Genomic DNA, 576,716 nt, shown 5'->3' with positions numbered 1-576,716 from the left:
ATTGAAACAACATTTGCCCCCTTTCAATTTTGAGGTAGCTCTCCCATTCTATATGATCTTTCAACAATCTCTGTTGGGGGTTGGCAATCACATCCCACAGTTCTTTCAACATCCTGAAATGCAGTTCATCTGACATGGTGACTAGAACTCACCAAGTATATAGATCTCTTGCTATCTTATGACCATGTTACTATGTTATTGTGTATTTTTGGTTTCAACTTCTTATTAGCCATTTTCAACTCCCTATTAGTCATTTCTTTCAAAGATCATTTCCTTTACTAAAAAATCAGACATGGGTGAGAGGTGAGCAGCTTTGTTTTCTCTCTATCAATTGTTATGGTTGTCTCATCCACCTTGAGCAATGGTCTTATCTTTTATTTGACTATCTTCTCTTTAAAACACTCTCCTCCCCTTTTTGTTTTCTTTACCATCTTTGGGCAGCCTTGGTTAAGTCTGAGCTTTAACAATCTTGAAACAAGTCTTACAGAACTGGGCCTGTAAAAACACACTTTTGTATTAATTCTCCATATTCTGTATATTTCTTTTTTTTGGCAAACTCTAATTTCATCAATAAATTACCTCTGCATCTGCCTTCAACTCTCTAGCCAGTCCTCACCCTTATTCTTCCTCAGTGAAATAGTTTCTTTTTTGTACCTTTAGAATTTAATCATTCCTTTCTGGACTGATATCTCCTACTGAAATTTGGGGCAAGGAACCCTACCTATCTGAATCTTTCAGAATTGGCCTTTTCCAAATTTATGGCATATTCAGGCTATTCTCAATCTTTCTCTTTTCTAGAACAAACTCTAAGATAGTGTGGTCACTCCACACTAAAGTTCAATTGTTTCTATCATAGTAAGCAACTCCTTCTAGTTGATGAGAATCAGGCATAGAAGAGAAATTTTTCCCCTTACTTCTTCCACCTTTTGAAGGATTACATTATCATTAAAGGAAGCCAGGAATTTTCAGTTGTTTTTCCGTGGACAGTATGAGAGTGTTTTAGCACATGTCTCGAAAAGTGAGGTTCTCCCCATCTCTACTATGTCACCTGACATCTCCTTACTATTGTGTAATTTAAAATTCTAAATGTGGGTTCTAATCTGTTTCCCTAGTTTTGGGGGAAACTAAAATCACTGATAAAATGAGTTTAGGGTTTTTTTTAAATTAAAAAAATTTTTTAAAAATTTTTTAGTGAGGCAGTTGGGGTTAAGTGACTTGCCCAGAGACACACAGCTAGTAAGTGTTAAGTGTCTGAGGTCGGATTTGAACTCAGGTACTCCTGACTCCAGGGCCGGTGCTCTATCCACTGCGCCACCTAGCTGCCCCCGAGTTTAGGTTTTTAAGGGTTTATTGAAAGATAGAAAGAGAAAGATTGAGAACAGAATTCCTACAGCCTAGCAATCCTATCTTTCCTCAATTTCCCTGTGAAGTCCTCTGGAGTCTCTCTCCACCACAGTGAAGTCAGGAACCCAAAGAGACAGAGCTCCCTGTGCAGGCTCTCCTTCCTCCTTCCTGTCCCCTCCCAGAAATGGGAGATTCTTCAAGCTGGTTGGTTGACTGGGCCAGAAGTTCAAAGTTTGTTAGCTTCTGAGAACCATGCTTTCTTAAGTACTCTCAAGTACCAGCCAGATGTGCTTAGAATCTAGTCAACTAGTCCAGTAGTATCTGCCTAATCTCATCTATCACATTCCATTATCTTGACACTATACTTCCAAAACTCTGGCCTTGAACTTTATTTCTCTAACTGCCTCTACTTGCCCTCCCCCTGTCTTCCCCTCCTCTCTCCCCTCCTCCTCTCCACAACCTGGGATTCCAACTCTTAGCTTCCCAGCTCTGATAAATGAGCTTTCCCCTTTTCATCTCTGGAACCAGACCTCTCACCACCTCCACATTATCCTCCTCACTGTCGTACTAAATGTGTACTGACTCCATCCTGACAAGCGCCCTTTATGTGTTGTCTTCTCCCATTAGAATGTAAGCTCTTTGAAGAAATTTACATGATAATCTTCTTGTGTGTTTGAAAGGAATAGCAAGTTGTACACAATAGATTTGTAGTTTCACATGCAATCATCTGATATGGGGGGGGGGGACCCGATAGGAGAAAGCACGCGGGTCCTTAGGATTCCTCTGTAAAGAATTACACTCTCGCACAAGACCTAATTAGGAATAAGAGAACAGGTTTATTGGGGTACAAGAGAAATCGGCCAGGAGGAAGGTTTTGCCAGAACAAAATGCTTTCTCCCTGGCTAACTTGTGGGGTGCCATTTTATAGGGTTTAGATGGGGGTGGGTAAGAGTCTCTTATTGCGTGAGGGGCTGGTGGTCTTCCTGAGTTGCGCTGGGGTTGGAAGAATCCCTCGTGAGAAATCTGGTGGTGGGTGTCAACTTTGTTCTGATGGGTCTAAGCAGTCTGCTGATGGGCAGTTCCAGGTGGTCTTCTCCTGGATTACCTCATCCAGATGCTTAGAATGACTGGAATGTAGGGTGATGGTCCTGGAGCATGCTAAATTCAATCTGTGCCACTCATCTCTGTTAGGTGAGTGTGTGTGTCCTTGATTGTGTTCAAGGAGAGGCCTACTTGATTTCAAGGGAAAACCCCTGAGGTTTCAAGGAAAAAGTTCCTTGAACCCCCCAGAGAATTGTTGGGGTGACCGGGGCCCATAATCCTCCCATGATACATCTTTTTGTTATTGTTGTTATTTGTCCTTCATTCTCAAAGAAGACCATGACAATTGGTGAACAAAAAAATGGGAGTCCCATTATCAGGAAATGATGTCATGACTTGCAGTGAATTGAATTTAAGTGAGGGAGGGCTATGCAATATCACCAACCTTGCTCTCTTCTCCAGAACCATCTGGGTCCCGTGGCAAGATATATATCAGGATGACTCGAGATGGCCCTGGATGTTTAAGGCAATTGGGATTAAATGACTTGCCCAGAGTCACACAGCTAATAAGTGTCTGAGGTGAGGTTTGAACTCAGGCCCTCCCAACTTCAGGGCTAGTGCTCTATCCACTGCACCACCTAGCTGCCCTCCTTTTTTATTGTACTATGTTATGGAAATGCTGGTTTTATTCCATAAATTAAAAATAAAAAACAAGCAAGCAGCACCTGGCTTATTACCTTGTTTTTGTATTTGCATCCTTAGAATTTAGCCTTGTGCCTGACTGATATAAGGGCTTAATACATTCTCTCCATCTCTGTCTCTATCTATCTTTCTATCCATTAATCATGCTTCCACTTCAGGTTTATGATATATTTTTCCAAGTTCATCATCTTTCTGTCTAGGTTGTCTATGATTTATTCTTTTGACAATATTTCTTCTCTTTCATTGTTGATTTTTTTACCCAAGTACTCTGCACCATCCCCCCTCCTGCCCCGAATTTCCTCACCTGAGCATATCTTCCTTATATGAATTACAACTTCTTTTTTGTCCCCCAACCTGGTCCTACCTTTGCTTATTCTGTTCCTTTTGAATACATCATTACCTTCCAAAACCATATTACAGTTATGAGTCTCATCCCACCAAATCACATTGATATGTATAAAGTGAAAATTGCAACCTTGTGTTAGGATCTCTAGTGAGCTTTATTCATTCCTAAAAGGGAGATCTGATGTCAACCCTCTGTTCAGTAAATTTCTCTGTTACCTCCAGGAACCAATATAAACTCCTTTGCTTGTCATTTAAAACTCTTCCCACCGTGACCTCTTCCTACCTTTCCTATATTCTTACATTTGAATCTCCTCAAAATATTCTATGATTCAGTCACACAGGACATTCCATCTTTACCCATATGCCTTTGTATTGGACATTCGCCACGCCTGGCATGTTCTCCCTCCCACACTCTGACTCTTAATATCCTTGGCTTTCTTTAAGACTCAGTTCAAGCACCATTTCCTCCAGGAGGCCTTCTCATTCTCTCCTTGCTAGTACCAAGCTCCTTCAAGCCTCCCTTCCACATACCTTGTATTTATTTTGCCTATTCCGATTTGTATATGTTATCTTCTCCTTTAGAGGGCAGGATTGTTTTTTAATTTTTCTTTGTATTCCAAGCACTTAGCATAATGTCTGACAGACGGTAAGTGCTAAATAGTTTGTTGATTGAGTGATGCTCTGTACATTTATGTATAGATGTTGATCAGTCAACAAGTATTTATTAACCACCTGCTATAGTCTAGGCAACAAAGATTTAAATACAAAGAATACAACAATTCCATCTTGTAAGGAGCTAATATCTTAATGAGGGAGACAACAAATACAAGTCGATACAGAATAAATACAAATAAATATAAAATAGTTAGCTACAAGGTGTTTTGTGAGTGAGAACAGTATTTTGGAAGAGATCAGGAAAGACTTCATGTAGAAGGCAGTCCTTGAACTTTATCTTGGAGGGAGAGAAGGGATCTATAAGGTGGAGCTAAGGAATAAGTGCATTCCAGGCGTGGGGGGTGGCCAGTGCAGGGGCACAAAGAGGAAGCCAGTTTGGCTGTAATGAGGAATATCTGGAGGGGGACTAATCTACAAGGCTGGAAAGACAGTTTGGAGTCTGGTTGTAGGAGACTTTAAAGGCTAAACAGAGGACTTCATATTTTAATCTAGGAAAAAATAGGGAGATCCTGGAGGGTATTGAGTAGAAGAGGGATATAGTCAAATCTACAATGAAGAAATATCACTTTGTCAGCAGTGTGGAGGACTGACTGGAGTGAGGAGAGACTTGAGGCAGGGAGATCAATTAGGAAGCAATAATCTAGCTGAACAGTAATGAGGAACTGATACAACTGTGGTAGTTGTATCAATGGAGAGAAGGGGTCAGCTTGGGAGAGATGTGGAGAAAGAATTTACAAGACCTGGCAACTAATTAGTATGGCAATTAATTAGTATGTGGGTGTTAGGTGAAGAATCTAGGATGACCCTGAGGCCTTGAATCTGGTTGCCTAAAAAGATTGGGGGTGCCCTGGTTGATCGTAGAGAGGTTCAGAAGAGGAGAGAACTTGGGGAGAAAGATGAGTTCTATTTTTGAAATGAGTTTGAGATGCTTACATGATATCTACTTTGAAAGGAGGGCCAGATAAATGGACTTGGGAATCATCTACATATGGATCAAATTGAACCCATAGGAGCTGCTGATATCACCAAGTGAGATTAGAGGATCCAAGAGACAGCCCACAATTAAGAGCAGATGGGGAGAGAAGGTAGGTGAAGATGAGAACCTGAGTGAAGAAGGTGTCAGAAGATGAGGACAGAAAGCACAGAAGGCTGCTTAAAGAAGACAGAATTCAGGAGCTGCCAGGAATTGTTTACAATTGACCTTGCAGATGTGAGGAATTCCTTGGTTGGAGGAGAGTGTCATTGTTTCCGGAAGCTATTGGGAGGAAAGAAGATTGGTCTTCCCATGTGAAGAGCTCATTAGGCTTTGTTGCCCTTTGGTACCATCTACACTTGAGAGGAGAAACTCCTCAGTTGTTTACTTATATTGCCCTTACTGCTTTCTATGGCCTGAGAAGAAGTAGAGGGAGAAAGATGGGCTTTGCCAACTCTTCCAGTTGGTTTTTGGCTAAAATAATCTAATATTTTCTCAGCACTCTGCCAAGGGTGACTGTTTGATTTTCAGCAGCCCAGGGTTATCAGGGAAGCAGCCTTGCCTAGCAGGCCATCCCATGCCTCTATCTTCTGGAATCTCTCTCTTCCTTCAAGAGGCAGTGCAAGCACCAACTTCTAAACAAAATCTGTCCTGAGCAGTCCCAAAATACCAACAGGAGAGCTCCTAGGACTGGAAGGTGAAATGGGTTTCCCAGCAGGTAATATGTATTACTGGCTATTACTTAACGAGATCAAGGATATACATATCTGCAGTCTGGAGTTGGGAGGTGCCCTTGGCACACGGATTTCTTTAGCCATGTGCCTCACTGCTAGTTTTATGTAAATGTATCATAATCCTCCTCCCTCCCCACCAGCTGCCACCAAGGAATCTGTATTGGTGGGAGAATCTAGACTGTGATGTTTTGATTCTTAATACTTTGGCCTTCTCTTACATAAATGTTATGCCTTTTCTTGCATTTGCTTTATGGGTTAGGAAAAGTTTCATGTTTAGCAGTTGCTACTCTCCTTTCATTCTGGGGAAAGCCCCCAGACCAGCCAATGTGAATGTAACTGAGGCAACTCAGAGAGGAGGAAGAGGGTGGTGCATTGTCATGCCCAAGCTACAGTTAGATTTGTAAGACTGACTGCAAAAATCTTCTTACTAGCCCTTGTTTGGTATGCTCCATCCCTGGCCAGGAGCTCACTATTTTCATCCCTGATTCAGAAATCCAAATCTTGCTCTCAGATACCATCTCTTGTCCATTTTCCAAATGTAACTTTATCTTCTGAAATCCTTTCCTTTGACTGAGAGCAGGAAAGAAAAAAAAATGAAACACATACCCTTAAGATCTTTGGGTTCTTGACCAAGATGTTGAGTAATAATTCCTAGATGATTAGACAAGAATCATTCATGCCCATAGAAAATCACCAGAAATAGTTAGGAGTCATTTCACTTGACAAGTCTTTGGAGGTTGTATTACGAACTCTGTGTGTGTATTATATTTACACACATAAATATACACAACATACATATATGTATATTATACATACATATACATATATACACACATGCATACACATACATATTCACACACACACCTATACATATATGTGTATGTGACTGTGTATATATAAGTATATGTAGTATACACACAAACACACACATATGTATGTGTATATATATATATATATATATATATATATATATATATATATATATATATATATATATATATATATACATACATCTGTATGTATATCTGGAATATGACAGACCCCTTCATTGTGATTACTCAAGCCAGCAAATAACTGCCTCAAAACCTTTTATCAAGGAGTACTCAAACCCCACTACTGATCTCTTCATTCCTCTGATCTTTACTGTATGGTAGCCACCCCCTCACAGCCCTTATGACTATACATCATCATTCCTAGGAGGACAAACAGCTCTTGTCTCTTCAGGAAGAGTCTTATTTCTGTTGCTTAATTCCCAATACTCAGTGGTCCTTCTTTTCCCCTTTATCCTCTATGTGGCCTTCTTCTATCCTGCAGCTTCCTGACACAGGTCAATATTTTCCTCTGTATTTCCAGATCCCTTTTCTTCTCTGTTTCCACATCAAAAGCCTTCTTTTTTAATAATTTAAAAAAGGAACACTTTGTTCTACTGATAACCTGAAGAATTGGAGTGGCGTATTTCTAGAGCCCCTTTGCTTTCTATCTAGGGTAGAGATCAGTCTGTACTTTGAGCATGGATGGACATGAAAGAAACAAACATCACATAATCTAAACAGAGCACTGCAAAATGTTACCTTTCACTCCTTACTCAGGGTATTGGAATCATCACTGTCAATTCTTTGGCATTCTTGCTAGTAGCTTCTCTTGAGAAGTTTAAGGGACTTGTTCAAGTTCACAGAGAACCCAGTCAAATCCAGGTCGAAATCCAACACTCTTTTTAGTACTCAATGATATTTCTGGATGGGAGCAAGTGGTTCCCCTTAAATAGTTTGGAGTCAAGTTTCTTCTTTTCCATTGCTCAACTTTAAGTAGTATGCATTGGGCAAAATTTAAGGAGACCCAACTCTGCTCTCACATTTCTTTGTGCATCAGTTTTTCTTCTGTAAAAAGAGGGGATGAGATTAGATCATCTGTTAGGTTCTTTAATATCATGTTTCTGGCCCCAGGAATTAGAATTCTGTTTACTCATTCCTTATTTATACTTCCCATCAGACTAGAGTTAAAATCCCTTTTTTCTAAGGACTTTCTTGTTCTCTTAAAAGAAAGATTACAATTAGATGAGATTTTCGTAATGATTTTTCTTTCCAGTGTTACTAATTATATATACCCAGGATCCTAATTGCTACCATTATTATGATCATTGTTATACTGTTGTTATATATTGTTATAACATTATTGTTATAATGAATGCACTCCTTATTATAACAAAATCACCTGACATCAAATATACCTTACATCAAAAGTTATAGTAGGATCCAGTATTACCTGTTTATAACCTGTTTTACCTGTTAATGTTTGGCTGGCTTAGATAAATTAACCCAACAGTGGACCTGTTATATAATCCTTGCTTACTTTCTTGACTTCTTTCTCTTCCCTTCCATCCCCCCCCACTCTTCTCTTCCCATCCTTACTGGTCCCTACTACAGGATCAGGGGTACATACCAGCCTGTTGGTTGGATTTAATGTGACTATAAATTAGCAGCCCCTTCATAGAATTATGTCCACATAAGTAATTGCTCCTTCCATTTTCCTGACAATGAGAGGCAGGGAGGTTTCTCTAGACTAAAGTTCATTTCCAGACAATAACAAAACTTAGACTAGAATAAAGATCTTCCAATGACACCTCTCTTCGGTTGTTTTATAATGTTCTTGAATTTAGAATCCTGAATGAAATCAGTCTCTTGGGGAGAGAACACCAGAGGAGAACTTGTTAGGACCCTGGTTAAAATCTAATGTGCTTGTGGGTTCATTTGCAAGATGGCAAAATTAATTGACAGTCTTAGTTATTAGCTTTTGCAATATAGGAAATCATTATTCCAGGAGAAATTTCAGAAGAACAGGGATCTTTTTAAAAAAAATCATTATGCTCTATAAGCCCCATCAAGTTCAAGAATATCTAATATCACACCAAGACCCTGAATTCAGAGGAAGGAAGAAATGAAATTAAAACAAATTAACAAGCAAACAAACAAACTCAGAAGAAATGGACAAAGAGATTTTTGGTTCTTTCAAGAAGTGCCTTGGTAGACCGGGCACTGAGATCACTCTACCTTTTCCAGCACATATTTTTGCATTTTCATTGGAAATGGGAGGGGATGAAAAACACCCCCCTGCTCTCACTTAATCACACCTACCCAGCTTGTCTCCTAGAACCAAAAGGAAGGATAAAAAAAATGGCTCTTTGAAAGTTAGGCTCTGTGAAATTTCATAAAGCCTTTTTAGTTTTGTCAGGAGTTTCATACTCAAATCCAGATATCCACATGTCTGTGGAGCCTGCAGGTACCTACAGTTTTGTCACCTCCCAAACTTTGCATCTGGGGCCAGTTTAGGTTCCCAGGAAAAACTGGGAAGCAGTAGCTTTGTAAATAGTACCTATTTCACTGGCTCCATATTGCCTCTAGGATAGAATTCTCCTCTATTTAGCTTTTAAATCCCTTCACAATCTAGCTTCAACCCATTTTCCTAACCTTATTGAATTTTGGTTCTCTTTTTTCCTACCCCTTCCCCCTACCCTACTTACACTGAAATTTTGTCAAACTGGCCTCTCTCCTCCTCACACTTGACACTCCATCTCCCATCTCCACATAGGTAGACCCCTCTGTGCCTCTGCCCTGGCTATCCTCCATGCCTGGAATTTACTCCCTTCTCACTTCTGCCTAATTGAATCCTTTCCTGGTCTCCCAACTGCTATAGTGTTCTTCTCAAACCACCTTACAGTTAACGGTTATTTATTTATTTATATTTGTTCTGTATACATACCTACATACGTATGTTTGTGTGTATACAGATGATATAAGTATATATGTACACACATATAGGTATATACACATATGTATGTGTGTATGTATGTGTACATGTGTACATATGTAGGTATATTCATGTCTTCTGCATAACTCCTTGCAGGTAGGGATTACTCCAATGACTGTTTTTAACCTCCTGAGTGTCTAGAATAGTGTGTGACATCTATTAGATGTTTAATAAATGATTATTGATCACTGATTGATAAGTGAATGGTATGGTAGGTTATTTGTGTTCCTGATTGAGTGATTGATTGTACTTTCCTCACTTTCCAGTCAGTCAAGAAGCCTTTATTAAGCTCCTATGACATATCAGGCTCTGTGCTAAGTGATGGTGATACAAAGAAATGCAAAAAACCAGTACTGGCTGTGTTGCTTGAAATTATATAGGGTGGGGCATCTAGGTGGTGTAGTGGACCAGCCCTGGAGTCAGGAGGACCTGAGTTCAAATGTGACCTCAGACACTTGACACACATCAGCTGTGTGACCCTGGGCAAGTCACTTAACCCTAATTGCCTCAAAAAAAGAAAAAGAAATTATATGGGGGTACCTATCTCTGTCCCAAGTTTTAGGGAACTCATCTGGGGTTTCTAATATATTGCTACTTATAAATTAGAGGCTTTAGCATCAGTTTTGGGCATTAAACATTTATTAAATCATATTAAATGTTAGTAAAAAGAAAGCACATGGCTCTGAAAGTTCAGAAGCCCTAGGATAGAGGGGAGTGAGAGAGAGAGAGAGAGAGAGAGAGAGAGAGAGAGAGAGAGAGAGAGAGAGAGAGAGAGAGAGAGAGAGAGAGAGACAGACTCACTGTGTGGCTGTCTCCTTCAGCTTCCCAGGCCAAGAAAGAGAGAGAGAGAGACCCCCCTCTCCAAGGGTTTTTATTCTCTTGCAGGTAGAGGTAGGTTAAGCTAATTGGCCAGTAATATTCAAGTACATTGATTGGCATGACTTGAGGGTGGTCTAGGTGAGTTAACTTACTTTAGGTAGTCAAGAAGGTCAATCTACATTTCCTTAGCAATTCTCCTGACTCTGTACTGGCCTTAAAAAAAATCAGGCGAGGCTCCCTCAAGTGGGGGGGCCCTCTGGACCCCCCCCAAAACCTATTATTTTCTCACATGGCTCTTATGATTTTATAGTCTAATGGAGGAGACAAAATGCAAACAACTATAAACAAACTATACACACACACACACACACACACACACACACACAATCTCAGAGGGAAGGAAGGAAGATTAAAGAAGACTGGAGAAGGCTTCTTACAGAAGGTAGGATTTTAGTTATTTGAAGAAAGCCAGGAGGAAGAGATGAGGAAGGACAGGGTTTCAGATATGAGGGATAGCTAATGAAAATACCCAGAGTTTGGAGATAGAATGTCTCGTGGGAAGAATAGCAAGAAGCCTAATTGTCCCTTGACTGCTGAGTGTGTGGAGGGGAGTAAGGGGTAAGAACAAAGATGGGGGGGGGCAGCTGGGTGGTGCAGTGGATAGAGCACTGGCCCTGGATTCAGGAGGACCTGGGTTCAAATATGGCCTCAGACCCTTGACACTTACTAGCTGTGTGACCCTGGGCAAGTCACTTAACCCCAATTGCCTCACCAAAACAACAACAACAACAACAACAACAACAACACAAAAACAAAAACAAAACAAAGAAGAAAGATAGGAAGAGGCAGCTTATGAAGGTCTTTAAAGCCAAACAGAGGGTCTTATGTTGGATTCTGGGGGTAAGAGGGAGTCACAGGAGTTTATGGAATGGGGCCAGTGCTGTGTGACATGGTCAGACCTGCACTTTAGGAAGATTGCTTTGGCCACTGAGTGGAGGTTGGATTAAGGTGGGGAAAGATTTAAGGCAGGCATGCTAACAAGTGGGCTATTACAACAGTCCAGGTGTTAGGTAGTGAGGCTCTGCATCAGGGTAGTGGCAATGGCAGTGGAGAGAAGAAGGTGTATACAATAAATATTGTGAAGGTAGAAAAGATAAAACCTGAGAGTTGAGAGTGATGAGTCAAGGACAGCACCTAGGTTGTAATTCTGGGTGATTGGGAAGATGATAGTACCCTTAATAATAATAAAGAAATTAAGAAGAGAATTTTTAGGGGGGAGGATAATGAATCCAGTTATGGACATGTTGAGTTTAAGATGTCTATAGAACATCCAGTTCAATAGGTCCAATAGGCAGTTAGAGAATTGAGACTTTTCCAATCCCCTCTTGTTATCTTTGAGATGTAGCATGGTGTTATGGGAAGGACTCTGGGACTGGAGTCAGAAAGCCTCAGTTTCCTTATCTATAAAATAAGAGGACTGGACTCGAAGATCTCTAACATTCCTTCCAACTCTGCATCCTGCAGTCCCATGTAAAAGACCTTTGATCTAGATCTAGCTCTGCCATCTACTTAGTTTTGTAACTTTGGATAAGTCACTTAGCCTCTTTGACCCTCTGTTTTCTCATCTGTCAAATGCGCATAATAAATCTTCTTTTTTAGGTTTGTTGTGAGAATCAAATGAGATGATGTTCATGCTGTAAAATTCTATGTAAATATAAGTTATTATTTATTATTATTGTTTTTATTATTATCCTTATTCATTATTAGACACCTGCTGGAATTTCTGCAATTGCAGATGTCCACTGCCTTAAGAAAACTATATATATGAATAGGCAATTATGGTTCTTATTATAGTTCACAATATAAACCTCAGAATTCAATGGAGTTGCAAACTAACCATAAAGATAAATCAGAGAGTAGAATAATAAAATTATAATTACTGCTACTGCTAAGGAGTTTTTACTTTATTAAAGGATTTGCTGAAACTTTTTTTTTAATTGACTGGGGCTTTTAAATAAATAGGGTTTGAGTCCTGGCTTTACGACTTGCTAACTGTGTGACATTGGACAACTCAAGTCACTGATATGGGCCTTAGTTTACTAAAATGTTAAATGAGGGAGTGTGACTAATTGGCCCCTAAAGTTCCTTCTTCTATCCTTAACTTTCTCTCTTTCTACATTAGTTGTCTGAGGACTGTAGGACTCAACTCTAGAGTGCTAGGGAATATGGTCTATTGAAGAATTATTGGAAGTGAAGATACTAAATCTTTGAAATGATGATACAAGTCATTATGAAGCAGGATTTGATTTGCAGGAGTTGTAGACAGCTTTTTAGGAACACAAGTGTTGTTTGGGTAGAAGTATCCCTTTTGTAAGGGGCTAAAATTCTAGCTATACTATCTAAAATCTAATGAGTGGTCGCCAATAAATTATAAGCTTTATCAAGAATATTTAAATGTTTAAGTATTTATTAAAGAGCATTAAGATCAGAGAGAAAGGTAAAAATCTAACTATTTCTAAGAGACCCCATCATCCAACCCACCATGGGGAGGTCAGGAACAAAAAGAGGACGAAACCCTCTGCTAGCGTCCGCTTCCTACTTCGTGTCTTCCTCCCAGAAATGGGAGGCTCCTCAAGTTGATTGGCTGGTAGCTTTGGTAGACAGTACCCATGAGCAAACATCACTTCCTGACACCAAGGAACTGACCACATGCCTTGCCCTCAGATGCCTTCTCCTCATGGTGGAGCTTTCCTACAGTAGCTCTCCAGCAGGTGGCATCATTCCAATAGTTACACTTTACTTGTCTGGTGGACTTATGTATATATGAGCTTTTGTATCTCCAGGGGTTAGTGAAATACCCATAACATAGTAGGCACTTAATAAATCCTTGTTAACTGACTGATCAGAGTACAGGGTTAATGATGTGGAATGATTTCAGGGGAATTGGGAAGGAATCCCCTTGTCCTCAAATATCTCTGCTTCTCTGTTGATTCTGTGATTTGGTATTCTACCTATAGTGATCCATTCCTTCTGGGTAAGCTTCGCTTTTTCCGGGTGCCTTTTTAAAAAATCCCCACATATCTCTAGGATAGAAAACAAGTCATAGAGTAATAATAATTACTTGGTGTGAATGTTTTTCTCTTTTTTTGGGGGGGGGGTCTGGGCATCTGTGATTTTACTCCAGCTTCAATGCTGTTCAGCAACTATTCTATAAGTTACTGTCCTTCAGACAGTAGCCTTGGGGCATGAAGGGGCCTAGGACTGGCCTAGGGTCACAGAGTTAGCACGTGTTGCCAGTGTGTTTATAAGATGAATTTTCTAAGGGCCTTCAGTAGCATGAAGGTATTGTGTATGTACAGGGTAGAAAAAGGAAACCAACTAAAAGAGATGGGGGAGGTAGGGAGGCACATTTTACTTATGACACATTTTGTTCTTGACAAATTCTGCTAATAGCAATTAATTGCTTTCATAAGCAACGGTTTCATTGGATAACAGAACCCTAGCATTCAAGGTGACCTCTGAGGTCTTCTGGTCTAAAACTGGCATTATCATGTAGAATGCTAAGAACGTGGAGAGAGAACATGTAGATTTCCATTTGCCACAATGGGGATCTTAGCACATTCCAGTGCCCAGAACTCAAGAACTCTAAGACATTCCACTTATTTTCAGTTCAGGCTTCATTAGAGATGCATAATCCATTTTCCCATTGCCGACAACATCTGTCACATTGAATTATGCCTCCTGGACTTTAGTCTTCACCAAGTAGACACATAGACTTATGACAGCAGAGAGACAATTTATAACCCCAGGGCTCACAAGTGACTAGATCCCTTATCTTTAGGGCAAGTCTCTTTCAAGGTAGATTTTTAGAAGTGACAGCTATTACAGAATGGCAGATATTGAAAGATGGGTTGTCTGGACTGAAAAGAGCTAATGATTCCCACTTGGGTTGGCAGAGCAAGTAGCCACTCACTTGGTATGAGAAGGTATCTCTGTTTCCCAGATTACTTTACATCTTCCACTGATACTTGAAATTCCTTTATCCGGTGTAGGGAGGGCTATCCTTACAACTTGTAGCATGGAAATGTGATGTGGCTGAAAAGGAGACAGAATAGACATATGTAGCCTCTTCTGCCCTCACTCTTCTCCAAGGGAGATGGTAATTCTTGCCAGGAGGGGAAGCAGGAAGTTGGGAACAGAGGCAACTCTGCTCTCTTCAGAGAAAATTTAATCTATCTGCTTCCTGAAATATTGTTAGTCTAGTGGATGAGGTTTTTAGTTTCAATCTAATTTCTAATTGCCATTTCATTATGGAGAGAGGATAAACCTCAAGCTTTATATACAAGGCTTGACCCCTTTCCCCTCAAATACCAGTCTACAATGAACACACATAGCAATTATCAGAGAAACCCATATATCCAAATTGGCAGCAGAACAAAAATCAGAGAAGGCATGCATAGGGGATACAGAGTGATGGAGTTCTCCCACTGGGAGAAGAAGATAACTCAAACCAGAGGTTTGAAGATAAATTCAAACTAGAAAAAGAATACTAGATCTCATCCTAGGGGAAGTTCCTAGTAAAAGTCTCTAGTATAACAACCTGGGGATAGGGCCATGATGGAGATTTCTAGCTCCCGTCTTCCCAGTCTTTTGGTTCCGCAACCCAAAGATGGGTTGACCTTGTTCATCATCCCTCTTGAAGCTGGAAGTCAGAAGCACCCAAAGAGATTGCAGGACCCTAAGGGACTTGAAGTATGAGGATACCTAAAGAGCTCTCCTTTCTTCTACTCTCATCAACTCTGATCTTGCCCTTCATGCAGGGCAGGGTATTCATCTCTACTAATGAAAAGAGAGTCACATTCCAATGGGCTAGTGTTACATTCCTTCCTTGAGCCAAAAGTCTTTTCAATCCTTTGCAAAGATTAGCTAAGGCAAGTCCAAAACCTGTAAATACACAGCATAAACACAAACACTAGTGCTTTAAAACAGCAAGTGTAATTTTCCTGGAATCCCAGGTAAGCAAACAATGACTTTCATTACACGATAAAAAGTGAAGCTTAGAATTTGTGTGTACCATCTTCTCTAGTTTTACTTCCCCTATCTATAGTCTGACTTCAACAATGAGTCCAGGAACATCTAAATTAGACCATTGCAATAGTCTCTCTGTTTCATTTATTCACTTGCTTACTCTGTCCTCAATTATATGTGCAACCATATTGGTTGGTGTTGGTTTTGGAGTGAGGAAACCTGGATTTAAGTCCTGCCTCTGACATACTAATTGTATGACTATGGACAAATCACCTAATCTCTCAGTACTGAAGGTCAGAGGTGTCAAACATGAGGTTGCTGAAAGCGTGTGACCCACAACACTCTTGAGCTTGGCCTAAACCAGATAAAAATGCAATTGAGGAATATTTAACAAAATAAATAATATACAACAAAACACAATATTACATGTTAAAACCAAGTCTTTATGTGGCCTGCAGGGATCCTTATGTAGCCCTTGTGTCAATTTGAATTTAATAGATTGCTTTATGCAGTTTTCTGACTATAGGTTGCAGAGGAGTTGCCAACTTGCATTAGTAGAGAGTTTTCTTACCCTGGAGTTCCTTATACCAATAAAATCACAGGTCCAGTCCCTATCTTTGTGTGCCAGATTCTATCCTGGAGCACTTCTCTTATTCTCCATTATCTTCCAAAGATCTTTCAATGCCCCAGATGACTATTTGATACACTGAGGGGATTTCCACAATGGGAATTCTACATGGATGAAATCACAGGTCTGGACTTCCTTTTTCTTCTTCCTAGTTCCCCAAGGGGAGGAAAAAAAAAGGGTCTAGCACTGTCCTTGGTGCTGAAGTATATATAAAGCTGTAGATGATGCATTACCTCTGGGAGGTAATGTTTTACAAAACATGATCTTATCCCAAATATTTAATGTCTCTCCATTGCCATAAAGTTGAGTTCAAATTCATAAACTGACTTTTAATGCCCTTCATGAATGGGTTCTATTGTATTTTTTCACCTTGTTTTCTACTACTTCAGTTATGCTCCTTGTACTTTGTCTAAAGTGAAAGACCCATCATTTCCCAAACCTTCCCTTCACCTTACCCCCTCTGGGTTTTGTTTATATTCTTCCCTTCTGGTATATTCCCCTCTTTTCCATCAAAATCCTTTCTTACTTTCTAGGTACAGCTCAAGGGCTACTTCCTCCAACATGTTTTCCATCCTGGATTCACCAGCTCAGAGTAATCACTGTCTCCTCTAAATAGCCACTGGATTTTTGTTTGTAGGTCTACAAAAGCATTTATTTCATTTTCCTTTGTATCATAGTGATTGGTGTATGTGAAAGGAGTGTCTTTTAAAAATGTAGACCCAGAGTCTCTGGTCAATGTACCTCCAGCAACCACTATTATTGGGAAATTTCCAGTGTGGCTTTGATTCCAACATGGCCCAGCTTTGTTGGCTGAGTGGAGCACAGAGGAGGAAGTACTAATGTTAATCTGTAAATCTGAGAAGAAAGATGTGAGAGACATTATTGGTTACTTGGAGACAGAAGGCTCCTACTGGCCATGACTCCTCTAGCTTGAGATTGATGACCTTGAGGAAAATCTTACTCTTCTATATATATTCACCCTACCTATCACTGCTCTCCTCTAAGTCCCCTCCTTGAAGCAAACTACTTTTATATTGTGGGGTCTCCTGTAATGAATGACATTTTTTGAAGTGTGTATGCATATTCCTGTTTGAGGTTGGGATCTGGGGATTCTTAACTTGGTGTGATAGGAATAATATCTACCAGCATTTTCCCATGACATGGATTTGGTCCATGTCTCCTCTTTTCCTCAAGTGACAGGGATTAATTTTTGTTAAATGAGACAAATTGGCCATTGGGATCTTATTGGTCCCTGCTTTCCTGATGCAACTTCCTTGTCACCTAAAAGTATAAAAAGTAGCGCCCAGATTGGGTCAGGGTCTCTTAAACTTGGTGAGTGCCTGAGATCATGGGAGTCACCATACCTTGCTCTGCTGACCCTCTATAAGGAAGTGAGAGAAGCCACATCTATCAAAGCTAAAGCTAAGTGCCACTGTATCCATATTGCATATCTTTGCTGTATTAGGACAAATTAAACCTTTTTGTTAAATGCCCAATTACTTAAATGCCTCATTTCAAGCCCAAATTGAATTTGAACTAAGAAATTTCTGGCATCTGGGAACCACAATTTTGTTTTCAAAAAATTTAAATACTCTATTTAAATATGGTTGGTTTCCTTTGTAATTCTATGCATTTTATTTTATGCATTTAATAACATTATCTTGAGAAAGGATCCATAGGCTTCATCAGATTGTCACAAAAGGAGTCCATGGCACAAAAAAGGTTACACCCTCATGAGCTAGGGTGAGGTTGGATCTACTAAATGCATTTTTCTTTTCGTCTATTGTTTCCCTCTTTTCTCTGAATTGTAAGGGCAATTTAAAAGTCTTTTGTTTTTGCAGTTGTATTCTAGCTTCCATCTTTTGCTGTGTCAAATGCCAATTTGGTACAACTAGTACCTTATGTGCTCTTTTAGTATTGTCAACATTTAACATGGTCAGCTTGCTGGGGTATGTGTGATTAAGACTCACTATTGTTTTTTGCTGGACAATGAGGGTTAAGTGACTTGCCCAGGGTCACCCAGCTAGTAAGTGTCAAGTGTCTGAGGCCGGATTTGAACTCAGGTCCTCCTGAATCCAGGGCCAGTGCTTTATCCACTGTACCATCTGGCTGCCCCTAAGACTCACTATTGCTGAATTGTTAAGGTATGTTGCTATTGAGATGGACCTAAACTAGAACCATGGGCTTTTAGTCACTGAAAAATTGGTACACAAAAAATGGAAGACCCATTGAAGACGGTGAATTTTCTGCATGTCTGTTCATATAAATGAGAAATAGGTTGAAAGCATCTTTTGAGATTCTGTGAATTATTTGGGGAAATGTCAGGGGCCAAGGTGGACAAAGAGGAAGACAAAATGCCACCTGTGCTTTGTAAAGGATTAGAAACGTTATATTCCAACTTCCATAGAGAAATGCTTTCTCTGACCAATCAAGCAGTTATTAAGCACCTACTGTGTACCAAGCATTGTTCTCAGTGATGGAACAACAAGGAGCTTATATTTCATCTGGGGAAACAACATGTACACATAAAAGTAAGAAAATACATCCAAAGAAAATACAACATAACTTAGTGAAGTAGATTAGGGAGGATTACCTCACTACTAAGAGCTAAGGGGATGAATGAGGAAAAGCTTTATGGAGGAGACACCACTTGAACTGAGCTTCAAAGGAAGCAAGGGATATTAGCATATCTAACTAACTAATCACCTCTTTATAAACGTGATCTAGAATTTCCCCAATAATCCAAGGCAAGCTCATTAGCCAATAGTTTGCAGATTCCCTCACCATCTATCCTCTTTTTAAAAATTTGGGACATGTGTCCTTGTCTGATCATATGGTACCTTTCCTGTTTTTTTGCAATCTTTGTAATATCTCACTGATGGTGGATCAGCAATTATATCCACTAACTTTTCCAGTGTCCAAAAGAATATAATTCATCTGAGACAGTGACAAATTTATCAAGTATGGTAGGTACTTTCTTACCATCTCTTTAACTCACAGTAGGTATCAACTCCCTATTAGTCATTTTTGTTCAGTTCTTTCCAGTACAAAGGTCATTCTTTTTGGCAGAAAAAACCAGAAGCTAAATAAAACTTAGCCAGTTCTTCCTTCTCTCTGTTGTTAGTTATCCAATCTACCCCGAGCTGCTAGGCTATCTCTTCTTTGATAGTCCACTTTCCTCCAATAGAACTAAAAATCTCTTTTCTTATCCTTAGCCTTTCTTGTCATCCTCAGCCTATTCCGAGCTTCTGTCATGATTCTTATAGGATTGTGCCATGTTTTTATATTCATCCTCTCTTATCTTCCTTTGTTTCCAACTTCTGTATATAGCCTTTTAAAAAATCTAAGTGGTTTGAGGAGTTATCTGAATTTCCTTTGGAAAGTGTAAGGTCCTAAACATGTAGAAGATACTTAGATATTTAGTTATTATGGGATTACATTGATATGGTATTTCTTCCAACAGTGAAGATACCAATTCATCTTGTCCCCTCTATTCTACAACTCTGACTATGCTGTCCCATAAATCCACTCAACATCCTGAGGGCCTTCCTCTCACTCTCCTGATGTGTATAATCTGTCAGAGCCTGTGGCTTGTAAATTGTTTATCACTCATTCTCACTATATGATTGGCTGTTTTTTTCCTTCTGGTTAACCATCTCTGAGATGACATCCTTTAAGCTTATTAAGGTCCTATAGCCTGCTTATTCCTGTGGTATTACATGACTTGTAAGCACACACCATTATTATAGAGAGAATATTAATAATTACAGCTAGCTTTGTGTAGTAAGCTCATTGTACATTTGCAGAATCTATAAAAATATGTACTGATACACCAGCTTTATGGGTTGTCTAACTGCATATATTGGTCCTCTTCAAAAAATGGAGCACAATCAACAACATGATCTGGACAATAGTATGCCAAACGCTTTTTGAGAGATTATAGATCTCATTTTGGAGGATCTACAATGTCCTGGGGCTTGATACAACCAGCACAATATCATCTGCAAACAGGAACATCTGTAGGATCTCACTAACTACAGGGAATCTCTCTTCCCTTTGGACTCTGCACTCTATGTTCTCCATGACAATGACAAATACACCAGGCATGCATATATCTATCGATTTTGATGGTTTGGTTAATATTGATGTTAAGAAGTTTGTAGAACAATTCAATCTCATATCTTTTGAATTCTTGCTCTCTGCATTTAACTAGATTACCAGAGACCACCCTAGAGAAGAATTAAGCCCCTTAACATTTTATTCCCTGGTCTTATTTCTTGCATCTTCATCTTAATCTTGGATATTTTACACTCTGTTGTTGCTGTTCCATCTTCTAAGCCAGAGACTTGGGAACATTAATTTCTGGAATTTCTGGACCATGCACCAGCAGGTCAATTCATCCCTCCTCTTTCCTGTCTTTCTATTTCTTACACAGAGAACTGTAATCAAATCAACACCATCTTTGCCTCTGGAAAGGGTGTAGTTATAGATCACCCTTTTGTTCCATTTGTCTTCTTTATAACCTAGCTAACCAAATCATCCTTCTTTTGATACCTACTTCCCTTTATGGTTGTTTCCCCTCACCCTTAAGGTCTGGGACTGTCTTGTTTTTGTATTTTTGTCCCTAGTACTCAGTATAGAATTTGAGTCATAGCATAGAAAATGCTTAATCAATTTTTAAAATTCATTCACTCAATGATTCTTGTATGATTTTTTTTTTGGTGAGGCAATTGGGGTTAAGTGACTTGCCCAGGGTCACACAGCTAGTTAAGTGTCAAGTGTCTGAGGCCGAATTTGAACTCAGGTCCTCCTGAATCCAAGGCCCATGCTCTATCCACTGTGCCACCTAGCTGCCCCTGATTTTTAAATATACATGGGACATATGCTATTGAAGGAGAGCCTTTCAGGGAGTATTTTGCTTGTTCAAGTATAAGGTATTATGGTTAAATCACCCCTCAGGTAGAACATAGAGGTGGGTTGTTTTGTTTTGTTTTTTGCCTTTTCTCAAGGGCCTTGATTTCCAATCTCCTAACTTCTCAGTCTCTTTTCTATCATTTACCACACTCTCCCTATTCTATATTAGTTGTAGAACTCAGAACTAGGGACAGGAATCTTTTAACCAATATTGTATTATAGAAGAGGACAAACTTATACCTCTGTCCTGTTATTTTTGAACTTCAGTAAATCTGTGTCATTCAGGGTCAGCCTGCCTCCAAATCCCTAGCCAGATATAGGATCTCAGCCTTTTGCTTTCTTTTATACCTACTAAAGTCCCTGTCCATTAAGCCTCAAAGATCCACTTCTCTTTAAATAAGAAAGAAAGGTGTTTGTCTCCTAATACTTAGATAATTGGTCACTAGAAGATACTATTTTGATGATTACTATTTTGCCTAAATTTTCTGGGCTTCCATTTCCTCATGTTCAAAATGATGGGATTGGATTAGATGAAGACTAAGATTCTTTCTAGCTTGATGATTTTTTTCTCACAAAAATCATTTTCTCCCACCTCCTTAGAGCAAATTTTTAAAAAATCCCTTATCTATACAGTCTGTCACGACAACGCTCACATTAGCCATGCTTGAAAATTGTATGTCTCTTTCTGCATTTTAAATTCATCACCTTCAGCATGTGTGTCATTTTCATTCTTTTGAATATGTAGTTTATCATTGCGTTGATCAGAGTTCTAAAGTCTTTCAAAGTTGTTTTTCTCTATAGTGTTATCATTGAGTGATTATTCTCCTAGTTCTGCTCAATTCAACTCTCCATTAATTTTTAAAGGTCTTCCCAGTTTCTTCTGAAAATTTCCCTTTCATCATTTCTTTTGGCACAACAATATTCCATTACATCTGTAGAGTACAATTTGTCTGGTCATTCCCCCAATAGCAGAACGACTCAATTTCTAGTTTTTGGCTACCACAAAAAGAGCAGCTATAAATATTTTTTGTATAGATTCTTTTCCTCTTTCTTTGATTATTTGGGTGGGGGGTGGTTAAAGGTATTGCAGTTTTTAGCTGGGTTGAATGGCTTGCACAGTTTTGATACATGTTGCTTTTCAGAATGGCTAGACCAAGTCAAAGCCCCACCAAGGGTACACTAGTGTATCTATTTTCCAACAGATCCTCTTTTATCTTTTTTTCTACTCTGATAGATATGGGGTAGGATCTCAAAATTGCTTTAAGTTAAATTTCTTTAATTATTTTTCACTTAGAGCATATTTTCCGTAAGATTGTTGATAGTTTGGATTTCTTCTTTTGAAAACCAGCTGTTTATATTCTTCGGCCAGTTATCTCCTGGGGATGTCCCTTAATTTTATAAACTTGAATCAGTTCCTTATACACCTAGAAAATAAGACCTTTATCAGAGAAAATGGTTGCAAAGATTCTTCCCTCCCCACCCAGTTACTTGTTTCCCTTCTAATTTTTACTATATTAGCTTTGGGGCAGCTAAGTGGTACAGTGGATAGAGAACTCACTAACCCAGAAGCTGGAGGACCTGAGTTCAAATTTGACCTCAGACACTTACTATCTGTGTGACTCTGGGCAAGTCACTTAACCTCAATTGCCATAAACATCCAAGACATCTCCAAAACATCCAAGATATCTATATCTATATCTATATCTATATCTATATCTATATCTATATCTATATCTATATCTATATCTATATATATATATATATCTTGCCACTGGAACAAGATGACTCTGGAGGAAAAAGTGAGGCTGACGACTTTGCACAGCCCTGCCTCACTAAAATCTAATTTACTGCAAGTCATGACATCACCTCCCAACGTCATGGTCTTCTTCAAGAATGAAGAACAAACAACAGCAACAACATTAGCTTTTTTGGTGTAATACCTTTTCAATTTTACATCATCAAAATTTCCCATTTTATTCCGTGTGATCTTCTCCATCACTCGTCTGGTCATGAACTCTTGCACTATTCATAGATCAGAAAGGTGACTTCTTCCTTGGTCCTCTAATTTGTTTATAATGTGACCTTTTATATTCAGAGTATGTATCTATTTTGATTTTTTTCTTGGTTTATAGTTTGAGGTAATGGGTTAAACTTAGTTTCTGCCAGACTGTTGTCCACTTTTGATTTTTTTCTGGTCAAATAGTCTTTATTTTAGTTACTGGAGTCTTTGGGTTTATCAAACACTATGCTACAGTTTGTTTGTTTCTGAATGTTGTATACCAAATTTGTCCAAGTGATAAACCTCTATTACAAAAGTACCAAATCATTTTAGTGATTACTTCTTTGTAGTATAATTTGAGATATGATCCTAGTTTTAATGATTCCTGATTTGTAGTAATAGGTGTAGTTTGAGATCTGGTACCAAATAACTTTCCTTCCCATTTTTTCCCTTCCATTTCTACCCTTCAGATTCTTTACCTTTTGTTTTTTCATGTGAATTTTGTCATTTTTTCTAGCTTTATAAAATATTATTTTGGAAGTTTGGTATAAGAGTCAATAAATGCATTAATTTAGGTAATATTGTAATTTTTGTTACATTGGCTTGACCTACCCATAAGCAATTAATGTTTTCTACATATTAGGTCTTTATTTCTGCAGAGTGTTTTATAGTCCTTAGGTGAATCTTAGAAAATGCAATCCCAAATATTTTATAATTTCTGTAGTTCTTTTGAATGGTATTTTTCTAGTTTTTCTTGCTAGATTTTTGTTGGTTATCTATAGGAATGCTGATGATTTATGTAGATTTGTGGTATATTTTACAACTTTGATGAAGTTAGCATTTCAATTAATTTTGAAACACTTTCAATATCATGTGCAGACAGGGATAATTTTGTTTTCTCTTTGCCTATACTTATTAATTGTTCTTTGAGTGATGCCATTTGATTCTGGAGTTTTTTTCCTTTTATAGTACCCATCTCTATGCTTCAATGAAACAAGCATTTATTAAGCACCTACGAGGTGCCAGACATTTTTCTAAGCATTTTACACACATTTTCTTATTTGATCCTTACAGCAATCCTGGGAGATAGGTACTATTATTTTCTCTATTTTACAGTTGAAGAAACTGAGGCAGACATAGGTTAAGTGATTTGCTAAGGGTCATAAGCTACTAAGTGTCTGAGACTGGGTTGAAATTCAATTCTTCCTGACTCCAGTTATGGTGTTGTCTCCACTGAACCATCTTGCTGCTCACTTAATGTGGTTTTGGTGGGCCAACCTTAAGTACTAATGAAGGTTGGACCCCCCTCAGCTTGTTGCTGCATCGCCCCTCTGTTGTCCCCCACCCCTGCTGCTGTAGATGCTTCTCTCCTCTACTTCTGCACCATATCTACCCCCCACCTCAAGTATCCTGGATCTTTTTGATGCCATCTTTGTCTCTTTTGTTGGCCTATCCTCCACTCTTGCCCTTCACAGTGTAGTTTTTCCTTCCCCAGGACTGTAGAGAGAATAACTCCAAATCCTGTCTGGTTGTGAGGTGGTTCTTTTATGCTTCTGAGACCAAATTGCTCCTGGGTTTTTAACAACTTCTGTTGTTTTATATTCAGATCCCTGGTGCTGCCCTTTTACACAAAGGTTAATAAAGAGACGAACTGGGGCAGCTAGGTGGTGCAGTGGATAGAGCACTGGCCCTGGATTCAGGAGTACCTGAGTTTAAATTCAGCCTCAGACACTTAACACTTACTAGCTGTGTGACCCTGGGCAAGTCACTTAACCTCAATTGCTTCACAAAAAAAAATAAAGAGATAAACCATTCTTTTCTGAATCTTTTACTGTTCTACTGTATCTTTCTTTTGTGGCAATCACCTGTACCTGAGGAAAAGGGGCCTATATTGAAGGGGAAAGACGTCTTCGTAGGCCATGCTAAATGATATCTCATTTCATCTTTATAACAACCCTGGGAGTGTGTGTGTGTGTGTGTGTGTGTGTGTGCTATTATTATCTCCACTTTACAGATGAGGAAACTGAAGCAAACATTGGTTAAATGACTTGATCAAGATCACTCAGCTTGTAAGTGTCTAAGGCAGATTTGAACTCATGCTTTCCTGACTCCAAGCCTGGTAACTTTATCCACTGTGCTACAAAGTTGCCTCTAGTACACTTACTGGTTTTTTTGGTGGTGAGGCAACTGGGGTTAAGTGACCTGCCCAGGGTCACATAGCTAGTAACTGTCAAGTGTCTGAGGCTGGATTTGAACTCAGGTCCTCCTGATTCCAGGGCTGGTGCTCTATCCACTGCACCACCTAGGTGCCCTCCTCTAGTACACTTATAATATAAGTCTGCAAATTTCCTTTAACTCTGGGTTTGAAAGACAATCGATTGGAGGCTATGTTATTATTAATCTTTTAAGCAATAACATAAATAGTAAATTTTCAAAGGCAGAAATGCCACTGTTATAAGCTCCTTATAGCACTATTGACCAGGTACGCCATAGTCATCTGTTATCATGATTGAAATGTTCTGGGGACATGGTGAGAGTCTCATAGGGTACCCTCCTGGATTGTCATTATTCCATATCGATATTCACAATATTCTAATGATGCTCTTTAGATATCATTATGCCTACTTAGATTAAGCCTCTGAATTTCAAGATGTTCTTAGGACTCTCAATGAAATTCTACTCTGATTATATTCTCAGAGATAGATTTTTTTTTTATTGTGGGCTTGTGATATGAGTTTATAGCTCAGTTTCTTCCTCTAGACAGGCTTTATTGTAAATGGATCCACTGTATCAGCTTTAGAAGCTTTGTTTTCAACCAGATTTGCTTCCCCCAGCACCTATAAACATACTCTCCTTATTTTCTGCATTTTGGATCATAAATTCACATATGTTTTTAATGATACAATCCTATTATTTTCATTTTTTACTCTCTCAATTTGACTTTAATGAAACATGTGGCATAAACCAAGCAGCCTCAGATTGCCAATTTAGTGCACATCAATGGGCCGGAATGTTTTCATGGATCTATGGTGTTCTCAGCATATGCACCTGTTTTAAATGGGTTCATCTACTGAATGAGTTAAGTGCCAAGTGATATAAATTTGCCAATTTATAATGTAGCTTTTCAGTGTAATTTGGAAAACACACTGGTTTAAAAATGAAGAATTAATCTGCTGGGTTGTTTTTTTTTTGTCTACACGATTCCAGACCATTGCCTCACAGGATTGTTGTGAGAAAAGTACTATGTCAATGCAAGCTAATATTGTTATTATTACTTTTACAATTTAATATTCTTGAGGATTTAAAAATTCCTCCTAGGGAAGGAACTATTGAAATCACTAGTTTTAAAAGCTCTGCCTTAATAAAAACAGACCCTTCTAGGTCTGGGGTTTTAAGCTACAGAGAATTAAAAACTTTTCCTTCAGCTGTCTTATTTAAGTTCAGTGCATGCATGCATGTGTGTGTGTGTGTTTAGGCATACACACACATTATCTATCTATCCATCTATCTATCTATCTATCTATCCATCTATCTATCTATCTATCTATCTATCTATCTATCTATCTATCTATCTATCTATCTATCTATCTATCTATCTATCTATCTATCTATCTATCTTCCATCATCTATCATAATCTATAAAATAGTGCCTATAATTTTTCTAATTATTATGATTATGTTGTGGGTTTTTTGTTTGTTTGTTTTTTTACCAAGGAGAAGGCTAAGATTTCAGAAGCCAACATATCATCCCCTCCCAATGGAAAGTTGATTTTTCTGAGTCCTAATGACTGGTTGTGTGAAGGTCTTGCCTTTTAAAACCAGCTCAGTCTTACACTCTAGGCTTTAAGCTAAAAGAGAGATGCAGAGCCTATTTCTCTTGTGAGGAAGAGGTACTTCAGTTGAGTATTCCAGTTGAAGCCTATTGAGAGGCAAACAGTAGCAGAGGTTACTTTTCTAGAGTTATCATTAATTCAGCAGAGCCAACCCAAGCTGAATTCTATGATTGTCCTGAGTGACCTTGTTTCACTGGTATGATTGCTGTGACCCACCTCATGTCTGGTGCTCCTGCTAAATGAACTTCTGCCAATGGAACTGAGACTAAGCCAGGGAACAAGCCAGTATTGTTGTTTTGTTAGTTATTGCCTACTAAAAATACAAGTACATTTTCCATTTTGGGAAACTCCTTGTCCAAAGAGGAGAAACATTACATTAAATATTATTAAACATGGTTTAATATAATCCATTTTGCTTACATGTAGTTTGCTTTTAAGCGTACTCTCTTATAACCTCATAAGTTTACATGCCAAAAATCAAAGTTTTTTTTTAATCCTCTTTGTAACTTTTCATCTCCTCTTTCTCAATTTCCCCAGATAGGTTCTGTCAAAGTCATTCTCAGGATTAGTACCCAAACTGAGAAGATGAACTATCCTGAGATAACCACCACCTCTCACTGTCTCAGACTATATTTCATTGTTAGTTAATTATGAGAGCTGTTCCATGATTGGTTCCTCCCAGACAGCAGGGAGCAAGCCTACCTATAAGGCCACCAAGGGACCTAGGTGTATGCTTAGGCTGAGATGCCTCAAAAATCAATCATGACTTTGGAAAAGACTGTACATGAGCTGAGGCATGTATGCCCTAGCCACTTATATCTTTAAGAAAATTTGCTGAGTGGGGGCTTTATTGATAAAGAATGAAGCAGGGTTTTTCTCCATATAAGCAAGAGCAAGCTGCCTTTAATATCCCTCCTGAAGGTGTGGAGAAAGCTAATGGAAGAACAGGAACTCTGCCGACCTGAAGGAATTTGCCCTTCATCTTGAAGCACCTGAGGGGGCTTCAGCAGCTTTTGTACTTCCTGCACTTGTTATTTTTCTGAAATGTGGCCTGCTGTGCCTAAACACCTCTGGAATATATACAAGTTTGATGTTGGGTTTTATTTTAATCTTTTAGTGGTTTAGTGGTTAAATTTGCTGTTAAATGTTGAGGAATGAGTACAAGAGCCTAGTCACCTTTCCAACCCTTGGGATCAACTCCACACACATAGAACAATGTCATGTCCCTGGAAGAGAATACATGTTATGTTCAGTGGGGAGGTTATGTGACTTGCTCAGGCTTGCACAACCAGTAAGTATCTGAGGTCAGATCTGAGCTCGTCTTCCTGACTGTAGTTCCAGGAGTCATCACCTGTTGACCTAGATGAAGGAAATCTGATAGAACTGGAAAGAGCCCCTTGCAGAAGGTACTATTTAGGCAGAGACCTGAAAGAAGCCAGAGAGGAGGGATAACAGAGAAGGCCACATCCCTCCCATAGATAGCCCTTTTACTTGATGCATATTGAAATATCTTTCAAGAGGTATAAAGCCTTTCAAATTATAATTAGAGAAAGGCTCAAAATGCAAATACTTCTGGGTAGGAAGCAGAGTGACCTAAATTCACATAGAAGCATAAATGATTGAAACCAAATACTTTCCTCAGAACAGCTTTCCCTCGTAGGGAGGAATAAAGAGAGTAGGAGAATAATTTGTGAGTGAAGGGGGAGGAAAGACTACTTGTTGAGTATGGGATGGGAAGGGGCACAGCAATATGTTTGCTAAATGGAATTGGGATCACCAAAGAAAAACTTCGGAAACACAATTTTTTAAAAGGTTGGCTTTGGGCACTGACTTATTTAATTAGGGTCAGGAAAAGAATTTTATTCCACAACTGCCTTTCTTTCCATTTGTTTCCAGTTATATTGTGAGAATTAGCCAGTGTTTCGGTGTCCTTGAAAAAAACCATATGGACTTCTGCAGAACTCCCAGAGAGTTTCCTCTTCACTCATGACACATTTAAGAGATTTGTCTGAGCTGCATGTAGTCTTACTTCAACCTTTTTAATGAAGGGGTAAAATAAATATGCTTGGTGAGTTTTTCTGCTCTTTGAACTCAGTATTTGTGCATCATTGCCCAGCTCTGCTTCACCACTTTATTTTTGTTTTAAATTTGAACTCCGTTTATCCAAATTTCAAGGGCAGATTGCAGAGAGGTTTGGCTGAAAATCATCAGTGAAGCAGGCGGTCTTTATCTGAGGAGATGTAGGTTGGGGTCATTGCAACTGGAACTCTCTTGATAAACTAGGATTGTGAGCAGGTGGGGGATTTCTTTCCCTGGGATGACCATGATTCTCTGCCTGTTCCTCAGGACTCTCCAGTCTTAGCTATTTATTTTTTTCTCTATGGGAGGTGGGGATGAAGGAGGGTTTGGAGTTTAATTATTTGTGGCATTCTCGGACCTCCATTCCCAGCAAGGTTGTAAAAAAACCAATAACAACAACAAACAGCCCTAAATCTCACTTGGAAAATAACCTAGATCATTTAAAATTGAGTGAAGACTTTGGAGATCCAAGATGTATGATTGGCTATCATTAAGCAGGCCATCAATCTCCAGTACAGTCAGTTTTGCTATAATGAGGCATGTGTGTTCCTGAGAATCACCTTGATTCACCTTGCAAAAGTGAACAATAAAAACCACTGGGCTTATTGGGGAAAGTGGAGTTAGGGACACAACATCCAAAAACTTTTTCAATGATACATTAATAATGCTATGAACGTCATTAAAAGCATAGTTTTTATACAAGCTAAATTATTAAAAATCTATGAATGCATAAAATAAATTAGCGGTGTTGTCACTTGAGCTAATGCTCCACCTATGCCAGACTTCCCACAGGGTCCAGGCTGGTGAAGTCAAGTTGCTGCAGGTGAGAAGGCAGAGTCTGGGGTCGGGGTGGGGAGCCTTAATTTGGTGGGGAGGGGCCTCACCCATGGTGGAATCTGGGAGGTGGGAGGGCAGACCAACCCTCCTCAGCCCAGAGCATGTAAACATGGCATTTTACCCTGAAAAGTACCTGAAGTTTGCTTGTGGAAGTGGGTGTGAGAAGGGTTGCCTCTTGTGAAATGGTTTCATCCAACCTTGCAGGACAACACTTAGGGTAAACTGAAGTAGCTGCAAAATGTTTGAGGTGTATACCTATGTGGGGTTTGTGCTTGGTTCAGCTGGGTACAGTTTTCTGTTTCTAGCTGATGAAATCATGCATAAGTAAATGTGAAATTTACTAAAATTGTTCCCTAATTTATCAATTGTGTTGGAACAAATTTGCGTTTTCAAAACAAGCATTATAGCAGAATTGATTGTACTTCAATATTTTGAGGGACTCATCTCCTCAATAAGAAGAATAGAGTTTTCTATATTTATTTAGCTCTTCAAGGTTTGCAAAGCACTTTAAAGACATCCCATTTGATCTTAACCCGGATCCTGTAGGGTTGGCGCTGTTAATCCCATTTTACATTTGAAGAAGGGAAGCTCAGAGGAATGAAAGGGTCCCATGGCCGGTATGTGTCAGGGGAGGGACCTGACCTCTGACTGTGTTGATTCCAAGTGCAGCTGTAACCATTACACCTTGCCATATATCAATGTAGGTATGCTTTTCTGTGCAATTCCTTTCCATATCTTTCTATAACCTCTTCCCTCTTCCCTTATTCTCGGAGCATTCACCTAAAATGTTGGAGGTCTTCTATCTTGTTAAAAAATGTTTTGAGGGCAGCAGTGCAAGACCCTAGCTACCTCTCTGTTGACCCCTTCTCTCACTCCATGACTAGCCTTCATCCTTTTCTGTTCTTACATGATCTCGAGGTTATCTTTTATATCACATAGGTTGCAGTTTATTTATACCCACCATGCTTCTCTCTATTTCCCTTTGGATCTCGTAACAAACTGATTTTTTTGAGAGCATCACGTTTCATGATTCATAGCCATGGGAGACTATCGGTGCTAAAAAGATAGGTTTGGGAGGTATTGGGCAGCTTGGGAACATTGAAAGCAGTACAGGCTAGGTTCCTTCCTTCTCCTGTTTGATTCTGGGCTTGGATAATTGCCTGCTTGTAGTGCCTGTTTAAGATTTAAGTGTATATACACACTGAGACACACACACACACTCACACATTTTCTTTACCATCCCATAGCAACCTCTTCATCCTGGAATTTCACTCTACCCCTTGATTTCTTATACTTGAAGAACCCTCACTTTGGGCTCTGATTGGCTAGTTCCTCCCAGAGCCCCCATTTTAGGGGCACCCAGGTCAGCCATGTCTTTATTTCTTTCCAGACTATACTTCTGATTCTCTAGACTTTGTCTACCATGTGGCCTGTGTAGGTACCTATGACCCACCTCCTCATAACTTCCTTTCCCATCTTTTAGCTTCCTTTTATGTGTTGCCTTCCTCTATTTGAATGTAAGCACCTTAAGGGCAGGACCTGTCTTGTGATTTTATCTGTATTCCCAAAGTTTAGCACAGTGCTTGTGATATAGTATGTGCTTGATAAAGGCTTTTTAACCTTACACACATACTGTTAGACCAACTCAATGGGCTGCCCTTCCAACTCCATGAGTTAAATGTGTTTTTCTAGTCTGATGATTAGTTTGCTCTTTTTGAAATGATCATAGATCTCACTGAGGATAGCCTACAACATTCTCAGGCTCAGTGCAATTAGAACATTGTGAATAGTAGCATTTCCTGTTTGTGTTCCTTGTAGGACATCCTCCAAGATGCTCACAAACACCTTAGGTGAGCACTGGTTTCCCTGTTTTATACAGTTAGTGATATTCATACTGAGTGAATCATGGAAAAAATTAAAAAAATCACACTATTCAAATTATTCCTATTAAAAGGTGATATACATTAGTGGCTGTGTGACAGAGGGGATAAAAAAGCTAGTCTTTGAGTCAAGAAAACCTGAGTTCAAATCTTGTCTCTGACCATCTGACACTGGGTAAGAAAGTTAATCTCTTAGTGCCTCAGGCAACTTTAAGACTGCATGTTCCAATATGTTTACATGATTGCTCATGTAAACCTATATCAGCTTGCTTGTCATCTTGGGGAGGGGGAATGGGAGAGAGGGAGGGAGGACAAATTTGAAACTCAAAATCTTATAAAAAATAAATGTTTACATGTAATTGGAAAAATGCTATTTATAAAAAAGAACTAAATAAAACAATCATTTTACTTTAAAAAAAAAAGATTGCATGTTACAGTACAGTTGTCTATCTGCCTTGCTAGAGGGAGTTTCCTCACCAGGAAATCTCCTTTATAAATGTAATCACAGGTCTAGATCCATAGAAAGCAACATATACAATTGTAGAAATCAACGAACAGAAATTATATATTACAAGTTTCTAAACAAGGTCCTATAACTAATGACTAGTTTTTGATGTATGGTAAAATGAAAAGAAAAATCCATTAGCAGACTTTGGTCCTGTGGAGTCTCTCTCCCTGTATTACCTCCATTGACTTACACCTGCCATTAAGTAGACAAAGCAGTCTGGAAGATGGAGATTCTAACCCTATGGATAAAAAGATTATTTCAGGAGGGGGCAGCTAGGTGGCACAGTGGATAGAGCACCAGCCCTGGATTCAGGAGGACCTGAGTTCAAATCTGGCCTCAGACCCTTGACACTTACTAGCTGTGTGACCCTGGGCAAGTCACTTAACCCTCATTGCCTGGCATATATATATTTCAGGAGCCAACTCCACACCTCGTCCCTTATATCTACTCTGTTTTTTAAACAAAGATCTGCTAAGATCTTTTCAAGTGAGGGTGGGGGTGGTATGAATGGGGGTGGTCAGCCTATCCAGGCATACCTAGACACAAGTCTGCTAACCAAATTAAAAATGGAGGAGGAGTTGGAGGAATAAATATGTGTATGAAAGGTAGTATAACTATATATTTACATGGCATGAATCCATTGACCAACAAGAGTTAGAATCAGAAGACATGGGACTGATTTTTTGTTTTGTTTAGTCATTTTTTCAGTTGTGTCTGACTCTTCAGGACCCCTTTTGGGGCTTTCCTGGAAGATACTAAAATGGTTTGCCATTTCCTTCCAAAGTTCACTTTAGAGATGAAGAAACTAAGGAAACAGAGTTGTGACTTATCTAGGGTCACACAGCTAGGAAGTGTTTGAGACCAAATGTGAAATCAGGAAGATCTATCTTCCAGACTTCAGGCCCAGCACTCTATCCACTGTGCCACCCAGCTGCCCACACGGGTTTGTATCTAGGCTTATTTCTTATTACCTATGTGACTTTGAATATATTATTTAACCTGTCTGTTTCTTCATCTGTACGATGAAGGAGCTGAACTATCTGACCTCTAAGTTTCTTTCAAACTTTAAATGCTGTGATTCTATGAATTTATTGAATGACTCTGCCGTGGGGGAGATACAAAAGGAATTGGAGTCTGCCCTGGAGGAGTTAGGGAGCTTAGATCAGAGCTGGAACAATTTGTAAACCAGAAAATTCCATATGAATTTCAGTCTATTATTATTCCTTCTTCTTCTTATTTAAAAAAAATTTTTTTTTTTAGTGAGGCAATTGGGGTTAAGTGACTTGCCCAAGGTCACACAGCTAGTAAGTGTTAAGTGTCTGAGGCCTGATTTGAACTCAGGTACTCCTGACTCCAGGGCCGGTGCTCTATCTACTGCGCCACCTAGCTGCCCCTCCTTCTTATTATTAAAGGACAGCTGGGTACCACAGCGGATACAACACTGGGCTTGGAGTCAGGAACACTCTGTGTTCAAATCTTGTTTCAGATGCTTACTAGCTATTTGACCCTGGGTAAGTCACTTAACCTTGTTCACCTCAGTTTCTTCATCTGTACAATAAGCTGTAGAAGGAAATGGCAAATCACTCTAGTATCTTTGCCAAGAAAACCCTAAATGGGGTCATGAAGAGTTGGACATGATTGAAACAGCTGAACTATACATACATATACATATATAAACAGTTTGTATACATTATATAATATACCTAATAAACTATATATATATAAATGTATAGAACACACAAACTATTTACATATGTATAATATACATATATTACATATACATAAACAATTGAACAACTATACATATATACATTTTAATATATTATATAATACGCATAATATATAAAATTGTTTATATATTATATAATATACATAATTTAGAAACTGTTTATATATGTATATAAAGTAGTTTATATGTGTTATATACATGTATATTATACAATATACATGTATATTATGCGTGCATATTATATAATACAGTATAGATCTAAACTATTTATATGTATTGTGGGGACCAATTTTTAATTGGGGAGTGCTAACTAAGCGGCTCGCCACAATATTGGGGCAAGGAAGGAGACTGGCAGCCTCCCTCAAAACAGAACAAAATTTATTTTAACAAGAATGAACTTAAAAAAAAACCAACACAAATAGGATCAGTAGGATCAAGGGAAAGGAAATAAAAATGGGGAAAGGGAAATTATAATACCTGAAAAATACCACCGCCCAGGAATCAGCTGAAAATATGCAGCAGAACGCCTGTCGCTTTCCAGCTTCCACCTAGAATGCCCAATTCTCCTCCCCCAAACCTAGAAACACCCTACACAGTCCCAGCCAATGGGATGGCCGCTCTGACAGTCACATGACTGCCCTCACTAGGGTTCCAATCATTATAATTTTGCCAGGCCCATGCAGGCTTCCGTGAGTGGTGATGATGGGAGGTGCCAGAGCCCTGGCAACAGCTACAACCAGTGGGTGGAGCACCGTGCGGTTTGCAGAGCCCCAGGCCAGTGCTCGCCAAGGCATAAAAACCTCAAATAACAATTAATTCTTTACAGTATATAAGCAGTTTATATATATTATATATAAAATGTTTCTATATGTAAATTGTTTCTATATTATATATGGACTGTTTATATGTATATATGTCTGTCTGTCTCTCTATTTATCTATCTATAAATTATTTACATATTTTAGACACCAAACTCTTATCAGAGAAATTTGATACAAAGATTTTCCCCATTTGATCACTTCCCTTCTTATCTTAGATGCATTAATGCAATAAAAATATTTTGGCAGAAATTTTTCAGTTTTAAGCAATCAGAGCTATCTTTTGTACTTGCCTCTATCTCTTTTTTGGTTGACTATTTTCTTACTCATAGCTGTGAGAGGTATATGATCTGTTTGTCTTGTAATTTCTTTACAGTGTGATCTTTAATATTAAGGTCACATTTCCATTTAGATTGTACTGGGGAATGTAGTATAAGGTGTTGGTCTAAGCCTAATTTCAGACAGACTGTTTTCCAATTTTTCCCAGTAGTTTCTATGAAGTAAAACTCTTTTATGAAAGAGATTTTTCCTAGGTAATTTATGTTTTCCACTTTTTCAAACACTAGGTTCTTGAGTTCCATTGTTTTGGAGTCTCCCTTTTCTAGTCTACCCCATGGATTTATCTCTATATTTTTAAACCAGTACCAGATGATTTTGATGACCACTACTTTATAATATAATTTGAGGTCTGGAAGAACCATCCCCTCTTCATTTCTACTTCTCATAATTTCCCTTACTATTTTAGATCTTTTATTTTTCCAAATGAATTTTGTTATTATTTTATCAAGATCTATAAAGTATCCCTTTGGCAATTTGACTGGCATGGCATTAAAAGTGTAAATCGGGGGCAACTAGGTGGCGCAGTGGATAAAGCACTAGCCTTGGATTCGGGAGGACCTGAGTTCAAATCCAGCCTCAGACACTTGACACTTACTAGCTGTGTGGCCCTGGGCAAGTCACTTAACCTTCATTACCCTGAAAAAAAAAAAGAAAGAAAAGAAAAAAGTGTAAATCAATTTTGGTAACATTGTCATTTTTATTATATTGGCATAGCCTAGCTGTGAACACTATTCCTTCAAATATTTAAGTTGTTCTTTATTTCTTTAAACAGCAACTTGTAATTGAATCTATTTTTTTGTATGCTTTGGTAGGTCAATCCCCATATATTTTTTGCATTTTGTAGTTATTTTGAATGGGATTTCCCTTTTTATTATTGCCTCTTTTTTATTTTAAAGAAATACTGTTGATTTTTCAAGGTTTATTTGTAACCTGGTGAAGCTGTTAATTGTCTCAATGACTAATTGTCCAAATTCTCTGGGATTTTTCAAGTGTACCATTATAGCATCATCAAATAGGAATCATTTTATCTCCCCTTTACCTATCTTTAGGTCTCTGGTTTCATTCTCTTTTCTTATTGCTACTACTACCGTTTCTAGAACTATATAAAATAACAGTAGGGGAAAGTAGGAATCCTTGCTTCACTTTCATATTGACTTGAAAAGCTTGTAGTGTATCCTGAATTGTATATTATATTTTTATGCTATTAAAAATGTCCCTTTTCTTAACAATACAATGATCTAAGACAGTCTCAAAGGACTATTGATGAAACATACTATCCACCTCCAAAGAAAGAACTGATATTGATGGAACAGACTGAAGCATGCTATTTTTCATCTTTCATTTTTTCTTTCTTTTAATAAAGTTTTCTTGTATAAAATGACAAATATGGTAATGTTCTACATAATTGTACATGTATAACCCATATCTGATTGTTTACAGCCTCAGGTAGGGGGGAGGGAGGAAAGGAGGGATAAAAATTGGAACCCCAAACTAGAAATAAAAATGTTTATTACATTAAAAAAAGAAAAAGAAAAAAGAAAGTCCAGTATCTCAAGAAGATAACTGACCTTGCCTCCAAATTTACCCCACCTAGACCATTTTATCTAGGTGGAATTGTTACCCAACTCAACTAGAAAACCTTACAAAGAGAATCTAATGTAGGTGAATTCTAGCCCATTGTGTTCTTTCTTTTCTTTTCTTTTTTTTGAGGGTCAATGAGGGTTAAGTGACTTGCCCAGGGTCACACAGCTAGTAAGTGTTAAGTGTCTGAGGCCAGTTTTGTCCTCTTGAATCCAGGGCCGGTTCTTTATTCACTGCACCACCTAGCTGCCCCTCATTGTGTTTTACTCAAGCAAGCTTGGGTGTGCATGTGTTTGGGGTGGATTCCTTTGTTTAGTTTGCTGGGGGTGGTCTGGGTAAAGAGGAGTAGGAGTGATGTAATCAAAGTCATGTCTCCCAAATTTCACCCTCCCAATTAGAATGGGTCCACCTTTCATTATAATATTCATTCTCATTAATTGTTCACCAATCAGAGTTAACACCTGTTGGGAATATCCTCTCTTCCAAGGGTATTTACAGGGCTCCTCAATTCATCTTTGGTTTATGAAAGTCAATGACCATCCTTTTATTAATTATTTATTAACCATAATTAATAAATGATTAATTACCCAGAAAAAGGTTTCTCTTTGCCTATACTTTGTAGGGTTGTAGCATAAATGAATATTGTACTTTGTCAAAGGCTTTTTCTGATATCATGTGGTTTTGGATGTTTTGATTTTTAGTATAATTACATTGTTTTCCTAATGTTGAACCATCCTATCCCACTTGAGCACAATAAATGATTTCTTGGGTAAATTGCAGTGGTCTTATTGATAGGATTTTGTTTAAAGTTTTGGAGTCAATATTCATTATTGATATTGGCCTATAATTTCTCTTATGTGTTTTATCTTTCTCTGGTTTAGGTATTAAGACTATATTTGTCATGACTAATGTGAAAATATGTTTAACATGATTGTACATATATAATCTATATCAGATTGGTTGCTGTCTTGTGGATGGGGGAGGGAAGGGAGGAAGGGAGAAAAATTTGGAACTCAAGATCTTATAAAAATGAATGTTGAAAACTATCTTTATTTGTAACTGGAAAAATACTATTCAGATAAGAAAGACTATCTGTCTCATAAAATGATTCTGGTAGGGTGCCTCATTTCTTAGTTTTGGGGAATAATTTGTGAAGTATGGGTAATATTTTTTCTTTAAATTTGATAGAATTCTCAGATCAAGGATAGTTCTGTGGTAGTTGCTTTATAGTCAGATCTAATTTCTTTTCTGAGATTGGGATATTTGAGATCTCTATCTGATCTGTTATTTTAATTATTTCAAGTTTTTGAATGTATTCATCTATTTCTTTTGTATTCTCATTTTTGCTAGCATATAACTGCATGATATATTCTTGTTATTTCTTCTGGTTTTGTATTGAATTTACCTTTTTCATTTGCTATTTTATCGATTTGATTTTCTGCTCTCTTTTTAATCAAATTAGTCAAAAGTTTATCAATTTAATTACTTTTCAAAATATCAGTTTTAAATTTTATTTGTTATTTCTGAAGTTTTTTGTTTTTAATTTATTTCTTCTCTAATTTTTAATATAAAGATATTATATTATTATGAAGGCAGATTTTCAGGGCAAGTCACCCCGTGCTTCACTCTGAGCTCCATTACTCTTAAGATCACATTTTCCCATTTCCTTGTGCATTTTCTGGTCAATGCAGAATAATTGTGTTATTCTTGGTGGCGCAGCGGATGGAGCACCAGTCCTGGAGCAGAAAGACTTGAGTTCATATCAAGCCTCAGACACTAGCTGTGTGATCTTGAGCAAGTCACTTAATCTTTGTTTGCCTCGGTTTTCTCATTTATGAAATAAGGATAACATTTACCTCCCAGGGTTGTTGTGAGGATCAAATAAGATGATAATTGTAAAGCACTTAGCACAATAACTGGCACATAGTATGTACTATATACATTTTAACTATTTTATAATATTATTATTATTTAAATTTCCTTTCCTTGTTATTTGAAGTTCTTTCTCCTTGTTGCTTACAAAACTTGTTTCTAAATTAAATTTTTAAATTTAACCACTGCATATCTTGGTTTGCAGCTTTTTTTTTTCTGGAGGCAATAAATGAATTCTTTCAATTGGTATTTTATTTTTTATGTTCAGAAGTTCTGGGCAATATTCTTTATTATTTTTTGCATTATGATGTTCAAGTTGTGTGACTTGTCATGTTTTTCTTGGAAACCTATAATCCTTATGTTGTCTCTATGTACCTTGTCTTTAAGATCAGTAATTTTTGTCTGCATAGAGGGCACATTTTCTTTTCGTTTCTTTCTTTCTTTCCTTTTTTTTTGTGTGGCAATGGGGGTTAAGTGACTTGCCCAAGGTCATACAGCTATTAAGTGTCAAGTTTCTGAGGCTGGATTTGAACTCAAGTACTCCTGAATCCAGGGCTGGTGTTTAATCCACTGTGCCACCTAGCTGCCCAGCATATATTTTTTTTAATGTTAGTTTTTTGCTTCTCTCTTCTAGATTGTCCTTCATTTCTGTGTATTTGTATTCCCAATATATTGTTCTCTCTTTTGTTTCTTTAGTGAAACTTGTCACTGTAGATGCAAAATTTTCTATTCTGCCCATTATTTTTGCTGTTAAGTTCCTAAATTCTACTCCCATAATCCTCATTTCTCTTTTAAACCACTAAAGAAGAGCACATTGCAGTTCCATGTTCTTCTCAAATTTCACAGGGTCCTCTATGCTGGATTGTTTTCCTTTGTTTTACAGTTTTTATTCACAGATGTTTGAATTTGTTTTACATCTGGAAACTATGGTTCCTTCTATATTAGTTTTCCATGTTGATTGATCTTCATATGTTCAAGGTCTTTGAATTTTCTTCTTCCCAAGATCTTTGATAATTTCAGCCTTTTTTTTTTTTAAAAAAAACACCTTATTTTTGTCTACTCCTCATTTTCTAACTCCCTCTCCTCTGATGGTGGTTTCCCTGCAAAGCTGGGAAATTCATACTTCACTAGCCCAGCTCTCTGCTTCAAGTGAATGATCAGCTTTCACCCTGAGGCTTGAAGTTGTGTAATTTAAAATTCCAAATGTGGGTCCTAATCTGTTCCCCCAGTTTTGGGGGAAACTGACTAAAATCACTGATAAAACAAGTTTAGGTTTTAAAGGGTTTATTGAAAGATAGTAAAAGAAGAGAAAGATTGAGAACAGAATTCCTACAACCTGGCAATCCTAGCTTTCCTCAACTCCTCCATCTCATCCTCTGCCACCACCATGGTGAAGTCAGGAACCCAAAGAGACAGCGCTCTCTGCACAGGCTCTCCTTCTTCCTTCCTGTCCTCTCCCAGAAATGGGAGGTTCTTCAAGCTGGTTGGTTGACTGGGCCGGAAGTTCACAGTTTTTTTTAGATTCTGAGAACCATGCTTTCTTAAGTACTCTCAAGTACCAGCCAGATGTGCTTAGAGTCTAGTCAACTACTAATCCAGTCAAATCAACCAGTAATCCACTCAGGTGGGCTCCTGAGTATTTGCCAAATCTCATCTATCACATTCCATTATCTTGACAGTTTCCCCCCTTTGTTTCTTCTAGGAACAGGGTGTTCCTTGATGAAACACACCCTATGCTAACAAACAATATGTAAATAACAATATCGAAAAGGGAGAGAGAAAAGTTTTGTCCAGAGGGGCGGTCCCTCATAGACAAGTGATGAGTGACACTTTGACATTGGTCTTACAGAGGGAGGGCCTCTGCAAGTATATAATAACAGAAGGAGAAAACAAAATCAACAAAACAAAACTGTTCATATAAAGTCTCTGAGTTCTCTTGTCTTCTTGGAGTGGTAAGATGTCATCAGGAGGAAACTGGACTCTGATCTGGAAAACTGGATTCTGGACTCTTGTCTGGAAAGCTGGATTCTCTTCTTTAACTGTTTGAATTGCTGGATTTTTACTAAACCTTAGCATAGCGTTGTCAATGATAAAATCAATACATTCAATTACATGAGGTAGTTATGCAATCTATAACACTTCTTACCACCATGTGTTTGGATCAAAGTCAAATTTAGTATGTTTTCATGACACCTGAAAAATGTTATGGAAAGATTATCATACCATATCTCATGGTTTGAGACAGCAAGTGATTGTGCTAGGCCACAGGTGATTGTATCCAGTAAAAGCAATATTATTTAAAGAACAGCTTTGAGCAAATAAATTATTTTGTCTATTTAAATACCCAAATCAACTAGCTTCTGAGGCCCAATGGCCCCACCCACAGCATATACTTAAAATGTCTTTGAAAAGTCACTTAGTTTACAAAATTGAGTTTAAAAAAAAGGAAAGCAAAAGAAACAAAAGTCAAAAACAAAGCAAAAGCAAAACCAAAACCAAAAAGCAAAAGATTTGCTAAGCACTCTTTTGTGCTCTCTCTAAAGGACTCTCAAGTACCAGCCAGATGTGCTTAGAATCTAGTCAACTACTAATCCAGTCAAATCAGCCAGTAATCCACTCAGGTGGGCTCCTGAATATCTGCCAAATCTCATCTATCACATTCCATTATCTTGACAAAGTATTGCCTAACCTTTCCCCTTCAATCTCCCCCACTTCCACCCCTTACACATTTTGGTTCACCTCATTTTCTCTATTCTTTAGTTATCTGGCCTTACATCCCTGGTGCCACAACAGCTTGGGGGGATTTCTGTTTTTTAGAATTTGGGTCTCTGAGGATGTGGGAAAAGTGGGGTTTGGGGTATGGGGTTGAGCTCTATTTCTAGCCCAGATACATGTCCTACCCTGTTCCTTCTGTTCCTCCCTTTTCCCAAAGAGGTATTTTGCAGCACAGAGTGTTGCCTCAGTGTAGGCTACTGAGGCCCCAGCAAACTTCCCTAAGGCACTAGAAAGAAGGAGCCAGAATTGGGGTATGACATTGGGGTTTGTTGCAAGGTTCAGTGATTGACTGCATATGTGTTATCGAGGACCAACCTAGCTAAGTTCAGAGAGGGCCATCATGAGCAGACAGATGAATTTTCCAGGTTGAATAACTCTAGAGATTGCCTATCAATCCTCAAAGAAACTAGAATAGAAGAAAAAGAGAACATCCATAGATGAAAATCACCATTCCTTGAAATATTGCAATAATATATAGTTTACATACTTATAGGCACAATCAAAACAGACAATGCATGTAAAGTGCTATATAGATGTCATCATTTTTAATACTCATTTTATTCAATTATGAAAAAGTTTATCTCTGTGCAATAGAACAAAGAACATTAAATATAAAAGAATAATAACAAAGGATAGAGACTTGTTCTAGGACCATTTCTATCTAAATTCTGTTGAAAAATATGAGGCAGTAAACAATAAGTACTCTTACTATGAACTAAAGCACTGTGCTAAGCACAGGGAATAAAATTATAATAATTAATAGAAAGGAGGCAGCTGGTGGTTCAATGGACAGAGTTTTGTGCCTGGAGTCAGGAAAACCTGAGTTCAAAATTTGGCCTCAGACACTTACTAGCTGTGTGACCCTGGGCAAGTCAATTAACCTTCGTTTGCCTGAATACCCAGAGAAAGGAATGGCAAACCATTCCAGTATCTTTGCCAAGAAAACCCCATGGACAGTATTGTTGAACAATAACAATTAATAATAATAATAATAATAATAATAATAATAATAATAATAGCAATGATGAGAATGTAAATGTAAAGTTAAGCTATTTATAGCTCAAGGCAATTTGGAATAGTTGCTGAGTAAGAACTTGTCTTATAATGGGTATGGAAAGAAAAAAAAAGGATTTATTATGTCATGATAAATTCATAGGTACCCTGGAAAGAAGTTGGTTAGAATTTTTATTTGAATTTTTTCAGATCTTATTAGATTTAGAGGAAAGTCTCTTAACATTTTTTATATCATAAACTCCTTTGGCAATCTCATATAGTTATGGATCCCTTCTCAGAATGTTTTTAAATACAAAAAAATTAAATTCGTAGGGTTACAAAAGGACAACCATGATATTGAAATAAAGTAATTAAAATATTTTACAGACAAGTTCACTGACTCTATGTTAAGAACTGGTCTAAACAAAAGAAATGCTTAATTTTCTCTTCTTATTTCTCCCACCCCTGACTTTACAAAATAACCAACTTTCTCCTCTAGACACTTGATGAAATAGGTCAGTATAGACACTAAGAATATTCTCTAGACAGGGAGACTGAGATCCTTGTTGAAACTCATGTTATAAAATCAGTGGTGCTGTCAGGATTAGAAATTAGAACTTGGAATTCAGAATATAGAACTTCCCTGCCTATGGTAGTTTTTGTTTTCCAATCAAACATAAAAGAAGCAGAAGGCATGATAACTGCCGACATGTTTCTTACCATCATGGCTGGGAGAGCAGACATACATATTGAGCAGAGTTTCAAATCAACAAATATTTAAGAAGTGCGTAGGATGTGTCAGGCACTGTTCTATGGCAGATGTAGAGAGGAATAAGACACTATCTCTGATGAAAAGGAATGCATAATCTGATGGGGAAGACAAAACATACATCTGTGGAACTCTCTCATACTTACTGTACTGTTGGCTAATAGACATAAAGTAATAATAATCTGAATGTGAAATGGCATGATGGAATGGATAGATGGCCTCCTTTAGGATTAGGAAGACCTAGATTAAATTTCTGCATTGTGCACATACTGACTGTGTGACCATAGGTAAATTGTTAATCTATTGGTGTTGGGAGTTTTCATAATGGAAGGTCCCTATACCCATAAAATCACAGTTTTTGACTTAAATGAGTAAATGGATCAATGGGACAGCTAGATGGTGCAGTGGGTAGAGCACTGCCCCTGGAGTCAAAAGGACCTGAGTTCAAATCTCACCTCATTTACTTACCAGCTGTGTGACTCTGGGCAAGTCACAACCCCAATTGCCTTAAACATCCAGGGCCATCTCCAGTCCTCCTATTATATATCTTGCCATTGGACCCAAATGGCTCTGGAGGAGAGAGTGAGGTTGGTGACCTTTTCATAGCCCTCTCTCATTTAAATCCAATTCAGTGCAAGTCATAGCATCACCCTGATATCATGGTCCTCTTCAAGAATGAAGGACAAACAACAACAAATGGATAGATAAATAACACATGGCAGACAACCAGAGGGTTGATTAGCATAAAATAAATCAAGGTTTAAGCTCTTCCTTTTTCAGTTAATTTTTCTTCATGTTTTCACCCTTCTCTAGTTTTTAAGCTTTGAGGATCTATATCTATATGGGGCAATGAAGGATGGTGCCTTTGTGTTATGAGCATTTTTTTGTGGCAACAAAGGGCCTGTTGTTTTTATTTATTTTTTTAATTAATTTTTTTTTTTAGTGAGGCATTTGGGGTTAAGTGACTTGCCCAGGGTCACACAGCTAGTAAGTGTTAAGTGTCTGAGGCCGGATTTGAACTCAGGTACCCCTGACTCCAGGGCCGGTGCTCTATCCACTGTGCCACCTAGCTTCCCCAAGGGCCTGTTGTTTTATTACTACTTATGTCTTGCTGAAAAATAACAAAATGTCTACAGATGTTTGTCTCTCAAAAGGCAGAGGTAGGAGAAGGTGAAAAATTAGGTAGTGACCTGTCTAGACTGGGGTGGGAATGAGAATACAGGAAAGGCAGGAAGGAAAGGAATAAGAATTTAGATAGTGCTTACTATATGTCAGGGCCTGTGCATTATTTACAAATATTATCTCATCCGATCCTCATAACAACTCTGTGAAGTAGGTGCTATTATCATTTTTATTTTACAGTTGAGGAAATTGAGGCAGAAGTTAAGTGACTTGCTCAGAGCCACAAAGTTAGTTCTTTAAGGATGGATTTGAACTCAGGTATTCTTTTTTTTTTAGAGGCAATGAGGATTAAGTGACCTGCCCAGGGTCACACAGCTAGTAAGTGTCAAGTGTCTGAGGCTGGATTTGAACTCAGGTACTCCTGAATCCAGGACCGGTGCTCTATCCATTGCGCCACCTAGCTGCCCCCCAAACTCAGGTATTCTTGAGTCCAGGCCCAGCACTCTATCCACTGTGCCACCAGCTGCCCCATAATAATAATAGGAAGGAATAATAATAGTAACACATTTATATGGATTGTCTGGTTTACAGATTGCTTTAAGTAGAGACAAAAATATCCTATAAAGTAGGGAAGACAGGTTTTATCATCACAATTTTACAGTTGGAGAAACTGAACTTCAGTGGTTAAGTGACTTGACCTCAGTCACACTGTTAGGAACTGAAACTCCAAATTAAAGAAGTACAGAATATCAGAATTGGATGGGATTTCAGGGGCCATCTAGTCTAAGAGAGTTCCCTCTATAATATGTCAACATCTAAGCTGAAGGCCTTCGAATGAAGGAGGCCCTCACTTGCAAGGTAGCCCATGACACTTTGGACATCTCCAATCACTAACAAACATTTTCTATAACTCTGGCCTAAATCTGTTTCTATAATTCCCTTTGTTGTTTTTTGTTCTGCCCCCTGGGGCCAACAATAACAGGTCTAAACCCTTTCCCATTTTTCCAGCCTTTCAAATATTTGGAAACAATGATCACATCCCTTTTTGGTCTTCTTTTCTTCAAGTTTTCTGGGAGAGCCGTCTCCTGCAAGAGAACACTCATGTACTTCAGTCAATTCTCATATGGTGTAGAGGGCTAGTAGTACTACTGGGTTGCTGCAGGCTCAGCCTTACTTCATACTGTCCATTCCTATCATTCTGGTTTTATTCAAATATTCCATTAGCAAAGGGGGGAGATTTCACCCAGACCTGCCCCCCCTTCCCCTGCCACCCCCCCCACCCCCGCATCACATCCAACCCAAGATGGAAAATAAATTGTAAATTGTGAGTGAGTTGTTGATTATGTTTGATATTCAAGGTAATCAGTCTTGGTTGCAGCCACTGATTAAAAAGTACTGTGTCCACATGAAAACAAGGGGCTGAAATTAAGGAAAGTTGGAATCCCACATACTTAAGGAAATGATCTATATTGCTAAAATAAGATGAAAACAATTACCTTGTTGGCAAAGTTTCAACAAGCACAGATGGATATTTTGTCTACATCTTCAACTCTCTCGATAAGAACAGAGGGATTGAGGGTTTTAAAGTCTGGTACTTCATTTAGAAACTTTGTATCTTCCCCAAAAAGACATCTCTACCTTTTGTTTTTTCCCTGGTAGTAATGGGTATTTTTGTACTCCACTAGAAAGACTCGAAGGGAATAGCTTAAAATAGAAATTACCATTTCATCACTTCATCACTTTGTTCTTTTGAAATGAGAATAAATACTTGCTAGGCTCTGTCCTCCTAAAATTCAGGATCTTAGACCCTGGCAAGTTCACTGAATTACTCAATTTTTGGAAACACTGTTTCTTTCTCCTGCTGGACCACAAGTTATACTATGTAGTTTGTGCCACCAAAACAAGTGTACCTTATTTTAAGTGTGGTCCCATCTGTAGAAAAACTTCTTAAACTGTGGGAAGATACTCCATGTGGGGGTTGCTGCAACCTTGGTTCTGAACACACAACATGTGCACTTTGCACTACGCATGCAATCATGGGGTTGCATAAAAATTTCTAGGGAGAAAAGGGGTTGCAAGTGGAAAATGTTTAAGAAGCCCTGATCTACGGGAAGGGGCTACAAAAGCAACATTAAGCAGACATGCCCAAATGCCCATAATACTAGAATTGCTAGACTTGAGTTGAAAGAGACCTTATAGAGAATTCATTTCACCATCATCTCCTCCTTTCACAGAAGAAGAATCTGATGTTAAGAGATGTTAAATGATTTGCACAAGGCCACACAATGGCAGAATTGGGACTTAAATTCAGGTCCTCTGACTTTGAATACAGTGGGCTTTTTTAATAGAACCATATAGTTTTTTTTTCTACCTGCCCTAAATTATTTGAGACTTGATTGTATTTGGTCTGACTTTTGATTATATCATATACTGACTTATGCCTTCTTATTTTGGGGTGTGTCAGTTTGGTCTTTACACTTAGACAGTAAACTCCTTGGGAGGAAGGATTTAAAGCAATAGGTGTCTTCCTAAAAACAACTGTTTGTAAATGGATTTTTTTTGGAACTTAAATTTAATTTTAAGCATCTCAGTGTAGTATATTTAAAGGAATCCTTTGATGATTCTTTTGTAAAGTGAAGCATTCTATCATTTGGATGAATTCAGGTTTTTATAATTGGATTTTTCTTTAGATGCAATATTCTTTTACAACATTATTATTGTGGACGAGTTTTAATTTACATGAGACCTATTTTGAAATACCTTGAAACAATGGGATAATAAGGCTGAGAGGGAGGTCTGCATGTCAGAAGCTCACTGAACACTACAGCATCTAGGCATAGGCTATGCATTATGGGAAGAGGAGGTACCAGACTCATACTGGGATACCCCTAGATCCATATTAGGGCACTAAAGTAGGGATAGATGTAAACTGGCAGTTGTTGTAGCCTATTACCCAGTACTGGGTCATGGATACTGGGTGGACCGAAAAGGGGACCTGCATAGGGGAGTGACATTCTATTCCTAGTTAGGGAAGATTTACAAATTCAGGAGCCAGCAGCTGTAACATCATCAGAGGTATGGCTCAGAATTAGGTCCAGAGCAGGGTCTTACCACCAGTGTCTAGCCAAGTGTGCAGAGAAATAACCAAAGCAAGAATCCCAGACCAAAGATTACCCTACAGATATGTCACCCTGAACCAACATAGTTTTCCAGTTGGCTGATGGGCACAAGATTCTAGCAGTGGTTTACTTTAGCTCAGACCAGGGGGACAACAATCAGATTTTGCTCTAGATCAGACCACTTTGGAAGCACTGGAAGTCCGCACATCCTCAGGCTGTCCCTGAGATGCTGGAATACATTCAGTACCCCAAGAAACAAGTAACAAACATTTCTTCCAGAATTGTGACAGAATCTAGCCCTTATATCAAGACTAAAGTCAAGAAGTAGTATGGAAGAATGGGTAAACAAACAAAAAAGGAACCCCATGATAACGAGCTATTATAGTATCATGGATGCTCAAGACACAAATGCAGAACACGACCACGGTGCTAAAACATCTACAAGCATTACCATGGAGAACAATATGGCTTAGGCACAAACTCAACTAGAATTCCTAGAAGAGATGAATCAAGAGTTTAAAAAGAGTTAAATTAAAAAAAAATTAATTGAATGAGAAAACTTCAGGAAAAAAATTGGAAAAGAAAGAATTGGGAAGGAAATTAACAGCTTGGTACATGAAATCTTATCTAAGATTTTATCTACCTACTTTTTCTTATCTAAGCAAAAATCTCCCTGAAAATTAGAGGTTACCCAATAGAAGCCAATGACTCCATAAGACAGCAAAATATATAAAAACAAAGTTAAAAGGCTGAAAAGACAGAACATGTGAGATATAGTAAAAATAACTAATATGAAAAACAGATTGAGGAGAAAAAATTTAAGATTCATTGGACTATCTGAAGACCAAGACCAAAAAAAAAAATGAAAGTGAACCTAGATATGCTATTTCAAAAAAATTTAAAAGAAAACTATTTATATTTCTTAGAACCAGAGGGCAAAGTGAATCAACCAGTTAGCTCCTGAAAGAATCTCCCATATGGAAACTCCCAGGAAAATTACAGTAACAATTCAGAGTTCCCAGGTCAAAGAAAAAAAATACTTCAAAAAGCTAGAAGGAGAGAATTCAAATACCGAGAAGCCATAGTCAGAATTACACATGATTTAGTAGCCACCATTATAAAGGATGGGAGAACTTGAAATATATTCCAGAAGGCAAAGAATATATGGGCTTATAGCCAAGAAGAACTCACCAAGCAATACCGAGTATAACGCTACAGAGGGAAAATGGATCTTTGATGAAATAGAGGACTTTTAAGCATGCCTCATGAAAAGACTAGAGTTGCAGAGACACTTTGAAGTTCAAACTCAGGAATGAAGAGAAACTTAAAAATATAAACTTGAACGAACAGCAATAAGGACTAAACAAGGATAAATTGCTATATTCAATTATGGGGAGATGATTCATGTGTCCTCTTTGAACCCTGTCATCATCAAGGTTCATAGAGGGAGTACAATTAGATAAGGCTTGGGAATAGTTTTGTTATGTCTTGATGATCTTAAGAAAATAATGGAATATGGAGGAAGAGTACACTTGGGGAAAGGAAAAGGAAGGTTAAAGAAAATTATCACATATAATCAGGGTGCACAAGTAGACATCTATACAAACAAGGAAGAGGGGGTGGGGAGGAGTGGCTGACACTTTAATCTCACTCTCATATGAATTAGTTAAAAGGAGGAAGAATATATACACACATTTGGGTATAGAAATAAATTTCACTCAATGGGGAAATAGGAGGGAAGGGGGAGAAGGTGAGAAGAGGAAATAGGATAGGGTAAAGAAAGGATTAATTCTAAGAAAAATAAGCTCTAAGCTTGTAGAAGAACATTTATAACTCTTTTTGAGGCAGTTAAGAATGGCAATATGAAGGGTTGCTTATAAATTGGGGAATGGATGAACAAGTTATGGCATATAAATGTGATAGACTACTATTGTGCTGAACTTTAAACAGCATAATAGTGATTGACCAAAATTCCACAGGATTAATGATGAAACGTATTACTTAACTCCTGATAAAGAGATGAAAGACTCAGAATGAAGAATCAGAGAAATTTTTTTTGGACTTTGTCAGTGTGGAAAGTTGTTTTGATTGACTATATATGAAAGTAATGGGTTTTGTTTTTCTTGTCTTAGTTGCAGGGGGGATATGGGGATATGGGGTACATGTGAGAGAAAGTGGATTTTGGCTGATTAAGACAAATTTTAAAAGAAAAAAATTGACCTTCCAAAAAAAAAAAAAGGAGAAAATAATGGGAGAGCATGTTAATGATGCAGATTAAACTGAAAAGTGTATTATGGGAACCGGATTCTACCCTCCCCCCTCCCTATGAGATTCAGTTGTTAAACATTTCCCAGCACATTCCTGGGAGCAATATGGAGAATGAGTTCTGTGGAAGGGAACAGCATGACTGGTCCTCCTCAAGAAATGGTGATCTCTCTATGGGCTCACCACTCCTAGCAGTAGGCCTCAGCGAAGAGTCTTCCTAAGGTGGTGAAGGCAGCTGGCAGAGAGGTAAAACAGTTTGGAGAGTGTGTAAGATGAGAAAAATGAAGAATTTTATAAAATAAAAGGAAACCATTGATTGATATGTATTGATGCATTCATTAAATAAATATTTATCAAGTACCTATTACATGCAAAGTTCTATACTACGTGTGAGGCTTACTTCAATTTTCCAAAAGGCTTGTATTCTCATTGGCATTGGTATTCACTCCCTCCAATGATATGAAGACCATTGATGCCTGCCCATCCTATATGACTCTTGTCCATGTCTTCTATATTTGCCAAAGGGGGCCTGCAAAATGTCCTGGGCATCTTCCTTGAATGCTCTTCACATTGTGCAGGAATTAGAAGAAACTACCTATCAGTTATAGATCCCAGATGCTAGAGGCCATTTACCTATGAGTTGCTAGACAGAGACCATCTGTCCATTAGAGACTTTGGATAGTGGAGGCCATCTGTCAACTATAGACACTAGACTCTAGTGGCCATCGGTTTATTATAGACACTAATGTCCATCTAGTGTGTATAGATACTAGAAGTCATCTTTTCATTATAGATACTGGACATTAGAGGCTGTCAGCCAGTTATTGACACCGGATACTAGAGGACACTGGTCAGTTATCATCACTGGACACTAGGGGTCATCAATCTGTTATTGACACTGGACACTAAAAGCTATTGGTCAGTTATTGACACTGGACACTAGATGCTGCATCTCACTTATTTGATCCTCTTGCCAAAGGAACTTTGCAATTTCCCAAAGGTAATCTAGCTTGTTCTTTTCTGCTTCAAACTTGAGTCTAGCTCATTGCCTATTTTCAATGTTTGCTTAAGATAATTTTGAGTGTGTCTGTGTATGAAAATGTATTATATTTATGTACTATATATAACATTTTATATTCAAATATACAACATATAATTTCATATAATACATACCTATGCATATAATACTTTATAAAATATATGAAGACAAGTTATATATGTATATAACATATATATAATTTATAAACATACATATACACATACACTGAGGGACAAGTTCTATAGGCTGTTCATACAAATATATATCATAGTCTCTCCATCTAAATATATATCATAGTCTGAACCATTCTTCATCTACTTGGTTTTTCCTATGTAGATTTTCAAGCACATAATCTTAAGTAATTATGTATCTGTTTTAAGAGGCTCTGCAAAATTTCAGGGTTTGATGTAATCAACAGAATGGCATTAGCAGAATGGAATATTTGGAAGAATCTTCTCTGGATCTCCTCCTAGGTAGTTGAGTAACAAAGATAAAGCAACAATAACTATAACAACAACAACAACAATATAGTTCCTTCTTTCAAGGACCTGATAATTGAGTTTTGTGGGGCATGAGGAATAAGGCATACATATATGTATAAACACACACATATGTATATATCCACACACACACACACACACACACATATATATATATATATATATATGGATATCATGCAAATAGTAGGAGTAAGGACAAAAAAGGGTCTAAACAAAGTTCTGTGAGAAAAAGTAATACAGAAAAATCATGTTCATCTTGGCAAAGGGAAGATTTCATGGAGGAAATGACATTTGAGCTGAGTCTAAGTTGTGTTAGGTATTATCGTATTGTTTAATACCCTTTGGGAAGATTTCTTTTAATCAAGTAAATTTTTGCTGTTGTCTTATCTGAGATTATGATTTTTATAGAAGGAAACTTCATTATTCTAAAAGGTATCATAAATAATGCATTAATTTAATTAACATGTCTATTAAACAGCATAGACAAATCTAGCAAAAAAAAAATAGACAAGAATATCTTTGGGAAAATCAAATTGTAGTATGCATAATATCCATCCAGTTCAGGTCTCTGCTCTGTAGCTTTGTAGCTGGGATGGCCTACCAGGTCTGGAAGAATAGAATTAGTATCTCAAGAGTCTGTTCTCCCCTATATTTAGACACTCAGGATGCCAGAGTATGAGCAAATTGGATTCATCCCATTTATACCTAGGCATAGGTATAGGGTAGCACAGTGGCTATTATGATTACTATTCATTTTGACTCTAGCTCAGCTACAAGAAGGAGCTCCTTTTGCTATATATCATTCTTTTTTTTTAAGTGAGGCAATTGGGGTTAAGTGACTTGCCCAGGGTCACATAGCTAGTAAGTGTTAAGTGTCTGAGGTTGGATTTGAACTCAGGTACTCCTGAATCCAAGGCCACTGCTTTATCCACTGAGCCACCTAGCTGCCCCATATATCATTCTTTTTTTTTTTTTTGCAGGGCAATGGGGGTTAAGTGACTTGCCCAGGGTCACACAGCTAGTAAGTGTCAAGTGTCTGAGGCCGGATTTGAACTCAGGTACTCCTGAATCCAAGGCCGATGCTTTAACCACTGCGCCATCTAGCTGCCCCCATATATCATTCTTGATACACCACTGCTGAAAAGCATTCCAAGACTGAGTTTCGGGTCAATGACTTAATATAAGGGAATGACAGCCATCTATCCAATAATGGAGTTCACCTTATATTAGCTGGTAAGAATGCATTTACTTGGGGTCTTAGAAATCTGTTCAAGAATACTTTCAACCAAAAAGAGTGGGAGGGGGAAACTGTCCCCACACACATATAGTCCCATATCCCATAAGGCATACCTACAATGTAGGAAGAATAATAGTTGAAATATTTAGAACTTCACTGGAGACAAAATCCAAGAAAGGAATGAGTAGTAAAAACTCTGGCCTCAGATATCTCTACAGGAATGCACAAAGGATGGCTAATCAGCAAGATTAACATGAGATCCCAATAAAAGGAGGTGTCACAGAGCAGGTGGGATGGGAACTATGACTTGAATATGTCTGCCTCTGGAAGCATTTGTTAAGAAACCTAAAAGGTAAAAAGGAATGAGGTGAATAGGGCAGTGATATCTATTAAGGCAGTATACTTATGTGAGGAAATGAGGAACCAGTGTAGGAAAACCTGGTAGAGAACATAGTGGAGATCATTGGTAGTAAAAATAGGAACCCCTCCCCCCACAACAACTATTGTTATTTTATATTTCAGACTACTTGCATAGAGAAATAAATAAATAATGAAAATGGGAAACATCGCAAGCCAATCAACAGAGTTATGTCTAATGAGACTAATGGGGATAATGAGGGAAGTTACCTGCTTATTAGAAAGCAAGGACAGGTAGCAGAGGATGAATCTGAAAACATGGTATCTATCGTTCTGTAAGCAAACCATCAGAAGTGCTCCAGCATAGAATGAGCTGATGCTGGTGAGGTGAAACAAGGATAGTATAAGCAGTTTTAAACAAAAGCTATTCTAGTGGGGGGGGGGGAGGTGAGCTGGCTAAAAGAAGGGCTATAGAATTGATATTTTGGTGAAGAAGGCAGTGATAACATAACAAAGAAGGAGGGGCTGCCCAATATTTACTTCACTTCAGCTTTCTTGGCCCACAGAGAGATCTTAAGACTAGAAAAGACAGAACCAAAATGGGCAATAGGGAATTAATACCCCAGACAATCAAGAAGGCATTAAGAGAGCACCTACCTGTTCTGGATGAGTCCCAGTTACCTATATCCTTAGGTGCTGAAAGAACTGGCAGATGTAATTACTGAGCCATCATCAGTGACATTGGAAAGCTCATGGCTAGTGGAAGAGGTTGTGCTGTATTTAGAGGACTAAAATCCTGATTTTCAAAAGCTGAACAGAATGGAGCTTGAAAAGTATAGGACAGTGAGCTTGTCTTTGATTCCAGGGCATATTATTAAAGGATGCTTAGTGAACATGGTGATGACAAAGAGCCAGAATGACTTTATCAAGAACAGTTCAAATTAGACGGTTTATTCCTTATTTGACAGCATCATCAACCTGGAGATACCATGGCTTGGTGGATAGTGAGTGTCAAGAATGTCTGGATTTAAGCACTGCTAGGGTCTACAGCCTTCTTGCAATTGAAAGCAATTACTCTCTTAGTGCAGCCCAAGATGATATGAGTTTCCTTGGATGCTAAACCACACTGTTGACTTACATTCATCTTGCATTGCAATAAAACCCCTAGTTGGTTTTTTAATATGAAGCCATGCCTCTTCCATCTTCTAGTTATAAAATTGATGTTTTAAACCTAAGTAAAGCATTTCATATTTATCCCCACTGAATCTAACATCTGAGCCCATTCCACCCAATGTTTGAGCCTACTAAGGTCTTTATGGATCCTCATGATCACCCTTCAGGTTGGCTTTTCTTGGTTTTAAGCCATTGGCAAATTTTATAAAACTGCTGTCCACTGTGTGCCTTTAGGTAAGTCATTAATAAAAGTGTGAGGTAGTGGGGCAGCTAGGTGGCACAGTGGATAGAGCACCGACCCTGGAGTCAGGAGTACCTGAGTTCAAATCCAGCCTCAGACACTTAACACTTACTAGCTGTGTGACCCTGGGCAAGTCACTTAACCCCAATTGCCTCACTAAAAAAAAAGTATGAAGTAGTACCAGGCCAAGCACAATTCTCTGAGGTGCTCCACTTGAACTGACGTTCTTGATACTTTTTATGACAACAGTCTGATGGAGTCTATGGATATCTCAGAATACTGTTTGTAAATACCCAAATGAAATGCATAGGATTACAAGGGAAACATGAATGAAATGGAAAAAAACACAAGTTCACATACTCTAGATTAAGAACCCTTGACCTAGAGATATCCTTCTATGTTGTGGTCCTACCTAGAATGTATCTGGGAGTATTGTGTCTAGTTCTGGTATGTACATCTTAGGAAGGATATTAAGTTAGAGAGGAAACCAACTAGAATGGTGAAGGGCTTTGATTTCATGTCATTTTTGGAATGGTTGAACAAACTTCATATGTCTAGCCTAGGGAAGAAGAGAGTTGAGGGGATATAACTTTTTTGGTAGGGATTTGTTGTTATTCACTTGTTTCAGTTATGTCTAACTGTTTGTGATTCTATTTGGGGTTTTCTTGTCAAAGATACTGGAACAGTTGGCTATTTCCTTCTCCAGCTCATTTTATAGATGAGGAAACTGAGGAAAATAGGATTAAGTGACTTGGCCAGGGTCACATGGCTGGTAATTATCTGAGAACAGATTTGAATTCATGGAGGTGAGTCTTTCTGATTCCAGGCCCAGCACTCTATCCACTGAGTCACCTAGTGGCCCCGGATGGATTAGACTTGTTTGTTTTTATTGATCCTACAGGACCAATGGAGCAATAGGTGGAAGTTGTAAAGGGGAAAATTTAGGGTTGGTGCTAGGAAAAACCTATTCAAAAGTGAAATTAGACATCTCAGGACTTGGTGAGTTTTGCTTCATTGAAGGTTTTCAAGCAAAGACAGGATGAACATTTATTAGGTATATAGTGGAAGGTTGGATGTCCTTTCCAAATCTGAGATTCTATGAGTTTATGTTTTAGGGACTTAAGAGTCAGATGAGTGAGAAGAGCTCTGCCTTGGGAAGCAAGAAACCATGGTTTCATACCTGGTTGCTTACAACTCTAGAATGCAAATGGATCTATAATCTTGTTTATTTGAATATTTCCTTCAACCATGTATATCTCAGGGAAACTAGAAATCTTATAAAAACAAATGCTGAAAACTATCTCTACATGTAACTGGAAAAGAATAAAATACTTTTATGAAAAAATATTGTTTATAGATAAGAAAGTAGACAAATAGGTCAGTGGTTGTCTATGGTCTCTCAGTTGCCTTTTTTAATTATTGAAGAAGGGGAAGCTAGGTGGCGCAGTGGATAAAGCACTGGCCCTGGATTCAGGAGGACCTGAGTTCAAATCCAGCTTCAGACACTTGACACTTACTAGCTTTGTGACCCTGGGCAAGTCACTTAACCCTCATTGCCCCGCAAAACCCCAAACAAACAAACAAAAAAACTCGAAGGGATCTCTGAATTTATGCAGGCTAACTTCTTCATTTTACATTTGAGAAAAATGAAACCTAGAGAAGGCGGTGAATTTTCTGAGCTCACACTGCTTGTTGGTGGTAGAAATCAGGGTAGAAAAAAGGCCTCTGGATGCCTAGACAGGGTTTCTTTCCTATCTGCCCATTGCCACCTTGATAGTCTTGCCCTCAAGGAACTTACTACCAGACTAACACATGAAACAACCAACAGAGAAACACAGACCAGTGTATAATCAAATAAAACTAAACTCTCTTAAAGAGCTCGAGTACTGGGACTGTCAGAAAGTGCTGGGGCTGGGATGGGATGAGGGTCTGACAGACGAAGTTTTGGCTGGAAATGCATGGATAACACAGGCCTTGAATTGGCTAGACCCTAATGTGGGGGGTGGATTTAATAGGTGGGGGAGAGAAAAGAGGGCATTCTAGGTAGAGGATTTTTTTTTGTGTTTTTTTTTTTAGTGTTTTTTTTTAAGTGAGGCAATTGGGGTTAAGTGACTTGCCCAGGGTCACACAGCTAGTAAGTGTTATGTGTCTGAGGCTGGATTTGAACTCAGGTACTGACTCCAGGGCCGGTGCTCTATCCACTGCGCCACCTAGCCGCCCCCGAGAGGAATCGTTTTAATTAAAGGCAGGGAAGAGGAAACGAGCATGGAATATATGGGAAACAATGAGGAGTTTGTGTTGTAGAGATAGGGCCGGACAGCCAGGTTGGGCTCAGGTTATGCAGGGCCTTGCTTCTGTAACCTCACTGAGGCTCTCCATTCTGTGTTTGTCAACTGGATAGAAATGATACTGGTCACTACCTTTCTTTCTTTTTTGCTCTTTTTGCGTAACTGCTTTCAGTTTTGGGGAGATAAGGAGCCGACTAGATTCAAGTACACCGGTGCCTCTGCTTTAATCATCAGCATACTTCCTGAAACCTCCCTGATGTAATCCAGTCCTTCGGCTCCTCTGGTGTCTTCCTAAATTTCCCAAGCATTGCATAAGGGCCTATCTCTGTTATGTCTAAAACAACTCCAAGGAGATCACAGCTCCTTAAGTTTCCATGCCAAGAGATGCTCACCACAGGATGTTACTAATCACTTTATCAGGAGGCTGGGGAGCCTTCAGAGAATAATGCTAGATCACCCTTTTCAGTTGGGCTGTAGCAAAAACAGTCTTCTGTCAAGACACAACAGCAATATTTGTAAATAGCACATTGTAGAAAATATCTTCTTTTAGTGCCTCCCTTTCTGGTGGCTGCTCTGGAAGATGCCTCCTCTTTTAGCATGGGGAATAGATATGGTCTTCTAAGGGCACAGTTACCAGAAAACTTAAGCCACATCTTGTCACCGAGTGAACCCAAGCTTGTCTTATGTATAGACAGGGTAGCTAGCATTTATCTAGACCTATAAGGTTTGTAGAACTCCTTACCTGTTAATGCATTTGACCTTCACAACAACCTTGTAAGGCAGGCGCTATTGCTACCCCTATTTTACAAGAAAACAGAGGCTGATGGAAATGAAGTGACTTGTCTGGGGTCACATAAGTTTCTGAGGCAGGATTCAAACTCAAGTCTTCTTGATTCCAAGTCTAACACTTGGTTGTATTGTGCCACCTAGAGCAAGGCAGCCACCTGCTTGCACGAAATTTTCAGGAACTTCTAACTGAACATACTGGCCCCTAACTCCCTAATCAGTTTGCTTTTGGCTTAATGATTTATCTTTTGTTGAAAAGGGTAGCATATAAAACCTTATTCTCACTAACTCATTATTCTCATTAACTCATTAACTTTTCAAATCAGTGAATTTGCCATCTCCTCATCTTACTTTCGTGGGGAAATGGGGAGGAAGAAGAATGGAGGATGACACTATTAGATAGGGATGGAGCAACGAGGGAGTCCTAACAAAGGGAGAAGACTGAGCATAGACAGGAGAGGTTGGAGACTGAAGAAAGATTCCATTTCACAGTGAATTTTGTAGTATTTGGTATTAGCTGGGCCAGGACTACTGAGGCCTCCTAATTTTTGGTTTAGCACACATCTCACCAAAACAGACTCCTCTGACCCCAGACTGAATTAGGGAGGGAAATATCCCTTGCGAACTTCTTAATGCTTCCCACCAGGATTCCTGGTGTTATAACTTCCCGCTTCCCAGAGTCAGCATTTAGAGATGGTTGTAAAGACACAAACAATTTACCGCACAACCCCCTGGACAGTGAACTTCAGTAAATCGGTTCTTGAGGAAAGATTTAAATGGAAAGGACAACAGCTATAAAGACTTAACAGGAATTCATTAGACTCCGCAGATAGAACAGATAAAAGATCCATAACTACAGACAAGAAGTGGAAGAAAAATCCTAAATCATTAAGATGCAATGAAGCTCTGTCACAACACATTATACAACTCATCCTAGAGGGCTTGGGCACAGTTACTTAAAGGAACGAAGGAGAAAGGAAGGGGACAGCACTTATCATGCTGGTATTAGCACAGGCTCTCCTGGCTGTGCTGCTTAATATTACCCTCTGCCTAATTTGCTCATTTTGCCTTCAAAGTTATTATTTTCAGTATCTGCCATTATTCTCTAACAATTACATTCCCCTCCCACCCTAACCCCCTTTGGTTCAGACCTATGATTTCGTTGCTGTAGGGCAGAGATATTAAACTCACAGACTCTTGAATGCAGCAAGAATCAGATTAAAATGTAATTGGGAAATATTTAACAAAATACATAAAAATGTAATAGAACATAAATAACGCTGATATGTGGTTTTCTAAGTCAATATGGATCCCCAAAGGGATTCTTATGTATGCTTTAGTGCCCCTCATTTCTATTTGAGTATGACACCACTGGTGTAGGGAATTCACTGGCAAAGAAACTCTCTCAGTGGAGATGGGCAACTATTGTTCAATATAGCATTTTAGGGAGTTGCCTAGGGCTACTGAGAAGTTAAATGCCTTGAATAGGGTCACACTCGTTTACTTAAAAAAATCCCTTAATAACCTTCTCTTTTCTTTTTTTTCCTTTTATTTCTTTTCCCTTCTTGTTTCCTTCAGGCTATTTCTGGACTTTGGTGGGAGAGAAAATTGTGGCAAAGAAAGGGAGAAGAGAGGATTTGGGCAGAAGGAGAGAAGGAATCATGAAAGTCACTTGGAAGAACTGGAACTAGTGAAGTAGGTCAGAATTTTAATTCTAGGAGCAGAAATTTGGCAAAATTTGGGGAGAAACTGAGGAAAATTTGGAGAACAATCTAGAGACTCAGATACTGTTTAATGCTTTCCTTCTGGTAGTAAAAGAAGCAAGACTAAGGACAATTAAGAAGTATATAAAAGGATTAAGGAAGACTAGGAAGTGGAACCTGAAAAGGTAGATCCCAGACCTAAGGAGGAATTGGTGATAAAGGATGAGATACATCAGAAGGTTGAGGAAATCAACAGAATAAATTGATAGGATGGGGACAAATTGGTTGGAAAAAGCTTTAACTAAATAATTAATAATTGGATACAAAAATTGAGCCAGTTGTTTAGGGTTGAAGCTTTACCATCTCCATGTAGTTTCAAGAAACAAGGCTGAAAATCACTATCATTGATGAATATTAAGGGACATTGTACTGTAACTTGCATTGAGGGGAACATGTTGTTATTTCTGCCCCAGTCCAGGAACTATCAACTGTTAGAATTGTAGGTTAATCTTCTTCCCAGGGGCTAGAAGACTATCTGGTTGTTAGGGAGAATGAAAAGTTGCCAAAGGAAAGAGAAGTAAGGATTTAATAGGAGGGGAAAAAAGACTCTGAGGTGAAGGGGAGACTTGACCCATGTCAGTTCAATAGAGTTAGTCAACTAGTATTTATTTATTAATCACTTTTTATATTCCAGGTACTGTGCTAAGCACTGGGGATACAAAGAAAGGCAAAAACAGTCCCTACCCTCAGGGAGCTCATATTCTGATGAAGGTGTCAACATGTAAACAATAAAGTACATATAAGATACACATAAGAGGGAGGGAATCTCAGAGATAAGGGACTAATTGTTGGGGATAGGGTAGGGAGAGACCTGAAAAGGCCCTTGCAGAAGGCAGGATTTTATCTGAGACTTGAAGGAAGTCAGGGAAGCCAAGGGGTAAAGGTGAGGAGGGGAAGAATTCCACTATGAGGGAAAGCCACTGAAAATTCATGGAGACTGTTTGGATACTCAACACTTTCCCAACTCCCTCAGCCTTCTCTCCCCTCTAATTGGAGGTCTGGAGTGTTGAGTTTATAATTTTGGGTGACTTTAATGAAAGAGTAGGCATAGACTACCAGACATAGCAGGGAGTCCTTGGGGGAGATAGAGTCAGAAACAGCAACAGAAATGGTCACTTGCTACTGAATACATGTGCATCTCATGACCTCATCACCAACACTGTCTTCTGTTTACCTAAATCCAGTAAAACTTGGTGGATGTACCCTTACAGCAAACATTGGCATTTAATAAACTATGTAATTGTAAGAAGAAGAGACATTGTGAGAGTAAGGAAGGTGATGTGTGGTGCAGAGTGCTGGACTGATAATAGACTTATCTTCTTTGAGATAAGTATTCATATTCAACAAAAGTTTTGGCCCCAAAGGCAAGATGACTACCAGGAGACTTAATGTCAACAAATTAGAGGGCTTCTCTGAGCAGGAACAGTTTGTTGCTAACTTAGAGGGAGAGCTAAGCCAACATACATTTGGCAACAGTGGAGCAGAAAAGAAGTGAGCAGCTTTCAGAGATTTAGTGTACAGCACTGCATTTATTCATCTGAGTCAGAACACTTGAAAATATCAAAATTGATTTGACGAAAATGATGGGGAAATTCAGAAGCTGCTAAACAAAAAATGAAAACTCCACAGGGTTTACCAGTAGGATTATTCATCCATCTCTAAGGCTGTGCTTAACACCATCAAAAGTAAAGTGCAAGGGAAGCTTAGAGACACGCAGGATTTTTGGTTCAGTAAGACGGCAGATGAAATTAAGTTTATATTGAGAGTAACAATCCAAAGTACTTTTATGATGCCCAGAAGGCTATTTATGGGCCAAAGACCTATGTTGCATCTCAACTACTCACACCTGATGGAGTCACATTGATTAGTAATAAGGACATAATCCTGGAGAGATGGACTCAACACTTCCATAGTGTTCTTAACAGACCATCATCAATCAATGCTGAAGCTATTAAATGTATACCTCATCTTGAAGTCAATCCCTCTCTATCCAAATTTCCAACTGAAGAAGAGGTTTTGATTGTCATTAGACCCCTAATGTGGAAAAGAGCCTTGTACTGATTCCATTCCAGCTGAGATTTACAGGACAGGGGTTCCACTGCTCATATAAAAGCTGATTGAAATCTTCCAAATTCTATGGCAAGAAGAGGTTGTCCTTCAGAATTTCAAGGATGCCTCCATTGTCCATCTCTATAAATGTAAAGGAAATAGATTGCCCTGTGACAATCATGGGGGGCGGGGTGGGCATGATGTCTTTTTTAGTCATTACTAGCAATATTCTTGCTGGAGTCTTCCTTAATAGGCTCATCCTTCACCTAGAAGATAGTCATATATCTGGGAGCCAGAAAGGGCTGAGGAATGGTCAATATGGTGTTCACTGCTGGCAACTCTAGAAGAAATGTCAGGAGCAGAACAGAGGTCTGTATACAATGTTCATTGATCTGACCAAGGCCTTTGATACTGTCAGTCATGAGGACTTATGGAAAATTATGTCAAAATTTGTTTGCCCAGAGAAATTCGTAAGTATTGTACATCAACTTTGTGATGGCATTTTTGTCCAGGTTCTGGAAAATGGATGATGTTCCCAGTCACCAGTGGAGTGAAGCAAATTTGTGTGCTTGCTCCCAATGTTTTTTAGCATGATGTTATCAGCAATGTTGTCAGACATCTTCCATGAGGATGAACATAGCATCAAAGTCAGCCACTGCACTGATGATAAATTATTTAACTTGAAAAAACTATAAGCCAAGACTAAAGTGGAGGGACAGTTGGTACATGATTTTTTGTTTTCAAAGGACTGTGTACTCAATGCTACCTTTGAAGCTTAGATGCAACAAAGTATGGATCACTTCTCTGCTGCCTATGCAAATTTTGGCCTAAAAATTAATGCACCAGGAAAACATAGGTTCTCCACCAGCCAGCACCACACCATCAATGTGTGGAATCATTGGATACAGAAAATGGAGAAATTTTGAATGCTGTGGATAAGTTCACTTCACTTGGCAGTATCCTTTCCAGGGATATACACATAGATGATGAGGTTGATGCATGAATTGCCGGAGCTAGCTCAGTGTTAGGGAGGCTCTGAAGAAAGGTGTAAGAAATAAAAGGTATGACTGCCTACCAAACTTGAAGATTTACAGAACTATTGTGCTGACCTCATTGTTGTATGCCTGTGAAACCTGGATAGTATACCAGCACCATGCCAGGAAATGGAATAGCTTCCATTTAAATTGTCTTAGGAAGATTCTAAAAATCACCTGGCAAAATAAGGTACTGGATACTGAAATCCCTTCTTGGACTGAACTGCCAAGCATTCAAACTCTATTGCAAAGAGCACAACTCTCATTGTTTGAATGCCAAATGTATGTTGGCCTAAAAAACTATTTTACAGAGGATTCACACAAGGTAAGCACTCACATGGAGGTCAGAAGAAGCTATACAAGGACACTCTCAAGGTCTCTCTGAAGAACTTAGGAATCAATTGTGAGATGTGGGAAATACTGGCAGAAGGCCGCCCAGCATAGTGTACCTGCATCAAAGGTGCTATACTCTATGAGCAAAACAGAATTGCAGTAGCAATGAATGAAGGAAAGCAATAAATATTGGAGGGGATGTGGAAAAATTGGGACGCTAATTCATTATTGGTGGACTTGTGAACTGATCCATCCATTTTGGAGAACGATCTGGAATTATACCCAAAGAGTTATTAAACTGCCTTTACTCTTTGACCCAGCAATACCACTACTAGTCTATTTACAAAGATGATTAGGGAAAAAGGAAAAAACCCTATATGTTCTAAAATATTTGTAGCATCTGTCTTTATAGAGGCAAAGAACTGGAAATTGTAAGGATGCCTGTCAATTGGGGAATGTCTTAACAAGTTGTGGTATATGATTGTGATGGAATACTACTGTGCTATAAGAAATGAGCTCAATGATCTTAGAAAAACATGGATAGACTTACATGAAGAGTGAAAAGAGCAGAATCAAAAGAATGTTGTATACAATAACAGTGATACTGTTTTAAGAAAAACTTTGAGTGAATAAGTAATTTTGAATATTATAAATACCCAAATTAACTACAAAGGACAAATGAAGAAAGACACTATCTGCATCCAGAGAAAGAACTGGTTGATGTAGAGAATGATTTTACACATATATACATATTTGTGTCTAATGGTAGCTATCTCTAGGGTAAGAGGAGGAGGGAAGAAAAAAAAGGAAAAAATTTACATGCTAACTTTATTATATATTTAAAAGGAATAGCAAGTTGTACATAATAGACTTATAATTTCAAGTGCAACCATCTTTTTTTATTGTACTATGTTATAGAAATGCTTATTTAGTTCCATAAAATAAAATAAATAAAAAAGAAAGTTGATATAATAAAGAAAAATTGCAGTTGCTCAAAAGAAACATGAGATGCATAAATTTAGAGACAGCTGTACTCCTGATGTTCATATGGACTATTTGTGCCCCACCTGTGGCTGAGCCTTCTGAACTTATATTGGTCTGACCAGTCACAATTGGACACAGTATATCTTGACCCCAACATAGTGATGTTATTTTGGTGCTCTTTGAGAATTAAGGATGACAACCAACCAATAAACCAACCAACTATGATATATTAGTTATTCCTTTCATGAATAGGTTTGACTAGATGGCTGCTGAAGTTCTTTCTAACTCTCCAATTCCATTATCTTGTGATTCTTGCTTTCTTCTCTTCTATTTTATTTATTTCCTAACACCAATCAATATTCCCTTTCCCTGTTCCTTTTTCCAGTCTTATAACTTTCTCCTCTTCCCCACCACTTTGCATTATTGTTAAGAATGATCATCCAGGGGGCAGTTATGTGGCATAGTGGGTAAAGCACCGGCCCTGGATTCAGGAGGACCTGAGTTCGAATCCTGCCTCAGACACTTGACACTTATGAGCTGTGTGACTCTGGGCAAGTTACTTAACCCTCATTGCCCTACAAAAATAAAAAGAATGATCATCCAGTGTGCCTGTCAATCCATCTACCATCCATCTATCCATCTGTCCATCCATCTGCCCGTCTGTCTCTTTATCCATCCTTGCACCCACCCATCCTTCCACAGTGTGGTAAAATGGAAAAAAAAAAACCCTGGCCCTCAAGTCAGAGGGCTTGAGCTACACCTGTATGACCATTGGTAAATCATTTAAGCTCCCTATATATCAATTTATTTGGTTTTTTCTTTTTCTTTTCTTTTCTTTTCTTTTCTTTTCTTTTCTTTTCTTTTCTTTTCTTTTTTTTTTTTGCGGGGCAATGGGGGTTAAGTGACTTGCCCAGGGTCACACAGCTAGTAAGTGTCAAGTGTCTGAGGCCGGATTTGAACTCAGGTACTCCTGAATCCAGGGCCGGTGCTTCATTCACTGCACCACCTAGCTGCCCCCTCTACCTAGCTGCCCCCTAGAGTATCAATTTCTTTATCTGTAAGATGAGGGACTAGATTACCTTGGAGTGGTCTTCTAACTCCCAATGTATGATTCATTCTTTTATCCTTCATTTTCCCTAAAACTGATTTTGAGAATTTGTTTGCCACCATCACAATTGGAGACCTTAATATCAACCTTCAGAGTTAGGTATTCATTTGTTAAAAAACAAACAAAAAACCCCAAAACAATCACAAGCCTCCAAATATAAGTAGGCAGAAAAGAAATCTTGTTCCTTTAGAGATTTAAAGAGAAACTACCGGAAATGGGATTAACCATTATGAAATGTAGAATATCTATTTCTCACCTCAATCTGATTAGCACAGATTTCTCAGAGACTCATCTACAGATAAAGTCTACATGTCCTCTGTGCACCACCCTTACCCCAACACACATACCTCTCCCAAGAGTAATATAACTATATTCTCAAGAATTGTTTAATATTTTACTGCAATTTTTATAGCTTGTGAAATAATTACTTGTAAGTAGAAGCAAAGAACTACAGAACTTTGGAGCAACTCTGTGCCACTTTCAATAAATCCAAAAGGATGAGAGTGGGTGTTGTCAAGTGACAGTCAGGAAAACTGCCAGGAGAGTGAACTGAACTTGGGCCTGGTTTTGTTTCTGCCTGATCTCTGAGATTCATTCTAGTCTTCTGAGTTTTATAAAATTGCTGAAGAGGTTGCAGCAAGGCAAGAAGATGATTTCTCACTTTTGAGTTATTGAGTTTCTCTCTACACATATTCTTGGCTGCTGTCATTTGCGGGGTGCTTGGTGATTTTATTTAGATATAGAGGGAGTGTGCTATAGTGAAGAGAGTGCTAGACTTGGAGTCAGGAAAACTTGGGTTCAGATTCTTACAAGCAAGGTGGTCATGGGCAAATCATCTAACCCCCCAGAGTCCCAATTTCTCCATTTGGAAAAGAGGAATATCAAGGACTATAGTATCTGTTTTACAGAGATGTGGTCAGGTTCAAAAGATGATGTACAGAAATTATTTTGCCAACTTTAAAACACCTCTATATTCTAGTTATTGTTGTTGTTGTAATAGTTGTTACAGGGAACCATACTTCATAAGAACTCTCAAGTTATGTAGTGAAAGGTCAAAGGTAAAGGAAGAAAGAGAAAACTTGAGAGCTCTGTTGAAAGTCCAAGGGGCACTTAGAACAAAGGTCTTCCTTTCCTTCCTTCCTTCCTTCCTTCCTTCCTTCCTTCCTTCCTTCCTTCCTTCCTTCCTTCCTTCCTTCCTTCCTTCCTTCCTTCCTTCCTTCTTTTCATCCATCCATCTTTCTATCTAGTTATCTAAATGGGGGGGGCATTGGAATAAAGAATAGATCTGTGTTGTATTTGTAATACTATCACTGCTTTAGTTGCTTCTAGGATTAAAGCCTTGACTGAAGGTACATCAATGCCCTTGGGACTCTTGGACTGCACCCACCAAACTTTTCACCCCCTCTCTCCTTGTATGGACAGGGATATCTCTATGCCCCATTTTCAGCCTTGAAGAAGCTACAGAAGAGGGACCTTTGCCCCTTTTGCCCCAGAAATGAGAGGGGGGAATGTTGTGGGAATGCAGCGGGATCCCAAGAAACCTAAAGATCCCAACCCCCAAGGAATCAAACTTTTCCAAGGGAAAAACAACTCTGTCTCCCATCTCAGGAATGGGTGTTGCCTAGCATGACCCAGGTATGCTGATAAGCAGTAACAAGGTCTGCAAGATGATATGCAGGATATGGATGGATGTTGCTATCCTACTGATACCCCATTATTCAAAGATACCCTCCTAATTATCTTGCCCTTTCCTCTCCTTTGTTTTGTAAACATGCAAAAGACCAGGTTTTCTCTCACTTAAGGGGTACGGTTTTCTATAGTGATCTGTCCCCTGGCCAGATATTCCTCTCTCCCAATAAATCTCTTTATTTTACAAGATTTGTGGTGAGCCTCCAATTTTTTGGGTGAGCTAGCCCTCCCCCACATCCAGGCTGCAAGTCCCCCCCCCCCACCCTGACAAAGAGAAAGAGGAGGAGGAGAAAAAGGAGGTCAAAGAGGAGATTGTCTACCCTGCTTTTAAGCAGCTTACAATCTAATGAGGATTTGCACAAAAATATTTATAGCAGCTCTTTTTGTGGTGGCTAAGAATTGGAAATCAAAAGAATGCCCATCAATTGGAGAATGGCTAAACAAGCTGTGGTATATGATGGTGATGGAATATTGCTATAAGAAATGACAAACGGGATGATTTCAGAAAGGTCCAGAAAGACTTATATGAACTGATGTATAGCGAAGTGAGCAGGACTAAGAGAAAATTGTGCACAGTGACTATTGTTTGATGAAGACCTTTGAATGACTTAACTATTCTCAGCAATACAATGATCCAAGACAATCCCAAAGGACTAATGATGAAGCATAGTATCTACTTCCAGTGAAAGAACTGATATTGATTGAACACAGACTGAAGTATGGTATTTTTTCACTTTCATTTTTCTCTTATTCAAGTTTTCTTATACAAAATGATTAATGTAGTAATGTTTTACACAGTTGCACATGTATAACCTATATGTGATTGCTTACTGCCTCAGGGAATGGGGAGAAGAGTGAGAGGAGGGATAAAATTTGGAATTTAAAACTTTAAATAAAAATGTTTATTTTTGAAAAAAAAAGAGAATAGATCTGTGATTTAATCAGTACAGAGAACTCCCAGATAAGAAATCTTCCTCTACAAATTCAGGTTGACACATTTTCTGCAAGTTATAGTCCTAGAGAGTTGCCACATATGTCTAAAGCACTTAGAGATTAAGTGAGTTTCCTAGGGTCACACAGTCAGTATGTGTCAGAGGCAGGTCTTTAAGTCAGGCCTTTTGGGCTTTCTATTCATTTAGCCATACTATTGGGTAGAGATTTAGCCTTGGAGCCATGTAGATGTAAGACCTGGCTTTAAGTACCGCCTGTTACATACATTAGATTTATAACCTGGAGTAAGTCACCCTCATTTTTCCAGGCAACTTTGTAAGTTGCAGGAGAGCTGTTGGTCTGCATTTGTCAAGTTTCTTTACTTTGAACAATCACAGGTAAAGCAAAAAAAGTAAAGTATGAGGAAATAAATGAATGGATAGGGAAATAAACAGAAAACAAACAAATAAATAGATAAACACAAAACAAATAAGTGCTTTGTAGTGTTGGGGCTTTTGGGATAAAGCTAAGAATCAGAGGAAGAAACTTTCCCCAAAGGCTTTAAAGCTTACTCACCAGGTTAATATGTTTTCAGAGGATTTTAGACAGTCGTGAGGCAGGTGTTGCTCCTTCCTTCTGGAATTTAACCTCCTTTTCTCACTCTTTCTCTCAAAGAACATTGCATAACCACATCTCTAAAGAAAAAAAAAGGTTGAAAAGAAACAGCTTCAAAAAGGCAACTTCCAAAAAATGGTGCTTTGTTGTCATGGAGATTCCAAAGAAGTAGAACCCTGACACCAAAATCTTTGGTTGAATCCCTGTGCCATGAAACAAGTCCATTGCTGGCCTTAGAGTATCTTTACAAAGAATTTCAGAAAAGAAATATTAGGAAAGGTCAGTTTTACTCAAAATGTAATTGACTATGAGAATTGGGAAAATAGCTCCATGGTGGGGGGGGGGAGGGGAGGGAGAGAGAGATAGAGAGTGTGAGTGTGTATATGAGTGAGTGAGTTGGGGATAATTGTACTCCTTCAGCCACTGTTTTATGTTTAGCCTGACTCAGGCTGCTCAATTGCTTCACATTTAGAATTGCAATGAGATGAGACACTCATCACTCATCTAATGGCCAACAAAAAAGTTTCCTTGGCCATACATAGTTTGGAATGACTATTTAGCAAGGAATCACCATTGATTTTGTTGGACACAGCTTCTCAATCTCTTTGTTGGCTATGATGTTCCTCTAGGAACAAGCCTGAGGAAAAATTCCTCTGCATTGGAGTTTGTGCTAAGAACACCAAGAAACTATACCAACAGTTTGAGGTTTACTCCCCATGCCAATTAAGTTTTGAGGATGCTTTGAGTACTTTTTTAAGGAAACAGTAGACTAACCTTGATGGAATGGAGTTCTAGGGACAGCTAGCATAACAGTATCCTAGGGGGGTAGCTAGATGGCGCAGTGGATAGAGCATCGGCCCTGGAGTCAGGAGGTCCCGAGTTCAAAACTGGCCTCAGACACTTAACACTTACTAGCTGTGTGACCCTAGGCAAGTCACTTAACCCCATTTGCCTCACCAAAAAAACAAAAAAACAAACAAACAAACCAACAACCCAGTATCCTAGGAAATATTGCTCCTGCTATACCTGGGAGTATTACTGGTTTGCTTTTTTTTGGGGGGGGGTGTGGAGAGGAGAGAGGAAGAATAATCACATCTATGAATTCTTGGTAAGGAAATTCTCTCCACTAATGGCAATAGTCTTAGAGAATTGCCTGGGCTACTAAGATGTTAAATGACTTCCCTATGCTCTTTCCTCAACTATGTGTCAGAGATGGGACTTGAACTTTTGTCTTCCTGGTTTTGAGGCTAGCTTTTCATCTAATATGACATGGCTGCCTCTTTATATACAAAATATGGTGACATTTCCCTACCATTGATAGGATAGTTTGTTTGAGTTGCTTTTTGTAGAAGTCAGGAATGGTGTGCATTGAGCCACTCACACAGTCATCTTTCTCCCTTGAGAACAGAAGTATTGGTATGACATCTGGCTCAGATTTGGGTTAGTTGCAGCTTATGGACAGAGAACAGAGTAAAGGCAACTAGCTTATAGGCGGATTGAACCAGTACCTTGGCCTTATTGATCTTACAATACAGGAATCACACACTAGTCTGAAATCAACCTGAAAAAAGGAAAGTTTTCTATAAGGTAGGATTTTATTTGGCACTTGAAGGAAGGTTTGTTTGATGATTGCTAGGGTCCCTTTCAGCTCTGTATTTTACGATCCCAGGAAACTACTTGTGCAATTTTTCTGGCCTTAGCAAATTGTGATAAACTTTTCAAAATGTGTTGAAGTTGTAGTCTCTTTCTGCTACACCCTGCAAACAATGGAAAATATGGTCACAAAAAATGTTGACTAGGTAAGTAGGGAGGAATTGATTTTGTGGAATATTTTGCATCAAGGGACTATGATTGTGTTAGTGCAGGAACTCCCTCTCAATATGTCAGCTTATGTATGATTTAGTAGACTGGTCTTATAAAGTTGTCTAAAGCTCAGGTTAGATGATTTGTTCAGTAGAATCCATTGTATTGGTATGTTTGGCTTTCACTGAGCCCATTTGTGGCATGAAAGCAGAATCATGTGTTTGAATTTTCAACTGATGTGGCATTTCAAAGCAGGAATATAGACTCAGTCAAAACTGTTCAATATAAGATATAGTCTGTAATCAAAGCACAAAAGTTAAGGGGAAAAAGATTATCTACCATGAGAGAATTCTAAACCAATGTATGATTCATGGATTTGTTGATCATTCTTTCCTGCTAGGGATATTATTAGATGTTAAAACATTAACATGTGTTCATCATAGTATCTGTATGTAAATATATACAAACATATATATATATATACTTTCTTCAAGCATGATGGGGGCTAGAGGACATCTGGAATTCTTTTCCTCTTTATGTTTATATGTTATACACCATTGATAGTCTTTTCCCTTCACCACCAGTCTCTTACTATAATAATAATAATAATTGTTGTTGTTGTTGTTGTTCAGTTGTGTCTGACTCTTCATGATCCCATGACTGATTGTTCAGATTGGACCACATTGTTCATAGGGTTTTCTTGGCAAAGATGCTGGGGTGGTTTGCCATTTCCTTTTCCAGGGGATTAAGGCAAACAGAGGTCAAGTGACTTGCCCAGGATCATACAACTAGTATGTTCATGAGGCCATATTTGAACTCAGATTTCCTGACTCCAGGCCCAGCACTCTATCTGCTGAGCCACCTAGTAACCTCTCACTATCATAATAGCACTTATATAGAGCCCTATGGTTTGCAAAGCACTTTACAAATATTATCTCATTCTATACTTACAAGTCTCAGAGATAGGCTCCATTGTTATTCCCATTTTATAGATGAGGAAACTGAGGTAGGCAGAGGATCACAGAACTAGTAAATGTCTGAGGCTAGATTTGAACTCTTCTTCCTGACTTCAGGTCCATCTATCTCTCTATTCATTCCAACACCCAGCTATATAGTGAATATTGCCAAGGGAAATTAATTCTAAACTCTTTGATAATGAATACCATGTTTTATACCTTTACATGGCATCTAGCAACTTCACATGATAATTGCTTAATACATATTTGCTTATTGTGCGATTTAAATTTTGCTTGAAGAACTTGCCTGAGTACTTCAAGTTCTGGGTACTTGTGTCTTATTGTCCCTCCTAGACTTTAAGTATGTTTCACAAGAACAAAGACCATTTCTTATATAAACTTTATTTCTTCTTCTGGACCAAGCACAGAGCTCTAAGCACAGGAGATGCTTAATTAATGTTTATATGATGGATGAAGGATAAATGAATGAATGATATTGTTTTCTCTTTTTCTCCTCCAACTTGGCTGACAATTCCTTCTCACCTCCCACCCACTGATTGTAGCTGTCCCACAGTGCTCTCTCCCTCTTGGCATTTTCCTCCACTCCCTTTGCTACAATGACCAGCACCATGCAGATAACTCCCACATCTATGTCTCCGACTTAATTCTTGCCCCTTTGTTAATATCAGCAGTAGTTTGTAGAACCTCTTCTCTGGGCCACCTTAATCGCTCCTTGTTCTGTTCCCTCTTCTCTTATAGTATACTCATTTTTCAAGGTCCAGTTTCACATCTTCAATGATGTCTTACCTGACTACTCTGTCCCATATTAATTTCTTTCTGTTCCGAACCCTTAAACCACCTGTTGGTCCCTATGTCTTTTGGAACATCATCCAATATCATATAGTATTGATATTTAGCTGTTTTGTTTGTGTTGGTCTTGTATCACTAAAGGCAGGGATCATGCCTTATCAATCAATCAACACACAATTATTAAACATCTATTATGTGCCAGGCACTGCAGTAGGGATACAAAGACAAAAGTGACAATGGTTCCTGTCCTGAAGGCACTTATAGTGTAATTTATGTCTCTATGTCTTCTACAATGTTGGGCACCATTTAATAAATACTTGCAGTGACACTTCAGAGTTTTAGCATATATATCCCACATACACCCATGCCTGACTGCTATATCCCCAAAAGTTGTCATTATGAACATCTTCCAAATCATGATAAAAAGGAAAGAATTTATTCCTTTAATCACATTTATGAATATTATCAGATTTGGAGCAGCATATATGTCCCTATAGGGGCAGCTAGGTGGCGCCGTGCATAGAGTGCTGGGCCTGGAATCAGAAAGACTCATCTCCGTGAGTTTAAATCTGGTCTCAGACACTTACTAGGTGTGTGACCTTGCTCTACTCACTTAACTCTGTTTGTTTCAGTTTCCTCAACTATGAAATGAGCTGGAGAAGGAAATGGCAAACCACTCCACTATCTCTACCAAGAAAACCCCAAATGGGGTCACCATGAGTTGAATACAACTGAAAAACAACTGAACAACAACAACATATATCCGTATATGACCTTTTCAAAAAGGATGTGATCATAAACAAGAGAAAAATCCTCAGCCCTGAGAAAATTTTAGTCAGACTCAGGTGCTTTTCACGATTTACCCCAAATGAAAATTCATTGAAAAGCTGCAGAAGGTCAGAAGTTGACCAAGTGACAAGACCCTCTTCAAGTGTACTCATTCCATAAACTAGACTACTGAAATCTGTGTGGAAGTACTTCTGCTGTGTTTTAACAGCATCCCTACACTTGGACTGTGAACAAGGAATTCCATTTGGCCCTCAAAGTAGTAAGTTTAGCAATATCCACATAGTCCAAAAATAAAAATCTTGTATTTAATGTCTTGTTATAACATTTTATTTTATATAATAGATGTGGTTAAGGTATTCTTGAGAATCATTGCATGAATTTGTACCTATGTATTCATTTATGAAACTGATTATTTTTTTAGGGCAATGAGGGTTCAGTGACTTGCCCAGTGTCACACAGCTAGTAAGTGTCAAGTGACTGAGGTCGGATTTGAACTCAGGTCCTGAATCCAGGGCCGGTGCTATATCCACTGTGCCACCTAGCTGCTTCCCGAAACTGAATTCTTGAGGGCAGATGTATAATGATTTGTAAGGTAAATTATCATCTATAATGAAGTACTATTGCTTGAAATAAATGAATAGGGAGCAACTAGGTAGCGCAGTGGATAAAGCACTGGCCCTGGATTCAGGAGGACCTGAGTTCAAATCCGGCCTCAGACACTTGACACTTACTAGATGTGTGACCCTGGGCAAGTCACTGAACCCTCATTGCCCCACAAGAAAAAAATGAGGTTAAAAAAATCAATAAAACCTTGCAGTGAGGATCAGTGGAAAGGGCAGTGACTAGAATCAGGGTACATGCATTCAAATCCTTCTTTGGAAACTTTCTGTAACTTTGGGCAAGTCTTGTAATCTTTCCTGGCCTCAGTTTCCCCATCTTTATGTCAAGTATGGCCCCTTTAACATAGGTACATTTAGTTTACTGAAAGGAGCAGAAAAAGGACATATGAGTGAGAAAAAAAATAGGACATAGCTCTGAGGACTGAAGAAAACCCCAAAGATCTCAGAAGGCTCAAAGGCACTAGTGGTAAATGAAAGTGGAGATGACTGCATTTAGAAGCTGTGCTACCGAACCATACATCACAAAACTGCTTTGGGACTGTGGAAAAACTGTACATTGTGGGGGTTATGGATGCAGCACCCAGAGATCTGGAAAAATCCTTGTAAAATTTTTTGGTGGTCCCCTCGTACCAGAGAAGAAGCCTGAAAATTTTCTTTTTCTTTTGTGGGGTGTTTACAGTACCTTATTATAAAATTTGGGTTACTATGATATAATACTATACATATATTTTATGCATTTCTGAGTTTTTAAATGTTTTCTATGTTTTGTACTGGCCTTTGTGTGTCATATGTGGCTTCTGCAAAACTCCCCCCAAATTGAGGGAAAGCTAGGTGGTACAGTGGATAAAGCACCAGCCCTGGATTCAGGAGGACCTGAGCTCAAAGCTGGCCTCAGACACTTGACACTTACTAGCTGTGTGACCCTGGGAAAGTCACTTAACTCTCATTGCTCTGCAAAAAAAAAAGGAAAACTCCCCTCAAATTCCCATTTAATTTCTTATGCCCACCTGCAATATATTGAAACTACAATGGGAAAAGTAATGATGTGAAGGAGATAACTATATATTGTTTGTTTCTAGGTGAGTCACCAATCACAAGAAAGCCCTGATTTGAGGCATTGGAAGCTATAGGAGAAGAGAGGATGTAAGAAGATAAGGAGGCAGAAATGAAAAGAATGAGAAGGCACAAGAGCTGCCTGAAGAGAGAAGCTGACTGTGGACAGGAGCAAAGCAAAAGATAAACGACTGAAGCCAGGCAGTGTCTCCAGCTGCTGTTCTTATTGGAGGGAAGGTTTAGCTGCCAGAAGATGATTGGGGGAGGCAGAATCCTCCTGCTGTGGGAAGAGCAAGTTGGGCTTATTGTCCATTGGTAATATCTACTACCTAAGATACTCAGGGGTTTGACTGTACTGTCCTCTACTGCCCTTTTGGGCTTGAGAAGTGGAAGCTCCTCAGAGTCCCAAGGGTGGATCTAAAGAGCTTTACAGTTTTCAGTCTTAAAGGACCTTGTTACTAAAATATCTTAATACTATTTCTGTTCTTATTACATTTCTGCTTTAATAAAAGGCCTTAACACTGTGTAAGTAGCCTAAGTAGCTGAACAAATGACTTGGTCCAACAGGATTGTAGAGAGCCTCAGAAGAAAGGTGATGTGTGATGCAGTGTCCTATATCCAGGGCCATAGTCCAGGGTTGTAAGTTGCCCTGGGCACATGAGTTTCCTCACTTATGTGCCTAACCACTAGGTTTCTATAAGTGTTCACTCTTGCCCATGGACACTACTTATTGATGGGAGAGTGTGACCTAGATTTGTGGATGGATGGTTGTATTTTGATTATTCCTGCTTTTGCTTTCTAATGAGCAAATGTGATTATTATAGCTTTGTCTTCTCTTAGTAAATGTTTCATGATTAAGAGTAAATGGTAATGGGGCAGCTAGGTGGCACAGTGGATAAAGCACCGGCCCTGGATTCAGGAGTACCTGAGTTCAAATCCGGCCTCAGACACTTGACACTTACTAACTGTGTGACCCTGGGCAAGTCACTTAACCCTAATTGCCTCAAAAAAAAAAAGACCTACAAAAAAAGAGTAAATAGTATCATCAATGACTGATTTGTTTAAGTGGAAAGCACACTGGTGGGGGCTCAGGAGTTCCCGTGATGAATAGTAGGAATGAATTCCCCCACACCAGGCTTTAACCCTAGGACCCTCTGAGGGTGAGTTGTAGCAGGATGGCAGCTATGGTCAGCTCCTCTGTGGGAACACCAATTACCCATAGCCCATTCCCCATACCTGCTAATGTGAAAATAGATTGAGGTAAGTGAGCCAGCACAAGAGAGTGAGGGAAGTAGGATGTGGGTATCATGTTGAATGTCACATCAATAGGCTACACTGGAGCGGGTTGGTGCCATTTTTGGGCTACATGTAAAACGAAGGTGTAGATTAAATGTCCCCTGAGGTCCCTTGCAGGTTTAGCTCTTTTGATCCTATTAGTTGAATTTATTGGACCTCAATGAAAAAGATGAAGGATTTGGAGAAAATCAGATAAAAACTCTCTCTCTGTCTCTTTGTTTTCTCTGTATCTTTGTCTCTCATTTCTCTTTTTGTTTTTTAAAATAATCTATTCTTTGCAATTATTTGAGCAATGTTGCTCAGAACTGCTTATATTCTTTACGGGAACACTTCAGACCTAATTTGAAGCATATGTACTGACAAGAATACTAAAATCTCTTCTGAGCAGCAATAGAACAGGGAAACTAAGGAGAGGGAATGTGAGATGGATGAGTTCGGGAATATCACTACAATGCTGGCAGAGGGCAGGTCAGTGAAGTAGCTATTTCAAGTTTTGACAAGGCATATTTGGATTCTTTCTTTTTTGTCAACACAAGAGGCTCACAATGTACTTTTCACATTTCTTCTTTTGGCTAGAGAAAGGAGCAAGACCCTTGAGGATTAGAGGAGACTTTTGGCCAAAAGTAATGCCACTTCAAATCATATGTGTTCACAGTAGCAACAAAATACTTTTTCCCCCTTCCTACCATTAATCTGTTTATCTCTTCTTAAGGAAAAGGTCCAATTTAAGTTTAGGCTGAGCTTTCTCCCCACTAGAGTCATAACAATAAGCAATAGAACATGTAGAATGCTTCATGTGCAGTCAGAATTTTTGGCTTCAAATATCAGCTGAGCTCTTTATTGTTTGAGTGATCTTGGGCAAGTCTTGGGCATGTCTCTGGGCTTCACCTTCCTCCTCTGGAAATTGAGGATAAACTCAATGATCTCTGTACTCTCTATGCCTCTAATATTGGTCTATAATTTTTTTTTGTGAGGCAATTGGGGTTAAGTGACTTGCCCAGGGTCACACAGATAGTAAGTGTCAAGTGTCTGAGGTCGGATTTGAACTCAGGTCCTCCTGACTCCAGGGCCGGTGCTCTATCCACTGTGCCATCTAGCTGCCCCTATTGGTGTATAATTTTTACCAAATCCTGACACTTACTTGGTATATGACCTTTAATCTATCACAACTTGTTAGAATGTTAATTTCCTTATTTTATCTCCTTAATTAATCTCTTCCTTGTCTCTGAGGCCCCAGGCAGAGAGATTGACTTCACTGACAAAGAAGATGGAACAGTCTCTTCTTTCCATCACTCTTGGGAGTTGGTTGTATTTTGAGTAGAAATGGAGAATTTTTGAGTTTCTGAAAATGCTGGGTTAACCATCAGATACAATTTGCTTCACCTGTGCTTTGTTGGCAGTGAAAAGTAAATGGGCTTGCCTTCATCAAATGTCTGAAATATGTGGCTTGTTTATTACTTCAGCTTCCAGGTTCCCTTGGGCTTTCTTCTTTTTTTCTTTTTTTTGGGGGGCCTTTAATAGCAAATTACACATAAGTTTAATAGGTGTGCATGGGGATGATATCTGTGTATGTGATCATCTGTAAGGGCCAAATTTATTATGGGGAGAATCCCTGGTTCTAGCAAAGACTGATTCAAACCCCAAATTTGCTTCCAGCTCAGCTAGCTCGAAGAGCTGGCCTTGCTTCCACAAACTTACCACTTGGGGGTCCATAGTTTCAATGAGAGTCAGCTGTGCAGTCCCTCTCTGGTATGCTCTGAAACTCACCAAAAAGAAAGAGACCTTCTATGAGTGGGCGTTCTCTTCCTAGTTTCTCTCTCCCTCCCCCAAAGGGGAGGTCCTTCAAGCTGGTTGGCTGAGAGTGGTCCCCTGCTGACGTCAGTAGTACACCAACATGTCACTCAGGGTTGGCCAGGTGTGGCCTCCATCCAACCATTCCCAAGTAGGTACTTAGTCAGTTTCTCATTCTCACTCAATTCAAACAATACTAAGTCAATCAGGTGGGGCCCCTGGGCACCTGCCAAGTTCCATCATTTTATCACACATCTAAGAGCAGACAGGTCAATAGGTAGGGATGACTATCAAAGAACCCAACACCCTGGGTGATACTGCTGCATCATCCTTCCATGTGGTTATCTTATTTAGGAATATGATTTATTCAATCCTTTTCCTTCTTAGTAGCCATTGTCCTTCCTACCAATTGTGCTATGTCAATCAAGTGTCAAAGGATCATTAATTTATTCCTTTATCTTTTTTCGTGGGGCAATGAGAGTTAAGTGACTTGACCAGGGTCACATAGCTATTGTTAAGTGTTTGAGGCTGGATTTGAACTCAGGTCCTCCTGAATACAGGACTGGTGCTTTATCTACTGTGCCACCTAGCTGCCACCTGAGGTACTTTTTCCAAGCTGAATTGTCAAGCATTCAAATTCTATTCCAGAGAGCATTTCTGATGGGCTGACCATGTAGCCAGAATGCCAAACATACATTTGCCTAAAAGACTATTTTATGGAGAACTCACATAAGCACTAATATGAGGTTAGAAGAATCCATACAAAGTCTCTCTGAAAAATTTGTGACAGATGGGAGATACTGGCCCAGGATCATTCAGCGTGGTATACCTGCATCTAAGATGGTGTTGTACTCTATGAACAAAGTAGAATCAGAGTAGCACAAAGGAAACATCTTGAGATGGGTAACTTTTGAGACATCTCCATTCCAAATATTTAAAGGGACTATTTGTGCCTGACCTGTGGTAGAGCCCTCTGAGCTCATATTGTTCTGATCAGCCACATGCTGTACCTTGACCCCAACATTTTGGTTTCATTGGCCCTCCTTGAGTACAAAGGATGAACAACAACCACTACCACAAGAGCCACCACCACCACCACCAAAATACCACATCTCTCTTAGGCTCTTACTTTCATCTTGAAAAAAACCTGATTGCTCGGTGACATCTTAGGTATCTTTCTTCATGGGCTTCTGTGAAATTCTCACGGATGTATATACTCTTTGATCTTATTGCCTTCTGAGATATGAAGTCCAATAATGATTCTGTCTACCATTTATATAGACTTTAAGGCTTGCAAAACACTTTACAAATATTAGCTTATTTTTATCCTTACAATAGGAGAAGTTAGATGACTTGTCCATTGCCCCATAAATAGATAGGATTCAAATTTAGACCTTCCTAAATCAAAGTCTACCACTATCCACTGCACCACATAACTTCATGTGGGGAAAAGTCCATAAGTTTTTAGACACAGGCTCATTAAACATGGCAACTCATTGTTTTCCCTCTAGAAAGAATTGAATGACTAAAAGGAACAACTCTAGTGGTAAATTTCATTACTGTCTCTTCTCTTCCTCCCAAATAATCTTGTCTTTATTTTGTATATACCTTTGCAAGGTGCAGTGCACTTTACCTCTCTAGATGTTCATCTTGTTTCTTTGCACTGGATTGTAAACTACTTGAGGGCAGAGTTTTTTCATTTTTTGTCTTTGTAATCACATTCCCTTACCTTGAAGGCATCTAGTGTCCTCCTGCTTTTTATTGAATGCCCCAAATTCCTTCTTTCCCTACCCATCCTTCTCTTCTACCTTTCTAGCACCTAAGGTATCCTTTAATCTTTCACTTTCTTTCATCTTTTCTCTGAAAATGCTCCAAGTTCCTTGGCCAATCTTAATTTTTAAGGGTTGACAATTCATATTAAATTATGAATGACTCAGCCCTCAGACCCCTTAGAGCTATTTGTATTTTAGTAGAATAACTTATTTTACAGGGCCAGAGATTTAGAACAAGAAGCCAGCTAGTCCAGTCCTGCTTTTATAGATGAATGGGTAGGGCTCTCTACAAGAGTAGAGAGAAATATTTAACTACTCATCCAAGGTTATGTAGATAGTGAGTGACAAGGTTCAGATCCAGATTCTATGACTTCAAATCTATTCCTCTTTACACTATAACACATTGCTTCTCAAAATGAATCTCTGACTGGTGGTATTTCAGAAAAGAAGCAAAAATGGTAAAAGAAGTTTTGGAAGGTTAGAGGAGAGATTTGGGGGCAAAAGGTAGTGATTCTTTGATAACTTAATCTACCTGTGAAGAATGGTGGATAGCCCCCATCCCCACCCCTGAGAGAAGGCTACAGCTGTCCTTTCAATCTTTCTTCTACTGCTCTTAAAAGCCATCTCCATAATCAGAATACATTCCCTAAGGAAGTCTACATTGAGATGCTTGGAGACCAAGGAAGTCAATTCATTTACCTGGCTTAATAACTCTTGCAGAAAAACAATATGGACAGGTAATGAGACAGAAGATGTCAATCTGATTAGTTTCAGCTCTAAGTGCACGGTACAGAACAATGATGAGGTATCCATGAAAGAGGAGCAGAATTGTTCAACTCCAAAGCACTGCTAACAGTGATCTGCACTTCACTAGGGTGTTCCATAAGGAAGATCAAAGAGCAGAAGCTTGAGGGTCACTCAGAGTGCTGGGGATAGAATGATGGGCAGAATCTTCCAGTAGGAGTGCTTGACAAACAAAGGACTCTGCTCTTCATAGAAGGTCAGGGATGACAGATGTTCTCAAGGCAGGTTATGGAGTGAAGAAATACTGAAAGGGCCATATAGCATGGACGGTAGATAAGAGATGGACTGTCTGACATATAGATTGGCTCCTGTGGGACCATAAAAGGCTGACTGGGAGCCTTGAAACTCAGTGATATGAGCCAGGGGTCTGGTTATTGGAACAAAGATAGAAATGGTGTGGATATATACTCCCATTTGTCTGAGCTCTGTCAGATCGAAATAAACAGACTGGACTTTAGTTCTTTTCTACCTTCCCTAGCACAAAGTGTAAACTAGTGGACACTAATCACCCTGCTTACCCTTCATGTTCTGGGATACCTTTACTGAGCTGCATTTAAGTGTCTGAGCCTTCTTTAATGATTGCTCAAATTGTATGAATGTATGTTAATGCCTACTTTTTGTATAGGACTTTATTCTCTTCAATGCATTTTATTCCCATTATCCCAGCTGATCATTCTTCTGACATGCCAGCGAAACTATAATTAAAGGGACTATCTTTTGTAAACTTTCAGGGTAAATGGATGTCAGGTTGAATTATGCTGTTTTCTGAGTGATAGGAAAAAAACACTTTAGTTATGCATTTTAGTTATACATGATATATTTTTTTATTCCCCTATTCTTTGGGAGGAGAGAGATTACATATCTAATGAGCTAGCCAGTGATTTAAGTAAGAACGCTGGTAGAATCTCTGAGCCCCATTTTTCTCATCTGTAAAATAAAGAATTTGGAATGAAGAATGGGGCCCATCCAAGTTCTCATGATCTGTGAGCTGTATGAACTAAAGTGGAGTCTCCTTTTGCATGGTGGGACCATCAAAAAAACCATACCAGGTTTTAGGTAACCTTTGAGGTTGCATATATGTGGCCAAAACAGTACACAAACCCTCACTGATGTGCTTGCTTATATTGGTCAGCCAAATAACACATTTAGCTTATATCAAAACCTTATTCAAACGTGCCTTCATTCAAGTCTTTCTCTCTATGCCCTAGATCAATAGTTCTCAACTATTTTGGTCTCCAGGTCCCTTTATATTCTTATAAATTACTGAATGTGGGGCTGCTAGGTGGAGCAGTGGATAGCGCACTGGTCCTGGAGTCAGGAGGACCTGAGTTCAAATTCGACCTCAGACACTTAACACTTACTAGCTGTGTGACCCTGGACAAGTCACTTAACCCCAATTACTTCACCCCCCCAAATACTGAATGCTCTCTCAAAAGAGTTTATAATAGTGAATTTGATATTCACCACACTAGAAATTAAAATATTTTAGTATTATTAATGGTTTTGACCTTGAATACCAACACCCCCTTCTTTTCCTTTCCCCTTTCCCCCCTCCCCCCTGGCCAAGGTGCCTGGACCACACTTTGAGAAGCACCGCCCTAGGTCAAAACAAAAGCTCTCTTAGGACAAGCCTTTAGTATTTAATCTTTCTTCGATATTTATAGGTCAGTCTTTAAACCTCAAACTATGAAATACCAACTCTGATGCTATTCCAATGTGTTAAATGAGGAGCTGGGAACTTACATTGCACCCTACCTCCCCCAGCCCCTATCCTCATTCTCATCCTCCTTCAGCCAAGGGTACGCAGCTGCTTTTCTTTTCCATTGGTTCCATAACATCTTTAGTTCCTGACAGTCTGTTCTAGACTGGAATGTCCAGCACGTGGTGTACAGACCTACCCCAGCTAACACTGGAAATCACGGGCTCCTCAAAAAACATCATCTTAGAAGAAACCATCATCAGCTCTCCAATTTATATTTTGGGTGTTTTTCCTGATAGCGTCAGTGGGGGTTGTGACTTTGGCTTTTTTGTTGTGGCTTTGGTCCTAGTGAATTAATGACCTCATTGCAAAATGAGTTGATGAGAGGATACTACAGAGATATATTTCCCCTGGATCCTTATACCAATTGGAATGGTTAGAAGGGGGCAGGAAGTAAGTCTAGGTGATATTCTTTAATTCTGAGCTGTGTCCTATGAGATCCTTAATAGATCCCATTTGATGAGAATACTGAATAACCTCCTCCCTTTCCCCATTTGTGGATCATTCTAGTCTATATGAAGTAAGGGGTGTGTGTGTGTGTGTATGTGTGTGTGTGTGTGTGACATTTTTTCTTATTTTTTTGATCCATCACTGAAATTTCTCTGACCCCTGAAGCTGAAACTAAAGATTAGATGCTCTGCCAAAACTTCACATGGATTCCTTTGTCCTAAAAAGCATTCATTTCTTTTTCTCTCTGCACCAGAAGATGATAAATCATGTCGTTGCAGAGAAGGCTTTTCAGCACCTAATTTAATAAAGTGTTTTTTCCCTCTCTTTTTTCTTTCTTCCAAACCTACAGACAATATTTTTAATCTTTCTGCTTTTTTGAGTTATAATAGCCATGTTATGAAAGTTATAAATGTTAAGAATTTTATCCTTCTGCTGAGATGCCAGCCTTAGTGTGGATTAAGCTGGTTTGGTATTTACATAGGAGTATTAAAAATAAAAGATTTGAACATTAACTTTGATTTTTAGTAGGCATAAAGAATGGTGGTGTGGTGAGCTAGAAAATTTGCCAGATATTGGTTTGAAAAGCCAGTGGTTCAGGTACTTGGATTGGGAGTCAAGAAACCTGAGTTCCAATCTTGACTCTGTCATAAATTGTAGTTAATTAAGACAATCAATTGTACTCTCAGGGTCTCAGTTTCCTTTGATGTAAAATGAGGAAATTCCACTAGCTTAGCTCTAAGGTGCCTATCAGCCCAAAAGTACCATAATTATATGAAGTTATTATGTCACAAGTGTGTATTGGACAAACACTTGGGAGATGGTTCACTCTATTAGGAAATCAAGTTCACTGAGGCACCAACCTATTTATTAGGAATTATAGTGATAGGGAATAGCCACTTTGGAGTAAAGAAAACCTGTGTTCAAGTTTTGTCCTTGACTTTTACTGTCTAGGTGACCCCGGTCAAGTCACATAGCTTCAGCAACTCTCTAATAATATAAATTACAGACCAGGTGATGATCAGTATGGGTGGAGGAAGTTCCCTCATTGGGAAACTCTTTTTTTTTGGTGGGTCAGTGAAGATTAAATGACTTACCCAGGGTCACCCAGCTAGTAAGTGTCAAGTATCTGAGGCCGGATTTGAACTCAGGTCCTTCTGAATCCAGGGCTGGTGCTTTATCCAGTGCTCCATGGGAAACTACTTATAACAAAGAAATCACAAGTCTGGTTCTCCTCCCTACCCTTCAATAGCAAAATAAAGAAAAGTAAGGTATATTAAGGACTCAGTAATCAACACCCTATTCACCACAGAAAATCTGCAGTTTCAAGGTTGGGGTTTTTGTTTTGTTTTTGTTTTCCTTGTGAATTAACATTATCTGGAAACTCAAAACTCATGGCCATATGGTGGGATGTCCAAACAGTCAAAGGAAAACTTAATAGAAGTGCACTTTCCCCTCCCCTAGGGATTCCTGGTCAGTTATGGTATTTTCATTGGTGTCAGTAATAAGTGGGTTAGGTAGGGCCGGTCTGCTTTAGAGGGTAGGTGTTTCATCACATCTTCACAAATTTGTCTATTTAAGGCCATTCATAATCACTTGAACTAATGTTTAGATATAGTGCAAGTCAAGGGAACAAACTACTGCCAAGTGGAGAATAGGCCTCTGACTTTCAATGCTTTCCAAAGTTGTGAAAGTCAAGTTCTTAGTGTCCCCTGTTAGAAATGCCTCTTAAAAAGTAAACTATGAACACACAAACACAAGATAAAGCAGATTCCTGGAAAAATGGTTAACCAAAACTACATGGAAGAGTGTTTGCCTCTTAAAGCCCAAGAGACCTTTCCACTGGTTATTTACCTTTTGCTAAGAAAGAAAAGCTAAGTGCCTTCACTTTACCAAGGTAATACCAACAGTGTCCATAGAATTTAACCTGAGATTTGTTGCCCTTTAATTTTTCCCTTAGGAGCATTTTCTAATTGCTTTCTTAGTTTTACTTAAAGAAGTCTGAGGTAACCTGACATCTCCAGTGCTTTGGGCCTTTTTCTCAGACTGCTGACCTGTGGGTAGCTGGTTTTGAGTGATTCCCAATGGGTTATGCCTTTGGGAAGGTTCATTATACCATTTCTAAATGGGCTCAGTTCAGCATTTATCTCTTAAAATAGAAAACCATTGAAGGTTCCTTTCAACGCTGAAATTTTATTATTTGAATAACTAATATTTATTGAATTATTGCTGTGTGCTTAGCATTGCTAGGTAATATGGATCATATGAAGTATATTAGACTTAGTCTCTACCCTCAAGGAGCTTACAATCCAGATGAGTAGAAAAGCCATGAAGGAATTTGTGAAAAATCAAATGTAGGCTCTTTGATTACAAGACTTTAATCAAGTGGGAGCTCAGAGAAGGGAGAGATCAACATAGGTTGGAGAGTCTAGGGAAGGCTTCATGAAATAGAAGATTTTTGAGTAGCACATAAGGTTTAATAGAATTGAGATAGGGAGAGGAGAGGAGGAAAGGTAGCAACATAAAAAAAAGTGATGGAGGTAGGAATGAGAATAGCAAGAGAACTATTAAGACTACTCAAAGCAGTGTTTCTTAACCTTGTTTTGTGTCATGCACCTCTTTGGTTGTATGGTGAAGCCTATCCCTTTTCAGAATAAGATCTTTTAAAAATTCATACAATCAAATGCTTAAGATGACAAAAGAAAGCAAACGTCAGTGAAAACAGTGATGTGATCTCTACCCCCCCCCATCCAAGTTCATGGACTCCCTGAAATTTCAATGAATCCCTTGCTGTCCAAACCTCAGGTTAAGATTGTTGTCCAGTCATTTCAGTTGTATCTGACTCTTTGTGCCCCCATTTGGAGTTTTCTTGGCAAAGATACAGGAGTGATTTGCCATTTTCTTCTCCAGTTCATTTTACAGATGAGGAAACTGAGGTAAACAGGGTTAAGTGCCTTGCCCAGGGTGACATAGCTATTAACCATCTGAGACCAGATTCAAACTCAGAAAGATGTCTTCCTGACTCCAGTCCCACACTGTATCCATTGCACAACCTGTCTGCTCATAGAGATAAGCTTGGGGCCCCCGAACTACTACTGAAGGAAAACCGTGAACGGCCCCCTGGCTTCCAGACTCCCATCTAGATGTTATAGATAGTTTCCATGGGCATTTCCTTGCTATGAATTTGCTCCTTGAGGAACCTCAAATTGTTATTTTTCTCCCCCAAAATTATGTAAAGAGTTTGAGCAGCTTAACAAGAATGCTTAGTTATCTCTTTATTTGGAAGTAAATTAGATGGTTATAAAGTTAAATAAAACCCAGAAAGTTCCTACTGTGATTTTTTTTATCCTTTGTCAAAATAAATAGCCTTCAAGTGAACATAAAAATGTAAATGGCATTGAATCTAATGAAACAACATGGAGCCTAATGAAGTGGAAGTACGGTAAAGCAGGCCTGCTTTTATCGCATTGGAATTTTTATGTCCTTGCCTGTCTCCTAATCACTCTGTGCTAACGTCATCTGGAGAAATGCTTTAGGAAGGATTGCTAAGAGAAAACAAGAATGAGCACTAAATTCCAAATGAAACAGGCACCAAGAAATCAGCTGGAATCAGATGACTAGGACGTAGGGCATTTGCCCAGGGGTCGTATAATTTTCTTAAAGTCCTGGTGGTAGCTGGTGGTGGATGGTTGGCATGATACAAAGAATGCTGGGTTTGGAATAAGGCAGGCCTAGGTATAAGTCTTATTTCTGACACAATAGTTGTGTGACTGTGGGGCAAGTCACTTAACCTCTCTGAGCCTCAGTTTCCTTATCTGTAAAATGAGGGGAAAAAACCCTATCATATCCAGTTGACAGGGTGGTTTTGAAATGAAAATGAGAATGCATGTAAAGTGCTTTGCAAACTCTAAAGTACCATATAAATGTCATCATTATTTCTAATTATTTGACCACATTTACAAAAGGGAGGTAAATGATTCTTTTTGGTCCCTTGGAAATTGACCCACATGAACCTTATTACTTCCCCCTAACACCCAACTCTACCCTTCTCCTTTTATTTCTGTGAAAGGCATTAATAGTATGCCAGTGTCACACAAATTTAACCTTGAATTTGACTTTTCTCACAGTGTTGTGGAAAAGGCCCTGAACTAAACTGGGTTTGAGCCCAAGCTCTGCAACTTACTACCTATATGATTGATTAAATCATGCCTCATTACTGGGCCTCAGTTTCCCCATATGTCAAAAGATGGGCTTGGGTACTATGATGTCTACAGTCCCCCTCTGGCTCTATTCTTCTGCCATTTTATACATCCCCCCAACCCTTTCCTGCTGCCTGACATTTGATCGCTAATCACCCAGGCTGTCAATTCTTAATTATGTATTGTTCAGTCATCTTTTTATTCTTCTTCCCATTGCTACTGTGACAGTTCAGGTTCTCATCATCTATCTCTTGTCCCCTGATTGGTTTCCTTGCCTCATCTTTCCCTCTTTCAATGATCCTGCACACATCTCCTGATGCGTAGTGGAGTGCTCTCTTCACTGTGCTTTGCTACCACTGCTGGATTAATCTTCCTTAAGCACTACTTTCATAATTGTACTGAAAAACCTCCAATAGCTCCCTCTTGCCCACAGAATAAAGTCCATGAACCTAAACTCATTCTTCAAATTCTAAGTTCATTCAACTCACCAGCTCATGTCATCTTGAGAACCAATGACACCTCTTTATGGAACTGGAGTAGTAACCATCAGAATTTCTCTCTAAAGAAGAAATAACAACTTTGTTTTCTGTGTTTGCAAGTTTTTGTTTATCTTTTTTTCTTTGAGTAGGTTCCAGCAAGTGGATCAAACAGCTGGAGCCAATTAAAGCAATATAAGCAGAATCCTTACTTAGTGAAACAGGCTGCTTTAATTGGTGACATCTTCTGTTATGTGCTTCGGGTGAGCAGTAAGGTTATTTCCTAATAAGGTTCCTTGGATGGACTTTTGTTTAAAAATGCCAAGAACTCATTGTATTTTGCTTTTACAACCCTATTCATCAGGGCAGAGAGAGACCTTTTGAGATATTCTACACTTTTTTTCCTCCAGGGTTGATGGTGGCAATAAGTGGCCAGGAAAGATGACAGGAAGTGAGGCTGACACTACAATCACCCTGGATTGGCAGCATGAAGAAAAGGGAAGTTTGATGATCCCTCATTCTCATTAGCAAGGTGAGAAAAAGTTGGAAATGCCACATAGTTTCAGAAACTGAATCACAGAATTTCAGAATTAAAAGCCATCTATTCCAACCCGTACCTGCATAAGAATCACTTCTACACCACACCTTGAAAGTCATCATCCAATGTCTATTTTTAAGATCTCAAAGGAGAGGGAATCCACTACCTCCTGAAGTATCCCTTATTTGGAACTTCAGTTTAGATCTTTGCAACTTCCATTTATTGTTCCTGGTTCTGTCCTGAGGGGTCAAACAGAATAGGCTTGATACCTATTCCATATGACAGACTTAAAATGCTTGATGATGGCTTTTGGTGTCTTCTCTTCTCCAAAATAAACATCCCCAGTTTCTTCAACTGATCATCGTGAGTCATGATCTTGGTATCTTTTTCTAGCCAGGTCATACTCCTCTGGACATTCTCTGATTTATTAATGTTCTTCCTAAAATATGGCATCCAGAAAAAAACCACACACACATAAATATATACATACATTTATACATATACATATATACACACAATACTTCAGATGTAGTCTGACCATGGCAGAATAGAGTGGGACTATTACCTCCCTGGTTCCATGTATTGTGTTTACTCCAATGTGGTCTAAGAAACTTTTTTTTTTTAACTCAAAAATAGGAATTAACATTTGTTCCTATTATAGTACCTCAGATAGATTTTGGCACCATATTGTAGCCTGTCAAGATCTTTTTGGATTCAGACTCTGTCATTTAGCATATAAGCTATGCCCTGAACTTTGTGTCATTTGCAAATTTTACGTGTTCCTTTGTCCCTTGGTAACAATGTTAAACAGTCCACATCCTAACATGGGTCTCATGGGTCCCTCCACTTGAAACATTGATCTAAGTTGACATTGAACCATCAATGACTTCAAAAAGTATTGAATTCACATAACTACACTGTCCTCTTTCCATCTTGTATCTGAGACCAGCATGAGAGAAGTTATCAAATGCTTTGCTAAAATCTAGGTGTCTACAGAATTTCTCCAATTCATGTATTAAAAAATCCTGTCAAAAAAGGAAATAAAATCATATTGGAATGATATGTTCTTGGTGAAGTTATGCTTGTTCTTTAGTGATACTTGCTTCTATTTTTAGTTATTCAGGGATCATCATAATTCATTCCAGATCTTTCCCTGGGATTTGAAGACAATCTTACAATCTTATTGGATTATAGTTTGCAGATTTCTTTCTTTCTTTCTCTTTCTCTTTTTCTCTCTTTCTCTCTCCCCTCTCTCTTCTCTGTCTGTCTGTCTGTTTCTCTCTCTCTCTCTCTCTCTCTCTCTCTCTCTCTCTCTCTCTCTCTCTCTCTCTCTCTTTCTCTCTCTCTCTCTCTCTCTCCCTCCCTCCATTGTGACTTGATTCATCAGGAATATCTAAGTGTATTCTTACTATATTCTTATTCATCTTGGGTTTCAACTCCCCATAAACCATTTTTATTTTGTCCTTTACATTCTAAAAAGTATTCACATTGGTGGAGAAAGAAAAAAATATGAATTAGGTAGTTCTGCCTTCTCTCCATTCTCATCTATCATCATCAGCCTCCACCTCAGGCAGTAGTTCTCTTCCTTCCCTGGGTTTCTGATTTTCTCATAGCTAAAAATCCATACTAGCTCACATTTCTTCTCACAACAACTTCATGCTTAGAGTGGTGATTGCCATTCCTTCTATCTCACTGCTAGTAAATGCTGGTGCTGGGTTTCAGAACCCAGTCTTGTCATTCCAAATTCAATTCTTCTTTCACTTCTCTATACTCTTCTTTGCTGATTGGATCTAGATTATGGCCATTACCTTTCAGGTTTCAAATTCTGGTTTGCTTTGCTTATTTAAGCCTCCTTTGAAAAAGTAGTAATAATAGTATATATTTCTGTAGCACTTGAAGGTTGTTCGAATTTGTTTTCCACCACAAACTTATTATATAGTTGAAAGTCCAAGTAATATTGCTCCTATTATACAGATGAGGACACTGAAGTCAGAGAGGTCAATGCCCAAATCCACACAGTTAGTGACAGACTATGATCAGGCTCCAAGTATTTTTATCCTTGGTTCCAAGTTTGCCAAATAGATCTTCTATTTGTTCTTATGTCGATCCCCACCCCCACCCATTTACAGATGTTTATTTTCTCTCTCTTCTTCCCCTTCCCACATTGAGAAAGAAATAAAGAAAAACAAACCCCTTATAAAAATGAACATAGTCAAGGAAAACAAATTCCCACATTGATCATGTCCTATGTCTCATTTTGAATCTTGAGTCTATTACTTCTGTCAGGAAGTGGGGTAGCATTTTTCCTTATTGGTCTTCCCGAATAATGGTTGGTTGTGTGAAATCACTGATAAAATGCTTGAAGTAGGTCTTGAATCCAGTATATGATGTGACCGATGGCTTAAAGTTAATCTCAATTCTGGTTCTAACTCAGCAATTAATTTAATATCTAATTGAGGGAAAACAAATTTCCTTTCTTATTTGTAAAATGGGGAGAGAAATTTCTCCCATGCTCAATCTCATGAGTTTGTCATATAAGGATAAAATGAGGTAGCACGTAGGGAAAATACTTTGCAAAATGTATAGTACTATAGCACTTTAAGTATTATGTTCATGAATCTGGATAATTACATGCTGATAAATTTCCATGAGGAAACAAACATTTCATTTGTCTTGCTTTAATTCTTGAAGCTTGTTCTGATTTATGATCTTACCTATTCTGAATATTTTTAAAAATGGATTTTAGGTGTACTTTCATACATATCAGATAAATGTCTACTTGAAATAGCGACCAAAGTAGATAGTAACATTTGTGTAACTAATAGTAAAAGTGTGTAACTAATGGAACAATTGAGAAGGAAGTCTAATTATTAGTAGAGAGCAGGAGGCCCAGTGAGCTTGGAGTTATGACTCAAGGTTGTCCCACTGCCAAGCAATGTGGTATCCTCTGTTCCTCTTCTTAGACTGAGACTTCACTGGTCTCTGGAATTTCCATTTTTCATTGTGTCATTGTTATACTAGGGTAGGGTTGGTTTTGTTTGTTTCTTTGTTTTGTTTTATTTTGCAGGGCAAAGAGCATTAAATGACTTGCTCAGGGTCACACAGCTAGTAAGGCTCAAGTGTCTGAGGTCAGATTTGAACTCAGGTGCTCCTGAATCTAGGGTGCATGCTTTATCCACTGCACCACCTAGCTGATCCCCAAGGGTAGGGGTTTTTAATGTTTTTTTTTAAATCATGGACCCCTTTAATAGTCTAGAAAAATCTATGGTACTCTTATGAGAGTAATATTTTTTTGTTTGTTTTAAATTGTAACTAAAGAAAATGCTAAATTTCAGTTAGAGGTAAGTGAAAATAAAGATGTGATTTTTTTTTTACCATCTATAGTAATCCCTCCTTCCCTTATTCTATCTCCAGATCCCTAGCACTAGGGCATAGATAGTAACAAAACTAAGCTGGTTCAACCTGGGGTGGGTACCGGGCAAAAGTTAGAAGCTAACATTTTACAAACCAACAGAGGGTTGAGATTGGCCAACATGCAATGTGGTACAGTGGAAAGAGTGCTTGACTTGCTGTCGAATGATCTGGCTCTTTTACTTAATAGCTGTGTGACTTTGAGCAAATTGTCTAACTTCTCTGGAGCCCAGTTTCTGGGTTTGTAAAATGAGGGAGTTGGATTAGATGACCTCTGGAGTTTATTCTAGTTCTGAATCTTTGAACCTATGTTCCTAGCTCTAGAACTAGGTAAATGAGGCCAGATGGTCAGAAGAAAGCCAAAAGTCAGGGAGTCTATAGGCTATCCATGGTCAGAAATGAACCAAAGGTTCTAGAAGCCAGAAAAACAGCCCAATTAAGGCAGACTTCAAAACCTCATTAGGCTTCAAAGATCCAGGATGTTAAGGAGGTCACGACCACAGAATCAAAGGTTTAAAATTGGTCCAAACCTTAGAAGTCATCTAGTCTAAACCTCTCATTTTATGAATGAGAAAACCGAAGGCCAAAGAGGATGAATGATTTACCCATGTTTCCACAGGTTATAGATCTGGGATTTGAATCTGGGCCCTCTCATTATTAATTTCATTTGAATGATGATCTAGTGGAAAGGATGCTGGATTTTGAGTTATTGGACCTGTATTTGGCTCCCAGCTCTGCCACTTATAACTTGTGTGACTTTGGGCAAGCGTCTTTCCTTCTCTGAATCCCAGTTTCCTCATCTGCAAAACAATGGGGATAGACTAGATGATGCTATAATCTCATAATGCTCCAATGATCAAGCAACCAACAGGCACTGGTTGTGTGTATTCTATTTGAAATGCACTTGTCCTTGGGAGCACAAGCACTGTGGGAAATGCATAGTGGTGGAAGATATTATCTCTGACCTTAACTTGAGGGCAAATTGGAGGGAGAAGGGATAGGCATGAAGCAATGAGAGAACATGATGGTGTCATTTAATTAAGAGCTAAATCAGTTAAAGAAGAAATGGAGAAACAAAAAAAAAGGAGAAAAAGGAAAGAAAGAGCGAAAAAATGTTTAAACCTTTAAGAGCTCATCTAAGACACTCACACTGCAGGAAAAATGAGAATTCACAGTAGTGTGAAAAAGATGACTTCAGAGGGAGAAACAACAACTTGATCCCTCCTCTTTCAAATGGAATAGTTGGTTCTGAGCTCTCTATTTCTCCTTTTCCTTTCACCCTCCTTTCTCCCTCACCATGCACTAACCACTTTTTTCTAAGATCCTATCAGTGTAATGTAGAATAAAAAATAAGCCAAGAGTAGTAATAGTCACTGCAGGGTATGCAAGGAGTAAGAACCTCAAACACTTTTGGACATTATCAAGTTCTGGGAACTTGGCATTGCAAGCATCACTAATATTACTGAGTTCTGGGAACTTGCCAAATAGTTTCAGCACAGAATAGTTTGCTGGAGGGGGGGAAGCAAGAAAGAAAGGAAAGAAAGGAGGAATCTGGGAAAAATTGCAATTGCCCAGTTACCCAGAAATTGCTTGCTGTGTAAGCAATTTTTCTTCACTACTTGCACAGGCATTTTCTTCTCTCCCCTAACAGGGCCTTGGGAGCCTGATGAGACAGTGAACTTATTTCCAAATGAAAAAAAAAGAGAGAAATCTGTTTTGAGCCAATCATGTTGTTCTGTGTAAGTTTATGCTAATAGGCACCTCGTCATCTTTGGAAGAAACTAGCATCATAGGTCTTGCAGAGGTAGTTTGATGGACTAGAAAATTCAGAAAGGCTCCTCTTGGATCTGCCACTAACCTGATTCATGATATCAAACAAGTCATTTATCTTCCTATGCCTCAGTTTCTCTAGCAACCAGAGGCTGTGTGAATAAGTATAAAGTGGCAGTAATAAACATTGCAATGATAACATACATCTTCACCTCTCTGAACCCTTTCATGCTGTCAATAATGCTCTTCTTCTTGACATCTCTTCTTTCTAGGTCTCTGTGACACTTCTTTCCCGGTTCTCTGACTCCTCCCTCATTGTTTGCTTTGCTGGCTCTTCATTCACATATTGACAAAGAATTCCCTATTACTGGTGGTGTTATTGCCCCAGTCACCTAACCTTACAATCTAGATGTCATCCTCAATCCTCACCCCCCCCCATATCCAATCAGTGCTCAAGTCCTGGCATTTTTTTTCTTTGTATCATCTCTCCTTTGACACAGCAACCACCTTGGTGCAGGCCTTCATCATTATTTTTGATGTTAGTCCTTCATTCTCAAAGAGGACCATGACATAAAGATGATGTCATGACTTGCAGTGAATAGGATTTAAGTGAGGGAGGGCTCTGCAAGGTCACCAACCTCACTCCTCAAGAGCCTTCTAGTTCCAGTGGCAAGATATAAATCAGGACGTCTGGAGATGGCCCAGGATGTTTGAGACAATTGGGGTTAAGTGACTTGCTCAGGGTCACACAGCTAGTAAGTGTCTGAGGTGAGATTTGAATTCAGTTCCTTCCAACTTCAGGGCCAGTGCTCTATCCACTGTGCCACCTAACTGCCCACAGGCCTTAATTACCTCACACCCAGACTATTGCAATAGTTTAGAAATTGGTCTCACTGCCTTGTCAATCCCCACTGCAGTCTATCCTTCACAAAGCTGTCAAATGGATATTTCTAAAGGATAAGTCTGACCATATTACTTCCCATTCAATCAAACCTAGTGGTTCCCTATTGCTCCCAGGATCAAAATATAAAATCCTCCATTCGGCTGTCAAAATTCTCTATAATCGGGCAGCTAGATGCCGCAGTGGATAGAGCACCGGCCCTGGAGTCAGGAGTACCTGAGTTCAAATCCGGCCTCAGACACTTAACACTTACTAGCTGTGTGACCCTGGGCAAGTCACTTAACCCCAATTGCCTCACTAAATAAATTCATTATAATCTGGCCCCTGCTACCTTTCCAGTACTCTTACACTTCACTCTCTTCCTGTCCTCTGCAGCCAAGTAACAGTGGCTTCCTTGCTGTTCCTATCACAAGATACTCCATCTCCTGACTCCAGACACTTTCACTGGCTGTGCCCCATGTCAGGAACACCCTCCGTCCTCATCTCTGCCTTCTGGTTTCCGTGTCTTCCTTCAATTCTCAGTTAAAATTCTACCCTCCGCAAGAAGCCTCTCCCAATCTTCCTTTATCCTTATACCTTGCCTTGACTATTCCCAATGTATCTTCTCTATAGCTCTATTTGAACGTCGTTGTTGCATGTTGTTTTCCCCATTAGATTCTCTTTTGCCTTTTTTTGTATCTCCAGGGCTTAACAATGCCTGGTACACAGTAGGTGTTTAATTATACCCCTTCCCTCATAGTAACATTTTTTTGGGTGGGGCAATGGGGGTTAAGTGACTTGCCCAGGGTCACACAGCTAGTAAGTGTCAAGTGTCTGAGGTCAGATTTGAACTCAGGTCCTTCTGACTCCAGGGCTGGTGCTCTATCCATTGTGCCACCTAGCTGCCCCCTCACAGTAACATTTTGAGGAGTGTGGTACAGAGATAATCCCCATTTTATAAAGGAGGAAATGGAAGCTCACAGAATCAGGTGACTTACTTAAGGTCTCACAACTGCCAAGTATCAGAACTCAAATCTCCTGACTTGTTTGTTTGATTTTTCTGCAATACCACACTGCCTCTCAAGTGATGGCCAGACAATAAGGCAGCCCTGAATAGTTATGCATGTAAACAAGATAGTTGATATTTGATGGTCAGCCAGTCAAATCAACAAGGCATCTGTGTTATGTGCAAGGCACTGTAAGCTGATTCTGCTGCTTCAAGGCTAGTAGAGCATGCTCTCCTAGTTCTTCCTCCAAAAATAGAGATGAATTTATGCCAATCCTTGCACATCTTCTTATTATTTGCTACCTATATGTAGTGTGTTGTAAAGAGTGGATGCTAACCCTGCTTTCAGGAGACCCTGGTTTGAGTCTTGGCTCTGACACTTACAAGCTCTGAGACCCTGAACAAATAATTCACCCTGACCAAATAGCTTCCATGAGTCTGTTTTCCCACTTATAAAATAATATTTATATCACACATCCCAGGGGATTTTGTGAGAAAAATGCTTTGTAAACTTAAGAACACCATGAGAAAAGCTCATTTTGGTATAGTGGAGAGAGGTCTCCTCTCTGTCACATGTTGCTTATTTAATCCCCAGAAAATCAATTAGCTTGTCAGTACCTCAAGAAAATCTTTTAGTCTGTGAGATGCTGAAAAATTTTTGATGGCATCAGTAGGAGGAGTTCCCTCATGGGAAACTTCTTATACTGATAAAAGCACAATGCCAATCTCCTCTTGTCCTGCTTTTACACAGTGCTTTTGAGGAGTGCAATGATCTTTGCATGTTATCTAATTTGGAGCACACAACAACCTTATAAAGTAGCTACTATAGGTATTATTTTCTCCATTTTATGGATGAAGAACCTGAGGCTCACAGAGGTTAAAAACCCTGCCCATCATCACTCAACTAGTGAGTGCATAGGACCACAGAGTTGGAAGGGACCTTAGACATTATCTAATCCAACCACCTTGTTTTATATATGTGGAAACTGAGGCCTAGAAAGTGTAAATAATATGTCCAAGATTATACATCTAATATATGTCAGGGCTAGGATATGAACTCAAGTTGCCTTCCTCCAAATCAATGGAAAAATCCATCCCACCATTTTTGGCTGCCCCTTTCTACCCAGATTTCTCCTGATTCCAAATCCTTTGTTGTTTTTCCCCCCACCACATCCTGCTACCTCTCAATGTAGAGAGAAATATATAGAAATGTAGGTGAATACTTAAACATGTATGGAAATGACTGGAGCTAAGTGGTCCATACACAAGATCACATTCAAGACTTTGGACTCATTAATACTGCCTGAACCAGCCACAGCCTGACATGGCATCATCAGCTCCAAACGGCCAAAGGCAAGTGCAGATTTGAGGCAATTATCTGGATAATTCAGGCAATTATCTGGATAATTTCCTTCTGTTATGGGGAAAATGACTTATTTGGTCCAAATTTACTGGAATGATTGTCCACATTGATTGAATGCTCCAAATAATTGCTCATCTCTTGCTTTCACTTAGTCTAGACAAACACAGCTTTGCATTAAAAAAAGGAAAAAGGGAGAAAAATTATCATTCAGCTACAATTTCTCATTTGGCAGGCATCCAGTTATTTTCTTATGATATGACAAAATATGATCTCTCATTTAATGCTGCTCCGAATCCTGCCCCTGGGCAATACTGAACCGAACCAGACTCCAGCATAATTATTATCTTGGCGAAGAATTCACACCTAGAGTTCTTCCTACAGATTGCTTTGTACAGTCACAATGGACTTGGAGAATGATAGTAATCAGAAAATCCTGACTTCCCAAGCCAAAGTCAGGCTCTGTGTTCTTTGCTAAACTGTGCCTGATTGGCTTAGTTTTTTGAACAAACCCTCCCAAGCATTATTCATCCATTCAATCACCAAATAATTATGGAGTCTCCCCCTTAACAATGTGAACTCATTGGAAGTAAGGACCGTTTCCTTCTTTGTACTTGTATCCCCAACACCTGTGCCTGGAACATAATAGACACTGAATAAACACTTGTTGATTGATTGATGCAAAGACTAAAGGCAGTTGTAGACAATAAGTGTTATAGAAATTCAGGAAGAGAGTTTCTAGTTGGCATTATTAGAGAAAACTTCATGGAAGAGATGAGAACGTAATATGGGCAGGATTTAGAAAAGGCAGAGATAAAATTAAGGAAGACTTTCCATGCAGGGCTAACAGCATGAAAAAAAGGCAGGAAAAAACTTGATGTGCTCTATAAATACTTCTTAAATTGAATTGAATTAAGGATCATGCGGAGTGCTGGAAAAGCCAGATAAGAGTCAGACCAGAGTTAGTCTATCTTTCTAGATATTTTTTAAGCCTTAAAAAGAGAGTTCACTTTGAAGATATAGCAAGAATAGGAATACAAACTTTTCTTCCCAACCCTCTGAGGAGAACATTCTCCCTTCTACCACTTCTGTCTCTGAGGAGAGTGGGCTTAGATGTAAGACAGTTTTTATGTAGTATCAGTCCCACCAAGTACACAGCATTAGTGCCCGGTGAGTCATCTTCTCAACTGTGGTTGGGCTGGGTCCTGAAGGTTGATCTTCTGGGTATTGATACTGGGGTGGTTGTGAAATTTGGCATTATCTCTACTTCTAGTCTCCTAGACTCCTGGACAACTTGCTCTCCTCCCTGATCCTTCAAAAATATAAAGGTGGAGCCTATAAATTAAGCTCCTTCACTTTTGAGTTTGCTGAACCTTCTCATTCAAGCTGTACTGTCCCAGCAACCCCCTGGCTTTGTTCTACGAGTAAGATGTTGTGTTTTCTCTGAGAAGCATGCTGAACCAGGACCTCTTCTCTTTTTAATTCCAGTGTACACTTGAATATGGAGTTGCTTAGTTGGTATTGCCCAGGAAATTCCTCTTCATTATCTAAAAAGATAACTTCAGGGCAGCTGGGTGGCACAGTGGATAAAGCACCGGCCCTGGATTCAGGAGGACCTGAGTTCAAATTCAGACTCAGACACTTGACACTTACTAGCTGTGTGACCCTGGGCAAGTCACTTAACCCACATTACCTCTCAAAAAAAAAAGATAACTTCTAGGATCATGTGGCCTAGGGTAGAGATGTCAAACTCAAAAAAGAAATAAGGATTGCTAAACCATACATAAGGATCCCTGCTGGCTGCATATTAACTTAGAAAGCCACATTTTAATGTTTTCTGTATTTTATTAGGGGCAGGTAGGTGGCACAGTGGATAGAATACTGGGCCTGGAATCAAGAAGACCTGAGTTCAAATCTGGCCTCAGACACTTACTAGCTGTGTAACCCTGGGCAAGTCACTTACCCCAGTTTGTCTCAGTCTCCTCATCTGTTAAATGAGCTGGAGAAGGAAATGACAAATTATTCCATTGCCAAGAAAGCCCCCCCTAATGAAGTCACAAAGAATCAGACATGACTGAATAACAAAATGTTTTATTGCATTTTTGTTTATCTTGTTAACTATTTCCCTATTCATTTTAATCTGGTTCTGGTGGCACTTGGGAGTGTTATGAGAAACTTGTATATATATTTGAGGCCTATATGTTTGACACCTCTGGTCTAAAGAATTCAAAATCCCTCTTCCTCTTATATGTGAGGTTAGGGTTTAGGAACTAGGTCTTTGAACTCCTTTCCCAGGCCATTTAAAAAATAATAAACATTTTTATTTATAGTTTTGAGTTCCAAATTTTATCCCTCCTTCCCTCCCTACCCTCCCCCCTTCCTGAGGCAGTAAGCACTCAGATATGGGTTATACGTGTGCAATTATGTAAACCATTATCATATTAGTCATTTTTTTTACAAGAAAACTTGAATAAAAGAAAAAAAATGAAAGTGAAAAATAGCATGCTTCAATCTGTGATCAATCAACATCAGTTCTTTCTTTGGAGATGGATAGTATGCTTCATCGTTAGTCCTTTGGGATTGTCTTGGATCATTGTATTGCTGAGAATAGTTAAGTCATTCACAGTTCTTCATCAAACAATATTGCTGTCTCTGTGCACAACATTATCTTGGTTCTGCTCACTTCACTATACATCAGTTTATACAAGTCTTTCCAGGATTTTCTGAAATCATTCAGGTCATTTATTAACACAATGCTGTGTGGCTTTCCTATAAGTGCATTATTACTCTTGCGGATGGAGAAATCCTTCTCCCAACTCCCCCAACTCAGGAAAGAAGATAAAGGCAATCTGGAGAGTTGTGTTCCTAGATTAATGATGAACTTTGTATTTGATAAAGAAATCACTGATGGAGATAACTTGCTATCTACAGCAAAGTAATATTTCCATGCTCTAGAATACATGTAAAGACTGTCACTTGTCTTGTAGCTATGCCCCCATTTGTATCACTAGTCATTCCCTAGAATCTTTTCTCCATTAAAAGTATAGATTAGAAACCAGGGTGATGGGAGAAGAAGTGTGAATGGCATGTAAGTGTGTCAGTTGTGGTGGGAGTGGTGGCCTAGGCTTGTAGACACAGGTCCTAGGGAGGTTGAGACCGGGGGATTGCTAGAGTTTGGGAATTCTGGTTTCGGTAAGGCTGAAGCTTATTGGCAGTTCACATTAAGGTGGACACCTATATAGTGAGCCCCTAGGATCAGAGGATAACCAGGTTGCCTAAGGGGAAGTGAACTCAAATTGAAAAAGCAGGGCAGGTCAAAGCTTCTGTGCCAATCTATGGTGAAATCAAACCGATGAATGGCTATTGCACTTTTAGCCTGGGAAAGATAGGGAGATCCAGACCCACATTAATATGTAAGTAGTAATTAATAGATACACAGATAAAACAAGCCAAGAGATAATTAAATATATGAAAGAAAAATCTGTAAATTTTTGTGAGGAGTTGGGTACTCAGCAAAATGCTAAATGAATAGAAGTTTATTCCTGTCCTCTTTCTCCAACCTTCCCTACATAGGACAACTTTGAGGGTGTATTTCCTCAAGGCAAAATAGCCTTTCCCCCATTTTAAGGAGGAAAATTTCTGATAAACTCATTTAGGTGAAGAAATGGTAGGAACTAAAAGTGTTGGGGTAGGGGGAAGAGAAGAGGGATTTTAAAAGAGTAGGTTGAACAGGAACGATGGTTAATTCTATGGAACAGCCCTCTTCAGTGATCTCATCTCCCAGTGAAGCAGTGATTACATCCATGTCAGTATCCATCCTTATGCTGCACATCGTAACACATCCATGCCTGCTCAACTGGTGCTACTCTCTGCCATCTCATCTCATAAATTCATCATGGCAGAGTGGTGTTAGCAAGTATGTGGTGGTGAGCATGGTAGGGGGGGCCCTTAAATTTTTCATGACATTACATGGAGAATAGTGGAGCATACTGATTGATCATCAGTTATCCTTTATGGGCTGTGACCAGCCCATTATTTCTTTCTTTCCTTCCTCCCTTTCTTTCTTTCTTTCTTTCTTTCTTTCTTTCTTTCTTTCTTTCTTCCTTCCTTCCTTCCTTCCTTCCTTCCTTCCTTCCTTCCTTCCTCCTTTCTCTTCCCTCCCTCCTCTTCCTCTTCCCCCCTCCTCCCCCTCCCCTTCTTCTTCTTCTTCTTCTTCTTTTTCTTCTTCTTCTTCTTCTTCTTCTCCTCCTCCTCCTTCTCCTCCTCCTCCTCCTCCTTCTTCTCCTTCCTCTCCATCTCCCTTTCCTCCTCCTTCCTGCTTCCTCTTTCCTCCTCCTTCTCCTTCTTTCTTCTCTCTTCCATCTTCACCTACATAATTCATTCTTTGTAATGTGTCTTTAAAATGTTCCTCTCACTGAATCCTTGAAAATGGGAATTTGGGGTACCATTGCAGGTAGGTGGAGTATGTGTTTTTGGACAGATGACGGCTCACCAGCTCTACTCCATTCACAGTATATGTGACAGCTATATTGGTTGGAGGCCTATGGGGAGGTGTCTCTAGCCTCCACCTGCCTAACTGGAGGGGATGATTGGAAGTCAGGCCAAGCCATTCATCACTTGGACTTTTTACCAATCTCTTCACTTCTCTCTAATTAATCTTCTAAGCCCACTGGGGTCACCAGTCTCACTACCCAGTGGAGAAAACCCCTTGCACACTGCCAGGTGAATTCTAATTGTCCAGGATAAGCTCTGTGAATCCTGAATCCCAACTCAGAGTTTCAGGCTCAGACATGAGCAGGATAAGTACATTAAACTTAACTAAATGTGATGCTAATATCTCAGGCTCTGTCCTTTATGGAGAGACAAACATTCTGAGAGGAAGGAGTTGACACAGACACACAGATTAGAGCTGCAATAAGGGACTTAACAACAAAAACAGGCAGACACACCATATGGTACATTTGACAAAAGTGAAAGACAGACACCACCTCACATTTATATTTAAAAAATTTATAAGTTTGACTATTTTGGTGACTTTCTTCTCCCTCCTTTTGTAGTAGGTTTGTGCAAAAGACTGGAAAAGAGAATGGAATGGGATGCAGTGCATGGGAAAGGTTTGGAATTACATAAATAAGATTCATAATGCAAAAAAATGTGCTGGCCTTTGAACATGAAGATGATACTACTGACCCATGATAAACTTTGGATTGTGTCTCTAGTGATGGGTCACACTGCAGAGTGGGTGCTTAATAGTTTTTTCTCTTTCCCACACCCCTACCCAGGTATGGGGTACCTGGTAAAGAAACAATTGATAGATAGTATACAAGAGCTTCCCAGGAGTATATAAGAGTTCTACTAACCTTTCTAGTCTCTATGTGCTTCATTGCTTTGCATCCCTTTCCTGAAACGTGAGATTAGGATGTGAGACCAGGGGAAGTTAAAGGATCAGAAACCTTTATCTTTCAATTCTATTAAGCAGCTAGAAATAACTCCCTCTTTCTCCCAAATTTCCTGTCCTCCTACAAACTGGAATTAAGAGGGGTTAGGTAAGGCTTAGTATAGAGGGTGGGATGTTAGTTGGGACTTGAAGTAAACCAGAGACATCTGTAGTTGGAGCAGTGATGGAGGGCATTCCAGACATGGGGGACATCCAGAGAGGATACTCAGAGCCAAGAGATGCGAGTCTTGCTCATGGAACAGTCAGGTGGCCAGTGTCACTGGATCAAAGAGTATATGTTGAGGAGTAAGGTGTAAGAAAACTGGAAAGGTAGGAGAGGGTTAGGTTATAAAAGGCCTTAAATGTCAAAAGAGCATTATGAATTTGCTCCTGGAGGCAATAGGAAGTCACTGGAGTTTGTAGAATGGGGCAGAGGGTGGGGGAAGGGGGAGAGGATACATGATTGGACCTGCATTTTTGGAAATTCACTTTGGTGGCTGAATGGAAGCTATATTGGAGTGGGGAGACACTTGAGGCAGGTAGACCCAAAAGCAGACTATTGTAATAAACCAGGAATGAGTTGTTGAGGGTCTCTACTAGAGTGGTGGCAGTGTCAGAGGAGAGAAGCAGGTGTATTCCAGAGATGTTACAAAGAGAAATCAATAGTTCTTGGCAACACTTTGGATATGGGGAGAAAGGTAATGAGGTAATGAGGTAAGGGTAAAGATAATGAGGAATCTAGGATGACCCATGGGTTGTGAGCCTGGGGAAATGGGAGGATGGTGTTGCCATTTACAGTAATAAGGAATGTAAGAGGGAGGGAATGGTTTAGGGGGAAAGATAATGAATTCTATTTTAGATATATTGAATATAAAATGTCTATTGGACATCTAGTTCCAGATACCTGAAAGGCAGTTAGAGATGTAAGATTGGAGGTCAGGAGAGAGATTGGGGCAGGAATGGTAGATTTGAGAATCATCAGCATGCAGATGGTAATTAAATCTGTGGGAGCTGATGAAATCATCAAGAGAAGTAGTATAGAGGGCGAAGAGAAGAGGAGTCAGGTTCAGAACCATGAAGGACAGCTATGGTTAGAAGGTATGATCTGGAAGAAGGTCCAACAAAAGAGACAGAGAAGGAGTGTTCAGATAGATAGAAGGAAAACCAGGAGACAGTGGTGTCCCAAAAACTTAGAGAGAAGAAAGTATCAAAGAGGAAAGGGTGATCAACAGTGTCAAAGGCTGCAGAGAGGTCAAGGAGAATGAGAAAAGAGAAAAAAAGGCCATTGGATTTGCCAACTGGTCCCAGATACTGTCATGGTCATGGGGGCCATAGGAAGTCATAACTTTCTCTTGCAGCTGCAGCTAGAACTGAGAGCCCTTCCATGCAGTTGATGCTCATCATTGGTGAAGCATTGTCTCTGAGCAATAAAACATTGATGAGCTATTTGAAGATCCCACTTGCTATCAAACATTTAAGTCTTGGGATTTCCTCAAGTCCAGTGATTTCCTCACTTCCACTTCAAACACATGTAGCCATGGCCACACCTTAGATTTCACCATCTCTTGGAATTGCACCACTTTTAAGACCTAGAACGTTCAATATCTACTTTTTGATAATATGCGCCTATCTTTTTACCTCTCACACAGTCACATGACAATCCTGCTCTTCATCTTTACTGTGAACTTTGGTCTTTTGATCCATGCCTATTTTTTTCATTTCATCCAAACTCTGGTTTATCAGTTTAATGTCTTACTCCCTACTACCTTATTGTCCCTGCCCCCATGACATTTAGCAATTCCTTACCATCCAATTTGTCCCCGGAATGCAATTAAATCAAGCTGATTCCATTCACTGTGAATTTATGGTCCATAACTGTAGCTGGGTTCTTTCCAACTTTCTCTCTACTGTATACTTATTTGTTGTTCAGTCATTTTTCAGTCATGCCTGACTCTTCATAACCCCTTTTTAGAGTTTTCTTGGCAAAGTTACTGGAGTGATTTGCCATTTCCTTCTCCAGCTCATTTTACAGGTGAGGAAACTGAGGCAAACAAGGTTAAGTGACTCACCCAGCTAAGTGTTTGAGTCAGGATTTAAACCCAGGTCTTCCTGACTACAGACCTGGCACTCTATCCATTGCCCCATGTAGTTGCCCTGACTCTGCACTTACTGATGCCTTATCTCATTTCTCATAGAAACTATTTAATCTTATTGCCATCAATTCAATCAATCCATTCACCAACATTAAACAGCAAACACCATGATAGGGACTGAGACTGCAAAAACAAAAATGAACCAGTTCATGCCCTCTCTCTTAACTCACATTCTATCGAGGGAGACAGCATGTTTATCTATCTTTCAATATACATATCTATACCTATACCTATATCTATCTATCTATCTATCTATCTATCTATCTATCTATCTATCTATCTATCTGTCTATCTATCTTATGTGTGTGTGTATACCAAATTCACATACAAATTAATTTGGAAAGAAGATGTGAGTAGTAACTGGAAGCATCATATAAAAGGTAACATGTGCACTGAGTCTTGAAGGAAGACAAGGATTCTGTGACGTAGAAATAAGGAAGGAGGGCATTCTAGGTATGGGGAACAGCATGGAAAATAACAATGATAGCTAACTTTTATATAATAGCAACCAAGTTCTAAGCACTGTGCTATGTGCTTTATAAATTTTTTCTCATTTAAGACTCACAATAACCCTAGGAGGTAGGTGCAATTATGATCCTCATTTTCCAAATGAGGAAACTGAGGCAAAGAGAAATTAAGTGACTTGCTCAGCCTCATACAATTGGGAAATGACTGAGGCATAATTTGAACTTGGGTCATCCTGGTCTACTGCCCAGCTGCCTAGCTGACGTTTTTTAGAGTCACACAAGTAGCAAGGGGGCAGAGAGAGTGATTCAAACCCAGATTCGTTGACTCAAAGTATACTGCTTTTTTTTTTGTGAGGCGATTGGGATTAAGTGACTTGCCCATGGTCACACAGCTAGTAAATGTTAAGTGTCTGAGGTCAGATTTGAACTCAGGTCCTCCTGAATCCAGGGCTGGTGCTCCATCCACTGCGCCACATAGCTGCCCTATATACTGCTTTTTTTCCCCCACTGTGATCTATTTAATGGATGTTTGTGGAGTAGAATTAGGACTAGAATTCACAGCTTCTGACTTTCAATTCATTACTTTTTGATGAAGGCCATGCTACTCAGAACAGCATACCCAAACTGAAATCTTTAATAAAATAAAAGCCCGTGTTTTTATTTTTCATCTTCCCCTCTGCAGCAATGTGTAAAAATGATAAAGTGCAATGGGAAACTGAGGAGCAAATTCAAAGAGTCTGTGCTTACAGCCTTGCCTTGAAGGAGAATAGCCACAAATTAAGCAACCATTCTATGTAGATTAAAGACAGAACAAATTGTCCCCAAAGTTTATACCATAAAACAAGGCAAATCTCAAAAATTAAGTTGACACATATATAGAGTGGAGCGGTTTTTTCTTAATTAAACTGACAAACATCCCCAGTTCTGTATAAATCAAAGAAAAATCACAATCCTGCAGCATTTAAGGGGGAGGGGGGTATTAAGGCTGGCTGGGAGGAATGTGTAAACAATGTAATGAAATCATCCAAGCTTTGCTGATGTGTGGGCCCGGAGGTGGGAAAAGCACTGGGTATACTTAGATCCGTGGTCTGTTCTAGGGCAAGTAAAGGTCCATCTGCAGATCCCAGCCCCTTCCTCAGTGGCATGGGGGAATGTACATTGCATGAGCATGATTTACCCAGTCATGTGACCCTGGCCAATAAAAGTTAACTTCTCTGTGACTTAGTGATCTCACTGGCAAAACAATATAGTTGGACGAGATAATTTTCACAGATACTTCTAACCCTATACTATTCTAGGTGATGAGGCAGCTAGATGGGGTAGTCGAAAGGATGTTAGATTTAGAGTCAGGAAAGTCTGAATCTGAATTCTTCTTCAGACATTCACTGGTTGTGTGACCCTGGGTAAGTCCCTTAACCTCTCTTAGACTAATTTTCTTCATTCTGCAATAACAACTTGCATTTATATAGCACCTTAAGATTTACACAGTGTTTGGGACTGTCTTTTGCCTCTTTTTTGTATCTCCAGTGCTTAGTACAGTGCATGACACATAGCAGGTATTTAATGTTTATTGATCAATTGATCTCAGTTTATCCTCAAAACAACTCTGGGAGGTCGGTATTATTATCACCCCAATTTTACAGATGAGGAAACTGAGGCAGACAGAAGTTAAGTGATTTGCCTGTGGTTATGCAGCTAGTAAATGTATGAGGCTGATTTTGAACTTATCTTCCTGACTTCAGGTCTTACATTGTATCCAAATGTGCCACCCAGCTAGCTGCCCAATGTAATCTGTAAAATGGGGGTAATAATAGTACCTATCTCATAGGGTTGTTATGGGGATCAAGTAAGATTATCTATCTGCCTGTCTATCTATCTATCATCTATATATCATCTATCCATCCATCCATATCTATCTATCTATCTATCTATCTATCTATCTATCTATCTATCTATCTATCTATCTATCTACCTATCATCTATCAATCAATCTATCTTTCTATCTATCATCTATCTATAATCCATCCATATCTATCCATCTATCATGTATCTGTCTATCTTTCTATCATATATCTATCTATCCATTATCTATTTATCTATCCATCATCTATCTATCTATTATCTCTTTGCAAACCTTGAAATGCTATGTAAATGTTAGCCCTCAATATCATTATTATTTTTATATAGTTGAAATAAAATTCCAATAAACACTTTCTTCCAGTCCCCTGCTGTTTCCTTGTCTATAACTTGAACTGCCTGGTCCTTGAAGTACTGAGGGCATCTTCTTAATTCTCTGTGCCAGAAGCACAATTTTGTTTATGTAATATATAGTCAACACATTCCCTGAAGTTGTGAGTAAATTGGATTGTTGTAAATTTAATACTAATATTATGTGTCATGGATGGTTTGCCTCCATTTCTGATTAAGCTTTACTGGGCAATATCTCAGCACTAGCAGAGCTCTATAAAACACTTAAAGGCACTTTGTATAAACTAAAGAATCCTAGGTCTCCTTTTCTTCTTTCTATAGAACTTTCTCACTTAATGATCCCATTATCTCCCATGGATTCAGTTACCATGTTTGTGAAGATTATTCTCAAATCTACTTTGCCTTGCCTTTCTCTCTCTCCAGAGTTCCAGTCCTATATCTCTACCACTTGCTGGTTGTATCCACTTACTGGTTGTGTCCAGTAAAAATCTCAAATTCAACATGACTAAAACAGAACTCATTATTTCTACCTGTTCTCCCTTTCTCCCTCAAACCTATCCCTCTTATTTTTTTCTATTTCTGTTGAAGTTAGCACCATCCTTCAATCACCCAGGTTCATAAACTTGGATAGATGCTTGAGTCAATACACTCCTTTGGCTCCCCTCCCTCATATCCAAATTAATGGCCAACTCTTGTTGATTAACCCGCAAAACATCACTTGCATCCCTTTCCTTCTCTGTACTCTCCACTCTGTAGTGCTGCAATAGTCTCTTAATGCTACCTCTTTTTCACCAGTTCTTTTCCTCTCTGATTCATCCTCCATATGATTACCATGTTGATATTGCTAATACACAGGTATGACTATAGCATTCATCTGCACAAGAACCTCTGGTGACTCCATAGTGTTTTTTTTCTTTTCTTTTCTTTCTTTCTTTTTTTTTGTGGGGCAATGAGAGTTAAGTGGACTCCATAATGTTTTGAGGATAAAATATAAACTCCTCTTCCTGGGTAATGAATAAATGAAAAAAAAACTATTAAGTACTTTCCATGTGCTAGGTACTGTTCTAATATCCTCTCTCTATGGGGATATACATATGTACAAGAAGACAGTTCCTGCTCTTGAAGAACTTAAATTTTTTTTAAAGAACTTACATTTTAATAGAGGAACACAACACATACAAGGGAATGGTGACTGGGGAAGTAAGTCCTGGGCATGGTGATTGTAGTTCTAGGGTAATTGACATCTTTTCCATGAAAGGTAGTATTGTTTTGATTACTGTTCTCAGAGCTAAAAGTGGAAAGTAGGTGAAAGGGGAAAGGTAACCACAAACATGAAGAAGGCTGGGGAATACCATGTTGGGTCTAAATTCAGGCTAAAAATGGCTAATTCTCACCAATCAGAAGCCCAGAGTGGGAACTTAGCTTCTTGGTCAGGATGGAGGCTGGAGCCTAAGAGCCTGGTAGCTTGAAGATACCCCTTCACAATGGAGTTGCAGCCTAACCTTCTGCCTGATTTCACATTAGTTGCCCTAACACACTCTTATGAACCTGCCAAACTAACCTCCTTGCTCTTCTCCCTGTGGCAAATTCCACCTCCCATCTTGTCTCTATGCCTGGAGCATTCTGTATTCACCTCAGTCTTTTGGAACCTCTAACTTCCAGGTTCAGCTGAATTATTGCTTCCTGAATGAAAGTACCCTGATCTTCAAAGTTTCTAGTATTCCACCTCCCAAAAATTTCTTTTTATTATATATAAAGATCTTTACAAACTTTAAACACTACATAAATATCCAGTATTATTGTCATTGTTGCTATAATTTTTACTTGTGTAAACATTGTATCTCTCTAGTAAACCATAAGTTCCCTGAGGGAAGAGAATCTTTAATTTTGTTTTTGAATTCTTTTTTGGAGGGGAGGCAGGGCAATGAGGGTTAAGTGACTTGCCCAGGGTCACAGAGCAGTAAGTATCAAGTGTCTGAGGCTGGATTTGAACTCAGGTCCTCCTGAATCCAGGGCTGGTGTTTTATCCACTGTGCCACCTAGCTACCCCTGTCTTTGAATTCTTATAGGCAAATAGTGGTCTTTTAATAAATGCTTGATGAAATTAGTCTAATTCTTTTGTAACATTAATAATCATTCCAATGTGCTGTCTTTCATGTGAAGTCAACAATGCTTACTGTGCACTAGGCACTAAAGTAAAACATCAGCATACAAATGCAAGCAAAAAAGAAAATTAGTTTCTACCTTTAAGGGGCTTACGTTCTAATGGGGAAAGACAACATATTTTCATGTGAATCTGAAAAGTGTTGTGGGAGAGGATGGTGGAGAAATTTGGAGAGTTAGTCATGGACAGGGAAGAGGAGCAAAGGACTGAGTTTGGCTGGCCTGGCCACTTCCTTAAAAGGAACTTCTGACTGACTCATCAGTCTGAGAAGGGGACTTTATGGGTGGAGGGACCTTCCAGGCTAAGAAAGCTGCTGAGATATGGAAAATTCCAGGGAGTTAAGAACAGAACTGGGAAAGGAATGAGGAATGAAGGGGATAGCTTTCACATGTACAGATGATATGACTTATCAATAGGATATAGTTCTTTTCCAGTAGTTGGAATGGGCTGTACTTATCCATTTACACCATCTTGCTTTACCCCAATGAATTGAATTTTTAAGATGTCTTCCTGAAGTTAAAGTCAGTCAGTGGCTAAAGTTAAGTGTCAGTTCATGTCAATCTATGGTTGGGACTTGAGGTGGGTTGTCACTCTATAATGTGGATTATGGGAGCCGATCTATAGCTAAGTGTTTGATGTGTGACCAGGATTAGCAGTCACTAAGTATGTATGGGAACACTGCACCCATACCCTTTGCATAATTACCTACTGAGCTAAAAAGAGGCATACCTACAGCAGAGTGAATTCAGAATTCTAAGTCCCAATTATTGTCACAATAGAGTGAAAGACTTCCAAGGAGCAGAGGACATGTTAGGCATTTGGCTGCCATTTGGGTCCCACACTGGCTCAAGTGCAAAAGCTGATAAAAACCAATACAAAGCCTGAAATCTTTGAGAGAGAAGCATGTGCTGAGACTGTTGAGAGCAATCTCATTGTATCCAGAGAACAAGTTTATTGTAACCCACCCTGAGCTCTGTGAAAGTTGTTGATCTGTTCCATGTATCTCCACCTATAATTTTTATATTGTCCGTAGTGTTTGATACAGTTTTTATCCCTTTGGATTTTGGTTGATACTTCTATTCTTCTGTCTCAAACTATCCATGCCTGGAGTTGTGCCTGCTGTGACTATGACCGATCCTGACCAAGAATCTGAGAAAGTCTATACATGCCCATGACCCCTCATCGCTACTTCTATCTAGAGAGAAAGCAGACAGTTATCTATGTGGCGTGCTTTTCAGAGATACTGGGAAGAACCCGACATATTCACTGACGTTCACAATTCCTTTAACAAGGGACCTAGCCTTTCTTTCCTAGAATCAGAGACGACAGAGCTAGAAGGGGCTTTAAAGATCATCTGGTCCATTTTATAGTACCAAGACATTAAGCATTAAGTGCATTGAATTAAATGCTCTGAAGAAAGAACATCTTACCCCATAATTTACTAAAAAAAGAGGCCGTTTGCTGGGAGCTCCTGATTCTTCCAGTTTCTATATCTCATAATCCCTTTCTTAATTGCATTAAGCAGGCAGCAATATGAGAAGTTATGGAGGGGCAGCTAGGTGGCTCAGTGGATAGAGCACTGGCCCTGGATTCAGGAGTACCTGAGTTCAAATCTGGCCTCAGACACTTAACACTTACTAGCTGTGTGACCCTGGGCAAGTCACTTAACCCCAATTGCCTCACCAAAAAAAAAAAAAAGAAGAAGAAGAAGTTATGGTGAACATTGGACAGGCCAAAGGTGATGGCCTGGGAGAATACTGAGGGATGGAAGGATTGGAGGTCAAGGTGGGACCAAACAATGGTTTTAGGAAAGGTAAGGCATGGGAGGTATGGAAAAGTAAGAGATGATTTGATAAAGGAAATTCGAAGTTCTTGAAAATAGAATTAGAACACTTCTGGGTGATGGGAAGATCAAGGTTATGAATGATAGGGTGTAACTGAGGTGGCATGGAGGAAGAGGTCATAGGAGTTGAGCAAATTGAAGAACTGGAGAGTTAGAGTATGTGAAGGAAGATTGACATGCATATTGAAATCTCTTGGAATGAAAATAAGAGTTGGCATAGGGAGGAATACAAGTTAGGCACAGTGGGCCACTGGAGGGGTTAGTTTGAAGTGGACAGAGCAAAGCAGTAAAAAGTAGAGGCTGGAGTGGGGAGGAGATTGTTTTCAGCACCAGAAGGTTGGGGTAGGCTCTGTATCAGTAAATGACTGTATTCAGTCATTTATTAAGCACTTACTATGTACCAGCTTAGTGCTGTGGATAAAAAAAAAAAAGGCAAAAATCATAGTCCCAGCTTTCAAGGGGTTCTCATTCAAATGGGGAGATGATATGCAAATATCTATATACATATAAGATATATACAGTATAAATGAAAAGTAATCCTTGAAGAAAGGGACTAGTAATGGTGGTAGGGGAAGGGGGTTGGGAAAGGCATCTTGTAGAAGGTTGGATTTGAACTGTCTTAAAGGATGCCAGTGAAGCTAGGAGGCAGAGATGAGGAAGAACAATCATGGCATGGGGCTAGTCAGTGAAAAGGCAAGGATTTGGAAACTGATATGAACTTCAGTGACAGTAGGCCAGTGTAGCTGAATCATGAATGGAAAGGAGTAAAGTAAAAGAAGACTGGAAAAGTGGGAAGGAGATAGGTAGTAAAGGACTTTAAAAAGAACATCAGAGGATTTCGTAATTGATCCTGGGGCCAATAGGGGCTGCTGGAGTTTAAGTAGGTTTGGTGAAGGGGAGAGTGGCATTGTCATACCTGTGCTTTAGGAAAACTCACTTTGGCAGCTGAGTGGAGGATGGATTGAGTGGGGAGAGACAAGGGCAGGGAGATCAAAAAGAAGGCAGGTGAGGTAACAAGGGCCTTTACGAGGGTGATGCCTGAGTGAGTGGAGAGAAGGGTGTGCATGAGAGGGATGCTGTAAGGGTAGAAACAATAAGATTTGACAACAGATTTTTAATGTAGGGTGAATAAGAATGAGGATTTAAGCATGATACCAGTGTTGTAATCCTGGATGACTGGGAGGATAGTGGTACTATTGAGATTAAAGTAAGAGGAAAGTTGGGAAGTTTAGGGATGGGTTGTTGTTGTTCAGCAGTTTTCAGTCATGTCCAATTTTTTGTGACCCCATTTAGGGTTTTCTTGGCATAGACACTGGAGTAGTTTGTCATTTCCTTCTCCAGCTCAGATGAGGAAACTGAGACAAACAGGGTTAAGTGACTTGCTCAGAGTCACACAGCTAGTAAGTGTCTGAGGCTGGATTTGAACTCAGGAAGATAAGTCTTCCTGGGTCTAGGGATGGTGTTCTATCCACTGTACCACTTAGCTCTGTGTGTGTGTGTGTGTGTGTGTGTGTGTGAGATTGGTGGGGGGGGGCGGAGAATTGGGAAGATAATGAGTTCTTTTTTGGACATGTTGAGTTGGAGATGCCTGTGGGACATTCAATTTGAGGTTGTAGAGTCCTAGGGCTGATTGGGGGTGAACCTGGTTATGTTGTAGCCTGTGGGGCATCTAGTAAAGAGGCAGGATGGGGATGTTCCCTCAAGAACCTTAGTTATAATGAATCCCAGTTTACTTTGGACCAACCAGGCAGCCAAGAGTAGGGCCTAGCCTTGCGGTGGTCCTTGGGGTTTCAGAATACCTGATAAGGAGGAGGTCTGGTGTCTCAGATGGTCAGGAGGCAGGAGATGGTGTGCCCCTGCCTGACACAGGCCAGTGGCAAGGAGGGCTTGGCCACTCACCTTAGCTCTTGAATAGGAATGTGGCTCTGAGTTTCTCTTATCACTTTCCCCAGCACTGATGCTTAGAGAAGGAAGTATTCCTCCCCCTTCCCAACTCTTCTCTGAATGCATTTGCTCACCTAGCCATGGAGACTGTATGATTTAACAGTCCAGCCACAGGTACTGGCCCAAATGCTAAGTGACTGGCTTTTGGAAATCTATTCCGTCAGCAGGATAAAATTCATTTGCAAATATGCTTATCTATCTATAGGCACATCATGTTCTTAGCGACAGGCAAAAAAGGCACTTGGTTCTTCTGCTACATTCTTATAATTTAAAATAGCCTAGCTTCATTTAAAAATAACCTAGCTCAGTTTTCAAACCTCCCTCCTCCCCTCACCCCATTTCTGAACTCTCATTTGATGTAGCCTCTTTAGTCTTCCTTGTGCAGTGTGTTGATGATAAAATGAGTTCCCTAGCTTAAGAAAGATCAGCTTAGGCTCCCGCCTCCACGTCAGTGTGCCCAGGGAGCCACTAGCCAGCTATAGTTGTGCTACCAGTCCTTCATTTGCAAGTGGTACCTTAAATTGTCAGGTCTGAGGGCAAGAATGGGAAAGGGGGCTTCTATTCAATGTTCACCTTAACTTCTTGTATTGTTATTATTGTTCAGTCATTCCATCGTGTATAATTCTTCTTGATCTCATGGATAATATGCCCATGTTTTTTTTTTCTTGGCAAAGCTTCATGACAAGCTTCTTGTATTACTTGCTACTAAATATAATAACACTAAAATTAATTTTAGTGACCAGGGGAAGGGTATTCTGGTTAATGGAATTTTCTGGATAAATAGCTAAAAAGAAATTTCATTTTGTTTCATTCCTCACTTTAAACAGAGCTATTCTCAGGGTATGATTGCTGGAATTTTGTCCCAGGCATCAACCTCTGATCTTGCTGCTCTAGTTCAGAGACTGCAGTCTCCAAGTCTAGTTCCTCCTGGTACTCTACAGCCCACATGGCCATGAAGATCAACAAGTGGCTGCCCCAAGAGTGAATGAGGGAGTAGGATCATTAGTGGTGTTAAAATGTTAGACATAACTTTGGGCTTTGGAAAATATATATGAAGTCTCTTTGATGATTAAGCATCATATGTGTCTTGTCGTTATATTCTTACTTGAGCAGTTGGAGATAGGCATCATAGGAGAGATAGAGCTGACACCCAACTGGATTGAGATAAGAATAGTACTCAAAGAATCTTTGATTTCATCAATTTGGGGGAACTCTAGGCCAAGGGTAAAGTCAATGAACTTTAAAAAATATTTTTATTATATATTATATATTTTAATATAATTGATTGTCTTTGCAATCCTATGCACTTTTTTGTGCATTTCAAAACATGATTTTGTGATGGTATCTATAGGTGTCACCAAACTGACAAAAGGGAAAGTTAAGACCCTCAGCTCTAGGTGTTGGAATTCCCCTCATTAATGCAAATTACAACCCATCAATGACATAGTAGATAATAATAATGATAGACAATATTTGTGTCAGTCTATTTCTCATGAACAAATTTAAAATAAACTTCATTTAATTCTCATAGCAATCATGTGTGGTAGAGAGTATAAATATTATTGCTCTTATTTAACAGATGTGAGATTTAAAATTGGATATACAAGCATTAAACTCCCCCTTTTAACTTTTCCCTTATATATCTCCCAGACCACTAAGAAAAAGAAGACTCTGAGCTTTAATCAGTGAGGGATTAATTTTTATTCTTTGGGAATTAATTAGACAACAAAAGGTGATACTAATTAGGGAAATGGGAAAGTAGAAATACAAATGAATTATCTTAGATCTAAGCTTTAGTCTATATTCCTTTATAAAACTCACCAAATCCCAAACTGCCTGCCAGGCCAAGAACCAGCACCAAACACCAAATGCGTGGGCTACCATGGCTAAGCTGAAAAGCCAGAGAGACCGAATTTCCGTTCCACGCTCAGTTTTAAGCTGGCATCCCGGAAGTTTGTCGCAGTCTCCACCCCAAAAGGGAGGTCCTTCAAAAGCCGCTTCAGTAGCATGCGCTCAACTCTCAAATTATTCAGCTAAAACTTCCATTTTTTTACCACACAGATAATGAAAATTAGGCTCAACAGGTTAAGTGACTTACCCAGGATCATACACCTAGTAAATGGTAGATCTAAGAATACAGCCTAGGTCTTTGGGTTCCAATTTAGCATTAATACAGACATTCATAGAAATAAAACCAATTTACATAGTGATGCGTCTCTGGACTCCTGTAGACCTCATTATCTAAACCATTCATTGATATTTATATATTGCTTTGTATTATTAGTTCACTTATAATGTATATATGTCTTATGTCCATAACTAGATTGTGAACTCCTAGAAATTGTTTTTAGTATTTAACTAAGCACATAGGCCTTGAACGTGGCCCTTAGCCACTAAAGTCTAGAAGCCTATATAATTACCTAAGTGCATCAAATTTCAAAAGTATGTTTGAATTTTGCCTTGCATGTGTTTCAAAGCTGAGAGGTGGCTAACTTAAAAAAACAAAACAAAACAAATAAACATGTACTAAGTCTTCTAATTAAGACCAAAGGCCTTATTTAAGTGAATAACTAGCATTAAAAAGACAGTGAACTAAAACACAACTTCAGAGTTTGCCAATTGTTCTTCCTTGCTAATACTTGTGTTTAATTGTTATCTGGGACATTACAGAGAGGAACATACTGTAGTTCAAAGAGGTTCTTAACCATATTTTGTGTGGAGGACCTCTTCAGCAGTCTGTTGAAACCTATAGACCTCTCCTCAGTATGATGTATAAAAGACATAGGATTATAAAGACAGCCAGTTATATTAAATATAGTTATTATATACTTATTTATCACCAAGTTCATAGTTCTAAACCCCATGTTAAGAATATCTGCTGTAATAGAAAGATCTCTTACTTGGGAATCTATAGACCTGTGCTGGCTCTGCTATCTGTAGACCTGGACTGGTTCTGCCAGTCACTAGCTGTGTGTCTTTGTGCAAGTCAAGTAAACTCTCTGAGCCTCACCTCTAAGAGATTGGTCTAGGAGAGGTGTCACGCATACCCACAACACTCTAGTACGGGCTGAACCAGATTAGAAGTAATTGTAAATATTAAACTGAATGAATAAAAATACACTAGGATGTAGATAATGTTGAGATGTGGTTTTCTAAGTTGTTATGCAGCTAGGAGGGATCTTTAGGTAGGTTTAGTGGCCTCTATTTCTATTTGAGTTTGTCATCACTAGTCTGCATAGTTAGGTTTAGTGGCCTCTATTTCTATTTGAGTTTGTCATCACTAGTCTGCATAGTTTATAAAAGTTCTTCTAAGGGCTAAGATTCTGTTCTATGGTAGAAGATACTGATTACATAGAGTGTGCCTTTTACACAACTCAAAGGATAAGGTGCTTGTCCTATGCATTGCCTTTCTGACAGATAGTCAGCAGCTTTGATTTAGAAACTAGGAGCCAGCTGTGGAAAGGAAACAATACAAGACCTTGGTGGGGAGCCAGGCCTTGCCTTAGGCCATTATGTCTATGCATATTTATAAAGGACATAGACAGCTGCCTTTCCCATACACTGTCCCCACCACAGCTTCTGTCCCCAGTCTCCACACTAGCTAATTGTACTCTGCATAGTAATTAGTTTGGGGACTGGTCTAATTGAAGAGACAGACTGTTGACAGTTTATATATGTGTTTGGTGGGGAGCAGCCCTCTTCTTTTCACCTCTACCAAGGTCTATGTTTTACCATCCATCTATGGTTATCTTTAGTGCAACACAGGGTTAAAAGATACAGAGATAGAAGGAAGCTTGAAGATTTTTGTCCAACTCTCTTAATTGGCAGAACTGAGATTCAAACTCAGGTCTTCTCACTCTAAATCCAACTATCTTTCAAATATAGCCTACTGCCTCAAGGAACAATAGTAGACATCATTTATCACCCTGGCTCTAGTCCCCCATCCATTCCCCTCACAAGGCAAAAACCTGGCTACAGCCCCAAGCATGCTTTTGTATTGAGGTGGCATTCAGTAACAAATCTTCTATAAATGATGGCATTGACATTATATCTCTGTTAGAGTAATTTACTCTCCACAGTAATTTTGACTTAGTTTGTTCTACACAGAGGGTTATTTTAATCATCCTTTCAGTTGTTATTGATGAGGGCTCTCTGAAAAAGATTAGAAGATTAGTTTAAAATTATCCTCAGCGAATTTAAAACAATAACAGGGAAATGAACACACACTAAAACAAATCAAAGACTGTAATAGACTTATTAAAACACTCATCTTTTGGCAAATTCAGAAAGCAAAGATCAGGGGTTGAGACTAGGGGAAAGCAAGGTGGGCATCTACCTAGGGAACAACATGCAAGAGTGGTGTGACAAAGGATGCTTTTCAATTTTACTTTTTATTAGTGTGTTTATCTTTTATTGTTAGTTAATGTTGCTCTCTATGGAATGAAGGTATTTAATTTTTTGTGATGAGTTGTCCCATGTGTTACATTGGTGTCATAGTCTGTCTCTGGTGATCTGTAAAATCACAGGGGCACAATTTTCAAATTCTGTGTAAGGTTAATGAAGCCTCTGTTGACTCTGGCAATGGTAGTGCCATTGGGGAAGGGAAATGGAAGGGAATAAGCAATTATATGGCACTTACTATGTGCCAGGCACTGTGCGACTAACTTTTACAAATTATAATAGTTGATGACGTTTGTGTCTACATCTCCGTTTTCTCATCTGTAAAACGAGCTGGACAAAGAAATGGCAAACCACTCCAGTATCTTCACCAAGAAAATCCCAAATGGGGTCACAAAGAGTTGGACAAGACTGAAATGACAACAACAACTGCCACCACCACCAAGAACTGTCTATATTCCTCTGTGATGTGTCAGGTAGTTTACAATTATCTCATTTGATCCTCAAGACAACCCTGGCATGTAGGTGCTATTATTATTTCTGTTTTCTAGACCAGGAAACTGAGGTGAATAGAAATTAAATGACTTGCTCAGGGTCACACAGGTAGTAAGTGTCTGAGACCAAATTAGATCTCAGATTTCCCTGATTTCAGTACCAGAGCTCTATCCACTGAGCCACCCAGCTGTCTCCAATTGAAAACGTTTTTATGCTCTCTCTACCATTGATTCTCACTGACTGGAAAGAGTCCCAGTGACTTCTCCCTCTCTCAGACTTTCTACTGCATTTTAAAGACTGGTATGATCGAAGCATTGGATAAATAGTGATATGACCTAGGTTTTAATCCTGGGTTTTCTATGTGATGTTAAATAAGTCACTTCACCTCTTTTTGGCTTAGCATGCTGGAGAAGGGTGCTGGTTGAGGAATCAGGAAAACCTGAGTTCAAATCTTACCTTGGATACTTATTAGCTGTGTGATCTCAAGCAAGTAACCGAGCCTCAGTTTCCTCATTTGTAAAATAGTAATGATAATAGCCCTTTATAGTTGTGAGGACCAAATGAGAATGCTTTACAAATCTTAAAGTGCTATATAAGTGTCAAATATCACAATAACAGCAATATTGTTGTTGTTGTTGTTATCTTTCGTTGAAAAATGAGGGGTTAACTTAGATGACCACCAAGGCCCTCCTAAGTTTTTGAAATTTGTCTCCTCTATAACATTCTGCCCCTACCTAACGCTTTCCTATTCTTGGTGGCCAGGATGAATGCATTTCTATCCCTTAATGCCTTCCTCACCTACCTTGTCTAGCAGCAGTGAGCTTATCACTGCTTAACTGCCTATAGATTTCATTCCCTGTGCAGTGTCAATCAGACTAGCATATGGTTATGCTGAGTTGACATGATATTACAAATCTGAGATCACTCTCTTAGTGTTTTATGTATGTGAATCTTGTAAATTTTTCCAGGGTGAATATTGTTGCCTCATAGTTCTGTTGTATTGCACACTATGCCCAGCACAGAACTGGAATTTAATAGATGATCAGTGAAGACTTAGTGAATTAATTAAAAAATTTATGGGTATGTTTTATTTTTACATTACAAACATTTCCAGATGATCATTCACTGCATGAGAAATCTCTTGTAACAAAGTATTCCAATGATAATAATGATAATAAAGTTGACATTTATATAACACTTAAAGGCCTGTAAAGCACTTTAAAGAACTTATTTGTTTGGATTTATCTAATAGTCCTATTAAGTGAATACCATCATCATTATTATTATATTAGAGAACTAGGTGGCATAGTAGATAGAGTGAACAGACTTTGGAGTCAAGAAGAAAGATCTGAGTTCAAATCCTGCCTTAGCCATTTACTAGCTGTGTAACCCTGGGCAAACCACTTAATCTTTTTTAGCTTCAAGTTCTTTATCTATAAAAAGGTGATAATAATAGCATCTACACCCCACCCAGGGTTGTTATGAAGATAAAATGAAATGATGTTTGTAAAGTGATTAGCATATCTCAAAGTATAAAATAAATTCTAGCTATTATAATTATAATAGCTATAAAGTACTTTGAAAACCTTAAACCACTATATAAATAATAATATTATTATTATTAATTGCTATTATTACCATTTTACAGATGGGACAACTGAGTCTGAGTGGCTAATTGAATTATGCAAGCAGTGAGTGTTAGAGGTTAGATTCAGCCCCATATTTATCATGATTCCAAATCTACTGCTTATTCTACTACATCACACTCTTTTCTCAATATAAATGTATATAATCTTCTACAGAAGGCATATGCATTTTGGGAGTTTTAAGGCATCTCTTCTCTTTTTCATCCCAGAACACCATAAGAGGAAAGCCATTTTACCTCCCTCCTTCAACTTTTCCTGAGTCCTTTCAAAAGAGTCTTGGTAGGGCTGTTGAAATGGGGACTGAGGTGGTCTTCATGTTCCTGGGAATTTGAACCATGTCTTGTTGCCAGGATTACAGGCTGACAAAGAAGCCCTGAGATGCCCTGATGCCTGTGACTCAAGCCTGAGGAGGTTGTGGACTTGGCAATGGGATTGTGCTGTTGGAACCCATCTAAGCTTTGGACCTAATGCTCTTCTTATTCCCAGAGACTGAGAAGTGCAGGGGTGGGGAAGAGCATTATGCCTCCTACATATTGAGGGGGTGGGGATAGGTTTATATATTTGTGATTCCGTCTTTAGAAATAACTATTTCTGTGTAAAATCTAATCTGCTTGTGGCTATTAGAACCAGATTACTCCAATATAATTGAAGGAAACCCAAAGGGATCTGTAGTCAATGGCAGAGAAACTAGATACCCCCAGTCCTCTTCAGGGTACCAGAGAATTCTTGGGGAGGAGTGAAGATCTAACCTACGTGGTCTTCAGGAGGTAGGGGTTGAGGGAGGCTGTGTTACAGATGAAATTGTATCCTTATGTTTCTTAAATAAACTACAGTCATATATGTTTTCCTAGCCTCAGGTGTATGTCTCAACCCCTTTTGTCAACAATCACCAACTCTCAGAGAATCATTAGGAGGGAAAACAGCTTAAGTAAAGGCAAGAATTATATTTTTATTCCTTAGGCATTATTCAATTTGTCTTGGGCAGCTAGGTGGTGCAGTGGTTTGAGTACTGGGTTTGGAGTTAGGAAGACATCTTCATGAGTTCAAATGTAATCTTAGACACTTACTAGCTGTATGACCCTGGGTAATTCACTTAACCCTCTTTGCCTCAGTTTACTCATATGTCAAATGACCTGGAGAAGGAAATGTCAAATTGCTCCAATATCTTTTTCAAGAAAATCCCAAATGAGGTCACAAAGAGGGGGACACAACTGAAAGGACTGAACAACAACAAATTGTCTTTACTTTCACTTCCTGTGTTAACACTTATCTACCCATACTCAGCAGGGGAATATACTTCAGAGCAGAGGACCACTAGTTTCTGTCCATAGATCATAGACATGGTCCTTTAGGGGTAAGTTGCTCGTATGGACTTGCTCATTTGTGCAGGACCCCCAATTTCTGCCTGTCTCCTATGTTCCCTGCTTGGTTTGACTCCCTGGATGCCAACTCTGTCCTGCAGGTTCAAACCTTGCTCCCTTGACTTCCTTATGCCCTTTGTGGTTACTCTTCCCACCCCCCTCCCTATTCACACTGACATTCTGGTGCCAATCAGATATATGCAAAGAAGCAGCATGGAAGAATGGGATGAGTACTGGGCTTGGATTTGAATTTTACCCTCAGACAATTTCTGGCCATGTGATCATGGTAAGTGATTTAACTTTTCTCTTCATCTGTAAAAGTGGAAAAAATGTGTTTTTGCTCCCCTTACAATTTGGGGAATTGTGAGGAAAGTGCTTATATAAATACAAGTGGTGATAATGGTGATGACCTTTGCCAGACTCTTGGTCCTCTTGTCTAAGCCTTTCCTCTTTGGTCTTTTCATTCTTCTTCTAGCTCTAGAATTATACTTAGCTTTCTACTTTTCTTCTGTCCTACTCCCTTTTTCCTCCTCAGAGATCTCATCTGCCTTCATACCTTTGAACATACTCATCCTTCAATGCCCATCTTACTTCCCCTCCTTCATAAAATCCTTTATAATGACTTTAGTCCATACTAATATTTTCCTTCCCTGTTCCTCTCTCCAACTGTGTCAACACCAGATCCCAGTTTAAGCTTAATTGTTCTTTAATCACGTACTAGTTTTCTCGATCCAAGTTAACAAGCTAGACAGTACATTCCTAGAGTTCTAAAATTGTCTGGCACTTCTCTTGTTGCCCCAATGGTAGCTAGCACAGGACTGGACACATGATGGTTGCCCAGAAGATACTTATTAAATGTTGATGGATTATAGGCATCTAGGTGAATCTGCATTTAGATTTCCCCCTTTAGTGAGGCAAGTATATCTTAATTTGTTATATGGACCCCTGGTGCCCAGTGTGATATGAATGAATGTGAAAGGACTTTCATCAGAACAATACAATGCTAATTCTATTTCCTCCTCTAAAATATTATATATTAAATTGCATATGTATTAAAATGTGATATGTGACCATTTTTTCCTAATTTGAAAATAATTTCCTCTTTTCTGGTCTAAAACCCTCAGGTTTATCTAAAATATACACCATGTCCCCAGAGCTCTCAGACCAGCATTTATAGGGTTTGTTAAAATATTTCAGGTCCCCAAGTACTCTGTGGCCAAATTAATTTGGGAAGTGCTCCAAGGGGTGATAGAACTGAAACCACCTACAATAATCATATGATTTTCAAGAGTAACAATTAATTGCCCAACAGGTTTAAAAAGAAAGAAGTCTTGAATTCCTGGGTAAGTATTCTTGCTGTGGAGTGCAATGTTTTGGAACAGATAGCACTGCAGGAGAGTTAAATATGGAGTCACATGTTTGGTTCTAGAAGGGACTTCAGTGGTCCCCTAACCCAAACTCTCATTTTGTGGAGGAAACCGAGGCTTGGAGAGGTTGACATATTTTATTCCTTATGACTATGTGCTTTTTGTTGCCCCTCTGAAGAGGAGAATGTTTCAAGAGAAAACACACTCTAGAGAAAAGTCTATATCTACTTGTATGTCTCAGGCCATCATCTTTGACACAGTCAAACAACCTAATACTCAAGGCAAGTAGAAGCACAATTTTTCTACTAGTTTTATTTTCAGAACATAGAAGCTCATTCAGTTTAACATAATAAGGACAAAGTAGAGTGTTTGTATAATGCTGTCTTCTAGGTCTGTGCAGAAAGATCTGTGTTTGAATCAGTGTGGGGTACTTCTGTGGAATTATGGACTCTTGGTTGCTCCTTGAATTTCCTGAAGTGCCTACCTCCTAAGTTATTTCAATTCAATTTCAGTACACATGTATTAAGGACCTATTATGTGCCAGACACCATGCTAGGTATTGTAGATACAAAGAAATAAGTGAAAATGGTTTCTGCCATCAAGAAGTTTTCCTTCTACTGAAGGGAGTTGACATGTGTACACAGATAAATAAATGCAAAATATATGTGAAGTAAATGCAAAGTAATTTTAGAGTATGGAGAAGGCCTTATGTAGGGATGGCACTTAAGCAGAACTTCTAAGAGACGTAGTAATTGCAAAAGGCAAAGATGAAAAGGACTATTGTGAGCATGGGGAAGAGCTTGTTCAGAGATACATAGATAGAGGATGGAATGATTGTTTTCACCTATTTTAGAACCTACTAATATTCTTATTCTTTGGCCTATTATACTTAGAGGCACCACTAGCCCATTATTAAGTTTAATTTCTCTTTGATGAGTCATCACTTTTCTCTTGCCAATTAGTTTGGAATCTCCTAGCTGGCCAGGACTGGGTCTCATACATTTCCCTCCAGAGAAATGGGAGTTTTGTCCCAGAGCAATAAATGTCCTGAAAGAACATATGACAACATGTAAAAAGAATTAGGACCTAGTTGGGAAAAATGATTAAAGTAGGATTCCAGATGTTATGCTGAAGTGAGTTCCTCCACAAATCCCACTTGTTCCCTCTCTGCCCCAGATAAATGAGTTGTGATGCTTTCCAGGAGCAGAAATTCAGCATTTTGTTCCAGGCTGGGCAGCTAGGTAGTACAGTGGATAACTAGGTGACACCTGGACAAATCATTTAACTCATTTTTCCCAATTGTGAAATGGGAATAAAAGTAATACATCCCTCACAGGGTTGATCAAATGAGATAATCTGTAAAACCTGGCACAAAACAGGCACTTAAGAAATGTTTATTTCTTTCCCTTCCTCTTCCTTCTCCCTCCTCTGGGCATATATGGTAGAGCTTACCTCCCAATTTCCATCTTTACCTGTATTTTAACAACTCAGATTAGTCATTAAGAGCCTTCCCTTTGGAATCCCTTGGAACACTCTTGGAAATATACAGACAGCATTGCTCTAAATTGGCTAAACAGAGTTTTTCCTTCCCTGAATACATAATAGTATTGGCCTGGCAATGAGATTGATGTTAAAGATAGCTATGATTTTATTTCATCCATAACATATATATGTGTATTGCTATTTATATTGAGTTTATCTCTATATGTATGTCTGAAAACAAACATGTCTGAACAGAAGCACACATAGTTCATTCATCTATCTTGTCTAAATAGTAAGGATTCTCATTGGGAATTAAAGTCATTTCTCTAAATTGATAGTGACTGCTGAATATGGTGATTTTTGACTGTATGAACAATGGGAGACACTAATGTGCCTCTTGTTCAAGTCATTATGCTGGAATGTTATTTTCCCCCCTTAAACCCTAAAACTCTTTTCTGTGTTTATAATCTAATAAAGATATGAATAGCAAATGTTTCCTAGGTATTAAGATAATATCTCCACAGGGCCTCAATGTTTAATCATTTCTTCTCTCAAGTATGGGGGAAAGGCTTTTTAAGGTAGTACAGACATTTCTTTCTAAGGATGCTGCCTATAGAATCTGGCATTTCCCCTTGTATGCTTTGTTGGGGAATGGGACCTAAAGTTTAGTGTCATGTAGAGGAAGGATCCAGGGTTGTTTGCTCTACTGTACCAGCTCCAGGGATTAATTTGGGAATTTCTACATTTTCATAAAGACTAGGTCTGTTCAGTTACTGTGTGTACTGATACGACCTTAATGCTCAATTCTACTCATGAGTGGGAGAAAAAACAGCAATTGTCCTGAATTGAGTAAAAACATTCAAATCATTCTTTCAATAAATGATCTGAAGGAAATAGCTAAACAACTGCTTTTAATTTGCTGTAATTAAAAGAGAGCAGGTCTGGGATCTAGTGGCAGTGTTTGTTATCTAGCTGTGCCTAGGGTGATTGATCACCTGCCTGGATTCCTTACTGGCTTGCTTCTAGTCTCCAAGGCAGGAGCCTGGCCTATGGTGATGGAGCTGTCCAAGGTTCTGATATCAGCCATGCCTCTAGGCCAGGGAAATAAAGGATGTCAGGGGAGTTCACACTGAGTCTGCCTTGCTGCTGGCTGATGCTACTCAAGCTTTCTGCCTTGTTGGTATTGACCATGTTCTTGCCTTATTCTGTTGTACTTCAAACCCCTGCCTTGTATTTCCACTCTAGTCACTCACTAGGTCTCTTTCTTGTTTCAATATGTCTGAGTTTCTGCTTTGATTTCCTGCTCTTTATCCAAGTTTTCTTTAAGACTAAATCTATGTTGGGCTTTTACTAGGTCATCCCAGGCACTGGGCTTCTATGCTAACTATCGTCTCTGTGTTGGGGGGGAAGGGGACATGGGTAAGGGGGGGTGGTCTAAGAAATTCTAGTTTCTTGTCTGGTTGGATTTCTGCCCCATTGCCTGAAAGCAGATTATTCTGATATTTTACTCCATCTCTTTGCTGGGATTTCTTTGCTCGTCTACCACTGAACCTCCCTTGTACCAAATCCTTGTCTTCCTGTCATCTAGTGTCTGTTTCCACAATCCCCTGATGGTCCCCTGACCTACCAGACAGACTAGTATGGTGTAATAGAAAGAACTCTAGTTCCAGAGTTGGTACCAGTCAATAATCAACATTTATTAAGTGGCTACTATGGCCTAGGAACTCATCTTGGAAAGGAAAGAGGGAAGGAAAGAAGGATTTATGGAGTACTTACTATGGTCAAAGCACCATGCTTAAGCACTGGGTATACATATACAAGCAAAAATAAAGGTTCTGCCCTCAAGGATCTTATATTCTAATAAAGGAAGACAATGTACAGCAGGGAGTTTAAAAAAGTGTGAGTTGGGTATCTGACACAAAGGCATGATTTTTGAAGTCTGGAAGTCAGTGTCAGAGACAGGAGGGCAATGAGGCCTGGCTGGCCTGGGCCACTCCACAAAGTGTTGGTCCCAATTGGAGAAAGGGAGCCAGAATGTTTAAGGGGTATTCCAGGATGACAAGGCCAGAGAGGTAGTTCTATTTTCCAGGGATTGGAGACCCCAGGTGCTGAGGGAAATTCCATGATAAAACAGCAGTTGGAGAGATATATAGAAAGGATGAAACAATTGCTATTCACAAGGAGCTTTCATTACAGTGGGAAGATAACAAGTATATGTATCAATGAACATACATACACACATATGTATATGTGTATGTAAAGTGATCTTGCTTTCCTTGGTTAACTTTTGTTCTTACTCAGTGTTATTTGTATGACAATTAAATAGGGTTTGGGGAGCCAAATGACCCCACTATATAGCCAGCCCTCTTGTAGTCTTTTCATCAAGGCTCAAAGATGCATATGGAAGAGCATAGGATTCTCACCAGGAGGTACTAGTACTTGTAATGTATTTCCCCAACCCTAAATTTGGGATCAGAGACTTCAAATTAGCACCAAACATGAGAACTTAAAAAAAGAGACAGAATTGTCACCCAGCTTTTACCTGACTGCCCTTGGAGAGGTGTAGTGGCTCTGAGCCTGGGCTAGGGACAAAAGAGTTCTTAGTCCAGCCTTTGAGCCATTATCCCTTTCTAAGGACAGTTAGATAAAAGCCAGCCAGAGTGCCACAGGCTAAAATGAAATCTAGTCTTTTTAGGGTACGCATGTAGGGAACAGGGCACATATGTGGCAAGGGTAACTCATACCTCCAATGCTGTAGAGCTACTGATGTTCTCTAGTGATGTCATCATGCTGTTCTCCATTGGGTAGCACATCTCTTGGTTGTTGCCCTATGTCTATTCTCTGCTGGGGATCATGTCGTCTCTGCTAGACTCTCTGCTTGCCAAATTGCTCTTTGATACTCTCCACTTGTCTAGTAGCTTACCCTTGTCAGATATCATTCAATCAGCACCAATTAACAAGAGGCTTTGTGTTAGCTAGGCATTGGGGGTTTAAAGACAAAAGAGGAAATAATCCCTATTCTCAAGGAGATTATATCCTATTGAAGGAAACAACAACTACACATAGCGGTATATACAAAATAATATGAGGGAATTTCCAGCAGGGGCCAGTGAATCATGCAGTTTGTTTCTGTGGTGTAGCAGCTTTTTACTTAGTAAAAAAGGCAGTAGATGGTCCTGAAGAACTGAAGCCCAGTAGACAGTATCAGAGAGCAGTTTGATTAGCAGAGTCTAACAGAGAAGAGGGTTGAAGCAATTGACCTGGAGAAATGGCACCTAGTGAAGACACATTGTCCAGCAGAGAGTAGCCTGATGGCAGCACTAGAAGATTTTTTTAAAAAAAAGCTTTAAAGCATTGAAGATGTAAATTACCCTGGCTGTGCATGTGTACTGTCTCCTATATGTCCGATCTCCACACATGTTCCCTGGTTACATATCTTTGTGTGTTCTTCCTCCACTGGTTATGTGGACACTCAGAAGTGGATACCTCAAGAGAGACTCTTTTATTTCACCTAAAATCAGGTTTCAGCTTCAAAATCTGGAGATACCTGACATCCTTTGCTTTTCTAAAGATGTCTATACAAATAAGAATTTGGCAAGTTAAATTCAAGAATCCAGGAATCATTCCAGAAACAGAGATGGAAAGGAGGAATAATTACAATAATCATGCAACACTTGAGAATTCTGACAAGCTGCCAGTATATTCATTGATCAAATGCTAGGGTCTGGTTGAGGGGCCCGTCTTGGAGCTCATATCTCTAATGAGAGACAAGGTCCTTAGGTAGAGCAAAGAAGATCAAGTGCTTTGGATCAGGAAACTTACTTCATGGCAGAGATTGAAAGTCCACTTAACCACCTGGATAATGGTTAGTGTTACCCTTCTCCCTTTTACTTTCTCTAGCATCAGTTGAGCAGCTGAGATTTCTGGACAACTGTGTGTCATTTCACCAACAGAATTTAGATGACAAATGCATATATATATGCATATTGTTATTCAATTGTTTTCAGTCATGTCTAATTCTTTGCCCCCCCCCCCATTTAGGGTTTTCTTGGTAAAGACACTGGAGTGGTTTTCTATTTCCTTCTCCAGCTCATTTTACAGATGAGGAAACTGAGACAGAGAGGGTTAAGTGACTTTTCTAGGGTCACACATCTAGTAAGTAAGTATCTGAGGCCAGATTTGAAGTAAGGAAGATGAGTCTTTCTGACTCCAGGCCCAGTGCTCTATCCACTGCACCACCTAGATGTACCATAAACAAACAAATAAAATGTATACACACACATATAGTGCATGTAAATAAACATAAATAAATAAACAAACATATATAAACACAAGTGTCTGTGATTTTATTGATATAGGAAAGTCTCTTCTATTAGTGTGAATCTGAAATTGCTTTGCAACTTAGAGTTTTGAAAAGTTGTTGGGGGGCATTGAGAGGGTATGTGACTTTCCTGGAGTCACACAATTGCTATGTATCAGAGTCAGAACTTGAGTCTATGTTTTCCTGTCTCCAGTGCTGGCTGTGTATCTAGCCACATATGCAAGGCTACATATTCAATCCAAATCTTTCCTTAGACATTTTCTAGCTATGTGACCCTGGGAAAGTCATTTAACTTCATTAGCTCTAGTTTCCTCATCAGCAAAATGGGGATAATAATAGCACCCAACTCACAAGGTTGTTCTGAAGATTAAGTCAAATAACATGTGATGTGATTTGTAGATGGGTGTATATACATATATACACATACATATACACATGCATGTGCATATATATGCATATACACTCAGATTACGCTCTCTCATTCTCTCACTCTCTCTCAAATAGATCTGTGATCTGTGATGTTTAAAACCTAAATTGTGGTCGTCTTAAATTAGAAGCTTTAGCACCAGTCTTTGGGCATTAAACATTTATTAAAGCATACAGGTATTCACATGGAGTTGAGAAAGTTAAGAAAAGGCCTATCTAGCCTAGAGTTCCAGCCTGGTCAGGTTCTTCCTCAAGTCCTCCGCCATGAGCCTGCTTCAATCATGAACTCTTTAGCAAACTGATTGTGGAAGCTTTTTATAGGTCTGGAACAGAGGCAGTGCTTGCACACTGCTTGGTTGGTGGCCTCCAAGTCCATTGGTTCACTGAACTTGAAGGTGTTCTCAAGTTAAGTTCAAAGTCTAGCTTCTGAGGACAATACCATCTTAAGGGCTAGCCAGGTGTGATTACAATCTAGTTAACTTTGAAATAGGCTAACCAGCAATCACTCTCACTTGATTCAATCAATTTAGATTAATCTCCAGGTGGGTCTTTGAGTATCTGCTAAATCCCATTATTTTATCACAGATCTCATAAATTAGGAAGTTACTTCCACTGATACAGATTCTGGATCCTAGCCATTCTGTGCCACTCTGGTCCATGATATTCCTATAAGTGGTTCATCCAATATACTATAGGCCTTCCTCACTTTCTCCTGGTATCTGAGGATACCAGTAGCATACTCTGGCTTTTTGTCTAGAATCCCTTGCCCTAGTCATATAACCAGTCCATCTTTTCTTCTTATCATATAATTCCTTGAATATATATATATATATACATATTATATATGTGTGTGTGTATTTATCTACATACCTATTTTTATCATTTTTCTACTTTGAAGTTCTGTATTGGTTATTTATACTTTTTTTGTGAGGCAATTGGGGTTAAGTGACTTGCCTAGGGTCACACACCTAGTAAGTGTTAAGTGTCTGAGGCTGGATTATTTAAACTCAGGTCCTCCTGACTCCAGAGTCTGTGCTCTATCCACTGCGCCACCTAGCTGCCTCAGTATTGGTTATATTTTGTAGCCTATTCATACTCAGCATGTGCCTCTCCACTACCTTTTGTGTTATGTCCATTTAAAATTTTTTGGAAACTTATATTCTATGTCTCATTATTATATAGCGACATTAGCAGAATGTTGGTATTAAAAAGGTGGGCTTTTGCCTTCATGGGAATCTTGGGGTCATTAAAAGAGCCTGGAGGCAATTCACCTCACTTTCTTCCAATTTAGTTCTTGGTCCAACCCATTTTCCAATTGAACTGTAAGTTCTGCCTCTGTATGCTGATGGATAAATTCTATAAGTTTTCAGTCAAAATGCATGCTATGATCTGGACAATTAGCATTCTTCATCCATTTGGTCTTTCATTTGTGGATAGTCAGACCAAACTCTTTTGAGTGATTACAGATATCTTCCAGGAGGTTCTGCAGTGTACTAGTGATTGCTACAATGAGTAAGCACAACATCCTGTTCAAACAGGATCATCTGGAGGACTTCACTATCCATAAAGCATCCTACTTCCTGGGCAGCTATGTGGCACAGTGGATAAAACACCAGCCCTGGATTCAGGAGGACCTGAGTTCAAATCTGGCCTCAGACACTTGACACTTACTAGCTGTGTGACCCTGGGTAAGTCACTTAACCCTCATTGTCCTGCCAAAAAAAGAAAAAAAAAAGAATCCTACTTCCCTTGGACTCTTCACTCAAACTCCTTCGTCATCTTGGTGAGCATGTTTGGTAACCATACATCTTCCTGTTTTATGCCTTATCTAATTGTGTCTTGTCGAGGGATCCTTGAATAGAGTTATTTCTTTTGTCATATTTTTTAAGAAATCTTTGATGACTTTGATGTCAAGATGGGAGAAACTTTATTTTTCTGTAAAAAAGACTGTAAGGTAGTGTTATGCTCTATTGGAGCAAGTGCTTTTTTTGTAATCACCAAACAATAAGCACAATGGAATTTTGTATGTAGTAAAGAGGTGATTCATTTTTTAATATCACTTGCAGAAGCCTGTTTCTTCCCTGCTAATATTCAGGATGTTCTTGACTTGGGTATAGAGGACTTGAAAAAATTTGTGCAGAAGGGAGGCTAGGCATATAGGTCAGTAGTCATTCATGTTCTTTTTGTATACTTTTTTTTTTTTAGTATTGTTGAGGTCTGAGATTTCCCCCACATATTTGGCGTCTTCTCCCTTAGCTTGTATATAGTTCACTCAGTGTCTATACAGTTGCATTGTTGCCTTACCTCAAGCACATATCTGGTCTATAAATACTTGATTCCATCTGACTGAGTTTTTTGAGTTGTTCCCTTTCTATTTCCTTTGCAAGCACATCTGGGAATGTTACATTAGGGTCCTAGTATGGTGGTTACACTGTCCTTATGGAAGAAACCCACTTTGTTTTCATGTTTTTTTCTACAAATCTTTTCTATTTGTTTTCTATTTTTTCACCCTTAAATAACCTTAGTTTGACTTTGGTTAGTTGGCTATATTGCAAAGCTTTCTTTAAATTGGTTTAACCCTCTACTACTTCTCTCTGCTTTATGAGATAATAGATTTTAATAGACTTGGTTTCTTTTCTTTTTTTTAGAAGGACCACTCTAGTTAACTATGGAAAAGCATATCACGAGTAGGCTGGCCATCTGTTGATGATTTTTTTTGGCCTGGACAATTTATGAAACAATCTAATATATACATATGTATGTATAGCACAATGTGGTAGAGAGCCAGTCTCAGAGTCAAGAAGACCCGAGTTTATGTCCTGACTCTGATGCATACTGATTATGTGACCCTTGGCAAGTTATGTAACATTTCAGTTAGGAAACTTTCTAAGATCAAAAGTAGCAGAATAGGTTCCAATCCACATTAGTAGACATGTTCCCTTCATTGGAAGTTCACCATGCCACTGTCTAAGGAACAATCCAAATATATACATAAATACACACAAATATTACATAATCTGAGAATGAGAAGAAAACTGAGAGACTCTCTAATCAAAGCCACTTCTTAACATTCTGCCCTATGGAAGGTCAATCATCATTTGCCTGAAGACCTGCAGTGTGGGGTGTCCTCTACTTCTCTCTTTTTTTTTCTTTTGGTGAGGCAATTGGGGTTAAGTGACTTGCCCAGGGTCACACAGCTAGTAAATGTTAAGTGTCTGAGGCTGGATTTGAACTCTGGTCCTCCTGAATCCAGGGTTGGTGCTTTATCCTCTGCGCCACCTAGCTGCCCTCCTCCTTCTCAAAGGCAATTCATTTGAATTTTGGAAAGCTCTAAGTGTTGGAAGGTCTTTTCTGCTGTTAAGTCTAAATTTGCTTCTTTGCAATATGTACCCAGTTCTCCTGGTTTTACTCTCTGTGACCAAGCAGTTCAAATTTTATACCTCTTTGACATGACTGTTTTTCACATACAGCCCTTTACATTTTCCCTTTAAATCTTCTCTTTATGCTAAATATCAACATTCCTTTGACTAACTCAAGTTTATATGAGTTAGTCATATGAACTTGGAGGCCCCATTATCACATTGGTTGCTTTCCCAATTTATCAGTGTTTTTCCTAAACTGTGGTATTCAGAACTGAATGTACTATCCCAGATATGGTCATATATGCATATATGAGTAGCAATGGGATATAATGGTTAGAGCATGACCTTAGAGTTAGGAAAAACTGGGTTCAAGTCTTATCTCTGATATATACCATGTGACTAGGCAGTTTTCTAAGACTGTAAATTCCACAACATTGCCAATATAGATGGATAATGACATACAAAAAAAATCTCAGATCTGGATAAAAAAGTGAATGTGAATCCCAAAACAGATTTATTTCTATTGTTGGAAGACTAGGTTAATGGTTTTTTTTTAAAAAAAATATTGATATCTTTTGTTTTTATGTCAATTAATTTCCAAATATATTTCTTCTCTTCCCCTAATAGCCATCCCTTATGAGAAAGCATAAAAATAGGAAAAAATCAGCAAAAATTATCATACATCTTAAACTGAACTTGACAGTGTAAGAAATATTCCACACCCATACCATATCTATAGTTCCTCACCTCTGCACAGAAAGGAAGGAGGTCTAGCATGTTTTAAAAGACTATTAAAAAAAAAGACTATTGAATCAAGATATAATTCCTTTTAAAGGGTATAATCAGCTCCCTTGAGCTTTTGAGGACTTTATATCCCCAGGAGGAGCAAAATGATCTTGCTCCTGGTCCAAAGAGAAGGAGATGCAATGATCTGTTGTGGGGTTTCCTTCACCAGTGTCCAGCATGGCAACGCAGTGAGATTGTGAGTCAAACTGCATGAAGCCATGTGGTGGTGCTGTGGTTACAAGAGAGGTCTGATCTGCCTTGGAACCTTTCTCACAAAACTTCCCCAATGGAATGGGGCCTGGAGGAGCTCAGACAACAAGTACAAATTATAGCCCCAGCAAACCGGTAAACATGGAAATTAGAGCAAATCCGTCATTTCAAAGCCTGGGCTGCATTCATCTCTGCAAACCCCAGGGAACTCAGAATGTAGGAAGCCCCTTGCTCCCCATCTCCCTGGGAGGGCCTCTGGCCAAGGAACATGATGAATCAGGCCATTTGATGTGGGGGATGGGGAAGAGGAGAGGGCAGTTTCTTTAGCAAAAGCTTGGGCAGGGGGATATTGAGACCTCCAAAGCTAACTGGGAAGAACTATGCCTATATCATTTTGCTCTCAGCACTGGTTTGGAATTGTGGGGAAAGAACAAACTGAAGCAAAGGCAAAGAGAATAAAATCTTTGTTCTGGAGGGAAACAGAGTTCTCTTCAAATAGGGAAATGCAACAGGCTAGTACTTGGCTGGTTTTTGCTCCCATTTCTGATGGGTGCATCATATTATCATTCCTCTTTTAAGGTTTTGCTATCATGAATCTCTATTCCAATGTATGGAAAATGAAGTGTGCAAAGATGAAACTGCATTGCTTGGGGGTGAAGGAAGAATATTCTCTTGATGAAATGCTTAAAAATATCATGGTACACTTCCCCCCCATTTTCTCAGCCCGTGCACACAAGTTCTCTGTCATTGTCTCCCCCTCCACACAGACACTGTTGTCTCATTCTCTTCCCCCTGCTCATTCCTTCTGACATGCAGTAAGTATGCCCCCCTCTCTTTCTCATACACACAGATTCTGATTCTGAATCTGTCTCCCTTCTCTCTCTCACCTTCTCATCTCTTCCTCTCATAGTCAGAATCCCCTATAGAGGAATCTACATTCTATTGGGAAGATAATTTGTATATCACTGCATATAAATATATACAGAATCAATAGAAAATCAATGGACAAGTTTTAAATACAAGGTATTTATGGAGAGAAGGTGCCAGCAGTTGGGGGAATCAGGGAAAGCTTCTTGGAGAAGGTGGTACTTAAGCTGAGCCTAGAAAGAAGGGAGAGTTCCTGAGCTAGCAGTGAAGAGGCAGTTCATTTTAGACATGGACAATGGTTTGTCCAATAGTGCAGAAGCCTTGATGGATGGATAAGAAACAGAGGGCGGGGCACAGGAAGTGTATTGGAAGGGAAATACTGTACAATGAGGCTGAAAAGATTTGTTTTGGCCACGTTATGAATGTCTGTTTAATCTTATTTCCTCCTATACTTTCTCCTCTGGTCAAAATGTTTCTACCTTTTTGTTAATGCTATACACCCTTTCTAAAATATATTTCTCCCCTTCTCAACTTCCTAGAAAATTTCTCTCTATCCTTCAAGGCCCATCTCAAGTTCAACCTTCTCTATAAAGTCCTTCCTGATTACTCTAGCCTCTATTTAGATCTCTCTTCTGGGAACTTCTCATTTCATCATTTCACCTGCTCTGGGCCCAAGATGTCAATTAACTAATATACTAAACCAATTAATATTCCAATGTGATAGGGGAACAGGGCTGAACTTTCCAGAGATAATGGCTTTGTTTTTCTTGTCCATCTCCTAAGTGACTGTATTTAGAATTTTAGGTCAATGAAGAAGATATTTTTGTTTAGGCAGAAATATAGGAAGCCACTGACTTTATCTACATGCAAAGCCAGCTCTTTGGGCAGGTTTACCAGGTAAGAATCAGAACTTTGGAAGGGAGCTGGAGTGTGTGTGTGTATGTGAATGTGTTTGTATATGTATATGTGTTATAACTGTTGCTACTCATTTGGCCCATGATGATAATAACTCGCATTTACATGAAGCAATTGGAGGCACTAGTTGTCATGTGTATACAGAATTTAAAGTACAATGCAGATCCATACCCACTCAAAATAATAGCTCATAATTCTCTACTGACAAGTTTAACTTTATATTCAGCCAGAAGACACAATAAGTTTAAAGCAAAGGTTTAGAATGAACTGGCATGCTAGGAAAAATCACAACGCAATAGTCTCCTCATAAATATGGGATATACTCTCCCACAAATACATACACACCTCATGAACATGCACAGAGTAGCATATACATGGGGACCATATGTGGCCAGGACACAGGAATGGAGAGAAGTGGAGGGGAAACGTACCTTCAACATTGCAGTACTACTGATGCTGCTTGGTTTTGTTGGCACTGGTAGACATGTAGTGTTTTCTTTGGCATTGTTTTTCTGGTTTTACAGTCATTGCTGAGGGTCTTGGCTAGGGGCATAGTTGTAGAGCTTCTTGTTTCTACCATCTTCTAGATTTGGTATAGTTGAGCAAAACAACTTCCTGCATTGGCTACTGTATAAAAACACATGCTTCATTCTGTACTCTGAATGTATCACCTCTCCATCTAGAGGTAGAGAGCATATTTCATCATAAGTCCTCTGGATTGTGACTGGTCACCATGTTGATCAGTTATAAAGCCTTTACCTGAACATTTTTCAATCCTCCATGATCTTATGGCCATCCCTTTGAAATTATTTCCGATTTACCTTGCATTTATCCTCTTTGCACATAGCTGTTTACATGTTGTCTGTCTTCTTAGACTACAAACTTCTTGAGAGCAGAGATCTTTTTTTGCCTTTCTTTGTATCTTTAGTATTTGCTACAGTACCCTTTACAGAGTAGGCTCTCTCTCTCTCTCTCTCTCTCTCTCTCTCTCTCTCTCTCTCTCTCGGTGGGACAATGAGGGTTAAGTGACTTGCCCAAGGTCACACAGCTAGTAAGTGTCAAGTGTCTGAGGTCGGATTTGAACTCAGGACCTCCTGAATCCAGGGTCACTATACATATATATATATATATATATTTACCTTAAGATATATCTATATCTACACACATATATATATATTTTCCTTATAATTCTGAAAGAAAGGTGTTACGCATAATATTTTTGTTGTTATTGTTCAATTGTTTCAGTTGTGTCTGACACTTTGTGACTTGATTTAGAGGTTTTTTTGGCAAAGATACTGGAATAGTTTGTCTTTCCCTATCCAGCTCATTTTACAGATTAGGAAATTGAAATAAACATGGTTAAGTGACTTGCCCAGGGTCATACAGCTAGTTTCTGAGGCTGGATTTGAACTCAGGTCTTCCTGAATCTGTGCCACCTAGCTGTTGACATGGATATGATTATCCCCACTTTAAAGATGAAAACCTGAAATTCAGAGGGGGAAGTGACTTGTCTAGGCTCATACAACCAGGAGGTAGAGGAACCTCAGTTGGAATCCAGGATGCTTCTTTTTATACTCTGCAGCTTTTCTCTGGGTCATGCCTTGGACAAAGCCCTGGCAATGTTCATCATCTTAGATTATTATTATTTTTATGATTCTTCTTTCCTCCTTTGTTCTTCACACAGATATTCTCAACCATGCTTTCACTATCTTGTGCCTGGATTTCCTCAAAGGAAAGGAATATATGTCTCTCTCTCCATATATACAGACACACAGATAACATTATCTATCTATCTAACATTCATCCCTCTACCTAATTATCTATCTATCTACCTATCTATCTATCTCCTTTTGCCCATCCCATCACCTATTCTTTTTTTTAAGTATGCATATCTAGGGACATTGTAATCATGGATTCCCCTTCCACCAAATCTTAATTCTACCCATGTGGTCAAATTGTTCCTTTTCATTAGTATTTCTTATTAATTTTACTCATTACCTAAGATTCGTGTATAGATTGAGGCTGTTGGCACCTTCTTTTTGTCATCTCTTAACTTCTGGATGTCTTCATTGCTATTCTTCCTATATTGTAGCTACTCTGTGTGATATCTAACAGTCTGTATATATGCATGTATACATATGTCTATATCTACATATTTGTTTATATATATACCTCTTATATCTATCTACACTATTTTCAATGGACAGGTGTAATGAAAATATAACACTTGTCTCAGTTTTGTTTTCTTGCCCAAGACTTCATAATCTTTGCCAAATGTTTTTTAGGTTACTTCTGGTAAGATCATTTGTGCCCATGTGAATCACCAGAAGTAGGGAGTAAGTTATCCATTGTGACAATTCTGTGGGGAGTTTTTTGTTATGTCTCTTGGATGACATAGAAATTCAAACATTTTATATTCTATGTAAGTCACTGCAAAATGTTCTGTGTTTCTCATACACAATGAGAACCTCAGTTCTTGCCTTTAAAACTGCTTGTAGTTGTTCAGAACTCACCACATAAGCATATCTCTGACACCTTTATACTCTTTTCTCTTAGTATAACACCTTGACAGTTAATATAATCAAAACCATCCATTGTACATCCCATAAATATCTCTATCTCTTGTTTATAATTTCTCCCTACCCATAGACCTGGCAGGCAAACTATTCCATGCTCCTCTTATTTGCTTATGGTATCACCTTTTATGTCTAAATTATGTATCCATTTTGATCTTATCTTAATATATGATGTGAGATATTGGTCTATATCTAGTTTCTGCCAAACTACTTTCCAGTTTTCCCAGAAGTTTTTGTCCAATATTGAGAACTTGTACCCAAAACTTGGATTTTCGCATTTATCAAACATTAGATTACTATGGTCACTTACTGCTGTGCATTGTGTACCTCATCTGTTCCACTGATATACCACTCTATATCTTAGCCAGTACCCAGATCATTTTATTGATTACCACTTTGCAAAACAGTTTGAGATCTGGTACAGTTAGACCACCTTCTTTCACTTTTTTCATTGTTTCCCTTGATATTCTTGAACTTTTGTTTCTCCAGATTAATTTTGGTCTTTTTTCTAGCTCTATTAAATAATTTTTGGTAGTTTGATTGGCATATCACTGAATTAGTAAATTAATTTGGGTAGAATTGTTGATTTTATTATATTGGCTTAGTCTACCCACAAGCAATTAATATTTTTCCAATTATTCAAATATGACTTTACTTGTATGAAAAGTGTTTTTGTAACTTCATTCATATAATTCCTGGGTTTGTTTTGGCAGGTAGACTCCCAAATATTTTTATTGCCTACAGTTATTTTAAATGAAATTTCACTTTCTATCTTTTGTTGCTGTACTTGCTGTAATTTGGAAATGCTGATGATTTGTGTGGGTTTATTTTTCATCCTGCAACTTTGCTAAAGTTGTTAATTATTTCAAGTAGTTTTTTAGTTGATTCTCTAGGATTCTCCAAGTACACCATCATATCATCTGCAAAAAGTAATAGTTTTGTTTCTTCATTTCTTCAATGTATTTTCTGCTCTTATTGCTATAGCTAGCACTTCAAGAAAATATTGAATAATAGTCATGATAATGGGCATCCTTACTTATCATTTAAGGAAAGCCCCATCTATGCCAATGTTTTCTAAAAGCCCAGAATCCCTTGGAATAACAAAACCCTCACAAACCACCGGTTTTGCTTCCAGACCCCCATGTACCCATCATCCAGGGAAACAACCTTTGTGAAGATGCATTCTGGCAACTGCCTCTGCTCTGAAGCCCTTGCCTCCTAAGTAGCCCTAGCTACTAGAAAAGAAAATTCAAGATGTCAAAGTCCTTGGCATTGTCAAATAGTTCTATAGGAACAATAAGAGTTCAAATACACACACACACACACACCCAGACGTGTGTGTGTGTGTGTGTGTGTGTGTGTGTGTATAATATGATTTCTATAGTTCTAAAGTTGTTCAAAGGTGGGAAGGAATGCTTTGGGTTGGAGTAGTTAGGGAGGCTCCAAGGGAAAGGTAGAACTTGAACTGAATATTGAAAATTTATATTGATGAGGGATAAGGAGGTGGAAAAAGCTTTCGTTCAGTTACTGCAAGGCCTTTTGAATGTCTCTAGTTCTCAGGTACATCTTTTGCTATGAGCTATGTGTTATGGGTTGTTCTAGTTCTATATATTGGTTATTACTTGTGTTTTCTTCTGTATTCCCTGGAGAATACAAAGAAAGGATGTGATCTCCTACTTTGCCAACTCTCAAGAGCTAAAAGAGTGAACATCCTCTATCTCCTGTCATCAGCTATTCTATACAAAACCTAGATATCTGAAGATACATAGTAGAATTTTCTCTGCTCCATTGTATGTACACAGCTGGGGGAATGAGAATTTCTGGTGTGACCTCAGTGCCCATCTTGGAGAACTTCTCTATCACAGTGTCAGGGACAGTTGCATGGCATGGGATGTGCAACAGGGAGGAACATGTTCAGGAGGTATCTAGAAAACAGAATTTCAATGACCAGCTACCCATTGCTTATATGATAAATGCCAGAAAAAGCAGGCCCATACTGCAATTGTTTCTCTGACAGGTCAGAAAAATGTTACATCAATTGACCCCTGGTTTGTCCTTCAAAGAGGAAAGGAACATGCCTATGAATATACAAGATGCATTGAAATCACTGTGAAGGCATCAAACATATCAGCTCCTTTGTAGACAAACCCTCTCTGGAAGCTCAATAAGTATCTGAGAGAAAAACAGGACATTTATCAGCAAAGAAGGTAGACTACATGTATTCCTGATGATAGGCATCTGTAATACACTCAGAAAGCAGTTATTAGAGATACTTTCAAAAGCACCACCACCTGTCTGTCTGTTTTCAGTGAGAAACCCATCATAGACAGTAAACTGACAACTGGACTAGACTTTCATGAGAAAATAATCCTGATGTTGCAAATAAATCATCTCAGCTCATGACTTATTGGTTCCTGCATGCAAATCTATAAGGGACTCAACTGAACTGTTTTCCCAGATAGGTGTGAACTTGCCAATTCCCTCTGTTCAGCTAAATTCTCTCCTTCTTCAGAGCAATAATGGGAATTAACTTCCTTCATATCTAAAATATCTCCCCAGTTTCAATTGCTCCCAGTTGGTTTCTATCAGTCATGGAAGAATCTTTTGTGTTTTATGTGTTCCATTTATTTGTCTTAGGCATTGCTTTGAAATGAGTTTTCAGGATGCTTGACTTCCTACCATGGATAGCCCCTTCGTGCCCTTGTTTCTTTTATATTTCTAATATTTAGCAAGAATTTTATATATTGAATGACAGAACTGATGGACAGAGCTCATCACACAGTAATTACTGTTATTGTTGGTGTGTGAGTTACAAGGACAATTTAGGCGAAATTCATATTTGAGGGCCTCAGTCATCTAGATCCCTGTCTTGTATTCCCCCCTCAAAGAACTAACTACTCAAGATCTCCAGTCTCCAAGTTCTCACACCTTTGTGGAGTTAGGTCACCAAGGAAGTGGCACAGGATTGGTTGTCAAGTTCAAGTCCTGCGTCTCTAATTTGCTATGGGGTGACTCAAGTTAGTGGTTTTTAAGAAATGTTTGTACAGGATTCTTCTACTTTGGGAAGATTCTAGTATGAATGACTTAGATATGGAGGTCTCTTCCAATTATGTAATTCTATCGTTTTAACCTCTCAGCATTTTAATTTCCTTATGGGAGTTTTGCATTTTAGACACTCAGCTGAGGAATGAAAGTTGGGGATGCTGTAATATTTTTGCTTTTGAAAGTTATTACTTACCAAGTGTAATCCAATTTACTGTGGATTTTCTTCATATGAATTTCTTTGTATTTTTTTGTGGTTGATTATTGGCATAATTAGTGTAATTAACTACAATTACAAAATTAGTGCAAATCCATGTAATCAGGTGCTAACAATGTGTAATTAGGTAACTGCATCTTGTAATTAGACACTTGAGTATGCTGGGCCATTATAAATTCCTTATTCTACTTTGTCAAAAATTGTCCCAAATCTGTGTGCAGATCATTTTAAAACTTTGGTTTTATCCAATAATTGAATACATCTTTTCTTAAGACATTGGCCACACTTCTCTACCCATTATGCAGGAGCTGCCTGCTAATTTGGTTTTTTGAAAACAAAACTGTTTTTGAATTACAGAATTGATGAAAATGTCCCCCAATTTCATCATTCCTTTCTTTAAAAACATGTATTCTGACAAAATTTATTAGTGGGATTTTAAAAAATAAAAGGGAAGGTTCCAGTTCTGGTTAGTGGGATTTTAAAAATAAAAAAGGAAAATTCCAATTTCACTTCAAGCCTCAGTTATATAATTAGAATAGGCTCAAAACCAGTGGCTGGAATTCTGGGAAATGATGATGCAGTTATATAATCTTACATCATCATTTTCTAGCAGGAAAGCTCCCTCCCCCACCAATATGCCAATATTTATGGTATCACCTTTTATGTCTAAATTATATATTTATATATATATAAATCTTTTCCTTTCAATCCACTCTTCCTAGTAGCAGATGACAGTGGAAATTCTGAGGTCTTTCTGTGTGACTCAGTTCTGATGATTCTTCTCAGATCCACTTAGAGGTCTGGCATTGACCAGTCCCTCTGTTCTGAATCAATCTCTCATTCAAAATAACTCACCATTATCTCAGGAGTAGAAACCAGAAATTTACATTTCTGTTCTCCATACTAAATAGACATGCTCACCAAAGACACTCAACAAATAGTCCCAATTATCAGGATTTCCCAACTTTTAATTTTAAAGTCCACATTTCAATCAGATGCTAGTTTAATAGGGATTGGAAGAATGTGCAGACCCCATCAGCTTGTTTGACTGATGCAATCTTTTAATTTGAGAGATGCTAAGGAGTTTGCTTTTTAAATTTTTTTTTTTGGTGGGGTAATGAGGGTTAAGTGATTTGTCCAGGGTCACACAGCTAGTAAGTGTCAAGTGTCTGAGGCTGGATTTGAACTCAGGTCCTCCTGAATCCAGGACTGGTGCTTTATCTACTGTGCCACCTAGCTGTCCCCAAGGAGTTTGTTTTTGAGAGGATCTCAAAGAAGTGTAAGGAAAATACTTTGGAGAAACTATATAGCATGTTTTCACATTCTTTAACTGTTGGCTGTCTAGCCATGTGGTGATGGAGAAGTCATCATAATGATTTTGGGGATTTTCAAAAAGGCCACCTCTACTTTTGCCTCATCTGCTCTTTTGAAATCTCAGTGATTCTTTACCTCTTGGAATCTGGTGAGAGACCATTCTACCATTCTATAAAAGGAAGTACTTTGGGCTTCTCTCTTTTGAGGCTATATGGTCACTGATAAATGGGCCCCAGTACTTGGTCTCTGCTTTTGTTCTTTTCTGTTTTGGTGAACAAAGTCCAACCCAAGAAACATTTGTTAAGTGCTTACTATGTGCCAGCTATGAAATTTGTAGCTAGCCCAGCATTAATGCCTAGAAGAGCAAGAGATGACTTACAGAAGTGATATCCGGGACCCAGGTCAGTGGTATCTGAGACTTAGGTTCACCTGTCAAGTCATATCTGGAAATAAATTTGGTGTGAGCAATGATAGCTAGTTTTTGAGTATACTCTCATAGTGATTGAAATGATATAAGGGAGAATATACCCAGGGCTTCAGCAGAAATAAATGCTTGTACATTTGTTCTTGTTATCTCTTTGAAGTAAATCTTTTTTGTAATGCATGGTGCACACCTGCACACACACACACAATTTACTGTTATATATTCTAACTAGCACAATGGAAGCACCAATTAGACTTAAACTTCTCAAAGTTTAATGTTAGTTTATATTATCTGTTAGGCAATGCATCAACCCCAATAAGAACAAAATACAAATCTAATTTCCTTGTGCTGAAGGCTGGGACTTCTGTTGTTTTGTTTTATTTCAGTAGTTCTAACTATGGGTGTTATCTGGTTAGACTCAAATTTTGACTGATGGATGATAACCTAATTTATTTAACAATTTATTTGATTAGTACCTTATGACATAAGCCTTGTTTAATGTAGCACAATGTAACATAACATAAAAGTTGTTCAACAAATTATTCTATTGTTGGTCTGTCCTATCTGGGGTGGGGGGGTCCCAAAAGTTTATCAGTTGTTATATGAACAAATGTCATTAACCAACCTCCACCATGATATACTTAATATTGAAAAGCAAGTTATAAAAAGGAAACATCAAAATACTATCACAAAATGGTAGCCTAATATAAAATAATCAGTTATGTCAAGGCAACAGACATTCTTACTATGCTTTTGTAAATGTTAACATCTGAAGTGTTTTTTGTAGAATTAATATGCTAGTCATTGGTCTCTAATAATTGAGAAGACAGTTGGTAGGGACTTAAGACAATGGCAGTAGAAAAGAGAAACACCCCAACTCCTCAGGGTGCTCTTAAACTCTAAGGAGAGATGTGAATAGCTAAGATCTTTGGGAAAGAGCTAGAATATACACAGTCCACTGGGAAACAGGATATTTTGGTCATTTTTACACTGAGTGTCTTTCATCTTTGGAACTATTTTTCCAAACTTTGTTTCTGCTTCTTTCTATTAATAAAATTGTCCAAATCAGAAAAGGGCACCATTTACAAATATGAGCTCCAAATTATCCCAAATTATACTTTAAGAGCAGTCCCTCAGAGAGCATTCAGAAAATCTCAAAAAATATGTGCTACCTACTTTAAAAAATTAACATGATTAATTTTGTATATCAGGGCAGTGGGCGATTCTTTTGGTTTACCATCTTTGGAGGCTGAAAACTTTTCTATCTGAATATCATAGAAAAGGGATCAGATTCAGAAGGGAGTTGAGAATAGGAGGTGGCCAGATTGGTTTCATTCTCCAGCATCTGAAAGCAGCTCCTATACTATGTTGAAGAATAATTAACTGGAATAGATGATGTCCTGCCTCTGTCACTCAACAGTTATGCTCAGAAAATGTTAGAGATGAAAGGGAATTTAACAGTCATCCATGACTCTGTTTCTTCATCTGTAAAATAAGATCTCAATGCTTGCTCCATTTATTTCACAGCGTTGTTCCAAAAATTCAATCCAAAAAGCATTTATTGAACAGCTATGTTTAATTCAATTTAACAAGCATTTAGTAAGTATCTGCTATGTGTAAAATTCCGAGTATACAAGGAAGAAAATAAAAAAGCCTCTGCCTTCAAGGAGCACATAAAACATTATCCTAGGTTCTGTGGATAAAATGAAAGAAAGTCATTGTCCTTGTGCTTAGAGCCTAGACAGGACATAAGACATGCCCACAAGTAAACATAATCAGCTGAAATAGATGAGAAATATAAAGCACTGTACATATATAAAATAAAGACTATTCACTGGATGATCAAATACTGAAGCTGAAGCTTAAATCATTTGTCCACATAATAAGACAGGACTCATTGGAAAAGAGCCTGATGTTGGGCAAGACTGAGGGCAAAAGGAAAAGGGGATGGCAGAGGATGAGATGCATAGATAGTGTCATGGAAGCAATGAACACAAGTTTGGACAGACTTCTGGAGATAGTGGAGGCCAGAAGGGCCTGGTATGCTATGACCCATAGGATCACAAAGAGTTGGACATAACTGAACAACAACAAAAATGGTAGGGATAGGCAGCTTCATTGGTGGGTATATTTCCTTAATGAATACAGATTGCAGCTCCTCAATATCTTTGTGGATGATCTTTGAGGCCTCAAAAATGTATCACTCTGTAGCCAACCTGGTAAGAGCCTTTCTCAACTTAGCTAGGCTTGTTCTTACATGTCCATCACCAGACTTGTACTCTATATAAGATAATTAGTTTTTATTTGTGAGGGAAATATTTAAGAACAGAGAGTCCAGTTCAATATAGTGGAAAGAAGAATCAAAGAACTTGGATTCAAATTCTGCTACTGACACTGCTTATGTGATCTTAAGCTACTCATTTAACTACACAGGGTCTCAGATTCCTCATCTATAAAATAAGAAGATTAATGTATATAGCTTCTGAGGGACATTCTGTGTGATTGTTTTTTTGTCGGGCAATGAGGGTTAAGTGACTTGCCCAGGGTCACACAGCTAGTGTTAAGTGTCTGAGGATGAATTTGAACTCAGGTCTTCCTGAATTCAGGGCCAGTGTTTTATCCACTGTACCACCCAGCTGCACCCCCCCCCCCCCCGCCCAGGGACCTTCTGGACTTAAATTTGTGATCTGATGTTTAAATATTTGTTCCATGTACCCACTTCATCCTCATGAAAGTCTGGTTCTACTTGTACACCCAGTAGTGGAAGTTCCTTAGTGCTTGGAGACCTCTGTTGTATGCTTTTATTGGTAAGGGTCAGTGGGAGAAATGAAACCTTTTCGTGGAACTTTAGAACATTTCCTTGGTGAGTCTTCTTGGCTTGGAATGCTCTTCTGCAGTTCTTCATTGCTCACTCATCCTTCAGGGCCCAGATCAAATGCCAGCTCCTTCATGAAGGGTTTCTTGAGTATTTTACCTTTTCCTTAATCTCAAAGCAAACTTTTCTTTCTCTGAGCTTCATATCAATTTGTACTTCTCTTTTATTTTTTTTTTATTCTGCACTTGAGATTTTATTGATGTAAGGAGTTATCTTTACCAATTCAGATCAGCAACTAATTTGCACCTTGTAGTCTTAGAGAGTTACCTGCAAACACTGGGAGTTTAAATAACTCACCCAGGGTCACACAGATAATTTGGGTCAGAGGGTTTGAATTGAAGTAGTTTTGACTCCTAGGCTGTTTCTACCCTCTATGCCATGTTGCCTTGCTGAAAGCATTTTATATTACTTATAAGCACTGTCTTTTATTATAGTTATTTATGTACAAGTTGTATCTCTCCTACAAGACTGTAAAATCCTTGGGGAGAAGGCAGGGTCCTTTGTTAATCCACTCAGCACCTAGCCTAGTGCCTTTTACATAGTGTTCCATACATGTTTGTGGACTGAACTGGAGAAGGATGGTGTTTGGCAATCAACAGGGCTTTTCTTTGGTACTGAATCTTCTTAGCAGGACTAATCTGTGGAGGTGAGCTTAATGTACTATTTGTTTTTTTTTTCTTTGTGAGGCAATTGGAGTTAAGTGACTTTCCTAGGGTCACACAGCTAGTAAGTGTCAAGTGTCTGAGCCTGGATTTGAACTCAGATACTCCTGACTCCAGGGCTGGTGCTCTATCCCCTGCGCCACCTAGCTGCCCCTTAATGTACTATTTGGCAAAGACAAGGAGCTTGTAAATGAATTCCCCATCAGCAGAATCAAAACCCCATTCACAGTATTGCTTCTAAACTCTAGCAAAGATAGCCTGCTCCTTGTTGGTTATCTTTATGCTCTTTGATTCTCAGCCTCTCTGAAGAATTTTTTTTCAGATCATGCATATGCAACGTAAGTGTACTCTTTTGTAGGGTATGCCTTTTTAAAGAACTCATATCCATGGTGCTTGGTGGCCAGATCCTCTCTTACCAAAATCTGTACGTGTGGTCCTGACCACACTGATTCAAGAGAGATGTATCTCAATTATTGTGAGGGACCTTGTTGGGTTATGCAGATCTGGGCTGGGCAATTTGGAGTCTGCCTCTAAGCTAAACATGACAGAAGAAGTCAGAGAATAATGATGAAAATTAGTCTCAGTATAGTTTTCACCTAGGATTGACCTTGAGCAATAAGGTACCAAGTCCATCCTGTAGGATCATAAATAGAAACTATCATAGCATTAAAAAGTATGGCCAAAGTTGAAGGAAAATTCCCAGGGTGGGGATGATGGTTGCAAAAGCTTATTATTTCAAACCATCTGGGAGAGGCCTATTCAAGTTCATGTTTTATTGTTATCATCATCATCACCATTATTTTTTACACAGCACTAAATGATTTAAACACATTGTGAAATGGAGGTGCTTGTGGCATCTGGCTTTTCTAGTTTGGTAGCTCAGTATATTTACTTATTTTAATCTATTATTATAAATCCATGATTTTTCATATAGCAAGCTGGGTGCACACCTGTCCTCAAGGAAATGGGCAAATACTTTGAGTTTTTGTCTCAATATCAGCAATGGGTTGATGCTGAGCAACTCACTCTATTATTCCCCGCCCCCCCAAATAACAAAAGCAGCATTTTGTAATGCTGTTGGACAAGGTTGAATCCATTAATCACTGTGGAATGGTGTGAAACCCATATGTCCATTGAACACTGTGACCTTAGGCAGTCACAGTAAGAGCACTAAGTTTGAACCCAGGTTCAAATGCTGTTTCCTGTTTGACCTTGACTTCTCCATTCTGGGCTTTGGATTCCCAATACCTGAAAAGAAGGATTTGGACTACATGGTCTTTATGGACCCTTCCAGTTCTAAATCTTATGATTCTTGGCCTCATTAGTCCAATACTTTAGCTTTGTCTGTAGTCTATTAGTTAAGTTTGTTAGCGTTTGATGTTAATGAGGCCAAGGCATTAATTTACATTCCTTTTACACAGTTCTATGACCAAAGTCTACCTCTTTAATTCTGGCTAGTCATGCAAAAAACAAAAATTCACAAGGTCATGAGGGAGGGAAGAAGGAGAAATATTTTTTTGGGGGGGAGATCTAAGGAAAATACATTCATACTATTAGACAAACAACCCAAAATCCATGTGTTGGTCAGGGTAGGCTTTGTAATAGAGCAGTGATTACTGAGCAGTAGAAATAGCAGAGAAATAATTACAGAACATGAAGAAACAACATGTGCTCTTAGATGAGAAACACTATAGAGAAAGCAATGCATGGATACATGATTCAGCTAATCTTCAGTTGCCAATTCTGTAGAAGATGACTCTCTTGCCATCTATATAGAAGTACTAGAAATGTTTGACAATGTTTGAAATTATTCACCTGCTCTGTAATTTTCCCTCCAATCCCAGACCACCTAATTTTCTGAAGTCTTCTTTACCTAAAATATTTAAATATACTTCTTTCTCAGGTGTTTCTAATTCATTTTCTATTTCTGATTTCACAGGCAGAGGGTGAATAGGGAATGTCAGTGAGGTCTTCGTGGTATAGAAATGGGGCATGAAAGTTTCCAGCAAGGGAAGGAGGAGGGGAATGTTAATCAGGAGGAGAGGATATATTCAAGAACAGAGACAATCTGCTGCAAGTCAGTCCTATGGATCACAGTTATGTTCCCCCCCACCACCCCAAAGGAGAGTTTTTTGACTGTAAAAACTACTCATTTAGAAGTGGAGATACAAAGACAGATATAGCATATAGTCTTTTAACATGAGGACCTTTTAACCAGCTTAACTTTATACTAAGTCCTACTCTTTATCAGTTACTCCCTTCTGTTACTGCTTCTACATTTCCAACCCCAAACTTGGTTTACTCCCATAATTTACCTACTCTACTCATACTTATGTACTGTTGAATGGATCTAAAGAAAGTCTTTCAATCAAGCTGATTGGATTTACTACATATTTGTACTATTTAATCTCAACTGGGACCTTCCTGTAGTGAGGCCATTCTTTTACTCTTCTCCAAATAATTCTTCCATCCAATTTCCATAGTAGTTGTTTAAAACATTTTCTTCTCTCTTTAATACTACCAAGCCAATTTGTCACTATAAGACTCCATTCTTTTCTCCTTTAACCCACTCTCTGATGAGGAAGTAGCCCTTTCTTCTGTCAAAAGCCTACTCTTCTACATGTGTCTTTGATTCCATGCCCTCTTGGCTTCTTTTGCATATTGCTCCAATAATGACCCCCTCTTTTCCATGAATTTTCAATCTCTCCCTATTTATTGGTTCCTTACTTGATGTCAACAAACATACTTATGGCTTTCTCATCCTAAAACAAAACAAAACAAAAAAACCCTTCTCTAGGCTTAGCTATCCCTTTTATGTACCATACTATTTCCTCCCTTTCTCAGTCATACTCATAGGCAAGGATGTTTATACTCATTGTCTCTTTTTCCTCTCAACTCCTTGAAATCTTGCATCTGACCTCATTGATCAATTTTACTTTTCCCTAAAATTACTGAACATTTCTTTATTGGCATATATGATGACTTTTACCTAATTCTCTCTATTTCATTTTTGCCTTCTCTGAAGCATTTGGAAATCTAGACCATTCTCTCCAGCTGTATACTCTCTCCATTCTGGGGATCTATGATACCTCTTTCCTGTTTCTCCTCCTATCTACCTGACCACTCCTTCCCATATCATGTTCCTTATGTGTGGGTGTGCCCAGAGGTTCTGTCCTGGGTCTCCATCTCATTTTCCTCTATACTCTCTTTTGGTAACCTCATCAGTTTCCATTGATTTAAGTATCATTTCTATACAGGTGGCTTCCAGCCCCAGTATCTCTTCTGAGCTCTACACTCCTATCAACAACTACCTATTGGATATTTTGAACTAAAGGTCATTCAGGCATTGGAAACTCAACATATCCCAAACAAAAGTAATAATATTTTCTCCCAAGTTATCCTTCTTCCAGACTTTTTTTATTTCTATTGAGGGAACCATCCTTCTTCTAGTTACCCAGATTTCTCACCTTTGTGTCATCCTGAACCCCCTACTCTCATTCCATATTTCCATTAATTTTCAAAATCTTGTCATTTCCATCCCCATGACATTTTTCATATTCCTCTGTTTCGATTCATCCACACATCTAGTTCACTAATTCACTTCCTTATTGCCTCTAAATAGCCTTCTAGTGGCGTTCTCTGCCTCAAATCTCTCCTCACTCCCCAGAACTACCAAACTGACTTTTCTAAATGAAAATCTTACTATGTCACTCCCCTTCTCAACAAACTCCAGCAACTCCCTATTCCTATTGGATCAAATGTAAATTTCTCTGGCATCGAAAGACCTTCACAGCTTGGTATCAATCTACTTTTCCAGTCTCAGTAAACATATCTCCCCTTCGTGTACTCTATGGCCCAGTGAAGCTGTCCTATTTACCATTTTTCATCTATAGAATTCTCCCCTCTCTCTACCTTTGCACTATCTGGCCATTATGCTTGTAATGTGATCCCTCTTTACTTCCAAAGCTTAGGATCCCTAGTTACTCTTAAGATTCAATTCAATCAACACCTTCTACATGAGGTTTCTTTTCACTCCTTCAGCTTCAACTATCCTCCCCCAAATTGTATTGTTTCAAATTGGCTTATATGAATTTATGTAAACTATTTGAGAGCAGGGACATTTTCACTTTTTTCTTCATATTCCCAGAACCTAACTCAGTGCTTGGTACATAGTATGAATGAATGGAAAAGCTTTTGTTAAGCACTCATTATGTGGAAAGCATTGTACTAATCCTTGGGACTATGAATCTCTATTCTCTCTCTCTCTCTCTCTCTCTCTTTTAGTGAGGCAATTGGGGTTAAGTGTCTTGCCCAGGGTCACACAGCTAGTAAGTGTTAAGTGTCTGAGGTCGGATTTGAACTCAGGTCCTCCTGACTCCAGGGCCGGTGCTCTATCCACTGCGCCACCCAGCTGCCCTGACAATCTCTATCCTCAAGGAGCTTGCATTCTACTTGAAGAGATAACTCTTAGAAGATTTTACTTGCAAGTCAGATGGAAAAGCCCCTAGCCTTTGCTAGGTCCTTAGGGTGCAGAGGTAAAGTAAGTGGTAATGTGTCATCTTTAATGTCATTTCTACAGATAAAAATCATAACTATCTGATGTTGAACCCTATGACAATGCCAAGGACTTTGGTACTTCACAAAAAGCAAGAACTTGCTTATCTGTGTCTGCTCTAGCTGCAGCCTTCAGAGAAGTGCTGGGGCACATCTCCATGGAAGTCACTTTCCAGAATGATGACTGAGAGCACTGGGCTAGAAATAGAACTGATGGTCTATAGGGCATGGCCTTTCCCAAGGATCTTAGGGTCAGGTTACTGGGTTATCTACATTGACACCCCAGGGGAAGTGGTGGTTGATGTAGCAATGGCCAGGCACATACCTATTTATCACTTCAGCTTAGGCTTCTGGCTTGCTTACCCCTCAGGTTATTAATAAATCAGTCAATAAATAGTAATCACCTACTATGTGCTAAGAATCATAAATATTAAATGCTTCTTGATTGACTGATAGAATATAAGTATGTTTATTACAGCCTCGATGGGCAAAAGCCCACTTCCTAAGTAGGGGGACAGGGTCATAACAAGAGGTAGTTGATGCTGAGCCTCTGGAATTGTACAACTAATGATGCTAATAGGTAGCACTGTGAATTGAGTGCTGGACCTGGAATAAGAAAATCTAAGTTCAAATCCTGCCCCAAATACTTACTAGATGTGTGACCCTGGGCAGTTTACTTAACTTTTTTTATGCTTCAGGTCATCATCTGTAAAATGCGGATGATAAAAGCACTTCCCTCCCAGCATTATTGAGAGGATAAAATGAGATGATATTTGTAAAGCATTTTGAAAACTTTTAAGTACTACAAAATTTTTCTTACTACTACTACTACTACCACCACCACCACCACCACCACTCCCCTTCTTAGAAGCATTTTGTCTGAGAATTCATCATGAGACTTAACCAGCCAGAGAGGGTTAAGTGACTATATGGAAAGAAGCAAAGCTGGGGACCTTTTTTTAAAGAACAGGAGCTGGAACAAAGAGGAAGAGATACTTGTAGGATGGTGAGGAGTGAAAATGAATGTGTTATTGGAATTGAAAATGGAGGAGGGAGACCCACATTCTGACACACCAAACAGTGTAAATGGCTCTGGGAGAAAAGAGACCCCAAATAGGAGCTGCATTTGCCAGAGAAATAAGAGTCCTTAAAGCTGTCTGAATAGAAAATAAGGTTATCATAATGCCTTATCATTAGAAGAGAGAAGAATATTAAAAGGACTCAGTTCAGCCTGAATAAAAAAGATAAATTTCAAGTAAACTGGCATACAGTTTATCCATGGCTGGATTTGCTGTAATAAAGTCAGCGAGGGAATAAGCCCAGTGATTTACAGCAAGCTCGCTTCTGTAAAATTTACAAACTGCTGTGATAAAATGTCACCTTTTATGATGCATTCCACCCGGGCTGCATATATAAAGGGCATGGCTACGGAAAGAGTCACAAAAACAAAGCAGCCGCCTGGCTCCCCAAGCTGCCTTTGTCCACTTCTCCAGCGGTATCTGGGATTTATGGAAAGATGACCCAGCCATTGGCTCTTTACTGTTCCGGATGGTGAGCTGCAGGGCAAATGTTATCCTCTGGCTTAGCTTTCACCATGCTGTGCCCCAGGCTATTTCTACTCAGTGTGGACTGTGGCATTTGTGTGGGTATGGGTTGGGGCAGGCCTGGTGGGGAACTGGAAGGGGCCATTTCGTTTTCTCTGGGGACAATCTTGCCCAGTATCAGGCAGGTTAGGGCATCAATCAGGCTGAAATGTCTCTCATGAGTAACAATTCTACTTTTCCCCCATAAAGTGAAAATTTCAGTGCTTAAGCCTAGGATTGGACAAGATTTCTTGGGTATAAGGGCATATTCTCTCTAGGTCAAGCCCCTCATTTTATAGATGAGAAAACAGAGACCTGAAGGAGTGAGATTACTTAGGGTCATAGGAATTAGAACTCGAAATTACATTAGAGTTCATCTAATTCAGTCTGTCATTTTTTCTCAATGAGGACATTGATGCCTAGAGAGATTAAACACACAGATTAGGATTCAAACTCAGGTCCTTGGTCTTCAAATCCAAGGCCTTTTCCACATCACCACATTGTTTCTTGCCCTGTGCATCAAGCACTTAGGCGTAAAGATGTATCCTAGCACTTGATTCTCTTGACTTTTAAACCAGTGTTTTTCCAGTTACACTGAAGGTTTTAATGAGCAATTTTTTTTCACCTGGACCAACCAATGGTGTCTAAGGAAGGGCTTATTTGGCATCTAGGGACAAGGAGTGTGCCTTGGGACACTAAGAGATTTCTATATGACTGAAGGACTTACTGACAGGAGTATTTGTTGGGGGTGGGGTAGAAGGAGGGATGGTGCTGTTGGAATGTAATTGTGTCCTCTGGAGAGGAAAAAGCATACTGGATATTGGAAGGTTTTTAGTCTGCTGAAGAGTGAAGAAGAGGCTTTGGTAAGAGGCCATAGGCAGTAAAGGAAGAAGCATAACCCAAAATAGTGTTATTGATACCTTCTAAATTTCCTGGACTGGTGGAAGCTCCCATTGCCCAACCCAAGTTACAGCTCTGACTATTCCACACTAAATGCTGGAGAGTCTTGCAGGATCTCTGGTCCTCTACTGAATTCTGGAAATTCTTAGTAGCCAATGTTACAAAAGCACAAGGGCATCAAAGGAAAAGGAAGGAGTAGGTATGTGAGGAAATATGGAGCATGGTCCAGGGAGAGAAAAGTACATACCATAAAAGAGAAGAGAGGACTATTACTACAGAATGCTCCAAAGGGAATGGTAGATTCTGAGACCTGGAATTGGCAAGACTGTGACAGTAAAGTTTGTCAATGACATTCCCTTCTCCAGCCTTTCCTCTTGGGACTCTGCTCAATCTGCTTGCTATTTAGGTGTCTCTCCTGCATCTTATTTCTATAGGTTTTTCCTGTCAATGATTTTTGATGAGTAGGGCACTACCATTTCCATTTAATACATTTTAATAGAGGATTCCTAACCTCCCCTATCATTCCTCCAAAATTTTTTTCAGGATCCAAAGTAATGAATTTCTAAATGGTAGCAAGACAATGATGGGGAGTGGTGGGGGGGGGGAAGAGGACATATTTAGGTACAAGGAATTATATGTGATTCACTTCAAATCATGCCATTTATATAGCTACATATTTTGTCTATGTTTAAGTTTCGTCCTCATCTGAAATGAGAAAGTCCCACATCTTCAGATTGAATTTTCTTATATAGTTAGATGTAGAAGAAGTGGTACTGATTAGAAAATATTCATTTTCCAGAATGCCATGGGCAGAAGCACCAAGCAAAAGGTACTGAAGGAAAGATACACAAGGTAGGAGAGAAAGATTTTCCTCCCCAAGGATTAGTGGAAGTAGGCATGGACTGTCTTTTCTACACATGTTACAGGTTTCTTAACCAAGAATAGGGCTTAGAGGGGATATAGACCCAATCTTTACTAAAGAACCTCCAGCTCCACCCTTGTTAGAGGGACATCACTGTTGATTTTTTGAGTTTGTTCCCTGCTATTGAACTTGAATCTGAGTCTTATGCATGACCACATCTATGTAATCCATACAGTCAATCCTCAATATTCAAGCATTTAACTTTTGTGACTTCAATCATTCACATACTTTTATTAGTAACCTCATTTTCACCTTTGTGTTGGCAACCACACACACTGGTTGATATACTCAATAGAGAAAAAATGAGCCGTGCAATGTTCTCAAGTTTGTGGAAGGGTTGTATGCTACTGGGTACTTCACTGGTCCTGTTTACCATACTATTGTAGAGTAAAGAGCTCTCTGTGCATTAGTTACTTATTATCATTTTTTGCCTTCAAAATTCAAGTTTTGTGTTGCAATTATGCCCCCCCCCAAAGCACGGTGTATGTAACTCCTTTGGGCTCCTGTCCAAAGTGTGTCGTCAATGATGTGGCTTAGTTAGAAAATGAAGGTGTTAGATAAACTTCTGGCCAGAATGTCTACAGCAAAGGGGGGCAGAGATACCCTTAAGGATTTCAAAGGGCACATGAAGCAGATGTCACTGATGGATTATTTCCAGCTGGTGCATCCTTCATGCTCTCCAGCACCATACACCAGCAGTGAAGGACAGAGTGATGGAGGTGATGTTGACACCTCACCAGTCTTTGTGTCTCCCAACAGCAGACACTATGGTGCCAGCAATCAGTCCCTTGTTTTTCAGAGGGCAGCCAAAGTAGAGAGGTTTATAGTAGTGGAGTGTACTATACAACACCCTCACACCACCATCTGACACAGTGGAAGCTAAGATTCAGGTTAAAAAATGTTTTATCTTTAAGGATTTTATTTGCTGTACAGTATTTATGGTACTGTAGATTTCATGTATTATGAAAAGTGAATATTGTCTAAGATAAATGTTTTTTTACTGAGATGTTAACACAAAAGGTCACAAAATTCTAGGGAATTACTATCAAGAAAAATTGTTTTTCATGTTACCAATTTTTTTCTTGGGTACTGCATTCTATGGGTTATTTCATGGTTACTGTGTTAGGAAAAGTTCATGTTATCAGAATTAATGTTTTGTTATAAAGAATTTTATGCAGAAAAAATATATTTTCAGTAATCGCTAATGAAAGATTACAGTTTTTGGTGGTCATGGGAACGTAACCTCTTATTTTCCATAGGTTCAATGTGTCAACATTTATATTTACATTTCTTACTTTCTCACTGTTTCCTAGGAACATTGTGTTACTTCTATGAAAGATTGGTTCCATATTTAAGAATGCAATTTGGTTTCCCCACTTGCTAGGTGGCACAGTGTATACAGTATTGGACTTGGAGACAGGAAGGCCTGAGTTCGAGTCCAGAACAGAAACTTGCCAGCTGTGTGACCTATAGCAAGTCACTTAACCACTGTCTGCCCCGGTTTCTTCTTCTGTAAAATGAAAGCAATAACAGCTCATAATTAATGATGTTGTTGTGATGATAAAATGAGATATTTGCTAAATGTTTTGAAAACTTTAAAGTGCTATATAAATACTAGCTACTTTTTTTTAGTGGATGATTGGACTCAATACACTAGAAGTGAGCTAAATTCAGATATTCCCAAATATTTCTGTATGGAGGCACAAGCCACACTTTTATTTCTGATGCATCTCTAAGATTTGAACCTTGTTTACCCATCTTCAATGAATATAAGTATTACATAACAAGCAACCGATTTTCACCTGAACCATATTTGGATAAAGACTCAAAAGGTTAGATTTGGGCTACTTTTATAAAACAATTATGATGATTTAATTGTCCTGTAGTTGAAGTAATTTTACCTCCCCTGTGGGACAGGGAGATAAGACAGGGTCAGAAAAGGAGAAGGGGAGACTGGCTTGCTCCTAATATTTCTCTATTGCTCCCTAGGTTGACTTTCACAGAAATACTCACAAGGGAATATGCACTGAGAAACCTTAGCTGGAATAGGCCCCTATTCCACATATTCCTACTACAGGGTAGTTTGAATTTCATGGACCTGGATGAGGCTCTTTCCCTGGCCATCTCCATGCTACAAATTGTTGACGAACCAAATGTCAGTAAGCTCAGATAAACAGTGCCACATGGAGATTAGGACATACACAGATCTCTACAACAGTGTAGGGATTGCCAAGGAGAGTGGCAAGTATGCAGATGTGGTGAGTTGCAGGGGTTAGTTGCCATTAATTATACTGTACAGGAGATAATTACAGGAAGCTAGTAAAAGGCAACACTAGGATTTTCCTGGCACTGGTAATAATCAAGATTGGCCATGTTGTTCAGAAGAGCCAGTGCATACCATAGTATCTTTGGGGTGCATTTTTGTAGACAGAAGGTTGAAGTAGACAGGTCAGCCTTTGCATTTATGAAAGAATATGGAAGAAGACCCAGTAGATTTGTTGACCAGGTTGCATTCGTTTATTTACTCTGGGTCCTTTTATGTGGTTTTCTGCTATGGGAATCACCTAGAGGGATTTAAACTCATTTATGTATTACCTGAGAGAGTAAAAAGCTTTGGAGGAATTCTATTGATCTTTGTGTGTCTCTGAGCGTCAGGAGTGAACTGGAGCTTTGGGTTATAAAGATTACTAGAAGAATTTGCCTAGGAGAAACAATGCTATAGTTTAACACATGCCTGAGAGTATCTTCTGAGGTATTTCCCTTTCTACCTTCCCCATCCCCCATAGCTAAACAGATATAATAAGGGAGAAAAGGAAGTGGTTGACACCACTAAACATTAGGCCCTTAATAAATGCTTATTGAATGAAGGAATGAATGGTTTTGAGTTACCATTTCATTTACTTCAATTCACAAAATATTCTATTGAACTTTACAGTTGTATAAATGGGGATCTCTGACAGAAAATCACAGAACTTCAGAGTTGGTAGGGGCTCAGTAGTTGTCCAGCTAGTCCAACTTATACTTGAAAAGGAATCCCAACTGCTCCATACCCAAGAAATGGTCCTCCAACCTCTTCTTGTAAATTTCTAGTTGAGGGAATTCACCACCTCTTGAAGCAATCCATTTTACTTTTGGATAGTTCTAATTGTGAGAAAAGTTTCCTAACAAGCAACTTCCACCTCTTACTCTGGTTATTCCTTGTGGGGCAAAGTCCAATCTCCCTTCCATATGATAGCTGCCTAAATACTTGAAAACAGCTATTATTCTTTCCCCCAACTTTTCTCTTTTGCAGGTTAAATATCTCTAATTCTTTCAACCAATCTTTATAACTGGAGGCCTTGAAGAGTCAGAGGAGATTATAGGAATCCTCCTTAAGGCTCTAATGCTCCTGTCACTTGAGTAAGATGCATTCCCCAAATTAAGCATTTAACTGGATTTCATTCTGAAAGTTGAGCAAAGCATGGCAGTAATTTTGCTTATAAAACTGTAGTTTAATGAAAGTATAAAACAATAGTCTTTGTACAGGCTTTTACTATCATATGACTAGAGTTTCTATAGGTTATTCTGGCAGATTTACTGTTGCTTCAGCTTAATAAGCTATTTCTCTTGTAGCGCGGTTATTGTTGCTGTGGTTATAAAGGATGCACTCTATTATATTATTATATTACCCTCCCTCCAGCCCCCCACTAAGTTTTATAGTGATATTTTTCTCTTTGCTTATCTTGTAAATATCCACTTTTTTTTTTTTAAAGAGCTTCTCAAAGTTTGCAAATAGAGGACTTGCAGCAGGAAGGGGGAGTGTCTCCACCAGTCACAGCCTCTCTGCTGACATCTCTATGATCCTTCAGTGATTTTAGGTGCTTTACTTCTATGCTCAGGTATGACTTTCACAGCAACCCTGTGAGAGAAGTATTGTGAATATTCTCACCCCCATTTTGTAGATGAGGGAATAAGCTCAGAGGGAGGAATGGTGACTTAGCCAGAGTGACAAAGCTAGGAAATGTGGGCTAGACAGGACCTTAGAATGCAGTCAATGAGAGCCTTCAGTGCACTGGAAAATGCTGACTCTGGTGTGATGAGAACTGAGTCTGAATTCTAGCTCTGCCACTTGTCACCTTGGAAACTTCTCTGAAGTCTTTTTGATCTTTAGTTTCTTCATCTATAAAATGAGGGGGTTGGTCTAGATGATCTCTGAGACCCCTTCTAGCTAATCATTTATGTGGTGCCTACTATGTGCTAGCCACTGTGATGAGCATTTTTTTTACAAATATTATCTTATTTGATCTTCACATCTACTATGGGAGGTAGATACCATTGTGACTCCCATTTTACAGTTGAGGAAACTGAGGAAAACAAAGTTAAGGGACTTGCCAAGGGTCATACAGTAATTGTCTAAGACCAGATTTGAACTCAGGTCTTCCTGACTCCAGGCCTAGTGCTCTATCCATTAGCTGCCTAGACTGGATTCCAGACTTGGTTCTGCAGTTCCCTTGCTATTTGGCATAGGACAAATCATTTGGCCTCTTCAAATTTTCATTTCCCCATCTGAAAATTGAAAGGTTTAGAATAGGTTATCTCTAATCTGCTTTTTACCTCTGAAAATCAATTCCATTCCTTTTCCAGTATTTATTATAACCTGCCCCATATTGCTGCCTTCAGAGGCAGAATATTGGATTGGATAGAATTTGGCATTTACCCCAGTATGGTCCTGGAGTCCTAATGTTTTATATCTATATATGTTTGGAGGTACTAGAATTGCTGGCCTGGGAACAGGGCTCCTTGATCTTTTTATATTCTAGGAGAGGATTTTTGTTTTGTTTTGTTTTCTTTCCTCTCATCACTATTCCTGGCTCCAGGTGACTATGTGATTTATCACTCACATTTTAGTTTCAGTCAACGCTACTATTTCTATGTGTCCAAAATCAGCAACCTGGTATTTCATAGCTCTTGGATAGAGGAGGCAGGCTGGAAGTCTGGCCTAGGGGAGGCCAGCAGTGAGTCCAGCACCCAAGCTGTCCTTTGCTGCCTGCAGATGTCAGGATGATATTGTATGACAATAGAGTAGGATCCTTGGATGAAGAAAGGGGAGATATAAGAAAGAAGACACTCTATTCCCTACTTATTCTGACCATGGGCAGTAAGGAACCATGGAAGGTTATTAAGCAGAGGAGCGACAGGATCATAGTATTGATTTAGCAATCTGGTTGAGATGTGCAAGATGAACTGGAGGGAGAAAAGACTGCAAGGCTGACTAGAGTGCACCTTTTATAGTGGGGATTGTTGTAATACTCTGGGAATGAAGGGATAAGGATAAGGCTCTGGGCCTTGTTATTAATTATTATTAATATCCAATAATTGATCAGATATTGGTGGGTAGAGAATTCAGGGTGAGATTAAGGTAGGAGTCACAGATGGTACTGAGGTTTTGAGGCCTCCATTCCTAGGAGGATGGTGGTACCACTGATAAAGATAGGAAATTAAGCAGAAGAGCTGGGGAAATAGGGATTTTGGATTTAGGCATGTTTAGCTTTGGGTCATGGCAGGAGAGCAGTTGAATATATGTGACTAGAACATGAGAAAAAGCTCCTTCCCCCAAGTAGAGGGAATCTATAAGTCCTGGGGCCATTTTGTTTTTGTCTTTGTAGCTCAAGCTTTCTTGATCATTGTAGGTGCTTTCTATCTATAAATTGAATTGAAGTTAGGGTTATATAAATATGAATTGAGTTGAAGTTAGGGCTAGAGATATAGATCAATCAATGAGCAAATGTTTATTATTCATTTACTATGTGCCAGGTACTGTGCTAGTCAGTCAATAAACATTTATTAAGTGCCTACTACTATGCTGGTCAGTCATCAATAAACATTTATTAAGTGCCTCCTATGTTCTAGGCACTATGCTAAACACTGGGGATACCAAAATAGAGGCAAAAGACAGTGCTGTTTCCTGGACATACAAAGGCAAAGGTGAAAGAGTATTTGCCCTCAAGGAAATTTTTTTTAAATGGGGAAGACAACATGAACTCAAAAGACACACAAAGACACACAAAGTGGATCCAAGGTAAGTGGGGTGGGGAGTTTGGGGTTGGGGAAGGAGAAGGTAGTAGCAGCTGGGGCACCGGGAAAGCAGGAAAGGTCTCATGAGTGGTGCTTGCACTGAGTGTTGAAGGAGAACTGGGCTTCTGAGAAGCAGAAGAGAGGACTCCATTTCAGGTACAGCAGATAGTTGATACAAATGTGCAGAGACGGGCATTGTGTATGAGAGAGAGCAAGAAGGCCAGTATGGTTGGACAAGATGGCAGTGTGTGCAGAGTAGTGATATGGAATAAGGCTGGGAGGGTAAGCTAGGGTCAGGTTGGAAAGGACTTTATATACCAAACTGAAGAGTTCACGCCGATCCCAGAGGTAATAGGAGTTGCCAGAGTTTATTCAATAGGATGATGACAGGATAAGACCCATGCTTTAGGAAAATCACTGGGCAGGAGGAAGGATTGAGATAGGGAGAGATTCTGATAGGTCAAGGAGATCCATTAGCAGGTTAATACAATAGTGAGAGTCTGTGAGGGCCTGAATTAGAGTGGTAACTGTGAGTGGAGATAAGGGAGTAGAGATAAGTTGTGGAGAAAGAGATGACAAGATTTAACAATTTATTAGATGGGTGGTTGAGAATGAGATATTAATGTTACGAAGCTGGTGATTGGAAGGATGATAATGTCCATCACAGAAATAGGAAAATTTGGACAGGGGTGGGTTTGGGGGGGATGATCTTTTGGACGTATTAATTTGAGATGCCCATAGCACATCCAATTCAAAATGTGTAAGAGGTAACTGATTATGTGGGTTCTAATTCCTCAGTAAAATAGTCATTTTCATATACATAGTAGGACAGAAAAAAAGATTGTTCATGAAACTGCCTTTCTCTATTATATACAACTTGCTTGTCTTTTAAAGTGTATAATAAATTCAGCCTGTAGCTCTCAAAGCTGTTCTGGTTGTCTGTGCCTTCTTTCTGACTTTTCGTCTTAGCACCTTCCTCCCAGGTTTGTTATGACGATCAAATGAGACAACAGTACATGGCACATAGTGCACACAACATTTTCTTCTTTCCTTCCTTCCTCCCTCCTTCCCTCCCTCCCTTCCTTCCTCCTTCCCTCCCTCCCTCCCTTCCTTCCTTCCTCCTTCCCTCTCTCCTCCTTCCTTCCTTCCGTCCTTCCTTCCTTCCTTCCTTCCTTCCTTCCTTCCTTCCTTCCTTCCTTCCTTCCTTCCTTCCTTCCTTTCTTCCCTCTCTCCCTCCCTCTCCACTTAAAAAATGATTCAATGATCCTTTTTTATTTCTTTTGCTACTCTATCTTTCTCTCCTACCTCCCCTCCCCTAACAAACTGGGGAAAAAAGGAAAACCAAAACTTTTGTAACACATATACATAGTAAACCAAAACAAATTCCCACATTGCCTGAGTCTGAAAAATATATATATCTTATTTGAATCTGGAGTCTATCCTCTGCTGAGGTAAGAGAAAGATTATACACTTCATCATTAGTCTTCTGGAGTCAAGGTTGTTCACTGAATTGGGTGAAGTTTTTAAGTCTTTCAAGGGTGTTTTTCTTTATAATGAATTGTTATTGTATAAATTGTTCTCATTCTGCTTTTAAAAATTGTATCAGTTCATATGATTATTTTCAGGTTTCTCTGAAACCATCCATTTTGTTATTTCTTATGTCACAAAATTATTTCATTTTATTCATATACCATAATTTGTTTAACTATTCCCAAAAGAGGGACACATGGTGTGGTTTCCAAAATTATACATGTAAGATGGTGGGGTCAAACTCAAATAGAAATAGATTCCTGTGTTGACTAAGAAAACCATAAATTAACATTATCTGTATTATATTTTTATTTATTTTGTTAAATATCATTCAGGTACATTTTAATAGACTTAGATTGTACTTCAGTGTTTTGCTGATGGTCTGCAGGCTACAAGTTTGAAACTTCTGATGTAAGACTTTGATCCAGGGTGAACAACTTGAAGGGGTTACAGAGAAGTGAAAGTCATTTTGGTTTAGACTTTGATTTTGTTTCTCTATGGAGCATGTGGGGCATGTTCATTTCCAGACTTGTTGAATGTCTTAAGGACATCTTCATATTGTGGGAACTTTAGTTGGCTTGAACAATTATAGTCCAGAACCACTCTGTTTTACTGGGCCTATAAGAGGGGGTCAATTGTAAAATTGATTCCTTTGAGGAGAGATCCTGAAAGAGTTAAGCATAGATCAGACAACTTGCCTAGGTCTTGGTAAAGGAGGTAGGGAAGAGTAGGATACTGCATGGACAAAGCCTCTCTAGTTGTTAAAGATAGGGTCCAGGCACAGTGCAGTTGCACGTGCTGTTTCTTACCCATGTGTTCAGAAAGGACCCCATTTTCCTCGTCCAAACTAGAGAAAGACAACACTATAATCTATCAACCTTAAAGATTACAGCTGTGAAGAGAGGAATCACATGCTTAGGAGGAGATTAGGGGAGTCTGGAACATTAAGAATTCTGGAGGACTTTTAATTGTTTCTTAACCTCAGTCATGTGAGTAGAGAAAGGGGAATTTCCTATGTAATGTTGATTTTCTAAAGAGTTTGGGGATCCATTCTATTTTCTATGTTTAGAAATACTGGGCAGTTCTTCTTCCATTAGTTCCTTTATAATGATGTTAAGGTTTTTTGTCTTGTCCTGTCCTTCTGGAAGACTTATGATTCTTAGGTCGTTTCTACAGCTTGTCTTCAAGATCTATGTTTTGCCTACACAGTGAAAATATTTTCTTTTAATATACTTGTTTTTTGGTTCTTTTTCTTCTGGACCATCCTTTACTTGTATTTTCATTCACAGTGTATTTGTATTACCAACCTATGACCAAGCTGTGGTCAAGCTAGATGTTGAGTCCTGAGCAAACTTCTGCAGCCTGGATCCAGGTTCTTCAGGACACTGGAAAGAGGGGGGAGAGGGCCCAGATGTGCAGGTGGGTTTTGATATAAGCCTATGTTGTATCCTTAGGTCTACTAGTGCAGTTGTCAGTAGCATAAGGGGATGCAGAAAGGTGCTAAGTGAGCTCAGGGTCAGTGAGCATTAGTGCCTGAGATTTTTTAAAACCTTCTTTGGATCCTAGGTGTCCTAGATCATGCAGATAGTTGAAACTGATTTATCTTTGGTGCATAATCTTTGTTTTGGAGAGGTTTAAGAGGTCATCAAGATAGAAGAAAATGTCTAGTCTGCCATTTTGTTGATTTATATGATCCAAAAGTCAGGACCCATTCTTCTAAAGAGGGAAGGGAAGTTTCTGGGCAATGCTAACTTCTAGGGGAGAAGAGAATTACACATATGACAGTGTCTGGAGAAGTAACAAGGGATTGAGCCATGAAAGCAGGCAGTAAAAACCTGGAATTTGCCTTCACAATTGTAAGTTAATTGGATAATGTTGTTGTTGTTCTTTGTCCTTTGTTCTCAAAGGGGACCATGACAGTGGGGTGATATCATGACTTGCAGTGACTTTGGTTTTAAATGAGAGAGGGCTCTGCAAAGTTGCCAGCCTCACTCTCTCCTCCAGAGCCATCTGGGTCCAGTGGTAAGATAGATAGATAGATAGATAGATAGATAGATAGATAGATAGATAGATAGATAGATAGATACACACACACACATATGGGTGGTGACTGGAGATGGTCCTGGATGTTTAAGGCATTTGGGGTTAAGTGACTTGCCCAGGGTCACATAACTAGTAAGTGTCTGAGGTGAGATTTGAACTCAGGTCCCCCTGACTCCACTCTACTGAACCACCTAACTGCCCTCTGATAATGTAGGTATCAATGGAAAGGAGTTGCCTCTGTAACAATTTCAATTTACATTGGAGTGAAGGCCAAGCCTTTAGGGTTGTATCATAAGGATGGAGGCTTGTATTCATCCCTGAGACTCATTAGAATGACAGAGGATTGCCTCTCTAGCAAGACCAAATTAATTTCCCTTATGAGAGGAGCTCAATCCACAGGATGGTGCTATGAGTTTGAAGGACTGTATAAGATACTGGTGGGAAGGTTGTACTCATTGGAGTAGAAAGAAAATTGTATCTATTTTTTATGGGTTGCTGTGAATTCTTTTTATGTTTCCTGTATTTTCTGTGGGGAGAAATAAAGGCTATTCTGTACAAAATATGCATTGTTACATTGAGTACTTGCACAAGAACTGGGAATCCTTTTATTCTTATCTGTTCAGAGATTGACATGAGCTGTATTCAAACTGTATTTTGAGGTTCTAAGAGAAAACGCTTAGTGAGAAGAAAAGAGACCAAAGCTATATGACTGAGAAGACCAGTGCCCGAAATCAAACCTGGTCCAAATAATCCCAAAGCTTGAATTCCAGGTGTGTAGTTTTTATTTATCAATTCCTTTAAAAAATTATCTTACACAAAGACACAGGGAAGGATTAGATAAACACTCAATGATCTTTCAAGTTTTGATTATAGTTATTTGTGGGTGTATCTTATTTTTCCTGCTAGATTTTCAGCTTCTTGAGGACAGGAACTATGTCTTGTTTTCCTTAGACTATACCCCAGTGCTAAAGATGTACTCTGAATAAAGTAGGTATGTAATAAATGTTTGTGGAATGTATGGAATTGCTTAGTCAGTCAACTGATATTTATAAGTGCATACCATGTTTCAGGAACTTTTGTAAGCAACAGGGACACAAAGGGAAAAAAAGATAGTTCCTGCTTATAGTCTAATGGGGGGGCAATGTGTAAACACAAACAAGATATATTCAAGATAAATTGGAGATGATCAACAGAGAGGAGGCACTATCATTAAGGAGGACTGGCAAAGACTTCTTGAAGAAGGTAGGTCTTTAGCTGAGACTTGAATGAAGTCAAAGAAGCCAAGAGGCAGAGAGAGGAGGGGGAAAAGGAGAGGGAGGGAGGAAAGTAAGGAGAGAGAGAGAGAGAGAGAGAGAGAGAGAGAGAGAGAGAGAGAGAGAGAGAGAGAGAGAGAGAGTTTGTTCCAGGTTTGAGGCACAGCAAGGTAAAATGCCCTGAGTCAGGAGATGGAGTGTCTAGCTAAGAATATCAAGGAAGTCGGTGTCATTGGGTTGTAGAGTATGTGGAGGGGAATAAAGTGTAAGAAGACTGAGAAGACTGGAAAGATAGGAAAGGACCAAGTAATTGAGTTTCAAAAGACAGAGGATTTTATATTTGATCTTGGAGGCAATAGGGAGCAACTGGAGGTGGGTGATATAGTCAGATTTTCAATTTAGGAAGACATATTTGACAGATTAGTGCAAGACAGGTTAGAGTGGAGAGAGAATTGACATAGGAAGTCTAAATAGTAGGCTGTGGAAATAGTCCAGACGTGAAGTGGCCAGGGCCTGCACCAGGGTGGTGGTATTGTCAGAAGAGAGAAGGGGGTATATACAAGAGACAGGATGAAGGTAGAGTGACAGGACTTGGCAGTTGATTATATATGAAAGATGAGAGTGAGGAGTCTAGGATAATATCTAGTTAATAAACCTGAGAGACTGGGAGGATTGTGGTATATTCCGCAATAATAGGAAAGTTAGGAAGAGGGAAGGACTTGGAGGGAAGAATAATAAGTTCAGTTTTAGACATGGTGAGTTTAAGATGAGACGTCAATTTGAGATGTCCAATAGACAGTTGGAGAAATGAGAAAGGAGGTGAGGAGAGAGGTTGGGGCTGGAAAAAGAAATCAGGAAATCTGTCTAGAGATGATAACTGAAACCATAGGAAATGATGAGATCACCAACTGAAATAATATAGAGGGAGAAGAGAAAATGGCCCAAGACAGAGCCTTGGAAACATTGAGGATCTCATAAAAGCTGATGGTGGGACAGGGACATACAGACCTTTAGTAATTAAAATTAATCTTAACCTTCACCTGTTGTCCACCGGGGAAATTTAACTTAAAAAATGAAGCTTCAGTGTTTGTAGCAAACAAATGACCTTAGAGATTGATGCAAAAATTTGAACTCCATCCTGTCCTTCCTCAGACTTCAGCTATTCTATTCCCTGAGGAAATGTCTAGCTAGGGATTACAGAGTCATCAGTGATCAGCTGTCTGATTTAAAAATGTTTTATAAGCCAAGCTTTTGACACCTCTCACTCCTTTCCCCTCATCTTCCCCAATCCTTCCTTCTCATATCCCTTGTCCTCTGGCTCAGGGAACAGGATAACTATTCATCACTAGAAATTGCTGCCCATGATAAATATTTCTATCATTAGAGGAAGCTGTTGGATGATGGGGAAGCTTAGCTGCAGGAAAGAAAGCTGTGTGTGTGTGTGTGTGTGTGTATGTGTGTGTGTAGTGGTGGTAGAGGGGAATCTGGTATAGAATAAACAGTTCCAAAGAGAATTCTTTTTCTCACCCTTCACTAGGAGTGGGGGATGGGGAGCAGATGGGCAGGCCAGAAGCCACAGGTTCCACACATTCTCATATACTCCCCTTCCCCCTCTTCAGCAAAAACACAACTTTACTGAGTGTGTTATAGTTTAGGGAGAACTTTACCCACATGGACTCTAAGAGGTGAGTAGTTTAAAATTAAAGAAATAAAATTATCCCATTAAATGTCATAATAAACTATATTTATCTCTCTCTAAGACTCCAACTTTGAGATAGCTACATGGTGCAGTTGATAAAGTACCAGACCTTGAGTCAGAATGACTCATTTTCCTGACTTCAAATCTGGCCTCAGACACTTATTAGCTTTGTGACCCTGGGCAAGTCGCTGAACCCTGTTTGCCTCAGTTTCCTCATCTATAAAATTAGCAGCAGGAAGAAATAGCAAACCACTCCAGGATCTTTGCCCAACAACAACAACAACCACAACCACCACAACCACCACCAAACCCAAATGCGACCACAAAGATGAAAGCCTCCAACTTTGCCCTGATCTGGTTTTCTCAGTTTCGTTTGGTGTGTCTAAAGCATATTTTCACAAAGAAGTGGTTAAAACTGTTTCTATTTTTAGATAACCCTCTTCCTGCAGTTATAGAATCAGGCCTGGGTTTACTCTCTCTCCTTGGCCATGCAGTCTGGCCATGAATAGGACTGTCAGCTTTGGGGTGGAATACTAACAGACCTCCTAATCTCCAGGAATAAATTGACCTCTTTTCCTATTTCGAAGCTCATGCCACTTGTTGCACATTTTTGTTGTTAAAACTGAAGTCTTATTCTAGGGTTCAGGATGTTCTCAGCCCATTAAGGGAACAGTTGACTGACACAATGATTGTATTCCTCCCCCTGGTATTAGCTTAACACAGTGCCTGGCCTATAGTAAGCACAATAAGTGCTTACTCCTTTGCTGCCTTATATAACCGCTGTGTCCATGTCCCTATGTTCTCTGTGATGATTCAGATGCCCTGTAAGGGCAGTGACTTTTGAAGAGTTCTTATCATTACAATTTTATAGTATCAAAAAAAAAATACTTCAAACATCCAGGACAACAGTTTCCACCAGGAATACAAGGAAGGCATTTTTCCTCAAAAGGGAGTTTTCTAGCCATACTCACACCCTTCTTTCCCCCCAAGTTTTATTAGATAGAGCAAATATCCAAAAATCCATTGGAAACAACCATGGACAAAACCGTAATGTTAGAGAATCATGCCTTCAAGAATGTAAGCCCCAGTTCATCTTCCATTTTTCTTCTTTCTTCCCCTTGGTCTTTCCTCCTCTATTCCTGCCTAGGTTGTCTGATGCCTTGCTATTCAGTATACCAGAGCACATCCCGCTCTGGAAGCTACCTCTTCCATCAAGTGCTTCTTCTCCTTACACAGGCATCAAAATGCACAATTCATTGGTGCTGGCTCCTTCACCACCTATATGATCCAAAGAAATCAAGCTTTACCTCAGGAGAGAACCGGCCATACCATGGTATGACTGACTGCTTAGTGTTTTAGCCCTTCCAGAGAGATTTATATTTGAAAAGAGAATCCTGGAGTGGGAAATATTTAAAATCAAAGAGATAACATTCTAATAGTGGAATTTAAGGTGCTGCAGCAGTCTGGGGGGGGATATTTGGGGGATAGAAAGGTCTTCCTCTGTATTATGTAGGCACTTCACCTATACAAACTAATCCTTGGTATCATGCTGGCAAACATTTTTCCATGAAACCCAAATTGAAAGAGAACAGAGAGCAGAGACTAAAAAGTTATATTACTTTTTTAGCCTAGATGTTTGGTTCTCATTAGGCCTACCACCTGCTTTCTCTTTGTAGGTTTCATTTTCCTGTCTGCTGCAGTTAGAAATCAGTCTTTTGTGGGTGGCAGAGACACACTTCCATACCCAGAGAGGGAAACTGTTGGAATGAGCCTCATAGTCAGATGCTTGTCTCTAAGTATATTATGCTCCCATTTGTCTCCAGGCAGGCCCTGCGCAGTGATCTCAGAGATGATTTAGATGAGGTGGTTGGGGAGGCTTCCCAATAAATTTTCCAGGGCTGGTTGGCCTTAAGTGAAAGCCCAAGCAGAATCCAGGAGCTACGGAAGAGTGATTGGCTTGTGTGTGGAGACTGCATTATTGACAGAGAAGGGGAGGGTCAACAAAGGGCCACTGTAGGATCAATCTTTGATGGATTGTTGGAACCAGCCTCCCTGGGGTCACTCTGCTATTGATGCCTTAGTATGTATAAGAAATAACCCAAGAGTATAATCAGTAACATAACAGTAATCTGCCATCTCTGACCATTTTTATTCTCTCCTTAAGCTTCTTTACCTCTCACATTGCAGAGGTTGAGGAGAGAAGGGCAGGATTGCCTGTGAGCTAAAGTGAAACTTGCCAAGCCCTTCAGGGGTAGCCTCAATTCCTCTTTGCCTCCCTTCCTACTGCCACTCCCTTCCATAGCAGGTAAGAGTCTTTGTGAGGTGCTTATAAATGCTTCTGAGATGAATCTGTCAGGGTTTTGTGACATGGTAGGAAGAGCTACAGGGTATTCAACCTGGGGAAGAGAATACTTGGGGTTTAGGGTCAGGGGGGAGTGATAGCTGCCATTAAACATTTTTAGCCTTGTTATCTGGAACAGTAACAAGTTTGTTTGTCCCAGGGGAGAGAATTGGGATCAATGGGTGGAAGTCACAGGGAGGCAGATTTTGGCTCATTGTAAGGAACAATACTTGGAGCTGTCCAATGAAACAGTCTTCCTCATGAATTAGTGAGTTCTCTGTTTCCTGAAGTCTTCAAGAAGCAGCTGAAGATCAGCTAGTTGCCTAGTTGATCACCATGTTTTAGAAGGGATTCCTGCATCTGGTGGAAGCTGGTATTAGTTAACCATTGACATCCCCTCCAAATCCATGGCTCCTTGAGGCAGCTAGGTGGTGCATTGGTTGCAATGTTGGGCTTGAAGTCAGGAAGATCTGAGCTTAAATCTGACCTCACACACTTATTTAGTTATGTGATCCTGAGCAAGTCATTTAGCCTCTGTTTGCTTCAGTTTTATCAACTGGAAAACGGGGATACTTACAGTGCCTACCTCCCAGGATTGATATGAGGATTAAATGAAATATGTAAAGTGCTTAGCATGGTACCTGACACACAGTAGGCACTTAATAAATGCTTTTCTTCTTCTTCTGCCTCTTTCTCCCCCTCCCCCCCCCCATGCTAAACTGAGACTAGGAACAAGGAAGCTAGGTTGTATGATGGTTGGAGTATTGGGTCAGGAGTCAGGAAATCTTACCTTGAAACCCTGATTTAGATACTATCTGGGTGACCCTGAACAAATCACTTAAACTCTTTCAGCCTCAATTTCCTCATCTGGAAAATGGCTTCTAAGGTACTTAGCTCCAAGTCTATGATCCTAGTTTAGTTTTGGTTCTGCCATTGTCTACCTTGAGCTAGTAGATTCTCTGGGACTTAGTCTTCTCACATGTAAAATGGGAACTTGCCCACTTATACAAAACTTTTGGGAGGATCCAAAATGATAATGTAAAAGTTTTTAAAAATGCTATCTATTAATGTAAGGTATTACTACTAATTTATGGTTTTCATGGTCCTTTAGCTTAGACCTACTAAAACATTAGCCAGGCCTAGAAGAAATGTGATATTTTCTCGACTGTAAAATGGCACACTACCACCTTGCCTATTTTCTTCCCCAGAAAACCAATCCTTTCTATGATCTCTGCCTTTCTGGGTGGCAGCCATGTTTTTTTTTTCCCACTGCTCTCTCTTGGAATGATCTCTTCCCACTCCTCTATAGTCACCACATGCAGATTTGGATAAAAGCAGAAAGACAAAATCTTCAATAGCTACTGGAGTGATGGAGGAAGGGAAATGAGACTTCTCTTCTGTGGTCTAGGACTTGGGGGAATGGGCTATATGTTATGTTCCCAATAGGGACACATTTTCACCCTCAAACAGTGAAAAGCTACAATATTATTGGTACTATGTAGTTTAGCTACGCTATCTCTAAGGTCCCTTCTAGCTCTATGATACTGATATATTCTTGATTAAATAGGCCTCTGTGGGACAGCTGGGAACCCAACAATCATTTTTGGATATTGTTTCTATGGGAAAATGTATTCTGAGTTCCGAACAACTGACTTAAAAGTGAGCTTTTGGAGCTCAGCCTATTTTAAGTTGGTGGCTATTTTTAATTCCTTAGAGCCATAGGAGTCCACTGATTTTTATATTTTTCCTCTCCTGCATTCTTTTTCCCCCCTCTCAAGTGTTTGTTCTGCCACTGTCTCATGAATGGCTATGGACCCAAACATCATAACCTGGTAGTTAACCTTTTATGGATTAGCTCCCAGATTTACTTCAATAGGTCCTTAGACAGTTGACATCTGGTATATTACTAGGGCCTGAATTCAAAGTATCTTGATCTTAGCAGAGCATATTAAAGCTTTCTCTTTAATGATATATCCTTGAGATTCAAAGGTCACTCCTACACCAGAATGAGGCAATGGAATAGGGCATTTGTGTAGGATATTTGGTCATATAGCAAAAATTAGAGTATTGGTTCTAGAGTTAGGAGACCCTGGATTCAAATCTGTCTGATGATTCCTTGGACATCTTTTTGCGTGACCTTGGGTAAGGCACTTTATCCCCCTTGGTATCTGCTCCCTTAGCTATAGTCAGTCAGTCAGTCAATAAACATTTATTAAAGACCTGCTATATCCTAGGCACTGTGCGAAGTGCAGGGCATACATAGAAAGGTAAAATGTAGTCCCTACCTTCAATTTAATAGAAGAGACATCACACAAATAACTGTGTGTAAATAAGTTATATACAATAATTGACTGAGCGGAGGTACTGGAATTAAGAGAGATCAGAAAAGGCTTCATTTGGAAGGTCAGATTTTAGTTGGCACTTGAAGGAGGCCAGGGAAACCAGCAGGCAGAGATGGGAAGGAAGAGCATTCCAGGCATGGGGAGAAGCCAGGGAAAATGCCCAGAGTTGGGAGATAGAGCACCTTGTTTGAGGAATAGCAAGGAGGCCCATATCACCAAGGGGGCTGGACTAATTGGCCTCTGAAAGCCCTTCCATCTTTAGCTGTAGGAACCTATGAAAGACAACAGAAGGACAATCTGTGGATTATGCAGGAAACTCCGAGATATTAAGAGAACCAGAAGTAGGCCTCTAGCTCATTTGATTTATATCCTCTTCAGACGCAAATAAAAACATCCCAACATGAAAAAGTCAAAATGTCGTATCTTGTGTCTATGGAAAGAATGTCCCCATGTAAGAAAGGCTGGATTTACCAAGTCATTAAAATCGGTCCCTTCTTTCTTAGATTCAGGTCCCTAACAGTAGGGGTCAGATTTTCTTTGACCAAAGAAAATCTCTCCAGATTTCCCCTGGGTTAGGACCTATATTTCTACTTTCATTATGCATCTTTCCCCAGCTTCTATAGTATTCAACTGATTTAAATGAAGTAAACATTTATTAAATGCCTACTACGTTCCAGGCATTGTGCTAAGCATCAGGGATACAAAAAGAGGCAAAAGATAGTCCCTGCCTTTAAGGAACTCACAATTTAATGGGGTACATAACAAGCAAACAAATATATACAAAGCAAGCTATATAAAGGATCAGTAGGAAGCAACTATCAGAGGGAAGGCACTGAAACTAAGAGGGATTGGGGAAGGCTTCTTGTAGGGGGTGTCATTTTAGTTGGAACTTAAAGGAAGTCAGAGAGTTCACTAGTAGGAGTAGAGGAGGGAGAGAAGTCCAGGTATGGCGGATAGCTAGAGAGAATGCCTAGAACCAAGACTGAATGTCTCATTTGTGAACAGCAGAGTGTGGGTCACTGGATTGAAGTATACATGCATAGAATAAGGTGTGAGAAGACTGGAAAGGTAGGAGAGGCTAGGTTATGAAAGGTTTTGAATGTCAAACAGAGCATTTTGAATTTGCTCTTGGAAGCAGTAGGAAGTCATGGGAGTTTATTGAGTGTGTGTGTGTGTTGGGATATGTGGGACATGATCAGACCTGTGACTTTGACTTAGTGGCTAAATGGAGAATGAATTGGAGTGGGGAAAGACTTGAGGCAGGCAGACCCCCCGTGCAGATTATTGCAGTAATTAAGGCATGAGGTGTTAAAGACCTGCAGGGGAGAAGAATAGGGGAAAGTGTCAACGGAGAGAAGGTGGCATATTCAAGAGGTGTTAGAAGGGTAAAATCAACAAGCCTTGGCAATAGCTTGGCAATCAATAGCTACCATAATAGGGAAGGTATGTGTGTATGTGTGTGTGTGTGTGTATGTGTGTGTGTGTGTGTGTGAGTGTGTGTGTGTGTGAGGTTTAGGGGGAATAATAATAAATTCTGTTTTGGACATATTAAATGTCTACTGGATATCTAGTTTGAGATGTCTAAAAGGCAGTTAGAGATGTGAGATTAGAGGTCAGGAAAGAAATTGGGGCAGAAAAGGTAAATTTGAGAATAATCAGGATAAAGATGGTCATTAAATCCACGGAAACTGCTCTGCTCACCAAGGGAAATGGTATAGAGGGAGAAGAGAAGAGGATCCAGGATAAAATCCCGATCTGGAGAAGGTTCCAGTAAATGAGTCAGAGAAGGAGCTGTCAGAGCAGTAGGAAGAAAACCAGGAGAAAGATATGTCCTGAAAGCCTAGAGAGAAGAGAGTATCAGGGAGGAGAGGGTGATCAGCAGTGTCAAGGGCTGTAGAAAGGTCAAGGAGGATGAGGATCAAGAACAGGTCATTGGATTTGGCAACTAAGAGGTCACTGGTAACTTTGTAGAGAGCGGAAGGTCAGAAGCCAGATTATAAGGGGTGAAGAAGAGAACCAGAAGAGGGAAAGTGTACAACTATTGTAGACTTCCTTTTCAAGGGGTTTAGTTACAAAGAGCAGAAGAGAAATAGGATGATAGTTAGCAGAACTAGAAGGATCAAGTGAGGTTTTTTTTCAGGATAGAAGAGATAGGGGCATGTTTATAGGTCATAGGAAATGAACCTATAGAGAAGGAGAGGCTGAAAACAAGTGAGAGAGTAGGGATGATAAAGGGCAATTTCTTGGAGGAGGCAGGTTGGAACAAGTAGAGGGGTTAGACTTGGCAAAAGGAGTCGGGCCACTTTATCATGTGAAATAGTGGAGAAGAAGAACGTGGCAGAAGGCACTTGAGTGATAGGAGATGAAGAAGAGGGGAGAAGATGGAGTTCATAGTCAATGGCCTCAGTTTTTTTCTGTAAATGGGAGGCAGGGTTTTCAGCTTTGAGAGTCAGGTAAGGGAATTATGGGACATTTGAAGAGGGATGAAAAGGCTTGGAAGAGCTGCATAGGAGAAGGTTGTTTTGCACACTGGGTCCTACATCATCCTCACCAAAACTGTAATCAGGTCATAGTAACTGAAACTTTTTCTGAGGACACTGAAATTGAGGGGACATCAATTGCACTTGTACTTCCTCAGTAGGTAGAGACAACTGACTTTAGCACCTACCCAACAACAACAAAAATAAGTTAAAATAGGAAACAGTTTACCTTTTCTTTCTTTTTCTTCAATCGTTTCTTCAGTTTAGTCTCTCTTCAGCCTGTTAGTTGCTTTCCCAGCAGTGTCCCCACAGTTTCCTAGTGCCTCTGTTTATCTCCCACCCCCATAGAGTAATATTCTTAGAGTCTTGCTGTGAATAGGCCCTTGGGTTTTGAGATCTGAATCCTGCCTCCTTTCTACAACTGATTTTATCTTAAAAATGATTTGAGGGGGCAGTCAGGTGGCGCAATGGATAGAGCACCAGCCCTGTATTCAGGAGTACCTTAGTTCAAATCCAGCCTCAGACACTTAACACTTACTAGCTGTGTGACCTTGGACAAGTCACTTAACCCCAATTGCCTCACCAAAAAAAATGATTTCAGTCTTCTTTTGGTGCTATTTAACCTGAGACATTTTATGGTGCTTGTGCCCAGGAGCCAGAATTGTTGAATATGGCTCTGAGCCTCCCTCCTCCCTTTCCTCAATCCCTTTCCCACCCAAGTCAAGTCAACAAACATTTATTAAGCACCAATTATTTGCCACGTGCTGTACTAAGTTCTAGGGGTACAAAGAAAAGTAGATCTTCTTTCTGCTTAGTAGGGAGCCACTACCTAAGAACAGCAACATTCCTCCCCAAGCAGGAGCATTGCCTGAAGCTTGGCTAGAGATGTTTCTTTGGAGGGAGCTGGGGAGGCTGCCTGGAAGCTGGTGATAAGGGAAGATGGTCAAGATAGCAAGGATCTGCTCCCTATTAGTGTTGGAAAATGAACTGCTTAGCACAGATAACTTATCCTGTTTATTACTTGCTTAGAGTGTGACAGGGCTGGCTTTGTGTGACTCAAATTAACTCTGTGTGTGTTTATGAAAGCAGGGAAAGGTTAAAGCACTGAGGGGCAGGGTCAGCAGTTTGCAGAAGTATGCAGTGGACAGTTTTAGTTTTCAGTGTCTTCCTAGCATCCTACCCTCCCATGCACACCTCTCCCCTTTTCAGGGTATCTCTTTTTCTAAGGGCCAGAGGTTCTCTGTTACAGAGGAGGTGCTTAATTGATTGCTGATTGGTTGCTGGGAACCCTTTATCATTAGAATAATAGCAAGTGCATTAAAAAGAATATACAGCTTTAATAGGTAGCTAGAATTTATATAGTGCTTTAACCTTTGCCAAGTAACATTATCTCATTTGATCCTCACAACAACCCTGGGAGGTAGGGGCTATTATTAACACTGTTTTACAAGAGAGGAAACTGAGGCTGACAGCGTTTTAGTGACCAGTCCAAGGTCATATAGCTCTAGAAAATTTTCAAAGCTGGAATTGAATTCCCATCTTCTTGAATCTATAGCCAGTGCCCTATCCAAAGTCCTAAGTAGCCTTAAAGTGTTTTTCTTACAACTAGAAGCTGGCACACTTGGAGTTAGGGAGACCTGAGATCAAATCTAGCTTCAGACACTTACCAGTCACTTAACCTCCCTCAGCTTCAGTTTCTTTATCTTGTAAAATGGGGATAATAGTACCACCAGCTCCCAGAATTGTTGTGAGAATCAAATGAGAGATTTGTAAAATTTGCAGGAAACACTAGCTATTATTATTAACAATTATTAGCTATTATTATTAAAACTGCAAAGTTGGACAACTATTTTTAATACCTATTTTATAGACAGGTAAACAGAGCCTCACTAAGGCCAAGTGAGTTGCCCATGGCTACAAATACAATGAAATGTCAGAGGTGAGATTTGAATCTAGATGTCCTGATTTCAAGTCCAGTGTTCACCACACTGAGCAGTGTCCTCTGTTCTAGACAGATTCCTTCTCTTTTACTTTTCCCTCCTACAAATCTTACTCCAAACTCTCCCCCCCCACCATTACTTCATTAACCCTGAGGTAGCCCATTCCACTTTTGAACAGTCCTAATTATTAGTAGGTTTTCCCCTTGTATTGGGCAGAGATATCTCAGGAACTTCTCTTTGCTCCCAGTTCTATTATCTGGGGCTATTATCTAAGGGGAAGGAATCAAGTTATTAAAGAGAACGAATGATGCCTTACAAGTGGTGTTTGCATTTCAACAGGAGACTATCTAAACACAAAAGAATAACTTTTTAGTGGTAGAATATGGGGATATGATAATGGGGAGATATTTTTTCTTCTGGGAATAACACACCAGAAGTCACATCATTCTGCTTGCAGGGCCTAGATTAGAGGTATGAAAGCACTGACAGGATACTTTGGAATGCTTCCGTGGCCCTAGGCTGAGAGGAAGGAATTCCCTAGGGTTTTGCCCCCAGGACTGTTCCTGTACAAGTACTGGGGAAAGAGGCTCTTATAGGAGGCTATGACTAATCTACACCCCAAGTTGGATGGGAGCCAGGTTGGCCACCATGGTTTATCCTGATTTAGTTACTCATATTCTGCTTTTGGGAAGCATGAGTTCTATAAGGTTGGAAGAAGCTGCTGGTTTAAGGCAGTAAAATGCTCTCTTTGATCAAGAGAGGATTTTTTGCTGCTGAAGCATATTTAGCCCCTGTAGGCAACAGATATCCCTGCCCCCCCCATTTCCTCCCTTTTCTCCTTTCTCTCCTTCAAGGGCTCTAATTTTGTGAATATTCTTTGACCTGGTTTATTGTAGATCACAAGGCAACTCTTGCTTCCCCTGGTGCTGAGTGAAAGGCAAATAAGTGATGAATGGATGTGTAGAAGAGCTCTAATGGTAGTAGAAGGCTGGGCTTCAGGGGCTGCTGGCCCAGCCACATAACTGGAGATGGATGACCCCATAGGAAACTTCATTCTAATTGGCTGGAAGCATTTGGATGTCAGGTACAGTATTTCCAATAATTCTATATTTAGCTGTCGTCTTTTACTGCTGTCACTTGAGCAGATTGCTTCTCAAAGAGGGGATACAGGAAACCCTGGCAGTGATTGATGGAAGCACCAACAACAAAAAGCTAAAGTTTTGAATCAGCGTATTAGGAGCATTCAAAAAAGGAACACAATGAATGGCTAGGCTTATATGTGAAGAGAGTGGGTGCTTGCCTACATGGTATGATTCAAAGTGAGTCTTGCATCCATCCTTTTGAGAAAAGGATGCCTTACCCCTGCCTTGCTCCCAAATATCTTCCCCACCCAAATAGATAATACAGTATGTTATTGGAAATTCGTTCCAATTGCACCCTCTAGGCATCTTCTGCCTCAGATACTTATTAATCGTGTGGCCCTGGGAAATTCACCCAACCTCTCTCAGACTCAGTTTTCTCATGTGTCAAAATGAATATAATAATAGCACTTATCTGTAAGGATCAAATGAGATAAAATATGGAAGGCATTTTTAAAAATGTAAACTATTATTATTATTACTACTACCACTATCTCCACCACCACCATCATCATAATCATCTTTATCTTTGTACTTGACTGAAATCTCCTAAGAATGGGAAAGAAGATATCTATGGGTTTTTTTGGAAGTAATTCTGAATCTCCAACCCACAGCATGTTGTAATATGCCAATTTAAGCTTCATTGTGATGAAACTTCCACTCTTAAGTGGACAGACTTTATGAGGAACTATGGGCATCACTTGTGGTTGTAAAAGCCTGTTTAGTGTTCAAAAAAGTGAGACATAGCTCATGCTCATGGGGAGTTCAGTTTAATTCATTAGTTATTTAATAAGTTCCTACTAATATGCCAGGCACTGAGCTAGGTTCTAGAGAAATAAAGACAAAAGTCAAATATTTCCTGACCTCAAGGGACTTATGTTATGTTGGAATTTACCTGATTTTAATTTAGTAATATTAAAACAAAGGATACAGTAAGAATACATATGGGATTTTATTCCCAGCCTACGACATAGCCACCCAGTCTTTCTTGCTGATTCCAGGACATGCTATGACATGAAATTCGTTCATGACTACAAAGGGACAAGGTGGGCTCTCCTCTCTCTTTTCTTCCCTTCATCATGTGCATTACTTTATTAGCTGAAGAATAAACCAGAAGAACTGCCCCAGATTTCAAAAGGACCAATTCAATCAAGTCAACAAGCATTTTCAAAATGCTGACATATGTTCTAGGTATTATGCTAAGCACTGGGAATACAAGAAAAGGAAACATCATGCTCTGCCTTCAAGGAGATCACAATCAAATAGGGGTAGATAACATGCTAACAGTTGCATACTAACAAAATATGTACAAGATAAATGGGAGATATATGCAAGATAAATGGGAGACAATCTCAGAGAGAAGATGCTAACATTAAGAAGGACTGAGAAAGTGAGAGTTTAGCTGAAGCTTGAAGAAAGTCAGGGGAGCCAGAAGGCAGAAGTGAGATGAGAGAGAATTCTAGGCACAGCCAAGGAAAATGCCCTAAGTCGGGAAATGGAGTGTCTTGTGGAAGGAAAAGCAAGTAGGGTAGAGCAAGGGGATTAATTGTAACGGATCAAAATTCATGCCTTGGTTGGTAATCAATTGATAATCATTCATTAACCACCTGATATGGGCCAAGCACTATGCTAGATGCTAGGAATACAAACACAAGGAATGAAATAATTACTAATTCTATATGTTTTCTTGGGATTACATTTGAGGATTCTCCAGTCATTTGGGTTGTTTCTGTCAATATGTTCATCCTCCCCTACCAAGGTGAAAGGGCCTCAAGTTACTAGATCATCTCAGGGCTTAGTATTCTGTTGATAAACCTCTCAGAAATGAGCTAGGTTGGTTTTCTGATCATATGCACCTTACCTATTCTAAAACTTATATTGAAAGCCTTTTATCACATAGTGGAAAGAACAATGAACCTGGGAATTAGACTTGGGTTCAAATCTTAGCCTGGTCATTTATTAGTGATGATTAGTGAATATTAATGATCTTAAGTCAATTAACCTCAGTTTTCAATTTCCTCATCTGTAAAATAAGTGGGTTGGACTATAGAATCTCTAAGCTCTCTTGCAGCCGTGACATTTTGTGATTCTGATAAGACCCACAAAAGTGTACATTCCATTGGTCCTCATGGGCTTGGAGTAATTTCCACACTGCGATGATGAATCAAAGTTGGCATGGCAAAGATTAAACTATCCTAACATATAAATGGAGCAGTTAGAAATCATTGCTATTCATTGGCAATAATACTATTTCACCTTTGTATTATATCTTAGTTAAAATTCATTCACATACATTAGATCACTTATCCTTATAGGGCTGGTATTATTCTTATTTGACAAATGAAAGAAATGAGGCCCAGAGGGCACAAAGTACTTGTGTAAAATTATGTAGCTTATTATTGGCAAAAGTGGTCACCTGACTCACTGGTCACCTGATTCATAACACTTTATGCTGCAATATCTATACAGGTACTTATTCAATCCAAGAGAGAATTGCTTCTGTCAATGGGACCTCTGGCTCAGGCCCAGTCCGAAGACACTGGGCTTATGCACACTGGGTCCAATATTGAGGGTCACCCAAGATGGTTCATTATGCCCACACTTGGAATTTACTCCAGGAAAATCTCCAAATATAGCCCAGTCACCGTAGCTTGTGTGAGGGTATTCCAAAATGCAAGGAAAAGCATTCCCAGTTCCTCTACAGGCATTCAAGATAACAATATCGGTACAAGATAACCTTTGTTTCATTCCACATAAAATATAGAAGATGCAAAGGACTCACATGAACATATTAACAGCAACTAAACATGCAAGACACTCAAAAGACTTACAGGAGCTCATAAACATATATAAAAATTCATAAATCACTCAAATGGCCCATAAAGTCCCTCTGGAAGACAATCATAGACTGGGATTGCCGGCCAGACCCAAGCCAGACCCAAGCCCCTCATTTCCCTCAGTCATGGTTCATCTTAATTTTGGCCAAGGCTTTTAGAGCATTCTCTCTCCCGGGGGCATGTGGTTCAGGAAATCTCTTCTCTGTGGAAGGCCAGGTCTTGAATTCAGGAACCTAACCCATGAGGCAAACTCCTTAGTCTGGGATGGTCCCAGAACTTTCCCTTTACTGGCCAGAAGGCTAGATTCAGTTCTCCCACTGCCTAGGGGATTCCTTCCACCTTCAATTTACACAGTATGTTAGAATTTAGGAAGTTTTTCCAAGAGATGTTGCCCCACTTAGGCAGAGTGGACATAGAGTCTGTTTTTTGCCATGTTCAGTCTGTTTTTTCAAGACCAGCACAAAAGGGTGGCAGCTGGGATTAATACAGCCTTCTTTGTCCCAGACAAGCAACCATGTTGGGGGTAGCCACAGTCTCTGGGAACCAATCAGAAGTTGTGAGTGGTCTTCCCTATATGGGGCCAATATGCATGTCCACACACTCTTGATAAGAGAAGAGAAATACTCAAATGGATTCATTCATTCATTCAATGAACATTTATTAAGTGCCTAGCCTACTATGTGCCAGACACTGTGCTAAGGGCTAGGGATACAAAAAAAGACAAGAGATAGTGTCTGCCCTCAAGAAGCTTACAATTTAATGGGGGAGATGATATACAACTATGTGCAAAGCAAACTACAGGAAAAATAAGAACTAAAAGAGGGAAGGACTTGAATCAAGAGGGGTTAGGGAAGGCTTCCCATAGGAGGTAGAATTTTAATTAGGACTTAACAGAATCTAGGGAAGTCAGTAGTTGTAGTGCAGGAAAAAGAGCATTTCAGGTATGGGGGATAGACAGAGAAAATGCCAAGAGCTAAAAAGGGGGTGGTTGTGTGTTCTTCATTCTCCAAGAGGATCGTGACATCAGTGTGTAAATTCAATTTAAGTGAGGCTGGGCTGTGCAAGGTCACCAATATCATTCTCTCCTTCAGTGCAATCTGGGTCCAGTGGCAACATACACTATCAGGACAATTGCAGATGGACCTGGATGTTTAAGGCAATTGGGATTAAGTGGCTTGCTCAGGTTCACATAGCTAGTAAGTGTCTGAGATGAGATTTGAACTCAGGTCCTCCTGATTCAGAGCCAGTGCTCTATCTACTGTGTCACCTAGCTGCCCCAAAAGAGGGAGTATCTAGTTCATGGAACAACCAGGAAGCTAGTGTCAGTTAGGATTGAATGGTATACACTGGGGAGTAAAGTGTAGGATGGTTGTAAAGGTAGAAGGCGGCTAGGTTATGGAAGGCTTTGAATGCCAAACAGAATTTTATATTTTCTCATGGAAGCAATAGGAAGCCACTGGGGTTTACTCTGTAGGGAAGATGACATAATCATACCTGCATCTTAGGAAAATCACTTCAGTGGCTGAATGGAGAGTGGATTGGAGTGGGGAGAGACTTGAGGCAGGCAGACCCATCAGGAGGCAATTGCAGCAATCAAGAAATAAGGTGGGAGCAGCTAGGTGGTACAGTGGATAGAGCACTGGCTCTGAATCAGGAGGACCTAAGTTCAAATCTGACCTCAGACACTTTACACTTGCTAGCTGTGTGACCTTGGGCAAGTCACTTAACCCTCATTGACCCCCCACCCACACACGCACAAAAGAAAGAAATAAGGTGATGAGGGCCTGCACTGGAGTGATGGCAGTATCAGAGGAAAGGGGAGTAAAGGTAAAATCAGTAAACCTTGACAACAGCTTGGATATAGGTGGGGTGCTGAGAGATAGTGAGGAATCCAGGATGACGCTCAAGTTGTAGACCTGAGGAACTGGGAGGATTGTGTTGCCCTTTACAATAATAAGGAAGAGGAGTGTGTGTGTGTGTGTGTGTGTGTGTGTGTGTGTGTGTGTGTGTGTGTGTGTGTATGAGAGAGAGATAGAGAGAGAGACAGAGAGACAGAGATTGATTGATTTTGGGAAAAGATAATGAGTTCTGTTTTGGACATGTTGAGTTTGAGATGTCTAGTGGACATCTAGTTAAAGATGTCTGAAAGGCAGTTGGAAATGTGAGATTAGAGGTCAGGAGAGAGATTGGAGGAGGAATGGTAGATCTGAGAATCATCAACAAAAAGATGGTAATTAAATCCATGAGAGCTGATGACATCACCAAGTAAAATAGTATAGAGGGAGAAGAGAAGAGGAACTAGGACAGACCCTGAGGCACATCTATGGTTAGAGAATGTGAACTGGAAGAGGATCCAGCAAAAGAGACTAAGGAGTGTTCACACCAGTAGGAGGAAAAAGAGAGAGAAAGATTTTCCCCAAACCTATAGCCATTATTCTCAGTCAGCACCCAGGAGAAGCTAGAAGAAGCCTCCAGGCTAAGATTGCCTCTTTTTTTTTTTTTTTGACCTAACTCTATTTCTCTGCCACCTCCATTAAGTGATAAAACCGAGCAGAAACTATTCTTTCTAAATGCTCACAAACCATCCCTTTATTAACAATTTCTACAATTTCCCTAGTTATCAAAGTCAAACTTATTGGCCCGTAGTTTATAGACTTTTTCCTTTTAGCTGTTACTCCCCTTCATTCCCTCCATTGGAGTAGTTGTCCTTCTCCAGTCTTGCAGTGCCTCTTTCATTTGCCAAAGGTATTGTCTAGGGACTCAATCATAACACCCATCATTTCTTTAGAACCCTAAGGAGCATAGGTGTACACAGTACTTAGTCTGGGTATTCTGTGCTGTGCTGGCTTGCACTGTGTTCAGGCTCTATGCATACCTATGTCTAGGATGTAGCTTTTCTATATCATTTGAACTCATTAAGAGCAAGGGGTGAGAGAATGAGTATGAAACATAGCATTATGATTTGAAAATTTTTCAATATTTCTGGTCATTTTTTGCTGAATTTCTTTTGTTCTTTTAAAATATTTGTTATGTGGGATGGCTCTCTAGGGAGGAATATGGCGGTGGGAGGTGGACAAGGAATCTAGGTAATGAAAAACCAAAATATATCAATAGAAATCAATTGAAAGCATAAAAAGCAGGATGTACTATGGAGCTAGGTGGCACAGTGGATAGAGTGCTGGGCCTGGAGTCAGGAAGACTGTGTGACCCTGGGCAAATCACTTAACCCTCTTTGCCTCGGTTCCTCAACAGTAAAATGAGCTGGAGAAGGAAATGACAAACCACCCTAGTATCTTTTCCAAGAAAATCCCAAATAGGGACGTAGAGAGTCAGACACAACAGAAAGTGACTAAACAATAACACTGGAGAAAGCTCCCCTCTTTGTCCCCCTCTCCAGACTGGTGACTTCCTGCTTGGGGCTATTATTTTAGGAAGACTCCCAGCCATGTTCCCCCTTATGCTTGGATACTCTTTCTGGCCTCCTCTTTCTTCTTGACAGATAAATTTTCATCTTGGGAAAATTATGACCTGGAGGCTTCTCCTCTTTATTATCAACTCCCTCTTCAGGGACACATTTTAGGAAGGATTCCAGCCATGCTTCACCTCGTTCTTGTTTGGACTCCGTGAAAATTAAAATGATTATTTTTTTCTAAAAAGCAGCAAAGTCCTTTCTTCTTCCCTCCTTATTTGGGGTTTCAGTTCCCTTTTAACTAGTTTTGTTCTATCCTTTCCAGCTCCCAAATCATTCTCCTTAGCAGAGAAAACAGAAGTAAAATTGTCATTCTGATTTCTTTCTGTCACCTTTAGTTATAATTTCTTCCACACAAACAGCAGTTTAATACCTTCCTTAATATTTCTTTTGCCCCCAACATAGAAAAAGGAAGAAAGGAAGGAAGGAAGGAAGGAAGGAAGCGAGGAAGGGAGGAAGGGAGGGAGGGAGGGTAGAAGGGAGGAAGGAAGGAAAACTCTTTGTTGCTCATGGTATTCACTTCCAGTCTTAGCTTATTCTGTGCATTAGTGACACCTTGATCTTATTCTTTTTTTTTTTTTAATTTTTTGCAGGGCAATGGGGGTTAAGTGACTTGCCCAGGGTCACACAGCTAGTAAGTGTTTTGAGGCCGGATTTGAACTCAGGTACTCCTGAATCCAGGGCCGGTGTTTTATCCACTGCGCCACCTAGCTGCCCCCCCCTTGATCTTATTCTTATAGAACTGTACTGCACTGTTGTATTCATTCTCACTTATTTTCTCTGGCAGTATTAGCTATATATGTCTTCTATAATCTGAGTTGGTCAATGTATTCCCCAAGAAGAAACATCAGTCCCTTTAGTCAATCATTCCTGTCCCTCTTGATCAAAATAATTTCTGTTTGTGACTTTCAAATTTCCTGCATGATAGTTCCTCATTTCCCCCCCCCCCCGCTTTTTTTTAACAGACTGCTAATGTAGAATTTTAGGTCAGAGGGATACTCCCTGCCTTTTCCTCTGAATCCTTTGAAATTCCCTATTTTACAATTTTGTATGGGAAGCAGCTCATGCCTGACATTTTTCTCTCCTATCACCAACTCCAAATTTGAGTGGCCATTTAATACCAAGATCCTCTTCATTTTTGCTCCAACAAGAAGCTCCTCCTTACTGACCGTAGTCAGATCCAGAAGAGTGGTTCCTTTTGTTGCTTCCTGTCCCTATGGAAGAATGAAATTATCACAAAAGCAATTGATAATTTATCGGCTACTTTTCTTATGGCCAAGGGAGAGAGAAAGAGCAAACTGCAGGAGATAGTGACTTATTTGATGGCCTCCATAATTACTGCATCATTCCCTTGTGCCAGATTTATGATCTGCTTCCTAAGCTCTTTTGTGACTTTTGTCTGGCCATGAGCTTTGAGGAAAGCACTATTTTTGCTCTCCTGGTTATGCAGATGAGACAGATCTTTTTTTTTCCCAGAACCATTCATGGTTCCTTACCCTTGCCTTCAGGCTTTAAGTTTTGGGGCATCTTCCATGTCACCAACAAATGCATGCATGTTCTGAAGTGACTCACTTAAGCAATTAACTTAAAAAAGATCAGTGGGGCAAGGGACTCTGCTAATTGCTATGGAGGATATAAAGGCACCCTACCTTCAAACATCTTACTATACAATTAAGAACAGCAGGTATAAGAAGCTCAAGGCAAACTTATGCTGGACCACAGTTTTTAAATACAATCCTATCATGTCCAGTCAGTTTTAACCTTCATCTCCAAAGCTTCTGTCCACATTCCCACCCACCCCATACCTGCTTTGTTTGGGCCAATGTTTCAGGTACCTCCTAGCCATGTCTCATTCTTCTTCCTACTACCCAGCTAGCTTCTTAAACGCCTTGATAGCACAGACCATGCCATCCAGTTGTGGATCCATCATCAACTCAACTCTGTCATTTTTCTGGAACAGATGTGCCTAATCCACTCCCCTGTGGCTTCACCCAATAGCCATATAACATTCCAAATTAAAATTCCCTTCCTTGGTCACTATTCTCCTATTTATAACATCTCCTCTTATTAAAATATGAGCTTTTTGAAGCAAGGACTATTTGTTTTGGTAATCTTTTCCATAGTGATACATATAGTATATAGTGAGGACTTAATAAATTCCCATTCATTTATCCTTTCAACTTGTCTTTCCTATACTTAGAGTGAAGAATACTCTTTAGAAATGGGGGACTACCCCCCAAAAAAAGAAGAAATGGGGGACTAGCTTCAGGACATTAGTTTCTTTGGGAGGTGGGATCAGAATAGGTCCTCTGGGATATGGTGGGGGTCTTACAACAGATTCTAAAGCATCTGTTGCTTAAGAAATCTGTTAAGGTTTGTTGTTTGCTTAAAGTCTGGCTTATAGGCAGGTAGGTGGTGCAATGGATAGAGTGCCTGGCCTGGAGTGAGGAGGACTCATCTTTGCATTTCATTTATTTAGAATTTTATTTTTCAAAATTACATGTGAAAAAAATTTTGACATCAGTTTTTTTTAAAACTTTGTGTTCCAACTTCTCTTCCTGCCTCCCTCCCTCCCTCCTCCCCCAAGAACTCAAGCAATTCAATATAAGTTATACATAAGTAGTCATGCAAAACATCTCCACATTAGCCAGGTTGTGAAAGAAACCAGACAAAAACAAAACTTCAGATTGAGGAACTATCAAAAAAACAAAAACAAAAACCCTATGCTTCAATCTGTTTTCAGATACCATCAGTTCTTTCTCGATTGCAATTTTTATAAGTCTTTCAGAGTTATCTTGGATCATTGTATTGCTGAAAATAACAAAGTCATTCACAGCAGATCGTCTTACCATATTTCTGTTCTTTTGTATACAGCACATTACACTCTGCATCCATCTTTGCATTTCAAATCTGGACTCGGATATATACTAGCTGTGGGACCCTGGGCAAGTCACTTTCCTCTCTTTGCCTCAGTTCCTCAACTGTAAAATAAACTGAAGAAGGAAATGACAAATCACTCTAGTGTCTCTACCAAGAAAACCCCAAATGGGGTCACAAAAAGTCAGATATGACTGAAACACTAAACAACAGTATAGCTTTAGAGAAGTCAGAAAGGGATCTGTCCAAGGTAGATGATGCCACTTAAAACTATCTCTGATTCTTTCTTTCTCTCCCTGTACCTCCTTGTTAATATTTACAGTTGTAGTTTGCTGCTCCTGTAGAAAATGCCAGAAGTGCTTTCAAATTGCCTCATAAAAGAAACTCAATTTAGAAGGTCTTATTCACAGAGGATTTACGAGCTCGTCACAGTCTAGGAGCTGGGAGTTTTATTTTGACTCAGAGTTAGTTATGCACCCAAACCAACTGAGTAATTCCACCCCAGAGAGGGAAGCAGTTGGAGGTAAGAGCCTCTCAGACGCCAATGATTTTGCTCCTCAGCTAATGACATGCAGGAAGCACATCAGCAAAGGCTGAGCCAGGAGGCCCTGGGGCTTTACCCTTCTGTTGAAACTACACTGCACAGAGTCAGGAAGAAAATATTCCCATCAAGACAGTGAAAAGCTGCTGTGGAATGAACTCTAGTGTGAGGAGGGCTGGAGTGACAGAGAGATGAGATATTTATTGTGTTTTACAAAAAACCCCAAAAACCCACAGACTTTGATTGCCATATGGGAGACCCCAAACAAAATGAACATATATTTTTTCTTGCTTCAGAAGTGACTCAGTAAAGTGATTAATTAAGCAATTTTTTTTAGCTGTGCCAGGTACCATGCTAGGTGTTATGTGGGATATCAAGTCATCCTTCCCTTTAAAGACTGCAATTGAGTTGTGAAGGCAAGGTATAAGCATAGGAGAAACTAAATAAATCGCAAGAAGGAAAGAACAATAATAACCTTGATATCTATGTGTTTAAGTTTGCAAAATGTTTTTCTTACACCCCTGTGGGTACAAGTATTTTTACCACTATTTTACAGATGAGGAAACTGAAAGACAAAACATTGTATAGCTTAAACATCATAGCCAGAATTAAACCTAATTTTTCTGATTATGAGACCAGATCTCCCCCCGGCCCAACTTAAAAAAAAATTGCCCCTCACTGCCTCTCAATAAAGGCAACACTGAAAATATGTTTGTGATAAGTGGTCAAGTGTTCAGGGAAGAGAGAACATTTTGAGATTGAACGATCTGGTAAATTTCATTGAGAGAAAAAGATTTGGCTGGAACCTTGGCATGTGGGTAGGATTTGGTTAGGCAGAGAAAAAGGGGAAAGGTGAAATACAGGAAATCTAATTTTCCAATTTAGGGCCTTCAATCTGGCTTGTCTCTGAGAAGGTGGGGTTGATAAGAGGCACTATCATAGATCCCAGGACTATTTCAGGAGTCCTGTGGTCATTTTGAGCCAAAAGAAGAGATATATGCCAATAATTGGAAATATACAGGAATAAGAGAGAGTTTTGCAGAACTGTTCTTTAAAATTAAGAAAATAACCCAGACTATTATGCATATGGGTGGCAGGGAAGATAATAAGTTATATGTGTATTCCATAACACCCACTTTATCTGACCTCAGGCTTTTTAGTTAGCTCAACCATTTAGAAAGCAAACAAAATCCTGTAAATAATTCAATTGAATACAATAATCAGTGGTTAATGATCATGTTTTAGGTACTGAGGAAACAAGGGGAAAAATAATCCTTTCTATACGAAGTTTAGCAACTCCCTAAAATGATAAATTTCAGAGTAGTTTCTAATTTGCATTGGAAGAGTAAGTTTCTTCATTGGATGGTCCCTAGATGAGTGGAGTCAAAGGTCTAGCCCAAACAAACAAACACCCCCCCCACCAACTCCCAACTACCTTCCTTGGGTCTTCTGCAAGTATCTTAAATTATAAGATCTCTAAGGGCAGGTATTGTCCTGTAACTTGCTGGGCTTAGCTACTTTTGCCAAAAAAAAAAAAAAATAGACTCAATTTTTTACAGTGAGCTGCTAAGATCTGATAGGGCAAATCAGTGAGATGATTGTAGATTGTAAAGTTCCCATGGTCAGAGACTGTCATTGCCCTCATCATCAGGCATTTATAGAGCAACTACTGTGTACAATGCCCTTTGCTAAGAGACAGCATGGGAGTGAATGGAAAATTAGACCTGGACTTAATATCATGGTTTAAATCCTGCCTCTGGCTCTTACTAGCTATATGACTATGAACAGGTCAGTTAACCTCTCTTCACCTCAGTTTCTTTATCTGTCAAACAGGGACAATGCCACCTAAGATATGTCACGGAATTGAAAGGCTTGGATGGGATAATGTATGTGATTGTGCTTCACAAGAGTTATAGCACTATATAAATGTCAGTTATGAGACACCATCCCTGCCCTCAAGGAACATACAATCTCTTTGGAAAAATAGGACTTAAAATATAAAAAAATATAATAAATTAACATAAGCTATGTCAAATGACTGATAGTAATCATTCACTTTTCTACAGTGCCTTAAGATTTACAAAACACATTCCTTACAATCTCTCTCCAATGCATGGTCTTGACTCAGGCATGAAGTAAATTTGTGATGAGAAGTCAAATGGATGTTACAAATAGTAAGTCCTAAGGAAGAGAGAACATTTTGGGCTAGAACAGTCTGGAAAATTTAATTGAGCAAAAAAGAATTTGGACTGGACCTTGAAAGGGTTAGGTTAGGCTTGTTGTTCATCCTTCATTCTCAAAGAGGACCATGACATGGGGTAATGTCATGACTTGCAGTAAATTAGATTTAAGTGAGGGAGGGCTATGCAAGGTCACCAACTTTACTCTCCTCAGGATGACTGGAGAGGCCCTGGATGTATCTTTTTTTTTCTTAAGGCAATTGGGGTTAAGTGACTTGCCCAAGGTCACATACCTAGTAAGTGTATGAGGTTAGATTTGAACTAGGTCCTTCTGACCACAGGGCCAGTGCTCTATCCATTGTGACCCAATTTGGTTAGGCAGAGAAAAAGGGAAAGGTCTTCCAGGTGAGGTAATGTAAATCTAATTTTCTGTTTTAGGGCATCTGGTAGGGAAAGAAATAAGACATTCATAGGTCATTCAAGAGTTAACAAAAGGCAGTTTACTTAGCCATAGCAAAGAAGGTATATTCAACATGGATACTGCAACACTTAGCTTGGGTAGACAAGGTCTCTAAATTGAAATGGGTGTGGTCAGGAAGGCAGAGTGTGATCACTTATGGGGCATCTTCCAAATCTAAAGGGCTCTAACTCAATCTTGGTGGACCTCTTATGGCTTTAATGACCAGGAAGCTATTTCATTATATAAAAAACTGCCAAGTCAAGGGAGATGCAGATGCTGGTAGAGAGTGATCCTACTGTAACCACTATGGAACAGGTGGTGCAAACATTGTTATCTTTGTTCTACAGATGAAGCAGCCAAGAATCTGTGAGGTTAAATGACTTTCTTATAACCACAAAGCTAGCATCTGAGGAAGGATTTAAACCTTAGTCTCTTGCCTCCAAAGACTGTACTTTTTCTACTATAAGAGGCAGCCTCTCAGTGGTAGAGATTGAACAGGCCACAAGAGTTCTGTCATTCAACATTTGTTGATTTAATTTGTTATCTCCTTCAGAAGCAAATACAGTACTTGATACAGTAAACTGTTTTTGAATGAGAGGCAGGTGTTGTAGTGAAAAGAGCACCAGATTTGGAATCAGAGAACGTTGCTTCAAAGGCTGTCTCTACTACTCCTTCCTTGTGTGGTCTTGGACAAGGCACCTGACCTCTGGGACTCTATTTTCCAATCAGAAAAAAAGGAGTGTGGACTAGATTATCTCTAAGGTTCCCTTCCAGTTCTAAATCCTCTTCTTCAATTTGTAGGTATTTCCCAACCATCCTAAAAGGCCATACTGGATAATTCCCAGAGGAAGAAGAGGAAGAGGAACTTTATGACTATGAAATGTCTTGCAATGAGAATGATTAGAAGCTCTGATCCCCACGGCAGTGTTAGGGAATCTGTCTGGAAGTCCTTGCAGAGGTTTGAAGATTTCCCTCTGGAGAGTATCTGGCTTGTCTCCCTATAATTAAAAAGTGAGCTTCCAGCCAACTATGTTGCTCAGCTGAATCCTTCTTCTGTTCCCCAACCCTGCCCCTGGAGATCCTGCCATGAAGACATAATCCTGTATGTGATGACATTTCAATCTGGGCCTAAGAGGGAAGCACAGAAAATGTTTAATCAAAGCCTTCCCGAAGAAAGCTAGTGCCTGGGCAGGTAGGTTGCAAGGGATCCAGTGCTTTGTTGACACTTGCATTTTTTTCCTTGACAATTAACCAGGGGGAGAAATTAGACTGAAAACAATCAGTCTTTCATTCCTACTCTTAGTATGTTAAAGGTACCAAAGCTGCTACTCTGTCCTTCCACATGAGAAATGCCTTTGACTAGTCTGGGAATTAATGGTTTCAATCTTTGATCAGTATAGTGCTTTGTGGTGGACACAACAAAGAAATCCTTAGGACTAGTGGAGAAAATCTGTTCACCAAAGCCTTTCCATTGGCAGCTCAATTCCCAGCTCCATTTTGAAGCTTTTCTTGACCATTCCAATCCCCAGTGACCTCCCCTTCTCTGATGTCCTATAGTTCTCATTGTTCGTATTAATAGTGTGACCTTTATTGTGTACTAGGCACTATGTTTAAGTGATGAGGATGCAAAGAAAGGAGAAGACAATGTTTCTGCCCTCATGGATATCACATTCTAATGGGGAGACAAAATCTAATCAATTATGTACAAATAAGAGTGGTTTGGGCTCTGGGCTACTGTCTCAAATTTCAGTTAGTACTGCTAGGGTGGGTCATCCTCAGAGGATAGTTAGCTACTTCTATCCTAAATGTTCTAGGTCAAAACTGCGGGGACCAATTTTTAATTGGGGAGTGTTAGCTAAGCGGCTTGCCACAATATTGGGGCAAGGAAGGAGACTGGCACCCTACCTCAAAACAGAACAGAATTTATTTTAACAAGAATGAACTTTAAAGAAAAAAACACAAACAGGATCAGTAGGATCAAGGGAAAGGAAATAAAATGGGGAAAGGGAAATTATACAACCTGAAAAAATACCACCACCCAGGAATCAGCTGAGAATACACAGCAGAGCTCCTGTTGCCTTCCAGCTTCCAGCTAGAATGGTCAATTCTCCTCCCCAATCCCAGAAAACCCCACGCAGCCCCCAGCCAATTGGATGGCCACTCTGACAGTCACATGACTGCCCTCACTAGGCTTCCAATCATTATAATTTTGCCAGGCCTATGTAGGCGTCGGCAAGTGGTGATGATGTGAGGTGTCAGTGCCATGGCAACGGCTACAACCAGTGGGTGGAGCATCATGTGGTTTGCAGACCCCCAGGCCAGTGCTCGCTGAGGCATAAAAACCTCACGTAACAATTAATTCTTTACATAGGGGTAACCTTGTGGGATTAGTGGGTACTATGACACTCAAGTCCCCACTTCTGTGTTTCCTTCATTATCAGTTGATATCAATTAGCCTTCCAGACTTAGTTTTTGAAATAGATATTTACTAATTTGATATAGTAAGAACAGTTAGTATAAAACATCTCTCCTTCTCTTAATTAGAATCACACTCTCCTGCACATTCTAGGGGAATGTGAGCTCAATCTTTGAGAGAACACATGGCAAAGGGGTCCTTTACTCCCCTTAATGGGGCCCGTATGAAAGTCCTTTTAGGTTTGGTATAGCTTTCTTCTGAGGTCCTTGTAGAGTCCTGAAGCTATCTTTCCTCAGTGGAGGTGAAGGGGGAGAGCATCCCATGTATAGACTGTGAATGCCCCAAGGTCATATAGTAAGTATGTGGCAGAGCTGGGTCCCTGAGTGACTCCTTTCCATACTCCTCTACCGCATGGATCCACCTCTAGAGTAGGGTTTCTATTGTAATAACATATTCTCCTACTTAGCTAGGTAGGGTAGATTTTCTTTTGGCATGTCAATGTGAATAGGATAGTCTCTGTCAATTTCCTTTTCCACCTATATAACCTGACAAATAGAACCTTTACCTTAGAATGGAAGAAGAATATGGACTACTTGCCCCCTGTCAACTCTTCACTTCTGTCTGGCTCAATAGCAGCAGTTTTCTTTCACCATTCCAAACCCCAGGACCTCCAGACTAAGTTAGCTAGGCTGCCTTTCTTGTCTTCTTAGTAATACTAATGACCATTTACATTTATGCATCACTTTATTGTTTATAAAATACTTTACTTACATCTGTTTTGTGGGGTAGGTGAGATGAAATTGAGGGCTCAGAAAGGCATAATGGTAGAACAGATTGTGCCAAAAGGATTAGTCTAAGGGTCAAGTGATTTGTGTAATCTCCCATAGCTAGTAAGTGTCAGACCAAGGATTTCAACTCATCTTCTGAGTCCATGACAATAAGTGTTCTTTCCATTTCACTGTTCTGTCTTGGAAGACCTGAGTTCAAATCTGATCTCAAGCATGTTAGCTGTGTGAGCTTGGATAAGTCACTTTACCTGTTTGCCTTAGTTTCTTCATCTGTAAAATGGGAATAATAATAGCACCTACCTTCCACGGTTGTAGTGAGGATCAAATAAGATGGTAATTGTAAAGTGCTTAGTACAGTGCCTGGCACATAGTAAGCACTATATATATTAGCTATTATTATAACATCTATTACACCAGTAATAGATTTGAAAGATGACAAATTAGGTATAGTTACTGATAGAAGGACAGAATTAAAAAAAAATGAATGAACATCCTACACAAAGAGGATATTCAATATTGGAGAGGCACAAATCTGCATTATTATAGAACCTTAGAACTGGGAAGGATCCATGGAATAATTTAAAATAAGTGTTTTGTTTTACAGATGAAAAAACTAAAGTCCAGAGGTATGACATACATTATTGGAAGCCAAAACAAATCAAACATAGACATACTTGGAAAAGTCTAGGCAGGTACAAGAATTATCTAGAAATTATAATGGGTTACAATGACAAGATTCTGTAAGATATTACTGTGAACTTCCATGCTTCATGAAACTCTAATTTCTTCAGTTATGTGTTTTAAAAATTATTCTGGATAGACTGTGTACTTTCTAAAATTATTTGCTGCTTATAATATTAATGGCTATTCATATAATAATGACTATTGTACCCATTTTGGCTGTAAGTATTTATTATTAATTAATATAGAATATTAGTAAAGTATTGACTACATGGAAGTTAACACAAGCATAAAAGCCCTAGCACCATGTTGTCTTTCAGAGAACCAACCTACCCTGGCCTAGGAGCAAACAACACAGTGGGTCCAGGAAGAATGGCATCCTTTCTGTGTCAGCTTTTATCCTCTTTTGATAAAGGCGGTTCACTATACATTGACCAAAGCTAATTGGCTAGCATCATTCAATTTCATTGGTTGACATGATTTGAGGGTGGTCCAAATTAAAATGGGCTCTGCAGATGACACCAGGGCCTAATAACAAAGACCCCCTGAGGGGCAAAGGCAAAATCCAGATATGTCTGGTATAATTCCATCAGTTCACTGAGTTAGTCAAAAGAGTCTGTCTCCATTCCTTTTGTTCCCTTGGGTTTACCATGAAAGAGATTAGAACTTTCTCAAGAACTGAGTTTTCTGAAGTGTGGCGGGGAGGACTAAAACTGATCTGGGTCCTCCCCCAAAATCCATTATTAATAATTATTTTCTCATAGATATGGACATGTCCTTTACTGAGACAGATCACAGCTTATGTAGATATATTAGTCCTCCACCTGTAGCTATGAAACAAAACAAAATCATCACCTCTTGATCAACCTGGTGATCAACCTCTTTAAACTAAACTAGCATGGTCTAAAGCAACAAAAATGTTAGAAGTGCAGTGTTGGGGCAGCTAGGTGGCGCAGTGGATAAAGCACCGGTGCTGGATTCAGGAGTACCTGAGTTCAAATCCGGCCTCAGACGCTTGACACTTACTAGCTGTGTGACCCTGGGCAAGTCACTTAACCCCCATAGCCCCGCCAAAACAAAACAAAAAAAACAAAACAAGAAGTGCAGTGTGACATAGATAATAGAGAGCTAGCCTTAGATTTTGGAACATCTCATCTTTAACTCCTATTGACTATGTGTGAACCTGGTCAAATCACTTAAATTTTCTGCACTTCAGATTAATTACCTAACCATACAATAAAGGGGTTTGACTCCATGGCTTCTCTAGCTCTATCATCTTATGCATGTCATTATCTGGACTATACTGTAAACTATACTTAATGTTGTTAACCTGGAAATTAAGGAAATAATCAATATAGGAGAAAATAGGATCTTTAATTGGGGCAGAGGAACTATAGCTCATGGTATCACAAAGCAAGATGCTAGGAATACCCAAAGATGGGAACCCAGGACAGGGTATGTATGGGGTAACAGAACAAAGGGAACTAAAAGACTGGATAGAGGGACTTGGTGGGGATCAGTCAGTTCCCAGTAAATTTGTAGTTATCACTGTGAAGAGAAAAATGGAATGTAATTCAGGGATAATGAGTAAGCCATTTAAGAACAGTTCATTTTCAGTTCAATTAAATAAGCTTCAGTTACTATATATAAAACACTGTGCTAAGTCCTGTGGATACAAAGAGGTAAAAAAAATACAATCTCTACCCTCAAGAAACTTATAATTTGTTTTGGAGGAATGAAATGTATTACCCATTAATTACAAGCTAGATTATAATTAAAGACATGGGATAGGATGGAAAGACATGGGGGATTCTAAGAGGGAAGGATCAGTTTTTTTTTCCCAGGGAAGTAGGTTTGGATAGTGGAGATTAGGGAAGGCTTCACAGAAGAGTGAGCATATGATCTGGAACTTGAAAGAAGGGAGGGGCTTCAACAGAGATAGGGATAGAAGTTTTGATTGATCTTAAATCTGAACAAAGGGACCGAGATGGGATAGGGCAGGGCAAAAATGCGGTGGGAAATTAGAATATGGAAAGGAACAGAATTAACTAAGTAAGGCTTCAAAGCTAGTTTATTTTAAATTTATATAATAAAACAAACATTTCCATAACATAGTGTAATAAAAAAGATAATTGCACATGAAACTGCAAATGTACTATGTACAACTTGCTATTCCTTGAAAATATACAACAAAGTTAACATGTAAATTTCTTTTTTTTTTCCTTCCCTTCCCCACCTCTGCCCTAGAGATGGTCACCATTAGGCACACACACATATACGTAAATAAATTATTCTACACATACTTCTATTTATCAGTTCTTTCTCTGGATACAGGTAGCATCTTTCATCATATGTCCTTTACAATTAATTTAGGTATTTATAATAGTCAACTTATTCATTCAAAGTCATTCTGAAAACAATATTGCTATTACTGTACACAATATTCTCTTGGTTCTGCTCATTTTGCTCTTCATTATTTAGTGTAAATATTTCTATGTTTTCCTAAGATCATTTCTTATAGCACAGTTGTATTCCATCATAAGCATATACTACAACTTGTTCAGCCATTCTCCAGCTGATGAGCATGCCTGAAATTTCGGGTTCTTTGCTGTTACAAAGAGAGCTGCTATCAACATTTTAGAAAATATAGGTTCATTTCCCTTTTCCAGTAGTGGTATTGCTGGGTTAAAGGGTACAGTCATTTTAATAACTCTTTGGGCATAATTCCAGATTTCTCTCCAAAATGGTTGATCAGTTCACAATTCCACCGATAATGAAATAGTGTCCCAATTTTTTCTCATCCCTTCCAACATATGTCACTTTTCACTTCAATCGTTTTAGCTAAACTGGCAGGTGTAATTTGCGTTTCTCTAATCAATAATGATCCAGAACATTTGAAATTAGATTGTGGGAGACTTTGACTGCTACACTATGAAGCTTTTGATTGTAGTTGGAATGCAATGTAGAGTCAAGTAGATCCTGGATATAGGGAGACAAGTCTAGAGGCTATTACAGTAATTAGCCCAGTAAGAGTTGAAAAGACTTGAGCTAGGGTTGTGACAGTGAGACTAAAAAGGAGGCAACTGATGCAAGATAATTTATGGAAATAGAATGTTCAGAATCTGGACAACTGGTTAGATGTTAGAGGTATATGAAGGAAAGGGAAAAGTTGAGGAAGTTTTGAACCTCAGTGGCTGGTTAAAATTGTGGTACCATCCTCAGAAACAGGGAAATTAAGAAGGGCAGATTTGAGATTTGAATAGGGAAGTTAAAGAAAGAAAGGTTTCCAATGTGTGTTGTTATTACACAAAATAGAGCATTGGTTTTATGTGGAGACTAGACAGAGAACATAGGATAATAGGTATAATGCTAGAAGGTACGTCAGCACCCATATTATACAACTCTTTTCTTTCACAGATGAGGAGACAGAGGCTCAGAGAGACTGTGTGACTTGCCCGAGGGTACCCAGTTAAGTAAAGAATGGGATTTGAATCTAAATCCTTTACAGCCAATGCTCTTTTCCACTGTACCACTCTTAAACAGAGAGGAACAACTTCTTGAGTCTAAGAGAGATCAACCACACTCAGCTACTTGCTGATTGATAAATACTTCTGTTGTAACAAGCATATATGTAGCATGTGTGTTGCTTATGTCAGTTTTGTATATATGCAATAGATTATCTAAACTGGGATTGAGGGGGAAACTTTGATCTTGATCTTGTTCTCTCTCTCTCTCTCTCTCAAAATACACACACACACACACACACACGTGCACACACACACACACACACACATGCACATATACATCTATCTATCTTGGGAATCTTGCCCAATCCTCTCGAAGGGAAACCAATTCTTGTGTAGAGGGGAGTAGGAGAAGAGGACGTGAGAATGGCTGCTCTTTGACTCAGAGAGAGGGGTACCAGATTAGAATTATATTTGTCCTCCTTGATGTTTCTAGTCTAGTTAGGAAATTGATTTTGTTCTTAGGTTTAAGCTGCTTCAGTACTTCTTAAAAGGGAAAGAGTACAGTTGATGTCCTAAAGCTTAGCTCTTTCCCACCTAATGCTAAATTGTACAAAAAACCATCACGAATGGTGAATAATGAATAAACCCATTTATCCAAGTAGATAACAAACAAAACTCAGAGAAGCTAAACAGATTAGAATATATCAGACCATGCATAGAATGAATGACCTCTTCCACTGGAAGCTAGATATTTCAAGTCAACTGAGAGTCCCTGATCTTTTTCAAGGAGAAATTCCTTGAAGTTTCTAGGGAGACAAGCTGGAAATCAGGGACTTGCTGGGGAGCCAACTTTCCCCTAGATATTTATCTTCCAAAGTTTGCTTTCTTTCTTTCTTATTTCCTCCCCAAAGAGGGTCTGGAACCATGCATGTCTTCTCTTGAAGTAGGAAGTAAGAAGAAATTTTCTCCCCTCCTTACCTCCCATACCAACTCTGTCCCTCATATTTTCAAACAGCATGGAATTGTTACCCTTTTCATCAATCCAGAATCACATTTCATAAACAACAAGCATAAAGTCCCATAGGACAGCCCCTTCCTCAAACCATCTTGGTTAAAAGTTGGGTTATGGGGCAGCTAGGTGGTGCAGTGGATAAAGCACTGGCCCTGGATTCAGGAGGACCTGAGTTCAAATTCGGCCTCAGACAATTGACACTTACTATCTTTGTAACCCTGGGCAAGTCACTTAACCCTCATTGCCCCACCAAAAAACCCCACCAAAAAACAAAAATAAACAAAAGTTGGATTATAAATATTCTGTGGGCATAGGGAGCAGAGGCACTAGAGATACATAAGCTTTAGCTAGTTCATGCTTCCTGCCTTCAAGGATTCTACTGTATACAAATCCTCTTTGATGAGATAAAGCAACTCAAATGGTTTCTACACAGGAAAACTAAATGAAGAATTAAGATATTAGCCAAATAATTCAATTGTTTGAGACATTCAATCAGATCACATACATTCAGAGCAGGGATTTGGAAATTGTGGTATCTCAATTATTGTCGATGTGCTTCAGTTCTCTCTAGCCATAAACTATACTTGACCATTGCACACATGGGAAGCCCCAGGAATATAAGTGTACTTGCTACTGAGTGGCATGCTGGTGGGAAGGCTGTGCTGGGAATTCATAATTGTTTATTTCCAGCTATGGTCTGGGTGGGCCAAGGGCATAAATGTTGTAAGCTCTGCTATTTCCCTGAAAGAGGTTTCTGAGAGTCGATTCTGAGCCCTAAGCAATAATAGCTAGCATGATGTACCCTGACCATTTCTAACTTTTTAAGCTAAACAATTCTGCAAGAGAGAGAGAGAGAGAGAGAGAGAGAGAGAGAGAGAGAGAGAGAGAGAGAAGAATAAACCATTTGGTGAACAGTGTAAGCAGGGATGACCAAGTACCTCTTATTTGTGTTGTATACTTAGCATCTCAGAGTTAGAAAAGACATCAGGGACCATCTAGCTCATTTTATACTTGGAGCAGGAACTCTGTTGGCAATATTATTGACAACTAGTCATCCAGTCTTTTCTTAAACATCTAGGACTAACAAGTTAGTCCATTTCACTTTGGGGAAGCTTTAATCAATTCAATATTTCTCCCCTATGATCTAGTGATATAACTACTAACCACATACCCCAAAGAGATTTTTAAAAATACATACAAAAATAGTTATATGTACAAAATATTTATAGCAGTTTTTTTTTGTAGTGGTAAAGAACTAACAATTAAGGAGATGCCCATCAATGGGTGGATGGCTAAAGAAGTATGATATCTATTAGTGTGATCAAATACTAATATTGTGCTGTGAGAGATGATGAAAGGGATGATTTCATAGAAACTTGGGAAGGATTGCATGGACTAATACAGGGTAAAGTGATCAGAACCAAAAGAACCATTTAAGTAATAACAACGTTGTAAAGACAAACAACTTTCAAAGACTCAAGAATACTAATTCTGTGATCAGCCCTAATTCCAGAGAACTGATGATGATGCACACTACTTACCTCCTGACAGAGAGGTGATGGACTTCAGAGTGCATGATAAGACAGGCATTTTTGGAAGTGGCCAATGCAGAACTTGGTTCTGATTGATTATATATATTTGTTATAAGGATTTTAATTTCTTCTTAAAAATTTGGGGAAGTAAGAGGGAGAGAAAAATGCTTGTTAAAAATAAAATGAAAGTTTAAAAAGAAAATTTAAAAAGAAAGTGATTTGCTATGAAAGTTTGGGAGTTCATAAAGTTCATAAAGACTTTTAAAGCTGGAAGAGACTTACCGATCATTTAATACAACCTCACTTTAAAAAATTTATGCTTCTTTCTTGAGTTTTCAGCCTCACACAGTGGAGCTGTCTATAGCTGTCCTGCTGGGTTTAAGTGGGAAAGTCAACCTGACATTGATTCAACTCTACCATGGAAGTTAGGGAGGGCAGTGAGAAGAGAGAAGCTCACATGGAAAGGAGGAATGACAAATTAAAAACCTAGAAGAGCTAACTTTCCCACTATTGCTCTTCCCCTGAAAACTTGCATTTTTGCTTACTTAGAGCACACAGATATTACCTGTAATTTTTCATCATGTCTTCTTAATTATTTTATTTTATTTTGTTAGCTCTCTAGGACCCCTATCTAATGAAAAAGTATAATTTTGATTGCTAAAAAAATGAACTTAGATGCTCCAGCCAATATTTTTCATCATCATTACCATTTCTAGATAAATTTCTCAATAATGAAATTGTGCCTTTTATGATGATTCTGTTGAATAATGTGAACAAATAATTGTATCAGGGGTCAGAAGACATGGGTTCTAATTCCACCTCTAACACTAACCAGCTCAGTGATTTAGCCACTGTCCTTTTCTGGGACTTAGTTTCCTTATCTGTGAAATGAGGGCGGTTGGACCAGTCAATCTATCTCGTCAAGATCTAATATGTTTATGATTCTATGATTTATTTTTGATGTTATAGATAAATGACAACAAAGCAACCCTAAATGAACAAATACACAAAATATCTGGGACAACGCTTCTTAATCTATTTTTGTGTCCCAGACCCTTCCTTTAGCATTCTTGTGTCCCCTTGTCAAAATGTTTTCAAATTCATAAAATCAAATATATAGGACTACAAAAGAAACTAAATAAATTGAAATAAAATGTTTTTTCCCCATCCATGTCCAAGTACCCTATGAAATTTATCTATGGACCCATTGACCCCAGGGGTCCATAGACCCCATGCTAAGAACTTCTGTCTTAGGGGATGTCTGGTTCTCAGTGCAGTTCAATGCAGTCTCTTCTTTTTGTATCTCTAACCTAGTGATTAACTAGTCTGAGTCCATAGGAACTGGCAACCTGTGCCAATTGCTGTCTTTTATCTGCTATCAAGCCCTCAAAATTTGGCCTCAGTTCATTGTTCTGAAGTTTCTGCACTCCTCTATAAGGGAACTTGTTTCCTCAATTCTCAATCTTCAATGTCCTGTCACATGATTCCCCAAAGGGGAAGTAAAGGACTCATCCAACATACAATATTAATTAGTTATGGAAAAGGTAGTTTATTCTCAACCAGAAAAAAGAATAACTGAAGAATAGGAAAGAATCAACATTTATTAAGCAAACACCTAGTATGTGATTATATGCCAGGTAAAAGTGATTTACAAATAGTATCTCCTTTGATATGCAATAAAGAATCATAGAATGGAACAGAATCTAAAGGCATCTACATAGTGCAGTGAATAGAGCACTGAGCTTGGAGTTAGAAATTCCTGAGTTCACATCAGACCTCAGATACTTACTAGCTGTTTGACCCTAGGCAAGTCACTTGGTCAATGCCTGCCTCAGTTTCTTCATCTGTAAAATGAGGGTATTGAAATCTACTTTCCATAATTTGTGAGATTCAAATGAGATAATATTTGTAGAATTCTTTGCAAATTGTAAAGTACTATATAAATGCTACCTATTATGATCTAGTAACTTATCAGTACTAGCACAATTGGTTTGAAGAATAATATTCAAGTCTTGTTGGAACACCAACAGTTTCTTTCCAAGGCTACTGATTTGCCATTTTATATTTTACCTCTACTGAATACAGTTTGATCAAATACTGTTGACTCCCTCTCCAATGCTGACCCTTTCTTTGTCCCAAACTGGATTCTTGCTATTCTTGCTGCTTCCAAAATTGCTCTTGTCATGGGTACACAGGCCTTTTAGGATCTCTTGATGTTCATAAGGTGGATACCAGAGGAAGGAAAACAAAGTCAGAGACAAGGTAGCCAATAACCTCAAATATATAGCTGGTGAGTTGAGTCTATACTCCATTTGGGAAATCAAGGTATCCAGAGAACCCCAGCCTCACTCACCTAGAGGGAAGGACACCCCTCCCCTTCCCACAACAAAAGTCATTGCATCTTCTCAGTGGCTACCTCCAAGAGATGAAAAATAAGAAAATTGATTTTTCTTAACCCAGGTACCATACCTGGTGTTATTAGTGTTTCAAATTCATCAACCAATGGAGTGGGGTTAACTTAACCCAGCAATAGTCAACAACGAATAATTTGGAAATTTTAGAATGTTCAAATTTCTGTGTCTTCTCCAGGGTGTAGGCAGAGCTATCTATGGATGCTCCAAAGTGTGTATGTGTGTGTGTATGTGGAGTCCACTTGCTTGATTGGAATGCCCAAAGACAACACCCCCTTGGGGATGTTTCTATTCCACTTCCACTGATCTTTGATGTTAATAATAATGATAGAATGATCCAGTAATACTGCAAGATCCTTAATCAGCAAAGATTCCATTTAATTAAATTCAACTTTACACATGTTTATCAGACTCCTATATGTATACACACACATAATATATATGTGTATGTGTGTGTGTATATGTACATACATATGTATAATACACAGTGGGAGGGAGAATGAAAGGGAGAGGGAGATGGAGAGGAAGAGGGAGAGAGAGGGAGACACACACACACACACACACACACACACAGAGAGAGAGAGAGAGAGAGAGAGAGAGAGAGAGCGAGAGAGAGAGAGAGAGAGAGAGAGAATGCACTGTTCTGGGTCCCTGGGGGAGATAAAAATTTAGATAAGACAAAAACTCTGTCCTTATACAGCTTACAATATAAGTAAGGGGTATAATATACTTAAAGTATAAGTACACTTACAGAGATAACCATAATGCATAATGATAAATGCATGAGAAAAGTACAAAACATTAGTGATGTTTGAATGGAACACGGAATGGAACAGAATCTAAAGGAATTAAGCATAGTGCTCAACACATAGTAGGTGCTTAATAAATGTGCACTTGCTAGATATGTGAGGTTCTAGGATGAAGATGATTTCTGATAGAGAAGATCATGAAATGCTTCCTGAAAGAAATTTCATTTTATTTGAGTTTTAAAAGATAGTTAGGAATTCCATTGCCCAAGAGACGGAGAAAGGACATTTCAAACATGTAGAATACTGAGTAAAGGCACGGTGGTGGTGGTGGTGGGGTGGTGGTGGAGAAGCACAGGATGTATTCAGGATCCAGAGACTAGCTCAGTTTGTTTGGAACTTTGAGACTTCTCCACAGAAGTCCTCCTCTGATACCTCATTGTGGTATGCAGACGATGCTGAGTTTTCAAGGATTAATACTGACAGGGTATTAACTTGGGTAGGTGCAGCCATGATGGAAAGGCTTCACATAAGGTCCTAGTGAGAAATTGAACCTATTGTCTGTGGACCAGACTAGATAAGTATTTTAAAGATTGATACCTTTTTTTGTTTGTTTGTTTGGGGGAGGAGTCATTTTTTTTTTGTGGGCAATGGGTGTTATGTGTCTTGCCCAGGGTCACACAGCTAGTAAGTGTCAAGTATCTGAGGCTGGATTTGAATACAGGTCCTCCTGAATCCAGGGCTGGTGCTTTATTCACTGCACCACCTAGCTGTCCCTCATTGATACCTTTTATAAATTTACATACATACATCTATGTCTATGTCTAATCTCATATTAAAGGAGCATGCAATTCCCTGGAATGAAGTCCCTTGGAAAGGACTACAGAGCCTCTCAACATATATACACAACTACATAGTCATACATGTGTTTTCTTATATAGCACATTCATTTCTTTTTTAAAAATCCTTTTTTTTTTATCATGAATTTGTCAAACAAACAAGCACAAACATTTCCCTATATGAAGAACAGAAAAAATGTTTGCATGTAAAAAGTATATCACATGTATTCCTGAACATATCCCTCTACTTCCCTTCCCCAGAAAGTTTTCCCTTGTTACAAAAATTTTAAAGGAGTTAAAAAAGGATTTCAGCAAATCCAACCAACACATTGACTGTGTTTGAGAGTAAATTCTCTCTCTCACACCCATAGTCTACTACCACTGCAATGAAAAGAAGGAGGGATATTTTCTCATCTCTTTTTGGGTCCAAATAGGCACTTGATAAACTTTTGTTGAAATAGTCTTTCCATTTGCATTGTCATAATTCGTGTGTGTGTGTGTGTGTGTGTGTGTGTGTGTTTCTGGTTCTGCTGATTTTACAATTCACCAATTTACTCAAGTCTTTTCATACTTCTCTGGATTCTTCATATTTGTTATTTCTTATAGTGCAGTTAATATTCCATTAATTCATTTACAATATTTTCTTTAGCTTCTTGAGAATAGTGATTGTTTTGTTCTTTTTGTATTCCTAGTGCCTAGTAAAGTCCCTGGCATATAGTAGGGCCTTATATCTTACTTATTCATTGTATTATTTAGCCTGTTCCCAACCAATGAATGTCTACTTTATTCCCAACTCTTTGCTACCATAAAGAATATTCCTATGAATCTTTTGTATATGGGACCTTTATTTCTGTCATTGAACTCCTCTTGGAGTTCAAAGTTTTATATGTTTAGCAGTGCGTCTTCGGGTAAAAGTATATGGGCAGTTTAGTTACTTATCTTTTGCACAATTACAAATTGCTTTCCAGAAGAGGTGGACCAAGAGACAATTCCAACAACGGTGTGTTACTGTGTCTGTATTTCTGCAGTGCCCCTAATATTTACTTTTGTCATCTTTCCCCACCAAAGAATCCTCACTTTTTTCACATATATCCACCTGATGTAAGTATTCTTCCTCCCTGAGTCTTTGGGTTGGCCCAGAGGTTCTTCCTTTTGGGGATGGAATATTTTAGTTTGTCTTCCTTTACGCTCACAATAATTTCTGAAAAACAATTCTTAGTGATAAAGCAAGAATCTTTTGTTCCATCAGCTCCAACTCAACAAAGGGCTTAGGTTTAGGAGCACACTCACCTAATTGCCTTGTTACAATTGCAAATAGGTTATACTTAGTTTGGTTGTGATGGCAACAGAATATTCTACATATTTCAAATTTCTGGTCTCTGTTTTCCTCCGTGTGTGTGTGTGTGTGTGTGTCCACATGTATAGGTGGTATGTATATGAGTGTATGTACATATATGTGTGTGTGTGTTTTTATTTTTATTTTTAAATTTTCTTCCAATCCCTGGAAATCTCACTCTAAATAATTTAGACAAAATGGGAAAACTAAAACCTTAATATTCAAATGTTTTAAATCCCAAGAAAACCTTGAAAAGACCCAAGCATCACTTTCACCTTCATTCTTACTTCTTCCTTATTATCATCATTGGCCTTTATATTGCCCATCCAAGCCTTTTTCTATCCAGTTAACTTATTTAATCAGACCCTTTCTAAGAACTTGATTGCTCCTACCTCTAGGCCATTGGAACTAGGTACAGTAGTTTTGTTTTCTGTCTAAGGCAGGTTTCCCTATTTCACATTTCTTTTGTCTCCCATGCTTTGTGATAGATAACCCAAGTCTTCAGCTTTAGACTAGAGCCACTACCAGCAGGGGAGGTTGGGACTGTGGTCACATGTGCCAATATCTGTGGGGATTTGTATTCTCATCCCAGAGACATGCCTGCTTTCTTATCTCTTCCCCCACAGCAAGGCTGTGGCCATTTAACAGGCTCACTCTCTTTCCTGTACCCCAGGATGCTTATTCCCAGGGTTCTATGGCCATCCTATTTCTCTCCCAAGTTCTGCATATCCACTTGGGTGGACTGCCCTCAGGAGCTAACTGGTCTGAGAATTCAACCATGGGGGACACCAAGTATTGTGGAGGATAATTGGGGGTAGGGAATATCAGTAGGAAAAGTCCTCTCCCAAACAGAGTAAATTTAGCCTGGCTAGGTGCATTGTCTAGGTGTACTATCTAGATGCACTGCTGGGAGATGAGAGTGATGAGTAGCATGGAAATATCAGGAGATGAATGCTGCCAGTTCTCTCTCCCCCTAAAAATAAGTGATGAGCAGGGAGAAGGAGGCAAAAGCAATAAACACCATCCTCTTTAGTACCTACTTTCATGGGAAATTCAGCCCTACCCCTCTCTAAGCCTTATTCTCCTACCATGTTCTCCCTTTCCATACTGACAATTGTCTTTTTTGTTTGTTTTTATTTTTTAATATTATCTAATTTTTTCTAATTACATATAAAGACAATTTTCAACATTCGTTTTATAAGATTTTGAATTCCAAAATTTTCTCCCTCTTTCCCTCTCCTTCCCCCACCCCAAGACAGCAAGCAATCTGATCTAGATTATACATTTACAATCATGTAAAACATATTTACATATCAGTCATGTTGTGAAAGAAGAAACGGAACAAAAGAAAAAAAAACCCAAAACAAAGAAAGTGAATCTAGGTTCCTTTGATCTGCATTCAGTTTCCATCAGTTCTTTCTCCAGATATGGAGAGCATTTTCTATCATGAGTCTTTTGGCATGGACAATTATATTCTTGCTATTCTTTGTAGATGACATTCCATGCCCTGATTCAATGCCTTTTCATCAGCTATCTCATGCATAGAATGTTGCCCCTCATCACCTCCATCTTCAAGATGGCTTCCTTCAACACTAAGCTCAAATCTTACCTTCTATAGGAAGGCTTTTTTGGTTCCTCCATTTCTTCCTGTTTCTTCCTTCTAGGATTTCCTCCTATTTACACTCAGTATCTTGTATGTACAGAGTTTGCACATCGTCTTACCCATTTGTTTTTTAAATTATTTGTGGCTAAACTGTGTTTTCTAAAATTATTGATACTTATATATAAATGGCTATTGCACCCATTTTGGAACTAAGAATTTATTATCAATTGATATCATATATATCAGTAAAGAATTTACTACATGACAGCACACACAGGCAGGAGAAAAGCTCTAGGTGCATTTTGTCTCTCAGAGAGATAGCATGTGGTCTCAAGGTCTAAGAGGAAGAGCTCAAACCAAGCGACTGCATTCTCAGCCAAGAGAGGGGCAAAGCATGAGCCAAGATAGCGACCCTCTCATGGTCAAGGCTTTTTATCCTCTTTTGAAAGAGATGGGTCATTATACATTGATCAAAGCTAATTTGTTAGCATCATTAAATTCCTTTGGTTGACATGACTTGAGGGTGGTACAAATTAAAATGAGCTCTACAGATGACATGAGGGGGAAGTGTGCAAAAGACTCTCACTGAATGGCAAAGGGCAAAGTCTAGGTGTGGTACAATCCCATCAGTTCTTCAATGAGCTAAACAAAAGAATCCTTCTCCATTTCTTTTGTTCCCTTGGGCTTCCTGCAAACAAGATTCCATTAAAGAATTGGACTTTCTGGAGGGGTGGGGGTAGGGAAGAAAGTGACTGAAACTTGGTCTCTGAGTCCCCAAGAAATTCATTATTAATAGTTATTTTCTCACACCCATTAGAATGTGAATTCCTTCAGAACAAGGACCATGTTTATGACCCGGTATGCCAGAACTTAATAAATGTTTGTAGATTGATTGAACAATGGTCCATAGGCTTCACCAGATTTCCAAATGGGTCCATGACACAAAAAGGTTGCGAACCTCTGTGATAATCTCTAATATTCTTCCCCCCCGCCTTTTTTTGTGGGACAATGAGGGTTAAGTGACTTGCCCAGGATCACACAGCTAGTAAGTGTCAAGTGTCTGAGGTCGGATTTGAACTCACATCCTCCTGAGTCCAGGGCCAGTACTTTATCCACTGTGCCACCTAGCTGCCCCTCTAATATCTATTTTTTTTTGTGGGGCAATGGGGGTTAAGTGACTTGCCCAGGGTCACATAGCTAGTAAGTGTCAAGTGTCCAAGGCCAGATTCGAACTCAGGTACTCCTGAATCCAGGGCCGGTGCTTATCCACTGTGCTATCTAGCCGCACCCCCCTCTAATATCCTTTTAACTTCTAAATTAATATGTCTTAAGTAGCAAAGCCAAAATTATATCTGCTTCTAAATTCAAAGTTTGATCTTGCTATGATAGATAGCTAGCATTCATATAGTGTTTTAAGGTTTGTAAAACACTTTACATTTCTTAACTTGTTTGGTTCTTGCAACAACCCTGTGAAGCATATGTGATTATTACCCTCTTTTTGCAGATGAAGAAACTAAGGCTGGGAGAGGTTAAATGATTTGCCCAGTATTACACAACTATTTAGTCAGTTTTCAAACTCAGGTCTTTTTGCCTTTAAGTCCAGCAGTCTAGGCACCATATCACATATTTCAGACAGACTTCCAACTTTTGCATACTCCTTTTTTTTTTTTTTTTTTTTTTTGCTGGGCAATGGGGGATAAGTGACTTACCCAGGATCACAGAGCTAGTGTCAAGTGTCTGAGACCAGATTTGAACTCAGGTCCTCCTGAATCCAGGGCCAGTGCTTTATCCACTGTGCCACCTAGCTGCTCCCCTAACTGTATTTTATTCCAAAACTCCTTTATCGTTGTTATCCACACCTTCAATGATAATGGTTTTGTAATTTGCTTTAACAGTTGTCCTCATGCCAATGGGGAAGACCCTCTGGATATCTCCCTTTGTCACTACTTTCCCTTTTCCCAAGCTATCAGTTATAGTGAGAGAAGAAATACAATGTGTACTGCTGCTAGCTTTTTGAAGGTCCTCTGTTTGCTTGAGTTGGTGGCCAACTTGCTTGAGTCAGGTGTGCCGAGATTAAGCTTCTTTCCTACCATCATCTCTCCTTTTCAGAATCTGGTTTAGGCATTTCAACAGATAGATAGATTTTACTCCAAACTTTGGTGATAATTCTGAAATTTTTTATTTTGTAGAATTATCTCTTTCTTTTTCAGAGTTCAGATTGAGAGACTCCCAATATTTCTTAGAAATATGGTCATTGTTTGTTGTTGTTCATCCTTTGTTCTCAAATTGGACCAATGGTATAAAGAAGGTGATGTCTTGATTTGCAAGTGAATTGGATTTAAGTGAAGCAGAGCTGTGCAAAATCATCAACCTCACTCTTTCCTCCAGAGTCATCGGGGTCCAGTGCCAAGACAACTTGTGATGGCCCCAGATGCAGTGGAAGATGTTAGCCTTTTTTCAGGAATATGGTCATATGTTTAGAGGAAGGGAAATCAGGTTATCGAGTCTAATCCCTCATTTTGCAGATGAGAAAACTGAGGCCCAGAGAGGGGATGTGACTTATCTAAGGTAATACAGAAGGAGAGTTGAAATTATAACTAAGGTCTTTGGATCTTAAATTCAATACCCACTACACTATGCTACCTTGTTTACTAGCTTATAAACTCCATGAAGGCAGAGATTAGAATCAGGTTTAAATCTCAGTGACTATAGTAAGGTCTTTACCTCTTTAATGTGTTTTGCTCATGTCAATGACACTTGCCAATATGAGACAGCTTAGATGTGGCTTAAGGGGAGGCATGAATAGATGTCTCTACAATGTCCTCTGCCCACCTTTAATATCATTAATCTAGGTAAGATTCTTGATTAGCTCCTGATTATTATCCCTTAACAGGGAAGGAATGTCCCAAGATAAACATACAAGTCTAGACACTCCAAATGTTAGTTCTTCATTGAATAGATATAGTAAATAAACTCATTTATCTGAGCCAATAGCAAACAGAAATCAGAGAATATGAGAATATATACCCAGACAACATGTTGATTGAACGAGATCTGTTATTGGGAGAAAAATATCTTAGGGCAGGGGACAGCTAGGTGGTGTAGTAGATAAAGCACTGGCCCTGGATTCAGGAGGACCTGAGTTCAAATCCGGCCTCAGACACTTGACACATACTAGCTGTGTGACCCTGGGCAAGTCACTTAACACTCATTGCCCTGCAAAAAACAACAACAACAAATCTTAGGGCAGCTAGATGGTACAGTGGATAGAGTATGGGCCCTGGAGTCAGGAGGGCCTGAGTTCAGATCTATCTTCAGATACTTATTAGCTATGGGACCTTGGGCAACTCATTTAACCCTCTTTGCTTCAGTTTCCTCATCTGTAAAATGAGTTGGAGAAGGAAATTGCAAATCATTCTAGTATATTTGCTAAGAAAACCCCAAATAGAGCCATGAAGAGTTGGATATGACTAATCAACTAAATAACAACAAAAATATCTTAGCTCAACCAAGAGGGTCTCAGATCTTACTCTAGAGGAAATTCCCTAAAGTCTGTAGTAAAGCAAGCTGGGGACAGGGACTTGATCAAGGTGCCAGGTCCTCTATGTGTTATATTTTTTCTTGGGGCTTTTCTCTTCTTTTACCTCTTCTTTTTTCTCTTCTTTCAGGGACCTGAAGAGAATCTGGAACCATAAGTCTTCTTTCTTGAAGCTGAGAGCCTTAATGACCAAGATCCCTCTTCTCTCAAGCTCTGTCCAATTCTGCCTCTCTGCCCTTTATGTAGAATATATTAATGAATTCTCATGCAAATAGACTTGGAGCCTGGGTTACAGGCAAAAGAGAGACAATAACCCCTGTAATGCCTTTCTCACAGCACTGTTGTAAAGGTCAAATGAGACTGTTAGGTAAAATACTTACTGTTGGGTAAAGCACCTTTAAGCACTTTGTAAATCAGTTTTTGCACTCCATCTCCAGCCTCAGTGACTTTGCACAGACAGGCTCCCTGCCACCCCCCACCCCACATACTTTCCTTTCACCTCTGCCTTTTAGATTCCTTAAAGACAGCTCACTTGACATTTTATACAGGATACTTTCCCTAACCCCTTAAATTGTTAATTCTCTCTCCCTCCTCAAATGGTCACGTGTACATAATCACCTGTTTTCATGTTGTATCCCTCCCCAGTAGAATCATCATTGCTTTGCCTTTATGTCCCCATTGCCTCGCACAGGTGCCTGTGGGTTGGATTAAAACAAACAAAAACCCTCTTAGGATGGATAGTTATTTGTGTCTTCCCCAATAAGTAGTATACCATACTATATACTTAATAAATTATTGAATTGCAAGGACATTCCATTTTTTCATGATGATAATCCTAGGATGGAGAGATGCACCCTTGTTCCCAGAATAAAGATGAGGATTAATTGTTAGACCATAGTTATTATTTGACCTTGTTTTATTCCTCTCATCCAATAAGCATTATAATCTGTATTCTGACATTACCTCAAGGGTCAGGGAAGTTATCAAAAAATGCACAAAGAATCTTTCTTCCCTTCTGTGCACCAATTGTCTCTTCCTGACTTGGAAGATACAAAGACATAGCTATTGTAGTCCCTGCTCTCAAGGTATTTATGCTCTACTGGATTGCTTGGACTTGAAGAGAAGTCTGCCAGCCCTACCATTTGCACAGCCCTGAAGAGGAAGAAGGACTAGCACAGGAGCAAACCACATGTACTAAGGAGCAAGGCAGCATAGAACCTTAAGGTGGAAGAGCCCATTACGTCAGTGAATAATGTGGCAATGCATGTGGTGGGTGGGATCAGGAGTAAGGGGAAGTTAGATTATCTAGCAATCTTGTGATACTATATATCAGGCTTTCCCATGCCTCTTACCCTACTCTGCTCTCTAAACCCATGATTTAGACCTGTGACTCATCTGATCCCCTGCAACATAGATTAATTTTCCCTTAAAAAATATAAAAAGCTGTCCCCCAACCTAACTGGCTCTGTTGTTTGAGATCCTTGTGGCCTTAGAGTATAAAAGAGGCTTCTGGGTAGCCCGGTGGTTACAGAGATTGGCCTGGAATCAAGTAAACCTGAATTCATACTCTAGCCTTGGACACAATATCTATCACTTAACCTCGGTCTGCCTCAGTTTCCTTGAGTGTAAAAATGGGGATCATAATAGCACCTAACTCCCAAGGTTGTTGTTAGGACCAATTGAGATAATATTTGTAAAGTGTTTAGCACAATAGCACATTTATAGAGTACACAGTAGGTGCTTTATAAATGGTATTCCCTTCCCTTCTCCACCTTTGTGGAGTCCAGGCTCCTCTGACTTGGGGATGTCTGAAGACCTCTGAATCTCCACGCACTGCCCTGCTTACCAGACTCATTTGACAAAGCAGTCCAAATCTATTGAAAGCTTGTATAGCTCTTAAAGCAAATTAAACCTTCTGTTAAAAGTTCAGTGACATATAAGTGTCTCATTTCCTTCCAACATTGAACCTGAACTACTCTCCTCACCCCCCCCCCTTTTTTTTTGGTGGGGCAATGAGAGAGTTAAGTGACTTGCCCAAGGTCACACAGCTAGTTAAGTATTGAGTGTCTGAGGCCCGATTTGAACTCAGGTCCTCCTGAATCCAAGGCCAGTGCTTTATCCACTGTGCCACCTAGCTGCCCCCTGAACTTGAACTACTAAGGATGTTGTAGGCATCAGACTGACTCAACAAATCCTGAATTTTCTTTAGCTATGAATTTTCACAGAGAAAGTGTAGTACCATTCCCTGCACACCTCCCCCCCCCCCCCCAAAGCTGGAGAGTTGATTAATTCCCTAGCAATCCCAAATTAAATAGAGCAGGGCAATAAATGGGAAGGAAGGAATGCATAGATCCCCATTTGAAGAGGAGAGAAAGTTTTAATGAATACCTATAGGCTCAGGTATGAGTCCATTAGTATTTTTTTTGGGGGGGGGGGGAGTCATTAAATAAAACCTTTAGTATATATAGTTGTTTGAGTGCTTGTAGTGGGCCTCAGGGTCCCTCATGGAAGTGCAAAACAAAACAGCTATTGGTATCCCCAGGATTTGCATTGCGGTCATGGCACAAACTAGGGAGGTTTGTGAGAGGAAGCATACTTTAATGCCTTAAGGCATGCCTAAACCCAACAGATCAAACACCAGGAACCAATTTTCCCACTGATTAATATTAGGGGTGTCATGTAGATAACATGAATAATAAGAAATAGTATTTCTACAACACTTTAAGGTTTGCAAAGATATTTACAATGATCCCATTTGATTCTTACAACAACTCTGGGAGGCAGGTGTTATTACTTTCCTCATTTGACAGATGAGGAAACTGAAGCAACCAAAGGTTAAGTAATTTGCCCAGGGCTAGGCCTGATTTGACCACTTACTTCTTTTTGACTCAAGGTCTATTCCCTGTGCTATCTAGACACTTAGGTAGATCATTGTACTAGTAAGGGCAATTGAACCTCCCAGTTTCTGTATGAAGTTGATATGTGTGATTTATTTAGAAAATAGAATCAAGTTTATTTACTAATTAATTCAAAAGCCATTCATGAAATTCCAGACATACATGATTTTAAGAGTAACCATATCAATGGGAGGCAGTAAGATGCTGAACTTGGTCCTGAATTTAGAATCATGGGTTGGAATGCAAATCCCTGCTCTGTCACTTAAAACTTTCATGACCTGCCGTGAATCACTTTACCTGTTAGTGCCTCAGTTTCCTCATTTGAAATATGAGGAAGTTGTACTAGATGGCATCAAATTCCCTTTGAGCTTTAGAACTATGATCCCTTTCATCTTTGATGATTGAAAGTGTTATTTTTCTAAAGTACTAATTGTAATGGTGAATGTATGCACCACCTGGATTTGATGGAGCTGCCTTGTTGTCCAAGGGGGTTTTATGAAACCCTGGATTAATGGGAGCAAAATGCCCTCCAAATGAACTCCAAACAGAACTCAGATAGCTAGCAGATAAATCCCTATCTGCTGATTTCTTTCCCCAGGATAGTAAGTCCCTATCTTGCAAAAACAGCTGGGCATCTTCCTTCTTGCCAAACCCCACTATTTGGGAATCATATAATCTTATTATAGTATTTCTGTTAAGTCAAACTATCAAACTGATTGGTAGATTGCTATTTCCTAGATTCTTTCTATAACTGAAATTGTTAAACTGATTTGCATTATGACCATTCTTGTCATAGTTTTTGCTTTTAGGTTGATTTGTATCATGCTAAAGAAAATGATAACATCCTGTAACAAGTGAGCAAAGAAACCTCATATGCCCTCAGAAAGAGGGAGTCTTTGAGCTCCTTCTTTGGAAAGGGTCTCTGCATGATTCATGCTTGCTTGTTTTTGGGACAAATAAACTGGTACTATGTTTTTCCTGTCTGTCTCTGATCTGGTTTTTCCTGTAGGAAATGTTATGAAAAGAATATTTTCTCTGATCTGTTTTTTCTGTAGGAGACAGGCATAAAAATAAAATTTGACATAATCAATCTCAAAAGTTGATCAATAAAAATCACAGGCATTTAAAATATACAAGCTAAAGAAACAGCATTTTCAAACTCCCCCCCCCCTTTTTGTGATAATGTGATTATAGCTAGATATTGTGAGCTAGGAGTTCTAAATTCACAGTCTAGTGAATCTCTCACCATTGGTTGAAGAAGAAAGATCACACACTGTGGATTTGTTTGGAATATTAAAAATCAAATTGACCATTTGCTGCACATAGCAGAATGAGGGTTTTTTTTTTTTGGCTTGGTTCTTCCCGCGCCCCGCCCCTCCCCCTCCCCCCCCCTTTTTAAAAAAAATATTCCCCAAATCCCATAGGCTAATCTTGAACAAATTTAATCTCTGCCAGGAGGGAGCACAATGGTCAGATTGTGCAACAGTTAAGGAACTCAGTGTCTGTTCAAACATACAAAGAAAGAGTGGTTTGGTTGTTGAGTTTCAGTATTTATTGAGCTACATCACCATTTTTCGAGGGCACCCCCGCCCCCCCTCCACTCCAGGTGCTAACTGCCTTGTAGGACATATAGGACATACATTTCTATCTTGTAAAGACAAGCTTAAAATCTTTCTAGCCAGAGGGTCCAAATGTGAGTGATCATCATGTACCTTAACCCATTCATTTTTCAGATGAAGGAACTGTGACCCAGCAAAGGTAAGTGCAGAATAGGTGAGATTTTCTTTCCAGGTAACTTTCCATTTTCCATCAGTAGCTTAGCTTGGTTTTGACTCCAGGGAAAATACTGTCTCCTCCATGATAGCTGGTAGAGCTGATTACCTGAAATCTCATGGCCATGGAGAATGACTCAGTTTTTGATATTCAAAACCTCAGCTCCCTCAGTTTCCTTTTCTCCATGATTGGAAGGTTGGAATAGTAAACTTCTCCCCAAATCTTTTATAAAGGGCTCAGGACTTTCAGAGCATTCCACATAACTCTCCATTTTCCATTAGTAGCTCAATGTGTTTTTGACTCCTCTGAACATCAGGCTCCTGTTCTGGGTACCCTTTGGTACCCCTCTTCCCCTTTTCAGCTTTCTTTTGTGTGCCTTCCCCTGTTACTCTATAAACTCCTTGAGGGCAGGGACTGTTTTTTTTTTTTCCCTTATGTGTATCTCCAGTTCTTAGCACAGTCCCTGGCACATAGTAGACACTTAATACATGTTTATTGAATTGAAGCACAACGAGGTAGAAAAGCCATTGAATTTGAAATTGGAAGACTCACATTCAAATATTTACTGATTCTTACCAGCTGTGTGACTTTTAGCACATCAACCTATTTGGATCTCAATGTCCTCATCTGTAAAATGAAAGAGCAAAACTTGTACTATCTACTTTGCAGACTTGTTCTGAAAATCAAATGAAATATTAGATACGGAATGTATTCATAAAGTGTTTTACAAACATGAGTTACTAATATTTAATAAGTGATGTAGGGCCACATAGCTATTTGGTGGTAGATCCAGGAGCAGAACCTTGTGATCACTAGTAAAGCACTCTTTCTTTTATGCAAAGCTTGAAAAACCTAGACTAACCACCAACACCACTCTCTTGTTTTCTACAAAGGTGGTTACCAGTGAATAGTGTTCAGTGTCAAACAAATTGAGGGAATGCAACCTGTTTTTTGAGGCAAAAAAATAAGCTGACTGGAGAATTGTTCCAAGGTCTCAGGCTGTTCAGACAAAAGGAGATCCTACTGCTCATGAGATGATAGGCAAGGTAAAGAATGTCAGTCAGCTCTTAGCAAAGTTGTAAAGTAACCACCTTTCCTTTTGGTGTTCCAGCCCCCATCTTTCCAGGTACCTCAGTATCACTTTTAGCTAGCTGCCACACAATCTCAGCTAAGGTTTCAGCTTTAACTATTATACCTCCAATATCATTTCCATGATCTCTTGGAGACTGGAAAATGTTTAAGATTAAAGGAATTAATTATTTTTTAAAAGAATATTCTATTTTAAAAATAATATTTCATTCCCCCACCCAATTACATGTTAAGAGAATTTTTAACATTTAAAAAATTTTTTGAGTTCCAAATTCTAGACCTCCTTCCTTCTACTCACCCTTCCTTCCCTGAGATGGTAAGCAATCTGATTCAGGTTATATAAGTGCAATCATATTACATATTCTTATATAAGTCATTTTGTACTAGAAAATTTGAACAATAAAAAAATACGGATTCTCTGGAGCCATCTAGTCTAGTGGCAAGATATAGATCAAAAGAACTGGAGAAGGCCCTGGATGCAGTGGGAGGAGAGAGTAAAGCTGGTGACTTTGCACAGCCCTGCCTCATTTAAATCTGACTGATTGCAAATAATGACACCCTCTCCCCATGTCATGATTCTCTTTGAGAATGAAGGACAAACAACCACCAACATTCTATGAGTAAGAGCGGTCCTGCCGAGGACCCAACTGGCAAGCTCCACTTAGACAATGCAGCTTTCTTTCTTTCTTTCTTTCTTTCTTTCTTTCTTTCTTTCTTTCTTTCTTTCTTTCTTTCTTTCTTTCTTTCTTTCTTTCTTTCTTTCTTTCTTTCTTTCTTTCTTTCTTTCTTTCTTTCTTTCTTTCTTTCTTTTCTTTCTTTCTTTCTTTCTTTCTCTCTCTCTTTCTTTCTCTCTTTCTTTCTTTCTCTCTTTCTCTCTCTCTCTTCCTTCCTTCCTTTCCTTCCTTCCTTTCCTTCCTTCCTTCCTCCCTCCCTCCCCCTCTCTCTCCTCCTTCCTTCCTTCCTTCCTTTCTTCCTGCCTTCCTGCCTTCCTGCCTTCCTGCCTTTCCTTCCTGCCTGCCTTCCTTCCTTTCCTTCCTTCCTTCCTTCCTTCCTTCCTTCCTTCCTTCCTTCCTTCCTTCCTTCCTTCCTTCCTTCCTTCCTTCCTTCTTTCCTTCCTTCCTTCTTTTTCTCTCCTCTCTTCTCTCTTTCCTCTTTCTCTCTCTTTCTCTCCATGTAGGGAAAAATAAAACAATAACAACACTTTCTATGAAGGCCAATGAATGTTAAAGAAAAGGATTTGAGTTCGTTCCAACTGGCTCAATTCAACTTGTTGACCTAAACATTTGTGGATGTTACACTGTGAATTCCTTTCATGTATGAGTTGGACTAGATAGCCACTGGAATCCCTTCCAGGTCCCAAATTCTGTGATCATGTGATTAAATCATAGGTGGACGCCAGTTCATAATTATCTCCCTTCCTCTGAGATTCTAATTGCTTTATTTCTTGTACCACACAATGTAGGGTATAATTAAATATTATTTTCTGTTCTATTCGGTTTTATCTGTTAGCTTTGTCTCATCACCCAAACTGTAAACTCATCAAGGGCAGCCCTATGTCTTCTTTACCTCCTATATATTCCACAGTGTCTAGCATAGGGTAGATACCCATCAGATTCTTAATAAAGACCCCTTGGCTGATTGCTATATTGATTGCATTGGATATTTTCCCCAACCTGGAAGCAGAAGGAAGAGACATAGACATCTGTCACCACTCACTGAGTAGATGTGCTCTTTAATTTTGCTGGCGTTCTTTAATTGACTCTATTTTTCTTGTTCTTGGTTTTTAAATGGGGGTATTAGAAGTTTATGTAGCACACTGAGCCTCTGAATCAGGAACAGTTCTTAAGAAGGATTCCTTGTACATCTGGGGAGCCTAAAAGCATTTCTTTATTAAAGTAAGATGTTAGCACAGGAACAGTGCATGAGTGATATTTAATTGTCAATTTGTTGCTGTAGCAACCCCACAAACAGCAATACACGATGGGTGGTAGGAAACCATGTTACAGAAAGCCAAACAAATACCTGTTTTAACTAGTTCCCTACTGGCCAGTGTCTTGCCAGGAATCAACTAGGCAATTTTATGTCTCTATCAATATAAAGCCTAAGATAACTGTCAGATGGTAATAGGCAGAGCTAACGATTTAAGGACTTAACTGGGAATAGATATCCCTGTTTATATCATATAGGCTTAAGTACAAGAACTGCTTCATATCCATTGTCCATTAGCAAATTAAAAGGCTGCAGAGACATTTCTGTTGGCAATACAAATGTTTGTTTGCAGTTGGTTGGATAGCTTACTGAATTGATCTATCCTTTTAGTACTTCAGCATACCAGGTATTTAATTATGCCCTATATTATGTGGTACAAGAAATAAAGCAATTAGGATCTCAGGGGAAGGGAGATAAATATGACCTGGAGTCCATCTATGATTTAATCACAGGATCACAGAATTTGGGACCTGGAAGGGATTCCAGTGACCATCTAGTCCAACTTATGCATGATGGGGGCAGCTAGGTGGCACAGTGGATAAAGCACTGACCCTGGATTCAGGAGGACCTGAGTTCAAATTGAGTCTCAGACACTTGATACTTATTAGCTATGTGACCCTGGGTAAGTCACTTAACCCTCATTGCCCTGCACAAACAAACAAAAACACAAAGTCAAAATCAAAACCAAAAACTTATGCATGAAAGGAATTCACATATATGAACACCTAACAAAGGCAGATATTAAAAAGGTTGGGCTCAAAATTGTATCAAAGGAAGAAAACAGGCTTGCATTAAGAAACTTTGTAGTACTTCAATTATCTCAAGATATCCTATGACACAAAACTCTTCTTTTTGTTGCCAGTATTCTTCCAGGGATGCTATATAGCTACAAATCATGGCGCCCCACAGTCTTCAAAGAATCAAAATTACGTGTGATCCACAATGTAACAGAGGGAGGGATGCATGTGCTGTGAATATAGATTTTAGCTATTTACCAATGATGGATTGCATACAAGAGGTGCCATAACCAGAAAACAAGGTGTATATAACCAGAAAAAGATATGGACTGCTTATGTAGTGAGAAGAAGGGATTGCAGATAGACAATGTGAATGTTACCCTTTGGTGATATGGGGATTAAGATATGGAGGAATTAAGGGACTATTAAAGTTTAAATTGGCCAGCTAGATATCAGGATGGACACACCTAAGAAGTAAGGGGAGATAAAATTCTATAGCCCGGAAGTCAGTTAGGTGTGGCTACTACCTGAGCTAGGAGATAACTGTGGATGTCAAGATTATCATTCCAAAAGAAAATCACCCCCCCTCTCAGGAATCTTCCCCCCCCCCCAGGGACTTTGCATTGTCAAAAGCTTTGGCCTTCTTTCGGTTTTGGGAAGAAGGGGTTTCTAAGCCATCTCCTCCCCTTGAGGCTGTCTTCAGCTTTTCTCTAGAGCCCAATAAAGAACCATTTAAATTCTAATTGGTCTGTGCATGAGAGTGTAATTTTTACAGAAGAATGCCTAAGGATCCCCACCACCTTATTCCCTGACACCACCAAATGTTAAAAGATCCAGAAAAATTCCACCATGTTTGTGGACTTATTATGGAACAGCAGTAGCAGCAGTAGCAGCAGCAGCATTGGGACAGTGGTGGTGGTGGTGGTAGCAGCAGGAGCAGGAGCAGAAGCAGGAGCAGCCATGTACTAGGCATTATGCTAAGAATTTTTTTTTTTTGCTAGTCAATGAGGGTTAAGTGACTTGCCCAGGGTGATACAGCTAGTAAATGTCAAGTGTCTGAGGCTGGATTTGAACTCAGGTCCTCTTGAATCCAGGGCTGGTCCTTTATCCACTGCAGAAGTCCCTATGCTAAGCACTTTGTAATGGCTATCTCATTTGATCTTCCCAACAGCCCTGGGAGGTAGGTACTATTTTTTAATCATCATTTCTCAGATAAGGAAACTGAGGCAAACATAGGTTAAGTGACTTGCCTAAGGTCACACAGCTAGTATCTCAGGCCAAATCTGAACTCAGGTCTCCCTGACTGAGAACCATCTCTCTATCATTCCTGTTACCTAGATACCACAATGTGGGTTATGCCTTTCACAATGTGGGTATTCCTTACACTGGTGAAAATCACAACCCATTTATGTTTTCTTACTCTGTATGTTTTGCTTTTTTCGACATTCCTCTAAAAAATTATCTAGAGAGGATCTACTCAGTGCTCTGCAAACCTTCTATCCATGCTATTAATTTGTGGCTATCAGGAAAACATTGAGGCTGTGATCTGTTCATGATTATAAAGTGCTTTGTAAATTTTAAAGCACAACACATAAATATAGTGATGTTTATAAACATGCGGTAGGTAGGTAGCACAGTAGATAGAGCACTAGGCTGGGACTCAGGAAAACTTGAGTTCAATTTCTGCTTCATGCTCTTACTAGTAATTTGACCCTAGACAAGTCATTTCACCTTTGTAATACTTCCAATTATCTCAAGTTTTCTTATCTGTAAAATAGAGATAATAATAGCACCAGGATCTTCCCAGGATTGTTGGGAAGATCAGATTAGATAATATTTGTAAAATGCTTTGTGATCCTTAAAGTTCTAGATAAATGCTAATTATCATTATTATTATTACAAATGTATAAATATTCATTTTTATTTAATGTAATTCAATTCAATAAGCATTTGCTTCCCTGATATATACCATGCATTATGTTAGATGCTGAGAATACAAAAACGACAATGAAACAGTCACTGCCCCCAATGAGTTTATATTCTCCTGGAAGGGAAGGAATACATATACAAGGATGAGGAAATAAAAAAAAAATTAAAATAGATCTGCATGATTATTATTTTTTTAAACTATCATTCTTATCTGCTTCGATAGAGTTTCACTAGAAGCAGGCCTAGGACAAATCACTCTCTTTACTGTTTTGTTTTGTTTTGGGGGGGCAATGAGGATTAAGTGACTTGCCCAGGGTCACACAGCTAGTAAGTGTCAAGTATCTGAGGCTGGATTTGAACTCAGGTCCTCCTGAATCCAGGGCTGGTGCTTTATCCACTGTGCCACCTACCTGCCCCCCAGGTAAGCATTCTTAAATAACGGTAAAGAGAGCCCCCCTCCCTTAACTATTGACCTAATTCTTATGTATTCCTATAATGATGACTAAACCACTAGGCACCACTATGCACCCTTTGTTTGGTGAATAACTGACCTCATCTTCGTTTTTAAACTTGCCACTATACCACACCTACTCTTTTTGTATATAACCAGGTGGGCTACAAGACTTGGCACCCATTGTTGGAGGCTTGAAACCCCGCTTTGGGTCCATGCGTAATAAACTTTCTCTCCACCTCAAGTACCTGGCTGAGTATTTTCTGTTTCAATCCTGCTGTACCACCACCTCAGGAATGGGTGTTGCTGAGCATGACCCTGGTACACTCATAAACAATACCAAGGTCTGAATGATGATATGCAAGTTATGGGTGGGTGTTGAATATCTTACTGATGCCCCATTATTCCAAAATCCCCTCCCTGTTTGCATTTCCCTCCCAGTGCTTTGTATTTGCCTTTCCCTCTCTTTGTTTTGTAAAGATATAAAAGACCAGGTCTTCTCTTACTCCAGAGGGACAATCCTCCATAGTGATCTGTCCCCCTGGCCATATATCCCTGTCTCTTAATAAATCTCTTTTTATTTTACAAGATTCATGATGAGCCTCCAATTCTTTGGGTGAACTAGCCCCCTCCCCCCATCCAGTTTGCAAATCCCCCCAAATACTCTGATTGTCCTATACCCCTCCCAAAGTTGTTGTAAGGCTCTGACACAATTATATAATATATATTTAATTTTGTTAAGAAGAAAGGACTATATAGATATGAACCATTAATTATTGTTGCTAATATGCACCCTTTTAAAATTTTTGTTTCCTCTATAGCAGGTGTAGGGTCCATAAATCGCTGGAAGTCCTGTTGGTGATGGCTCAGGGAAAGAAGTGGGGCACAGAGGGCAAACTCCTTTGTACATCTTTTAAGACCTTCCACAGTTTGGCCACACTCTCCTCTTCATCCTCATCTTCTGTTATTCCTCTGCATACCTTCTCCTCCAATTAGATTTGCAAGAGGCTAAAATTCTAGCTATACTATTTAAAATCTAATGAGTGGTCACCAATAAATTGTAAGCTTTACCAAGAGTATTTAAGTGTTTAAGTATTTATTACAGAGCATTAGGATCAGAGAGAAAGGTAAAAATCTAACTATTTCTAAGAGACCCCATCTTCCGACCCACCATGTTGAGGTCAGGAACCAAAAGAGAGAGAACCCCTCCACCAGTATCCACTTCCTACTTGGTGTCCTCCTCCCAGAAATGGGAGGTTCCTCAAGTTGATTGGCTGGTAGCCTTGATAGACAGGACCCACAAGCAAACGTCAGGAGTTAAGGACCTTGACCCTGTGGCTTGCTCTCAGAGGCCTTCTCCTCATGGCGGAGCTTTTCTACAGTAAGTGTCCAGCAGGTGGCATCATTACTATCGTTACAATTGGTTTTCTCATGGTCGCCCTTTTGTCTTGTACTTTCTTAATTCCATATTTTTCTCCTGCTCTTCATTCCTTTATCTGGAATACTCTTCTCTCAGTTTCCTTATCTGTGAAATGGAGATAATAGTACCTGCCTGTGGTATCTCCCAGGACCCCTGAGGGACATATGAGATGATAGATATCTTTCTATGTGAATCTTTCAGGAAGTCTTGAATCATTGTGTTATGGGGTTGGAACATATCAAGGAATCTGGGGTTATTCAAGTTTAAACTGGCCAGCTAAACTGAAGGGTGAACACACCTTGAGAAGTAAGGGAGATAAGCCTATTAGGTGTGGCTGCTGCCTGAGTGGCACCAAGGGGGCAGTGATAACTCCAGAAATCAGACCAACCACCCCTCACCCAACTTCTCCCAACCCACTCCCACCCTCAGGTGATCACCCCATCCACCATCTATAAAAGCTTTTGCCTTTCTTCTGTTCCAGGAGATAGGTAACTAAGAGAATCATGTCTCAGAGAGCCATCTCTCCTTGAGATAAGTTTGACTTTATTGCCTGAATAAAAGATTATTTTATTCTAATTGGATTTGTGTGCAAGAGGGTGTAATTCTTTTAAGAGTAATATGTAAGGACCCCCACCACAACCAGTTTCCCCCATGACAGTTGCATGCATGAAGCCTTAGGGCCATAGGTTGACCACATTTTCTGTAACATCTTGTTACAGAAACAATTTACAGACAATTGTAACTCTCAGAACTGGGCATCCACTCTGAAGCCTCGTAGACAGATCTCCAGGTATGCCAGGCCTCTGGGTATAGTTGGAGGGGGGCAGGAAGAGGGAAGCTGGTCACTGCTGCTCCCCTCATTTTCCCCACTGGATAATTGCCACCAGGCAAGTGCCTAATTGCTCTCTGAGGAGTAGGGGAGCTCTACCTCAGCCTTGGTAATCTGATATTTCTCTAATAGAGCCCTAGGGGGACTCTGAGCCTATGATTTGGTTTTGAATGCCCAGTGACAACTAAATGAAAAAGGGTTGACATCATTTCTGATCTGAGCACCTTTGAACTTGAGATTTTCTGGAGCATTTTAATCTATTATCCACTGTCCTTCCCAGGGAAAACAAGAGAGAATTATGGAATAGAGGCAACTTGGATATCTGAAAAAGGGAAAGGAATAGGCAACTGCCTTGGGACATCAAGGTTTAAAGAGTGACCCTCTGACTGTGAGTGTGACTTTGTTTTGAGCATTATCTCTTATCTATAGAGATGCATTTCTATGAATGATTACTTAGACTACCTGGGGTGGAATAACCCTAGGGCAGGTACTGATAATAACTGGAAATCACTAGCTAAGCCCTTGTGAAATACTTTTATTGTTCATATTCTTTTAAAAAACTCTGTGTTGTCTTAGGTGTTTTATTGCCTTGAAAACAAAAGAGCTGGGCTAGGAACCAGTAGATCTGGGTTCTAATCCTGGTTGTGCCTGACTCAACCTCTATGAACCCCAGTTGCCTTATCAATAAACGTGATATGATAATAATAGAGTTGGTATAGTGGATAAATCTCTGGGGCTGAAATCAGGCTGATCTGAGGTCAAATACAACCTCAGATACTGACCTGCTACATGACTCTGCCCAGTCTCCCTCAGTTTCTTCATCTGTAAAATGGGGATAATAGCCTCTGCCTCTCATGGTTGTTGTGAAGTTCAAATAAGATAACATGAGTAAAGAGTTTAACACAATGTTTTGCCCACAGTAGACACTTAATATTTAACAAATGCTTGTTTCCTTCCTTATTTCTGACATAGGGAAAATGGGGTAAGGGGTTTGGGGTCTTTAGGAATTCCTCTTTAAAGAATTATGCCCTCTTGCACACAAAAGCAATTAGAATAAGATAGTAGTTTGTTTAGGGGCTGGGGAAGGGAAGGGGAACCATGAGAGAAATCCTTGGACTTCTTCTCATGGGGAGAAGGCATGGAAGAGAGCATGGCTCTGAGATACCAATCTCCTCAAGCAGAAGACAGGCAGGTACTTTTATAGAGGACTGATGGGGGTGACCATCTGACTGTGGAAAGTTCCCTTGGTGAGCAAGAACCATCCCCCACTGGTGGTGCCTGGAGGAGTTGGGTGAGGGGTGGCTGCAGATCTCTCAAGCCATCTCTCTCCTCAGGACACAAAGGAAGCAGGCACACCTAATCTTATCTCCCCAGGGGTGAGGGAGACTAGAATGAAGGGTGGGGGTCCCAGAGCCAACTCTATCAGATCTGGTTCCACTTATCTCTCTAGGCATGTCTGTCCTCTGGTTTAGTTTCTCAAGGAGAAGTTTCTTTGATGTACCCCAGAGAACTTCTGGGGTGCTCTGGGCCCATAACACTTCCAGTACAATCTTAGCCTTAGAGATCAATATAGTACAACTCCTGGGCTGAGAAGCAGCATGATATAGTGGATAGAACACTAGACTTCACCTCAAAAAGACATGGGTTCAAATTTTACTTTTAGACATTAGCTATGTCACCCTGGTTGAATTGCTTAAATTCTCTGTGCCTTGGTTTCCTCATGTGGTAAAAAGTTTTAACAGTCGGTTAGATAATGGAGAGATGCCAGTTTTTTTTAGGACCACCCTTTTGGGGAGGAGACCAACAGCATGAGCTACGCATACCAGTCCTCCTGCAATGCATGCCAGATTGCCTGCTGAGCACTCGACTTCCGGGGTGCGAGCTTAAAAGGCAAGGAGAGAATGAAAGTGGGGCTTTTTCCTGCTCTGCTGGTTTCCTGGCTGCGCTGCACAGACAGACACTGACTGGAGTTCGACTCGGCCCGGCTCTCGGTTAGCAGCACGCGCTTGATTCGGTCTCTCTCTCTCTCCCCAAAGGTGGCCTTGGGTTTTTGGTGAGTTTTATACGGAATATAGACCAAGCTTAGACTTAAGACGATTTGCTTTGTATTTCTACTTTCCTATCCCTCTAATCAACATCACCTTGTAACTACCATACAATAAAAGCTCTAACTAGAAAACCAGAAGCTTCTTCCATTTACTAGTCTGGGAGATAAATTTAGGGAAAAGTTAAGTAGGGGAGATTTATGATTTAATATCCAATTTTAAATCTCACACTCATCTATAAAATGAGGGGCTTGAGATAAATGGCGTCTAAAGCTTCTTCTAGCTGTGATAGTCAGAGAAATGGTGTAAGACATTGAACTTTTCTGGGCCTCAATTTCTTCTATAAAAAGAGGTGGTAGAACTTGATGACCCCTAATGTACCTTCCAACTCTATTCTGTGATCCTGTAATCTTGTGAATATGCTCTACATCAGCATCTGTCCTGGTTACTTTAGAGGGGGGTTAAGAGAAATAGAGGAGATAATAGGTTAGACCATTAGCTCCTTAAGAATTTTTGCTGTTCAGTCATTTTTCAGTTGTTTCTGTCTCTTTGTGATCCCATTTGGGATTTTCTTGGCTGTGATGCTGCAGTGGTTTGCCCTTTCCCTCAGCAGCTCATTTTACAGATTAGGAAATTGAGGCAAACATGGTTAAGTGAGTTGCCCAGGATCATATAGCTACTCAGTATCTGAGGCCAGATTTGAACTCAGGTCTTCCTGACCCCAGGTCTGGTGCTCCATCCACTGTGCCACCTAGCTGCTCCTTAAGAATTGGAGCTTTTTACCCTTCTTTGTATGCCCAGAGCTTAGCACAGGGTCTGGGACTTAGCAGGTGTTTAATAAATGTTTATTGAATGACTAATAGATATGAAAATGTCTCTGAAAGCTAAAGGCACTACATAAATATACTTTGATATTTTAAACATCTTTGGTTTTGTTAGTGTGCGTGAAGTCTCTGCCAATATAGATGAAAATTTCTCTGTGATCTCATAGCTGGTATTCAAAATTTGCCATGGATGAAAAAGTCATCACCTTGCAAGTAACATGGTGGTAAGCCTCTCTAAACTTAGATAGAATGATCCTCAGACAGCAGCCATATTGCATATTGTTCACCCCTGGGCTCAAACTCAAAGTCTTCCTATCTCATGTAGATGCCAACTTAACTTAAGCACTTCCATTTTGAAAACTGTCCTCTGTTAGTTCACCATGAGATGGTCTGATTTTCTATGCTTGGCTCTACAAGGTAGATTAACCTCAGTAACCCTTAGTTGATTCTTATGTCAGCTTCTTCTTACTTCAGAAATCACGAGAGGATCCCAAATATTAGCACTCAGAAAAATTTGGATCCTGACACTGAATGTTCCCATATGAGCTGTTTCTGTTCCCCTTTTTATGGATGTACAACAGTATTTACAGTGTTAGAGCACTTTGAGCAGCTCTGATAACACTGTCTCTCAAATGTATGTTTGTCTAATAAAGCTCCTACTAGAGAATGTGACCATCTCCAGAGCATAGGACTTTCTTATTGTTTTATTCATGTTTTCAGTGCTTAGCCCAATGCTTTGCACAAAATAACTGACTAATAAATGCTTCATTCATTCATTCAATCTTGCCTTCCAGGCCAGAGAAATGATCTTTGTTCTGTGACATTTGTTAAGACCTGGAAGAGCTTGAATTTACCTGGCACAACCTCTGAGAACACAGGGGTCCTCCATACCACAATCACACATGAGATTAGAACTCTTAATACAGGCTGTAGAAATAGAACTTATATGTAATAATGAAGGCAAACTTATTATTTAATGGGGTTAAGATATACTCTTCAAAAATGGCATTTTAAAATATCTTTATTGAAATAGATACTAGTTAAGAAGGTAAATATTTAAAATTTACCTCAAATAATAAAAGAAATCCCATGAAATAACATTTTTCTGAGGAGAATTTATCTCAATCCAATTAAATAAATATTTATTAAGCCCTTCAAATGTAAAGTCATGGTGCTAACTGCTAGAAATACAACTTTGAAGAAGTCACAATCTTAGATGTGAACAACCTAGGAATCTTGTAATGGAGATTGGCCATACACACAAAATATGTATTCAGATACAAAGAAGTGTGAGATAAATTGAAAGGAAAGCTGGGTGATGTAAGTAGACAGAAATGGATTTGGAATCAGAAAACGTGGGTTCAAATCCTGGCACTGTCACTTACTATATATATGACCAAGGACAAATCATACAACTTTGCTGGGCCTTTTGACATCAATAAAATGAGAAGGTTAGACTAGGTGATCTCTAAAATATCTTTCAAACCTATATTTATCATCCTGTGAATCATACAGAGGATGGACATCATACAATGAAAGTTTTAAGAAAGGAGATTATTCTAGGGAAGAGATAAGGCTTTATGGATGAAGCTAAGCCTTAAAGATTGGGTATATTTTCAAAAGGTAGAAAAGGATGGTGAGGAAGAGGTATAGGGGATGATTTGAAAAATGCATAAAGTCCAGAAAAGCAGGACAAATTAGAAGGGCAAGTTGTCCAGTTTGTTAGGATTTTGGAATAGTTGAAGGGGAGTAGTATGATAAATATTGGAAAGGCAGGCTGCGGCTAAATTGTGGAGTTTGGAAAATCTTCCATAGGTAACAGGGAGCCATTGAAGATTTTTAAGCAGGGGAGCAACAGGTAGTCAAGATATGGAGCAAGGAGAGAATAGGGGCAGAGAGGCTAAAAAGAAAGCTATTGCAATAGTCTAGGTGAAATGTTATTAAATTCTGAATTAGAGGGAAAACTGTAGGAATGGGAAGGAAAGTTGATCATATATGGAGTAAGAAAAAAAAAAGATTAGATGTGGGGGACAAAGGAAAGAAAAGAGTCAAAGATTAGTGCCCGAATCTTGGGCATTGAGAAAAGTTGGTGCTGTCAAAAGAATTTGTAAAATTCTAGGGAGAAGAAGTTTAGGGGGAAGAAGATGATTTATGTTTGCTTTATGGCAAGCTTGCAGTCCTGGTAGGGAATCCCACTGGAGACGTCCAGCTTGCAGTTGGAGATGTTGAAGTCCAGGAGAGAGGTTAAGGGTGAAGGAATAATTTTGAGAGTCTTCTGAATAGTGGTGACCAATGAATTCCAAACAGAAAAGGAAAGACATGAAAGATTACTCAGAGGGAGGGTGTAGAGGGAGGTATAGAGGAAGGGCCGAGGAGAGAGTTTTGTTTTTGTTGTTGCAGGAGAAGTGGTTCTTATGTCTTGGAATTGGGAAGTAGAAGGAAAGGATATGGAGAAGCATCCAACTGAGATATAGAGAGAGGACCTTGAGAGAGAATAGTGTTAGGGAAACCAAAAAAAAGAAGAGAGTATCAAGAAAAGAAAGTGGCAAAGTAGCATTTAGAGTTTGCTGTACCGGCGGCTTCCTTTACTTTAGGTAAAAGGCAGTATAGGGTAATGGAAAGAAGGGAAGGAAAGGGAGAAAACATTGATTAAATGTCAACTATGTGTCAGGTGCTGTGCTATTCATTCTACAAATATTTCATTTGTTCCTCCTAACAACCCTGGGAGGTAAGTGCTGTTATTTTCCCCACTTCTTACAATTGAGAATACTGAGGCAGACAGAGGTTAAGTGATTTGCCCAAGGTCAGGGTAACTAGATGGATAGAGCACTGGGCTTGGAATCAGGGATGCTCATCTTCATGAGTTCAATTCCTGCCTCAGACACTGACTAGCTCATGACCTTGGGCAAATCATTTAGTCCTATTTGCCTCAGTTTCCCCTTCTGTAAAATGAGCTAGAGAAGGAAATGAGAAACCACTCCAGTATCTTTGCCAAGAAAACCCCAAATGGTATCGTCAAGAATCCGACACATCTGAAACAACTCAACAACAAATACACCTTTTAAGTATGAATCCAGGCCCAGCACTCTATCCACTGTACCACTTAGCTGCCTCTAAGCTTATTTGACTAAGAATCAAAAGACCCAAGTTTAAGCCCTGTTTCACATTAGTTTTCTATAGGCCCTTGGGCACAACTTTTTCATTTCTCTGAGCTTCAGTTTCCTTGTCTGTAATATAAACAAATGAACATGGGATCACATCAATTTGAATGGCTCAGAGGGATGATGCATATTATAATCCACTGAATATATTTTGCCCTACAAATTCATCACAGGGGCCCATCCATTGTGTTGGAAGCTTTCCTTGATTTCCATTGACATCCCAAGGATTCTAAGAGAGTCCTGTGACTATCCCTCACTCTCATCACAAAACTTTCTCATCTTCATTTTCTATAAAACTTTTTCCAGGTGGCATCTCTCATTCTTTTCTACTTCCAAGTTGTTTATTATGCATTAAAAACCCCAATTTGTATTGCATTGTGTATGAAAATGTGTGTTTCATTCTGCACCTACAATCCATCATGTCTCCACCAAGAGGTGGGAGGCATGCTTCATTATCACTCTTCTTCTTCTTTTTTTTTTTTTGGAGAGGCAATTGGGGTTAAGTGACTTGCCCAGGATCACACAGCTAGTAAGTGTTAAGTGTCTTAGGCCAGACTTGAACTCAGGTCCTCTTGACTCCAGGGCTGGTGCTCTACATTATCATTCTTCTGAAATTATGATTGGCCATTGCATTAACCAGAGTTTTTAAGTCTTTCAAAGTTGTTTTTATTTTCCATGTTGTAGTCAGTGTAGTTCTGGTTCTGTGTAGTTTAAGTCTGCAGCAGTTCATGCAAATTGTCCTGCTGTGCTTCTGCATTCACATTCCCCCTCTTCAACCAGGTCAGATAGACCACCCACAGTTGGGAGATCAAGAATAGAGATTTAGTTTATAGTCATTGGATGGTTTTTCTCTCTTCAAAATTAATTGGTTCATATACAGGTTGAATCTGTATTCTTAGACTCCCTAATTAACTTATTACAACAAAAATATAGTGTATGAAATGACATCTCTTCCATCCCTAGTGAAACTTTGTGCTGGTAGGCTTGCTTTCACATTGTTATTTGGGTCCATATGCTGACCACAACCAAACATAATACTCCAAACGGAGTCTGATAAATTGAGTACAGTAGGAATAACACAGAATCATGAGAAATATCCCAAAATGGAATGTGTTGTGTCAGGAGACAGTGGATTCCTCCTGACTGGTGGTCTTCAAAATGAAGGTTAGATGACAAGTTGTCACAATTGTGATAAAGGGGCTTATTTTTCTGGTATAGGTTGGACCAGATGACCTCTGAGGTCTCTTCCATCTCTGAGATTATGTACATCTGTGATTCAGGGTTCACCGTTAAGCTTTGCCGGTGGCTTAGGTCCTTCATGTACCTAAGCATCCAGACCATTATTTTTTTTTTCTCTCTCCCTGCTGTTAGCTGTGTAACTATGAAGCTGGTCACACTGACCCTGTGTTTGGAGGATCTGAAGGATAAATGGCATTACAGATAAGGGATAATATTTCCTGCCTACTTTAGCCCTGTACTTAGCCTTGTGACTTCGGAGATTTTTTTTTTCCTTTTATTCACTTTAACAGAGAGACAGTAACTCCTTCTGGCTGATACTGGAAGTAGCTAGTAAGCAATCCCTTAGGACTGTGAGTTTTGTTTTTAGTGACTTTTGATACAGCTAGATTGTCATTGGATCAGAAATTTAGAGTGGGAAGAGATCTTAAAGATGATTTTGTTTAACTCCCTCAAATTACATGTGGGGAAACTGAGACACAGAGATGTTAAATGACTTATCCATAGTCTCCAACTCCAGCAACTCCTTTATTTGAGTCTCCAAGGAAAATCCATGAGAAAGTCTTCTATTTATCTTCAACATTCTTTTGCTTCTTTTTGCCCTTAAAGGTCCCCTGGAGGATTAAGCTGTTAGCATCCGTGGGAGGGTAGAACTGCCAGTGACCAGGAGTTTGGCACAGAAGCTGGTTACACTATTTTTTTTAAATGACATTTTTGTTGCTTTTGCTGGCTTTTGCTGTGATTTGGTAACCAGTTAGAGGACAGTTGTAGTATAATAAAAAGAAAATAGACTGATAGGTAGGAGACTGTTTTCTGGAAGGAGGATACAGAATCTTCCCGAATCAAGAGCTACTGAAAGGAGACAGTAGTGACTATGAGATGTGGTAACATATGCTTGTCTGATCCTATAAAGTCATGTAATCACAGCTAGAATCATACCTCATTTTACATGTGAGGAAACTGAGGCCCACAGAGGAAAGCCATTTGCCTTTTGGCGTATCAGTCAAAAAGTAAAAAACAAAAACAAAAAACCGCAAAACAATAGGGGCAGATAATTCTGCAGCAAATAGAAGATCCGGTCCCTAAGCCAATAAATTTGATGAGTGATCTTTAGATTCCTCAACAAAAATGCCTAGAAAGAGGGGGAAGACTTTTGGGGGTTTGGGGTGCATATTCAGGTGTGTAAATGTTTTGAAGAAGTTTGACAGAGGCAAAAATAGCTTAGTATTGGAGAGGCTGCTGAAAAAGTGCTGCACCAATAGTCAAGAGACCAAGGTCTAGGCTCTGGCATTAACAAACTAGATGACCTTGAGCAATCTCTGAGCCTTGGCTCTCTCTCACAGGATTGCTATGAAGATTAAATGAGATAACGTATCTAAAGTGCTATCTACAAACCAGTGATTACAGAGGGGTGATTAGTATACTTGGACCACCTAGCTCATGGCCTGTAATGGAGGAAGTGCTTTATAAGACAACATATTTTGCAAATGTGAGTTACTCTTATTATTGCTACTAATAACAATTACCAGAAGAGTAAATTGGGAATGGGGAATGGGAACTCCAATTAGTCCTCTGGGCCTCAGGTTCCTCAGTCCAAAAAAACATAAGAAGTTTGTTGTTTTAGGGCATTAAAAATACCAAAGGAGGCAGAACAGCTTGCTGGGGAGAGCTGGGGAGCCAAGACCCAAGGATCTAGGCTTTCCAGTTCCTGTAGAGGCAGGCAGCAGAAGACAGTGGGATGAGCACTTACTATCTGAGGGAGCTCAGACAAGTGCCTTAACCCCCTTGGGCTTCAGTTTCGTTATCTGCAAACTGAAAGGGTTATATATACTAGACAGATAGATGAAACATTTAACAAGCACTTACTACGTGCAAGGCAGTGCTAAGCTTTGGGCATATACTTTGAACCAACTGGGCATGCCCAGACAACCCCCAGTTATACAAGTACAAGGAAGCAGACCAGTCCCAGAGGAAGTAATGATGATGATGGTGGCAGTGATGGTAATGATGATGAGGGTCAGTATTTATTTAGTGCTTTATGCTTTATAAAGAGCTATATGTATTGTATCTCATTTGATCTTCACAACAAACCTGAGGGAGGGGTTATTATTATCCTCATTTTACAGATGAGGAACTTGAGGCTGATATAGGTTAAATAACTTGCTTTCCGTCACACAGTGAACTCAGGTCTTCCTGACTCTAACTCCAGGACTCTTACCCACGGTGTTACCTAGATGCCTAGACAACATAAAAATGGTCCTAATAGTGTTTGCTATGCACTGGTGGCATAGTGGGAATTAGGCTTGGATCCAAGTAAGAGGTGAAAACTCACTTATTAGAGCCCAAAATGGTTACAGGTGGGGAGTGTCAGTTTCAGGAAGGGAAGAAGTAGGGTAAAGGCTGGGAGAGAAGGCAGCATTTTCTGGATTCAGTCAAAGGAGGCCTTTGAAATCTATATCTGTGATGCTCCCTTGCCTTCCCTTGCCTTCCCTTGCCTTCCCTTGCCTTGCCTTGCCTTGCCTTGCCTTCCCTTCTCTTCCTTTCCCTTCCCTTCCCTTCCCTAATTAGGAAATATTTATGATGTGCTTACTATACCTAAGGTACTATGCTAGGCACTATACATAGAATTTTTATATTTAATTTTGTTTGGTTCTTTAGAGTGGAAAAAATTGTCTCACCAGGTCTGTCCTGGTAGTTTCTGGCCCTTGATGCAGTTGGTTTAAACACAAATAATTGGCAGCAATCTAAAATGCCATCCCTAAAGCTCCCAGTTGCAAAATTAGTTACTTCCCTCTTGACCTTAGGTGCCTTTCGCTATGCCACTGGTTAAAAATAACATCTATGAACAAAACAACTAAAGTGATACTGCTGAAAAGAGTAGCCCTGGAAGGGTGGGTTTTGTTCTGTGGTCTGAATGTCCAGTAGTTAGGCTAAATTAACACAGAGTAGTGGGAGATCTACATCAGGTTCCCTCCTTAGAAATCGCTTGCTATGGATCTGGTCATGGGAGTCAGTTGAACAGAGGAGCTGAGGAAGAGACAGCAAGTGGGCTCTGTCCAGCAGCGCTGCGTCTGAATGGCTTCAAACACTGCAACTGTATTAGCTCAGTAAAAGCTGCCCCCTTTCCCTGCCCAGGAGAGGACAGAAGAAACCTTCCTTTCCTTTTCTATTTACCTTTATACTTCAAATGAAGCTGAGGTAGCTGAATTCCATGGTTCAAATGCTTGGCTTTTTGGCTATAAAACGATTATGTTAAAGTCCTTCTTAGGAACTAAAGTGCCTTCATGGGGGGATAGCAAAATGGCCCTGAGGGGATTTAAATTCTTAAAGGTAATGGTATGATGGTAGGGGGGCAAAGAGTGCTGACTGGAAGAACTTCATCTTCCAGGCTTTGGAGTACACCCTCCCCCCATCTAATCTCATTATCTCCTTTTCCCAGGCATTGAAGCCCTCTGAGATAATGGAGACCAGGAAGAAAAACTAATTGAAGAGAGAGAAGGCCTTTTCTAGCTGTTTTTCTGAATCCTTGGTATCATGATCTAAATTAAACCTGGCATATTTCCCATACAGTGACCATAAATGACCCACCATAGATGGTTTTCTTTGGCTGACCTGCCAATTCAGAGAGCAATGTGTGTGTGTGTGTGTGTGTGTGTGTATGTGAGAGAGAGAGAGACAGAGAGAGAGAGAGAGAGAGAGAGAGAGACAGAGAGACAGAGAGACAGAGAGACAGAGAGACAGAGAGATAGAGAGAAACACAGAGAAACAGACAGACAGAGACAGAGACAGAGACAAAGAGAGGTAGAGAAAGAGAAGAGAAGGGGAAAGGGAGAGGAGATGGGGAAGAGAGGGAGAAAAGGATATGGGAGAGAAAGGAGAGGGAAGGTAGGAAGAGGAGGAAGAAAGGGGGAGAAGAGTTGTTAGGAAGGCAGTATGGTATATTTCTGCCACTATTTGTATGATCTTGCACATATCATTTTACCTTGTTGGGACTCAGTTTTGTCATCTATAAAATGAAAGAGTTGGACTGGATGACTTCAGAGGTCCTCTGCAGGCCCTATGATTCATTTGTAGGATGGAATCAAGTCAATAAGCCTTTACTAAGTGCCCACTAAATGCCAGGCAGCGGAGTTGCAAAGAAAGGTTAAAAAGGGATTTTGCTCTTAAGGAGCTCACAGTCTTTTTATTTATTTATTTATTCATTTATTTATTTATTCATCCATCCATCCATCCATTCATTCATTCATTCATTCATTCATTCATTTATTTATTTATTTATTGGTGAGGCAATTGGGGTTAAGTGACTTGCCCAGGGTCACACAGCTAGTAAGTGTTAAGTGTCTGATGCCAAATTTGAACTCAGGTCCTCCTGAATCCAGGGCCAGTGCTCTATCCACTGCGCCACCTAGCTGCCCCAGGAGCTCACAGTCTTATGGGGAAGACAACATGCAAACAATTATGTACAGATAAACTATATACAGGATGAATAGGAAATAATCTCAGAGGAAAGGCAGTAGAATGAAAAGGGATCAGAAAAGCCTCCTTGAAGGTGGTGAGATTTAATCAAGGACCTGAAAGAAACCATGGAAATATAGAGGATGTGACAAGAGAGAGAGAGAATTCCAGGTCTGGGGGACAGCCAAGAAAAATGCATGGAGTTGGGACATGGAGGGTCTTCTGTGAGGAATAGCAAAGAGTGTCAGTGAAACATAGAGTTAAGGAAGAAGGTTGTGAAGGTAGGAGGGCTTTGGGTTATAAAGGGCTTTAACAGCCAGATAATTTTATATTTGATTCTGAGGGTAATAGGTAGTCACTGGACTTTATTGAGTGAGAGTCTGACATAGTCAAACCTACACAAGATCAATGATCAGTTTCTCAGCTCAGTGGAGGATGGAGAGGAGTCAGGCCAGACAAAACAGAAGGCTATTACAATAATCCAGATGTGAGGTGATCGGGACCTACATCAGCAGGATAGCAATATCAGAGGAGAGGATGGGGCATCTAGAGAATGAGGATTTGAGGATAAAACCCTGGTTATAAGCCTGGGTGATTGAGAGTGGTGGTGTCTTCTACAGTCATAAAGAAGTGAGGAAGAAGGGAAGACTTTGGAGGGAAGATGAGTTCCAGTTTGGACATGTTGAGCTTAAAATATCTAGGAGATATCTAGCTAAGGATAATCAATAGGCAGTTCGAGATGAAAGACTGGAGGACAGGGGATAGATAGGTTATGGCTGATAAATAGATCTAAGAATCATTGGCATAGTGATCATAGTTGAAACTATGAGAACTATTAGTATTGCTAAGTGAAATAATATAGAGGGAGATGTGTTGCTAAGAGCAAGCCTTGGAGGATACCTTTAGTGAGTGGGTGTAATGTGGATGAATACCCAGGAAAGGAGATTGAGGAGTGATCAGACTAGGAAACAGAAGGTTATTGATGGTGTCAAAGGCTGTAGAGAGGTCAAGGAGGATGAGAATGGAAAAAATGATTGGCAATTAAGAGATCATTATTGGGGGGGGGCAGCTAGGTGGCGAAGTGGATAAAGCACCGGCCCTGGATTCAGGAGTACCTGAGTTGAAATCCGGCCTCAGACACTTAACACTTACTAACTGTGTGACCCTGGGTAAGTCACTTAACCCCCATTTTCCCGAAAAAAAAAACCCAAAGAGATCATTGATAATATTGAAGAAAGCCTTTTTCTTTGAATGGTGAGGCCAGGCTGTAGATAGCTGAGAAAGGAAATGGAGGCACTGGTTATAGATGGTCTTCAAGGTGTCTAGCCACAAAAGGAGGAAGGATATGGGATGAAAGCTAGTGGAGATGGATGGATAAAGTAGGATTTTTTGGGGGGTGAATAGATGGGGTAGACATAAACAGGTTTGTAGACAGTAGGGAAGCAGCCAGTAGACAGGGAGAGATTGAAGATTAGTGACAGGGTGGGGTTGATGGGGGGGGGGATCTGCTGGAGAAGATGGGCTGTAATGAGATCAGTTGTGCATGAAGAGCTATTTCTTTTGACGGGGAAGACCAACTCTTCAAGTGAGACAATAGTAAAGAAGGAGATAGAGGTAGAAGTCGAGCGAATGATGCAAGATGAGGAACAAGGCAAAAGAGGGACCTCTTGGCTAATGGCCTCACTTTTTCAGTGAATTATGAAGCAATATTCTCAGGTTGTTACTATGTGTTACCATGGAAGAAATATCACTTCCCAAATAATTCGTGCTTTGTCTTTACCCTGCCACACCAACCATATAAACTTTCCCCATACCACTTATTTAGAAATATTGTATACAAGAAAAGGCTGTATATAGCAAACTGCAATGATATAATATTTTCATCCTAGGGAGTGACCATTATGCATTTGAATTAGGAGGCAGGGCAATACAGTGGAATGAATACTAGGGATATAGGAGATCTCTTCTTTTCTTTTCTTTTCTTTTTTTTTTTTTTGCAGGGCAATGAGGGCTAAGTGACTTGCCCAGGGTCACACAGCTAGTAAGCGTCAAGTGTCTGAAGCTGGATTTGAACTCAGGTCCTCCTGAATCCAAGGCCTGGTGCTTTATCCACTGTGCCACTTAGCTGCCCCTAAGACTTCACTTTTAACAAGAGACTAGCTTTCCTTTTTCTATCTTGTATCTCTTTGATGTTATTTTTGCATAACCTTTTTGTACAATTAATTGTTACTAATAAGCTACATTGGACAAACTTGGAAAGTCCTGCAATGAATCAAACTTGTCACCTGCTTGCTGCTCCCTCATTGTCAGCGCTACAGCTCACTGGGCAGCCACTAGTATAAGTATTGAGATCTCCCCACACTACCTCCTTCCTCCCACCTCCCACGAGGAGTGGGGCCCCAGCACATGTGTCAATAGCTCTTCCTTGCTTGCAAACCTTTTTCCTCACTTTGAAAATAAAACTTCATTTAATTCCTGAATCTTCTGTCTCTGCCCTGCTCAGTTTGGCTCTGACAATTCACAGGTTAGAGGCTGGTTCCATTCTGGTTGACAACTGTATTTTCATATAATTGGAAATATTCATAATTGCTAATATTAGAAAAATTGGTATGTATTTAAAAATGTTATTCTGAGAAGGGGTATATAAGCTTTCATCATACTGCCAGAGGTAACCATGACACAAAAATGGTTAAGAACTCATGCTCTTTACAAAGTTTCTCTTTCTCTTCGACTCTGCCCTGTACATCATCCCTAACAGAGGCAAACACCTTTGGTGAGGATACATGTCCCTATTTTATGCTTCACTTGATGTTTATATTCAGAGAGTGATCAAAGCTATCCTTATTGTAATATTTATCAGTTAATCTTTTATGATCTTAATAAATGCATGGAAGACACCTAGTTTGAGGGAAGCCTTTAAGGCTGCATTTTACTTTAGTGAATTAATTTTTTTCTCCAGTAAATAAACAATAAACACAGTGGGACTTTGCATGCTCTATACCTTTCAGGCAATCGAGCAACTGTGCAAACATAGTCTGCTGTGGAATATTGTTTGTGAATGCTTGTCTATCCTGGTCTCATGTTTTTATCAAAGATGGCCTAGATATATGTGCAAAGTATTCTACAAAAGATTTTTAAAGGTGAGAAAGTGAGCACAGGGCTTGGTAGTTAATGATACCTCCATAGTTGCTCTCCCGCTCCCCACCAACATAAATGTTGTTCATTATATTTTTTTTCGGGCATTTGGTATCTTCTTTTTCAGATATAAATGAGAATCAATCCCTTAGTTCCCTCAGATTTGTCTATTTCAGCACAGATCTGCTCTGTGTATATTTGGCTTGGTCCAGCTGTTATTCCCTTCTTTGTTTTTTAAAATGCCATTTCTACTTTCTTGTGCAGCACACTGGAGACTGTGATGTTAGAGTCTAAATGTGCAAGCTCCATCATCATTGACAGAAAGGATACTTTGTTGAAGAAATCTTGACAGATCTCTTTCATTTTCCATCTGCTCGTTGTCCTCCTACCAGTTTTATCCTTAAATGTTATCAGGATGATCTGGCTTAATTGAGTCTCCTGCCATGCTTTCTGTATAAACTCCTTTTCCCTCTACCACTTCTAACTATTTTATGAGGCAGTACCTTTGATGATCCTCATGCTCTAAAACCAACGTTATTGCTTCCTTTGTTTTTTACGCATCATTTCCCCAAATCTGCCCTTTCCCATTAGAGACACTAACTTTTCACAACTTTTCACAAAGAAAAACGGTCAAGCAAAACCAATTGACACAGGGACTGTCTTATAATGTATGTAACCTTTGACACTCACAGACCCCGCATCTTTATTGAGAAGAAGAAATTATGTTTCATCATGAGTCCTCTGGAAACTGTATTAGCCAGGGACCCTGGTATGGGTCATCTGCTTTTGTGAATTTTGTTTGGCTGGTTTTACTTTCTTCACTTTGTACCAGTTCATATAAATCTCCTCACATTTCTCTGAAGTCTTCATATTTTTTTATTTCTTACATTATAAGTGTTTCATTACGTTTCCATACTCCACTTAGTTTAGTCATTCCCCAGTTGATGGGCATTTGCTTTGTTGCAGTTTTTTGTTACCACAAACAGCTGCCATGACTTCCTTGCTATAAATGGGACTTTTCTTTCTATTTTTGACATCTCTGGAATACAAACCCAGTTTTAGAGCCATCCCATTGGTATATGATTCAATCAGTTTACTCCAATGTGTCAGTGAAATAAAGCATTGGCATTTCATTAGCCTTTAATAACAAATGTAATCTAATGGGCCATCCTAGCATAACTGGTATAATAAATACCCTATAACTTTTTTTCCTCTGTTGCTTCCTGGGGTCAGCAACTTGGTAGGTTGGTAGATTTTCATTATGGTTTGCTACCAGGTAGTAGAATAGCAGTAGTTCATTTGTCTTGGGTTTGATATTTATAAAGAAGTATGATACTAACTAAATATGTACCTGCAGATGCAATCTACTGTCAAAGTATAACTGACTTATGCAAGAATGAGGGTATTAGACCAACCTAGATGGTTTAGGAGATATGAATACCAGGATGCTTAGCAGGATTTGAAAAACATTTTTATAAATCAGTGGGTGTAAGGGCCTCAGGAGAAAAAGCAAGATAGTGGTTTTCTATTTCCAATTTGTCCATTATATAGCTTGTTTGTATATAATTACTTTCATGCTATCTCCCCCATTGGATTGTGATCTCCTCAAGTGCAGGGACTATCTTTTACCTTTCTTGTATCTTCATTGCTTAGAACAATGCTAGGTACATGTAGGCATTTAATAAATGCTTTTTTTTTGTTTTTAAGTGAGGCAATTGGGGTTAAATGACTTACCCAGGGTCACACAGCTAGTGAGCATTAAGTGTCTGAGACCAGATTTGAACTCAGGTACTCCTCACTCCAGGGCCAGTGCTCTATCCACTGCACCACCTAGCTGCCCCTAATTAATGCTTTTTGATGAACTGACTATAAAGATTTTTGAGTCAAAGGGTAAGAACAGTTTAAAACTTTTCTGGCTTAATTCCAAATTATTTTTCAGAATAGTTGGACCAGTTCTTAATTCCACCAACAGTTTATTTGGATCTCCAAATAGGAGGAACTATGAGCCATCTTTCCATTTAGCTACAACCTCTTTGTATGTACTAGTTTCATTTATAATCAGATTGTCAATATTAATATAATTCATTTCCTCCAGTGGCATATTGACTTGTGCATTTAACAGGTATTTTGACATTTAGAATACTAACACTAAATGATTACAGATCATATTATCATAGATTTATAGCTGTAAGGGACATTAGAGGACATTAAGAATAACCCACTCACATGACAGATGAAGAAACTGAAGATGAGAGAGGTTAAATGACTTGCCAAAAGTCACATATCCAGTAGGTGCCTGAGGTAGGATTTGAACCCAGGTCTTCATGATTCCACACCCAGCTCTCTATCTACTATTGCATGTTGAGTCTAGATACTCAGAACCCCCTGTCCCTTTTTCACCACCCTGTCACCATCATTTCAAAAGCATTGGGCAAGGAGGCTGCACAGGACTTTTACATATTTTATTCTCCGTCTCTACATCTAGCCTTCTTTCTATTGTACTACTTTCAAGCCTAGGACCCTTTTCACTATGCCATGCTATATCTCCTTTATATGGGAAATACAAAAATAATGAGAGCAATGATTTTCATGTCATTTTCCCCTTACTTCTTGGGTTTATGAAAAATATAGCCAGAGATAAGGAACTGGAGAATTCTTTGAGAGAAAAGAGAGGAATGGTCGGGTTTGGTGCTCTTTTCCAATGCATCTATTCCAGAGGAGAATTGATTATTTGATATAGAGGTTAAGGCAATGCTTATTGGTGGGATCTCTATGTATTAATGAACTTCTGTTTTGGAAAAATCACTATTCTTGGAGAGTTCCAATGTGCTTGTAGGCTGCAGAGATGGTTTTTAAGTGTGTGACTTTGGGTGATGATATGCTGTTCTCGGTCTTTTTCCATCATTCTTCCTTCAAAATAGTTCAAAAGGCTCAAGAGACAGAAGATTCTGGAGCAAGTGCCTGAGAACAAGAATAAGCACTTTTGAAAGTGACATTTGGTCTTCTTGTTGATCATTTGAACATTAATTAATTTAGTGGCAAAGAAATCCAAGTGGATTTTGTAATTTTTTAAGTAATATTTCCCTTTTGATTATGTATATTATGTTTATACTTTCAATTGACTTATCTGTGAAATTGTTGTATTCCCCCAGTACAATATGTTATTAGGGCAGGTGCTATTTCATTTTTGTCTTTTAATCTCCCATATATTGTATAGTGTATATTTTTAGGGGGTGTTGGAAAGGAAGATGGGAAGCAGACCAGTGACTTCACTGGTTTATGGAGGAAACACCTTCTAATAATAGCAAAATAGCACATGCTCTGCAATTTATACTGTCAGTGAAATGCCCGAGACACTGAGATATCAAATTCTTTGACTAGGGTCACACAGCCAGCAAGTATCATAGGTAGGGCTTGAATCAGTTCTTCCTAATACTGAAGACAATTCTTCATCCTCTACTCCATAGTCCCTTGTACAGAGTAGGTTTTTGATAAAATGTTTGTTTCACTGGATTTACACATTTTCTAGCATTTTTACCAATTCTATCTTTCTTTTCTTTAATGTGTCCCTTTTTTCCTCCTTCTCATGTATATGCTATACAGTGCCTACATGACCTTGGTCACTGATAGGGAAATCATAGGATCATAGATTTAGAACTAAATCTAGAGATTTTATTCTACTAAAAAGAACCTTACAGAAGATGGTGTCTAAGGTTCTCTCTGGCTTCAAACGTTATGATGGTAGTGCATTACAAATAGTTCACTTTCTCCTACTTCCTCTCTTTTCCTTCCTTCATCCTTCCCTCTTTGTTTGCCATCACCTTATCTATATTTTAGGCCTTTTAGGGGCCTCCTAAAATGTCAATTTACCTTACCTTTAGTGTTCTGAGCCCTGCTTTAAGGAAAGGAAGAGTATGTAAGCTAAAAAAGAAAATTTACTGGCTACAAGCTGTAGGAGAGGAACTTAACATGAATAAAAGAGATTTGGGAAATGGTCACACAAATCCCCAAATCCTTCATATGCTTTTTTTTCTTGTTAGTAATGAATTTGGAAAATAGGATAGAAACTTCTTTATGGAAAGAAGGAAACACAAATTCAAACAGTTTCTTTTTTCTTCACTGGTGTTTGAATCATAATCTTGTTTATTTAATGAGCACAATTACTTTTCTTTCTTTCTTTTTAAGCTATAAGCATTGCTTTTGGTCTAAACCCTTCCTTTCATACTACACTACATATAAATCGTAATTCTTTTAGAGCCTTGGAACTTTTACACATCTTTACTTTAACACCACTGCCTTGAACATGCCCTTCACAAAAGCCTAATCAAATTGGATCACTTCCTCATTTTTGACATTCTGATAAATCAGAAGATAAAACTTCTTGGCTGAGGCAGAGACTTGTTTCTGGTGAGCATCCTTGGGATGACTATCTAGGGACTATGAGTCCAACACGACCAATGTCCCAAATTACACTCCCCCCCCCCCCATGACTCATTCATTGCACTTCAATGGTTCTGGATGATGATCTTTTGGAGTGAGGCCTCCTTTATAATTTGAATTTGAATTTTTTTTTACTACAACCCAGGAAGTGTTTCTTTTCCTTGAGACATGGATAAGAAAACAATACATGATAATTTATTGGCTTATTTGATAATAATCTTGTTTTTTACAAGTGGCACATCATAAAATATGCTCATTCATATTTTATTTTCATATATTTTTTCTATTTGTTTTAAAGTCTAGAATTTCAACTTTGTTGTCCCAAGAGACTGGCAAGGGACACAGACATGCTCATTTGAATCCTATGGATAGAACTGGAGCAATTTAAATAAAGTTGGAAGATGAAGAGAAAGAAAGGATTTATTGAGATGGGTGCTTCATTAAATGAAATACTAGACTATAGGTCTTAACCTGGGGTCTGTGACCATTTTTTCTCAATATTTAAAAAAAATGTATTTCAATATAATTAGTTTCTTTTGGAATTCTACATTTTTTGTTTTATATGTGTAAAAAAATTATTCTGAGAAGGGGCTCATAGGCTTGGCAAAAGTGCCAAAAGGGTCTATGATACAAGAAAGATCAATAAAGCAGGCCTGTACTGGAACTTTCAGAATTAAATCAGGCTAACTATGACATAACATGCACTGAAGTTCTTTTAGGATGATATTTAGGAGCCAGAAAGGAATCCACCAAGACCAGATAGGAAGGAGAACATGTGTGGGGGTTGGATGGAGTGGGACAGGACAAAAGTTAGGGCAGGAGTCCTAGGGAATAGAAGAATCAAGACCGAAATTCTATTCCTAATTCTTCTACTTTATTACTTTACTAGTCTTATTTCTCCAATTATGAGGCCTAAGGGAAATGATGTAATTGAAAGAGTACTAAATGGAGAGTTAAGAGACCTGAGTTCTAGGCAAGGGCTCTTCTACATATTAGCCATGTGACATCAGACAAGCTACTTGAGCCTTGGCTTCCTTATTTGTCTAGTTGGGTTAATTCCTGCCCTGCCCACCTTCCTAGATTGTCATGAGGGTCAGATATGACTATTTTTTTTAAAGCCCTTTGTAAACAATAAACCTCTCTACAATTACAAGGTATAATTATTGCTAACACAATGCTCAGCTCTTTTCTCACATTCATGGTTCTGGATTTTAGGGTAAATGATTGAGAGGGACAAGTGTATAAATAGCTCCACTGTTGGTTTTGGCCATTGGAGGACACTGACCATTCCTTGGATGAGAATTGTGGACAGTGGAAGAGGTTTCTGTCCTGTAAATCTGAGCCTGCATTTCACAGCAGCCAAACTTGCTCAGCAGAATGAAGAAATCTCTTCTAAAAGTCTTGGTGAAGATAGCATAAAGGAAGGGGTTGGCACAGGAGTTGATGGGGTAGAACAGAACCAAAAGGATCTTTGACTTGGATACAGTGATGAGGGGCATCTTGACAGAAGCTGAGATGGCAAAGAAGGAGATGGGAGCCATGCAGAGGAAGTCAGTGAAAATTAGCATGGCCATGCGCTTGGCAATCTTGGTATCACTGGTAGAAGAGATGATGTTTGGGTTCCTCACAGTGAAGTAGATGTGGATGTAACAAGTACAGATGACCACAAAGGCCAAGACATTGAGAACAAGGAGGGATATAACATAGAGCTGTGACAAGGGGCTATCAATGTCCATGGGCAGGCAGATGCTCACCTTCATGTAGCTGCTGACACCAAAAATGGGCAAGATGGCAACTGAGAAGGCAAAGATCCATCCTATCAACATGATGCTGGCAGCATGGCGGAGTCGCACCTTGCGGTCCAGCTGCATGGCATAGGTGATGGTGTGCCACCTCTCCAAGGTGATGGCTGTCAGTGTATAGACTGAGAGTTCACTAGCAAAGACAGTGAAGAAACCTGCAGCATCACAGCCTGCACCAGTTTGCCAGTCAATGGCATAGTTATGGTACTGAGTCTTGGTATGGATATCTACTGAGGCAATAAGCAGTAGGTAGACACCAATGCAAAGGTCAGCAAAAGCCAAATTGCACATCAGGAACCGGGGGACAGTGAGTTTGTATTGGCTGGTGATCAAGATCACTAGCACCACGATGTTTCCAGTGATGGACAGGATACTAATAAACCATATGAGGACTCGGAGGAAGTTGTATCCCATGATGTCTTCACATGGGTTAAATGCATCAGGCTTAGGAGAGCAAGCAACATCAACCACTTCATTACATAAGTCATAGTCAAATTCAGTTTCTGTTATGTCAAACACTTTGTCAAGGCTTGATACATACTCTTCTTCCATAGATATTCTTCTATGACCCCAATCCATAGCCAGATCATCACTGTCTTGTCTCACAAAAGATTTATTGCAAATTGGATGCAGTTCAAAGCTAAGAAAGGAAAAAAAAAGTATAGGATTAGTGGTCTGATTCCAGAATGACAAGCACATTAATGTATTTATACATGATAGAAATGGTTTAGTTTCTGAGATTTCTCACTCTATGTGTGCCCCCTTTCTCCATTAGCAACTTATTTGCCTTTGAGGTCAAGTTTAAAGTTTATTATTACCATCCTCCTACCCCTTCTTTCCTCTTTATCTTATTAGTCACCACCATTCAATTAAACCTCATTTTATTGATGCAGCTAGGTGGCACAGTGGATAGAATGCTAGCCCTGGAGTCAGCAAGACCTGCATTCAAATCTGACCTCAGACACTTAGTAGTTTTTGACCTGGGTAAGTCACTTAACCCTGTTTGCCTCAGTTTCCTCATTTGTAAAATGAGTTGGAAAAGGAAATGGCGAACCACTCCAGTATCTTTGCCAAGGAAACCCCAAATGGGGTCATGATGAGTTGGACATGACTGAAATGACTGAATAACAACAAACAACAATAACATAATAATAATTTTTGTAGAAGAGAGAACTGATGTGAAGTGATAGTAAGTCAGGACTAAAACCTAGGTCTTCTGGTTTTTAGTATATTTTCTAACTTTGTTGAGCAGCTAAGACTATAATGCATACTTTTAGCTCATGTTTAAAATTACTGAAATGTCTATTTCCTTTTCATTTATTTTTAAACACACACACACATATATATACATATATATACACACACATATACATACATACATACACACATACATATATATATATATATATATATATATATATATATATATATATATAGGTACAGGATCTATTATTTCACTGGTTTAGGTAGGTTATTCCTAATGAGAAAATGCCTTCTACCAATGTAGATTGGCACCTGCTCCATAATTTGTAGTGATTTAGAGCTGCATATTGAACAACAATGTTGCATATTAATAGAAATATTTCACAATATAGACCTCCTGGCCCAATTGTAGAGTCTTTAGCCCCTTTGAACTGTGAAAATTTAATAGTAGTATGCTGATTTTCTGGCGTTCTCATTACCCTTCCCTATCTCTTTGATCTGTGTAGAAAAGGAAAATCATAAGAATTGTTCCTATTAATATAACACCTTCTTTAAAACAATCTTGTCTGGTAGGTAATAAGTATATTGATTCATTCTCCCTTCAGTTTTTTCTTTCCTCCCTCTATCCTTCCTTTCTTTTGTCTTTCCATTTCCTCTCCCTAGTCTTCCATAGCCTCCTACATCATAGCCATGATTTTTTTTTCTAAATAGTTGGGGTGGGGAAAGGAGTTAGTATTAAGAAGGAAAATACAGTACTTGGGCACTAACCCACATAAAAGGAGAAGTTGGTATATTCAGGATTCCATATTATATTCCCTTCCAGAGTGCCCACATTAATTTTGGTTTCCATTTTAACTCAAATGTTCATGAGAATTTGTCAATGTGGAAGAAACATTTTAAGACAGATTTGTATTGAAGCCAAATGATAAATACTCTGACCAGACAGATGGATGCCAAATATAGAGAATATCAGGATAATCTCTCTGTTATGAAGCAGCAGGTAAAGTTATGGTAAAGTCTTACATGGGAATTTTATTTGAATACAGTAAGCTCTCTATTAGCAACCAAATATATATTGCATGATTCACAAACACACACACATGCATAGCCACTCCTCCTTGTTATCGTTTCTTTGGAGGAGAAACTCTATAATGTGAATGTAATATCTTTATTAATCATGTCCTTAATCTAGGTTTCTGGTTCTCTGTTGGCTTCAATGAAGAGTATTATAGAATACTCCAGAGATTTTCCCAGCAAGAGATTACTCAACCAGAGGTAAAGGGAAGAGGTGCAGAATTTTCATTTAGTAACATTAACCTATTGAGTATTGGTTAGTATTGGTTAGAACAGTTTCCAATCAAGTACCCCAGAGTATTTGGACTGGGTTGTTAATGAAGTACAGCTAGCTTTGAACCAGAAGCAGGCCCAGGAGAGAATATTGCCTTTTGAAAAGAACAAAAGAAAGTAAATCTTTTCCTCTTTGCTCAAAGAGCTAGGGCAAGCCTTACCTTTTTAGAAGCAAGAGAAAGTTTTTTCACATCAGAATCTGAATTCTCTTAAAGAAGCCAAAATAACTGACATGTAGAAAATGGAAAATAAGTGAGAGTTTAGGAAATTCCTGCTAAAGACAGAAATCTTTTGATTTGGTCAAACAGAAGTAGTTCACTTGAGACAGATCAAGAAAGTTCAGAAATGGACCAATCATGATTGAGAGGATCACACTATCATATTTAGTTGAGGCAACTAGGTGGAGCAGTGGGTAGAGTGCTAGGCTTAATCAGGAAGGTCTGAGTTCAAATGTGTCCTCAGCCATTTACTAGTTGTGTGACCCTAGGTAAGATATTTAAACTCTGTCTGCCTCAGTTTGCTCATCTTTAGAACAGGGATGATGATAATAGCATTTTCTACCCAGAGCTGTTGTGAGGTTAAAATGGGGATTGATCATATTCCAGTGTTCACTTTGAAAATGGGATCTCTGGACATCTGTCCTCATAGTAAATTAATATATAAATGCCTATCAAGCACCTATGGCACACTCGATAAAGTAATAGACTTGGAGTCAGAAAGTCCTGTCTTCAAAGCTCACCCCAGAAACTTTGTAACTGTGTAACTATAGGTAAGTCACTTAACCTTTCTGAGTCTCAATTTCCTCATCTGTAAAAAGGGGGTGATGATGGCATCTTTGTCACAGGGCAGTTGCAAGGATCAAATGAGATAACATATGTAAAACACTCTCAAACCATGAAGTGTTTAATAATGTCAGCTGTTATTACTACAAGGCACTACGGGGGATAATCTGAACATAGGCTTAGTCCGAGTCTTCAAGGAGCTTTTAATTGAGGTAGGGAGACAAGAAATAATAAATATAGGAAAATTTAACAAAGCATGAGTCAAAGAACAATAGAACTACAATATATGTGAAAGTTAATTATGGAAATTATATAACCAATACATAATAGAAGCCAAATATATAATAGATATGAAATTAGTCTACCCATTTTAATAGTCTATGAAAAACAAGTGCTATAGGAATTTAAAGGGAGAGGTTACTTTGGTCTGGAAAGGTTTCCTGGAACAAGAGACAACTTGGACAAAGGACAACAAGATTTCTAGCTTTCTGATAAGACCACAGTGTTATTATGATGTATTAAGACCAGAATAGGCCAGCTAGGTGGCACAGTGGGTAGAGTGCCAGGCCTGGAGTAAAGAAGACTTTTCTTCCTGAGTTTAAATCTGGCCTCAGACACTTTACTGGCTGTGTGACCCTGCAGAAGTCACTTAACCCTGTTTACCTCAGTTTCTTCATCTGTAAAATGAGCTAGAGAATGAAATGGTAAGCCACTCTAGTATCTTTGCCAAGACAACCCTAAATGAGGTCCTGGAGAGTCAGACACAACTGAAATGACTGAACAACAAGACCAGAATTATCCCAGCAATGACAATAAAATAATACCTGTTTATTGAGTGTTGGTAACATTCCAGTTAATGCTCTGAACATCTCCAAGCCACCTGCTCTTATGGTGATCTTAATGTCCTTTGAGATTTCTCCTGGGGGAGTTTTAGTTTCAGGGACTTGTTGGCTAATTGGTATCTTTCTTGACCTGGTAGGAATTTCTATTCCTAATAAGAAAAAGGCAGCCCTTCTGCCTGGGCCTGGGCCCTTATGAATTCTAATTGTGGAGAGGAGTTGTGATTGGTCTTGAGTTAATCTCCAAAGAACTGCCTGACTGAGGATAGTCTCTTAATGCATACTAATGGTTCTTTTGGAAAAGAAGCCCTTTATCTGCAAATCATCTAAGTGGGCCTCAGCCTAGTTCTAAGTGGATCTCATCTTGGCTCTAAGTCATTTTAAAAACACTTCTGGACTTGAGGACATTCCCTTCATGTCTGTGCATGTATTTGCCTGGGTGTATAACTCTCTGTATGTAGTTTTTTTGGGTATTTGTGTTTGGACTTTATACTAATTCTCACAGAAATGTTCCCCAATAGTAATAAACCGAAACCCTCAGTGAGCAGGAAAACACTGGATTTGGGAGGAAAAGGATAACTCTATATCAAAATATGCATATTTTATTCTACAAATGTGGGGATTTCAATGACCTGGCAAAGTTTTCTGGGAACTTTTGTTTTCCTTTTCCATGCTTTTGTTGCCTCTGTTCCTTTTTTTTAGTTCTTCCTTCTCTTTCCTTCTGACCATTGGTCAGTCTGGGTTTGGAGTAAAGTGAGAAAGCTGGCTTCAGTGTGTGTATGTATTTGTATGTGGGGTGATGGGTACAGTGAGAAGGCAGTTCAAGAGACTTGTAAACCAAAAGGGAAGCTGAGATGACAGAAGGGTGCGAGATTTCAAGTGGTGGTATTGGGAAGAAAAGTTGAGTTTCAGTGAAAATCTGGCCATGCTTTAGGGTTTATGTCCCTAATGAACTGGCTGGGACTCTTTCTATTCCAAAAATGGCTGAATAAGACTGAATGGAAAGTATGGAAATGACTCACGTTTGCCGTCTCCAGTTTGCAAAGGCACAACAGTGGCTGGGGTAGGTGAGGTTGGCTTCCACTAGATCAGCAAGCTTTTCCAAACTGGGGAGGGTTTTAAAGTTGTAAGCTGACCTGGCCCTCAGTTTCTTAAGATTTTTCAAGCCATCGCTGGGGAGGGAATGGATCCTTGTTCTGGAAATATCCCTTTAAACAGAAGCGGGGAAAGAGAAGAGCCTGATTAGCAGAAAGGTCTTAGAATTTCTTGTGTAGAGGGTGAAAGGCCAAAAATGCTCATGAAATATGCATGTGAAGTTCAATGGACTTTTTTGGCTGGTTCCCTTACCCTAAACACTGCTTTCCTATTGCCAGCTTTCTACTCAGAACTTTCAGTGATTGCCTATTGCCTACAGGATAAAGGCCAAACTTCACAGTCTAAGACTATATCAAACTCAAGCTTATCTCCCATTCTTTCTAATATAGACTATATAAGCTACTGGTCCAGTTTCTCCCAGCTTCTATGGTTTATCGAGAACATACAAACTGCCTGATGAATAGAAGATACCAAAGAGACATATACCTTGGCCATCCTTCTCCTACCTTTATACCTCTCATCCCCCCAGTATTAGTGCTGACACTGTTTTATACTCAGGAGGACAGAAGACTTGTAGCCCTTTACAAATGCATCAATCTAGGACCTAGGAAGACCAGGGCCATTTTAATACACTAATTATGAATAAGCTAGGGTCCAAAATAATCTCATAGTGTTCAAGGATTATATTTACAAATTTAGCCATTTTATTTCTTTCCATGTATTTCACCTTCCCCATCCCCAGGGAAGGGGCCTGAATCTGACTAGTTTCCTGAACATACTTTGCACATTCTTTGCTCTATAACTTTGGTAGTGCTCTTGTCATCACCTAGAATACTTCCTTCTCTGCTTTCTACCTCTCTACACCCTATCTTTTTCTTTGGGCCAACTCTCACTTCCATTGACTCAACCCTCAGGGAGCATTTGATTTCATGGAGCAGGGCAGGGAAGACATTCCATTTGACAATTTTTTATTGAGTATTCACTATATACAATTATATGAAGTAATATTTGTAATGGGCTTTCTAAACCTTGAAGTCAAATACAAATGCTATTATTTCTCTCTCTCTGTCTAATCATCTATCTCAGTGTTCAAGGAGGACTAACACCTCTGGTGTGAGGGCTTGCTGAGCCCTTTTCAGTCATACTTTCAGGATACCTTTGGTATCCAGCTCACCTCTTAGCTGTGGCTCCAAGAAGATGTAGTATGCACAGTGGCCACACCCTGGTAAACCATCTTGGCAGACAGGTTAAACCAGGTTGAGGGTAACTGATGGACCACAAACCCATCAGTGAGTTGCGGGGGGGTGTTTAACCACGCATGTGAAGACTTCCCCCATGAAATGGGCAGATGAAAACAATTTGTTCCAAAGGCCATGAAGGCAGCCGAAGCAGGCTGTATGAAGGACTTAGAGCTTGGTCAGACATACAAGATGCCAATATCATCTACTGCATCCTGGGCCATTGTCAGTCATCCTGACTTTTGTTGTGCCAAAGGACTTTGATGACTCTGGGAGAGAGAGTGAGGCTGATGACTTTCTGCAAATCTGTCTCACTTAAATCCAATTCACTCATGGGTCAAGAAATCACGCGGTGATGTCCTTGGTCCTCTTTGAAAAGAAAGGACAAAACAACAATAATATCTATTATTCAAGGAACTAGGTGCTAGAACTGGAGATACAATGGTAAATATAGATATTGACCTCAGGAATTAAATTCTGCTCTTTAGTCACCCAGGGACTTTCTAATTTCATTAATATCTTTTTTTTTTGTTTTGTTTTTTTTAGTGAGGCAATTAGGGTTAAGTGACTTGCCCAGGGTCACACAGCTAGTAAGTGTTAAGTGTCTGAGGCCGGATTTGAACTCAGGAACTCCTGACTCCAGGGCCGGTGCTCTATCCACTGCACCACCCAGCTGCCCCTCATTAATATCTTTCATTTTACATCACCTTTATTTCCAAATACACCCTCAGAAGAAGATAACAAAGTCAAAGCTCCTACATCCAAAGCTTCCAAGAAAAATATGAATTGGTCTCAGGCCGTGGAAGTGCTCAAAAAGGACTTTGAAGAAAAGGGCTGCTAAACATATTTTGTTGTATATTAGGGCCTTTCTTTCTGTTATTGATATTGTTGGAGTATATATCTAGTGGAGAATATCTGGCTCAGAAAGTTATGGAAATTTTAAATCATTTTCTTTTTATAATTCCAAACTGTTTTTCAGCATGATTGGGCAGCAAGTCTCTCATTTCAATTGAGTAACATTTAAACCTCTGATTTTCAAGGCGCACAGTGTCTGGTTCTAGAAATATAAACATGAAAAAAGAAACAGTTCCTCTAACTAAGAAACAACAATCATTCCATTCTAATGTGGAGCTATAACATGGATCATAATACACATATAATATAAAGCAGGTAATGAAAGGGGCAAAAGAGATACTAGATAAAGTGTCCTGGAAATATTTGAGAAGTAAGAAATAACTAACAGCTGGGAAGGTAAGTATATCATAGGAGTGAGTATATTATAGGCCTGGAGTGTGTCTAGTACAAATCTATGGGCAGCAGATCATAGAATATTGGTGAGAAGATAGACTGCATGAAAGGGAGTAATGTGAAATTACTGGAAAGGCAGGTTGATGTTAAATTATGGAGAGCCTTAAAGCCCAGGTTAAGGAATTTTTATTTTTAGTTTAGGGCCAATGGAGAGCTACTGAAAGTTTTTGATCAGGAACCTAATACAGTCAAACCTGTTGGTTGCCAAATCCTTGAGGTAAGGGATTGTCTTTTGCCTCTTTTTGTATCCCCAGAGTTTAGCACAGTGCCTGGAGCATAGTAGGTGCTTAATAAATATATTTACTGATTGCCTGACATCACCATGACTCAGAAACTGCTTTATCCTAGAAGATCACTTCACTCTGATATGCATACCTCAGAGGTATCCTCCACCCCTGGGGCCCATCCCTTTGATTGGGTGACTTTTCTAGAACTTCAATGAAGGAGGGTGATCAGACACAGCTATGCTCCATTTCCCACCATGCTGCACACCCCCAGGTTCCTTTGTCATGCTCCTGTACTGGATACCTTCTCTTTCCCACCCCATTTTCTGCTTCCTTTTACATGTCGTTTTCCCCATTAGAATGCAAGATCCTTGAGGAACATCTTTTTTGTTTGTTTGTTTGTTTTTGCTTGCATTTGTGGTGCTTAGCACAGTTACTGGAAAATAGTAAGAGCTTAATAAATGCTTGTTAACTTACTTCCCTGCAGCTTTTCTTTTATATACTCTTCCCTGGCTTCAATGATAATTTAAATAAGAGAAAAAGGGAATCTGTTTGAAGAGACCAATAAGGATGCATAGGAAATTAATTGGTCAATTTATATTTTTTTAAAAAAATGCACGTAAGATGGAAAGAGCAGTATAAAAGGAAGGATGAATACAAGAATACGTCTCAAGTCTGTAAGAGTAGGATTTAGACTCAGTAATATTTGTGATAAGCTGACGTTTATATAGAAAACAGGACAGCAAAACTGGCTTCTGTTATTTGTTTTAGCTTTATTGGGGAGAAAGAAGAGGGTCAAAGAATAGATCAAATCATTGCTTGGAACAATGATTATCAATAATGGAGAAAAGGTAGAGTGGGTCAACTCATTTTGCTGCTCTTTTCTCTGCTGAGAATGATCTTTGGTCTATAAAGGACAGGACAAAAAGGAGGAATAGGAAATAGAAATCCAAGACAAGTGGGAGAGAGTGAGAGAAGTTCTAACTGTCCTTGATGAGTTCAAGTCATCGGGTCCAGAGGGCACAAAACAAAACAAAATAGAACATCAAACTAGCAGACATGACGGCTGAGCCAATGTCAATTATTTTTGAAAGATCACAGAGAATAAGAGAGTTGTAAAAGGAATGGAGAAGAGTAAATGTTCAAATTTCCAAAAGGGGGAATAGGAATAGGCTTAAAAATTATAAACCAGTAAATTTGATTTCAATTCCTGGCAAAATTTTAGCTCACCTTATTAAAGAGATGATGAGTAATATCTAGAAAGGGAGCAATCACAGAGAGCTAGTAAGAATTAACAAAATATTTTTTTGTCAGTTTCACCATCTTGTTATCTTTTATAGGTTTAGCATACTGGGAAATCAGAAGACTTTTTTTTTTTCAGGGCAATGGGGATTAAGTGACTTGCCCAGGGTCACACAGCTAGTAAGTGTCAAGTGTCTGAGACTGGATTTGAACTCAGGTCTTCCTGAATCCAAGGCTGGTGCTTTATCCACTGTGCTACCTAGCTGCCTCCAGGAGACTTCTTTAGATTTAGTTTACCAAGTTTTTGGCCAAGCATTTTGATAAGATCTTCTATCGTATTCTTGTGGACAAGATGGAGAGATATGGGAAGACATTATAGAGCAAGCTATATTTGGAACTAGCTGAATGACTGGATGTAAAGATAGTGATTGGAGGTTTGATGTCAATTTGAAAAGGTGTCTAGTGGGGTTTGTGATTATGACTATATTACTATATTATGACATGTTATTTGACAGTTTTCTTTTTTTCTAGCTCAATGAGATTATTTTTTGCTAATTGGGATGGCATTGAAGAAATAGTTTAGGTAGAATTGACATTTTTATTATATTTACTCTGTTTACCTATAAATAATTCATCTTTCTTTCTTTTTTTATGAGGAAATTGGGGTTAAGTGACTTGCTCAGGGTCACACAGCTAGTAAGTGTTATGTGTCTAAGGCTGGATTTGAACTCAGGTCCTCCTGAATCCAGGACCGGTGCTCTATCCATTGTGCCACCTAGCTGCCTCCCCCCCCCCATTCATCTTTCTTACAATTATTTAGATCTGACTCTATTTGTATAAAAGATGTCTTACAATTATATTCATGTTATCTCTGGGTTTGTTGTGGCAGGTATTTTATATTGTCTATGGTTATTTTAAATGAGGTATTTCTTACTATGTCTTCTTGTAGGGTTTTCTTGGTAAGATATAGAAATGCTGATGATTTATGGGGGTTTATTTTATAACCTGTTACTTTGCTAAAATTATTGTTTCAACTAACTTTTTAGCTGAATCTCTAGGATTTTCCAGGCATATCAACATACTTTCTACAAAAAGAAATAGTTTTATTATCTCATTACTCATTCTGATTCCTTCTTATTGCTATTGCTAGCATTTTAATACAATATTGAATAATATTGGTGATAATAGGCATACTTGTTTCACTACTGATCTTACTGTGAAGGCTTATAGTTTATCCCCATTACAAATAATGCTTGTGATGGTTTTAGGTTATAAGTTTCTTATTATTTTAAGGGAAAATCCATTTGTACCTATACTTTCAAGTGTTTTTTAATAGGAATGAGTGTTGTATCTTGTAAAAATTTTTTTCTATATCTATTGGTATAATCCTATGATTTTTCTTACTTTTGTTATTGATATAATCAACTATGTTAATAGTTGTCTTTATTTTAAACTATCTCTGCATTCCTGGTATAAATATCACTTGGTAACAATGTATGTAATCTTTGTGATGTATTGTTATATTCTCCTAGCTAATATTTTATATAGGATTTTTGCATCCATATTGATTAGTGAAATTGGTCTATACTTTTCTTTCTCTATTTTTACTTTTCCTGGTTTAGGTACCAACACTATATTTATTTCATAAAAGAAGTTTGGTAGGACTCCTTTGCCTATTATTTTATTTTATTTTACTTTTTGGCCAGGCAATGAGGATTAAGGGACTTGCCCAGGGTCACACAGCTAGTAAGTATCAAGTGTCTGAGGCTGGATTTGAACTCAGGTCATCCTGAATCCAGGGCTGGTGCTCTATCCACTGTGCCTCCTAGTTGCCCCTGCCTATTATTTTAAATAATTTATTTAATATTGAAATTAATTGATTTTTAAATGCTGGTAGAATTCACTTGTAAATCTATAAGGTCCTGATGCTTTTTTCTTAGGAAACTTATTTATAGCCTGTTTAATTTATTTTCTAAAATAGGTTTATTTAGATATTTTATTTCCTCTTCTGTTAATCAAGGCAGTTCATATTTTTGTAAGTATTCTTTCATGTCACTTAAATTGTTAAACTTTTGGGAAGGTAATTGGGTAAACTAACCCAGAATCTAATTTACTTCTGATCACTGCCTCCCTAAACTGAACCCCTTCTAAGAATCCATCCCTTATCCTCACCCCTTGCCCTTCTATTCCTTAATCTACCCACCCTTTCTTACCTTATCCCCTCAACCTCTTATTTCTTAATCCGCATACCTTTCTAAGAATCCCTCTCTTATCCTTTAGCTTGTCTATTTTCCTGTAAATTAAGAAGATGTTTATACCTTTCTATATGTATAGGTTATTCCCTCTTTAACCTGGTTGTGATGAGAATAAGGTTCTAGAACTATTAGCCTTCCATTCCCTTCTGCCATCCATTGTAACAATTCTTCCTGTCACATCTTGTTTCTATGAGATAATTGCTCCATTTTACCTCTCCCTTCCCAATTTTATTTTTAGAACTATTTCATCAAAATCAACTCAATTTCATTTTCTATCTTTTTATGTTCTTTTAAACTACCCTAGTAATGATAACATTCTTGAATTAGAGATATTTTCCCATATAAGAAGTAAACATTTGATGTTATTAAATCTCTTATAATTGGTCTTTCATAGTTACCTTATCTTTCTCTTCATTCTCATAGGTCAAATTATCTGTTCAGTTCTTATCTTTTCCTCAAAAATGCCTGAAAAAAATCCTTTAATTCACTAAATTTTTTTCTTTGCAGGATTACACTCAACTTTGCTGGGTAAGTTATTCTTGGTTGCCTATTTGAAATTTTTATATTTAACTGAAGGCATAGATGGCATATTTTATTTTTGCAAGGTAGTTGGGGCTAAGTAACTTGCCCAGGGTCACACAGCTAGTAAGTGTCAAGTGTCTGAGGCCATATTTGAACTCTTATCCTCCTGAATCCAGGGCTGGTGCTTTATCCACTGTGCCACCTAGCTGCCCCTCTTTGCTATTCTTTAAACAGGATACTCCAGCTCCCATCTCTGCACCTTTGCACTGGCTGCTTCCCCTGCCTGGAATGCTCTCTCCCCTTCACTTCTTTCTCCTAGAATCCACTGTTTCCTTTGTAACAATGCTCAAGCGCCCCTTCTACATAAAGCCTTTCCAATCTCTCTAAATCCAAATTTTATCTTTTGCATATTTTGTTTCTGCAGAATTCATTAGCATGTTTATTCTAAATAGAATAAAAGCTCTTTGAGGGCATTGTCTATTTCATTTTTGTCTTTGTATCTTCAGTTCTCAATGTGGCATTCTAGAAGGACCAGAATTAAGAATACCTTGATGAACTAAGCTGCATCATTTGTTTCAGTGTATTGACACATACTAGAAATACTAAAATGAAACTTTTATTTCAAAGTAAAAAAAAAAAGAATACCTGCAAGTGATTATTTGTATCCAAACTGTTTTTTTTCTACTGATAGAAGTTATGGTATATTATTACTTAAATTATTGCATTGACATACCGGTCCTTCTATTAAATGATTATTGATTGATTCATAATCAGATAAGTAGGAAGGGATGTAAAAGAAAGCAGCATCAAGATGCCAAATGAGGAAAGAATATCTGGGAAGAATGTGTGGTTAAGAGTGTAAAAAAACCCCCCACACTGCGGGAATTTCAAAGAGGATGAAAACAGGGAAAAAATCAATCAGATTTTGTGATTAAGAAGTCTTGGTGACCTTTGGGAGATTAGTTCCAATAGAGTGTTAGGCTCAAGCAGGCAGATTGCAAAGGGTAGAACCCAGGAGTGTATTGGAGATGAAATGGAAGTAGCAAATGTTGATTACTGTTTCTAGGGATAAAGGGGAGAGGGTGGGGAATATAGATGCCATATTTTAGAAAGAGCATTAATGAGCTTGATGTTGTCCAAAGAAGAGCAATCAGAATGGTAAAATTTCTGGAAGTGGTTGAATCGGTGTATTGGTTAAAGAAACTGGAGATGTCTAACCTGAATAAGGAAAGAGTTTAACAGACGTGATAGCTGTCCTCAATAGAGAATCTGCTGATGGGTTAGGGAGTAGTATATTTGTATAAAATAACAATAATAATAGCTCATACTTATATAGTACTGTAAGGATTGCAAGGCAGTTTATGTGCATTATCTCAAATGGCTCAAGGATGCACTACAGGTAGAATATTTGAAGGGCTCAGAAAGAGTAAGAAAAATAATAACAACTTCCATTTATATAGCCCTTTGCAGTTTATAGCTTTACTCACAACATCCCTGTTATGTGGGTAGTGCAAATAGTATTATTCCCGTTTTACATTTGAAGAAATATTTTCAAAGCTCCATGGGAAGGAAGTAGCATATAAGGTAGATACTATACGGAGAAGTTATGCCAAAAGAGAGAAAAGAATGATAAGGAATAAAAAAGTATAGAGGAATTGCGAGCTGCACTTATTGAGGGCATACCCATAACCAGTCACAAACTGAGAACTAGAAGGGGTCTTAAGGCCATTAAGTCCAACCCCCTCATTTTATAGATAAGGAAACTGAGGAGTCGGAGAGTAGATGTCCTACAAATAACATAGGACTCAAACCCAGGTTTTCTACTGTGTAATTTAAGATTCTAAATGTGGATTCTAATGTGTTCCCCCAGTTTTGGGGGAAACTGACTAAAAATCACTGATAAAATGAGTTTAGGTTTTTAAGGGTTTATTGGAAAATAGAAAGAAAAAGATTGAGAACAGAATTCTAACAGCCTGGCATTCCTATCTTTCCTCAAATTTCCTGTGAAGTCCTCTGCCGCCACCACCATCAAGTCAGGAAGCCCAAAAAAGGCCAGCGCTCTCTGCGCAGGCTCCCTTTCCTCCTTCCTGTCTCCTCCCAGACCATAGGAGGCTCCTCAAGTTGATTGGCTGGTAGCCTTGATAGACAGCACCCATGAGCAAACGTCATTTCCTGACGCCAAGGAAAAGCCACAATGCCTCTGAGGCATTTTCCTCATGGTGGAGCTTTCCACAGCAAGTCTCCAGTAGGTGGCGTCATTCCAATCATTACACTAATTTCAAATGTAGTGTTTTATATCATTGTACTATGGCTATTGGGCAGCTAGATGGCACAGTGTATAGTTCACTGGGCTTGGAATTAGAAAGACTCCTCTTCATGAGTTCAAATCTGGTCTCAGACACTAGCTTTGTGACCCTAGGCATGTCACTTAGCACTGTTTGCCTCAGTTTGTCATCTGTAAAATGAGCTGGAAAAGGATATGGCAAACTACTCTAGTGTCTTTGCCAAGAAAATCTCAAATGAGGTCATGAAGATTTGGACACAATTGAAACAACTGAATAACATGGCTAGTGGAAGCCATTAGGTTTATTAAAACTCCAGAGAGGAAAATGAAGGAAACCTATTCAGAAGAGTGTGGTAGTACAGAATGTAATGGTAGCCAACACTGCCGTGACTGGACCAATTCAAAGTGACTGTCAAATAAAAACAGGAAAAAAATCAATGAAAACAAACTCTCTATATACATTTAGCAATATGCATAGGGGACAGCTGGGTAGCACAGTGGATAAAGCACCAGCCCTTGATTCAGAAGGATTTGAGTTCAAATTCAGCCTCAGACACTTGACACTAGCTATGTGATCTGGGCAAGTCACATAACCCTCATTGCCCTTCAAAAAAAAAGAATATGCATAGACAAAAGAAATGACCCTGTGGAATTACTTTGAGCAAATCAATTAAACTTTGTCACGCTTTCTTTATTTGTAAAATAAGGAGTTTGGATGCAGTTATCCCTAAAGTTCTTTACCAGATCTTGGGTATTTGTTCCTATTGTGGTCTCTCCTTTCCCAGCACAGGAGAGCTTATCCTCTGCCTTATTAATTTGTCCCTGAATTCTGCTCTGCCTTATGTCCTTGTTTTCTTTGACTGATATTCTTGTACTGTTAACTAGTATTTAATTTGTCATATGTATGTGTCAGTTAATACTTGGTGATCCTAAATTACTGAAGTGAAGGGACTATTAGACAGTGTTATTTCCCCTACAGCAATAAAGGACTGCATACTTACTAAATATTTGCTGATTGACAGATGTGGGGAATTTTTGAGCCAAATGAGAGACTGAGGCAAAAATTTGCAAAGGTGACCTAGTTTGAAAGCCTATTGACAAAAATCAGTGGCACAGTGAATATAGTACCAGCCCTGGAGTCAGGAGGATCAGAGTTCAAATCTGGCCTCAGACACTTAACACTTACTAGGTGTGTGACCCAGGGCAAGTCACTTAACCCTCATTGTCCCACACACAAAAAGAAAGCAAAGAGGTCAGTTTGGCTGCTCCATCATATTCAGTTACTCTTGTATAATAAGCCTGGAAAATTAAATTGGGCCGATGTTGGAAAGAGATTTAAAAGCCAAAGAGGAATTTATATTTTGTCCTAGAGCCAATGGTGAGCCACTTGAGTTAAATAAATATGAGACCAACATGGCATTATTATCTAATGGGGGAAGACAACATATAAAAGTAAAAGGAAGCTGAAAAGTATGTGTGTGTGTGTGTGTGTGTGTGTGTGTGTGTGTGTGTGTGTGTGTGAGAGAGAGAGAGAGAGAGAGAGAGACAGAGAGACAGAGAGACAGAGAGACAGAGAGACAGAGAGAGAGATTGAGAGAGGAGAGAGAGATCATATTAGAGCATCTGGTGAGAATGAACAATATTTTTGGAAGGGTAAAGCACAGTGAAAGATAGAATGACAGGAGACTAACCTAAAATACTTGTGGGGGATGGTGAGATTGAGAAATGTATGTGACTAAGGTTGATGTCAAAGAAATTAAGGAGACTGAGCTATTGCAAGAGTATGGTGTTTGAGGGTATATCGACATTTATGCTAAAGATCCCTACCATGTGGACAAGAATTTAAGTGGAGAGGAAGCCTATGAGACAAGTTGTACTCTAAGTGTCCTTTGCTGGTTCAGTATTTTCATTTGGAGACATAAGGATGGCATGAGGTCTTCTTTTATTTTCCCCTTTAAATGGATTAAAGACAATTGGGAGTTTTCAGGGAAGATGGAGATTATCCCAAGCATTCAAAGGCATGTTCTGAATACCTGAAGGTGCCTCCTTCCAGAAAACACCATCTTCCAGACACTAAATAATTTAACAGATCCCAGAGATTAAACACAACCTAGAAACTAAAGGGTGTTGATAGTTCAAGGATGACAAGTAAGGAATGTAAGGAATAGCACTAAAGGCTAGACAAGTCTTTCCTAATTTCAGAATTCTTTCTTCTCTAGACCAAAAGAATACATGTATGGGTGAGGACAGACGTAGCGATAAGTATGACCAATTCATTGGCTAGTCTGGAGACCACTCTGAGTAGAGTAAGGGAATGCAGGTTGAACATTGGAGAAAAAGAGTCCGTTGACAGGGCAGAGGTGGATTATAGTAGGCCTTAAAATCTAGGAAGTCTAGACTTAGGCACTGGAGAGCTTTTGAATGTTTCTGAGCATGGGAATGATATGATAAAAGTAATATTTTAGGTAGATTAATCTGGCAAGTTTGATTAGAGGAAGAGGAAAGAGGTCAGGGACATGATAGACCTGTACAGCCTAATTGTAGTAACATAGGTTTAAAATGTTAAGGGTTCTTTCAAATGTATTAGTTTCCCTAAAATCTATAAAATTCACTTACCCTTGACCTTGATATTTTATATAATATCAGGAAATTAAGCATTTATGGGGCTTCTGCTGACCTCGATGGGGAGACAAAGATGAATAATACTGGTTTTTTTTGCTCAGAACAAGTTTATTTGGAGAGAAAAACTTAAACACAGGAAAAACAAAAACTAAAAATATAACAGTAAATAATGAGTGAAAATAACTATAGCTAGCATTTATATGGTGCTTTATGTTTTGCAAAGCTCTTTGTAAATATTACTTCATTTTATCCTCACAACAACTCTAGGTGGTAGGTTTCATCCCCATTTTATAGAGGAGGAAACAAGCAAAGGTTAAGTGACTTGTCTAGATTCATACAACTAGTAAATGTCTGAGGTGGTATTTATACTCAGGCTATCTTGTAGGTTCAATGCTAAATCCACCATGCCAACTAGCTGTCCAAGTAGAGAACACATACTGTAGAGCTCCTAGTTTTCAGAGGAGGGAGAGAGATCAGGGTTTATTGGTATGTTCAAAAGAATAGAAGACTTTATGGAATAGGTAGGGGTATGGACTGTGGGAGTGAATAGGATTCACATATATAAAAAGACATTCCATTGAAGAGGAACAATATAAATCATGGTGAAGGGTATAATTATGGTGTATGCAGGGGATAGTGAATAGATCAGTCTGGATGCAGGTCAGAATTTGTGTAGGGGAGAAATAGGATACAAAGAACGTTAGTTGGATTGGGGCCCTGAATAGCAGGATAAAGTGACTTCTTTGATCATATCTTGGTTTACCATATATATTTTATTGCTTGAGCTTACCAAAATCATCTCTCTTAGAGAGGAAGTTCTTATGGGGTGGGAGATGGAGTCTGTGTAGTTCTATTTATATACTGCCTAACTCTCTGCTGGATATGTGTAATTAGGTCCTTAATTAATAAACACCATTTGATGATTTTATTAATGACTTAGATAATGTTCCAATTACATTTGTGGGTGATGCTATATTGCTTTAGCTTGCTAAAACTTTAGAAAAGAGGGCTGGAATGAAGAAAACTCCTAGAGTACAACAGAATGCAAATGCAAAGGAAATAGTTGGTCTAGCGTCCTGGACGTTATCTCCTATCTATTTTTATGACTGCTCTTTTTTGCTTCTCCTCCTAACTGACTGATTATTCCTCAATCTCCTTTGCTGGCTCTTTATTTGGTTGTGTAAGCTAACTATGGGTGTTTTCTAAGGGCTCTTTTCTGGAGTCTTCTTTTTCTTCTCATTTGTTAATCTCATCAACTTTCATAACATCTCTATGGAAATGATTCCCAGATTTCAATTGCTAGTATGTCTCCTCAGCTCCAGGGTCTCATTATCAATCAACAACTCAACTCAAACTCTATATCCTCCAAACAGAACTCATTACCTTTTTCTGAACCCTTTAGTCTTCCCAAATTTCCTATTATGGTTGAGGATAGTTCTATCACTATTCTATACTTCCAGTCACCCAGACTGCAAACTATAGCATTATCTTCAACTCAAATCACATTCACTTCACATATCCAATTTGTTGTCAAGGATTGTCATTTTACATTATAACAATTTTCATACACATTCCCTTTTCTTCACTTAAATCTTAGTAAAGATCCTTATTATCTCTTGCCTAAAATATTGAAATAGTCTTCCAATTGATCTCAATGCCTCAAATCTCTTACCATTTCAATTTATCCTTTACTTAGCTGCCGAAATGGTATTTCTAAAGCACAGGACTGACCACATCACCCCCTTCCTAGAAATAAACTACAGGGGCTTCCTATTACCTCAAGGATCAAATATAATGTCCTCAAACCCTTCACGACCTGGTGCTTTCCTACTTTTTTTCAGTCTTCTTATACCTTACTTCCCCTCACATACTCTGTGACTCATCTACACTGGCCTTCCTTGCATTTTCTTGCTCAAAAACCCCCTCTTAACTCTGCGCCTTTGAACTGGCTATCCTCTGTTCTGAGAATACTTTGCCTACTCCCTTCACCTTTGCTTCCAAGTTACCCTGGCTTCCTCTCAAGGCTCAGCCCATAGCTACCATCTACCGTGCATATGTGTGTATAATGCATATGCTTATGAATACAAACATCTTTATCTTCCATATACATAGCATATAGTTATATATTATTGCTTCCATTAGCATGTAAGCTCTTTAAGGGCAGGGACTATGTTTTTTGGCTTTCTTTGTATCCCCAGCATTTGTAAAATAACTGTTATATATTTAACACTTACAAAAGAACTGATCATGAAAAATAAAGATGAAATTTAATGGAGATAATCTGGAGGTAGTTAATACCAAAGCACAGAAGCACAAGATGAAGATATATTAGCTAGGAATAAATATAGCATAAGTATAACCCAGATGAGGTTTGGTTTTGTGGTCCTGATTTGTCTGCCTATTTGCTTTTATGAATTATTATTAAATTATATGAATTAGTATTACTACTACTAGGGGCTATACATTATTATTATGCTAATTATTATGATGAGGATTGATACATAATTGCTAGGAGTGATACATCCAAGAGTTAACCCCTCATTTAAGTACAATGAAAATTTTAAGAAGGATGTGGAGAACTGCATTAAAAAGTCAGAGAAATAGAAACTAGGATTTGTGGGAACAATAAATTAACCAGCTTTTTTTTGCACTAAAATAATTTAGCAATCAGTTTTCTCATATCTTCCCTTTAGAATGTTATGAGTAATGTGGGAAAAATAGCTCAGCTTGACTCCAGGACATTTCCTCAGATATGGAGCACAGAACCCAACAAAAACACCTCTGGTTGTTCATACCCAGTAGCAAGAACACACCAAATACCTGATGATAGGCTAAATAGCAGACAAGCTGTTTCATTTGGAATAACAAGGTATTGAGACCATTGATTGATTGAGCCCAGAGATCAAAATTAGTTTATGAAAATCTACCACCAGCACAGTATAAACCAAGAAATAGCCAAATTGTTTGTTGTTCTACCTGCAGCCTAGATAGCATGAGAGATTGGGGAGAGGCAGAACTGTAATTCAATTGATGAGGATGAAGTTATATATTGTTACTCTCCATAAAATCAGGGAACTCAATCAAGATAATCCCCATTGGACTATGAATTCCTTGAGAACAGGGGCTGTCTTTTGCCTTTCTTTCTTTTTTTTTTTATCCCCAGTACTTACCACAGTGCCTAGCCTGTAGTAGTTATTTAATAAATGCTTGTTTACTGACTGTCACATGGGAACACCATTTCAAATGATGAAGGGTAGCTAAACTCAGAGGCAACCCCACTTTACTCATCACATTCAAACTGGTTTACTATTTCTATCAGCTTATCAAATTTCACAGCTTCTTTCCATAATCAAGACCAATTAGGTAACTTCTTTTCATATTCGACCAATTAAATGTTTTCAATTATCAGAAGTATACTATACTCCAGCACACTTGCTATAGTGTAATAGCATCTTCTTCCTCAGATTTTATTGCTCCTTTCTATCAGTTTCTACAGTTGAGTCCACTTGATTTATAAACTGAAATGGCTTTCTCCCTTTCCACTGAATGGTTGACTGACTGGATTTAGCATATGCTTGGATACATTGTCTCACTACTAACAACATATCTTTCCAGCCTCTGATGGCATCCTTGCCAGGCCCCTTTAAGATTTGTATTTTTCAGAATGTGTAGTTCCAAAGGCTGAGTCTTTAATATTTCTAGAAGTCTACCTCTTTTCTCTACTTCAGGTACTAGTTCATTCTATATATTATGTTAATTACATTTCTGACACAGATATCCCATGTTTTCCTCCTAGGATGATATGGGTCCTTCATTTTTCCCTCCCTCCCTCCCTCCCTCCCTCCCTCCCTCCCTTCCTTCCTTCCTTCCTTCCTTCCTTCCTTCCTTCCTTCCTTCCTTCCTTCCTTCCTTCCTTCCTTCCTTCCTTCCTTCCTTCCTTCCTTCCTCTTTCCTCCTTTCTGGAAAATAATCCTAACCTGAACTTTTGGTCTTGCTGAGGTGTAATACCATCTGCTATGGAGTGGTGAAGCCTATTAGCATCTGGTACTTCAGATGATTTTTTTTTTCCAATTTAGTTTTTTTTTTTTTGTTGTTTTTTGGTGTTTTTTTTTGCAGGGCAGTGAGGGTTAAGTGACTTGCCCAGGGTCACACAGCTAGTAAGTGTCAAGTGTCTGAGGTCGGATTTGAACTCAGGTACTCCTGAATCCAGGGCCAGTGCTTTATCCACTGTGCCACCTAGCTGCCCCTCCAAGTTAGTTCTAATGTTTTATCTCTAGTACACATTAATCCCTACCCTTTGAACTTTATGTAGTATTTTCTCATCCTCTATGAGAGACCTAATGATTAAGTTCCAAATTACTTCTGAAACTCTCATCTTCCTAGGAAATAAATAACATTTTATCTTTCTATTCATATCACTTTGTGAGTACCTTACATAGCTAATAAATAAGTGTTTGAGGCTAGATTTGAACTCTAGTCTTCCTGACTCCAGGACCAGTGTACCACCTAACTACCTCTATGGAAACTAACATATAGATATTTTATATAGAATAAATATAAAGAAGAAATGTATAAAACAGTGAAAATTACTTGATATTTATAAATATATTTGTTGTTTATATTTATATTTGTGAAGAAGGTCTCTAGCTATTGGGGAGATATGAAAGGCTTCATGTAGAAGGTAGTGCTTTAGTTTCTTCTTGAATGCAGAGAGGCATCCTGTGAGGCAGAAGTGAAGAGCACCTGCTTTTTATGCATTGAAGGTTCACTTGTGTGAAGACACAGAGATGATAGGTGGAGTATCATATATGAGGAACTGAGAGGGCCAGTTTGGCTGGATCATTGGGTATGAGAAGGGGTGTGATGTGTAATGAAGACAGAAAACTAGTTTGGGGAAATGGTAGGACATGCTTTAAAGTATTATGTTGGCAAATATCTCAACATAAGCAAAATGATGGTAGCAACTGCTTTTGAGAATTTGAGCTCTGAAAGGATCCACCCCTTATCTAGCATTCTGCAGATTTTGATACACTCTGTTAACAGTGTATTATCTCACGGAGAGCCTCTTGGTTCTGAGATGGAATGTAGAATAGCAGACAGTGGTTGATTAAGGGATGCCTTGGTGGGTCAGGAGAAGGAAGAGTTAAAATATGCTCCCCACCTCATTTAATAAACTATGTTATAGTCAGTGCCACAAATTGGATTTGAACAATTTCTGTTTCTCCCAGCAAAGATGTTATTACAGGTCAATCATTTTCATAAGTGAAAGCACATTTCTGGTGTACACTACACTGACAGATGGTTAGAAGACCTCTCTTTCATGATCCCAGTTGGGATAAAAAGGCAATTTACTATCTATAGAACTGTGGGTACACTGGTAATAGAACAGAATCATTCTCATACAAATAACTCAGTGTTTGAATCTGAACTATCAAATGAATCTGAGCTATAGCCAAATCAATTTGATAAACCATCAGAATAGGATTGTATTGGCTCCAGCTCAGCAAGACAATGTATTAAATTTTCCCCGCAGAGACCAGTTTCCCAAGGAAACAACAATTGCTCCATTGCTAAGAAAGACTTCAGAATGCAGAAGTCATAAAAATAAAAAAAACAAAGCTGGGGACAGAGACTGATCTGCAAGGTCAAGACTTAAGAGGATAGCCAGTTGGCAGTCTGGTAGTGAATGAAGTGGATGAAATTCATCCTTGGGCCCCCAGTCCCACTTTTCTGAGACCTTTTCTCTTTCATTGGCATTGCTTGTCTGCTCTTTCCCCAGGTAGTCTGTTGTCTCTCTCAGATTTTCCTCCCTGCCCCCAAGAAACACCCGCTTTCAAGAAAAATTCTGTCAAATCAATTTTTAGCATATTTCCCTAGGTTGCTGGGAGTCAACTTGTATTATGTTGAATGGATGCCAGAGATGCTTGACCTGAAACTAGAATGGGGTGATCAGGTCTTTGACCCTAGGTGGGAGATTTAGAGGCAAGAAAACCGAACACCTTTAGCAAAACAGGAGTAGAGAAGGGAAATTAGAGTTTAGATACTGGCCAGAAAAGGAGGTTGTTGTTCTAGGAAGCTATGAGGAGAGGAGCCTGCTGTCTTTTCATTCCCTTCTTTCCCTTCATCCCATAAAGAAACCCCCAGATTACCACAAACTATCCCCTTCCCAGGGCTTGCTCTTTCTTATTTTCCTTCTTAAGCAGAACAGCCCTGCTCCACAAGTTTTACCTAAAGTCTTGAGCCTGCAGAGGTGTTAATTAACTTGGGTCTATTTGAGGAAAAGCATAACAAAAATAAGCCACTGGGGTCATTGGAAACTTGCTTCTGCAGGTGTTGGGTGAAAGACAGAGCAAGTGTGAAGAACCAGGAGAGATGTTGTGACAGTGAACTGATATGGGAAGTTGTCTTAAATTCTTGGCTGCCTTTCCTGTTAGGTTTATTTCTTGTGCTTTGCTTCTGCTATCTTTGATAGGAGGGGACATTCAGATAGGTATCATGTGTGTGCCCTCCTGGGGCAGCTTTGTCTGTCTGTGATCAAGAATCACAGAATTTTGGGGGCAGCTAGGTGGCGCAGTGGATAGAGCACCGGCCCTGGAGTCAGGAGGACCTGAGTTCAAATCTGGCCTCAGACACTTAACACTAGTTGTGTGACCCTGGGCAAGTCACTTAACCCCAATTGCCTCAAAAAAAAAAAGAATCACAGAATTTCAATGTCTAAGGTGACTCAAGGCAACTCATCCAACTTGTGCCTGATTAAGAATTCCTTCTGAGACATCTCCAGCAAGTGGTCACTCAGCTTCCACTTGAATAATCTTCACTTAGGGGAAACTCACTAGATCCTGCAGTAGCCCATTTCACTTTGGGGGCAGTTCTAATGGTGAGGAACTTTCCCCCTAAGATAGAGCCCTCACTTATTTTTCTACACCTTCTACCCTCTGGTGTACAGCCAGAGGAAGCACAGTTATTCTTCCATATCTGATCATGTCACCCCTTGACACCACTCAATAAACTCTAGTGGCTTCCTATTGCCTCCAAGAGCAAATACAAAATTCTCTGTTTGACATTTAAAGTCCATCATAATGGAGTCCCCAACTATCTTTCTGGTCTTCTTACCCCTTCCTCTCTGACATGTACTCTTTCATGTAGTGACACTGGCCTCCTGATTGTTCCATAAAGAAGACATCCCATCTTTCCTCTCTGGCTTTTTCCTATGCCTTGGATGCTCTTCCTCCTCCATTCTAACTACTGATCTCCCTCACTTCACTTAAGTTCCAACTAAAGTCTTACTTTCTACAGAAAGCCTTCCCCAACCCCTCTTAATTCTAATGCTTTCCTTCTTAATTATTTCCTATTTATCCTGTATATAGCCTTCTTTGTACATATTTGTTTGCGTATTGTCTCCCCCATTAGATTGTAAGCTCCTCAAGGGCAGGGGTTATCTTTTGCCTCTTTTTGTATACCCAGGGCTTAGCATAGTGCCTGGCACATAGTAGGTGCTTAATGTTTATTGACTGATTCTAGATGATTCCCTTCAGATACTTAAAGCTAACCCATCAAGTCTCTCAGTATTCTCTTCTCACAGTTAAACATGTCAAGTTTCTTCATTTGGGTGTCTTATGCAGGAAATTTCCAGGATCATTATCTTGGAGATGGTATCAACTTTGGTATTAGGGTCTTCTGATCCTAAAGGTTAGAGGGTGGAACAAAACCTCCCCATAATGTATCCTTTTACAGTTCACAGCTCAACTATTTCCTACCAGCTACACTTCTGGATTTGACTCCACCATAATCATCACCCCTCCATCTCACTGAGAACTCTGCATCCCCTCTTCTTCCCCTCCTCACCTTATAAACTTTCTTTTGTGTACTATTTCTTCTCTGTTTGATTATAAGTTCCTTGAGGGCAGGGGCTATTTGTTTCTTATTTGTATCACCAGAGCTTAGCAAAGTGCCCAGCACATAGCCATAGTAATTAGGATAGTAATGATACTGATAATAATTAATCATCATCATGGGCAGCTAGGTAGCACAGTGGATAGAGCACTGGGTCTGGAGTCAGGCAAACCTGAGTTGGAATCCAGTCTCAGATAACTAACTAGCTGTGTGTTCCTGAGCAAGTCACTTAACCTCTGTCTGTCCCAGTTTCCTCATCTGTAAAAGAGATAATGATAGCACCTATTTTCTAGTGTTGTTGTGAGGATAAAGTGAGATAATATTGGTAAGTTCCTTTGCAAACCTTAAAGCACTATACTGATGCTTGTTATTATTGTTATTGCATAGCATATTGAAATTTTGTAAGCAAAGTGCTTTAATATTCTCATTTTACTCCTCACAACAACCATCTAGCTATCTCTATCACCAAAAACCCTATCACCTTCCTTATTTGGACCCTATGATTTTCTTTTTTTTTGTTTGTTTTGTTTTTTTGTTTGTTTTGCAGGGCAATGGGGGTTAAGTGACTTGCCCAGGGTCACACAGCTAGTAAGTGTCAAGTGTCTGAGGCCAGATTTGAACTCAAGTACTTCTGAATCCAGGACCGGTGCTTTATCCACTGCACCACCTAGCTGTTCCCCCCTTTATAGGTTTTAACCATTAACAACCTGTTAATCCTAACCAAAGGCTATATTTGTTTCAGGCACAAAGGAAGGCACTGAGTGACATTGGCCTTGGACTTTGAGATCTATCTGGTTTACCAACCTACATCTTTTTGTCTGCTGACCAGAGATCTTATTGCCATTCTTGAGTTTGGGTCCATATCACCTTTCTGGTTTGAGGTGAAAGGAGATTTTGAACTTTCATCACTTGAATTTAATTTTAATAGTCTCATTTTTGTTGCCACAGGCAAATCCTGAGGTCCCTGGGCCCCAGACATGAATTTTAGATATCTAAGTAATAAATGACATATTTAATAAACTGCAATTTGTCTAGGCTTTAATCTCTGGACTTGTTATTTCCATTTCCTGAATTGTCTGGAGATTTTCTTCTTTTAAAATGCCCATGAATGTTTCTGCCACCCTGACCTTTTTCTGTTATGAAGTCAGAAGTTTTCTAACTCTTAATGCACAGAGGGTGTTTAAGGCAATCTTTGCACATTATTTCAAATGTACTTCCAATCTGTGATATTTACATTCTGAAAGATGGAAGGAGGTTAAAAACCAACAGAAAAACAGCAACTCCATATTTTCCTTTTTCAGTTGGTTGGTAACCAGTAAGAATGAGTACTCCTGGGGCAGCTAGGTGGCACAGTGGATAGAGCACTGGTTCTGGAGTCAGGGGTACCTGAGTTCAAATCCGGCCCCAGAAACTTAACACTTACTAGCTATGTGACCCTGGGCAAGTCACTTAACCCCAATTGCCTCACTAAAAAAAAAAAAAAAGAATGAGTACTCCTAGGGGCCTGGCCACTTCAAGAGAGTGAATGCATGAATAAATGAATAAATAAATAGAAAAATATTATTAACTCTATACTATATGCAAAGCACTGTATCAATCTTAAGGGATTCAAATGGAAAATAAATACAGTCTCTGTTCCTAAGGAGCTCACATTCTAACAGGAGGTGACACATATAAAGGAAATTTCAGTAACAGTCATATGGAAAAGCCCTGTGATCCTAAGGGTAGAATGCTCGAGCAGATGATCGATCATTCATCTTCTTTAATATTATTTCCCTTGATAAAACCATGTCCATTTCCGATGTTGAGCCATTTGACAATGTCAAAGAATTTGGTGCTAAGAATTGTCCTTTGCTGAATCTTCAGTAGCTATGGATGCTGAAGAGATGGGGGCTATATCATTTGTGGAGGTATTGTTCAGGTCACATTTCCATGAGGATTGCTTTCTCAGATGTTGATTATAGGGTTAAGTCTGGAAGCTGGGCTGGTGGCCTAGGGGATGCTGTTAGTCTTGGGACTCTTGGTCTCAGGCTACTTTACTATCTCCACCTGGGTTTAAAGGTAGGTGGTAGTCATAGTTTAACGTTCCTGCTTTCCTGTTTCCCTCTTCGGGTACCTTGCTACTTCAGGTAGGCTGGTCAAATGCTCTACATTTTTGGTATTGATCACGGCAAGGGTGCAAAGCTTCTTCTTCAGAGCAGGTTGTTACCCATGGATGATGGCTGTGGGGGTTAGCCTGGAAGGAGAGATGGTGGTCCGAGGAGGAATTACTATTTTGGTGACTCTTAGGTTTGGGGTACTTAGCTGTCTCTACCAAGATCTGAGGGTAGGTAGTGGTCAAGGTGACAGTAGTAGTTGGAACCACCTGGCATAGGGCACCTTTGGTTTCTCCCTCAGAGTGCCTTATTGCTTCACCTGGCCTGACTTGTTTCCCCCTTTGGTGGAGGTTGAATTGGATTGGAAGTCCAAGGATCTACTGTCCTAGTACCCACTGACACATGTGGTAACTGTAAATGCCTAGTCCCATGAATCACCTGAGAAAACAATACCATAGCTTTCCATTACTACCAAATGCTCAGTTAGGTGGGAATTGCCTCTTTCCTTTTATTTGTGTCTTCCTTCATCATCATTGGACTTGAGAAGGTAGGCTTCTAATGCTGGCCCACTTTGGGAGGGAATTTGGAGGTCTATTTAACCTGGAATCTACTGCAACATTTGAAAGCAGCATCTCTTGTTCTCTAAAGCACAGAATTATCTGATACAAAGGAGAATACCTCAAAACCCTCTAGCATGCAATTTTCAGTTCTGTCTTTAGGATGTCACAGACAACTACGAGTTTCATATAGAAGGTTGTTTATCACAAGGAGCCCGTCCAGGACCAGGACCTTAGAGCTCTCCATCTCACTTCTTCCATTTCCTTGGTGAGGGCTCATGAAAACCTGGGTCTTTCCATACTCTCTTTCTGGCTACTCTCTCTGGCACTGGTTGCTCTCTCTCTCTCTCTCTCTCTCTCTCTCTCTCTCTCTCTCTCTCTCTCTCTCTCTCTCTCTCTCTCTCTCTCTCTCTCTCTCTCTCTCTCATGTCTCTTCAATCAATGGCCCCAGTGGGGGTAGTTGGTAAACTTTTGACTTCCTCTCCATCTAGACCTTCTTTCTGACATTATCATCACTCAGCAACCTCCTCTGTGAGATTCATTCTACCAGTTCATATCATCCAGTCCATATCTTTGTTTCTGGCATCTTCTGGCTTACAAGCCATTTGCCCTCTTTTCTCAACAAGTTCAGTGCTGTGTGCATTGTCTTTCTCTCTGTCCCAATCATTGACTCTCATGCCTGGGTCAAAATATGTATTGATGTCCTCTTGAACATCTGTTTTTGTTCTTCAGCTTCTTCAACTCTTGGGACTTAAAGCTTCACTCCATCTACCTCTGTTACCCAAAGGGATGACCATACTTTAAATCTTAGAACTGCCCATGATAGTGCTACCACCATGATTTTGAACTCAGGAATTCTTTTCTGATCACAATCACCCTTCAGGTGTGGGATAGTCAAAAGAACTATAGATTTAGAGATGGAAGACCTGGGTTTCATTACCAGCTTTGCTAGTTGATAGCTTTGTGAAACCGGGTTCCAGTTTACTTAAATGTGAAATTAGAGGTTTAGATTAGATGGAATCCAAGGTGCCTTTCAGATCTGAGTTTATTATCCTATCAATATAATCCTATAATTGGTCCACATTTCCTTCTTACTCTACTTAAATGTATTTTTTTGTTCCCATTACAACCTCCAGTTATATCATATATCTAGGGCTAGAAGGGACCTTAGACTGCAATCTAATATATTTTGTAGATGAGACTTTTCAATGACATACTTTTCCAAGATTATATAGGTAGTAAATGGAAAAGCCAGGATTTGAACTCAGTCATCTAACTCCATGTTCAGCATTCTCTGTTGAACCATGCCATCTCATTCCTCTCTTTTCTCTCAGACTGTTACCACTGCTCTGGACTCACTATCCTCTCTTTATGGTCTTAACTCTGTATTTGACCAGTTCTACGATACACTTTCACCTTTTATCCCCTTACTCTGTTGTCCAATTGCCTGGTGTTCACAACCTGCCAACCTGCAAGACTAGATTGCTTCTACCATCTGCCTTCTCTATTCAAACTCCTAAGCTGATAAACACTTCTATAGGGCCCCACCCTGCTGACTGGCTCCAGACTGCTACAAATAAGTTTTTATTTCATTTAGATTGACTCCTATCCCGTTCTTTTCTGTGACTTTCCCAAACATTCCTTTCTCTCTTCAAAGCCCCTATTCTTTTCACCCATTCTATTCAATAGATTCACTTGTCTTCTACTCGACTCAGAAAACATACATGGTTAACATCCTCTTCCTCCATTCCATACCTCAAAATGTCTTTAAATCTTCTTTCCTTCTTTCCCTCCTATTTTACCCTTATTGGTGAAGAATGTGTCCCTTCTACTTAATAATGACAACTTTTTTTTTGGTGGGGCAGTGAGGCTGAAGTGACTTGCCCAGGGTCACATAGCTGACATGTGTCAAGTGTCTGAGGCCAGATTTGAACTCAGGTCCTCCTGAATCCAGGGCCAGTGCTTTATCTAATGCACTACCTAGCTGCCCCCAATAATGCCAACTCTTAAAGGCAAACAGAGGTTAAGTGATTTGTGTCACAGAACTATTAAGTGCTTGATACTAGATTTGAACTCAGGTCTTCCTGATTCCAATCTCAGCTCTCTATCCTAGTAGCTATGTGGTACAGTGGATAGAGCACTGGCCCTGCAGTAAGGACGACATAAATTCAAATCGAGCCTCAGACACTTCACACTTGATCCTAGCCAAGTCACTTAACCTATATTGTCTCAAACATTTAGGGGCATCTCCAGTCATCCTGATATATATCTTGCCACTGGACCCAGATGGCTTTGGAGGAGAGAGTGAGGTTGGTGACTTTGCACAGCCCTCCCTCACTTAAATCAAGCTCACAGCAAGTCATGACATGACCTCCTGATGTCATGATGCTCTTTGAGATGAAGGAGAAGCAACAACAAAAATAGACAACTCATACTTATGCCCTCAATCCCATCTTCTCCAGTTGCTTAAGCCATTGATCAGTATATCTGTCCCCTGTCTTTAATCTGTTCCTACTGACTGACTCCCTGATGCATACAAACTTGTTTCGGGCTATTTCATCCTTATAAAAACATCCTTACTTGACCTTGACATCCCTTTAAGTGATTGTCCCATGTCTCTCTTCCCTTTCATTTTGTATATATATGTATTTATTCACTTTATAGTTATGCTATTGTTGTTCAGTCATATAGTCATGTCCAATTCTTTATGACCCCATGGACCAAGTGTCCATGGGCTTTTCTTTCTTTCTTTCTTTCTTTCTTTCTTTCTTTCTTTCTTTCTTTCTTTCTTTCTTTCTTTCTTTCTTTCTTTCTTTCTTTGTTTCGGTGAGCCAATTGGGGTTAAGTGACTTGCCTAGGGTCACACAGCTGGTAATTGTTAAGTGTCTGAGGCAGGATTTGAACTCAGGTACTCCTGAATCCAGGGCCGGTGCTTTATCCACTGTGCCACCTAGCTGCCCCCTCACATTCCCTTTTGTAAGTTAAAATGTAGTTGGATGGTTGGATTCTTTTGCAAAGTCCTCCAACATCCTGACCTCCCTCAACATCTGCAGTTGCTTCTTATTTGGAAAGAAGGCCATTCAAAGCCATTAGGACAATGGTCAACTCTGCTCTGAGCTACACAGAATTAACAGACTGCTCCTTTAATAAGAACAAAATAAGCTGCCTTTTTCTGTCTTTGAAAGTCAAGAAGGATAAGCTCTTCCAGTCTGACTGCCTTGTAAGTGGTTTCTAATGGATTAATTGTCTTGTTTATTCTGCTTAGTTCAAGGCAGATTCCATGTCCAATACATTTTACACTATGGTAATCAATGTCTGTTAAATGTTTTCAAATTGAAGAGTATAGATAAAACTTGTTAGAGGAGTTCAGAGAAGAAATTGATCATTGCGGTCTAGATTAATCAATCAATTAATCAATTAATAAGAATTAAGCACTAACCCAATGGATACATTGCTGGACTAGGAATTAGGAAGATCTGAGTTTAGATCCCACCTCAGATACTTACTTAGCTGGGCTATCCTGGGTAAGTCAATTTCTCTCAGCCTCAGTTTCCTACTCTGTAAAGTGGGGATAATAATGGCACTTACCTCACAGCAGTTTTTTTTGTATATTTTTTTGTGGGGCAATGGGGGTTAAGTGACTTGCCCAGGGTCACACAGCTAGTAAGTGTCAAGTTTCTGAGGTCAGATTTGAACTCAGGCCCTCCTGAATTCAGGACCCGTGCTTTATCCACTGTGCCACCTAGCTTCCCCCTGTCTCACAGTAGTTCTAATGAGCCTCCTTCTGTTCCTTACACACTATATTCTATCTTCCTACTCTGAGCATATCCAGTGGCTGTCCCCCCATGCTTAGAGTGTTCCCCCAACTTTATCTGTCTCCTAGCTTCCCTGGCTTCTGCTAAGTCTCAGCTAAAGTCTCACTCTGTAAGAAGTCATTGCTAGGTCTCCTTAATCAAAGTTCCTCGCCTTTATGACAACTCCCAAATTTTCTGTATATATCACATTTGTACATGGTCTTTTGCATGTTGTTTCCTTCAGAGTAGTGATTGTTTTTTGTTTCTCTTTTTACATTTCTATGTGTCCATAGCACCTAGCACTGTGTCTGTCACATAGCAAGTGCTTAATAAATCCTCCCTGACTGAATGTGTTTTGCAAACTATAAAGTGCTTAATAAAAGCTTTAGGACATTCTCATCATCATCATAGTTGTTGTTGTCAGCAGCAGCAGCAGCATCGTCTTTGTCATCATTACCTACTATATGCCAGGCATTCAAGAAAGGCTGCATAGAAAAGGTGAGACTTGAGTTGGCCCTTGAAGGAATGACCTTTGAATTTTTAAAGTGATCCTTCGGCCTTCCAATAGATATATCTACACTTCCCCCAAAGGGTGTATTTCTGCAGATGGCCATCATTATTGACAAATATTTATGGAAGGGGCAGCTGGGTGGTGTGGATAAAGCACCAACCCTGAATTCAGGAAAACCTGAGTTCAAATTGAGCCTCAGACACTTGACACTTACTAGCTGTGTGACCTTGGGCAAGTCACCTAACCCTCATTTCCCTGAAAAAAAGAAGAAAAAAAAAGACAAATATTTATGGAATTCAGGGCACTAAGCTAGTCAATAGAGGCACATTCAAATACAAAACACTTTTTTTGGAGATGATTGTATTCTAGCTGGCAAGACATGTATAAGCATGATAAAATTCATATTTATATGGCACTTGTCCTAATTATCCAGTGAGGTAGATAGTACAAGTCTTATTGTTCCCATTTTAAAGCTTGGGAAGCTGGGTATGTGAGAGGTTCACTTACTTGCCCTTGGCTGTAGAAACAGTGGTTATCAGATGCAGGGTCTGAAATTATGTCTCCTGATTTGAACTCCAGCACTATAAGCTAGTATACTCTACTTCTATTAATTGTGATCAAATTGAATAGTATGGATAAGAATTGTTAGAGGAATTGAGAGAAGATTGAGGATCAAGACCAATCAGTCAGTTAGCCAATTAACAAACCTTTACTAAATATTATAAGCCTGACATTTCAGGAAAACTTCATGGAGAAGGTAGAGTTTGAGTTGGTTGTCAACAACAAGAAGAACAAGAGGAACGGCAGTATTTAGATAAGTGAAGAGGAGACAAGTAAGCATTTCAGGTGACAGGCTAAGCATGGTCAGAGGTGTGGAAGCAGGACTATGTTGAAGTACTACTGATGAGTAATTGGTTGGCACGTAGTTTATATGTAGGGCAACAAGAGAATGGGTTCCAGATATAGGTATGGGCCAGTCTGTGGAGGACCTTGAATGACAGGCTAAGGTGTTTGGACTCTATTTGATAGGCAGCAAGGGTTCAAAGATCAGTGCATTTGTGTGTTGGATAACTAGAGGGAATCTCTAATTCAAGGTTTCAAGGTTGGTCAGAGTAAGATGTATGGGTGGAGAACAGCAATCAATATTCTCTTTTTGCTGGGTGGTTATCCATAATAATAATAATAACGATAATAGCCAGCATTCATGTGGTGCTTTTATAACCATTATTTTATTTGATTCTTATAACTACCCTGGGAGATAGGTGCTATTATTATCTGTATTTTATAGATTAGGCAGACAGAGGTAAATTGATTTGCTCTGGTCACATAGCTAGTAAGTATCTGTGGTAGGATTTGAATTCAGTCTTTCTGACTCTTGGTCCTGTCTTCTATTTATAGCATCATCTAGTTGTCAAAGGTAATAGTATGTGTATATGCTTATCTACATATATACATACCTTTATTTTAATACCCACATATTTGTGTATATACTACACATACAATATAATATGGTCATATGTGTATATGCACACACGTGTAGATGTACATACATGCCATTGCACACACCTAGAATATATATGTATACATACATAGCAATATATGTATATATGTCTATGTGCTATATATGTTTATATATAAATGCTATATATGTATATGGACAGCTAGGTGGTTCAGTCGATAAGAGTGACAGACCTGGAGTTAGGAAGACTCATCTTCCTGAGCTTAAATCTGACCTCAGACGTTTACTAACTGTGTGACTCCAAGCAAGTCACTTATCCCTGTTTGCCATAGTTTTCTCATCTGAAAAATGAGCTGGAGAAGGAAATGGCCAACTGCTTCAGTGTCTTTGCCAAGAAAACCCCAAATGGGCTCTGAAATAGTTGGACACAATTGAAAAATAACTGAACAACAACAACAATATATGGATATTTGTGTGTGTGTATATATATATATATTACATATATACTACACATATGTATGCATGAGTATAATATACACATAGATATGCATATTATACACTGTCCATAGTACTTTAAGACTTGCACAAGATTTGGAATAGACTCAAAATATTCCCGAGAAGCCTTTGCAGAGGCTTTGTGCTATGTAGTAAACAATGACCTTTCCTGGTGCTCTCTATCTCAGAACTAATGAACAAGGGTGAAAGGGTGACTACTTACAAAATGACTGGTCCATTGGCTCCTTGGAAGATATCATTTGGTAAGTCTTCCAGGTTAATATTATCACTAAGATTCCTGTAGAGGGTTAAGAAGAAAAAATGGGAATCAGACAAATATCAATAAATAACATTTCCTGAAGAACCATTTCCCTCAAAGTGATCAGGAAGTTCAGGTAAGCCTACTCACAACTCATCCAGTTGGGTTCCATTGAATGCCTGGTTCTGTATCTCTTGAATCCCATTCTTATTCAGCCATCTGCAATAAAGCAAGCATTTTTAAAAACCAATAATGAGATTCTTCCTATTCACAGGCCTTTCAAGTGAGACAGAGGCTTCAGACTTGGAAGTGTCAGGGGCAAGATCAGACGGCTGCAATTAGAGACATAAATAAAAAGATGCCCTCAGGTGCAGCAGCATCAGGAGAGCAGATGGCATTTGTAAGGTGGTGGGCACTGTTGTTCTGGCTCTATTGTATTATACATGCAGAGGTTGTGCCTGCCATGTGAGGTGCTGAGAGACATCCTTGTCAGGCCTGTGGAGCTTACATCACACAGCTATTGGCTCAGAGCATTGAGGAGATGAAGAAAAATTATTTTGCTTCTATTTTCCCTCACTGCCTCATTCCTCTCACCCATGATAAAGCCAGGCAATAGGTCTATCTGTGGTAAAAAGGAAGAAGAATTTAATTAAACTGTCAGACAAGCTATATGTCCCCTCCCTCTGCACCCCCCACCCCTAGTCCTTAGCAAAAGGCCTCATCCCAGTGACCTATTCTTAGGGGAGTCTGAGGTTAAGCCAAGTGAAGAAGGGAAATAAATTTACAGAATAGGGTGAAGTGAGGGATAGGGCTTTGGGGGGGAGGATAAGGAGAGGTAGGAAGACACTGACTTCACATTACACGCTTGAGCTTTGGAAGCAAGGGGGACTGGGGGTATCTGGACCACCTTTTCCATATCTCTCTCCATCTAGGCTGATCTGAAAATGGACTGGAAACAGCAGGGCATAGATTAACCTAAATATCCTCTTTGTCCCAAACCCTTTCCCCTTTCTCAATCATCGATTCCTCCTCATGATTATACTTTCTTGGGTAATAAATCAAACTTGCCTAAAGGCTGACCCTGAAGGAGTATACTTGTTTTCAAGGGGCTGCTTTCCACCTGGGCTACTCTGAGTGGTCAGAAATGGTAAAAAAATCAGTGTGATTGTGGGCAAGTCACTTGAATCAGATTGCCTCCAAAAAAAAGAAAGAAAGTAAAAGAAATGCTGAAAATCAAGGGAAATCACTCTTCTGGGCCAATTAAGAGATAGCATGTGGTGGTAGAAACAACAATAGATTCAATGCTCATTGGAATCTTATAGAATTTTTAGTCCATCCATCTTATTTGACTTGTAACACAGGTCTGGTCCATGTGCATCCCCCACTACCATCTTCACGTGGAGGGCTTGAGGGAGCTGTTCCCAAGAAAATTGTGTTGACTGGAGCATGCTTGGACATTCTGTAATTGGTTCATTAGTCTACCATATTGGGTGGAGTATTGTTCCATTGGATGCATACCTGGAACAGTGGTCTTCAAAAGGACCTGAGGCAGCATTGGCCACCTCTCTCTTTGCTGTTTTTTACTTCCAGGGAAGGAGATGCATCTTCATTCTCAGGGTCTGGTAACACTCATCAATTAAGAGGAAGAGCCATGAGATCTTACGTTCCTTAGGCTATATGCCTCCCCCCCTCAACCCCCTCCCCCAACCCTGGACATCCTTGAGCTTTTCTCAGTTCTTTTCTGTTCTAGTTTCAGAGAGTAGAGTCTCCAACCTAGGGAGTTTCAAAGAATGTGAGTCACAGAAATGCAGAAATCGAGTAATCTAGACCCTTGCTTCTTAAACCATGGGTTGCAACTCCATATGGGGTCATGTAACTGAATGTAGGGGTCATGAAAATTTGGCAACAGTAAAAGGCTATATATATATATTTTATATACCTATATACCTTGGGTTGCATAAAGATTTCTTGGGCAAAAAGGGGTCATGAGTGGAAAAAAGTTTAAAAAGCTTTGATCTGGACTCAATGTTTTAGTCAACCCTTCATCAATGTCCTGAGAAACAAGGAGCAATCATTTGTAATGAAACTTGGAAATCCAAATCCAGAAGATGGCAGTCATAGACTTGGTAGGATCATTGCTATGCAGGAGATCTGAGCTAGGTTTCTAATGGGATCCACTCCCCCTCCCAGAGAAAGAGGACAAGTAGGGGAATTATGACCCTGAGGTGTTGGAGAAGGTGTGCATATATTTATTTTTCTGTTTGTTTGTTTTTGCAGAGCAATGAGGGTTAAGTGACTTGCGTAAGGTCACACAGCTAGTTAAGTGTCAAGTGTCTGAGGCTGGATTTGAACTCAGGTTCTCCTGAATCCAAGGCCAGTGCTTTATCCACTGTACCACCTAGCTTCCCCCCATATATCTATTTTTAATATATCCTTGAAGTAAATATTCCTTTGTCAAAATTATCTGTGGTTAAGCACTTAAATGGAATTGGGGAACATGACTGATACTGGTTCAAGTCATTGAAAAAGAAACCCCTCAAAGCCCTTCAGGGTGTAGAGGGAGATCTAATAGACCAGAGCCTAAGAGATTAGAGACAGAGTATACTATGTCACATCCAAATGAGGAAACTGAGTCCTCAATTGTGACAAAGGGAGGACTCAGGTCCTTTTATATCCCAAATCCAGGGCTTCCCCCATTATATCTAACTGAACTGGAACGAGAGCTATTTATTGCTTATTACATATAATTTCCTTTCTCTAGGCTTCAGTACTCTCCTCTGTAAAATGAGGGGGTTGGACTAGATTTCTAAAGGTTTTTCCTAATCTAAATTATACTATAGTCATTAGAGTCCTTGTGGGGAAGTGGAAAGAGTCTTGGATTTTGAATCAGAGGAACCAAGTTCAAATTCTGACCCTACTACTTATTACCTGTGGGACCTTGGGCAAATCACTTCACATGCCTTGGTGTCAGTATCTTCATCTATAAAATGAAAGAGTTAGATAAGATGACCTATTAAGGCCCTTTCTAGTTCTAAATTGATTATTCTTTGATCTTGATGAGTAAGGTGAAGGTAAGCTGAACCTAAAAAGAAACTTGTTAATTAAGGTTTTAGAGGATTCTTTGAACATTTTGAAAATAAATTATTGAGTTCGTCAGTATCACTCATCCCCTTCTAAAAGATGGAAAAATCAGAAGCAGGGTGCAACTTACTTTCTGAGACATTCTGGCAAATTAGCTAGATTGCCCCTCCAAAGGGAGCCAGATATTCCCTAGAGTGTAAATTAGTCATTAGCTCTTTCAAACCACTAGAGCAGAAAAGCAGTAACTCACTAAAATATACCCCCATGACCTAAGACAGTTACAACCAAGGAGCACTTTATGGCTCAGGAACCTGAATTAGCGGCCTACACCAAGTCTTTCTTACCACATGGCCATCATTGACCCAACCAGTAGTTTATTTTTTTAGTGAGATGTAGCTCTGTCAACGTGCCTACCTTTGCCCCAAATGAGATTGCTTTGCAGGAAAACTTGCCTAATGATATCTTTTAGGGATGGAGGTGGTCTGGAAGCAGGCTGAAAGTGAGACCAATCTGTTAGAAAAATGCCCTGAATATTTTTTCCAATCCCTAGAGACTGTTCCTAGGAGGATTTAAAACACTCAGCTTGGCACTCCTTGGGACACTGTGGGCTGGTCTTCACCTTTTCCCAGACAGGATCTCCCATTGTGAAGGAGGAAAAAAAAACACCCTTCCTTCCAGTTCTTATCCCCCATTAGTTTCTCCTCTTCCCAAGCTGGGATGAAAAACAATTGTGAGTTTATCTGTGGGCAGGACAGCTTTGCCAAAGGGCTATAACACAACAAATACCATTAAGGAAAAGAAAGGAGTTTTAGGGATGCAAGGATGGAAACAGATTCAGACTCCTTCAAGGAGATTATAATCCAATAGGAAAGATAAGATACTTGCATGAATAAATGATAACTAAAATTCAGATGTGATGAAGAGTAAAGGAAGACATCTTTTTAATGTGATATGATTTTAGAAGGTGGAGAGATTACTTTTTTGTGGGGCAATGGGGGTTAAGTGATTTGCCTAGGGTCACAGAGCTAGTAAGTGTCAAGTGTCTGAGGCCGGATTTGAACTCAGGTACTCCTGAATCCAGGGCCAGTGCTTTATCCACTGTGCCACATAGCTTCCCGTAAGAGATTACTTTCAACAGGGCAGAGAGGGGAGGCTCAAAAAGGCTCCATAGAAAAGTTGGTACCTGAGCTTGGCATTGAAGGAAAAACAGGATTTGAATGGAAAGAGTTGAGGAATCTCAGGTAGACAGAATTGAAGAGATTTGCCCAGGGTCACACAGCTAGTGAATGAGCACAAATTTGAACTCAGGTATTCACTGCCTGCCAAAGGCATGATTATATGATGAAGTGGGAGTTTAAGGAACTGTAAGTAGGTCAGTTTGGTTGGAACACAGTGCAAGAATGGGGTTGTGGGATAATCTGAAAGTTTAAAAAGCTGGGCAAGAGACATCATGGAAGGATTGAAATGCCAGGCTGAGGAGGTTATAGTGATTTCATCCCAGAAGTAATAGAGAGCCATTGAATATTTTAGAGGATATATCCAGTCTTGTCTTTTCTAAATAATAATTTGTCAGTTTGGAAGATGGATTAGAGAGTGCAGCAATTGAGAAATGGAGAGACCAATTAGACTACTGCAGTAGTCCAGCCTAAGGTCTATGACCAACTGCCTTGTTCTATTTTATTGTTATTTTTCTAAAAGTCATTAGAACCTTGGGTTTTAAAACAGAGGTATACTGATATAATTGTAAAACAGAGGTATTACTGATATAATTGTAAACTCCAGGCTCTGGTCATACATTTTAGACACCTTAATCACAAATATCTTCACTGAGCTCCTAGGTGAGCCTCTTCCATTCATAGATTCCAAGGACTATAGAGGGTGGTTGAGCTGCAGCTGCTCCATGGCCCCATGCGATCCCCATGGAGCAAGTTATTTACAAATCTGGCCCCTGGCATAGTGGATTAGAAGGAGGCTGGCTATTAACCCCATAGGAAAGACAATGCATTTTTGAAACTGAACAAAAAATATTCAGAGAATAGAGCCAGCTCATTCCAAAACACGATTGTTCTATGAAAAGAAATCTCTTTTGTTCTCAGTGAGAGGGCCCAACAGTAGCTGGCCTGAATTATTGTGAGAACATATTTTCATATCTTCCCAGACCAGCCTTTCTCCCAGTTTTCCTATCCAGATCATGAACATCTTTCCCTGCAATGGCTGGCTTTATGGATGCATGAGTTATTCTGTCTTTGCGACAGATGTTGCATCACAGGAGACCATCATTCAAAGAGCAATTTTAAATACTTGAATTATGCCACAGAATTATAAATTATTAACATGACTCCATGTTGTGATTCTGATATGTAAAGATGGGAAATGAGGGAGATGCATAGAGCAGGAAAATAATTTCAATGGCTGGATGCCAAAGTTACAAGTCAGAAAGATGCATTTATTATTGAGGAGAAACTGTGGTATTAAAATACATGTAATATATTTGATTTAAAAAAACTTACAGGATCACGCTTTCAGAACTTAGTCCTGCAAATGAATTTCTTTCAATTGTTCGGATATTGATGTTATCTTGAATATCTCTAAAAAAAGAAAAAAAATAAAAATTTCAGGTGTTTTTAACTATAGAGGTTATTTATCTTTCCCATGTTGATCTGGTAAACAAGGTTCTGAGAGTTTTGGTCTGAGGTCAAGCTCATTTTTTAATCATGTGGCTGCAGTAAAGGAGGATGAATTGAACATTTGGAAATGACAGCTTGCAGTTTAACTGCAGGGTCACTTCTTCCCATGCATGGACTTGCAGACATCTCATATCACCGCCATTTGAGGATTTTCTCAGCTGATTTCCCCATGTAAAGTTCTTTCTAGCAAACAAGGGTTCATCATTGCCATCTCCACAGCTGGTCTCTGTGCAGTTTGGCAAATGTGCCTGTGCATCCAGCCATCTGGCAGCATTGACCCTTTAAGAAGCTAGAAGAGGAGGCTGTTGCTAAAAAAAAAAAAAGAAAGAAAAAAAAGACCCTCTTCCAGTGAAAAGCCCAAGCCTGGCAAATCATGGGCCATTTAGTTGCTAGTTCCTGGCTCTCTTGACGCAATAATCCTGTTCTAAATGCCTTGGTCTGGTCTTTGACACTGAGCTTCAGCCAGGCCTCAACTCCTTTCTTTCATTTTGGGGACTCCACTATTTACAACTCCCTACTTGAACATTTAGTCTAGATTTTGACCACTAACCATACTGATTCTTTCTCTGCCTTTAACATTCATTTACTGTTTTTTCCTCTTTTCTTCAACTATCTTCCAATTGTTTTTCCCCTCATTCTAGAACCATTTCTCTCTCTTTTTCTTTTGTTTGACATGAGGCAGCAGAATATCTTGTTTCTTTTTTGTTTGTCTCTCAAATTTATTATGTATTTTTAACATTAATTTTTTTAGTGAGGCAATTGGGGTTAAGTGACTTGCCCAGGGTCACACAGCTAGTAAGTGTTAAGTGTCTGAGGCCGGATTTGAACTCAGGTTCTACTAACTCCACGGCCAGTGTTCTATCCACTGTACCACCTAGCTGCCCCTTAACATTAATTTTTTAAAAATTGAGTTCTGAATTCTTTCCCTCCCTTTCACTCCTCCTCAACCTGTTGAGAAGGCAAGAAATATGATGTCCATTACATACGTGAAATCATGAAAAAGATTTTTCTATATTAGCATGTTCCAAAAAAAGCAAGTAACATTATGCTTCAATCTGCACTTAGATTCCATCAGTTTCTTCTCTGGTAGTGGATAACCTTTTTCATCCTGGATCCTTTGGAATTGTTTTGGACCATTGTATTGATCAGAGTAACTAAGTCATTCATAGTGATCATAGTACAATATTGCCATTACTGTGTAGAATGTTCTCCTGGATCTGCTAACTTCACTTTCTGTCAGTTCATGTAAAGTTTTCTCAAGTTTTTCTGAAACCCCCCTGCTCATCATTTTTTTTTTTTTTGGTTGGGCAATGAAGGTAGAGTGACTTGTCCAGGGTCACACAGCTAGTAAATGTCAAGGCTGGATTTGAACTCAGGTCCTCCTGAATCCAGGGCTGGTACTTTATCCAATATGCCACCTAGCTGCCCCGCTCTGCTCATCATTTCTTTGAGCACAATGGTATGCCATCACAATCATATACCACAACTTATTTAGGCATTTCCCAATAGACGGGCATCCCCTCAATTTCAAATTTTTTGCTACCACAGAAAGAGCAGCTATAAATATTTTTGTACATGTGGGTCCTTTTTCCTTTTTTATGATCTCTGTGGGATATAAACCTAGTAGTGGTATTTCTGGATCAAAAGGTAGGCACAGTTTTGTAGCCTTTTGGCCATCATTCCATATTTCTCTCCAGCATGGTTGGATCAGTTCACAGCTCCACCAACAGTGCATTAGTGTTACAATTGTCCCACATCTTCTCTAGCATTTATAATTTCCCTTTTTTGTCATGTTAGCCAATAGGATAGGTATGAGGTGGTACCTCAGAGTGGTTTTAATTTGCATTTCTCTAATAAGTAGTGATTGAGAACATTTTTTCATATGGCAATGGATAGCTTTAATTTTGCATCTGGAAATTGCCTGTTTATATATATATATATATATATATATATATATATATATATATATATATATATATATATATATATGTATATATATATATGTATATATATATATATATTTTTTTTTGCAGGGCAATGAGGGTTAAGTGACTTGCCCAGGGTCACACAGCTAGTTAAGTGTCAAGTGTCTGAGGCCGGATTTGAACTCAGGGAGTCCTGAATCCAGGGCCGGTGCTTTATCCGCTGCGCCACCTAGCTGCCCCCTGTTAATATCGTTTGACCATTTCTCAATTGGGGAATAACTTGTTTTCTTATATATTTGATTCAGTTCTCTATATATTTTATTTTATTTTATTATTTTTTTTAGTGAGGCAATTGGGGTTAAGCGACTTGCCCAGGGTCACACAGCTAGTAAGTGTTAAGTGTCTGAGGTCGGATTTGAACTCAGGTACTCCTGACTTCAGGGCCAGTGCTCTATCCACTGCTCCACCTAGCTGCCCCTCTATGTATTTTAGATATGAGGCCTTTATCACAAACACTGTCTGTAAGATTTATTTCCCATATTTCCATTTTCCTTCTAATCTTGTTTGCATTGGTTTTGTTTGTGCAAAAACTTTTAAATTTAATGTAGTCAAATTGATCCACACTGCATTTTTGTAATGTTCTCTGTCTCATCTTTAGTCATAAATTCTTCCCCTCTCTATAGAACTGACAAGTAATTTATTCCTTCCTTTTCTAATTTGCCTATGGTATTACCCTTTTTGTCTAGATCTTGTACCTATTTTGACTTTACTTTGGTGCACAGTGTAACATGTTCGTCTATGCCTAGTTTCTGCCATACTATTTTCCAGTTCTCCCAGCAGTTTTTGTCAAATAGTGAGTTCTTATCCCAGAAGCTGGAGTCTTTGGGTTTATCAAGGGGGAGATTACTATATTCATTTACTGCTGCATTTTGCACCACTCTATGTCTTAACTAGTACCGGATTGTTTTCATGATTATTGCTTTGTAATATGGTTTAAAATCTGATCTTTCCCATTGAAAAAATAAATTCCCTTTATTTTCTTGACCTTTTAAATTTCTTCCAAATGATTTTAATTTTTTCCAGTTCTATACAACACTTTTCTGATAGTTTTATTTGTATAGCACTGAATAAGTAAATTAATTTATTTAGAACTGTCACTTTTATTATATTAGCTTGGCTTACCTGTGAACATTAATCTTTTTCCACTTCTTTAGAGTGCTTTTTATCTGTGTGAAAAGTGTTCTGTAATTGTGTTCATATGGTTACTGGGTTCGTCTTGGTAGGAAGACTCCCAAGAATTTTATATTCTTTGCAGTTATTTTAAGATAGAATTTCTCTTTCTATTTCCTGCTGCTCATTTTGTTGGGTTTTGTTGATTATATATGTACATATGTATTCACACACATCCATACACACAATCAAACATATATAAACATACACATATATATGAATATGAAAGCTGATGATTTATGTGTGTTTGACGTCTTTCAACTTTGCTAAAGTTGTTGTTTCAACTAATTTTTTAGTTGATTTTCTAGGGTTCTCTAAATGTACCAACCATCATATTATCTACAAAAAGGGATAGCTTTGTTTTCTCTTTGCTTATTTTTATTTCTTCCTTGTCTTTTTTATTCTTATGTCTATAGCTAGCATTTATAGCATAATATTGAATAAAAGTAGTTATAATAGACATCCTTGCTTCATCCCTGATCTTGTTGGGACTATTTCTGGTTTATTTCCATGACAGATAATGCTTACTTTAGGTTTTTGATAGATACTACTTATCATTTTGAGAAAAACTCCATTTGTTCCTGTGCCTTCTAGCATTTTTAAATTAGAATGAGTGTTGCATTTTGTAAAAAGCCTTTTCTGCATCTATTTATATAATCATATGATTTTTGTTGTTTTTGTTATTGACATGGTCAGTTGTGCTGATGGTCTTCCTGATATTGAACCAGCCCTGCATTCCTGGCATAAATCCTACCTCGTCATAATGTATGATCCTTGTTACATACTGCTGTAATTTCCTCCCTAGTATTTAATTTAAAAATTTTCCTCAAAATTCCTTAGGGAAATTGATATTTCTCTATTTTTGCTCTTCTTGGTTTGGGAAAAAATACCCCTTTCTTTCTAATCTCTTAATATTTTGGAGGCCATCCCATCATAGTCAACTCACCCCCATGCCCTCTGTCTATACACACTTCTTCAAATTGCCCTAATAATGATCAAGTTCTTAGGAATTACACGTATCATCTTCCCATGTAGGAATGCAAACAGTGTAAGCATATTAAGTCCCTTATGATTTCTCTTTCATGTTTACCTTTTAATGCTTCTCTTGAGTCTCATGTTTGAACGTTAAATTTTCTATTCAGTTCTGGTCTTTTCATCAGGAATGCTTGAAAGTCTCTATTTCATGAAATATGCATTTTTCCCCCTGAAGGATTATACTCAGTTTTGCTGGCTGGGTTATTCTTGGTTATAATCCTAGCTTCTTTGACTTCTGGAATATTATATTTCAAATCTTCTACTCCTTTAATGTGGAAGCTGTTAAATCTTGTGTGATACTGACTGAGGCTTCATGATATTTGAATTGTTTTTTCCTGGATTCTTATAATATTTTCTTCTTGACCTGGGACCTCTGGAATTTGACTGTAATATTCTTGGGAGTTTTCATTTTGGAATCTCTTTCAGGAGATGATTGGTGCATTCTTTCAATTTCTATTTTACCCTCTGGATTTAAGATATCAGGATAGGTTTTTCTTTATAATTTATTGAAATATGATGTTTAGACATTTTTTAAACCAAGGCTTTCTGCTAATTGAATAATTCTTAAATTACCTCAGCTCAGTCTATTTTCTAGGTCAAGTGTTTTTCTGATGAGATGTTTCATATTTTCTTATATTTTCCATTCTTTTGATTTGATTTGATTGTTTCTTGATGTTTTATATAACCATCATCTTCCAGTTGCCCTATTTTAATCTTTAAGGAATTATTTTTATTCAGTGAGTTTTAGTACCTTATTTTCCACTTGACAAATTCTGCTTTTTAAGTAATTCTTCTCTTCTGTGATTTTTTTTGGTGTCTCTTTTACTATTATGCCAATTCTGTCTTTTAAGGCTTTATTTCTTCCATATTTTTTGATCCTCTTTTTTTTTACAAAGTTTTAAAATTTCTTTCCTTTTTTTTTGCATCACTTTTATTTTGACCCCACTTTTTCCTTCACCTCTTTTACTTGATTTTAAAAATTCTTTTTGAGCTCTTCCAGGAATTCTTGTTTGGCTTGTGTCCAATTTACATCCTTTTCTTTGTAGCGTTGTTTGTAGCTGTTTTGACATTGATATCTTCTACTGAATTTCTGTCTTGATCTTTCCTGTTACCATAATAGCTTTTTATGATAAAGTTATTTTTTCTTGTTGTTTGCTCATTTTTTCCAAGTCTATTTCCTGGCTTGAATCTTTTTCTTAAAGTTGGGCTCTGCTTCTGTGGTGCTCCACAAGCTCTAGGCTTTTTTATGTTGCTGTTTCAGAGCTAGTTCTGGTGGTCTATAAGTTTTTTTGTGCTTCCAACGTGGTATGATCCAAGCAGAGGTGTGGTCACTGCTTTCTTGTCCTGTGCTCTGGTCTTTACCCAGGAAGGGACATTGCTCTCCTGTGGCTGCAAGTGCTAATACCCATTTTGGCCCTGGAACTATGACCAGGTCTGCTGTTCTCCTGAAGTTACAAGCACTAGGGCTCCTTTCTGCCTTAGAACTGTGAGCAGGGCCCCTACTCCCCCATGGCCACATGTGCTAGTACTTTTCTTTACCCTGGAACTGCATATGAGGGTTACAACAGGGTGCTGCACTATAATATCTTTCTTATCAGTTGTCCAACCACATTGCCTTCTCTAGGCTGAGAGCTTCTGGAGCTGTTGCTGTTGCCATTGCATCTACCTCTATGGCCTGCTGCTGGTGGTACTAGATTATCTCCAACCTTGGTGTACCAGACCTTTCCTGCTGACCTCCTAAATCATCTTGGGCTGGAAAAATGTCTCACCCTAACCTTTTGTAGGATCTGGCACTCTAGAATTTGATTTGAAGAAATTTAGAAATTTGTTTGGAGGGGAATGATGAGTTCAGCAGAGTTGCTGCCTGCATTCTGCCATCTTTTTTCTTTTTGGTGAGGCAATTGGGGCTAAGTGACTTGCCTAGGGTCACACAGCTAGTAAGTGTTAAGTGTCTGAGGCTGGATTTGAACTCAGGACCTCCTGACTCCAGGGCCATCGTTCTATCCACTGTGCCATCTAACTGCCCCTGTATTCTGCCATCTTTTACCCCCTTCCCATTAATTTCTTTACCCTAGTTCCTGCATCCAGGAAACAACCAAAGTTATTATTATGCAAAATAGACAAAGTAGCTTCTTATATGCCATAGTAAAAGAAAAACATCTCTTCTGACCCCCAATTCTCCTCCTCCAAGCTACCAAGATACTCCATTGATTGGAGATTCATAGAATCAGAATCAGAATTTCCTCAGTGGCCATCTAGTCCAACCCATACAGAAAAAAAATGACTTTGACAAGCAACTCAAAAAGTATTCTTTGCTTGAACGCTGCTCGTGAAGGGCAACTACTATCCTCTGAGGCAGCCCATCCAATGTGGGGTCAGCTCTCCTTGTGAGGAAGGTTTTTTATGATATTGTCTCAATTTGCTTCTTTGCAACTTATACCTATGTCTCCTAGTCCTGTTTTCTGGAGCCAAGAAAACTAGTTCAAACAGTCAAATATAGCTGGCATGTCCTCCCTCAGCCCCAATCTTCTCTTCCTGAGGCTAAACTTTTTCCAGTTCTTTCAACCATTATACCTCTTGACCTCCAATTTATTAATGGACTTCTTAAAATATGGTACTCCCAATGTGGTACATCAAGGCAGAAAGCAGCAGGATTATCATGGTCTTATTTCTGGAAGATAGGCTTCTCTTCATGAAGCCTAAAATTTAACTGCCAGTTTTTCTCATTCTGTATTGTCTTGTAATTCACGAAAATCCTCAGATTTGGGGTAGTGGTGATGAAGTAGTAAGCATTACCCTTTCCAGGCTCCTCTTTTCAAATATAAATTCATTTCAGGAGGTAAACTCATTAAATACTTAATATCCCTCCTAGATAGAATTCATCAGTTCCTGGCAACCCTTGACTGGAAGGTTAGCAAGAGTTCCAAGAGTAAAGGGTTTCTGACTTCCTGATCTTTTCATATGGATAGATGTGTTGTAAGGGAAAATATAGGAAATCCCCAATACCTTAAAATTTTTAAAAAATTTTCTTTCAGTTTAGGACAGCTAGCCAAAAATGTCTGATTCATTGGCGGGGGGAGGGGAGGGGAGGCAGGGGAGATTTAGGCAGCAGGGAGTGGAAGGCTCAGAAATGAAAGAAGGAATGTTGGACTAGATGGCTTAACTCTACAATCCCAGGGACACAAACTTTAACCACAGCCCCATCTTGTTTAGAGGCTAGTCCTTATTAAAATATCTACTTAAAGAACAGACTGAATGCTACCAACAAGGAATAACTGGGCTTCCTGTAAAACAGAAGCATACTGCTCCCTCCCTTTATCTCTGCATACCAACACTGTAAGTGGTTGTGTGATTAAGGAGTCCCTCAGAGGGACAATGCAAATTACCAGGCCCAATGACTGCTGGGTAAAAATAGCTACTGAGAAAATTGATGGAAACAATTTAATTAAAAAAAAAACTTACAGTAAAACCTTTTGGAGAGATTGAATCTTATAAACAGCGGGCAAATGCTTAATACCAGTATTTGATATTAACCTAGAGAGGGAGAGAAAAGGAAAGAACAAATGAGACAGGCTAGCCTAGCTTTTGGCAGTTTATGTTTGATTTTTTTATTAGTTTTAGACTATTGGTCTTGATAAAAATACCAGCCAGAAAAAATTTAGATATAGAATAGAATTGAGGTATGACAAAGTTGGGTTTTCCATTTTAAATCTTTAGCCAATGATTCTGATAAAATAGAAATTGCACAGAATGAGGTGCTGGGTTTTTCACTTTAGGGGAGGGGGACATGTTCCTGAAATACAAGAGAATCAATGAATGCATACAATTCTGATCAAAGTTTCTATAGCCCATGATGGACCACAAGATGGAAATGCATCAGTAAGTGGTATGCTCTTTGCCAAACTCTTTCCCCTGCTCAACTTATTATCATTAGTACCCCTATCCTTCTGGACCTGCAAAAATTAGGGTCAAATATTTGATTTCTTTCTTTTGCTTCCAATATTCCAAACAGAATTAAATCCTGCCTATATTTTCTTTGAAATATTTCCAAATCTTGCATTTCTTTCCTGTTTCCACAGTCACAGATATAATTCCTACCTCAATTCTATCTTCTCTGGATTATTACAACTTTATAGCTGGCCTACCTGCTTCTAGTTCTAGTACCTTTGATTGGTTCCTTGAATATCAGGAAGAATAATTTCTCTTCTGTCTTTATAATCATGTGATCCCACTAAGCCCTTTTTAGAATCCTAGTCTTGTTCATCTCTGATGCCAAACTAAAATTTCCATCCAAAGATTTGAGATCTTCCAGAGTATATTTGCCCCATATTTTCCTTAAACAAACGAATGCTTTCTTATCTTTGTTGAATTTTCAATTTTGGTGGTTTCAAATGGAGGTAGAAGGTAGGGGTGGAGAATCCCGTCAATATGACCATAACTCCTACTATTCTGTATACTTATCACATGTAATAGGTATTCAATTTCATATTAAAAAGACATAGGGGGAAATTGTGCACATTTCTTTGCCATGAAATATTTTTGCCTAAAATAAAGTCTATATTTTTAAACCTACTTTACACAGATAAACAACAACTTGGATATTGTTATGTATTTAAGAGAAACAGAACAGAATCTTAAGGAAAAGCAGTTAACTTTTATCCGGAGAGATTTAACTGCTGTGCAAGAAAGACCGTGTGAAGTAAAGCAAAAGGATCAGGAGGATTTTCCTGAAAAGATTTGGATAGTTAACTAGTTGTCACCTTGTGAGAGATCCCGGTGTTCTATGATCCAGTGACAGTGATTTCTTTGCTGCTCTTAGAACAAGATAGTCTGTCTTATGACTTCTGGCTCTTTTACTGACTATCCCCTGTGCCTGGCATACTTTCCCTTCTCATTTCAGCTTTCTGATTTATCTGGTTTCCTTCAAGTCTCAGCCAAAATCTTACCTTCTGCAGGGAGCCTTTCCTTATTCCTGTTAATTCTAGTACCTTCTCATTGTTGATTATTTTGAATTTAGTAAGCCCATATCTTCTTTGTATATAGTTGATGGCATGTTGTCTCCCCTATTAGACTGTGAGCTTCTTGAGAAAGCAAGAACTGCTTATTATCTTTCTTTTTATCCCCAGAGCTTAGCATAATACCAATTACAAAGTAGGTACTTAGTTAAATATTGGTAGCCCAACTGAGTTTAATTCTCATTATATCAAGAAAGCTTCCTGTGGTAAAAATTGTACATGATTTAGACATAAAGGGTGATACCATAAGTAAATGAGAGGAAGGACTAGTTTACCTCTCAGATCTATGGAGAGGAGAACAATTTGTGACCAAATAAGAGATAGAGAATATTATGAAATGCAAAATGGATGATTTTGTTTACATTAAATTATTTTTTTTACAAACAGAAGCAATGCAACCAAAATTAGAAGGGAAGCAGAAATCTGGGAAACAACTTTTACAGTCAGTGTTTCTGATAAAAGCCCCATTTCTAAAATATATAGGTAACTAAAAATCAAATTTATAAGAATCCAAGTCATTCCCCAATTGAGAAATAGTCAAAGGATGTGAACAGGCAGTTTTTAGATGAAGAAATCAAAGCTTTCTATTGCCATATGAAAAAAATGCTCTAAATTACTATTGATTAGATAAATTAAAATTAAAACAACTCTGAGGTACCACCTCACATCTATCAGATTGGCTAATATGACAAGAAAAGGAAAATAATAAATGTTGGAGATGCTGTGGAAAATTTGGAACACTAATACATCATAGGTGGAGTTGTGAATGATCCAACCATTCTGGAGAGCAATTTGGAGTTATGCCTAAAGGGCTATGGAACTGTGCATACCCTTTGACCCAGTAATACCACTAATAAGTCTGTATCCAAAAGAGACCATAAAAAAGGGCAAAAGACCCACATGTACAAAAAATATTTATAGCAGCTCTCTTTGTATAGGCAAAGCTTTGGGAATAAAGAGAATGCCTATTAATTGGGGGAATGACTGAACAAGTTATGGTATATGAATGTAATGGAATACTATTGTGTTATAAGAAATGATGAGCAGGAAGATTTCATAAAACCCTGGAAAGACTTAAGTGTACTGATGCTGAGTGAATTGAGCAGAACCACAAAAACATTGTACACAATGACAATGTTGTGTTATGATCAACTGTGATAGACTTGGCTCTTTTCAGCAATGCAATGAGCCAAGACAATTCCAGAAGACTCAAGATGGAAAATGCTCTCCACATCCCCAAAAAAAGAACTGTGGAATCTGAATGCAGATTGAACCATATTCTTTCCATTTTTTTCTTTTTTGAGATTTTCCCCCTTTTTTCTTATTCTTCTTTCACAACATGACTAATACAGAAATTTGTTTAATGTGATTGTACATATATAACTTATATCAGATTGCTTTCTGTCTTGGAGAGGGGGGGAGGGAAGGGAGGGAGGAAGAAAAATGTATAACTACAATCTTATAAAAACACGTTGAAAACTATCTTTACATGTAACTGGAAAATAATAAATACTTTTATGATTTTTTTTACAAAAAGATAGCCTTCTGTGTAGAAGAGATTTTGTGAAGAAATTTTAACTGCTACACTGAGGAAACTAAATTGTTCTTGGCCTGTGGTTCTTTTATTTATGGAGCATTTGTTGCAGATATTTTGAGCTGACTCTGGTTAATAACTTTCTCAGAGTCCATACACTACTGAAATATTATTTTTTCTATTACTAGTTAATGCTAATAAATGACACAGCTCATATACTAGGATTTTTATTTTGACCACTTTATGCATAGCCTACATAGAGTAATTACCCCTTCCTCGACTACTTGACTCATTAGCATGTTGATTCTCATCATTCCAGATTTTAAGGTAATTCAGAAAAAATACTTGAATATTTCCCTGTTGATTACTGAAACTGAAGCTCCTTTTTCTTATTCCTCAATCAGCTCTGAGTCACCACCCTAAGCTTATTATATGCCATTTGCTGAATAAACTGAAGAAATCTCTTTTCCCATAAGTCATTGCCCATTTCTCTTTTCCTCTGTATGAAATCCTCTAATCTCCTGGGCTTAAACATAAAAGTTACTGGCTGCACAATTTATTAGCACTGTAACAATTAATAAAAAGGGAATAAATAATTATTTATGTTTCAGCTATAAAAACTTTTACAGCCTGAATTATCTTTAACTATCAGTGTTACTTTCAAATTATCAATTACTTTTAGAATGCAGTTATTCCATTTAGCTCCCAGGATAGATGCCAGTCTTTCAAAAATTCTCTTTATAAAACCTTTTTGCAAAATAAACATTAAAAGAGTTCTCTCAGGAAAGAAGTTCTATTCATCCTCTTTCTTTCTATATCTCACTCAGTTTCTCTTCAGTCATAACAATCTCTCTAGAATTTCAGTTAAATTTCCACTCTCCTCACAAACTCTTCATAGAATAACACTCTCTCAATCCCTTTTTAGATGACAGTTAAAACTCAATCTCTTAACAGATGATTGTTAAAACTTTCATAGACTTCTCATAGATCAGAGTTAAAATTCACACATTCTCAATTTACACCAAAAGGAATGGCCATTAAAAATTGTTACTCCTCCATGCCCAAAGGGCTATAGAACTGTGTATACCCTTTGATCCAGCAATACCACTGTTAGATTTATATCCCAAAGATATCCCCCCAAAAGGAAAAGACATATTTGTACAAAAATATTTACAGCAGCGCTTTTTTTGGTGGCTAAGAATTGGCAATCAAAGGAATGCCCATTAATTGGGGAATGGCTAAACAAGCTGTGGTATATGATGGTGATAGAATATTATTATGCTATAAGAAATGATAAGCAGGATGATTTTAGAAAGGCCTGGAAAGACTTGTATGAGCTGCTGTATAGTGAAGTGAGCAGAACCAAGAGAACACTGTGTACAGAGAAAGCAATATTGTTTGATAAAGAACTGTGAATTACTTAACTATTCTTAATAATACAACGATCCAAGACAATCCCAAAGGACTATTGATTAAATATACTATCCACCTCCAAAGAAAGAAGTGATATTGATGGAACATGGACTGAAGCATGCTATTCTTAACTTTCTTTCCCTTTTTTTCTTTTATTCAAATTTTCTTGTATAAAATGACTAACATGGTAATGTTTTACATAATCATACATGTATAACCCATATGTGATTGCTTACCGCCTCAAGGAGGGAAAAGGAAGGGAGGGAATTAGGGATAAAATTGGAACTCAAAACTATAAATAAAAATGTTTATTACTTTAAAAAAATAAAAACACCACAAAGCCTATGAAGCAAAAACAATTGTTACCCCTTAATATTATAAGGGTCTTTAAAGATACAGTAGGAGCGTCAGTGGGATCTGTGGAAGGGACTCAAAACTGGTATCACACTAATAGCGTTGATGTTTGTCAGAGCCTATGAATCCAGTGTTTGAGTTTGAGAGAGTATAGAAAATGTACGGATTTTTATAAATCAGAGTTAATGTTTGGAGCTAATCAGTTGATGATGTTCTATATTTGTGGTGACTTATGAGCAGATATGAGAATATGTTTCTTAATTACCTTTGAACCATATATGAGAAAATTAACTTGGGAATGAGTCAAATAGCAGCCTGACAAGTGTGGGGTTGTATTTGTCCCAGAGCAATTAAGACAGCACTGCCTTAAAGTAGTAGTGTCAAATTGAAATAGAATCTAGCCCCACTAACCCACATATAAGGATTCCTGTGAGCTGCATATTGACTTAGAAAACTACATATTAAGATTATTTTATTGTATTTTTTATTTTGTCAAATATTTCCCATTTACATTTTAATCTAGTCCAGGCCTTACTTGGGAGTATTTTGGCCCTCATGTCCACCTCTGCCTTATATCATCACTATATTGCCATCTCCCATGGGATTGTTACATGTGAGTTAGGAAAAAAACAAAACACCCTCAAAACAAAACAAGTCTGTTACATGAAGGATATAGCAAAAAACCTTACTTTCCAAAAGTCATACTAGGTAAATTTCACTGAATCTATATCTTAAAGAGGTTCCATGGGATATGTCCATTCTACTCCATTGACCCTCACTCAACTTGAGAAACTCTGTCCCAATCTGGTTATACCATATGAGAACTAATTGTGTTATCACTTATTTGGTACTTAATCATGGTAGTAGTAAGTGGTATTTAACTTTTGCAAGTGTGAGCGTGCATGTGTGTGTGTGTGTATGCACATGTGTATAACTGTGTTTGTATGTGTATGAAAGAGAGATGGGGAGAGAGAGCAAGAGCAGGAGAGCTAGAAAGTGAGAGCAGGAGAGAGAGAGTGAGAAAGCAAGAGCGAGAGGGAGCGAATGAGAGCAAAAGCGAGGGGGGGGGGATGTCTTGCTAAATTTTATTTCCTGAAAGGCCTTGGATATTTCACTTAACCTCTTTGGGCCTTAGTTTCCTCATCTATAAAGTGAGGAGTATGGATGAGATGACCCCTGAGGTGCCTTCCAGCATTTGATCTATGATCCTATTAAACACTACAAAGTCCAGACTCAGGTTGTTTATTTCTCTGTATGCCCTCTAGCACTTATTATAATGCTGGAATACAGTAGGGGCTTGATAAATCTCTCCTTGATCGCTTGAAGTGCTCCAAACACCCTTTATTCCTCTCATAATTTGTTATAGGTCTGTCATGAGTAAAAGTGTATAAACCAACATCTTCACACAGGTTATCACAGAATTGGAAGAGACCTCAGAACCTATCTAGTTCCAGCCATAGCTGAATAAGGTTAGTCAATAAACATTTGTTAAATACCTACTATGTGCCAGGCATTGTATGAAGCACTGGGGATACAAATACAAAAAAGAGAAAGATGGTCTCTACTTTCAAGGCATTTATGATCTAATGGGGAAGACAAAACTTAAAAGGGAGCTGAAAAGTATTATGAGGAGGGGCAGAGAGAATGTATCCAATTTGGGGGCATGGTGAAATCAGAGAAGTTCAAAAGTTGTGCCCCCAGATGAGAAATGATAGGTATCTTAAGTGGTTTCTCTCTTTAAATGAAGTTAAATGGAGTTCATGATCCTAACCTTCAATCAGAGAGGAAAAGCAAAATAATGAGATGCAGTGCCAAGGCAGGATGAGGTTTTCCCAACAATAAGCTTTCTGTGGCATGGTGGAAAAGGCAGAAATGTGCCAAAGTAGTACAGTCAGAGAAGAAACAAGAATCATCTGTATGTGATACCTAATGAATGGTCAGTCAGATTTGGCTTGAAGAACTTCAATTATGGAGGACTCATAGCCTCATGAGTCAGTCCATCTACTTGCTGATAGCTATTAGGAAGTTTTGCTTTACATCAAAACAAAAATCTGTCTTTGCCATCTCTACCTATTGATTCTAGTTCTTCTTGCTAGAAGTAATCACAACAAATCTAATCACTCTTCTGTGGGATAGCCTATTTCAAATTGTGTTCTATAGAAAAATTATGTATGTATGTATGTATGTACACATGCATGCATGCATGTATCCATCCATCTGTCCATCCACCCATCCATCCATCCATCCATCCATCCATCCATCCATCCATCCATCCATCCATCCATCCATCCATCCATTCATCCATCTATCATCATCAATCATATTTTCTCTACTAAATATATACCAAATAGCACAGGTATCAAAAACATATTACATGTAACTTTTTTCAGTATGAAAAAAGTTTATTTCCCTTTATTTGTTTTGAAATTTCTCTCAAACTCCCTCTTAATTTCTCCCAGGAGTTATTCCACATCTTTATGATCCATGGATCAATATTTATGGGACCACTCATAGCTAAAATATGCAATAGTTGAATCTAGGAATTGTTGACCTCACCCTTTCCTGATATTATTTACATTTTCACTCTGCATGTAGGGAGGAAAACCCAAGTCCCACACATTTTTCTTTCTGTTATATAGAGGCAGTATGGTCTGCTAGGTAGAGGGATAAAGCAACCAGATCAAGAGTAAGGAGATCATGTTTCTGGCCTACTTTTGGTATTAAAGAACTATATGCCCTGGGACAAGCTATTTAAATTCTCAGCCTTGGTAATATGCTTTACTTCTTGAAGGTCAGAATAGACAGCAAATCCAATCCAATCACTGACTTTTCATAATGACTCATTTGTGCTTACTGTTTTGGATAGGATATGGGAAATCAGAATCCTTTAATCCTCACAACATATATTTTACAAATGAGGAAATTAAGGCTTTGAGAGGTTGAGCCACCTCTCCATTATCACCCATTAAGTAAGTAGCTAAGACAGTTTTCAAACCCAGGGCTTCTAACCAAGTCTGCTATTCTCACTTTCTCTATAAGGCTACAGGGGGCATCTTGGTGGTACAATGGATAAAGCACTGGCCCTGAAGGCAGGAGAACCTGAATTCACATCTCATCCCAGACACTTACTAGCTGTGGGACCCTGGGCAAGTCACTTAACACCAATTGCTTTAAACATGAAGGCCCATCTCTAGTCATTCTGACTTACATATTGCCACTGGATCCAGATGGCTCTGGAGGAGAGAGTGAGATTGGTGACCTTGCACAGCCCTCCCTCACATAAATCTAATTTAGTGAAAGTCATGACATCACCCCTCTTCCAGAACTGAGGACAAACAACAACAAGGCAACAGCTGCTCCTGTTATGGCTTTATAATGGACATATGCTAGTACATTGACATTCTTTCCTAATTGTCCTGTCCATGATTCATTGTATTCTTTCTTTCTTTCTTTCTTTCTTCCTTCCTTCCTTCCTTCCTTCCTTCCTTCCTTCCTTCCTTCCTTCCTTCCTTCCTTCCTTCCTTCCTTCCTTCCTTCCTTCCTTCCTTCTTCTTTCTTTCTTTCTTTCTTTCTTTCTTTCTTTCTTTCTTTCTTTCTTTCTTTCTTTCTTTCTTTCTTTCTTTCTTCCTTCCTTCCTTCCTTCCTTCCTTTTTCTTTTTTCCTTTCTTTTTTGTTCATTTATTTTTTATTTATTTAGTCATTTATGTATTTATTTATTTATTAGTGGGGCAATGAGGGTTAAGTGACTTGCCCAGGGTCACATAGCTAGTAAGTGTCAAGTGTCTGAGGCCAGATTTGAACTCAGGTCCTCCTGAATCCAGTGCTAGTGCTTTATCCACTGAACCACCTAGCTGCCTCCCATTTTTTCTTTTAATCAAGTTTTCTTTTACAAAATGACAAATACGGTAATACTTTGCATAACCATACATGTATAACCCATATCTTATCACTTGCTTTCTCAGGGAGGGGAGAGGGGAGGTTGGGAAGGAGAGATAAAGTAAAGAGTGGGAGGGGGCAATTTCAGTGAGCTAAATTTCTGTGACAAGGTGAAATGATCTCCCAATCAGGCAAATATTGCACATACTGTGGTAGAGGACAACACCAGCTGTGTCAGGGTATCAGAACAAGGTGGTTTGGGAAAGTTAAGCGTCCAATTGAGTCAACAGGTGAATGAGAGTTAACACTAACCCTCATTGATCCTGGTGTTTAACTATGTTTTGGTAACTTTTAAAAACCATTTATTCTGGCTGTGGCATGTAGCCATGAAATTTGATTAGGTGATCTATCTATAGCAACCATAGATCAAGGAAAATAGGACTACCCAAAGGGGGCAGGTTTAAGGAGAGAAAGGCAATGAATTCTCTGAGAACTCATCAGTTACCCACGAGCACCCCCTAGCATTGAGTGGTTTACTGGTTTACGAAGGATGTGGTAGATGAATACTTGATTAGTAGCACCTGTTACTTATTACTGAATAAAGACATGCATTCTTCCCAATTTCAGTCTCCCAGCTTTCCTCAGCAAATCTGGCCTCTGACACTTATTAGATGGGTGACCCTGGGCAAATCACTTAATATCTGTTTGCCCCAGTTTCCATCACTGTAAAATGGGAATAATAGTAGCACCTATCTTATTGGGTTGTTGTGAGAATCAAATGAGATAATATTTGTAAAAAGCACTTAGCACAGTGCCTGGCACATAGTAGGTACTATATACATGCATATTCCCTTTTCCCTTTTGTTACTACACATTACAAGGCTGCATCTGGACTTGGTGACCTCCATGAGGAATTAAACAGCTAAATACAGAATAAATTCTCTGCTACTTCTGTCTAGAGCTAAGTATTGGAGAGATGATTTCTTTGGTATAGAGAAATCTTTGACTAGGAAAGTCCCACTACCAATGGGGGTTGGCACCTTCTCTGCAATCAATTTCACTCTTAGAGAATTTCCTAGAACTCTGAGAGGTGCCTATGGTCATGAAATAATATGTGTCAGAAATGGGTCTTGGACCAAGGTCTACCTGACTCCAAAGCCAGCTCTCTATATCTACTCTGCCAAGTTACTCCTATTACTGTCTATGGAAGTGAACTTTATCATTTCATTAGTACCTATTAATAATAATAATATTTAAATACCTCTTTAAGTAACCTAATTTGATTAATTAAGTTGATCTCATTTGATCCTCACAATAACCCTTGTAAGGTAGAAGCTATTATCATCTCCAATTTACTGATGAGGAAAGAGAACCTGAGAGGGGTTAAATGATTCATCTAGGGTCAAACAGCTAGTAATTGACTGAGGCAGGATTTGAAGCCAGGTCTATCCTGATTCCAAGTTCAGCACTTTATCCACTGTACAATTTAGCCAACATTATGGGCTGTGGCACTTTGAGTAACAGCAACCTTAGCATGTTTACTTTACAGAGATGGGAGGAGTTTTATGAAGATAATGGAGGGAAAGATGCAGGGTTTCCCAATGAAATCTGTAGAAGCACATTATTTAATACCAATAGCTGAAGCTTCCAAAGCCCTGTGCTTGAGAGATTAGATGTGCACTTAAGCCTTTGATCTTTATGGGAAAAAAAGAACAAAAATGAGTGAGAAATACAGGTATGCCGAGTTTAAGACACTTAAAAAGATCTAGTGACTATTTGGTGAGATGGATTATTGGTGATTACTCTATAGCTGAGATTTCATATAACCCCAAGATAACTCAAGTAATGGAGTTCAGAGGAATAATCAGTCTTCAATTCATTTCCCCCTTTTGATCAATAAATTCAAGTCTGATGGAAGCTGGAGGTAGGTAATCACCCAGAAGGCCTATGTCTCCACAGGTTTGCTTTGGTCAAACGATTGTTTGCTACAAAATTATTTTGATTCACTCAACCAGAGTTCATCTTCAAAAATAGGAAAAAGCCTGAGGGTAAAATGTTAGTAAATTCAAGTTCTAGAAATGAATCCTTTAAAGAAAGTAAGCTGGCTTAGAAATCTCCCTTTTTGACAGCTAAGATGTCACTTTGAGCTGGTGTTAACACCTTTTCTTCCAGAATCTCTCCAGCTTTAGGATGCAGTTATTAAAGCCCTACAACACATTTGTCAGGGAAGAGGGACATGGGAACTGTCATCCTTTCCTATTTATTTCTAAATGACTCAAAGATTTATAAGCCTTTCATTGACAAGTGCTGCCACAACTGCTTGTTGTTATTAATAGCATTATTGCATTTCTAATGCCCCAATTGTGCCGAGGTGTTTCATTTTCTTTCCTCAAGTTAACTGTCCGTATGTTTTTTGTTGGTATGTGAGTACTTCTTTGTAATGTATGCAAACACTTTGCCAAAATACTCTCCAACAGAGCTTAACTAGATCAGGACAACTAGGGCTTTTCCTCAGGGAGCTACATTTAGTGGTTGCTGACAGGACTTGCATTGCTTGTGCAGGTGCTTAGTGCTTGGCTAGTGAGAAAAATTAGTTTTAAAAAGAAGCTAAAAATGGTGGCTAGAGTGAAAATCTCCTTCCTCTCCCTTCAGTTTGAACTGACTTTAAACCTCTACCACCTACTTGAGAGTAGATGTTGAACAACAACCTAATAGACTATTACCTCCATTCAGACCCCAGTGGTCACCTCTCAGGACCCTCTGCCCAAGAGCTCTTTGAAAAGCAATCCTCTCCAGGATTTTTGCTCAACCCCTCCCTTACCCTGAAGCCATCACCCAGGGGTACAATCTCACATGGAGAAGGGGTTATCACACCAGCTAATACCAACTTCTGTCTAACTACTACCAACAGCTAGTTAAACCAAGAGCCCCAGGAAGAGTAGAATCTTTCAGAACACTGCCATGCATTCAGCCTGCCCCCTGTACCCAAGGTCTAGGGCAGAAGTTCTTAAAAAGTGTGCTCCAGGGACCTGCGGGTCCCTAAGACTCTTTCAAAGGACCCAGGAGGTCAAAATAATTTTCATAATAATAAGATATTTTACTTTTTAATTAATATCAATGGACATAACCCACATGAACAAAAACTCTTGTGGGTCCTCAATAATTTTTAAGACTATAAAGGAGTTTTGAGATAAAAAGGTTTTTGAGGGGTGGCTAGGTAGTACAGTGGATAAACATTGGCCTTGGATTTAGGAGGACCTGTGTTCAAATCTGGACTCAGACACTTGACATTAGCTGTGTGACCCTGGGCAAGTCACTTAAGCCTTATTGCCCCACAAAACAAAACAAAAAGACAAAAACAAAAACAAAATCAAAACCAAAATAAGTTCTTGAACCACTGGTCTAAGGGAACAATATGAAATCAGGCAACATCCTCTAAAAGTTCTATGGTCCCCACCTTCATAGAAGGCACAATTACTGAAGAACCAGAAAAGGAAGTTCTCACCACCAAATCCTGGGCACCGTCCAATGGTTCAATCAATATGGTTTTGTCAATGGAAATGACACTGAATAAGATGAATTACTGTATATTTTGCCATTGCACCCTAAAGATCATGGGATCTTTCCATCTGTCTTGTAGCTGCATCCTCCTATGTGTGTTGTCATCTCTCCCTATTAGAATGTGAGATCCTTGAGAGCTGGGATTGTCTTTTTTATTTGTATCCCCAGCACTTAGCAGATTACTTTACACACAGTAAGTGATTAATACACTTTAATTAATACATTCTTTTTCATTCATTCATTTGTTCATTCAGGGCATTTTCAGTGTCTGGAACTACTTCTTGAGAATTTACTTCTTTATAAATATGAAATACTCATATTTTAATCTACTTTATTTACACACACACACACACACACACACACACAAATCCCTCTCTATATATATCTATATCTTCCCTACTAGACAGAAAACTCTTGATGTCCTGATGAAGGGGATCCAGCATCCCTGGCTCAAGTTCTTCCTCCTTCCAGAATTCTTTCCTGATTTCCCAAGTTGTTAGACCACCCATATATTTGTAGGAAGCAGGGAAATAGCCAGTAGATAGAGTGATTGGAGATGTGAGAAGCGGGAGCATATAGGAAGAAATATTTGAAGAAAATTGGCTCACAATAACACAATTATAACCATTAGAGAGTGACCAGGTGCTAGACTGTATGATACTCTCAAATGAGCAGTGTTGTATAAAAAATGTGTGTTACACTCAGAGTCAGCAGCAGATCTGAGTTTGAATTCCAATTCTGACACTAGCTATGTAACTGTGAGAAAATTGCGTAATTACACTGAGTCCCATCTCAAAAATGGAGATAATAATACCTATATTACCTATTTCATAGGAAAGTTTTGAGGATAAATATATGTAAAACATTATTTAAATATATGTAAAACATTATTTATATTAAATCAGTTATTATTGAATTCTATAGGGATTCAGAGGAAGGAGAATTGCATTTGGGGAAAAAATTATGTATTCCAAGACTGAGATTCTGCCTTCCCGGAATCCCAGAATCTCAGAATCCTGCAATCCCAGAAGCTTTGAACTAGAAGGTACCTAGTGGACAGCTAGTCTGTTCTACATCTGAACAGGAATCCACCTTACAATAATCCTGGACCAGTTGTCCTTCATCCTTTGCTTGAAGAACTCCAAGAAGGCCTTCTTCTGGCATGCTGCTGACTCATCTAATATTATTTGTACTCATTGTTTGCCATATCTAGAGAGACTTGGAGGGATTTGGAATAAGGAGCTAGCAATGATGGTCATGCTATAAATTAAGAAGTCTTTGAATTTGGGGGTGGATGGGTAGAGTAATGAGGCTATATTAATTTCTCAAATATAGTAAACTTATCTGAAGTTCTGTGTGGTAGACATATCTAATAGCTACCACTGCTATATTTTATATACTATATTCTATTTTATAATATAAATAAAATATATATCACTATAATATGTGACTATGTAAATACATATTTATAAGTTTATTTATAAATACATATTTATATAGCAATTTATATGGCTATGGGCAAAACTGAAATTATTTACATATTTCCTTTTATTTCCTATAGTGTTTTTCATGTCACTTAGTTAACATAAATTTGGTTATTCCTGATCGATTTGATTCTAGGATTTCCCATTTGCATTCCTTAAACTCCCTTGGTGACCATTTTCCTTTCTGCTTCTGACTCTTTTTTGGAAAGGTAAGCCAGTGGTAAATTGGGTGGGAAGGCTATGTTTATTTTTTTATTAAAAGTGAAGGATTTATTATCAGTATTCTATGAGCAAGACATCTCTGATGGTTTGTAGTTATATAAATATATAGAAAATACTGATGCCTATTAGGTGTGTAACCATAGACAAGTTATATAAAACTACTTAATTAACTCTAGGGATTCTCCATTGATTCTAGGAGCAAGTATTATTTAATCTTTATTTCATCTTTAAACAATTTCTATTTTGGTACAAATTTTATAATGCAAATTATTATTTTTTATAGTAGTATGTATATATAACATAAACTTTTGTTCAGATGAATTGCTTTCTAGCTATGCTTCCTTCATTGTGTACTTTTAAAGTCAATTTCTTGAGTCTAAGTATAAGATTTCATGTTGATTTCTTTCTTTTTTGGTGGGGCAGGGCAATGAAGTTTAATTGACTTGCCCAGGGTCACACAGCTAGTAAGTGTCAGGTGTCTAAGGCCAGATTTGAACTCAGGTCTTACTGAATCCAGGGCCGATGCTTTATCCATCTGCCACCATTTCAGATTCAGTACAGTTTTCTAGCCTGTAAAGATCTTTTTGAATCGTGATTCTACCATGTAGTATGTTAGCTATTCTTCACAATTTTGTATCATCTGCAAATTTTTCAATGATACCATTTATGCCTTTATGAAAATCATTGATTAAAAAGGCTATACAACACAGGTACAAGTATACCTCTCTGACACATTTCTTTGGAGGCCTCCTTATAAGTTGTCATAGAGCATCAATGACAACTCTATGAGCCCAGTGATATCACAATTATGAATATAACAATACTATCATCTACATCACAGATCTATGCCTTTCCAACAAAATAGCTTATAATTTATCAAATGTTTTACTACTATCTTGGTAAAGTACACCTACCACACCTCCTTGTTTTACCAGTTTAGTAACTATATCCAAAAAGAATTTAAGTTTATTTTGTCAGTACTTGTTATTGAACTAATGTTGGTTCTTTGTGATTATTTTCCTTTCTGTTAATGGACATCTGTTCATTAACTTTCTCTTTAATAGTATGGTCCAGAATTTTGCCTGGAATTCAAATCAAGATAACTCACTGTCATTTGCAGAATTTTTTGAAAAATAGAATATTTGCTCTTGCATGGTCCTAAGGTATTTATGCTCTCCATGATCTTTCTTTTTTTCTCTTCTTTCTTTCTTTTTTTTTTTGGCAGGGCAATTGGAGTTAAGTGACTTGCCCAGGGTCACACAGCTAGTAAGTATCAAGTGTCTGAGGTTGGATTTGAACTCAGGTTCTCCTGAATCTAGGGCCAGTGCTTTATCCACTGTGCCACCTAGCTGCCCCTCTCCATGATCTTTCAATGATCATTTATAGTGTTTCATTAGTCACATCCACCAGTTCTCTCACTACCTGAGTGTGTAGTTCACTTGGGGTATTTGAATTCATCCAGAGCATTTGAGAACACTTTTGCTCTCTCTGTTCTTATCTTTGGCATCAACTCCAGACAGTATTCTTGGCAAAGAAAACAATTGTAAAATAATAATTAAGGTCTGCTTTCTTTCTGTTGTCCACAATCATCATTCTATCTATCCAGAGCAGTTGCCCTAGTCCTTATTTGATTCTTCTTTCCCACTAATTCAGGATGTCCTTAAAGTCTTTAAGTTTTAATTCCTTCACATTTCAGTAAGACCTCCACCATTTCTGATGTTCTTTGTTTTCTTCATCATCCCCAGTTCATTTTGAGGTTTAGCACTCCTTAGCTATTCTCCAAATGATTGGAATCCCCCCCACTTTCCATTTCTTTGCAACCACAAAGAGAGCTGCTATAAATATTTTATGACATATATGTTCTCTTCCTTTCCCCTTAATTATCTTTGGAAATAGATTTGGTAATGATATTGCTGGGTCAAGAGGTATCAAAAATTTAATAATTCCTTGGGCATAATTCCAGATTTGATCTCCAAAATGGTTGGATCAGTTTATAGTTCCACCATCAGTGAATCAGTATCCCAATTTTTCCTTACTCTCTGAAACATTTGCAATCCTGACATCATTATTATAGGATCATGCCACGCATTTTTATTCATCCTCTGTCCCCTTTCCTTGCTTCCATCTACTGTATGTGTGTGTGTGTGTGTGTGTGTATGTATATAATTTCTACATTGATTGATGGGGCCCCTGTGCAACCACATTGGTCTCATCAGACAACTTCCATTTTTCCCTCTTCTAAGAATTGTCTCCTTTTGCATCTTTAGAATTTCATTATTGAGTTTCCCAGCCCTCATAAGCTGACTTATGAAGAATTTTAGATTTTATGCATTCATCCTCTGAACTTAATATGCTCTCCTAAAATATAGGGTACATTTCAGACCATGCTTAGCTTTTCACTCTTGTTCTATTGGAAACTCCTGGAAGGGAGGCTACTTCTCTGAACATTTCCCATTATTTCTATATCAGCAGTCTCTTTGTCAGTGAGAATCAGATCTGAAAGACAATTCTCCTTTGGTGGTTTCTCCTTCTTTTGAAGAATGAAATTACCATTAAGGGAGGTCAGGAAGTTTTTAGCTACTCTACTTCTGAGAGAGAAAGAACATCACAGCTTATTAAGCCCACATCTCTTTATACCATGTTTCTGTGACAGGCTTTTGATCTATTCCCTAAATTTCTCATCTTATATAAGGTTAGACTTTCCCAACATGGTCTTAGAATATATCCACAACTATAATATACTGCCCAGAATGGGTTTTGCCCTCTACTTAGGTATTCCTGATACTACATGAGACTGATGGAAGAGCTCATGTCCCTTATACTAGATAATATTTGTGGTGTGTTTAGCTGATGGCCACATGATTAAACCAGAGGGAAGGCATTTTTATAATGTCTGCTGAAGGTAAACAGTTTTTTTGCCAGGGAGAATTTGTCATTTCCAAAGTTTACATTCTGAAATGTATCCAAGATATTTATCTGACAGCATTTATTCTGCTCTATGCCTTACACCCTAAAGGTACAATAATTTGTAGAGGAAACAATTTAGATATATTTATTAATTAATCCTTACACCCTTCCATAACTCCATAGAGCTTTTTCATTCAGATAAACAGCTTAGTATATGAAAGGAATTGCTCCATAATGGACAAAAGGTGATTAAATAAAAGTTCTTGCAAACATAGAGCTGATAATCTAGGAATGGATTTAAGAGAATAGAGTTTAGAAAGTACTATATGAATGAAGAGCCACTGTGGTGAGTTGATTAGAAAAGTATTGTAGGATTGCCTAGCAGTAGTGAGGGATCAATTGAAGCCATGCAACATAAATTCACAGTTGACACCATCAGAACAATTGAGTGGTTTTATCTACCTTCATCCAGTAGCATGTGTGTAGGAGCAAAGGTGACAAATGGTAGGAGTGATCCAAGACTGAGGTTTGCCTGAGTATAACTTTGGCAATATGACCGGGAATCAAGGGATTCAAGAGAGAAGAACAGTGTAGCATTTAATTGGTTCATATACTACATATATGACCTTGAGCAAATACTTGGTTTCTTTGGGTCTCAGCTTCCACATATGCAAAATGAAGGAGCTAGATTAGATCTCTAAGATTTTTATGCCTTAAGATCCTATGATGCTTTGCTTTTATAGTCCATTACGAAGGCCACTTTCATCTGGAGAGACTTTAAGAAAATGTAGGACCTCAGATGAACTATTGAAAAAAAGGATAATAATTTCCTGGGCAGAAAATGTCACCCTTTTCTATTTTGAAGAGTATTGCTCTGCCACTTATTGGAAGTGAAAGAGCTATAATCAATGTGGCTCTGGATATGTCACTTAATTTTACTGAGTGTTAGTGGTTTTTTTTGTTTTTTTTGGGGGGGGGCAGTGCAATGAGGGTTAAGTGACTTGCCCAGGATCACACAGATAATAAGTGTCAAGTGTTGGAGGTCTGATTTGAACTCAGGTTCTCTTGAATCCAGGGCCAATGTTTTATCCACTTCACCACCTAGCTGCCCCTAAATCTTAGTTTTAAGAGAGGCAGTATGTATTTTAATTCATCAGGGGCTGGAATCCTGGTTTCATCCCTCGTAGTCTGATTGACTTTGAGTTATTGATTTCAACTTTGAGAGTCTTACTTATAATAAGAGTGCATTGAAATCACTTGATAATCTTTAAGAGTCTTTCCAACTTTAAATGTTTAGATCTTACTTATTTTGTCCTAATTTTTCCTGCTTCCTTTCCTACTTCCTCCCTTCCACCTTTTATTTGGCTAATCCAAAGACCATCAACTCCTTCTCAAAATAATAAAGTGGGATGGATTAGAGAAAGGCAAGCTCTTATCAGATGACACAGTAACCACTGTGATCTAGCATCTCCATTATTACATTTTGGTAGGGAAAGAATGTTTCCAGGTTTGGTTCCTTGCTACAATCCATCCTTCACACGGTTGACAAATCAATCTCCCTATAGTGCAGGTCTGATCATGTTACTCCTTAGCTCAGGAAGCTGTGGTGGTTTCCCTATGCCCTGTAGAGGAGTAAAATAATTCTTTCTTTAGCATTTAAACACCTCATAGTATGGAATATTTTCCCAGATGTATTTTACATCATTCCCACTCATAATATCTTCTAGCCATATTGGCCAATTTACTAATCCTTTTACATGGCATTCCATCTTCTACCTCCATTTGGCATTGGCTATCTCTCATTCTTGAAACTTTTTCCTCCTGAACTTCCCCTCTCTTGACATACCATATTTCCCTTCAAGAATCTGCTCAGGAGCTACCTTCTACATGATGGATGACTTTCCTCATGCTCCCAGTTGTTAAATTTACCCCTTTCCTCCCAACGGGAAATTACTTTGTATTTGGTAATACATGTTGCATTGTCTCGGGAGAAGGTAAACTTTTTGAAAGACACTATTCTTTTCCTTTTTCTTTTCTTCTCCCTTTTCCTTTCCCATTCCTTTCTCCTCTTCTTTCTCCTTTCCTTTTCTTTCTTTTAAATGCTGAAAGAGGCTATGTTTGCCTTTTATTCATGGTTGGGAAAACTAACATCTTCAACAGTGCTTAGCTGCCAATGTCATCTAGTGATGGGACTATGCAGCTTTCTGCTTCAATTCTATATGGTCTCTGATGGCCTTCAGCTGCCATGTTTGCTGAACTGTTTTCTGCTTCTATCTATTTGTCTTCAGGAATTCAACCTCTTTGCATCATTTACTACCATGTTTTTTACCTGATGAATATATCAGGTCCAAGTGGAGTAGGGTGATTGTGACCCTTACCCTGGTACTAGCATTATATACTTTATCAAATGCTTTACTAAAATCTAAGTGAACTACACTTATAGTGTTCTTTTGATGAATTGCTAATCAATTAATCCTGTAAAAATTAAGGTAGAATAGTGGTTCTTTTTGAAATTACAAGGTTCTTTACGATTTTTGTTTACTTTTCTAGATGTTTACTGCCTATTTCTTAATTTGGCCATGTATTAATGCAAAAGTTACTGATTGTTAGTTCATGTACTCCACTTAGTCCCTTTAAAAATTAGGACTTTGATTTTCTTCTAGTCTTGAGGTACCATTCTAAATCTTTCAAAGAACACTGACAGTAGCTCAACAATTGGATCCACTAATTCTCTCAGTACTTTTATAGGTAGTTCTTGGCCTCATTACATGAACTCATCAAGACTGGCTAGGTTACATGTTAATATTTTCCTACTTTTTTTTAGTCTCTCTCTCTCTCTCTCTCTCTCTCTCTCTCCCTCCATCCTTCTCTTTCTCCCTCCCTCCCTCTCTTTTATCTCCCTCCTTTCCTCCCTCCCTCTCTCTTTTCCAGTCCAGAGGTTATTTTCTTGGAAGAAAAAACATGCAAAATTAGTGCTGAGAAATTCTTCCTTCTCTGTGGCATCTATCATCATTGTCCTGAGCAGTGGTCCTCTCCCTTCTTTGTTATTCCTTGTGAACAGCCTGAACCAGCCTTAGGCAGAGGAAGAACAGGCAGTTGCCAGCATGGTACACTGGGATGTATATGAAGGCCATTGAAAAAAGTTCTACCTCAGCCCCTCTCCCCAGTTAACATGGGACCTTGAATTCTATCATTAGTAGTTTATTTCTTTGTGTTACTTAGACACTGTTTTTCCTCTCTAGGATTCTCTTTTAGAGTGCAAATAGCCATGAGAAACATTTGCTTCATACTTTTAGTTCCTATCATCTCAGTATGAATTAGTTTGACAGGCCCTATTCCTCCCTTACAGCAGGAACCTGGATCAGCAAAAAGGTACTAGATACTTTTAGAAGGAAAAGAGTTTCTGAAAAGAAAGAAGATAATGAAGAAATGAGGTAGGGAATGGGATTATTCTCAAGAAAACCCAAAGACATCATATCCTTTTCCAATACTGGCTTTTTGTACTTTTGATTCCCATTGATTTGGGGTTTCGACTTGTCATTTAGATCAAGAGTCTGAACTTGGTGAGAATAGAAAGTTAAGAAAAGACCAGGTCTTTGTCCTCACTGGGCTGACTGTCAAAAAGAGGGATAAGATAAAAAAATAACTATTATATATAATATCACATGATAATTTGCTAATTTAATAAATATTTCTTGTTGGTTTCCATCAATTTTGCCTTTATCCTATCCTTCCTAGCCCCTGTTCTCTTCTCTGACATTAAGTCCACCATATCAGCACCTCACAGCTAGTCTGTTGGTTTGTCTTCCTGTCTTAAGTGTCTCCCAATTCCACTCCATTCTCCACTCACCTATAAAAATAATCTTTTTGAAGCATAAATCTGACCATCTCTTCCCCTTATCTAATAAACTCCATTGGCTATTTATTGCCCCAGGATTAAATAAAAAAAAAATTCTTCTGTCTGTCTTTTAAAGCTCATAATAACCTAGCTTTCTCACCTTTTCAGTCTCTTTACACCTCACTCCTTGCCACATACTCTAAGATCTAGTCACACTAGTCTCTTTGCTGTTTATTAAACAAGACACTTCATCTCCCACAATTTTGAGCATTATCACTGGCTGTCCCCTATGCCTAGAACTCTCTTCTTCATCATCTTCACCTTTAGACTTTCCTGGATTTCTTTAAGTTTCAGCTAAAGCTTCAATTTCTGCAAGAAACCTTTCCCAGTCTTCTTTAATCTTTTTTGTTTGTTTGTTTGTCTTGATTTTTGGTGATGCAATTGGGGTTAAGTGACTTGCCCAGGGTCACACAGCTAGTACGTGTCAAGTGTCTGAGGTTGGATTTGAACTCAGGTCCTCCTAAATCCAGGACCAATGCTCTATCCACTGTGCCACCTAGCTGCCCTAGTTTTCTTTAATCTTAACATCTTCTCTCTGGGATTATCCCTAAGTTTTCCTGTACATATCTTGTTTGTCCATAGTTGTCTGTGTGTTGCCTCCCTCATTAGACTGTAAATTTCTTGAGAGCAAAGACTGCCCCCCTCTTTCTTTATATTCCCAGCACTAAGCATGGTGTCTGGCACATATGTTAAAAATTGCTTGTTGACTTGACTCAAGGCACTGTCCTAGTCACTGAATATACAAAGAAAAAAAATTCACTATCCTTTAATATTTTATGAGGGAGACACATAATATACCCAGAGAAAGAAATAAAGGATAGATTGAGAGAGTACCAATGGATGAAATCAAGGAAGGCTTTACTGAGGAAGTAGTACTTGAGCCAATCCATAAAAATAAAAAAGATTCTGAGAGGAAAGAGTAGTTCTAGGCAAAGGCAATAGAGCCTGTTGCAAGAACCTAGAGGCAGATAATGGAATGTCTCCAGGACAGAGTATAAGACCTTAAATCCCAGGCCAAGGAACTTTTGTTTTATATAGGGTACTACTAAAGGGTTCTAGAAGGAGGGCAATCAATTAGGAAGTTATTGTCATAGTTCAGACAAATAGTGATGATGGCCTGAATTATGGTGGTAGTGGTATAAGTGTAAAAGAGGGGATGGATCCAAGATTGTTGAGGGAATGACAGTTCTTTGAAACTAATCGGATTCAGGTGAGGCAGAGAGAAAAGGAATAAGAAAAAATTAAGGCTGAGCCTGAATCTAGTTGACTAAAAGTATGGTGTGCCCTCAACAAAAATATGGAAGTCTAGATGAATGATAGGTTATAGGAAGAGATGAGTTCAATTTTTGACATATTGTATTTGAAATGTCAATGAGACACTTGGTATAGATTTCTACTTGGTAAGTTGGTGATTCAACAGTGACAAAAGAGACATTAGGACTGGATATGTAGATTTGTGAATCATCTGTGTAGAGATGAGAATTGAACCCATGGGTACTGATAAGATCACTGAAGGAAAAAGTGTAGAGAGAGAAGAGAACACAGAATATGGCCTTGTGGTATACCCACACTTAGGGAGTGGAAGACGCATGATGAGACAACAAAAGAGAATGAGAGGACTGGTCAGATAAGAAGTAGGAGAACCAGAAGACAACAATATCACAGAATCCAAGGGAGCATGTGCTCGATAGCATCAAAAGTGCCAAAGAATCAGAGAGGGTTAGATTTAGATGAAGGTTTGTTACCTACTATGGGGATCAATGTCATCAGAATGGAGTTGATATTTCATTTGGGCTTTTAATGATGGACAGAAGTTAAAAAAGAAAAGGGGGTAGAGGATATTTCAGGCATAGAGACCAACATGAAGATAGTAGAGGAGAGATTGAGTTTTGAGGAGCAGAGAGTAGTTATTTGACTACACTATGAAGCAGGCAAAAGAGAGTAATAAGCAATAAGCCTAGAAAAGTGAGCTTCCATGATATTGACTATCAAGGGTGTTAAAAGCTAGGCAAAAGAGTTTGAATTGTACTTGGGAAGCAATAGAAGACCATTAAAGATTTTTGAAAAGAGTGACATAACCTGATGCATAAATGGAGAAGATCATTCTAGTAGTGGAAGGAAAAGGAGAGAAGGAATGCAGCAAGCGCTATTAGGACTATTAGAATAGTGGTGATAAGAAGGCCCCTGTTAGTGGCAGTGGGAATAGAAAAGAAGGGATATTTTAATACATTTTTATTGTGTAGGAGGAAAACAATAGGACTTGATAATAAGAGGGTTAGGGAGGGTACAGAGTCAAAAAGTTTTAATCTTTCAAATATGGGAGAGAGGATGCATTTTATGGTGGTTCCCCAGATAGAAAAATGGAAGCCTATAGGAGAAACTGGTTTAGGGGTGTGGGGACCAGGGGAAATGATAATAAGTTCAATTTTGGAAATGTTGAGTGTGAAGTGCCAGTGGGTCACCAGGAAGAAATGTTCAGTAAAGAGTATTCACCAATAGTCTAAAGTTGAACCCCAAATCCCCAGGACTCTTGCCTCCAGAGAAAAGATAAAATACTTTTTATTTCTATGTTGACAATGGCAGATAAAGAGTTGAATCAACTAAATGTATCACTCATAAAATAATTAATTACATAATCTTTATTGTGTCCAAACATTCCTGTTCTCATGGCAACATCCTCAGAAACTTTGCAACATAGAGAGACAGAGACAGTTAATATTTTCTCCCTAATAACCATCTGAGTTGTGACTTTCCTTTTGTCACTTTGCTCTTGTGCAAAATACGTCTTCGCTCAGATTCATCTCCTAATGAATGTCATCCACAGGATGATTCAGGGTTGAAGATGCTACAGTAGTCAGGTTTACTGGCAATTTTGGGAACCACTGGTAACAAAGTGGGCAAAAAATCACTAGATTGTATTGGATCTATTTCTGACCAAGAGCTACCTGACACTCAGCTCTCACCTGTGGCTCCATGAAGTTGTAGCATGTGCAGCAGCCATACCCTGGTAAACAATCTTGGCAGATAGTCTAAACCAGGCTGAACAGTAACTGACAGGCCTTGACCCAGCAGTGAGTTAGTGGGGTGTTTATTACAAGCATGTGACGATTTCCCAAGTAGAATGAGTGGATGAGAACAAGTTGGTCCCAATGGCCATAAAAGCAGTTGAAGTAGTCCCTGTGGAGTGCTTAGGGCTTAGTCAGACATCAAAGATGCCAAGGTTGTCCACTGAAACCCAGGCCATCTCCAAGTCATCTTGACTTTTGTCTTCCCACTAGACTTTGATAACTATGGAAGAGAGAGTGAAGCTGACAAATTTTTGCAAGCCTGACTCACTTATATCCAATTCATGTACCAGTTGAGACATTACCCCATGATGTTATTGGTCCTCTTTGAAAACGCAGGAAATACAACATTTCTGACCAAGAAATGAATAATGTTTTGCCTGTTTCTTTAGTTCAAAATGTCAAATTCAAGAACCATTTGCAAGGCCCCATGCATTATACAGCATATCTATATCTATATTATCTCTATCTCTATCTTTATCTCCGTCTCTGTCTCTGTCTCTATCTCTATCATCTCTCTATCTTTATCTATATCATCTATACCTATACCTATGTCTATGTCTATATCTATATCATTTACATCTACATCTGTATCTGTATCTATATCATCTATATACACATACACATACATATAAACACACATATACATATGCATGCATATACACACATATATACACATGTATGCATATACACATATACATATGTATGCATATATACATGCATATATACATATGTATCCATAAATATATATACACACATATATAAGTAAAAGCATACATATGTATAATTGGCATTATAAAGACAAAAATAAAATGTCACTGTCCCTGTCTTCAAGGAGCTTACAATTTTTTTTCTTTTAAACATATCTTATAATTATTCCTTTTCCATTTTTCATTGCCACTACCCCAGTCTATGCCCTCATTACATAAATTATTAGGATTTAGACTTGGAAGATCAATTCGATTTAGAGATTATTTAGTCTAATTTCCTCATTTTACCAGGGAAGGAGCTGATTCATAAAGAGAGTAAAAGACATGCTAAAGTTGATATGGGTCATTTGTTCTAGAATCTAATAGAATGGTGTAAATATAGAGGGCTAGCCTGGGAGTTAAAAACACCTAAATTCAAATCTTATTATAGATAATTACTAACTAGGTAATCTTGGACAAGTCATCAAATGACCCAGTTTTCTAGTCAATTCTCTAAGTCATAAACTGCTAATATGTATCAGTGAAGAAAGTTTCTGTAATAGGAGTTCCTTCTAGTGATGAAAATATAAGACTTGCCTTTCAAAATGGCTAGATTAATTCACAGGCTCCTCAATGGTGTACCAGTATGCCTGTCTTTCTGAAGCCCCTCTAACAATAGCTATTTCCCTTTTTTGTCATCTTTGCCAATTTGATAGATTCAGTAGTATGCTGGAGCTGGTTCATACTTGCTCTCACAAATCGATTGTTAAATTTTCAGTGTGAGTATTTACACCTTGGAAGAAAGCAAATGCTACAAATCAGGACTTGATTGATTGTTTTGTTGATTGTCTAGACTAAAGAAAGTGATGGAGAAAATGTTAATAATGCTGATTAAACTTATATGTGTGTTATGCATGCATTTTATTTTTCAGAGAACCTGGTAAACACTTACCAGCATATCCTTGGATAGGTCTGAGGTATAACTTCAGAGATGTATTAATTTGCAGTCCTCTAATTATTATTTTATATGGACTATTTCTTAAATGATTGATATTTATTTGGATTTCTTCCTTTAAAAAGTACCTGTTTATATTCTTTGAGGAATTACTGTCCTTTTAATATTTGAATCAGCTCTTTAAATATTTTGGGTATCACAGTCCCATTTTCAGGACATTCATTGCATGACTACATACTGTTTTCTCTTCCTTACTGTCTCTCCATTCCTCAAAACATTCTTTTTATTCTAGGCAAGTAGGTATCCTTACAGTCCTACATCTACCATGTTCTTTCTGTCCTCTGGGTCTTTATTCATTTATTTCACTTGTATGGAATGTCTTTTTTCTCTCTCCTACTAAATCACATCTTATCCCATCCTTCAAGGCCCAAATGTATTGTTTTCTCCTCCATAAAATTTAATCCATGGTGATCTCTTCCTCTTTAGAATTCCCATACTATTTAGAATTTATATGACATAATTTATTACTTTTAAAAGTAATCTCTCAGGGGCTGATCCAAGATGGTGGAGGAAATACATTAAAAGCACAGAGCTCCTGACACAGTTACCCCCAACAACAGCAATAAAACAAGCCTGGGAGCTGTAAAACCCACAAAAAGATGGGCTGAGATAATTTTCCAGATTAAAGGGGGTCTTACTGGGCTGTGAGAAGAGTCCAACCCCATGACCATGCCGACGCAGACCCCAAACACACTGCACAAGAGGAACTTACACCGAAGTCTACGAATCAGCTGCAGCACCAGTGTTGTCTTCTGGAACTAAGGTTACAGTCTGGTGAGAGGGCTGAACGGTTCGGGGGGGGGGGGGCAGAATACAGGGGTGTCTGGGAGATGTAAGGAGGAATTTGGCTATCCCACTCCAGCAGGGAACCAGGAAGAAATCCTGAATGGCAAGAGGCCCAGGTGGGGGAGGGGTGCAGGCTCATCAATGCTAAGATCTACAGCACACATAGTTCTGCTGGCTTAGCAAGTTGGCTTGAGGCTATCTTCGGACCAGAGAACAGGCCAGGTGAGAGAAAAACATGCCCTCCCTCAAACCAAAACACCTGGGACCCTCTGAAGCTTGGGACAGTGTGACTTGGAAGTAGGGCCCCACTGAAAGAGGGAGTTAAAAGTCAAGTAAATATAAAAAATGGCAAGATGAGCAAGCAAAGAAAGTTGAGAATTATCAAAAGTTTCTTTAGTGACAAGGAAGATCGAGGTGCACCCTCAGAAGAGGATATCAACCTCAGGGCCCCTACATTCAAGACTTCCAAGAAAAATATGAATTGGTCTCAGGCCATGGAAGTGCTCAAAAGGGACTTTGAAGAGAAAGTAGGAGAGATAGAAGGAAGATTTAGAGAGGTGGAGGAAAGAATGGAAAGAGAAATGAGAGCGATGTAGGAGAGTCATGAGAAAAAAGTCAACAGCTTGAAAAGCCAAATGGAAAAGGAGATAAAAAAGCTATCTGATGAAAATTATTGCCTGAGTACTAGGATTGAATAAATGGAAGCTAGTAACTTTATGAGAAACCAAGACACAGTAAAGCAAATCCAAATGAATAAAAAAATAGAGGGCAATATGAAATATCTCCTTGGAAAAACAACTGACTTGGAAAATAGATCCAGGAGAGATAATTTGAAAATAATTCTACTTCCTGAAAACCATAACCAAAATAAGAGCATAGACAGCATCTTCAATGAGATTGTCAGGAAAAATTGCTCTGATATTCTAGAAGCAGAAGGAAAAATAGAAATTGAAAGAATCTACTGATCACCTCCTGAAAGAGATCCCAAAAGGAAAACCTCCAGGAATATTATAGCCAAATTCCAGAGCTCCCAGGTCAAGGAGAAAATATTGCAAGTAGCTAGAAAAAAAGAATTCAAATACTGTGGAGCTATCAGAAAAACCTAGAAAGACCTACATGAACTGAAGGAGAGTAAAATATACTGTATGCAAAATAACAGTAATAGGTTCAGCTAGGTGGTGCAGTAGATAGAGCACCGGCCTTGGATTCAGGAGGACCTGAGTTCAAATCTGGTCTTAGACACTTGACACTTACTAGCTATTTGACCCCAATTGCCTCACCAAAACAAACAAACAAACAAACAAACAAACAAACAAACAGTAATAGTATAAGATGATCTGCTGGGAAGCATATGGTTATTTTCAGCAAGGCAATGATCCCATATAACCCTGAGGGACTTATGAAAATTGCAATCCATTTACAGAGAAAGAAGTGTTGGTATCTGAAAACAGATTGAAACACATTTTTCTTTGACAATTCCTAAATCTTAAGTTTTGTTTTTTACCTGTTTTCTCTCACAACCTAGCGAATGTGGGGATGTTTTCCATGAATACTCATGTATAACATATTGAATTTCTTGAGTTCTTGGGGGGTGGGAGTGGGAAGAGAGGGAGGAAGAGAAATTGGAACACAAATTTTTAAAAAATTGATGTCAAAATTTGTTTTTACATATATTTTGGAAAATAAAATTCTAAACAAATAAAACCAAATAATTTCTCCCCCTGTATCTCTCAGTTCCTGGTTCAATTTTTAGTTTAATTGTCTTTTTTGATTGATAGGTATCCAAAATGATAAGGTGAAAATGGGTTGTGGCCAGTGTTTCCATAGTGTACTTCCCAGCCTTAACATTCCTAAATGAACCCTTTCTAGAATGAATACTTTTAGAGACCTCTAGTTTTACTTTTTGCCTCTCCCATCACCAAAGAACCTGGCTGTGGATATTCCCTAAACCTCTTTGCAACCTGTCCCTTTCCTATCTTTCCAGTGCTTTTACCCTGGAAATCTATACTCTATGAACCAGAAACACAAACCTTCTTGGTGTTCCCCAACATCCCATCTCCTGACTCTGTAGCTTTTTATACATACCTGGCATACTCACCCTCCTAATCTCCATCTCCTGGCTTCCTTCTAAACTGCAGTTCAGCTCAAACCCTATTACAAGAGGCAGCATTTTTATCTTCCCTCTAAGATTTTCTCCAGTTTGGTTTGAAGAGCTCTCCTTTGAAATGTTCTCATGTATTAACTCTGGCATGGAGATAACCTTGAATCCTCAAAGACTCATCTGGTTGAGTGCAGTTCAACAGAATAGAAAAACCTTGATGACAAGGCCAATGACATATTCTATATCTTCAAGGTTTAGCCCACCTAAGATGGGAGATACTTCATTAACAGATGGTTTTGGCCAACAAAATTTTTTTTTTATCTCAGAGGCCTATGATAATCATCTACCAAACTGTAAAAGGGATACAGTCAGTTTTTGTACTAATGCTAATGAAATCCCAATTCTTTATTAGTATTGAAGAAGGGAGAGACTGGAAGCAGGCAGTCTAGGTAGGAGGCATTTGCAATACTCCAGAAAAGAGATGATGAGTGTTTTTCAATTAATTCATTGAGAGTATGAATGATGATTATTAGTAGTATATGATCAGAGCTAAAATTGTGGAGTATAGGCCAGGACTCAAATGAACTCTTCCAATATTCCCCTCTAAACAACTTTAAAATAATATCTTAAATCAATTTTTGGAGCAATAGATACAACAAAAAGTCAGAGGGAGACATTTTCCCAGCCTAAGACAACTTTGGAGGTTCATAGGAAAGGTCTATAAAACCTGGGTGAGCACAAGGCAAGAGCATAGCAAGTGTTTTTGATAGCAGTAGTAGTAGCTTTGGAAACTCTTAGCTCAGAGATAGTAAGGGTATTGGACAATTTGTCAGATAGATATTATAGGAAGTCCTTTGCTGGCATTGGGTTCAGCTGGCACTGATATGCAACTCTATTGCCCATAAGTAGTTCTGGTTGCAATTCCAGGATGGAGAGGAATGCTTGTGATCTAAAGGAGTAGGGACCTGGTCATAGTTCCAGGGTCAAGAGGAATACCACAACTTGTGACCTCAGGGGAGCAGGAGCCCTTCCTAGGTAAAGACCAGAATGTAGACTAGGAATACAGTGACCACACCTACCCAAGAATAACACCACTTTGGGAGCATCACAGACTTGAAGACCCCCATAACTAGCTCTGAAAATAGCAACATAAAAAGTCTGAAGTGTCTTGCTTCCCCCAGGTGAGTAGAGCCCAAATTTAACATAAAGTTCAAAGTGAAAAATTTAGCTGGGAAAATGAGTAAAGAACAAAAACTCTACTTGACCCTAAAAAGCTACTATGGTGTCAGGGAAGACCAAGACAAAACCTCACAAGATAACAATGTAAAAATAGCTACAAGTGGAGCCTCAAACAAAAATGCTATATGAACGCAAAAGCAACAAGAATTCCTGGAAAAGTTAAAGAAAGAGATAAAAGTAGTTGAGGAAAAATTGGGAAAAGAAATGAAAATGATGCAAGAAAATTATAAAAAGATAATTACAACTTGGTAAAAGAGGCATAAAAATACTGAAGAAAATACCACTTTAAAAACAGAATTGGCCTAATGGTATGAGGCACAAAAATTCAGTGAATTAATAAAAAAACACACCTTTAATAGCAAAGTTGGCCAATTGGAAAAAAGAGTACAAAAGCTCATTGAAGAAAATGGTTCCTTAATAATTAGACTTGAGGCAGTGGAAACTAATGATTCCTCGAGACTTTAAGAAACAATAAAACAAAGACAAAAGAATGAAAAAATAGAAGAAAAAACAACTGACATAGAAAAGAGATTTTGGAGACATATTTTAAGAATTGTTAGACTACTCAAAAACTGTGATTTTAAAAAGAGCCTAGACATTGTATTTCAAGAATTTATAAAGGAAAACTGCTCTGATATCTTAAATAGAGGGTAAAATAGAAATAGAAAGAAGCCACCAATCACTTCCTGAAAGAGATTCCCAAAATGAAAACTTTTGGGAATATTATAGCCAAATTCGAGAGCTCCCTCCCATTTCAAGGAGAAAATATTAAAAACAGACATAAAGAAACAATTCAAATAGCAGGGAACCAGAGTTAAGATCACAAAAAAAATTAGTAACTTCCTCATTAAAGGATCAGAGGGTTTGGAATATGATTTTTTGCAGGGCAAAGGAGCTAGGATTACAAGCAAGAATAACTTGCTTACCAAAACTGAGTATAATCCTTCCAAGAAAAAATAGATATTTAATGAAATAGAGGATTTTCAAGTAGTCCTGATGAAAAAGACCAGAGCTGAATAAAAAATTTAACATTTAAGCAGAGAATGGAAGAGAATCATAAGGGACTCAATGGAGTCCTTATTATATGGGAAGATGATGCATGTGACTCCTAAGAACTTTATCATTATCAGGACAATTAGAAGGAGTCTGTATAAATTGCATAAGGCTGCATGGTTGCAAAACAATTATGTTGGGATTATCTCCGAAAAATAATGTAGGGGTGAGAAAGAGGGAAGCATTGGGAGAAGGGAGAGGTAGAATGGGGCAAATTTTTTAATAAAGAAAGCTTGAAGGAAGAACTTGAAGGAAAGGGAAAATGGAGGGGTGGTGGGCAACATTTGAATCTCACTCTCCTCAGAATTGGTTAAAAGAGGGAAGAAGACACACACACACTCAGTTGGGCATAGAAATCTCCCTTATCCAATAGTGAGATAGGAGGGGAAGGTAAAAAGAGAAAGGGACAGGTATAATGGCAAGGTGAATTGGGGAGGTGGTGATTGGAAGACAGACTTTTGAAGAGGGGCAGGATAAAAATAGAGAGAAGGATAAACAGAGGAAAATGGGATGGAGGAAAATCCAAAGTTAGTGATGTTAGTTATAAATGTAAATGGCATGAGCAAGCCAATAGAACAGAAGCAGATAGCGAAATGGATTGGAAAGCAGAATCCAACCATATGTTGTGGACAAGAGACATACTTGGGACAGAAAGACACACACACACACACACACACAGAGTTGAAATGAAGAGATAGAGCAGAGCTTATTATTCTTCAGGTGAAGAGGGCAGGGCTTGTAATCATGATCTCAGACAAGCAAAAGTAAAAATTGACCTAATTCAAAGAGATAATCAGGTAAACTGCATTTTGCTAAAAGGTACCCAAGACAATGAATTAATATAATTTTTTACAGAAAGTTTCTCTGATAAAGTCCCTATTTCTCAAATATATAGGGAACTGAGTCAAATTTGTAAAAAAATATTAGTCATGGTACAGTTGATAAATGGTTAAAGGATATGAAAAAGCAGTTTTCAGAAGAAGAAATCAAAGCTATCTAGTTGTATGAAAAATGCTTTAAATTACTATTGATTAGAGAAATGTGAATTAAAACAACTCTGAGGGACTAAGAAATGACAAATGTTGGAGGGGACAAGGGAAATAGATACACTAATCAATTGTTGGTTGAGTAGTGAACTGGTCCAACTTTTCTGGAGAATAATTTGGAATTATTCCCAAAGGCTATACAACAATCCATACCCTTTGATCCAGTAATACCACCACTGGTTTGCACCCCAAAGAGATAAAAGAAAAAGGAAATAAACCCATATATATATATATATATATATATATATATATATATGAATATATATATGTATATTACATATATATATGTATGTATAGCAGCTCTTTTTATGGTGGCAAAGGATTGGAAATTGAGGGGATGTCCATTAATTGGAGGATAGTTGAACAAGTTGTGGTATATGATTGTGATAGAATATTGTGCTATAAAAAGTGACAAGGAGGGTTGTTTCAGAAAAAAACATGACAGGATATATATGAATTGATTCAAAATGAAGTGAGAAGAATGAGATCATTGTGCATAGTAACAGCAGTGTTGTAATGATGGTTAACTATGAAAGACTTGGCTATTTTAATCAAACAGTGATAAAAGACAACTCCAAAGAATTCATGACAAAAAATTATTATCCACCTCCAGAGGGAGAACTGATGAACTCTGAGTGCAAATTGAAGTATAATTTTCCGACTACATTTTTTTTGCTTTTTGTTCAGTATGGCTAATATGGAAAAAATGTTTTGCATAATTCTACATTATAATTGATATACTATTACTTGTCTTCTCAGTGAGTAGGACAGGGAAGGAATTCTGCTGAAGAAAAAGGAATATGAGTAATGAGCCAGGGAGAGACATTAGTGAAATAGAGATATAATTGATAGAATTTGGGAAACAATTAAGTTGATACAGGAGGGCAAGGATCATTGAGGGATGACATAGATGTTTGGGGTCTGTGTGACTGGGAGAACAGTGGCACTATTAAAAGAAATGAAAAAGGTAAGAAAATAGTACATTTTTGGGGGGCAGGCAGGCAAAGGTGAATTCAGTATAAGATGTATTTCATTAGAGGTGAGAAGATGGACTCCAAGTATAGGAATTTAGTCTATCAATGGCAATGACGGAGTGACTCCCATTTGTAGAGCCTTGTGCTACATAATTTGGGGCAAGACACTTAACCTCATTTCTCAATTCTCCCATCTGCAAAATGGAGACACTAAAATTTGCCTCACCTTTTCATAAGCTTTTTGTGACATCAGATGTATTTCAAAGAGTTTTGAAAAAATACAGCTATTCAAATGTGAACCTTCATCTTGTCTCTTCCTTCCAGTCAAGAAATGATAGATTATGAGCCAAGAGGAAACTTGGAAGTTACCTAAATCCAATCCTCTTATTTTACTGATGAGGAAACTGATGCAGAGGGGTTAATTGAGTTCCACAAAGTAGTCAGTGGGAGAGACAGAATGTTAACTAGGGCCCTTGGTCTGCAAATCTAGAATACTCTCTACTTCACCTCTTCTCTTCTTTCCTCCCTCTCTATGAACTTGAAGCACAATAACTGTCACTTCCCCCACTGGGCCTCAGTTTTTTTCTCCTGTAAAACAAGGTAATAGGACTAGAATATAGTGACCCTGGTCTAATTATATCACTGGATGATCTCTAAGGTTCCTCTTAGCTATAATATTCTATTTGTCTATATAATGGATTGAAGATAAACATGGAAAAACCTGTTTATGACGTTCCATCAAACCAATATAGTCTCTTGGTTCAAATGAATTTCTTGGCTGTTTTGGAAGTAAAACCAGGTCTCCATGCAGTTTACTCCAGAGTATGCTTAACAGGGTGGTTTTCAATGAATGAATGAATGAATAAAAAAATAAATGAATGAATGACTGCTTAACTGTCTGCCTCTGGCATAAAACAAACAAATAATTATGAGTGCAAAATGAAGAATGTGAAATAACTTCAGGAACTTACCCAACAGAAAACATCAGAAGGAGAGAGTAAAACCCCTCTCTCCCTTAGCAAATCATTCAGCCTAGTTGTTGTTGTTAGGAAAGTTCCAGGTGTTAGTTTTTCCCTCCAAACCAAAAGGAGCAGGCCTTAGGCAGAATGCAGAGGTGAGGGGTGGGAGGAAATTTCTAACTAGATTCTTCAGTGCAAGAGCAGTGTGTCCCTCCCCCAACACACACATATACATACATACAAAGCAAGCATCCACAGAGCCATCAGTTAAATAAGACATATGGAATTATTGCCACTATCAAAAAAATGCATGGTGTTGGGGAGGTCTCAAAGCTGCCAACTGTCTTAGAAGTTAGTTGTCGGTGGGGGGTGGGGATGCTCAGGTTGTATCTGCAAAAAGGTTACTAAGGTGCAGCTACCATCTATTAGGTGGTGAAGAGCAAAATCCAGCTGGCTGTGAATTACAGCTATGGGATGCAAAAGCAAGAGAATATTGTGTGAACCTTATTTACAGATCAATAGATAATATTTTCTGCACAAAAGGTCTGTTGGAGAAAGGCAGAGCAGTAAAGAAGGAAATGTTACCTGCAAACACAATATTTTTTTTAATCCCACCCAGATGAACCCTTTTATGTTTGTTCCTTATGTTTGTCGCATTTCTTTATTCATGAGCTTTGAAAAAGCACTTCAGGTTTCTCAGTGATCTGTGGAATGTGTAGATGAACAGCCCTGATTTCTCCTTTCTTTAGTTCTAAGCTATCAAATGATCGGCATAAAATGGAATCAGAAATGAGCACTCTGGCACATTTATAAGTAAAGAAGTGCACCCCAATTAGGAGACTGAAGCAAAATATTGCCTTGCCCTTAAGTTCTGTAATTTCCTGTTATGGGACTGGGATCATAAACATTTATCCTGCATTTCAAAAGCCCAATCGTATCTACTGATCTTCTGCCTTGTCCATTTTGTATTTGTCTTTGTCTCCAAGGAAGTAATACATCATCCCAAAGGACTGGACTTGTGAAATCTTAGCTGTTGATTATAAGAGGCTAATGATACTTACAACTTCTGCAGGGATAGAGCAAGAGGAGATTAAAGTTTAATTGGCCATCATTTCCATAATTGTTCCTCAAATTTAGGAGCTCACATATGCTATTTAAACATCAGCATTTTGCAGCCTGGAAAATATTTCAAAGTATTATAGTAGGTGATTGGTATCCAATGGCAGAATGACATAAGGAAGTCAAGGGAAACACCAAGTTCTAGGGAGGGAGTATTCAAGACCTGGGGATACTTATGACCTCATTTCTAGAGCTATAGTTGGTTTGTGATTTTAGAGGTACAAGGGAAGTTCTCCCTGCCTGCCACCCAACTACTTCTGTGGGCTTACTGATGCTTGAAATGCCTTTAATAGGGAATTGCACTTTTATTCCACAGATATGGGACTTATGCAAATCACCTTGGGAGAGGTAATAACCGTGGCCATTAATATCAAAGTCTGAGTTTAGTAGAAGGAGTCAGTACCTGTAATAATATTATTACTGTTGCATAATTATTCCAAATGAAGGCAGGAAGGTGCCCATAAGAATGGGAAATGGGAAGGACACAGTAAAGAAGAAGTTAAGGACATCAAAGAAACTCCACCCATTGCACCATTCTGTTAGACTTGTTCATTGCTAAACTTATTACTTTATCACCACTGAGCTTTTCCCCCTCAATTGTAACACTTCTCTAGAGCCTCAACCATATCTTAGCTCCTTGCTATACTATGTCCCTCTCTATATTCCTTTAGGGTAGGGAAAGTGTGTGTCTTCTTTCAATGTTGATAGCACTGGGTACTCCCCAATAATTTAATAGCTATTATCCCCATCTACAGTGGAACAGCTGAGGTTACCCCTGTGTATCCAGCCCTAGCATTTAGGAGATAATCTATTCTAGTCTCTCAAGCCCCAGGACTACCATATTCCCCTTCAGTAATCTTTTAAGAGGCACTTTCTTTTCTTATTTATTTGTGCAGTGTCCTGGTGAAGGTATGGAATTCAGCACTGGTCAAAACAGCTTGGACAGGCCAAAATTTACTTAGTCCCCTGCAGAGCTCAAAAGTACCTAGTAATCACCCCCAGACTTCCTTCTCCATCACCAGTGGCAGACCCATGTTAGCAGGTCCCCAGATACTTTCCTTTGTTACTCAACAAGTTAATGTGTCTAGTAATGGTTGTTTCTGGTATTACACAGAGTGCAAGTGCCAAGTATCAGGTATTTATTAAGCACTCACTATGTTCATAGCATCATATAAGAGGATGTAAGGGATCTGAGAGATGGTTGGTTCTGTTTGCCTGATATGTACCCTCTCTTACTTTTGAGACCTTTAAAAAGGCTCAGTCTCTGGAAAGGCTCAGTTGAGGTATAGCCTACAAAAGGCCTTTCCTGATTCTCCCAAGTATTAATATTTTCTATTACAAATTATTTTGTATTTGCTCATTTCTGGCCATGTTGTACCCTGCGGGAGAATGGAAGTTCTTTGAGTGAAGAACCTATTCTTTTGTCTTATTCTCACACCTCATACAACCCCTGAACATTGTAATTAACAAATTTTTATTGATTTAAATTGAATTTTCTCCTTAATGTTTCTGGAAACTGTCCCAGCTTTTTAACTTCTATTGCTGCCAACCTAGCTAAAGCCACCATTACCTCTTACCAGAACTACTATAAAAGCCTCCTAACTAGTTTCTATGATATGATCCTGACCAATTATTTGTTGTGACAAGGATGCATGATAGTAGAGAGGACAATAATGTATCAATAGTGCTGTCTGCTTCTGCAATTTTTCATGACCAGATGTACTCTTTGGCATCTGTTCCAGGGAGGGAGGGACCAAGGCAAAGGACTTAGCTCATTATGAGAACCATAGAGCTTAGAGAAAGGAAGGATATTTAGTTTCCATTGGCCTGGGTTGTATACATCAATTGAATAAATGGGAAGCTGGGAAAGAAGGGAAAACTCCACATTATGAGAGACATGTGGATATATGGATCCTAAAGGCTTGCTTAGGGTAGATGGGGTGATTTCTTCCTTATCCTTAGTTCCTAAATTTGAAAACTTCTAATCACTTTTGACTTTTTACTCTTATTCACCACACATGCCTAATCAGTTGCCAAATCTTGTTATTCTTTGGTGTTTCTTACTTCTCCTTCATCTGTGCCCTTTTATCCCAAGTGTACAGCTACCATCCAATAAATGCCCTTACCTTCCGTCTTCTGGAGTATTGCAATGGCCACCTAATTTGTCTCCTGTAGTGTCTCTTCCGCTCCAATATGCCCTCTGCATAGCTAGCTGCTAAAGAGATTTTCTTAAAGTGTAGGTCTGACCATGTCATGCTTCTAATCAATAAACTCTAGCAGCTTACCATCACTTTTAGGATTTAACATAAACTCCTCTCTTTGCTATATAAAGCTCTTTACAAGTTGGCCCAACTAACCTTCTGGTCTTTTTCCACATTCCTTCCCTTCATTCTCTCAATGGTCCAGCCATAATGGCCCACTTGCCATTATGCAACACAAATTATTATTATTGTTATTATTATTATTATTGCCACACACAACACTCATTTTCCACCTCGTTTCCTTTGTCCGTGTACTCTACCATGCATGCCATGCTCTCTTTTAACTCTATCTCTTAGAATCCCTGGCTTCCTTTAAGACTTGGTTCAAGTATGCCTCCATAAATAATTTCCTGATCCCGAACTATTAGTGCTCTCCCTCCCCAGACACCTTAGTATATAATTTGAACTTATCTATTCATAAATTTGTTGTCTCTCCCATTAGGATATAAGTTCCTTGAAGAGGGGTACTATTGCATGTTTGCCTTTGTATCCCCAGAACCTAGCCCCTTGTTGTTGTTCAGTTGTTTTTTTCAGTCATGTCCAACTCTTTGTGATCCCATTTATTTTTCTTTTTTGGCAAAGATATTGGAGTAGTTTGCCATTTCTTTCTCTAGCCCATTTTAGAGATCAGGAAACTGAGGCAAACAGGGTTAAGTAACTTGCCCAGGGTCACATAACTTGTAAGTGTCTGAGGCAGAATTTGAACCCAGGTTTTCCTGACTCCAGGCCCATTGCCTGCACCACCTCGCTGGTTGATTTCATCATTAAAGGCAGAGCCACCAGGGATGTCTAGCTAACAGGATTTGTTGGAGGTGGAAATATAGGTTGAGGGGTGAGAGTGCAGGTTCCACAGGTTATATAAAGCCTTTCTTGATCCTTCCATTTCAGCAACTGCATTCCACACCCAAAATCACTCTACATAACTTTATATTTATTTATCTGAGCCCAAGTTCATTCCCTAGATACCCAGTCCTTACTCCAACATACTTCCCCAGTAATATAATATAAACTTCTTAAGAATGGATCTGTTTTGTTTTTGTCTTTCTCCCTTGTACCTACAATACTCCTGGCACTTAATAGGCATTTAAAAATACCTGGTAAATGAATGAATGAAGCTAGTTGAGTCAGAGTGAGGTGGCACAAAATTGGAAATCTGAAGAGAAAAGTTAACTCTGGGAGCTCCAAGAAGATTCTTTATCTCCTAAGAATAGGGAAGAGTGGCAGCTAGGTGGCACAGTGGATAGAGCAGTGGCCCTGGATTCAGAAGGAACTGAGTTCCAATCCGGCCTCAGACACTTAACACTTACTAGCTGTGTGACCCTGGGCAAGTCATTTAACCCCAATTGTGGGTCTTTAAATCAGCAATCTAGGGTAAGAAATGTCATGGTTCTTCCCAGCAGGGGAAATTTCAATATAAAAGATACCTATTGATGCTTTTATACTCCAAATTAAAGGCTGGAGAAGCAAATTCTGGAGATCTGAGATATAGCAGTTTGACTTTTGTAATCCACTGCCAAGATAATTGGAACTAAGTTAATATCAGATAAGAATTTAGGCAGGAAGTAATCTAAGAAAAGTAGTCCTGGTGTCCAGTAGTTGGTATATAGGAACAAGATTAAAACACAAAAACCTTGTAACACATGCATCATTTTTTGCAGTGCAATAAGAGTTAAGTGACTTGTCCAGGGTCACATTGCTAGTAAGTGTCAAATGTCTGAGGCTGGATTTGTCAGGTCCTCCTAAATCAAGGACCAGTACTTTATCCACTGTGTCATCTAGCTGCCCCCGCAACACATGATACTTTTACTCTGTCCATCTATCATTGCCCACTTTCCCCACCCCAGCATGTTTCCATCATAATGCACTGTAGTAAAACTTCTTTAAGAAAAAATCTAAAATATTGGTGTGCTGATACCAAAAACAGAAGAAAGGAAATAGGAGACCATAACACTGAATGAGTTCTGAGTGGTATAGAGAATCCTGTAGAGTTTTGGGAAATGGTAGTGGTGACTTTGAGCCAGCAATATCACCACTAGGCTGATACCCCAAAGAGATCAAAGGAAGAGGAAAAGGACCTGCATGTACAAAAATATAGCAGTTCTTTTTCCAGCGGCAAGGAACTGGAAACTAATGGGGTGCCCATCAATCTGGGAATGGCTGGACAAATTATGGTATATGAATATGATGGGATACTATTGTGATTCAAGAAACACTGAAGGGGATGGTTTTAGAGAAACCTGGAGAGATTTGCATGAACTGATGTAGAGTAAAATATACTCATTTTATAGGAGCACTGGAAGATAATTTATACAAGTAAAAATAACATTGCATAGTCACTTTTGGAAGGTTTAAGAACTCTGATTAATGTAATGACCAACCTTGATTTCACCATGATGAAACATGCTACTCAGAAAAGTGAAGGACTGAAGGTGCATATGGAGATATATCTTTTTTGAACATAGCCAATGTGGGAATTTGTTTTATTTGACTGAATATTTGTTACAAGTTTTATCTTGCTTTCTTTTGTTTTTCTCAGTGGAAGATGGAAGGTGGGAGGGAAAGAATATGAATTTTTGTTAATTAAAAAATAGCAATGACAAATATATAGTGACAGTGAAAACTCAGTACAGGTATTGGCCATATACGTGCTGAGCTGTCACATATAAAAGTGACACACCGCTTTGAGATTAAGGGATATCAAGGATCCCTTCCTTTGCCTTTATTTCCTAGTGGTCTTCCTGTTTTCAGTCACCCTTTCAATCCATCCTTCATACTACTGACAGATTTATTCTTTAACTTGGCCTTTTTATCCCATTACTTCTTTGCATCTGTTGAATTCTCAACTAGCATTTAATGATCAAATACATAGATGGTAGAAAGAATAGTGGATTTGTAGTCAGAAGTCCTGAGTTCAAATTCTGGTTTTATAAATTACTGAATACTGGGGCAGCTAGGTGGTGCAGTGGATAGAGCATTGGCCCTGGATTCAGGAATACCTGAGTTCAAATCCGGCCTCAGACACTTGACACTTACTAGCTGTGTAACCCTGGGCAAGTCACTTAACCCCCATTGCCCCGCAAAACAAACAAACAAACAAACAAACAAACACAAATAAATAAATTACTGAATACTTAGTCACATCACCTCCCTAGGTCTCATTTTCCTCATTTAGAACAAAGAAAATAAATAAGAGCTTAGACTTGATGATCTCTAAGGTTTATTTTCCAATTCTAAAATATGTGTTCTAAAACATGACTTTCTCTATGATCTTTCCCTTCCCTGATTCCCCTATTGGTAATTAACTGCTTTTCATTAATGCCCCCCATACCCTCATGTTTCACAGCTCTCAAATGCATTTCTTTTTTTATTACCATATAAATATTTTATTATTTTCCAGTTACATTTAGAGATAATTTTCAACATTTGTTTTTATAAGATTTCTAGTTTCCAATTTTTCTCCATCCCTCCCCTCCCTCCCCCCTCCCTAAGACAGCAAGTAATCTGATATAGGTTATATACATACAATCACATTAAACATATTTCTGTATTAGTCATGTAATGAGAGAAGAATCAGAGCAAAAAGGAAAAACCTCAAAAAAGAAAAACAATTTTAACAAAAACAATAGAAATAGTATAGTTTGATCTGCATCCAGATTTGGCAGTTCTTTTCTGGATTTGGAGAGCATTTTCCATCATGAGTCATTTGGAATTATCTTGGACCATTGTATTGCTGAGAAGAATCAAGTCTGTCACAGTTGATCAACACATAATGTTGTTGATACTGTGTACAGTGTTCCCCTGGTTCTGCTTATCTCACTCATCGGTTCATGCAAATCCTTCCAAGTTTCTCTGAAATCCTCCTGCTCATCATTTCTTACAGCACAATAGTATTCCATTACATTCATATACTACACCTTGTTCAGTCATTCCCCAATTGATGGGCAATCCCTCAATTTCCAATTCCTTGCCACCACAAAAAGAGCAGCTTTAAATATTTTTGTACATGTGGGTCCTTTTCCTTTTTTAATGATCTCTTTGGGGAAAAGACCTAATAGTGGTATTGCTGGGTTAAAGGGTATGCAAAACTTTATAGACCTTTGGGCATAGTTCCAAACTACTCTCCAGAATGGTTGGATCAGTTCACAGCTCCACCAACAAAGGATCAAATGCACTTCTTTATGATAGATAAATAAAATATTTATTAAGCACTTACTACATTCCAGGCACTGTGCTAAGCACTGGCTATCTACATAAAAGCAAAAAGGTAGTCCTTACCCTCAAGGAGATTGTATTCTAATGTTGATAATAATATCATGCATCATATCAGATGAGTAATCAATAAGAACCTACAATGTTTCAGCTATTGTATTAGGCAATGGAGATATACAAACCAAAATGAGAAAAAACCTTTCCTCAAGGAACTTTCAATCTATTGGCAGTCAAAATGAAGGAAAAATAACAAGTGATCATTAATGTAAGGGAAGCTGGGTGGTATGGTGGATAGAACTCTAGAGATGGAGTCAGGAAGACCTGGGTTCAAATCCAACCTCAGACATGGTCTTGACCCTGTTTGTCTTAGTTTCTTAATCAGTAAAATGAGATAGAGAAGTAAATGGCATACAACCCTAGTATTTTTTCCAAGAAGACCCCAAAAGGGTGCTCAAAGAGTCAGACATAATTGCAAACATTAATGGGATAAGTACTCTAGTAATGATTCTAAAGTAATGAATCTAGATGGTTGAAAGAATAATTGTGTTCCCATAAGAACTGTTAGAGATTAGAGTAGGAATATATGGTTTTGGAGAAAAGATAATAATTTTTTGGATATATTGCATTTGAAATATGTACTAGGCAGGGCTGCTAGGTGGTGCAGTGGATAAAGCACAGGCCCTGGATTCAGGAGGATGTGAGTTCAAATCTGGCCTCAGACACTTTCCACTTACTAATTGTGTGACCCTGGGCAAGTCACTTAACCCTCATTGCCCTGCAAAAAAAAAAAAAAGAAAGAAAGAAAAAGAAAAAAATGAAAAAGAAAGAATTTAAAAAAGAAAAAAGAAATATGTACTAGACATCCAGGTAGAGATGTCAACTATGCTGTTGGTAAGATGAAACTAATTTATGTTTTTTTTTTCTTTTCTTATGTCCCTACTAGATATTAGACTATTTTCTTAGCTAACCCTATTTCTCTCCTAGATGCCAGATGTCTCCTATGATGCACTGCAGATAGTAAGCCCTTACTACTAGTTGAAAGAATGAATGAATTCTGTTTTAAGACTTATGCCTTCAGGCCCAGTTTCAAGAGTTAAGCTTGATATTAGCCCACAGTTTATGTTCATATCTAGGCACTACAACTCAGGATGACAGAGGCTTGGGAGCTGAATAAATGTGCTGCTATGTACTCTTACCTAATGAGCAGGCAGTTTGATGAGAAAGCAAGCACAGTGACTTTGCTGATGGGAATAGGGCCAGGGTGGGACACACATTAATACATTTCCTCCTTGAAATATAAGTCTATTGTTGAAGAGAATCAAATGCAGTAAGTGCATTAACATATGTGTATGTGGGTGCACATATATATGTATATATATATTATATATATGTATGTATCTATACATACACATTTGTATATTTTCAGAATAAGGCAGAAAGAATTCTTGGGGTCAAGGTTGAATGCTAAAAGCTACTGGAATCTATCTGACTAAGACTTGTAAGATGCATCTCATTAACACCAAATTATAGCAGAGTCCCTGTGGAGCCGCATGTGACAGTCCCATTAATGCAAATGGCATTCATTATGATGACTGTTGTTTCAAGTGAAAGTAAAAGGAAATCATATTAGAGGGAATTACTCATTAAACCTCAGAGCTTAAATAAAACCCACTGCTAAGTAGGCCACCCGGGTGGAATCCAGGGTCACCAAGATTGTCTGCTGCTGTCCTTGTTAGACTAGGACTGGTCTTACTTGGTTGTAGGGAGGGAGTTGGGGATAAGGTAAAAATGTCTTACAGGTATCGGAGGTTTGGGAGATTCCAGAAGGCCTCAGGGTCAATGAGCACCAAGTTGTTGGCTTTTTCAATTCTTCTGTCAAAGAGAAATGAACATTGAAGTGAAGGGAAATATTTCTTCATCATTTCATATTACCTAATAAACATTGAGGCTATCTGATGACTTGGGAAGCTGCAAATGTGTTGTTCCTAAAATGGTCTCAGTAATATGTGGTTCATTCATTCATTCATTCATTCATTCATTCATTCATTCATTCACAAGAATTTCTCCATGAAGTGCACTGCACTCAATTTCTACAAAGTTCATGATTTGTCCCCTCTTTGTACTAAGGAGATAAAACAAACTAATTACAGCCTCTATCCTACTGGACCCAAACCACAGAGGTCATAGAAGACAGACCTGGGGCAGGAGCATGTAAGAGGTACTAACCAGAGCACTAGCTTTGCTGATAATTTTCACAGCCAGAGAACAGGTAAAGAAGAAGGAAGTGAAGAAGAAGGTGATGGTGAGAGAGAAGGGGAGAGAGTGAGACAGAGAGAACCTGGAGAACAGAGGGAAAAGAAAGATTGAGAAAGAAAGAATGAAGCAAACAGAGAGATAGAGGGAAAGGGAAGTGCAGAGAGATAAAAGTCTTGGCCCTTTTATTCTTTTTTTTTTTTGGTGAAGCAATTGGGGTTAAGTGACTTTCCTAGGGTCACACAGCTAGTAAGTGTTAAGTATCTGAGGCGATTTGAACTCATGTCCTCCTGACTCCAGGGTTGGTGCTCTATCCACTGTGCCACCTAGCTGCCCCTTGGCCCTTTTATTCTTAAACCTGGACATTGTTCAACAACAAAATCCCTCAATGAACTTCCATCAGACAACAATTTCTACTCACCTCGGACAGTGGCTACTCTATTACCCAAAAAAAAACCCAAAACAGCAGCCTTTACTCCCTTGTTAACCTGGTCTTTGTCTTGATCACCAACTCAGAGGAGAACTTGTCTGAAGCCCTACTGAAAATGATTGTCATATTCACTACTCACTGGATCAATGTATATTTACACTGATATTCTGTTAATTACTTTCTCCTTGTTTCATTAGTTTTTATGTTGCAATTACCTGTGACTGCACAGAACCCCAGACCAGGCAATTAATCATTTCAAGCACAACAGGCATGATATTGGGGAGGGAAGTGAGAGTGATGGCAGCACTGAGTTCGGAGATGAAAGAGTGGCTTCTGTAATTGGCAAACCCACTGAACCTCAGATAGGGTGGCGGCAACTCTGATTCACAGCAAGACAAACTCCTCTGTTGGTTTCCTGTCCACATTTTCTGTTAGAGCCATAGACCTACTAGCAGTAAGGGAGAGACCATAACCTTCTGGGAAGAGAAAGGAGCCTGAGAGTATTTGGCCAAAGGAAAGAGGGAGTGAGGTAAGAGGGACAATGGCAAGGGTCAAATACAAAGGGAAACAAATCGTAGGTTCCTGACTTTTAGGCCGTTGCTTTTCCCCACTTTGTTCACATTTATTTATTTGTAATTTATGGAATAAACCCTACAGTCCCCCTTTAGATCATGCTGCTTAGTTTGCATTTCTATTCTGGGGCTTAGTCACAGCTCTCCATGATATCCATGAATCCTTAAAAAAGGTTGACCTAGAAATCCACAGGGGGGAAACTAAGTGAATTGTACTTATGATGATGATTGGTTGAATGGATAGCTCATTGAGTTAGCTCATCAATACATATACCTGGGACAGATTGTGCAGATAGACAATGAACTTAGCCCAGAATAAGCTAGGAAGAAGATGGTGGAATGGACAGAATTTTGGGAAATTTAGATGTATGTTGCTCTTTCATAAAACAATAGCAACAATAAAATCTCTTATCACCAATATTTTTCTGGTGATTCCACATGGTTGAAATCACAGGACAACCAGAATTGAACTTGAAGTGGCACAAACAACTCAGAATTCAAATTGGAGTGACACAAAGAACAGCATGTGGGTATAAAAAGACAAAAACATAATAGTCACCAATTTGCATGCAAAAGAAATCCTCCAGAAAGTGGATAAGGTACCAAAAGTGATAGAGCACCAGACCTAGAGGAGTCAGAAATACCTGAGTTCAAATCTGACCTCAGGCACTCATTAGCTATGTGACTCTGGACAAGTCACTTAACCTTTGTCTTAGTTTCCTCATAATACTTTCACCTACTTCCCATGGTTGTGAGAATCAAGGGAGGTAATAGATGTAAAGTGCCTGGCACATAAAAGAATCTATATAAATGTTAGCTGTCATTGTTATTATTGTTATTAATGAACATGAAAAGCTAGATTAGACATATAGTGAGAGCAAAGGATAACAGAACAGTTCAAGTGTTGCCTATTCTCTCCTTGGAATATTAAAAGGTCTAGAAGAAGGCCTTGAGGGGTCTAGGTAGATCCTCTGAGAAAGATTTGTAGAAGACATGGGCAAGATTCACATAGGACATAACAGTAGAAATGGGTTAAGCTCTCTACCTCTATTGGAAGTCCTAACACTGATTAAATTAGAGGAATTAAAAAATGTTAGCCAGTTTTGTTAGAAATACCTCTCCCTCAATACCCATCTCTCCACCTTTTTTGTTTTTCTTCCTTTCTCATTCCCTTCCTCTTTTCCTTATTTTTCCTACTCTACCAGGGAGACATTGTCAAGACCAGACCAGTTCAAAATGTGTTAATGGGAGTGTCTACTTCCTGTATAAGGAGACATCTTTGATGTCAGAAAAATAAACAAACAAAAACCCTCTTCTTTTAACTTTGGTTAGATTTCTCCCAGACATACTTTATATATAAGGTAAAGCATCCTCCTCTTAACTTTTTCTGAGAAGGAGAGGGTGCCAGTGGAGCATGATAGCTATTTATCATCTTTTCCCCTCACCACATAATCACTTCATCTTTGTTCTTTTTCATAGAATTGCCTGATGGCATCCTTTACTCCTGATCTTCAAAGTTTCTTTTTAGTTATACTTCAATCAGTCAAGCACTTATTTACCACCTACTATATGCCAGACACTGTGCTAAGCAGCTTGCCCAAACCTGTCATGTGCTTCTCTATTGCCCTCTGTGTGACATTCAGTTTTAATTCTTCAGTGATCTTTACATTTCCTGTCTCATTACCATTCAGAAACACCAGTACAATGTTTGTATTAAGAAGATGGGCCTTTGTTTTCATGAGATGGTGGGTATCATTAAAGGAGTTTTGTAATGTCTCCAAGGCAAGGCCAGTCCATTCTTTACTTGTTCAACTCTGGGCCTATCTCATTGTCCATCTATACTCTCTGTCCCGCATATACATATTGATCGGTAAGCTCTATAGTTATTTATCCATATGCATGTTGTACTCTGGGCAATAGACATTCTTCATCTAATGGGTCTTTCCTTTGTGGATGGTCAGGATAAAATCTTTTGAGTAATTGAAGAACTCTTCCAGGAGATACTGCAGTGTTCTGGGGCTTGATGAAGTAAGAACAATTTCATTCATGAATGTAAGATTCTGAAAGACCTTACCATCCACAGGGAATCTGTATTTAACTAACTTTTCTCTGGATCTTCTCTCAAAATGTTGAACACCTTTGGTGAGCATACATATCTCTGTATGCGCCCATATACAACACCTAATATTTAAGATCATAGAGTTGTTGCATAGAAATATCTTTTTTTTTGCATCCTTCAAGGAATCTTGAATGTTTTTAATGTGTAGATAGGAAACACCTTATTGAAAAAGGAGTCTCTATGGCAGCATTTTTTAATTGAATCAATTACTTTTTCATGATCAACACAATATATTAAGCAGTCTTTAATTCTCTATATCTTCCATTCAGTTGTGAAATGGTAAAGTTGTGATCCATTGTTGAACATGCCTCTCAAAAGTCTGCTTGTTCCCTACTTCTTCAAAAAAGTATCTTCAACTCATGTCTAGATAAACCTCATATAGATTTTGTATAAATGGAAGAATAGGTATACAGGTAGGTAGATATTGAGGAGGTTCATTTTGTTATCCCCACATTTTATAAAGTATTAATAATGTCTGAGCTTCACCCCCCCGCCCCCCCCCCCGCACCTTCGGTGTCTTCCCTTACTTCAAAAACCTTGAACATTAGTCTCCCAACACTTTCAAAATCATGCTACTTCCAGTATCAATTGACCCTCTGTATATATATTTGTTTCAATCTGACTACTTTTTCCAACTTTATCATTCCTATCTCCCCTATAAGCATTTCAAGGGGCTGTTAGGTCTAAATATGGCTAGTGCAAGTCTATTATCTGCTGATGTGATTTATATATACCTATATATGTATATACAATTATAAATAATTACATATATGTATGTAGAAATCTTTTTCATATTTCTTTTGTTTTCCTCTTCTAATTTTGTCCTTAAATGCCCTTGAAATAACTGCTTAACTGGATGTCTTCCCAAGTTTTCTTTAAAATGTTTTTTTACCATCTAGTGCTTCTCTGTGCCTTATTCATCCATCAGTATTCTTTGTAAGATTGTTACAAACTCTCTTATAGTCTAATCTGGTGTTGTATTTGGCAGCCATCTCTCTGTTTGGCAACTAAGTTAGATGATTGCTTACAAGCACACTATCTGGACTCTTTTGTTCTTGTTGCTGTGAGCAATTAATTTACATTGGTTAAACATCATCATAAAATTATTATAGTTTTTACTTATGCCATTTCTATTGCCCATTTACTATTTTGGATTGTCAGTTATTCAATTAAATAGTTTAGGATCGAGTTGTTTAAGTTGTAGGGATTATGCTTTTCTCATTATTGTTCTTTATTGCTTTATACTAATTCTGGTCTTAGCATTAACAAGTTAATGTTCTGACTACAGAGAAAGCTGATTCATGGATAACTCCCACACCAGTAACAAGTGTTTTTCTGCCTATTAAAATCGATCTATTTCTTTTTTATTCTTTTGCAACTTTCTTTGGTAATTTCCATGACCAGTAAATTCCAATCCTTTTTTTAAAGGAAGAGGCTTATTATATGAAGAGGCTTATATTACATGAGGCTTCTTTGTAAAATCCAAGTTTTTGGTTCTTTTCCTTCCTTTTTCTTTCCATTCTCACTTTTTCTGCCTTTGAATTAAAGTGATCAGGCATTGAAATGTACGTTGATTTAATTTGGGGGATTTTATCAAGTTATTCATATTCATTACATCTTCATCCTTAGCAACCAAATTCTGTGTAAGAAGCTTCAATTATTTTCATGGTTGTCTTTAGGCAAATATGTAATACTACTCCAATATGAGATGATAAAATATTTCTTTAAATGAGGTTTTTTTTACCTTTTGATATAAAACTCACTTTGGTAACTGCCCTTTTGTTTCTTCTGACATACTTGTGAGCTGTCCTTTAATTTAGCAGAGTATGTGAGGGTTGGGGGCAACAGGTGGAGAAGTTAGTATACCAAGTAATATGTACAAATTGCCCTTATAATTCAGAGTAAAAAATGGACACCACTTTTCTTACTTACATTTCATGTAACTTTGGTAAGTTGGAGAACACATCAGCTTCTATTACTTTCAAAGCATCATTTTGCGAGATCTCTCTGTGGACAAAAAAGATGCCTGATTAAATTAAATTCGACAAATATTGATTAAAAATCTGTTCAATACCTAGTTCTGCACTAGGTGTTTTTGGGGAAAATAGAAGTAAAATACATAATTCTTGTCTTTAAGAAGTTTACAGTTTAGGTGGAGTGAAGAGAGATATAATGCCTCACTGTGTGGGAGTCACAATTAGAAAATAATTCCAAGGCAATATATAACTAAATGAAAGATCAAAGAATCACCGAATCTTAAATATGGAAAAAATGTTAATTAGTATCCAGTCTGGCCCTATATTTTTTATCGATGAGGAAATTGAGGCCCAGAGAGGTAAAGTGAACTACCAACAATCATAAAGCTGCTCAGTAATAGAACCAGGACTAGAGTCCAAGCCTTGGATCTCTCAAGCCAGGCATCCATTCTGTGGTACAGAGCAATCAGTTATGGACAACTTCTTAGAGATGATTTTTTGAATTGATCTTTGAAAGGTTAATAGGATTTGGATAGACACAGAAGATGGGGAAGATATTTCTGGCAAAAGGAAGAACATGAACAGAACAAGAAGGTATGGGTTACTGTGGTATGTGTCTGTTTTGGGGTGGAAGAAGAAAGACCCAGAGAAGAGAATGTTTGACCTAGGCTAAAGACATTATTATGAAGTATTGAAATAGATCCTTTGGGAAGTGGAGTTCAATAGACAAGTAGATAAGGTGAGAAATAAACGTGGAGATTGGGGCTTGTATCCTCATGACCAGCACCCCCCAACCAACTGTTACTAACATGCAGAAAGGCATAGGGATTTTAAGAGTGGCAGCACCTCCCAGACCACTGGTCCTGCCTCTATCCTAGCCCTCACATCTGGGGAAGCAACTCTTATGGAGAAGAGTCTACCCATCCCCACCAACTGCCAACCACCTGATATTCCCAGGGCAGGTTAGCCAGCTTAGATGAAGCAACAAGGCAACCTGAGGGAGAGACAGTAGGTAGCATGCACTGTCTAACCAACACCATCACCTTGACCACCGTCTCCCCTCTGATGTTGATGGAGACAGACTAACACTCTGAACCCAAGAGTTTTGGAAATAGCAATCGAACAACTTTAGCAATTTTGGGAAGGACTTAACGTGGAGATACAGCCTGGAAATTGCTCCTGAAGGTGCTACAACCACAGCTACTGAAGACTCAACAAAGAAGATTCTTTACACCAAAGTTCTTAGCTCTGTTAAATAGTTCAACGTCAGAAATCTATGCCATTATTTTCCCCAGTGCAAATAATTTAGAGAAGAAGTATTACCATTTGCTTTGCCACTGCAATTTAAGGATCATGGGACCTTTCCATTTGACTTTCAGCCAAGATCTTCTCTGTTATATCTCCACTGTTAGAATGTAAACTTTTTGAGAGCAGGGTATGTCTTACTTTTCTATTTATGGCACCATTGTTTAGCAGAGTGCATTCCACTAATACATGCTTAATAAATGCTTCATTTGTTCATTCATTGATGCAATTTGCTTTATTCATTTCTAATATTCTGATTATAATTATGAACTATATGTCCTTGAATTAGAGATGAATCAATGTTGAACAAAGCAAATGATACAACAAAAGGGGAAGAGTTTTCCTAGTAGCTTAGGGAATGTAAGTAATTTTATGATTGTACAATCCACATCAATAAGTTAAATTATGCAGTGGACAGAGTTCTGGCACTAGAGTCAGAAAACTTATTTAAAATATGAATTTACTAGCTGTGTGACCTCCATCAAATTGCTTAACTTCTGTCTACCTCAGTTTTCTCAATTGCAACATAGGGAAAATAAAAGCACCTACTTTCCAGGGTTGTTGCAAGGATCAGATGAGATTAAATGCTTCTTTCTTCCCTTTCTTCTCCTTTCCCATCAATTTCAGTTAGGAGAAAAATTTGGGGACACTCCCCACAAAGGGCTTACCAAAGGGGAGAGTCATAGCACCTGTGGTAGAACCTGAGAGAGGGCTCAGGAACAGGGATTTTACCCATTAATGCCCTCTTGAACTGGGTGGTATGCATCAAAGGTAAGGTGAGTGCCTAATTAACAACATAGTCCCTGATCTTATTACTCAATGAATTTTATAGTCTACAGTGTCCCTACTATCTTATATGAATGAGTTCAAATAGTATGTTTTATATCCCTATTCCTGTATCACCAGATCCTCTAGCAAACTACTGCCTATACTTTTTGGATGTATGTTTTAAAAAATATATTATTTATTTTAAACATTCCTTTCTTTTGAAATTTTGAGTTCAAAATTCTTTCCCTCCCTCCCACATCTCACCCTCCTACTGACAAGGAAAGCAATATGATATCAATTATATATGTGAAATCATGCAAAACATATTTCCATATTATCTGTATTGCAAAAACAAAATGAGAAATAAGAGAAAGCGATACTTCAATTTTCACTCAGAGTTTATGATCTCTTTCTGGAAGTAGATTGCATTTTTTCATCATGAGTTCTTTGGAATTATATTGATCAGAGTAGCTAAATCTTTCACAGTTGATAATAATTACAACATTGCTATTACTGTGCACAATGATCTCCCAGTTCTTCTCACTTTACTTTGTATCAGTTCATACAAGTTTTGCCATGTTTTTCTAAAACCACCATATTCATCATTTCTTATTGCACAATAACACTCCATTACAATCATATGTCACAGCTATTCAATCATTCCCCAATTGGTGAGCATCCCATTGATTTCCAGTTCTTTGCCATCACAAAAAGAGCTGATAGAAATTATTTTGTACACATACGTCCTTTTCCTTTTTCTTTTATCTCTCTGAGATACAGACCTAGTAGTGGTATTACTGGGTCAAAGGATATGCAGTTTTATAGACTTTTGGGCATAGTTCCCAAATGTTCCCCAAAATTGTTAGAGCAGTTCACTACTCCACCAACAATTCATTATTATACTCATTTCCCTTATCACTTACATTTGTCATTTCTGATAGGTGTGAAGTGGTACCTCAGAATTATTTTAATTTGCATTTCTCTGATCAGTAGTGATTTAGAGCATTTTTTCCCCACATGACTATGGATAGCTTTGATTTCTTCTTCTGAAAACTGGCTATTCATATCCTTTGATCATTTATCAATTAGTGAATGGCTTTTTAAAATAAATTTAACTCACTTCTCTATATGCTTGAGAAATAAAGCCTTTATCAGAGAAACTTGCTAGATTTTTTTATATTATTTCATTGTCTATGGCAAAAATGGAGTTTCCTCAATCATCTCTTTTAACCAGATGTATTTTTGCTTTTGCTTTGTCTCAGATTATGACTGCTACCCCTGCCTTTTTAACTTCAGCTGACGTTTATTATATTCTACTCCCATCCTTTATTTTAACTCCATGTGTCTCTCTGTTTCAAGTGTATTTCTCTTAAACAACATATTAGATTCTGGTTTCTAATTCATTCTGCTATATGCTTCCATTTTATGAGTGAGCTCATCTCATTTACATTTGCAATTATGGTTAATAATTGTATATTTCCCTCCATCTCATTTCCTCCTACTTCTCTCTTTATTCTTATCCTGTCCCTCCTCAAAACTCCATTTTGTTTCTAACCACTGCCTCCCTTAATCCACTCTCTCTTTGTCATCCCCACTTTCTCTCATCTCCTTCCCCTCTTATTTTATTATTGGGTAAGATGGATTTCATACACAACTGAGTGGATATAGATACATTTCATATATATAATTTTTTTGCTTGTACTTTAGGAGTAATGGACTCTGTGATGCTTCAGGCCAGGCCTAGGGAAAGAATGGTCAAAGGTCTGTCCTAGCTATTCCCCTGACTCATTTTTTTTCTGCCCTTTTACTTCTCTTACCCTTAGTCCTTGTTGTAGGAACCTGAAGCATGGGGGAAAATACACTTCTCCTTTAGTTTCCTCAGTTTTATCCTTCTTATAGATCCTTATCCTATGCCTATGGGTGAGGAATCTGCGGAGTCTACCCCTTATACAGTCTTCTCCAAGGGGAGAGGTCCTTTTCTATTTATTCTCCTGAGTTGTTACCTCTTTAGGCCTTCCTCATCCTCCTCTGGAAGGTGGAAAAGTATAAGAGCTCTCTGGTATTCTCTGTCTCCCTCACTCTCTGTTTCTCTTCCCCCTTCTTTTTTTAACCTATCCTATCCATTCCTAGTTGGTCTGCCTGAAGCAAATTCCACTGCATGACTTGTTCTACCAAGGGACCCATAATAGTAAAACAACCTCTTGAATTCATTACCACGGATAGGCATTGGTCTCTGGGGCTAAGGACCAATGACCAAAGCCTTCTAAGAGTTGGTCCTCTCCCAGTACTCTCAGCTTGTGCTCTTCCTTTAAATTGCTCTGCTATGCATTTTTAAAAGCCATTCCTATCTCTCTTCTTCTTGGCCAAGATAAGCTATGAGATCCATGTAAAGGCCAATAAATAGTAGATGACTTTTCTAAGCACATGTTCCTCTTCTTTTATCTCCAGAGAAGCCTCTCCACAGTCATTGGCTGTTTCATGAACTCTACATTTCACAATAATTGAAAAAAGTTTTTGGTACATATAATATGTGATCTTAGTAAATTCTCTCTCTTCTATTAATCAGAGGAATCATCACTGCAACCGAAAGAGTTAACCTATCACTGCAGGGCCCTCATTTATCCCTAGGGAGTAACTTGGAATCTAAGGAGAAGAGAGTCCACTACTCAGAGGCACAGACCTCATGAGGAGACTGGGCAACTTAATTAGTTAATGTTTATAAAGTGACTTGGAAATGAAAAGTGCTATTATTAGGTATATTGGGGAAGGAGCCCATGCAGTTTTAATGCAGCAGCTGAGTGTGTCTCAGGAAATCTTACAGGCAGAATTAATTTAAATTGGCTTAGAAAGGAGCACTGTCACCCAGACTGGAAAACAGCTGAAGTGCTGAGAAGAAAGTCTAATGGCCAAGGGAATGTACTAAAGGGAGGGGAAGAGAACAGGTCCAGTGAGAGCTCTAAAAATATATAACATCTGCCTCAATGGTGTGGGTAATCTAAGTTTTGCTTTTGAATTCAATAGCTTAGTGAAACTGCTGGTGTTTGGGGTTTAAATCCCCATGGGCCTAGATGGAATATGCTCAGTTGAGCATGTTCAGTTGAGGTGTGATTGCCCCAGCTGAGGCTATGATTCTATATCTTTAATGATTCACTCAGCACATTAAATATCTCATACTTCTGGTATGGTGGGAGCATTTCTGTTATTTTGGAGTGGGGAGCTAGCTAAGTGAATCTCTACAAAGCCAAATAATCATCAATTACTCCTTTTCAGGTGTGAGAGGTAATGGCAGATGGGAGTAAGCCATAGCATATTTCCAACAAAGTTGTATAATAGAAGCTATATCATGGGGACAGACAAGTTCATTGTCCCCCTCCCTTTGTGATCACTTTTGGTGGGTCATGGTTGTTTGCCCCCCCTTTTAAAGGATGTTATTAGAGAGATATATGACTGGAAAAAGAGGTGGGCTAATCATGTAGTGATGATGAAAGATGATTTATGTATGGGCCCCTCTCTTCCTCTGGTATCCTTGCAGTGTAATGAGTTCTAGATATAGCCCTACTCATGCTGATTAGATCCTGTAACGATTGGAATAACGCCACCTGCTGGAGACTTACTGTAGAAGAGTTCCACCCATGAAGCGAAGGTCTTTGAGGGCAAGACCAGGAGTCTTTTCTTTGGCGTCAGGAAGTGACACGAGCTAGTGGGAGGAAGAAGGAAGAGACTGGTGGCTCGGTCTCACGCTCTTTCCTTTGGACTCTGGTGGAGAGCGGAGCTGGAAATGTCCTCTCCCTTTAATAGATAGGAATCTAGGCCTTTCTCTCTCTTTACCAAATTCTTATTCTCCTTAATAAATGCTTAAAAGTCTAACTCTTGCTAAAGCTTATAATTTATTGGCGACCACTCATTAGATATTTTAGACAGTTTAGCTAGAATTTTAGCCCTTAACAGATGGCTGACCACGAAGAGGAAAGCTGAACCTCACTTCTGATCTTCTGGTTGGGTAAGAAATTTCCCCTACCCTCTCCCTTTAACTGCTAAGTACTGGCGTACTGGCTGTGTTTTGCTTTTAAATTTTTTCAAATGGACCTTTTAAACTCCCTAATTACCCTATTTTTGTGTTTAGTCTGTTTAACCAGACAAATGGGAGATAAGATCATGTTAATGCTTTGTTTTTGTGGATTTTCTATTTTTCTTTTTATTTTTGTTAAAAGAGCCAGCAACTTACTCACACAAGGAAGTATCTCTCCCTCTCCCAACCATGCTTTTTCAGAGAAACCTGAAGAGATTCCTGCAGTTTTTCCCAGTTCTAACACTAATTGTTGCTTTAATTTTGCATGCCTGGAGGCAATGACCCACCCTCTAGAAGCTTTTAATCCTCTAGCCCCCAGAGGCAAAGTGGGGGAAGAGGAATCCAGGCATGAGTTCAAAATCAAGTCTGATTCAAATTGCTCTGGTTCCTCCCCTCCTCTCCAGACCCCACCCTCTACTCCTCCCATGGCCAAGCCCATTGCTTCCCCTGCCTGGGAAGTCCAGAGATCTAATTCACATGCGCAACTTTCTCTAACTACATTTGCAGCTTCAGGCTCAGCCCTTCCCCAGCCTGGCTGTGCTTCTGAGAAAACCTTAAAAAGCCCTTTGAATTCCAGATATGCTCGTTTTGTTCATAATTTTGCTAACCTGCTTTTGTCTTTAATTAGTAATCTTATAAAGCATTTGTATGGTGAAAAGCCCGACAAACAATATAGAGGGGTTAAAGAAGAAAAACTTAAGCTGAATAAGAATGACAACCATCAACATAGTTCAAGACTCTGCTTCTTTTGCCATGGAAGGGTATATATTTTACAGAAATGTAGAAGTAAGCAGCAAGGTATTGATATGAGTATTGGGGATTTTAGATATCAGAATCAGAAGTGTTCTGAATTCACTGAGAGTAATAGTATCAGTTCAGAGGTTACATAGGATTTCTATGCTATTATATATACATTTTGAAATTAATGGTATGGGTTTATTTTCATAGAGATTTTCATGCTTTTGAGATTGTGTTTTATACTTAGTTTTTAAAACAAGGAGAATATTTGTAAAAGCTTTTTATAGTCATGTGATCAAGTTTATATTTTATAAGACTCTTATTAATATTAAATTCATATTCATTTAGATTTCCCTAGTTTGAATTTCATTGTCTTTTATTATTCCACGTGTATTTTCTTCTATTCATTCATCTATCTAATTTTGAAACATGGTTTTGATTTCATAATACAATGTTAATTCTAGGAGTATTGTGCTCCCATATTCTGACTTATTTGTTTTTGTTATTTTTTCTCAACTGATTATTTGATCAAACTCTTTAAAGCATTTCCCTAGCAAATTGTTTGCCATGGCAAGTGTAAATTGATTCTAGAAGTATTATTTTTGATAAGCATATTCCAAAAAAAAAAAAAAGAGGGGAACATTTGTAAAAGTTGTCTTTGAGATTGTGTTGTGCTTTAACTTGTATTTAAATATGTTCAGATTTTTCAAAAAAGTAATTGTATACTAAGTTAAAAAAAGGGGTATTATTTGAAATTGTTGCATAATTATATATTGTGTTCTGAGTCAAGATGTATTCACATTTTTTGCAATCATTTATTATCCTCAATTTTTAAATCCATATGAGACTTGGATTATGGGAACTTATCATTTAAGACATTAATTGCCTTTATTCTGAGTTATCAGATGCCAGTTGGCCAAGATGCCATCCAATCACAAGAGGAATACATGCAAGAGCAGACACTGAACTGTCACATGAGGGGAGACATGTATGAAGTCAAGGTATGGCCGAGGGAACAGCTTTTGACTAATGTTGAGGTTGGATTCTCTTGGTTTAATATTTTATTTTATTTTTCCCCACAATATTGTACAGATGGCTGGAAGTATTCATCCCACCCATCTCACTTCTACACCTGGCTTCTATGCTCCCTCCTATATGCCTGATGCCATGGACATCTCAATCCCATGCATCTGATTAAGTCTGACTCAGTTTCCTCCAATATGTTCAGTGGCATGGACATATATTCCATCCACCTATTTTAAGCCTGGCATACTGCATGGACAGTATATACTGCTCAAGTGTGGGAGTGCTCATATCCCATCATTTCTCTGTTCTTTTATGGTAACACCCATAATTATCTCAGGTGTCATGATAAATACACTGTTGAATTTGGCCTTGACACCTGTTACCAATTATATTAGATTTTCTAATTTCTCATAATGGCATGAGGATAATTAGGCAGATGATGCAAAAAGTGATGAAACAAAGATAAAAATTATTTTTAAAAATTAATATCGCAGCAATTGTCTTCTCAATTACTCTCCATAAGGGGGGACTATAATAATAATATAATTTTAAAGAATGGTTCAATTTTTGTTTTATTGTATGTTTCACGTGTTAACAACTAAGATTCTGTATTCCCTTAGACATGTTTTTGAGAACTTTCATTGTTTGATTTGATTATTGACAAAGCTATTTTAAAGTTGTATTAAGCTCAATTTTGTAGGAAATTTTCCTGGCTGATTACCAGCATCCACACATCAACCCCTGAAAAGACTTCCATTCCACGACTACACCTAGAGGACATCTGAGATTGGAATAACGCCACCTGCTGGAGACTTACTGTAGAAGAGTTCCGCCCATGAAGCGAAGGTCTTTGAGGGCAAGACCAGGAGTCTTTTCTTTGGCGTCAGGAAGTGACACGGGCTAGTGGGAGGAAGAAGGAAGAGACTGGCGGCTCGGTCTCACGCTCTTTCCTTTGGACTCTGGTGGAGAGCGGAGCTAGAAATGTCCTCTCCCTTTAATAGATAGGAATCTAGGCCTTTCTCTCTCTTTACCAAATTCTTATTCTCCTTAATAAATGCTTAAAAGTCTAACTCTTACTAAAGCTTATAATTTATTGGCGACCACTCATTAGATATTTTAGACAGTTTAGCTAGAATTTTAGCCCTTAACAATCCTCTGAGGAAGAGTTATGGGAGAAGATGGATGAGTTGCACAGGATAAAAAGGCAGGAATGGGTTGAAATCTGCAAAGTCAATTGGAATACCTAGGTCAGTGAGATCACAGAAACAAGAAAGTATGGAAGCTGGATTCTAGGAGACATTAGCCTATTGGTTGAACCTTGCCCTTAGTGGAACATTAGGTAGCTTAGATCTATCAAAGGCCAGGAATATTCTGCAGAATAATTTAGAAAGATGGAGAAATGTGTTTGAATATTTAAAGGAGTAGTAGTGAAGAACAGACAAGGGGTAAGAAAAGTATGACAGAGAAGTCTTTGAAGGTTATTCTCAGTGATACCAATAAATATGGATCACCCCTAGCCATTCTATAGCACATAGTTACATTACTAATAGCTTATTCCAGGACTTCTACTTGGGTATATGTACTTAATACCATATGACCTCTTGTTTTTAAAGTATCTTTACTTCAGGTTAATTTGGTAATTAATTATCAAAGATGGACCCAAGCAGGAAAGCAAAATGTTTCTGAAAAGAAAAGCAAATGTCTGTAAATGAGATTCCCCTAGAAAGGTTCTCTGTTCTATATTTTTCACCATGAAGTACAAGGAGAATATTAGGATATATGCTGAACTCGGAGGTACATCTCTGCTGCTTGTTAGCTATGTGATAATCTCACTGGGACGCAGATTCCTAAACAGTGCATTTTACCACCATAAAGGACCTTGGAAATCATTTAGTCAACCCCCTCTACTTGATGTATAAATCTACCTTGCAATTTCCCCAATATAAGTATTCATCCTCTGCTTGAACTCTTACAATAACAGGGAACTTAGTACCTTACAGTCAGTGAGGTACTTATTTATTCCATTTTAGGAGATCTTTAATTGGGAATATTCTTTGCTACCCTGTGCTGAAATCTGTCTCCCTGTCATTATTTACCCCTTGATCCAAATTCTCTTCTTTGGAACCACAAAGGATATCTAATCCTCCTTCCACATGACAACCCTTATTAAAGATAGGGATGATTTCCTTTCCCAGTCATGTCTTTCCTTATCCAAGTTATACCCCACTCTTCCCCACATTCATACTTTCTGTTACATAATTCTAAAGCTCAGACTAAATCACTTCTGGGAACTTTCCAACAGATGGCACTGGTGAACCAAAAAACCATTAGCCTACCCACCAAAGACTGGAAACTTTGGGGGTAGTCCTGGGTGAAGATGAAGAGGACATTGCTTATGGTCTTGTTTATTTTTTCAAATGACAATCTTTCCCCCCTCCTTGCCCAATAACTTCTTTATTAAATGTCAGATGTGTACTTTGGATGGTTTGGGAGGCCAAACATTTATTATCCTAGAAAGAAAGAGCTTTGCAGCATATTAACTAGGAAGGCTGTCATACTATCCTGGTAAAGATGGTGTAAGGGAGAAGCCCTCTCCTCCTACTAAGTCCATATGAGTGGTTGTCACATCCACCCTAAGCACCACATGAAATACACAATAAAACAGCTCTTTTTTCTGGTCCTGGCTGAATACATGGGAGCTAGTGCTCTAGAAAGAAAGGAAAATTCCCTCTAAGTATTCCCCAACAGGCTGTCAATCTGTAAAAGGGCTGAAAGCCCCTGTGAGTTATAACTAGGTCTGCAGGAAGAGGTTTGGAGCCCTTTTATAATCACCCAAGCAGTCAGTGATGGTAATTGAGAAGCAGGATTATAAAAATAACTTTGCTTATCAGAACATTTACACCACTTTTAAGTGCAACATCATAAAATCAAGAGAAACAGGCTTTCTCATATTGTTATTAGCAAGGTATTTTCACTTTCAGTTAATCTGAGGGCAATCTTGAAATAAAAAGCTAAGATCTTAAAAGCACATGCTTATGGAGAGCTATAGTGTCCATAAGCTTGTACCTGCTCTTGACCTTGGTATCCAATGACCTTGTCTTTTCAAGCCCAGAGAGACAGGGAGGGCTGTTGCCTTTTATTTTTGCTATTCCTTCCTCTTTGTGAATGTTTAGAAAACCTTTATAAATATATGCTACAGGCAAGGAAGATGTACAATGAAGAAGTCCAGATGAAGAGAATCAACAAGACGGCTCAGGATTATTATATCTGTAATAATGAAAGGGTATTGACCTGGGGGTCAAGAGACCTGGCTTTTAGTCTCAGTACTACCACCAAATAGCCATGGGACCATGGGCAAGTAATTTAAAATCTCTAGGCCTCAGATTTTTCACCTGGAAAATAATAAGTGGATTAGATTATTTTGGGCATGTATCTAAGGGTATTGGGCTGGGTGAAGGAGTGATTGTGGGGTTGTGGCTATGTGCTGGACAAGAAGTAGGAAGAGAAGTGAGCAGCAGCTGTTGTGTGGCTGTGACTCTTGTGTGGATTATCTGTTCCAGTGCCCAGCCTAGTCAGAAGACTTGCACCTTAATAACCAGGGTAAGGAACTCAGACCAATGGTGAGCCTGACAAAATGTTGTCATTCTGAAGCTTCAAAGCTTTCAAGCTAGCTGACAATGGCTAGGGCTCAAAGCAGTTTACTGGAGTTCCAAACAGAGGCAAGCTCATGGTTGCGTTATCCAGATCCAAAACTGGATCAGGTACTTACAAATCTTAGTTCAGGAGTGTGATGATCAGATTTCATTTGGGGTCAGACAGCTTTGGAGGTTTACTGGAAAAATGCCTGAGCTTCCCTGAGATCTTTTAATAACCTAGCACTCAAGACCAGCGAAGCATCAGTAAGATGCAAAACAATATTAAAGAGGACTAAACAAGGTCACAAACTACCTCTAAAAGTACCCTGAGCTTGACCCTAACACAAAGTACAAATTTAGGAGGTAAAGTTAGCAGAATAAACCAACAAACAAATAAATAAAGTTATCATTTTGGTAGAGACACATGAGACATAAACCTAGAAGAAAAGCACAGCTTAGATATAAGCTCAATTAGAATTCCTGGAAGAAATGAAACAAGAATTAAAAAAAAAGTTAGATATAAATTTGTGGATGAAATGAAAGCACAAGAGAAAAAAATAGAAATATGAAAGTTATGGAGGAAAAATTTGGAGGGAGAATTAAAAGTTTAAAAATAGAGTAATGGATCAGTGGAATAGATTTGATTCGTAACACTAAATGATCATAATAATATAGTTTTATAACCCCCCCCCAAAGCTTTTAGGATAAAAACTCACTATTTGACAAAAAATGCTATGAAAATTGGAAAGCACTTTGGCAGAAATTAGGTATCCCATACCATATACCAAGATAAGGCCAACACAGATAAAATGCTTTAGACATAAAGAGTGATATTATAAGTAAATTAGAAGGGGCAGCTAGGTGGCAAAGTGGATAGAGCACTGGCCCTGGATTCAGGAGTACCGGAGTTCAAATCTGGCCTCAGACACGTAACACTTTCTGGCTGTGTGACCCTGGGCAAGTCACTTAACCCCAATTGCCTCACTAAAAAAAAAAAAAAGTAAATTAGAAGATCATAGAAAAATGTACCTGGAAGATCTGTGAAGAAGGAAAGAGTTTATGACCAAATAAAAGATAGAGAAGATCATGGGTAGTAAAAAGGATAATTTTGATTACATGAAACTAAAACAATTTTGCACAAACAAAACTAATGTAGCCAAAATTGGAAGGAAAATAGAACACTGGGGGAAAATTCTTGCAAGCTTCTTTGATAAAGGCCTCATTTCTTAAAAATATAGGAAATTTAACCAAATTTATAAAAACAAGAGACATTCCACAGTTGATAAATGGTCTAAGAATATGAACAGGTAGTTTTCAGGAAAAGAAATGAAAACTAACTCTAGTTACATGGAAAAAATGTTCTATGTCACTATTAATTAGGGAAATGCAAATTAAAATGACTATGAGATACCACCTCATACCTATCAAATTGGCTAACATGACACAAAAGGAAAATGACTGCTGAAGAGGATGAGGAAAAATTGGGACACTCACGTATTGTTGGTGGAGTTTTAAACTAGTCCAACCATTCTAGAGAACAATTTGGAATTATGTCCAAAGGGCTATAAAACTGTGTATACCCTTTAACTCAGCAATTCCCCTGGTAGGTTTGTATCTTTAAGAGGTCAAGAAAAGAGGAAAGGAATTTATATGTATAAAAATATTTAGAGCAGCTCTTTTTTGTGGTGGCAAAGAATTGGAAATTAAGAGGATGCCTATCAATTGGGGGATGGATGAACAAATTCTGGCAGATGATTGTGATGTATTACTATTGTGCCCTAAGAAATGATGAGGGTGATGTTTTCAGAAAAACCTGGAAAGACTTATGTGAACTGATGCAAAGTGAAGTGAATAGAATTAGAACATTGTGCATAAGTATAAGCAATATTGTTAGGATGATCAACCATGAAAGATTTAGATATTCTGATCAAGACAATGATAATTCCAAACACAATGATAATTCCATGATGAAAAATCCTATCTTTCTCTAGAGAGATCTATTGAACTCTGCAGATTGAAGCATACTTTTAATTTTTTCTTTATTTTTGTTATTTTATTTTGTTTGAATTTTCTTTAACAACATAACTAATAAGGAAATATATTTTGAATGACTTCACATGTATAAGTGATATCATATTGCTTGCCTCCTAAATTGGTGGGATAAGGGCAGAAGGCAGCAAGAGAATTTGGAACTCAATTCTTTTTTAAATGAATGTTAATTTTTATATGTAACTGGGAAATATTTAATGAAAAATTATTTCATGAAAAAAATTAAAAGAACCAGATGACAGATCCCTTGAAAAGCAGAATGGACTAGATGACTTCAAGAGTCTCTTCCAAACCTAACATTCTATAACACAGTACAGTGCAAAGAATCTCATGACCTATCCCTTGCTATATGGATGAAATGTGTTCATCAAAACCTGTCAGTAACACAAGAATCTCTATGTAAAGGGGTTTTTAGGCATGTCTCATTTGATGAATCATTGGTCCCATGGTTGGCCTAAGTAAAGGAAAATCACTGAAAAGAGCTAGAAGATAGGAGTGGAAATGATATATTCACTAGACAGCTTAGAATGGTTAGAGGAGTTATTTCATGTGCTTGGCCTGCTCTTGGACTCTATTCCACTGATTCACTATTGATCAATAATGTGATTGGCAATGATTCTGCTTTGGGGGAACTTACACCAGTATCCCAGCTGTTGTTATCTCTTGAGCCTGCAAAGCCTCCTCTCAGGCCTTTCTTCTTTTACCTATTTAAAGAAATCTGTGGGGAGTACATATAACTCCTTTCCCAAGTTAGTTCTTTTCTTTTTCTGTGGGGCCATGGGGGTTAAAAGACTTGCCCACGGTCACACAGCTAGTAAGTGTCAAGTGTCTGAGGCTGTATTTGAACTCAGATCCTCCTGAATCCAGGGCTTTATCTACTGTGATACCTAGCTGCTCCCCCCCATGTTAGTTCTTAATGATTGTTGGGGGTTTGATAGAGATTGTCCACATGTGCATGTCTTTTGCTCACTGGTCTGTTCTCTGAACTGAAAAAAAAATATGAAAGAGGGCTAAACTACTCTGTTGGATCACTATTACAGGCCAGAATAATGATATGATATCCTACAAGAGTCTATCTTCCCAAAAGTCCCTGCTAGCCAACTACTAATCATCTTGGATGCTGCTTTAATTGCTGGAAGAAAATTATTTGGTGGTTTTGTTTTCTTAACATAATGTAGAATGGAGAAGTATACTAATAAAGTAATATAGCGATAAACATTGGACTGTAATTTCATTAATATTAGGGACACCCCAATGAGGAAATTCCCTCTGCCAGTGCAGGTTGGGACCTTCTCTGCAACTTATAGCCTTAGAGAGCTTTGTAAGGTACTAAGACATTGTGACTTATCCAGAGTTATGCAACCAGCATATGTCAGAGATGGGACATGAATCTAGGTCTTCCTGACTTCAAATTCATCTCCTAATTCACTATACCACCTGTCTCTTGTGCTCATAAAATGGATCTCCTCTTATTAATTCCTTCTCATAGATCCAATACAGAAAGGTACCATTGTTGGTAAGTCCTTTAAAATGCTTAAACTCTCTTTTCTGCCTTAGGAAACATTGGGTCTCCATTCTTGTCCAACTTCACTTAAACTCAGGATGGAACTACAATAGATCTTTATTCAAAATAGAGTCAACTGTATTTTCTTATGTCAAGGTTTTCTGAGGAAGAAAGAAGTCATATATTTTAATGAAAATACTTAACAAGGACTGAATGAGAAAGGGATTGCCGTTTGTCAAGCACAATTCAACCACCCAAAACCCTCATCCTGTAAAGCTTTAGCTTGGGAGAAAAGTCACATCTGGGGATGGGAGTGAAGTGACAGGAGCATTTTTGGCAATACACCCTGGCAGTCTTGTCAAGGATTCCAGGATTTCCCCTTGGAGAAAATCAGTTGCCCATATTATTGCAATAAATTATCCCATTTAATCTGACAAATACTTGATGTGGAGAGATGAGCTTTCTAACGAAGTCCCTGTATTTGAAAGCATTATCCTTGTCTCTGTACACAGCTGTTTTCTAGACAGTGGCTTACAGTGACGTCTAACACATATGTACATGCTGCATACACTGGATGTGTGTTTTCTGTTTGCTATGATAAGGTCAGTGGAACTCAGACGCTCAAAAATGTTAATAGTCTTCTTGAGTCAGGGAAGTCACAAAACCTGCCACAGCAGGCTGGTAATTCAGAGGGAAGGTGAGATTATAACACTAACACCAATCTTCAGGTGTGGGACCAGCCCTCAGCAAAATAACAAAGGAGCTGGGAATATATCTTTGGTGGCTTCTTATTCCCATTTCTAGACAGTTGTGAAGAGATCATGGGATCATAGATTATTTTTGTTTCGTTTTTGGCAGGGCAATGCAGGTTAAGTGACTTGCCCAGGGTCACACAGCTAGTAAGTGTCAAGTGTCTGAGGCCGGATTTGAACTCAGGTCCTCCTGAATCCAGGGCTGGTGCTTTATCCACTGTGCCACCTAGCTGCCCCCAGGATCATAGATTTTTGAGCTGTATAGGTATAACTCTGTTACTTTACAGATGAAGAAAATGGGATCCAGAGAGTTAAATCAAACTCAACATGTCCAAAACTGAACTCATTTTGCCCTAAAACCTGCTTTCTTAACTTTGACATTACTGTTGAGGGCATCATCATTCTCTAAATTACTCAGGCTTACAACCTTGGTGTCATTCTCAACTCCTTATTCTCTCTTACCTCCCCATATCCAAGTAATTGCCTAGTCTTGCCAATTCTACCTTTGCAACATCTCTCATGTATACTCCCCTTATTTTCCTCTGGCATTGCTATCACTGTGGTTCAGGCCCTCATCTTCTTACACCTGGACTATGGCAGTAACTGACTGGTTGGTCTCTCTGACTAAATATTTTCTCATTCCTGTACATTCTTCAGTCAGCTATCAAAGTGATCTTTTTAATAATAATAATAATAATAATATTTTATTTAAAGTTTTGTGTTCTAAATTCTATCCCTCTTTTCTTCCCTTCTCTTCCCTCTCCCTGAGGCTGTAAGCAATCAGATTTAAGTTATTCATGTGCAATTATGTAAAACATTACCATATTAGTCAATTTTTTTCAAGAAAATTTCTATAAAGGAAAAAAAGAAATAAATGAAAAATAGCATACTTCAGTCTGTGTTCAATCAATATCAGTTCTTTCTTTGGAGGTGGCTATTATGCTTCATCATTAGTCCTTTGAGATTGTCTTGGATCATTGTATTGCTAAGAATAGTGAAGTCATTCACAGTTCTTCATCAAACAATATTGTCTCTGTGTACAACATTCTCCTGGTTCTACTCACTTCACTATTCATCGGTTCATATAAGTCTTTCCAGGCCTTTCTGAAATCATCCTGCTTGTCATTTTTTTCAATCTTAATAGTATTTAATTTTTTTTCCAGTTATATGTAAAGATAGTTTTTAACATTTGTTTTTCTAAGATTTTGAGTTCCATTTTTTTCTCCATCCCTCCCTTCCCTCCCACCTCCCCAAGACAGAAAGCATTCTGAATAGGTTATTTATATACAAATACATTACACATACCTCTGCATTAGTCATGTTGTGAAAGAAGACTCAGAACAAAAGGGAAAAACCTCAAAAAAGAAAAGCAAGACAAAAAAGAGTAGAAATAGTATGGTTCAATCCACAATCAGATTCCATAGTTCTTTTTTCTGGATGTGGAAAGCATTTTCCATTATGAGTCCTTTGGAATTGTCTTAGGTCATTGTATTTCTGAGAGGAGCTAAGTCTATCACAGTTGATCATTGAACAGTGTTGCTGTTACTGTGTGCAATGTTTTCCCAGTTCTATTCACTTCACTCAGCATCAGTATAATTAAATCTTTCCAGTTTTTCTGAAACCATCATTTCTTATAGCATGTATTCTTTTTTATAGCATTTATTCTTATAGAATGTATTCCATTACATTCATATACCACAACTTGTTCAGCCATTCCTCAGTTGATAGGCATCCCCTCAATTTCCAAATCTTTGCTACCCACAGAGAGATACTATAAATATTTTTGCACATGTAAGTCCTTTTTCCTTTTTTATGATCTCTTTGACATACAGACATAATAGTGGTATTACTGGGTCAAAGGGTATGCACTGTTCCATAGCCCTTTGGGCATAGTTACAAATTGCTCTCCAGAATGGTGGGATCGGTTCATGACTCCACCAACAATGCATTAGTGTTCCATTTTTTCCATAGTTTCTCCAACATTTATTTTTTATATCATCACATCAAAGTCAATTTATACCTATACCCTCTATGTATACTCCTTCTATCTGCCCAAATCAAGATATGGTTCGCAAGGATTAAGTATTATCTTTCCATGTAGATATGTAAACAGTTTAACCTTATTGAATAACATTTCCCCCCTCTATACCTTTTTATACCTCTTTTGAATCTTGTATTTGAAGATCAAATTTTTTGTTCAGTTCTGGTCTTTTTATCAGGAAATCCTGAATGTCCTCTTTTTCATTGAATGTCCTTCTTTTCCCCTGAAAGATAATGATTGATCTTGCTGTGTAATTGATTCTTGGTTGCAATTCAAGCTCCTTTGTCTTCGAGAATTTCACATTCCAAGCCCTCCAATTTTTTAATGCTGAAGCTTACTCATGCTGTGTAATCCTGACTGTGGCTCCAAGATATTTAAAGTTATTTTTTTTCTGACTGCTTGCCATATTTTCTCCTACACCTGATAATTGTGGAATTTGGCTACAATATTCCTTGGAGTTTTCCTTTTGGGGTCTCTTTCAGGAGGATATTGGTGGATTCTCTCAAGACTTTTTAATCCTCTGATTCAACCATATCAGGGCAGGTGTCCTTGATAATTTCCTGGAATATGGTGTCTAGATTATTTTTTTGATCATGGCTTTCATGTATTCCAACAATTCTTAAATTATCTCTCCTGGATCTATTTTCCAGGTCAGTCGTTCTTCAGTTATAGTTTCAAATTGCTCTCTAGAATGGTTGGATCAGTTCACTAATCCACCAACAGTTGATTAGTGTCCCAGTTTTCCCACACCCTCTCCAACATCAAATATTTTCCTTTTTTATTATATTTTCAACTCTGATGTGTGTGAGATGATACCTCAGAGTTGTTTTAATTTGAATTTCTCTGATCAGTAGGGATCTAGAACATTTTTTCATATGACTATAGATAGCTTTTATTTCTGTGTCTGAAAACTGCATGTTCATATCCTTTGACCATATATCAATTAGGAAATAACTCATATTTTTATAAATTTGATTCAGTTTCCTATATATTTGAGAATGAGGCCTTTATAAGATACTTTTTCCAGAGATTCTTTCCCAGTTTTCTACTTCCCTTGTAATCTTGGTTACATTAGATTTTTTTTTTGTGCAAAAGCTTTTTAATTTTGTATAATCAAAATTATCTGTTTTATGTTGTTATCTGTAACTTCTTTGGTCCTAAATTTGGTCCTATATCTATACATCTAACAGATAAACTATTTTGTGCTCTCTTAATTTGCTTATGGTATCACCCTTTATGTGTAAATCATGTACCCATTTGACCTTATTTTAGTACATGGTGTGAGATGTTGGTCTATACCTAGTTTCTGCCATATTGTCCCAACAGTTATCGTCAACTAATGAGTTTTTTTCCAAAAGCTTGAATCTTTGGTTTTATCATATATTATATTACTATAGTGTATTTTATACCTATTCTATTCCACTGATCTATCTTCTTATTTCTTAGCCAGACGAGATTGTTTTGATAATTACTGCAAAGTGATCTTAAAGCTTAGGTCACACCATATCACAACTTTATTTAATAAAGTTCACTGGGTCACTGTTACCTCTAGAATTAAGCATCAAATCTTTTAAAGCCCCTGATAACCTGGCCTTTTTCCTGCTCTGGTGTGTGTGTGTGTGTGTGTGTATGTGTGTGTGTGCCATTTTCATTGACTAGTCCTCATGCCTGGAATTCTCTCTATCCATATTTCTGTCCCCTGCCTCCATAGCTTACTTCAAGTCCCAGCTAAAATGACAACTTCTGTAAGAAGCATTTCCCACCCACCCCCATGGTAGTGCCTTCCCTCTGCAATTATCTCCTAGTTATCCAGTATATATCTTACTTGTACTTAGTTATTTGCATGTTGTCTCCTCTATTAGAATGTAAACTCTTTGAGGGCAGGGACTACTTTTACCACTGTTTAAAAAATCTCTAAAGCTTAGCACAGTTCCTGGCATAATAAATTATTATTGATTTATTATCTTCATCATTAGAATGTAAGCTCTTTCAATGTATGGACTGTTTTGGACTCTATTTGTAACCTCAGTGATTGGTACAGTGCCTGGCACAGAGAGGGCATTTGATAAAAGCATGTTGATTGGACTTGAAGTCACTTGTCCAAGGTCATATAGCTAGTAAATAGCAAGATCACGATTGGGACTTTTTACATCATAGATTTAGAGCTTGAAGGGATCTTCAAGGTCATGGGTCTATATCTTCATTTCATAAATGAGGAAATAGGAGAGCAGAGAGTGAAGTGGCTTTTCCCCAAGCTCACACAAATACTAATCGCCAGAGGCAGGATTTGAACCCAAGTTCTCTAACTTCAACTGTACTAGGATGTAGAATTTTAGGTAGAACCAGAAAGGATTCATGGGAAGACAAGCTGTTTTAGCTCTAAGTTCTATTGGCCAGTTCTTTTCAAAGCTAAGAAAGGAAGAATGAATAGAAGGGATATAAAAATTAGTTTTCCTTCTTTAACCCATCTCAAATCTTGAGCCTTTCACTGTTCACTCCACCTCTCCAATTCCTTTGCAGTTTTTTTTGGCATCTCAGAGTGTTTTATAAGCAATGAATAAAGACAGACGAGAAAAGGTATGCCATACTGTAGTATGGCATGTTTGAGGTCAGCTACTGTCTCATTTTTATAATTGTACAGATTAAGTAATATTTTTTTTGTTTTGTTTTGTTTTGTGAGGCAATTGGGGTTAAGTGACTCGCCCAGGGTCACACAGCTAGTAAGTGTTAAGTGTCTGAGGCCGGATTTGAACTCAGGTACTCCTGAATCCAGGGCCGGTGCTCTATCCACTGTGCCACCTAGCTGCCCAAGTAAGATCTTTTTAAGATGCTCATTCACTCCTTCCTTCCTTCCTTCCTTCCTCCCTCCCTCCCTCCCTTCCTTCCTTTCTTCCTTCCTTCCTTCCTTCCTTCCTTCCTTCCTTCCTTCCTTCCTTCCTTCCTTCCTTCCTTCCTTCCTTCCTTCCTTCCTTCACTACCACAGCAACCAGATTCACATTAGGTGCACCAACAACTACTTCTTATAGTACATAATCAGTTCTTTATGCCATTAGCTTGGACTAGAATGTGGGGAAGGGTTTAGTACCTCCAGATCATTGGATGGATCCACTTGGTAGCTCTGTTTCTTGCAGACTACAAGGGATTCTTAATGTGCTAGCCATGAATTTATTTATTAAATATTTTGATAACAGTATTTCAATATCCTTGGTTTCCTTTATAATCATATTTATATTCTTTTATGTGTTTAAAACATTATATTGATGAGGTGTCTACAAGCTTCAAGACACTGTGAAAGGGGTCTGTACCATAGTCACTACTATATATTAACCAAAGTTAAGAACCCTTGCACTAGTCAATTCTGTGACTGAAAGAACAATTTCTCTTCTGGTGGGCTGCCATGGTTAATCCATTTAGAAGAGAGACTATAGAGGTTATGGGAATGAGCAGATGAAGAGCTTTGCATAGAAGTTAATCATCCAATAAACACTTGAGAGAAAAATAACATATAATAATTTTAAAATAGTCTAAGAGGCAAGTAGGGTATGACACAATTTGTATTATAGATTAATATAGATTAGTATAGATTTAGCCCTGAGACCCATCCTGATATTAAGGGCATACACACAAAGGGTCATGGTCCTTGTTTGGGGTGGGCAGCTCCTATATTAAAGAATACATTGAACTTATTTATTTCTTCCATCTCAGTGCTTGGTATATAGTAATTGTGTATTATTTTCAATCATTCATTCATTCTCCCAACCTTTTGTTTAATTTATCTCTGTCCCTCTCACATATATTCCCTTGCACTGTCCTATTCTAAAGACTTTCTGATACCACACTGTAGCATGGAGATCATACTAGCCATTTCTCTGGTCCCTTATTTTTATTTTTCTTTGTTTGTTTATTTGTTTGTTTGTTTGTTTCTTTTTGGTGAGGCAATTGGGGTTAAGTGACTTGCCCAGGATCACACAGCTAGTAAGTGTCAAGTGTCTGAGACCGGATTTGAACTCAGGTCCTCCTGAATCCAGGGCCAGTGCTTTATCCACTGTGCCACCTAGCTGCCCCTGGTCCCCTATTTTTCAAAGGCTGCATCTCCAAGGTCACATAGCTAATAAGAATAAGAAGAATGCTATAAGTCCTAGTAGGTCCTACCAAGGAGGAAAGGGTTCTAATATGTGCCTGAGAATGGACTATGTGTCTCTTATTGGAAGAGTAGTCTAGTTTATTCTGGGGAGTAGCCTAGCTTATTCATTGTCAGGAGACTGATTGCCTGGTGATGTGCTTTTTTCAGCCACAGTAACTTGTGAAGACTGCCTGCTAAGTTGAAGAGAGGTTTTGATCTGTATCTGTGGAAGGAGTAAAATGACAGATAATTAAAGTATTGAAGTAAGTTTATAATTTTTAAATGAGTTAAATTTTTATGGCCCTTTCTTAGAAAGAGAGAGCGTGGGAAGGGGAACTTTAACTTAAGTTGATTTTTTATACCTGTGGATTCTAATTAACTTTTTCTCTAGGGTCAGTAGACATCTTTTTTTAAAAATAAAAATATTTTATTATTTTCCAGTTACATGTAGAGATAGTTTTCAACATTTGTTTTCATAAGATTTCCAGTTTCAAATTTTTCTCCCTCCCTCCCCCTCCCCAAGACAGCAGCTAATCTGATATAGGTTATATATATATATATATATATATATATATATATATATATATATATATATATATAAACATTAAACATACTTCTGCAATAGTCATGTTATAAGAGAAGAATCAAAGCAAAAAGGAAAAACCTCAAAAATAAAAACAACAGCACCAAAAACAAAATAAATAGTATGGTTCCGTCTGCATCCATATTCCACAGGTTTTTTTTTCTTCTGGATTTGGAGAGCATTTTCCATCATGATTCCTTTGGAACTTTCTTGTACCTTTTTATTGGTGAGAAGAATCTAGTCTATCACCGTTGATCAACACATAAAGTTGATGATACTGTGTACAATGTTCTGGTTCTGCTCATCTCACTCATCATAAGTTCATGCAAGTCCTTCCAGGTTTCTCTGAACTTCTCCTGCTCATTCTTTCTTACAGCACAATAGAATTCCATTACATTCATATACCACAACTTGTTCAGCCATTCCCCAATTGATGGGCAGCCCCTCAATTTCCAATTCCTCACCACCACAAAAAACAGCAGCTAGAAATATTTTTATAAATGTGGTTCCTTTTCCCTTTTTATGATCTCTTTGGGAAAGAAACCCAAAAGTGGTATTACTGGGTCAAAAGGTATGCATAGCTTTATAGCCCTTTAGGCATAATTCCAAATTGCTCTCCAGGATGGCTGGATCAGTTCATAGCTCCACCAACAATGCATCAGTGTTCCAATTTTTCCACAGCTTCTCCAACATTTATTATTTTCCTTTTTTGTCATATTAGCCAATATAATAGGTGTCAGGTGGTACCTCACAGTTGTTTTAATTTGCATTTCTCTAATCAATAGTGATTTAGAGCATTTTTTCATATGGGAATAGATAGCTTTGATTTCTTCCTCAGAAAACTGCCTGTTCATATCCTTTGACCATTTCTCAATTGGGGAATGACTTGGATTCTTATAACTTTTATTTAGTTCCCTATATATTTTAGAAATGAGGCCTTTATCAGAAGTACTGGCCATAAAAATTGTTTCCCAGTTTTCTGCCTCCCTTCTAATTTTGTATGCATTGCTTCTGTTTCTACAAAACCTTTTTATTTTAATGTATTAAAAATCATCCATAAAAACAAAAACAAAAACAAAAAAAACCCCAAAACAAAAAAACAAACAAACAAAATCATCCATTTTGCATTTTATAATATTCTCTATCTCTTGTTTGGTCATAAAGTATTCTCCTTTACAAAGATCTGAAAGGTAGACTGTTCCTTCCTTTCCTAATTTACCTATGGTATCACCTCTTATGCCTAAATCATGTACCCATTTTGACCTTATTTTAGTATAAGGTGTCAAATGTTTGTCTATGCCTAATTTCTGCCATACTATCTTCCAGTTTTCCCAGCAATTTTTGTCGAATACTGAATTCCTATCCCAGAAGCTGGTCTTTGGGTTTATCAAACAGTACATTACTAAAGTCATTTACTACTGTGTTTCCTGTGCCTAGCCTATTCCATTGGTCATCCACTCTATTTCTTAGCCAGTACTAAATATTTTTAATTTAATTTTTTTTTAATGGGGCAATTGGGATAAAGTGACTTGCCCATGATCACACAGCCAGTAAGCCCATGGTCACACAGCCAGTAAGCGTTAAGTGTCTGAGGTCAGATTTGAACTCAGGTACTCCTGACTCCAGGGCCCGTGCTCTCTCCACTGTGCCACCTAGCTGCCCTACCAAATAGTTTTGGTGACTGCTGCTTTATAGTAGAGCTTCAGATTTGGTACAGCTAACCCACCTTCCTGTGCATTTTTTTCATTATTTCCTTTGATATTCTTGACCTTTTGTTTTTCCAGATGAATTTTGTTATTATTTTTTCTAGCTCTACAAAATAAATTTTAGGTAGTCTGATAGGTATGGCACTGAATAAGTAAATTAATTTGGGTAGAATTAGTTGACATCTTTATAAAAAGTGGGCCACATATAAAAAGCATTGTCTCTGTTGCTAGGAGCCCTGGGTTCAGATTTTGCCTCTTCCATTTGCTACCTGAAAGATTTTAGACAAGTCACTTAATGTAACTGACTCTTATGTTCCTCATCTGTAGAATGAAGATGGACCAAATGGCCACAAAGTTGTTTTCGAGCTCTATGCAGTTGCGTGGATAGAGCACAGGATGCAGAGTCAGGAAGACCTGAGTAAGAATCTGGCCTTACACATGTACTAGTTGTATCTGACCCTACACAAGTGACTTAATCTCTGCCTCAATTTCCTCATCTATAAAGTGAGGATAATAACATCTACCTTCCAAAGTTGTTTTGAGAATAAAATAAAATATAATATTTGCAAAGCACTTTGAAAACCTTAAAGTGCTATATAATTGTTAGCTTATTATTATTATTTTGTGTTGGTTGCAATGGTCTATATCAGTTAGCTCAGTAGATTAGAACACAGTACTAAAGAATCCAAGGTTGATGGTTTGAGCCTCAAATAGGCTAATTTCACACTGAGAAACACTGTTCTTTAGCCACAAACTGACCCCCTAAGCAAGCTTGGCCTCAGAATGATTCCCTAACCCTGTCCATATAGTGATCTAGCCATTGGATGCCATTGTTCACAAGAAGAGATTTGGCAAGCACCGATTACTCTTGACATTGGAGACAGAATTCAAAGTTCAGGCTCATCAAATGGAAGGTCAGGAACATCTCACTGGGAAAGGAGGGTACATTTTGTGAGGGTGTAGACTGGAATTCACTGAAGGACTTCTGCTATTTCCTCTGGGTAATGATCAATTTGGAGATTTGAGAACCTCCAATATCTCGGATGTTCAGTACTGACTTGCTCCTCATTCTTTCATAGTCCTGACCACCCCCTTTCTAAAGTTCTTTCTGAGAGGATAAAATGGACTCTCCTTAATCCTGATCAGGGCCACAAAACTCTAAGAATTTGGTCTGGGGTGGAGATTCCCACTATGTTCTGCTAAGGAGAGAGTTCTTTTGTTTAGACAGGAAGGCCCATCTTCCAAGAAAGGACCATTAAGCCCACCTATAGAAGAGGCTACACATTCTTTGAATAGTTAGCCCAAGGTTGGGGATGGTCTTGGATAACCCTTCATTTTAATATAGCCTACCTCCAAATTAAGTTGACCAATCAGATTTGATTGCTTTTTAATGGACCTCCTCTTGCCCCCAAAGCATAAAAACCTGAAGAAGTAGCATCTGGTCTCTTTTATCTTTTTGAACTAGGAGAGGTTAAAGAGCCATCTTTGTCAATCAGTTACCTGTTGTGATTAATAAATACAATTATAATTAACCCAGAATTTTGTTACTCTTAATTATTGTATTTGCCAGAGAGATCTCTTCTTTATTTGTGGATTGTGGGGAAAAGGGGACTCTTCAAAATGTCCTAGTCTTTGACCATATTGTTTCTTTTGTTGTTCAGTTGTTTTTAGTTGTGTTCAACTCTTGGTGACCCCATTTGGGGTTTCCTTGGCAAAGACATTGGAGTGGTTTACCATTTCCTTCTCTAGCTCATTTTACAGATGAGGAAACTGAGGCAAACAGGGTTTAATTGACTTCTCCAGGGTCACATAGCTAGTAAGTGTCTGAGGCCAGATTTGAACTCAGGTCTTCCTGCCTCCAGGACTAGGGCTCTATCCACTGTGTTACCTACCTGTCCTACATATTATTTGTATGTGATTCCAAATCTCTCCTGTTTTCAATCCTAGCAGTAGTCAACACAGACTCATTAAAAAGCAATGATCATATCTATCATAGCCAGGAGGCAGGCTAATCAGACCAGAAAGATATTTAATTAGGTAAAATTCACCAACAATTTCCTTAAGAGGCGAAAGAGAGTGTTTTTAAAGTGGAATTTAATTTTCATTGTGGTTCAATTAGCTTCCTTTTTCATTGGAAAGCTGAATCTTTATGTAAGATATTCATGGCCACAGACAAAGCTGGAAGTATGGTTGAATGGTGGTTGGGACTGTGTGAGCCATGTTAATGTGGACCCTCAAGTTAAATCCTCATTAAAATAAAAATAGTATCAACAGCAAACTACCATGCCCATTTTTTACTACCATTTTCCTCAAAATTTTCAAACAACTATTCATTCTTCTTCACAATCTGTTTCCCAAGTCATCCCAGTAAAAACAAAAACAAAGAAACAAAAAACAAAATCAAAGGCAATGTGAAAAGCATTTGTATCCAAATAGGCAAGATATACTTCTAGTGGTTCCTCAAAATGGTTTCCATTTTTGAAATGTGTGTTTATGTTTTCCTTCTAATTCAGTGGTAAAAACACTTCCAGAAAAAAAGTGGTAGATTTAGGGACCACAAGGAAATCTATCTTCTCAGTCTCTTGTTTAAGAACAAGGGATGGGGACAGTTAGGTGGCACAGTGGATAAAGCAACAGCCCTGGATTCAGGAGAACCTGAGTTCAAATCTGACCTCAAACACTGGACACTAACTGTGTGACCTTGGGCAAGTAATTTAACCATCATTGCCCCACGCAAAAAATTTTTTTAAAAAGAACAATAGACAGACCAAAAGAAAGCAAAGATGACCAGAAATTCTCAAAAGAATATTTTTTGAAAATCACACAAAGCAATGGACAACCCATATAAGTGCTATAACATGATGGAATGGAATTACAACAGATTCAATGAAGCTAAGGCCAGAATATCAGAAGAAAAATGAAATGAAACAAGAGCAACAGTAACGGAGAAGTAACATGGTACAGTAGGAAGCCCACTGCCACTGCAGTCAAAGGTCCTGGTTTCAAATTTTGAATTTGGTGAGTACTATCTAAATGAACTGAGGCAACGACCTTCCCTGGGCCTCTTGATGGCCTCTGAAGTTTCTATTACATCCATGAACATTAGGAACAAAGTTAAACTTTTCTCAGGACACAATGATGGATGATAAACACCCTGTGATTTTTTTTATCATTAGACCTTTATTTTTTCCAATTATACGTAAAGATAGTTTTCAACATTTACTTTTGTAAGATTTGAGTTCCAGATTTTTCTCAGACCCTCCCTTACCTCTTCCTTCCTGAAGCCAGCAAGTAATCTGATATAGGTTATACATTGTAATCATGTTAAACATATTTCCACATTAGTCATGTTGTAAGAGAAGAATCAGAACAAAAGGAAAAAAAATCACAGGAAAGAAGAAACAACAACAATAAAACAACAACAACAGTATGCTTCAATCTGCATTCAGACTTTTAGTTCTTTTTCTGGATGTGGAGAGCATTTTCCACCAACCTGTGATAATTAGATGAAGAAAAAACAGCAAAAAGATCACAAGGTAAAATGAAGAGTTAAGGGAATATGATTAAAGAATATTAGGATAAGATGAAGAAGAAACCTAATGAAAAGGAAGAAAAACTTGTTGAGAGAGGTGTCTATAATACAATTCAAAACTGTTCTTTGTTTCCATGATACCTGAGCCATAGTTTAGTGGTGAGGGCACTAGATTTAACGCTTTTGTACTAAATAAGTTGCTGTTTTTGGAGTCATGAAGACCTAAGTTTGAATCTCACCTCAGATACTAGCTGTATGATCCTGGACAAGTCACTTAACTTCCCTGGGCCTCAGTTTCCTCAAATGTAAAATGAAGAAGTTAAGCTTGATCACCTCAGAAGTCCCTAGCAGCTTTAAATGTATGATTCTATTTATAATGTTTTCAACTTAGGGCAAATCCTTTGGTTTCTTCATTTATAAGGTAAGTAAGTTGGAATCAATATCTTCTGAGTTTCTTTCCAACTCTATGATCCTATATATTATATTTTAACCACTGGCTCTCTGAGCTAGATTCAGCTACCTCCAGCAAAACCCTGAATAGTCATCTTTCCCCTCAAAATATGATAGGCCTTACCTGTGTTCTATGTATCTTTTCATTTTCCTAGCACCTTGTACAATGCTGAGCACACATGGTTAATAATCACTTCTTGATTAATAAGAAGTATTCAGGCAAAATATACCCCAATCAAAAAGAAAAAACCTCTCAAATCTATGTTTTTGTTATTAAGGACAACTTGATTCTTTTTAATGACAGAATTCATGTTCAGTCATTCAGTTGTGTACAACTCTCCATGATCATGTGGGCCAAACTGTCCATGGGATTTTCTCAACAAAGATACTGGAGTAGTTTGCCATTTCTTTCTGCAGTGTGTTATGTCAAAGAGAAGTTAAGTGACTTGACAAAGGTCACACAGGGAGTGAATGTCTGAGGCTGGATTTGAACTCAAGTTTTCCTGACTCCAGGTCCAGTGTTCTATCCACTGGGCCACCTGGTTGCCTTCTATGGCAGAGTACTTCAGGGAATTGGGGAGAGTGACCTCTTGTACTGACAAGTTGAGTTGGCCAAACCCTATTGCATTATAAACTCTTTCCACTTCCTTTCTTATTCCTAGTTTAATTATTTAACTAAGGAAGAGCATCACAAAGTAACATTTTATTAATAGCAGTTACTGTAGGTTATTCAACCTCTGCTGAGGATAAAAGATTCAATGCCAGAGAAAGTAAAGTAATGAGATGACAAGTTTATCACTATCGATTTTCTTAAATGTGTTGTTAGAGGGGAAAGTAATAGAGGAGAACAGCTCAGGACAGTGATACCAAATGCCATGCAAGGCAGAGAGTTCAGAAGGGCCTCATACTGAACTTCAATATCCTGTTGTGGATTATTCATCTTTCTTTCCAGGAGATGTGATGTCTCTCTCCAGTGCTATTCAAAGTGGACCAACAACAATAAAAGAATGTGGCAGTGATCAAATATATGGATGGTCAGTAATAGGTCTACATTGATATTCCCCAAATAGAGAATGGGTTGGATGAGCTTCCAGTAGAGGTGGAAACAAGGTTATTTGGGTAGGTTGGGTGAGAGAGTTGTGGAACTCATTACTTCCTCCTAATAACTCCACCTCCTTGTTCTTCCTCTACTACCCCCTTGAAGTTCTAACTTGTTGCTCAACTGCCTTGCCATGGTGGTTCCTGATCTCTTCCTGTCTGTCCTATAGTAACTGAAGTTTTTTTCTGTGCATTCTTACCCACTGTACAGTGGATATAATGCTAGACTTAGGATAAGGAAGATCTGAATTAAAATCCTGCTTCTGAAATTTATAAGTTATGTGATGATGGTCAAGTCATTTTACCTCCCTGAGCCTCAGTCTTCTAATTTCTATAAAATGGGTATAATCTGACTAATACGGTTGTTATGAAGCTCAGATGACATAGTGTGTATGAAGCACTTTGCAAAGTTCAAAGTGCTATATAAATAGCATCTATTATTCTTTCGGTTCCTCAGGCATCTAGATCCCTCATGCTATCAAAGATAAACTGCAGAGTCCCTTCAGGTATTTTCCTTTCCAAATTCTATTGGTAAGGCTTTCTTATTGCATATCTTTTTTTTGGCAGGGCAATAGGGGTTAAGTGACTTGCCCCGAGTCACACAGCTAGTAAGTGTCAAGTGTCTGAGGCTGGATTTGAACTCAGGTCTTCCTGAATCCCGGGCCGGTGCTTTAGCCACTGTGCCATCTAGCTGCCCCTGCATATCTTTTAAAAATTTTTCTTCCTCACCCCAATCCCGATCAAAATGATTAGAATATCATTTGTCAATCTATTCTTCTCATTCTCCACTATGATAATGCTCTTTCTTGGCAAACAATTCCACTGATAAATCTAAAAATAGAATTTTTCTCCCCTATAGGAGGAAGTCAATGTTGTTCTGTTCAGTGGCCAGCTGTGGTGCCCTAAACTCTCAAATAGCCATCCTGCTGATGTGTGCCACTTGTCTTAAGGGAATGGTTTCACATAATCTATTCCTTGAACCCTTATTATTCTAAGTCCCTCCCTATAGACTACGAGTGAAGCAAGGGTCAGTGAGAGGATCTTGCTCATTCTGATCCCTGGAAAAGAAGTCTTTCTTGATAAACTGCCACAGTTACTCTCCCAGAGGATAGAAATTGTTTTATTATCAGCTTAAAAAGAGGGCTCCACTGATATCACCTCTAAATGAATTTTCATTTCTTCTTTGTCAGAGACGCTAGCCCTCCTTTTAAGTAAGAACAGCAAAAACAAACGGGAAATGGAAGCCCTTCTGTGTTGCCAGGAATACTTAGATCATTTCCTCTGAATATTATTCTTCTCCTTTGCTATCTTAGTCATACCTCTAACATATATCTTCCCCCTTCTCTGCTTTTCTTTAACACCCCCATCCTTCTCCTCCCTCAGCCTCTGTTTTTTTCTCATCCTTTCAACAATTACTCTATCTTTTATGCCCCTCAATTTTCCATCCCATTAACTCTCATGCATGGCATTTGACTGTCTCCTTTATGAGCCTCCCTTTTCCCCCCACTTCTTTTAATTTTAATTCTCATTGAGTGAAAAGGAACTTATATGCAACTGCATCTCAATTGGCATCTCACTGGAGCACCCTAGCTTAACACCTCACTTAAAAAATAGCACCCAGAGCATAATACCATTGTTAGTAGAGCTGTTCTGATCAACAGGGAGATATTTTCACTAACTCTGTATTGGATCGTTTTGCTAACTGTAACTGAACAACAGCCTCCACCAATAACTAGGGTTATGAGCTTTGCACTGGTACCCCTGGGCCCCGTTGGTCCTCTTTGGTATTAGATTCTAAGCTTTAAACTGCCCAAATGCAACTGCTTGCCACAGGGATCACATGGTCAGGGAAAAGAAAGAATGAATTCACTTTCCAATCATACTTTACCGCTGCCTATAGGAGAACACTTTGCTCTTAAGGCTTTTCCAACTCAGTCTTTGGACTCAGGCTGTTGGTAATAATTGGGATGTCAATGTTTATTTGGCACGTGGTGCTACGCTACACATTTTTAATTTTTAAAATTAATTGCATCCTGTACCAAGATGACAGCATTGACCCATCAACTTTTAAAAAAAAATTATTTCTTTTGAGGGGCTGATTGGTTCTCAACAAAATTGTGAAGTTGGTTAAAAAGTTGTCTTGTATAATGAAAAGAACATTGGATTTGAATTGGTCATTGGGCCTAAGTGTGAATCCTACTTCTGTTACTTACTGGCTGTGTAGTTGGATGAGTTACTTAGCTTGTCTGGGCCTTAGTTTCCTATACATAAAATGAAGGGATTGGGCTGGATGAACTCTAAGGACACTTACAGCTTTAAATTTTATGATCCTGAGTTTGCAAATTCTTTTGTATCTGAAACCTCCCATTTCCATGCTACTTCTCTCTACAGTTTCTTCTCCCTTCATCTTTTTAGGGTTTTGTAAGAAAATCTACTTTCAAGAAAAGCCCTGATATTATCTATTTATACCCTAGTTAAAATTTGTTTCTGAGTATTTCTTCTTAAAGCTTTATTTCTAATTTTGTATTATCTGTCTCTTGTTAAAGAAAATCCAAACAATAGGGGGGCAGATAAAGAAGATATCTTTTAATTAGTGGGGTTTCCTTATGTTCTTGAAGTCATAAAATTCCAGAATTTTAAAGTTGAAAAGGACTTCAGAGATTCTCTGGTACAATGACCTCATTTTTAGATGAGTATACTGAGACCCAGAGAGGTTATTAATTAGTCAAAGGTCACATACCTAGTTAATGTCTGATCTACAGTTATCACTTCTACATCATAACTTTCCCCATTGTGGCTTCAGTATATCACAAGTCAGCATAAGAAATTAAATGGAATTTTGGGGGAGTTTTGTGGAAGCTATACATGATACACAAAGGCCAGCAGATGACACAGAGCCTAAGACCAAATACTTAATACAAATTTTACAATAAAGATTATAAACCAAAAATATTTATAGCAGCTCTTTTTGTGGTGGCTAAGAATTGGAAATCAATTGGATGCACATCAGTTGGGGAATGGCTAAAAAATGTGGTATATGATTATAATGGAATAATATTATCCTATAAGAAATGACAATCAGGATGATTTCAGAAAAAAACCTGGAAAGACTTATATGAACTGATGCATAGTGAATTGGACAGAACTAGGAGAACATTGTACAAAGTAAGAGCAATAATGTTTGATGAAGAACTGTGAATGACTGTATTCTCAACAATACAATGATCCAAGACAATCACAAGGGACTAATGATGAAACATAGTATCCACCTCCAGAGAAAGAAATGATATTGATTGAGCACAGACTGAAGCATACTATTTTTCATTTTCTTTCTTTCTTTTATTCATCTTCTTATACAAAATGCCCAATCTGAAAATGTTTTATGTAGTTGCACATGTATAGCCTATATCTGATTGCTTACCACTTCAAGGAGAAGGGAGGGCAACAAGGGAGGGATGGAATTTGGAACTCAAAACTTAAAAAAAATGTTTATATAAAAATAAACTGGGGAAAAATAAGGATTATAAACACTACATATAAGAAAAAGAAAAAAATCAGACCTCTAATATGAAGGGAGGGCCAAAAATTTTACATGGATTTTCTAGATTGAGGGGACACTTGTGCCCCCACCCCCAAGATGTGTGAGGGATAACTGTAGTTGAGAATTACAGAATCTTAAGTCTGGAAGAGAACTTATGGAAGGGGGAAAGGAAGAGAATAAGCATTTATAGAGCACCTGCTATGTGTCAAACATTTTGCTAAGTGCTTTACAAATATTCATTAGAGATTCACAACAACCCTGCAAAGTAGGGGCTAATATAATCTCCATTTTATAGTTGAATAAATGGAGGCAAACAAAAGTTAAGTGACTTGTCTAAGGTTACATAGCTAGTAAGTATCTAAGGCTGGATTTGAACGCATATCTTCCTGCCTTCAGGCCCAGTTCTTTATCTACTGTGCCACCAGCACTACCAGCTTACTGCATTACTTAGGGGGTCTAACTTCCTCTCTTGTATAGAAAAATCCCTTCCCACAATACTCCTATTCATTCAGCTTCTGCTTGAGCTTACCACTTGCCCAACAAAGCAGCCCATGCAATTTTTTTTGACAGCTCCATGTCTGCATTTTAACCAGGGGAATTCAGGAGAGCAGGGATTCTTAACTTCTTTTGTATCTGGGACCCTTTTGGCAGTATGATGAAACCTATTGACCTCAGAATAATGTTTTACCATTTCTTTTTTTTTTGGGGGGGTGAGGCAATTGGGGTTAAGTGACTTGCCCAGGGTCACACAGCTAGTAAGTGTTAAGTGTCAGAGGCCAAATTTGAACTCAGGTCCTCCTGAATCCAGGGCTGGTGCTCTATCCACTGTGCCACCTAGCTGCCCCCAGAATAATGTTTTAAATAATTTAAGGAAATGCTAAAATTAAGTGAGAGGTCATTGAAAGTGAGGCTGCTTTTTTCCAATCAAATTTTACAGACCTCCAGGTTAAGAACCCCTGCATTAGAGAAACAGAAGTGAGGATTTCAGGTGGACTAGACCCTAAGCAATTGTGGTCATCATTCTGATGTTAAGAATCCAAGTTCAATTTGGGATATTTGAAGAGAAGTCTTAAGGAGGAGGGCAGTTACACCATTTTACCATAGGTCAAGCATTTTGCTGGGCACCTAACAACCCACATGAAGCAATGTCCAAATAAAATGCAAAGAAGAGAAGGTGCTAAGATATTGATTTACACCAATGCTGTGGTTCTGCTCTGAAGTAACCTCAAATCTCAAACTTCCTTGAGTGACTCTTCTTGGGAGAAAAAACATTAAAGAATAAATATGGTCTTCTACTTTCAAAGATTTTCCTATCTAGAAGGCAATGGCAGCATCTTCATCTCCCCAAGTCATGACTAGTCCAGCTTTTCAAAACCTTCTGTAGTCTTGTATCACCTTACCTATACATACTCATTTTTACCACTCCCTACATACTCTTTTTGTTATTGTCAGACCATTCTCCTCATATGTACTACACAGGCCACCAATATTTCCTCCTTTTCTCCCTTACTCATATCATCTCCACCATCTGGAATTCTCTCCCAGCCCTTACTACCTTGGCAAATTACAGTTATCCATGGTGACCCAATTTAAATGCAATATCCGGGGCAGCTAGGTGCCACAGTGGATAGGGCTCTGCTACAGTAAGTCTCCAGTAGGTGGCATCATTCCAATTGTTACAAGTCTTATATTGCTTACATTGTTTTACATATCTGCAGGAGAACACCAACATATTGATATTTCAGTTGGAGATTCAGGTTGATCACCTTCTCTGCAACACCTCTCCCCAACATTGTCAAGTTTTTTATTTCTCTCCAGTTCTTAGTTTCTTTATCCTTATTATCCACATATTCTACTGTATTTTACCTTTACAATAAACTTACTCTGCCTCTTCACTATAATTGAAAACTGGTTTCACCCTGATGGCACTACTTTCTTCAGTCCACTTTTTCTACTCTTCACTATGTTCATGGGACAAGACTTAGGGATTGGCAGACACTCCCCTCCTTATTAATATTTTTCAATCATTCTTTTATCATTATCTCTCAGTAATCTTGCTCCTTTTAAGAGTTTATAACATCTACTCAGACTACTTTTCTCCTATCCTTGCCATTGTCATTTCTAGGACATACTCTTTCCCACCTTTCTTAATGACTTCAGTAACTCATTCATGGTCATTCTCCAACTCTGTCTACTGATATCATCTTCTCTTATGTTTCATGACACTCAAAACACTCTTGGATCTCTTCTTGCTTCTGGTTGCTCCTCCGTCTCACTAACTCATTGTCAACTTTTCCTTCTACCATTCTTAAATGGGTTTTGTTCTTATCCATTTTCTTTCCTCTTTCTATACTTTTTTCCCCAGTGGGTTTATCCAATCCTTTGTCTTTAGCTGTTTTCAAAACCTGACTGATGAGAAAGCCAATGGAGAATTCTTTGGGGATTTTGATTAAGAAAGTGTAATAATTGGGGGGCAGCTAGGTGGCGCAGTGGATAGAGCACTGGCCCTGGATTCAGGAGTACCTGAGTTCAAATCCAGCTTCAGACACTTGACACTTACTAGCTGTGTGACCTTGGGCAAGTCACTTAACCCTCATTGCCCAACCAAAAACAAACAAACAAACAAACAAACAAACAAAAAGAAAGTGTAATAATTGAAGCCTTGTGAAAGAAGAAAGACCTTGGAGGTGGCAGTGAGTCCACTAGAGAAAAGTAAAAATTTCAATCCAGGTCTTCTGATCACAGGTCCATCACTGTTTATACTACATGAGACTTCTAGCTTGATAGATTTTTTTTTTTTTTTTACTTTTCAAAGACTGCTTTTACATCAATTATTTTACTTAAGCTTTTTAACACTTCAATAAGGTAGGTAGGGCAAGTGACCACAGTATCACAGACCTTCGAGGCAAAAGGGACCTCAGAGGCCATGTAGTCCACACCCTTACTCAGTCTCATTTAGTAGATAAGAACATTAAGATCCTAAGAGCTTAAAAATCTTTTTTTCATAGGTACAGGGATGGTGACAAAGACAGAAGAACTCAGAGAAGCAGCTAGGTTGTATAGTGGATAGAAGTGCTGGACTTGGACTCAGAAAGATTTGAGTTTAAATTATCTTAGAAAATTTCTAGCTCTTTGATGCTGGACAACTGGTGGCAATAGCTTCTACAATAAATAATGTGCCCAGCCTGGAGTCAGGAAGACTCATCTTCCTAAATTAAAATCTGGTTTGGGGCCTTACTAGCTATGTGACCCTGGGCAAGTCACTTAACCCTAATTGCCTCACTTTCCTCATCTGTAAAATGAAATGGAGAAGGAAATGGCAATTCACTCCAGTATCTTTGCCAAGAAGACCCCAAATGGGATTATGAAGCATCTGAAACAACTGAGCAAAGCAATAAAAAAGTCTTTAAACCTCTCTGAGCCTCAGTTTCCTCATCTGTAAACTCAGAATAATAGCATTTACCCAGCAGGGTGATAGTAAGGATCAAATGATGCAATACACATAAAGTACTTTGCAAACCTCAAAGTGTTGCATAAATGTTAGCTATTAATGTTATCATAAAATGAGTTGGAGAAGGAAATGGCAAACCACTCTAGTATCTTTGCCAAGGAAAACCCAAATGGTGTTATGAAGAGCTAGACATGACTGAAAAATGACTGAATAATAGCCAATTAGTATTTTTACCATGATCCCATTCTCATTCTACTATACTTCCCCTCTACTACTGCAAATCCCATATCTACTTCTGAGCCAGAACTTTTTGGATGCCCCCAATACTTTTCCTTTGTTTTATTCTCATTTCTAAAATTATATGTATTTTCAGGGGAAGAAAATCATTAGGTAGCCAAATGTGACATTGCTAGAAATGCAGATTCTGGGCCCATTCATTACATCGAATGATGATTTGAGTTTTGGAATTCATTTGAATGCATTATTTCTCCCATTTGTACATCTAATTTTGTTTCTTGCTGTCACCAGCTACAAGTGATTTTTCCCCCTCTTCTTAGTAGCATTGTGTTTTTAAAGGTAAGAAGCAAGAATTACCATAGCAACTGATTTTCCTATTAGACCTCAGTTGCTGACAATCAATGAGATTAGACAAGGTCAGTGTTTGAGTAAGCCCTATAGTGTTTTAAAAGGGTTGTGGAGAGTTGGAGACAGGGAGGAAATGAGAGGCACTGAAAAAACCTGGAACAGGATTATTTGTTATATGCAGCTTGTGTAACCTAAAGATATTTCTTATAGCAGTATCACATCATCATCTGCCAACAATATCCAGGAATGGGAGGCAAGAGATATATGGTATAAACTCAATGCCTCCCCGCTTCAGTTTGCAAATGATTCACAGAATTAAATAAAGAAAACAACCAATTTGAAAGCAAACACAAATAGAAATTGAAGGAGGAGATGAAGAGGTGTAAGCAACTGAGACATTTTCAGCTAAGATTGAAATTTCTCTGGTTTGCAAGGATGTGAGATGACCTAGATACATCCTTGCCTGGAGTTTGGGCATGGGATAGAGGCAGCACATGGACCTTGATAAAATAGAAATGTTAGTAAAGTTTGTCTTTGTTTCCCCTATAAAAGATGGGTTTATTTTTGTATACTATTGGAGTGGTGTTGTATTCTCCTACAGGTGCTGGGAAAAGCTGATTGTATGTGCTAGTTCTTTTAGTCTCCACTTCCTATGGGCAGGGACAATTTCTTTTCTTTTCTTTGTTTGTTTCTTTTGTATGGCAATGAGGGTTAAGTGACTTGCCCTGGGTCACACAGCTAGTACGTATTAATTAAGTGTCTGAGGTCGGATTTGAACTCAGGTCCTTCTGAATCCAGGGCTGGTGCTTTATCCACTGTGCCACCTAGCTGCCCCTGACAGGGACAATTTTTAGTTAGCTAACTAATTATTTGCTAATATTAGTGACCACCCAAAGCAATCTAACAATGTTTTGATTGACTGAGAATAAGGTGAGAATTTTAGAGTGGACCAATAATTTCCACCTAGAGAGGTCACAGTGAGCAAAATAGAATTTGATAGAGGGAGAGAAGAAAGAACAATCTGGCAAAGGTGTTATATTATCTCTGAGGATATGAGGCAGCAGGATGAGTACTAGGAGCTAGAGGGAATCATAGGCCAAGCCTGGGGAATTGTAGTTAGTTAGAATAGACTGGAAGTTAAGGATCATCCAATCTGGGATCAGATCACTTACACACTTTTAAGGACATTATTGTATGTTTTTTTTCCACTCACATATTCTCTTTTCTCTCATAAAAATTCTTACAATCTGCAGTATGTGGGAAAGGGGCATAGAAAGGAAAGCAGATGCCAGAGATAGACATTGAGTTAAGGTGACAGTGATATAGAAAGGGGAAAGATAATTAGAGGTTGGACACATCAGATCTCTGAATAGGAGACCTTGCAGCTCAAGTGATTAGGAAGACATAGGAAGCCCAAGACCTTAAGTTGAGATTCATTTATCAAGGCACTTTAGAAATAAGGGTTCCCTTATTCAGACATGTGTTCTTATGAAAAACAAAGCAATTAATAATTTCTTTACTTACCTTAATAATACTTTCATCTTTCAAAAATGGAGGAATCAATGAGAGGAGAGGTTAAGTTAAACCTTATTCTCATCCTCCTAGAGGAATCAGGTAGAAATGAAAGGAATCTTAAGGGAGGAAGGGGAGTGAACATACCATCTTTGAATTTATGAAAAAGAAGAGGAAAAGTGAGCATAGTCTGACATTCCCTCTAGATTTGGGATTTGAAAAATTTTAACAACTTTGTTTTGTTTGTTTTTGTGGGGCAATGGGGGTTAAGTGACTTGCCCAGGGTCACACAGCTAGTAAGTGTCAAGTGCCTGAGGCCTGATTTGAACTCAGGTACTCCTGAATCCAGGGCTGGTGCTTTATCCACTGTGCCACCTAGCCGCCCCGGGATTTGAAAAATTTTAGAGAAAGGGTAAGTAGGAATTCATGCCCTAAAATTCTCTCATCATCAAAATACTGAAGATACCAAGAGAAATGATCTTCATAAGAAGAAAAAAGGGGCAATACTCTAAAGAGACCAATGTACACTCACCAGGAATTAATTGACCTACTTAGATTTTAAAGTGATATGTACAGAAGATGGAAGGAAAGGCATGATCAATTGTCCAAAATAATAGTGTGAGACTTTGCTACACACTTTACTAAAATTTAATCAAATTCAATTTAAAGAAGGACATTTTTGAACTGGAGAGTATTGTCCAGAGGAAGATGATTAGAGTGGTAAAGAGCTTTGAGTCTGTCTAATGAGGATTGGTTGAAGGAACCCATGTGCTTAGTATGTGAATAAGATTCATGGCTTCTGTGACAGCTGCCTTAAAAAATTTAAGGTCTGGTCAGTGGAAGAAGGATTATTGTACTTATTTTCCCTTGCCCCAGAGGGCAAAACGAGGAGCAGGTGGGTGAAAGTTACAAAGAGGGAGATTTACTCTTGATGTCAGGAAAACTTCATACCAATTGAGACTATCTATGAAGCAAAGGGATAATCTTGGGAGGCAGTGAAGGTTTTCAAGCAAAGTGGATGACCATTTATCAGGAAAATTGTAGTGATTCTCATTCAGACATAGGTTAGACAAGATGGTTTTTGAGGTCTCCTTCAACTCCTAGGATCTGTGATTTTGAGGAAAAACTTAAGCATGGAGAAGCTGATCCCCAAACCCGGGTCTGGATCTTTTCACCCCAAGACTTCCTCTTCTATATTCTGTGATAAAACCATGGAAATGATTGTTTCTTAATGAAACAAGGCAGGGATGTGATAAAATAATGGGATTTGGAAGACGTACAGGGGCCCCACCTGAAGATTGATTTGGAATTGATTGAATTGGGTGAGACTGAGAAAATTACTGAGAACCTACTTAAGATTGATAAAATTGATACCATGCCTGGCCGGCCCTGAGTGGGGTGTTGTTCTTAGAGGCTGTGGACTATGACATCAACAGGAGACCATCCTCAACCAATCAGCTTGAAGGATCTCCCCTTTTGGGGAGGGAAACAGGAAGTAGCAAGGTGACAGTGGCTCGCTGGATCTTCCTCTTTTCGTCCAGGACTTCAGTGTGGTGGCAAAACTTCATAGGGGCTGCTAGGGAAAGGCAAGGTTTTCTCTCTGGCTATACCTAATAGATCTAAGCTAGGGTTTTCCATTCTAGAAGAGATCTGCTCTTACCCTCTCATTCTTCACTAACTTCTAATACACTTTAATAAATACTTAAAAGCCTAAACTCTTGCTGAACTTATCAGTAAATATTAGCTAGTTCCCCCCCCCCCGCCAAAAAAAAAAAACTGGGGGAGGGTCAGGTAAGGTAAGGACCCACATTAGATTTTAAACATCACAGTTTCTTTCTAATATATACTTTTCCCACTTCTGCTATCACCTTTTCCCTCCCATCCCTTCCATTCTCTACTCAATCACTTAAAAACCTGTTTTAAGAAAAGGTCCCAAAGCTTACAAGCATGGAAAGATCATTCTAAGTCAGAGGCTTTGATTATGAGTTCTATCACTACTTATATGATCTTGGATAAATATTTTATCCTCTCGGTTCTCATTTTCAATGAGGGGATTAAAACAAATAATCATAAATCCTCTCTAGTAAAATATCCTATTAAATTTAGAATCATAACATCTTGGTATGTCCCTTGCTTGGGACATTTACAACTGAACAGAGATCAAAGACTTATGTTGAAAAGATGAAGCTCCAGTGGAAAAATTTCAAGCAACAGATTGGCAACGCCAGGTGGGAAGGCTGCTGCAAGGGGTAACAAGATAGCTGTTGGAGTCTTTTCTTGGACTTTGGGGTTTTCCTGGTTCCTCTAAGAGCATAGTACACTGGTGTACTGTGGACAACTAGCATTGATTAGCAGACCTCTTGGGCTGTAACTCACAATCATCTCATGAGAAGGATGTGGGGATTGTTTTGAAAATTTAAATTTTGTAGTCTTTTCACTAAAAATGACTAGCTTGTTGGAAAGAATTGAGGAAAAAAAAGTGCAAAGCCATTGCAAAGGCTGAAGTCTTTGCCCTCAGGGTGCTTCTCTACTAAGAAAAACAAAAGCTTGGCCAAAAATGTTTGTTTGTGTGACCACTGGAGGTCTACAGAATAGGCTCACATCTTCTTTTAGGGACCCTTGCATTTTCATCTTTAATAAGGACATTGTAAGAGGGAACCAGTCAATGGCACTGAAGTGTAGACCTAAGAACAATGACTTTTCTTCAGCTTAGCTCAGATGACTAGGTACTTATGAGGTACACAATACCTTTGGGGTCTCCTCAAGTTTTTCTTCCTCTTGGAGCCCTATCTTTTAGCTGCCTCCTATATCAGGGCTTCTTAAACTTTTTCCACTCATGACCCCTTTTTGCTCAAGAAATTTTTATGTGACCCCAGGTATATAAGTATATAAAATAGGTATACATAATGTTTTACTGTTGCCAAATTTTCTATGATCCCTGAATTCACTTATTCAAATCCATATGGGGTCACAACCCACAGTTCAATAAACTTTGCCCTATATACTCATCTACAGTCTAAAAACTTAAAAAACAAACAAACCCTAGTTTATTTTGATCCATTCTGTCCCATCCCTTTTTCTCTTTTTTCTTCCTTAACTAGAGGGAAAGAAGGATTTAAACCAGGGGGTGAGATTAAATTTTGTTGGGTGTGGGGAATAAGAAGGGACAATGTCCTCCAAATTTCTCTATTTGGCTCTTTTTGCCCTCACATAGTTTCCTCTTGAATCTCTGAATATAGCTCATGAATGTGGTAAAAGGGCCTCAGTTCTTGGGCAAGCACCCAGCTCACCATATCAGGTATCAAAATAGAGAAAAGAAACTTTATTTTCACCCCACAGAAAATGCAAACCAACAACAAAAAATAAAATCTGATTCTTTGTCAAATCCCATGTTTTCAGAGTGCCACCTCCACCCCAGAGATTGCCGGAGACTTAACCATTCTCTGGAGATATTCCAAAGTTATTTATTACTCCATAATATATAACCAAAGTCTCAAACAATGGGCTCATCACTTTAATTTCATTAGGTTTTCTGATCAATCCCTTTACATCTTCCTGAAAAGTAAGTATTAAAGTATTTTTTTAAAAAGACTGAAAGTAAAGGAAAATACTTAACACAAAATAATGATACAAGTAGAAAAATAGAATTTCTGATCCACATGGGAAGGTTTGAGGGATAGGGAGTTATTTTGGAAATAGGGAACCTGCCTTTTTGTGACCATCTTATGATAATAGCTAACCCATATTGGGCTTTAAGGTTTGGAAAGGGCCTTACATAGACATAGCTAGGTGGATCAGTGGTTAGAGCACTGGGTGGCAAGTTAGGAAGACTCAAGGTCAAATCCAGCCTAAGATACTAACTCACTGTGTGATCCTGGGTACAACATTTAACTTCTGTCTCGCCTTGGTTTCCTCAACAATAAAATAGGGAAAATGATAGCATCTATCTACCTGGGTTGTTTTTAGGATCAAATGAGATATTTGTAAAGTGTCTAGCTCAGAGCCTTGCATGTAACAGGAGCTTAATAAATACTTATTTCCCTCCTATTTCCTTCCTCTTCCTTTACATACATCATCTCATCTGGTCTTCTTAACAATGCTGTGAAGAAGGTACTTTTTATTATCCCCATTTAACAGATGAGAAAATTGAGTTTGAGATAGAATAAATGACTTGTCCAGTCGCACAGGTACTAAGTGTCTAATGGAGTATTCAAATTCAAGTCTTCTTGATCCCAAGAATAGTACACTATCCTCTACACCAGGGGTTCTTGACCTCCTTTGAGTTATGGACATGTACTGCAATCTGGTGAAACCTATGGACCCCTTTTCTGAATAATGGTTTTAAATAATTAAAGGAAATGATAAATTTCAGTTAGAGGTTAAAGAAAGGGGATGTAATTTTCTTTTCCATTCAAGCTCAGTGACCCTGGGTTAAGACCTCTTTTTATATACATGTGTGAGATTGACCTTGTTCATAGCAATGACTTAGAGATGTGTTTTGACATCTTTAAAGCACTTAAATGGTATTTCATGGGATATTGTACATTGTCAGGGCAGTTCTTTTCCAACTGCAGAGGGAGGCTTTTCTGGATAATAAACTACATACTTCAATTTTGTTAGGAAGACAGCTCACTGAGAACTATGGTTGAGGGCACACTGGGGGAGAGGAAGTCACCCCAGCCAAGCAAGTCCTATTATGCAAATCTTGCCTGATTCACTTTGGCATGCTTTCCTCAATTGCTTCATTTGATTTCACACGTTCTCTCCCTTACAAGGATCTCCACTGGCAGTATAAGTGATAGAAGAGCCTGTGAAAAATGGCTATTTTATATACATTAACATCATGACTATCCACAGGGCAAAATTGTTAAAGGAATAGAATTTGCTTTAGGCCTTTCTTCATCTCCCTGTCAGCATCCCCCTCCTGCCTTCTTGTGTTCCCTGCATATACCCTGGACTCTAATGTTGCCTCTGGCTACTCAATGCTCTCCACTGTGGTGTCCTGCATGGATCTGCCCTTCCTAGGAGCCATCCTGTGTTCGGGATCTTTTCCGATTCCTTTTGCCACATCAAAGCTTATCTGCCTTATGTGCCATTCCTTCAGAGTCCTGCTGGCTGATGAGCTATTCTGACAAACAAGTTCAAAGAATCAAAGAATGTCAAAGCAGGAAGGAGGCTACTATATGATCTAGTTCACTGGGGCCTGGAAAAATTGACTTGCTTAAGGTGGTACCAAAGTTGTTAATGGGTGCTAGTAGCTCAATGTCTTAGATTTCCCAAGCTTCTCAAGCTTTTCAGTCTTGAAGAAATCACTAGATACCTTTTTTCCCCCTGGGCCCTAATTTTTATTTTTATTTCATGGGAAGAAATGTGATGGGTCTTCTCCTGTGATCATATTTACTGTCAGAAGGAAACTTGGAAATTGTTGAGTTTGACTCTGTCATTTTACAGAAGAGGGAACTGAGGCTAAGGGAGGTTAAGTAACTTGTGCTCTCATTTCCAAATAATTACAATCAGGGTTAAATGACTTGTCCAGGGTCACTCAGCTAGTAAGTGTTGAGTGTCTGAGGCCAGATGTGAACTCAGGGCCAGTATTCTATCTAGTGTGCTACCCAGTTGCCCCCCTACCTCTTTCAGGAGCATGTTGAAGATAAAGATGTTTAATAAAACAACATAGTAAGCAAAGTAGTAAAGACTGAGGAACATAGAATTATAGATTTGGATCTGGAATAAACTTTCAAAGCTATCTAGTCCAATGCCCTCCTTTTACAAACAAGGAAACAGGCTCAGGGAAGTCAAGTGATTTGTCCAACGCCATACAGGCAGTAAGCCTGGCTCTCACTTTCCTAGAAATGCTCATATGTCTGGGAGGAATGGATACAATTAGGATATGTACATGGAGGAGCACAAGCATAGAGAACACATGTGATAGGGCATACAATGGAAAGGGCAACTCATGCCTTTGACACAGTGATGTTTTCTGGTGCTGTCATCACATTCTTCTCCCAACATGCCTTCTTCCTATAAGAAGAAGAGTGGGCCCTGCGATCTCTCTTTTAGTTTATAGCCACAGGCTTAAGCTTTAGCTCTTGCAGTGAGGGACTTCAGCTATCCAACTATCAGACTATGAAGAAAGCCTCAGTAGCTTTCCATGAATTAGGGGAGAAATATAATCAGTTGCCAGCATCTTAGCTCTGTTTGGTTTTTCTCTCCAGCAGGAGAGTCTTAACTTCCATTGGGCAACATATTTTGGCTCACAGCATTGCCCGACAATTAAGTAGACTCTATAGGCATGTAACTTGTTGAACCTACTTCTCTCAGTTTACCGGGAGCAAAATCCCAGCCTCAAGCTCCTCTTACTTGAGATCTGAAAGTCTCCTTTAGCTTTCATCCATTCCTGATCACCCACTTGCCTGCCCTCAAAATCATTTTAGAAACTACCTTTCAACGAACTTCCAGTGTTGTCTGGGTCTGAAGCCCTTACTCCTTTCAGGATTCTTTGAGGTTCTCATGCAAATGAAAGTGTGGGTAGTCAAGAATGAAAGAAAACCCAAGTGAAGCCATGTCAAGATTCCCCTTACACCTCCATAAGTTGCTACAGTTTCCTGCACTTATTATGTGTCTATCTATGAATGGACAAGTCTTCAATACTTTGGTCCCTTCTAGGCCTCTATGGGATAACGGTCTTTCTTCAAAGTCTTCAAATAGCATTTGGTTATGCCTCTCTCTACTGCCACATATTCACTTTTTTGTTGAATCGTTTCAATCATATATAACTCTTTGTGACCCCATTTGGAGTTCTCTTGGCAAAGATGCTGGAGTGGTTTGTGATTTCCTTCTCCAGCTCATTTTTACAGATGGGGAAACTGAAGCAAATGGAGTTAAGTGATCTGCCAGGATCACACAGACACATAGTGTCTGAGGCCAGATTTAAACTCAGGAAGATGAGTCTTCCTAACTCCAGGTCTGCATACACTGGCTATTAACTTAGAAGACCACAAATGACCATTATCTAGCTATTGTTATATCTTTACTTCTTTTGTTAAACCTTTCCCAGTTACATTTTTAATATGATCCTGGCTGTACTAGGGAGTTTTTTTCTGCTACTTTCCCTGGGGGCCTTGAGATGCACACCTCTGCTCTATGCACATTGGATGCCAGAAAGAAAAGGTTCCATTGAAGTGTAGGAGGAGTGAAGACCCATGAAATCATAGTTTTAGAGAGAGAAGAGACCTTAGGGACCATTTAGTTAAAATTCCCTCATTTTATAGTTTGGGAAAATGAGGATCAGAGAGTAGAAGAGACTTGACTAAAGTTCACACAGCCAATAAGTACTGACGCAAGATTTAAAAAATAGATCCTCCAATTCTACAATCCCAGGTTTATTTCCCCCTTCTTCTTCAGACTAAGTGAAAACATCTAGAAGGTTTGTATTGAGAATAACACAAAAATTCCTTAACCTAAAAATATCAATTTCCTACACTCAAGGAAGTGTAAAGATCACATACTGGAAGGTCTCCTGTTTCAACTTAACCAGTGAAGAAATCATGATGAACTGAACATAAGCTAGAGGAATGTTCTTTAACTGCCAGTCTGTGAACATTGCAGTACTGGTCTGTTGCAAATCTTTACCAGCCTGTAACACTTTTGTGACCAAAGATCCTTATTTCTTTAGACTCATACACTTAAAAATAATGACTATTCTTTCTACAGTGCCATGGAAAGAGATCTGCATTTGGAATCAAAGGACTGGAGTTAGGATCTTGACTCTTTCACCTGTTTGAACTTGGTCAAGTCACCTAACTTCTGGTCTCAGTTTCTTCTCTGTAGAAAGGTGAGTTGGAGTAGGCAGACTAAGATATCCCTCTTCCCTGAATTCTGTAGCTCTTAACTTCTCGCTCCCTCCTTTCAGCTCTAGGTCCCTATTTCTTGAGTTTTTGTATGCTATGGAGCTTATATAAGGCAAGGTGGTCTACTATAGATATCCCACTTACCTTACCAGGATCCCATATTGATTGAGTTGGGAAATGCTAAGCTCCATCCATGGCTTTCCTTGACTGTTTCCTTTGTCAGAGACTTTGGTGTTCTCACTTTTGATGAGAAAATGATCTGAGTTAAAATTTTAGGTTTTAAAGCCACAGTAATTGGGATTCATTCCCAACACAAACTATCTGACAATGCAAGACAGATACACTTGTGTGGAATCAGCATACTTAAGAGTAACACAGACCTTTTTCTTTTGACTTCTATGAAACCTTAATTAAATGAAACTGATCCTTACATGGAGCGGAGTCCTGATTTTTATGCATTGAATTTGTATGGTGCCTCATGAATATGTATTAGAGGGTGTTTTGGTGCTGTTCATTTTTGACGAGTTTGGATACAAATGGATTTCACCGAGAATGAAATGTTCACACGCTAGAATGAGCACATCTTTGCTGTTTCTGAAAGAAGGTGGTAGCATCCCACTTTGCTTTGCACAGGGTTAGGTGGGGTGACATGTCAGGAAGTCCCTACTGCCATGTGGAAAGCCTGAATTGTATTCAGAAATGAAAATTGTAATCAGGACTTCCAGAGACAGACCCCACCCACCCTCCCAACATGTTAGAAATATAAACTGCAAGTTGAAGTCTTTAAATTTACATGTTATTTCTGAGAAATGGCTTTGAAAAAATTCTTTCCTTTGTTCTTTTCCTCCTTCCCTCCTCCCTCCTTCTTTTCTTCCTTCCTTCCTTCCTTCCCTCCTTCTTCCTTCTCTCTTTTCTCCCTTCCTTCTTTCCTTCCCCTCTCTCCTTTTCTTTCTTTCTCTCTCTCTTTCCCTTCCCTTCCTTTTCTTCCTTTTCCTTCTTCCCCCTCCCTTCCTTCACTGGGAAGGGTTCTTGTGCTCCTGCATCTTATATAGACATATAGAAAAGAACAACAAGGTCTTTTAACAACATGCAGGCCCAGATAAGTAGTTATGTAGTTTGTTTCCTGTGGAGGAAAAAGAAAAAATGGAGTTCTTTGTAGGTCCTTATAGTATGAAGGAGAGATTTTTCTAGATTTCCTAGGAGTTCATGTATCAACCTTGGGAAGGAAAAACTAAGAGCCTATAACTCTCGGTTTCACTTCTACCAAATGTAGAAGCCCATGAAAAGATCCATGCCAATGCAGAGTGAGATTTGACTGCTTTGACCAAAGCAAATAAACCACTGCTTGCTTTAAGGCTTATAAAGTATTCTCCCTATCACAACCCTGTGAGTTATATAGGAGGATTATTGTGTTTTATTAACCCATTTTATATATTTGGAAACTTAAGCTCCCTAGGGGTTGTAACCCCCAGCTCCCAATGCCTTCCTGTCCCCCACCCCCTCCCAAAAGGTACATTACTAGGAAATTACAGATGATCAAGGACATGAACCCAGGTCCTCTGACTCCAAGTCCAGTGTTCTTTCTATATATCATTCTGTGAAAGTGCTGAATACAGTATAGTACATTTCTTTTGTCTAGAGACAGGTGGCTTAGTGGCTAGAACCTTGAGCATTGAGTCAGAACGTTTTGAATTCAAATCCAACCTGAGATACAACCTAGCTGCATGACCATTGACAGGTCGTTTAACTTTTGTCAGCCTCAGTTTCCTTAATTGTAAAATGGGAATAACAACAGTACAAACTCAAAGGGTTGTTGTAAGGAATGTATGTAAAGTGCTTACTTAGCACAGTGCCTGACACAGTGTAAGTACTGAATACATTCTTTTGTTTTTTGGTGGGGCAATGAGGGTTAAGTGACTTGCCCAGGGTCACACAGCTAGTAAGTGTCAAGTGTCTGAGCCTGGATTTGAACTCAGGTCCTCCTGAATCCAGGGCTGGTGCTTTATCTACTGTGCCAACTAGCTGCACCCTGAATCCATTCTTATTTCCTCACTCCCTTGTTTATTTAACCCCTGTCATTCCAAGACAGAGGTACTCCAAGCTCTACTACACCGTCATTTCAACTTCATCTCCCTACAACAAGAAGGAAACATATTAAGACTTCCAAATAAGTAAGATCCATTCTTGAGGATGGAGAAAATCAATTTAATCTTATTTTAAATTTGCTACTAGAAGGGGCTTAGCATTTTACAAGACTCTTATAATGGCTCCTTTTGTAAAATGAAGAATCTTTTTGTAAAATAAATGACTCTCTTTCTATTTCCCTGTTTGTTTCTTTGGATTTTTATATTTTGAGATTTCTTAAGGTAAGCCATCAGTAAGAGCTTAATATTCTCCAGGGTTAGCCACTGTTAGGGTTGTAGAATGGATATGATGATATCATTAGAAAAGAGAGGAAAGGGCCTTGTGGACAGGGGCATGCTGGAGTCTGCTCCAATGAGAGAGTATCATTACATTTTTAGTGTTAGCATCTGAAACCATCAAATTAGGGCTTGCTTTGTTGTATTGTTGATTTTTTAGACTTAAGAAATTGATGGAGAAAATACCAATAATGGAAATTAAATTTTAAAAAGTATAGTGGGTCCTTTTTTTGACAACTAGCTATTTTTTTCTTTTTTTTTTTTTTTAATCAGGGCAATGAGGATTAAGTGACTTGCCCAGGGTCACACAGCCAGTAAGTGTCAAGTGACTGAGGCTGGATTTGAACTCAGGTCCTCCTGAATCCAGGGCCGGTGCTTTATCTACTGTGCCACCTACCTGCCCCAGACAGCTAGCTATTAAACATTTACCAACTCATTCATGCCTATAGGGTACATCTTTACACTGATGGTCAAGTAAAATGTAGATACTCTTTGGAACCTAGGGAAAAGACTGGAACCATGTAAGTTACCTGCCATGGCCTAAATGTATCCCAGGGAAGGAACACTACAGAACTAATCATAGTCCTTGAGATTCCCACTTTGTGTTCTTCTCTGCAAACCATTCATAACATTTATAGCAGCAACAAGAGTTCATTACCATTTGCCTTCTTGCACATTCTTGAACAAGGTTATACATGGGAATTTTATTGTGGTGGAAAGAAGGAAGGAGGGAGGAAGAGAGGGAAGGGGGAGAGCCAGAGTAAGAAGATGAGAAGCTTCTCACTAACTGCAAATTGCAGTTTGCTCCTCCTATTTTGGGTCTGTAAGGAAGCTGAAAAAAAAGGCTGACATATTACCCAGATTTTCACAGCCAATACCTTTAGTGATGTTACTGAGGTTCATTTATTCATCCTATAAAAATTATTAAGCACCTGTTGTGTACAGGTGAAGGAGCAATGTGGTAAGTCTTCAGGGGAGTTACAACATTTCAAGAGATCTAATCTCTGCCCTAATGGGACACTATCTCTTCCTTCACAGGAAGAAATCATGCTTACTTACTTAACTTACTGTTAGAGTTGAATTCAGGTATTTGAATGACTTTTATGTGTTACGAAGATTAGACTTATCCTTCTTGTAGAAAATGGAAGTTGGAAACAGACAAATTTGTTTGATGTAAGGAAAATTTCTTAACAATTAGGCTTATCCAGCAAAGAGTGGATTGCTTTGAAAGGCAGTGGATTCCCTCTCACTGAAGATCTTTAAGTAAAGATTGATCATATGTTAGGTGTAGTGTAGACATGATTCATTTTGAGGTATGGGCTCTTGTTCAGTCATTTCAGTTGTGTACAACTCTTCATGACCCCTCTTTGGAGTTTTCTTGGTAAAGATGATGGAGTGGTTTGCCATTTCCTTCTCCAGCTCATTTTACAGATGAGGAAACTGAGGCAAATAGGGTTAAATGACTTGCCCAGGGTCACAGAGCTAGAAAGCATCTCAGTCCAGATTTGGACTTGGGAAGATGATTCCTCCTGATTCCAAGCCTAGTACTCTAGGCACCATCCCACCTGTTGGGTGGAGATAGATGGGCTCTGCTAAATAGCCTCTGAAGTTCCTTTTACCTCTGAGATTCTGTGATACATTTTTAGATAACTTAATGCTTGCATTATGTCTTCAGAATTATTTTTCCTTTTCATAACCTTCTAAAAGAGGGGGATCCATAACTTTAGACTGTGCTTTCAAACACAGATGGGGTTATATTTGCACTTCCATGTTCTCTCCAAATTTTAATGTTCAAGTAAGACTAAAGATCAGTAAGTAGGTTCAGTATACAGTTTTCTTATAAGGGCTTGCCCACAAAGCTGTGGGGAAAGAAAGGTTGCCTAACCTTTTGTGGCAATGTATCCTACTATTTCACAATTCTTTTTTTTTTTTTTTGGTGGGGCAATGAGGATTAATTGACTTGCCCAGGGTCACACAGCTAGTAAGTGTCAAATGTCTGAGGTCAGATTTGAACTCAGGTTCTCCTGAATCCAGGGCCAGTGCTTTATCCACTATGGCACCTAGCTGCCCCAACAATTCTTAAAATAAGGTTGAAAAAACTATCAATTTTGTGTTTTCAGCTACCCTTGCAACTAAATAGGATCAGCAGCATGGTATATAAAAAAGAATATGAAATCAAAGATTAAGAACTGTAAGGAACATTAAAGGCCATCTAATCATTGGGAAGTAGGATTTCCCCAACTTCTGGTCCTCTTCCCTCAAAGAAATACAATTTTCATACCCTGTTGGCACTAGGGAGAAAAATCTTGGTTTCCCCTGCATTTGTTAAAGTTCTGTAATAAAGAAACGGTAAGGTCATCCAACATGTCAGTTTGATCCAATTGCTTTTTACCTAACTAGAAGAAATTGATATTATTAACCATAAGCATATATCAGCATGTTTAAGTTACTTGGTTATATTCAATTTAGCCTATGACTCTACGTTATTTTGTATCCTTTTAAATTCTTCTATGTGTTGATTTTATCTCCCTAACTATATTGGAAAACCCTTGAGTGCCGCAATGATTGTATTTCCTTCTCTTCTCTCACCCATAGGCCCAGCAGAGGTGTTGGACCCATAATGGGTTTTCAATACATACTCTTTGAATTGAATGGATTTAAGTGAAAGTAGTGGTAGTAGTAGCAGTAGTAGCAGCAGCAGCAGCACTAATAATAACAATATAGCTTTAATGTTTGAAAAGTTCTCTCTCTATATATGTTATCTAATTTGATCTCACAACAACTTTGTGAGGCAGATGTCATCTTTATTTACAGATGGGGTTTTGCTAGTTGGTGCTAAGGCAAGATTTGAACTCAGGTCTTCCAAAGTCTTTAAGTCCAGTGCTCTTACACAGTATATACATCATCTGTCTCCCTAATTCAAAGCTCCAAGCTTTGCTTTTCTATAATAGTCACTCAGAGGATATGACTAATATTTACACATTCTTAAATTTTTTTTATTTAATTCTCTGCACTTTTCTTTATTTATTCATTTTATTTTCAGTTCTAAATTGTCTTCCTCCTACCATGGACTCCCCATACTTTGAGAAGATAAGAAAAACAAAACTCATTAAAATATGTATTGTCATACAAGTAAATTCCCCAAACCTCTGTTTTTTCTCCCCCCAATAAAGAAAGAAAATAAAACATATTTCAATCTGCACTCTGAGTCCATAAATTCTCTTTCTGGAGGGGGATGGTATTTTTTTATCATGTGTCCTTTGAATTTTTGGCTTTTCATTTTAAATTGTTATTTTTAATATTCATTTACAATTTTTTTTGAGTTCCCAATTCTCTCCCTCCCTCCAGCCCCATACCATACATTGAGAAAGTAAACAATATGATTTTGATTGTACATGTGAAACCATGCAAGGCATATTTCCATATTAGCCATGTTGCCAAAAAAAGTAAGACAAATACAGTGGAAAAAATTATGCTTCAATTTGTACTCAGAGTTGATCAGTTCTCTCCCTGGAGGTGAATAGCATTTTTTATTGTGAGTTCTTCAGAACCATCTTGGATCATTGTATTGCTCAGAATAGCCAGGTCTTTCATAGTTGATCATCCTTATCAAATTGCTGTTACTGTGTACAATAGTCTCCTGGTTAAGCTTGCTTCATTTTGCTTCAATTCAATATGTCTAGTCATATTTTTCTGAAACCACCCTCCTCATCATTTCTTATAGCACAATAGTACTCCATTACTACCATATGCCACAACTTGTTCAGCCATTTTGCAATGATGGACATTCCTAAAATTTCCAATTCTTTGCCACCACAAAAAAGCTGTTATAAATATTTTTGTACATGTAGGTCATTTTCTCTCTCCTTTGATTTCTCTGGAATAGAGCTGGTAGTGGCACTGCTTGGTCAGAAGGTATGCAAAACTTTATAGTCCTTTGAATATAGTTACAAGTTATTCTCCAGAATGGTTAGAACAGTACACAACTCCAGCAACAGTTTGTTAGTCTGCCTATTTTTTCCATATCCCCTCCAGTTTTTGTCCTTTTCTTTTTGTGTCACATTAGCCAATCTAATAGGCGTGAGGTGTTATCTCAGAATTGTTTTAATTGGCATTTATTCTAATCAATAGTGATTTAGACCATTTAAAAATATGACTATAGATAGTTTTGATATCTTCTTCACAAAGCTGCCTGTTCACATCCTTTGACCATTTATCATTTTGGGAATAACTTATTTTTATAGATTTAATTTAGTTTCTTGTATATTAAGGAAATAAAGCCTTCATCAGGGAGACATTGTAAAATATCACCAACCCACAGTTTTCTGCTTCCTTTGGATTTTGGTTGCATTGGTTTTGTTTCTGTAAAAGCTTTTAAATGTGATCTAATAAAAAGTTTCCATTATGCTTCCTGTATTCCTTGCTACCTCTTATTTGTCCATAAATTCTTCCCTTATCTATAGATCTGACAGGTAAAATTTTCCATGCTCCCCTAATTTTCTTATGATATTAACCCTTATGTCTAAGTCATGAATCCATTTTGTCCTTATTTTGGTATACAGTGTGAGATTTTGGTCTATGCCTAGTTTCCACTAAATAATCTTCACATCTTCTGAGAAATTTTTTTCAAATGAATTTTGTGGCAAAACTTTTGCCCCTTAAAGTTGGATCTGTGGATTTATCAAACGATTGATTTTTATGGTCACTTATTACTTTGTATTGTATATCTAATCTATTCAAGCGATCCAGTACTAGATGATGTTTGGAGAGATTTATTATGGCTTTGTGATATATTTAGAAATCTAGTATTGCTAGGCTGCATCCCTTCATACTTTTTTACATTCTCTTGATGTTTTTTATTTTTTATTCTTCCTGATGAATTTTATCATTTTCCCTAGATGTATAAAGTAATACTTAGGTATTTTTATTTTTATGGCACTGAATAAGTAAATTAATTTAGTTAGAATTGTCATTTTGATTATATTGACTTGGCCTACCCATAAGCAATTAGTATTCCTCCAGTTGGTTAGATCTGTCTTTGTTTGTTTGTTTGTTTGTTTGTTTCTGTGAAAGTGTTTTGCAATTGTATTCATATAGATCACAGGTTTGTAATGGCAGGTAGACTCCCAAATGTTTTACATTGTCTTCAGTTGATTTCTCTATCGCTTCCTTCTGTGTTATATGCTGATGATTTATGTGGGTTTATTTGATATCCTGCAACTTTGTTAAAACTGTTAATTGTTTCTCATCTCTCCATTTTTTTTAGATTATCTCAATATAAATGACTCATACCCACGACTTCTATATAGACTCCTTTTAACTACCCCAATCATCATGAAGTTCTTAGGAGATACATGTATCAGCTTCTCCTATAGGAATGTATCCGGTTTAGCCTTATTAAGCCCTTTATGATTTCTCTTTCATGTTTCTTTTTTATGCTTTTTTTTTTGAGTCTTGAGTTTGAATTTCAAATTTTCTATACGGCTCTGGTGTTTTCATTAGTAATGCTTAAAATTCTTTTATTTCATTAAATATTCAATTTTGCCTGAAGGATTATGCTCAGTTTTGTTGGGTATGTTCTTAGTTGTAATCTTAGCTCCTTTGCCTTCTGGAATATCACATTTTAACCCCTCTATTTCTCTAATGTCAAAGCTACTATATCTTGTGTGATCCTTTGCTATCATATTTGAATAGTTGAGTTTTTTGACTGCTAGCAATTTTTTTCTCTTTGACCTCAGAGCTCTGGAATTTAGCTATATTATGCCTGGGAATTTTACTTTTGGAATCTTTTTTAGATGATTGGTGGATTCTTTCAATTTTTATTTTATTCACTGGTTCTAAGACATTGGAGCAGTTTTCCTTTATAATTTCTTGAAATATAATATCTAGGTTCTTTTTTGATTGTTGTTTTCCTTTCATTCTTAAATTTTCTCTCCTCAATCTATTTTTCAGGTCAATTGTTTTTCTGATGAAATGTTTCACATTTGGTATGTGTGTGTGTGTATTCAATATCTGGACTTTGTTTTAATGTTTCTTGATGTCTCATAAAGTCATTAGCTTCCACTTGCCCAATTCAAATTTTTAAGGAATTATTTTCTTTAGTGAGCTTGCACATCTTTTTGCATTTGGCTAATTCTATTTAAAAAAAAAATCATTTCTTCATTTAATTTTTGTATCTCCTTTTCCATTTGTCCAATTCTGCTTTTTTAAAGAGTCTTTATTTTCTTCACTGAATTTTTGTGCCTCTTTTGCCATTTGACAAATTCTGTTTTTTATGTGTATTTCCTTCAGTATTTTTGCATCTACCAAGCTGTTAATTCTCTTTTCTTTATTTTCTTACATTGCTTTCATCTCTTTTCCCATTTTTCTTTACTACTCTCATTTGATTTTTTTTTTTTTTGGTGAGGCAATGGGGGTCAAATGACTTGCCCAGGGTCACACAGCTAGTAAGTGTCAAGTGTCTGAGGCCAGATTTGAACTCAGGAACTCCTGACTCCAGGGCTGGTGCTCTATCCACTGTGCCACCTAGCTGCCCCTCTCATTTTATTTTTAAAATTGTTTTTTAGCTCTTTTTTTAAAAATCACTTTCAGGAATTTGTGCTAAACTTGGGTCTGGTCTGCATTTTCCCTTGAGGATTTGTTTGTAGCTGTTTTTGTGTTGATGTCTTCTCAACTTGTATTTTGAGCTTCTCTGGGACCATAGTAGCTTTTTTATGGTCTGGTTCTTTTTTGTTATTTGCTCACTTTCCCAGACCATTTCTTGACTCAGCGCTTCCAAGGTGGTGTGATCCTGGGAAAGGTGTGGTTATTTTTTTCCTTGTCTGTCCTGTGGTATTAACCTGGTATTAACATTGTATGCTCTTTTGCCTAGTTCCAGCACAGGGTCCCTTGTATGTCCAATCCTCTTACTGTCTCTAGGCTGTGCTCTCCTGAAGCTACTGTTGCACCTGGCATTACCTCCAAGGCACTGAGCTGGTGCTGCTATTGCATGCACTTCAGGACAACACACTCCAACGTGTCATAGACCTCTCTTTCTGACCTCTTTAGTTGTGCTGGGATGAAAAAATGTCTCTCTGTGTGTATTCTACTTAGCATTATTAAAGGCATAAAAGGTAGGGTCATTGGACTCTTACAACTATATCTTTACCACTCATATGATGCTTCTATATTGCCTATTCCTGGAATTCATAATCTTCTACAATCTGGCTCCAAACTGTCCAGTTTTATTTCTTACTGCCCTTCATGAATTCTATATTCTGGCCAAACTGGGCCACTCTCCATCTTTAATTCTTGCCCTAACCCCATTAGTCACTAGCCATTATACTAAGGGCAGGCTCATTTGCTCATGCCATTTGCAATACTGTGCTTCAAAACAGGACCCTGTTCCTCCTCTTTTCACCTCTGTTGAAATGTTTCCCTTTCTTCAAACCTCTGCTTAGGTACCACTTCATCCATGAAGCTTTTTCTAATTCTCCTCCCCACACCCCTGAACTGACCTCCATTCTTAAATTTCTGACAGAACTTTACTTGCTCCTTTGCTTTGCACTTAATTTCACTCTCCCCCATATCAGCTAGGTGGCACAGAAGATAGAGTGCCAGGCCTAAAGTCGGGAAGACATGAGTTCAAATGTGTCCTCACACACTTATTAGTTGTGTAACTCTGGGACAAGTCACTTAAACCTGTTTGCCTCAGTTTCCTAATCTATAAAATGAGTTGGAGAAGGAAATGGCAAACCACTTCAGTATCTTTGCTATGATGGGGATCAGAAAGACTCAGACATGACTGAAATGACTGAACAACAACAACTACTACTACTATCATAGTCATTTGTGTACATATCTCTCCTAACTTTTAAATTGTAATTGCTTTTGGACTTGCCTTGTGTCACATCTATCTTTGGATCTCTAGTGCCTAGAGTACTTTGTAAGTAAGTAAATAGAGTACTTTGAACATAGGAATCACTTGATAAATGTTCACTGAAAGAATGACTCGTGCTCCAACTCCACATTCATGAACTCTGAAAATCCTTTATCTGATAATAAACTATTGACGCTCTGCTTTTCTCTCTACTTTGCAACTTTAAATTCTGCTCTTTATCCTCATTTCAACCCTATACACTGGTACACTCTCTTCCCTTCTCCATCTTAACTACTTGGTGAACCATTTAGACTATACACTGCCTTCTTCTCTCCAGTCTCTTGTCCCCTTATACTATGGAAAATTTTGTCTTGCCAAACCCAAGCCTTGGTTTACTTGCACCATCTGCTGCCTTTGCTCCTACTCAAATGCTTCTAAATGAAAGTGAAGAAAATAACAAAACTGTGCTGAATGGACCTACTACAAGTTTATGATACATAATCTAAACAATGCCTTAACCGTGGCAAGGCAATCCTTTTATATTTCCCTAATTGATTCACTATCCCACTCATGACAGAGACAATTCCAATTTTTTTCATTCTTCTTCAAGCTTCCCACAGCTCACCTTCCTATCACGTTCTCAGCTGAAAACATTGCTTCATCTCATCTCGTAGTGAAAAAAATTAAGCCATTCACTGGGAATTCTCTCTTCTTCCCTGTTTCTCAACTCACACGAAACAGAAGCCTTCTGCTACCATGTCCACCTTCACCCATGCCTTACATGAAGAGGTGGTTCTTCTTGCCAAGGCAAACTCCTCTATATGCATAGGTAGCACCATTCTATCCTTTCTTCTTCAGCAAACTGCCTTCTTTATTACCCCTAGTTTCTCATTAATCTTAAATTATCCCCTAGCAGCTGTCTCCCCCCAGTAGATAAGGTTTCCTCTTCCATAGGAGAGACTTGGGGCAACATCAAGATACTGAGTACCTGGGAAGGCAAAGGGTATGGAAAAGAAAAGAATAGAGAGGATGAAGGAATAAAGTTCTGAGGAAATACATTTGTTAGACTTCATGATTTTGCCACAGGCTGACATTTAGTTTGAGTCCTTACTGTGTGTATTGCCTTATGCTAGTTGATGTAATACAAAGGAGGAAACATACTTCCAGTTCTTGAAGGGTATATGGTCAGGTATGGCAGATAATACACATAAAAATGACTAATACAGACTCTGGAAGTCTGTTGCTATTAAAGATAATAACTCAAATGTGTGGGTACTTTTTATTTTTCAAAGCATATTCCATATTTAATTGCAAAGTGCAATTTAGTGAAGTACTTGGCATGAGATACAAATGCCATCCCTTTGCTTCAACTTTTTCCTAATCCCTAGCCATGCATTGTGGATCTATTTTACTAATTAAGAACCCAGTGGTATTTTTCTCTTTTCCCTCTAGTTTCCTTGGTGACTGCCTACCTTTAAGAATGGACCACTCCATTTAAATGTATCTCGGCCCTTTGCTTTCCTTTTAGATGGATACAAATTTGACATGAGAGGTTTATGATGTATAAGATTCAGGTAGTTTATTGAGTGTGTGTGTGTGTGTTTGTGTATGTGAAAGAGGGGATACACATACTATTTGAGTCTTTTCCTGTTTTAAAGCATCTTATAAAGTCATAAAGTACCCAGATGGATGTGGCTTTGATGGGCATGATCTAAATGGGGAAATAAAAATAAATAGTTTGTGCATCGATTGGATCCTGCATTTAGATTGCATCTTTTTATTTTTAATACTGTTCTATTAAAAAACGAGCAAGAACCCCCAGAGCAGAGCCGAGGGATATTTTTAACTGGAGTATTATGCGCCTTAATTGTGTATCTTCTCTGGATAGGCACAAAATGAGTAACTGACAGGGCAAGGGGGTGGGGGGAAGGCTAGTTCATCTTCCTGTACATCTGTGAACAGCAATAAAAGTAACATACTTCAAGGTCTCTCCCACAGACCCTATTGGCAAATAAGGGCAGAACAGCAGGTGCAGAGAGTCTTGGGAGATAAAAGGATGACCTTGTTCTGCTATTGGTTAGGAAGGGAAAGCAACATGTTTACAATAAGAACAAAGAAAGACCTTGTTTGAAAAACCATTGATGAGACTAGTCATCTGGGGACCTTACCTAGGCAAGTTGCCACTGGATTTTAAATTGCTACTCATAATGATGACGACAATGATGATGTTAATAAATTTCTTACATTTACTTTACCATTTATAAACCCTTGGCATTCTATTTCACTTAGCACAATAATGACATGTGACTTTAAGATTTGACAGATGCCTTTTATAGATTAGCTCATCTGAGCTTCCCAAAAACTCTGTGATGTAAGGAACATGGGTATTACTATCCCCAATTTACAGATGAAGAAACTGACGCTCAGAGAGATTGTTGTTTGCCCATGGCTACATAGCTAATAACTATAAGATTTGCAGATAAGATTCGAAACCACGACTTACTGACTCCAAGTCCATCACTCTATAAAATCACTTGTGTTTAAGACATTGGAGAAGTCAAACAGCAGTAGGTGGAGAAAAGAAAATGGAGAAGGTAAATAGGTCTATCCTAAATCAAAAATTCAATTTTATTTTTAGTTAAGGTAATTTCTCTGCATCCTTTGCATGGCAGAGTATAAGTATACTAGTATTTAAGCAGAGCAAATCAATGAAAAATCATCATTTAGAGTGGATAATTTGCAGAGCAGGTGGGGTTAGAGGAGAAATAATTTACTTCTCTCAGAGTCCAGCTTAAGTCCATGCTACTTCATGAAGCTTTCTCTGCTGATGCCGGTCCTGGGGGATCTCTCCCTTTTCTGATTTACTTTTAACCTTTGGCATGTGACCTATAAGAGGAGTACCTTCTTTCCCTCTACGCCAATGTCATTTTATGGCATCAGTATTGAATACTGCTATTATCAATATAATGCTCACTTGCTTCTCCAAACAGGTTAACTGATGGGTTTAAGACCAAATGGTTTGGGAATAAGAGAGGTAGTATAGAACATAGTTTTTCTGACTCATCTCCTAGTGCTAGTGTTATCACATGATACTTAAAAAAGCAACTTTAACTTCTCTTCTCCCCTCCCCCCATTCCCAAATAGCAGACCAAGTCAAGATAAAGAAATGTACAAAGCAGAACTAGAACTAGGGAGTCAAGTTTTAAAGAAAACAAGCTTTTTATGCTATTTAACCCCCCAATCACCAACTTTTATTCTTTTTTATTTAAATGAAATACCATTTACATTTTTCTATTCTAAGTGAATATTTATTTTTTTATATAAAATTTTCTACTGTTACTTCCTGGAGCCTTTTACCTTTTCATAGAGGTCACATGATGCCGTAAAAAGAACACTGGCCTTAGGATCTAGATTTAAGATAGGCTCACAGACATCATCTAGTCAAGTTCATTCATTTTGCAGGTGAGAAAACTAAGGAACAGAAAAAGAAAATGGCTTGTTCAAGATCACATAGCTAGCATGTATCAGAGCCAGGATTTAAGCTTTTTCTTCTGCATCCAGAGCCCCTATCTTTTTTCCATAAAACCATCAAAGTCAATATGAACTCAAGGACCTGTGATTTTCTGAACATATATCTATCTATGATTTATTATATTGTCTCTCAGCCTTTACTGACTCTTCAGGTTCTCAGGATTACACAATGAGCTTTTGTCAGAATCAGGATTTGAACTTATGTCTTTCTGACTATATCCACAATATGGTATTGATATGTCTGTGTCTATGTCTGCACATATATATGTACGTATACACACATATATTTGTGTATGTGTGGATATAACACTATATCCACTATATAACATTATCAGAAGTAGCTTAGCCTTTTTTTTTGTGAGGCAATTGGGGTTAAGTAACTTGTCCAGGGTCACACAGCTAGTAAGTGTTAAGTTGTTAAGTGTTTGAGGTTGGATTTGAACTCAGGTTCTCTTGAATCCTGGGCTGGTGCTCTATCCACTGCACTACCTAGCTTCCCAGTAGCTTAGCCTTTTACCAAATCATGTGACAGTTGAAAATTTATCAAGTTTCTCTGGGCTTCAATTTTCTTATTTGAATGATGGGAATAACTGTTTGCACTATCTACCTCACAAGATTATTGTGAAGAAGGTGCTTTATAAACTGCTAAAGACCATTTACCAATGAAATCATAACATCACTGTGCCTAGGAACCAGAAGTCACCTGGATGTGGTGGCAAGAAGTGAGAGGGTAATCTGAAGGAGGAAAAAAACAAACACATGTTCCCAAACTTCAGCTGACTCCAGGAAAATCACATAGATAGAAGGCAGGAGGGATCCAGAGTAAAAGAAAATGATAAAAGTCAATCTGCCAAATGATATATCCAAAGACTTCACTTTCTACAGTAAGACCCAACTATGGGAGCCCCATTTAGTTTCTCAGCTTAAAAATAGCCAACTAAAGTTTAAAATGGACTAATATAAATTTATCTAACCCATCAATCCACATGCATTATTTATTATTCTTTAGGCTTATAATTTCATAGTTCAACTGAAACTACTCTCTCCACAGTTATCATTGATCTTTTTTTTCTGGTGAGGCAATTGGGGTTAAGAGACTTGCCCAGAGTCACACAGCTAGTAAGTGTCAAGCATCTGACGCCGGATTTGAACTCAGGTACTCCTGACTCCAGGGCTGGTGCTCTATCTACTGCAGCACCTAGCTGTCCCTCAATGATCTTTTTTAAAAAATAATTTTTTTTTAGATTTGGATTTTTTGTCTCCCCTTTCCATTTCCTTGCATTGAGAGAAGTAGAAGGAGAAGGAAGAAGAAGAAGAAGAAGAAGAAGAAGAAGAAGAAGAAGAACAACAACAACAACAACAACAACAACAACAACAACAACAACAACAACAAGAACAAGAAGAACAAGAACAAGAAGAACAAGAACAAGAATGAGAAGAAGGAAGGAAAGAAAGAAAGAAAGAAAGAAAGAAAGAAAGAAAGAAAGAAAGAGAGAAAGAAAGAAAGAAAGAAAGAAAGAAAGAAAGAAAGAAAGAAAGAAAGAAGGAGAGAAAGAACGGAAGAGAGAGAAACATACAAAAAGAAAGGAAGAAAGAAGTGCTTCACTCCGCAGTATAAGACCCTCACCTCTCTATCTGGAGGTGGATTGCATATTTCATCATGATTCCTTTGGAATTGTGTCAATGATCTTTTAATTGCCAAATCTAATGGTCTTTTTTCATTCCTCATCCTTCTTGACTCTTTTGTAGCCTTTAACCCTGTTAATTACTCTCTTCTCTTAAGTGTTCTCTTCTCTGTAGGCTTCTATGACATCACTCTATGTTGGTTATCTTCTTACCTGTGTGACTACTTCTCAGTTCCTTTGATGGATCTTTATCCAGGCCATGTCCACTGATGGTGTGCTCCCAATAACTCAATCCTGGGCCCTCTTCTCTTTTTCCTCTATAATATTTCACTTGGTGAAATACTCCTTGCATAGAATACTCCAACACTCAAATTTAAGTATTTTCAGTGGGTATTCCCCATGACTAGATTTCTGGCCATCTTCCTCTCCATCTCTAGGCTTCCCTTGCTTCCATTGAGTCCCAGCAAAAACTTCATCTTCTACAAAAGCCTTTCCTCACCCCCCTCAATTCTATTGTCTTCCCTCTGTTGATTAGTCCAATTTATGCTGTCTGTTTGTTCATAGTTGTTTGCAGGCTATCTCCCCGATTCAAATGTAAGCTTCATGAGGTCAGAAACTCTTTTGCCTTTCTTTGTATCCCTGGCAGTCAGTACAAACACTGTCTCACAGTAAGTACTCAATAAATGCTTGTTCACCAACTATTTAGTGCTTACTATGTGCTGCACTCAATGTTAGGTACTAGAAAAAAAAGATATAAATAAAATGTAACAGAATAGTGAATATAACACAAGATTTGGCCTCAGGAAGGTTTTGTTTTGAATTTTGCTTTAGCCATTCACTAGCTGTCTAAAATTCCTCCAACCTTAAAATAAAGAATTTTGATCTTTAAAGTCATAGTTCCAAATCTATGTTTCTATGAAACATTCATTATCCTCAACGAAATTGCATTCTATAGGGACTGATACATATGTATTTCATCATCTACATAATATATAGTAGATAATTTGGAGGGGCAAGAAGAGGCATTAGAAAATAGGGGATCATAAAGAACTTCAAATAGGAATTTGCATTTGAGCTGAACTTTGATTGAAATTAGAGATTCTAAGAGATAGGAAAGGAGGATGTGTATGTACACTATAGGCATGGAAGAGAGCCTATACAAGGGTACAGAGAAAGCAGATGGAATGTCAACATTGTGGAACAAAAAAGTAAGATTCTCTTGACCAAAAGTATGTGAAGGAGAATAACATGTAATAAACTTGGGAAAGTTGGCTGGCTGGTCTTTATCAGCTGATATATATCCAAGTACTGAAAATGTTTGTTTTATATTTTTATGTTCTTCACATACAGGACTCATAAATGTAGAAGAAAAACCTTCCAGGGGAATCTTAGAGATTATCTAGCTCAGCTTTTTCATTTTCCATATGAGGAAAATAAGATCTAAAGAGTGAAAATCCCTTGTCCTGTTACATGGATAGTAAGTCTCAAAGTTGTGATTTGAACCTCGGTCCTTAGACTCCAAATCCAGTGTGCTTTCCAATATACCGTGGTGCCTCTCTCACAGTAGACTCATAAACAAAATGTGAGGGATAAATGGCTCTGGAAAAACACAATTTATGTTACATTCTTGAACTCACCCAGTTTCATGAATTTAGTTTCTAAAACAATCTCTCTCCTCTCCTCTCTCCCACCATAAAGGAGCTCCATAAATAAGAAATCCCTTTATTTGACAGTCTGTAGGAGCCAGCTTTCAGATTTTTTAGATTTCTGTTGCCAATTTAGAAATAGTTGAGACTAGGGATCTGTGATAGAAACACTGAAACTTCAAACAACAGAAGGACTGAAAGCAGCCTTTCCTACTCCCAGCAAAGCAGTAAGAGCAGCAGAAATATGTGTTTCCTGATTATTTATGGAAGATAGGAAGTGAGATAAAGATCCCAGGTCATGATTGACCTGGGTTAATAATGACAACTTACTTGGCTCACCTGTTCTATTTTTCCAACTGCTGACATAGCCAATCAGTACCTTATTGGTCAACTCTGACTGTAACTCCTGGGTAAATGCCACATCTCCCTACAGGCTTTGCCCAGAAATGAATTGACACTCCCTCTGAAATGTAAGGAAACAAATAAAAGAAATATCTCCAAGGGAAAATTATCTTCACTCCCTGAATGTCTTGGCCCAAGGTGGATTTTGGACATTGGATCTTTTCGGTTTCAAGTGGTTGAGTTCCAAATTAATGGGACCTGCTACACCAGCATGGTGGAACCAAAAGATTAGTCTTGGAATCAGAGGAATATTGGTTCTACCATGTAATATCTCAGTGACCTTGGGCAAGACATTTAGCTTATTTAGACCTCAGTTTCCTTGTTTGTAAAGTAAAAGGTTTGTACTCGATCACGAGGATCTCTTCTATCTCTAATGCCAGCAATGGAAGAGGGGAGCCTTTCACAAACTTTAATCCAGGTTCTCTGGATCAGGGGTCTCTAAGCCTTTTTAAATGGAGTACCCCAACTGATAAATTTTATACACATTTTAAAAAAATTATAAATGCCCTAATGCATTTTTATTTAATGCCTTAGTCATTAGGTATGTTATAAAACTTACAAGAAATATTTTAAAAAATGAAAAAAAAAGATTGAGATAAATACAAAATACTATTTGATCTTAGAGTCAATGGTGAACACTGGAGTTCATTGAATAGGATAGTGAAATGGTCAAACATGCACTTTAGGAAAATTCTTTGGCAACTGTGTGTAAGAGGGATGGGGTAGAGAGAGACTTGAGGTAGGGTGAACAATTAAGAAACTTCTATAATAGTATAGGAAAGAGTTATTTAACTAGGATCAAAGCTGTGTAGATGAAAAGATAGGGAGGTAAAAGTTACATGATTTATAAATTAATTGGATATGAAGGGTGAGGAAGCATGAGGAGTCAGGTGACACTGAGGTTGTGAATCTTGGTGATTAGAAAGATGGTAGTTCCCTTGACAGACATAGGGAAGATATGAATAGGGATGGGTTTGGGGAAAAGTTGATGCAGTGAGATCTGTGATACTGATCTTAATGAATCCAATGGATCTGCTCATTCTGCATAACTAATTCTGTCCCACTAAAAATGGAAAATAAGAGGGACTTATATTCATCGGTCACTGCCCCAGATTAGACAAACTGCTCTCCGGGGGAGCATCTTTTGAAGTCATGAGGTAACTCGGAAGTTAGGAGGTTGGCATGATGGTAGAAGGAGGAGGAATTTTCCCAATGACACATTCTCAACACCATTGGTTGTCATGGGTGTCACAATAATTATAATTACCTTGAGAGACTAATGTCTAGCACAGGAGTAGAGAAATTGGAAGCTTGAACAATTGAGGGAGGGTAGTGTCTGGGGTAGGCCTACTAACTAAACTACCACAAGGAGGTTGATATGTGACCTATCTTCCCACATTCCAACTTGTTGATCACTCCAGCTTTGTAATCATGTTATGGCTCTAGCAGACAACCTATACTCTACTTTGAAGACCATTGTTTTAAAAGGGGAAGTCCAGCATGAAAAATATAACAAGAAACATGTCTAGTCTACTGCTATATAAAGTATATGTGTCTTAGATGTCATTGTTAAGGGCAATTTCCTCAGAATTCTAAAGAATAAGAGTCATTAATACTATGTGAGTATTCTTATAGGACTTATAACTCTTCAGAGAACTTTCACAGCATAATGTAAAATAGGAAATGTGATGAAGTGGAAAAAACACTGATTCTAGGGTGAGAAGACTCAATTTGAATCTTGATTCTCTCACTCATAGATTATTTGGCTCTGTGAAAGTCACTTCCCCTCTTTGGGCTTCAATTTCTCCATCTATTTGATGACAAATCTAACTTTGATGATCTCTAAGGTCCTTTCCAGTTCAACATTTTTATGCCATCATTTACTTCTTACAAAAGTCCTGTAGGACACATTATCATATTACAGATAAGGAAAATGAGGCTTAGGGAGGTGAAGCGAATTGACCAAGGTTGCACAACAGAACCAGCACTACAATCCAAGGTCTTAACTCCCAGTCATATATGTACAGAATGACAGAATCTCAGATTTATAATGGCCTCTAGATACGATGTAGTCCAACCCAGATCTAAAAAATTATCTTTTTTCACTATATCCCCAACAAAAGTGCCATCCAGCCTTTGTTTGAAGGCCTTTATCCAACAGGCTAGAGACCTTCCTTTTGATATTTTAATATTTAATACTCTTTGGCTGCCAATGAAACACTTTGTCCACGTTGTTTTAGATACCTGTCAATGCACATGATAATGCAATTTATACAACATCTTATGTTGAATTATCATTGGTGACATAGGACAATCTATTTACACTGATAACATGTCATTGTATTACCCTTTGATTCATTTGTCATTCTGATTCTTTTTGATATTATGGGGTTCATGGCCATTAGCATCACTGGTTAATGATGCTGAAAAGAAAAGAGACGAGTTTTTCTGTCAGGAAGCACCTTGCCATTATTTAAAATAAAACTCACTTTCCTAATTTTCTTTCCTCCTCCTATTGTATTCTGAGCTTAGATCATTATCTATCTATATTGCCCATGTAAGCCACTGATAGTCTTACTTAAATGCATGCCATAGTCTGTGCAATTCATGTACTTCATCCCTTTTTGTTTTTCCCATGTGGATAACTAGTCTTTTAAGCCACTATGGAATTTTCTGGCCAGGCCCCTTAGTATTCTGGGGCCTAGTGCAAGTAGTACAATATCATCCACAAATAGGGATATATTGAGAACCTCATCATCTATAGAATATCCCTTCAATAATCAAAGGAACACTGAAAAAACCCTTTCTTTGTGTTTGCAACTATCAAGGAATCTCAAAAAAAAATCTTAGCATAAACTTGGGAGACACCTTGTTGGAAAAGAACCTTTAAGATGGTATTTTTGGGGGGCAGCTAGGTGGCGCAGTGGATAACCCACCAGCCCTGGAGTCAGGAGTACCTGAGTTCAAATCCAGCCTCAGACACTTAACACTTACTAGCTGTGTGACCCTGGGCAAGTCACTTAACCCCAGTTGCCTCACTTAAAAAAAAAAAAAAGATGGTATTTTTGTCCTACCCGTAAAATGCTTTTGTGTGTGTGTGTGTGTGTGTGTGTGTGTGTGTGTGTGTGTGTAATTTTGTAAACACAATGAGATCTTGTATTCTCTATATTTTTCCATCTATCTTGAAACTATGATTATTTGGCCTACTTTATTTTATTTTATTTGGGGGGGGCGGGGCAATGAGGGTTAAGTGACTTGCCCAGGGTCACAAAGCTAGTACATGTCAAGTGTCTGAGGCCAATTTTGAATTCAGGTCTTCTTGAATCCAGGGCTAGTGCTTTATCTACTGTGCCACCTAGCTGCACCATATTTGGCTTACTTTAGGAAATAATTATGAAACATTTTAATCAGAACTAGGTATGCACAGATCTCTCTGCCACCTATATATCTCCCTAGTGTGAATGAAGGGAAAAGAAACCAGTTATTATTTTGTGAACCTTCTAATGGTAGAGCAAGATCTCATGAAAGGTTTACAGGGCAACATTCCTAGAAGTTTTAAGAGTTGATTTTTGTCACGGCAGACAAGGGCAATGCCCTTCCCTCATCCTCAATAATATTATAAAGAAATATGTTTGGGGAGTTATTGTTCATGTAGGGTCCCTCCCTAAGTAGGAATGTGAATGGCACAGGAGCAAAGCAGGCCCAGTTCTTCACTTGCTTAGAGGTTTTTCGGCTTTGGAAATGAGAATTGTGTTTTGAAACTCCTCCACAAAGTCAAAGATTCTTTCTTGTAATCCTGCATATCTTTTTTTCTTCATTTATACTTGTCCCTCTGTGGAATTTTCCTTTGGACTTTTGAGACACACATACCTGATCCTCTGTTTATTTGGACTCGGTGCTTAAACCATCACTGTTACAAAAGGTGACTGAAGCAGCACCAGGACCAGTCTCCAGGGAAAATAGTGAAGTTTTTATTTGGCATTCTACAGCACTTTCCCTCTCTGCTGTGTCTCCTTTTCCTCCTATCTCAGTATGCTTGATACAAACTGATCTCACATTACTTTCCCCTCAACCCCCCCATACTTTATTTTTTAACAAAAATGGCTTCCTTTGGTAGTTGCTACACATGATGTTCTATCTCCCAATTCAGTGCCTTTGCACAAACTTTCCCTTCCCCTGCCAGAATTCTGTCTACTTCTGCCTTGGACTCTTTAAAGTTCAGCTCATGTCATCTGCCACAAGAAGCATTTACTGATTTTTCCCAGTTGTTAGGGCTTTTGCCTCTCCTGAAACTGCATTGTATTTATGTTTAATATAATAATTATCTGTGACAGGTCATTTTCACCATTAGAATGTAAGCTCCTTGAGGACAGGGACTGTTTTACTTTGGTATTTGCAGCCTCACTAGTAATGATTGGCAAATAGCAAGTGTTTAATAAATACATATTGAATTGAATTGAATTGAAATAAATGGGGACTCTCTCCCCTTCTAAATCTTAGTCTCTTATATATAGTATAGACAAGTTGCTGTGTTTCTTTTCCCAAAAGACATTTTATTTTGTATTTTTTCCACTGTAGAATCAGAGGTTATTACAGGGATTTCAGGCATCAAAAAGCAAAAGTACAGGCCATGAAATCATACCAAAAATGGCAATTCACTTACATGTAAGACGTTCATCCTTGCATGCTTCTAAAACAATGGTTCTTAACTTATGAACTATGAATACTTCAGGAATGTATAAACTTGGATAGGGAAACAGATTATCTCTTTATTTGTAACTGAACTTTAGCATTTCCTTCAATTATTAAAAACAAGTGAAGAAAACAAATGAAGAAACAAAAACCAACAGCAGCCCATTATTCTGAAAAAAGATCCATAATTTTTACAAGGCTACCAAAAGATCCCATGAGACAAAAGCTTAAGAACCTCTGTTCTAAAATAAATGAGTGGATAAAACAAATGTCTACACTGTTAATTGTTTAATTCTTTCTATTTTCCAAATGTTGTATACTAAGGTATACTATAGTTCAAGGTCTAGCAGATGAAGAAAACAAGGCCAACAAAGGTTAAGTTGACTCATCTTATATAATAATAACAACAATGAAGGAAGAACAATTAGCAAATTTCTGAATTGTGTTGTGGTAAAAATTATTTGTGATAAAGATTAATATCGCAGTTTTAGCTGAATCATTTGGGAGGGGCCACACCTGGCCCTCCCCGAGGTTATGTATGCTACTGAGGTCAGAAGGAGAACTCTCCATAGGTGTCTTTTGAAGGACCTCCCTTTTTGGGGGAGGGGAGATTGAATGCTCCCTGAAGGGAGGCAGGCTGCTTCCGGAACGCTAGGCATCTTCTGGAACTCGGTCTTTTCAGTCTTGGCCCTTGTGTTGGTGGTATGTTCACTCTCTGTCTGGTGACTCCCCTTGCGGTAGTGTGTTAGCTGTTCTGGCAGTGTGAGCAACTGTAGACTTTCAGGTTTGGGGGAAATAATTATGGAAAACCCTAAATTCCTTTGAACTAGCTAAATTGGAAATGGTCTGGGGTTGTATAGATTAAGTTTAGAATTAAGAATATTTATCTGTATTTCTATTTTCCTATTTCCTTATCTTTGATTTTTATTAGTTTCACCTTTGTTGTTTAATTAATTCCCAAGTAATAAAATCTGATCCTTTTGTAAACTAAAGCTTAGAGGCTCCTTTCTTATTGGCCTGGGAGAATTATCTATAAAGGGCAGTTCAGAGTGGAGGGAGAACCTAAAAGGTCCCTTATATTTCCAGGACCCCAATATTAAAGTGATTCACCCAAATAACCCTCCGTATACCAAATTTTGGCCCTCACAGTATGTATGTTTAGTCTTTTATTTCCAAAGATAATCATTAAAGTTGAAACCTCTTCAACTTTAACTTCAACCTAGACTTTATTAAAGGGATTTTACTTCCTGTACAAGGAAGCTGGTTTTAACACAAAGACATGGAGCTGACATTTGAGATACAAAGTAATTCACACATATTGTTTCATATATCCTTGCAACAGTCCTGTAAGGTTTGTCCTTCAGGCATTATTTTCCCTATTTCATAAATTAGGAAATGAAGGTTCATAAAGAATAAACAACTTGTCTAGGGCTATACATTTCATAATTGTCAAGAGGTGGACTTAGACTCTGGTGTCTGTTCATTCCAAGTCCATTACATCACCCTTTCTCTCTTTGCTAACAGTTCTAATAAAAGCAGAAGTCCTTACCTAAACATGCAATTAGCCTTGGAGACAGAAGGATAAATAGAAATGCAATCATTAAAATGCTAATTACCAACAACAATATGAAAAAAGTTCCAAATTACTAACCATAAAATAAGTGCAAATTAAAACAACTCAGGCATTATTTTAAACCAGCAAAGATGGCAAAAAGATTGTTAAGTGTCAGAGGGACTAAAGGACAGGTAAACTGTTCTGTACAGAGTTGTGAGTTAGTCTAATTATTACAGAAAATTTGGAACTTTGAAAAAGTACAAAATTGTTCATGACTTTGACTGTATTGGTCTTTCAGTTTTACACCCCAAGGAGGCTAGTGGCAGAAAGGAAGGTCTCATATGTATCAAAATATTAATAGTAATAGTTTTTATAGTCACAAAAATAAACTATGTTCCCATAGATTAGTGAATGACTATGCAAAAATGCAAATATAATGGAATATTGTTGGGAACAAGAAAATGAAAAAGGGAAATGTGGGAAGATCTATGAACCGACAAGGATGACAAAGTACTTAATGACTTTGATGGTATAAATGAAAACAATGCTAAGAGATAAAATTTAGGTCAAATACAATGGTGCAAATGAAGAAAATATTAAGAGAGAAAATTTAAGTGAAATACAATACAATACTAATTTTAGTTCTAGATGGTTAATGTTAAAACACTTTTTTTCTGGTAAGAAATTCTGAAGCGTAAGAATAGAAAGTTTCATTCCTTGTCCATTGTAATCACTGTATAAAAAATGTTTTGCTTAACTTTTTTTTTTTTTTTTTGCGGGCCAATGAGGGTTAAGTTACTTGCCCAGGGACACACAGCTAGTAAGTGTCAAGTGTCTGAGGCTGGATTTGAACTCAGGCGCTCCTGAATCCAGGTCTGGTGCTTTATCCACTGCGCCACCTAGCTGCCCTGCTTAACTGTTTTTTAAGGGTAGGCACTTTGGGGCATTTTTTTTTTTGGAAAAATAATTGTGATTTCAAAACAAAATTAACCAAAAAAAGAAACATTTCATCAATTCATCATTTGCTCTACCATCTTGTTGGATATTAACTAACAAATGGTTTTTGCTGGGACAAAGACATTCACTTCATAAGGATAGAAATGAGTTAATCCCAGGGGTATAGATACACAAATAGAAATTTGTTAATGCTATTGCAGGGACAGATTATGGATCCAGGTAGATGGCCTCAGAGTCTAGGTTTCCATATAAGACATGGACATGAGCCATATCAGAGAAGGTCATAGAATTAGCAGGCAGCGTATTATACCGTCAATACAATATTCTTCTATTATCTTATCTTATGATATGATATAAATAATACTTTTACAATCTATCTTTCCATAATGATCAATTAATAAAAAATTATTTATTTATTACCTATTATATGTCAGGAATTGTGATAGAACATGGGCAAATAAAAAAAAAAATGAAAGTCAATTTTCTCCCCCAAGGAGCTTATAGTCTAATGGGGGAAGACAACATGCTTATATATATAAGCACATATAAAACAAACAAGTGGCCCACTTAAGGGTGGGAGGTGAATAAGGATGAGGGTCAGGGGATCAGAAGGTAGTAGGTGGTATTTCTCCAAAATTTTGAAGAAAATCAGTGATTCCAAGACATAGAAGTGAAGAAGACATGCATTCTGGGCATGAAGGACAGCCAATGCAAAGGCATAGACATAGGATATGGTATTATGTGTGAGGAAGACCTTCTTGTCTGGTCCATAAAGCAAGTAGGAAGAAGTAATGTATAATAATGCAGGAAAAGTAGGGCAGGACCAGGTTGTGAAGAGCTTAATGCCAAAGAGAGGACTTAAAATTTGATCCTAGAGGCAATAGGGAGGCACTGCAGTCTACTAAGTTGCAAAGACCAGGTTCAGATCCTTTAGGAAAATCACTTTGGCAACTGTGTGGAGAGTGGTATGAAGTGGGGAGACACTTGAATCAGAAAAAACCAATTAGGATGCTATTGCTATTGTGCAGGCAAAAGTTGATGAATGCTTGAGCTAGGATGGTGGCTATGTACCTTCTCAATATATGCCCCCGGGCCACAATATATGCTTTCTCAGTATGTTCCCTCTCCTATCAATGTTGTGGAAAGCTGTGGGGAAATGTACCTCTTTTCAGTTATTTTACTATATTCTCTAATCAAATCTCTTTTATTTTCACTTAGTGTGTCTGGTTGGACTGTTAAAAGAATATTCATGAGGGATCATGGAAATGTAGAGAAAGACATGACAAGATTTGGTAACTGTTTGGATTTGTGGTTTTAGGGCAAATGAGGGGAGACAATTATGATTTCAAAGTTGTGAACTTAAGGGATTGGAAAGTTCAAGCCAGACATAGTTTGGTGGCGGGGTGTGTGTGTGTGTGTGTGTGTGTGTGTGTGTGTGTGTGTGTGTGTGTGTGTGTGTGAAGATTATGAGTTCTGTTTTTAACATTAGAGTTTCAGTTATCTATAGGACATCCAGTTTTGAATGTTTTAATAGGTAGTTGGTGATATAGGACTGGAGCAAAAGAGGGAGCATGGGGCTGGATGTGTGGATCTCAGATTCATCTGCATGGAGATGATAATTGCAAGAAAGTTTCTGGGATGTAACTCTGGGGAGCACCTTTAGTATAGGGTTATGACATGAATGATAATCCAGTAAAGAGACTGAGGGGGAAAAAAGAGATTGAGGAAGAGCAGCCAGATAGATAGGAGGAAAGGCAAGAGAGAGCCATGTCAGGAAAACTCAGAGAAGAAAGAACATACAGAAGGAAAGGATAATTACAGAAGGCTACAGAAAGGTCATTAGAACTAACAATGAAAAAATCATCCATAACTTTAGAGATGCTTAAGTTGGTGAGGTCAAAAGCAAAATTGAACTGGGTTTAGAAGAAGGTAAGAGGAGATAAAGTGGAGACCAGGTGTGTAGACATCTTTCTCAAGATGTCTGGCTGAGAGAGAAGAAATATAGGACTATGCCTTTTTAAATGATTCCCCATTTTAGGATCGTTGATACAGATCTGGAAGGAACCTCAAAAGCCATCTAGTCTAATCCCCTCATTTTTCATGGAAGAGTTTAAGAGAGATTAATTGATTTGTCTAATGTCACACAGGTACCTGAAGTGACACAGGAATAAGCTGAACCCAGTCCCTCTGGGCTCCAAAGTGAGTGATCTTTCCATTGAATTAACATTGTCTTTCAGGTCTGGAAATGGATTGTGTTAGTAATCCAAAGGTCCACCCAACTAAGACCATGGCCAAAAAGTTGGGTGCCAAGATTTTCCTTTGTTTTGGCCAGAATAATTCATAGGAAACATCTACTAAGCCATAGAGGGAGAATAAACAGCATCAATGGAGAGAATGCTCCAACTAGCAAAAACACCAGTGTCTCCAAAGCGTTCAAGAACCACTTCCCATTTCTGTGGATTGAGGAGGTAAATTATTTTTTCTCCTTCCTCTATTTGCCTTTTCCCCTAGCCCTTGACTATTATGCCTAACCTTTAGATTTATCTTAAAATAGACCCTAAGTTCTTTCCCCCATGCCCCACCAACCATCCCTCATAGTTCCCACTTATAGGTCTATTTCTCCTGCCCCTGTCTTCATCTTCCTTTTAATTCAAATCATTCCTATGTTAGTTCTCTCCTTTTAACTTTCTAGAAGTATGACCTATTTCTCCTTTGTCTCTAAAATCAAAGCATTATAGGGAGAGCAATGACTTTATTATTGGAGGAAAGCAGAACTAAAGTTGTCAACCTGAGACAACCTTTTTCAGTTTTTCTAAGTGAAGCTTCCAGGATAATTTACATGGACCAGAGGCATGATGGGAGTTGACAGGAGAATTAAGACATTTTCTCACACTAACTCAAAGAGGAGGTTGAAGGGGAAGAGAGGGCAGGATAAAGGCTGTACCAAGCCTGGCTATATTTGTGGATGCAATAATCAAAGATTTGAGGTAACCCCTGGGACTATGAGCATAAAGATCTGAGAACCCTCCCCCAGCTAGCTGATGAAAGGAAGAGGCCACATGGCAACTGCATTTTACCATAGAACTTGCAGGTGCCAGCAGTGGGGTCTCAGCAAAGAACAACCCAGCAGTGATACCAACAGATGTCAGCACCATGGAGAGAATAAGCCAACATGGAATTTTAGCAGTGTGTAGTAGCAAAATAACTGAAGACCTGATGACTAAACAGAGTAGCAGATAACATCTCAGCAGGTAAGCAAGCAGAGAGAGGTTTCAGTAGGGACACAGCCATAGGAACATGAGATTCCCCTGCTACACATGTTCTCTATGCAAATCTCTATTCTTCCCATATCACCTTAGCCATGTGTATCCCCTACATGTGTGTCCTCTCTCTAGCTATATTCTGTTGTTCCCCTTCCTATTATTCATATGGAAAGCTGTGGAAGAATCCTCCCTTATCAATCATTCTCAATGGTGTTGAGTTAAATGTTTGTTTGTTTTAAAACTTAGCATGTCCTCTGAGCAAGTGAAAGAAACATTGGTGAAGGCTCATGAGCTGTGGTTTTGAGTGAATGGTGACACATATCATCCTTGGAATATGGAGTAGCTTGTAGACGGCCCACAGTTGGAGTAGAAGGTTGGCTAATGACTGATAAAATATAAGAAGGAGAAATTATGAAATCCAACCCCGCTTCTTTTTGGATATTAAGAAAGTGACACCCGTAGAAAGCTGACTTTCTCAAGGTCACACAACTAATTACTGACTTAAAAGCCTTCCAAAGGTAAAATAGAATCTGAAAGTATTTCTTTAAATTTTACATTTAACCTCTAAGTATTTCATCCTATATTCAATTTCTAATAGCCACCTGACCTTCTTATCCAATGACCTGCTCATTTATTCTTTGTTTGGGGAAGTCCAAATTGCTTGAGGAACTCTGAAACACTGTACTAAAGTACCGTGGAGGAGGTTTAACTTGTTAAAAATGGACCAATCACAAGTCCCAGAAGCTAGGTGGTACAGTAAATAAAATGCTGGGCCTGGGGACAGGAAGATTTATCTTTGTGAGATCAAATCTGGCCTTAGACTCTTTTTTTTTTTTTTTTTTAGTGAGGCAATGGGGGTTAAGTGACTTGCCCAGGGTCACACAGCTAGTAAGTGTTAAGTGTCTGAGGCCGGATTTGAACTCAGGTCCTCCTGACTCCAGGGCCGGTGCTCTATCCACTGCGCCACCTAGCTGCCCCCTGGCCTCAGACTCTTACTAGCTGTGTGACTCTGGGCAAGTCACTTAACTCTGTTTGCCTTGGTTTCCTTATTTGTAAAATGAGCTGGAGAAGGAAATGGAAAACCACTCCAGTATCTTTGCCAAGAAAACCCCAAATAGAATCATGAAGAGTGGGACACGACTGAAAAAAATGACTGAACAACAACCACCAGTCCAAATAATCAACTTACTTCCTTATAAATACCTTTCTTTACCCTCCCTCCTATTTTTTTTTCCAGATCATCTTCTAGGAGGGGAGATTGAGTCAGAGATGGTGTTGGAGGGGAGGGAATTGAGATGAGTGTTCCATTTTTATATGCAAATAAATCACTTGATTATATTTTTTGTCCTTATGTTATCATGAATATTTCAAATGAATTTTATATGGTTCATATTTATGGTTTGGGAGCAATTTCACATTTTGGCTCACTGCCGCCTCATCTGCATATACCATATCTCAGCTGATGTTGATTGGTTTCATTTACATATTCATCACATTCCTATTTTCAAAGATATTTTGTTACAAACTGGCTTTCTTTCCCCCCTCCAGTGGTATAATAGCCCATCGATGTGTTTTTAAATTGTACTCATTTCCATATATAATTTTTCTGGTTAATGATAAATCACCATGTTGTCACTTATCTCCCCCCCATTCAATGTAATCTTCTCACTTTATACCAAGCTGACATATGGCTCCTAAGTAATTAAAGACAATGTAAACAGTTTACAGGGCACTTTGCAAAGCCACTTCCCACTGCAAAGGGTTTTATGTTCCCTTTCCCCCAAGTCTCTAACCACTGCAAAGAGAAGCCCTGTCAGCAGGAAGGAGGCAGTAACAGAACCAACCTGAAAAGTAAGCATGGCCATCATTTTATTGCTAATAGGGGGATCCTTGGCCCCTAACTCCATATAAAAAACAACCTTTTCATTGTTAAGTCTTGATAAATGTTGACACAGCAGGACTGATCCACCAAATTAATGGAGGTGTGTGCTGCATGTGACTAGCTCAGACCTCCTTGGTCTTCCTACCTTTCATCAACTGACATTGCCCATACAAAGAATTCTGCATGTGCTATATACATGGTAGCTATTATTCTCTTCAAATTCAACCAATGGCAAACTTTCTTTAAAGTCCTTACTAGGAACAATGCATATTGTTAAGATTTGATCATTTCAGACTAGTCCCTATGGTTAGCCTTGTGAATTAGGTATTATTATTCCCATTTTGCAGATGGGAAATTGACACTCAACAATTGAGAAACTCAGGAGCTCTGAGAAATGAAACCAGATGAACTGTCTGAATATTCAGAGGAAGGCAAGGACAGTCCAAACTGGGGAAGTCCCCAATTTGAAAGTGAAAAGGAGAATAGCTCTTCCTACAGTTTGTTTAGGAATATTAGCCAGCACTTATATAGAGTATTAAGATTTGCAAAACACTTTGCATCCATTGTCTTATTTGACCATTGTTGCAAGGGGTAATGGTAAAATCAAGCCAAGTACATCGGAAAAGAGCTGGCCTTAGAGGCACCTCCCTCAGAGGGCCAGGTCCTTCCTTTGACAAATAATAACTTTGGGCAAGTCACTTAACCTCTTAGTTCTCTAAGCAACTTTACTACTACTATGATGACAACGTCGAGGACTACAACAACAACAACTGCTGCTGCTGCTGCTGCTACTCCTCCTAGTACTAGTACTTCTATTTCTACTTTTACTAGTACTAGTACTATTGCTGATGCTACTGTTGCTATTGCTACTACTACTAGTACTACTACTGTCATTTCTACTTTTACTACTACTATTACTAATACTGCTGCTACTGCTACTAGTACTAGTACTTCTATTTCTACTTTTACTAGTACTAATACTATTGCTGCTGCTACTGTTGCTATTGCTACTACTACTAGTACTACTACTTTCATTTCTACTTTTACTACTACTATTACTAATACTGCTGCTACTGCTACTAGTACTAGTACTTCTATTTCTACTTTTACTAGTACTACTACCACTACTGGCTTCTGATGCTACTAATACTAGTACTATTTCTACTTTTACTACTACTGCCACCACCACTACCACCACAACTACCACCACCACCACTACCACATATTATTTATTTAACACTTTAAGGTTAATAACTTGTAGAGAAGATACCCACCTAAGGCCTATCCTTAATAACTCTGCTATATGTGCTTTTATTATCCCTATTTATAAAATAGGATCGAGGCTTAGAGTGATTAAATGACTTGCTCACAGTCACACAGATATGTGTAAGGTGTAAAATTCTAGCTGTGATGTCTAAAATCTAATGAGTGATTGCTTTAAATTAGAAACTTTAACAAGAGTTTAGGCTTTTAAGTATTTATTAAAGTGTATTAGAAGTTAGTGAAGGGGGGTGGGAAAGCAACTTTCATCTAGCTATCTAAGAGTGAGCCTCGGGGCAGCTAGGTGGCGCAATGGATAGAGCACCAGTCCTGAATTCAGGAGGACCTGAGTTCAAATCCAGCCTCAGACACATGACACTTACTAGCTGTGTGACCCTGGGCAAGTCACTTAACCCTCATTGCCCTGCACCAAAAAACAAAACAAAACAAAAGAGTGAGCCTCCATCCTCATACCAAGCCCAAGTCCAGAACCGAAAGACCTCACTTCTCCATGGCTTCTCCCAGAAGCCCCTTGTGAAACAGGAAACAGGGCTGTCCACACACACACAACTCCAAGCTAATTGGCTGGTAACTTTGATAGACAAGACACACAGGTGTTAGACATAACTTCCAGACGCCGATCTGACCTTTGAAACCCCAGAAAGGTCCCTTCCAGACACCAAAGTCACATGCTTTCTTTTCAGTCCAGAGCTCACACATGTCTATATGTAAATGCCCAAGACAAAATTTGAATCCTGTTTTCTGTTATCAGTTCAGTGTTCTGTCCACTAATCTTCCTCCACAGAGAATTGTATTATAAACTACAAGTAGGAGAATATGAAATGTATAGGATGGGTCAGAAAGGAAGGGGAAGGGAATAAGCATTTAAATAGCAGCTACTATGTACCAGGCACTGTAATGAGTGCTTTACAAATATCTCATTTGATCCTCACAACCAGCTATGAGGTAGGTACTGTTATTCCACTTTTACAGTTGAGAAAACTGAGACAGACAGAAGTTAAGTATCTTGACCAAGGTCACCAAGCCTGTAAGTGTTTGAGGCTAGATTTGAACTGAGATCTTCTTGACCTTAGGCCTAGAGCTCTATCTACTACAGCACTGCCAGAAAACATGAAGATAAAGCGCTTTAATTTTTTCTTACAGGAAATAGGGGTCCACTGAGAGTTTTGAAGCAAAGAAGTTCCCTGTTCAGACTCTGAAAAATAGGAAAAATGGTTATTCCTTGTCCTCTGTTAAACTAGAGACAAACTATCTTAGGGAAGAGGGAAGAGAGTGTACTTATAGGTATACACAGCTAGTAAGTCAGGATTCAAACTTCCTTACTTAAAGTCCTGTATCCCATCTATATTTGGACGTGACCAAAAAGGAAATTTGCTTTGCTTAACTATACATGTTGGTAATGGGTTGTACTTTTTCAGTGTGTGTGTGTGTGTGTGTGTGTGTGTGTGGCGGGGAAGAGATGGAAGGAAGAGAATGCGGATCTGAAAATAAAATTAATTAATGAAAAACAAAGAAAAGTAGTTGCTTTGGGGAATTTTTCCTTTGTAACATGGCCTATTAGAGTAAGAGAGTGAAGGTTGTTATTGAAGCAGATGGAGTATGAGGTATCTGAATGGCATAGGATGATACAGTCTCTGCTAGATCATTGTGTGAGAATCAGAGTGTCACCCCCCTGCTGAGAAAGACATTGTGAGAACCAGGGCAGCGCCACCCTGAGGAGAATGCATGTGACTAGTGTCCGGAAGTTACATCTATTCATAGAACAGCCTGTAAGTCATGTCAATCAATGCTACCAGCCAATCAGCTTGGAGCTGTGTGTGGGGACTGCACCTCTTGCGGTCCCACAGGGAGCTTCTGCTCTAGGAGGATGGGGATCTTTCTTTCTTTTGAAGGGCATGGTAGGAGCAGCTGCAGGTTCAGGAAACTAGGATCTTTCCTTCTGAACTCCACGCGTTCTCTTTACTAACCCGTATTATACTTTAATAAATGTGTAATGCCCCACAGACTGGTGCTATGAGTTTCTAATTTAAGGCGACCACATATTGGATTTTTAGACATCACAGTTAGATTTTCAAACATCCCAGTGGCAGACTTAGTATCAAGCATCATTTCCTAACTCCCATTAGAGTTATCCAATGATATAATTGCTTTTACTGAGAGATAGTGAGGTTCTCATCACTAGAAAAGTTCCCTGCCCCACCCCCGCCAGCAATAAGGATTAAGTGACTTGCCCAGGATCACACAGCTAGTAAGTGTCAAGTGTCTGAAGTTGGATTTGAACTGAGGTCCTTCTGAATCCAGGGCCACTGCTTTATCCACTATGCCACCTAATTGCCCCAAACTAGAGGTCTTTAAACAAAGGCTTTTTGATCATTTGTCAGGAATGACATAGGAGGGATTCATGACTCATGCATAGGTTGGATTTAGGTGACCTTCTAACTCTGAAATTTGTCTTTTTCCCCAAACAGCAGTTAGCCTAGCACTGAGGCACATAATTATTAAAAAAAAAATAAGGGGAACAGCAAAATAGGTTAGTCTTCATGAAATGAGAAGCACATATAACCCAGAAGGTTTGTCTGCTAATAAGATGCTCCGGTTCTCCTCCTTATCAGAAAAAATAATGGGTGCTCTTCCATTTAATCTGGTTTTATCTCTTACTGTTCTTGATGACATTTTAAGTCCTTTACACTAGCTATGCCATTCAAGGTTAAGAATAAATTGAGTACCAGACCTTCTTAAGTCCCTGAAGGCAACATCTGGGAAGAGAATATTTGTCTTCATAGATTCTCTCTAATTCCAGGAAACAATGGTCAGGTTTTGCATCCTGCATTTGTGGCCCACCCAGTATAAACTCCAATCTGTGATAATTCAAATTTGTAAACCGGACAAATTTAAATGCATATTTTCAATTTACATTGCTTATAGACTCTTTAGAAAGCAATTTAAAACTCCCTTCTTATGCTTTATTCCCTACCAGAGTTAAGGGTGTTAGCTATGGAATCAGAGATCTAGAGCTAAAAGGGATTTCAGATGTCATATTATACCACCTCCCCATTCTACAGATGAGGAAATTGAGTCCCAGAAAGATTAAGTTACTTGTCTGTTGTCACAGAGATAGCAAGTGGTATAATGAGGATTTGAAATCAGTTTCTGTGACTCCAAACTCAGCTCTTTCTGGGGCACCATATCGCCTCACACTTTAAGGGAGCAGAGAAACTTCATATTTTAAAAAATAGATGTTATTGATACATTTTTAAAAAAATCTACATTTCCAATGTATTTTCCAGTCTCTTACCCAACCTCTAGAGAGCCATCCCTTATAACAAAGAATAAAAAAGAGGAAGGATATAGTTTAGCAAAGCTAATATATTAAAAAGTCTGACATTATATGCGATGTTCTCCACCCATAGTCCCCCACTTCCAGCAAGGGCATTTCAACACTGTTAATTAAGAGGGGAAAGATATTTTGGGGAAATATTGGCAGAATAGGGAGAAATATTTTGAAATGAGAATAGGAGTCAGTAGAAACATAGGATTTAGTTTATGTAACTCACATTTATACTGTCAGCTTTAGGAAATTTCAGGAGAAAATATTCTCTGCCCTGTTAAACTAAAGATAGAAAACACTGGGGACAGGATTATGATGCACTTTCCTCTGCTGTGGTATAAATTGGGATGGACCTATGCTAGCCATTTTTCTTGATGTCAATGTTATTTTCTGTGTGTAGAAATTTAAGGATTTTAGCTGGCACAAGCAAATTAGGGGAGAACTAATGGAATATGCTGGAGGCAGAAGAGTGAAGAGGCTCTGTGTTGTGATGGTTGGGTATCTAAAGGTGGATATGAAAAAACTGAATCGGAGGCTTAGCTTTTGGTCATATGGCCTTGGGCTAATCAGGCACCTCATTAGGCCTTGGTTTCCCTATCTGCAAAATGAGGCAGAGGGTTGAATTAGATCATCTTGGAGACAAGATCCTTTTCTACTTTAAGAATCTATAAAGATGGGTACTTAGTAGAAAAAATAGTAGGAAGGAGAAGATGTAATTACAGGGAGAGGGATGTGGAACATGTCTGGAAACAGAAGGTGGCCTTTCTCCCTTTCTCTCCCAAACGGCTGATCAACTGACATGGAGGTCAAAGGTAATGCAACCAATGAAAAGAGGTGGAAGACTTATATATAAAGCTCCAAGGTTAAGAGCTGTAATTTTTCAGATGGAGAGAAGGGCAGCAGAGAAAGCTAAGATGATGACTTTCTTAAAGTAATAAACATTTTTATTTATAGTTTTGAGTTCCAATTTTTATCCTTCCCTCCCTCCCCTCCCCCTTCCCTGAGCAATCAGATATGGGTTATACATGTATGATTATGTAAAACATTTTCATGTTAGTCATTTTGTACAAGAACACTTGAAAGCATGATGACTTTTTGATATCTATTGTCTGCTCCTTTCCTCTCCTCCTGAGGGAATCCTATCACCAAGAATGATAGCAATGACATGGAAACCTTGCTTAGTCCGTCTAAGAAAGTGCAGAAGTGCTGGTCAAGAAGACCTGGGTTCAAATCCCACCTAGTCTACCTAGCTCTGGGAAAATCAGTGAGTCACTTAACCTCTATGAGCCTCAGTTTCCTTCTCTGTAAAATGACTCAATGACCTCTGAGGTCCCCTCTAGTTCTAAATCTATGAATCTATGAACTGAGTCCAATAAAATTGGAAAGAGGACTAAAGAAAAAGAGTGGCAATCCTCTGGGCCTCTCACAGAGTTGGGGTGGGGGATGGTGGAGGTAGCACATCACTTGGAGATAATTCATCTTTGCTTACACTTGCACCAGGCTGGCGTTTGTTTATTTTGCTGACAATGTGTACCAGCCAAACCCCCTTATCCCAGCACTATTTCTTACAGCAATACAGATGTATTGGTGACAGCTCTGTTTGGGAACACTGCATTATCTCCTCTTGTTTCAATTTCTCACAGATCTTTAACTAGATGAAAAACCTGCTCTGGGAGCAGGCCAGGCTGACTGCCTGGTTATAGAGCAGGGACCTACTCTCAAGATGTCTCTCCATTCCAGACAACAGCCATCGTATTGCCTTCTTAAGCAATCGGGTAATTTAACGAGGTACATACATTTTCTCCAGGTCCCCAAATCCGGAGAATGCTGCTCTTGGAATGACTTGAAGTTTGGTGAGGACAAATCTCCTAGAATGAGAGAAAAATAGCACATAGAAAAGTCAGTCATTGACTCTGTGCCTGGTGTGTGGTAGGTACTGGGAGGGTTAAAGGGAAAATAAAAGACATGGTCTCTGTCCTCAGGGTGACTGAGGCAAAAGGCATTCACACAAAGAAAGAGAACTAATAACAGTAGTCAGTGTATGACAAATGCCAAGTGAGTGGTTAAGGTCATGCTATATCAGAATGCAATATAAGAGTCTAAATGAATGGATATTATATTTGGTATTATTGATACTCACAATAGTCATTCATTTAGTATTAATAATAATGGTTAGTATTCATAGGGTTCTTTCAGGTTTGCTAAGCTATGAGTTTTAACCATATAGTGATGTAATTATAAGAGGCAGACCCATATATAGATATATGTAGATTAATATATGGACTATATTAATCTATAATTTATGTATAGAATAATAACAACAACAATGAGAAAAACTAATATTTATTTAGCACTTACTATGTGTTAAGTACTGCATTAAGCACTTTACAATCCTTATCTCATTTGATAACCCTGGGAGTTGGGTGCTATTATTATCCCAATTTTGCAGATAAGGCAAGTGTGCCCTGCCTAGGGCAGCATAGCTAGTAAGATCTTCCTGACTCCAGGCTTGGCATACTATCCATCGTGCTACCTTGTTTGCATATTATTAAGCAGGATATATTGTTCAACTTTGTTTGCTTGGATTAGGCTTCAGTTTGCATATTCCTGGATTTTTTTTTTTTTTTTTTGTAAAATGCCTCATTGGACAAAGGGCCTCTTCAGTGGAATTCTTTGCTGGACTTATGTTGTCCCCTAAGCTTGGGCAGACAGAGTTTTTAGTGAGATGTATGTGATAACCTATGAGACCAGTAACAGTCTAGATCAGGCCTGTTTTCACTTCCTTAAACAACTCTGGTGCTCTAAATCCTAAAGTAGAGATCTTGAAGTGAAAGAATAGTGATATTCCCCTAGAAGTATCTGAAGACACAAGGACTGAATGGGTCCCTGTTGTGTTCTTCTCCCCGGTTATTTTGTTGGTTGAATCCTCTTGGGGATATACAGGCTCTAGACATATGTTCAGTGGGTAACAGACAACCATGAATCAGGGACAGGGATGTATAAAGGCAGCAGGTTAATGCCACCCTTGCTAGGATGTAACAGCTTTATAATGTGCATCCTTGTGGGCACTGATGATTAAAATGAAACCACCAATGCATAGGTTTGTATGTGATGGTGTTTCCATGCAGTGGGGAACCCTGTGTTTTCAGAACTTGTACACAGTGTCCCTGTCTTCTCCCTTACCCCAAACACATGAGTGCTATAGGAATTCAGAGGAAAGAGATAACTCTGAGTTGATGGAGCCATCAACTGGTACAACAATCCTCGAATGAATCTAGATTTATAATCCTTTGACCCAATATATTTCCATTAGACCTATACCTAGAGGAGATTGAGAATAGAGGGAAAGGGTCCATATGTACAAGAATATTTATAGTAGCAATTTTTTTTTGTAGTTGCAAAGACATGGACACCAAATTGTTTCCCAGCAATTGATAAATAAATGACCAAGTAATTGTGTATGAATGTAATAAGATATAGTTGCATCATAAAAATGAAGAATATGACATTCAGAGAAACCTAGAAAGATTTGTATGAACTGATGAAATGAAATGAATGAAATAATGAAATGATGAAGTGAAATGAGCAGTAGCAGAATAATTTGCATGATGCCAAAGACAAAAATAAGAAAAAACCTAAAATCTAATCAAGGAAACAAACACTAGTTACTTCAAAAGACAAATGATGAAAAACATCTTCACCTATTAACAGAGAGGTAGTAGATTAGAGATTCGGAATAAGGTATGTGCCTTCACACTTAATGTATTGACTTGTTTTGCTTTTCTCTATGAATTTGTCCTCAATTATTATTATTTTTTTTTTGCAGGGAAATGAGGGTTAAGTGACTTGCCCAGGGTTACACAGCTAGTAAGTGTCACGTGTCTGAGGTTGGATTTGAACTCAGGTTCTTCTGAATCCAAGGGTGGTGCTTTATCCACAGTGCCACCTAGCTGTCCTATCTCTATGTATTTGTAACGAGGTAAAACTTCTACTGGGGAGATGAAGGGGCGGCAAGTTAGTGATAGATATGCACAAAAGAAACATCAATAAAAGCTTAAAAAATTTACAGATGAAAACCAAAAAGTACATCAGGGACACAAATAGAGCAATTTTGTTACTACTCCATTAAATTCCTTATATTCATATATGAATATATGTATATATATGCATATATAGTTGGCTTGACTTATGTAGACATATGCATAGTCAAGCCAACCATATACAACAGAGATATAATTTCTTATATAAGCCACTTTTTTTGTATATTGAAGTGTTTGTTCTTGTGAATGATTAAGGTCATCATAATAATAAAAACAAAAGATAATTAAAGGGGAAAAAAGAGAAGAAAGTATTTGACTTGGACCTTAAAATATGGTTAGAATTCACAAACCTTCTTTAATGATTCCAAATGATTTCCAGCTTTAGCATTTTTTTTTTTTTTGGTGAGGCAATTGGGGTTAAGTGACTTGCGCAGAGTCACACAGATAGTAAGTGTTAAGTGTCTGAGGCCAGATTTGAACTCAGGTCCTCCTGAATCCAGGGCCGGTGCTCTATCCACTGCACCACCTAGCTGCCCCCCCAGCTTTAGCATTTGATGATTCTCTAACCAGAGGCCCCACAGATGAGTAGGTATTGAGAATGAGGTTCTGGGAATCTCTATATTGGGATTCCTTGACTTTTCTGTAGGGCAAACTCTATTTTTACTCTTTGACATCACAGTATAACCAGGATTCAGCTTTCTTTTTGTTTTAATTTCCCCTCTCTTTCTGTAAGATAAGAATAGGACTATTTCCTTTACAGTTTGCTGTCAGATGGACTTAAAAAATGCCTCCTCAGGGGCAGCTAGGTGGCACAGTGGACAAAACACTGGCCCTGGATTCAGGAGGACCTGAGTCCAAATCCAGCCTCAGACACTTAACACTTACTAGCTGTGTGACCCTGGGCAAATCACTTAACCCCAATTGCCTCACCAAAAGAAAAAAAATGCCTCTTCAATAGGATAGGAAACTACACAATCCTTCATTGTTCAAATGAACCTGAATGGAATGAATGGAACCTTCTTGGTTCAATTGAAGTTTGTAATGATAAACCAGAATTCAACTTTATCATATGACAATAAATTTCTAGCTGGAAGGAATTTTCAAGGCCATTGAGTCCAAATTTCTCCTTTTACAAATGAGGCAACTGATGTATAAAGAGATGAAGGGATGAGCTCATCATTATCCTGCTAATAAGTGTTTGAGAATTAAAATCCAAGTCTCTGAACTTCAAGTCCATGATCATATCCATTAAACCCCTCTGCCTCTGTATACTATAATTAGGTGCTATTGAGAAAATCAAAGACCTCTGTGTTAGTGAATTCGGGACTTCTAGTAGCAATCATAGAACTTTTCCTCAAAATGAATAGAAGAATTGATTAAGTTCTTCTACCCATTTTAGATCCCAAATTTGTGGCCTTTACAAATGAATAATTCTGTGGTCATTCAATAGCCATACCAAAATGGAAAAAGAGAGAGCCTTCACACAATCCTTATGTATCCAAATGTATTCCATCCCAGGAGAGCTAGAGACAAAAGAGCTGCAAAATTGCAAATCTATGTCTAGTATAATTGGTGTGTGTGTGTGTGTGTGTGTGTGTGTGTGTGTGTGTGTGTGTGTGTAGGGCAGGGAGGGATAGTAGCTCACCAAGACGACTTCCTTGATGACTCCAATTGTCCAGGCAAGGCAATATTTCTGATGTCCTGGGTCATTTTCCTTTATTTCCAGGGGCTCTGGGGGCAGTGTTTTGTGGAGAAGCAAAGTATTATGTTACCTCCACTACTAGATGCATACTTGGAATCTTTGTGTATTTTAATTGGTTGAGAAAGAAGTGAAGGGAGAAAAGAGAAGAGCAAGAAAGTCTGACTCACAGACTTTAGGCATTGATTCTCATGATCTTGATTGGATGCTATAAAACCCTACATTGCATGGTTAGTCCCAAGCTCATTCAAAAAACAAAGGTCCCTCAGTTTTTTCATGGCCTCAGTTTCTCATTTGACTTGTAACTTGCCTGAGTCAGTATCCAGTAGGTAAAGCCTGAATAGGTACAACCTAATATCTGAAGCATGCAATACAAAACCCATGTCAATATTATGTATCAGAAAACAGTAAAGAGACACCAAAAGGCCTTCAATATCACACTAGTTTATTTCTGCAGAAACTTCTTCAGAAAATGCTGCTGCATGTAACTGAGGGAAATCAAAAGGTACAAAATTCAAAGTAGCTAGAAGGGAGTAAAATCATCCCATTGTACCATATTGTTCTGGCAAACCCCTTCTTGTCGCCCAAAGTTAAGAGAGGTAAAACAAACATTGATGAAACAATTAGTAACTACTTAAGGGCTCAGTGCTTTGGTTCAGAGTATAAGTAACATTAGAATTTGGAGATCATAGAGAACCACCTCAGCTGGAGATTTGAAGAAGGCTTCTGAGGGGACATGGGACTTAAGTGGGGCCTTAAAAATCTAACATTAAAGTCAAGTTAGTATGTACTATATATGAAATGAGATATCTTGGGGAGGGGGGCTTCTGCTAGAATCTTCTAGATTTTTTGATGTTCTATGAAACCAGCATGGCATCCAAGCCCCTGAACACTGTAGAGCCACTTAAGTGAGCTCTATAATTAGTGAGAATTCAACATCTCTATCCATAGGAAAAAAAACAAAACAAAAGTTTGGTGAAGAGTGGCTAGTGTCTAGATTGTCATATGTAATTGCATGGACAGATATTTATACTATAGGAACATATACACACATTACATACATGTTCACTCATATACATATGCACATGACTATACATACATCTATCTATTGATTGATCTATTGATTGATATATCTATCTCTCCAAGCACACATCATATATGTATATACACATGCACAGGATAGGTAGACAAATATGTCTACATGCATGCATGTGCACATGCACACAATATGGCTGTATATATGTGCATATTTTTCCAAACATAAAATGCATTATATATATATATATAAACATATAGGATAATTGGTATATATAGGTCTATATGCATGTACACACATACATTTATATGCTTGCACATATGGCTGTATATGTTGATAGTTATGTGGATACATATTACATATGTAGATATACACACATAGACAAGTATATATGTATACATGCATGCATATACATGTATCTGTCCATTCAAAATATATAAAATCTATGTGTGTGCATAAAGATATAGATATAGGTTATAGATATGGCAGACAATTCAGATGGAAAACAGAGTCCAGAATTGACAAAGAGAAAGTAGGTTGTATTACATCTGGGAAATTTCAGTGCTTTCAAGTATCCTGAGTTTCTCTCTGAAATAAAGATGCTGTCTTTTTAACCGAAATATTTCTTTTCTCTCAAAGACTCAGTCTCCTTATCTTGGCAAGGAGCTTTGATCTGTTCTGTGTCTTAAAACTTTACCCTGTTCCCCTCCTCATGCATGTGGTTCCCCACTTCCAGAGCCTACGACGTCAACGCCAAACTCAGTGCTGGCATCTGCATGGCCAGCTGCTGCTCAGAACTCCCAAGTTCAACACATCTGCCAGCCTCAGCCTCTTTAGTACCTGGGGTTACAATCATGTGCCACCACATCTGGCTAACATGATTATTTTTATTTATTTTATTTAAATATTATTTTTCCCAAATTACATATAAAAACAATTTTTAATGTTTTTTTTAGAATTTTGTGCTCCAAATTCTCTTCCTCCCTCCCTCCCCACCCACCTTTAAGATCACAAACAATTCAATATAAGTTATACATGTGTAGTCATAACATGATTATTCTTTTAGGAATGCTATATAGCTACAAGTCAAGGTACACCATAATGTCTAGGGATTCAAAAGGAATTAGAGAAATGCATGATGGGCATAAATAGAATATGGCATGTCATCAGTAATTAATTTCACGCACAGAACACAGTAAAAGGCATCACAAAAGAGATGCATGTCCTAAAAGGATCTGTATAATAAGAGGAAAGAGGAACAGATGGACAGAATGTGTTGGTATCCATGTAGCCAAGGCATTTAGAAGAAGGATCCCATCAACTTGGATTGAATCCTGGTAAAGAATTTTTAGGCAAAAGCCCCGTAGGACAATAAGGCATGCACATAATGTGATCTCTACTGCTCCATCAATAAAATCCAGGATCCATTAAGGGCACAAATGAGTATTAATGGGCCAGAGACAGTTTTAGGGAGGATGACCAGAATAGTGAAGGATCTTAAGATTATACAGATAGCACTATTCTGAGCAACATTCCTAAATAATAATGTGGTATAAGAATAAGTTGAGGGGGCAGCTAGGTGGCACAATGGATGAGGCACCGACCCTGGATTCAGGAGGACCTGAGTTCAAATTTGACCTCAGACACTTGACGCTTACTAGCTGTGTGACCCTGGGCAAGTCACTTAACCCCCATTGCCCTGCAAAAGAAAACAAAACAAACAAAGAATAACTTCAAGGAACTGAAGATGCTTAGTCTGGAGAAGATAAGACTAAGGAAGGACATGCTAGCTGCCTCAAGTATTTGAAAGGCTGTAGATGATAAAAGGATTAGTTTTGTTCTAGTTGCTCCACAGAACAATAACTGATAGTTATTTAACACTTAAAGTTTGCAAAGTGCTTTATACATGCAAATCTCATAACAACTCTGGGAGGTAGGCATTTTAATTTTACACATGAGAAAATGAGAAGAAATAGGCTCAGAGAAATTAAGTGGCTTGAATATATTCACAGAGATGGCAAGTGTCAGAAGTGGAGCTTGAACCCAGCTCATGAAGAAATGGAGGAGCTGATATGCCTCTCCTATGATAAAAGATATCTCTTGGTGAACATATTTTTTGTTGAACTGCACTCTGCCTCTTCCCTCCTTGTCTCCATTTGCCTTGTCCCTTACCGGTGTCACCTTTAACTCACATGTAGTTGCCTTTTTCTCTCTCCTTTTACCAAAGTAACTCTACTAGTAGGGATTCTGAAGAGGCTCCAAATCCACATTTGTCTTTACCTTTGACCTTCTCAGTATTATCTGTTAAGGAGTTCTGAACAAACTCTGGGTGAGACTTCCTATATCTTTTGACTAACACTAGATTGAAATGACACCATTTAGTGATCATGTGCTATACTCTTCCTCCTCATTTCCTTGCATGACCCCAGAAATTTAGTAGTGATTCTAGTTAAACTATTAGGGCTAGCCCAAGAATCCTTCCCATTTCAACTTTGGTGGAAAGTTATATGAAATGTTCAACACCCTTTCCTGCATTGCTTGGTGACTATTGAACAGAACTGATTCCCTTCCACCCCACAGTAATTAGTTTCATGCAGGTCCTTTAAATCATGATTTTGAACATTGCTTCTCTTGTTGGCCTGATAAATAGGGAAGTAAGGTTGGGACACTGGCTTGAAACTTTCATTTCCAGGATATACTCTTTAAGTTGTGTTTTGGATTAAATTCCAAACATTCAACTTATTTGGTTGCCATTGCCTCATCTTCTTGAAAGGCAATGGGTATGTGGGGGGTGAGGATCTGTTGGTAGATTCCCTTGTTGTTTGTTTGTTTGTTTGTTTGTTTTTAGTGTGGCAATGGGGATTGAGTGACTTGCCCCAGGGTCACACAGCTAGAAAGTGTCAAGTGTCTGAGGCCGAATTTGAACTCAGGTCCTCCTGAATCCAGGGCCAGTGCTTTATCCACTGCACCACCTAGCTGCCCCATCCCTTGTTTTTTGTAATACTGCTTATTCTTGGGTCTCCTGTCTATCAGCCATCTGACTTTTTTCCAGTTTCCTTTGATGAATCATCAACCTTCTGCTTACTAGGTGTGGTTTCCCAGGGCTCTGTCCTGAGTCTACTTGTATTTTCTCTCTACAATTTATCCATTGGTCCCATAGATCCTATGGGCAGTAGAAAGTCATTGGCTCCCAGGATTCACCTATCATCTCTATGCAGATGACTCCCATATTAATTTACTCAGTTATCATCTCTTTCCCGAGCTCCTGTCAGGAGCAGGATTGTTAGGTATTATCTGCTGGATACTTTATCAGAATTTCAGCCTCAATGTATCTAAAATAAAAGTTATTCTCTCAGCCCTCCTCCAAAGCTCTCTATTTTTGTGAAGGTACCACCATCCTTCTAGTTGCTTAAATTCATGACCTTGGAATCATCCTTGATTCTTCTCCCTCTCTAATCCACAATAGTTTAAATTTCTAAGTCTTATGGATTCCACTATCTACTTTGCCCCCTTCCCTCACCTCACACGGCCACTACCATATGTCATCCTCTTGCCTAAAATAACTGTAAAAAGTTTGCACTTGGATCTCTTTCCTTCCAGTGTCCATCTCCATCCATCTGCCAAATTGATATTCCTAAAACACAAATGTGGCCACATCACCCCTCCCCCCCACTGAAAAATGTTCAATGACTTCATACTGCCCATAGGATTATAACCTGGCATTTAAAGCACTTCACAAATCTGGTTCCCACTTACCTTTTCACACATCATTATTCTCTTTCCTTTACATACTTTCTGTTCCATTCAAACAGGTCTGTTAGCTGCTTCCTCTGCCCAACATTTGATCTCTCACCTCCATGCCTTTGTACAAGTGGACCTTTAGAGGTGGAATGTGCTCCTTCCCCACTTCAGGCTTTTAGAATCCTTAGCTTTGTTTAAAGTATAAGCTAAAATCTTACCTTGTACAGGAAGCTTTCCCCCATTCTCTTTCATTCTAGTGCCTTTCCTCTGTTGATGATTTCTGACCTATCCTGTAAATAGCTTGTTTGTACAGTCATTTGTATGTTGTCTCTCCCATTAGACTATGAATCTCTTATGAGTATGGGTTGTCTTTTACCATTCTTTGTTACCTCTAGTGCTTACCAGAGTACTTGGCACATAGTAGGCATTTAATAAATTCTTATTGACTGATTCTTTCTACACAAATCCCTTCCTGATTCTGTACTTGGGCCCTCTTGAAATTCATTTATATAATTTTGAATATATTTGTATTTACTTATCTGTGATATGTATCTTCTATAAGCTTCTTGAGGTCAGGGACTGTTATTTAATTAAGGATTCTGGTGAATCTGAGTTGTGCTGGCCCTGAGTCTCACCTTGAATTAAAAAGGAACTATATTGGGGCAGCTAGGTGGTGGGGGGAGCTAGGTGGCGCAGTGGATAAAGCAACAGCTATGGATTCAGGAGGACCTGAGTTCAAATCTGGCCTCAGACACTTGACACTTACTGTGTGACCCTGGGTAAGTCACTTAATCCTCATTGCCCTGCCAAAAAAAAAAAAGAAAGAAAAAGGAAATAATATTACTCAAATAGATATATTCCATCATTTGTACCAACAGATCTTCCTTATTCTTGGGAACTCTTCACCCCACTTCATAGATGAGCATAGAGAGATGGTCTATTTTCCCTAAGGAAGCACAAATCATCAGATAACTCTGAGAATGGATCTTTCCATAGTCACAGACTTTCTAATTTCCCATCCAAGATAACAGGGATAGGGAGAGATCCTCATTATTTCAGGGTTTTGGGAAACTTCTGGATTTCCTTGAAAGCTCTCTTATTCTGTGATGAACTGGCAATCCATTCACTCTTGGCCAAATGCAATTTCCTTGTTTGGCTTAAGGGAGAGTTTAAAAGAACCTATAAAAAGCTCATTCACTTACTTGGAAAATAGCCAGGTTTCTTCTTGGGAAAGCCATCCTTTGATAATATCCCAAGGGTAAATGAGAAGGATATATATATATATATACTTCACATTCTTTAAGAATGTATATGAGTTTAAAAATTAATGGAAAAATTATTTGCAAAACATGGGGGCCTTTTTTCTAAATTCTAAGACTTTTAGGTCAGGCTCACCATAATGAACTATCTGAGGGTGTGGCCATGCAAACTGACTGCAGGGAGGGAATGAGCAAAAGATCTGCATCATTCACAGTAAAAGCGCTGCCACTAAGGAAACAAAAAGCTGAAATCACACAGATTGGCTGTTTTCTATATTGTACTTTCTCTTCCCTCCACATAAACTTTTTTTTTTTGGTGGGGCAATGAGGGTTAAGTGACTTCCCCAGGGTCACACAGCTACTAAGTGTCAAGTGTTTGAGGCCAGATTTCAACTCAAGTCCTCCTGAATCCACTATGCCAGCTAATTGAACCCCCCCCCATAATCTTTACCTGCCTGTCACATTTAGGAAGCTGAAACCCAGGGACCAAAATTCTATGTATTTCCATACTATTAAATGGAGATGTGTATAACATGCTATTCCCCAGTGTCTAACATATTTGTTAATTTGTTGAGTTGCATGAAGTATTGGAGAGGAATGATCATAATACCATACATCTGCAACAGGAAGACCCTATAGAAGGCATCCAGTCCCAACTTGCTGTTGGACTCAGAGGTTAAGTGACTTATCCAAAGTCATACAGGTAATTATATCCTTTTAACTTAAGTTCTCTGACTGCAAAGCCAGAGAGTGTTCTGTCCATAGTATCATACACTGTCCTATTAGTTGGAGCCAGCTAGGTAGCACAATGGATAGAACTTCCTAGAGTCAGGAAGTTCTGAGTTCAAATTTTACTTCAGATCCTTACTAGTTGCATGACCCCGAGTAAGTGACAACATCTGTCTGCCTCAATTTCCCCAGGTGTAAAATGGGGATAATAAAAGTATGTATTTTGCAGGGTTTTTGTGAGGATCAAATGAGATGATATTTGTAAAGTGCTTAGCAAAGTGACTGGAGGGTAGTAGGTGATTAATAAATGTTTTTTCCCTTCCCTTCCCCTACTTCTGAGGGACTAAAAAGCAAACTCAAATTTATTCTCAGATCTGCTTCATCACTGTTGGGAGAAAAGGAAAAACTAGCTTGGTAATTTAAAAAGTTAAAAATCTTTCTTTTACTTCTGTTTCTCTGACATCTAATATTTATTGGGGTTAGGTTGGTGCTATTTGTAATCAATAGATTAGAAGTCTGACCTCCCAATGTGTCTACACAATTTTTGGCTAAATGGGAACAAAATTTACTTAATTATTCAGATCCTAATGATGTCTAGGAGCAGTGCAAGGTAGTGGAGAGACTACTGGATTTGATGTTGGAGGATGGGGGTTCAAATTATGTTGTAGATAACAGTTTCCTATTCAACATCTCAATTGATCCAGTTATGTTTCCATGGTGTCAAATATTCAGATATTTCCAAATAGGTTTTTAGGTAGATATGCCTCAAAATTTACAATTAAAGGAAAGTCGGCTTTCTAAAGTTAATAATGACCAAAGTGATGTTACCTGGGTAATGATGTCTATTGGTTGTTGTCTTTCATTTTTGAAGAGTATCAAAAGGACATCACTGTGTTAGAGTCAAGTTACAGTGTGTCCAACTATGGCTGATCAGATAAATATGAGCTCTGAGTGTTGTACCACAGGTTGGGCACAAATAATCCATGTGGACATTTGGGTGGATTCTCTAAATCTGTGCATCTCATGGGTGTTTTTTTTTTTAAGCTACTTCAATTCTACTTTACTCTAGAGCACACTTCCTTCTCTGATGAGGGCACAACATGCTGGGTGGTTCTGTGTCAGTTTCTCCCATGTCATGCAATCAATTCCAAAGGATGTCTATAGTATCTACTTCAAAGAGGTTTCCTTAGGATGACAGGAGACAAATGTATAAAGCACTTTGCAAACCTCAAACTACTGCTAGTTTACCTTATTATTAAAATTTTTGTTACTCATCCTTCAGTGTCCTTCAAAAAACTTGCCCTAGTGTCAATTTCTAATTCTTATCATCCCCAATTTTTTTTAAAAAAGTGTTTTCAAGTAACTATTTTGAATTAGCTCTCATTTCTTTTGGATTGGTGTTCCCTTACCTTAACATCTGTGCTGGACTGAAAACAGAAACCTGGGCTTCTGTTGACAAAGGTTTATTGTTCTTGACTTTAACTCCTTCCTAGAACAATTGTACCTTTAAGGTTACACATACTTTTTGTCCTGCCCTCTCCATTCAAGTTCACTGTGGAGACATCCATGCCTACATATTGTGACCCCTACTGGCTCATGTCTGCTTGAATCCCATGATCCTTTTAGCTAAATTTGAAGAGGCTGGAGTAAGAGGCAGCACTACATGCCAGAAATAGTTACCAAAATCCAAATCTGATGGCTTACTGTGGAGTAAAGCTGATGCTAAATTCTTCAGGACTATACCATCTCATAGTGCTTAATAGATGCTTGTTGAGTGACTACAAAATGGATGACAATAATTACTCTGTACATCCCATAAGGTTGTTGTGGAGACCAAGTAATATAATATACGTGAAAGTGATTTTTAAACTGTAAAACACTATAGAAATGTGAATTCCTAATATTAGAGAGATTTTGAGGCAGGTGAGGATCTTCAAGTTATACTTCTCCTTTTCCATGGTGTTTCCTTGATAAGATTCAAAGGGCCAATGTCCATTAGATTTCTTGGCTGTTAGCAGCTTTGGTTTATCAGAAAGACCTGTACCTTAAATTCAGACATGTTAGAATCATTTTGTAGAATTTTAGTACTTGATGTGGACTCTAATCTGACCTGTAACTATACCTGAAGCAAAAAAAAATCCCTGAAATAAAAATCCATATATTAATTGAAGATATCTGGAGAAGAATTCAGTAATTTACAAAGCAGCCCATTCCACTTTGCAGAGAGTTTTTCCTTATATTGAAGCAAAAATTTCCTCTCCATAACTTCCCACTCCTCCTACTTCTGCCTTTTGGAATTAATCAAAACAAATCTATATACCTTCAATAACAATAGCACTTCAAAGACTTGAAAATAACTTCCAAAACTACTATCTTTTCTCCAATCCCTTACTGTGTTGGTTATTCTTATCTGAACATGATCCATCCAACTTGTCAATGCCTTTCCTAAAAAGTATTGCTTAGAACTGAATCCAACATTCCATATCTCTATCATTAATTACTTAGTTCAATTTTAGGGATTTGTGGTTTTCTAGGCCTAAGTTGATGAACACTGCTGTAGTTAGTGTCTTCAACTTAGAGGTTGTAGAGGTGGCTCTACCTTTACCCATTCCCCTGGGCTCACTATTTGAGGAGGAAGAGTTAGAATACTGTTCATCATATTCATTTCTCAAAACTTTGCTATCTATAGTTTTCATTCCCACCATCTGAGGGAAGCTACCCTCTCCAAGGTCATCAGTGATATCTTTATTGCTAATTCCAATGTCTAGTTCTTGGTACCCACTCTTCTTGACCTGTCTATTACACTTGATAATGTCAACTGAATCGTCATTCTGGACACCCTTCCCTTTCTGCATTTCTGTGGCACTAGTATACTGTTATTTTCTATCTTTCTCACTGTGGAGGTGACTGCATTCTCAAAGGTCATCAAAGCTGAACAAAAGATCTGGTAGATCTTACCAAGTTGGAAAAGTGTAGGACTGCAGGCCTGCTGACAAGCAGTTTCCTTTTGATCTGAGAAGTGACTACAGGCTGAAACATTCTGTGTATTGCCATGTAAGCAGGGGTGCACACCAGAGCTCTGTCCTGGGTTCTCATCTCCTTGCTAGACTATCTTTTGGTGATCTTATTGGATCCCATAGCCTTAACTCTCATTTTTATGAGATGATTTTCTTTTATATTCAGCCCTTGTGTCTCTCCAGGGCTCCATTCTAGCATCTCTAACTACCTGTTGGATATATCCATTTGAATGTCTTATAGGCATATCAAAGTTAATATGCCTAAAATAGAACTCAGTACCACAACTCTTCCTAAGTTCCAATTCATTCTCCAACTTCTCTGTTACCGCCAAGGATACCGTCATTCTTCTAGTTATCTAAATTTTTTTTCCTGATTTTCCCTAATGCTAGTGTCTTCCTTCTAAGATGATTTCTAATCTGATCATTGTATATCTTGTTTGTAGCAACTACATTGTATCTGGTCTCTTCCATTAAACTGTGATCTCCTATTAGTTCCTCCAGCCCCTTATCACTATATTTATTTTGACTTCTCTGTGAATATGTTGTAACACCAAAAGAATATAAGCTCTTGGAGGGCAGGGACTATCTCCCCTTTGCATCTGTATCTTCCAGTTTCTAGCACATAGATACTCAATACATTTTTTGTTGTTTGATACAATATTAAGTAGTAAGATGATTCTTGATTAGATGAGATAGAGAGAAGGCAATAAAGAAGTCCATACTAAAAACTATCAATGTACTAAGGAGTCATCAAAAACAGTTGCATGGAATTTAAAAATGTAAGTTATTAGAAGATGTGACAGACATCAGAGCACAGGTATCTCCAAAAGGTCAGTATTCACATGTGCCTTAGCAAGTAGTTATATTCCTGAGGTGAATCTAGGTTAGAATCATAGCATTAATGGATCTTAAAGTAGAAAGGATTTTTTTGGGAAATCATTTATTTCTCCTAGGTGCGGCCTAAAGGGTTGAAGCACTTAGTAAACCTCAATATGACTTGCTCAAAGCTCAGCAGCTAGTTAGTAGTGACATCATGGTCTTACAGGCCAATGGTCTTTCCCCTCGCAGCAGTGAGATGCTCACTGAAATTATCCTGATGGGCCACTCTGCCCTCAGGTATTGCTGAGGCCACCAAGGATATGCATCACTGTGAGATGACTTTTATATGTGCAGTTATTCCACTTGAGGATGGGGCAGGGGGATGAACTGGATGACTTTGAGAGACTTCCAGAGTCTACAGATGTTTTCAACTTGGCAAATGAGAACCAGAGAAAAGCTGATCTTTGCTTGCTTAACCAAAGACAGATTTAGGTTTTTCATAACACATTCAGAACTAGTCCCTCTGATCTGTTTCGAAGTTGTGAGTATTTAATCAGAACACATACACATTGAATAATTATCTTTTACTGACTGTGTAAAATGCAAATTTAGGATGTTCAAATGAACTCTGTTGGAGTGAAGAACAAGTTCATAAAACCATTTAACTTAAATAAAATACCTCATGAAAAAAAATGAACAACCAGAGCTAGTGATCAGAATGTCTCCCATAACAAGACTGAGTTCTGAAGTAATAAATATGTTATTTATGATAGGATTTTGAAGAACGCTTTTCTTTAATCTCTGAGGTAATAACCAGATCTTATCTCCTTCTAATCCTTAGCTGCAATGTGTATTTTGTTAGAAGGAAAGATTTCTTGTGAAATTTAATTTCCTTAAGGGGAGGGGAGACACGTTGAGGGTTGTTGTTCACTTTAAAGATGAACTGGAAGTCCTACCAGAAACTACGATGAATAAGTTTGCTTTACATCCAAAGAGCATGAAAGAACAATCAACCTCTCCAGCTTACACTCAGTGACACAGGGCAATGTCTCAAATACACAAGATCCATGGTGTAATTCAATCTGAGTAATACTGACCTTTTCTAATAAAAAATTGGTAGAGATAAGCACCAAGTGTCACTGGAGACACAGAAACTTTTCACATAAAAATACAGAAATAGTTAGCTAGCATTTATATAGTGCTTTAGAGTTTGGGGTATGCTTTATGCTGGATGTGATGGTACAACCCTAGGGGTCACTGATGCTGGGGAGACTGAAGCTGGTGGATTGCTGGAGTTTGGGAGCTCTGAGCTACAGTAAGGTTGAAACCAATAGGGTGCATTAAATCTGTCACCAATATGATGAGCTTTCTGGGAGTTGGGGGTCACTAGTCTGCCTAAGGAGGGGAAAACTGTCCCAGGTTGGAAATGGGCTGGGTTACAGAAAACAGGCTAATCAGCAGGGGGTCAAGCCCATGAATGACCACTGCACATCTAGCCTAAAAATAGATGAAGAGACATAATGTAAAACAAACATAAATCCAAAGTGCTTTACATGTATTATCTCATTTGATTCTCAAAACAATTCTGTGAAGTAGATGCTAGTATTATCCCCATTTTATAAATGAAGAAACTAAAGCTAAGAAAGGTTAAATGATTTCTCCAGGACCATACAGCTAAGTATATGTCTGGGGCAGGATTTGAACTCAGATCTTCCTGATAGCACTCTAACCATTAAATCACATACCTGCCTGATAATCATTACATGATCTTTTGTTGAGTTATTGTATATGGCAGGAAACTGGTTTGTTTAGGTTGCAGTGCCACAGACAAGAACAGTTTTTCTTCCCCATTTTCCACAACTTGAGGATATATTTGAATATATTATCAAATAGGAACACTTAATTTTAAAACATCCATAGTTGAGTATTACCAAGTAATAGTGATAAGTGACTGCTGTTTGTTCTTTATCTCTCTTAAGCATAGTCAAGTAAAAGGTGCCAATTGCAGGTTTGTTAAAATGGTGTCCAGAAAACAAATAAGATTGTGCTCTGGTCAGTTTCAGCCATTATCTCTGAGAGCCCACGTGGGGCTATTGAGATGAAGAACATTTTCTCCTTCTGACTATTGCCTTGAGATTGGCTCAGAACAATGCAAGGACTTCCTACGTACAAAAAAAAAAAGCTGCATTACTATGGACTCTGAAACTTCTCTAATCCACCTTTCATAAATATTCAGCTCTCAGGAATAGCTGAGAATGCTTGGTACTTAGCTCCCTGATACCAAAGGTGCAAATTTCCATGTGCTTACAATGGTATTTGATTTGAGTTCCTTTAGCCCATGATTCTGTCTCTGATCAACTTGCTTGAGGACCAGTTTGGATGAAGAGTATCATTATTATAAACATTACAAGGAATCCATAGTGATCCCTCTATTAGTTTGCCACATAGAATTTATGTAAGCCATTCTTTTTTTAAAAAATTATTTATTTTGATTTTTCTTAATTACATGTAAAGATATTTTTTGAGTTCCAAATTTTTCTCCTACCCTCCCTTCCCTCCCCAATCCAGGAACCAGTAGGCAATTTGATATAGGTTATGCATTACAATCATGTTAAACATATTTCCACATTAATCTGAACAAAAGGAAAGAAAAAAATGCAAGGAAAAATAAACAAGAACAATAACAAAAAAGCTACAACAAAATCGAAATAGTATGCTTCAGTCTGCATTCAGACTCCATAGTTCTTTTTGTGAATGTGGAAAGGATTTTCCACCACAAATCTTTTGGCATTGTCTTGAATCACTGCATTGCTGGGAAGAGCCAAGTCCATCATAGCTGATCATCACAAAATGTTGTTGATGCTGTATACAATGCTCTCTTGGTTCTGCTCATTTCACTCAGCTTCAATTCATGTAAATCTTTTCAGGTTTTCCGAAATCCATCTGCTTATCATTTATTTTCACACAATAGTATTCCATTATATTCGTATACCACAACTTGTTCAGCCATCCCCCAATTCATGGTACATAAGCCATTCTTGAATCTGTAACTGTCCTCTTTGATAATTGGCCTTTAACATGATATAATCTCAGCAGAATAGAAGTTCCTTAGGGTCAGGGGAGTTCTCATTTTTGTCCTTGTTTTTCTAGTACCTATCATAGTACTGGGAACATTGGTGAATGAAATTGGATTGAATAGAACACGAGGAATCTCCTACTACTGGTATTCTAGAATGTGATGAATGAAACTATATTCCCAATAGTCATACTGTTCACAATACTCTTTTCTATAATGATTTATAGTTCCTAAAGAGTTTTCCTTCATATAATCCTGAGAAGTAAGTATTTCTCCCATTTTAGTGGGGAATTTTAAAGAACAGAGACAAAGCCCACACTCAGTTGACCTAATTGCAGGGCTTAATGGATTAGTATACAAAACAACTCCATGGACAAAGGGTACTAAGGATATATTTGCCCTGACCTTCCTTATCACCACACCAGGAACTCACTTTGATTCTGGTCCTGGGAAGTGAATTATCATGTATTCTGGAAGATACTGGCTTTACTCCCAGCAGGTTGGATTTCAGTGGGTCATGGCAGTGAGGTCAAGCACTGTTTTGTAAATGTGATGACAAAGAGACTTTTGGTTTGAAAATTTTGTGAAGAGAACTTTAAAATGAAAAGGGAAAGAGAAGAAGGAAACTGTCTAAATCTATTAGTCACATCAGATACTACAGAGAGTAAGGGGCAAGTACAAGAAAGGCAACATATTAGAAGAGAGGCCAAGTGATTTCACAGGAGACAATACAAAAGAAAAACAAGGACAATAAAGCCCCTGGCCTCACATGTTTATGTACAAATATGCAGCATATGGGCAATAAACAAGGGGAATGAGAGAGGTTAATATAAGGAGATAAATTCAACATCTTAGGTTTCTATGAGACTTGGTGAGCTGTGAGTTATTTATTATTTATCTTCTGGACCTCTCTGTAAAATTAGAGCAGCTAATAATTTCTTGGCTTGCCTTCATGATAAATTCATCTTTCATTGGCAGCATGAAGCAGTAAGGGAAGAAGTATTATTCTGACTACAATTCTTATCAGCCAGGCAGAGTCTGTTATCATTGTGGAGGATGTTCAGTTTAGGGTCCAAATGGGAAAGGGATTTCATGTAGATAGTGATATCCTCAGATCTTCTTCTTTGTAGGTGATATGTTGGTTGGATCAAGCCCTGAGGTATGGATTTCCTAAATGATTGGGCTAGTAATCTTAGTCCATATATTTTGGATAGACCCTGCTGGTAGACAGTTGAAATGAATAGAAGGGGGTCAAGCTGGGTTGTCTTTGGTATATTGCATTTTCCCAAGATTCTTCCAACACCATTATTTTTCCAGTGAGGCTATGTGACTGCAAGTTATGGAAGAACTACTGTCTTCAAATATTTTATGTCGTGGCACAGCTATGGAGTATATGGTAAACTTGAACAGGCTTTATGGAGTTGAATGCTTGGTTGGAGTACCATAAAGGAAATAAATCATCAGGGAGATGAATTACAGGAAAAGAAGAGGCCTCAGATATATAGCAAGAGTAAAATAGAATTGATCACCTTCACATTCCACCGCTATCCAGACAATGACAGGGGATCTAGAGGATTCCTTCTGGCATATATAGAATAGATCTCCTGAGGAGGATTTGTGGGAGAACTTGAGTAAGGATTTCACAGAATGAAAAGGCATGGCTGGGTGACCTGTGGCATTAATGGAAGGAGCACTCACCTTCATGCAATCACACAGCTATCAAGATACTGGTGAGTTTGGAGATGCATTTGAGTGGAAAAGTTCAGTGGGCAATTAGAGTAGATTAGGATGGACTAAAGCTCATGAGAAAAAGGTTAGTTCAAGTTCAAGTCATAAATCTTGGAAAAAATTACATCCCAAGAAAGGTATTTAATGAACTGGCAGATGTGATTGTTGAGCCACTTTCAAAAACCTTTGGGAGATTGTGGAAAAAAATCATTAATAATAAGAGAAATGCAAATAAAAACAGCCCTGAGGTTTTACCTCATACCCAGCAAGTTGGAAGAAATGTAAAAAAGATAGGGATTGTGAGTGTTGGAGGGATGTGGAGAGACTGGCACACCAAATCCATAATTGATGGACCTGTGAATCCTTGTAAGCATTTTGGAAAGTAATTTGGACTTAGGCAAAGTGAATTCAATGTCTATACTTTTTGATCCCGAGATTCCATTCCATGACATATACTTGAAAGATGTCATTGACAGAAAGATAGGTTCCATATACACCAAAATATTTATAGTAGCACTTTTTAAGGTAGCAAAGAACTAGATTCAAAGTAGATGGACTTTTATTGAAGACTAGCTAAACAAATTCTGGTTGACTAATGTACTGAAATGTTGCAATGTAGCAAGAAACAATGAACATGGCAAATATAGAAAAACGAGAAGAGACATATAACTGATGCAAAGTGAAGTAATAAGGTCCAGAAAAACAATACACTCAGTTACTAAGAATGTAAAGGGAAAGAAAAACTACAAAATAATAGAAAAAATTAATGTTGTGAGATTATAAAGAATGAGCTTGGAACCAAATAATAGATATGAGATAATTTGTTTTTCCTTGTCCTTTGCAGAGGTGAGGATCCAAAATGATGAATTATTGCATGTAATGTCAGGTTTTAAAAATATATATTGGAGGGGGTGGCTAGGTGGCGCAGTGGATAAAGCATTGGCCCTGGATTCAGGAATACCTGAGTTCGAATCCAGCCTCAGACACTTGACACTTACTGGCTGTGTGACTGTGGGCAAGTTACTTAACACCCATTGCCCTGCAAAAAAATAAATAAATAAAAATATATATTGGAGAGATTAGACAGAAATTGCCATAGCCAAATTTCTAGACCTGTAGGAAGTACTCATTTGGGGCTGGGGTGGGGGAAGGGCCTCAGAGTTAAACATACCAAACTAGAGACATTGCATAGAGGTGAGAGGGGCCAATGGGGATTCAACATCCCTAGGAAAACTTTTGTGAGACTAGGAGTCCTCAGTTTCTGTAGCCTGAAGGAAAGGCCTCAGAGTGGAGACTTACTTGTTCAATATTTTGTGTAGGCTATAATTGAAGTCAAATCTGTCTTCAACCAAAACAAGGAATTCCAGAATCTATCATGGGAGAATTATGAGGGAGGATGCAAAAACTGGGGTCCAGATCAGAATCAGGGGCTTGGCATCAGTTAGCCGACCTGGCATAGGCCGAGGCTGGTGACCTCTGGGTTCTCTCTCCCTTTCACAATTCAGCATAACCAATGCTCAGAGCTCAGGAGCAGAGTTCAGCTACGAGTTCCCCTGGCTATATTTGGGATCTAGAGCCAGTGTGATGATGCCTGTTTGCAGATGGGAGCAGAAATATTCTATGTATCTAGTTCAGGCACAGTTATCTAGGGCAAGTCCTGGGCTACCCTGGCATTAAAGTGGAGAAATTGTATTTTTTTAAATGATTCCCTGCAGTGATCAGAGTTTGCTCTTAGCTGCTGTTTGCTATTATGGGGTGTCTCATCTGCAGAGTGAGCCACTCTTCCTCATGTTTTAGCTAGAGGGGCAAATCTGATGGGAGGAGAAAAACCATGATACAATTTAAGAATAATACTGCACAGTATGCTTGACTATGTAATGCAAAATATAAGTGCTATAGGTGCTGAGGGAAAGGACCTTATAGGATGGATTTTATGAGATCCAAAATGTGCTTTCTCAAAATCCTAGCTTCAATGGCAAAATTTTACTCTTATCTAGCTTATTAATTTTCCATGCTATAGCTCTTTGATATTAAAAACTTCCTTTTCTTCATCTTCCTCCTCTATCAGCATTTCTACCAAAACTCAAATAGCAGAGTTTTAGTGACACAAGTATTTTTATTTTTCAGAAAACCAAAGGACAAAAGAATGCTAGACCTGGGAGGGACCTCAGAGTGATTCTAATTCAACTCCATCATTTTAAAGATCAGAGAATTAATTCATGTTGAGAGGTCAAAACAAAAACCTCACTTTCCTTTTTTTTTCTTGAATAAAAAAGAGAAAAGGGGAGCTGATATGTCTATTACAGATATTTTTGTACCAGAGAGATCACTTTGTTTCAAATATTGATCAGAATACATACTAGATGTAAATTTTTTTTTAATTTATGTAATACAACAAGCATTTCCATAGCATAGTAATAATAAAAAGATGATTGCATATGGAACTGCAAATCTATTATGTACAACTTACTATTCCTTTAAGACATATAATAAAGTTATCATGTAAATTTCTTTCTTTTTTTTCTTCCCTTCTTATTCCCTGATGTAGAGATGGCTACCATTAGATAAAAATATGTAAAATTATTCTCCACATACTTCTGTGAATTCTACAAAGCAAGGCTAGGTATACTGTCCCTTCAACAAATAGGGGTGATCAATGAGGCCCATGAATTGCCTGTCCTGAGCTTTTCCTGACAGCCAAAGACCCTGTTCTGAAGTTCAGCAGCAATAACACAATCATGGATATTCTATTTGGGGTCAGCTCCAGAGTAGTGGGAAACATCTCTTGTGATAAGAGTGAAAGGAAACAATACATTTTATGTTTGGGTGAGTACTTCTTGTTTCAGATGCTTATCAGGATGACTATGGGCTATTTGCTTAGCCCTTCAAGGCCTTTATTTCCTCATTTGTGAAATGGGAAGGTTTCACTAAGATGGCCTCTGAGGTTCCTTCTAGTTCTAGATCTATGATTCTGACCCTTTGGCCTTAATTGAGGCAGGGGAGAATTATCATTATGACTCATAATAATCTTAGCCATATTTTCTGTTACTGGAATGGACACTAAGACTGAGAAGTCCTGAGCTGAAATCCTAACTCTGTCACTTGCTACCCAGATGACTTTGGGCAACTCACTTACCTGTCCCCAGATTCAGTTTCCTAATTTGCAAAATGGGAACAATAATATTTGGACTATCTGTCACTGAAGGATTGTTGTGAAGGGCAAATGAAATCATATAAGGTGAGCTGTAACTCATAAAGAGCTGTATAAATATTAGTTATTATTTTGACTCAATTACATACTTTTTGGCATCAATGAATATTTTGCTCTAGAATGGACTGAGATACTAACTTGCTAATATATGATCTGTGGGTGAACATGTTATTCTGGAAAAGAAAGCAAAAAACATGAATGAGAGGGGGGGGAGAGGGCACCAGAATATATCTAACACACATAGGTTTATTTTTGGTTGAGATTAGCTTTTTTAAAAAAATAGTTTCATATCAATTCAGAGTAGAAAATGGTTTAAAAAATCATTATTTTGGTTCCATTCAAGTGCAACTCAAACAAGGCATTTTTCTCTAAAGGATCCACTTCAAGAAAGAAAATGCTTGGCTTTAGCTTGCTTCTTGGCCCCAGTGTTATCTTCAAGTCAAAGAAGGCTTGCTTTGCAACATTTGGTAGAGGCAGGTTAGGTGGGAGAGGTTCCCTGAAAAAGTCCCTTTCTACATTCTGGGATGAGGGGGGTTAGTGGTATGAGAAAAGGACTGGGCAGAGGCCAAAGAAGGTTCAAAGGGACTCTGTTGTTTGCAAAGTTGGTGCTCCTTTGTTTCTTGTCTTATTTACTTGCTTCTGTCAATGCGGGCTTGGGGTGGAGGTGGTTGAGAAGAAGGAAAGAGTTCCAAGTGGGCAATCAGTATCTTTGCTCTGACCAGTAAGATAAAGGGAAGGAAAGGGAATATTATGTTGGGAAGTGGACCAGCACTGGAACTAATGATCCAAGATGTTGCCAGTTCAATTTAACCCAATAAGAATTTATTATGTACTTACTCTATTTCAGGTACCTAGTTATGTACTTGGGAGAGAAGTACAAAGAATGAAGTAATCCCTACTTACTAGGAGTTTACTAATACTAACAGGAATACATATAAAATATTTCACATAAAGGTAAATTGAATGAATACAGATTTATACAAAGTAGTCAAATACCAGGTAGTTTGGGAGTCAGGGCACTAGCAGTTGTGGGGATCTGGAAAGACATGGTGCTTAAGACATGTCTTAAAGGAAGAGAGGTATGAAGAGGAAGTAAGGAGGGACTTCTTTCCAGGCCTGGGAGATGGCTGATGAAAAGGGACAAAAATAGAAAATTGAGCACAACAAATTAGAGAAAGCCAGGCTGGCCAGATTATAGAGTGCAGCAGGGGGAATAATATCCAATGAGTCTGGATAGATAGTTTGGGACCAGGTTGCACAGGGTTTTAAAAGATAAAGCAGATGAGTCTCAATTGAATTTTCAATCCAACATCAAAGGTACTTCCTAACCTTGAATAATAAGGTGCTGTACTTTTTGAAAAGTGAGGAGGCCTTATGGATAGGACTATCCTTAAGTGAGGGCAGAAGCCAGGCAAATCACCTGTCTCTGGCAATTTTTATAATAGGCCAGATAGAATCTAATTAAAGTGAACATTGAGAATAATCTGGAAAGAAAGTTAAAAACAGTGAACTGAAAAGTAGACGTCTTGGGATCAGAAATCTAGAAGGGTCCTTAACAGTCATTGGTAAGGAAATTGAGGCCCAGATTGATTTTGCCCAAGGTTGCTCTGGTGTTCAGTGCCAGAGCTAGACTTCAAATGGGGTCCCCTGACTCCCAAGCTATACTGCTGATGTGGTGGGAAGTAGGGGCAGGACGATTTGTTTTATCTGCTTTAATTTGGGAATTGGTGAGGTTGGATTACGTCATTCTGGCATTCCAACTACCTCTCTGAGTCACTACCTGTCTATGAGGCTATTGTTCCCAGAAAGGATATAGTTGTTTTAAGTTGTGTCTGACTCTGTGGCCACATTTGGGGTTTCCTTGGCAAAGATACAAGAATGATTTATCATATTCTTCTCCATCTCATTTTTACAGATGAACAAACTAAGATAAACAGGGTTAAGCGATGTGCCCAGGGTCACACAGCAAGTACATGTTTGAGGAAGATGAGTCTTCCCGACTCCAAGACCAGCACTCAATCCACAGTGCCACTGAAGGGTAAAGCATGGGATCCTAGGCTAATTTACCCAATTTGTCACATCTCTAGGAATCTTTTACACTTGTGGGCTGTCCTTGAGAAGGCTTTTTAAAATATATATATTTTAATGTACTTCTATGTATTTTTAGGATTGCCTAAAAAGTTCTTTCCTTCCTGGCAGTATAAAAGAGAGGGCAAAAGGAGGTTGGTAATTCACCTTCAATGCCCTAGAATCTGGGAAAGAAAAGAGGGAGATGAACAACTGAGGAAAAATAGTTGGAGCATCAGCTCTTCTTAAAAGTCAGGCCTATACACTGTCTATCAAATACCATACCAAAGATGCAGCTTTCTTACTGTCCCCCAAACGTCATCTGTTCAGTCTCAAAACTAATACATTTAACCTTCTAGGACAAAGCAATCCCTGTTCTTAGGAACATCACTCATTTGCTAGTAGCTCTGGTGCTTGTATGCTCAAGGCCACTTGGGCACACTGTCTAACATAAAGCCTTGAGAAGCTTTCATTGACTTTGGCCTGAATTCAACATGGTGGGGTCTAGTTGGGGGTGGGAAGTGATGGGAAGGTGATCTTTTAAGATGAAGCTTTTAAGGAAAAGAGGAAGCTTCAGACATATTGGAAAGGGTCTTGGTATTCTATCTGTTTCTTTTGCTTGCTGATTCCTGGAATGCCTTTCATTCATGTTTTGACACTTCCTTCCCCCTCCCCTCCACCCTCAACAATGGAGCTTCATACTGAGATGCTCCCTAGGAGAGAAAGCACAGGAAGGGGAAACTTATTCACTCCAAAGGGTAAATGACTGATATATAAACCTGTCCTCAGAGTTGAGGCTGAGTAAAAAGGAGCAGATAGAGAATGAGAACAAGGGGCCTTAGACAACCCAAAGGGAGCAAGTAGAATATCACAGAGGGAGGAAAAAATGCAGAGAGAGGAGCCTGGTCTTGATAAGGACATACTTTATCAACATCACAATTTTGCTGAGATTCTCAGATGCCAAATAAATGTGACCACCAGCCATGTAAAATACCATCCATTAAGTAAGAGAAAAGACATCATTTTCATCAGCTTTGAATGCTGTCAGACATCTTAGTCCCAAGAGGTCTGCTTATCATGTGTGTATTTGCAAGAAATTAGTTTCTACCTTCCCCAGAGACCATTGACAAGTAGAATTATTCCTGACACTAAATCTAATCTTCTAGTCACTGTCCATATCCTATTCATCCTGCCCACATCTCATTAATTTGGGCCATTCAGATAAATAACTTTTATTGATTATCTATAATAATTTAACTCTTTGATTATGATAATGTAAGAGAGAAGAGGAATAGATAATATAAACATAATGGGTAATTCAGAAACCATTTTTACTTGGCTTTGAAATTCAGTATTATTTAATTCCAAGGGTAATGGCAGAGGGAATAACCTGGGGTTAGAGATGAGAATCCAAGGGACACCCAGAGGGAAGAATCTATAGAATGTGGTGCCTGATCGCATGGGTAGTGTTTGTAGTGAGGAAAGACAGAGAAGGAGGACTGGTAAAGCAATGGGGACATTGCTTGCAGGGAAAGCTGATAGGAGGAACAATTTACAGGGACAAAAATTAAGTTTGTTTTTCTTAATATAGAACAGGTTCATGGAGTAAGTGACTGGATAATAATACAGTCATAAAATACAATATGATTAAACCAAATATATATATATATATATATATATATATATATATATATATATATATATATATTACTTACCTACTGTGTATAAAATATTCTGCCAGATCTTGGGGGAGATACAAAGTTGAGTTAAGACATGTCCCCATTATTAAGGATTTTACAGTCTATTGAGGGGTAAAATATATCAACACAGAGAGTGAAAAATTTTACACAATAATTATAGTTTTATTCAACCAAATGCTATTTGTGTTCTGAGGGTAGAGACCACACGAATCTGGAGAATCAAGGAAGGCTTCCGGGAGAAACTGACACTTGAATTGAGCATCAAAGTTTGGGGAGGAATTCAACTAGTGAAGAGAGGGAGGGTGCATCAATTCCAGTGCTTTTTTGTTTTGTTTTGTTTTTATTTATTTTTGTTTTTGTTTGTCCTTATCCTGCAGTTTTTCATACTCGCGACCACCATCTTCTAATGAATATTTTCTCCTCATTTCATAGATGAGGAAATTGAGGCCCAGGGACATTATAAGACTTGTCCAAGATCTCTCTTTCCACTGTTATTACCCTAGCACAGGATCTTATTACAGACTATCTATACTATTGAAATAGCCTACTTATAGCATTTACAGCTATCTGTCTACTCCAATATAATAAATTTTATATTCTGTTGACAGAATACACATACAAACATCTCTCTCTCTCTCTCTTTCATGTAATTTTATACATGAGTGTCCCTATGCTGCCAAGACTGTGTGATAAAATAATGGAATTTGGCAGATGCCCAGGAGCCCCACCTGATTCATTTAGTATTGTTTCAATTGGGTGAGAATAAGAAACTGACTAAGTACCTACTTAAGGATGATTGATGGAGGCCACACCTGGCTGGCCCTGAGTAACCGTGTCGGTGTACTACTGATGTCAGCATTAGACCACTCTCAACCAATCAGCTTGAAGGACCTCCCCTTTAGGGGAGGGAGAGAGGAACTAGGAAGGGAAGAGACATTCATTCTGGGGTGAGAGAGCTTCAGAGTAAACTGGAGAGGGACTGCACAGCTCACTCTCATTGAGAAACTATGGGGTTTTGTGGAAGTGAGGCCAGTTCTTTGAGCTAGCTGAGCAGCAAGAAAGTTTGGGATTTGAGTCAGTCTTTGCTAGAGCCAGGGAGCTTATTCATTTTCTCTTCCTCATTGTCCCTGGCTTTATTAACTTCACCTGGGTTGTAAATTCTGTTCCCTTTAATAAAACCTGGTTTATTTGTAGAAAAGAGGCTGTTAATCTCCTTTCTTATTAGTCTGGGAGAAACAACTAAAAAAGGCAGTTTGGAAGGGAGGAAACTTTAGACCTAGAGGTCTCTCATTTTTTCTGAACCCCAATATTACTGCAAGTTGCCCAATTAAAATTTGGCCCTTAAAACTAGAAGTACAGGGGCTTTTCACAGGCTCAATCTCAATTCTAATTAAGATAGAAGCTTTCACCTGCTCTATTTTTCTGGCCTGGGATAGTTAACCATTCCTTATGCAGCCTAGTGGCCATCCAGTTCTGGGAACTCACCACATTGGTACCAGATTTAGCAAGGTTACCCAATAGGCTTCAGCCCTACTGCAGCTCAGAGTTCCCAAACTCAAGGGATGCATCAGCCTCAGCCTTCCCAACATCAGGGACTTAGAGGCATGTCCATCATGCCCACTTCAGAATAATATTTCTTAAGCACAGACCTGACTAGTCATTTCCCTATTTCAAAATCCTCAGTGTTCCCTAATGCCTCCTGAGCAAAGTTCAGAATCTATCTGTCATTCAATGGCCTCCTTGACCTGGCACTACCCTACCTTTGCTGCTCTCTGTCACAAATACTCCCTTCCACAAACTATGTACCAAAGAAACAAGATAACCCCTTGCCCTTCCCCTCTTATTACCACTTAACAAACCACTTATTTCACATGGAATCCTTAAACCTACATGAGAAAGGAAAAGACCGACAGGCTTGTATAGGATTTTTTACTAGCCTTTCGGTGATTTCCCAAATATAATAGCAAGATCCAGTTTCACTCTCAAACCTTGTTCATGTGGCCTTGGCTGGAGATAGAAAACCCCTGGGGAAAATGCTTTGTCTCTCATGCCTGGCTGTGTAGGCAGTAGCCTTCTTGACCCCAGAGGACCATTAAAACATGTGGGAGTCCATGTTCTGAATGTCACAGAGAATAAGAGCCCCCGGAATCCTCCTCTGACAAAGGGCCATTATATAACCATCCATTATTTTATTCCTTCCTAGTTCCTTTTTTTTTTTTTTTTGCTTCATGTTCTTTTAGACTATCTCTGCAGGCCCTGAGAAGGGAAACAAGGTGAGTTATATTTTATTGGTGGATTTTTTTAATCCCTTGTCCATTCTTCTTTCCAGGTACTTTCTCCTTTAAAATGCTTTTGGTCTTTGATTCAGACCGATCATAGTTTTCATTGAAAGAATAATCATCTACTTGCAGCACAGCTGGTCACTCTGTTTCTCTGGCTGGTCAGAGAAAGTATTATTATTAGAAATTTTCTCCAGGCTCCAAGGGGGAAAGAACAGTGATTTGTTCTACTGTTCAGGGCATAAAAGAAAGGTGAGAAATTCACTTTTTTCTTTCAGCTAGTATGTCTGAGGACCTCAAGCAATCTAGTTGGGCGCAGTCACTGCCCAGGTTTATTGATTGAGATCATTTGTGATAAGGCCTCCCATGACAGACAGAGCTCTGTAGCTGCTTCTTTGTCAATTTTCAGCAGGGGGTTCATTATGAGTGATAGTGGAGCAAAATAGAAGGTTTATATATTGTGTTGTGGGGGGTGGTTTCTATATGTGGGAGGAATCTGTCCATTCTGCATATGCTTCCCACTGCTAAAATGTTATCTCAGCTCCTCTTTCAGGAGGCTATGTTTGAGTAAAGTGGGAGAGCTTCTGGTCTTTGAGACTCAGATTTGAGTCCTGGCTTTACTGCTTCTTAGTTGTGGGACCTCAAGAGAATCATTTAACATTTTTGACCCTCAGGATGCCTATCAATCGGGGAATGACTGAACAAGTTATGGTACATGAACGTAATGGAATACTATTGTGCTATAAGAAATGATGAGCAAGCAGATTTCAGAAAAAAACCTGGAAAGACTTAAGTGGATAGATTCTGAGTGAAGTGAGCAGAACCAGGAGAACATTGTACACAGTAACAGCAACACTGTGCAATGATCAACTGTGATATACTTAGCTCCTCTTAGCAATACAATGATCCAAGATAATTCTAAAGGACTCATGATGGAAAATGCTCTCCACATCCAGAAAAGAAAGAACACTTGGAATCTGAGTGTGGATTTGTTTTTTGTTGTTGTTTTTTGAGATTTTCCCCTTGTCTTCTGATCTTCTTTCACAACATGACTAATGCAGAAATGTTTAATGTGATTGCATATATATATATATATGTATATATATGTATATATGCATGTATATGTGTGTATATATGCATATATACATACATAGAGATATAGATTATATAGATAAGATATAGATATATAGAACCTATATCAGATTGCCTTCTATGTTAGGGAGGGGGGAGGGAAGGGAGGGAAGGAAAAATTTCTCAACTCAAAATCTTATAAAAACAAATGTTGAAAACTATCTTTATATGTAACTGGAAAAATAAAATACTATTAAGATTGGAAAAAAAAGAAATTAGAAAGCATTTAAAAGATGTCCCTGAGGAAAAAAAAAATTTCTGACCCTCAATTTCCACACTTATAAAATGGAAATGATAAATTTGTATTCCCTCACAACAGGATTGTCATATGGAAGGTTATCTGGTTACTATCTGGTTAATTTGAGCTGTTATTGTTTTCTGCTTTGGTCAAATAATAATTCATATCTGTGTAGCACCTATTTTTCATTAAAATTATTTTTTACTTCTATGTTTGATTTTTATATCACCTTTCTTAATATACCCTTCCCCTTCCCAATGAGTTGTCCTTTGTAATCAACATTTTAAAAAGAAAAAGTGGTTTAGCAAAACTAATAAACATACCAATCATGCTTCATAGACGATATGTGCAGAATATTATACCCGTAGTCATTTTTCTCCCCCTTCCTACCCCAAGGAGACAGGAAGTAAATTTCCTTAACTCTTATCCAGGGCAAAGCTTGGTCATTATAATGACATAGTGTTCTATTATTTAAAATCAAGAATAAAAAAACAACCCTTACATCGTTGTAGTAATCCTTATTGTCTTTTTGGTTCTGTTTCCTTCATTCTGCATCATTGTATATTACTTATCCAGTGCTTCCCTGAATTCTTCATATTTATCACTCATTATGGCATAGTAACAGTCCATTACATTTATCTGCCACCATTTATTTAGCCATTCTCTACTCAATGAGCAGTGACTTTGTTTCCACTTCTTTGCTGCCACAAAAAGTACTGCTATGACTATATTAGTGTATATACAGATTTTCTATCTGTCTTATACTCACTGGGGGACAAACCTTGCCATGAGATCTTTAGGTCTAAAGGTATGGAGTACCTTGTATTTTTTCAAAACATTCCCACGTCATTTGATTCTCAAAATAATCCCAAGAAGGAAACAATGCAAGTGTTATTATTCACCCTAATACAGAAAAACAAAAATGTTCAGGCAGTTTAAGGGACTTGCCCAAGGTTCCATGGACCAAGGTGTTCAACTGTTGGGGTTTTTTGTTTTGTTTTGTTTTGTTTTGTTTTTTGTGAGGCAATTGGGGTTAAGTGACTTGCCTAGAGTCACACAGCTAGTAAGTGTCAAGGGTCTGAGGCTGGATTTGAACTCAGGTCCTACTGAATCCAGGGCCGGTGCTCTATCCACTGCGCCACCTAGCTGCCTCCAAGGTGTTCAACTCTTAGGTACTGAGGATTCTTTCTTCTGTACCATAGTACCCCTTATGGAAAATTAGATTACTTATGCCTTAATTTATGTGGCATCTTCCCTTTAAAAGAAGTCCTCTAATATCTTTTGAGCATTAAAATCCTGTGATATGGATTCCTTGTCACACAGAGCTTTTTCCACCATTTGCAAATAGGTGCTTCTGAGATCTGTGTTACTATTATTCAATAAAGGAGGTGAAGAGAGGTTACATATGGCCTGCCTAGGGAGGCAGGGGAATTGACAAGGTGACCTTTTGGTAGTCTATCAACAACTTAAAAACTTTGGTGGGAGGGGATTGAGGTTAAGCAAATTGCCCAGGTTCACACAGCTAGTAAGTGTCTGAGGTCAGATTTGAACTCAGGTCCTCCTAACTCAGGATTAGTGTTCTAATCACTGTCATCTAGCTGCCACTGGTGATCTTTATTAATAAGCTATTCCAACCCTTTCATTCTGGAATTCCTTAGATTTGATTCCATTTGGATGGTTAAAAAAGTGTATATAATAGCTAAGCATTATGTACTGGTCACTCTCACAAGAAGCATTTTTATATGTCAAAGGATTTTGTCCACAACTAAATTGTAAGCTTCTTTTGGTCAGAAACTGTGTCTTCTATTATATTCCCTACAACATCTCCACATGGTAGTTGTTCCATAAATGCTAAATGAATGAATGAATGAACAAGAAAATTAATTGTGAATGTTGGTACTCAGCCCACCCCCATGTTTGACCTAGTCTGTATCTCCTTTTATGGAAAGCATTAAAACCATTATTGTAGTTTATTGAGGTGGCTAGTCTCCAAAGATTGGTTGACTATTTGAAATTGCCAAGTTTCATTGCCAATTTCTTTAGCCATAGACTAGGGCAGAAGAACTACAAAGGTTTCTGCTTTGGCTTCTGAACCCAGAGATTTCAGAAGCTCAGAGTTGATAAGACAGGAAAGAAGCAGACCTGGAAATCAACTTTTGTGACATGTATTAATCATTACAGTACATTGTATTAATATATGCATTATATAATTTATAACATTATTTGAACAACGCTACTGGTCAGTTCTTTTCAAGATAGCTAGAGCCTTGAGGCAATCTACTGTGGTCAATTTCAGCGAGTCATTAGCTTCATACTACTGAAAGTTAAACAAAACAAAAGAAAAGGCTTGAGAGACAAAATGGAGAGCAAGGTGAGGCTTTTCCCTTCATTTCAGTAATAGTCTGAGCTAGTGTGTGAGAAGAGTACATCTACCCTTAACTTGGTGGTGTGAGGATGTGGAGGTAGAGGTCTTGAAATTGTAAACATCATAGATGTCCCAAAAGACTGGGAAATGGTCTAATAAACTGCTTTGTTGTTATTCAGCCTTCATTTTTGAAGAGGACCAATGACATCATGGGCGATGTCTTGACTTGCTCACGAATTGGATTTAAGTGAGGCAGAGTTGGGTTGGGTAGCTCTGTCAGCCTCACTCTCTCTTCCAGGTGTATATCGATGTGATGGAATACTATTGCAGAATACAAAATTCTAATTATGAAAATGGAAAGAAATATGCACAGACATATGTAGTGATGCCAAGTGAGGGAAAGTAGTCAGAATAATCTACACACCAACTGTGGCTATGGAAATAATATGAAGATGAAATTGCTGTGTAAAAATAATAATCACAACCACAAGAATAAAAAAAAACACACTGAAGAAAAAGATGAACTTAATATATTCTTTAAAAATAAATTACAAATAGTTTGCATTTTATGTCTTTATGTAGGATATCATTTAATTTTTTTATTTGAATGTTTGTTTTCAGGTTGCTAAGAATATAATAAAAATTATAAATGGAAAAAAAGTTTGGTGTTGTTTTTATCGTGTGATTCATCAAAATAAACAATTCGTCATAACGATTCCAGCAAAACTAGGAAATGCTATCTCCATTCCTCTACATGAGATTGCTCTTTTTCAGAAAGTATGCTTGTACAGGGCAGCTATTTAAGTATTGTTCATGCTCTTTTTCACTTTAGGCAGAGATACTTTTCACTATCATACTGTCCCCAACCTAAGCTTTAATTTCCTCATCTGGAAAATGGATTTTGGAAGCAATAAAAAGCTTGGTTCATGGGTCTAAACCCATCATTTTTTTTCTAGATAGAGAACCAGCCTGTTACTTAGTGTGTTTAGTGAACTGATGGGTCAGGTGACCTGCCCAAGGGTATACAGTTTGTGTGAGGGCAGGACTTCAACTCAGGTCTTCCTAATTTCAAGCTCCCTGTCTACTATGCCATCCTGCCTCTTTTGTTGTATAAAAGTGAGTTTTTCTTATTATAGTGGGGTGAAGCAAGCATTCCTTTATAGAATTCCAAATTGAGGTATTTTCTTCTTGAAGTAAATATTTAAAACAAGAATTCAAGGGAAAGATATTATGACCCATTGGGAAGAGTTTTGAGATCATGCCATAAGTTGATCAGGTGAAGGAGTTGAGAGGATGGTTAGTCTAGAGAAGACTAAGGATGGACATGAAAGCAGATATTACATATTTGAGAGGTTATAATAATAGTTAATATCTAGCATTTAAATAGCATGCCTCAGGAGTTCAGTGCTATTGTACCTATTTTATAGATGAGGAATCTGAGGTAGACAGAGATTAAATGACTTGCAATGGGTCACAAGCTAGAAAGTACCTGAAGCCAGTTTTGAACTTGGATCTTCCTTAATCCAGGTGCACTGTACTATCTACTGTGCCACCTAGACTTTATTCTTTGTCCTACATGACCAAACTGGGTAAAATAAGTTGGAGCTCACTCTCAGCACTTTACCACCATCTTTCAGTTGCCTTCTTTCTCCTCTCCCACCTTCTCCTATTACTGAGTTTTCCTGGAATCTCTTCTTTGAGAAAGGGCCAATGGGCAACTAGATGGTGCAGTGGATAAAGCACCAGCCCTGGAGTCAGGAGGACCTGAGTTCAAACCTGGCCTCAGACACTTGACACTTACTAGCTGTGTGACCCTGGGCAAGTCACTTAACCCCAATTGCCTCACCAAAAAAAAAAGAGAGAGAAAGGGCCCAGACCAGTCGTCCTTCATTTTTTGCACTTGCCATGTACTTTACCAGACCTTACCCCCCTTTTTAGCTCCCTTTTATGTGTTTTCCTATTAGAATGTAAGCTCAATGAGGTCTGAGACTATCTATTGGCTTGTATTTGTATCTCTGATGCTTAGTACAAGGCCTGGTAAATAGTATTTAATAAATGTTTATTGACTGACAAGCATTGGGTAGATGTTTCAAAGAGGCAAATTTAACCTTGGTATACAGAAAAACAAATAAGCTTCCTAATAATAGCTACTCAAAGGGAGGATGGACTGCCATGGCAGATAGTTTCCTGTAATTAGAGTTGCTTTAGCAAAGGTTGAATGATTGTAAAGTTTCTTGTGGAGTGGTTTTTGGTCCATTATAGGACACCTTCTGGGGATATTCCTCCAATCATATACTTGAACTCACAGGTTGGAATCACCCATTCTAATTGCTTCTCCCCTTAGAGGTATAACGGTAGCACTGAACGATTGGGGGTTCTATCTGCTGCTTGTGATTCCCCACAATTGTGTTTTCCATTGATAATAAGTTTGACAATTAGGTTTTAGCATTTATTTTTTCCAAATATATTTTTATTTATTTGATTAAATATTTCCCAATTAAGTATAAAAAATTTTAACATTCATTTAGAAATTTAGTTCTAAAATATTTTCCCTCCTGCCCCTTCTGTCTCCTTGACAAGGCAAGCAATTTGACATCAGTTATATATTTATGCTTCAATCTACATTTAGAATTCATCAGTTCTCTCTTTGGAGGTGAATAGCATTTTTCATCATGGGTCCTTCAGAACTGTCGTGGATCAGAGTAGCTAAGTCTTTCACAATTGATCATCCTTAAAATATTGCTGCCACTGTGTACAATATTCTCCTGGTTCTGCTCACTTCACTTTAGCAAAGGTATTTATTAAGATGATATATTAAGAACAGCTGGTTAAAAATTTTACTCTCCCATCTCCTCACCAAACCTGGTGTTCATTCTACCCCTTACAAAAACAAAGTCCCCAGAGAGAAAAGGATTAAATATTTTTAGCTTCTTTTAAAAATTAGATTTTTTTCAATTATAAATATTTTTACCTGCTTCCCACCTCACCTCTACCATTAAGGAAAGGGAAAGAAAAACAAAACCCATTAAACAAATAAACAGAGTTAAGCAAAATAATTTCCACATTGCCTGTGTCTAAAAATGTATTTGTCATTTGCACACTGAGTGCATCACCTTTCTGTCAGGAAGGAGGTAGCACGCTTCATCATTGGTTCTCTGGAGTCATGATTAGGCATGGCATTGGTTAGACTTCTTAAACCTTTCAAAGTTGTTTATCTTTACAATGTTGTTATATTGTATAAATTCTTCTCCTGGTTCTGCACACTTCAATCTTTATCAGTTCACTTCCATCTTTCCAGGTTTCTGTCAAACATCCCTTTCATCATTTCTTATTTATCATAATTTTAGCCATTTCCCAGTTTTTCCAGTGCCCCCCTTTCTCTGTTCTTTGACATTAGAAAATGAGTTGTTATAAATGTTTTTATATAGCTATTGTAACCGTTGCCTCAAGACTAGTAGATCTCACACATTAAAAAGCCAGGGTTTGGTGAGCAGGAGTAGGCCATTTTAGTATTTTGCTTCCTCCAAAGGCAAAGCAGAAGACAGAAATGTCTCTGCAGCTATCCCTGTGAGACTTCATGGAAGAATAGCGGGAACTCAGCATAACAGTACTGAGTACAGAAGAAGGGACATACTGGGCCTTGGTGAATTCTTGTTTTGCAGCACTACAATTGACAAGGATATGTTTTTAAAAACGAAAATAGTTCATTCAGTAGCATAGCTGTGTTGCGTTCAGGGGAACTGGATTTCCCAAGACAGAAAGAAAATGATCTCATGTTAGCTGAGCAAATGAGAAGACAAAATTTAAATAGAAAATCATCTGAGCCTTCTTCACAATCTTATACATGAATGACTGCACAAGGCTATTTCACATGGCATTGAGAGAGACTGTAACATGAACTTATAGGATATAACAACCCCCTTCTTCCATTGGTGACTTTTTCCCAGGGTTCCACTTTGTAGAGGGGCTCAGGCTGGCTACCTTTCATTCCCCTTCCAGCTCTGCCTCTAAACTTCTCAATTTCAAAACCATATCTCAGTGCTATCTCATCCTGGAATTTCCCTCAGCACCTGAGGCCTCTTTACCTTGGACTATCCAACCACACAAACTGCCCTCTCACTGCGATATATTCCTCCACCAGGCTAGCCCCCTTATTATATTGGTACATTCCTTGTGGGGTCTCGATTGTGTGAAGGGGCCCAGGTTGGCCTGCCTATATTCCTCATCAGGCTCTGATTCTGACTTCTAGACTTCAAAACCATCTTGCCTCCATCCAAACCCATTCGTTTTAGTTGTGTGTGTGTGTGTGTGTGTGTGTGTGTGTTTTAATGTAGTGTCGACCTAAGCCAGGATATAAGTTTCTTGAGGTCGAAGATTATCTTTCTTTGTTCTTGTATTTGCATCCTTGGCACTTAGCACAGTGACTGGCACATAGTGTTTGAAAAATTCTTCCTTCCTTCCTTCCTTCCTTCCTTCCTTCCTTCCTTCCTTCCTTCCTTCCTTCCTTCCTTCCTTCCTTCCTTCCTTCCTTCCTTCCTTCCTTCCTTCCTTCCTTCCTTCCTTCCTTCCTTCCCTCCCTCCCTCCATCCCTCTCTCTCTCCTTCCTCCTTCCTTCCTCTCTTTTTCTTCTTATTTTTCCCTTCCCTGCTGAAAGGATAAGGAATATTTTCATCGATACTATCCCAGAAAATGTCTAAGGTTATTGTAAAGACAGCTCTGGATCATAAAAATCAATCAAGCAAACCCAGATGCTAATTTTATTATATTAGAGAGGCAGAATAGCAGAGTGGAAAGTTCTAGATTTGAAGGCAGAATATTTATGTTCAGATCTTAGATCTTTTACTTAAGGTCTCCATTTAGCTAGCATTTATTTAGTGCTTTAATGTTTGCAAAACACTTTACAAATATTATCTCATTTTATCTTCATAGCAACTGTGAGCAGTATTTTGGGCAAATCACTTAAGCTTTTTGGCCCTCAGGTTTTTCCCCTGGAAAATGAGGGGGCTCAACTACATGACCTCTGAGGTTCATTACAATGCTAAATTTATTATTGTATCAAGTTCTTTGTAGAGTTTCTCTACTTCATCATCTTCTGCAAAAGAGGTTGGGACATAAACAACAAATATTTTTACAGTGGCCTTTTTGCTTGTGTTCATCATAAGTACTACAAGATGAGATGACCAAATGTTCCATGAAATTATGTTTTCATATTGTGTTTGGACTTGATGAAACTAACTCTCTCAATGTCTTCATTTGTTTTTCCCAGAAGAACCAGTGAACCATCGTACTTTTTAGATAATAGTAATCCCAAAAGCTCTTGCTTCACAAACCATGTGAGGTTTGTTGATGATCATGATAATATCCAAGTGTAAGATAAAAGAATTCTGAAGGTATATGCAGGAAGAATGAGGAGCAAATCCATCCATTCTCTCCTGTCACAAATCCTTCACCTCCTCCTACCTTGTACCTAATTCATATCAAGGATAACTTATGTAACAGAATTCTTTTAAAGAGCCATTAAAATATTGAATCTGGTCTGAATCAGGTCCTTCATTAGGTTCAGCCAGAGGCAAGGGTCTCCTGATGGGGACCATGCATTCCTCTCTAAAGTAAAATAGGCGCAAATAACTTAACTTTTCTCTTTCCTCATCCTTAAAATGGGGAGATTGGATAGATTATCACTAAGGATGTTTTCAGCTCGAAATCCTATGATCCCAGAAGTATATTTATTACCTTCATTTTACACATGAGGAATTTGACTTTTAGTGATGTCAAGTGACTTATTTGTCCATGGTCACATGGTTAAATAAATGGCAAAGTTTGAACTAACCACCATGTCTTCTGGCTCTACATGTTAGAAGAGCTACAGTATTTTCCTTTTTCATCATTAGGTTATCCTCCCTACCAATCTCAGACCAATTCTAGGAACACAGTCGATATAGCAATGCATTAAGAATATATCATTTTGTCAGAGAGAGGATACCCTTCACCAGTGCAGAGAACTACTTCAGCTTTGAGAATAGACAATATATAAAGCACTTTGCAAACCTTAAAACACTGTATAAGTGTTAGCTATTGATATTAAAACTAAAAGAGATCAAACAAATTACATCACCTCATCACTACTGACCTGAAGTGGTAGGATTTGAACCCAGCTGATAAAATACTTCTAAACCTGAGATAATAATTGCAAAGTGCTTTGCAAACCTTAAACATACTAAACCTAAAATACCATTGCAACCCTAAAAAATCCCATTTTAATAATAATGATGATGATCATAATGACAAATTCATTGCTCTATGATGCAGTGTTACTTCTTAGGGAACATTTCATGTATTCAATATTGTTGGTTAAATAATTAACAGATTTCTTAGGAATTTCTTGTGAAAAGGAAATTCTTCTTTCTTGAATTGCTCAAATCTCTGAGAACCAGTTCTTGGATATATATAACTTATGAGGTATCTATAACATATATAACATAACTTGTGATGCTGCCCTTTTGCCACCAATAATGTGACATTATTCTGAAGTCTCCTGATGTTAGTGAAGATGAGAACACACACTAGGGCCCTACACTGCATGCATGGACACCTGACTCCACTGTAGGAGTCTGTCTTTGGAAGACTGGCAAGCTACCACATCAAAGTTTCTAGTCCTTTCATTTTTTATAGCAAAAGTTATTTTTAAAATGAAAAATATCCATAGGACAGCACCTCTTTTCTCTCTTGTCCTTTACGTGATCTGTTTCTTCAAGACAAAATGCGATCTTCCCCTGCATAGAACACTATTTTCTCCCACATTTTTTTTATTTTTTTAAACTCAAGCACTTCAATCACAGCCCCCTTTATTTTTCTCCTTCATGAATGCCTGCTCAGTCAGGCGGTGCACGCGCCATTGCAAATTGCTCATAACCAAAGAATCAGAGCTCTTGCCGTAGCCTATTTTCTTTTATCATGTCTTTGGTGCTTCAGAAAGGCTGGCATTGACTACATGAGAGGTAAATTCCTCTTTTCTTCTCAGCTTTGGGATAAAGAATTCTTTGCCTAAAGCATGCTCTGAGAAAGGCTTCTTTGTGACTACAAGCCAGAAAGAAAGAGCTGGAAATGGAACAGCTGACCCATAGGAGACTGTTCTGGACAGAGGACAGGAATCTTGTGGGGAGCATCCCAGACTTACTGATGGCATAGCAAACTGTAATCCTCCTGGCTCGTGGAAGGATACAGGGCAGTGGCTTCCAGTGGAAATTAATCTAAGGGGTTGTATGTACCCAGAATGCTAAACTCATTGGCTATTATTCTGATCTAGAAGCTGAGGAATCATCTTTAATTTCTTTCCAAATATGTCACTAAACTCCCAGAGACTTTACTAGGGTAGGGTAACCAAGGCTTTAGCCAGGGTATTGATATATGTGATTGGAGTCGGGTGTGTGCTTTCTTCTAATTCTTAACCCTGACAGCCCTATACTTCATACACTTTTTTTTTTTTTTTGCGGGGCAATGGGGGTTAAGTGACTTGCCCAGGGTCACACAGCTAGTAAATGTCAAGTGTCTGAGGCCGGATTTGAACTCAGGTCCTCTTGAATCCAGGACCAGTGCTTTATCCACTGTGCCACCTAGCTGCTCCTCATACACTTCTACTAGCCCAGAACTACATGCCATAACTTGCCCTTTTCCCTTTCCTGCCCCTAGGCAGCTACCCCCAGGTCCTGTCACTATGACATCTTTCTCCTGGGGCCTAACTTCTCCTATATTCCCTCCTTGTGTACTCACCCTCATTCCTCTAGTTCCTGGGGAGTGGAGTGGGAAGTGTCAGGATTTGGTTATTAGCCATGTCCTAGAGGCTGTACTGTTTGAATGATTTTCTCACTGTACTTAATCAGGAAAGTATAATCCTAGATAACCATACTATACCTTTCACAGGGGACCGCTATGATACTTCTCTCCCTGTCTCTCTGTCTTTCTGTTTTTCTGTGCCTCCATCTATCTCCGTCTCTCAATCCTCTCTCTCTCTCTCTCTCTCTCTCTCTCTCTCTCTCTCTCTCTCTCTCTCTCTCTCTCCTCCTCCTCCTCCTCCTCCTCTTCCTCCTTTCATAGAGAAGAAGCTCAGAGTATCTGACACTCTATTCCATCAAAGAGCAGTGTCTCAGGATATATTAAGTGCTTTTACTTCTTCTCTCAGATGAATTAACTCCAGGTACCAGAATACCTAGGCATAGTTCAGCCAAGTTTTGTCATTGTTTTCTTCAAAATGCATCCTTTATTGACCCTTTTATCTGTATTCCTATGGCTGCCACTCTTGTCCAGGGCATCATTGTTTCAAACCTGGATTACTGAAACAGTTTGTTGTGTTGTCTTCCCAACTCCAGCTTCTTGTCCCTCAAAGCACATGTTTACAGACTGAACACATTAAACACAGCTTTATCATACCTATTACTTTCTTCAGAATATGAAAGAGCTACCTATATCCTATCATGTCAAATCCAAACTCTTCTGTCTAGGTTTTAAAGCTCCACCCTACTTGTCTGTCTTTATTTTCCATTATTCAGTCTCCCTGCCCCCAAGTCTGACAGGTCTTCTTACTGTCCCCAAACATACACGTTATAACCTTGTATCTTTGCTTATGATGTGCCCTTACCCAAAATGTCCTTTCATTTCCACTCTTTCTCAGTTTTTCAAGCTTCAGAATAAATCTCACCTACTGCATACAGCCTCCCCAGTGACTCTAGCCTATACAGATCCCTCTCTTCTCTGAATCCTCATTGTACTTCCTGACCCTATAACCCTTACAATGACCTCACTATTTTCTGAATATAAATTCTATCCTCTTAGCCATACCATACTCTCTTTGAAGGCAAGGACTATATCTTTTGTTTCTTTGAGTTCCCATTGGTATATATCATCTCACTAAGTGAATTACAATCACCTAATAAATAATCTTTGCTGATTAAGATTGCAGTGTCACTTCACTTATGGACGCCTGTGCTCCTTCTGCCATCTAACATCTAGTGATTCAGAGGTTTCTGTGTGGCTTAGGGTGATCCAGCTTGGGCTGTATCTTCCTTTTTTCTTCTTTCTATTCTGTTCTTTCCCTTACACTGACTCAGTGCCCCTACATCAAACCTTCCTGGACCTCATTCTCATCACCTGACAAATACTTGTTTTTATCTGGGCACTGTGATTTTAGAAAAGATGTAGGCAAGTTTAAACATGTCCAGAAGATAATTGTGAGAAGACTAGAGAAAGATGTAATAATAACTGACATTTATTTAGCAATTTAAGATTTGCAAAGTGATATATGTAGACACACATATAACACACATATATGTATATTATATACACATATACATTCTATTATATGCATATATACACACACATACATGGGGGCAACTAGGTGGCAGTGGGTAAAGTGCCAATCTTACAGTCAGCAAGACTCATATTCCTGAATTCAAATTGTCCTCAGACACCTAATTAACCCTTTTTTGCCTCAGTTTCCTGAGATAATAATTACAAAGTACTTTGCAATTATAAAAAATAAGATGGAAAAGGAAGTGGCAAACCACTCAAGTATCTTTGCCAAGACAATCCCAAATTGGGTCATGAGTCAGAAACAACTGAACAACAAATATATATATATATATATATATATATATATAAACCATTGCCTTTGACCTTGAAACAATCTGGCAAGTTGGTGCTACCCCCTTTTTATGGAGGGTGAAACTGAGAGAGGTTCAGTGATTTGTTCACAGTCACATAGCTAGTAGGGTATAGAAGTAAGATTTCAATTATAGATGTTTCTGCACCCTGGATCTAATGTCCTACCTCTCCTTCTCTGGAGGCTACAAGGATCTATTGAAGGGCTTTCAAATGCTTAACATGGAGAAGAGATTTAGAGGGGACATAATAGCTGTCTTCAAGCACTTGGAAGGCTGCCATATTGGGGAGGATCAGCTTGTCTTTCTTTGCTGTCCCCCCGATCTCTAGACATGATTTCAGCCTAGTATCTATAACCATCATTGAGGTGGATAATCATAGAGGAGAGGGGAGCCAATTTCCTCATTACTACTAGCAACAACTACTGATAGGCACAGGAATAACCCCAGATGTCCAGACACAAAAAGTACTGGCTAGCCCAATCCCCAAAATCATCACTGAAGAGAAGAGCATTGTGGGGATTGGAGCCCACCCTTTCCTTCATGACCAGCAGTAACTGCAACAATTTTGGTTCAGATACAGCCTGGATAATAGCTTTTGAGCTCTTTTCCAAAGCTGAAGCTCTGTGAGGGGGTCGGACTAGAACAAGAGTTTTTAGCTTTCAGTGTATTATAGACCCTTTTATGAATCTGGAGAATCCTATGGACTCCCTTCTCTGAAGAAGGTTTTGAAATTCACAAAATACGTAAGATTACAAAGGAAGACAATTATAATGAAATACAGGTGTAATTTTTTTCCTAACCAGGTTCACAAGCCCCACTCCCTGAACTGTATCAGGGGCCCCCAGGTAACAAATCCCCAGACTAAATAATCTCCAACTTCCCCTCTAGCTCTAGCCTTCCTTAAGTCAATAAATCAATGATATAGGTGTAACAGAGAGGCTGGGGAGACATATAAGGTCAAGGAAAGAGGAAAGGTGATATATATATGCTACTAAAGACTTTAGCTTGACCATCAATAGTGTTACGATTTGAGGAACAAATGTTGTAAGTGGATATAATATTTTCCCCTACACATACAGCAGAGTAGGAAGGGATGAGGCTCTTGCCTTGTAAATTAGTTCAGCATCTAATAAAAGGCACACACAATATTATAAGAAAGGCTGGCCTTGGGCAGAATGATAAAGTAGGGAAAGTTTGTCATCCTGCTGTTTTCTTCCACCTTTCTCTACCTCAGTGATGATTCTTTCCTTTGTCTGAGCAGAATAATAGAATTATAGACTGTTAGAGATGGAAGGGACCATGTTCCCTCTTCTCTAACTCCCACTCCCACCCCCACAACATTTACTTGCTCTCCCTTACTATTCAAGACATGAACTTGGAAAAAAAGAAATGATAAGCTAAGCTGTACATAAAGAAAACCATGAGTGGTCATTTGGATTAAATGTTTTTAGCTGAGCTCTGTACTGACAGAGACTGTAAGGAGTAGGGAGGCTGATGCAGAAGATAGATATATATGGGATGCTGCAGTGGGGAACCCTGGCAATATGATGTGGGCACAGGGTAAAAGAAGGCAGCATGAGAAGACTGAGCACATGGATGAGGGGATCACCAGGGAGGATGTGAAGGACATTTTTGCCAAAAATGGGGTAGAGAAATGTTTGTTGTTGTCATTTCAGTCATATTTGATTCTCTATGACCCCATTTTTGGGGTCTTCTTGGCAAAGATACTGGAGTGGTTCACCATTTCCTTCTTCAGCTCCTTTTACTATGAGGAAACTGAAGCAAACAGAGTAAAATGACTTGCCTAGGGTCCCACAGCTAGTAAGTGTCTGAGGCTGGATTTGAACTTAAGTTCTCCTGACTCCAGCACTCTATTTACTGCCCCACAATCAAACTGAGGAGAGGAGGGCAATATATTATATGAATATCACAAATATATATTTCTGAATTATCTTCCATATTTAGCTTGATTCTTATCTTTTGCAAGAAGCTTTTCCCAGTCCTCCCTCCCCCTACCAGTAACTAGTTGCTTCCTCTCTGAAGTTACTTTGCATCCACTTTTGGTGTATCTTGTATATGTAAACTTGCCTCTTCTATTAAAATATAAGCTCCCAGGGGCAGCTAGGTGGCGCAGTGGATAAAGCACCGGCCCTGGATTCAAGAGTACCTGAGTTCAAATCCGGCCTCAGACACTTGACGCTTACTAGCTGTGTGACCCTGGGCAAGTCACTTAATCCCCATTGCCCCGCAAAAAAAAAAAAATTATATATATATATATATATATATATATATATATATATATATATATATGCTCCCTAACTGCCTTAGAGAACAACTTCTTTCTGTCACTCTCAGTCCCTGTGTCATCTCCTATAAGAAGCCTTTCTTGTTCTCCAAGGCTGTTAAGTTTTTTCATTTCTCAAAGAATTGTCTGTATATTTATCCTGTTCCTACTTAGGTTTGTTTACATGTTATATCCCTGCAGAAGAATATAAGTACCTTGAGGGTAAGGACTGTTTTTGTTTTTCATTTTGTTCTTGTGTCCCCATTGCCAAGCTCAATGCCTTTCACATAGTATGCAGCTAATAAATATGTATTAGATTTATTGAAAGGGAAGAAGTATGAAAGGGAACAAAGCCCCAGTATAGATGATGCTCTTGCCTTGGCTAAATGAAAAACATTTTTCTACAGGAGAAGCCTTTGTCCTTGTATGCAAAAATAGTCTCTCTCTTCCCTTTCCATCAGGGGAAAGTACACATTTTCAACTCCTTGTCCCCTCTCCATTCAAATTCATTCAATTCAACAATTACCAACAGTTTACTCTGTGCTTCCCTAAACTTTGGTCTAAGTGCTTTAGTGGGAGGTGAAAACAGAAGAAGAAAGAATCTTTGCCCTAAAAAGTTCATGCATTCATTCAACATTTGAGATACAAGGGACCTCAGAACCTCATTTTATAGAGGAGAAAATTGCCAGGAAGAGGTTTCCTAAAGTCACACAGCTATATAATGGCTGAGCTAGGACATGAGTTAGTCTAAAATCAGTTCTAAATCTTTGATCCTCTAATCTTCTCTATCTATACTTAGGCTGCTTACTGTGCCTGGGATGCCTTTCTTTTCCCTCTTATGTTGAATTCCTGCTGGGCTTTGTTGTTCAGTTGTGTCTGACTCTTCATGATGCTATTTTCTTGGTAAAGATACTGGAGTGGTTTGCCATTTCCTTTTCCAGCTCATTTTACAGATGAGGAAACTGAGGCAAATAGGGTGAAATGACTTTCCCAGGGTCATACAGCTAGTAAATGTCAGATGCCACATTTGAACTCAGGAAGATGAGTCTTCCCAACTCTAGGCCCACCCTCTATCCATTGCATCATATAGCCGCCCATGTTGAATTTCTATCCGTTCTTTTACATAGAGCTCATATGACACCTATTCCATGAAGTCTTCCATGGTCTTCCCAGCTGGAAATGACCTTTCCCCACTTTAGATTTGACATAAAGTTTGGTTTGCAGCTCTTCGATTTACTTGCAATGCATGATTGTTTATTCTGCTTTTTTTGGATCATGTATCTCATCACCCTTGTTTATTTATTTATTTATCATGTATCATATCATCTTTGTGGTAGAAAGGAATGAATCAAGTTCCCCCATCATGTAGTCTAGACTTGTCCTTTTCCTCAAAATCCATTGAAGCTTTCCTCAAGACTAAGGGGAATAAAGGCTCAGTCACCTGAGCACAAAATATCCAGGGCATGAGAGCTCCAGATGCTCTATCAGGCTTTACCAGAGAACCACCATGGGCACCATAGATATAGGGAAACTGCAGTTTAATTGAACTAAGGATGTGTTCTCCCAGAAAAGCCTGCTGTTCTCAATGTCTTTACTCTAATATGGTTAAGTAAATTTCCTTTTGTTAACTATCAGATGTCTATGAGTGTCTCATTTCTTTGTAATCCTGCAGCTGAGGTGAGAGACCCTCCTGAAGCAATTATTAGCTAAAACTTTAGTACTGGGAGAAAACCTTTGGGGAATAGGACAGGAGAGGGCCTTGGGGGTGGGATATATCCCCAAATGGGGATAAGAAAGCAAAATTGGAAAGAAAAAGGCAATAAAATTGGAAAATAGAGGTCGCTCAAGATTAATATCTTTAATTGTACCTGAGGCATGTACTAGCCTGGGTAAATGCATGACCTTTTTAAGACTTCATCTTCTAGACACTTGATGGAGTAGCAATCTTTATCCAGCAGGCAAGTCAATAAACATTGATTAAGCATGTAGTATGTGCCAGGAACTATGTAAAGCATTGGGGATGCAAAGAAAGGCAAAGGCAAAAAACCCAACAATAGCAACAACAACAACAAAAATTACTTGCTCTCAGGGAGCATGTTGTTGTTCATCCATGGTTTTCAAAAAGGACCAATAACATTATAATGTTGGGGTTCAATAATGGATGATGGGTGATGTTTCAGCTTGTGTGTAAATTGCAATTTTGAAGCAAATTGCACAAAGCCATCAGCCTTACTTTCTCTTCCAGAGTCATCAAAGTCCAGTGGCAAGACAAAAGTCAAGATGAACAGTAATGGCTCAGGATCAAGAGGATGATCTTAATGTCTGACCAAGCTTTTAAGAGCTCCACAGCACCTGTTTCAGCTGTTTTAATGACTGTTAGAACAAGTTGTTCATACCTGTCCTTTCTGTTTGGGGAAGTCTTCACATGATTGGGAGAGACATCCTCATAACTCACTGACAGGTTTGAGACCTGCAGATTACCCCCAACCATCTGGCAAGACAGTTTACCAGAATGTGGCCACTGTGTGTGCTACAGCTTCTTGGTGCCACAGGTGAGAGGTGAGTACCAGGGAGACACCATAGGTGGATGAACAGCCCTGAAAAGGGCTTAGTAAGCCCTCATACCAGAGGTGCTGATCTTCCCTGAATACCCCATACACTCCGGGAATGAACTACTTATCAAAACAGCTCATTCTGCTTTGGAATAGCTTTAAACTTTAGGAAATATTTCTTATATCAAGCCAAAATCTGAATCATTTTAACATACTCATATTTTGCCATTAGGAATCTAGTGGTAAATAATCAGATATATAACAAGATATATGCTGAGCAAATGGGAGGTGATTCTATATAGGAGAAGCCATTAGCTACAATGGGGAACTAGGAATGACCTCCTACTGAAGATGGGGTTTGAGATGAGTCTTGGAGAAAGGCAAAGAAACAAAAAAATCTATATATACACATGTATGTATGTATGTATGTATATATACACACATACCTGTATTGCATACAATTGTGTTTATGTACAAACATACATATATACATACATACATGGGGCTATACTCAATGGCTAAAATATTTCTATATATGTATGTATGTATCTATGTATCTATCTACATGGAAAATATTTTAGCCACTAAGAATAGCCAGTAGAAGGACACAGAATAGAGAAATACGAATCATAAAGTGCATAGAGGGAAATAAGCTGGAAAAAATAGGAATGGGCCTTGATTATAAAGAACTTTAAATATCAGAGGACTTGGCATTTGATTTTGGAGAAAATCACTGTTTTTCATTGAGCAAGGGGTTGTGACACAGTCATCCCCTTCTTACCTATACTTTAGAAAAGTTCTCCCAGGTTTTTGTTTGTTTGTTTGTTTGTTTTTGCTTCTAGCAACAAACCAAGTTCCTAGCTAGTTTGACAGGTGGTTTGGGTTGAAGACATACAAAATTCCTGTTTCCATTCCACATACATAAAACATCATCCCTTTCTCTCCAGAGGCACACTCAATCTTCCACCAGGATACAGGACCAGCCTGACATAAAAATTCCAATGCTCTTTTTCCTGCTTCCTGGTGGAGGGGGGGGGGAGAGAAGAGGGGATGAGAAAGGGTTGATGAAGTAGGAGCAGGATAGAGATTGGAGGTCTGGGATGGATATCCTGACACTTACAGGAGTGCCCTTGAATGAAGGAGAGCAATCCAGGAGCCCAGAGGAAATAAATGTTATCATAACAAAGTTATTCATACCGTTTTTTACTTTGCTATTTGCTGCATGCATTATGAGGCTTAAATAATTCAGTGCATATGTCCTAAATATTGGTCTGGTGAATGGTAATGGCTCCATCACCTACAAAATAAGACTATTTAACTGCTCCTCTTGGCAGGCAGAACAGTAGCTTAAACATTTTGATATGATGAACAAGGCATTTTGGAAATGAAAACACCAGCACAAGTGATACTTTCCCTGTTGGTTTGCAGGATCAAAAGGAAAGAACAGACTCATTCTCTCCTGCCCAAGACACAGACAAAATGACCTTCTCCTGGTGTATTTACTGTCTTATTTGACAGAAGTAATTTCAGTGATGGGGTGCTAGTAGTTGTACAAAGCTGACTCTAAGCCAAAAGCACTGTTTGGTCCTATAGTTCAAGTTTTGAGAATAGCTTCCCTGCAGCCCTTGCTCCCAAAACACATAGTGTTTGAGGGACGTTAAAAAGACAATACATTATCTCCCTGACCAGGGAGTCCAGCCAGTGTGTTTTTGTTGTATGCTCAGGCTGAACCAAGCTTGTGGGGAAAGTGAGAAGTCACAGACTACTCTGTCAAGGAGCTTAGGGCTATTGGGGGCAGCTAGGTGGTACAGTGAATAGAGAGCCTCAAGTTGAGAAGACCTGAGTTCAGATCTGACCACAGAAACTTGTATAACCTGGAGCAAGTCAATTAGCCTTTGTTTCTCTCAGTTTCTTCAACTGTAAAATGAGAATAACAACAATAATGCCTAACTCTGGTAGTTTTTATGAAGGCACATGGTTCCTGGTATTTTCTCTGAGAGAGAAAAGATTATATTTGGATTCTTCTCACAGCCCTAAAGACAGAGAGTGAGTCTGGTTTCAGGCCAACAGCTTTATGCACACCCCCCCTCCCCGCTCCGCCCCCAACCTCCCAGCACGGGGCCGCTCAGCTCAAGAGGCTTCAAGCTGAGTCTCTTGGGCCTTAGGCCTGATAAGGGCCTGAAGAAGGGCCTGGGTTTTGTGAGAGTTGGGCTGGGCTGGGAGTTCACCTTGAGGCGCCCAAGGTGATCCCCACGTGACTCAGAGCTCAAGGCCTGATTCGAGTTTTGTTTTGAAAAGTTATGTTTACACAAGCACTGTTTAGTTGGGGAATGGGGACATTTTTACCCCAGCATAGGGTTGGGGCCTAAGGCTGCAATCTGATTGGTTGGTGGGAAAACAGAGCAATCTGATTGGTCAAACCCCAAGACAGGTTTTCTTTCTTGAAGAGGTATGTATGTTAACACAGTATTGTTCTGAAGGGGGAGGTGGGGCCAACACTCTTGCCCAGAATAGGTTAAGGCCTGGTATTGTAGTTTGTAAAATCTGATTGGTTAACTGGTATCACCTGATGGGTTCTTAAACTCTTACTATTATTCTGTATAAATAGCAACTGTAATAACTGAAATGTAAATGAGGGGTATCAAAAGGCCTTAATGTGATTGGTCAGAGGGGACCCCTTGAGGGGTATAAATAGAGGTGAGGGACCTCACTTCAGTGCAGTCTCTGGCACATTCAAAAGAGTGCCCATCTTCATGAAGATGAATAAAGCCTTCACTCACCAACTGCTACCAGCTTGGGATTTTTAAACAGTGACCTGCTGGCAACACTAGAGCTGCTAACACTAGAGCTGAGCAACACGAAGAACGAAGAAGGGTTAGCTGTGTTTCTAACATCTGGCTGTCCCTCGTCCCCTCCCCCCCACCCTCCACCCCGTTCTTGGAATATTCTCTCTCCTCTGATCAAACTACCACTCTCCCTGGTTTCTTCTTTCTTTCTTTCTTATTTTCTTTCTTTTATTTTTCAGGGCAATGAGGGTTAAGTGACTTGCCCAGGGTCACACAGCTAGTAAGTGTCAAGTGTCTGAGTTTGGATTTGAACTATGGTACTCCTGAATCCAGGGCCAGTGCTTTATCCACGGTGCCACCTAGCTGTCCCCTCTTGTTTCCTTTAAGTTGCAAATAAAGCCCCACCTTTTACAGGAAGCCTTCCCCAACCTTTTTTTCTTGGGGGGGGGGGCAATGAGGGTTAAGTGACTTGCCCAAGGTCACACAGCTCTTAAGTGTCAAGTGTCTGAGGCTGGATTTGAACTCAGGTCCTCCTGAATCCAAGGGCAGTGCTTTATCCACTGCGCACCTTTCTTAATTCCAGTGCCTTCCTTCTTTTAAGGATTTCCTATTTGCCATGTTTATAGCATGCTTTGTATATATCTGCATGTTTTCTCCCCATTCGATTGTAACCTCCTTGAAGGCAGTGACTGTTTTTTGCCTCTTTTTTATATTCCAAGTGTTTAGCATTGTGGCCGGCACAAAGTAGGCTCTATATTCATGTTTATCATCATCATCACCATCACCATCATTATTATTAGGCATATAGCACCAGCTCACTAACAATGAGGGAACAATATTTACAAGATTAGGTCGGCTAAATGCCAGAGAAGTCATAGAGGCTTGAGTGCTGTAGGGGGTTGGAGAAGTGTAGCCTGGAGTGGTCAGGAAAGGCTTTAAGGAGGAGATAGAACTGGAGTGGGGCTTTAAGTGATAGGTAGGATTTAGATAAGTGGGAGAAAAAAAGATGGTATTCCAGGTAGGGGGCAATCTGAAAAGGCTCCAAAACACCATTGAAAGTAAGGAAAAACAGCTTTAAAATGCAACTTGATTATGGCTATGCTGATAACTTAATTACTGAAGTCAGAGCTGTAATGGGATGGGGGGGGTATGTAGCAGGCTAGCAGAGGGGACCAGTCAGAGGGAGGTTGGATGCACTACAGACCAGACACATGGTGAGCCAGAGCAACCTCATCCCCAGACTCCAGCCTGTGGCTTTTAAGCATTTGGAAATGGAGGGATGTCCTGGGATTAGATAACAAATGGATTTAGATTAGGGGACTGAGGTGCATTTGGGTAAAGTGATTTACCCAATCATCAAAGACATTTCTCCTTTCTGAAGTGACTCCTGGATACAGAAAGGAGTTAAGATCCTGGGTGTGGGGCTAGGTAAAGAAATGGATTATTACAGGCAGGCTCATACCAGGAGACATCTATCCACTCAGGATATCATCCTAGGTTTTTTAAAACCTTTTCAGAAGGTTAGTTATTCAGCAGATTAAATTCCATCACCATTTACTAAGGACACAGCCAAATTTTAGTGGTTGGGAACCCTTTCAGAACGGGACAGGCACCTACCTCAACTTACCTACAAATAAGTAAATGGCCATAATGTTAGGATCTAAGGTCACTCATTTAAAATTTCCAATAAGAAACCCCTTCAAAGGAGAAAAAATACCTCTTCAACCTTAAATGAATTTAATTAGTCTTTTGACACAGCCAGACAAAGGTGCCCCTAATTATCTGAATTGCTTTTCTCAGAGTGTGCTTGGCATTTGCTTTAGAGTTTAATAGTCCCCCCTTCCCCTTCATTCTTCTGAGAAACTACATTTTTTAAAAGGCAAGGTTTTAAATATCTTGCCACCCCATTTATTATGTTTTCCTAACTCTGTCTTCAAGGTGAGCAGTCAAGATAAGCTGCTGATCTGCAGTCCCATCTAATTTTGTTTTTGCATCACTCTGTTAAGTTGTCTTGCTTCCAATAATCATTAAGATGTAAGTGACACTCCAGGGGAAATCAATTCCTTTTGACTGAATAGAAAATAACTACTACCTCCCTCGAATCATAATTGCTGCTTTGTTTATTTTGCTGTTGCTTAAACTCCCCTCTTGTTTCCACCCAAGTGAAGTGCCCTGGATTGAAGGAATCAGCCTGGGGACCTGAAGGGGGAGGCTGGTGGAGTACATTTGCCTGCTCTTCAAACCTTGTCCAAGAAAAGGAAATAATTAGAACCACTTAGGAATAAGAATTGCATTTTTTAGTAAAAGGCTAAATCTTGCCTTCCTGGAAATTATTGAAAGAAGAAAGCCATTCAAATCCCTCAAGGATTTACTCTTTTATTGTTGTTTTCCCCCATCTTAACTCTTTTTTTTTTTTTGGTGAGACAATTGGGGTTAAGTGACTTGCCCAAGGTCACACAGCTAGTTGTGTCAAGTGTCTGAGGCTGGATTTGAACTCAGGTGCTCCTGAATCCAGGGCCAGTATTCTATACACTGTGCCACCTAGCTGCCCCTCCCCATCTTAACTCTGGAGGAGATAGAGCTGTGGAAATTTGGAATCTATAAACTGGAAGACAGAGACCATGTATTAGACCCTTTCTGTATCTATCAGAGTATTCACATTTTGAGAGCAAGGTCAATAAAAGCATGAATCAATAAATTGAATTATAAGAAAACTTCACCTATTGCGATGGGTAGGCCAGGGACCAAGCTACCAAGGCAAAGTAGAGGACCCCAATAAGACACTATTGAGTACCTACTATGTGCCCACCACCACAGGGTTTTTCATGAGCATAAATACTTGGAATTATATTTTTACACTGATTCTCAAGGGCTTACAATTATGGGTGTATAGTAGGTGTTTAGTGAATTAATGGAGTCTCCTCACCTAGAATAATGCAAGTCTCCATATACGTAAGCTAGGTTAGATATGGAATAATTTAAAGACAGTGAGATAGCTGCAAATTGAATACTGTTAGTTTAAGAAGGGAATTCAGAATCATCTAACTAGCTTCCCATTGAATTAAAAAAAATCACCTCTACTATATTCCTAATAAATGTTCATCCAACTTGGACTAAAATACTTTCCTTGATGGGGAAGTTACTATTCCAGAAACTAGTCTATTCTACTTTTGGATAGTCCTAATTATTAGGAAATTCTTCTTTATATTGAACAAAAATATGGTACTCTGAAATATCCACCCATTGGTCATGGTTCTGAACCCCTATAGATGCAGAGAATAAAACTAATTTCTTCCAAGTGACAACTTTTAGATAAATAAGAACTATAATTTTCTATTTTTTAATTTTTTATTTATTTTTCTTTAGTTTTTTTAAAAAAAATTTCTTTATTTTTCTTTTTTAAATTTTTTTTTGCTTTGAATAGAATTTTATTTTCCAAAATATATGTAAGAACAAATTTTAACATCAATTTTTAAAAAACTTTGGGTCCCAACTTCTCTTCCTCCCTCCATTTCTACCTCCCACCCACAAGAACTCGAGCAATTCAAAATAAGTTATACATGAGGAGTCATGGAAAAAGTCCCATATTAGTAAGTTGTGAGAGAAAACAGTAAAAAAAAAAACAAAACAAAACCCAAACTTCGGATTAAGGGATTGTCAAAAAGGAAAAGAAAAAAAAATTAAATGTGTTTCCATCTGTTTTCAGATACTATCAGTTCTTTCTCTGCAGATGGGCTGAAATCTTCATAAGTCCTTCAGGGTTATCTTAGATCATTGCCTTGCTGAAAATAACCATATGCTTCCAAGCAGATCATCTCCGACTATTGCTGTTATTTTGTATACAGTACATTTCACTCTGCTTCAGTTCATGTTGGTCATTCCAGGTTTTTATGATAGTATCCTGTTCATCATAACATGTACATAGTACCTTAAGCTTGACAGATAATTTTCTTCATATTAGCCCGGCAAATTAGGTACCATACGCTTTGCCATTATAATCAATCATCATAACTCTTTCCCTCCATCCCACTCCCTTCCCATGACATTTACTCTATCTTCTTTTTACCTATCCCTCCTCAAAGGTGTAATACTTCTGACTATCCTCTCCCCTGCTCTGCACTCCCTTTTTTCACCCTTCCCTTCCTTATCCTCCTCCCCTCCTGCTTTCCTGCAGGGTTAAATAGATTACTCCTCCTAACTGGGTATGGATGCTATTCCCTCCATGAGCTCACTCTGATGAGATCAAGGTCCCTGAGCTAATTCTGTGTTCTAAATTTTTCTTCTTCCCTCCCTCCTCAACCCTCCCTAGGAGATCAAGCAATTCTGTATGTCATACTTGTGCAGTAATGCAAAACATCTTCATCTTCCTTGAAAGTGTTTTGCTTTTTACTGCTCTCTCCCCAAATCTGCTTTTCCCTCCTTCCCTCCTTCCCCCCTCCCCTTATCTCCCTCCCTCAGGGCAAAAATATATTACTATACCTACTTGAGTATGTATGTTAGTCTTTCTTTGAGCCAATTCTGATGATATTAAGGTTCACTCACTCCCTAACTTCTTCCTCCTCTTCTCCTCCCCTCCATAAGCTTTTTTCTTGTTTCCTTCATTTGAACTACCTTTCCCCAGACCATCTCTCCCCTTCCCCCTCCCCCAGTCTATTCCTCCTATACCTCAAACCTATTTTAATGATGTCATCATGAGTTAGTTAGGTGGCACAGTAGACAACGCACCAGTCCTGGACCCAGGAGGCCCCAAGCCCAAATCTGGCCCCAGACATAACACACCGCACCCTGTCTGCTCCACAAAGAACAAAACATAAATGCTTTACAGATATCATCCCTTCATATTCATTTCAGACCTGTGTCTTCTCTGAATTCCTTACTGAGATAGTTTTTATGAGTTTGAAGTATTATCTTCCCATGTAGGAATGTAAACACTTTGATCTTTTAATATCCCTCATGAAGTCATTCTCCTGTTTAACTTTTACCTTCTCCAGGGTCTTGTATTTGAAAGTCAAGTTTTCTATTCAGTTCAGGTCTTTTCATCACAAATGCCTGAAGGACCTCTTTCTCATTGAAATCCCATTTTTTCCTCTAAAAGTTTACACAGTTTTGCTGGGTACATGATTCTTGGCTGTAGTTCCAGTTCCTTTGCCCTCTGGAATATCATATGCCATTCCCTCTAGTCCTTTAATGTAGAAGCTGCTAGATCTTGTTTTAGCCTTATTGGAGCTCCACAGTATTTGAATTCCCTTTTTCAAGATGCTTGCGATATATTCTCCTTGACCTGGGAGTTCTGGAATTTGGCTATAATATTCCTGGAGGTTTTCCTATTGGGGTCTCTTTCAGGAGGTGATCAATGGATTTTTTCAATTTCTATTTTAGCTTCTGCTTCTAGAATATCAGGGCAATTTTCCCTCACAATGTCTTGGAGGATGGTGTCTCAGCTTTTGTTTTGGTCATGATTTTCAGGTAGTCCAATGATTTTCAAATTATCTCTCCTAGATTTATTTTCCAGCTCAGCTGTTTTCCCAAGGAGATATTTCATATTGCCCTCTATTTTTTCATTCATTTGGATTTGCTTTACTGTGTCTTGGTTTCTCATAAGGTCACTAGCTTCCATTTGTTCAATCCTAATTCTTAGGCAGTTGTTTTCATCAAACAGTTTTTTAATCTCCTTTTCCATTTGGCTTTTCACAGTGTTGACTTTTTTCTCATGACTCTCCTGCATCGCTCTCATTTCTCTTTCCATTCTTTCCACCCTTTCTCTGCGTCTTCTTTCTATTTCTCCTACTTTCTCTTCAAAGTCCCATTTGAGACCATGGCCTGAGACCAGTTCATATTTTTCTTGGAAGCTTTGGCTGTTGGAGTTTTGACCCTGTTATTTTCTTCTTCTGAGGTTGTATTGTGGTCTACCTTACCCCCAAAGAAGTTTTCAATGGTTTTCTGCTTCTCTGCCTACTCATCCTGACTTACTATTTCTTGGCTCTTAACTCCTCCTTAACGTGTGGCGCTGCTTCCAGGACACACTGTTCGAGCTACAGCATGGCCCGGGGAATCAATTTTCTATTTTTTTAAACAACATTATTATTTAAAGTTTTGAATTCCAAATTCTATGTCTCCTTCCCTCCCTTCCCTTCCTTATCTCTCTGAGATGGCAAGCAATTAGATATAGTTTATACATGTAAAATTATGTAAAACATTTCCATATTAATATTTTTATACAAGAAGACTCAACTAAAAAAAAAAGAAAAGAAAGTGAAAAATAGCATATGTGAACCTGTATTGAATCAATATCAGTTCTTTGTCTGGAGGCAGATAGTATGCTATCATTAGCACTTTGGGGGTTTTCTTGGATCATTGTATGCTGAGAATAGCTAAGTCATCCACAATATTTCATCAAACAATTGTGCACAATGCATTAATTAATATGTCATTCCAGGTTTTTCTGAAATCATCCCACTTGTCATTTCTTATCATACAATAATATTCAATTACAATCACATAACACAGCTTATCTCACCATTCCCCAACTGATGGACATTTCTTCTATTTCCAACTCCTAACTGCCATAAAAAGAGCTACTATAAATGTTTTTGTACAAATTTGTACATTTTTGTACAAATAGTTCCTTTGACAATTTATCAGTTGGGAAATGACATTTTAAAAAATTGACTCAGTTCCACATATATTTGAGAAATGAGACTTTTATCAGACATACTTGTTGCAAAAATTCTTTCCCAGTTTTCTGCTTTCCTTATAATTTTGGCTGCATTGGTTTTATTTGTGTAAAACCTTTTTAATTTTATATAATCAAAATTATCTATTTTACATTTTGATATGCTCTCTATATCTTTTTTTGTCCTAAATTCTTCTCTTATCCAAAAATCTGACACATTAACTATTCCATGCTCTTTTAATTTGCTTATGATATCACCATTTATCTGTAAATCATATACTCGTTTTCACCTTATCTTGGCATATAGTGTGAGATGTTTGTCTATAACTAGTTTCTGTCATACTGTTTTCTAGTTTTCCCAGCAGTTTTTGTAAAATAATGTTTTTGTTCCAAAAGCTTGGATCTTTGGGTTCAAACTATAATTTTCTAATCCTCATCCCCCAAAGAAAATTTCCTCTTTTCTTGGTTATGTATTGCCATGATTGATCTTCAACTATTCCATATTTAATGCATTTTCCAGACCCCTTTCACTTTTGCTTGCCTTCTTCTGGATTTACTTGCTAATAGCCCTTTTCATATATGGAATATAGAACTGCAGACCATACTCTAGATAAAGTTGGACTATTATTATGTACCTTATTCTAAATACCATATTTCAATTAATGAAGCCAAATAATGCATTATCTTTTGGGGGATAACTGTGCCATCTTGTGGTATCATATTGAGCTTGACATCAATGATAACCTCTTGTTATTTTGCATATTAACTACTTCTAAGTCAGGTCTTGCCCCTTCTGTAACTGTGTAAGTAAATTTGCTTTTATACCAATGTTTACATCTTTGTGTTAAATTTTATCTTGTTAGTTTCAGCCTATCTTTTCAGCTTGTCGAGATTGTTTTGAATCTTGCTTCCATGATCTAACGTATTAGAAATCCCTTCCAGCTTTGGGTCCTTTATAAATTTCACAAAATTAACTTCTATGTCTTCATCTAAGATTTGATAGCAAAAATTGTAATCAGTGCTGAGCCTGACTACACATTTCTAGAAATGTTCTCTAGGTTGACATCAATCAATTAATCAACTCTTTCACTAAGTTATTCAACCAGTTACAAATCTACTTAGCTATGGTATCATTTAACTCAATCTTAGCTACACAGATAAAGAATAAAAATGAGAAAATTATATGGCATTCAACTAAAACAGCTCCAATCTAGTGTATTTAAACAAGTTATTGATGCTGAATAATATGAAATGAATTGAGGAAAGGATATTATATCTAATTATGATGATTTCATACAGGAGCAAGTCAATTGCTACACTAGGACTCGACGACCCTAAAAAAATACCTTGCCAAACAGTCAGCTGACTTACTTCCCAAGTGGAGATATATAGCAGTTTAGGACACCATATATTTGGAATACAGACTAATTTGTAAAATCTTATGGAGAATAATTATAGAAGATTATAAGGAATGATATCTCATAAAAGAAGCATTGGAAGGGTAAAAGGCAGTATAAAGGAAACTTGGTAACAAACTCAACAAAATAATAATTCTGAGAGCATTTAAAGAAGAAACTGAAAGGAGGGAAACAAACAGGAGAAAGATGCAACAGAACCCCAAATTTTTAAATAGTAAACTCTTTACATAGTCAAATATAGTGTAGCAATGACATTTGGGCTCCACTATCACGATCCTGGCTGTGCTCTGAAAGAAAATGCAGATGTCACTAAAGAAAATCAAGATGGGGAAAGTAGTTATACTAGGCCCAGAATACAAAAGGATGGTTCATTCTAGAGGCAAAATAACTTTGAGTAGATTGAGAAAATAATTCTACAAGTATCAGAAGGAGGGGAAGGTCGAAACATGTTGGATTTTATTATCACCCCAAAAGGCCAATTGAGAACATCAGTTACTACTAAGACAAAGGTCTCTTTTCCCATCTACATAAAAATTTTATGCAAATAATCTTTATACATCAAGGACATATTTTATGATATTATAAGGCTACATACAGGCTTTCAAAAATGTTAGACAATTGATCAAATCTTTACCATCATACAATTGACTGCAGGATAAAGAAAATAAAAAGATCTCATTGTGATTTTTTCTTTCTGACTACAAAAAAAAGAATTTGCTTTTGTAGAACTAAACACCACTTTAAGGGCTTTCCTTCCAGAAGGTGTATCTTTTGTATATGTCAAAATTATTTAATTATCCTTGAAAGATATGACGACTTATTTCATGACTCTCAATATCAAAGGAGGTTCAAAACAGAGAAGCATGAGTTTGTCAAAGTGAATTACCTCTATTGTACATAAGATCAAGCATGATTTCAAGTTGAAGAAGGATTTCCTTCAGATACTGAGGGCTTCTAGATGCTTCTATTTACAAATGATATTGTGATGATTGCCTCAAGCTCAGAGACATTATGACATCTCCAAAAGAGACTCTAAAATCACTCAAAATGACTTGATCTAACTATGGAAAAATAAAGAGAATGGAAATTGCCTACTGTCCAGATTATAATTTGCATTAGATGGACAAACAATAAATTTGGCCCATTGGTACAGATATTTCTGATGGACAATGAATTCGGACCAGAATTTAATGGTAGGAAAGCAGGCTATGTTGTCTTTGGAAATTTTTTAATAATCCAGAGGTTGAACTATCTGACCTTGGAGGTCCCGTTTAGCTCTGAATCACTGCTCCTATTGATCCAATCCTATAAACACTTTGAAATTTCCCTGAAACAAAGGCCTATCCTTTTAAAAATCATATTTAAGGGTCAGGTAGGTGGTGCAGTAGATAAAGCACCAGCCCTAGATTCAGGAGGACCTGAGCTCAAATCTAGCCTCAGACACTTGACACTACCTATGTGACCCTGGACAAGTCATTTAACCCTCATTGCCACGGAAAAAACAAAACCCAAAAAAACCATATTTAAATAATATTTTTGTGATGTTGTATAGCCTCAAGTCATAGAACAGTATAATCTCTGATGATATGAAATGGAGAGGCACATGATGGGAGTGATCTAGTTGCAGCAAATTCAAAGCAAAAAAAAATGATGAAGTAGAATATTGAAAAGACCATAGGGCTTGAAATTATGACCTACATTAAAGTCCTGATTCAAAGGACATGGGATCATGCTTCAGACAGTTATCAGCTGGGATGTTGATCATGTCATTTAACATCTCTGTGCCTGTTTTCTCATCTATAAAATAAGATGATTGAACTAGATGACCTCTATTGTCTTTTTAAGCCCCAAATATATGATACTATGATAAATGGTCTCAATGCATGATAGGAAAAAAAAAGATGGGCTGGTTACTTAGAAAGAGTGAGATTTAACAATTGGATAGTTCCGGTACTCCACTGGTGTCCTCATGATATTTAGAGAAAGTAAGGAGGGTCTCGGATATATTGTGTGGACTTCCTGTGAGAAATTTAAAGAAGATCATGGACAGGAGTGGTACAGAATGTGCCCATGTAGTGGAGTTGTGATCTGTTTCACAAGAGAGAATACCTATATCTGTCAACATTATAGATCCATTATAGCATGGCATGTCAACAAGGGTATCATGAAGGATTTTGACAAATGTCTTACTTAACTCAAGCTACTATGTGTACCCAGTATATTATATGTTCCCAATTTGCAAGTCTTTTCATCCTTCCAATAAAGGGCATCAAGGTGGCATTATTGTTGTTGTCACTAATTATCATTTTCATTATTAGTATAAGACAGCAGGAACCCTCCCTGGAAGCATAACTGGTAATCAGGTCAAGATACAGCAAAAGATATGGTGACTCTATGGTATCCAGAAACACACTAAATCTGGAAGTGGAGGAGGTCACAAAAGCACACTGGGTGGGACCTTTTAAGTCCTTGGGATGCATGAGGGAAACACAGGCCATATTCTCAAAGTAAATCCAGGTAACCCTTTCAGAGGTCTATGAGGTCAAATATATTTTCATAATAATACTAAGACATTATAATTTCTAATATGATAAGTATTGACAGATATTACCCACATAAACAAAAACTCTTTGGGGTCTTGAGACCAAAAAGTATGACAATGATTGAATTAGCCAAACACTAGGAACTAAATGTTCTAGAACACTAAGAGCACTAACAACTTTAGAATATTATACTAGACCAGGGAAGATAAAAATTTAGACAAAATGTAATACTGCTTTCATAGTCTTATGGTCTAGTATGTGAGGTTTGAAGGACAAGATTTATGTTTTATTCATCTTTGTATTCCACTCATTCCTAGCAGAGCACTTGTACATAGAAAAGGTCTTCAGTAAAAGAATGCATAAAGGGACAGTCACCAGGGCGATCTGTCCCCTGGCCATATTTCTCTTTCCTAATAAATCACTTTTTATTTTACAAAAAAAGAATGCATGAAATCTTTATATAATCCATCAAGAATTTCCAATACTGTCTTTATATAGTATTTTTTCAGCTTCCCTTTTCTTGATAACCAACCATGTTCTTTCCTAGAGTTACTAGTCTTTGAGATGCAAGACTAATGTTCTCATTACGAGCTTTGTGACACTGGCCAAGTCATGTAACCTCTTGGAGCCTCAATTTCTTCAATTAGAAGAATCATAGAACTTGAAATAACATTTCACAGAGATATTGTGAGTAATATGATCTATAAAATTTAAAGTGAGTAGCTATTATTAAATGAGCAAGTGGTAGCTAAATCAATTTGAGTTTTCCTTTTCATTCTTCTCGTTATTCTCAAAGGAACAAAATTCTCCAAATATGGGCACTAGGAGGAAGAATGAAAAGTCCATAATTACCTAAATTACCTAAAAAGAAATAGAAGATGGAATTTTACCATTTCCCTTTCTTCCTTTCCTCTTCTAAGACCCACCTCATATTCTTGGTCCTATTTTAGTTAGTTGATGTCTTCACCGGGTGAGCACAGTCTTCATCTGCATGCTAAGCCCCATGAGGCATACAAAGAGAGAAGTTGTGACCCCTTTCCTAAAGAAGCTTACTTTCTCATTGGGTGAAACCAAAATAAAATACAGAAAAAAGAGAAACACAGGACAGTGCATAACATATATATGTATCTATGTCTATGTACATAGTACATATATATGTGTGCATGCATGTAAGCATACACATACATATCCCTCTCAATCCTACTCCCAAAATGTCCTCTTGTAGCTTCCTCCCTCTCCCCACTGTGTGCTCTGAATCCTTGATATATATATACACATACATATATATATATACACATACATATATGTGTGTATGTATATACATATATATGTATATATGTATATATGTATGTGTATACACACACACACACACACACACACACACACACATACACATATATATTTGGTGGAGCAATGAGGGTTAAGTGACTTGCCTAGGGTCACACAGCTAGTAAGTGTCAAGTGTCTGAGGCCGGATTTGAACTCAGGTCCTCCTGAATCCAGGGCTGGTGCTTTATCCACTGTGCCACCTAGCTGCCCCCTCCGTGCTTGAGAGTTAACAAAGTTGCTTTTCTCTTAAAACTTTTCTTTTCCACTCTATCTTCTGTCTTTCACTTCTTCCTTGTTATCCTGCATTCCTGTCATCACTTTCCAGCATTGGTTGTAATTTTACTCATACATCTTTACTCACTGGTCATGGTGGTGAATTTGTAATATTCCTAGTGTGAGATTTAAAACTGAAAGTTTTTAACAGTTCGTTAGAATAACTGAAATACGCCAGTTTTTCAGTTATCCTAACCGACTGTTAAAAACTTTCATTTTTTTTTACCACACTAGATACACTTTGCCAGTTCTGGACTTTCCTTTTCCTCTACCACTATCATCCAGTGTTTTCTCTTCCTTTGAGATTTGTTCGATACAAATTTATCACCCAAACAAAATTCTGGTAGCTGTTATCTACTAAAACAGTAGCCAAAGGAGCCACTCTCTTCAATGAGTTGAGTTCTTGGCTCATAGTTTTCCTCTGCCCCAATTCTTGGCCTCATATTAGGGGATTGCAACATGCATATTTGATGCCTCCTCAAACACTCTAAGGCCCCAATTGTTCAATATAGATAAGTATATTCCCATGGCATACCCCTTCACTTCACTTCAGCTACCCACAGATATGAGTATCCTTTTCATCTTGCCATCATCCACACATGTTCCATTTCCATCTTCATTAATGCTAAATTTCCTTTGTCTGATCATAATTTTTGGTCAGTTTTTTCCTTTGCTTTATGACCTCTGACTCCTTTTCTTTGCTTTATATGACCCCTAGGCTTGTTTGTCCAAACTGTCTCCTCTAATCCTTCCACCCTTGGTTCTTTCCTGGGAGGAAGGAGTGAGGACGAGGATGCATGGTACCAGGGAGCTCAAAGCTGAATCATTTAACTCCTCTCAGGCATGGTTTCTGAATAACAGTTTTGGAAGGTGGAACTACAGTGGTACCCAGGTGACAAATGTGTGTATATTTTAAGTATTTTCCAATGTCAAATTGTATACTATAGATGCTTCTCTATACTTCTCACCTCCTCTACCATATCCAATATATTGACAAGTCTTGCCATTTCTACATACATATTATCCCTTTCCTTTCCTTCTATGCATTGCCACTACCCTAAAGGAAAGAACCATGCCATGGTGGATAAAGAGCTAAACCTACAGTCAAGAAGAACTGGGTTTGAATCCCACCTTTTAGTTTTATTCATTGTATGACTATAGGAAAGTCCCTTTCACTCTCTGAATCTCAGTTTCCTCATCGGTAAAATGGACCTAACAATACCAGTAGTTCCTACCTCACAGGGCTGTTGCAGGGCTCAACTAAGATAATTTGTTTAAAGCAAACCTTAAAACATCTAATAAATGGCAATCACTATCAGTGCTAGAAGCTATCAGAAAAAAAAACAGCTGGTCTGACCTTAGGTTTTTCACTGAAAAATGCAACTTTCCTTTTCCACAGCTGAACACCCTATGAGCCATAACCAAATGGCATGTCTAGTTTTCCTAAGAGATCTGTCTTCTTTCCCGGATCCTCTCCCTGACATTGCCTTGAGTTTCCAGCTGGGATAGGACACACACATTGCATACCTACCTTGACTTTCAGGCGCAGAACTTACTCCTGGGGACCTATTCCTAGTGGCCCTCTATCTTCCAGATAATTTGAGCAGCCAAAATACTTTTCAAAACCTTTTGTGAGTTTTCGATCTAGGTATAATGTTTTGTTTTCATTTGTTCCAGGGTGTTTGTTTAGGGAAAATTAGATGAATATCAAAAGACTCCTGTTCTCACTGAAGAAACTCAGTGACTCTTTCGATGAGACATTTTGAGAAGTAGTTTTTCTCTAGGTAGGCAGCAGGGGTTGGCTGGGTATTCCAGATGGCTATTTTGATACTCTAATTTTTTTAACCTTTTTTTTTTTTTTTTTTTTTTTTTGTGAGGCAATTGGGGTTAAGTGACTTGCCCAGGGTCACACAGCTAATAAGTGTTGAGTGTCTGAGGATGGATTTGAACTCATGTCCTTCTGACTTCAGGGCCAGTGCTCTATCCGCTGTGCCACCTAGCTGCCCCAATACTCTAATTTTAAAAATTTTATTTTTATTCCCCTAAAATTCATCTGCCTTTAAAATTTAGACACTTCCTCATATTTCACTTCATCCTTGCCCCCATTCCCTTCTCCTATTCCATTTTGCTTTAAAGTACAGTGATCCTTTACCAGAAAAGGAGTAGCAGGACAAAGAAAATGAAGGCTCCATTCATTCCTCTTTTAAGTATGGAGCAAGCTCTCGGGGTTTGTGCATATTCTGTGCTTGTTCGTGTTCATTTTAGGAGAAATAATCCTGGCAATGGACATTTAAGATTCTATAATGGGGCAGCCTTCATTTTTTTAGTTGTACATAATAGATTTGCAGTTTCATATGCAATCATCTTTTATTATTCTACTATATTATGGAAATGCTTGTTTTATTTCATAAATTAAAAATAAAATAAATAAAATTAATGGTGCTGCCTTCACTTGGGAGCAATTGCGATAATAGGGTTGTAGGTTTAGAACTACAAGGGCTGTTAAAAATCATCTAATGCAGCCCCTTCACTTTAAAGAAAAGGAAGTTGGGGCCTAGAGAATTTAAGGATCTTGTCCAAGGCTACACAGGCTATGAGTGACAATGCTAGAGTTCAAACCCAGATCCTATCATTTCAAATCCAGCTTTTTCTTCCTCCCAATGAACTTGCCCCTTGGAGACACTTCAGGTCCACTGCTCTGAGACATATTCAAAACATTTAACATTGGACTTCCAGGAGCAGAGCCAAGATGGCGGAGAGCAGCTAGGAATATTCCTGAGCTTTCCTGTATTTCCCTCAAAAACAACATTAAAGCAAGCCTCTAAACAGATTCTGGAACTACAGAACCTACAAAAAGAGAGACAAAATCCTCCTATGTGAGAAAATTTAGAAGACTTCAGAAAAGTTCTGTCTCATCTGGGGTAAAAGGGGAGGGTGGCTCACCTCAGTAAAGCTCCGCTCAGTGTGGCTTAGCACCACTCATCTCAGCTGGCAAATCACCTCAGCAAAGCTCCACTCAGTGGCAGCTCAACACTGTTGTAACTCGATACAGCTGAGAGTGGGGCAGCTGAGAGCAGTAAGAAGCTTGCAACCGTGAACCCTTTGACCCGGGAGTAGACTTCAACTTAATAAGTTTAAAAATATCCTACAACATGAGCAAGAAACAAAAAAGGAAACTTACCATTGACAACTTCTATGGTGAAAGGGAAGACCAAAATTCAAACACGGATGAGTTAGTCAAAACCCCCACAAGTGAAGACTCAAGAGGGAAGATGATCTTGTCTCAAGACCAAAAAGCCATCTTTGAAGAGCTCAAAAAGGCTTTTAAAAATCAAATAAGAGAGGTAGAAGAAAAAATGGAAAAAGAAATAAGAGAAATGAGAGTTACACTGAAAAAAGAAGCACAAAAAATGACTGAGGGAAACAATTCCTTAAAAAATACAATTGGCCAAATGAGAGAAAAAATTAGCAAAACAGAAAAAGAAGTGCAAAAGCTTACTGTGGAAAATAAGGCCTTAAAAATTAAAATTGAGCAAATGGAAGTGGATAATACCATGAGACAACAAGAATCTGATGAACACAATCAAAAGACTGAAAAAATAGAAAAAAAATGTGAAATACCTCATGGGAAAAACAACTGACCTGGAAAATAGGTCCAGGAGAGATAATCTGAGAATTATTGGACTACCTGAAAGCCATGATCAAGAAAAGAGTCTAGACAGCATATTCCAGGAAATTATTATGGAGAACTGACCTGAAATTGTAGATTCAGAGGATAAAACCATCATTGAAAGAATCTACCGATCACCTCCTGAAAGAGACCCCAAAAGGAACCCTTCAAGGAATATAGTAGTCAAACTCCAGAATTATCAGGTGAAGGAGAAAATACTCCAAGCAGCCAGAAAGAAACCATTTAAATACCATGGAGCTACAGTCAGAATTGCACAGGACCTGACGGCTATAACATTAAAGGAATGCAGGGCTTAGAATATGATATACAGGAAGGCAAAGGAGCTTGGATTACAACCCAGGATCAACTACCCAGCAAAATTGAGCATTCTATTTCAGAGGAAAAGATGGACATTCAATGAACTAGGAGATTTCCAAGGCTTCCTGAGAAAAAGACCAGAGATGAACAGAAAATTTGATCTCCAAATACAAGACTCTAGAGAAATATAAAGAGGTAAACAAGGGGAAGAAAAGGGTTGTTCAATGATGTTAAACTGCTTAAGTCCATATGAGGGAGGATAATACTTTTAACTCTTGGGATCTGTATTTCTGTAAAGGTATTGTTATTAAATCAACTTTGATGTGATGATATAAAGAAACTTAAGGGACAAAATAAAAGAAGACTAGGGGGAGGAGAGGAAGGGAGAGGTGGAATGGGGTTAATTATATCAAAAGGAAGAGGCACAAAAAAGAACCCATTACAACAGAGGGAAAGAAGGGAGGGGTGGGCATTGTTGCAACCTTACTCTCATCAGACTTGGTTCAGGGAGGGAATAAAATACACTCCCATTTGTATAAAGAAACTTAGCTTACTCTTTAAGGAAACAAAAGGGGAAGGGGAAAAAGGGTGGTATTGATAGAAAGGAGGGCACAAGTGGGGGAAAAAGGGGCAAGAAAAAGAAGGGCAGCTGATAAAAGGGAGGACAGATTGAGGGAGGCAGTGGTCAGAAACAAAACACTAGTCAAGTGGAATAGGGGGAAAGAAGGGGAAAAAAGAGTACAAAGGGGAAAAGAAGATGGAGGAAAATAAATAGTTAATAATTTTAACTGTGAATGTGAATGGGATGAACTCTCCCATAAAACGGAAGTGAATTGCAGAGTGGATTAAAAACCAGAATCTTACAATATGCTGTTTACAAGAAACACATTTGAAGCAGAGAGATACACACAGAGTAAAGGTAAAAGGCTGGAGCAGAATATATTGTGCATCAGCTAAAGTCAAAAAAGCAGGGGTAGCAATCCTTATCTCAGACAAAGCAAAGGCAAAAATAGATCTAATTAAAAGAGATAAGGAAGGAAACTACATCTCACTAAAAGGTACTATAGATAATGAAGTAATATCAATATTAAACATGTATGCACCAAGTGGTATAGCATCCAAATTCTTAGAGGAGAAGTTAAATGAGTTACAAGAGGAAATAGACAGTATCACTATACTAGTGGGGGATCCGAATCTTCCCCTCTCAGAATTAGATAAATCTAGCCACAAAATAAATAAGAAAGAAGTGAAAGAGGTGAATAGAATACTAGAAAAGTTAGACATGATAGATGTCTGGAGAAAACTGAATGGAGTTAGAAAGGAATATACCTTTTTCTCAGCAGTACATGGCACATTATCAAAAATTGACCTTGTATTAGGGCACAAAAACATCATAGTCAACTGTAGAAAGACAGAAATAGTAAATGCATCCTTCTCAGATCATAATGCAATAAAAATTACATGTAATAAAGAGCCATGGAAAGGTAGATGGAAAATCAATTGGAAACTAAATAATTTCATCCTAAAGAATGAGTGGGTCAAACAACAAATCATAGAAACAATCAACCACTTTATCCAAGAGAATGACAATAATGAGACAATATACCAAAATCTATGGGATGCAGCCAAAGCAGTGCTTAGGGGACATTCTATAGTTCTAACTGCTTACATGAATAAAAAAGAGAAAGAGGAGATCAATGAATTGGGCATGCAACTTAAAAAGCTAGAAAAAGAACAAATTAGAAATCCCCAATTAAATGCTAAATTAGAAATTCTCAAAATTAAAGGAGAAATTAATAAAATTGAAAGCAAGAAAACTATAGAATTAATCAATAAAACAAAATGCTGGTTCTATGAAAAAAAACAATAAAATAGATAAACCACTGGTTAATTTGATTTAAAAAAAGATAGAAGAAAACCAAATTACCAGTATCAAAAAAGAAAAGGGTGATCTTACCACGAATGAAGTAGAAATTAAAGCAATAATTAAGAACTATTTTGCCTTACTGTATGCCAATAAAATTAACAATGAAATGGATAAATATTTACAAAAATACAAACTGCCCATGTTAACTGAAAAGGAAATAAATTCCTTAAATAAGTCCAGATTAGAAAAAAAAAATTGAATAAGCCATTAATGAACTCCCTAAGAAAAAATCCCCAGGGCCAGATGGGTTTACAGGTGAATTCTTCCAAACATTTACAGAACGATTAATTCCAATATTATACAAATTATTTGGAAAAATAGGTGAAGAAGGAGTTCTACCAAATTTATTTTCTGACACAAATACAGTGGTAATACCAAAACCATGCAGAGCCAAAACAGAAAAAGAAAATTACAGACCAATTTCCCTAATGAATATTGATGTTAAAATCTTAAATAAGATATTAGCAAGGAGATTACAGCAAGCGATCACCAGGATAATACACTATGACCAGGTGGGATTTATACCAGGAATGCAGGGCTGGTTCAATATTAGGAAAACTATCAACATAATCAACCACATCAATAAGAAAACTAATGAAAATCATATGATTATCTCAATAGATGCTGAGAAAGCTTTTGACAAAATACAGCACCCATTCCTAATAAAAACACTAGAGAGCTTAGGAATAGGTGGAGCTTTCCTTCAAATAATAAGCAGTATCTACATAAAACCATCAGCAAGCATTATATGTAATGGAGATAAGTTAGAGGCCTTCCCAATAAAATCAGGGGTGAAACAGGGATGTCCATTATCACCTTTATTATTTAATATTGTACTAGAAATGTTAGCCTTAGCAATCAGAGAAGAAAAAGGAATTAAAGGAAATAGAATGGGCAAGGAAGAAACAAAACTATCACTCTTTGCAGATGATATGATGGTATACTTACAGAATTCTAGAGAATCAACTCAAAAATTACTTGAAACAATTAACAAGTTTAGCAAAGTAGCAGAATATAAAATAAATCCACATAAATTGCCAGCATTTCTATACACGACCAACAAAGTCCAGCAGCAAGAGATAGAAAGAGAAATTCCATTTAAAGTAATGGTAGATAATATAAAATACTTGGGAGTCTACTTGCCAAGACAAACCCAGGAACACTATGAACACAATTACCAAACACTTTTCAAACAAATCAAATCAGATCTAAAAAATTGGAAAGATATCAATTGCTCGTGGATAGGCTGAGCCAATATAATAAAAATGACAAGACAATTCTACCTAAATTAATGTACTTATTCAGTGCCATACCAATCAGACTACCTAAAAATTATTTTATAGGGCTAGAAAAAATAATAACAAAATCCATCTGGAAAAACAAAAAGTCAAGAATATCAAGGGAAATAATGGAAAAAAATGCACAGGAAGGTGGGTTAGCTCTACCAAATCTGGAACTCTACTATAAAGCGGCAGTCATCAAAACTATCTTGTTCTGGCTAAGAAATAGAGTAGAGGACCAATAGAATAGGCTAGGCACAGGAGACACAGTAGTAAATGACATTAGTAATGTACTATTTGATAAACCCAAAGACCCCAGCTTCTGGGATAGGAATTCAGTATTTGAAAAAAATTGCTGGGAAAACTGAAAGATAGTATGGCAGAAATTAGGCATAGACCAACATTTGACACCTTATACTAAAATAAGGTCAAAATGGGTACATGAATTAGGCATAAGAGGTGATACCATAGGTAAATTAGGAGAAAAAGGAATAGTCTACCTTTCACATATTTGGAAAGGAGAGCAGTTTATGACCAAACAAGAGATAGAGAATATTATGAAATGCAAAATAGATGACTTTGATTACATTAAAAAGTTTTTGTACAAACAGAAGCAATACATCCAAAATTAGAAGGGATACAGAAAGCTGGGAAACAATCTTTATGGCCAGTACCTCTGATAAAGGCCTCATTTCTCAAATATATAGGGAACTAAATCAAATTTATATGAATCCAAGTCATTCCCCAATTGATAAATGGTCAAAGGATATGAACAGGCAGTTTTCTGATGAAGAAATCAAAGCTATCTATTCCCATATGAAAAAATGTTCTAAATCACTATTGATTAGAGAGATGCAAATTTAAACAACTCTAAGGTACCACCTGACACCAATTAGATTGGCTAAAATGACAAAAAAGGAAAATAATAAATGTTGGAGAAGCTGTGGGAAAATTGGAACACTAATGCATTGTTGGTGGAGCTGTGAACTGATCCAACCATTCTGCAGAGCAATTCGGGATTATGCCCAAAGAGCTATAAAGCATACCCTTTGACCCAGCAATACCACTCTTGGGTCTTTTTCCCAAAGAGATCATAAAAAAGGGAAAAGGACCCACATGTACAAAAATATTTATAGCTGCTCTTTTTGTGGTGGCAAGGAATTGGAAATTGAGAAGATGTCCATCAACTGGGGAATGGCTGAACAAGTTTTGGTATATGAATGTAATGGAATTCTATTGTGCTGTAAGAAACGATGAGCAGGTGGAGTTCAGAGAAACCTGGAAGGACTTGCATGAACTGATGATGAGTGAGATGAGCAGAACCAGAAGAACATTATAAGCAGTATCATCAACACTATGTGTGGACCAACTTTGATAGATTAGATTCTTCTCACCAATCCAACGGAACAAGAATGTTCCAAAGGACTCATGATGGAAAAGACTCCAAATCCAGGGGAAAAAAAATGAACTGTGGGATATGGATGCTGATTGGACTATACTATTTCTTTTGTTTTTGGTGCTGTTGGTTTTCTGATTTCAATTTTTTCCTTTGTGCACTGATCCTTCTCATATCACATGACTAATGCAGAAATATGTTTAATGTTATTATGTATATTTAACCTATATCAGATTGCCTGCTTTCTAGGGGAGGGGGGTAGGGAGGGAGAAAAATTTGAAATTTGAAATCTTATATAAACAAATCTTGGGGGGGCAGACAGGTGGCGCAGTGGATAAAGCACTGGCCCTGGATTCAGGAGTACCTGAGTTCAAATCCGGCCTCAGACACTTGACACTTACTAGCTGTGTGACCCTGGGCAAGTCACTTAATCCCCATTGCCTTGAAAAAAAAAACCCCAAAACCAAAAAATAAACAAATCTTGAAAACTATTTCTACATGTAACTGGAAAATAATAAAATACTTTTATTTAAATAAAAAAAATAACATTGATCATAAGGTGAAATAGACAAAGACAATTCTGTGACCCCAGTATCCTTTCTGATATCAACGTCCTTTCAAGGATTGATTGCCCTTTTGTTATCTCCTCACTGCTTTCAAGAAAGGATTGCTATCAATCATTTATACCTATGTGAAAATCCCACTGAATCACTTTTTTTTTCTTTTTTTGTTTTTTGGTGAGGCAATTGGGATTAAATGACTTGCCCATGGTCACACAGCTAGTAATTGTTCAGTGTCTGAGGTCGGATTTTAACTCGGGTCCTCCTGAATTCAGGGCTGGTGCTCTATCTACTGCATGACCTAGCTGCCCCTGGATCACTTTTTCTAGGGGGCATTTGCAGCATATTCTTCTTGTCTAATTATGAAATGAACAGCTTTGTTCACACTTAAAAGAATTATAGGTATATGTGATCAGGTAGAACTTTGTGGGAAGTTTTGGAAAAGTGACTTTCCAGACCCACTAACATCATATCCTCTGAGAAGGCAGAGTGCATTACGAACTCTCTCCCCTCTTTCTAACCTCCTCCCTCAAACCAAATTTGTATACTACAGAATACAATTGGGTCACTGTGCATAAAAAGCTATTAGAGACTGAGAGAAGATGCCAGTAACTTTCTGAAGCCTGAGTAACAAGATAATGTTACAGCCACAGGAAGAACTCCTGGATTCTAAAACAGATGGTCCAGATGCTTAGGGAAAATGGTGCTTTCAGTCAGTGGTGTACTTAAGCCATCACAGAACAGTACCTTCTTTTAATTGCTGTTCTCAGTGCCAATACATTGGCAGCAGCTATAGGACCACACCCAGAATCATCCAAGGACTTGGATTTCAGAAGCAATTTGGAGACAACCCAAAATTATTTCAAAATGCTTTAATTTTCTAATCTAGATGGATATCTGTGATTCAGTGCAATTTGCTTAGCACCACAAGATAAAAACAACCTTGTACCTGCTCCTTCTCTTTGCTTTCTTTCCCACAGCCTCAGAAAATAAGACCTGAATGAAAACTTCAGATATATAACTGACACAAATAAAAGAGAATACACACACCTCAGAAGGAAGTATAGAGTAGTGGAAGGACCATTGGCTCTCAAACAAAAGGCCTAATTTTGTATCCAATTACAAAACCTCAACTCCATTACACTGGGCAAGTCACTTAAAATCTATTGGTTCTCAGTCTTCTATGTCTTTTCATCTGGAAAAACAGCACCAAGTCTGAGTTCCTCACAAAATCATTTCAAGAAAATGTATATTATGTTTCTAGCTATGCTTTCTACCTACCCTAGTGCCTAACATAGGCCCAGTGAGTACTTATCTGTTGAATTGACTATCTAAAATTAGAAGTAGGAAGAAACGTAGAGATTCCTTGGTCCCAACCCCTCATTTTCCAGATGGAAAAATCAATGGAAAGGGAAGGGAATAAGAATTTATTAAGAGCCCATTCCATTCCAGGAACTGTTCTAAGCACATTATAAATATAATCTCATTTAATTCTCACACCAACCCTCAGAGGTAGGTATTAGCTCCATTTTATAGTTGAGGAGAGTGAGGCAAATAAAGATTAGATGATTTGCTCAGGGTCACAGAGGTAGTAAGTATTTGAGGCTGGATTAGAACTCAGATATTTCTGACTGCAGGCTAGTGTTTTATTCACCTAGCTACCTATATAGGGTGTCCTCTCTCTCTCTCTCTCTCTCTCTCTCTCTCTCTCTCTCTCTCTCTCTCTCTCTCTCTCTCTCTCTCTCTCTCTCTCTCTATCAGGGGTGAAAGATAGGGAGGAATTCAGGGTGATTTCTAGATTGTGAGCCTGAGGAACTGGGAAGGTGGTGTTGCTTTCTATAGTAGTAGGGAAATTAGGAAGGGGTGGGAGGGTTTAGGGGGAAAGATAATGAGTCTTGTTTTGGACATATTGAGTTTCCAATGTCTATTCACATCCATTTCAAGATGTCTTGAAAAGCAGTTGGAGATATATGATTGGAGGTCAGCAAAGAGATTGGGGCAGGAAAAATGGTAGATTTGAGAATCATAAGCATAGACATGGTAATTAAATCAATAGGAGCTGATGAGATCACCAAGTGAAATACTGTAGAGGGAAAAGATAAGAGGAGCCAGGTTAGAACCCTGATCTGGAGGAAGAGCCAACAAATGAGATAGAGAAGGAAAAGTTAGGTAAGAAGAAAACCAGGAGAATGATGTCCCCAAAACTCAGGTGAGAGTACAAAGGAGGAAAGTGTGATGAACAGGGTCAAAGGCTGCAGAGAGTTCAAGAGATCAAGGAAAATGAAGATGGAGAAAAGGTCACTGGATTTGACAAATAAGAGATAATTATTAATTTGGAGAGAGCATTTTTGGTAGAATGATGAGATTAGAAGCCAAATTGTGAATAGTTAAGAAGAGAGTGAAAGGAAAGGGGAGGCACCTATAATATATAGCTCTCTCAAGGAGTTTAACTATAAAGAACAGAAGAGAAATAGAATAATAGTTAGCAGGGATGGAAAGACAAGGGGAAGGTTTTTTTTTCAGGGTAAGGGAGACATGGGCATTATATCGAACTCTGTCTGTCTGTCTGTCTGTCTGTCTGTCTGTCTGTCTGTCTCTCTCCATATGTAATATATTAAAGTTTAAAAAACACTTTACGGGGCAGCTAGGTGGCACAGTGGATAGAGCACCAGCCCTGGATTCAGGAGGACCTGAGTTCAAATCTGGTCTCAGACACTTAAAACTTACTAGCTGTGTGACCCTGGGCAAGTAACTTAACCCCAATTGCCTCACCAAAAAACTCCAAAAAACCAACCCCCCCCCCCCAAAAAAAAAAACACTTTACATCATCCCATTTGAGCTTTACAAGCCTATGGAACATTACAAATAGTGCTTTTTTAGATTTTATTGATGCCTTTGGCTCTTTTTTACATCAAAATAATTCCTTTATGTTACTCCCCCTTCCCTCACTGAATCCTCTTTTATAACAAAATAATACAGTTTCCTCAACTGTAAAATGGGAATAATAATAATACCTACTTCCAAAGGTTGTTGTGAGGATCAAATGAGATAATATTTGTAAATAGCTTAGCACAGTGCTGGGTACTCAGTATAAATACTAGCTATCATTAGTATTATTAAAACCAAACAATAGTGCAATTGCATCTTGAGGCTCTCACCTCTGCACTTGGAGGAAATCACTCCATCTATTATTTAATTCACACTTTGGAGAAGAAGAAATTAAAGTTCATTGATGTTGTGATTTGCTCATGGTTACAAAAACTAATGATAGGGGGCAGCTAGGTGGCACAGTGGATAAAACACTGGCCCTAGATTCAGGAGGACCTGAGTTCAAATCTGGCCTCAGACACTTGATACTTACTAACTGATTGACCCTGGTCAAGTCACTTAACCCTCATTGCCCCACAAAAAACAAAACAAAACAAAAGCTAATGATGCAGCATTCAAACCCAGGTTTTCCTGATTCCAAGTCTAGGAGTTGGCCATGCTGCCTTTAGAATTAATCTTTCTAGTTTAAATGGTAGATTATGGCTAGGTAGAGCCAAGTGAGGAGGGAATTCTAGGAGAGAAAAATCTAAGGTTTGGCATGGTTCAGAGATGGTAAGCAGAATAGCTTGCCTTCATGGTCCAACTCAGAACATAAGTTTTGGGAAAGCTAGAGCAGCTTTTCATTTTGACCTTCCATTTCCAGTGGTTAGCCCACAGCACCTTGTAAGCAGTAGGAATTTGTAATGAATGTTTGTTGTACTGGATTATATTGGGTTAGAGTAGTGAGAAGAAGTGAGAAATGATTTAAGAAGTAGATAGCAGCCAGGCTGTGGAGAGTTTTAAAGGTAAAGCTAGGGAGATTGAATTTCTTTCTAGAATAACAAGAATCTTGGGAGATTTTGGAATGGGGTTCCTGTGAACAATGTATAGAGTAGAATTGAGTTGGGCAGAGATGAGTGAGAATCAGTTTGTCATTTTTGCAATAATGTAGTTATGAAATATAAGAGGGAGCAAAGCCTAGATTGGATCTTGGTAGGGATTTATAATGCTCACCTCAAACAAGCAAACCTTTATTAACCATACGTGACACACTCATCTCACATGGTTGTAGTTGTTTGTCCTTTGTTCTTGAAGAGAACCATGACATAGGGGTGATGTCGTGACTTGCACTGAATTGGATTTAAGTGAGGGAGGGCTGTGCAAGATCACCAACCTCACTCGCTTCTTTTTTTTTTTTTTTCGTCAGGCAATTGGGGTTAAGTGACTTGCCCAGGGTCACACAGCTAGTAAGTGTTAAGTGTCTGAGGCCGGATTTGAACTCAGGCACTCCTGACTCCAGGGCCGGTGCTTTATCCACTGCGCCATCTAGCTGCCCCTTTTTTTTTTCTCACTCTCTTTTCCAGAGCCATTTGGGTCCAGTGGCAAGATATACATATGGATGACTAGAGATGGTCCCAGATGTTTAAGGCAGTTTGGGTTAATTGACTTGCCCAGATGTGTCTGAAGTGAGATTTGAACTCAAGTCCTCCCAATTCCAGGGCCAGTGCTTTATCTACTGCGCCACTCATCTCATGTCTGAGTAGCTCAATGATATTTTTAACTTCATTTACATATTTATATACATATTGTATAACCCTAGTACAAGGTAAATTTCTTGAAGGCAAGGACTTTGTTTTTAATCTCTCTACCCTTAGTGCCTAGCACAGTGTCTTACATACAGTAAGCACTTAATAATTCTTGCTTTGAACTGAATTGAATTGTGAAAAGAATATAGAATTTAGAGTTAGAAGATCTGGGTTTGAATCCTCATTCTGACTTGTAATGACTATGTGACCCTGAACAAATCAATGAGCCTCTCTGAATTTGCAGAAACTTTTGTTTCTTCATCAGCAAAATAGGAATATTTGCACTATTTTCTTCACTGTGTTGTTGAAGAAAAGTACGTTATAAACCTTAAAATGGAATATAAACCTGAGTTGTTATGGTGTGAATCATCAGAAAGTCTTTTAAAATTTGGACGATTGATTTCTGAAACAAGAACTGTCCAACTTACTCAATATTTGGCTGAATTTTGTGAGCCTCAGGTTCATAGAGACTTCCTCTAAACTCATCACTGGGGAAATCAGAAATCAGATTCCCATCTAAACAATTTGCTATTTTATCAATCTTCTTTGAATCAGAAGATTCTATGGTTTGGAGGTCTTGGCCACTGAAACAAGGACTGTGTGGAGTGGTTGTGATGGTGATGGTGGGGAACTTTGGCTTTTCATGTTTTTGTTTCCAATTCCTAGCAGAGCTTTGATTTGCCTTTACTCAGATGGCTTTGCTCATACCCTCAAGACTTTCAGGTCAATAGATCTATTACACGCTAAAGAACAAGGCAATAACAGGCTTAGGTCAAAGGAACAAAATATTGTCTAAGTCTAAGGCTGTAGGAGGAGGTCAGATCAGAAATGAACATTCAGATCTTCTTAGAGTCAACCACAAAGCAAATAAAAATAAGCTTTACCTCTGCTATTTGTCCTTGTAGGATTCACAGGCTATTAACTTGTCCAGTAAGTCTAAAATGGGTAGCAATAGAATCAGATTTAGAATTGGAAGGGATGTAAGATGCCTCGGTTTTACAGATGAGGAAACTGAGAAGTAGAGAGGTTAAGTAATCTGCCCAAGGACACACAGGTAGGAAGTGACAGAGTAAGGATTAGAAGCAAGATTTCTGATATCAAAGTCAGTGCACTTGAATCTACCTACCTTTTGAAAGGGAGGCTTGAGGAAGAGAAAAAAGAATGAATAGTCCAACCAACCATAGCAGCTAGGGGATCTAGTGGGTGGCTTTGGGAATCACAAGACAAGGTCAAATGAATTTCCCCATCATGACCAAGCTGACCCACTTCAAAGGGATGAGCTTTCTTGGTATTTGGGCCTGGGCACAAAAGGACAGCACACACCAATAAGTAAATGGGGTAATTTTGTCCTCCCAAAGCAAGTGCAATTCTGAGCTATCAAAACTGCTTCTTCAGTTGCCAATAATAACCCTCAGGAAATTATAGCTTTCAGCCAATTCTCTGGGTAGAGTTCATTGGTTGCATTAGAGGAGACTTCCATTGCTGTACCATTTCCTTCTTTTTCTCTCTAAATGGGCTCCATTCTGCAGCTGCTCCCATAGTCTTCTCCCTGATACCTCTGCTGAGAATGTCATTCATGCCCCTTGATAAAACTCTAAATGCCATACACAGGGTTCATCACTTGTGGGTACAGTGTTCTGTTGAGAAGGAATTACACAAAGGTGGGATATCTAATGTTAAACCTAGTATAGTATTAGTACAAACAATGATGTCTTTATTATAAGAAAATCTCAGTGGGATAGGATAATTCACTGCTCATCAGAATAACATATGTGGTACTGGGAATAGCAAGATGGTGGAGAAGACAGTAACCTGTGCTTAAAGTAATCAAGATCAAAATTCAAATTCCAGTTTATATAATTGTTTAGTTTTCTGACCCTGAGCAAAAAAAATAGCCCCTTTCTACTTTGGTTTCCCTTCACTTTCTTTTTCTTCCTCTCTCTGTCCCTCCTTTTCTTCTCCTCTGTCCTTCCACCTTTTTCTGTCCCTCTTTCTCTCTCTGATGCTTCTTTGTCACAGGTTAGACATTCATTGACTGCTTTTTTTTTCATGAGCTCCCCATCGATATTCTAAGAGAAGGGACTTCTATCCTCATCCTGTTACTGAGGGATAAGGCTCAAGCTGTCCACTGATTTCTTCAGGTCCCACACAACTAGTCATTATATCAGGAAGGCTCAGCTCCCAACAGGATAAAGTTAGTTTCCAAGGGAGGCTTTCTAGACTTCATTATTCACCCCTCAAGGTAAGATAAAACCCAGAATCTCCTGACTATGATCAGATCATGGGCTTACTTTCTGACATAAACCTGAGAAGGGTAGAACGGGGAGGAGGGAACTTTTTGACCCCAAGAGAAGAATCTTGTGATTGAAACTTGAAAATCTTTCAATCTTTGGGAGGACTATATGAAAACTCATATTAAAGTCATTTTTATATCTCATGGGATCCCCAGAAAGAACATGGAAGATCAACATATTCTTTTCCCCAATTTTCAAATGAAAAAAAAATGAGGCACAGAGTTTAAATGACTTGCCCAAGATCACATAACAAATTAGTGGCAGAGGAGAGACTAGAATTTAAGTGTCCTGATTCCTACCTAGTCAGCTATTTTCACTCTGTAGTACTTCCCCCAAATGAGCCCTTGATATCATTTAAACCCAAAGTTTTGTTTTACTTTTTTTTTTTGGTGGGGCAATGAGGGTTTAGCAACTTGTCCAGGGTCGCACAACTAGTAAGTGTCAAGTGTCTGAGGCCAGATATGAACTCAGGTCCTCCTGAATCTAGGGCCTGTGCTTTATCCACTGCACCACCTAGCTGCCCTTGTATTACTTCTTCTTTTTTTTTTTAGTGAGGCAATTGGGTTTAAGTGACTTGCCCAGGGTCACAGAGCTAGTAAGTGTTAAGTGGTGTCTGAGGCCGGATTTGAACGCAGGTACTCCTGACTCCAGGGCTGGTGCTCTATCCACTGCGCCACCTAGCTGCCCCTGTATTACTTCTTAATACTGCAAAACTCCACCTCCTACAACCTTCTCGCTTGCCTTAGTGTTGTTCCTTTATTTTAATTATTTTTATTCATTATATAGTTTCATGAACTGTGCCCATGAACACATAAACACATGCAACTTATCATCTCATTGCTAAAAGCCTAGTCACAAGCTTTTCTAAACTTTGCCTTGTTTATTGTACGACTATATCTATAGACCATTCAAGGCCTACTCTTGTTATTATTGTGTTGGCATAGCCTCCAAGACCCTGTGTCACCTTCAGACATAAGAGGGAGATTTTAGTGAAAGTAATTTTTCTTAAGCCAGTAATGAGCAACCTGCCTCTATTGAACAGAGCCTTGCCACAGTCCATTCTTGCCCCACCTTTTCTGCATGGCCAGAGGCAGAGAGTCAGAATAGTCAGGAGGAAGGAAGAAAGGATAGAAGGAAATACAGAGGCTTAGGAGATGTCTCCTGATGGCATCTCTCACATCCTTTGATCTAAATATCAGCATACCCAGCTCGTATCAGATCAGAATGCCAAGGTGATAGTGACGAGGTACATGGAATGAATTCTCCTCTAATGAGCTCAGGGCAGAGGCTGGAAGTCAGGGGGAATGACAGTATAAAAAATGTAGATGGTAAAATGTGTGAGCAGTTTTTTGCCCAGATGAACCTGAGCAAAAGTGAAAGCTCTGACATGTTGATGGATTAAGCAATTACAGGCTATGAAGAGGAGGACCCCTCCCACCTGCCCACCCACACCATAGGCGATAAACCTCACAGTCAATCCCCAAACTCAGAAAATACTGGTCAGCCAAAACATCTTGGGGTTTGGATAGACTGCCAGTGACCCAGGTCCTCCTGCCCCAGTTCTTTTCAAATTAGACAAATGCCCTTCTATTCCTAGATCATTTCTGGGTTCTGATTCACTTGGAATATTCCCTAGGCTCCAATGCAAACACATAGCAAAACCACCTTAAAACTAGTTATGAAAATAAAAGTGATATAAAATCAAAAGGTGTTGGTACAAATTTAAAAACCCACCTTTTAACCTGTGTTTCCCCTCCTTCTCATTCTCGTCCTCCTACCCTGAGCCAAGGCAAGGTTTCCCACATTTTTAACCCAATCCATTCTGGCATAAAAAAGATAGTAAAGCTAATATCTCATCTAAACAGTTCTATTATCATAGCCAACATTTGTATACATTTAGGTTTGCAAATAATTTTATAGCTGTCATTTCATTTAATCTTCACAACAACCCTATGAAGTAGGAACTATTATTATCCACATTCTACAGATGAGTTAACTGAGACTGAGAGTAATTATGCAATTTGCCCAGAAGCACACAGCTAATAAGTATCTGAAGTATGATTTGGACTCAGGTCTTCTTAAGTCAAATCCAAGATGGCACCATCCAGCTGCCCTGTTACATAGTCAGTAAAAACTTATATCCATTAAGTCATTTAGAATGTTTCTTCTTGGCTTCAGGATGACATCATCACCATTGTTGTCATCTTCATCATAGCTAGTATTTATACGCAATTTACATCTTTATTTCATTTGTCTTCTGGAGCAACCTATTTTCCTCCGTTTACATATGAGGAAACTGAATCTGATATTGACTGTAACTGTTCTATAAAACTGAACAAACGTTGGCCGAGAATATTGGCCTTTGGCAAAATAGCAAAGTTATTGAAGATTAGCTTTGGAGTCCATGACCTTCTGTTTTTGTATTCCTTCTCCTCTCCCTATTATAGTTCACCTCTACTGCCTAATCTCACCTCTTATTTCCCTTCTCCCAATAACACTTGCTCTTAAGAAAGGCTTTGCTATCAGTTATTTACATCTTCCTGTGAATTTAATTGACTGTGTATCCTCTCCCAAAGGTGCTTACATTTTATAAAACCTGATATCTCATTATGCAATGAGGGATTTGTTCCCTTTTAAAAGAATCTGAGGTCTCAGATGGTCTGTGACTAAAGAATTTTTCTTTTGGGGGGCAGTGGGGGTGGTAGTAGATCACAGTGAAGGTTGAGGGACTGAACTTGAAATTACACTCCCTAGGTTTATTGCCTACTCATGTAAAAAAAAAACTGACAATAAATGGAAGTAACACTCTGGGCCTGATTTGTTTTTGTCTGGTCTCTTTTGCCCCAATTTCTCAGCTGTCAGCATTCTCAAAGAAACCATGAAGGTGAACAAGAACAGTTTAGATGAGAAGCTGCTTCGTAGCATGAACAGCCAAAGGCTGTAGGAGATGGTGTAGTAATTATATACAGGTTTTATAGCAGTGTGAGATTGCAAAGAATAATTTGAAGTTTGGGTAGCACAGGCCTAGCTAAAATGAAATGGATGAGGGGGCAGCTAGGTGGCACAGCGGATAAAACACCGGCCCTGGATTCAGGAGGACCTGAGTTCAAATCCAGAATTAGACACTTGACATTTACTAGCTGTATGACCCTGGGAAAATCACTTAACCCTCATTGCCCCACCAAAAAAAAATTAGGTGGATGGATAGATGTGTTCTTGAGCCTCTGCCATCCTATGTCCCAACCATTCCTTGAGTTGCTTCTACTGAAGGACTGACAGTGACAATGGTGGATAGACTGTGGTGGGAGGGGAGGATGAGGAAGATAGACTGTGAGTATATACTGTAGGCCATAAGCAATTGTATTACTGTTGCCCCCAAGATGTACTCTTACTTTCAGAAAGTAGTCTGGGAAATGCATCTGATATTATTGAGTCATTTTATTCACTAATGAACAGAGGGAAAATGAGATCATAGTAACCAGATTTAGAGTTGGAAGAAACTTTAGGGCCCATATTTGAATAACTCATCACTGAGAGTAAAAGTGTGGTTGTACTATGAAGAGCCCTTTAATTGCAATCTAAAGCAGTGGTTTCTCATCTCTGATCTACCACTTAATAGAAACATGATTTTGACCGATTCACTTACTTAACGTTGGAGAACCTGTTTCTTGATTGGTAAAATATGAGAAACCATGTTAGTGTATTGGACAGAATCCTAGAATAAGCTTCAGGAAACTTGGGTTGCAGTCCTTGCTCTGCTGTTTACTGGTTGTAGTGGTTAGGTGAAACAACTCACTGCCTTGGGCCTCAGTTTCTTCATCTGTAAAGTGAGGAAATTGAACCAGATGATCTCTGATCTGCCTTTCAACTCTAACATGATGTATTTCTAGGATATTCTGCCAGAGGTGGTACAGGAAATCACACTGTACTTGAAACAAGACACTTGTTTTAATAACCTTTGCCAAATTACTATGGATAAGTCACAAAACTTTCTGGACTAATGCTTCCTCAATTACAAAATTATGAACTTGAACTAGAAGGTGTCTCTGGTCGCTTCCAGCACTAAAATTCTATCCTTATGGGGGCAGCTAGGTGGCTCAGTGGATAGAGCACCAGCCCTGGAGTCAGGAGTACCTGAGTTCATATCACCCTCAGACACTTAACACTTACTAGCTGTGTGACCCTGTGCAATAATAAATAAATAAACAAACAAACAAATAATAAATAATTCTATCCTTATTTTGGAAGGACCTTATATATTTCATGACTCAGATCAGGCTGATTCTGCCTGATTTCACAGCTGGAAAGAGAACAATGAAAGGAGAAGCAGTGAAGACTTGCTCTAAGAGAGGCCAGTTCTTTGTTTTTGGAGATTAGCCACAATGTATCTCTGCCAGGTTCATAATAATCTAAAAGTAGACAGGCTGTCCTCTTGGGCAGGCACATTTTTAGCCTAGTCACAATCTACTGTCTGATTTGAGACAGTGTAGCCAAAACACATACACTGACAACCATTTCTCTGCTTCTTTGAAAACACCCTTTGCTACTAGTCAGCATGTTGGGACTCGGGAAAGGAATAGAAAGGGTGCTAATTTTGGAATTGGTGGAGGCTGGGTTTGACTTATGACTCTGTCACTTGTGTAATCTTGAGCATATTGTTTATTCTCTTTGGGCCTCAGTTTCCCTAAGTAAAAGATGAGGAGGTCACCTAGATGACCACTAATGTGCCTTCTAATTCTAAACCTTGGATCCTATGATTCAGAATTATTGGGGGAAATCTGATGAATGAGGTAGATCTGGTTAGGGGTCTGTATATGATTATTACCTCTAAGCCTCCCCAGCAACAATCTGCCAGAGAGAGGTCCCTCTTGCAGAATTAGCAAGGTAAACAAATTCTGCAAAGGATCAAGTCATTCACAGTTTCAGGAGAAATGGAAGACAGTTTTCAACCAGAGGGAGTACACTGAGAACATTTTAAATCAAAGCACTCGGTTCTATAAGAAATAGGTATAGCTTCATGTAGAGAAAACTTTCCCATCTCCAGGTATCAAAGAGGAACCCATGGCTTAAACTCATAAAGCATATGGGCTCTTGCAGCTAAACAGTTGCCATCTATTATAGGCAGAACAGTGTAGTGGAAGGAGTTCAGAAAGTATGAGTTCTAGTTTTACTTCTTTCATTTACTAGGTGGTTTACTAGATAGAGTATGGGACTTAGAGTCTTGAAGAAATGAATTTGAATCTTGATTTGTCCATTTATTACTATATGACCCTGAGCAATTCATTTAACTGCTCCTAGGTTCTATTTCCCCATCTTTAAAATTGGGATAATAATAGCACCTGCCATTCAAGGTTGTTGTGAAGATCAAGTGAGATACACATATGTAAAGTGCTTGGCAAACTTCAGTCCTCTATAAATGCTAGCTGCTACTGCTGCTGCTACTGCTGCTACTACTATACTACTACTAATACTACTATTACTACTACTACTACTACTACTACTACTACTACTACTACTACTACTACTACTACTACTACTACTACCACCTATGTTACATTAGAAAAATCACTGAACTAAATAGAACCTTTATTTCCTCATCTGTAAAATAAATCCAGCTGATCTCCAAGGCTCCTCCCATATGTCTTTTTTTTCTTTTTAAAGTGAATGAGTGAAAGCTTATTCCTGCCAAAGATTTGAAAAATTACATTTCTCTTCCTTCTTTGTAGAAGAGGAGAGTGTGAAAGGGAGGGGAGGTGTGGGTACTTTGGATATGAAATATTACATATCTTGTCAAAGTTGTTTGGATTTGCTGAGCTGCTTTTTTACCCTCTTTTTTGTGATTTGTTATAAGAGATGCTTCTCTGGGTTGAAGACTGGGGAGGAATATGTTTGAAAATTGGGTGATTCAGAAATGGAATATATCTAAAGCTTTGTAAAAATAAGTGATTCCGTAGAAGTCGAGGGAAAAGTCCATCTAGCCAAATGTCATGTACATAGTAGGTCCTCAATAAGTATTGGTTGAACTGAGTTGAGAAAAAAGTCTGCTTTCCTAGCTGTCTGAAAAAAGCTTTCCTTTTTTACCTCTTGGGAAGAAAAGCCTCAGAGAGTTTAGAAAACATTTTTATTTGGCAAACATGTGGGTGTCCCTAGAAGGCCACATCAATATTCTGGATCTCAGTAGACAAACATAACTGAATCCACCTCTGTCCAAAGCCCTATTTTTTCCTCTCAGATACAACTTTCCTAAAAGTGATAGCTTCATTTTTTTACTTCACCAAAACTATGGAATAAGACTCCCAAATAATTTACAATTTTGATTCTATTTCATCCTTCCCCTTTCCTCATGAATTTCACTTCCTACAATCTTCTTTTATCATGCTCTGAGAATCTATCACTCACCTTTGATGTTTGGGACACTAAAGGTCAAAAGACATGTGGAAAGGGGGAACTTCTTTTTACTGAACCTCCAGCAAGGACAGGGATGGTTTAATTGCAAAATAACAGTGACACATAAGACCCAGGTGCCAACCACACAGCTGGTCCCTCAGTTACTCACAGTTCAACAGCGTTCCGAGGAATGTCTGAAGGAATCTCGGTCACCTTGCTTTCTTGGCAGATGAAAACCCTGTCAGAGCAGTGGCAGATCCGATGATGACATCCTGAGCCCGAGCCCAGGAAAACCAGCAAGGAGATCCAGAGGAAGGCCATGTTTATCTCTCCATCCACCCAACGTCTTGAAGATTTGTAGTTAGCTTTTGCAGCTTTCAGTGGCTCAGCACAACTTCCTCAAAAACAAAACAAAACAATATAAAAAAGATCTGCCTCAAGAGCTGATTTAGGCTGTGTGACCCTTGAAGGGATGAATATTTCTTGTTGCCAGTTCTAGTTCCTGGGCTTTGCTACTATGTGCCAGCAGTGGTTTGAGGGGTAAGATAAGCTCCTTGCTTATCCCTTACTTTGTTTAAAGGTTCTATATTAGCCTGATCCCAAGGAAGCAAGCAAAAAGAACCTTGAGGAATGTCTGAAATAGTTTGCATATTTGCCATGTGGAAATGCCCTTCTCTATGATTATTTCCTCCTTTTCCTAAAATCATAGACCATTTGACCTAGAAGAGACCATGCAGTTTACCCTTATTTTACTGAGATCCAGAGAAGTAATGTGATCTGTCTCAGGTCATGCAGAGTTAATAATAAATCTATTCCAAGAACCAAGGTCTCCTGTGTCTTGGGCTCTCCATAGAGTGGCCAATATTGAAGTGCTGCAAAGGAGTACAGAGTAGAAAGTCAACTTTCAACTTTGTATACTAATAAAAAAGAGGCAGGGGGTCATTGACCAGTGTAATTCCAGGCCTTACCTTAGCCTTTTTCTTCAAAATTTTCCTGGATTTCATTAGCATGAATTTATACCACTGTTGAATGCCTTGACATTTCTGAGCCCCTGCCTTGATGAAGATAGTAATATCCAAAGATAGTGCCTTAAACATGGACAATGTGGCTGCCCCAAAATCTGAATAACTATTTGATGACATTGTGTGTTCACTCATTAACCTTGTTCTAGATGAGATATGCTTTCTGCCAAGAGACTCATCTTTGTCCGCTCTATGGAGAGCCCAAGACACAGGAGACCTTGGTTCTTGGAATAGATCTACCATTAACTCTCTGCATGACCTGAGAGATCACATTACTTCTCTGGGTCTCAGTAAAATAAGTGTATAGAGATCCTCTCTAGCCTCACCAAAAGCATTCTTTGGTACATCAGTAGCCCACAGGATAATAAGGATCATCTGCACCTCCTGTTCTCACATGATTTTAAACTCTTTTTGCCAGGTCTCTATATTTTGAGATTGTGAGTATTTTACATGTACACATCTCCTAAAATGGTGTTCGTCAGTTTTTTATGGATTCATCTCTTGTCTAAGCAATTGTGGTCAATAATTTAACTTGTGATGATAGTCTAGTTCCGGTTTATTGGTTGACTGCTCCAGGATATTTTGAGGTCAGTATTTGTAACATGGGGATTTTTCCATCTGACAGTCCATGAAAGGTATTGAATTTCTAAAGTATAATTCTATCTCCTTCTCCGTGCCCCACTCTTAGTCATATGCATTTAGTTTTTTTGGTAGGTATACATTTTTACATTCTGTAGTGATGTGTTATATAGTTTCTCCTACTTCATTATCTATTCTACATTGAACATCAGTTTTAGGTTCCTTAAATATAACCCTTCTATAACCTCTTGTGGCAATGATTTAGTCATGAATGGCCATCATAAATAGTTCTATATGGAAGGTAAATAAATTATTACATTTGACAAAGCTAATACTGTGTACTCGCTATCAGTTTATACTCTTGCACAATGAAGTGGTACCTGTTTATTCCAGTTTTTATATTCCCTTGACATACATTACAAATTTTACACTTACTTATTCCAATGATATTTTGATATCATTGGAGAAATATTTCATGACATGCATTATTTAGTGTGTTTTTCAGCAGAAAATATATAGCTTGATAAAATTAACAGATATATATCAATAATTAGTACATATTAACAAAATAACATAATTATGTATTAATATAATAGTGATCATTGGGGTCTCCTTGCCTGAAACTGCCACATAATGAGAAGGTACAGTCAAATTCTTCATTTGCCACTTCTAGCTTCCATAATCACATTGGCTGTTTGTCTCCCCTGAAGGTTTCCTCCTCTTTCCCTCATTTCTACTTTCTTTTATTTTTTTACCTTCCTCTATTAGACTGTAAGCTTGTTGAGAGTAGATGCTGTCTTGTTTCTGTGTCTTCAGTTCTCACCACAGTGCCTGGAACATAAAAGTACTTAATAAATGTTCTACATACCTAATAAAATATTTGGGTTTGATTACTTATAATATGATCAGTTCTCTTTTGGAAAGGTTTTAATAGAACTGTAATTAGGTAGAAATATAATGGACTTCTACTTTCTCTATCTTTCTTTCCTCCCTAACATGTACCCATTGGATAAATTAGAAGTCTTCCCTATAAGATCAGGCCACTATTATTCTATATTATAGTAGAAATGTTAGCTATAACAGTAAGACAATAAAAACAAATTGAAGGAATAAGTGTAGGCAATGAATGAACAAAACTGTCATTTTTTGTAGATAATATAATGATATATTTAGAGAACCCTAGAAAATCAATTAAAACACCAGTTGAAACAATGAACAACTTTAGAAAAATTGTAGAATACATGCTAAACTCACATAAATCATAATCATTTATATATTATCAACAAAACACAGCAGTAAGAGATAGAAAGAGAAATTTCATTTAAAATAACTGAAGACAATATAAAATGCTTGGGAGTCTACCTGCCAAGACAAACCCAAAGTATATGAATAGTTATAAGACATTCTCACATAAATAAAAACAGTTCTTAACAATTGGAGGACTATTGCTCATGGATAGACTAAGCCGATATTATATATAAATATTATAAATTATATATAAAAATATATAAATATAATAAAAATGATAATTTCCCTAAATTAATTGATTTTTTCAATGCCATACCAAACTACCAAAGAATTATAGAACTAGAAACAATAAAAACAAAATTCACTTGTAAAAGCAAAAGGTGAAGAATATTTAGGAAATCAATTTAAAAAATCAAGAAAGGTGGATTTGTAGTAACAGATTTAAAATTATATTACAAAGTGGTCATCATCAAAACAACCTGATGCTGGCTAAGAAATAGAGTGGTAGAGAATAAAATTGATTAGGTACACAATACACAATAGTAAATGACCATGATAATCTCCTGTTTGTTCAACTAAAAGATCCAAGCTTTTCGGACAAGAACTTACCATTCAACCAAAAAATGCTGGGAAAAATGGAAAGCATTTGGGCAGAAACTAAACAAAAACAATATTTCACACTGTATTAAAAATAAGATCAGAATGGGTAAGTGGTCTAGACATAAAGGGCGATGTGATTAGTAAATTATGGCAGCATTGAAAACATTTACCCATTAGATATGTGGAGAAAAGGAGAGTTTATGACCAAAGCAGATATAGACAGACATAGGAATTAAAATGGATAATTTTGGTCACATGAAATTGAAGCTTTTGCACAAATGAAACCAGTGTAGCCAAAATTAGAGAGAAAGTAGGAAAATGGAGAAAACATTTACAGCAAATTTTCCTTTAAAAAGCCTCATTTCTCAAATATATAGAGAACTGAGCCAAATTTATAAAAACAAAATTAATTTCCAATTGATAGTCAAAGGATATGAACATACTGTTTTCAGAAGAAGAAATCAAAACTATAAATACACGAAAAAATGCTCTAAACCACTATTGATTAATGAAATGCAAATTAAATCAACTTTGGGGTACTACCTTATAGCTACTAGACTGTCTAACTTTACAGAAAAGCAAAATGACAAATTCCAGAAGGATATAGAAAAATAGGGACATTAATGCACTTTAGGTGTATGAACTAGTTCAGTAATTCTGGAGAACAATTTGGAACATTTTAAAGGTCCATAAAACCGTACATAACCTTTGATTCAGTAATACCACTAAAAGGTTCTAAGTCCCAAAGAAATAAAAGAAAAGGGAAAATTCAAAAAGTTCAAATATATACATGGCAGCTCTTTTTGTGGTGGCAAAGAATTACAAATTAAGAGATGCTAATCAATTGGGTGAACAAGTTGTGGTATATGATTATGATGGACTATTATTGTGTTATAGGAAATAATGAATAGGGTAGTTTCAGAAAAACCCAAGAAGACCTATATGAACTAATGATAATGAAGTGAGCAAAACCAGGATAATATTGTACAAAGTAAAAACAATATTGTAAGGATGATTGATTGTGAAAGACTTAACTACTTTGATCAAGACAATGACCCAAGAAAATTCCAAAGCACCCATAGTTAAAAAAATATTATTCACCCCCAGAGAGAGAACCAATGAACTCTGAGTGAAAATTGAAGCATACTTTTTTCACTTTCTTTTATAAATGAATGTCAAAACCCAGAAACTCTATGAACACAATTACAAAACACTTCTTATACAAATAAACTCATATCTAAATAATTGGAAAAATATCAATTGCTCAAGGATAGGCTGAGCAAATATAATAAAAATAAAAATTCTACCCAAATTAATTTACTTATTCAGTGCCATACCAATCAGACTACCTACAAAATATTTTACAGCGTTAAAAAATATATTAACAACAAAATTCATGTGGAAGAAGAAAAGGTCAAGAATATCAAGAGAACTAATGAAAAAAAAAATACACAGGAAGGTGAGCTAGCCATACCAAATCTGAAGCTATACTATAAAGCAACAGTCATTAAAACTCTTTGGTAGTGGCTAAGAAATAGAGTGGTGGATCAATGGAATAGGTTAGGCACAGGAGACGCAGTAGTAAATGATATACTGTTTAATAAACCCAAAGACTCCAGCTTCTGGGATAGTAACTCAGTATTTGACAAAAAATGCTGGGAAACCTGGAAGATAGTATGGTAGAAACTAGGCATAGACCAGCATCTTAAACCATATACCAAAATAAGGTCAAAATGGGTACATGATTTAGACATAAAGGATGATACCATAGTAAATTAGGAGAGGAAGGGGTAGTTTACCTCTTAGATCTATGGAGAGGAAAACGATTTATGTCCAAACAAGAGATAGAGAATATTATGAAATGCAATATGGATTATTTTGATTACATTAAATTAAAAAGATTTTGTACAAACAGAAGCAATGCATCCAAAATTAGAAGGGAGGCAAAAAGCTGGGAAACAATATTTATAGCCAGTACCTCTGATTAAGGCCTCATTTCTAAAATATCTAGGGAACTAAATCAAATTTATAAGAATGCAAGTCATTCCCCAATTGAGAAATGATCAAAGGATATGAACAGGCAGTTTTCAGATGAAGTAGTCAAAGCTATCTATTGCTATATGAAAAAATGCTCTAAATCATTATTGATTAGAGAAATGCAAATTAAAACAATTCTTAAATACCACCTGACACCGATCAGATTGGCTAATATGACAAAAAAAGGAAAATAATAAATGTTGAAGAAGCTGTGGAAAAATTGGAACACTAATGCATTGTTGGTAGCACTATGAACTTATTCAACCATTCTGGAGAGCAATTTGGAATTATACCCAAAGGGCTATGGCACTGTACATTCTCTTTGGCCCAGTAATACCACTACTAGTTCTGTATTCCAAAGAGATGATAGAAGAGGGAAAAGGATCCACATGTACAAAAATATTTATAGCAGCTCTCTTTGTGATGGAAAAGAATTGGAAATTGAGGGAATGCCCATCAATTGGGTAATGGCTAAACAAATTGTGGTATGTGAACATAATGGAATACTATTGTGCTGTAAGAAACAATGAGCAAGAGAGTTCAGAGAAACCTGGAAGGACTTACATGAACTGATGCTGACTGAGAGGAGCAGAACCAGGAGAACATTGTACACAGTAACAGCAACATTATGTGATGGTCAACTGTGATAGACTTGGCTCTTCTCAGCAGTGCAGTGATCCAAAACAATTTCAAAGAACTCATGATAGAAAATGTTCTCCATATCCAGAAAAAAGAACTGTGGATTCTGAATGCAGATTCAACCATACTGTTTCTACTTTTGGGGTGTATTTTTTCTCTTTTTTGAGGTTTTTCCCTTGTATTCTGCTTCTTTCACAATATGACTAATGCAGAAATATGTTTAATGTGATTGTACATATATAACCTATATCATATCAGATTGCTTTCCATATTGGAGAAGGGGGGAGGGAAAAGAGGGTGAGAGAAAATTTTGGAACTAAAAATCCTAGGAAAACACATGTTGAAAATTATCTTTACATGTAACTGGAAAATAATAAGATACTTTTATTATTTAAAAAATAAATGAATGTCAAAATAAATAAGTAAATATAAATAAAATGTATCTTATTCCTCCTCCTTTGTCCTGTTCTCTTAAAGCTTCTCTTAGCTCAGGCTATTGGCATATATTTATTCTTTTCATCTACTTTTTAAAGAGTTCTTTTATGAATAAATCCCTTTGATGGTAGTACTGGAATCTTTATTGGATTCCCTATCTCTTCCAATGTCTGAAAATGAGAAGTAGATGGCAACTTTATCTTTTAAAAACAATCCCTTTCCACTCATGCCAGCTTTCAAGTTCAGGAGTTATCTGTAGGATCTTACAAAAAGAATCAGATTTCTACCATCTTAAATGTGTACACAGTTTGTTATCTAATGACAAAATAACTGAATACCTATTTTAGGCAATGTATTGCATAATATATTAGTATGGCAATATCCCAACATAAAGCATCCCTGCAAAGGAACATAGCAGGGATGTTCTACTCTAAAATATTCTCTTCTCTGAAGTGAAGTTGGAAGTGAATTTGAGGAAGTAGGATATGCATACTATTGAATTCTTATTGCTCTTAGTTCAGTCTTCAACATATCTTAATTGGAATATCAAGATTCCCATTTGAATGATCAGTTTCCACAGTCTCCCTTCTCTAATCAATCTTCCATACACATTTTATAATACACACATCTGACCAAGTCATACATATGCTCAGAAATATCCATTGGCATCCTGTTGCCTCTAGAATAGAACAGTTCTTAGTTTAATATAGAAAATATCAACAATATGGTACCTGCTTCTCCTTTTATTCTTGTTTCTTATCATCGTTCACGTATACTACACTTCTAAGTAAGATGGTTGTTTACCTTTTTCCCAAATTTCACATTCCATTTCTTCTCTTCATCTCATCCTTTAGACTATTCCCATTCCTGCAAAATTCTATGTATTCATCTGTATCTAAGGAATCCCCCAATTCCTGTCAATGTATAGCTCTTAAGCTACCACCTAAAGAAAGCCTTTTCTGATTGCCCTAGTTGTTGGTATGAGGGATTGATTCAATAAATCATCCAACTGCCCTACTCCATTAAAAGTAACTAACAAAGATGCTATTCCCTGATAACTTAAACCAATAAGAATATAGCTCAATTGAATCAAGAAAGAAATGTGAATTAGGTGTGAACAAGGCTCATACATCTCTGTACAAGCAATATTCAAAGGCATTTCAACTAAGACTAGAAGTTTATTCAGATTGGTTTCAAGACATTAACACTTCTTATGGGGATTGTATAAAATGAGGACTGAAGGATTTGCAGAATCTCTCTACTGGGCACTCAGAAATGCAAAAGAGTCAACATTTATCTCAATGAGTATCTTACATGTGTATAAAGAAATGGAAGATTTGAGTAGCTGGCAGACAAGAGAAATGGACATTCTAGCCAAAACCTGAGAGGGAACCATTTGTTGAGTAGAAAAAGAACCCTGGCCTCCTTGTCTTGTTATCCTCTCCCCATCTTTAGCTGGAGCAATACCTTGTGGAGCAGTACCTTCATAAGGACTATAGGATTTGGGCTTTTTAATTAGCATACTAAGAGTATACCAGTGACAACAGCAGCTGAAGGTAGTGTCTATCTATAAAAGGAGACAAAGACAAATTAGACATATCAAGGAAAGGCAGCAAAATTCTCTACAAGAAGCCTGGCATATAAGCTACATTTCAGTTAAGTATAACTTTATGAAGACTTCCAACAATGAGGAACGGCGAATTATCCTTTTGCAACATATACTCTCTAAGCTGGAGCTCTTTGACCCAGACTCTGTAAATAATGGTGGGAGAGCATGATTTTGGGGGGAAAGCTAATTGTCGGACTGACTAATTGTTAATAAATATTTATTAAGTGAATGAAATGATAATTATAGGGAGAAGGAAGACAGTGGGGGTTTGTGAATTATAGTATCAAAAATCACTGCCCTTGTCCCTTAACCCAAACCCTCAAAGTTAGCTCTAGAACCCTGAGGGGAGATGTAGCCACTTAAGCCCTGGAGACCCAACCTGCCAGTCTGAATGAAGGCAGAGGGTGTATCTTCATATCATATACTACACGTAGAATACTCATTTAGGATAAATATTTGGTCTTTTGCATTTGTAAGTGCCCACTAGAGAGATGCTTTATCTGTCAGTTTTGTTTCACCTTTTGTTTTTATTCAGTTTTTGTTTATGGATACCCTTGTTTTTAGGATTTTTTTTTCTCTCTTTTGCTTTAGACTAGAATTGTTCACTAAGCAGTTTCCTAGTATGTTTCCTTACAAGTCCATCTAATTCCTTTGTGATAATTTTTGCTTGTTTGAAGGCTTCTGTACTAAGATCTATGGTACTATGTACAGTATGAATATTGCAACTAATATAAGAAGCATGGATTTTGCCTTCCTACAATCCTATCACCTAGATGTTTACCCAGAACACAGAACATTTATGACATATTATATATTTTCATATTTTCTTTTACTTTTAAGTAGTTCTATAGTGTTTGCTTAATTTGTTACATCAGTCTAGACAGCTTGTCTGAGACTGTTTGGGATGACAATTAAATAAGATACAATTTCCCTGTTTTGCTTGCTAAGTGAAGAGACATATTAGTGAACACCAGGGTTGATTTAGATTGCAAGGTCTTTTGGAAAACATTAGTTAGGAGGATGATGGAAATTTTGAAGAGTATCACCACAAAAAACAGAAAGATGTTCAAGGAGAAACATAGCAGCAGGCAGCTTGGCCTGAGATCCAACTAATGTAAATCATTTCATGCTTTATTGGATAAAACTGAAAGGGAGGCAATAAATAAACATGAAATAGAACAGATTTAAGGGGATTTTATAGTTTGTTAGCATAATGCCCATAACATAGTAAGTGCTTAATGAAAGTTGTTGATTGATCTATCTCTTAACATCTATAGTAGTCAAATCACAGTCTTTGTATTTAACCAGCTCAGAACCCTTTGTACTGTGTCAGAACAGAAAGAACACCTAAGGACATGAGCCACAAAGTTGACCAAATACACATAAAATATATCTGTACTAAATATAACACAATTTTAAAAATAGGCAGGGATTGAATTTTAAAATCTCTAAAAAAAGAGAAAATTACAAAAGAAACAAAAAGATCATGAATGCTATTTCTACAAAGACACAGACAATAACAATAAAAATCCATGGAATCAGGATAGCATTCATAACTACTGGCCCATAAGATTAATTTCTCATCTATATAAAAATTTTATGAGAATCTATGCACACATTATTGGTATCCTTTATGAAAACATGAGAAAAAAGCAGAGGACACTTTGCAAAGCATTTTCTATACTAGACCACCTCACATTAAAAAAAACAAACAGACTGAGGGTAATAGAGATTACAAGACAAACAAAAAAACAATTAGCAGAACAAGCAGTTGTCCTAAAGGTTCTATTCAAGATGTTTTCATCTTTTTGATGGATCTGTAATTTCACTGATGCATCACAATGGTTCTGAGACCCCTTTATGCTCTTAAACATTATCGAGGGCCCAAAGAGTTTTTTTTTATGTGTTATATCCATCAATATTTATCAGTTAAAACTTTAAAAAACTTTAATTCATTTAAAAATAACAAAAAACTCATTATATGCTAGCATAAATAACATATTTATGAAAAGAGAATACATTTTCCAAAAACAACAAAAAAGATAATGAGAAGAGTGGCATTGTTTTACATATTTTTGCAAATATGTCTAGTTTAAGAGAAGACAGTTGGAGTATAGTATCCTGCATCTGCATTCAACCTATTGTGACATGTTTTGTTTAAAATATATGAAGAAAATCTGGCCTTATGTTGATAGGCAGGTGGAAAAGGCAAGAGTATTTTATCAGGCAAATAATGTCTTAGTATTATTACAGAAATAGTTTTGACCCTGAAGATCTTCTGAAAGGGTCTCTGAGACCCCCAACCCTGGAGTTTATGGACCACATTTTGAAAAACCAGTGACATGGAGATTGTCTCCTGTGGTAAAGAACTCAACCCATCCATACCTTCTCATCCTGTTACAATTCTTTTCCATGTTCTCTTATAACCCTCCCAACATACGGGGACATTTTTCTGTACTTCTTTTACCTTTGCCTGAATACCAATGGAGCCAACAGGATATATGTCCTTCATCCCTCAGTCTTGCTCCATGACTGATCCACCTCTTTTCTTTTCTTTTCTTTTCTTTTTAGATAGGCAATTGGGGTTAAGTGATTTGCCCAGGGTCACACAGCTAGTAAGTGTTAAGTGTCTGAGCGCTGATTTGAATTCAGGTGCTCCTGACTCCAAGGCCGGTGCTCTATCCACTGCGCCACCTAGCTGCCCCGATCCACCTCTTTTCTAATCATGCATTTCTCTGGTGATGTCCTTTATTCCATTTCTACAGACTTCTTCATTATAAATATGATGGGGGGGGGTGGCAACTAGACTAGCTGTGTGACCCTGGGCAAGTCACTTAATCTTCATTGCCCAACAAAGAAAGAAAGAAAGAAAGAAAGAAGAAAGAAAGAAAGAAAGAAAGAAAGAAAGAAAAGAAGAAAGAAAGAAAAGAAAGAAAGAAGAAAGAAAGAAAGAAAGAAAGGAAGGAAGAAAGGAAGGAAGGAAGAAAGAAAGGAAGGGAAGGAAGAAAGAAAGGAAGGAAGGAAGGAAGAAAGAAATATGATGTATCCTACTCATGCCCCCTATTCTCCTTTCCATTGCCATTGAGGTGCCCTGAAACTTTAATTCTTTAGAAACTAACATTTCATTATTCACAGCCTCACAGTGCCCCTAGAAGAATGTTGATATGAAAACTTGCCATCTCAGAGGTTATTCAAAAGTATGTGGTATACATAAGCTTAGAATATTTACAAACAAAATGGTCCCAATTCCCTTTATCCCAATGTTTTCACCAAGCATGTCTTTTTTCATACTAACAAAAGAAGAAAAAAGAATCTAAGCTCTTTTACATTCATAGAATATAAAGGCATAAACTGCTTTGAGAGGTCATTTAGTTTATTTTTCTATGTGGGGGGATGTGGGGGTAGTGTTTGGAGGAGGTAAGACTAGATGGTCTATAAGACCTCTTTCAAGTCATTCTTCTATGATTCTATGAGATTTTGAAATTGGCACTGGTCTATGCATGTGAAGAAATTGTAACCTGTGATCAATGAAAAAACCTCAAAGACAGAATTTCAGGGTAATTAATAATCAATTTATTAATTAGCTAATAATCAATAAATTGATGGTCAGTGGTTTCTCTGTGGCAAGCAAAAACATGTCATGGAGAGCCTGAAGCTTTAAATAATCCTTGAAAGGGAATTCCCTTGACAACTGGAAATCAATTGTGATTGGTGAACATTTAAGGAGGTGGTGGGCTAGAAGTCTTCAGCTCTTCCTGATGAGAATATGAGATCATGAGACTTAGTTGCCTATGATGATCTGGACAGGGGAATCCATCTCCATCCAGACCACTCTGGTTGGTTTTCTCGTTTGTCAGATGAGTCACCCTAAACTCTAATAGAGAGATACAAGGACATAGGCTCATTTCCTGACAGGATTCTATTTATACTCTAAACAGAATTAAGGTCTCTTGGTTGGGTAGGGTCCCACTCAAGACCGAAGAGCATATATCCCAAGGATTAGGGTTAATCTCAATCAGCCATGTCTCTCAGAGGTTGACCTTTCATCAGAGCTGGGTCTCAATGAAGAAACAGAGAAGAAAAAGCCTTGATCCTAATAACTGCTTATCAACAGAATAGAAAAATAATTTCCCTCAAACCCTCATTCATTCTTTATTCTTCCTTGTAACATCTCTTAGGATTCTTTCTGTCTCCTGCTTGGACTACCATATTCAAGAGACTGCAAACTGGACAACTGCAGAATCTTCTTTTTCTTTTAAGTTTCCTGAGAGGCAAAGTGAGCTCTGAAGGTCATGGCTGAAGTATAGCTACACTGATTTTCCATATCTACTCCTAGGTACCCATATCAGGGGCTAGAATTTTCTTCTTATGTAAGAAATGACTGCATCTGCCGAGGACTCACCAAAGGCCTTACAAATGATGGTCCCAAGTTCTGGCATTGAAATAGGATACCGATAGGCAATTCCAGGCACAAAAATTGCAGAGTAAGAAAGGGAAGCTGCTGTAAAAATGTGGTTATAAAAGTCAAGCAGGAGATTAGGGGCGCTGAACCTGAATGGATTGCCTTATTACTTGGGCTTTCACTCCTGAGCAAATGTGTAGAATACAAAATGGCTCTGTCTCCCAATCAGATTCTCCCTCCTAGCAGCTTCATTACCTTATGTTCCCATCACCCAGTATTTCTGGTTTTGGGGTATATCTGCTCTGCTTTCTCAATTTCTTCCTTTCAACAGAAGTGACCTCTTCTCACCTTTTAATTCTTGATATCTTCTCCAAAGATTTCTAAAAGAATAAATAAATTCTTGGCCAGGGTAGCTTAGAAATTTATTTGTTTCAGGTTGGGGGTTGGATCATATGACCTCTCAAGGTCTCTTCTAGCTCCCTGATTTCAAAAGCCTGGAGTTTTATTAATACATAACATGCAAGAGGAAGCAGTGCTACTAAAAATTCTCCCTCAGACCATGTCTATGCAACAGAGAACTGATCCCAAAGTAGTTTATTTAAATACTGCCTTGTAGAAGAAAAGTCAGCTTTCACAGAATCCAGGAAATTCTTTTACTTGAGGGTAGATTCAAATGGGTCAGATATTAAAAATGACTTGCAAATGGATTTAGAAAGGAAAATTCACTTCCAAATTTTTGGTTGTGATATTGGAAAAAAAAAAGTCATGTAATCTCTTTGAATTTCCTTTTCCTCATCAAGTGAGGGAGTTGGACTAGCTGAATTAATTAATTAAAACATTTATTAATTATTCTGATAGATGATCTTTAAAATACCTTCACACTCTAAATAGCATAATCCTTCGTTCTGCTCATTTACTTTTGTTTTCAGCAGTGTGACAGTAAATCCCTCTGGAACCTTAATTGAAATATGCTGACAATGTAGGAGGCCACCTGTCTGTTTGGACTTTTCAGTTAGGTACTGTAGACAGTAGCCATGTAATTCATTGATTTTTTTTTTCTTGCAAGGAAGTCCACAGGCTAAATTGAATAGAAAATGTTTGAGATTTAGCAGTAATAGCATCATTAATTACAATGGAATTTGCAAATAGAGTATATAAAGTGGATTCTTTTCATTCCTTAGGGGCAAATTCTCATGAGCATTTAAGGAGACATCCTGATGTACAGTGACTTTTCTGCCCTCATGTATATTCCAGATTTAGCAGTATGCCCACCTAAGCAATGACTGTTTTGACTTTTTTTAATATGCCTTATCTTCATTGGATAGATTTTGATCACTAACTATACATGTTACATTCTCCAAGGAATGTTAAAATGTAGGTTAGCTTTAAAAAACAAAACTCAAATCAAAACACCTTATATGGAGAAAATGCTAGCTTTGGAGCAAGAAGATCTGCGTTCAAATTGTGACTTCCCTAATTACACCCTTCATGATCCTGGGCAAGTCATATAAGCTCTCCAAACTTCAGTGTCTTCATCTGTAAATGAGGTAAGGGACAAGATTACCTCTGAAATCTCTTTCCTTTTAAATATCATTAAATTTAAATAAGATATGATCATTTAAAAATCCTCCTCTTATGTTTTGCAGATTTATTATAAAAATGGACAAGAATCTCAGAGGATAAAGTCTCCTTAAATTATATTCTGCAGTAGTGGAGAAAATGTCTGTGCTTTTGAGGCCATGAATTCACTGAAGTGCATGAGAACAAACTCGCCTTCACGTTTAAACTCATCTCCTTTATAATACACAGAGTATTTTTAATAGCTCAGATGAATCTGATGAAAATGCACAGTAAGAATGAAAATATTGGAAAAATGCAGCCAAACCAATTACAATGTGAACTTCTTGATGGCATGTTTTTGCTTTTTGTAATATCTCCAAACTTTTTATTTGTGCAGATAAATCTAATGAAAATGCATTGTAAGAATGTAGATCATAGTCAAGACCTTGTATTGAACTGAAGCATCTTGACTACATCCTCTTATTTTCCTAGTTCTACTTCCTGGTGTCAACTGTAACATAATGTTGAATTCCTCCTCACGTGATAGCCTTTCAAAAATGTGTAGTCATAAAACAAGCATGATCCCACTAAGGTCATAGGATCATGAGATCATAGATTTATACTGCAACGGACCTTAAGAGGTCATTTAATTTAACTTTTTTCACTTTATAAATGAGGAAACTGAGGGCAAGAGGTTAAGTGACTTGCTGTAGGTTAACCTAAGTAGTAAGAGAGAGAATGGGAATTGAACTTGGGTCCCTCTGATAGCAAATTTAAAAATCTTTCCAGTACATTGTACTTCCCCTCACACTCTTCTCTTCATTCTACCATCCTCAGTTCCTTCACTTGATCCTCTTATAATATAATCTTCAAGAAAGACATTTCCACTCAACTTGCACTGATGACATTTTACCAGATTATCAATATCTTGCTAAAATAAACCCAAGTCAAACACAGTACTCCAAATGTGGTCCAAATAAGGAAGTCAGTGCACAGTAGGACACTCACTACTGTGGTCAAGACACACTGTTTCTCTTAAGGCAGTCTAAGGTTGTTGTTGTTAAGTAATTTTTTAGTCATGTCTGATTCTTTATGACCCCATTTGGGGTTTTCTTGGCAAAGATACAGGAATGGTTTGCCATTTCCTTCTCCAGTTTACTTTCCATATGAGGAAACTGAGGTAAACAGGGTTAAATGACTTGCCCAAGGTCACAAAAAATGCATATTTGAACTCAGGTCTTCCTGATTCCAGAGCTGGCACTCCATCCACTTTGTCATTTAGTTGCCACATTGCAGGTTGCACTAGTTTTATTGGCTGTCATATCACACTGATGGCTCATAGAAAGTTTTCTGTCTAATAATATGCCAAGATATTTTTCAGAAGAATTGTTTTATTAGTTATAGTTCTTTCCATACTAGCTGATGAGATTGATTTCTTTTAACCCAATCGTACTATGTGTTGGCCATTTGCTAAGTTCAGTGTCTGGTATATTATAAGTATTTTTAAATGCTTGCTGACTAATTGACTCTAGTATATCTATGATCTCATCAATGTAGTTTTCTGTCCAGGGTCGCAAATCACACTCATCTACGTGAGTCCATCCTGTACAACTTTTGTCCATGGCATCTCAAAATATAATGACAGAAATAAGTGTTTTTTTATTGTTCTTGTTTGTTAGAAAATTCCATGGACAGTTGATACCACTGAGATACAAAGATTTGAGCATGAACGAATGACTGAATTGTAACAACATGAGAAACCAACATGTTGCCCATAGGGGGCAGGTATGCCATACTTTAGAATAGCACATGTAAGAATTGGCCTATTGCTTTCTAATAACTACGTGAAAGGAAACGTTTGATTTCTGGGTAGATTTTTCTCATAATTTTTTTTTAGATATTTGAAGTAACCAAACTACTTGGATACCACTTGGAACTTTATATTCTTCATCACGTTTTTAGGGTTAGAAAGAAAGTCTGAGTTTTTCCCAAGTTTTTGGTAACTTTTCCCACTTTCAGATATCTTGACGATTAATCCTTCAATATTTTCAAAATGTTGTTGCATCCAACATAAACTGCCACTGCATCAACTTGGTCTAGTCTAGCCGTTCTTCCTATCTTAATTTTTGAGTATCATTTCTCCTTCCTCATAGAGCACATTGGTGACTGTGACAATAGAATTAAAATTGGTCTCCACTGTCCTAGTGGAGAAAAGAGTTGTTATAATAACCTTTACAGATGTTTTCCTTTCTAAAATGATATTTTTAAAGTTCTCTTTTCATGTTTATCTGCAAATGCTCTCAAGATGGTTTGTTAATTGGGTCTCTTGATGGAGTTTTCCACAAACTTGTTCCCTGGACCCCCTCCCCAACCCCACCTCCTTCTTGTTCTTCTGAAAGAATAGATTTACTTGTATTTATTTTGAAAAGATTCTGTATATACTTCAATTTGTACATGTTGCTTTTTATTGTAGTATAGGCAGAGAGTGGAGAATTTTATATTCTTCCTTATATTATCGAGATCTAGCACAATGATTGCCACAAAGAAGGTATTTAACAAATTATTGATTATTGTTGTTAGGTTGTGGTACAACTCTTTGTGACCCCATCTGGCATTTTCTTGGCAAGGATACTGGAGTGGCTTGACATTTCCTTCTCTACCTCATTTTACAGATGAGGAAACTAAGGCAAACAGGGTTAAGTGACTTGCACAGAAACATACAACTGTAAGTGCCCAAGGCTAAATTTGAACTTGGGTCTTTCTGACTCCAGGTCCGGCACTCTATCCACTGTGCCACCTAGCTAACCAAAATAATTGAATAGTAGATCACAAATAATTTTATAATCTAAACTATTGTTAACTTGACTACCATACAAACCCATTACAAAATGATCTTTTTTTTTTTTTTTTGGCAGGGGCAATGAGGGCTAAGTGACTTGCCCAGGGTCACACAGCTAGTAAGTGGCAAGTGTAATGAGGCTGATTTGAATTCAGGTTCTCCTGAATCCAGGGTCAGTGCCTTATCCACTGTGCCACACTAGCTGCCCCCATCTTTTTGCTTTTCTTAATCTCTCTGGCACTTGGCATAGTGCCTGGAATATAATAATACTTTTAATAAATGCTGTTTAACTGACAGCTAAGAAGGTTTCTATGATTTTTATAGTTTCTTTTAGTTATTGATTTATATCAGTTAAACTTCCATAGGAAATGGTTAGTAGACTGTGTTAATGTCTGCTATTTTTCTCTTTTACAATTTGTCAACAACAGCTTATTTAAATAGGTCAGGCTATAAATTGTGGGCAGCTAGATGGTACAGTGGATAGGTCGCTGGGCCAGGAGTCACGAATACCTTAATTCAAATCCTTCTTCAGACACATTAACAGTGTGACACTGGGGCAGCTAGGTGGCACAGTGGATAGAAGCACTGGCCCTGGATTCAGGAGTATCCTGAGTTCAAATCTGACCTCAGACACTTGACACTTACAGCTTTGTGACCCTGGACAAGTCACTAACCCTTATTGCCCCACAGAAAAACAAAAACAAACAAAAAAATAGTCACCCTGCACAAAGCACTTAAACTCTGCTTCAGTTTCCTCATCTGTAAAGGGGGTGTAAAAGTGCTAAGTACAGTGCCTGGCACATATAAGTGCTATGTAAATATTAGGTATTATTTCATTCCTTTCCTCTTATTTTTATTCTCACTTGATGTTAATTATATTCTTTATTCTAAAACATTGAATTATTTGTATGTGCACAGATTTAGAATTGGCTCCCACATTATCAATCAGTAGCATCTGATTATTTTAAAAACGTTATTAAGTCAGTTTTGTAAAAAGCTCTTTGGGTGCGCACAGCTGTTCTACATCCTCCTGACTCCCTTCTCAAGGAAAGTGTTTATATTTGGGAGTCTTCAGTATTGTTTAACAGACCTATCACGTAAACTCATTAAACCGAGATCTTTTGATCTTCTAACTGGTTCAGCCTAGGTTAGAGTTTTCTACTTCTGCCTTGGTGGCCCTTTCACAAGGGCAACTCCTAGATTTTGTGCCCATCTTGCTCTGATTGGTGGATTTTACTCTGTATTCTCTTTGAGGAAGTACTTATGCCAGCCATTTTCAATTTCTAGCTAGACTCAGTTCTCAGATCTCCAGATTCCATTTTCACCTGGCCTCTGTTATCTCCCTTTTAAACTTCCATTTACTGATTCATGTTATGGTGCTATTTAATCCCAATAGAATATAAACTTCTTGAGGGCAGGGACAGGTCTTTATTTGTTTTATTGCATTTTGTATTCTCATTTCTTAGCACAGTAGCAGGCATGATAAAGGTTTAATCTCATAATCTATTTAGTTTTAAATTTTCTTAAGATGCTAGGTGGAAAAGTAGATAGAGTACTGGGTTTGGGAGTCAAGAAGACCTAGAGTTCGAATCAGACATTAGCTATCTGACCCTGGGCATGTCCTTAACCTTGTTTACCTCAGTTTCCTCATATGTAAAATCAGCTGGAGAAAGAAATTTTAAAACACTGCAGTACCTTTGCCAAGAAAACACTAAATGCAATAAGAAAACCAACCAAAATCATATGATATCTCATAGATGCAGAGAAAGCTTTTGACAAAGTACAGCACCCATTCCTAATAAAAACACTAGAGAGTTTAGGATAGGGGGAGCTTTCCTTAGAATAATAAACAGTATCTACCTAAAGCCATCAGCAAGTATTATATGCAATGGAGATAAATTAGAGGCCTTCCCAATAAGATCAGGGGTGAAACAGGGATGTCCATTATCACCCCTATTATTTAATATTGTTCAAGAAATGTTAGCTTTAGCAATCAGAGAAGAGAAGGGAATTAAAGGAATTAGAATAGGCAAGGAGGAAACAAAAACTATCACTCTTTGCAGATGATATGATGGTATACTTAAGGAATCCTCAAGAATCAAGTCAAAAATTACTTGAAACAATTAACAACTTTAGCAAAGTACGCAGGATATAAATAAATCCACATAAATCATCAGCATTTCTATACATGACAACAAAGTCCAGCAGCAAGGAGATAGAAAGAGAAATATCCATTTAAGTAACGGTAGATAATATAAAATACGTTGGGAGTCTACTTGCCAAGACAAACCCAGGAACTCTATGAACACAACTACCAAACACTCTCACACAAATCAAATCAGATCTAAATAATTGGAAAGATATCAATTGCTCAAGGATAGGCAGAGCTAAATATAGTAAAAAGGACAATACTGCCTAAATTAATTTACTTATTTCAGTGCCATAACCAATCAGACTACCTAAAAATTATTTATACAGCTAGAAAAAATAATATACAAATTCATCTGGAAAAACAAAAAAATCAAGAATATCCAGGAAATAATGAAAAAAAATTCACAGGAAGGTGGGGTTGGCGGTACCAAACCTGGAGCTTTACTATAAAGCGGCAGTCATCAAAACTATCTGGTACTGGCTAAAAATAGAGTGGTAGATCAATGGAATAGGCTATGCTCAGGAAATGCAGTAGTAAATGACACTAGTAATGTAGTGTTTGCTAAACCCAAAGACTCCAGCTTCTGGAATAGGAACTCAGTATTTGACAAAAACTGCTGGGAAAACTGGAAGATAGTATGGCAGAAATTAGGCATGAGACCAACATCTTACACCTTATACTAAAATAAGGTCAAAATGGATACCTTGATTTAGACATAAGAGTGATACCATAGGTAAATTAGGAGAGAAAGGAATAGTGTACCTATCAGATCTTTGAAAGGAAAACAGTTTTTGACCAAACAAGAGATAGAGTATATTATAAAATGCAAAATGGATGATTTTGAGTTATATAAAATTAAAAATTTTGTACAAACAGAAGCAATGCATTCCAAAATTTGGAAGGGAGGCAGAAAGCTGGGAAACAATTTTTGAGGCCAGTGCTTCTGATAAAGGCCTCATCTCTAAAATATATAGGGAATTAAATCAAATTTATAAGAATCCAAGTCATTCCCCAATTGAGAAATGGTCAAAGGATATGAACAGCAGTTTTCTGATGAAGAAACCAAAGCTATCTATTCCCATATGAAAAAATGCTCTAAATCTCTAATGATTAGAGAGATGCAAATTAAAACAACTCTGAGGTACCACCTGACACCTATCAGATTGGCTAAAATGACAAAAAGGAGAATAATAAATGTTGGAGAGGCTGTGGGAAAAGTTGGAACACTAATGCATTGTTGGTGGAGCTGTGAGCTGATCCAACCATTCTGAGAGAGCAATTTGGAATTATGCCCAAAGGGCGATAAAGCTGTGCATACCCTTTGACCCAGCAATCCCACTTTTAGGTCTTTTTGCCCAAAGAGATCATGGAAGGGGTAAAGGGACCCACATGTACAAAACTATTTATAGCTGCTCTTTACGTGGTAGCAAGGAATTGGAAGTTGAGGGGGTGCCCATCAATTGGGGAATGGTTGGACAAGTTGTGGTATATGAATACAATGGAATACTATTGTGCTGTAAGAAATGATGAGCAGGAAGAGTTCAGAGAAACCTGGAGGGTCTTACATGAGCTGATGATGAGTGAGATGAGCAGAACCGAAGAAACATTGTACACAGTATCATCAACATTGAGTGGTTGACCTACTGTGATGGACTATATTCTTCTCACCAATGCAATGGTACAAGAGAGTTCCAGGAACTCATGATAGAAGAGGATCTCCAAATCCAAGAAAAAAAAAAAAGAAGAAAGAACTGTGGAGTATAGATGCTGATTGAACCATATATATTCTTTTGTTTTGGGTGCTGTTGGGTTTTTTTGTTTGTTTGTTTGTTTTTTCTTTCTATTTTGAGGTTTTTGCATCACTGCTCTGATTCTTTCTCTTGTAACAGGATTAATGCAGAAATAGGATTAATGTTATTATGTGTATATATATTGTTGTGTGTGTGTATAGAATATTATATAAATTAGATAAATATCTATAAGTGTATATGTATAGAGATATATAGATATAACCTATATCAGATACCTGCTGTCTAGGGAGGGGGGGAGGGAGGGGTGGGGAGGGAGAAAAATCTGAAATTGTAAAGCATGATATAAACAAAAGTTGAGAACTATCTTTACATGTAATGAAAAAATAAAATACCCATACCTTAAAAAAAAATATTCCAACACACACAAAAAAAAAGAAAACACTAAATGGGGTCATGAAGAGTCAGATATGACTGAACAACAACAAAAATTGTAATTTATTTGAATATAATCATCTATCCAGTGTTCTTATCCTTTAATGTTCAAGAAAAGCAATTTTTTTATTGGACTACAGTGAGAACCTCTAAGCTGTCTTTTCATTTAGATGGACTATCTTTTTGTCTTCTGGTTCTATTTATAGCAAAATGTCAAAATTGATGAAATTAAGTTCCTCAAACAGTATATACACTTATTGGTAACTGAAGAAGGATCCCACATTTAGAGAATAACAACTAATTTGATGTTCATAAAAGATCTAAGACCAGTGATTATTGGTGCCCCCTGTACCATTCTACCACAATTGCAAAATGAGGTCCATAGGACTGTAGGTCACTGTGATAAAATATTTTTTTTAATTATAAAATGTCATTATATATTATATAGAATATCCATGTCATAAGTTCCTCATTGACATGAAGAGCCTAACTAGACACCCACCAAGGAGAAAGTAGTATAGCCCATCTCCCTTCAAAGCTACTCAAAAAAACCTAAACAAACGTATCAGATTGAGTAGTGATTGGGAAATCTAAAAAACCACAATGGGTGATCATATAGCACCATATCATAAATTCAGTCCACAGGTAAATGACCAGGACAGGAATGGTGGAGCAGGGAAGGGTTGGGTTGATGGAGGCAGTCAAGAAACAGAGTTTGCAACACTGTTGCTCTGCTTCCAGAAGGGCAGGGGTAGATCTCATACTCAACTCTGTGATAATTCTGGACTGAGGATCTCAGACAACCCCAGAGCCAGATCTAGATAGCACTATCTCTCTGACCCAGAGAGGGGATAACACAAGCAGCCTCCAGGCAAAGAATGGGGGTGGGGTGGGGTGGGACAGGAATCAGTTTTCATTCTAAACTTGCAGAACTATTTAGTTATATGACAGGGGGTGGGGCTAGCATCTGTTTATCCATGCATGTTGCTGTTTGTCCTCCCCCCACACCCCATCCCAGGACCATGACATCAGGGTGATGTCATTATTTACACTGAATGAATTAGATTTAAGTGAAGGAGGGCTGTGCAAGGTCACCAACCTCACTCTCTCCTCCAGAGCCATCTGGGTCCAGTGGCAATATACATATCAGGATGACTGGAGAAGGCACCAGATGTTTAAGGCAATTGGGGTTAAGTGACTTGACCAGGGTCACAGAGCTAGTGTCTAAGGTGACATTTGAATTCAGGTCCTCCCAACTTCAGGGCCAATGCTCTACCTACTGTGACACCTAGCTGTCCCAATTGTGTCTACAGGTGTATTAACTTAAACCCAAACCAGGTTCTGGAGTCCAGAAAGACCAAGAGGTCAGTGATCTGTCCACACTCTTGATATGACTACACAGAGTCTGCTGCTGAAAGTTTTTAACTTCCCTGCCTGCACTACCCCTATTTTGTGCCCTCTTGGTGTGAGCTCTGCCAGTTACTGACGTGGGTTTGGCTCAAAGGTGTAAACCTGTATACTTAATCTGGATTGGAATCCCAGTAGAATGCTGCTGAAACTGAGCCAACATTAGCCAACTGCTATGTTCTTTTGGTGAGTGACAAAACTGCAGATTTTCCTCTGGTGTGGTATTACTGACCTGGTTATTCCCTTGCGGGCTTCAGAATGAACTACCTTTAGGTTCAGAGACACAGAGCTGTTGCTTGCTCCTGGACTTGCTCCTTGTAAGGTACACAGCCTAGGACCCACAACTACTTCACATACTTGATTATTTACCTACAGGTCCATGTTGTATTCTGCATTCAGCCTGAATGTGTGACCCAGAACTACATAGTGAACAACAAATCTGCCAGTTGTCACCTCTTCCTGAACTTGTACAAGATCAAGCCCCTTTGCCAGATGAGGGACCTCTTCTTGACTCAATGCACAGAAACTTCCTGTGCATTAAAGTTCCAATAGCACCTTCCTAGATATACTTTATTCCCAGTGTCAATAGTTCTCTTTGTCACTTTCCCTTTGTCAACCTGAGGTGGAAAAAATGACTCCCTGTGATTTTTTCCCCTTCGACTTCATGATCAGGAGTGAGTCTTGTGTATTTTCTAATTCTGTGTAAAAGTGTAATGGGGTAGAACTCAGCTGTAATTCTTCCTGGTACTCTGCCATCTTGGTTCTACTTCCCAAACTACTTACTGGTTTTCACAGTAGTTCTTGTTCAATATGTAGTTCTTGTTCATGTATTGTGTGGTCTGGTGTATATTGAACTTCTCTCAAGACTTTCTCCTTCCAAAGTAAAATTAAATTTAATTAAAGTGTCCTTCACAATAAATACATATAATAAAGGAAAACAAAAATACCATACACCAGTTCCATTCAGAACTTCTAATACATCACCTTTCCACCAAGAGAATTGCATTGGTAAATATCTTTAAATCTTTCAAAGCTGATTGCACTTATAATGGGGCAGTTAGGTGGCATAGTAGATAGGACCTTGGCCCTGAAGTTGGGAGGACCTGAGTTCAAATCTCATATAAGACAGTTTTTAGCTGTGTGACCCTGGCAAGTCACTTAACCCCAATTGTCTCAAATGTCCAGAGCCATCTCCAGTCATCCTGATAATATATCTTGTCACTGAACCCAGATGGCTCTGAAGGAGAAATTGATGCTGGTGACTTTTAACATCTCTCCCTCACTTAAACCAAATTCATTGCAAGTCATGACATCTGTCTTGGTCCTCTTAAAGAATGAATAACAAACAGCAGCAGCAACAACAACAACAACAACAACAACAACAAACTTCTGATTCTGTATCAGTTCATACAGATTATCCTAGGTTTCTCTGAATCTATTCTTTTAGTTATTTCTTATGGTAAAAATGACATTCCTTATCCAAATGTCATTTGTTTTCCTCATTTGATAAGCAACTACTTTGTTCCAAGTACTGCTACAAATATTTTTGTATACATGAGTCTTTAACCTCTTTTCTTTTCTTTGGGATTTATGCCTAGTAGTAATTTTGCTAGTTTGAAATTATGCAAAGTTTAATTCCTTTGTATTTAGTCATAAATTATTTTACAGAATATTTGAGCCAATTCACAGCTCATTTGGATGCATGGTCTCCCATAACTTCTCTAATCATTAACGTTTTCCACTTTTTAAACCATTACCAATCTGATGGGAATGAGGTAGAACCCCAGAGTTGTAATAATTTATATTTTTCTTTTCATTATTAATTTGGAGAATTTTTTATGGTTGCTGAGAGTTTAAATATTTTTTTTGAAAGTTGTTCATATCCTTTGAGCATTTACATATTCACAAATGCATCTTACCCTTCTATATTTTTGGCAATTCACTATGTAGCTTTGGATTGTAGAGATTTAGAATAAAAAAATTGCTGCCTATATGTTCCCCTTATTCTAACTGAATTTATTTTATTTGTGTAAAGAAGACTTCAATTTTATGAAATTAGAATTTTCCATCTTATTTTTATGATAATCTCTATCCCTTATTTGATCAAGAAATCTTCTTCCATATTTGTGAAAGATATCTCCTTACCTTTTCTTGTAATTTGTTTATAATATGACCTAGATAATGTTTTTGTCATGGATCCATTTGTACCTCATTGTGTTGTATAGTATGAGATGTTAGTCCAAAGCTTTTTTTCCTTCTTTTTTATAGGTTTCATTCTGATTTTATCAGTATTTCCCTCCCTTAAATAGTGAGTCAAAAACCTGGAATTTGTCAAATACTAACATTTATGATTTCCTCTGGGTTCTTGTACACACAATCTGTTATCCCATGAAATTGTTGCCTTTTATTTCTTCAATTGAATTTTGTTACAATTTCATACTAATCTATAAAATAACCCTTTGGTAGTAGATTCCAAGACAGGACTTTCATACATTTTGTGGTTTTCCTCCTGGAAACAGGATCTGGTTTTTGCCTTCGTTTATATCTCCAGTGCTTAGTTTAGTGTCTGACACTTAATAAATGCATGTTAGTTGACTAATAAAAATGATACTGAATTTTACTGAGTATTTCTGCTGTTTTTCTACTAAAGTTGGGCAGCTCTGTGATTTCATCTCTATAAGGATATCCTTGTGAGGAAATTCTCTACCAAAGCATATAGGGTATACTGTCTTCATTTGAAAGCCTTGAGAATTCCCTGGGGACATTTAGAAATTAAGTGAGTTGCCCAGACATAGCCAATGGGCAGGATTTGAACCCAGGTATTTCCAAAATCAGCTGTTAACTACTCCATGTTGTCTCTCTGTTACTTCTTTGAAGTTGTTAATTGTATCATTTAGGTCATGTGTGTGTGTTTGCTGATTCTCTTCATTCTCAGTTCAACATCATGTCATCTGCAAACGGTGATAGTTTCATCTGCCCTTTGCTATTGTTTATGCATTTAATATTTTTCTTCTCTGTTTTTGAAAAAGATCCAAGAGAATCAATAGACCTTTAGCTAACTTGATTAAAGAAAAAGGAATGAGAATCAAATTACCAAATAAAAAATGAACAATGTGAAATCACAACAAAGGAATAAAAATAAAAACATTTCACACAATTATATGCTAGCAAAGCTGAGAATTTAAAAGAAATGAAAGAATGATTTAAAAAATCTAAAATACTGGGGTAGCTAGGTGGCACAGTAGATAGAGCACCGCCTCTGGATTCAGGAGGACCTGAGTTCAAATCCAGCCTGAGACACTTGATACTTACTAGCTGTGTGACCCTAGGCAAGTCACTTAACCTCAATTGCCTTACAAAAAAAAAATCTAAAATACCTAAGTCAAGAGAATATGAAATAGACATCTTAAACAACCAAATCATAGAAAATGTAAATTGAATAAATCATTAAGGAACTACCAAAGATAGAAAGTAGTCTGATGGGGCAGTGGTCTACAAAGGTTTACAGGTAAATTGTAGTAAATCTTAAAGGATATATAAATTATTCTCAAAAAAATGTGAGAGAGAATGTATTAATATCAAATTCCTTCTATGAGACAAATATAGTACTAATGCCTCAGGGAATGATATAGCAAAGAAAGAAGACTGTTGGTTCAATTAACTAAAGAACATAGAAGAAAATATTCTGAATAAAATCCTAGCAAAAATGACCACAGCAATTTTTTTTTAAATCGGATATACTCAAGATATGTATAGTTCATATTAGAAAACAAATATAATCAATCACATTAAGAACAAATATTCAGGGGCAACTAGCTAGTGCAAGTGGATAAAGCACCATCCCTGGATTCAGGAGGACATGAGTTCAAATCTAGCCTCAGACACCTGACACTTACTAGCTGTGTATCTGGGAAAAATCACTTAACCCTCATTGCCCCACAAAAAAAAAAAAAAGAACAAATACTCTCCAAAGCCCATCTATGTTAATAGATAAAGATAAAGCCTTTGATAAAGTTTGATCATAACATGGAGCATTTTAAAATACGATAAAAAGGTTTATGGCTACAATGTATTTTGCTAGTTCCTTTAAAGAACTAAATTTGAGGTTTATCATTTTACAGGTCTTCATATTTTTTAATTTTATCTCATTCACCTCGAATTTTAAGATTCTTTTTTGTCCTAATTTTGAGTTTGTTATCCATTGACTCAAGCTTTTAAAAAAAAAATCACAATCTCTAGGCAGCTTTGTGGTGCAGTAGATAATGCACTGGCCCTGGATTCAAGAGTACCTGAGTTTCAAATCTAGCCTCAGACACTTGACACTTACTAGCTGTGTGACCCTGGGCAAGTCACTTAACCCTCATTGCCCTGCAAAAAAAAAATTACCACGCTCCATTCATTAAACATTTCTTTTTTCTTTTTTATGAATGGATGTTTTCTGAGATATATTTCTTTTTTGTCAAAGGACTAACTTAGCTGTATTTCAAAGATTTATGTATTATCTTCATAATTTTCTTTCACATAATTAGTATTTGCTTTCTATGATTTGATCTTTGAATTCTTATGAATCATTCATATAACCATTAAGTTTTCATTTGGGTCAGCATCATGTGATTTTGTTGTCTGGACTCTAGATTATTACTATTTTACTCTGTTATGAACTACAAAGAAGCTGTTTAATATGCTTGTTCCTTTACATTTATTAATGATTTCTCTTTCTTAACATGATAGTTTTTTGGAATGGAACTGTGTGATACTGAGAATTATTTAATTCATGTTCTCATTCAGGAGATGCCATAAGTCTTTGAGCTCAAACTTCTAAATTTCTTCTATAATTTCTTCAATTTTTTTCTGCTAGATTTTTTCAGCTCTAAAAGAGAAAGATTAAAACCTCCAACATTATAATGTTTCTGTCTTTTTGTAAACAGGTAACTTTTTTCTTTACGTACTATGCTATTTCTTGTTTGCAGTTAGTAATACTATGATTTCAACAGCTATAATAGAGCCCAATGTAGTTTTCATGTTTATCTCTATACTGTGAACTTTTATTTGTTTTCAATAACATGTTTGAAATGTCTGTTTGTTTACTTATCTGATGCATAGTAAGTTTCTTTTTCTTCATTTTCATTTTTCATTATGCCTTTTTATTGCTGTTAGGTGTCTTTATTCAGTAAACTGGAGGGTATTTTCTTAACCATTCTGCTAATCTTTTTGTTGATTAATTTAATCCACTCACATTTAATATTACAGGTTATATTTCATCCATATGTTTCTTTTGGGTTAATTGTTATTCATTTTTTCATTTTTAAGCACTTTGTCACTGTCATTAATGTGTCCATTTTTCATTAATTAATTGGCTATCCTTTTCAGGGCATATCATGATGGGTTGTGATTTAAGGCCCTTTGCTTTATGAATGTCCTCCTTCACTCTTTTCTATGATTTTGTTTTATGTTTGTAGAGTAACCCAATGTATTTAAATTGGTATTCCTTTGTAGCTGAAGTCCTTTCTTCTGGATACATGAAAACAATTGTTACAGAAATTCTGTAATTTAATTTCTACATTTTTGGGAGTATTAATCATTTGGGGGTTTTATTTTGTGGTGATCTCTGAATTTAATATCTGTATCATTTATTCTGCAAACTAAATCTATCACCTCCCTGTCAGGTTGCTTACAAGCTTCCTTATAAGTTCTCTAGAATCATGGTTGGTCAAAGCATTGATTAAAGTTCTTAGATCTTTCAAAATTGTTTGTCTTTACAGTGTTGTTATGGTTGTTTTACTAGTTCTGCTCACTTCAATCAGCATCAGTTAATGCAAGTTTTACAGGGTTCTCTGAAACTATAATCTTTATCATTTTTATGACACAATTTACTTTCATGTTTATTACTTTCATATATCATATTTTGGTCAATTATTTCCTGGTTCCAATTTTTTGCCACCACAAAAAAGTTACTATGAATATTATGTTACGTATGTGTTCTTTTCTCTTTATTTGATCTATATGTGGTATAGGCTTAGTAGCAGGTGAAAAGCTTTGCATAGTTTATTGATTTTAGGGCAGAGTTCCAAATTGCTTTCCAGAAGCAGGACTACTTTGTTGTTGTTCAGTTTTTTCAGTTGTATCTGACTCTTCTTGGACCCCTTTTGGGCTTTTCTTGTAAGAGATCCTGGAATGGTTTGCCATTTACTTCTCCAGCTCATTTTTGGATGAGGAGACTGACAGAAACAGGGTTGAGTGACTTGCCCACGATCACAGAGCTGGGGGGTGTCTGAGACTGGATTTGGACTAATGAGGATGAATTTTCTGGACTCCTGCCTGGTCTGGTACTTATCTACTGCACTACAGAACTAACTTACCTTGTCACAATAGGATAAATATAATACATAATTTCATGAATTAGAACTCTCTTATCTTTCTTCAGATGGGCAGTTTCATATTATTATCTTTTGTAGTATGACAGTTCTGTCTTTAATTTACTCTTTAATCCTAGGAGAAACACGATTCATAAGTTATCTTGTGCATCCTGCCTTTAGATCACCCACTTTGACTCACATAGAATTGTGTGTTTTTCCAAGCTATTTTCATATTTGGGGGAGAAATAAAGAAATAACTTTTCATAGGCATAGACATGAGAAGACTTTGCAACCAAACAATGATTGAGAGAATAAAATCAGATAAAATTTCTGAAGGATAATTTTTTAAAAAAGTTTTGCACAAACAAAATGAATGCACCTAAAAATTAGAAGAGAAGCAAGTAACTAGTGAAAAAATACTTTGGATCCAATTTCTCTGTAAAGTATCTCATTTCCAACATACATAGGGAACTGACTCAAATTTATTAGAATAAAATCATTTCCCCAACTGGGCATCCTCTGTTCTCTCATAGTAGGAGCTTGGGGACCCTGACTGCTTCTATGCCCAGAAAATCTCCTAGGGGAGAAAACCCCAAATAGTTGGAGTTTTAATCTCTTTCAGGCAATTAATGCCATTCGAGCTTTTCCTCTATCCAGCACTGATGTTGCTATTTCTTCTTTTCCTTTTTAGTCAGACTTCCTTCACTCATGTGGCTAGGAAGAATGAATGTCATACATCTCTTGGAATAGAGGAAAGAAGTTAGAAGTCACTTCTGAGCGATTATGAGGCACGGACCTCCCATAGTCAGACCCTGAACATTAATCTACTAAATTGCCCAGAACATGGGATGGAACAAATATAGGAATACTGAGTAGGAAGTCTAAGTATTTTAATTGTCTGATATTATTTAATGAGGCTTTTAATTTATACAGTTTGTTTTCTTATCTTGTGTTTTAGGTGGAATTATCTTATATTTGGCATTTAATTCCTTTATTCTTGCAAGATGAGTTAGAGAAGTTTATATCAAAATACCATCTTGTCAACAATAACGTCCCACTTGAAAACAAATCCATTTGGGGCTTTTATTGTCTGTGGTCCTCTTTCTGTTTCAAAAGAGGGAAAGTGTGACTTTTGCCTGGTCAGCACTCCTTCTTGAATCTAGAGAAAGTGTGGAGAGGGAAGCACATTCTCTCTCTACCTCTCTTTCATTCCATTTTTACTTCTTGTTGGGTTAGTCCAGAGCATCATTAAAATTACTAGGGGCTTCTTTCTTCAACATCCAAAAGAAGGATGGAACAGCCACACTATTTCATTGCCATGAATCAATGAAAAAAGATTTCTAATACTGTTTCATATATATTTACTTTTTTTTACTAATCCCACCAAAGTGCAAACAATTCTATAGCAATGGGTACTAGTTTCTGATAAAGTAAAATATTCTCAGTTTCAATTTTCCCTTGAACTCTACTATTTTCTACATGGTTTTACTCTGTTGACCAGTTCTGCTAATTTATTTTATCATCTGTCTTCCTATTTTCCCTATTCAAGAGAGCTTCAAAAATATTCACAACCTCAGCATCATCTTCAACTCTTTCTTCTCCCTCTGCTCATTTCCAACCACTTGTTGTCCTGTTGATTGTCTCCCCAGTGTTTTCACATCCACTACCTTCTTTCCAATTTGATAGCCACACCCTAGTTCAGGTCCTCATTGCCTCTCATCTGGACTATTGCAATAACCTCCTAATTGGTCATCCATTCACAACATAGCTACCAAATTGACATTCTTAAAGATGGGTCTAACCATTTCATTCTATGTTCAAGATATTCCAATGCTACCCCAGTCCAAGTAAGATGAAACAAAACCCCTTCTGTGTGGTATTTAAAGAGCTTTATATTTTGGTTCCAGCCTCTCTTTATAGGATTTTTATACACCATTTTCTTTCTTTCCAGTTAAACTATATTAATTGAATGTGAAAACTGACCTATTGCTAGCCCCATTTTTGATTACTGATTGACTAGTCTATGTACAAGGAAGTTCCTGTATACCCAATAATGGTTTAGTCAGCAAGAAATGTAAGACTCTACTGAGCAAAAAGTATAGCAAACTTCATCTAATCCACATATGCAAACTTTCCTAATTACAATCCCTTGGGGTCAATAAGGGGAGTAGTAGTCCAGTGCACTCACTAATTGACTCTCCCAAAGGCCCTCTTCCTACTCAGCACCCGTGAATCTACATAGCAATGATAATCAGATATAATCTGAGACCCAAGATCTGGACTCTCATTGGAGTATACATCCCATTGGAGACCCACATTTGTGTTTGCTGCTGTAACTGTAGGGCTGGGGAACAGCATGCTTACATGCCTATGGATCATTAACTGCCCTATTCATGATCCTTAGAGCATTTGTGTGCAATGCCAGTATGTCACCCATGATCCCTTTATATTGAGATTCTCCATGCATTTCATTTCTGCTCTCTATGCCTTTGTACAGGCTATGCACCATGCCTTAAATAGACTCCCTTGTCACTTCTACTTCTTAGAGTATCTACCTTCCATCAAGATCAACTCCAGTTATCACTTCCTCAAACTTCTCCTGTTTTCCCTGTTGCTATCTTCCCCAGTTTGAAGTTATTTTGTATTTACCTCTCTCTCCTTTCCCTCCTTCTCTCTCTCTCTCTCTCTCTCTCTCTCGTCTCTCTCTCTCTCTCATCTCTCTCTCTCTCTCTCTCTCTCTCCTGTGTGTCTTATCTGTTTCCAACTAGAATACTTGAGGGCAGGGACTGCTTTCCTTTTGGGCTATGTCCTTCCAATGCCTACCACAGTGGCTGCTACATACTAAGGGTTTAAAAGCTTGTTAAGTGAATAAACACATAAGTGAATATTGATCTTTTGTCATTTCATTCCCACCATTCTCCCTTTCTTTTCACAGAAGTATAAGTCTCATAGTTTGAGGAACCTCAGAAGCCATAATAAAAACAATATAGAAAACAGAAACAGAGTAGGAATTGAAAAGTCTTGTCTTCTTATTATCATCTTTAGTTATAGTGCTGCCATAGTTAATATATGGCTGTGACCCTTTCTCCTTTCTCCCTCAACCTTTCTCTGGACAGATCCTACATTTACCATTCAAAAGCATTGTTACTGTTTTAATCTGCTGTTTTAATCCTATGCTTTATTTCTTCTTTTTGTCTTATCCTTTCTAGGGAATTGTTTAAAGAAGTCACTGTGGATGTGCAGAGAACTCATTTGCCAACTTTGATAGTAAAATTATGTATGTAGAAGAAGGAAGTAAAGATAAGTAATACAGTCATTGTGGAATGGTGCTCTAAGGATAGTTTTGGGAATGCTAAACCTTAATAATGAGCTGTTGTTCATGAGGAAAGCTAAAAGCAATGAAAAAGTGTGCATATGTGTGTGTGTGTATATTTAAAGCTATAGTATAGGGAAAGAGTAGAATAAAAAAATAGCTGAATTGCTGCCTGGATCCATTGGTATATTGCCATTACTATATACAGTGTTCTCTTGTTCTGCTCACTTCATTCTTCCTCATTTTGTGCAAGTCTTTCTATGCCTTTTTAGAACCATTGAGCTTATCATTTCTTATACCACAGTAGTATTCCATCACAAATATATACCACAACTTGTTCAGCTATTCCCTAATTGATGGGGATCCTTGCAATTTCCAGTTCTTTGCCACTACAACAGAGAACTGCTATAAACATCTCACTCACATTCAAAGTTAGCAATGATTAATAAAGGATTAAGATAAAGGTAGAGGAATAAAGGTAAAGGGCATGCTTACCAAATTGCAAATGACACAAATTTGAAAGGAATCATTTACACCCTTAGTCAAGAGCTAAAAAAAATCTGAAAATTTACAAAAATAAATAAAGACTTCATGGAGAAGATGGCAAAAACAAAAGAATGGAAAAAAGAGTATAACAGAATGCAGTAAGGGCTGAATTGATGATTCCTAATTGACTAGGAAAATATGATTAAATTAGATTAAAACCTGGGAAAATGCAAAGTCACATTAAGATTCAAGAAATTGCATTCATAAACACAATTTGGGGAGGCATGCTTAGGTTGCTGTCTGAAAAAGATCTTGCAGTTTTAGTAGACCGCAAACCCAGTATGAATCAATGATATCAAGAGGGTAGCCAAAAAAAACAACTACTAGAATCTGGGGCTACATTAAAGGAGGATTAGCTTCCTTGAATAAAGGGTGGATGATCCTACTGTCTGCCTTGTTAGTCCACATTTAAAATATTTGCTCAGTTTCGGACAGCACAGTTTTAGGAAATATATTAATAATTTGGAAAATATACATAGGTGAAGAGCCTCCAGTACATGTCATATAAAGATCTATTGAAGGAACTAGGGATGTTAAATTATAAGACTAGGAGAGAAGTGAGTATGATGGCTGTCTTCAAGTCCTTGAAAGTCTGTCTCAAAGAAGAAGAATCAGCATTGTTCTGTTTGGACCAATGAGTATGGATATATTTTCTCATTTTTCAGAGGGTGGCATAATTCAAATTTACTTTACAGAATGTATAGATAAATTCATAGCTACACTGATGGCAATCATTGTACCCCTCTTTCCATAATCTCTTCCATATTGACTATTTCTATCTTCTATCATTTTTGTTTTCTTCTCATTATGAGATAAAACCTCAGAATTAATTTTAATTCATATTTCTCATATCCTTAGAGATTTAGAACCTTTTTCCTGTGGTGCTTAACAGTTTGTAATTCTTTTGAGAACTCCGTGTTCTTGTACTTTGATCAACTTAGTTATTTGGAATGCTCTTGGCCATATATTTGTGTTAATTCCCTATTAATTTTGGATAGCAGATACTTCTCAGAGTCTTATGCATTTGAACTCACTGAATAACCCTGGATCCTCCCACTCAGAGTCTATATACCCTTCTTTATGTACAGTCTTAACAAGTTTAGTTTAATTGTGGTTGAAACTCATATACATGCAAAACTAATTCTGAAATAGGGAGAGAGGTTGCTAACGGCAGTTAGAAAAGTGACTTTTGACTGTCTCATAACAAGGGAGGAAAGAAGACATTTTTAAAAAGAAACTCATTATTATCAATGAAATATTATTGGGACATTTAGTGTGGGGACAAAAAATCCTACAAACTTTAATGGATGTGTGTGCATCACTGTTGTGGCACAATAAAAATAATTGTTGTTCATAACAATGATTATAAACCACAAAGAAAAAGTTCACTAATGTTCATTGTACTTCTGTTTATCAAGGTAGAACATTGTGTAATACATTTTATAAACAACTCTATCCCAAATGGTTAAAATAAAACAAAAAAATATCTATTGACTGATGTTAAGGGGGGTAATTCAGAGAATCTATTATTTCCCTAAATAGTCAGAATTTGCCAACAATTTAGTGTGATTAAACCTTTTTTTCCACCCATTTTGGACCTTTTACCTTCAATTTTTCCTTTTTGTCACTATTACTTATGGAAGAAAAATCATAGAACTTTAGAGCTGGAATGGTCTTTGAAGATCATGTATAAGATAACTGAAGGCCCAGAGGGCAAGTGCCTTGTCTATCTCTATGTTTTTGTAAGTCTTCTCTTTCCTCCTTCCGGCTCCCACTAGGAATATTTCTTCTGGTCATTTAGTTCTCTTAGAATCTCTAAATTCTCTAGATTATTAACTAACAATTCTAACTGGTCTATTTTCCATCTGTACATTTGTAATCTTTTTGTGCATGCCTCCTTTCCATAGCCTTCTTTGCCTTTTGTTTGGTGGACTCTGGCTCCAGCTTTTCTAGCTTAATCTTGAGATATTTTGAACATTTCAGATTCTTGTTTCCCTCCACTTTCCCCACTATTGCCAAAGGGAAGTTGTCAGGGTATGTTATATCTAGACTCAGTATTGCTTGACACCTTTAGCTTTCCATCTTTTCTAATCTTTTCTAGACAGCCAGGTGGCATAGTGGACAGAGTACTGGACTTGAAGTCAGGAAGCTTTGAATTCAAATCTTACCTGTGTGATCTGACAAGTCACTTTACTTTTGGGTGCCTTTGGTTTATTCAATAATAGAATATTGATAATAACAGCTCCTACCTCACAAGTTTGTTATGAGGATCAAATGAGATAATAAGGGAAAGTGCTTAGCACAGTGCCTGGCACATTGTCAGCAAGACACCATATAATGTTTTTTTTTCTTTTTTTCCATCTCCTCTTTCTTTCTTCCTTCCATTTCTCTCACATTTTATGTGTAATTGTCTATGAGAGATCCTATGGCACACACATTTGGGGGTGGGGAGGCTATATGAGGAACTTTGCCTTACTGCCTACATCTCTTTACCTCTTTTCTTTCCCCAGTTACCCATTGACATTGAGGATATTGGCCACACCAATGTATAACGTTCCCACATATTTTAGGAATTTGTCTTACAGACTACATCTTTCCAGGGTCTTAAAAGGAAAAATAGCAGTTTCCCTAACCTCAAACAGTTTTCTTAGTCCAAAAGGCAGACAACATGGTGATGGAGAAAGAGAAATGGATTTTAAATTATAGGTGCTCTGTCCAAATTCTGGCTCTTCCACTTCCACTTGGATGATTTGGTTATTTTCACTTTATCCCTCTAAGCCTTTCTTTCCTCATTAGTAAAGGGAAAGGAGTTGTACTAGATGAACTCTAAAGGCTCTCCCTTTTCATGAACCTACAAAATACCCTTTCTTTTTCTCTACTTTGGCATAATTGATGATTTATTTCACTAACCAGCCAACTACTTTGGCTGCTTTGTGACATACAGTAGTATGCTAGCATCACCAGCCTTTATAGCACCAACACAGGAATGATGATATTAGTGCTTCCTAATTTCTAATCCCTTTCTTCTTTTCTTTTAAAATTACTTTTGCTGGCACTTCTTGTTCATTTGCTCTGCTCAGGTTACCTTTCTTCCATATAGCACTGAAAACATCAGCCAAATGGTACATTTTGGTAGTTTTCAACTTCAGAAATTCTGGAAAACAATGAAGCTTTTCCCCGAAGGAACATTCTTCCCTTTCACAATGGGATCCTCTTGCTCACTTCTTGAACTGTGATGTTGACAGTTAATTAATTGATTTTTACTATGTTAACCAAAATTATTGCCCCTTTATATACTTCTTTTCTTGTTCATGTAATAGTTCTGTAATCACTTCCTTAAAATTATGATCCTCTAAATTCTTCCAATACCTATAATTTCTTTTTCAGGACAGTCACAATCTATTTACTCTAACCTTTATCCTATTTTCCTAACATAAGATTAGATGCATTAATTTAGAGCTTGAAGTTACTTTCAAATCTAATTGTCTCATTTTGCAGATGAGCAAATTGAGGCTCAAAGAGCATACTTGTTCAACCTCACACACACACAAAAAAAGATGGGATTTGCTCTTTTTACCTCCTTTTATGCTGTACCACACTATAGTCTTCCTTTTTTTTTTTAAAGACTTTGGTTCTATCTCCAATGGGCCTGTTATCTTTTTTGTAATCTCTCCTTCCATTAATGTCTCTAAATAATATAAGGGATCTGTGGCTGAAATGTATTTGGAAAACTGAACACAATACTCCTAAGATTCTCTTTGACATGATAAACACATTTTATTATGAAACATCATAATCTCTGAAGAATCAAAATTGTAGGAAATCCACAGGGCAATGTGTATGTGTCTGTCTGTATGTATATATCTGTTGTTGTTGTTTAGTTGTTTTCAATTGTGTCCAAGTTTTCATGATTCCTTTTTAGGGCTTTCTTGGCAAAGATACTGGAATTCTTTGCGATTTCCTTTTCTCACTCATTTTACAGTCTGGGAAACTGAGACAAACAGATAAATAACTTGCCAAGGGTCACACAGATAGTAAATGTTTGAGACTGGATTTTAACTTAGGTCTTTCTGACTCCAGGTCCATAGTTCTATTCACTGTGTCTTCTAGCTGCCACACATACATACATAAATACATACACATGTATACACAATACATATATTGGGGGCAGCTAGGTGGCACAGTGGATAAAGCACTGGCCCTGGATTCAGGAGGACCTGAGTTCAAATCCAGCCTTAGACACTTGCCACTTACTAGCTGTGTGACCCTGGGCAAGTCACTTAACCCTCATTGCCCCCCCAAAAAAACCTGCACATAATACATGTATATAACATATAGCCACATATGAATATATCAGTATATACACATGTTATAATGTGTGTGCAGTATGTATACATGTCTAAACACATTGCATCTATTGTATATATCCAAACACATATTATATATAATTATATATTCATATACACCTATGTAATTATGCATTTATATGTAAACATTATGTGTAATTACAAATATAAACATTATATATTACATATTGTATATATACACATTTAAATATACATTGTGCATATGTATACACACTCATTGTATATATTTATCTACACATTTTATATATAGAATCCTGTATAAATGTATACATTATTGTTAAAAATTATATAAAAATGCATTATATATACATTACAGACACATTGTATATATGCCTACATACATGATATACATTACACAAATGTATATATATGCATAATATTGTATACACACATACATGGTGGCAGAGAAGTAGACTGAGCCTTGTTAGAGAAATGTCTTATGTGGAGGAGAATGGCCTAAAAGCTGTCATTCAGGGAAATGTAAGATTAAATAGGCCAGTCATAAAACAAAGTATAACAGGTAAATTGTCTCAAAGCTATGCTGGTATCAATAGAAAATGTATAGCACTAGAGAATGGACTCTAGCTTATTGGATAGATTTTTAAATGGAATTTTAATGGCAAAACAAGGCTAAGACTCACACAAGAGAGGAAAGAAGAGATGGGTTCCAATATGTACCATGGGAAGGGGTGTCCACATCAAAGAGACTATAGATTCCTTGAGTATTGAAATATAATTTTCTCTAAATCCTTCCTTTAAAAAATTCTTCTGTGGATTTCAGATGAATATCTGTCTTTGGAAGTAAATGTTCTCTTCCTCCTTGCCTTCTTTAAAAGCTATCATTTAATTTAATTTAATGATCAAGTTTTAATATTCTGAATTTAATAATCAGAATTTAATAAATACTAAATGCTAAACACTCTGCTGGGGAAACAAAGGCAAAGAATTGTATTACTCTCAAGGGTCTTTTATTCAATCAGGACAGAGAACGTATACATATATAATGATACACAAACTAAAGGCAAAGTAAATGGTGCAGGACAACACAGGTAACTAGAGAAATAAGAAAAGGCTACAGAAGGAGTGGTATTTGAATTGAGCAGCTTTGAAGAAAACCAGGCATGGGCTGAGGAGGAAAAGTACATTATGGGTTTGGGGGACAGCTTGTACAAAGACACCGAGATGGAATATGGAATGAAATGTATGAGGAGCAATAAAGATTCTTGTATTGGTTGGACCATAGAGTATTTGAAAGGGAGTAGTATATAGTAAGATTGGAATGGCCATTGGGAACCAGATTATGAAAGGCTTTAAAAGCTGAACAGAAGACTTTGCATTTGATCCTAAAGGTAACAGAAAGCCATTGATTGATTAAAACCTTCGATTTAGAAATAGCCTCATCCCATCATGTTCTTTTCCTGCATTTCTTATTTGTAACTTGCTTCTCAATCTGTTTTTGTCTTCAATTTTCCCCTGCCACAAACTGAAATCCATCTTCCTTATTTCCCTCTTCCACTCTAGAATAAATCATTTTTTTCTGAACTAAAATTCACACCAAACATTTTACATCATAGGATTTGAACTACTACAGATATTTCCTGAACAATCTCTTGGTGGGGAACTACTCTCAGAGGTCATCCAAGTATCCTCTTTCTCCAACAGCATCTGTGTAGGAAAAAACAAAAACTATGAAAATGTACATTTAACCTTTTGTTCAATAAGCTCTAGGGCTCTAGGATCTCAGAGAGCATCTAGTTCAACTCTCACATTTTAAGGATGAGAAAACTAAAGCCCATGGAGGTTAAGTGGCTTGCTTAAGATCACACAGAGAAGAAGAATTGAACCCTGGTTATCTTACTCCAGAGTTTATGTTCTTCCCACTGTACTATGTTGTACTTTTTCTCTTCCCTACATCCCCTGAAGGTGTAAAGGAAACACAAAAGTATCTCTTTTTCCCTACTACCTCTCCATCCCTGAATATCTACTATCCTTTCTACCATTCCACAGTATCTTGTTCTATCTGCTTTCCATGTTTGATGTACCCACTAAAAGCCCAACTCCTTCCAACAAAGTGCTTTCATTTTTTATTCATTCTTCTTCCGTGTTGTCCATCTTTTTGTTTTTTGGAAACCTATAAAAATTATAGTGGGTGGCATAAAACTAGAAGCATTCAAATGGACTCAACTCATATTTCTTTCTTTCTTCCATCCTTCCTTCCTGATTGTGAGGTATACCCTCACATATATACACATACGTACATATACATATATACCCACATATATACATATAAATATATTTATATACCTACATGCACAAATATATGTATATACAGATATATACACACAAATATACTACAAAAATCTTATAGAAAGCATTTGTGCTTAATGGAGGAATTATATGCTATGAGGCTGGATGAAGAAGCATTCACTGGGAATTTGGGAAAGCTTCATGGAGGAAGAGGTATTTAAATTGGGTCTTGAAAAGTGAGTATCATCCTTCCTTCCTTCCTTCCTTTCTTTCTTTTTTAATCCTAGCATCAGTTAAAGTTGTAATGTGGGCAAATGGCTAATTGTGGAACTTTTAAGAAGGGCAGAGATCAGGGAAAGCTAAAATACAGAAAAAAGGAGGAAGAAATAGGAGAAACAAAGAAAATAGAGGAAAAAGAAAAAAAGGCCATATTCAATTCAACAAATATTTATTTATCATTTACTACATACAAAGCACTATGCTAGGCACTGATTAGTCCATCAATGAGAATTTATTAATCCCTAAAATTTACCAGGGATTGTGCTAATTGTTGTGGATACAATGCAAAGCAAAAACACAGTTCTTGCTTTCAAGGAGATCACACTGTCAAGGAGACAATATTCAAATAATTATGAAAATATCCAGACATCTACAGGGCAAGTGATAGATGATGTCAGAGGAAAAGTCCTAGCAAAACGAGAGGAATAGATGCAGAAAAAGGCCTTCTACAGAAGGTGGGATTTGAATACAGTCCCTGCTCTGAGGGGGGTTTCTTTCTGTTGCATGGGATACCACATGTATAGAGATACAGTTAGTGTAAAGAGAACTTTGGAGGGAGAGAATATTTCATACTAGAGGCATTGGGGAAAAGAAGCACAGAGGAAGTAATAGCAAAATTGAAACTTGAAAGAAGATGTGAATTAAAAAGAAGTAAATGAGGAAGAAACAGATAGGGAATAGCTTTTGCAGCTGTACAGAGACTGGGGATAAAGTTTCGAATCCACGGTATGCCTCACAATCAGGTTTGATTAAAAGATAGAGTTTATATGAAATAAAGCTAGAAAGTTAAGTCAGAGTTAGATTTTGTAGGGTATTAAATTCCTAACCAAAGAGATTATATTTTATGAAGGAATAGATGAAGGAATAAAGGAAGGAAAGAGGGAAGGAAGGGAGGAAGAAGTGGTGAGGAAAAGCATTTATTAAGGTCTTGTTATATGCAAAGTCCTGGAAGCACACATTAAAAAAAAAAAAAAAAACTAAGACAATCCCTCCTCTCAAGAAGCTCACATTGGAATGAGGGAGATAAACATATTGAAGGTTTAAGCTGCACGTCAGATGAGTAGGTCCCATGGTTCTTAGGGTGTACCAGCAAAACAAATGCTAATGGCTCTTCTTTAATATTGTCTGCACTGTTAAGTCATAAAATTTTCTAATGTCGAAGTATTTAACATTGTCAAGGACTTTTATGGCAAGAGCTTTCTGGGGCTTCATTCGCTGTGGCTGAAGCACCTGCAGGAACAGTTGCCAGGCTTTATCTCCACAGAGCTGCCTTCCCGGCTGGGAGCAATAGGCTGGAAGCATTGCTATTCCTAAAGCTTTGAGTTGTAGGGTCCTGGACTGTCTCCCTCAGATTATGAGGAGAGGTAATATTTAAGGCAGTGGTCAATGGTATTGTTTTGACTTCTTTTGCACCTGCTCTCTCTCATTTCTCCCTCAGGGTGCATGATAGGATAGCTGGCTGGCAGGTTTTTTTTTTATCCTATAGGTACTGTCCATTTTTTCTAGAAGAGAATGATCCTTCTCTAACATTCTGGTGTCATAAAACTAGTGCTGGAAAGGACTTTAGAGATCATCTGGCCCAATTCCCACATTTTGCAGATGAGGGAATTGAGTCTTAGAGATGTGTAGTGACTTGCCCAGGGTTACAAAATAGAGACAGGATCCAAACCCAGGTCTCCCAGCTATAAAGCCAGGGGAATTAAGTGTTCACCGTATTCCAAGGATTGTGCTAAGTGCTATGGATACAAAGAAAGGCAAAAACAAAAAGCAATCAAAATAAAAACCACTCCCTTCTCAAGAAATGGAAAGTCTAATGGTGGAAAGAACATACAAACATGTATGAATTATATATGTATGCATACATACATATAATACATATAATTATGTATATAATATCACTTTATATATAATAAACCAGGGATAATTCCAGAGGAAAAATAGTAGCATTAAGGGGAATTAGGAAAAGCTTCTTGTAAAAGGTAGAATTTTAACAGGGACATAAAGGAAGCCAAGGAAGCCAAGAGATGGAGACAAAAAGGGAGAGAATTTTAGGCATGGAGGACAGCCAATGATATGTGTGGATTGGAGAAATGGAGCATCTTGTGTGAGGTAAAAGCAAAATGGCCATTTTCACTGGATGGAAGAATATGGAGAGGGAAGTAAGGTATAAGAAGGTTCCAGATAATGAAGGGCTTTAAAAGCCACATAGAGAATTTTATATTTAATCCTTAAGGTAATAAGGAATGACTGGAATTTGTTGAATAGAGGTAGAATCATCGGCATAGAAGTGGTAATTGTATCTACATGAGCTGATATGATCTCTAGTGAAATGGTAAGAAAGAAAAAAGAAAAAAAAAAGGGCTCAGGACAGAGCCTTTTGGGGAAAGCACAGAGTTAGCAGGTACAACATGGATGAAGATGAAGACTGAGAAAGAGTGGTTAGATAGGTAGGAGGAGAACCAGGAGAGATCATTTTCATGAAAGCTTAGAAATGTAGGGGCCAAATTTAGTATGGGGAGAGTTAATTGGGTGGCTCACCATAATATTGGGGTTCAGAAAATAATGTGGGACCTCTAGGTCCAAAGTTTCCTCCCCTCTGAACTGCTGTTTTTAGTTATTCCTCCCAGGCCAATAAGAAAGGAGCTTAACTGCCTCTTTTCCACAAACAAATCAGGTTTTATTTAGTGGGAATAAAATACACAGCAAAGGTGAAATTAACAAATTCAAGGACAAAAAAATAAGGAAAAAGGAAAATGGATAATCTCCCTGCTTCTAGCAAAGGCTGTCTCAAAACCCAAAATTGCTTTTAGCTCAGCTAATTCAAATGGCTGGATATATGTCACCACCAGGGGTCTGTAATTTCTATGGGAGTCAGATGTTCAGCTTGTAGTCACTCCAAATGTTCCTCCAAGGCCAGAGAGAGACTGAGAGTGTGTTACTTCCTTTTGGGGTCCCCTTTTCTACTTTTTTCTCCCTCCCCAAAGGGGAGGTCCTTTAAGTTATGTGTCTGAGACTGGTTCCCTGTTGATGATACAGTCCACAGCCTCTGAGGACACTCCTTCTCAGAGTTGGCCAAGTTTAAATTAGGTGGCTAAAAATCTAATCATTCTAAGTGGGTACTTAGAAGTTTCTCATTCATACCCAATTTAAACACTACTAAGTCAATCAAGTCAGACCCCTGGGTGTCTGCCAAATTCCATTATTTTACCACAGAAAGAAGAGAGTATCAATGAGAATATGATTGAAAAATACAAAATCCTCTGCCTGACATTCAAGATCCTCTATCACCTAGCCTCCTTCTATCTTTCTAGTCTTCTTAAACCTTGTTCCCCATCACATACTCTTCAATCCAATAACCCTGACCTGCTGGCTGTTTCATCAACAATCTACTCCCTCTCTTGGCTCTGGGTATTGTCTATGGCAGTCCCTCATGCCTAGAATGCTTTCCCTCCTTGTCTCTACCTAATGGCTTCCCTGACTTCCTATAAGTCCCAATTAAAATCTCATTTTCTATGGGAAGCCTTTCCCAACCTATCTTACTTCTAGCATCTAGCCTTTGTTAATTATTCCCTATTTATTCTGTACATGATTTGTTTGTACATTTTTATTTGTTGTCTCCATAGAATTGTAAACCCTCGTGGACAGGGACTGTTTTTCTTTTTGCCTCTTTTTGTGTCCCCAGTGCTTAGCACAATGCCTAGCATATAGTAGATGCTTAATGAATGTTTATTGATATATGGATTGAAAATATAAATGGCTATAGAGAGGTCAAGAAACATGAGAACTGAGAAAATGTTATTAAATCTGGTAATTAAGAGATCATTAATAATTTTGGATATTGCAGTTTCAATTGAATAATGAGGTCAGAAACTGGACTATAGAGAGTTAGAATAAATAAGGGGGAAAGGAAGTACAGGTAATAGCCTTCTCAAGGAATTTATAATATTAGTGAAGGAATAAAATAGGATGATAGCTGAAAGAGCTGGACAGATCAAAGGAGGGGTAGTGTTTTGTTTGTTTTGTTTTTTGAGGATGGCAGAGATATGGACATGTTTGTAGATCGTAGGGGAAAAAACAGACAGTAGGCTGTTGAAGATTAGTGAGAGAGTAGGGATGATAGAAGGGGCAAGGTGCAGTATTTGACAATCTGGAATGGGATTTCTTATGCACATAGAGGGGTTTGCCTTTGAAAGGAAAAAGACTAGCTCTTTGTCTTAGACTAGACAGGGAGGGGGGAAGAAGGGAAGAGCAGAGGAAGGCATCTGAGTGATTGGAGATTAAGAATGGAACTGTCCAAGTAGGTCCATGACACAAAGAAGGTTAAGAACCCTAATTCTAGAATATGGCTCTCTTTGTGTCTGATTCAAGGCTCTTTCCACCTGAGTGCCACAGAGACTGCTGCATGAGGCCTCACAAGGGGTGGCACTGGGGCAGACTCAAAAGGCTGATTGAAATAGAGTGGGCTGAACCATATCCAATAGGATCAGGTGCTATGACATACTTCACCTGTGACACATCAGGAGCACTGCACATCTAACCCATTCGGGCATTAGCCTGTCCAGTTCTACCTATGGCCTCCTTGGGGCTTGATTATATGCCAGCATACCATGTCTTCTTTGGGTCACTCTCTCTAGCTCATTTTTTTTTTCGAGCAAGGAAATTTATTACCAACTGTCAGAAATTTTTCACAGGGTTGTAAAAAAAAAGTCTCCTCTAATATAAGCATCAGTCACTACTTCAGAGGGACCATCTCAGTGACTTTCAAACAGAGTTCTCTAGGTAGAAATAGCTGGCTCGGAAAACTAGTTGTGTGACACAGGGAGGGGGAAATCACCCTTCCGGTGATTTGTTTGTTTCTGTATTTTCACAGAACTGTTCTGAGGCCCAGTGTGGGAGCCACTGTTTAAAGAGAAAGGATCCTTTTTTGTTGTTGTTGTTCAAACAAGGCATGACATTCTTTAGTCTTCAAAAGAGATCAGTTTGAAAAGTTCTCTTTGGTTTTGTACCCAATATTGTACCCAGTCCACCTTGTCCCTCCCCTTTCTACCTCTCATCCCACCCAGAGAATCAGCTGAGGGAGGGTTTTCTTCACTGAGAGGTCAGCTTTTAAGAAACTGCAATGTTAGGAAATTTCACTTTCTCCAATGTTACTTTCCCTTTCCTCATTTGGTTCAGTTGGTGACTTTTCCTGACCTCAGTAGTAAAGTTCTCTCCTGCTGTCTTAGGTTCAACATTACAGAATTTCAGAGTTGGAATGCAGGTTAGTGGCCATCAAATCTGGCTCATATAGAAGACGGATCCCCTCCTCAAATATACTCAATGAATGGTCATCCAGCCTTTGCTTAAAGATCTTAAATGATACAGAACCCACCAACCTGCAGAGCAGCCATCCCACTTTGGGGCACATAAAATTATTAGTAATTGTTTCTTCCCATTGGGTCTAACTTAAAACTCCCACCCAAGTGCTCTTGGTTCTACCCTGAGAACAAAGAGACTAAGTCTAACTCCTCTTTCATGTGACAATCCTTTAAATACTTCTCACAAACCAGTTAATATTTTCAGCATTCTTTCATATGTAAGGACCTATTGTGAACCAAAGCACTTCATAAATTTTTCTTATAATTAGAAAAAAACAACCTCTGGTCTTTGGGTCAGAAGACCTAAATTAGTATCTCGCCTCTGGCAACTGAAAGGCATAGGACCTGGGGCAATTTATTCAACTTTTTGTGGTATTAGATTCTTCTTCTATGTAATGGGCTCAATAATGATTTCACTACTTACCCGATGGTGTTGTAGCATATAGAATTAGAAGGGATCATCCAGTCCTACCCCATTATTTTGCAAATAAAGAAACTATAATGAAATAAGGCACAAATGGCTTACAATCCAGGAGAGTTTATACACACACATACATAATTATATATATATATAATATATGCACATATAAATATATTTATATAAATACATATATATCTAAATAAATTTATATACATACATACACACATATACTACAAAAATATACAAAAAAAATCTTATAGAAAGCATTTGTGCTTAATGGAGGAATTATGTGCTATGAGACTGGATGAAGAAGGATTCACTGGGAATCTGGGAGAGTTTCATGGATGAAGAGGTATTTAACTTGGGTCTTGAAAAATGTTGGAATTTCAGTGGGTAAGTATTAGGGGTGAGGTTGGGAGAGACCATTCCTGGGAAAAAGAACAGAGGTAAGAAATGGTTGGCTATATTCACATAATGTGAATACTCTAGTTTAGCTGGAACACAATGTGTATGAGGTGAGAGTGGTATGAGGTAGGGCAGGGCTGGATTTCAGAATGCTGAAGGGCATTGCTCTTCAGGCTGTCATCTATTCTGCCAGAGCATAAAACCAAAGTACAATTCCCAACAGAAAAATGTTGGGCTGCATAACACTCTATATGCTTTGCTTTAATTCCTGATCCCACCACACTGTGGTTGTGGGAGGATGTTTCACATTGACTTGACCATGAGAATTCAGGATAGTAGTTGTTGAAAGCAAATTTGTAACAATAATACTTCCAAGGCTAATGATAATAGGAAGGGAAGTTCTTGTAATACAATCCTCCTTAGTTTTATGCTGAAGAAGTTTTTGAAAAGCCATTGTTTCCAAGTCAAGTTCTTTTTGTGAAGTTTTCCTGCTATGTTACATTCATATAGGTCAATGAAGTGACTTAGAGAGGAAGTATTGCAAAGTAGATTGGGTGCTGGTCTTCAGGTCAGGAAGATAAGACATAGGTTTGAATCCTACATCACATACTGACTAGCCATATGACAAAGGGCAGGTCACTTAATCTTTCTAGTCTGAGTTTTCTCAACAGTAAAACCAAATAACACCATCACCTATCACACAGGGTTACTATAAGGACTGAATGAGCTAGGTATTTGCATAGTACTTTGAAACGTTTAAAGTGCTACATAAATGTAAGTAATTATTATTATTATTGCTCTTCTTTTCATTTTATTTTCAAAAAAGTTCAAATACATATGGCCCTGGGACAAGTCACTACCCTAATTATGTTTATTTATGTTAACATGGCATATTTAATTGAGTACTTTTGTGATCAAATAAAAAAAAATGTTTGGATATCAGTTCTACTTTTGTGGCTTACTTAATGAATCTTTGGGGAAAATTCCAGTAGCAGACAGTTTGACAGGAATGATGTGTAAGTTTATAATGTTTCTACATAGTTCTGATTTCTTTTAATAGAGCTCTATATTTTGAGATTTTTTTCATTATTTATAACTGAATAGTTTTAAGTACTCGGTATGACAATATCTATTAAAATGACCTTAAATTTTGATGGATTAATATTTTGCTCAGATGATTGTGGCCAATACTTTCAGCTATGTTGGTGATGGTATTGAAACTTCATTGTAGCTTGTTGAATTCCCAATGCTATTTTGATGTTTGTATTTGTAGCAGAGGGATTTATCACTAGTTTATAATGGATCAGGCAACTTCTGGTGTATAGTTGTGGCCACTTAAGGATGTCTTTCCAGGTATTTGATAAGTGGCTTTTTTTTGATATGCAGTAATATCTTATACAATCTCTATTATCTCTTGCAATATGTGTGTGTGTGTGTGTGTATTCATCAATGCAGGAATTTTTAAGGACAAACTTTCTGTGATTTTGGGAAACAATGACCAATCTTATATTTATAAATGTACTCTTCTATTTCTGGAAGCAAATATATATTATTCAGCTTAGGTACTTCTTTTTTGTTGATATTTTTTCTTTTGTTGAGTTCATGTGGCTATTACCTATGGAGGACCTTCTAGTTTCATTCTTGAATCACAGCTGCTCTGAATCTTGAGAGGTACAATGAAAAGATGGAGAATGAGTATTCTCTGTTAATATTTGAATCCTAATAGTAACTGTGTTGCTCTATTGGTCAGACTCCTAAGTTCCCAGCTTTCTGTGAATCCAGCGTCATCAGGTCAGCTGTAGAATAGACATAGGCTTTCCATGGCCACTGTAGTATAGTGGAAAGAATGAGTTACCAGTTGAACCAGTAGATGTAACTCCATTGCTGACTCCAGTCCTTCTCATTACTGTATGGCCACTTGATTTCTCTCTTACATGGGGCTTGGAATCCCTACTCTGTCTAATTAACAAAACTGTCACAAGGTTAAGATGAGAGATGGTCTCTGAAAGTGCTTTGAAAAGTATATAGTTCTGAACAAGTACAAAGGAAGGCAAAGAGAAGGGCTACGAAGGATGTCCTGCTGCTAGGGACAAGCCAAGATAGGCTGTGACACAGCCATCTGGTCATCTCCTCATTCTCCACTTGGAACATCTGACATTTCTCCAGGTAATGGAGAAGGGGCCAGGGACACTTCCTAGCAGGATCACTGACAGTTTGGATTGTGAAATGACTGTTTATTTGAAAACCAAGGTGACTACATGTTCAAAGGACATGGTGAAACCAACACTGATTCTAGATTCAATGAGAGGCCTGGGGTCTGAGAAGCTTGAAAAGAGTAGACTTACTTAGTTAGACTTAATACTTTAGGAAAATAACTTTTGTTATTTTATGGAGGACTGATTTAAGTGAGAAGAGATGAGGCAGGGAGACCAATTAGGAGGTCATTGAAACAGTTCAGGCAAGATAAGATGAAGGCCCGCACTAGTTAATCAATGATATTTATTAAGTGCCTACTTATGTGCCAGGTACTGTGTAAAACTCTGAGGATTCTAATATGAAAAAGAAGAACAATCTCTGCCCTTGAAGAATTTACAATGGGGACAGAGCACACACAAAAGGAAACTAAAAAAGAAAAGGAGAACTCTGTACCTGGAATGGTCAATCAGTACTCATAAAGTAATGATACAATCTTGTAGGATGATGAGGTTCCTGGGAGCATGTTGGAGAAATCCAAAGGCATATAGCTAGTGAGAAATGAGTCAATAGAGGAGGAAAGATATTATGGAGATAGATATGAGAAAATTTGTCAGTATTTTAGATAAATGAGGTGAGAGTGAGGATCCAAAGATGATATCAAGATGGCAAACCTGGGTCTGATTGGAAGGATGTAGTAGGAGTAGTAGGCTTCCATCAGTCATGGACAACCATGGATCAGCACCTTGAAGAGCCACAGGCCACAGTGTGGCTGTGCAGTCTGATACAGGAGCCTCAGCTCCTGCCTCAATGAAGAAGGATGATAATGTCTCAATATGAATAGGGAAGTTCAGAAGAAGGTTTTCATGTGGAAAGTAAAAAAAATGAAATATGTGATACAGATTGTAATCCATCTATGCCTAAGCATCCTATGTGACTCATTTTGTCCCACTCAAAATGAAAATGGGGTTTGGGGATGGACTAGTCACTTCTCCATAGTATGGAGCCTCCAGAATCTCAGGGGTGCCTGTTACAACCATTAGGTGATCTCAAAGGCAGGGGGTGGATATGTAGGAGGAGAGACATTTTCTCTATGGCATCTGCTCAGTCTCGGCTTTAGATGCCTAGGTCTCAAGTTAAAATTATACTGAGAGACCAATGCCTACCACATAAGGGGAGATGTTAATTTGCATAGTGGTGGGAGGGACTGGAGTGGGCAATCATCAATGAAGGTTAAGTATGATTGTATTGATGACAAGCCTTATTATTCTCTGTCATAGGGAAGGTGTGTTATAATTCATCCTCTCATTCAGGAGTTTTAACCTTTGTCTCATTATCTCATGAGATCTATGAAATTCCTTTGACCCTCTGGTTTTAACCTATGGATATTCATAGGATATATTTTTTAAAATAAACAAAATAAAGTACATAGGATCACAAAAGAAACCAACTATATTGAAATAAAACATGAAATTGTTTTCCTATCCAGGTTTACAGGCCACATGACATCTATGCATGGATTCTTTCAGGTATCTATGGACCCTAGGTTAAAAAAGCATGTTGTAATTGGTTGATGACGCACTGTGTGGTGTCATTCTAACTTCCCTCCTCTTAAAAGCTGAGGACCCCGATTTGGAGTTCACAGGTCGAGGGGATGTAACATGTACAAAAAGCTGAATTTGAAAGTAGAAAGTCCACTAGAAAGCTATCTAAATCTTTTTGTGTAGCTGTAAAATTCAGGCAAAAATCAAAACAGAAGACCATGTGGGATATGCAGCCAACATAGTCCACCTTATCTTGACCATCAACAATAAACTGTCACATTATCCCTTATTGTAGGTCCAAAATTTGGTGGTTTTAAAACCCTTGAACATTTTATGGATGCAGCCCTTGTCCAGAAAAAACAATTTTGAAGCCTAAACCTCTTTGCTACTAGTCAAAATAATAGTCAAGTGCCACAACTATAACAAGGGATTTTGTACTTGGGGCAAAATACTCAGTTGTTGGGTTATGATAAAAGGAGAAAGAGATTGCAGAGAACAGCATAAAAAAATAAGAAGGAAATAAAGGACTATCTAACCTCTAGAGACCATTTAGTAGCCTCCTAGTTTAGTTATTCTTACTAACTAGGTACAATTTAGACCACAAGTCATGAGTTAAAGGGCTCCAGGATGTTAATAGAAAGCTAACCGTCTTCTTCACCCAGCCACCTCTTCTCTCCATCATCACCATCCCTGTAGGTACCATGCATGTAGGTACATCCATTTACTTACATCTCTCCATTTGTCCACGGAAAGTGAGAGATGTTCTGGCCCTGAAATGATAAAGATACATGCTCCTCCATTGGGGTACAAGGGAGGTATGGGTTGAAGGTAGAAATGGCCTTTTGAGGCAAGACAGAATTAGCTCTTACGGCAATCCATTCCAATAGATTCTTATGTCCTAGCTCCCCAAGCCAAGCTAAGCTTCCTTTATATTATAGGGAAAATTCGTGGCTCAGAGAATGGTTGGCAGGGGAGAGGTCTACTTAAGGATCCATCCACTTAAGCCTGAAACTTGATGATGGATCAACATTATGCTCGTTGTTATGAATACTCAGGATGTATTCTGTACAAAAGTTTAAAGATTCAGGGACCACAAAAAATCAAATCCCTGAACCCCACTTCTGGCCTTGGGTGTTTTGGACACATAGAATGGAGTTGATGTGAACCTGATGCAAGAAATGATGCATGGAAAGAATTGTAAATTGAGGGGATGCCCATCAATTGGGGAATGGCAACAAATTGTAGTATGTGATTATGATGGAATACTATTATGCTATAAAAAATGATGAGCAGGATGCTCTCAGAAAAGAGTTACATCAGCAGAGGCAAAGCGAAATACACTGTGTACAAAGTAACAGCAACATTTTAAGATCATAAGCTGTGAATGACTTAGCTATTCTCAACAATGTATTGATCCAAGAGAACTCTGAAGGATTTAGGACGAAAAATGTTATACATCCCCAGATTGAAGCATATTTTAATTTTTTTTATTTTTCTTGAGTTTTCTTGTCTTTTCTTTCACAACATGACTAATATCTAAATGTTTTGCTTGATTACACATGTATAAACTATATTGAGTTGCTTGCCCTCTCAATGGGGTGGGGGGGAGGGAGGGAGGGAAACAATTTGGAACTCAAAACTTTACAAATGCATGTTAAGATTGTTTTTATATGTAATTGGGGAAAAATAAAATACTAAAAAAGAAATGATGCCTGGCTGCAACCTCAGCAGACTCTAGTAAAGGATTAGTAGTGCTCTACAATGGACCTGGCTCCATAGCATTTGAATTTAAGTTGTAGGAAGAACAAGGCATACCATCTCTACTTGAACACTGGGGTTTTGGAGATTCCAACTCGAATGGGTAGACCTGTAGCAATTTCTCTTATATTATTCAAGAAAGTGCTTGCTTTTGACACTGATTACTCTAACTTTGGTACCCTCTAAACTCTGACATTGAACCAAAGAGCTGTTTGCCCTACCCTAGTTATGGCTCTGAAGGATGTCCATTTTAGTCCAGAATTATGACCCATGGAATTAGACCCTTGTGGGTCTAAGTGGGGAAGCACTGTAAGATATTAAAAATTAATATAGCATACTTTCTTCTCTTTCCATTGTTACTGGGAATCATTGGCTGATATTGTATAAACTAGACATTGAACAGCCTTAAAAAAAGTTATGTTCTTATCCCAACACTGTTGGAAGACTTGCTTGAAAGAGATCATTCCAAGTCCAGAACAGCAGAGGCAGAGCTTGCTCCTTAGTACTTGGGCTATTTGGCTATGTCTAGTCCTGTTGAAATAGAGAATTTGCTTCCCCAAAGCCATAAAGGTAGGGAATTAAGTAGTTCCAGGAGTATCAGTTCTGCTTCATTAATCAATCCACAGATTGCAGAAGTTCCTATGTAAGGGGATAGATGAGCTAGAAGAAAAAAACTATAAAAGATTTTTCACTCTCCAGCTATCCTAGCAGAGCATTGGTACTATGATTTTCTGAATGAATAACATAAAATTCTAGCTTCTTCATGATTATGAGCCCTGAATGTCATCAACTCCAAGGACTGCAATCCCCTGTCCTGGTTCTTCAATCTCTTGGACCAGCTTGAAGTGATGATGGTCTCAAAAAGTTGACCTCTCAGTTGAATCTTTAAAATATGTCACAAGTGAATTTCTACTAAACTTTTAAAGAACAACTAATCCCAATACTATATAAATTACTTGAAAAAATAAGAGTTTCACAAAAGCTTGGAAATACATGTATGAAATGATGTATTAGGAAGTGAGCAGAACCAAGAGAATACACAGAGACAACAATATTGTTTGATGAAGAACTGTGAATGACTTGACTATTATCAGCAATGCAATGATCCAAGTCAATCCCAAAAGAATATTGATGAAACATACTATCCACATCTGGGGAAAGAACTGATACTGATGGAACAGACTGGGGCATGCTATTTTTGACCTTCTTTCATTAAGTGACAAATATGGTGATGTTTTCCATGGTAATATAAAACCCACATCAGAGTGGAGGGGGGAGGGGAGGGGGCAAGGGAGGGATAGAGATTGGAATAGAAAAATATAAATAAAAATTTTTAATCTGGAAAGGTGCGGGAGGGGTGTGCTGGGAAGCATAGAGGAGGTATATATGTATTCACACACAATACATGCACACATATATATGTTGTGCATTTATGAGTTATTTAAGTATTATTTATATGATAATTACATTTAAACAAATTTGTCATAAATTATATAAATTGACATGTATTTGTTATTTATAAAATAGTTATTTAAGGAATTAAAATACTAAGTTATATATATTAGAATATATCTAGGTATATCTAAATGTAATAATGTAGACAATTTGCATTATATATGTCATATATGTATCTTTTCATATATTATATCTATGTTTGATATATGTATAAAATATGGTTATATAGCAAAAATAAAAGAAAAATAAAATAAGATAAAACAAAATGTGTTATATTTTATTTTTGAAATGACAATATCATTTCTTCTACTGAGAAAAGGTATGTGGACAGGTCTTTAAAAATTAAAAACATTGCGTCCAAATTCAATATACATGGTATTATGGAAAATTTATAAAATGATGAGAATGCTAGTTAAGATTTACTTTCATTGGAGACCATTGTAATGTCCATCCCAATACCCTTCCAATGAATCTGCCATGATTTCCAAATGGGTAGTCAGTAAGACCCATGTACTTCATGATCTTGCAAAGTGTTTTAGAATGACAGAAGATACAGCCTTTTCTCCAAGAAATACTTGAAGCACTGTGTAATCCATTTCTTCTCTCCCATTAGTCTAAAGGTTGGCCCTATCACACCATCACCAAGCTGTTCATCTTATAGAGACACCAAAAAGTAAGGGGCCTATCATCTCATTCCTGGTTTGAGAATTTCACACAAAGTAAAGAAAACATTAATGATAACAATGACACATTTAGATATTACTATAAGCTTGAAAAAGCATTTTCTTCTCAATAGTCTTTAGGTTGAGAGTACAAGCATTAGGATCTCCATTTTACAAAAGAGAAAATCCAGACCTTAAGTGACTTGCACATTGTCACACAGGTAATGTGTTTCTAAGTCAGGATTTGATCCCAGGTCTCCTGACACCATGAATAGGGTCTTTAGCTACAACCTGTTTTTTTCTATATGGCTTTATAGTGCCCATGCTAACTGCCTCAGACACTACTGACTCACATCGCTCTTTGGTCTTGTTTTGTTCTTTTTGATCATAGATTCAGTAGGGATATTTATTACACTTTCATCTTTTTACTGAAAACAAAATAAATTTCTCCCTAGCTATTGCATTGAGAGGGAGAATGAAATCTATCTTCAGCCTTGAAGGGAAACTTCTCCATCTGTCTACCATACGTAATGATCTTCTCTCTTGGATGAAGGAAGATAGCTACATAAATATGGACCCAAGTTTGGTGGGACCATTAGCTACTACCTCCCCCCCCCAAAAAAAAGATAAAAAGAAGTTTAAAAAGTGGTAATATTGAAGAAGGAAAGTGAAATTGTATAGGATCATGAGAAACATAGGCTATAGAACTGGAAGGGATATTAGAAATCATCTAGTCTAACTCCTTCATTACACAGATGAGAAATTTCATAACTTTCCAGGGATAATTTACTTCAATTCTAAAAAGAGTCTTTTCCCTCTGCATTACAAACAAAACAAAACAAAACAGATTAGAACAAAATAAAACAAAATGACCCTCTGACCCCACCTTTCTACCCAGTAAGAACTATAGGCAACCCTACTTACTATTCAGGCATTTTGGTACCTATTGGAGTAGGGAAATTGGACAGGGTCACCAAATCTATGAGTTTCCATTGTTCTTGGTGGATTCTCAAAGAGTTAATGAACCTACAATTATTTACCAGGCAGTTATTATGTGCCTAGTCCTGTGTTATGTGCTAAAGGAAGAAAGGATAGAAAGACATATTGAAATATCTCATGTGTAAAGAGACAAGATTCACACAGGAAACTACAGTGTCATACAAATCACAATAATTATTAAGTGCTAAATTGTAAGACACATTGTAAGTGATTTAAAAGACATATAAATCACTGAGGGTTAGAACAGTCATTCATTAGATTGTTAGTTTAGAGTAGACATCAAGTCCAATGGCTTTATTTTATGTATAAGGAAACTGAGGCCCCAGGATGCTAGGTAAATTGCCCAGGGTCACAAAATGACTGAGAGAGGTTTTGAATCTAAGTCTTCCTGACTGAAACTCTAGTGATCTATTCATTACTTCATTTTGACTTGTTCAAGATTTCCTGGATGATGTGGGACTTGAATAAGGCCTTGAAAACTATCATTCTGACAAGTGGGTATCCAGAAGGACATTAGAAAGGCAGAAAGACAGAGTGCATGAAGAAAGGGAATGTGGCCAATTAAGTGACCAATTTCTTAAAGTCATACAGGGACTTAATTATGGCCAATGATCAGCATCTTCCAGGGACTTCTGCTTGGGTCAGGAGCCCTACTGAAAGTGTACATGTATGAAAAGAGGGGAGAATAGTCTTTCTATCTATTGTCATGCTAATACTGTCAATTATCCAGGCAATTTGGCCACATGGATTAATTTGTCTCCAATTGACCCAAATAGAGAGAGCCAAGACTTTTAGTGCAGAGCCAATAGTTGAAATTTTATATATATACACACATATACATCTAGATATACATATATCATACACACACACATACACACACACACACACACACACACACACATATATATATATATATATATATATATATATATATATATATATATAATCAGGAGAGCAAGTCAAAATGGGTGAAGATCCTCAGCAGTTTAGATACAGTCAAGCCCCCTTAAGGCTGGAAATACCCAGATTGAGTTGGATATCCAATATTTGGTGATGTATTTCACCAGATCTATCCTTTCTGAATTCCTTAAAGAACACAGCTTATTCTAGTTTAGTATATATTAAAGCTACATCTTAACTATTGTAACCATTGGAATGATACCACCTGCTGGAGACTTACTGTAGAAATCTCCATCATGAGGAGAAGGCCTCTGAGGGCAAGCCATGTGGTCAAGGTCCTTAGCGTCAGGAAGTGACATTTGCTCGTGGGTACTGTCTATCAAGGCTACTGGCCAATCAACTTGAGGAGCCTCTGATTTCTGGGAGGAGGACATGAGGTAGGACGCGAACACTGGCGGGGGGGTTCTCGCTCTTTTGGTTCCTGACATTGCCATGGTGGGTCAGATGATAAGGGTCTCTTAGAAATAGTTATATTTTTACCTTTCTCTCTGATCCTAATCCTCTGTAATAAATACTTAAACACTTAAATACTCTTGATACAGCTTATAATTTATTGGTGACCATTCATTAGATTTTAGATAGTATAGCTAAAATTTTAGCCCCTTACACTATAATAATCCTTGCTCATTTCCTGTTCCTACATGACATGCTGCAGTGTGATATAGTAGAAGGGACAGTGTTTGGGAAGTTGAAGGACTGAACTGGAAATCCCATTTTTGAAATTTGTTATCTATGTCACCTTGGGGAAGTCCTTGAGCTCCATTTTCTTCATCTCTAAAATGAAGGGGCTGGACTGATAGCCCCTGAGGTCCTTTCCAGCTATGATGCCATGACTTATAATACCTGTGGTGAATTATTAAGCCTTTATTTACAAATCTTTCTCTATAGATTAGAGGTTCCCTGGGAATATGATTAAGTTACAGTAGAATTTAACTTTAAGATGTCATTTTCAAAAGTAGAATGGGAAGGGAGATGGTAGGCAGAAACAGGGGAAATATTTTAATTTTGTTTTCCCTTTCTAATTAACTAGGGCTGCCAAATCTCTCTTTGCTTTGGGAAAATAACCCTTAATCTTCACCAATGAGGGCAATCAACACATCTACTAAATAAACACAGATCAATCAATGAAGCAAGGGGGAAAAAAAAGACCTGAGCTTTGTCTTTTATTCTCCTTCATTGGCCCCTTACAAAGGAAAAAATGGAAGGGGCAGTGATATTCTCTGAATGTGTCATCCAAATGCTCAGAATGCAAGCAACACAGCATCCCCTAGTGCTAAGGAAGGGAACTAGAAGGAAGGAAGAATGTTTAATCCAATCAAGCTCAAATCCAGGAAGAATCTTCCAGTGTAATAGTGGGCCCCTCCCTTGGTCCCCCTTTCTCTTTTAGAGCTCTGTTTCTCCTGTCATTTGTTCCATTTGAGATGAAGCATGGATGATGATTTACGCCAGCACCATTGATCAAATGACACACTGCATTGTGTTATGACTGGCAATAAAGAAACATAAAAATGTCTCCTGGATCAAACTGACAGTATCAATCTAGATAGAAGCAATCCAGCCCTAAATCACCATGCCCATGGCAGCCAACTTCCCCCTTTTCCAAAAGCTAGGTATTTTTTTTTATCTATATAAAGGAAGTCAAATATACGGCACATGAACACATGCTCTAGGCAAAGAAGGATTCATTCCAAAGGGGCTTGTATTGTCACAGAGCCAGTTATTTGGAGAGATTGAGGGCTATAGGTTTTCCATTAGAAAGCAAACAGAATTCTCCAAAGATTGGTTTAGAGTGCAGAGTGGGGAGGTTATTTCAGAAGGTGCCACATTATAGTACAGGCCAAACAAGATGCTACTCATGATGCTTGTCTGCAAGAAAGCCCAAAGTAGGGATGGAGAAAAACAAACAAACAAACAAACAAACAAAACCTCACTGCCAACAGCTACAGTGAACAATTTCTGATTTCCAAACTAAATCCTTAGGAGGCCATATTCCCACTTAGTTCTCACATCACTAACAGTATAATTTTCCCTACTGAGAAGTAAAATAGCTAGGTAACATAAGGATTTAGAATTTTGTCATTCCCTAGGATAAAACGAAAGTCAGACTACTCTATGTGTGGCTTGTTGTCAAGGCCCTGAGTGTTACCCTGTCTTCTTGCTGACTGAGAAAGATGTCTCCCCCTTCTCAGTTGTATATCTTATACATTTTAGGAGAGTGAGAGTAAGAAATTCTCATCTGTTCAAACTTATTCTCATTTCTGAAAAGGAAACAGCCTCAGGATCATGTTGGCTAAGGCAATCTTTCAACATAGCTTTTTGTCAACTTGTGTTTAAGAAACAGAAACCAAAGAGGTACATTAATATAATGAGAAAAAAAAAAGGCCCAATGAATTTATAAACTAATCACACTGCCATTCTTTTCATCCTCCCACTGACCAAAGCAATTCAGTTCATTATAAGAAGGGTAGGACTTCTGGGTACATGAGCAATAAAATGGTAGACTAGACATTTTCTTCAATCACTATGACCTTTCAAAACTCTCTAAAACAGACATTATGTGCCAAAGATAAAGTAACTTTGGCTCTTCTCATGGTCTATGACATCCAGAATCCAAAAGAAGTTTTTTAAAAAAAACCCACCACAACAACAACAACACAGGGGGCAGCTAGATGGCACAGTGGATAAAGCACTAGCCCTGGATTCAGGAGGACCTGAGTTCAAATCCGGCCTCAGACACTTGACACTTACTAGCTGTGTGACCCTTGGCAAGTCACTTAACCATCATTGCCCCACAAACCAAACCAAAAAAAAAAAAAAGCACAAAGGATCTGCCACTATCAGGACTAAAGCTCACTCCACATCTCTCCTGCACTTCTCATTCTACTGGAAGCAAAGCCAAACCAGCAGACCCAAGGACATAATATAGACATATCAGAACCTATCTCTGTGCCCCAGGCCTCCTGCCTTTTTCTAGTGCCACAGAAGCCCAAGCTCCAGGTTGCAGAAGTTTGCTCAGGCCCAACAGCCACCTAGGCAATCATTGTCCAAAAAACCTCTGAATTTCCATTGCTGGGGGAAACAGGCTTTGAACTGCAAATGCCAGTAGGCTTTAAACTGATGCTGCCAGGCCAGAAAACTAAGGAACAGAAAGAGAGGGACAGATCATGAGGATGGTTTGCCATGGTGAGCACTCTACCAAGCCTGAGGAAAAGGGCACAGCATCTAGATGGGGCCAGCTCTGACCACCCAAAAGTCACTTGGGGCAGAGACCCAGGCTGGTAAATTTTGAATTGTTTAGTGTGAAAGGAAACTGAGATGCTTTGAGATCCAGCTTCCAAGAAAACTACAATCAGAGCGGTAGGAGTCAGGAAGTAAGTGATAAGGAAAATAAGCGGGCAGGGAGGTAGGAAGTACCAAAGATTTCAGGATGAAGAAATCTCAAAAATCTTGATCATAAACAGATAAATTAGTGGGACAACATTAATGAAAGGAAATGTGGCCCGCAGATCTATCAAATTAGTTTAAGGGTCTAAGAAAAAGTACTTCAAAATGGAGGAAAGTGATTTAATACTTGATGAAACAGATGACCTTGTGGAATTTGAGGAGACTGGGGGAGCACAATATGCTGTTCCTGAAGGGTTTAAATGAGAAATGAAAATTATGAGATCAGAATTTATGCACTACACAGTAAAAAAAATTAGCAGAATAGAAAAACTTGAATCTGTAGTGGCAAACATCACCAAAGAAACAGAAGAGGGAACAATAGATTGCAAATACAAAGAAGTAAAGATCAACCTAGAAGAAGAGAAGCAACCCCCCCCAAAAAAAAAATCAAAAGAAAGTTTGCTTACTATGTAAACAAAATATGTGTATGTCAAATACAGGTTGCATATAGACAACCTAAGTATCATAGATCTCTGAGAAGAGCACAACATGACTGTAAAAAGGCAAAAAAAAAAAACCCAAAAAACAAAAACCCAATAAAAAACATTTAACACCATAATTAAAATAATGCTAGAAGAAAACTTCTCAGAATTTTTCAACAGAGAAAATGAAATCCCAATCCCAGTTGAAAGAAATCATGGATCACCAAAAAAAACTAAACCAACCAACCAAAAACAACAACCAAAACCCTCTGAAAATCCAAGGCTGCAAAGTCCAAGACACATAGTGGCTAAATGTAACAATTCAATTAAAAAAAGAAGTTATATAAGATATCAGGAGAAAGATCATAAAACACAAAGGAAATAACATTGAAATAATGCAAGACTATTCCATACCCAGTAGGAAAGGAGGAGGGAATGTAATAATGTATTCTCAAGAGTGTTGGAGTTCAGGGTGCATCTCACAGTGATCGATCCTTCAAATCTGAACTTAACCATACAGAACAAAAGAAGAATACTTAATAACAAAGAAGAGTTTGAAACATTTTTAGAAAGATAGCCAGGATTGAGAAGATTATTTGTCTCTCAAACACCCTAAAACCCCCAGAATTTCAGGAGTGAACAAATGCAAACACCAACACCAACAGCAACAGTGCCAATAGAAAGATAGTAAGAGTTTTTTTCTAAAGGTACACAAGGAGATGGGGTGAAGGTGTAAATCTATTAGAGGTAACAATGAAGGAGTGGACAGAAGACATTATGTAGAGAACCTGGTTATACTCTTCCTACAAGTGAATGTTTCTTTTGTGCTGCTATATTACAATGTGGGAGGGTACATGAAAAAGGGGAGAGGAGAGAACAAAAGAATACAGAGGAGCCAGTGATATGCCAGGGTCAAAAAGAGCTAGTAATGAGGAGAAGGAAGGTGACTTCTGTTGACTCAAAGAGGATTCAGAAGAGGAGAGTGTGAAGAAGAGAGAAAAGTTGAAAAGGGGTGGGGGAAGGAAGGAGATCTTACTTTGGAGGTGGGATGGTGTTCCACTAACAAATGCTCCTATGAATGAAGGCGATGCAGACTACACTAATTGAGGCCTGGTGCAACTGGCATCTGGAGGAATGGTAGACCATAGACACAGGGAGGATATTTCAAGGCAGATGTAGGGGAAAATGTCAAAAAAATTGTGTAGATCCGTTAGGGGAGAGGGACCTTACCATGTGGCAATATGCTCTGTGATAACTACAATATCCTCTGTGAGTGAGGCAAAACAAAAAAGGGGAAGATATGGAGTAAGCCCTAGAAGACAGTGGCAGAAAGCACCTAGAGGGTGTAAGGGGCTAAAATTCTAGCTAGTCTGTCTAAAATATCTAATGAGTGGTCACCAATAAATTATAAGCTTTAGCAAGAGTTAGACTTTTAATCATTTAGTAAGAAAAATAAGAATTTGGTGAAGAGAGAGAGAAAGGCTTAGATACATCTATCTATCAAAGGGAGAGCACATCTTTAGCTCCACTCTCCACCAGAGTCCTCATGAAAGGAGCGAGAGAGCCAGCCTCTCCCCTTCTTCCTCCCACAAGCAAATGTCACTTCCTGATGCCAAAGAAAAGCCACATGGCTTGCCCTCAGGCACCTTCTCCTCATGGCAGAGCTTTCCTATAGTAGCTCTCCAGCAGGTGGTGTCATTCCAATTGTTACAAGGGCAAAACCTAGAATGGATATCTGAAGTTTTGACTGTAAAAAGAATACAGAGGGGAGAGAGAGAGAGAGAGAGAGAGAGAGAGAGAGAGAGAGAGAGAGAGAGAGAGAGAGAGAGAGAGAGAGAGAGAGAGAATGGTGATGATGTTGATGATTATTGATTAGAGTGGTCATGAATCAAAGAATGAGGGTTTAGAGAAAATGGATAATAAAGAAAGCAAGAGAGATCCTTTTTGGAAAAGGTCACAAAAATGAAATTAAAAAATAAATAAATGAACAGGACTAACTGAAGGGAAGGAGAAGGGGGAATTTACTCAACAAAGAGCAGAAAAGAGGGGGAAGCAATATATAGCCAAATAAAAGCAGAAGAGAGGAATGGATAAATAAAACTCTAAAGGGAAGAAGATAACAAACAAGAAAAAGGAGTCAGGGAGGAAGTCAAGAGAGCCAGTGGGAACAGGGCTACTTGGGAAAAAAGAGATTAAAGCAAAATGATTAAAGGAACATATTACTGTGTTTACAGAAGAAGAAGGGAAAAATCACAACTTGCAAAAATAGAGACAAATGGAGGAAAATATAAATCTAATTCTTATAACTTGAAATGCAAATGGATTAAACAACCCAATAAAATAAAAAAGAGTGGCAGATTGGATAAGAAAACAAAACCCTTCAATCTGTCGTTTACAAGGAACATATTTAAAAAATAAAGACATTACAAAAGTTAAAATTGAGGAATGGAAAAAAATATGATTCATCAAGTGAATTCCAAAAAAATCAAGAATTGCTATAATGCTATCAGACAAAGCAAAATCAAACATTCAAAAAGTTAAAAGGGCCAAGCAAGGAAATTACATTATGTTGAAAGAAGTAATAAACAATAAATCAATATTAGTAATAAAATTATATGCTCCAAATGCCTTAACATCAAATTCATAAACGAAACATCTGAACTTCTGGTAGACACAGACAATAAAAGCAAAATGAGAGGAGACTTCAATATCTCTCTTTCAGTTGAGATACATCTAACCAAAAGATAAACAGAAGGGGAGATAAAAAAACTGAAAAATTTCTGGCAAAAGTAATGTTAAAAGACTTATGGTTTCTAAATGGGACAGCAGAAGAGTATCTCTATATTCTCTGTATCACCTTGAAATTTTACAAAAACTGTATATGTACTAGGGCACAGATTACAATGTAATAAGAATAGAAATTGTTTTAAAAATCACAAATTAGGAGCAGCTAGGTGGCACAGTGGATAAAGTACTGGCCCCGGATTCAGGCGGACCTGAGTTAAAATCTGGATGCAGACATTTGACACATACTAGCTGTGTGACTCTAGGCAAGTCACTTAACCCTCATTGCCCCAGAAACAAACAAACAAAACCCAAACAAACAAACAAACAAATACACCACAAATTAAAGATACAGACCCAAATAGAGACAACAATGAAATATCAGATAAAGAGACACACATGGAGTTAAAATAAAGGATTGGAACAGATTCTATTATGCTTCATCTAAAGTAAAAAAGGCAGGGCTAATATGGGCTTAAAAGGGATAATCAGGGGAAACTACATTTTGCTTAAAATATCCATAGACAGTAAAGTAATGTCAATACTAAACCTGTCTGCAGCAAATAGCTTAACATCCAAATTTAAAGGAAAAGTTAAATAAGTTATAGGAGGAAATACACAGTTAAACTATTTTAGAAGGTAATCTTGATTTTTCCTTCTTAGAACTAGATAAATGTAACCATAAAATAAATAAGAAAGACATCAAGGAGGAGAATAGAATTTTAGAAAAGTTAGATATGGCAGATATCTGGAGAAAATAGGTAGGGAATAGAGAGAGATATACATTTTTTCTCTACTGTACATGGCACCTTCACAAAAATTAATCATATATGAGGACATACAAACTTCACAATCAAATGAAGAAAAGCAGAAATATTAAATGCAGACCTTTTCAGAACATAATGCAATGAAATTATACTCAATAAAGGGCTGTGGCAGCATACGTTAAAAATTCATTAGAACTAAATAATCTAATCCTAAAGAATAAGTGGGTCAAATAACAAATCATAGAAACAATCATAATTTTATTAAGGAGAATGACAACTATATGAGACAACATTTCAAAATTTGTGGGATGCAACCAAAGAAGTACTTAGGGAAAAATCTTTATTTTTAAATGTATACACAAATAAAAGAGAGAAAGAGCATACCAGTGGATTAGAAATGAAACAAACAAAAACAACTAGAAACCAGAAACTAAAAAAAAAACCTATAAAAAGAAGAAATTAAACATCCTTGACTAAATGACAAAATGAAAATCCTGACAATCAAAAGAAATATTAATAAAATTGAAAATTAAAAACAATTGAAATGATAAAACCAGGAAATGGTTTATAATTAAATACAATCATTGAAATAGGCAAACTATTGCTTAATTAAGCTTAGAAAAATAAAGAAAAAAACAAATTATCAGTACCAAAAATGAAAAAAGTGAATACATCACCAAGAAAGATGAAATTGAAGCAATTATTAGGAATTATTTTGCCCAATTTTATGCCAGTAAAACTAACAATCTAATTGAACTAGAAGAATATTTACAATAATATAAATTGCCCAGATTAACAAACAGAAGAGGAAATAGAATACTTGCACAACTCTTATTTTAGAAAATGAACTCAAGCCATAAATGAGTTCCTTAAGAAAAAATCCCTATAAACAGATGGATTTACAAGTCAATTCTATAAAATATTTGAGGAACAATTAACTGCAGCACTATATAAACTATTTGAAAAAATAGGTAAAGAAGGAAAGAAGGAATCCTACCAAATTCCTTTTATGACACAAATATGGCTTAGATACCAAAACCAGTGAGAAAAACTCCATAGTAAATATTGATGTGAAAATTTTAAATAGAGTGCTAGTAAGGAGATTCTAGAAATTTATTGCAACAATCATACACTGTGGCCAGCTGAGATGTAAAGCAAGAATACAAAGCTGGTTCAATATTAGGAAAACTTATAAACATAGTTGACCACATCAAAAACAAAAACAAGAAAAAACCATCAATAAATGAGGAAAACTATTTTGAGAAAATACATCTACTCCTATTAAAAACACAAGGAAACAGGAATAAAAAAGAATCTTCCTTAAAATGATTAGCAGCTTCTATCTAAAACCAAAAGTAAGCATGGGAATAAACTAGAAATCTTTCCAGGAAGATGAGGAGTGAAGCAAAGATGTCTATTATCACCACTATTATTCAATATTTTATTAGAAATGCTTGCTATAGCAACAAAACAAGACAAAGAAATTGAAGGAATAAAAATAGGCAATGAAGAAACAAAACTATTATGATGGTATGCCTAGAGAACCCACTTAAAAACTAGTTGGAACAATGAACAATTTCATCAGTTTCAGGAAAATTAACCTACATAAATCATTAGCATTTCTATATATTAATGAAAAAATCAGCAGAAAGATATAGAGAAATTCCATTTAAAATAGCTGCAGACAATATAAAATACTTAGGAGTCTACCTGCCAAGACAAACCCAAGGATTACATAAGTAATTATAAAATACTTTTCATGCAAATAGAGATCTAAACACTTCAAGAAATATTAATTGCTCATGCGTAGTCTGAGCCGATGTAATAAAAATGGCAATTCTACCTAAGTTAATTTATTTATTCAGTGTTATACCAGTTAAACTACCAACAATTATTTTATAGAGCTGAAAAAATAATAGAATTCATCTGAAAAAAAAGATCAAGAATAACAAGGGGGGCAGCTAGGTGGCGCAGTGGATAAAGCACCAGCCCTGGATTCAGGAGTACCTGAGTTCAAATCCAGCCTCGGACACTTGACACTTCCTAGCTGTGTGACCCTGGGCAAGTCACTTAACCCTCATTGCCCTGCAAAAAAAAAAAAAAGAATAACAAGGGAATCAATGAAAAAAATGTGACTGAAGGTAGCCTAGAAGTAACATTTCAAACTATATTACAAAGCGGTAATCATCAAAACAATCTGATACTGGCTAAGAAATAAGAGTGGTAGATCTGTTCAAAAGATTAGGTACACACCATATAGTAACAAATGAGCATAGTAATCTAGTGTTTGAAAAATCCAAAGATCCAAGCTTTGGGGGTAAGAACTCAACATTTGAAAAAATTTGCTGGAAAAACTGGAAAGCAGGTAGGCAGAAAGTAGGCAAAGAGCCACAACTTACACTGTATACCAAAATAAGGTCAAAATGGGCACAGAAGTTAGACATAAAGGGTGATATCATAAGTAAAATAGGGAAGCATGGAAAAACTTACCTGTTAGATCTATGGATAATGGAAGAGTTTATGACCAAACAAAAGTGGAGAGGATCATAGGAAGTAAAATGAATAATTTTGATTACATGAAATTAAAAAGGGTTTGCACAAATAAAGCCAAATATAGACAAAACTAGAAGGAAAGCAGGGAACTAGGGAAATGTATTTATTTATTTGTTTATTTGTTTATTGATTTATTTTTGGGTGAGGCAATTGGGGTTAAGTGACTTGCTCAGGGTCACACAGCTAGTAAGTGTCAAGTGTCTGAGGCCAGATTTGAATTCAGGTCCTCCTGAATCCAGGGCTGGTGCTTTATCCACTGTGTACCTGGCTGCCTCAGGGGAGAAAAAAACCTTTTTATAGCAAGTATCTCTCATAAAGGCCTCATTTATCAAATATATAAATAACTAAGTGAATGAATCAGAATATTTTATGTATATTATTTTCAAAGAAACTGAAAACGCAAAAAGAAATAGAGAAGTGCATTAAAAATATCCAAACTATCAGATGACCAGATAGAGATCTTAGATAACCCAATCTCAGAAAAGGGAATTGATCTAGCTGCAAAGGAAGAGCCAAAGGAATAAAACCCCTGGAACTGATGGATTCACAGAAGAAATATCAAACTTTTAAACAACATTTACTATCCATACTTTATAAATTATTGTCAAAATTGATAATGAAAAAGTCCTACTGAAATACTTTTATGAAACAAATAAAATGTTAAAGAAAATTTTATCAGACTACAGTGATTTATCCTAGGATTCATTTTTTTTATGGTTGAGTGGGATTTGTATCAGGGTTGCAAGGATGGTACAACATTATTAAAACAATCAACATGAACTTATTAAAAACCAAAGCAACCACCAAAAAACATCCAAATAATGCCATAGAAAAATGCCTGGAGCAGCAAAACTCACAGAAGAATGTGCTGAAATCATCTTCTAACCAAGAACGGCTTGGAATATCAGAAGGAGGGAGCTGCTGTGCTGATACAGGAGTCGAGCCCAACCCCACAGTCACCCTGACACAGGAAGGCCTCACCAGAAAAGCAGCCCCCTAAAGCCTCTGAATTAGCTGAAGCACCAGTGTTGTCTGGAACTAAGCTCACAATCTGGTGAGTGGGCTGAGCCCTGGGCAGGGGGGAGACTAGAGGGGTCACTGCTGGTGCTAAGGCAGAACTTGGATTTTACACCTCTGCTGAAAACCACGAGGTAGGCTCGAGTAACAGTGGCCCAGGTCGGGGAGGGGCACAGGTTCTTCGGAGCTAACAACCACAACACACAAAGCTGGTTGATAAGCAAGTCAGTCTGGGGTCATCTAAGGACCAGGGAACAGGCTGGGCAAGGGAAGAACCTGATTCTCCTTAAATCATACCACCTGGGACTTCTTAAGCTTAGGATACTGCAGCCTGGAAACAGTGCCCCACTTTAAGGAGCTAAAAGCCTAGTAAAAGAAAGGCAAGATGAGCCAACAGAGAAAGGTGAGGACCATAGAAAGTTTCTTCAGTAACAAGGAAGACCAAGTGGCACCTTCAGAGGAAGATGTCAACATCAGGGCCCCTATATCTAAAGCTTCCAAGAAAAATACAAAGTGGTCTCAGGCCATAGAGGTGCTCAAAAAGGACTTTGAAGATAAAGTTAGAGAGGTAGAGGAAAAAATGGAAAGAGTAATGAGGGTGATGCAGGAAAGACATGAGAAAAAAGTCAACAGCTTGAAAAGTCAAATTGGCCAAATGGAAAAGGAGGTACAAAAGCTCTCTGATGAAAATAATTACTTAAGAATTAGGATTGAACAAATGGAAGCCAGTGACTTTATGAGAAACCAAGACACAATAAAGAAAATCCAAATGAATAAAAAAATAGAGGGCAATGTGAAATATCTTCTGGGGAAAACTGCTGACCTAGAAAATAGGTCCAGGAGAGATAATTTGAAAATTATTGGTCTACCTGAAAACCATGATCAAGGAAAGAGCTTAGACACCACCTTTCAAGATATTCTCAGGGAAAAGTGCCCTGAAATCCTAGAAGAAGAAACTAAAATAGAAATTGAAAGAATCCACCGATCACCTCCAGAAAGAGATCCCAAAAGGAAAACTCCTAGGAATATTATAGCCAAATTCCAGAGCTCTCAGGTCAAGGAGAAAATATTGCAAGCTGCCAAAAAGAAAGAATTCAAGTACTGTGGAGCCCCAGTCAGGATAGCACAAAATCTAGCAGCTTCTACATTAAAGAACCAGAGGGCATGGATTATGATATTCCAAAGGGCAAAGGAAATGGGATTACAACCAAGAATCACCTACCCAGCAAAACTCAGCATTATCTTTCAGCTATAAAAAATGTGACTTTCATGAAAAAGAAGACTTTCAGATATTTGTGATGAAAAGACCTGAACTGAATGGCAAATTTGACTTTCAAATACAAGACCCTAGAGAACCATAAAAAATTGGAGCTGGGGGACATACCCGGGGTTGTACAGTGGGCGACTGTCTTGTGTCTGAGGCTGGGTTTTGGCTGGGATCCCCCTGGGTCTAGGGGTGATGCTCTGTCCACTGTGTCACTTAGCTAGGTGATGAAATCTTTAGGGTTAAATTGAGGGGTGAAGGGAATTCATGGGGGAGGGGGAAGGGCAAAGTGACAGCAGTATTGTTCAATGAGCAATTGTGAATGATTTAACTACTCTTAGTAGTGCAATGATCCAAAACAATCAATCCCAAGGAACTAATGAGGAAGCTTACTATGCACCCCTATAGAAAGAACTGATAAAAAGAACACTTGTGGATTGTACATATATAACCTGATTGTGATCTTGTGGAGGGGGGGAGGAAGGGGAGGGAGGGAGAAAAATTTGGAACTCTAAATCTTATGAAAATGAATGTTGAAAACTACCCTTACATGTAACTAGAAAATAAAATAAATGTTTGTTGCTGAAAACAAAAAAAAAACAACAACAACAACAAAAAAAAAAACAAAGCAACCAAAAGAATGTGATGATCTTAATAGATGCAAAAAAAGTCTTAAACAAAGTACAATATTTTAATGTGTGGTAAAAAATGAAAGTTTTTAACTAACATTTAAGAGTTGGCTAAACAATAACTGAAGGACACCAGTTTTTGAAGGACCGCCTTTTCGGGGAGGAGACCGTGAAGAACAGCTGTGTGCCTGCTGATACTCAGGAGAGGGTGACCAAGCAGTCTACTTCTGGGGTGCCAGCTTAAAAACAAAGAGAGAAGGGAAGTGGGCTCTCTCTCTCTCGCACTCCCGCTCTGAACACACACACTGACTCAGGTTTGATGGCATGGTCTGGTGACCGGCCTGGTCCTTGGTAGCAGCATGTGCTTGATGTGGTTCTCAGCCTCAGAGGTGGCTTTGAATTTTGGTGAGTTTTATAAAGAATATAGACTAAGCTTAGATCTAAGACTATTTATTTGTATTTCTACTTTCCTATTTCCCTAATCAGCATCACCTTGTTTGTTGGCTAATTAATTCCCAAACAATAAAAGCTAAGTAATCCATCTCTAATTAAAGCTCAGAGGCTTCTTTTTCTTACTGGTCTGGGAGATATATAAGGGAAAGGTTAAAGGGGAGTTTAATGCTCTTATATCCAATTTTAAATCTCACAAATGCTAAAATCTCTGCAAAATATAGACATCGAGGAACCTTTTTAAATATAAAAAGCATGTATCTAAAACTGAAAGTGAGCATCATATGCAATGATGATGCACTAAAACTTTTCCCAAGAAATATGGAAATAAAGCAAGGATGCTTTCTCTCCCCACTATAATTTGATAGTTCTGGAGATGGTAATAATAACAATGAAACAAGCAAAAGGAATTAAAGCAAAAATGAAAATTAAAGAGGAGATAAAATTATTACTGCTTGCTGATGATATTGTTGTGTACATGGAAAACCCTTGGGATTCAGAGGAAAAAACAATAACTTCAGCAAAGTTGAAGGCTAAAAACAAATCCTTAAAAACCAACAGCATATCTACATAATAAGAAAACACAAAAAGCAATAAAAGAAAGGGAAATGCCACTTCAAATAAATAAAAAATGCATAAAATATACAGGGACCTACTTCCCAAAACACACAAATTCCAAAATACTTTTTAAATAAATAAGAAAACAATTAAATAACTTAAGAAACATTCAGTGCTCATGACTAGGCCATGCTAATATAATAAAAATTATAATACTACCAAAAGTAATTTATATTTTAATGCTATACTAATCACATTACCAAGAGGACACTTTACAGAGATTGATACAATTGCAATAGAATTCATTTAGAAAAACAAAAGCTCTAGAATATAAAGCCAAATGATAAAAAGAAGTAAGGAAGAAAGGGAAATAGCACTTCTATATCTTAACCTATCACATAAAGTAGCAATAATCAAAACTATCTAGTATTGGTTAAAGAAGAGATACATCGATATAGCAGACTAGACAAGGGCGCTTCAGAAACAATAGAATTCAATAATCTATTGCTTGATAAAGTGGAAAACATGTTACCTAGGAAAAAACATCCCTATTTGATGAAAACAACTGGGAATATTGGAAAGCAATTTGACATAAATCAGGATTAGGCCAACACCTCAGATGACACAGCACAATAGATTCTAAATGGACAAATGATCTTAATATTAAAGATTATATTAAAAATTAGAAAATAGATCTTAGAACTCTCACAGCTGTGGGTAAGAAATGTGTTCATAACCCAGCAGAGCATGAAGGCAATTACAAAAGATAAAATAGACAACTTTGATTAATTGAAACTGAAAAGTTTCTGCACAGATAACATTAATGAAGATGGGAAGTGAAAAGGATTTTAACTCATCTTCCTAACTTCTATCTCAGCACTCTATCTAATGTGCCACCATCTGCTTCTTTTGAGAATATTATAGAGGGGACTCTTTTTCAGTTATTCTTTTTATACTATGTGTCTAGCCATATTTCCCTATATAGAGAGGGATCAGTTTGGAAGTTCAGACTAAATGACCTCAGAGATCTCTTCCAATTCTGAAAAGGATTTGTTGCTCAAGAAAAATCAACAATTAATATGTATAAGAATAGCAAATGATGTCTGTGATGAATAAAGAGAAGGATGGAAAGATTTACATGAATGGATGCAGAGTGAAATAAACAAATCCAAGAAAACAATATACACAGTACTTATACTATATGTAGGGAAAAAATAACACACCAAAAAACCAAAAGTAGATGTAACAAAATTATAAAATTCAAGTGGGACTTGAATGAAGAGCTATGAAAAGATACCCCCACCTACCCCTTTGTGGAGTTAGAGATCCACAGAAATTACACATTGCACAAGTTTGGGGACTTTTTGAGTATATCAATCAGTTGTATTGATTTTTTTATTCCTCTTTTAAAAAATACCATTTGTCATATGGGATGGCTTTTGTGAAGGGGCAAAAGGAGGGACAAATGGGACATAATAGTTATATTAATCCAACCTCAGATACTTTACTAGCTGTATGACCCTGGGCCAGTTACTTAACCTCTATTTGCTTCAGTTTCCTCAGCTATAAAATGGGGATAATAATTGCATTTATTTAACAGGGTTCTTATGATGATCAAATGTGAAAATATTTGCAAAAATGCTTAGCATAATATCTGGCACATTGTAAGCACTATATAGACATTATTAATAATAATTATTATTATTAAAGAAAAAATATTTTAAAAAAACTTACCAACAAAGGTAGAGTAATCCAACCCTTCTGGTCCTAGTGGAAAGAATTTGATCCCCCAAATTTATCATGTTTTTACATTCAAGAGGTAGGGATCATGGAAAAGGAAAATGCTTTAGATTGGCAATATTTTCTGGACAAATATTAAAGACCCTCCTATAACAATTGAAGGAATTGTATAGTTAATATGGAGACCTACTTGAACAGTAAGTTCTAATTTGATAATGTTAAAAAAAGAATATGTTGTAAACCATACATACTATGAAATTATAACATCTGACATCATAGATCCAGAGTGGAATTTAGGAGTTATATTGTACAGCCCCCTCATTTTCTGGATTAGAATCTGAGACACAGAAAGGTTAATTGGCTTACAGAAGGCCATAACTAATAGAAGCGGGATTTGAATTCATGCCCAACACAGCACAGTGCCTGGCACATAGTAGGTGCTAAAAAAAAATGCCTATTAACTTACTGTCCCATGATTCCAAATCCAATTCTCTTTCCACTTCACCATATCCCCAAGCAATTTACATAGTAATTGAATAATAGTATAACACTTAACCTAGATTTTATCTTCATAACAATACTTTGAGGTAGGATCTATTTTTACCCTCATTTTACAGATGAGGAACCTGAGAGGAAGATGGTTTAAATTATTTCCCTGGCATGACACAATC

The 576,716-nt window shown here is 38.2% G+C and overlaps 1 protein-coding gene across 1 annotated transcript; it reads right to left on the bottom strand.

Moving 5' to 3' along the window:
• Positions 1-241,287: 241,287 nt before the first annotated feature.
• FSHR (follicle stimulating hormone receptor) lies at positions 241,288-505,176 on the bottom strand. The gene is made up of 10 exons (XM_043988973.1): positions 505,013-505,176; positions 420,546-420,617; positions 337,948-338,022; positions 332,439-332,513; positions 289,324-289,395; positions 281,495-281,572; positions 276,054-276,122; positions 275,868-275,942; positions 247,072-247,257; positions 241,288-242,518 (listed from the first exon to the last, which is right to left on the bottom strand). The coding sequence occupies exons 1-10, from the start codon at positions 505,162-505,164 to the stop codon at positions 241,288-241,290; spliced, it is 2,085 nt and encodes a 694-aa protein (XP_043844908.1). The 5' UTR covers positions 505,165-505,176.
• Between the last annotated feature and the right edge of the window lie 71,540 nt (positions 505,177-576,716).

The sequence above is a fragment of the Dromiciops gliroides genome, chromosome 2 (assembly GCF_019393635.1).
Source record: "Dromiciops gliroides isolate mDroGli1 chromosome 2, mDroGli1.pri, whole genome shotgun sequence".
NCBI lineage: Eukaryota > Metazoa > Chordata > Mammalia > Microbiotheria > Microbiotheriidae > Dromiciops > Dromiciops gliroides.
Note: the sequence above shows the minus strand (reverse complement) of the source record. Positions and strands in the feature narration are given on the sequence as shown.

Coding starts and splice junctions, on each gene's coding strand:
- FSHR (XM_043988973.1), bottom strand. CDS start 505,164: ATGGCCTTCCTCTGGATCTCCTTGCTGGTTTTCCTGGGCTCGGGCTCA. Junction 289,396..332,438: donor CTCCCAAACCTCCGATACCT/GTAAGACATTTT, acceptor CTCCCTCTCTAG/GTTAATATCAAATACTGGTA. Junction 242,519..247,071: donor GCAAACTGGAGACGGCAAAC/GTGAGTCATTTC, acceptor TTCCTTTCTTAG/CTTTGAACTGCATCCAATTT.